This window comes from Macaca fascicularis, chromosome 5 (assembly GCF_037993035.2).
Source record: "Macaca fascicularis isolate 582-1 chromosome 5, T2T-MFA8v1.1".
NCBI classification, from domain to species: Eukaryota; Metazoa; Chordata; class Mammalia; order Primates; family Cercopithecidae; genus Macaca; species Macaca fascicularis.
In genome coordinates this window covers 41,656,712-42,233,427 of record NC_088379.1, presented here as the reverse complement: position 1 = coordinate 42,233,427, position 576,716 = coordinate 41,656,712, and the positions used below count along the sequence as shown (strand labels likewise).

The 576,716-nt window shown below is 39.3% G+C and overlaps 2 protein-coding genes, 2 long non-coding RNA genes and 1 pseudogene across 15 annotated transcripts; 3 read left to right on the top strand and 2 right to left on the bottom strand.

The window, feature by feature from the left end:
* Window positions 1-186,289: 186,289 nt before the first annotated feature.
* ATP8A1 (ATPase phospholipid transporting 8A1) lies at window positions 186,290-452,954 on the top strand. 12 transcript variants are annotated; one of them, XM_074039712.1, is made up of 38 exons: window positions 186,290-186,592; window positions 223,766-223,880; window positions 225,150-225,249; window positions 226,227-226,325; window positions 234,926-234,971; window positions 250,490-250,530; window positions 256,994-257,067; window positions 260,449-260,522; window positions 263,013-263,082; window positions 264,518-264,645; window positions 269,337-269,448; window positions 270,795-270,960; window positions 272,376-272,503; window positions 274,770-274,847; window positions 275,772-275,860; window positions 281,273-281,317; window positions 296,597-296,669; window positions 299,972-300,077; window positions 301,286-301,368; window positions 303,472-303,521; window positions 308,406-308,475; window positions 331,410-331,494; window positions 333,611-333,750; window positions 348,305-348,443; window positions 352,013-352,077; window positions 375,279-375,451; window positions 396,698-396,881; window positions 396,974-397,084; window positions 405,809-405,883; window positions 405,988-406,110; window positions 409,343-409,421; window positions 414,754-414,815; window positions 416,738-416,794; window positions 417,699-417,806; window positions 437,620-437,708; window positions 438,427-438,519; window positions 446,625-446,716; window positions 448,316-452,954. In XM_074039712.1, the coding sequence occupies exons 9-38, from the start codon at window positions 263,026-263,028 to the stop codon at window positions 448,411-448,413; spliced, it is 2,958 nt and encodes a 985-aa protein (XP_073895813.1). In that variant the 5' UTR covers window positions 186,290-186,592; window positions 223,766-223,880; window positions 225,150-225,249; window positions 226,227-226,325; window positions 234,926-234,971; window positions 250,490-250,530; window positions 256,994-257,067; window positions 260,449-260,522; window positions 263,013-263,025; the 3' UTR covers window positions 448,414-452,954. The 12 variants fall into 12 exon arrangements, 9 of the variants coding, with proteins under 9 accessions (XP_073895813.1, XP_005554843.3, XP_005554842.3 ...); XM_005554786.4 differs by lacking the exon at window positions 256,994-257,067; XM_005554785.4 differs by lacking the exon at window positions 260,449-260,522.
* LOC141410295 (uncharacterized) lies at window positions 319,402-322,078 on the top strand. The gene is made up of 2 exons (XR_012434808.1): window positions 319,402-320,543; window positions 320,692-322,078. It is a non-coding gene; the product is annotated as an uncharacterized lncRNA (long non-coding RNA).
* On the bottom strand, window positions 389,565-390,151 carry LOC102144795 (small ribosomal subunit protein eS7-like; annotated as a pseudogene).
* Window positions 452,955-458,859: 5,905 nt separating the features above from the next.
* SHISA3 (shisa family member 3) lies at window positions 458,860-464,035 on the bottom strand. Its single transcript, XM_005554784.5, has 2 exons — window positions 462,989-464,035; window positions 458,860-460,324 (listed from the first exon to the last, which is right to left on the bottom strand). Exons 1-2 carry the CDS (start codon window positions 463,263-463,265, stop codon window positions 459,885-459,887), a joined length of 717 nt encoding a protein of 238 aa, XP_005554841.2. The 5' UTR covers window positions 463,266-464,035; the 3' UTR covers window positions 458,860-459,884.
* Window positions 464,036-470,075: 6,040 nt separating this feature from the next.
* LOC135970786 (uncharacterized) lies at window positions 470,076-564,634 on the top strand. Its single transcript, XR_010586638.1, has 2 exons — window positions 470,076-470,169; window positions 564,343-564,634. It is a non-coding gene; the product is annotated as an uncharacterized lncRNA (long non-coding RNA).
* The last annotated feature ends 12,082 nt before the right edge of the window (window positions 564,635-576,716 follow it).

Below are 576,716 nucleotides of genomic sequence, written 5' to 3'. Positions count from 1 at the left end.
CTCAATGAAACAGGCAGAGAGGCATGAAAGAAGAAACATACTTAGTTGCCTTCATAAACTTAGTCGTCTTCATAAACTTAGTCCTCTCCTTCATTTGCATCTAATGCGTGGACTCTGAGCCAGACGAACAGACTGGGCCTGACACACTTAGGTTCAAATCCAAGCCCCACTTCTCATTGGCTTTGGAAACTTGGGAAGGTTACACAGTGGAATAAGGACTAAAATTGAGGTTCACGGTCATGTGCTGCTTTTTAAATTTGTGGATCTGGTAAAACCAGGAGGTTCTCAAATGTCTAACAGTAAGATGCCTTCCCTGCCCTGCTTCTCCTCTGTTATAAATCCCCCTAGCCAAACAACACTTCTTATCAAAGGAACAAGACACAGTTTCTGCTTATCCCTGAATAGCAAGTTTCAGTTCCCAGAAAGACCTGGGAATTATTCAAATAAGCCAAATCACATCCTCCGTGGGAAACCAGGGGGCACCCCACCCTCCTAATGCTACAAAGCCTGGCTCCCACAGCCCCTGGTTGCTCACTGTGTTCCTGAGAGCAAGCCTGTGTGGCCCCAAATGGCATGCAGTGCTCTCTTCCCCTGGACTGTGAACATATGTGACTAAGAAGCTGCTGTGGAGCTCATCTGTCCACTGTCAATGTCACATGCTCAATCATCTCATAATCCTAGGGCAGGAGTCACTCCCTCACCAACAGGGTGAATAGGCAGCAATCAAAACATATAAAAAACATATCCATGACTTGTCACCTAATCTATAAAACAGGAACTAAAATATAACCCCATCCAAAGTCAAACAAACTATCTTGTAATGTTTCTGTCCAACAGATATTGCATCCAGCTTCCTAAAGATGGAGGCCTCAGATGCAGCGCAACAGCCACTTCTTTACAGTGACTTACCTCTCCTTTCTTGAAACTCTTACAGCAATTATGTCTACCACTCTAACAATACATACATTATATTTCAGATTTTTCTAGCATTATTGCCACTCCCAAACTGTAAAAGAGCAAAGACTATATCTTACACTTCTCTTCTGTGCCCCAAATATTTTATGTGATCATAGTAGATGTTGAAGAAATAAAAATAATAGCTAACATTTGTTGAGTGTTTACTGACCTTCACATTAAAAGTGTTTAACTTACTTATTAATGCATAGTACACAACCCCTAACATGCTAGCTTAATGCAAAAATCATGTTATTGTATTTCATGATTGTGTGTGTTGGAAATTTCGGCAGGACTTGGGAGGGTAAAACTTCCACATGATGTCGATGAAGGTCTTAGTCTTAGTCTGTTTGGGCTGCTACAACAAAATATCATAAACGAGGTAGCTTATAAACAATAGAAATTTATTTCACAGTTCTGGAGGCTGGGAAGTTCAAGAGCAAGGCACCAGCAGATTCAGTTTCTGGTGAGAACCCACTTTCTTATCCATGGATGATGCCTTCTAGCTATGTCCTGACATGGTGGAAGAAGCAAGGCAGCTCTCTGGGGCCTCTTTTATAAGGGCACTAATCCACTAATCCCATTTATGTAGGCTCTTCCCTCATCACCTAATTATCTCCCAAGTACCTCACCTCCTAACTGCATCCCATTGGTGGTGAGGTTCTAACATATGAATTTGGGCAGAACTCAAACATTTTCACCATAGAAGTAACTGAGTGGTATTTGGCTGACAGATAGGCTGGTCTGGAGGGTCTGAGGTGGCCTCACTTGCATGTCTAGCACCTTGGTGAAGATGGTCAGAAGGCTAAGTTCATTTGAGACTGTCAACTGGAGTACCTGGTTCCCTTGGGGTCATAAGACTTATTACACTGAAGCACAGAGCTCCAAGAACAAGTCTCTCTAACTAAGAAGGCAGCCACATCACTCCCATTACCTAGCCTCAGAAGGGACACACATCCACATTTTTGATGGGAGGTATGTCATAGAATTTGTGGCCAGATGTTAAATCTGCTTCAGATATCATCCCCATTTTAAAAGTAAATAAAAATTCAAACTTGCAGAGGGATAGAATAACTTGCCCTTTGCCATGCAGCAGGTTAACTATGTTTTCTGGAGAAGGTGTCAGCCAACAACTCCAAGATAGGGAAACTTAAGGCATCTGCATTACTTGTTAAATTAAGATACTATATGTTGAAATATTTTAATGCTCTTCAAAGAACTGATAGTGTAAAGAAAGCTGACTCCTGTAGCCCATGTATTCCTTAGACAGATACTTCCACAAGCCTAAGCATATAGCTTACAGTAGAGATTTATCATTTTGCCAGAGCTAGCATATGGTTGTGACACATTTATAGGCATGATTGAAATGATTTAGAAAGATATATCTAAGTTGTGTCACATCATCAAAGATTATGAGGCAACCTAAAAGAAGACTGATTTAGAGGGAATATGGCTACTATGTCACTGGTGATTGCTTTGGGTTTGCATATATGTGCCTTGTAAAGAAAAAAGCTACTGTAGTCTGATTTTTCCTGAGACTGCTTAATTAACATATTGAATATTAATTTACCTAATATTTGCCCCTAATGCCAAAGTGTGTGTGTGTGTGTGTGTGTGTGTGTGTGTGTGTGTGTGTGTGTGTGTATGTTTCTGGTGGAAGATGAAAATAGGGGCTCTTAGAGATAACTCTGTACAAAAATGTCCCTTTCTGTGCAGAATGCAAAATTCTGGCAAGGGAAGTGACCTAGAAGAAAAGTAGCAACAAAACAGTGGCAAAAAAAAAAATGCAGAAGATGGTGGCACTGGGACTTATGTTCCTGGTGAAAAATCCACACTGCAGAATTGAGGGGCATGGTAATGAGCCAGCTGTGAGGCAGCAGTACGTCTTGCAGGCCAAGGCTTGATTCCTAGTCAGGCACTTGATAGCTAGTTGATATCTGAACAATTTACTAAGTTTATCTGAGTCCCAGGTTCCTTGTAAAGAGTTGCTGCAAAAATTATGGAGACTGTACAGCAAATACCTAGAAATGGGCCGGGCACTTTCTAATTAATAAATGCTGCTTCATGATTATTACTCCTGAAATTCTCAGTCTCCTCTGATCAACTGTAAGTTCTGTGAATGGAAGAAATACATATCCAAAAAATTCCTGCTATATGAAGAGCATGTAGCACAGAGCATGGCACATATTAAGAATCCCATAACTATTTTGATACATAAAGCATACATGACTAAATAAATAAATAATTAAGATGGAAGTAGAGGATATCAAAAAATAATAGGACTAGGAAAGACTAGCATCATCCCCAAGTGAATAAAAACATGGGCTTTGAAAGAGATCTGGCTTTGAATATCAGCTGTGCTTCTCAATAGCTTTGAGCTGCTGTGGGGATGACAATAGCTCCCTAATGGGTTGTGAAGTAAGGTGTATTAGTCTGTTCTCATGCTGATAATAAAGACATACGCAAGACTGGGTAATTTATAAAGAAAAGAGGTTTAATTGACTCACAGTTTCACATGGCTGGGGAGGCCTCACAATCATGGCAGAAGGCAAATGAGGAGCAAAGTCACATTTTACATGGCTGCAGCCAAGAGAGCTTGTGCAGGGGAACTCTCCTTTATAATACCATCAGATTTTGTGATATTTATTCACTATCATGAGAACAGCATAGGAAAGACCCACCCACATGGTTCAATTATCTCTCATTGGGTCCCTCCCTTGATACGTGGGGATTATGGGAGCTACTATTCAAAATGAGATTTGGGTGGGGACACAGTTAAACCACATCATTCTGCCCCCGGCCTCTTCCAAATCTCATATCCTCACATTTCAAAACCAAGCATGACTTCCCAACAGTCCCTTAGAGTCTCAACTGTTCCTTAGAGTCTTAACTCAAAAGTCCACAGTCTAAAGTCTCATCCTAGGCAAGGCAAGTCCCTCTGCCTACCAGCCTGTAAAATCAAAAGCAAGTTACTTACTTCCTAGATACAATGGGACAGTGGATAAATATATCCATTCCAAATTGGATAAATTAGACAAAATGAAGGGGCTACAGGCCCCATGCAAGTCCAAAATCTAGTGTGGAAGTCAAATATTAAAGCTCTGAAATGATCTCCTGTGATTCCATATCTCACATCCAGATCATACTGATGCAAGAAGTGGGTTTTCATGGTCCTGAGCAGCTCTGCCCCTGTGACTTTGCAGGGTACAGCCTCCCACCTGGCTGCTTTCACAGGCTCATGTTGAGTGTCTGTGGCTTTTCCAGGTGCATGGTGCAAGTTGTCGGTACATCTCCATTCTGGGGTCTGGAGGACAGTGGCCTTCCTCTCACTGCTCCACTAGGCAGTGCCCCATTGGGGACTCTGTGTGGGGGCTCCAATTCCACATTACCCTTCTGCACTGTCCTAGTAGAGGTTCTCCATGAGGGCCCTACCCTTGCAGAAAACTTCTGCCTGGATATCCAGACATTTCCATACATCCTCTGCAATTTAGGCAGAGTTTCTCAAACCCCAATTCTTGACTTCTGTGCCCCCACGGGCTCAATGTCACATGGAAGCTGCCAAGGCTTGGTGCTTGCTCCCTCTAAAGCCATGCTCCAAGCTGTACTTTGGCCCCTTTTAGCCACAGCTGGAGTGACTGAGATGCAGGACACCAAGTCCCTACACTGCACAGAGAAGGGAGGACTTGGCTTAGCCCATGAAACCATTTTTCCCTCCTATGCCTCTGGTCCTGTGATGGGAGGGGCTGCCAGAAAGGTCTCTGACATGCCCTGGAGACATTTTCCTTATTGTCTGGGTGATTAACATTTGGCTCCTCATTACTTATGCAAATTTCTGCAGCTGGCTTGAATTTCTCCTCAGAAAATTGGCTTTTCTTTTCTATTACATCATCAGGCTACAAATTTTTTGAACTTTTATGATCTGCTTCCCTTTTAAACATAAGTTCCAATTCCAAACCATATATTTGTGAATACATAAAACTGAATGCTTTTAATAGCACCCAAGTCACATCTTGAATGCTTGGCTGCTTTGAAATTTCTTCCATCAGATGCCTGAAATCATCTCTCTCAAGGTCAAAGTTCCACATGGGGCACCCCAAAGTGGCAAGAAGGCCCATGAGGGAAGGTAAGGCTTGAAAGGGGAGGTTTGATTAAATCAACACCAGTCTCTCTCTTTCTTCCTTAATAAAAAGAAAATAATGCAATGCTAGATTAAAGGAATAGTGTAGGAAATCGTTTGTCAATAAATTTCTGAAAATGAGATCATAAATGAATAGTCATCCCTCAGTATCAGCAGGTGATTGCTTCCAGGACCCCTCTTGAATGCCAAAATTCATGAGTGCTCAATTCTCTTATATAAAATGGCATAATATTGACATTTAACCTATGCATGGATATGTGTCCTATACACTTTATATTGTACTTAGATTACTTATCATTCCTAATGTAGGTTGAGCAACCCTAATCCCAAAATATTAAATCTAAAATGCTCCAAAATTCATTTTTTAGCACTGATGACACCAAAAGTGGAAAATTCTGTGCCTAATCTCATGTGACAGGTTTCAGTCAAAACATAGGCACACAACATGCAGTTTATTCAGCATCCTCAAGGGAAAAAAGACTCCACCTATTTCAACCGTGATATGTCTTTTCTATGCAAGTCCAGATTGCCCCATGCAAGTACAGCTACAAAAGGTAATAAAATGGCACGTGTACCTGACACACTAACAGCATGTTCCCCACAATTGCCCACATAGGGCCAAAACCTACGTGCATTACTCACCACAGTTTTTGCTTATTCTCTGCTCTGTTGTGTAAAGATATTGTTGAAAATGTCAAAAAGACCTGCAGATACCCCATGGGTAACAGTGATTAGAGAAATAGGAAGTATTTATGTTTAGCTATAGCACAGAGAGTCAAGTTGTTGGAGAAGCTGGACAGCAGTGTAAGTGTGAAACATCCCACAGAAGAATATGTTGTTGGAATGATCACCATATTTGACCTGAAGAAGCAGAAGGAGAAACTGTTGAAGTTCTATGCTAAAAGTGATGAACATAAGTTAATGAAAATACAGAAAACACTGCATACAGCTGAAAAATAATGATTCCAATCATGTATTGAAAGAGTAGATCCATGAGCATCCGTGAACACATGCCACTTATGGTATACTAATCATGAAACAAGCAAACATCTATTACAATCAATTAAAACTTTAAGGGAACTGTGAATATTCGACAGGCTGGTTACAGAAATGTAAGAAAAGACATGGCATTCATTTTTTAACAATTTTGTGGTGATAAAACTTTACTGATTATGAAGCAGTGGAGAAATTCATTGATGAGTTTGCCAAGGTCATCAGTATGAAAATCTGATGTCAGAACAAGTCTATAATGGTGATGAAACATCACCATTTTGGGATTATTGTGGCAGCCCCTACAGGATTTAAGAATAGCAAGGATAGAATAACTGCTGGGATGTACTAATGCAACAGCATACATAAGTGTAAACTTGCTATGATAGGCAAAGCTTGTGTTCTCACCATTTTTAAGGAGTGAATTTCTTACTGTTTCACTGTTCTGCTAACAAAAAGGCATGGATAATCAGGGACATCTTTTCTGATTGGTTCCACAAACATTTTGTAACAGCAGCTCCTGCTCACCGCAGGGAAGCTAGACTGAACGACAACTGCAAAATATTGCTATTCCCTGACAACTATTCTGGTCATCCCCCAGCTGAAATTCTCCTCAAAAATAATGTTTATGCGTGTACTTCATGTGCTTTCTCCCAAATCCCACTTTGTCAGTTCAGCCATGTGAATAGAGTATCCTTTGATTAGGAAGTATAAATATTAAAACACTTTCTTTAACAGCATGCTAGCAGCAGGAAATAGAGGCATGGGTGTGGCAAGGTTTTTAAAAAGAGTTTAGTATGAAAGATGCCATACATGCTGTTGCCAACGCTAGGATCACAGTGGCTAAAGATACTTGGGTATATGCCTGGCACAATCTCTGCCCTGGGTTGTGATGAACAAGGTAGTGAGTTTGAAGGATTCCATGTGTCAAGTGAGAAATAAAATGATGTTGGACATTCTTATATATGCAAAAATATGGAACTTAAGAGTAAGTTCAAAGCAGTAGTTATTGGAGACGTTTTTAATATCGATAATGAGGCTCCCGCTAATTCATTGACCAATGGTCAAAGAGCCCAAATGGTTCTGAATTAAGGTGATCATGATTACAGTGATCATGGAGATGACATTAAGACTGCGGAAAAAGTGCCTATAGACAACATGATAAAAATGTGTGAAAGGTTATTGAAGGACTACAGAACAAGAAGTCTTCAGTTTATAAAATCAAAGAGAGACTTCTAAAACAAACCAAAAAAAAGTCATTAATGGGAAGATAACTCAGGAGGAAAGATTTTAAAAAACCATGAAGCAGAATGTCTCCTCATCCCTGGAGGACCCACTTTTTGATCCCTCAGCTGCTTCTGATGTTTCTTCTCACCTGAAATAAAATAAAATACTGCATATAGCAACCTTTTAACTAAAACACAGCCTTGCAGATGGAAACTGAAAACCTGTCCTGTTTGTTGTTTCTGTTGTTTAACAACTGATATAGGTAATTTCATGATGCTACCTTGTTGCTGAGTTACCCTGAACACATTATTTTTTCACTGTATTAATGGTATGGTTTTTTTTTACTGTTAAGTACTTATACATGGATAAGTGTAAGAAAATGGTTGCATACTGGTAGTATATAAATTCAGAGTCAGGAATGATGAAAATGCCATAAGACCACAGATTTTTCTACATGGGTGGCTGAGATAGTGATATCTCTGTTTTCTGATTGTTCAATGTACACAAACTCTTTCGTGCACAAAATTATTTAAATTATTGTATATAAAACATAAACATACAAAACATAAATAAATTTTGTGTTTGGACATGGGTCCCATTCCCAAGATATCTCTATACATAATAAATATTCCAAAATCTGAAATTTGAAACACTTCTGGTCCCAAGCATTCCAGTTAATGGATATTCAACCTGTACAGTGTAAATGCTATGTAAATAATTGTTTTATTGTATTTTTATTTGTATTATTTTATTGGCATATTGTTATTTTAATTGGGTTTTTAAAAATATTTTTGATCCAGTTAGTTGAATCAGTGGATGCAAAACCCACAAATAAGGAGGGTCAACTGTAGTTACAAAAGAATACAAGTGGTCAAAAAACACAGAAAACAATGCTTATCCTTACTAACAAATACATAAGAACATAACCAGCATCTATCAAGTGCTTACAATTGTCACGATAATTAATTGGGAGGCTGTTTAGACTGAGGCGACTCCAGTACCCTGGGTCCCTATGTAAGCAAACTGAGGAAAAACACACTCAAACCATGTTTTTGTATTCTCTCACTTAACAAACAACAATCACAACAGGATTTCTGTGACCAAACATGTAGCTGGGGGAGGGGGGGTTCAATACACACCAATTAAGCAAGCTGTCTGCAGCAGACACCTGCTGGGTGTCCTCCAATTCAATTTTGACACAATCTACTTGGAGATAGTGTCAGATCCTGCAGGTAGAGGGCTAGTTCCACAAGAATACCCCCAACCCATCTCTTCCAATGCTAATTGCAGGTCCTAGGTGTTTTACCTGTGCTATCAGCTACAAATTGGAGTTACCATGACCTCCTCCCTAGGATTGACTAACTTGTAAGAGCAGCTCACAGAACTCAGGAAATATTTGCCAGTTTACTATAAAGCATATCGCTAATGATACAGATGAAGAGATACATAGCACAACTGAAGGGAAAGGGGCACAGAGCTCCCATGTACTCCCCAGGCACACTACCCTCCAGGACCCCCCATGTATTCAGCTATCCAGAAGCTCTAAGAACACATTTTTTAAATGTTTTTATGGCAGTTTCATTATGGAACCATGATTGATTACATCATTGGTAATTGGTGATTGCCTTTAGCCCCTCTTCCATCCCTGGAGGTTAGCGTGTAGGACTGGAAGTCCCAACCCTCTAATCCCACTTTGGTGTTTCAGTTGACCAGCCCCTATCTTGAAGCTATCTAGGGGCTGCCAACCATCAGTCAATCACACAAAATTTAACTCAGCATAAATGATCTTAGCTATCAGAAACTGCCAACTAACCTCTAACTAGGGATTTTCTACTGAAATAATCCTAATAAGGCTACTGCTCCACTTTAACCAATCAAATACTTTCTCTGCCTTGCTTCACATTCACTCTATAAACAGTTCCCCTTGTTCCCTTTGGCAGAGTCCCAATCTACTTCTGGTTTGGAGCTGCTCAGTTTATGAATCACTGTCTCTAATATTGTAATGCACCTCAGTTCATCTTTTAGCACTATATACAAGGCCTGTTCTAGGTGACTTTCATATGTGGATTCATTTAATTTCCACCATCATCCTATAATTAGATACCTCTGGACTCAAATAGAGGTAAACTAGAGACCATGCTGCAGTCTAAAACACTATGGTTCAGAAGAAATGCAAATAAAGCAACATAAAATGCTAAATGTAGCCTATCAGATTAACCAGAGATTTTTGCTTACAACTTGATGTTGATTAAAATGTAGTAAGAGAGATGGGTTCCAAGATGGCTGAATAGGAACAGCTCTAGTCTACAGCTCCCAGTGTGAGTGATGCAGAAGACATGTGATTTATGCATTTCCAACTGAGGTACCGGGTTCATCTCAATGGGGCTTGTTGGACAGTGGGTGCAGCCCACGGAGTGTGAGCCAAAGCAGGGCAGGGCATCACCTCACCTGGGAAGCAAAAGGGGTTGGGGAATTCCCTTTCCTAGGCAAGGGAAGTCATGACAGATGGTACCTGGAAAATGGGGACATTCCCACCCTAATACTGCACTTTTCCAATGGTGTTAGCAAACAGCACACCAGGAGATTATATCCCATGCCTGGCTCAGAGGGTCCCACACCCACGGAGTCTCGCTCACTGCTAGTGCAGCAGTCTGAGATCAAACTGCAAGGCAGCAGTGAGGCTAGGGGAGGGGCGTCCACCATTGCTGAGGCTTGAGTAGGTAAACAAAGTGGCCAGGAAGCTCGAACTGGGTGGAGCACAGCACAGCTCAAGGAGGCCTGCCTGCCTCTGTAGACTCCACCTCTGGAGACAGGGCATAGGTGAAAAAAGGCAGCAGAAACTTCTGCAGACTTAAATGTTTCTGGCTGACAGCTTTGAAGAGAGTAGTGGTTCTCCCAGCATGGAGTTTGAGATCTGAGAATGGACAGACTGCCTCCTCAAGTGGGTCCCTGACCCCCGAGTAGCCTAACTGGGAGACACCTCCCAGTAGGGGCTGACTGACACCTCATACAGCCGGGTGCCCCTCTGAGATGAAGCTTCCAGAAGAAGGATCAGGGAGCAACATTTTCTGTTCTGCAATATTTGCTATTCTGCAGTCCCTGCTGGTGATACCCAGGTAAACAGGATCTGGTGTGAACCTCCAGCAAACTCCAACAGACCTGCAGCTGAGGGTCCTGACTGTTAGAAGGAAAACTAACAAAGAGAAAGGATATCCACACCAAAACCCCATCTATACGTCACCATCATCAAAGACCAAAGGTAGATAAAACCACAAAGATGGGGAGAAACCAGGGCAGAAAAGGTGAAAATTCTAAAAATCAGAGCGCCTCTTCTCCTCGAGGAGCCTCAGCTCCTCGCCAGCAATGGAACAAAGCTGAACAGGGAATGACTTTGATGAGATGACAGAAGTAGACTTCAGATGATTGATAATAACAAACTTCTCCAAGCTAAAGGAGGATGTTTGAACCCATCACAAAGAGGCTAAAAACCTTGAAAAAAGATTAGACGAATGGCTAACCAGAATAAACAGTGTAGAGAAGACCTTAAAGACCCAATGGAGCTGAAAACCATGGCACGAGTACTACATGACGCATGCACAAGCTTCAGTAGCCAATTTGATCAGGTGGAAGAAAGGGTATCAGTGATTGAAAATCAAATGAGTGAAACAAAGCAAGAAGAGAAGTTTAGAGAAAAAAAGACTAAAAAGAAACAAACAAAGCCTCCAAGAAATATGGGACTATGTGAAAAAACCAAATCTTCATCTGATTGGTGTAGCTGAAAGTGACAGGGAGAATGGAACCAAGTTGGAAAATCCTCTTCAGGATATCATCCAGGAGAACTTCCCCAACCTAGCGAGGCAGGCCAACATTCAAATTCAGGAAATACAGAGAATGCCACAAGGATATTCCTCTAGAAGAGTAACTCCAAGACATATAATATAGTCAGATTCACCAAAGTAGAAATGAAGGAAAACATGTTAAGGGCAGCCAGCGAGAAAGGTCGGGTTAGCCACAAAAGGAAGCCCATGAGACTAACAGCAGATCTCTCGGCAGAAACTTGAAAAGCCAGAAGACGGTGGAGGCCAATATTCAACATTCTTAAAGGAAAGAATTTTCAACCCAGATTTTCATATCCAGTCAAATTAAGCTCCATAAGTGAAGGAGAAATAAAATTCTTCACAGACAAGCAAATGCTGAGAGATTTTGTCACCACCAGGCCTGCCTTACAAGAGACCCTGAAGGAAGCACTAAACATGGAAAGGAAAAACCAGTACCAGCCACTGCAAAAACATGCCAAACTGTAAAGACCATCGATGCTGAGAAGAAACTGCATCAACTAACAAGCAAAATATCCAGCTAACATCATAATGACAGGATAAAATTCACACATAACAATATTAACCTTAAATGTAAATGGGCTAAATGTCACAATTAAAAGACACAGACTGGCAAATTGGATAAAGAGTCAAAACCCATAGTTTGCTGTATTCAGGAGACCCATCTTATGTGCAGAGATATACATAGGCTCAAAATAAAGGGATGGAGGAAAATCTACCAAGCAAATGGAAAACAAAAAAAAAGCAGGGGTTGCAATCCTAGTATCTGATAAAACAGACATTAAACCAACAAAGATCAAAAGAGACACAGAAGGCCATTACATAATGGTAAAGGGATCAATTCAACAAGAAGAGCTAACTGTCCTAAATATATATGCACCCAATACAGGAACGCCCAGATTCATAAAGCAAGTCCTTAGAGACCTACAAAGAGACTTAGACTCCCACACAACAATAATGGGAGACTTTAACACCCCACTGTCAGCATTAGACAGATCAATGAGACAGAAAGTTAACAAGGATATCCAGGAATTGAACTCAGCTCTGCACCAAACGGAACTAATAGACCTCTACAGAACTCTCCACCCCAAATCCACAGAGTATACATTCTTCTCAGCACAACATCACACTTATTCCAAAATTGACCACATAGTTGGAAGTAAAGCACTCCTCAGCAAATGTGAAAGAACAGAAATCATAACAAATTGTCTCTCAGACCACAGGGCAATCAAATTAGAACTCAGGATTAAGAAACTCACTCAAAACCGCTCAACTACATGGAAACTGAACAACCTGCTCCTGAATGACTACTGGGTCCATAACAAAATGAAGGCAGAAATAAAGATGTTCTTTGAAACCAATGAGAAAAAAGACACAACATACCAAATCTCTGGGACACATTTAAAGCAGTGTGTAGAGGGAAATTTATAGCACTAAACGCCCACAAGAGAATGCAAAAAAGATCTAAAATTGACACCCTAACATCACAATTAAAAAAACTAGAGAAGCAAGAGCAAACACATTCAAAAGCTAACAGAGGCAAGAAATAACTAAGATCAGAGCAGAACTGAAGGAGATAGAGACACAAAAAAAACCCTTCAAAACTTAATGAATCCAGGAGCTGGTTTTTTGAAAAGATCAACAAAATTGATAGACTGCTAGCAAGATTAATAAAGAAGAAAAGAGAGAAGAATCAAATAGATGCAACAAAAAATAATAAAAGGGATATCACCACCAATCCCACATAAATACAGACTACCATCAAAGAATACTATAAACACCTCTATGCAAATAAACTAGAAAATCTAGAAGAAATTGAGAAATTCCTGGACACATACACCCTCCCAAAACTAAACCAGGAAGAAGCTGAATCCCTGAATAGACTAATAACAGGCTGTGAAATTGAGGAAATAATTTATAGCCTACCAACCCGTAAAAGGTCCAGGACCAGACAGATTCACAGCCAAATTCTACCAGAGGTACAAAGAGGAGCTTATAGCACTCCTTCAGAAATTATTCCAATCAATAGAAAAAGGGAATCCTCCCTAACTCATTTTATGAGGCCAACATCATCCTGATACCAAAGCCTGGTAGAGACACAACAAAAAAAGAAAGTTTTAGACCAATATCCTTGATGAACGTCGGTGCAAAAATACTCAATAAAATACTGGCAAACCGAATCCAGCAGCACATCAAAAAGCTTATCCACCATGATCAAGTGGGCTTCATCGCTGGGATGCAAGGTTGGTTCAACATACACAAATCAGAAACGGTAATCCATCATATAAACACAACCAAAGACAAAAACCACATGATTATCTCAATAGATGCAGAAAAGGCCTTTGACAAAATTCAACAGTGCTTCATGCTAAAAACTCTCAATAAACTAGGTATTGATGGGATGTACCTCAAAGTAATAAGAGCTATTTATAACAAACCCACAGCCAATATCATACTGAATGGACAAAAACTGGAAGAATTCCCTTTGATAACTGGCACAAGACAGGGATGCCCTCTCTTGCCACTCCTGTTCAACATAGGGTTGGAAGTTCTGGCCAGGGCAACAAGGCAGGAGAAAGAAATAAAGGGTATTCAATTAGGAAAAGAGGAAGTCAAATTGTTCCTGTTTACAGATGACATGACTGTATATTTAGCAAACCCCATCATCTCAGCCCAAAATCTCCTTAAGCTGATAAGCAACTTCAGCAAAGTCTCAGAATACAAAATCAATGTGCAAAAATCACAAGCATTCCTATACACCAATAATAGACAAACAGAGAGAAAATCATGAGTGAACTCCCATTCACAATTGCTTCAAAGAGAATAAAATACCTAGGAATCCAACTTACAAGGGATGTGAAGGACCTCTTCAAGGAGAAACTACAGCTCAACGAAATAAAAGAGGACATAAACAAATGGAAGAACATTCCATGCTCATGGATAGGAAGAATCAATATCGTGAAAATGGCCATACTGCCCAAGGTAATTTATAAATTCAATGCCATCCCCATCAAGCTACCAATATCTTTATTCACAGAATTGGAAAAAACTACTTTAAGGTTTATATGGAACCAAAAAACAGCCCACATTGCCAAGACAATCCTAAGCCAAAAGAACAAAGCTGGAGGCATCACGTTACCTGACTTCAAACTACACTACAAGGCTACAGTAACCAAAAACAGCATGGTATTGGCACCAAAACAGAGATATAGACCAATGGAACAGAACAGAGTCCTCAGAAATAACACTACACATCTTCAACCCATCTGATCTTTGACAAACCTGACAACAACAAGAAATGGGGAAAGGATTCCCTAATTAATAAATGATGCTGGAAAAACTGGCTAGCCATATGAAGAAAGCTGAAACTGGATCTCTTCCTTATACCTTATACAAAATTTAATCCAAGATGGATTAAAGATTCAAAGGTTAGACCTAAAACCATAAAAACCCTAGAAGAAAACCTAGGCAATACCATTCAGGACATAGGCATGAGCAAGGACTTCATGTCTAAAACACCAAAAGCAATGGCAACAAAAGCCAAAATTGACAAATGGGATCTAATTAAACTAAAGAGCTTCTGCACGGCAAAAGAAACCACCATCAGAGTGAACAGGCAACATACAGAATGGGAGAAAACTTTTACAATCTACCCGTCTGACAAAGGGCTAATATCCAGAATCTACAAGAACTTAAACAAATTTACAAGAAAAAATCAAACAACCCCACCAAAAAGTGGGTGAAGGATATGGACAGACACTTCACAAAATAAGACATATATGCAGCCAACAGACACATGAAAAAATGCTCATCATCACTCTCCATCAGAGAAATGCAAATCAAAACCACAATGAGATGCCATCTCACACCAGTTAGAATGGCAATCATTAAAAAGTCAGGTAACAACAGGTGCTGGAGAGGATGTGGAGAAATAGGAACACTTTTACACTGTTGGTGGGACTGTAAACTACTTCAACCATTGTGGAAGACAGTGTGGCGATTCCTCAAGGATCTAGAACTAGAAATACCATTTGACCCTGCCATCCCATTACTGGGTATATACCCAAAGGATTATAAATCATGCTGCTATTAAGACACATGCACAAGTATGTTTATTGTGGCATTATTCACAATAGCAAAGACCCAGAACAAACCCAAATGTCCATCAATGATAGACTGGGTTAAGAAAATGTGGCACATGTACACCATGGAATGCTATGCAGCCATAAAAAAGGATGAGTTCATGTCCTTTGTAGGGACATGGATGAAACTGGAAACCATCTTTCTGAGCAAACTATCTCAAGGACAGAAAACCAAACACTGCATGTTCTCACTCATAGGTGGGAATTGAACAATGAGAACACTTGGACACACAGTGTGGGACATCACACACCAGGGCCTGTCGTGGGGTGGGGGGGAGGGGTAACATTAGGAGATATACCTAATGTAAATGACCAGTTAATGGGTGCAGCGCACCAACATGGCACATGTATACATATGTAACAAACCTGCACGTTGTGCACATGTACCCTAGAACTTAAAATATAATTTTAAAAAGTAGTAATCTAAATATTCCCATAAAGTGATGTGAGAATGTACATTGGCACATTTTTTCTATAAACTAAGATCCTCAATAACTTCATTCCTTTAATCAATTCATTACACTCCTAGAAATCTATCCTTAAGAAAATTTTAGAAGATGAGATAAAAATTCTGTGATGGCTCTGAGGACCTTGGAGTCAGACTGCTTCAGGTTGGATCCAAGCTGTACCAAATGCCAAGTGTGTGGTCTTGGGCAAAGTAGCTAGTTTCTCTGTGCTTCAGTTTCCACAACTATAAAATAAACATCATAATAGTACCTATCGTGAAGGCCTGCTGGAAGGATTCATATGATTAATAAATGTAAAGTGGTTAAAAATGTGCCTGGCACATAGTCAGTGCTCTATAAATGCTATGTATTAGGAATCAAATATTACACAGTATTACTTACAACAGGAAAAAATGTGAAAACCTAAATGCCTAAAACTTATTAATAGTTAAATACATTGGTTCATTTTTTAATAGTATATTCTATACGATGGAATAGTACATAGCCTAAGGCAGGAAGAAAAAAGCAGTAGTATGATCAAAATTGACAATGCAGTAATAAGGAAAAGTAGGAATTGTGTTAGTGGACCTTCAAATTAACTTTTTTTAAAAACATATGTGCTTACGGATTTAATAAAGCAGAGAAACTCTGAAGTACAGATGGCAGTAAAGGGCAGTGTCATTCATTGAATATCCACTCTATAATTCGGATTTCAGGACACATCATAAAATTTTAATGCCTTCCGGTAATATAATTAATCACTTGAATTTGACAGTGTTTCAACTCTTAATCACAAGAAAGGTTGTCATTTTCTGGCTGAAATGCTTATTAAGTTACACATTTTTCTCTACAATCTTTTGCAGAGGTATATTAATTTCAATCCAGCCACCTGTGTTTTCAAAATATTACTATAGCGTTTTGTAAATATCTTTTAAAAATTTATATGAAGGGAGAGAATGCAAATTTTGGAAGGTATATAAATTTGCAAAATATAGCTAGGCTGTCAGGGAAAAAAAAAAAAACACTGGAAACATACACAGAAAATCCATTTTGCAATCAACCTGGGTCTTATCAAGGTTCTGTTTGCTATACAAACATTGATGAAGTAGAAATCTAAGAAGTGATTGAGGTTATTCACTAAGTAGTGATCCAATGTTCTGTGGTTGAATCTGTGGAATTAGGTAGAGTCAACAGAAAAGGAACTCAACAACCCAACACACATCCCTGTTTTATCTACAGATGACAAAAAAGGAAAATACTATTTTCACTTATTTAATGTACCAATCAATCTAACACAAAATAAATAGTTGGGCAACAGGATTCTGTTTGTCTTTAGAACTTCTTTAAGAGCCAAGAGGCAAAGGCATGAAAAATCTATTAATTCAGTCTTGCCCATAGAGATGAAAAGATGACACTGGAGATTCACAGAAAGCAGACTTGCAAGGGTTTAGTGAGCTGACAGAGTGGAAGTGAATGTCTCCTCACCTAAACACCTACAGCTACAAGGGAAGCTATAATGGAAGACAAAAAAGAAAGGACAATTGGCCAGTTGGCCAAATGGTTGGTGGCAAAGTGGTCCTACATTTCCTTGATAGATTCATCCAGCATTTGGTCACCAGATCTGTGGACTAAAATAAACCTGATTTTTTTTTTATACTTTAAGTTCTGGGATACATGTGCAGAACATGCAGGTTTGTTACATAGTATACATGTGCCATGGTGGTTTGCTGCACCCATCAACCCATCATCTACATTAGGTATTTTTCCTAATGCTATCCCTCCCCCAGTTCCCCAACCCCCAACAGGCCCCAGTGTGTGATGTTCTCCTCCCTGTGTCCATGTGTTCCCATTGTTCTTTGTTCCTGCTGGAAATGCTTGTGAAGTGTGTTTCAATAATCCTTGGTCAGAGTGTATGTTAAGTGACAATGTTCTTGCTTGGATGTACAGGAATCCAGGCTCACAGACTAACTGGGCACAACTAATATTCAAGTTGTGTACATTGCTAATGTTAAAACACATATGATACAAAGATAATAACTACTATTAATTTAGTGTTTAATATATAGTTTATCTTGTATGCGGTGCTTTAACTACATTGTTTCACCAAATCTTCACTGAATTTTGAACCCTTAGAAGATACTATTTTCTGCACATTCCCTTTGAGAAAAGTAAACTATGGAGAGTTTAAGTATTTGACCCAAACTACTAGGTCTGTCTTATTCCAGAGACCCTGATCCTAACTATTAAATGAATGCATTAAATTTTAACTAAATTGTGGTGTAAGCCTGGAAGCTACCTGGCACATTCAGATAGCATATTGGGATTTAATGCTATTCCCATCAAGCTATCATTGACTTTCTTCACAGAATTAGAAAAAAACTACTTTAAGTTTCACATAGAACCAAAAAAGTGCCTGTATAGCGAAGACGATCTTAAGCAAAAAGAACAAAGCTGGAGGCATTACGTTACCTGACTTCGAAGTATACTACAAAGCTGCAGTAACCAAAACAGCATGTTACTGGTACCAAAACAGATGTATAGACAAATGGAACAGAATAGAGTCCTCAGAAATAACACCACACATCTACAACCATCCAATGTTTGACAAACCTGACAAAAACAAGCAATGAGGAAAGGATTCTCTAACAAATGGTGTTGGGAAAACTGGCTAGCCATATGTAGAAAGCTGAAACTGGACCGCTTCCTTATGTCTTATACAAAAATTAACTCAAGATGGATTAAAGACTTAAACGTAAGACCTAAAACTATAAAAACCCTAGAAGAAAACCTAGACAATACCATTCAGGACATAGGTAAGGGCAAAGATTTCAAAACTAAAACACCAAAAGCAATGGCAACAAAAGCCAAAATTGACAAATGGGATCTAATTAAACTAAAAAGCTTCTGCACAGCAGAAGACACTATCATAAGAGTGAACAGGCAACCTACAGAACGAGAGAAAATATTTGCAACCTATCCATCTGACAAAGGGCTAATATCCGGAATCTACAAGGAGCTTAAATAAATTTGCAAGAAAAAAAAACAAAAAACCCCATCAAAAAGTGGGTGAAGGATATGAACAGACACTTCTCAAAACAAGACATTTATATGGCCAACAAACTTATGAAAAAAAGCTCATCATCACTGGTCACTAGAGAAATGCAAATCAAAACCACAATGAGATACCATCTCATGCCAGTTAGAATGCTAATCATTAAAAAGTCAGGAAACAACAGATGCTGGAGAGGATGTGGAGAAAGAGGAACACTTTTACACTGTCGGTTGGAGTGTAAATTAGTTCACCCATTGTGGAAGACAGTGTGGTGATTCCTCAAGGATGTAGAACCAGAAATAGCATTTGATCCAGCAATCCCGTCACTGGGTATATACCCAAAGGATTATAAATGATTCTACTATAAAGACACATGCACAAGTATGTTTATTGTGGCACTATTCACAACAGCAAAGACTTGGAACCAACCGAAATGCCCATCAATGATAGACTGGATAAAGCAAATGTGGCACATATACACCATGGAATACTACGCAGCCATAAGAAACCTGATTTTTTAGAAAACATATTTTTAAAAATAAGACTTTCTTTTATTTCTTAATATTACTAAAAAAGTTTTTTTTTCATGATGGCCGGATGCTAAAGAGAATAAAAATTAACTGTAATTCCCAACACAGAGAAAAAACTATTGTTCATCTTATATTTCCAGGCTTTTTCCTATGCACAAACCCATAGAAAATATGCTATCTGAATGTGCTAGGTAGCTTCCAGGCTTATGCCACAATTTAGTTAAAATTTAATGCATTCATTTAATAGTTAGGAGCAGGGTTTTTGGAATAAGACAGACTTAGTAGTTTGGGCCAAAATACTTAAACTCTCCATAGTTTACCTTTCTCAATGGTAACATTCAGAAAATACTATCCTTTTAGGGTTCAAGATTCAGTGAAGATTTGGTGAAACAATGTGGTTAAAACACTGCATACAAGATAAATTATATATTAAACACTAAATTAATAGTAGTTATTATCTTTATATGATATGTGTTTTAACATTAGCAGTGTATACAACTTGAATATTACTTGCGCCAAGTTAATCTGTAAGCCTGGATTCCAGTACATCCAAGCATGAACATTGTCACTTAACATACACTCTGACCAAGGATTACTGAAACACACTTCACAAGCATTTCCACAACCAGCAGTTGACAAAAGAAATTCGGCCCCAAATCTGCAGCCACTATTGGGAAATAATGTAAAACCAGCGCATTGTTTTAAATAAACACATATTTATTTGCAGAGGCCCTCTTTAATATGACCTACAAAATGTAGTGATAACCTCGTAGCTAGAGTCCCATGGTTTGAACTCCCACTACTAGTTATAGGTCCCTAGGCAAGGCACTTAGGTTCATTTGGTCTCAGTTTACTCATTGTAAAATAGTAAGTCAAGCTTCAAACAATGCCTGACACTATGTAATTTGTAACATCAGCATTATACAGAGCTCTGGGGGATTCATACCCAGAGACACATTGGGTTAAAGAGTATGTCTTAATGCCCCCATTAGACTGAAGTCTAGATCTGAAAATATAGCTCTCCGTATTTCCACTCGACCATCTACAGCCTTCCATGACAGGGTCTTTCTTGGTCACATACAGATTGCTGCAGCAATTTCAGACATCACAGGTGTATTAATATTTGGTGAAGGAGAACAGAATTTATTTCCATGAATATATTTTTATTAACAAAGAAACCTTTTCCAGAAGCTCTCAGCAGATTGCCCATCAGATCCCATTGGCCATGTGATGGTTAATACTGAGTGTCAACTTGATTGGCTTGAGGGATATGAAATCTTAATCCTGGCTGTCTCTGTGTGGGTGTCGCCAAAAGAGATTAACATTTGAGTCAGTGGGCAGTGGAAGGTAGATCCACCCTTAATCTGGTGGGCACATTCTAATTAGCCTCCAGCGAATATAAAGCAGGTAGAAAAATGTGGAAAAGAGAGACAAGCCTAGCCTCCCAGCCTACATCTTTCTCCCATTCTAGATGCTTCCTGCCCTCAAACATTGGACTCCAAGCTCTTCAGTTTTAAGACTCAGACTGGCTCTTCTTGATCCTCAGCTTGCAGATAGTCTATTGTGGGAACTTGTGATCATATAAGTTAATGCTTAATAAACTCCCCTTTCTGTATGTCTATCCATCCTATTAGTTCTGTTCCTCTAAGAGAACCCTGAGTAATACAGGGAGGATTGGGTCACTTAACAATGCCTAAACTAATCACTGGCAAAATGAACAAGATGACAAAGGTGAGCTAGACTCATCCTCAGCATATAGAACGGTGGAAATCTCAGACAAATTTAAAGAAGGAGAAAAGTTTGTCAAGAAAATGAAGCAAGGGATGGGGGAAAGAGGCTAGGAGAATGGCTGCTATTGTCAAGCCACAAAATCTACCACCAAATTATTATTTCTCAGTAATAGCTACCATATCTTAAGCATATACTGTCTCAGAATTATTTACATATAAAACCTGGGGCTTGTTTTATGTGGACTGTAATTCTCATAACAATCCACTCCAGCCTGACTTTTGTCCCCACCACTTCAGCGAAGTGCTCTTATTTTGAGTCACTGTACAAATCTGAAGTCCACTTCTCTAACCTCATATTTACCTCTCAGCAGCAATAAATACAATTAACTCCTCCTTAGACATATCAACATTTTTGTGTGTTTTTCCATTTGCTAGTTACTTCCTTTCCAACTCTTCAGCTGACTCTTTCTTTCAATATGCCATCTAAATTTTGGAGTGCTTCAGGGATTATCCTGTACCCTCTCCTGTTCTCTATTCATTCTTTCTCCCTGGGTCATCTCTTCCACTCCCCTGGCTTTAAACATCAGCAAAGCTAATGATTCCCTAATTTTTGTCTCCAGCCCAGAGGCCTGCCATGAGCTCCAGCTTGCATATTCTGCTTGACATCCCATTCATAGGCACCCATATGATAGCTCTACTTGGACCCAAAATCCTACTTAAACTTAACACGTCTAAAATGAAACTCTTGGTTTCTTTGCACCATCTGGTTTCTTCCCAAGTCTTCCCTCGTTTGATTTATTTGTCTTATCAAACCAAAACCCACAATCTGTACCAGATTTCTCTCATTCCTAAATCCCTCACATTCGCTGCATCAGCAAGTCTTGTCCTTTCTACCTCCAAAATATGCCCCAAATCCAACTATTTACCTTCATCTCCATTGTTATTTCACTAGTTCCAACCACTATCATCTTTTTTTTTTTTCTGAGACGGAGTCTGGCTCTGTCGCCCAGGCTGGAGTGCCAGTGGCGCGATCTCGGCTCACCGCAAGCTCCGCCTCCCGGGTTCCCGCCATTCTCCTGGCTCAGCCTCCCGAGTAGCTGGGACTACAGGCACCTGCAACTGCGCCCGGCTAATTTTTTTGTATTTTTAGTAGAGACGGAGTTTCACCGTGGTCTCGATCTCCTGACCTTGTGATCCGCCCGCCTCGGCCTCCCAAAGTGCTGGGATTACCAGTGTGAGCCACCGCGCCCGGCAATATCATCTCTTATCTAGAATACAGTAATAGCCTCTTAGCTGTTCTTCCTATTACCATGTTTAATATTATCCACAGCCCATTTTCTACACAGCAAAGTTAGCATTTTAAAATACAAATCAAACCATGTCATTACACTTCTTCAAAATCTCCAATGATTTCCATTGCACTTACAGAACATCCACATCCTTACTATGGCTGAAATGCATGGCATGGTCTAGCCCTGCCTTCCTCTAGGACCAGGTTTCTTTCTGTTCTGAAAACACTCTAAACTCCTTCCTATACCAGAGCCTTTGCATTTGCTACTCCCTCTGCTTACAATACTTTTGCTCTGATCCCTCACAAGGCTAGTGTCATTTTATCATTCAGGTCACCCTCAATGTCACATCTTCAGGGGAGCCTTCCCTAATCACCCTTCTCCTGGAATGCTGCCCTTTTCAGCCAAGGCATTCTTGCTACATTATCCTCTTGCATATTCTGTCTAATACTTGAGACTCTCTCAGAACTGATTTATTCAATTATTTATTGTCTGTCTTCCCCAACTAGAAGACAAGCCCCTGAGGGTAGGGATTTTTTTCTATCTCATTCAACATTGCATTTCAATGTTAAAATAGTGCCTAACACAGAGTAGTTAGCTACTCAATAAACATTTCGGGAGTAAATAACTGACAATCTAGAAGATAACTATTTTTGTCCCCAAAGTACAGACATTGACATTGAGAATCGAGATGTTAAAATCATTTTTTTCTCCAAGGTCACTCAGCTTGTTGCAGGCAAATCTACATTTTGACACTATGGATGGCAAACTCTAAAGTCAGTGTTTATTCCACTACACCCCTGAAAATTTAAATAACTTGTTTAGAACCAACATTAACTTTATTTTCTAACTACACTATATTTTCTAATGTGATCAAAGTTTAAATATTGCTAAATTGACAGCAATAGTTAATTATACAAGCTAATAAGTGTTAGGACCTGGAACACTGACGTTAATCAACCTGCTGACACAAGGATCTCAGGACTTGTGACTTCAATCAAATGTCATCACTAAGTAAATAGAGATTAAATGGAATAGTATATTAAGGATCAGAGGAGATATGTGAAAATTCACAAAAACACTGTAAAATCACTATGAAATTTAAGACACTTTTAACCAGAAGTCTCAGCTTGAACCCAAATTATAGGAATACTTTTTTCATAAATCATATTTTGATTTTATAAAGCATATTCTTTATTACCTAATGTCTATAAGGCTTCCTTTTATTTTTTCCAAATCTGAGCGGCTACTTACAAAAGTCTAGTCCATCACAGTACACATTTACTGAGCACATTCTCCTCAGCTGAAGGCTGTGACTGCCCAGGGACCAAAAAGCCTATTGTAATTTATGATCCTTTAAAGTCTTAAAAGGGAATGTCAGTTAAACCCAGTGCAAATCTGACATTCTGGAAGCTTGTTAACAGCTCATCCAGTGCTGCTTCCAAGATCAGAAACCTCTGAGAAAACTCAAATTCATCAGTAGCTCTGACATATCAGAAGGAAGCTAATAATGTTGGGATGTACTGCTGGTCAACAGTCCTCTGGTTTCTCTTAAATCATTCAAAATACAGCACTATCAGTCACTCAGCCAGCCTTGGAGAGCCACATGATAGAACTGGCTCTGCTTGCAGCTATTGATTCAAATATGGGTTTCATGGACAAGCAAAATGTATGTTTCAATAATGTGAAGCTCTGGTTCCTAATGAAAAGAAAGCCAGCATTTCATTTGCTGCAATGCTTCACTCATTGCCCCCGGATACCTCCAAACACTGAATTTCTTAAACATCCAGTTTTATACACATCCTCCATCTCCTTTCATATGTCATCAGGTTTTAACTCCCACATGAAAATGCTTTCTCCTGGGACATGAAGTCGTCACTCCTTTAATTGCTAGTATGCTGGTTTGTAGAGTTGTTGCTGCAGTACTAACAAACTGCCACAGGAGGGGACAAGCCTGCCCGGTTACTTGGGCCCTGTGACTGTTTCTGAGAGCAAAGCACTCTGATCCAATCATTTCCCTCAGCATTAAAAAAAAAAAAAAAAAAAAAAAAAAAAAAAAACTAGAAATGTAACTGCAAAGTCCAAGAGCTATGTGTGTATACACATATCAATGTATATTTGCATGCAGAAGCCTTTTAGCTAAGACTTAAGAAACCCCACAGGTATATCTACTCCATAGGCTTCAAATACTTCTCTCATTTTGCCTATTCTTTCTTTTCATCTAGAAATTGAAGTTGCTTCCAGAGAACTCAAAACAAAAGGACAGCCTCACCTCTGGAAGACCCTGGCTACCTTTTACACGTGAATGGAGTCAGAGATACTCGAAAGTCAGAAGATCGAGTTTGAAAAGATAGTGGTGACCCAAGTATTTCTGTGCTAAAGCATTCAAGCCATGTGATCATTTGTTCACATTCACTTTGAAACACATTCTTTTTTGTCTCTTATTCTTTCTTTTCTTCTTCCTCTTCTTTTTTTTTTTTTTTTTTTTTTTTTTTTTTTTTTTTTGGTAAACATTCAAAAGGAAGTGTCAAGCACATGTAGATAAATTGTACGGTAGAGCGAGCTCCCATTTCTCCACTCTCTCTCAAGTCCCTGCCTCCCTCTTTATTCACTTTGACATGAGAACCTTTATTCCTGTAAAAGAGAGCCAGTTGAGGTGAAAATGATCATTTGTTTGTGTGTCATCACCATGAAAACTAAAAAAAAAAAGGAACCAAATTATCTAAGAAGCACTGTAAGATAAAAAGTCAATACTATAACTTTACCTGTCCAGATAAAACTCTGAACAGCTTTTTTTTTTTGACTTCTCTTCAGAAGATGACCAAAGAGTATATCTTATCATAACAGATCTTGTATCTCAGAAAAGCACCCTTAAACCACAAACACAACCTTATGCATTTACATGCACACACGTATGGGTACACACACACCCGCATGGCACACACACGTGTGCGCGCACACACACACACGAGGTCCTTCAAGCAAATGATTAAAAAGAAAATTAAGGTCAAGATAGGACAAGTACTGGTTGATACTGTCTCAAATATCAGGTAATGCTTGCTTATTAGAAAAGAATCATTGCCAGGATTTGAGAATAAGGCTAGCATTATAAACAAAAAGCCCAGAGTAAGGTAAGCCAATGGCATTTTCTTCTATGCCAATTACTAACCAATCTCAGAGACTCTGCAAACAGCCTCTGGAAGGCTGTACTAAGTATTCTTAGCTGCTCTGGCAAGAATAAGTATTCATAGCTGCTCTGCTTCTCTTTCCTATTCTGCCCAGAACAGGAAACACATTTGCTCAGTGTCTAATCCGGCTCAAAAAGTAAGCACCCTGAGTAGTTCTTTCCACTCAAAGGTCAGGCTATCTTGTCTGAGCCCAGACCTGTTCCCTGTTAGTGTAGGGGATTTCCTTAGAGAAATGTAAATGAACACACAAACAAAGAAAAATGAGTAAAAATAAAAGATGAGGGAAAATCAGTCATCACTTCAGGGCAGGTTCAAGTATAAGGAAGCATATTTCATTATGAGAGGTAACCTTCATTCAAGTTAAGCTGAGTAAGGTAATAGGCAGGAGTTAATGGGTTTTAATAATTCTTTGGTAGGTTAATTGACAAGATTCCTTTTCTCTGCTTATTTTAAGAGCTTAGGCTCTGGAATACAGTTGGCTCAACCTGGGTTCAGGAATGAGTTCCATTACAGCCTAAGCTCTGCCACTTAAACAAGTTACTCTAATCCTGTTTTCTCATCTCTCCAGTATGTACGCTAACAGGATTTATTTCACAAGTTTTGGGGGAGAAGATTAAATAAGATAAACTATGTAAGAAGCTTGACATATCATAAACCCTCAATAAATGTTAGCTATCATGATCAATATTATCATTTTCTCTGTTATAATAAAAAAAGCATATTTCCCCTAGTAAATTACTAGCCAAAAGTGTCATACCTACCAGAGAACTTTGGTGAATCTGTTATTCTCTTTCCTCTATTTTCCACTTCTCTTTTTATTTACTGGATCATTTTCTAGCAACATTTAATCATGCTTTTTACTATCATGTTTTTACAAAGGACCCCACTGATGCCACCTCTTCTTCTAGTCAATTGCTTCCTTCTTCCTCACTTGGTTGGAAAAAACTCTTGAAATAATCGTCTACACACGTGGTTTTCCAACTTTCATTCTCATTCCAGCCCACCCCATTATGATTTCAGCCCCTTCTACTCCATTGAAAATCTGTACCCACCAGCTAAGTTTTACAGTTACCTCCCTTTCTGCCAATTCCAATGGACACTTTTCAATCCTCATAGAACTTTGAGTCATAGTCAATTCAGTTTACTACCCTCTTCTTGAAAAGCATGCTGGGGTGTTTTTCCCTTTTCATGACGTTTTCTGCAGGTTTTGGAAATAATAGTTTTTTCTATGTTCACTCCCCAACTCTCTTCTGTTCTCATTTACATTCTCTCAATCAGTGATCACATCCAAACCCCATGGCTCTTCATATTTCCAGCCAAGATCTCTTGGTACAATAAGTAACCATCTCCTTGATATCCCTCCTTGAAGTCTTCGCGGCATCTAGATTAACTGTGTTTAAAACAAACTCTTAATATTTCTACACATGCCCCAAATATTCTCCTCAAGTCGTTGCATTTCTATAATCACATATCCATCTACTCCCTTGATCAAATGAATGTCATTCATGACACCTTCCATTTCCTTATCTTTCCACATCTAATCCATTGTTTGTATCTGTGAATTATCCCCTTAATATGGTGGCTCTCAATTGAGGGCAATTTTACTATGCAAGAGACATTAGGCAATGTCTAGAGACATTCTCAATTTTCCCAAATTGATGGAGGGCATTGGCAGTTGGGCTGGGAAGTGCTACTGGATGAAGAAGGGGTCAGGAATGTTGTTATACATTCTACAATGAACAGAACAAATCCCACAACAAATAATTATCGGGCCCAAAATTTTAAAAGGGCTGATACGGTTTGGCTGTGTCCCCACACAAATCTTATCTTGAATTGCAGCTCCCATAATTTCCATGTGTTGTGGGTGGCACCCAGTGGAAGATAATTAAATCATGGCGGCAGTTTCCCCCATACTGTTCTCACGGTAGTGAATAAGTCTCATGTCATCTGATAGTTTTATAAGGGGAAACTCCTTTTGCTTGGTTCTCATTCTGTCTTTTGCCTGCTGTGATGTAAGATGTGACGTTTGCCTTCTGCCATGATTGTGAGGCCTCCCCAGCCATGTGGAACTGAGTCCATTAAACCTCTTTTTCTTTGTAAATTACCCAGTCTCTGTAATGGACTATGGAATACGTCTAGTGGAATATGTCTTTATTAGCAACATGAAAACAAACTAATACAAGGGCCAAGGTTGAAAGACTCTGCCCTAACATATATTGTGAATTTGTCAAGTTTTCTCAGTCTCCATTGTCAGTATTCTGGTTTAGCACATGACCCTCTCTGGCTTTATTCTGTCAGTGGTGTCCTAAGTGGGCTGTCACCTCCTTTACTCTTGCCTCCTACCCTCTCATCCTCTTCTCTGCACAACAGCCGGAGTAATCCTTGTAAAGTGTCAATTTGATCCCGTTGGAACCCTGCCACCAGTATAACACCCTTTGGTGGTTTCTCTACTGCACCTAGAAGAATAGCCCAGCTTGTAATAATTCCTAAGCCCTTGTCCTCCTCTCCAACCTTGCCTCTCACATCACTCTGTCACCACTCAGTCTTCCTGAAGCAACCTGTCCATTTTTCTCTTCCTCAGCACACCAGCTCCTTTGCTCCCTCAGGTTCTTGCCCTAGAATTCTCTTCCTCCCACTCTGTCTAATCCCTACTCAATTTTCATACCCTATAGAAACATCACTTCACATTCAGCCTCTCCTCTAAAGCTCCATGATTCTCCCCAGTAGCACTCTTTTCTTTCAATTTATGGCTCTCGGGCAATTTCTAATTATATTTTTGTATACCTATTCATTGTTTAGTACCTGTCTCCCCAAATATACTATAAGTGCTTTGAGGTCAAGGAACAAGGAAATGAGAGGAACTCTAGCAGTTCTGGGAATGTGGCACATGTGATCTGAGCAATTCAAAAAACAATGAAGGGATTAAAGCAATCTTCACTTATTTCTTTCATAGCTTCGTCTGTCTCATACTATTGTGAGTTCACTGGCTTCCCTATACTCCAGCATAGGAGAGGAGCACACTCCTGTGCCTGCTGAAAGTAGAGGTTCACAAGGGGTGTACCCAGCTTCATCCACATTTCCCATCTCTATTCTAAGTCACTTTGGCTTCACTCTCCTACCACAGTGATGGGCATCTTTAGAGTATTTCTATCACTTTCCCTTTGAAATAATTTGTCATGAAATATTAAATTTTAAACTTTTCAGAAAGCACATTGTATGTGAACCTTTGTGGAGATAGTGAAGAATTCTTATAACCTTGAAGAGTTAGAATTTTTATAATAGAAAATCAAAAAGAGAACAATCAATTTTCAGGGTATTCTTTTTAAGTTCACAGAATAAACTCTTGAAGTCTTCATCAGAAGCAATAGCTTTGAAAGTCAAAGTCATTGATTTGCAAAGAGTATTTTTTTTGAGAACAAAAAAATACGTATCTTGAGCTTTAAAAGGGAAGATTCTAGTGGAAGTAGTAACTAGTGGATGGTTTATGCTATAACAATGCATGGAAAAGAGCAGGAATTCAAATTATCCAAGCCCTAGGGAGACTGAAAGAGTTCTTCCAGACGGAGATAGGACAGCAAGGTGAAACAGTACCTGGTGTGAGCCTGGTAGAGGCCAGTGGCTTCTGAGACCTGACAAGCTCTGGTGAGACCACGCAGAGGGGAACAGAATCACTATTGTGATAGAACTGAACCCAATTGGCCTCTAGCACTAGAAAGCTGCTTGGGAAAAGAGACAAGTCCATAGATTTGCGTGTCCAAAATGGTGGTTACTAGACACATGTAGCTATTTAAATTTTAAAAATTAAATAAAATTAAGAGTTCACTTCCTCAGTCTCACTAACTACATTTCAAAGCCTCAATGGCCACATGTGGCTAGGGGTTACTGTACTGTACTATATAGAAACACTTCCATGGTTGTACAACGTCCCGTTGGACAGCACTGCTATGTATCTCTGGTCATGCTCAGGTGCACCCCAAACATTCTAGAACCTGGGGCAAGAGGAGGCACATACCACATGTCTAAATATTGAAAATGTATATATCAAGCTACAAACTGTTAAATATAGTCATGTTTTATCTGCCTGTGTCGACAAATATGTTCTTAATTACCTGGAAGTTCAAGAGCAAACAATTCTCAGACTGCTTTGAGTTTCACACTGACTAAAATGTGATGGTATCCAGAAAACAAGTCCCTCGCCCTCAAATCACAGCCCAGACCTTTCCCATCTTACTTGCATGTGACACTGTGAGGGGCCTTCCACACATACATGGACAGCCCAGCCTATATGTGCAAGTTCCATCACATCCCTGCAAACTAGGGCCTCAGAGTGCAGACACCTGCAGGGTAGCCCACCCAAAGGAGAAAGGACTCAGAAAAGTATCCAACATGGATCCGGGAAATAGGATCCGGGTCATTTGGACCCCAGGATCCTACTTATTCTGTGAACTTAAAAAGAATACCCTGAAAATTGATTGTTCTCTTTTTGATTTTCTGTTATAAAAATTCTAACTCTTCAGGGTTGTAAGAATTCTTCACTATGTACACTATGTACACAGAATATAATCTAGATAGAGGAGGAAAGGATAAAAGCTCCTGGTGGCCATGTCCCCTCAAGCTCGTAGGTTCTTTGTTTAGGGGTCATATCAGAAAGGGCCAGAACAGGGCTCTCTAAAGGATTGGGCTCAAGCTACTGCTCTTCTCTGGGTCTAATGGTGATGCTTGCCATATTGGATGAGGCTACTACTACAGATTTCAAATGGATACTCAATACTGCCTGATAATCCTATGATATTCTTCTAGTATATTTACTCTCTCACTTTCTAAAATGGTTATTCTATGCCTCTCCTTTTTTCCAACCTCCAGTACATTTTCCCTTTCCTCATTCTCAGCTTGCCTCATATTTCACTGAAAATGTAGAGACCACTGGAGGAAAATTCCGTTAATTTTCCAACAAACCTGCCTGCTACCTGCATCTGTACCCACTCTACCTTCTTTTGTTACAGTGAACAGCCTCTTCCCACCAAGGCCAAGGTCACCTCTACTAAATCCCATCCCTCTTTCCTTTTTCCTCAAAGACCCTGTTCTTGTAATTACTACTTTTTCTGCTGGGTCATTCTCAACCATGCACTTTGTATCCCCTTCCTTTAAAAGTAGAAAAAAAATTAAAAGCAAAACAGACAAACAATGAAAAAATTTCTCATCTAAACTTATGTTCTCTTTATAGCAAACCCCTCACTAGATTTCTCTACAGTTGCCAACACCCCTTTTGGACTTTTCATCCTGTCCTCCACCAACTTTCATCAAGGTCAACAATATCCTCCACCTTGCCAAGTCAAATGGTTACTTCTGGGTTTTCACTTATGGGAATATGCAGGAGTATCTCTTCCCTGTGTTAGGATCTGGATCATAACACTCTTCGGGTATTCTCTTACCTCACCTTCTCAGTTCTGTCTGTAAGATTCACCTCCTCTGCTCAATCTCTAGGTGCTGGGTCCCAGGTCATCTTATCTAACTTATCTACAGCCTCTCCTTATAAAAGTTAATGCATTCCAATGGATTCAAATTATATTTATATATAATTTAAATATATTATAGAGAGAGAGAGTCAACTCAGTGGAGCCCACCAGATTTATGTATCCAACTGCTTATTTGACACCACCACCTGAATGTTGAGTATGTGTCTCAGAACAAAACTTTGCTTTCTTCTCAAACCTATTCTTACTCCAGTCTTTCTCACCTCAATAAATGGTGCCACCATTCACCTATCTTCTCATTCCAAAACTGATAAACCATACCATTTTTATTTTTCTTTTTACTCATTTATCATATGCAATTTAACAGCATTCTTGTCAATTACTCCTCCAGAATATACTTCAAACGGTCCACTTTTTACCATCTCCACTACTTCCACCTTAGTACAAACCAATGTTATATTTCACCTGGGCCATTAAAAAACCTTCAAGCTGATTTTTCCACTTCTACACTTGCCTCTCTACAATTTATTCTGCACACAGTGGTCAGAATTCTTTTTTTAAAATTCGATTTAATCCTATCTTATTCTTATTAAAAGAATACTAGGGCCCTGGACTCTGCAAATCGTCAGAGGGAAGGCACAGAGCATGGATGGAGGGAAGACACAGAAGCTAGGCTGAAGGGGAAGAAAGCTGGGAACCCCACACAGGCTACTACACACTAGGACTCATTTTTGAACCACAACAGCTCCAGGAGAACAGGTGAGTTGAACCCGCAAGGAGTAACCCGCTCTCACCATGACCCTCTGGAACCCCAGCAGGAGGGGAGCCCTTGACCACCACAGACACTTGAGGTGGCAGGGAGAACTTCTTAGACAAGTGGTGGGGCAGCACACCAGCTGATGCGGAGCCCAGAGGGAGGGTTTGATGCTGGAGCATCCTGTAGTGGAGCACTGCCAGGGACAACCAATGCACCTAGGCTTGACTTCCTCCCATAAGAGACTTTAGCCCTAGAGGAACTGTCAGACCTGGTATCTGCAGGCAGGTCTGGCACATCAGACAGGGCTGGTCAGACCTGAGCACTCCTTCGTTGACTGGCCTCTCCTGGGGCCCCAGCCTGGCCACGCCTGCTTACAGGGCAGTCTTGGGTGCCCTGGGGAGCCCACACTACAGCTTTTGTGCCAGCTGACCATGCCTGACCAGTGGACAGCTCCAGCAAGGCAGCCCCTGCCCCTATGGCCACACACCAGCCCACATGTTCCTTCTCCATACTGCAGCTTCCCCCAACCCCATAGCAACTCCCAAATCACTTTGCTAGTCATTGTCTTTACAGGTGAGTTTTGCTTTACTTGACCCCCAGCACACGGAGTGCAGTATGCCCCCAGATACCCCGCAGACTGCCATTGCAGACAGTCTTGGTAAGCAGAGAGCCAGCAAGCTCCACCCCGCCAGTGACCTGCCCTTGCACTAACACTGCACAGAGAACAGCGGATCTTCCCACAGCCTGAGTGGTCACAACTGCTTGCAGGACACATAGAAGGCACTCAAACCTGTCCAGCACCCCACCCCAAGCCACCACCAAATAAATAGCCTACCAACCAAAAATAGGATTCCCTATTCAAAAAATGGGATAACTGGATAGCCATATGCAGAAGATCAAAACTGGGCCTCTTCCTTACACCATATACAAAAATTAACTCAAGATGGATTAAAAACTAAAATGTAAAACCCAAAACTATTTAAAAAAAAAACTTGGAAGACAACCTAGGCAACACCATCTAGGACACAGACACAGGCAAAGATTTCATGATGAAGACACCTAAAGCAATTGCAACAAAAGCAAAACTGACAAATTAAATTGAATTAAACTAAAGAGCTTCTGCACAGCAAAAGCAACTATCATCAGAGTGAACAGACAACCTACAGAATGGGAGAAAATTTTTGCAAACTATCCATCCAACAAAGGTCTAACGACCAGCATCTATAAGGAACTTAAACAAGTTCACAAGAAGAAAAGAACAAACAACTCCAATAATAAGTGGGCAGAGGACATGAGCAGACACTTTTCGAAGACAACATACATACAGTCAACAATCATATTTAAAAAAACAAAAAGCTCAACGTCACTGATCATTACAGAAATGCAAATCAAAACCACAATGAAATACCATCTCATACCAGTCAGAATGGCTATTATCAAAAAGTCAAAAAATAACAGATGCTGGCCAGCTTGCAGAGAAAAAAGGGATGCTTATACACAGTTGCTGGGAGTGTAAATTAGTTCAACCATTGTGGAAGACAATGTGGTGATTCCTCAAAGTTTTAAAGACAAACATACCATTCAACCCAGCAATCTCATTACTGGGTATATACTCAAAGGAATAGAAATCATTCATTTAAAAAGACATGGACACATATATTCATGGCAGCACTGTTCACAATAGCAAAGACATGGAATCAACCTAAACGCTCATCAATGATAGACTGGAAAAAGAAAATGTGGTACATATACACCATGGAATACCATGCAGTCATAAAAAAGAAAGAGATTATGTCCTTTCCAGGGACATGGATGGAGCTGGAGGCCATTATCCTTAGCAAATTAACACAGGAACAGAAAACCAAATATGGCATGTTCTCACTTATAAGTGAGAATTAAATGATGAGAACACATGGACACATAGAGGGGGACAACACAAACTGGGACCTATTGGGTGGGTAGAAGCTGGGAAAAGGGAGAGAATCGGGAAAAATAACTAATGAGTACTAGGCTTAAGACTTGAGTGATGAAATAATCTTTACAACAAACCCCTGTAACACAAGTCTACCTATGTAACAAACCAGCACATGTACCCCTGAACTTAAAATAAAAGTTAAAAAACAGAATGCTAAAAAGTATCCAGCAGAAAGAGTAATAATTAGAGGAGCAGGGTTTGAGAAATGAAAGTATTGGTTTGATGGTGAGAAATAGTCACATTTCACATATATATTAAAGGGATAGATGGTAGGACTGCAAATCAATTGGATGTGCTTCCCATTACCCTTAAAATAATATTCAAGTTCCTTGTCTGGGTCCACAAGCCCTGAATGAATTGGCTTCTACCTACTCTTCAATCTTATTTCATACTATTCTCCCTTTCAATCACCTTGTTTAGTCCATACTTATCTTATTTCTCTTCCTGAAAATACATGACTCTGGCACTTTGGACTTTCTCTTCCCTCCACCTGGCATACTGTGTCTCCAGATCTTTGTGTATTATTCTGGTATCAGGTTAGATGTCATCCTCACAACAAGGCATCCTTAAGCACCCAAGCTAATGTATCTTCCCAGTCACTCTTCATCACCTCACCCAATTTTACTATGTTTTAGAATTTGCTCTTCATACTTTGCTCACTTTTTGTCTCCTTGTAAACAATGACAGCAGAATTTTATCTTGTTCTCTGTGGTCTCTTAAGTCTAGAAAAATCCCTAGCATGTGGCAGATGTTCAATAAACATTTGTGGAGCTATTAAACCAGTACATTTAAGATAATATCTTCATGCCACCTTTGTTAAAAAGCCATATAAAGCTGCTCTTGTTGTCATCTGGTGAGGGTGTTTGCTGATGAAAACAGTCACTTAACAATGGAATCCATGTTATTCATGTAACATTCATCTGTAACTGAGATTTTGCTCAGCCTAATCTGAACTATGTTGGGTGGACACATTCCTTTTTGCAATGATCCAGGAAAATCATAATAGGAAAGGGACTCCAAAATAGGAAAACAGGAAAGGGACTCCCTGACACCCAAAGGAACGCTGATGATATGAAAGGAAAAACCCTGATATTTGTACTTGGGAGGGATTTAGGCCAAGGTGAAATGCAAATGCATTACACATCTTGCTTTACACTTTCATACACATACCAACTAAAGGTCTAGCACCCTCAGTGATATAATGTATTGGTTTCATCTGGTAAGTGCTAGTGGCCAGATGACCAATATTTTATACATACCCATCAGGTCTAAATGAAGTATAACAGAAGGAAAGAACTACAGAAGAATGTTTTAATTTACTTCAATGACTGATTACTTTACAGTCTACTTATATAGCTAGTATTATAATTAATGATAAGATACATTTGGATACATTTGAGTTGAGCTGAAGAATTTATTAAGTTTTCCTCCTATGATTGTCAATAAATTTAAAATATCGGCTTTTTTTGTTGAAATATGTTGAGAGTCATGAACAATTCAAAGTACTTTGTGTTCTCTGTCAAGTGAAAGGACAAGTATATACTGCTTCCTGTAGCACAATTTCTCAAATGCCAATGTAAAAAATATCCTTTTCTTTTAAAATTTCATTTGAAGCCAGTTAATAACAAAGCCCTCAGTCAAAGTCTAGCAGAGTAATCGGCTATGACTGTGTCCTTTGTCACAGCATTGGGAACATGCCAAATATGGAAAGTTCCTCTCTGAGTCTAAATGCTCCCAGAGTATGTCATCATTACTAAGCCAAATCCACACAGTACCAAGTAGAAAGCACACCATGCTTTCCTGGCTCCAGGACAGATGGCAAAATAGCATGCACTATGGGATTCCTTGACCCAGCCCTAGAGGAGTGCAGAAGCAAGAGGGGAGTATGGATTACAGGAACTGGCATGCACAAAAAACACATAGACTCGTGAAAACCCTGAGGGACCAAAAGCTTTCTTTAACTAGAGTAGGTATAAGAAGTAGATAACTAATTACAGCCTGGAATCAACAAAAGCCAAAACTATCAGTAGGAGGATATGAAAATCTTCTAGATTGGCTCTTGCCTCTCTCCCATATTAGCCTGAGACAATCATATCCTGCCCTTTCACTATCAAAATTGGCAATGTCAGTTTAAATCACCCTGCTAAGGTGAAAAGTAATGAAAATGTGTGGCCAGGAGCGGTGGCTCACGCCTGTAATCCTAGCACTTTGGGAGGCCAAGGTGGGCAGATCACGAGGTCAGGAGATCGAGACCATCCTGGCTAACACTGTGAAATCCCATCTCTACTAAAAATACAAAAAATTAGCTGGGCGTGGTGGCAGGTGCCTGTAGTCCCAGCTACTTGGGAGGCTGAGGCAGGAGAATGGCTTGAACCTGGGAGGCAGGGCTCACAGTGAGCCGAGGTCGCGCCACTGCACTCCAGCCTGAGTGACAGAGTGAGACACTGTCAAAAAAGAAGAGACAGAGGGAGAGGGGGAGAGAGAGAGAGAGAGAGAGAGAGAGAGAGAGAGAGAGAGAAGAAAAGAAAGGAAAAGAAAGAAAAGAAAAGAAAAGAAAAGAAAAGAAAAGAAAAGAAAAGAAAAGAAAAGAAAAGAAAAGAAAAGAAAATGTGTGAGCTACCGGGCCAAACCAGGAAACTGACTTCTCCAATCCCTTTTCCATTAAGCCCTTAAACTGGTAGTTTACAATCTAAAGATACTGCTTTATTGCAAAGCTGCTTCTCTTTATTAATTTAAAGGTAAACTCTGAGTTGCTTGGTGGAATTATAGCAAATGGGAGTGATATCAGCAGTAGTTTGTTGGTATCTGGAGAACATATCTTCCCCTTTCCTTAAACTTGCTAAGATGAGCATGGATTAGGTTCTGGGCTTTGTCCCTTCCTCATATGCGTTACTTGACCCAAGGAAATATGAGTCCATGAGTCAAGAAACAAAACCAAACAGGCAAGGAAAAACAGATACTTGAGAATTTACCATTGCTAATGAAAAACAACAAACTGAGCCAGATAAATTGTTTCTCTGAGGCAGAAATTTTGAAAAAAAATTGGCCAAGAATTCAAAAGAAGCCAAAGAAGATAGGGAGGATATCAGTAACATGGAACAGTAAGTAGAAACTATAATGAAGAACCAAGTAGAAATAATGGACTTTAAAATACAATAGCTAAAATAAATAGCATAGTAAGTAATTTGACTACCAGGATAAATAAGTTGAATAATGAAATAGTGAGCTATAAAGAATAATGTGTGAACTCTCTCATAAGGCAGCAAAAAAGGATAAAAGATTATACATATGTGTCTATGCTTATGTCTGTGTGTATTATATGTGTTTGTGTGTATGTTTACACTGGTAATATGTAGATAATAGAGTTTCTAGAAGTAGAGATAAAACATATAATTATAAATATTTGAAGAAATAAAAAAGCAAATTTGCCAGAATTAAAGAAAGAAAATATCTCAGATTGAAAAAGTTCATAAGCTGATAGATTACTGTTATGGACTGAATATTTGTTTCCCCCCACCAAAAAAAAAATCACATGTTGAAATCTAATTCCCAACGCAATGGCATTAGGAGGTGGTGATATCTTTGTTATAGCACCCTGAATGTGAAAAGACAATTACCAAACAGGAGAGATAACAAAAAACTCCCACCTAAGTACATTATAATTAAAATGAAGAATATCTAAGACATATTATGATACAATAATGAAATTTACAAAAAGAAAAAGGGGATCCCCTACAAAAGAAAAGATTCAAACTGGCATCTGAGTTCTCAACCACAATACTGAAAGCAAAAAAATCAGCATACCAAAACTCTGATAAAAGAAATCAAAGATCTAAATAAATGCAGAGACATTGCATGTTCACGAATAGGAAGTCCCAATATTGTCAAGATGCCAGCTATTCCCAATTTGATCTGTAGATTCAATGCAATCTTGATTTAAAAATACTAGCAAGTTATTTTATGGATATTGACAAGCTGATTCTAAGGTCTATATGGAAAAGTCAAAGACCCAGAATAGCCTACACAATCTTGAAGAACAAATTTGGAGAACAGACATTATACGAGACTTCAAGGCTTACTATTAAGCTATACTAATCAAAACAGTGTGGTATTAGCAAAAGAAAAGACAAGTAAATCAATGGAACAGAATAGCAAGCCCAGAAATAGACCCACATCAGTGTAGTCAACTGACTATACTGACATTTGTTTAAACATTTGAAGAAACATTGTTTTGCTTATCTGTCTACAATCAGTTGGATAAAAAATACGATGGAGAAAATATACAATGGAGAAAAGATATGATGCTGGAACAACTAGTGCTGTAACAACTGGACATCCACATGCAAAACAATTTATCTCGACACAGATTTTATGGCCTTCACAAAAATTAACTCAATATAGATGAGACTTAAATGTAAAATGCTAAAGTACATGATATGGATTGGATCTGTGTCCCCATCCAAATCTTATGTGGAAACTTAATCTCCAGTGCTTGAGGTGGGGCCTGGTGGGAGGTGACTGGATCTTGGGTGTGGTCCCTCATGAATGCTTTAGCATCATCCTCTCAGTGCTGCTTTTGTAATAGTGAGTGAGTGTGCACATCTGGTTGTTTACAAGTGTGTAGCACTTCCCCCGTTTCTCCTGCTCCAGCCACGTAAGATGTTCCTGCTTTCCCTTCACCTTCCACTATGATTGTAAGATTCCTGAGGCCTCCCTAGAATCTGATGTCTCCATGCTTCCTGTACAGCCTGCAGAACCGTAAGCCAATTAAACCTCTTTTATTATTAAATTACCCAGTCTCAGATATTTCTTTATAGCAGTGTGAGAACAGACTAATATATAAAATTGGCACTGGGAGTGGGGTACTGCTATAAAATCTATAGGAAATGACGAAGCACCTTTGGAACTGAGTAATGAGCATAGGTTGGAACAGTTTGGAGGACTCAAAAGCAGACAGGAAAATGAGGGGAAGTTTGGAACTTGGAACTTCCTAGTGAATTGTTGAATGGTTATGACCAAAATGCTGATAGTGATATGGACAGTGAAGTCGAGGCTGAGGGGGTCTCAGATGGAGATAAGGAACTTATTGGGAACTGGAGCAAAGGTCACTTTTGTTATGCATAACAAAGAAGTTGACTGCATTGTGCCCCTGCGCTGAAGATCTGTGGAACTTTGAACTTAAGAATGATGATTTAGGTAATCAGGTAGAATACATTTCTATGCAGCAAAGCATTCAAAATGTGGCCTGGCTGCTTCTAACAACCTATGCTCATAAGCATGAGCACAGAAATGACTTGAAACTAGAATTTATATTTAAATGGGAAGTAGAGCATAGAAGTTTGGAAATTTTGCAGCCTGGCCATGTGAAGTGTGGGCTCTCAACTAAAAGGAAGGCAAATGCTGATATCCAGGGACAATGGGGGAAAGGCCTCCAAGGCATTTCAGAGACCTTTGTGGCAGCCCCTCCCATCACAGGCCCAGAGGCCTAGGAGGGAAGAGCGGTTTCATGGACCAGACCCAGGGCCCTAATGCCCTGTGCAGCCTCAGGACACTGCTCCCTATATCCCAGCCATTTCAGCTCCAGCCATGGCTCAAAGGGGCCCAGGTACAACTTGGGCTGCTGCTTCAGAGGGTGTAAGCCATAAGCTTTGGCAGCTTCCATGTAGTGTGTTAAGCTTGCAGATGTGCAGAATGCAAGAGTTGAGGGTTGGCAGACTCCACCTAGATTTCAGTGGATGTATGGAAAAGCCTGGATATCCAAGCAGAAGCCTGCTGCAGGGGTGAAGTACTCATGAAAACCTCTACTAGGGCAGTGCAAATGGGAGATGTGCAGTTGGAGCCCCCACACAGAGTCCCCACTGGAGCACTGCCTATTGGAGCTTTGAGAATAGGGCCACCATCCTCCAGACCCCAGAAAGGTAGATCCACCAACAGCTTGCACCCTACACCTGGAAAAGCCACAGGCACTCAATATCAGCCCTTGAGAGCAGCCACTGGTGCTGAACCCTGCAAAACCACAGGGGCAGGACTTCCCAAGGCATTGGGGGCCCACCCCTTGCATGAGAGTACTTTGGATGGGCGACATGGAGCCAAAAGAGATTTTGGCGCTTTAAGATTTAATGGCTTCCCTGCTGAGTTTCAGACTTATATGGGGCATGGAGCCCCTTTCTTTTGGCCAATTTGTTTCCCTTTGAAATAGGAGTATCTACCCAATACCTGTACCCCCACTGAATCTTGAGAGTAACTAACTTATTTTTGATTTTACAGGCTTATAGGCAGAAGGGACTTGCCTCATCTCAGATGGGACTTTAGACTTCAGACTTTTGAATTAACGTTGGAATGAGTTAAGACTTTGCAGGACTGTTGGGAAGGCATAATTGGATTTTGCAGTGTAAGAACGGCATGCGATTTGGAAGGAACCAGTGATAGAATGATATAGTTAGGATGTGTGTCCCTGCCAAAATTTCATATTGAAATGTAATTCTCAATGCTGGAGGTGGGGCCTGGTGGGAAGTGACTGGATCATAAGGGTGGTCCTTTGTGAATGGTTTAGTACCATCCTGTTGGTGCTGCTGTTATGATAGTGAGTGCTCACAAGATCTGGTTTTTTAAAAGTGTATAGCACCTCCCCAGCTTGCTCTTTCTCCTGCTCCAGCCGTGTAAGATGTGCCTGCTTCCCCTTCTCCTTCCGCCAATATTGTAAGTTTCCTGAGGCCACCCAGGAAGCTGATGCTGCCATGCTTTCTGTACAGCCTGCAGAACTATGAGCCAATTAAACCTCTTTTCTTATTAAATTGCCCAATCTCAGGTATTTTTCTATCAGTGCAAGAACACACTAATACACTATATGACTCCTAAAAGATAAGATAGGAGAAAATCTGGATGACTTAGAGTTTGGTGATGACTTTTTATATATGATACCAAAGGCATGAGTCATGAAAAAAGGAATTGATAAGCTGAACCTCATATAAATTAACATTTTTGCTCTGCAAAAGGCACCACCAAGAGAATAAAATGACAAGTCACAGAGCATGAGGAAATATTTGAAAGACATATATGATAAAGGACTACAAAATATACAAAGAACTTTTGAAACTCAACAATAAGAAAGAAAACAACCTGAATTTTAAAATGGGCGAAAACCTTAACAGACTCACCAAACAAGATATACTGATGACAATGTCAAATAAGCATATGAAAAGATTCCCTAAATCATGCATTACCAGGGAAATGCAAATCAAACAAGACGTCACTACATGTCTATTTGAATGGCTAAGATTGGCCAAGTGTGGTGGTTCATGTCTGTAATTTCAGCACTTTGGGAGGCTGGGTGCCGGGAAGGATTACTTGAACCCAGGAGTTTGAGACCAGCCTGGGCAACATAGAAAGACCCTGGATCTATAAAAAATAATAATAAATTTTTTTAAATTTTTAAAAAGATAAAAGGAATAGCTAAGATCAAGAACATTGTCTCAGGATAAACTGCTTCAGGAAATACAAAAAAGGCGTTGATATCTTCTGGTACTTTTACTAAGTTTAAAGAGTATCCTCAAAAATTTTAGTCCACTCAGAACCTCAGAATGTGACCTTATTTGGAAACACTATAGAGTCTTTGTAGATGTAACTACTTAAGTTAAAATGAAACCACACTAAACTACAGTGGGCCCCTAATTTAATATGACCATTGTCTTTATGAGAGGATACATAAAGACCCACGCACACAGTAAAAATGGCCCTGTCTAGAGACAGAAATTAGAGTGATGCATCTGAAACCCAAAGAATGCCAAGGATTGCCAACAACCACCAAAAGCTATGAGAGATGCAAGGAAGAAGTTTTCACTTGCCTCTAGAAGGAATATGGCTCTGTTGACACCTTGATTTCAGGCTTCTAGCCCCTACATCTGTGAGAGAATAAATAACTATTTTCGATGCCACTCAGATTGTGGTAATTTGTTATTGTAGGCCTGAGAAATTAGTACTGTAATATGTACTGTTGTTCTTAAAAGGGGACAAAATCAAAATCTAGGACCAAATTTGTAAGCACTCAGCTTGTTTAAAAGTGTTTGCTTGGAACAAGTCCAAAAATGCCCAGCTCACTTTGAAGGCCAGAAAAAACAGATAACACACAAGTAAAGGAAATAGCAGCCCATTTAGCTAATTGCAAAAAAAAATCTTATACTAATAAAAGATAGGTTTTATTATGCATCAAGCACTTATCTATGCTCTGACCATATATAATTCAAAAACAACTCTTTGACTATTATCTCCATTTAACTGATAAGAAATTCAGGCATAGAAGGGTTATATGACTTACTCAAGGTCATAAAGCTAGCTAACTGAACCTAACAATTCACTTTTTAAAAACTGCTTCATGCTCATATGAGGTTAATAAGAGATATGCAAAAATTGTTATACATCATAAAATCCATGAATACCATTTTTCTCATTAGTAAAGGGGAAAAGATCATGTTATTATTTAAATGATGCAAAAAAAAAGACCTTCATAGAGTTCAGGACTTTTTTTTAAGTTCAAAAATCTTAGCAAACTGAGATTAGAAGTGAAATTTTTTGCATCAGTAAAGATCATATATCAAAACCTTTTAGCAAACACTACATTTAGTGCAGAAACATAAATGGCATACCCTTTAAAATATTAAAAAATACCCAGTATCACCATAACTGATTAATACAGTGCTAGAAATCTCAATAATTCTAAAAGGAAGGAAAAATCATTAAGAGGAAACAAAAAGGCCAGGCACGGTGGCTCACGCCTGTAATCACAGCACTTTGTGGGGCTGAGGCAGGCAGATCACCATGTCAGGAGATTGAAACCATCCTGGCTAACAAGGTGTAACCCCGTCTCTACTAAAATACAAAAAAATAACCTGGCATGGTGGTGGGCGCCTGTAGTCCCAGCTACTCTGGAGGCTGAGGCAGGAGAATGGCGTGAACCCAGGAGGCGGAGCTTGCAGTAAGCCGAGATTGCGCCACTGCGTTCTAGCCTGGGAGACAGAGCTAGACTCTGTTTCAAAAAAAAAAAAAAGGAAAAGAAAAATGATCGTTACATTCAAATAATGATCTCCTAATAAAACCATATAATATTCACCAAAAAAGCAATTAGGAATAAGAAAGTTTAGAAATTTAGTTGGCTGTAACAACTTAAGGTATCAATAGCACAAATTTACCCCATTAGTAACTAAAAAATATGATAATAGCAAACAAGAGAAAAAATATATAAAATATCTAGAAATTTTCTCAACCAAGAACACATAATAACTTTATAGAGAAAACATTAAAACTCTAATAAAGATATAGTAGAGGATTTACAACATTAAACAGACATCCCCATTTTCTTAGATAAGATGACATTACAAATATATTTATTTTTCCTAATTATTCTATAAATTCAATGTAATACCAATAACATTTCCAGCTGGATTTGTTAAAGAACTAACTAAATTTACTCAATTATTTAATAGAAGAAAACCAATCTTGAAAAAGATTAATAAGGAGGGGCAATATTAATACATATTTTAAAAGCATAATAATAATAAAATTAAGGTATTCTTATAGAAACAATCATATTGACCAATGGAACACGGTAGAAGAGCTCAGGGACAAACCATATCCAAAACTATCACCACAAATTCATTAAGAAACAGTGAATAGGTTAGTAAAATTTAGAGGGAAAAGCAAATCCTTACTTAATCTACCAACCAAAGTAGACTATTGAAAGAATACATGCCTGAAGATAAAGAATACAACTAGAATGTTGGTAAAATAAAATGCGAAGTAGTTACAGAGCTTAGTGAGAGAAAGATTGTTTAAACAAAACTTTAAAAGCACAAAAAAGGAAAAAAGCAAATGGCTTCCATCAAAATGAAGAATTTCTGGTCAATGAAAAATACAATGGATAAAGTTACTACATAGCCAACAGAAGGAAGCAGAGATTTGCAAGGTACAAAACCAACAAAGAATTGTTTAGAATACACAAAAACTTTTACAAATCTATAATGAAAAACAACAACTCAAAAAAAATGAGAAATATGAATATCCAATATATAGAAAAATAACAAACAGATGACAAGTCAAAATAGGTACCAAAAGAAGTTCTCACAAGATCCATTATGACATGTACAGAGTTCTTCATCGCAGCCCTAGCAATGATGCAAGAGTTCCCTGTAGGCCATGTGGCCACCAGAGAAGGCATCTATGCTTCAGCCATCTTGGCAAGACCTGACCCAAAGGTTCCGTTCACCCATGACAGAATGCCACCCATGAGAAGCTGAGAAAGATGGCTTGTTTTGACTATTGCTGAGAGTGGAAGGAGAAGGGTCAGAGCTTGCACCTCACACAGCAGTGAACAGTGCAGTGACGTCTCCCACAAAATCCTCCCACAAACTCATACATGTGTCCCAAGAGGAGTCAGTATTTGGTCACCAACCATAGAGAGGGCATTGATTATAAGTTACCATTAGTCAAAAAAGCAGCAAAAGAAGGGCATCACTACCAATCAATTAAAGAAAGCAATAATTATCTCTTTCCTACTCTTTCCTTCTACCCCAAAACAGTGGGGAAACAAACTTTAAAGAGCTTGCAGAAGGATGTATCTCAGAGATACACCTCACCTACTACCCTTCAAGCAATCAGACCCCAGGGTTATGTCTGTGCTACGGTGAGAGCAAAAGTTGAAGAGAGAGTCCTTATAGTGCTTTTTAGCTTGGCAGTGTTTTTTCTCTATGCACTGCAATGGAAGCGTGAAGGTGGCTCACCAGATGCTGGAGGTAGGAAATAATCTAATTTTTCTTTATTTTTATTCCACATAATTTCAAAAATTATTTACAACAAGCAAAACATAAACTATTAATGGTGGTTTTTCTGCTAAGCAGTATTTCAAATGACACTCTGACCCTGCAACCCGAAAATCAATATCTCTGTGTAGAAGCTACCGGCTTCTTTCATGGGGTTTGGGGAGGTAGCCTGTTCAGTATGTGTCAAATTACAGCAGCTCCATAAAAATAGAGATGAAGATATTTTTTGCCAGACCGCAGCACACAAGTTTGCCTCATATCATAAATGGGCCAAAGTTTTCAAAAAGGGCTAGGAAGAAGAGAAGAGTAACAAGTAAGACTATAAAGTCCTCAAATGTCTTCCACTTGCTAAGTTTTGGAGGACACAATTTTTGGCTTCTAGAATTTGAAATAGAAGCCAATGGTTTAAAAATTATACAGAAAAAAATGAGAGTTAAATAATAAGAGAAAACATTACAGAGTACAAGCAGTTAAATAATTAAACAATGTTCATTTTCATCATCTATACCTATGTACTCAAAGACAAAATGAGATGTGACCAAAAAAGGGGTAAGTCCTATTTCTTCAGAATCACCTTAATAGTTTACAAAAGCCATGAGTTACTGTGTTCAACTCTCCAAAAAATCCTTTGAACAACTAGGCTGCAACAAAATTGAGCATAATGTGTGTTTTAACCCTAACTTGTTCTTGGTTATATAGACCCAGCCACGAGCTATCAAATTGCTTTGTCTAAGACCAGACATCAAAATATCACTTTCTATTACCTTGATTGTGTGCCTGATGTTCAAGCTTTAGATGCCCTTGAGAGCTAGCTAAAACGTAATTATTGTACTGAAATCAATGCACTATCCCAATATCTTCAAATACTAAGTTTGCTGTGAAATTAGACACATACAAATGTAATAATTTTGGCCAGATGCCTTAAAAGAAGTGGATAGAACAGTAGAGAAAAGATGCCCCAGGTATGTATAGTTAATAATAACCACCAGCACAGTTCTCCAATGAATAATTAAAATTTGGCAATATAACAATAAATATCATGTCAGTTCACTCCTTTTGACTTTAAGATAATTCCCATATCATGAAGGAAATTTTTCTTGTTGAAGTCAAAGTTCTCAAAAGCAAGAGTGGGTATAAAATTCTATTCCACTTCTTAGTACTACTGATGTAGTTGGTTGCCATTTTATCTATTACGCTGGTTCACAGCTTTATATTAGGAAAGGAAAATAATATTTAATATATTAATTGAATTCAAGGCAAAAGATATCTTTGATGGTCTTGAAAATCTAAGTATAAATAAAAATGTCTATCAAATCATGTTTCTGAATTTTTATAAAACCATAATTATACACATATTTAATAACCCCATCAGGCAAGATGCTTTAGAAAACATTGAAGACTTAGATTATTATAATTAGCATAATAACTAGGTCATTCATCAGAAAAACTATGAATAATGCATTCTAATTAAGTAACTGATAGAAAACTAAATCAACCATCAGGGCCAGAGCCCAGTAAGTTATGTGTTACAGTAAATTACATAAAACTAACTTCTGAGTACAACATAGTAAACTACAATGTTATTAAATATTTGTCCCAATGCAAGAAAAATCACCAACAATTGTATTTTGGATTTTGCATTTTTTACATTCAGTCGATTTGCCCCAGGTATATGACTCACTTTGCTGCATTACTTGAAGAACAGAAAAAAAGATTACCCATTAAAAATATCAGAAGAAAATGTGTTTCTTTTTTAGACGATAACTGTAGCCATTGTATTACTTCGCTTCTGGCTATGCCAGGTGACTAACTTTTGCAATTAGACAAATGAATATGTATTAAGTAGGGAAGAAGTCGTTCACAGAAAAAAAACAAATCCTCCAGTCAATTAAAGCTAGCGTAAATGATTCTGAAAAGAACAAAAGATCCTGTTCCCACATCTGTTTGCCACTATGTAAAATGGATGCCAATCCTCCCAGGGAAAGCAAAGAGCCCACTTACAAAGCCTGTTGAGATCCTGGCTCTCAGAGCTATCTATTATTAAATATTCTGCTGTTGTTTCTGGTTTTGCCAGAAGGAAAACAGCTCAAGAGCTGTATTCATTTTCCAGGAGAGAGATAAAGAGCATTTTAAAGATTTTAATAAATGATGCATATCAGGTTATAGGAGAAGCCTAGTAAGCAAAGCCTTACCTAAGTTAGAAAAGTATTAGTTTCAAGTTGCAATAGCCTTCAAACCAAAATGTGTTTTCACCTATTAAATTACAATCTATAAGATTATAGATGGTCAAGTCGACTCCAGAATTTGGGAAGACCAAAGAGAGTCTTGCTTCAATGTGAGAATAACTGAAAATAAAGCATTAGGGAATATGAAGAATGTAAATTTAACATGAGAACGTGGGGAATATTTTCTTGGGGAGGGGAGGACACATTGAATAGATAGGCATTTTGCTCCAATACAGACTGCCTGATCCATTCCCCAGTTAATTCTATGGCTAAACCCCTAGCCTCAAAGATGCTACTACTGTAATACTAGATGAGCTTCAGAGTAGCAGCAGTCTCTGACCAGTAATCCAGTATTCACAGCAGCCAAGAAACACTGCAGTTGGAAATTTCCACACCACCATTCTCCAAGACGGCCAAGCCACAAGCGTGGGAACAATCTCTAACTCCTTCCTCTCAACTCCCCATTTTACAGGTTCCCAGTACTGTGGATTTGATCTGCAAACATTGTCTCATGCACCCACTGACCATGGCTGTGAGGACCACAGCCATGGTCCTCATCGACACTACTTTAGTTCATGCCCTAATTATTTCTACCTTGTATTGATATCACACTCTCCTATTGGCTTTTATGCCCTCCTATATAGCCCACACCAACATAAATGTGATCACAGCAATCTATTACTAAAAATACTTCAAAATTTCTAATTTTTTTGCTTACAATTTGGTGCCTACTAACTACTAACTTCCCCAGCACCCATCTCACCAACCCTTGCAGATCTCAAAACATGACAAGCTCAAGTCTCCAAGTCTTTGCACATGTATTCTGGGTTTGACCAAATTGAAGCATTAAGCCCTGTAGCTAGTACTTCAAGGCCAGATGACACTTAGATTATACATTAATAGTTAAACATAAGACCCAACACTATGACACCAAGTATAGTTCGGTTTAACTTTTCTCTTCATTTCCTGTTATTTACAATGCTAGCTATTAACAGCACTGAATTTTTTTCCCCTCTCCCTAAAGATAGAAAAGCTTCCTCTACCCATACCAGCCCAGAACTGCAAGATAGTGTTGGATGAGAACATTTAATACTAAGGACAGAGTATAGAGGGATGGCCTGAAATCAGTAGCTAGGCCCCTCTAGACATAATTAGACTAATGAAGGAAATGCGGAAACTCCCCCAATACTTCCAATAGTTTTTATTACTTTACTCAGGAACAAAATCAAGAGCCCATAGTGACTTCCATTTCTTACATTTTTGTACCTTCTTGGGGCATTAAGGACAAATTTTTTTCTATTCTATTAATAAATACATCCATAAAAAAAGGAAGCTAGCATAATTTTTCAAGAAAAAGGGGAATTTCAACCAAGAACTTCAGAGACTGAATAATTCTCTTTTCTCATTAACATAGTCTGAAGTAATCTAGAGCCTGTCTACTTCCCAGCAAGTGTTTAGCAATATTGACCTAGTTTGTTCAAAATGAGGCATCAGTATTAAAGACTTAGCATTAGTGTGTGTGTGTGTGCGCGCGCGCGTGCGTGCGCGCACACACACGCATCTGTGATAAAAGTATTGTGATTAATCAAAAAGAGTCTGTCAATTAGAGATCACTAAAGTATTTATAGATAATATTATATATGCCTTTATTGCTTTAAAATAATGTACTTGGGGGAGGGGTAATCATAAGTAAAACAAGATTGGCCAGTTTGATTATTTTTAATATGAGTGATAGTACATGAGGGCTCATTATAAATTTGTCTCTTCCCTTGTATATATTTTTAAATTCTATCATAAAAACACTCAAGACCAGGCTTCGATCTGTAAGATCCCCAATAAGCCACCCTTTACCAACAAACTGGATTTGTTTACCTCCTTCTTTGGTGTCTTAGCTCTTTCCACACTGGGGACTAGCTTTGCATACATGTCCTTTCGTGGAACCTCTCTAACATAACAACTCGAGCTTATTTTCACTAGGGCTTTTAGAACACTGAATTGTATATATTTGCTTACTTGTCTCTCTCCACTAGACTCTACAACAGAATCCAAGGTTTTTGATGTAGAAAACATGTCTTATTTATCTTAAGAAAGGATCTACACTTGATTTTATCTTTAGACTATGATTTTTTTGTCAGTTCTCTGAATTTAATATCTGTCCTGATAAACTTTCCTACTTTGGAAACAAGAAACTACTTTCTTTCTGCCATGTGGGGAAGATAGGAATGAAAAAGTTTTACTTCAAAACCAGCAAATCCTTAATTCTTTATATTTTATCTACATTATGTTTAATAAGGGAAATTTTTTTTTTTAAATCTATTCCTAAGAAGCAGGTTGACATTTTTAATATTCTTCCTGAAAATCTCCTTAGCTAGATCATTGGATTCATTAGCGATATGGTTTGTATTTGTGTCCCCACCCAATCTCATGTCAAATTGTAATCCACAGTGTTGGAGGAGGGGCCTGGTGGGAGGTGATTGGATGGGGGGGGTGAATTTCCCGCTTGCTATTCTCATGATAATGAGTGAGTTCTCACAAGATTTGGTTGTTTAAAAGTGTGTAGCACCTCCCCCCTTCTCTCTCTTCCTCCTACACCAGCCATGTAAGATGTGCCTGCTTCTCCTACTACCATGATTGTAAGTTTCCTGAGGCCTCCCCAGCCATGCTTCCTGTACGGCCTGAAGAACCATGAGCCAATTAAGCCTCTTTTATTTATAAATTACTCAGTCTCAGGCAGTTCTTTATAGCAGAGTGAGAACAAACTAATACAATTAGATACGTTTGCTATCACTGCAGGAAACAGTGCTCCTAAACTTTCTTCTGTTATATAACAAGAGTCACTTTTCAACGTCTGATACTATTTTCATTACCTGCTTTTAATCCTTCACCAGCAGCCTACTTGGGGCCCTTTTAGCATCTATCAACATGCTCCTCATGGTGTTTAAGATTTTATTAACAGTCTCATCAGCTCTACCCACCGTTGAATCCATATATTTTTGGGTTCCTTTAATGGCAGCATCCTATTTCCAAATACCGTGTTCCCAATAACATGTTCATGTTATCTACTGATTCACAACAGCTCATTCCAAAATTAGGGGCTTAAAACAACACTGGTTCAATATCAGTACTGGCTGAGGCACTGTGGGGAGGAAATGCAAAAGTGTACCCAGAATACGTGCCACCATTTTCTAGAGTGGAATGGGTGCAATGTAACTTTTCACCACATGGCTGGTTGATCACCTAGAGTGATGATATCATATTAGAGGATTGGCATTGGTTTCTGTTACTGACAGTTTGAACATTCAGCAACAGAATTTGTGTATCGGCCTTAGGGAGAGGGAGTCTATGCAGCTGGGACCATGCATAGGCTCTATCTCTGTCACCATGCCGCTCCTTTCATGAAACCACTGAGCAAGCACTGGAATAGTTAAGATCATAGGCTGGCTACAGTCTACTCACCAAGCTCTTCTGCTCATTTGGTGTAGAAGCTCTTCTATAGTCACTGTTCTCTGGTAAGTATTAACAGGCAATACAAAAACCCTCACACTTTGTACCCACTCAAGTAGGTCCATCCATATGCCTCTTACCCATACTTCTTCATCCCTGACCTTCTAATCTTCCTCCTTTCATCTCTCTAAGCAAAAAACTAAACTACTTGCTAAGCTATTTGCTGACACTCCCCACCCTCCTAGTCGTTTCTATTTGGAAGGAGACCATAATGGCACCTTATGTTTCTAGGTTTTGGCATCAACTCATACCCTATGTGTTAGGCCATTTTTGCATTGCTATAAAGAAATACCTGGGGTTGGATAATTTATAAAGAAAAGAAGTTTAATTTGGTTCACAGTTTTATGGACTGTACAGGCAAGGCACCAACATTTGCTCAGTGCCTGGTGAGACCTTAGGAAGCTTACAGTCATGGTGGAAGGCAAAGAGGACCCAGTGTATCACATGGCAGGAGCAGGAGCAAGAAAGTGAGGAGGTACCACACACCTTTAAATAACTATATCTCACAGGAACTCACAGCAAGAACTCACTAATCACTAAAGGGATGGTGCTAAGACATTCATGAGGGATCTGCCATAACAAGTGCACCTGCCCCCATGATGCAATCACCTCCCACCAGGCCCCACCTCTGACATTGGGAATCACATTTCAACTTGAGATTTGGAGGTGATAAGCATCCAAACCATATCACCCTATATTCAGTTGTTCTTGTATGTAACTCCAAATGGGGTCCTTAAAATATCTGGGTATTCCTCTCTTCCCAGTGTACATTTCCCCCAAGTAAATGATGATAAAATCCTTTAAGAAAGGACTGGGAGAATCACTACTAGACATACTTGTCATGGTGTTGAAAATCTTTTCATAGAGGGAAATCAGCCTCTCCATCCATTGATGAGCTCCAGATCTGAAAAGAACTCAGATCTAGGATTTAGGGAAGGGATTATGACTTGCTACTGGAGTATTCTGCCTATCCAAGCTGGATCTCTTTGATTACATGTTAAGCAATAACTTTGTTGGCTGCCTATGTATCTTTTTTTTTTCTTTCAGTAATTTTTATTTACCATTCTATTTATTTGTTTGTTTTCTTTTGCCCTAGCTTTAAGGTATAATTGGCAAGTACAAATTATATAGGGAGGCCAAATTGGCTGACTAGAAGCAGCTAGAGTGAGCTGCTGTCATGAGAGAAGAAAAGAGTAGTGAGTAAAAACTAGCTCTTCAACTGGAACATCCACGTGGACACCTTAAGATTCATCAATGAAGCAAGGAGACCCATGGAAAACAGAGAAGAGCAAAAGAGGACAACTGCCCACCCAGGAGTGGCATGGAGCCAAAGGAGGCCCTCTACCATGGGGAAATGGTGAGTGACTGAGAGTATCTGGGGACCCATACTTTTACTACAGACCTTTGCATCCCTGGGCTCAGGAGATCCCCCATGCATCCCTTAACTGGGACCTTCAGGCTGACACAAAGAGCTATGTGGAATCTGGGCAGAGCTGCCACTCAGACACATGCAGAATCTTAGAAGTCTTGGATGCCTGGGCACCCTAGCACCAGCAGCTGTAGCTCCAGCAATAGGGGAGGCCAGGCTCTCTTGCATGCCCCCCGCACCAGGAAACGTGTCAAATTCAAAGGGGCTGAGCAGGGATGTGCTGTAGGCCTTGCATCCACTGCACCTTGCAGGACATAGGCCACTCCAACCCCATCTAAGTTCTCCACCGGGAGCAGCTCAGCACTTCCCTGGGATGGAGCTCTCAGAGGGAGAGGCATACCACCATTTCTGCTGCTCTGCAGCCCTCACTCCTGTTGCCCTCAGACTCTGGAGGAAGTGAGGTGGTTGGGGACTGGTGCAGACTCCTGGCGCAAAGCAACAGCTTTATGGAAAAGTAGCCACACTGTTTTCCACATGGGTCCCAACCCTGCTACTCATCACTGGCCAATGCCTCTCGAACTGGGTCCCTAGAATAGCCAAACTGTCCCCACCTGAACACTTCAGTCTTTTCTCTGAGGAAGAAATCCCAGAGACAAACCACAGCCCCGCTGCCATTGCTGCTGCAGTGATATCACTCTTACTTCGTTCAGGCTGGGGAAGAAATAAAGGGCCTAGTTGCTATGCTGGTGCCTCCGGCATGCTTCAGTCACCATACAGAGAAGAGCTCAGTCTCTCTTCCCTGTGAGACCCACCCCCAGCTCTTCAGCAGGCAGGGCCCCAAGCTCTGGACCACAGAACAGCTGCCCTACCCCCAGCTGAGCATTCCTACTGCTAGTGGCTCTGTGTTTGCTGAGGAGGGGCTCCCAGAGGCCACTGACAGCCCCTCTGCCACTGCCATGGCAGCAATTCTGCCCCTGGTGTCCTCAGACTGAAAAAACAAAGAGCCTGAAGGCTGTACTCACGCTTCCAACCTGCCACAGTCACCATATGGAAAGGAGCCCAGTATCTCCTCCCTGTAAGCCCTCAACTCCCCACTCTTCACCAAGTGGAGCCTCCAGCTTCAACCAGCAGCACATCTGCCCCACCTCCTGGCTGAACATTCCCAGTAGCTGTGGCTGTGTTATTCGCTGAGGTGGAGCTCCCAGGGAAAACTGAAAGCCCTCTGCCACTGCTACTGCAGTAGTACTGTCCTTGCTGCTCTCAGACTGGGAGCAGGAAAGGAGCAAAGGTACCACTCCTAGATGGGCAATTGTCCTGTTTCGCTCTTCTCTGTTCTCCTGAGTGCTTTAATCACACCTCCAGCAAGCTGCAGTTGCCCTGAGGAAAGAGGCCAGTCTGTCTCCGGACAAAACTCCAGCCCAGCTTTGTTCCACAAAGTAGCCATTCCACCCCAGGCCAATTGCACTGATTGACAGAGGCTTTGCATTTCTCTGGAGTGGAGCCCCAAGAGACCAGTGAAAGGTCCTCTGCCATAGCCACTGCCAAAGTCCCTTCTGTTGCTGCCTCCAAGCTAGGGAAGGAACATAAATCCTGAGCTCGTCCCAGGACTGCAGTATGCAGCAGCTGAGGAGTGCCAAACCGAGATCTCCAGCCAGCCCTCAAGTGGAAAAGGAGCCCACACTTTCAGGACACCGAGTGACACAGTAGCTGCAATTGTGAGGAAACACAGAGGAGTTACAGCTGAGCAAGAGTCTACCTACATGCCATTACGCTTAAGTGCCATCAACTGGATCAAAGCCCAAACTTTAGCACCAAAAATACTTTGCTAATATACCCCTCTGTGAAACCAAGGACAAGTACTCAGTTACAAATGAAGACCCTGGACAAAGCCTCGACCCTCTGAAAATATCCAGAAAAGAAGTCAGCTGACTGTACTCAAATTTGCCTCAGTTAAAGGAACATCAGCCCACACAGATGAGAAAGAATCAATGCGAGAACTCTGGCAACTCAAAAAGCCGGAGTGTCTTCTTACCTCCAAATAACTGCACTAGTTCCCTAGCAAGGGTTCTTCGCCGGCTGAAATGACAGAAACAGAATTCAGAATATGAATAGGAACGAAGATGATTGAGATTCAGAGGAGAGTCAAAATCGAATGCAAGGAATCTAAGGATTACAATAAGGTGATACAGGAGCTTATAGGCCAAACAGCCATTGTAAGGAAGAACCAACTGATCTTAAAGAGCTCAAACACACACTACAAGAATTTCATAATTCAATCACAAGTATTAACAGCAGAATAGACCAAGCTGAGGAAAGAATCTCAAAGCTTGAAGACTGGTTCTCTGAACTAAGTCAGAAAAAATCAGGAAAAATGAATAAAAAAGAATGAACACAACCTCCAAGAAATGGAGGATTATGTAAAGAGACAAAATCTATGTTTCATTGGCATCCCTGTTGTGTATTAGGCTATTCTTGCATTGCTACAAAGAAATAATTGAGACCAGATAATTTATAAAGAAAAGAGGTTTAATTGGCTCATGGTTCTGCAGGCTGTACAGGAAGCACAGTGTTAACATTACTTAGCTTCTGGCGAGGCCTCAGGGAGCTTTTACTCATGCGGGAAGGCAAACTGGGAGTTTGCACATGGAAAAACTGAGAGCTTCACATAGCGAAAGCAGGAACAAGAGAAAGAGTGGGGACAGAGGAGGTGCCACACACTTTTAAATGACCAGATCTCACAAGAATTCACTATTATGAAGACAGCAACATGCCACAAAGGATATACTCTCATGATCCAAACATCTTTCACCAGCCCCCATCTCCAGTAGTGGTTATTACAATTCAATGTGAGATTTGAGCAGGAACAAATATCCGAACTATATCAAAGGAGAAGAAAGCAAGTAACTTGGAAAATATATTTCAGGATATTAACCATGAAAATTTCCCCAACCTCACCACAAAGGCCAACATTCAAATGCAGAAAATGCTGAGAAGCCCTGTGAGATACTACACAAGAAGACCATCTCCAAGACACATAGTAATCAGATTCTCCAAGGTAGAAATGGAACAAAATAAAATATTAAAGGTAGCTAGAGAAAAGGGGCAGGTCACCTACAATGGGGACCTGATCAGGCTAACTGCAGACCTTTAAGCAGAAATCCTCCAAGCCAGAAGAGATTAGGGGTCTATATTCAGCATTCTTAAACGGAGGAATTTCCAACCAAGAATTTCACATCCGGTGAAACTAAGCCTCATAAGCAAAGGAGACATAAGATTATTTCCAGACAAGGAAATGCTAAGAGAACTTGTTACCACCAGACATGCCTTAAAAGAGGTCCTGAAAAGAGTGCTACCTATGGAAAGCAAAGACCATTACCAGACACTACAAAACCACATGTAAGTAGATAGACCAGTGACATCATAAAGCAACCACTCAAACAAGTCTGAATAATAACCAGCTAACAAAACAATGACAGAATTAAATCCACACATATTAATATTAAATTTGAATGTAAGTGGGCTAAATGTCCCAATTAAAAAGCACAGAGTGGCAAGCTGGATAAAGAAGAGTGGTATGCTGCCTTCTGGAGACCCATCTGACATGTAGAGACACCCAAAGACTCAAAATAAAGGGGAGGAGAAAAATCTACCAAGCAAATGGAAAACAGGAAGCAAAAACGGGAGATGCAATCCTAATTTCAGAGAAAACAGTCTTTAAACTGGCAAAGATTAAAAAAGACAAAGATGGGCATTACATAATGATAAAGAGTTCAACTTAAAAAGAAGACCTAACTATCATATATATATATATATATATATGCACTCAACACAAGAGCACCCAAATTCATAAAGCAAGTTCTCATAGACCTAGAAAGAAACTTAGATTTCCATACAATAATACTGGGAGACTTCAAAACTCCACTGACAGTAATAGACAGATAATTGAGTCAGAAAACTAACAAAGATATTCAGGATGTGAACTCAACACTTGACCAAATGAAACTAATAGACATCTACTGAACTCCACCACAAAACAACAGAATATACATCCTTCTCATCTGCACATGGCACATACTTAAAAAGTGACCACACATCAGACATAAAAAAACCCTCAGCAAAATCAAAGAAAACTGAAATCATACCAAACATACTCTTGGACCACAGGGCAATAAAAATAGAAATCAATACTGGAAAATTGCTGAAAACTACACAATTACGTGAAAATTAACCTGCGCCTGATGACCTTTGGGTAAACAATGAAATTAAGGCAGAAATCAAGAAATTCTTTGAAACTAATGAGAACAAAGATGCAAGACACAGCTAAAGTAGGGCTAAGAACGTTTATATCACTAAATATCCACATCAAAATATCAGAAAGGTCTAAAATGGACAACCTAACATCACATCTACAGGAACTAGAGAAACAAGAGCAAACCAAGCTTCAAGCTAGCCAAAGACAAGAAATAAACAAAATCAGAGATGAAGTGAAGAAGATTGAGATATGAAAAACCATACAAAAGATCAACAAAACTAGGAGTTCATTTTTTGAAGTAAATAAGACAGACTGCAAGCTAGACTAACCAAGAAAACAATAGAGAAGATCCAAATAAACACAATCAGAAATGACAAAGGGGATATTACCTCCAACCCCACAGAAGTATTAAAAACCATCAGGGACTACTATGAATACCTCTATGCATATAAACGGGAAAACACAGAAATGAATACATTCTTAGAATCACCATCTTCAAAATGAATACACTCAGGCTACGCTCCCACCAGGGCATGAGGACCTCTAAACCCCCACATTCCTGTCAACGTTGCCGCTATCCAACTGGCTGGAGGAAACAATTACAAGAGAGATGTCTGATCTATTTCAGATCTTCTGATTACCAATTCTTTTGAATAGATATTTTGACACACGATTGTTACCTTTTTCAGTTTTTCTTCTCTAACTTGTGTTTTCATATCCTTGGTACATTTTCCAAATTTCAGTTAAAATGGCACTCCCAACTCAACTTTCTCTAAACTAGATTCCAAAACTGTCCATGCCCACTCTAATACCATGAGACAAAAGGGAAGTACAATGAAGAGGAAGTCAGAGTAGCAAGAGCTAGTGTCTTGTCTTAATGAAGCAAAATTATCTTGCTCTTGAAATTTTTACAAAAACACGTAACAATATGAATATCTTAGTAGAGTCCCCACCCAGTGTAAGTAAATAATGAAGGCTAAGTTTTGTTAACTCCACTGTTAACTCATCTCTGGTAGCAGGTATATATAGTTCTAACCTGAATTTGCTATTTTATTTCTCTGACCTATTGGTCAGTGTGGCACACTCGTGCCACACTGGTTTCTTACCATGTCTTTGTAGTTGCTTGGAATTTATCAAAAAGCATTTATTAATCTATTTTAAAATGTCAAAACATCACCGAGAATTTTGGAATCTTCAATAACATGTTATATCTCCAATTCATTTTCTTCTTATTATTATTATTTTATTATTATTCTTTAAGTTCTAGGGTGCATGTGCACAATGTGCAGGTTTATTACAAATGTATACTTGTACCATGTTGGTGTGCTGCACCCATCAACCCGTCAGCACCCATCAACTCATCATTTATATCAGGTATAACTCCCAATGCCATCTCTCCCCATTCCCCCCTCCCCATAATAGGCCCCGGTGTGTGATGTTCCCCTTCCCAAGTCCAAGTGATCTCATTGTTCAGTTCCCACCTATGCGTGAGAACATGCGGTGTTTGGTTTTCTGTTCTTGCGGTAGTTTGCTGAGACTGATGGTTTCCAGCAGCATCCATGTCCCTACAAAGGACACACACTCATCCTTTTTTATGGCTGCATAGTATTCCATGGTGTATATGTGCCACATTTTCTTAATCCAGTCTGTCACTGATGGACATTTGGGTTGATTCCAAGTCTTTGCTATTGTGAAAAGTGCTGCAATAAACATACATGTGCATGTGTCTTTATAGCAGCATGATTTATAATCCTTTGGGTATATACCCAATAATGGGATGGCTGGGTCATATGGTATTTCTAGTTTTAGGTCCTTGAGGATGCGATACTGTTTTCCACAATGGTTGAACTAGTTTACAATCCCACCAACAGTGTAAAAGTGTTCCTATTTCTCCACATCCTCTCCAGCATCTGTTGTTTCCTGACTTTTTAATGATTGCCATTCTAACTGGTGTCAGATGGTATCTCATTGTTGTTTTGATTTGCATTTCTCTGATGGTCAGTGATGATGAGCATTTTTTCATGTGTCTGTTGGCTGTATGAATGTCCTCTTTTGAGAAATGTCTGTTCATATCCTTTGCCCACTTTTTGATGGGGTTGTTTGATTTTTTCTTGTAAATTTGTTTGAGTTCTTTGTAGGTTCTGGATATTAGCCCTTTGTCTGATGAGTAGATTGCAAAAATTTTCTCCCATTCCGAAGGCTAGCTGTTCACTCTGATAGTAGTTTCTTTTGCTGTGCAGAAGCTCTTTAGTTTAATGAGATCCCATTTGTCAATTTTGGCTTTTCTTGCCGTTGCTTTTGGTGTTTTAGACATGAAGTCCTTGCCCATGCCTATGTCCTGAATGGTATTACCTAGGTTTTCTTCTAGAGTTTTTATGGTATTAGGTCTAACATTTAAGTCTCTAATTCATCTTGAATTAATTTTTGTATAAGGAGTAAGGAAAGGATCCAGTTTCAGCTTTCTACTTATGGCTAGTCTATTTTCCCAGCACCATTTATTAAATAGGGAATCCTTTCCCCATTTCTTGTTTTTGTCAGGTTTGTCAAAGATCAGATGGCTGTAGATGTGTGGTATTATTTCTGAGGGCTCTGTTCTCTTCCATTGGTCTATATCTCTGTTTTGGTACCAGTACCATGCTGTTTTGGTTACGGTAGCCTTGTAGTATAGTTTGAAGTCAGGTAGCATGATGCCCCCAGCTTTGTTCTTTTGACTTAGGATTGTCTAGGCAATGCAGGCTCTTTTTTGGTTCCATATGACTTTAAAGCAGTTTTTTCCAATTCTGTGAAGAAAGTCATTGGTAGCTTCATGGGGATGGCATTGAATCTGTAAATTAGCTTGGGCAGTATGGCCATTTTCACAATATTGTTCTTCCTATCCATGAGCATGGTATGTTGTTCCATTTGTTTGTGTCCTCTTTTATTTCACTGAGCAGTGGTTTGTAGTTCTCCTTGAAGAGGTCCTTTACATCCCTTGTAAGTTGGATTCCTAGGTATTTTATTCTTTTGAAGCAATTGTGAATGGAAGTTCATTCATGATTTGGCTCACTGTTTGTCTGTTACTGCTGTATAAGAATGCTTGTGATTTTTGCATGTTAATTTTGTATCCTGAGACTTTGCTGAAGTTCCTTATCAGCTTAAGGAGATTGTGGACTGAGAAAATGGGGTTTTCTAAATATACAATCATGTCATCTGGAAACAGGGACAATTTGACTTCTTCTTTTCCTAACTGAATACCCTTGATTTCTTTCTCTTGCCTGATCTCCCTGGCCAGAACTTCCAACACTATGTTGAATAGGAGTGGTGAGAGAGGGCATCCCTGTCTTGTGCCAGTTTTCAAAGGGAATGCTTCCAGTTTTTGCCCATTCAGTATGATATTGGCTGTGGGTTTGTCATGAATAGCTCTTATTACTTTGAGATACGTTCCATCAATACCGAATTTATTGAGAGTTTTTAGCATGAAGGGCTGTTGAATTTTGTCAAAAGCCTTTTCTGCATCTATTGAGATAATCATGTGGTTTTTGTCTTTGGTTCTGTTTATATGCTGGATTATGTTTATTGATTTGTGTATATTGAACCAGGCTTGCATCCCCGGGATGAAGCCCACTTGATCATGGTGGATAAGTTTTTTGATGTGCTGCTGGATTCAGTTTGCCAGTATTTTATTGAGGATTTTTGCATCAATGTTCATCAGGGATATTGGTCTAAAATTCTCTTTTTTTGTTGTGTCTCTGCCAGGCTTTGGTATCAGGATGATGTTGGCCTCATAAAATGAGTTAGGGAGGATTCCCTCTTTTTCTATCGATTGTAATAGTTTCAGAAGGAATGGTACCAGCTTCTCCTTGTACCTCCAGTAGAATTCGGCTGTCAATCTGTCTGGTCCTGGACTTTTTTTGGTTGGTAGGCTATTAATTATTGCCTCAATTTCAGAGCCTACTATTGGTATATTCAGGGATTCAACCTCTTCCTGGTTTAGTCTTGGGAGAGTGTAAGTGTCCAGGAAATTATCCATTTCTTCTAGATTTTCTACTTTATTTGCATAGAGGTGTTTATAGTATTCTCTGATGGTAGTTTGTATATCTGTGGGGTCAGTGGTGATATCCCCTTTATCATTTTTATTACATCTATTTGATTCTTCTCTCCTTTCTTCTTTATTAGTCTTGCTAGAGGTCTATCAATTATGTTGATCTTTTCAAAAAACCAACTCCTGGATTCATTGATTTTTTGGAGGGTTTTTTGCATCTCTATCTCCTTCAGTTCTGCTCTGATCTTAGTTACTTCTTGCCTTCTGCTAGCTTTTGAATATGTTTGCTCTTGTTTCTCTAGTTCTTTTAATTGTGATGTTAGAGTGTCAATTTTAGATCTTTCCAGCTTTCTCTTGTGGGCATTTAGTGCTATAAAGTTCCCTCTACACACTGTTTTAAATGTGTCCCAGAGATTCTGGTGTGTTGTATCTTTGTTCTCATTGGTTTCAAAGAACATATTTATTTCTGCTTTCATTTCATTATGTACCCAGTAGTCATTCAGGAGCAGGTTGTTCAGTTTCCATGGTGTTGAGTGGTTTTGATTGAGTTTCTTAGTCCTGAGTTCTAGTTTGATTGCACTGTGGTCTGAGAGACAGTTTGTTATAATTTCTGTTCTTTCACATTTGCTGAGGACTGCTTTACTTCCAACTATGTGGTCGACTTTGGAATAAGTGCAATGTGGTGCTGAGAAGAATGTATACTCTGTTGATTTGGGGTGGAGAATTCTGTAGATGTCTATTAGGCCCGCTTGGTGCAGAGTTGAGTTCAATTCCTTAATATCCTTGTTCACTTTCTGTCTCGTTGATCTGTCTAATGTTGACAGTGGAGTGTTGAAGTCTCCCATTATTATTGTATGGGAGTCTAAGTCTCTTTGTAAGTCTCTAAGGACTTGCTTTATGAATCTGGGTGCTCATGTATTGGGTGCATATATATTTAGGATAGTTAGCTCTTCCTGTTGAATTGATCCCTTTACCATTATGTAATGGCCTTCTTTGTCTCTTTTGATCTTTGATGGTTTAAAATCTGTTTTATCAGAGACTAGGATTGCAACCCCTGCTTTTTTTTTGTTCTCCATTTGCTAGGTAGATCTTCCTCCATCCCTTTATTTTGAGCCTATGTGTGTCTCTGCATGTGAGATGGGTCTCCTGAATACAGCAAACTGATGGGTCTTGACTCTTTATCCAATTTGCCAGTCTGTGTCTTTTTATTGGACCATTTAGTCCATTTACATTTAAGGTTAATATTGTTATATGTGAACTTGATCCTGTCATTGTGATATTAGCTGGTTATTTTGCTCGTTAGTTGATGCAGTTTCTTCCTAGCATCGATGGTCTTTACATTTTGGCATGTTTTTGCAATGGCTGATACCAGTTGTTCCTTTCCATGTTTAGTGCTTCCTTCAGGATCTCTTGTAGGGCAGGCCTGGTGGTGACAAAATCTCTAAGCATTTGCCTGTCTGTAAAGGATTTTATTTCTCCTTCACTTATGAAACTTAGTTTGGCTGGATATGAAATTCTGGGTTGAAAATTCTTTCCTTTAGTAATGTTGAATATTGGTCCCCACTCTCTTCTGGCTTGTAGAGTTTCTGCCGAGAGATCTGCTATTATTATGATGGGCTTCCCTTTATGGTGGGTAACCCAACCTTTCTCTCTGGCTGCCCTTAACGTTTTTTCCTTCATTTCAACTTTGGTGAATCTGACAATTATGTATCTTGGAGTTGCTCTTCTCAAGGAGTATCTTTGTGGCGTTCTCGGTATTTCCTGAATTTGAATGTTGGCCTGCCTTACTAGGTTGGGGAAGTTCTCCTGGATGATATCCTGAACTGTGTTTTCCAACTTGATTACATTTTCCCCCTCACTTCCAGGCACCCCAATCAGACATAGATTTGGTCTTCTCACATAATCCCATACTTCTTGAAGTCTTTGTTCATTTCTTTTTCCTCTTTTTTCTCTAGACTTCTCTTCTCGCTTCATTTCATTCATTTGATCCTCAATTGCTGATACTCTTTCTTCCAGTTGATTGAGTCGGTTACTGAAGCTTGTGCATTTGTCACGTATTTCTCGTGTCATGGTTTTTATCTCTGTCAGTTCGTTTATGGCCTTCTCTGCATTATTATAGTTATCCATTCTTCCATTCTTTTTTCAAGATTTTTAGTTTCTTTGAGCTGAGTACGTAATTCCTCCTTTAGCTCTGAGAAGTTTGATGGACTGAAGCCTTCTTCTCTCAACTCGTCAAAGTCATTCTCCGTCCAGCTTTGATCCGTTGCTGGTGATGAGCTGCATTCCTTTGGAGGGGAGATACGCTCTTATTTTTTTAATTTTCAGCTTTTCTGCCCTGCTTTTTCCCCATCTTTGTGGTTTTATCTGCCTTTGGTCTTTGATGTTGGTGACATACTGATGGGGTTTTGGTGTTGGTGTCCTTTCTGTTTGTTAGTTTTCCTTCTAACAGTCAGGACCCTTAGCTATAGGTCTGTTGGAGATTGCTTGGGGTCCACTCCAGACCCTGTTTGCCTGGGTATCAGCAGCAGAGGCTGCAGAAGATAGAATATTGCTGAACAGCAAGTGTTCCTGTCTGATCTTGCTCTGGAAGCTTCGTCTTAGGGGTGTATCCTGCCGTGCAAGGTGCAGGGTGTCGGTCTGCACCTCGTGGGGGATATCTCCCAGTTAGGCTACTCAGGGGTCAGGGACCCACTTGAGCAGGCAGTCTGTCTGTTCTCAGATCTCAACCTCCATTTCGCAAGATCCACTGCTCTCTTCAGAGTGGTCAGACAGGGTCATTTACATCTGCTGAGGTTTCTGCCTCTTTTTTTTTACCTGTGCCCTGTCCTCAGAGGTGGAGTCTACAGAGACAGGCAGGCCTCCTTGAGCTGCTGTGGGCTCCACCCAGTTAGAGCTTCCCGGTGGCTTTGTTTACCTACTTAAGCCTCAGCAATGGCGGGCGCCCCTCCCCCAGCCTTGCTGCTGCCTTGCAGTTAGATCTCAGACTGCTGTGCTGGCAATGAGGGAGGCTCCGCGGGCGTGGGACCCTCCCGGCCAGGTGTTGGATATAATCTCCTGGTGTGCCATTTGCTAAGACCTTTGGTAAAGCGCAGTATTAGGGTGGGAGTTACCCGATTTTCCAGGTGTTTTGTGTCTCAGTTTCCCTTGGCTAGGAAAAGGGATTCCCTTCCCCTTTGCACTTCCCCGGTGAGGGGATGCCTTGCCCTGCTTCAGCTCTCACCGGTCGGTCTGCACCAGCTGACCAGCACCGATTGTCCTGCACTCCCTAGTGAGATGAACCTGGTACCTCAGTTGAAAATGCAGAAATCACCTGTCTTCTGTGTCGCTCAAGCTGGGAGCTTGAGATTGGAGCTGTTCCTATTCGGCCATCTTGCTTCACCCTCCAATTCAAATTTTATACACCACCCCCTTGCTTTGCTCAACAGAGAATGAATTATCTGAACAATAGGGGACCAACTCTACAAGACACTACTTATCTCTGTGCTCCCAAGGGCATTAATCTCTATAGTTTTTAGTATTTTATGAAGGGTAGAATCTACCAAATAAGATATTGCAAAGAAAAACTCAGCTTATGCATTATTTGTTTAGTATATAATTCTTGAGTGCTCACTATGTTTTTATGTGTTTTGAATTCAACAGAAGGAAAAACACCATATATTATCCCCATGGAGTTTGATTTTTAGTGTAAATAATTTCCTTAGCCAAAAAAAAAGTGGAGGATATATGGGGGATACACAAGTATTTTATTTCTTCCTCTTATGATGTGAAATAATTAATAATAATATACCTTTCTTTGATATCTGTGCTGTAAATTTTCTAGACGTTGCAATGCATCAGTTGTAGTTTCTGCAAAAGCAAAGCTTAATGTTTATTCCTTTTCCATAGGTCAGCTCACCACTCTACACTATTACAGTCATGTATATCTACATCAAAATGATTCACGCAAACTGTTAAGTGCTACTTCTAATGCCTACCAAAAAAATGCAGTGTTGATGTGTATACTATCTTATTGAATAACAGGTTTTATTCCCAGTGCGTTTATGGCTCCCTCACTATGCTGTGAAGTGGTGTAACTTCATAAGCCGTTTCCCTATTGAGGAACATAAACCCATCCTAATGAAAAAGAGAAAATACTTTTACAATAAGGTTGAAACATTCATGCAATTTTCTTTTGAGCCAATGAAATTTTTTTCTAATGTACAATTTATGATGTCACATACCTATAAATAATTAAAGTATGGTGAGTTCGGTAAATATTTTCCAGAGATTTTCACACTGGGGCTCTAGCTTTTCTCTTTGACCTCATCATATGCCTCTATTACATTACAATTTGCATCTTGGCAAAGTTTCCAGAACAGACCATGCTGTTTCACACCATCAGCATTTATATTCTCACTATATCTTCTACTTAGACTCTTTGCAGCATTCACTTATTTACTTAACTCCCACTGCTCATTCAAAACAAAATCTAAGATTCACCTCCCTAGTGAGGCTTTCTTTACTCCCATCCAATCATACAATGCCCATCTCCTAAGACCCACAGAACTCTGAGTATCCCTCTATCAAAAGTCTTAAATTATTTTCTTGACATGCTCTGTTTAGTAACTTTCTAGCCCAGCAGCCCACACGTTCCTGGAAGACATGAACTGTCATATTCATTTTTGTATGCCCAGCTCCTACCACAGTGCTTGACACAAAGCATGCAATCAATAAATATTGAACAGAACTCAAGTCAACTAAAATAACTCCTCGGAACAGAAGTTTGAGTTCACACAGTCATAATCAACACCAGAATGAACCCTGTGGATAAACAAAATAGCCAGCACCCTACACAAGAAATTCAAGAAACAGAGAAAGAAACAGAGAAAGAATCACTGACACACTTCTATTGTTAAAGTATTGCTCAATTCATATACCATATACCAACTGAAACACATTTATTAACCTATTTTTGTGATATTATAATGCATGGCCTAGCAAAGTCGCTTTTAAATTTGGCTTTTGGGGCTCGGAGTGGGGATTATTCTGTGTTATTTTTTGTGTATTGCCATGGTTTGAATGTGTCCCCTCCAGATTTCAGGGGTTGAAACTTAACGGTCAATGTGATAGATTTAAGAAATGGGGTCTTTAAGAGGTGATTAGTTGATAAGAGCTCTTCCCTTTATGAATGATATTAAGGCCCTCACAAAAGAGGCTTCATGCTGCATCTGTTTCTCTTGCTCTTCTGTTCTCTGCAACATGAGGACCCAGTGTTCCTTCCTCTTGGAAGATGCAGATATCCCAACCTGCTGGCACCTTGATCTTGAACTTCTCTACCTCCAGAACTATGAAAAATAAATTTCTGTTCTTTATAAATTATCCAGTCTCAGGTATTTTGCATTTTGTGGTAGCAGCACAAATGAACTAAGACATGTATATATTTTATAATGTGATTCTTTTGCGTAAATAAAGCATGCACAGAAAATGTGATAGATGAAACGGATAAAAGTGAATGAATTTATTGAGACTGAAATGGGGCAGTGAGGGAAATTCAGCTGTGGCTTAGCAGCCTATTGCTCTTTGAAGCTCATGATAATCGTAAAGAACATGAACTTAACAAATAATGACTCTTCCTCCAGCACTCCTCACTAGATGATCACTTATTTCGATTTTCTTTTTGCTTTCCTTTTTTTGAGTTGTGCAAGTGGATTCTGAAATTGCCAACTTCATATGTCTTCAAAAGTTTCATTGCTTCTAGGATGTTACAAGGGAATGTTGAGGAGGTAAAGAAATGGCCATGAAGATGATTTCATAAATAATAATTATTGACCTCACATACTTTACTATCTTCATTACTATTTAACATGCATTGTTTCAAAAGTGCTGAAGAGCAATGTTGCTCAATTTTAAATGTGCACACAAAGCATCTAGAGAGCTTATTAAAATGCATATACTGTTGCGTCTGCCATTCTACAGTTCTGACAAGCTCCGTGGTGATGTCTCTGCTGTTGGTCCACAGATTCCACTTTGAAGTGCACTTAAAGGATTCAAAAAGTGGACAAGAGATTGCCTCTAGCTCTCATGGAGTCCATAGTCTCACAGGAGGCACCACCTCAAATGTTAAGAATTCACATATAAGGCAGCAAAGAGTGAGTACAGAGGAGAATGCAAAAGAACCAGGCAGCCTAGAGGTCTTAAAAGAAAATTAGTAACATGGACAGTTTTCAAAATCTCACTTCAGATTCTTTAAGGAATAAACATAAAAAATCAGGAGGATCAACAAGAAATCAGTCAATTCTCCCAGCCTTCTGGTCCCTTTCTTGCTAAAAACACAGTTAGATATTGCTGACTTTGTTTATTACAAGAACAATTCTGCTTTCTTGTACCAGAGAGATCAGTAAAGGAAGATGGATCGCAGAGGTGGGAAGCTGGAGAATGCTCACTGGAGAATACTGTCTTTTGGATCCTGAAAACAGCTTCCTAGACTGGGTAAATATTCACCAAGACAAAGATGCCATGTTGCAAGATAGTAAAACTCAGGACAGAAAGCATACTTGTTATTAAACAGTATGTCCCACCCTTATGCATGGATGTCCAGGTGTGAAACTAAAAATGAATCCAGACCTGCCCACACACAGAGAAGTGGATTGCTTTAAAAAATTCTATGGTACATGACAGACTGCTTTTCTGTACTCTCACATTTTGTTAATAGGTATCAGTATCAAAACTATACTTTTAAAGCACAGTTTTATCAGCTTGGATATCTTTGCACTAAAACCTCAAGGTCACAGAATTGCACTGCAACATTGACACCATCCTGTGAGTGTTCATCAGGACGTCCACTTCCAGTCAATGTCCACAAGAGCTGGATTGGCCTTCACCAAGCAGTGAGCAAAAGATCCTATTGCTGTAAGAGCTCTATCTGAATATTATCTAGTTCTGACTATTGCTCAATGCTGTGTCACAGCGTTGCTTTTTGTTTTTTCTCCAAAATGATATTTCAGTGACATGAGGCACTCCACAGAAGAAAGTACGTGGAATTTCAGAGAACACCAGGCTTTAGGTTTTGGGAAACTCCTTCTAAGTCCATGTTTCTCATCCATAAATCAAGGATAATAACTATTATAGTTATCTAACAGGATATTGTGAGAAATTAATAAACAAATGTCTGCAAAAGGACTGTAGAAACTACAAAATAATAATCATGATAGCCTATATGTATGGTATGATTACTATGAGCCTCAGATTGTCCATATATTATTTCATTTAATACAATAATCCAAGAAAGTAGAAATTGTTATTGTTGCCATTTTATAGATAAGAAGACTGAGGCTTAGAAAGGTTACATAACTTGCCAATCATCATGCTGCTAGTAAGTAGCCACGCATAATGTATATTTGTTGCTCTTTGGCCCCCAACATCCATTATCCCTTTCTTGCAGCACTCCAATTTCCTCTTGGGGAATCATATCTGACTCATTTAGAATATTTTAATAGGTGGCAAATTGACAACTTTCATTACAGGAATTGAAGGAGAGGATCCTTCTTTCCACTAGACTGGTACTAGTTGGGGAACAATATTTAGTCAAACATTCTTTTCTGGGACTTTAACCCTTGAGGAAATGGTACAAGGCTTTTTTTAAAAAATGGTGATATTCCATTTCTTCAGAAGCAGTACCCCCCTCTGACTTTTCCTATCTTGAGAAATTTTCTTTAGTTCTTATTTTCTTGACTCACCCAAAACTATTGGTTTCTGCCAATCTCAAGAAGCGGTTCTCCAATCTTCAAGTTTGTTATATCTTAAAACTTTGTCAGTAAGTTTCCTTTTTACTTAAGTTAGGCAATATTTGTTTCTCTGCAATCAAAAAAACCTAACTGATATACCAAGCCAGGATCTCAACACAGGGCAGCCCAAAATCCAAAGCCCATGCATTGGCCCATAAATTACACCATTCATTAAGAGATCATACATTTCAAGTATTAAAATATACAGTGCTTCTCTTCTGTAACCTACAGTTATGTTAATCCATGATCTTCTGCCTTCTAAAAAAATGTGAAAATTATGGTTCAGGCAATAATTTAGAAATTCTTGTAAGTGTCATTGATTTAAGATGAAATAATTCAGTCATTGGGGATATTGAATTACAGAGCTGATAGAAACCTATGAGGTCATTTTTATCTAACTTTGTATAAATAAAAGCATCATAATAATTTAATGAGAATATCATCTTGCAGACTTCAACATTCCTCTTTCATTTGGCATAAGAAGCAACAGCAACACTGCCTAGATACAATGCACTGTAAATAAGTCCCACCCAATACAAATTGTAAACAAAGGCTTCAGAGACAAAATTTGTCTTTCTGAGCTTTGTCTGTTTCAAATTTAAGAAATATCCACACTCTGCTGAGTCCAGTGGCTTGCGAATTAGTCTAAGTGATCATCATGGACATCAAACAATGAGAAGTTTTCTAAAACAAAAAGGGTTAAGCAGTTTAAAAGGAACGTATATTCACTGAGATGCTTGGGGAAGGACTTTCTTCCATCCCCTTGATACTTCTTTGTTCTAGATGAAAAAGAGAAGGAACAAACTGTTCTGGGTACTTAGATTCACAGCTTTCTGAAGAAGAGATTGCAAAAATGAGCACTTTTTACATGGGAGAAATGGAGGGAAGCTGTAGCAATGGGCTGGTGAATTTGTTTGCAGCAATTACCTTTCACCTCAAGCTATAGACAGTTTTTCATGAAAGAGACAAAATGGAATACAAATGCATCACATTGGAATGTATATGTGAGAGTAAATGATGTTTTCAAAATACCCTGCTATATGCAAAAAAGCACTCACAATTGTAAAAGAGCATTCTCTCCACTTCAACACTGAAAGATTCCTTCATTCCACAGGTATTTTTTTAGGACTTTGAGAGACTATGGTAAGCATTGTGCTAAAATCAAAAACTCTTTCTGAAGTTCCAAGATGAAGGACAATTTTATAAAATATTTTAGGGTCCTTTTAGTAATGCTAGCAACCCAGTCCTGTTGAATATGCTCAAGTGAAAACCATAGAATACTGAATTTCATCATATATAAGATGCTCTAAGAAGGTAGGCTTTATAAATTTAAGTTCTAGCAAAGTAAAAAAAAAAAATAATTTGGCCAAATAATTTTGTGTCTATTTTTATTAAATTGTGACTGTTTGGAATCATATAAGTATTATAAATTACTTGGTCTAATACAATGAATTCCATCCAAACAGAAGTTTTGAATAAATACATGATAAAAAAATCAGAAGAATAAAAATATTGCCATAGAATCTCCTCAGTAACTTCACATGCAATTAGTTGATGGATATGAAGCATTTTTAGGTAAATTTTTATTCAGTTCTTTGAAGGTATTCAGAAAGAAGTTTAGAAGTCTGAGTATACATGGGGGATAGGATCCTTCTAATATATATGTGTGAGTGTGTGTGTATGTGTATAAAATGAAATTTGATAAAATATTATTTTTCTCCAAAGAAATTAACTTGAATATAGTACCTTTTATATTACAAGAAAATAAAGTTCCATTTTCTTTTTAAAATCTGATATAGTTTGGTTCTGTGTCCCCACCCAAATCTCATCTCAAATTGTAATCCTCACATGTCAAGGGAGGGACTTGGTGGGAGGTTAATTGGATCATGGGGGCAGATTTCCCCCTTGCTGTTCTCATGATAGTGAGTGAGCTCTCATGAGATCTGGGTGTTTGATAAGTGTCTGGCCCTTCCACTCCCACGTCTTTCTCCTGCTGCCATGTAAGGCTGTGTCTTGCTTTCCCTTCACCTTCAACCATGATTGTAAGTTTCCTGAGGCCTCCTCAGCCATGTGGAACTGTGAGTCAATTAAACCTCTTTTGTTTATAAATTACCGAATCTCAAGCAGTATATTTATAGCAGTGTGAAAATGAATTAATACAGCATCATTATAAATTATGGCTTCTTTTGGCCTCTGCTGTTTTAACATTTGCAATTTTAATTTTATTTTTGATGCTCAAACGGTCACATTTTGGCAGTGGTAGCTCTTTTTAAGTTGGCTGTTGAATTCTGTCAACACCACATCACAGCATTTCAAAGCATACCTGTTTTTTGGCAACAAAAGTTTCTAGTATAATCTTGAAATATTTCCTCCCAAGGCATAGAATAAACTCTTCCTAAAAGCATTAATATTTTTAGTTGAGTTTTATAATTCCTCTATAATCTACCTATACTTGAAATTTTAATTCCTCAAAAAACTATAATTGAACCACTTTTATAATTTGACAAACCAAATAATTTTTTACTATTTTTATTAAATTGATTATAACCACCTGATTTTTTAAATCTGCTCATAAAAAATTAAGTATAAAAATAGCACTAGTATTTGGGACTTGTAATATTTTTATTCTGCAATGATTTCATGTCTATTTATCTCCATCACTTAAGTCCCATTTCAGCCAAATATTTCTATATTTTCAGAAAGTTTTATAATTATTGTGATTTTTATGTTTTTTTTAATTTCAGTAGGTTTGGGGGAAATAGGTAGTGTTCAGGTACATGGATAAGTTCTTTAGTGATGATATCTGAGATTTTGGTCCACGTGTCACCGGAACAGTGTAAACTCTACCCAAAGTGTAGTCTTTTATCCCTCACCCACCTCCCACACTTTCCCCATCCTGAGTTCCCAAAGTACATTGTATCATTCTTATGCCTTTGCATCCTCATAGCTTAGCTCCCACTTATAAGTGACAATATACAATGTTTGGTTTTCCATTCCTGAGTTACTTCACTTACAATACTGGCCTCCAGTTCCATCCAGGTTGCTATGCATGCCATTATTTCATTCCTTTTTATGGCTGAGTGGTATTCCATGGTGTGTGTATATATATGTATATATCACATTTTATTTATCCATTCATTGATTGATGGGCATTTGGGCTGGTTCCATATTTTTGCAGTTGCAAATTGTGTGCGCTATAAACATGTGCGTGCAAGTATCTTTTCGTATAATGACTTATTTTCCTCTGGGTAAATACCCAGTAGTGAAATTGCTGGATAAAATGTTAGATCTACTTTTAGTTCTTTAAGAAATCTCCACACCGTTTTCTATAGTTATTGTACTAGTTAACATTCCTACCAGCAAAGTAAAAGTGTTCCCTTTTCACCATATCCACACCAACATCTGTTATTTTTTGATTTTTTGATTATGAGAATTCTTGCAGGTGGTATCATATTGTGATTTTTTTTGATTTGCATTTCCCTGATAATTAGTGATGTTGAGCATCTTTTCATGTTTATTGGTCATTTGTATATCTTCTTTTAAGAATTATCTATTCATGTCCTTAGCCCACATTTTGATGTGATTTTTTATTTTCTCATTGCTGCTTTGTTTGAGTTCCTTGAAGATTCTGGATATTAGTCCTTTGTCAGATGCATACTTTGTGAAGATTTTTCTCCCTCCCTGTGGGTTATCTCTTTACTCTGCCGATTATTTCTTTTGCTGTGAATAGCTTTTTAGTTTAAGTCCAACCTATTTATCTTTGTTTTTGTTGCATTTGCTTTTGGGTTCTTGGTCAAGAATACTTTGCCTAAGCCAATGTCTAGAAGGGTTTTTCCAGTGTTCTCTTCTAGAATTTTTATGGTTTCAGGTCTTAGATTTAAGTCTTTGATCCATCTTGAGTTGATTTTTGTATAAGGTGAGAGATGAGGATCCAGTTTCATTCTTCTACATGTGGCTTGCCAATTATTCCAGCACCATTTGTTGAACAGGGTGTCCTTTACCCACTTTATGTTTTTGTTTGCTTGGTCAAAGTTCAGTTGACTATAAGTATTTGGCATTATTTCTGGGTTCTTTATTCTGTTCCATTGGTCTATATGCCTATATTTATTATTTATTTGTTTATTTATTGAGATGGAGTCTCACTCTGTCACCCAGGCTGGAGTGCAGTGGTACAATCTTGGCTCACTGCAAGCTCCACCTCCTGGGTTCATGGCATTCTCCTGCCTCAGCCTCCTGAGTAGCTGGGACTAAAGGCACCCACCACCACGCCTGGCTAACTTTTTTGTGTGTATTTTTAGTAGAGACAGGGTTTCACCGTGTTAGCCAAGATGGTCTCCATCTCCTGACCTCGTGATCCACCCACCTCAGCCTCCCAAAGTGCTGGGATTACAGGCGTGAGCCACCGCACCCAGCCTCTATATGCCTATTTTTATATCAGCACCATCCTGTTTTGGTGATTATGGCCTTATAGTATAGTTTGAAGTCAGATGGTGTGGCGTCTCCAGATTTGTTCTTTTAGCTTAGTCTTGCTTTGGTTATGTGGGCTCTTCTTTGGTTCCATATGAATTTTAGGATTTTTTTTCTAGTTCTGTGAAGAATGATGCTTGTATTTTGATGGGAATTGCATTGAATTTTAGAGTGCTTTTGGCAGTATGGTCATTTTCACAATATTGATTCCACCCATCCATGAGCATGGGATGTGTTTCCATTTGTTTCTGTCATCATTATTGCTTTCAGCAGTGTTTTGTAGTTTTCCTTGTAGAGGTCTTTCACCTCCTTGATTAGGTATATTCCTACATTTTTTGTTTGTTTGTATGTTTGCTTGTGTGTTTGTTGCAGCTATTGTAAATGGGGTTGAGTTCTTGATTTAATTCTCAGCTTAGTCACTGTTGGCTTAGAGCACTGCTACTGATTTGTGTACATTGATTTTGTATCCTGAAACTTTACTGAATTCGTTTATCAGTTCTAGGAGATTTGGGGATGACTCTTTAGGGTTTTCTAATTGTATGATCATATCATCAGCAAACAGCAACAGCTAGACTTCCTCTTTACTAATCTGGATGCCCTTTATTTCTTTCTCTTATCTGATTGCTCTGGCTAGGACTTCCAGTACTATATTGAATAGAAGTGGTGAGAGTGGGCCTCTTTGTCTTGTTCCAGTGCTCATGGAGAATACTTTCAACTTTTCCCTGTTCAGTATAACGTTGGCTGTGGGTTTTTCATAGATGGCTTTTATTACCCTAAGAAATGCCCCTTCTATGCCAATTTTGCTGAGGATTTAATCACAAAGGGATGCTGGGTTTTGTCAAATGCTTTTTCTGTGTCTGTTGAGATGATCATGTGATTTTTGTTTTTAATTCTGTTTATGTGGTGTGTCACATTTATTGACTTGCATAGGTTAAAGCATCCCTGCATCTCTGGTATGAAACTGACTTGATTATGGCGGATTATCTTTTTGAAATGCTGTTAAATTCAGTTATCTAGTATTTGTTGAATATTTTTGCATCTAAGTTCATCGGGTTTATTGGTCTGTAGTTATCTTTTTTTGTTATGTCTTTTCCTGTTTGGAGTATTAGGGTAATGCTGGCTTTATACTGACTTAAGGAGGTTTCCCTTTCTTTATCTTCTGAAATAGTGTCAATAGGATTGGTATCAATTCTTCTTTGAATGTCTCATAGAATTCAGCTGTGAATCAGTCTGATCTGGGACTTCTTTTTGTTTGAAGTATTTTTGTGACGATTTCAATCTCACTGCTTGTTATGGATTTGTTCAAAGTTTCTGTTTCTTCCTGGTTTAATCTAGGTGGATTGTATATTTCTAGGAATTTATCCATCTCTCCTTGGTTTTCTAGTTTGTGCACATACAGATGTCTATAGTGGCCTTGAATAATCTTTTGTATTTCTGTGGTATCAGTTGTAAAATGTCTCATTTCATTTCTAATTGAGCTTATTTGTATCTTGTCTCTTCTTTACTTAGTTAATCTCATTAATGGTCTATCCATTTTGTTCATCTTTTCAAATAACCAGTTTTTTTCATTTATCTTTTATTTTTTGTTTGTTTGTTTGTTTCAGTTTCATGTAGTTCTGCTCTGATCTTGGTTATTTCCTTTCTTCTGCTGGGTTTGGGTTTAGTTTGTTCTTGTTTCTCTAGTTCCTTGAAGTGTCACCTCAGATTATCTATTTGTGCTTTTTCAGACCTGTTGACATAGGCATTTAATGCTATGAACTTTCCTTTTAGCATTGCCTTTGCTGTATCCCATCGGTTTTGATAGGTTGTGTCACTATTACCATTCAGTTCAAAGAATTTTTTAATTTCCATCTTGATTTCATTGTTGACTCAATGATCATTCAGGAGCAGGTTATTTAATTTCCATGTATTTGCATGGTTTTGAGGGTTCCTTTTGGAGTTGATTTCTAATTTTATTCCACTGTGGTTTGAAAGAGTATATGATATAATTTTGATTTTGTTAAATTTATTAAGACTGGTTTTGTGGCCTACCATATGGTCTATCTTGGAGAATGTTCCATGTGCTGATGAATAGAATGTTATATTCTGCAGATGTTGGGTAAAATGTTCTGTAAATAACTGTTAAGTCGATTTGTTCTAGGGTATAATTTAAGTCCATTTTTTTCTGTTGACTTTCTGTCTTGATGACACATCCAGTGCTGTCAGTGGAGTATTGAAATTTCCCACTATTATTGTGTTGCTGTCTATCTAATGTCTTAAGTCTAGTAGTAATTGTGTTATAAATTTAGGAGCTCCAGTGTTAGGTGCATATATATTTGGAATTGTGATATTTTCCTGTTAGACTAGTCCTTTTATCATTATATAAGGTCCCTCTTTGTCTTTTTTAACTGTTGTTTCTTTAAATTCTGTTTTGTCTGATATAAGAATAGCTACTCCTTCTCACTGTTGGTGTCCATTTGCATGGAATACCTTTTTCCATTCCTTTGACTTAAGTTTATGTGAGTTCTTCTGTGTTAGGTGAGTTTCTTGAAGACAACAGATACTTGGTTGGTGAATTATTATACATTCTACCATTCTGTATCTTTTAAGGAGCATTTGGGCCATTTACATTTAATGTTAGTATTGAGATGTGAAGTACAGTTCTATTCATTTTGCTAGTTGTTGCCTGAATACCTTGCTTTTTCTTTCATTGTGTTATTGTTTTGTAGGTCCTGTGACATTTATGACTTAAGGAGGTTCTATTTTGGTGTATGTTGAGGATTTGTTTCAACATTTATAGCTCCTTTTACCAGTTCTTGTAGTACTGACTTGGTAATGGCAAATTCTCTCAGCATTTGTTTGTCTTTGAAAGACCATAGCTTTCCTTCATTTATGAAGCTTAGTTTCACTGGAAACAAAACTCTTGGCTGCTAATTGTCTTGTTTAAGGAGGCTAAATCTAGGACCCCAATCTCTTCTAGAATATAGGGTTACTGCTAAAAAAAAATCTGCTGTTAATCTGATAGGTTTTCCTTTGGAGGTTACCTGATACTTTTGCCTCACAGCTCTTAAGATTTTTTTCCTTCATCTTGGCTGTGGATAACATGATGACTATGTGCCTAGGTGATGATCATTTTGCAAAGAATTTCCCAAATGTTCTTTGAGCTTCTTATATTTGGATGTTTAGGTCTCTAGCAAAGCCAGGGAAGTTTTCCTCAATTATTCCTTCAGATATGCTTTCCAAACTTTTAGATTTCTCTTCCTCCTTAGGAACACCAATTATTCTTAGGTTTGGTCATTTAACATAATCCCAAATTTCTTGGAGGCTTTATTTCTTTAATTCTTTTTTCTCTGTCTTTGTCAGATTGGGTTAATTTAAAAGCCTTGTCTTTGAGCTCTGAAGTTCTTCCTTCTACTTGTTCGATTCTGTTGTTGAGACTTTCTGTTTCTCTCTATGAGGCCTTCATTTCCAAAAGTTGTGATTGTTTTTTATTTATTTATCTAGAGATTTTTCCATTCATATCATGTATCACTTTTTTCTTTAAGTTGGACTTCACTTTTCTCTGGTGCCTCCTTGAGTAGCTTCATAATTAACCTTCCAAATTCTTTTTCTGGCAATTTAGAGATTCTCTCTTGGTTTGGATCCATTGCTGGTTAGCTAGTATGATCTTTTGGGGGTGTTAAAGAACCTTGTTTTGTCATATTACCAGAATTGTTTTTCTATTTCCTTCTCATTTGAATAGACTATGTCAGAGGGAAGATCTGGGGCTCAAGGGCTGCTGTTCAGATTCTTTTGTTCCACAGGGTGCTCCCTTGATGTGATGCTCTCCCCACTCCCCTAGGGCTGCCTGAGAGCCACACAGCAGTGATTATTATTTCTCTTCTGGGGAGCTACCAGACTCCAGGCTGGTGTTGGGGAGTGTCTGCAAAGAGTCCTGTGATGTGATCCATCTTCAGGTCTCTCCATCATGGATACAAGCACTTGCTCCGGTGGAGGTAGCAGGCGAGTGAAGTGAACTCTGTGAGGGTCCTTGGTTGTAGTTTTGTTTAGTGTGCCAGTTTTGTGTTGGTTGGCCTGTAGCCAGGAGGTGGCGCTTTCAAAAGAGCACCAGCTGTGGTAGTGTAGGGAGGATACAAGCTTGCCCTAGGTTCACCTGGATAAATATTCCTGTTTCTCACGTGGTGGGTGGGGCCATGGAGCTCCCAGAGATTATGTCCTTTGTCTTCAGCTACCAGGGCAGGTAGAGAAAGACCATTAGGTGGGGACAGGGTTAGGTGTGCCTGAGCTCAGACTCTCCTTGGGCAGGGCTTGCTGCAGACATTGTGGGGGTTGGGGATGTGGTTCTCCATCTAATTGAGTTATGTTCTCAAGGGGATTATGGCTACCTCTGCTGTGTAGTACAGGTGGCCAGGGAAGTGGGGGAAAGCTCGCAGGGACAGGCCTTACCCAGCTTCTACTCAGAGGAAAGGTCAGTCTCACTCTCCATCAATAGCACCCAGTTTATTTCTAGGCAGTCAACCAGCAGGACTGAGAACTTGCCCCAGGGAAGCCATTTATGACTTTGTCTTTCAGAGGCCCTTGGGGAGGGCTGCCAGGAAGATTGGGGAAAGATCACAGGGAGAAGGAAACTTCTAGCTTAACTTTTTCACAATTTCCACTAAACGAGCAAAGTTTCCTGTACAGAATCCAGGCGAAGGGCGAACAGGGATTGCAGAAATGAGGAAGCCTGAAGCCTGAAAGCCCTACCCATTTTCTCAGCGGGGGAGGCTTGTAGCCTGGAGCAAGTTTTCAGTCCTGCTGGTTGGCTTCCCTTTATATGCTTCCCCGGGACCAAAAGTGCCCATGGGGGTCTTCCCACTGCTTCCTCAACCCTTATATTTAGCCCAGCTCTCTAAATTTGTCTCAAATCCAGGTAAGGTTAAATCCTTCTCCTGTGATCTGGACCTTCAGGTTCCCTATTGAGGATGTGTTTTCCGGGACAAACGTTCCCCCTTACACATGTAGGGCACTCACAGTTTTTCGGCTGTCTCAGAGCCTGTGGCGGCAAGTCAGTTCCTTTAAAGGGTCTGTAGATTCTTTTGACTTTCCTGGTATGTTTCTGTGGTAGTTCTTGGAGCACAAGTTCATGATGTGAATCTCCAGACGCTGCTCTGTTCATCCTAGTGGGAGCAGCAAGTGAGTCCTGCCTCCTATCCTCCATTTGTTCTTTGCCAGTGCCCTAGGCCTATATCTCTAAGAGTTGCTATTGTCTTCAGTAAGTTTTATGATTACTCTTCATTTAACCTTGAGATTAAAAGTTTAAAGCCAATTGGCAAATTCTAAGAAATATGCTGTATCCCTCTATACACAGAGACAAAAATGTAAATCGTTGATAGTTCATGTTTCTAATTCAAGTAAGAGTCATATCTATATATAATAAGACAAACTAAACTGGAAAACACTTTTCAGTTTTTGCCTGTAAAGAAACCAAGACTCTAGTATATGGATAATTCATCATGGAAGTTCAGTATCTAAACCCTCACAGAAAAAGCATCTTTAGGCCGGGCATGGTGGCTCATGCCTGTAATCCCAGCACTTGGGGAGGCTGAGGCAGGTGGATCACCTGAGGTCAGGAGTTTGAGACCAGCCTGGCCAACATGGTGAAACCTTATCTCTATTAAAGATACCAAAAAAAAAAAAAAAAAAAAAAAAAAGTAGCTAGGCATGGTGGCAGGCGCCTGTAATCCCAGCTACTCAGGAGGCTGAGGCAGGAGAATTGGTTGAACCAAGGAGACGGAGGTTGCAGTGAGCCGAGATCACGCCACTGCACACCAGCCCAGGCGATAGAGCAAGATACAGTCTCAAAAAAGAAAAAAAGAAAAAGCATTTTTAGATCCCTTTGATGATATTTACAAGGGCAAATGTTACCCTCTCGAGCAAAACTAATTAAAACTGACACTCTGAACTTTGTGGCTGATCAAATTGGAGGAAGCCCCCCGAGGATAAAATAGAAATATTCAATTAAAGTTTCCTGATTGTTACAGAAAATGATTGACTATCATGCTGCTGAATCTCAAATTAATTATGCAAGGTAATTCTCTGAAATTTAAAATTGCCTTTATTAAGTGATTTATTGCAACTATCTTGAACCCCTCCATCATTTTTAACACATGACTTTTCAAAAGTAATTGAGAAATGTGTTTCTTTTCCTGGCTGAAACCTATTTAAGAGGTTTGAGGACAATAACTTGAGATGCATGCAATAATTATAATCTATATTTGGCTTTGCCAAAACCGAGCTATATTTGGAATCCAAATTCTTCCCCAAAGCATTAAATTACTTAAAGTTTAAAGACCAAAAGTGACTTTGTCTAAACCTGAAATAATGAATAATTTGTCCCAAATATTGTCATTAGGTCCCACATTCATGACCACGTGAAAGCAAAGTGGTGAGATTGAACATACATTAAATGCTAGGCTTTCCTGAAGCTGTTTCCATACTAGTATTATCATTCAATGTATAATTAGATATTTTGCTAGAGTCACTTTTGTGATTTTTTTTTTCCTACAACAATGCAGAAATAGAAATTTGGTTGTGTTGCATGTGCTAATTCTGATTGTCTGGTAATGGGTAACTCTAATATTGTGTTGAGGAGTATTCTGAGGAAGAATCTGCTGTTCAGCTGTAAGGAGTGCAGCCCAATATTAGCTAATAGTGGACAACTGAATAAATATTTTTGGCCACCCTGACTCCAAAGTGCTGAAAAGGATTCCTTAGGACATTACTCTACCTTTAAAAAAGTGAAATAATTTCCTCTTCTGCTTTTGAAATGACTTGAAACATGTGAAACACTTTGGTTTCTATAAATACTTTTAAAACTAAACTTCTATAATATCTAACTACATGCAATTTAATTTTATTGGGAAAATATGTTATTGATGCCTACTATGAGCCCAGATGCTTAGAACTGGAAGTAAAACAGTGAATAAAACAGACACAATGGGCCGAGCACGGTGGCTCATGCCTGTTATCCCAGCATTTTGGGAAACCAAGGCAGGTGGATAACGTGAGGTCAGGAGTTGGAGACCGGCCTGGCCAATGTGGTGAAACCTTGTCTCTACTAAAAATACAAAAATTATCCAGGTGTGGTGATGGGCACCTGTAATCCCAGCTACTCAGGAGGCTGAGGCAGGAGAATCATTTGAACCTGGGAGGCAGAGGTTGCAGTGAGTTGAGATCGCACCACTGCACTCCAGTCTGGGCAACAAGAGCAAAACTCCATCTCAAAAACAAAACAAAAAAATAGACACAATCTTGCCCTCATAGAGTTCTAAATTAGCAGGAAGGTAATAATTTTGGTAATGATAATCTAAATGAACAGTTGTATCATGCCTTATAATGTACTTTTTAATGTTAAAGCTTCCTAAAATTCCTGGAAAATATTCATTTTGTCCATGATGTATTTTTAATACATCGTAAGATTTGGTTTGCTAATACTAAATTTTCACCTCTTTCTCATGGCCAAAAATACTATAGTGGCTGATTTTTAAAGTCTTTCTTCTTAAATCTTTACTCACAAACCATGTATTTCTTTTTGAAGGTTCTTTTGAACTCTTTCTGGGGTATCTAATTATCTTTTAAATTTTGAAACCCAGAGCTTAATATTAGGCTCTAGAACTACCTGACTAATGGTGTGGGAGATGAAGAAACAATCTTACGAACCCAAACACCTAATATGTTGTCTTTCTTTCATACTGTTTTAGAAGTGCTGAATTTGGAGACTGTGTAAAGGGGAGAGTAGAGGCAAATCTGTATTTCCTACTATATTAGTTATAAATAAGTTTAGCTGCAAGTACAAAATATATTATTATCAGTAGCTTAAATAAAGTTTCTTTTTCACAGAAGAAGAAGCTCAAGGGAAGGTGGTAACTGGCATTCAATTACTCACTGATGTCACTGGAACTTTTGTCTTATTGCCCCTGTGCCTTTGCCACATAGATCTTCTTTTCCTCATCATCACCTCATCATTCTGCAGTGCAAGGAAAGAAGAAAGAGACTGGAGCAAAGTGAAGAACGAGGCAGAAGGGTCAGCCGGCTGTGCTTGTCCTTCCTCATCACGAAAGCCATGGCTTTCTGGGAAGCCTCACTCAGCTGAGTCATACTTACATCTCAGTAGATGGTACCATGTTATGTAGGGAGAAGGCTCCATATATGGGCATTCAGTGGGCAAACTGCTATATGTGCCACACTCACATTTTTCAAGTCATAGCCTCACCTGCAGTTACTCTTTAAGGAAGAGGACAACAGCCATTTTTCTCTTGGGCACTGTGTTTCAGTGATCTTGTGGCAGACAGAAGAAAGATTTCCCACCATGTAAAATTTCACTGGATTTTTAATGGTTTTAGGTCTAACATTAAGTGTCTAATTCATCTTGAATTAATTTTTGTATAAGGTGTAAGGAAGGGATCCAGTTTCAGCTTTCTACTTATGGCTAGCCAGTTTTCCCAGCAGCATTTATTAAACAGGGAATCCTTTACCCATTTCTTGTTTTTGTCAGGTTTGTCAAAGATCAGATGGTTGTAGATGTGTGGTATTATTTCTGAGGGCTCTGTTCTGTTCCATTGGTCTATATCTCTGTTTTGGTACCAGTACCATGCTGTTTTGGTTATGGTAGCCTTGTAGTATATTTTGAAGTCAGGTAGCGTGATGCCTCCAGCTTTGTTCTTTTGGCTTAGGATTGTCTTGGCAATGTGGGCTCTTTTTTGGTTCCATATGAACTTTAAAGTAGTTTTTTCCAATTCTGTGAAGAAAGTCATTGGTAGCTTGATGGGGATGGCATTGAATCTATAAATTACCTTGGGCAGTATGGCCATTTTCACAATATTGTTCTTCCTATCCATGAGCATGGAATATTCACAATATTGTTCTTCCTATCCATGAGCATGGAATGTTCTTCCATTTATTTGTGTCCTCTTTTATTTCACTGAGCAGTGGTTTGTAGTTCACCTTGAAGAGGTCCTTCACATCCCTTGTAAGTTGGATGCCTAGGTATTCCATTCTCTTTGAAGCAGTTGTGAATGGGAGTTCACTCATGATTTGGCTCTCTGTTTGTTATTGGTGTATAAGAATGCTTGTGATTTTTGCACATTAATTTTGTATCCTGAGACTTTGCTAAAGTTGCTTATCAGCTTAAGGAGATTTTGGGCCGAGACGATGGGGTTTTCAAAATATACAATCAAGTCATCTGGAAACAGGGACAATTTGACTTCTTCTTTTCCTAACTGAATACCCTTGATTTCTTTCTCTTGCCTGATTTCCCTGGCCAGAACTTCCAATACTATGTTGAATAGAAGTGGTGAGAGAGGGCATCCCTGTCTTGTGCCAGTTTTCAAGGGGAATGCTTCCAGTTTTTGCCCATTCAGTATGACATTGGCTGTAGGTTTGTCATAAATAGCTCTTATTATTTTGAGATATGTTCCATCAATACCGAATTTATTGAGAGTGTTTAGTATGAACGGCTGTTGAATTTTGTCAAAGGGCTTTTCTGCATCTGTTGAGATAATCATGTGGTTTTTGTCTTTGGTTCTGTTTATATGTTGGATTATGTTTATTGATTTGCGTATGTTGAATCAGTCTTGCATCCCAGGGATGAAGCCCACTTGATCATGGTGGATAAGCGTTTTGATGTGCTGCTGGATTCGGTTTGCCAGTATTTTATTGAGGATTTTTCCATTGATGTTCATCAGGGATATTGGTCTAAAATTCTTTTTTTGTTGTTGTGTCTCTGCCAGGCTTTGGTATCAGGATGATGGTGGCCTCATAAAATGACTTACGGAGGATTCTCTCTTTTTCTATTGATTGGAATAAACCTAGGCAATACTGTTCAGGACATAGGCATGGGCAAGGACTTCATGTCTAAAACACCAAAAGCAATGGCAACAAAGGCCAAAATTGACAAATGGGATCTAATTAAACTAAAGGGCTTCTGCACAGCAAAAGAAACTACCATCAGAGTGAACAGCCAGCCTTCAGAATGGGAGAAAATTTTTGCAATCTGCTCATCTGACAAAGGGCTAATATCCAGAACCTACAAAGAACTCAAACAAATTTACAAGAAAAAAAAAAAAACCATCAAAAAGTGGGCAAAGGATATGAACAGACACTTCTCAAAAGAAGACATTTATGCAGCCAAAAGACACATGAAAAAATGCTCATCATCACTGGCCATCAGAGAAATGCAAATCAAAACCACAATGAGATACCATCTCACACCAGTTAGAATGGCAATCATTAAAAACTCAGGAAACAACAGGTGCTGGAGAGGATGTGGAGAAATAGGAACACTTTTACACTGTTGGTGGGACTGTAAACTACTTAACCATTGTGGAAGACAGTGTGGTGATTCCTCAAGGATCTAGAACTAGAAATGCCATTTGACCCTGCCATCCCATTACTGGGTATATACCCAAAGGATTATAAATCATGCTGCTATAAAGACACATGCATGCGTATGTTTATTGTGGCACTATTTACAATAGCAAAGAGTTGGAACCAACCCAAATGTCCATCAATGACAGACTGCATTAAGAAAATGTGGCACATAAACACCATGGAATACTATGTAGCCATAAAAAAGGATGAGTTTGTGTCCTTTGTAGGGATATGGATGCAGCTGGAAACCAACATTCTCAGCAAACTATTGCAAGAACAGAAAACCAAACACCGCATGTTCTCACTCAGGTGGGAATTGATCAATGAGAACACTTGGACACAGGAAGGGGAACATCACACAATGGGGCCTGTTGTGGGGCTGGGGGAAGGGGGAGGTATAGCACTAGGAGATATACCTAATGTAAATGACAAGTTAATGGGTGCAGCACACCAGCATGGCACATGTATACATATATAACAAACCTTCATGTTGTGCACATGTACCCTAGAACATAAAGTATAATAAAAAACAAAAATAAAACAAAAATTTCACTGGGGTGCTGGCAAATACACGTAGTAGACTTACTATTGTACTCATTCATTTGAAGTCCATGGTAACCAAATCAATAGCAGGTCTTTGAAATTCAAAAATGCAAATACAATACATGAAACGTTTTCAAATGCTGGCAGTTCTTATCAGTTTAGAATTTAAAATACTGAGCTGTTTATTCCAAGTGAATTTGATTCCTCATGAATTTAATTGTCATTTCAGTCCAGAACAGTAACGAAATAGAAGTATTTTCCTTATGTATACTCAGTGAATACAACTGAACATGAATACTATCACTTTCCTTTATGAAGGCTTGGGAAAACACAGAAAGTTTTTTTAGACAAATTATGTGTTTTCTTTTCAAATTCTTTGGACAATGAAGTATAGTTCACATTTAGGATTCCTAACGATTTAGTTTTATTATATATATATAATTATATATAATATATTATATATTATGTATATATAAGCTGTCATAGAAAAGGGTTTCTGGATATTCATAAACTTATAGCACAGCATGTATTTTAATAGCATTTATTGTGTTTTCTTAATTACATATATAAAATCATATATATATTACATAAGTATATATTTATAAGTACACATACAAGTATATATAATATACATTATATATGGTATATTAAATTAAGTATATATAAGTAATTATGCTTTCATAAGTATATATTAAATTAAGTATATACATATATATACACAACATATATATATGTTATATATGTATTCCCAGGATAAAAAATATTAGTCTAAAAGGATATCTACCAAATCTACCAAACTATGAACAGTAGTGTTTTCTGGATAATGGAGTTAAAAGTATTTTATGTGTGAACATGGGTGGGCATTCATGTGCACTGGGCACTTTAGTATAGTTGTATGCTGAGTTTTATCAAAAGTCTTATTACATCATATTAGAAATGTTTGCATGTCAGTCTCTTCCTTCAGCTGTGAGCTTTGCAAGACTTCAAGGATCTTGTCTTGTATTTCCATATTCTTTCTTTCTAGAGTAGTGCCTGGAAATCCAGAGGTGCTTATTGTCTACAGAATGAATTGATGAAAAGCTGGGTTCGATTTTGGACTTACTCATTCAGTTCACTGTCCATCCATCCTTCCAGACACTCCAACCAGGATCTGACAATCCATGTTATTGTGGTTGTATCAATACATTAGAGGTGTTGATTTATTTTTGAAAAAATAAAATAATAAATCACTTACACTTCAGATGCCCTGGAGAATCTGAGAATAACATGACTTCGCATTCCTAACACAGCCTTAAGTATCATGATTGTGAATTAGAAAAAGTGGATACGGAATGCTGACCTATCACTACTGAGGAATGCTTCAAAGTAGGGGTGTCAGATGCCATTGTTAACTGGGATCATCATCGGTTATTTTAATTTCCTTTTCAGGAGAAAAGTGGAATGTGATCAACATTTCTTACAATGATGTGAAAGCAAAAGAACTACCTACTTTAAAAACATAAAACATTCAAGTTGAATTTTGTTTACAAGTTAACAAATTAGCCTTTTGTTCTTTCCCGAATGTTAGCCAAAGAGATAAAATTCCTGAGTAAAAAACAAAGGATTTTATTTTGCACAGTGCAGCCAGCAGCAGGAGCATCCGCAGATTCGCAGTGATTCCTCTTGCCCCAAATCCCATGGGGGAGACAGTGAGGAGCTCAGATGGATGCTACACAAGCAGAGTATCTGCCCCCTGCTGAGGAACACTGAGACTGGAGAATCCAGCACTTTCACAGAAAGGAGGAAGCAGACTTGTTCTCTGACTGGAGTTAAGAGAAGATGCTACCTCATCTTTCAAGATTGCCAACTGCATACACAACTCTGAAAAATGGCCCCGGTAAAGTGCAGTCAGTTTTTACAATCTTGGCATAGCCAGAAAGAGGTGCAGGGCAGCAAGTGGCCTGCAAGTAATAGCTTTAATTTCTTCCAATTAAAAACTATTGTTATGTAAACTCAGCTTATCAACTACAATATGCAAATATATTTTTATTATTTTTGTTACCTCTGCTTCCCCTTTGGTTGATAATCTTGCATTCTGCAGAGAACATAGTGCAAGCCTATTTCAATGAAGCTCATTATTTGGGTCTCACTGGGCCTTTATACCCTCTTCTATGGCTGGAACAAAGAGTTGGTGAATTAAATAGCAAGAAATGTGATGGTAGCAAAGTTAGGCTTGGAAGATGAAGGAGCATGATATGGACTTTGGACTTATCCGAAGGAAATAGGAGGTATTTAAGGGTTAAAAGTAAGTGAGATTATTAAAATTGCACTTTAGATAAATGGCACGGAACAGGCAAAAGAGAAGTAGGGAGGGTAACTAGGGGCAAGTTGAATGTTTGCAGCCTAACCCAAAAGGTAGGAGTTAGGGTGCAGACAAAAATAGATCTGAGAAATAGTTAAAAGGTAGAATTGTCCCAATTAGAGTCTAACTGAATATGTAAGGTAAGGTAGAAGAATCAAAGAAAAGTGTCCAGGTTTCTGGCTTAAGTAACCTAGTGCTGGTGGCACTATTCAATAATTTAGGAAGCAGAGAAGAGGCAGCAAATGTAAGAATGTTTAGTTCTTTTGTGGCTATTTGGAGTCTGAGATATATTGGGACATCCAAGATGTCCGATAGCAGTTGGATGTGCAGATCTGGTGCTTTGTAGATAAAGTTAGGCCTGTACCACACAGCTAAATGGTAATTGAAGTTGTGAAAAAGAACAGAATCATGTGTGAAGTATATGGAGAATAAGAAGGAAAAAATGAAAAAGAAACAAAAAAAGAGAAGGAAAAAACACTACTACTTTACCCTTTGTTATTAAAAATTATCTGGTGAAGCTGGGCATGGTGTTGCACATCTGTAATCCTAGCTACTCTGGAGGCTGAGGTCACATAATCATTTGAAACCAGGAGTTTGGGACTACCCTAGGCAACATCGCAAGACCCTGTCTCAGCATATGTTGTGTGATGCTGAGGTTTGGGGTACAGATGATCTCATCATCCAGGTACTGAGTATAGTGCCCAATAGTTCGTTTTTCAACTCTAGCCTCCTCTCCCTCTCCCTTCTAGTAATCTGCAGTTTCTATTGTTGCCAACTTTTTGTCCATGAGTACCCAGTGTTTAGGTCCCACTTATAAGTGAGAACATACAGTATTTGGTTTTCTGTTCCTATGTTAGTTCACTTAGGATAATGGCCTCCAGCTTAATCCATGTGGCTGCAAAATACATGATCTCATTCTTTTTGATGGTTGCATAATATTCTATGATGTATATGAACCACATTTTCTTTATCCAGTCCACTGTTGATGGGCACATAGACTGGTTTCATGTCTTCGCTATTGTAAATTGTGCTACAGTAAACATGCAAGTGCATGTATCTTTTGGTAGAATGATTTCTTTCCTTTTTTTTATGTGACAGGGTCTTGCTCTGTCACCAGGCTGGAGTGCAGTGGCGTGATCTCAGCGCACTGCAACCTCAACCTCCTGGGTTCAAGAGATCCTCCCACCTCAGTCTCCTGAGTTACTGGGACTACAGGTGCATGTCATCATCCCCAGCTAAGTTTTGAATTTTTTGTAGAGATGGGGTTTCCTTACGTTGCCCAGGTGTCTCCAACTCCCGAGCTCAAGCAATCCACCTGCCTCAGCCTCCCAATGTGCTAAAATTACAAGCATGAATGACTGCGCTCGGTCTGATTTGTTTTCTTTTGCATATATACCCAGTAACTATTACCATTGCTGGGTCAAATGGTATTTCCAATTTAAGTTCTTTGAGAAATCTCCAAACTGCTTTCCTCAGTAGCTGAATTAATTTACATTCCCACCAACAGTGTATCAGCATGTCCTTTTCTCCACAGCCTCTCCAGGAACTGTTGTTTTTGACCTTTTAGTAACAGCCATTCTGACTAATGTGAGACAGTATCTCTTTGTGGTTTTGATTTGCATTTCTCTAATGATTAGTAATGTTGTTGCTTTCCCATGAAGAAGTCTGGTAGACATCACGTTAACCAAATGGGCAAAGTTAACATCACTAGTTAGAAAATCTATGGATGTTATGGACGTTATAGAAATTCTGATGTGATACACTACTTCTCTGGTGTTTTTTCCAAAAAAGCATACTTCAGTCTAATCCTAGAAAACTTCAGATGAGTGCAGATTGTGGGGCATTCCACAAAATGACTGACCAGTACGCTTCAAAGTGTCAAGATCTTGAAAGACAAGGAAGGACTGAGGAGCCATCACCGACTGGAGGACGCTAAGAATTTATGACAATTAATTCAGTGTGGAATCCTGGATTAGATTCTAGATGAAGAGGACACATTACTGAGAAAACTAGCGAACCGGAATAAGGTCTGTAGTTAATAGTATTGTATCAATGCCAACTTCCTGGTGTCAAGTATTGTACTATGGTGACGGAAGATGTTAATATTAGGAGAGACTGAGTGAGGGGTATACAAGAACTCTATTTCTGCAACTTTTACATAAAGTCTAAGTTATATCAAAATATAAAGTTAAAAGAAATTGGAATTCCAACTAATAAAATCCCTGGACTATTTTTCCTCCTCACTTTCTCACTTTACTCCAAGCAGGAGAAAATAAAAGATCAAACTGGAAAAAAAGAAAAGAAGGAAAAGAAGGCTCAGGCAAAAATCTTGAGGCACGACCACTCTTTTGTGTTTTTTTTTTTTTTTTGAGACGGAGTCCCGCTCTGTTACCCAGGCTGGCATGCTGGCAGGCAGTAGTGCGATCTCGGCTCACCGCAACTTTCGCCTCCTGGGCTCGAGCGATTCTCCTGCCTCAGCCTCCCAAATAGCTGGGATTACAGGCATGTGCCACCACGCCCAGTTAATTTTGTATTTTTAGTAGAGACAGGGTTTCTCCACGTTGATCAGGCTGGTCTCGAACTCCTGACCTCAGGTGAGCTGCCTGCCTTGGCCTCCCAAAGTGCTGGGATTACAGGCATGAACCACCATGCCCGGCCAGGTACAACCACTCTTGAAAGCAACCAAAAGGCTTAAATTTCAACTAGAAAGAAAAAAGAGACTGGGCACGGTGGCTCATGCCTGTAATCCCAGCACTTTGGGAGGCTAAGGCGGGTGGATCACCTGAGGTTAGGAGTTCGAGACCAGCCTGGCCAAAATGGTGAAATCCTGTCTGTACTAAAAATACAAAAAAAATTAACCGGGTGTTGTGGCATACTCCTGTAATCCCAGTTACTCAGGAGGCTGAGGCAGGAGAATTGCTTGAACCGGGAGGTGATGATGTCAGTGAGCCGAGATTGCGCTACTGTATGCCAGCCTGGGCGACAGAGCAGGACTCTGTCTCAAAAAAAAAAAAAAGAAAAGAAAACAAAAGAAAATGAAATCAATAATGCAAGATTCTATGAAAAATAAATAAATAGATATATATATAATGAAAAGAGACACCATAGTCAAACAGAATAATGAAATTGAACAGCTTTAGAACTTAATATGTTTATTAAATTGAATAAGGAGGTCGTTAACTGCCTTGACATGAGCAGTTTCATTAGAATCATGGAGGAAGAAATCATGTCAGTAGAAGGAGAAGTAAATATGAAATGAAGAAACGAACAATGCATGTGTACGACGGCAACTCTTGCAAGAAGCATAAAGTATAGGTGGAAATGCAGGAGGCTTTGGGTTTTTTGTTTGTTGGTTGGTTGGTTAGTTGCTTTTCTAATGATAGAGATTTGAGGATGCTCAAATGCATAAGCGAAGGAACCAATAGATAAGGAAAGATTGAAGCTGTGGGGATAAGACAGGAAAGATATTCAAAAGAGGTGCTAAAGCAGAATTTTCATAGAGGTAAAATCATGATTCTAATGCAAATATAAAGTGAACATGTATTGAAGGCATCATTTAATTCATTGATTAATGAGGTAACCAGGAAAATGTTAAGACCTACTCAAACTGATTTGAATAGCTGATTTATTATAAGAAATTTAATAAAGGAATGTGAGGATAAGATTGCTACATTATGAAATTTATTAATACCCTGAAAAACTGGAAGCTTTGGAGTTATCTTTTTATGAAAGAGAAAACTTGGACAGAAATTATTTGTAACATTATAGAGCAAAAATACATAAATTAGCATGTAACTTCACTAAGCATGTCTACCCCATAATAAATCGTGAGGTGAACAAAGTACATCCCCTTGGGTAATCCTTGGGTAGACCAATAAAGCAAACACCTATAAGACAATGAAAGATCACGCTGTTCATCCTTTGTCCTTATTTCCAAGTTTGTAATAATTTTTTTGACAGAGAATAGTTCTTAAGTAAGTAGGAGGGAAGTGTATCAGTCAGGGTCTTGTCAAGTAGCAGCAACTCAGAAAAAAAGCAGGGAAACAAAGTGAGTTAATGAATGATCCATTGACAAAATTACGGATAGAACAAGGAAAAGAAACCGAAGACAGTGATGCACTCCTGGTATCAGCAATAGGTTCCTCAGCTATGCCTGATAAGAAATGAAACATGACCAGGCACGGTGACTCATGCTTGTAATTCTAGCACTTTGGGAGGCCAAAGCAGGTGGACCACTTGAGGTCAGGAGTTCAAGACCAGCCTGACCAATATGGTGAAACCCCATCTCTACTAAAAATACAAAAATTGGCTGGGCATGATGGCATGTGCCTGTAATCCCAGCTACTTGGGTGATGGAGGCAGGAGAATCACTTGAACCCAAGAGGTGGAGGTTGCAGTGAGCCGAGATCACAGGCCACTGCACTCCAGCCTGGGCAACAGAGCAAGACTCTGTCAAAAAAAAAAAAAAAAGAAGAAAGAAAGAAATGGTTACCAAAGACTTTGAGACATGTATGTAATGTATGTAACTATAAGAGCCAACTTCCCAGTGTAAGTGCTGTGGCCTTTGATGCAGGAACACAGCGATGCCAACCCTGTGGCCTGGAAAAGAGGAATAAATATTGCGGCCTCACCATTCCCCTAATCTCTGATCAAATGTTGGCGACTTCCATTGACCACATCCAACCAAATGCCAGAGGCAAGGGAGCATTATACAGGTCATATAGATCAGTCTCCTGGGACAAGAGCAGGAGAAAATGGTGAAAAGCGGACACCAAGGGTCAGATAGAGAATATCCATCCCAAAAAGAGACTTAGAGGATAGGTACTAAGATAAGCTTTAGAGAGGAGAGATGATTTTCAGTTATCACAGGAAGAGAGAAGGGTGAATGGGTGTAGTTATACCCCATTCATTGTTTTTGCCAGGTTTGTTGAAGATCAGATGATTGTAGATGTGTGGTCTTACTTCTGAGACCTCTATTCTCTTCCATTGAACAGAATGGACATTTATGTGTTGGAAGAAATTAAGGTGCTCTCTAGTTAATGAATTACATTTTCTTTATTATCATTAAAGTTATTCTGAGAATGAGTATATCATTGGCAGACATGAGTTTAGTCAGGTTGGAGTTTGAAGAAGAAAAGAAAAGTTTGGAATGGTTACTGTAGAGAAGTGTTAGAAGGAACTGACCAGATAAATCAGAGTAAGATTTCTTAACGGGATGTGGGGATAGTTACACTTATTCTCAACAAATTTATGGCAGAACCCATTTTCAAGGTCATTTGATTTTTCTCCAGAATTATTCAGTAAAATGGGTACTCTTTTCCCAACTTACCCATGTTTCTTCCCAGCGAGAATGGCTGTATACTTAACAAAACTTATCTATTTAGGAAGTCACTTCTTAAAAATTGACCTCTCCCAAAAGCTCCTTAAGCTAATAAGCAACTTCAGCAAAGTCTCAGGATACAAAATCAATGTGCAAAAATCACAAGCATTCTTATACACCAACAATAGACAAGCAGAGAGCCAAATCATGAATGAACTTCCATTTACAATTGCTACAAAGAGAATAAAATACTTAGGAATACACCTAACAAGGGATATGAAGGACTCTTCAAGAAGAACTGCAAACCACTGTTCAAGGAAATAAGACAGGACACAAACAAATGGAAAAACATTTCATCCTTGTGGATAGAAAGAATCAATATCGTGAAAACAGCCACATTGTCCAAAGTAATTTATAGATTCAGTGCTATTCTCAAAAAATTACCATTGACATTCTTCACAGAATTAGAAAAACCTACTTTAAAATTCATATGAAACAAAAAGAGCCCATATAGCCAAGACAATCCTAAACAAAAATAATAAAGCTGGAGGCATCATGCTACCTGGCTTCAGAGTATACTACAAGGCTACAGTAACCAAAGCAGCATGATACTGGTACCAAAACAGACACATAGACCAATGGAACGGAATAGAGATCTCAGAAATAAGACCATACATCTACAATCATCTGATTTTCAACAAATCTGGCAAAAACAAGCAATAAGGAAAACATTCCCTCTTTAATAAATGATGCTGGGAAAACTGGCTAACCATATGCAGAAAACTGAAACTGGACACCTTCTATAAACCGTATACAAAAGTTAACTCAAGATGGATTAAAGGCTTAAATGCAAAACCCAAAACCATAAAAATCCTAGAAGAAAATCTAGGCAATACCATTCAGGACATAGGCATGGACAAAGATGTTATGATGACATCACCAAAAGCAATTAAAACAAAAACAAAAATTGACAAATGCAATCTAATTAAACTAAAGAGCTTCTTCACAACAAAGAAATTATTATCAGAGTGAACAGGCAACCTACAGAATGGGAGAAAATTTTTGCGATCTACCCATCTGACAAAGGTCTAATATCCAGAATTTACAAGGAACTTACCAAATTTACAAGAAAAAAAAAACCCCACCAAAAAGTGGGCAAAGGACATGAACAGACACTTCTCAAAGACAGACATTTATGCAGCCGACAAACATATGAAAAAAAGTTCAACATCACTGATCATTAGAGAAATGCAAATCAAAGCCACAATGAGATACCATCTCACACCAGTTAGAATGGTGATTACTAAGAAGTCAAGAAACAACAGATGCTGGCGAGGCCATGGAGAAATAGGAACACTTTTACATTGTTGGTGGGAATGTAAATTAGTTCAACCATTGTGGAAGACAGTGTGGCAATTCCTCAAGGATCTAGAACTACAAATACAATTTGACCCAGCAATCCCATTACCGGCTATACACCCAAAGGAATACAAATCATTATATTATAAAGATACATACATACTGTTTATTGCAGCACTTTTCACAATAGTAAATATATGGAATCAACCCAAATGCCCATCAGTGATAGACTGGATAAAGAAAAATGTGGTACATATACACCATGGAATACTATGCAGCCATAAAAAGGAATAAGATCTTGTCCTTTGCAGGGACATGGATGAAGCTGGAAGCCATGATTGATTGCTACTATACTAAAAGGATACTCTTGATAAGTTCTAATATTCACAGATGTGGTATCTCAGAGCATTCTGTTACAAATGAATGCATTTTAATATTGTTTCTCAGGAAAAGAAACAGATAATAGTTATGATTGGAATGAATCAGTTTTGCAGGATACCATGATCAAGCTACTTCAAGTCAATGTGCAACCAATACATTGCATCTTTGGTATATGTATTTGTATTATTCTTAATAAATTAACCAAATCAGCAAAACTTCTCAGTGTATCAACTGTTGTCATTAGTTCTGAGAAAAGGAAATATGATATACAGCAGTATTCCCCGACGATAAGTTCTTTGTAGTATTTGTAAAACAGCAACTGGATTATGATACATGAATTAACAACATTCATATCTCTTATTGCTTTGTAATTTCAGATGTTACCTCCTTTATAAGGATTTTTAGTTGACCTCCAAAATATTTGGTAGAATGATGGAAAAGGAAAGGTGACAATTATTTCCAAGGAGATGTTGGTGTGTGTGATGATTAATACTGAGTGTCAACTTGATTGGATTGAAGGATGCAAATTATTGATCCTGGGTGTATCTGTGAGGGTGTTGCCAATGGAGATTAACATTTGAGTCAGTGGTCTGAAAAAGGCAGACCCACCCTCAAGCTGGGTGGGTACAATCTAATCAGCTGCCAATGAGGTTATAATATAAGCAGGCAGAAAAATGTGAAAAGAAAGACTGGCCTAGCCTCCCAGCCTACATCTCTCTCCTGTGCTCGATGCTTCCTGCCCTTGAACATCAGACTCCAAGTTCTTCAGTTTTGTAACTCAGACTGGTTTTCCCTGCTCCTCAGCCTGCAGATGGCCTATTGTGAGACCTTGTGATCGTGTGAGTTAATATTAATAAACTCCCCTTTATATATTCCATTAGCTCTGTCTCTCTAGAGAACCGTAATACAATGTACAAAGTACATTCAAATAAACTGGACAGCAATGTAGGGTGATTTTTGTGTGTGTGTCAAACTACGATCATATAGCTCCATAAGGCACAGGATTTGAGCTTCTGGAACTAGCTGCTACCACCACTTTCAGATCTCTTTGGCAATTATTATGCACCACTGTAAGATCTTTAACAACAGCATCTTTAAACAGCAATTACTTCCTACTTGGATCCTTTAAATTTTCCATACCTAAATAAATATCGCTTTTCTTAATTCATCTCAACAAACTCTTACTGAAATACCAACAAGAATTTGTTGAGATAAACTGGGAAAATAATTTGTTGAAATATTGTTGTGAGCAAAAAATCTCTGAACTCGCTGAGGCTGTATCTGAGTCTCATTAAAGGTCATTCTCACTTTCTACCATGTATTTCACTGATTTGTACACATGTCCTTTCTCCTCTACCAGAATATGAATTCCTGATGTGTAAGTTCTTTCTTATTTACCATTGTGTATCTTGTGGGAAAAGCACAGAATTGGCACTCATAAGTATTTGATAACTATTGGATGAATGGATAAATACATAAACACAAAAGAAAATCAAAGGGTCTATTAATCAGCCAATATTTAAAGAGCTCTCATCTATTTACTAACTGAAAGCTAGAATTAAAATGTGCTATTGCTAATTGTGTTTTCAGAAATATCAGCTGAAAACATATCTATATTGTATCCTTGTATACCTATGGCATAAATCAATAAGACATCTGAAATGATTTCTTCAAACTTACAAACATAGAGCATAAACTCTAGTTTTGTTTTACGAATGAAGTTACAGCAAGATTTAATTGGCTTTAAAAAGCCTTTTAAATGAATTTACATGAATTCTCACAGCAGCATTATCCACAATATCTAAAAAAAGGAAAAAATCCAGATACCTACTGCTTGATAAATGGATACATAAAATATCATATATCCATATAATGAAATATTATTTGGCAATAAAAAGGAATAAAGTACTAATACATGCTACAACATGGATGAATCTTAAAACATTATATTAAGTGAAAGCAGCAGTCATAAAAGTCTACATAATACATGGCTCCATTTACAAAAAAAAATGTTCAAAATGGACAAATCTTTAGAAAGAGAAAGTAGCTTAGTGGCTGCCAGGGGTTGGAGGAGTAAAGAATTAGGGAATGAATGACTGCTAATGGGTGTGTGGTTTCTTTTCGGGGTAATGAAACACTCTAAATTAGATTGTGTTGATTTTTGTTCAGTTCTGTGAATATAACAGAAAGCACTGAATTGTAAACTTTAAGCTGGTGAATGTTATAGAACGTGAGCTATATTTCAATAAAGCTGTTTTTAAAAGTAAAGATTAAGTGGCTTGTTCACAATTCCATCAATTGTTGGTGAAGCCAAAACTGGAATCTATATTTTCCCAACTTTCATAATGCTTTTCTCTTACTTTGATATTGTTTTCTGTGTAACAAAGTTAGCTCTTTAAGCTTTTGTTTTCTGAAAATCTTCACTTCCGTTTTGTCATTTGTGCATTTATTTCTAGTCCTCTTTCTTTCCTCCCACTCGTTAATCTCCTTAACAGTGTTCATGCTCTCTTCGTCCAGCTATTAAATGGCCTCCATTTTAATAATTGCCACTCTGCTTTATTTTTTATTTGGCTGAATTGCAGGCTGACTTCTGATACTGATGATCTATTTTGTCCACCCAAGGGACATATCAGACTAAGTATGTGAAACTTGGTAGGGAAGACGTTGAGGAAGAGGATGACTTTAGCAGTTTGTGAGCAGCAGGTGGGAAACCACTGAACAAAAGAATGATTCTATTGCCAGAGTCTTATTACATTCATAGAAATGAGAGAACGGCAACGGTTGTTTAACCTGATACTCCCACCCAGGAGATTAGCTTACAGACAGTGTGTGAGAAATGCCATTTTCCAGATGACTTTCTCTCCTGTTACAAAGTCTGGCTATAGCTCTCTGCAAAGTGCTGGATCTTCTCCATGTTTGGGTGTTTGAGACACTTATCTTTCTTTCACCACTGGGCTGGATTTTTCCACTCATCTTTTTTTAATTTTAAGTGTTCTGCTGTAGAAGGATTAATTAGTCTCCATTGAACTTCATGTTTTTTAAAAATATATATAGCCACTGTGGTATTCACAGCTGGGAGAGATAGAAGTCATAAGGTAAACAGCAGTTCACATTATTTTAAAAAATTCATAGGGCAATATATTTTCTCTCTCTGTGGGACAGGAGTGAATAAACCTACTCAAATTATAGAAATAAAAGTGGATATCTCCTTGCCCACTATTGACACTCTCTAAGAATATGATTAAGTGATATTAGCAGATGACTTTTTCCTTTTCCCAAATGAAGATGTCAAATGTCTTGCACTTGTTCAATTTGTAAATTGGATAGATTTTTTCCACTGTTGAAGACATTCTCTGGAATTTTAAGCAGATTGTATTCACTTGCTATCCATGGTGTTTCATTTTCTATTAATCCCAAGTTATTTGGGTAAATTATGAAATTTTTGTGAGAAGAATATGTTAACATTGGTAAGTTTATGTCATTCAACCTAATATGTAGTAATAAATATATAGTAGGACTTGCTCAAATCCACTGGGTGGGGACGGAGAGTTGTCATGAGAAGGAAAGGTTACATTATGGAGAGTCAAGGGGGAAAAGGGAGAAGTGAGGTTGCACTGGGTACAGATATAGCAGAAGTAAACTTCAAGGTGGAGCCTTTATGTAACTCTGTTATATTTCACTTAGTTAAACTAGAAGAATTATATGTAGTAGACAATGTTAATTGCCTACATAACAGCTATTCTCTCCCTTCTTTCTGGCTAACACAAGCTCAATTATGTTTGGGTTGATAATATGCCCAATCCCAAGGACTGAATTATGATTAGTCTTGCCAACCATGATTTAATGTTCCCTTTTGCTTCTCTTCTACTTCGGATGATGTTGAGTCATAGTGATGCTCAGAACATCAACAACCATTTTGCCACCATGATGCAATAGAGGAGGACAAAAATTAAATATGCTGAGGCCCATGAAAGTGCAAAGAAATAGGGTCCTTGATGACATTACTAAGCTGATGAACTAACTTACTGCTTCCTCCAGACTCTTTGTAATGTAAGAGAATTGTCTCAAAAGCTTAGTTGGGTGTTTATTAACTGCAGATCTACACATTCTCACTAATATAGCGCCAATGTATTTTCATGCCATCAAGAACATATATGATGTCACCAATTACATAGAAGAAAATATAAGCCTTTGATCAGGCTTAGACAGTAAAAGCCTTTCAACAAATTTAACTACCCACTATGAGGAGGTAAGGGAGTTTCTTTCTCATAAACACCGTTTGGACAGGACAGCATGATGGAGTGTGAAAGGCACAGTTGTGGATAAGCAACAGATACTGCTTTGGGTCCCCTCTGAGTCTTTAGGTAGAATTCACAGCAAGGACCATCCTTTAGGAAAATACTGGATTATTATTAAGATTTTAGGACTCAGGCCGGGCGCGGTGGCTCAAGCCTGTAATCCCAGCACTTTGGGAGGCCGAGACGGGCGGATCACGAGGTCGGGAGATCGAGACCATCCTGGCTAACACGGTGAAACCCCGTCTCTACTAAAAAGTACAAAAAACTAGCCGGGTGCGGTGGCGGGCGCCTGTAGTCCCAGCTACTCGGGAGGCTGAGGCAGGAGAATGGCGTGAACCCGGGAGGCGGAGCTTGCAGTGAGCTGAGATCCGGCCACTGCACTCCAGCCTGGGCGACAGAGTGAGACTCCGTCTCAAAAAAAAAAAAAAAAAAAGATTTTAGGACTCTTATCAAGAAGAGAGGCTATTGGATCAACTGCTCTCACTTGATAATCTTTTTAAATAAATAAATGAGAGAGAGAGAGAGAGAGTGTGTGTGTGTGTGTGGTTATTTCTGCACATAGCATAAGACACATGCTTTAATACCTAAAAGAAAAGGGGCATATTCACAAACAAATCTTGGTCTAGGGTTGTGTAGCCATGGAAAATAGTAGGCATCCTATTCCGTCTGCTCAACCTCTATTCATACCCTCAGCCAAACACTTTCATTCAATAATGAAATTAAATAATATAAAGATGTGCCAATACACCAATACTGTTTTATATGCTTCAATACCCTACTATAAAATAAATACAATTACTATGGGTTTCTACCATTTTGGGTTAACATTTTGGTCTGCAGGACTCTTGGGAGCATAAATGTAGTCTAATAGAAGCTTTAACTATATAATATAAGGTTTATAGTCATTTATGCGGCTAAGAGTTATTGGACACCTAAGTGTATCAAGGATTCTATTAAGCACTGAAACACAGAGGTGCAAGGTGTGATTCCCAACAGCAGTTTCCACAGATGAGAAGGAAACCTAGTTATGTACCTCAAAAATTGCATCACCTTGTGTTTGGTTACTATGACAGAGGTTTGGGACAGAGAAGAGAGATGCAAGACTCAGACTGGGGTGTATGGGAAGGCTTGGGATGGAAGGATATGTGAACTGAATCTTGAATAACTAATTGGAATTTTCTAAATGAGGAGAGAAGGATATTTACCAGCAGGTGGAACTGAATGTGCAAAGATCCCAGGGCAATATAGATGCAAGTAGTTAATAACAGCAGGCATGAGGGATCCATGTGAAGGTGAAGTAGTAGATGGGAAGGGAGGGACATTTGGGCTGCACTAAAATGCTTAACCCCAAAGGTTATAGGAGATCTTGAAGGATTTCAGGCAGGAAAGTAAAAGACGTTTCTGACACTTAGGGTAAGACATATTGGAATGGCAAGAGTCTGGAGATAGAAAGAAAACAATCGCACCAAAAAAAAAAAAAAAAAACTATAATGATAGTGGCAATGGGCATGAATCAAGAAATATCAAGAGATAGAACCGAAGGATTTAGCAATCAATTGAATATAAGGGTACCACCACCCAAGAGGGCTTTGAGGATGACTCAGATTTTCTGACGACTGACTGGAATGAATGATTATGACGTCCTTTAGGATAGGGAATAAAAAGGAAGTTGGGTTTTATGTGTAGGGGAGGAGGAAATAAGAAATACACTTTTTACAGTGCTGAATTTGAGGTGCTCATGGTTTATTCAAGTAAAGTTGTCCAATGGATGAGAGGTTCCTAAGCTTTAAGGGTTCACATGCCAGCATAATTCATATAAATTTGAGAAATCAATTAAAGACTGCCAACTTTTATTTTGCTAAGTCAAGATACATCAAAACAAAACCCTGTCATCTACTAATAACAACATTTCATTTTTATAAAAGGGTATTTCGATATGAAAAATTAAAAAGTGAGTCAATATAAAAGGCAATTTATTAAATTAAATAAATTTGCCTTTATTTTAAAAATCAACCAAGGGTCCTTATCATTTTCAATTCCTCTTGCACCAGTATAATGCCAATCACTGACTTACAGCAAGCTACAAATTGGCATTTGGAAACCACTAAAATAGACTATTGCATATTGAGATTTGGAGCCCAATTGAAAAGACTTAGCTAAAGATATAGAGTCATAAGCACATAGTTTGAAGTCTAAAAAAATGAATACTCTTTAGTACTGTTTATTCAGCATCTTCTATGTGCCAAGCACTATAATAAGGGCTTTATATAATATCTCATTTTAACATCCCAGCAATTCTGGGAGGTGAAAGAAGGTGGCTTATTTTTATAGACAAGAAAATGAGACTAGAAATATTAAGTTTTCCAAGATCACTGGAGGTATTAAGTTTTCCAAGATTACAAAGCAGAAAGTGACCGAGCTAATATTCAAGGTTTCTCTAACTTGATATTCTATACTTTTAATTGTGACACTACATTGCCACCCTTGAAAGAATACATCACATGAGAAAAAGAATCAAAGACAGAGCCTTTGAAATACTGACACTTAAGAAGATGTTCCTGACAGCCCAGAAGATGAAAATGAACTGTGCCATGTAGGCAAAGGAGAGAAGAATTTCTAAAAGAAATATATTATCAAAACTGCAAAATGTCACAGAGAAGATGTGGATATGTAAGCAAATCTAGGCTGAAAAATTAATAAACTGCATCTACTTCTGAATAAAGTCCAGCAATAGTGCTCAGCAGTCCTGCTGACTCTTTCACATGTTCAGCAGTCACTCAGTTACTAGGCTTATGACTTTACTCTGGAACCCATGTTGCTAACTTCTTTTTCAACTCTAGAACAAATCTGCATCTCCTTTCAGTTATGCACAAATTGTAAGAGGCTTAAACATGGCTCACCTGAGAAGCTGGGTAAAATAACATTTGACTCTTGATCTTGATATTAAAATAAATCTTTCAGGATCAAATCAAATCATATTCCAATTTATACAATAACATCTATGTTGCAGGCCAAGTAGCTCTAACACTAGGAAAACGTGGGCTCAGCTCTTCTCTACATACAGTACAGAACAGATACATTATCTTTTAACTGTGGTTCTCCAGGGCTTTAAGATTGAAAGTGTATAATCCAGGTGACCAAAATAAAATTATGAAAAAGCATTCCTGTCACTATTAAGAAACGGTTATTAAAATTCATTATTCATTTTCCATAGGTCTAATTGTTTTCAAAATTCATCTTCCATCAAAGGAAGCTTCTATTATTTTGACAAACCATGGTGAATAGCACTTAAATTATCACTGAATTATATCACAAAGTTTTGGTACAGAAAATTATAGTGCCCTACATATTGAAATAATGATTTTGTTCATGTTACCCACCCTATTTTTTAAGGCCCTCCAAGGTTTGGCTCTAACCTGCTTTCTAACTTATCACTGACTACCCACCTACATGGCCTTCACAAATCTATATAACTGCTCAGGACACTTTTCTGACAAAACTCTTATTTATATACATTTCCTCCTTTACTGCAAGATAATAATTTCATCATTAGGCTCTGAAGGAAACAGGTTGGATTCAAGTTCCTCAGCATCATTATGAAACATAGCCCAAATATCAGTATCAATTTGTTCATAAATATGTCATTATATACCTTTAAATATAAAGGCCATTTTTTCAAACATAGCCATGATTTCATTTATTATCACATCTAAATATTAAAAATAATTCTCAAATTAGAAGTCAATGTTTCAATGTTGTCATCTTACACATTTTATTTAAAGTCTTTAATTTGAATCAGAATCCAAACAAGAATCATACATTGCATTTGATTATGTTTCCTAAGTTTCTCAATATTTTTTCATGCTTGCCTTTCTCCCTTTGAAATTTTTTGGTTCTCAAAAAATCAGATCATTTGTCCTGTAAGGTTCCCTACACTCTAAACTTTAATAACTACTTCCTCATGGTGTCTTTTAACATGTTATTCCATCCCCTGTATTTCCTGTAACCTGGTAGTTAAATCTAGGAGATTGATCTAATTCAAAATAAAATGTTGGCAAGAACACTTCAGAGGTGGTGGTATATACTTCGACTAGGAAATATATAACATCTGGTGGTTTCTCTTTTTATGTTGGTAACAACTATGAATGATCATTTCCTAAATCAACAACAACATTAAGGACTCAAAATTAACATTGTATCCTATTTCTTCTTTGTTCATTATCTGTAATACTTTCATGGAGTAAAACTTGCCCTCATTAACTATTTGACTTCCCTGAGGTATAGTTTATACAGAAAAAATAAGCAAAATGCTTGATTCTTTCAATAGGAAGGGAATTTTTAAAGATGATTCCTCAGGAAAGAGCTCCGCTAATGTGTTGCCACTAATGGGGAGATTTGCTGCGCCCATTCTTACCTGAAAACTAGTTAGAGGAGCCTCGGTGAGACTACTTGGTGAACTTAACATGTGAACACACAGTATAAAAAACCCAGTAGACTGGAATATGACTCCTACCTGACAAATACAATGAGCTACAGGCAGGGTGGTTAGCTGTTGATGAATGAGCCCAAGGATTGTGAGGTCTGCCTCCATCCCAGAGTTTATTAGGTCAAAGGGGATGTGAAGGATTCCAGTGAATCAGATATGGGTCATGCATGACACAGAGAGACTAGGAAGGTTCATATTATGTTCTATCCAACACAACCCATTGGATAGGCAAGGGGGCTTACATATAAGACCCATATGGGACCCATATAACTTTCACACACCAGTAACTGAGGAAGGAGTAAGTAAAGAGCTAGGGGAGAATATATAACTTACATCAAGAAAACTACAGTTGAGAAGTTTCTAAATATGGGGGGTGGTGTCTGAATACCTCATTAGAGAACATTTCATCTTTAAACACCTACTGGAACCAGAAAGTACAAAGCCATATTAAGTCATTTTAAAAACTTCCTTCATCTAATGCTTAAACACAAAGGGAGTTTATTGGAATAATTTAACAAGTATAATTGAAGAAAGAATTAGGCAATTAACCTGAAGGAATAACAAAAATGCAACCAAACCTTAGATGTGATAGGAAGCACAGGCTGAAATGCCATAGAACTGCTTACTTGCCTCTGCTTACTGTCAAATGTTTCATTCTCAGCCATTTTTCTTGGGCTTGCTTCTTTACTTCTTCTCTTCAGTCTATTGATTGCTTGATTTTAGATGCCAAGAGTTATAAAGGTTTACCCATCACACCTTCAGCCCTCTGGAGAGAGCGTGCCATCTGTCTCTTTGCCCCAAGCCCCCAAGTTCCAGGGATGGAACTCATTAACTTGTAGCATGGCACCTTCAGAGTTCAGAGCATTCTGTTGAATGAGGAGAGGGACACTGTGACAGACACAACTCATTAGAAGACACAACTAATTCCATAGATGCCTACTGCAGTATCCCAGCACAAGCATTGTGAGTACCAGTTCTGCCACTTAATACCTACAAGACTAAGGATAAATAACTCACACTCTCTGATACTGAACTTCCAGATAGGTAAAATATAGGCAACCTTGTTTCTATTTTTATCTAAGGTTTCTGTGATAAACCATGGAGTGAAGATTCTAATAACCTGTTGTAAACTAAAAGCAAGATAAATATGAGAAGGAGGATCATGGTAATGACCATATAATACCCTACAGTAACAAAATATAATATCTTTCTCTGTATACTTATGGGCCATGCAAATTGTCCCATATAGTTTACCATGAGAGTGTTTCTTGTCAGATATTCCTCTGTCTCATATGTAAAATATCTTTTCTGTTTTTCCAGTCATACAGTAAATGTTATAATGATAAGAGGTGTAGTCTAATTAGGGATTACAAACTGATGGACCACAGATGTGCTTTGTCTTTAATATCCCTAACCATTACTCTCTCCCCAGATCACAGAATCAAACCACTCCTTATTAATTCACCCACCTCCTCATACCTGCCTGGCTAATTTGAAAACTATTTAAATGCTGGAGGGTGTAATTTGGGCTATAGGCCAAAGTGTATACCAAAGTGTTCATGCGTGTCTGGGAAGTAGGATCTTTTTCCTACAAAAATAGCGGGATCTGTTTCCAAAACTTTTACATTTTTTTTAAAGCAAACATTAAAAGTTATAGGGATTTATTGTTTAGGAAATGAAAGAGTAAATTTGTCCAGGCAACGAAAGGTCTGTAGCTTGGCTTAAAGTCATCTTTGTATTGATTTCCCTGGTTCTGCTGTAGGCTATTTGCAGGACTGCAGCTAAAACCCACCCTCTCCTGTGACCATTTTCTGCCCAGTCATTTTGTATTTAAAAATGCTGCTTTTCATACTGGACTTCTGGGGATGGAAGATCAACTTCAATAAAATTATAGTAAATTAAATTAAGGAACTAAGCCATTAATGAATTCTAAACTTGTCCTAGATTCCTAGAACATATTATATTAGCATAGCCTCTCAAGATTTTAACATATTTCTGTGTATATTAGTTAATTCATTTAACAATTAAATGTTTAAATTTATCAAATGCTTTTGCTGCATCGATTGAAATAGTCATATTTTTTGCCTATTAATATAGTGAATGCTGTTGCTATATTTTCTCTGTGTTGAGGCTTTAGTACTTCCTGGAATAAACTTGATTTGAACAATGAATTATTACTTAATAGCCAAATTTTTGATTAGCTAATATTTCATTTAGAATATTGGAATGTACATTCACAGGTGAAATTGGCTTATAATTTTATTTTATTTATTTATTTTAATAATTTATTAAAATTATTTTAATTTTATTTATCTCATATTGGAATCAAGATTGCACTAATCTCATTAAATAAGCCAGTAGCTCCTCTACTTTTCTAAAAAATAAACTGTAAGATTAATTTTTCCCTAAAAATTTTCTGTGAAACAGACTAAGGGTTTTAAAGTTTTGGTGGCAGAAAGGTCTTTTGTAATCATTTTGTCAGCACTACTGTTTACTGACCTGTTCAAATTTCCTACTTTGAGCAGGTTATATTTTTCCAAATATGTTATGTCTTCTTATGTGCTATCAACTATATTCCTATATAGTTGCCCATAAATGTTTTTATTTAAAATATGTTATATCTGTGATTATTTTTCCTTTACATCGTGTGTTTATTTTTCTATCATTTTTCTTTTTTCTTGCTCAGGCTTGCTGCAGAGTTTTTTAAAGCAATTTTAACTTGTATTTAAGATTAATAGGATACAAACACAGGTTTGTTACATGGGCATACTGTGGGATGCTAAGCTTTGGGGTTTAATTGATCACATCACCCAGGTAGCAAGCAGAGTATCCAATAGTTAATTTTTCAACACTTGCGCCTTCCTCCTTCCCCCACCAGTAGTTCCTAGTGTCTATCATACTCATCTTTACGTCCATGAGTACTCAATGCTTAGCTCTCACTTACAAGTGAGAACATGTCGTATTTGGTTTTCTGTTCCTGCATTAATTCACTTAGAATAATGGCCTCCAACTCCATCTATGTTGCTGCAAAGAACATGATTTTATTCTTTTGTGTCGCTGTGTAGTATTCCACAGTACATATGTACCACATTTTTTTTATCCCATCCCCATTGATGGACATCTAGGTTGATTTTATGTCTTTGCTATTGTGAATAGTGCCGCAACGAATACCTGTATGCATGTCTTTATCATAGAATAATTTATATTCCTTTGGGTGTATACCCAATAATGGAATTGCTGAGTTGAATGGTAGTTCAGATTTAAGTTCTCCAAGAAATCACCAAACTGCTTTCCACAATGGCTAATTAATTTACATTTCCACCAGCAGGGTATAAGTGTTCCCTTTTCTCTGCAACCTTCCCAACATCTGTCATTTTTTGACTTTTTAATAATGGCCATTCTGACTAGTAATTATGGTAACTCATTGTGGTTTTGATTTGCATTTCTCTGATGATTAATGAGGTTGATCATTTTTTCATGCTTGTTGCCCACATATATCTTCTTTGAGAAGTGTCTGTTCATGTCCTTTGCCCACCTTTAATGGGGTTTTTCTGTTTTTGTTGCTTTAAGTTTCTTATAGATTCTGTATATTAGACCTTTGTTGTATACATAGTTTGCAAATATTTTCTCTCATTCTGTAGATTATCTATTTATTCTGTTGATAGTCTATTTTGCTTTGCAGAAGCTATTTAGTCTAATTAGGTCACTTATCAATTTTTTGTTTTGTTCCAATTGCTTTTGAGGACTTAGTCAGAAATTCTTTCCCGAAGCTGATGTCCAAAATGGTGTTACCTAGGTTTTCCTCTAGGATTCTTATAGTCTGAGATCTTACATTTGAATCTTTAATCCATTTTGAGAAAATTTTTGTATTTATGTAATAAAATGTAGGAGTCCAGCTTCATTCTTTTGCATGTGGCAAGACAGTTATTCCAGCACTATTTATTAAATAGGGAGTTCTTTCACCACTGCTTATTTTTGTCAACTTTGTCAAAGATCAGATGGCTGTATGTGAGTTGATTTCTGGGTTTGCCAATATGTTCCACTGGTCTGTATATCTGATTTTGTACCAGTATCAAGCTGTTTTGGTTACTGTAGCCTTACAGTATAGTTTGAAGTCAGAGGGTGTGATGTCTCCAGCTTTGTTCTTTTTGCTTAGGATTGCTTTGGTTCTTTGGACTCTTTTTGTTTTTTGAGTTTCATATTAATTTTAGAATAGTTTTTTTTTTGATTTTGTGAAATATTATGTTAGTAGTTTGACAGGAACCACACTGAATCTGTAAATTGCTTCAGGCAGTATGGCCATTTTACTGTTATGTATTCCTCTGATCCATGATATTGGAATGTTTTTCCATTTGTTTGTGTCACCTATTATTTCTTTCAGAAGTGTTTTACAGTTATCCTTGTAGAGATTTTTCACCTCCTTCATTAGATATATTACTAGGTGTTGTGGTGTGTGTGTGTGTGTGTGTGTGTCCATTAGAAATGGTATTGCATTCTTTATTTGGCTCTCAGCTTGAATGTTATTTGTGCATGGCAATGCTACTGATTTTGGACATTGATTTTGTATCCTGGATTGAAGTCATTTATCAATTCCAGGAGCCTCTGGTGGAGTCTTTAGGGTTTTCTAGATGTAGAATCATATTGTCTGTGAAGAGAGGTAGTTTGACTTCTTCTTTTTCTACTTAGATGCATTTTATTTCTTTCTCTTGCCTAATTGCTATGGCTAGGACTTCTAGTATGACGTTGAGTAAGAGTCGGCATCCTTGTTCCAATTCTCAAGAGGAATGCTTCCAGTTTTTGCCTGTTCAGTATAATATTGGCTGTGGGTTTGTCATAGATGACTCCTATTATTTTGAGGTATGTTCCTTCAATGCCTAGTTTGCTGAGTGTTTTATCATAAAGGGACATTGGATTTTATCCAAAGTTTTGTCTTGTCTACTGAGATAATCATGTGATTTTTATCTTTAATTCTGTTTAGGTGGCAAAGCAATTTATTGATTTGCATATGTTGAACCAAGCTTGCATTCCAGGAATGAAGCCTACTTGCTCATGGTGAATTAACTTTTTGATATGCTACTAGATTCAATTTGCTCATATTTTGTTGAGGATTTTTGCATCAATATTCATCAGGGAGATTGGCCTGTATTTTCCTTTTTTCACTGTATATTTGACAGAGTTTGGTATCAGGGTGATGCTGCCTTCATACAATAAATTAGGGAGGTGTCCCTTCTCAATTTTTGGTAAAGTTTCAGTAGAATTGGTACTAGCTCTTCTTTATATGTTGGTAGAATTTGGCTGTAAATCCATCTGGTCTGGGGCTTTTTGTGGTTGGTAGGTTTTCTATTACTGATTCAATTTCAGAACTCATTGTTGATCTGTTCAGCTCTTCAATTTCTTCCTGATTCAATCTTGGGAGGTTGTGTGTTTCCAGGAAATTATCCATGTCTTCTATACTTTCTAGTTTATGTGCATAGAAGTGTTCACAAGAGACTCTCAGAAATTTTGTATTCCTGTGGGATTGGTTGCAGTATCATCTTTGCATTTCTAATTGGGCTTATTTGGATCCTCTTTCTTTGTTAATCTAGCTAGCAGTCTATTGATCTTATCAATCCTTTCAAAGGACCAACTTTTGGTTTTGTTGATTTCTGGTATAAATTTTTGGGTCTCAATTTTGTTCAATTCTGTTCTGATTTTACTTATTTATTTTTTTCTGCTAGCTTTAGGGTTACTTTGTTCTTGGGTTTTGTTGTTGTTGTTGTTGTTGTTTGTTTGTTTGTTTGTTTGTTTGGTTCCTCGAGGTGTAATGTTAGATCATTAATCTGAGATCTTTCTAACTTTTTGAGGTAGGTGTTTAGTGCTATAAACCTACTCTTAACACTGCTTTTGCTGCATCCCAGAGATTTTGGTATGTTGTGTCTCCGTTTTCATTTATTTCAAGGACTTTTTTGATTCTGCCTTAATTTTACTGTTTACCCAAAAGTCATTCAGGAGCAAGCTGGTAATTTCCATGTAAATGTGTGGTTTTAAGAGATCTTCTTGGTATTGATATCTGTCTTTATTCCACTGTAGTCTGAGAGTATGGTTGGTAAGATATTGATTTTTTTTTAATTTATTGAAACTTACTTTATGGCCAAGCTTATTTTATGGTCACTGTTGGAGTATGTTCTGTGTATAGATAAGAAGAATGTATATTCTGTGGTTGGTAGGTGGAGTATCATGTAAATGTCTATTAGGGTCTATTAGGTCTAATTGGTCAAGGCTTGAATTTAAGTCTAAATTCCTTTGTTAGTTTTCTACCTCAGTGATCTATCTAATGCCATCAGTGGGGTGTTGAAGTCCCCCAGTACTATTGAGTGGCTAAGTCTTTTTAAAAGTCTAAAAGTACTTGTTTCATGAATCTGCATACTCCAATGTTGGGTGTGTATATATTTAGAATAGTTAAGTCTTTTGGTTGAACTGAATCCTTAATTATTATGTAATGCTTCTCTTTGTCCTTTTTTACTGTTGTTGATTTAATGTCTGTTTTATCTTATATAAGAATAGTGACCTATACTCTTTCTTGTTTTCCACTTGCATGATAGATCTTTCTCCAACCCTTTACTTTGGGCCTTTGGGTGTCATTACATGTGAGATAAGCCTCTTAAAGACAGCAGACAGATGGGTCCTGTTTCTTAATCCAACTTGCCACTCTGTGTCTTTTAAATGAGGCATTTAGGCTGTTTACATTCAAAGTTAGTATTAATACGTAAGGTTTTCATCCTTTTCTGAAACTGTTAGCTGGTTACTTTGTAGTTTCTAATGTGTGGTTGCTTTATAGAGTCTACTGTGTGCTATGTACTTAAATCATTTTTATGGTACCAGGTATTTTTCTTTTGATTCCATATTTAGAACACCCTTAAGAATCTTTTATAAGGCTAGTCTAGTGGTAACAAATTATCTTAGTGCTTGCTCATCTGGAAAAGATTTTATTTCTCCTTTACTTATGAAGCTTAGTTTGGCAGGATATGAAATGCTTGGTTGGAATTTCTTTTCTTTAAGAATGCAGAAAATAGGCCCCCAATCTCTCCTGGCTTGCAAAGTTTCTGTTGAGAAGTCTGTTGTTAGCCTGATGGGCTTCCCTTTGTGCATGATCTGACCTTCTTTTCTAGGTGTTTTTAAGATTTTTTTTTTAAAGCATTGACTTTAGACAATCTAGTGACAATATGCTTTGGTGATGTTAATTTTGCATGGTGTCTCACAAGCGTTCTCTGGATTTCTGGTATCTGGATGCCTACTTCCCTAAAAATATTAGGGAAATTGATTTGAATAATTCCCTTAAATGTTTTCCATTCCTTCTCTCTTGGGAATCCAAATAATTCATAGTTTGGTCACTTTACATAATCCCATATTTCTCAAAGGCTTTATTTCTTAAATTCTTTTTTCTTTATTTTTGTCTGACTGTGTTAGTTTGAAAGACCAGTTTTCAAGCTCCGAAATTCTTTCTTCTGCTCAATTTAGTCTATGATAAAGCTTTCCTTTGTATTTTGAAATTCCATAAGTAAGGTTTTCAATTCCATAAGCTCTGATTGATTTCTTTTTAAGATGTTTATCTCTTCCTTCATTTCCTGGATTTCTTCAGAAGCTTCTTTGTGTTGATTTTCAACCCTGTCTTAGATCTTTGCGTTTCCTTGCCATCTATGCTTTAAATTCTTTCTATGTCATTTCTGAGTTTCCATTTTTGTTAGGAACTATTTCTAGAGACTAATGTGACCCTTTGGTGGTATTACTACATTCAGAATTTTCGTAGTCCCAAAATTCTTGTTCTGGTTCCTTCTCATCCAAAGACACTGGCACTTCTGATTTTTGTAATTATTTTTATGCAGGTAGGATTTTGTTTTCTTTTTTCCCCTATAATATTAGTGCAAGTTTTTTTCTTTTCTTTCCCCCACTGCCTAGGAGGTGTGACTTCAGAGAAGGCTGGGTAGGGTTTTTGAGCTTTGCTTCTACAGGCCTTTGCAATTCTATCAGTAGGTTTTATATTAGGCTGAGTGGTTTGACCTGCAATCCAAAAGATAGATGGCACTTATGGGTAAAAGCCAGCTGCAGCCAATGCAACTGAGTATATACTTGATTCTTGTTTACTTGGAGAAGCTCTCTGTTGCCTCAGGCAGTGGTGTGATCTGTGGCATGCACAGTGGCCTGAATTCCCTGCTCAGCCCCATGACAGTGGGGAGCAACGTGGGCAGGAACAGATCAGGCAGGCCTACCTACAGGTCCCCTGATGTCAGGCAAAAACACCAGTGCCAAAGGAAAATCCAGTGCACTGGGATCTCTGCACAGGAAGGGTGGGGTTGCTCAGGCTGCTGGCCCAGGCAAGTGAGTGCTCTGTCCGGAGTTCTGCTTGCAGGTGGAGTAGAGGGGGCCCTGCTGCACAATGAGCTCAGAGGAGCAGGCTGGGGCATGCAACAATGACACATGTAGACCAGTTCCAGGTTGCCAAGCTGGCCTTGGCTACAAGTGTCATCACCCAAAAGAAACCATAGCTATAGCAACTGTCCTCCTGACCCACACCTGAGACAGGGAAAACAACAAATTGAGCACCTACTGCTGAGGTACTTTGCACAATTTTGGCTGTGGAAGCCCCTACCCTGCTTCAGAGCAAGTGCTCCAATCTCTGGTCCGAGACTAAAATGCCTGCACGGCCACACTGCCAGGTCACCAAAGAATGATTCACTCTGTATGTGCCCTGAATAAAAATGGTGTCCTGCTTTAATCCATGTCTGGGAAAATCTCTGCACCTTTTACCAGTGTCTTTCCCTCTCAATATCTTCCAGCCTCTCCCCAAGTTAGCTCCAGAGCTTGGGAGAAATGGTGCTCTCCTCTGGCCTGATTGGATCCCCAGTGGAAAGATGAGTCACAGGGGGAGTCTCTGTGCCTCTCTCATGTACTGGAGCTTCATTCATTTCTGTCAGCCAGATGTTGTCACAGGGCCTGTTTACCCATGTTCTCCTTGGAATCTGGGGTGTCCTTCATGATTCCAATGGACTTCCATTTTCCCTACTAAATTAAAGCTCACAGAGTTGACCTTTTTGCACTATCTTGCTATTTCCAAGTGGCTGAGGCATGCTAAATGCTTCTAATCCATCATCTTGGGGGAAAAAAACTAGATATTTTTAGTTTTGTTGATGTTTTTATGCTTTTTGTTCTTTATTGTATTAACTTTTTATTGTTATTAATTCTTCCTTTCTTGTTTCTTTCAATTGGTTTCTTTGGATTTTCTCTGTTGCATTTTGAACTTTTTGGATTGAATGTTTAGCTTATTCATTTTCATACTCTCTGTGTCCTGGTAATTTTACTTTACATTTCCATCACAGGACTATTTCAGCCGTGTCTTTCAAATGATGGCATGTGAGTCTTTACTGTTGTTTCAGTCTTCAAATTTCATAATTCTTTTTATGATCTCTTTAACCCAAGGACTAATTATTAACATAAAGCCTGGCATTTGGGTTTGCATATGCAAACTATATTTCTTTTCTTTTTTCCATAGATTCTTCATGGACACTGAAGGAAGGAATCGATAATCCATGCGAGTTTTTTTTATTTTGTCAGCTTTCTTTTCTACTATGCCTGACAAATAATTCTGGTCATCTCTCTGTGAATATAGGGTGGTGATTTAAGTGAGTATATAAAACAACATTGGAAAAAAAACAGGATTTTGTGTGGGTGTGCAAAGTACCTCACTCCAGAATAAACATGCCTCATGTAATTTATATATACTCAAATAGCTAGATGCCCTGATCTTATAACCAGTTTCACTTGAAATAAGTTTCTTTGTGACAAACAATTTGGTTTTTATGAAGCTAATGACCTTCAGTTTGTCACTGGACTCATGCTATTGGTTGTCTTACTTGATGTCTTTATGATGAGACATTTTGTGAACAAATTTCTTCCAAATATGCAAAGCCAGAGCCCAGCCCACTCATCTCCTACACTTGTGCATGTTATTTGAAAATGCCTTTTCCATACAACTCCTTTGTTTATATGCTTTGAATAATGTTATATCCAAATCACTTTTAGGATGTCAACCTACCCATATGAAGCAGTAAAAATGAAAATTTCTCCATAAAAGAAGAGTTCTGAGAGGAAAAACAATATGAATTGATGTCTATCAAGCTTTTCTTCATACAATTTAACTTTGTATAGTTAGTGACCCCTCTACAATTAAAAGGGAATTGTTAGGAATCACTTTGCTTTGCTTTAAATGAATGATTTATAATTTGATAATAATTGCTATGGCCCTATGAGATTAACAAACATAATTATAAACACCCTTATTCATAAGTCAAAATAATTAGACTCCCAAGAGTTAACAATAGAAAGACAACGAGCCAAACAATACATACACATAAACTAGAACTATTGGAATAAATGGGTCGAATTTAAAAGAAGCAAAAATCCTCAAAGAGAAAAGGGAGAAAAAAATATGTATATATAAATCATCTAGGATTTCCTTCATGTTCCCCCTCCTGTCACCACCAAACATAACTCATGCTGTATATATTTGCTGTATCCATGCTGGCTCAGCATTCTTACTGATGCATTTTATGGCAGGGATATAGGTTTTTTTTTTTTTTTTAACCTCTGCATATAACAACCAGATCCCAGAAATGCCAATTATACAAAAACAAAGCATATCATTCCTCAATAGAAAGTCCGTAGAAAGAAAGTGGCCAAGGATTCTGGGGTCAGCTTCCCTATTTTCTTTAGGCTTTCTCAAGATACATACTGTCTTTTCTATGTGTCGGATGATGAGCAATACTGAGCATACTCTGAGCATTTTATAAGCATGGAGCTGTTCCTTCTTTCCAAATAAAAGGCCATGTACTCTGTGCCTCATTAAAGAGGCAGCTTAGAAACAGCATAGACTAGGAGTCAGGAAACCTGGTTCTAAAAATTCCAGGTTTTCTGTGATCAAGCCATCATGCCAAGGCTCTAGATCGAATTACCAGTTTTCAGAGGGAGGGAGGAAAACAAGTACATGTTAAATGATGCCACAGAAAGCACTTAGAAAAATATTGAATTCAGAAAACTCTACAAGATGAATGGGTTGGCTTCTTCACCAAATAAATTGTAAAGAGAAAAAAAGAGATAAAGAGAATCTACTGATTAAGAGAGACTTAACAGACATATGAGAAGCAAATGTATGTGAGAAACTTCCTTGGAAATTGATTCAAACAAATCAAAATTTAAAAATCATTTTGAGGCTGAGTGCGATGGCTCACACCTGTAATCCCAGCACTTTGGATCATCTGAGGCCAGGAGTTCAAGACTAGTCTGGCCAACCTGGAGAAACCCCATCTCTACTAAAAATACAAAAATTTGCCAGGCGTGGTGGCAGATGCCTGTAATCCCAGCTACTCGGGAGGCTGAGGCAGGAGAATGGCTTGAACCTGGGAGGCAGAGGCTGCATGAACCGAGATTGGGCCACTGCACTCCAGCCTGGATAACTAAGCGAGACTCTGTCTCAAAAAAAAAAAAAAAAAAAATCATTTTGAAGACAATCAGGGGAATTCAAACACTGCCTGGGGGCATTTGTTGACCATTACAGAATTATCCTTAACTTTGTAGCTGTGATAATGGAATTGTGGTTATGTTGTTAAGCACTTCATTATCTTTTAGAGATACAAATTGAATTAGTAATGAATGCAATGATGTTATGCATGGATTCTCCTCAAAATTACTAGAAGGTGTGGATGGGAGGAGTTGCATGCAGGAAGAAGTGGGCAGGGACAGTCATGAAACAAAACAAGAGTGGCTATGACTTGATGGTTGTTATAGAGAGGTAAGGGGTCAATGGGGAGAGAGGAGGGAGGTTGATGGCACTATTATTTTCTACTTTCCTATGTATTTGAAAATTACTATATTAAAAAGGTTTTTTTTTTAAGTGGTAAGGGTCTGTTTAAACATGTTTCATTTGTAACCACACAACATCTTTAAATATATTTTATTTTGGTAATTTCTCAAACTGCAAGGTTCTTCCATCCAAAGCAGGAAACAAAAAACATGAGTGTGGGCCGGGCGCGGTGGCTCACACCTATAATCCCAGCACTTTGGGAGGCAAGGTAGGGGGATCACGGGGTCAAGAGATTGAGACCAGCCTGACCAACATGGAGAAACCCTGTCTCTACTAAAAATACAAAATTAGCCAGGCGTGATGGCATATGCCTGTAATCCCAGTTGGGAGGCTGAGGCAGAAGAATCGCTTGAACCAGGGAGTCGGAGGTTGCAGTGAGCCGAGATCATGCCACTGTACTATAGCCTGGCAACCAGAGTGAGACTCTGTCTCAAAAAAAAAAAAAAAAAAAGTGTGTGAGTGTTAGTGTCTGTGTGGTGCCTTCTCACACACGCTTGCAGCTATGTTTCTCATATGTGGTCCAAATCTGATTAATGCAGGGAGTAGTAGGTTACACAGTTGACAGAGCATAGTCCAGAGAGGAAACGGTAATAGTGATCTCATTAAACCAGTCTTTCAATACAGGTGGGCATTTTTCCTGGCTGCATAGCTTCAAGTCTGGCTCTCTGAGCCCCACAGGGATTTTCTATACTTGTTTAATATCTTTTAATAAATGTATTAAATTATTCAATGTCAATTCTGTTATTTGAAACTAAGAAGTGTGATTTACGTAGTGCCCTCAAGAGACACAACTCTTGTGAGAGATCAGAAAAACTGGTAGTATCAGAAAAATTCTTCCTTAGAAAATGATCTTTCAACTGATCTTTGAAAGGGTGCATAGAATCTTAAAAAAATACCTGGGTGAGAAGTGAGAAATGGAGAGGGTACCTTGCAGGGGATACAGCATAAATAAAAGCGAGAAGCAGAAGTTACAGACCATAGATCTAAAAGGAATTCAGCTTGACCATACGATAAGCAGAATGAAGATCAGCAAGGGAAACTACTATAGGAAAAGTATGATGGAGACAGTTCATGGTAGTTTAGACTAACACAAATCTTAAAATAATAGATCCATTGAGCTCTTACTATGTAACATGCTGATTATGTGACTCATCTCTTCCTATATTCATAATAATTCTATGAGTGGCTATTATCATTTTTGTTGCTATTGAAAACTGAGGCTCTGAAAGATTAAATAACTTTCCCAAACTTATACTACTGATAAATAAGAAAATCAAAATTTGAAGCTTGGTTAGTCTCCAGAGTTCAACATTTTCCCCTCTGCCTTATACTGCCTAAGGATTCTGAACCTCATTTTAGGGACAATAAGGGATCACAAGAGATTTTCAAACAAGTAAATTATCTTATCTGTGCTTCCAGAATTTTAAATAGACAGCAAGATACAAGACTGATTTCTTGAATAAATCTTACTCCTTCTCATATCTGAAGCCACGATATAGTTCTTATTGAACTAAATCTTATCAGTTTCTAGAATTATATGGAATATCCGTTATTGTACAATACTTGGGATAACAAGAGATTTAGAATAGCAATAGAATGTGGGGAATAAAATGACAGCTTTGGAATTTTTAGTGTATATATTTTCTTTAATATATTTTGGTAACAATTTATTTTCTTGTGATGCAGTTGTTAATCATCAAGAACTATAAACTTGATGAGACAAGGATAGATTTGAAGGTTGTTTCGTTAGTTAAATAAAGGGGTATCATTCAGTCTGTAACTGCAGTTTTTATATAATCATTCTCCTTTGGCTCCTCCCTAGTTACACATTTAATTGTTTAAGATATTTTTATATTGTTTTATGGGTTTTTAATTCTAATATCATTCAAATACATCCTTACCACCACAGGACAAGTCTTCACAGCCGAAGGCCTGAACTGTTGTACAACCTTTTTTGGGTCTTACTGTCCAGATATTTCCTCTTCCAGTCTATTCCGTGATGATCTTTCAAGCTATCTCTTTCTGTCCTGATGATTACAGAATAGTCCTTCTCCTAATATGGAGAGCTCTTCATAAAAAACCTGGCTCTCTCAACCAATTCAACCTACTCCTTTTCATTATCACCAAACGTATAAGGATTTTCAAAGCCTGCTTTTTCTCTGGGCCCTTTCTCTTCCTCTTCTTTACCTTCTTGTAGCCCAGTCCCCACTTCTCCACGGACTCTTTTCTGACCACCCTGATTCATGACAACTCCCTCTTCTGAGATCTACTTCCACAGTTTTTATGTAACAGTAAGTTAAAACATGGCTCCCTACCAAATGTTTATCTTTCCATAGGTTTCCTTTTAAGGCCCCAGATAAAATCCCGGAGGACAGAAACCTGTTGTGTCTTTTATTATGCCCTGCTCCTTCTCCAAGCATCTTACAAAATAGGTTGAACATAGTAGAAAATATACAACAAATATTTAATTAGTATACGATGCTTTAAGAAATAGTAAGAACACAAAAAAGGAATATTCTTTCAATCCTTGATTTAAATATACACAAATATCTCTGATTTTTAAAATGTTATAGAATATTTTATGTGTAGCATGGAAGTTCTCCCCTAGTAAACACACTCACTGAACTAAAATAAGAAAATTATAAGCACAGTACATAAAGTATAGAGTAAATGGATGATCTTTACAAAATCTTGAGCATTTCATGCTCCCTGTGGAGTGAATTGATAGTCACTACCACAAACATACTTAACACTATCACAAGTTCTAACAAGAGCTCAGGAGTCAAAAATGACAAAGCATGGAAATTTATCATTTTTTAATATCGAGGCAGGAGAACTGCACCACTGCACTCCAGCCTGGGCAACAGACCAAGACTTCATCTCAAAAAAAAACATGCGGCAATGAGAGAAATATCTGTTGATTTCCATTGCAGACAGAACATTTTCAGGGATACCAAAAGTCTTTTACTTTGTACATATTTCTATTTTGTATCAAAGTATAATTGGAAGAGTGGACTTCATCTTTTACATAGTTAATAAGATCTTAGGAACTCTGGTGAGATCCGTGCTGACTAACAATAACCCTTAAAAAAACAAAGTGTTCTCAGGCTACTTTTGAAAACTGGTTTGTGTCATACTATTTGTTCTTCAATCTCCCTGGACCCTTGACCATGCATGTCGCAAATACACTTCAGGTACAAATTATTTGCACTGTTAAACTTTAGAGTTCATGAAAACATCCAGGCTGATGAAAAAAAAATGAAATATCAGATTTCCAGTAAGAAAGATGAAGGTAAATTACCGACCAACATTTCTAAATTTAGAAAATTAAATAATATAGATTTACTTACCGGGGACTTCAAAGCATCTAGACTTCATAAACACATCCTAAAAAATAAATAATACCAGAACATTTTGGAACAAGTTGTACATAGAAGAAAACAATGTCTCTTTAAATACTCAACCTAAAGAATTTTTAGTAGCACCCAGGCCTCCTAGGCACTTACATCACATTCAGCTTCAATCTCTTAAAACCCATAGCAGTTTGAAAGTGGTTGTATAATCAGATAATGTCCCAGACAAAATAAAGATAAAATCTCAGCCGGGCGCCGTGGCTCACGCCTGTAATCCCAGCACTTTAGGAGACTGAGGCGGGCGGATCACGAGGTTAGGAAATCGAGACCATCCTGGCTAACACGGTGAAACCCCGACTCTACTAAAAACACAAAAAAATTAGCCGGGTGTGGCGGCGTGCACCTGTAGTCCCAGCTGCTGGGGAGGCTGAGGCAGGAGAATGGGGTGAACCTGGAAGGCGGAGCTTGCAGTGAGCCGAGATCGCGCCACTACACTCTAGCCTGGGCTACAGAGCAAGACTGTCTCAAAAAAAAAAAAAAAAAAAAAAAAAAATTCCCAGTCATTCCACCACACCAGATGAATCTATCCTGTCTTCATTACATGATAGGAAATGGAATAGTTTGTGATATGGTTTGGCTGTGTGTCCCCAACCAACTCTAATCTTGTATTATAATCCCCACATGTCAAGGGAGGGACCTGTAATCCTCACGTGTTGAGGAAGGGAAGTAATTGAATTATGGGGGCGGTTTCCCCTATGCTGTTCTCGTGATAGTGAGTGAGTTCTCAAAAGATCTGATGGTTTTATGAGGGGCTCTTCCCCCTTTTCACGCACTTCTCTCTCTCTGCCTTGTGAGGAAGGACTTGTGCTTCCTCTTCTGCCATGATTGTAAGTTTCCTGAGGCCTCCCTAGCCATGCAGAACTGTGAGTCAATTAAACCTCCTTTATTTATAAATTACCCAGTCTCGGGTATTTCTTTATAGTGGTATGAAAATGGACTAATGCAGTTGGTGAGGGCCACTATAACAGATTACCACAAACTCAGAGGTTTGAACAACAGAAATGTGTTGTCTCCCAGATCTGGAGGCCAGAAGCCAGACACCAAGGTGTAAGCAGAGTCGGTTCCCCCTATAGGCTATGAGGAAGAATCTGTTCTGTGCTTCTCTTTTGGCTTCTGGTAGTTTTATAGAAGTATATGACATTCCTTGGCTTGTAGAAGCATCAACCTGGTCTCTGCCTCTATCTTTACATGGCCTTCTCCCTCTGTTCATGCCTATGTTCACATTTTTCTTGCTATAAGGGCGCCAGTAATATTGGAATAGGGCCCATCTTACTTCAGTATAATGTCATCTTAAGTAATTAAGATGCAATAGCTCTATTTTCAAATAAGTTCACGTACTGTGGTATGGTAGATAGGGACATCAATATATGAATTTGGAGAGTAAACAACACAATGCATAACAGGAATTAAGATAATTTGTTCATGTGGTACACAAAATTAATCATCCAGAACATACATAGAACAAAAAAATCAAATTAGAGGGAGGAATTCTACATATCAAAGTTGTATAGATTTCTTACATTTCAATAATTTATTCATACATGCATTTTAGAAAACCTATTAAATAATATCAGCAATGTAAACGCACAATGGGGGATAAATGCTTGTTCAACATTTATTTGGCGGTGGTAGAAATTAACTGATGTCCATCAATGGATGAATGGATGAAAACTATGTGGTGTATATACACAATGGAATACTATTTAGCCTTTTTAAAAAAGAAGGAAATTCTGTCATTTGCAACAATATGGATTAATCTAGAGGACATTTCACTAAGTAAAATAAGCTAAGCACCTGAAATACAAATACCACATGATTTCATTTATATGTGGAATCTAGAAACATCAAATTCATGGAAGTAGAGAGTAGAACGGCAGTTACCAGGGGTGAAAGGTGGAGAGGAAAAGGGGAGATGTTTACAATCTCCCCTGAAAGTGCACAAAGTTTCCATTAGGAGGAATAAGTTCTGGTGATCTACTGCATAGCATGGTGATTATTGTTAATAATAATATTTTATATTTCAAAATCAGTTTTTAAAAAGTGGATTTTAAATGTTCTCACCACAAAAACTAAGTATGTGAGGTGATAAATATATTAATTAACCTAATTTTGCCATTCCACAATATATTCATGTATCAAAACATCACATTGTACCCAAAAAATATATACCATTATTATGTCAATTAAAAATAAAATACAATTTTTTAAAAGAAAGTAACTGATGTTCCACTGATAAAATTATATACTTTCTTCATTTCAAAATCACACATTAAATCTAAAATAACATTTGCTTTTATTTGGAAAATGTCTGTTCACAAGTTTTTTATCATTTGTGATTGAATTATGCTAATAATTAATACTCATTAAGAACCAAGTTGGTTATAAGACTATAGTAATAGATAATTGTCCAACATGTATATGAAAGTCCTTTTTCTTTTGGCCATGATGTTGGCAAAATAGTTCCAACTTTTTCCATAGTTCTTAATATTTCCTCAGTTTTCTTTTGCAATTTTCAAACTAAAAGTCTTAGAAGGTATACTTAAAGTTCAAAATTTACATAATAAAATAAATTGCTGATTCTCATTAAATACAACTGCATCATTACAGAAAGTCAGCTGTGACTGATGACTTCAGGGAACTATTGCTGGCTGGTTTCAGAGCAAGCAGCCCAGCCCAATGTACACATGTATGCTAAGCATATTACATGCAGATAAAAGGATATCTCAGAGGAACCTGTTACAATGTCTGTTTGTTGTCCCTGTATGGTCAGAGATAGAAAGCAGGAACAGTATGCATTTTTCTGGTTGTGTAAGGGATTATTCATGGAACTGTGAGTTAATCAACACCGTATTTCCTGTTCATTGCAGTGAGACTTCAGTAGCCGCTTATGAATTGGAGCCCCAGTAAGGTTTTTGATCTGATCCTTAATCTGCTTTGCAAATTAGCAGAGGGAATGGCCAGATAAATCAGGGAATCTCAAAGTTGGAAACTACCTTGTAGTTGGAGGAAATACCAGAATGCCGTTATTGTTTGTCTTTCCCCAGCTTTATACACCAGGAAAATGAACTGTATCAAATTGTGATGCATATAGACTGGGCGAGGTGGCTCAGCCCTGTAATACCAGCACTTTGGGAGGCTTAGGCAGGCAGATCACCTGAGATCAGGAGTTGGAGACCAGCCAGGCCAACATGGCAAAACTCCATCCACTAAAAATACAAAAAATAGCCTGGCATGGTGGTACATGCCTGTATTCACAGCTACTCCAGAGGCTGAGGCACAAGAATCACTTGAACCTTGAAGGTGGAGGTTGTAGGGAGCTAAGATCGTGCCACTGCACTCCAGACTAGGCAACAGAGCAAGACTTCTCAAAAAAAAAATAAGTAAACAAAATAAAATTGTGGTACACAGACTCTGGAATAGGTACCCAGGTCTGTGTCCCACCTCTGGCCTTTATTAGCTATGTGACTTTGAGCAAATCATTTGACTTTTCTGTGTCACACTTGCCTCTTTTGCAATATGGTAATAACAATAATACTGACTTCATTAAATTTTGTGCAAATTAAATATGTTAATACCTGTACAATATTTAGACCAATTCCTGGTACATACAAAGCATGAATATCTCCTACTATTAAAAGTGTACAACTGAACTATGTTTTATGATGTTAAGTGTTGATTTCAACCTTAAACAAGTATTTCTTGGTTGGCTGGGGTGAAAAATGAGGCAACTGAGCACGCATTCTACCCAATAAGGCTCCTACAATGAGAAACACTCATCTCTCCAGGGTAGCTCAACCCACAGCAAGGTGCTCTCTGGCCATACTGGCCCTATCAGACATGTTGTGTTTAGCAAAGCAGTTTGCTAAACAGAAGAGAATCACCAGTATCCTAGTGCAAACTCAGCTTAGCAAGCCAGCCTCCTATTTCACCTCTATTATTAGCATGCATAGACTTCTGCCAGATAGTTGAGACTGTGGGTCCCAACATCTACTAGGGACTTTCCCTTTATCCTTTCTGGATCAAGGAAAGATGGCAGCCATCGTATTGTTTTGTCATAGCTGTTTAACCTGAAAGCATGTGTATATTGGTTTCTTGGTGTTAGACGCAACCAAAAATTACAAAAATCTGAAACACATCTATAACCAAGTCTGAAATCTAAGAGCGCTCATCCATGCAATGATACACCTTAAAATGGTCATCTGGTTCAGCCACACAACAGAAGCTTATATCAGTAACCATAAAACAGGCAAATAATTTTTAGAAAATTTTAATAAAAGGCCACAAATTAGAAATTTCACAAGATGAACCAAAGTATGGTGTCCAGAGTTGGTTCCTTCTGATGGATTTGTAGTCTCGCTGACTTCAAGAATGGAGCTGCACGGTGAGTGTTACAGCTTTTAAAGATGACACGGACCCAAGGAGTGAGCAGTAGCAAGGTTTATTGTGAAGAGTGAAAGAACAAAGCTTCCACAGTGTGGAAGGGGACTGAGCAAGATTGGAACAGAGTAAGAAGAAACTGTGGGACTGTAAATAATGGAGCTCTTGACTTTCAAGGGGACAAGCAGCAGTTCAGCAGTAACCATGAAGAGCTAAGCCCAGAGGCACTCTTCAAATGTCCTGAGCTTCTTAAAATAGGGAGGATTTTTTTTAATAACTGAAAATAGTTGTTTTCACAAACTCTGTTTGATGAGGCCCAAACCAATCAAAACTGATTTAAAATAACAAATAAATAGGATGTTTTTTCACAACTGAGGGCAATGAAGCATATTCATAACCTTACTCTATTTGACTTCTCTTATTTTCTTGAAGTAGATTATCTTCCTGAATGAAAAATGTTTTCAATTTCTATGGTATACTCTGTGATGTAAAGATGGTAGAGGAATAGCCTCATAGCCAAATTAGATGACAAGATTACTGAGTATGATATTATGCTAAAGATTCTGTTACTGAAAGATAAATTAGAAGCAATGATCAATTCCATGGAGGGAAAGCGGCATGAATGAAATTTACGTGAATCTCCAAATTTCTTTCCCTTAGGTCATCCTGTATATCTTTATGGTTTGTTCCATGTTTGATTGCCCCAAGTCAATTTTACCATTCAGGAATTGTCAGGTTCTTTAGTATAAGAAGATTTTTGTGGTCAGTGGTGGGTAAGAGATACCTAATTACTTCAATTTTTTCATTGAGTGGCTTTGACTATGAAAGCAAGCCTTAACCTAAATACCCCAAATGTTTAAATAGTTATTATCAAACAGGCACAAAAACAGTCACACACCTGTTTGTGTGACGCCAAGGAAAGTGCCACTCTGTGCTCCCAGGTAGATTGATTCATGCCTTGCATGAAAGCTTCATTCTGATCCAAATATGATAATATTCGAAAAGCAGAACCAGCCAGCCTTGAAATGGAGTGAGGCAACTGAATCTTCCGTGAATCAGAGGAATTCAGGGTAGGCAAGGGGCCAGAATCTAGACCCCCACTATTGAGGTGTTACATCATAGAATTAGTGCAAGAGTAACGGGGCCCATGCAAATGTATAACTTGCCATGTATGTCGAGCATCACATTCATCAAGATAAAATTATTTCTATCATCCTTATGTCAATTGACAAATTATCCAGTATAAATTTTGATAATGATACTTAAAATGCTAAGTAACTCTACCTCAGATGGTTGTTGATTCTTCTTAGGGCATTTCAGATGTAATATAATCATTCCTAAGGTATAGATCAGAGTTTATTTGTACACGCACACAGATAACAGTATTTACACTGAGGTAATTGTAAATAAATTAAGACAACAAAATATTAGGGTGCTATTTTCTGTGTATTCTTTACCAATAATTGCTCATCTATATGAAATGATTTAGCTATTACTAGGATAATTAAATATCTATCTTAAAGATGAGAGAACTGATGTACTACTTAGAAATCTACTAAATAGTTTAGTAACCTTGAGAAAGCTGTTTAACCTTTCTAAGCCTCAGATTTTTCATCTGAATAATATAGTTACTATGATAAACACATATGATAATGGATGCAAAGTTCTTTTCCCAGTGCCAGGCATTTATAATGGATTCAATCAATTCTAGTTATAACATTCCAAATGAAATATTAATGAATTAAAGACATTTTAAGCCTCAATTTAATATCTGATATTACTGTGTCTAGGCAGTAATAGAATTTTACTATTAGGTAAAAGTTTGGAGGTCATCTAAGACCAATTACTCTAAGAAACTGAAGTTTAAAGACGTTTTTGACTTGCCAGAGATAGCATAGAAAATCTTATTACAGCTAAACCCTGACAAGAGTATAATATTGACCCAAAAAAACAAAACTAGCATACTTATTAATTAAATTCTTTTCATGGTAGAGTTAGCATAACTATACTTAATATACTCATCTCAAGAATGTTCCACCCCAGATATCTGTGTTCCTTAGCAGCCATCTGAAGATTCCTATTATGTCAGGTTGTTCAGTTCTCCCAGGCTCATTTCACTATCCTGCTTCCTTAAGGTGGTAAATGACATCATTCCAGAGGGCTGCCTGAAGACCCTATCTCTAGTGTAGTCTACCGCTTTCAGGCCTGGCCCAATCCCAGGTTTAGTTCCATCCTGATTCACCAGTTGGTAAGAAACCAGAGTGTTTCTAACCCTGGGAACAAGACGAGGTAAAATGAAATAGAGAAGGCAATGAAGAAGCCCAGAGTCAAAGGCTCACTTCCAACTCGTGGTCCAAGGCTCAATTTGTGAAGAATATGTGCAATAATGCCAGTCAACATTGTGAATTTTAGAGAATATGCTGTGTAATTTTTGGCCTTTCTACAATTTTTGGCATGAGCAATGCATTAACAGGATATTAAAGTATCAATAATTTTTCCCATTTCTATATCTCTAACATCCAAACACTTTTTCCATAAAGTCTTAGATTTGAAATGACTATCAGAGGTTCTAATTAAGTCTCCCAAATAACATCTTCCTTTATAACACTCCCCTCGGGGGACAGTCAAGTACATCGTCTGACAAATCCAGTTATTAGAAAGTTCTTTGTTGCATTCAACTGAAATATTTATTTCTGTAACTTTTAGGTAACAGTGAGAAAGTCAATCCTAAAACCATAGCCTCTCAAAGTTGGCAAGAATCTCGAAATCATTCTGCTCTCTGGAATATCCCCAAACAAATAAACCCCCCTTTCCATTTCAGAGCCCATATTAGTTCACTTTTGCTGCATGATAAATCATCCCCAAACAATAATTATTATTTTATTATAAATTATTTTATTATTTTATTTATTTTAATATTTTATTTATTATTTATTATTTATTATAAATAATATAAATATTATTGTAAACAATTTATTAGTTTCCATGAATGCATGGGTCAGTCAGGTGATTCCTCCAGTCTGGCCAGCTTGACTATGGCTGGATGGTTTAGAATGGTTAATTCACATGTCTGGCAATTGTCAGGCTGGTGTTTCTACGGGTGGCCTCAGCTGGGACAGTTTGGCTTTGCTCCACAAGGTCTCTCATCCTCCAGTAAGTCAGACTGGACTTCTACTTACAGTGGTCCCAAGGTTGCAAAAATAGCACTTTACAAGTCTCTGATGTACTATTTGCTAATATTCCTTTTGCCAAAGAAAACCACATGATGTACTGGGTCAGATAGTGTCTCCTACCCCAGTCCCCCAACTGCCAATTCATATCTTTCCTTGAACCTCGGAATGTGACCTTGTTTGGAAATTGATTCTTACAGATATAATTAGTTAAGTTGAAGTGAAGCCATTCTGGAGTAAGGTGGTTCTTTAATCCAGTATGACTGGGTGTCCTTATGAGGAGAAAATAGAAACAGAAACACACAGGGGGCATGCCACTTGATTAGTGGGACAGAGATTGGAAAGAGACGTCTATAAGCCAAGGAACCACAAGGACTGCAGGTCACAGCAGAACCTAAGATAAGGGCGTGGAACAGATTTTCCCCTAGTTACTTCAAAGAAAGCATGAGCTTGCCAATATCTTGATTTCAGACTTCTAGTTTCAAAAACCATGAGAAAATAAACTTCTGTTGTTTTAAGTCCACTACTGTGTGGTAGTTTATTATGGCAGCCCTAGGAAACTAATACACATGGCCAAATGGAAAGTCAATGGATGGATGGGAACAACTGAAATGTCACATTGCAAAGTAACCTGCACCCAGGGATGGCAAGAATTTGTGGATGCTTTCAACCTTTCAGAGAGCCCTTCAAGTATATTACATATCATAATATTTTTTCTTGATCGTCTTTTCCAGGATAACCCCTCCCAGTTCCCGTAACAAGGTTTCAAAACCCCTTGCATAGAGAGAGGCTGCTGTCGTGGTATTGCAAATATCTACATCTCTCTTGAGAGGTAGGCCCATGATTTTACCACACACTACAGATGTTTTCTCTTTAGTAGTACTATTGAGCTCTGTTTTAATTAGACTGTGTTTGGCTACAAGTAAATGAAATCTAACAGGGGCTTAAAGTGTAAGACTATTTATTGCTGTGCTTCACAAGAAGTCTGGAGATAACCAGCTCCAGGTTTGGCAACTCCACAATTGCCAATAATAACAATAATTATTATTTTATTATAAATTATTTTATTATTTTATTTATTTTAATATTTTGTCAGAAGTTGTGTTGAAATTTCTGAAATTCTTTTAGTGTGGTTGCAAGAGGTCTGCCTTACCTCTGAATGTTATGTCTTCACGTGGCCATGTCCAAACGGGGGCAAAGGGTGGGACAGAGCAGTGGGAGAAAAATTTCATAACTTTCCTTCCTGATGACATAACAAAGGCAACAGCTTCCCAGAGGTCTCTCAGAAAATGTCTTACAGTTTCTTTGGCCAGAACTGAGCTCAATCGAGGCTTTAAAAGCAAGTCTGCTTTGTCAGCTCTATTGTGGGTACCAGCAAGGGAGAAAATGTTTTGGAATGGCTGTTGGGTATAGCTCCTGGGCCACCAACCAAGAGTGTCAGATACATCTTTCCAGAAACACATGACATTTTGAGGCAAAATCCCTTTTATGTAAGGAACTTTTAGAGATGACAGAATTTTTAACCAACTCTTTAAATTAACAAGTAATGTGCTCCTTATAGTAACTAAGCATGTGGGCTCTGGAATTGGACTGTCTGGGTTCAAATCTCAGTTTATAATTTACCAGATGAGTGACTGTAGGCAAATTACTTCACTTCTCTGTGTCTCAGATTCTGCATCTTAAAAGTAAAGGTAATAATAGTACCCACTCAAAGTGTTGTGAAGATTAAATTCATAGAACTTATCACAATGTCTGGTGCATAATAAATATTCAACAAATATTATTTATTTTTATTGTTCCTGTGCCCACTCCCACTACAAGAAAAGGAAAGGAAAAAAGATGTTAATGTATATGTATTTACATAAGGAAAACTGGAAGAACACATAAGAAACTATGGTGGGGGAGGACAGAGACTTTCTCATATTTGAATTATATCGATATATATACAACTGGGTCAGGAAACATTTGAAGTTTCCGTTCTGTATCTAAGTCAACTTGGTTCAAGATTTTACAAAATTTAAGCAGAAATATTTGCCAAAATGTTAACAGTAGTTATATTTGAGTGATTGAATTCAGATTGTTTATTTACATCTTTTTACTTTTCTGAAACTCTCCTGCAGCAGGCAAGACAATGCCCCGGAAGATGCCTGTGCCCTAATCTCTGGAATCTGTGAATATGTTAGGCTACATGGCAAAGGGGAATTCAGGTCATGGACAGAATAAAGGTTGCCAATAGTTGCCCTTAAAATAGGGAGATTATCCTAGATTATCGAGAGGATCCAATATAATCACAACAGTTCTAAGATGTGTAAGAGGGAGGCACAGGAATCTGTGTCAGAGTGATGCCATGTGGTGAAGACTCAACTGGTCACTGCTGGTTGGGGAAGATGGAAAGACACAATAAGCCAATGAATGCAGGCAGCTTCCAGAGGCTGGAAAAGGCAAGAGGACGGATTCTCCCCTAGAGCCTCCAGGAGGGAACATAGCTCCACAGACTCCTAGATTTCAGTCCAGAGAGACCCATTTTGGACCTCTTATCTCCAGAATTGTGAGATCATAAATTAGTGTTGCTTTAAGACACGAAGTTTAAGGTAATTTGCCATGGCAGGAATAGAAAACTAACACAAACCACCCCCCACCCACACACACATATTAAGTAATCAGCATATATTCACAACTAGAAAAACATAAGACTTTTTAACATCTTATATATACATACAAACTTCAAGTGTGACCACGGGAATACATTACATTTACTTGAAGAAATACATATGTATATGAGATGATATATATTCAGCATTAGCTTGTAATTATTCAGAGACTTAGCCCCAAGGTATCCAGGCAATCTTCAAAAGGCAAAAAGAGGATAAGTGTGGGTTCCCAAACTCCTGGTGTTGATTTTTTTCATTCTACGCCTTCCCTAGTTTTTCAACAACTGCCCCACATGTAGCAAGCATCCCAGCCTTCAGCCCGAATGTAGACCTAGGCCTGTATATAATTAGCCATCTGCAAAAGTGACCACTTTTCAAGAAATAAGAAAATAAAACTGTAAAAAGGAAAGACATGTATCAGCACAACATTGTTGAAGAGCAGGAAATGTTCTGAGACACCAGTCAGAAATCTGTTTCTAATGTGATATACCTTGTTTTCCAGAGAACAGAAAATTGCCTGTTGTAAATGCATTGTCATGATGACAGTGGAAAAAAGAACAAAAATTGCACCAGATTCCTTTGTATTTCATTATATCCTTGAAACCTAGAGACCTAAGGAAGCTTTACATTTTAGTAGCTTCATTTTTTTATAGATGAAAAATAATAGCAGTTGGAAGATCTTCTTTTAAAAATAGAAGCTAAGTAGTCCTTATAAGAAAATTGTTAAACTTTTTCTCAAATTGCTTCCTTCCTGATTATTAAGATAATACATGCTCATTTCAGGAAATTTTTAAAATATAGAAAAGTATATAAAAAATATTTTTCATATTCAGAGAAAGATATTGCTAAAATCTGTTATATCTTTCCATTTTATATTTTTCATCATAAAATTAAAACATATAGCATATATAATATTTTATTTTGATACTTTCTGTTAGTATTAAAACAATAGCCTTTCATTCGAGGTATTAAATTATATAGCCATAATTTTTATATTGCATAATTTTCGTATTTGCATCCATTGTGAGGATGTACTAAAATGTATCCACACTTTTCTTAGTATTGAATAATAGGATTGCTTCAAACTGTTCATTATGTATGATGATAAATCATACATAATGTTGCGAGTATATAAAGATTTCTCTACATTCAGAATTATCTCTTGAAGCTTAGGCTTCACCACTATGCAATGTATCCATTCAACAAACCTGCAGTTGTAGTCCCTGAATCTGTCAAAATAAAAATAAATAATAAAAGAATTATTTCTCTGGGATCAATGCTTAGAAGCGGACTAGCCTAGTTGAAATTTATAAATATTTTCAAGAACTTAATACATATTACCATAATTCTTCATAAGGGGGCATATATCTATCTTCAAGCAATACTTGAGACCATCTATATCCCCAAGTCTCTCAAGCACTGGGTATTATTACTTTTAAATCTTTGTAAATTTGATAAACAGAAAATAATATTTCTTTATTTTATTATTTTTTAATTAGGTTGAACACTTGATTCACTATGTATATGTCTTCTTTTGTAAACTTTCTAGTCACATTCTTTGTCAATTTGTTTCTTAGGGTTAATTTATTAGAGTTTATAAAGGGAGGCAAGGAGATACTGAAAGCATGACAAGAGCAATCGTTATTACATGGGGTTAGTTTGAAATCAGGCACATCCAGGAAACATCTTCCCTGACAAGCAAGATGTGGCCCTTCCAAACATCACCCCAAACTCAATGCTTACATCTATTTTAAAAATGTCTAGTGAATGGCAAGAAATAAGTCACTTGTCAGCACTTTTCTAAAATAGTCTTACTTTCAGGAGCAAGTTCAGACGAAGTCCAGACATAGCTTCCCTAGGAAATCTCTAATAGAAGGAAATGAAGGTAGGCAGAGCAGAGCAAAGAACATGCTATAGGAACAAGAAGGTTCCCAGTCTATTAGATGTTCATGGAGATACTTCTGCAATCTACTCATCTGACAAAGAGCTAATATCCAGAATCTACAAAGAACTCAAATTTACAAGAAAAAAACAAATAACCCCATCAAAATTGGGCAAAGGATATGAATAGACACTTCTCAAAAGAAGACATTTATGGAGTCAACAGACACATGAAAAAATGCTCATCATCACTGGCCATCAGAGAAATGCAAATCAAAACCACAATGAGATACCATCTCACATCAGTGAGAATGGCGATCATTAAAAAGTCAGGAAACAACAGGTGCTGGAGAGGATGTGGAGAAATAGGAACACTTTTACACTGTTGGTGGGACTGTAAACTAGTTCAACCATTGTGGAAAACAGTATGGCGATTCCTCAAGGATCTAGAACTAGAAATACCATTTGACCCAGCCATCCCATTACTGGGTATATACCCAAAGGATTATAAATCATGCTGCTATAAAGACACATGCACACGTATGTTTATTGCGGCACTATTCACAATAGCAAAGACTTGGAACCAACCCAAATGTCCATCAATAATAGACTGGATTAAGAAAATGTGGCATATATACACCATAAAAAATGATGCATTCATGTCCTTTGTAGGGACATGGATGAAGCTGGAAACCATCATTCTCAGCAAACTATCGCAAGAACAAAAAACCAAACACTGCATGTTCTCACTCATAGGTGGGAATTGAACAATGAAAACACTTGGACACAGGAAGGGGAACATCACACACCGGGGCCTGTGGTGGGGTGGGGGGAGGAGGGAGAGATAGTATTAGGAGATATACCTAATGTAAATGATGAGTTAATGGGTGCAGCACACCAACATGGCACATGTATACATATGTAACAAACCTGCACTTTGTGCACATGTACCCTAGAACTTAAAGTATAATAAAAAAAGGAGAGCGCATCCCTTATTATATGGTTTGCCTGTGTGTCCCCACCCAGATCTCATCTCAAATTGTTATCCCCACATGTCAAGGGAGGGACCTGGTGGGAGGTGATTGGATCATGGGGGCAGTTTACTCCTTGCTATTCTCATGATAGTGAGTGAGTTCTCATGAGATCTGATGGTGTTATAAGTAGCAGTTTGCTCTGTGCTCTCTCTCTCTCCTGTAGCCATGTAAGACATGCCTTGCTTCCCCTTCACCTTCTGCCATGATTGTAAGTGTCCTGAGGCCTCTTCACCCATGTGGAACTGTGAGTCAATTACGCCTCTTTTGTTTGTAAATTACCTTGTCTCAGGTAGTATCTGTGAAAATGGACTAATATACCTTATTTGGCAAGATACTTTATATCTACATACTATATACCTGTATGATATCTACTCCCTGAAACATCTGTTTGCCCAGTTAAAATCATATAAGTGCAGCAAAATACTACTCCTTTCTTAGAACCCTATTTTAAAAAGTAAAAAGTTATGTATCAATCTTTAGAAGACTGCAAGACAGAGACCATGCATGCCATTTAGAATTACTTTGATTTCAACTAACACAGAACCAAACTAAAAATGGCAATAAGGGTAGCAAGTTAAACTCTTTCAGTTGTGTTGGCCCACTGAACTGGCCACCCTGGAAGAGTCAGTTCTGGTCACCCAGAAGAGTCTAACCCGCTACCCTTATGCAGTAAGTCACTTGTCAGCACTTTCATAAAACAGTCTTACTGTTTAGGTGACCTGTTCAGTGGGCCTACATGACTGGATTCCAGCTGGCATCTCTGTGATTTTTGAAGCTGTCATCTTAGGATTTTCAGATAGCCTCCATAACTCCAAATACCATATCCTCAAACAACAATGTCCACTAAGACATTTTATCCATTTTACCAAGGAAAAAAATATTTTCCAGAAGCCTACAAGATAATTCATTTCACAATGAATGGGTAAACATTTATTACAAACCCCACTCTAAACCAAAGCTAAGGAGACCAGGATTACTATAATTATCTTAGACCAATCAAGATTTGTCCCTGTGCTGGGACTTTTTGCTCCCCAATGTCTAGACAAAATCTAATTAGTGATAGTAAAAAAAAAGCAGAGAAATAGCTGGCATGTTGGCACCCAATTATGTCTACCACATTGTGTCTTTTCTATTTATATTCCCCCAGAACCTAGAGAAGTACACTTTACATAGTATGCACAAAGCAAATATTTGTAGGCTAAGTTAATACATAAAAATAAATGTTTGGAATAGCTTTGTAAAATATCACTGGTGCATTACTTTTACCAACATTACTCAAGAACTATGAAATATTATTCCATTTTGTAGAATACTAAAAGGAAAAGCTCAACAAAATAAATGTATAATTATTTCCATGAACAAAGAAATATCCTGAATTTGACAGCACCAGAATCTTTGAAATTAAAAAAAAAATCAGTAAACAAAAATAGATGGTACTGGTTTGACAGATTTGGGGAGATTAAGTTGGGTGAAACATAAGGGAAATATTAATAATTGTGCCACACTACCATTGCTGATCACTTTTAAACTGACATCAACATTGATGCTGTTTTCTATTTTATTTTAATATAATTAAGCTACATAGATAGCACTTAATTCATGAAGTAAAGAATATTAGATTTGCTACCTATAGGTTCCCCTCTCTATGCTCCCATAGTACTATGGTCGTAATTATGTTGGTTCCTTCATCACATTATTTGTTCTATAAATTGGACTTCCTGCCTCCTACTTAAGGGGACAGACAGATCATATTCAGCTCTGTATTTCCAGTAGCACACAGTAGATGCTCTGTAAAGTATTTGCTCAAGACGCAGCCACCAATGTTCACTTCATACCCTGTTATGATTCACAATATGTATGTCCCAGTCATTAAATAACTAGCCACTCTAAGTCCACCCTTCTGGATATCTTGCTTTGCCATGCAGGGGTTGGGACTCAGCAGCTTGCTCCTGCCAAAAGGGACAGGCTACAAGGCTGAAGGAGGAAAGAGAGGCTTGCTCTTTGCTGTCTGCGTCCTGTTTGGTAAGCATCACTCCAGCAATTTTTCTTCACCCCAAGGGCAACAGTTTTTTCCTGTAGTAGCAACTAAATCCAGTTGGCAGTTTTTCAGCATGTGAAGAACCAGCCTCATCAAGTCCCATCCATCCCTAGGGACCCCAGCACCAGCTGGGCCAGCACCCGCTCCACAGTCTGTCAGTCCATTCTGGCTACTATAACAAATCATCATAGACTGAGTGGCTCATAAACAACAGAAATCTATTTCTCAGTTCGAGGGGCTGGGAAGTCCAAGGTCAAGGAACTGGCAGATTCAATGTCTGGTGAGGGCCCACTTCCTGGCTCATAGAGAGCCATCTTTTCACTGTAACCTCACATGGTGGCAGAAAGGGCAAAGAAAACTCTCTGGGCTCTTTGTTATAATGGCACTAATCCCATTCATGAGGGCTTTACTCTCAGGACCTAAGTCCCCACCTCTGAAAACCTTTACGCTGGGGATTTGTTTTCAGCATATGAATATGGGGAGGACACAAATATTCAGTGCATAGCAAGGCCATTCCTCTGAGCTCAGAGACATCAGAACCAACTGAGCAGGACCCCTCCTCAGAGGTCTGAGTTTCAGCTCCTCAGGGTATGTCTTCTAGAACTCTAAATTATTTTAGTAATTCCAGCCTCTTCCTTATCTTCCCTGAGCCCTAACTTCTTCTTGCAATTACTGCCTCAAGGATTCCTTAGATTGTCTTTTGACCTTTTCAGTTATTTAGCTAATAACTTTATACTTAGTTAACTTTTATATTAAATTCTCTCTGTTCAAATCACTTGGTCCCTGACTGATACAAATTACAAGTTCCCTGTGGTGGGAAGTCAGGGACCCAGAACGGAGGGACCAACTGAAGCCATGGTGGAAAAACATAAATTGTGAAGATTTCATGGACATTTATTAGTTCCCCAAACTAATACTTTTATAATTCCTTACGCCTGTCTTTACTGCAATCTCTGAACATAAATTGTGAAAATTTCATGGGCACTTGTCACTTCCCCAATCAATACTCTTGTGATTTCCTATGCCTGTCTTTACTTTAATCTCTTAATCCCGTCATCTTCATAAGCTGAGGATGAATGTTGCTTCAGGACCCTGTGATGATTGCATTAACTGCACAAATTGTTTAAACAATATGAAATCTGGGCACCTTGAAAAAGGAATGGGATAACAGTGGTGTTCAGGGAATAAGGGAGATAACCATTAGGTCTGGCTGCCTGAGATCTGGGCGGAACAGAGCCATATTTCTCTTCTTTCAAAAGCAAATAGGAGAAATATCGCTGAATTCTTTTTCTCAGCAAGGAACATCCCTAAGAAAGGGACTGCATTCCCAAGGGGAGGTCTCTAAAATGGCTGCTTTGGGAACATCTGTCTTTTATGGTTGTAGATAAGGGATGAAATAAGCCCTGGTCTCCCATAGCACTCCCGGGCTTATTAGGATGAGGAAATTCCCACCTAATAAATTTTGGTCAGACCGGTTGTCTGCTCTCAAATGCTGTCTCCTGATAAGATGTTATCAATGACAGTGTGTGCCCAAAACTTCATTAGCAATCTTAATTTTGCCCCGGTCCTGTGATCTCACCCTGCCTCCATTTGCCTTGTGATATTTTATTACCTCATGAAGCACGTGATCTCTGTGACCAACACCCTATTCACACACTCCCTCCCCTTTTGAAAATCACTAATAAAATCTAACTAGTTTTGCGGCTGGGGGAGCATCATGGAACCTGCCGATATATGATGTCTCCCCTGAACACCCAGCTTTAAAATTTCTCTCTTTTGTACTCTTTCCCTTTATTTCTCAGACCGGCTGATACTTAAGGAAATAGAAAAGAATCCACAAAGAATTATCAGGGGTAGGTTCCCCCAATATCTCCCTCAATTTACTAATCCATGGCATGACTCATATACACCAGGTAACCTAATGAATTGGTGCAGCATGCTAGGCAAATACCATTTGATAGTTCAGTGAACTCTGGAGCTTGGTGGTGCTTGGGGAAGGAGTGGAGAAAGACCACTGATAGGAGATCTCCACCTTTTCACCATTACCATAAACTAGCCCACATTTGCATTCACAAAACAGAATCCTTACAGTTACAGGACTCTTTCCTGAGAAGGTGACTTCACAATCATCTATTATTACTTGAGCACCTTTCCCAACCTGGGTGCTTCATTAAGGCACCCCTTTCATTAAAATACAATACTCCCACAAGGAATTCCAATAATCACATCTCTCTCTTGCTACAGTTCCAATGATGTTTCACCATCCCTTAGAGCCTGGCACCTTGGGCAGCTGTTTGGCTTCTCTCTTCTCTTGATGCAGCTCTGCAGATAAGCACATGAGATATTGTTCTGCATTAAGTAGGAACTCAACGTTTTATATTTCTGAGATTGTTGTCTAAAAATTAACTTCTAAAAACAACAGGCATTAGCTGAGTGTGGTGGCATGAGCCTGTAATCCCAGCTACTTGGGAGACTGACACAGGAGGATTGCTTGTATCATGAGAAAAAGGGCTTTGTCTCAGACCCCAAGAGCCAGTTCTTGGCTCTCACGTGAGAAAGAATTCAGGGTGTGTTGCAGAGTAGAGAAAATTTAAGATAGTCTTTTACACACTGCTCAATTACAGAGTCAGGCATCCTCAGAAAGCAAGAGGAGGAAAATACCCATTTCAAATATGATGTCTTTTTATATAGAATTTAAGGACAGTATACTTTATCACAAAAGCTTGTGATGAACTTGTGACAGGCTATCAGTATTGATGCTTTTCTATGTTACTATCCTTAAACTAAGAATACTCCTTGTTTCTATAAGGAGTTCTGGATCTTTATTTATATAGTTAACATCATTAACTCATTCCCTCAACTATAAATATCTTGTGATCAAGAGTGTTCAACACCCTAGGAATGTAACCCAGCAGGTTTGGCTTCATCCAGCCTTTATTCAGGATGGAATCACTCTGGTTAGGATGTCTTTGACATTTAAACCCAGGACTTCAAGGTTACACTGAGCTATGATCACACCACTGCACTCCAGCCTAGGCAACAGAGCATAGACCATGTCTCGAGAATAAATAAATAAACAAACAAATAAATAAATAAGCAAATAAAAACAATGGCATACGGAATCGTAACAGCTAATCCCAAGGACTAGTCATTGTTCTAAGCAAAAAGCATGGGTTATTTCACACTAAATGAGGAAGGTATCACTATTATCTCAACTTTCTGTGCAAGAGGTTACATAAGTAGCTCATTTTACTTTAGACCAAGATCTCATTTTGAGGCAGGCAAACAGGGTCTGGAGACAGTGAACATGAGGCCCATTCATACTTCAGCTATGACAGGAAATATCCTCTCCATAGTAAATTATGTTGTCACTTTACTTTATCCTCCTCATTTACATAGGGCATATCCCAAGTAACCAATGGAATCCTCTAGAGGGTATTTAAACTCCCAAAAATTCTGTAATGGGGCTCTTGAGCCCCTACGTTGGGCCCACTGCCACACTGTGGAGTGTACTTTCATTCTCAATAAATCCCTGCTTTGGCTCTTCGTGCTTTGTTTGTGCATTTAGTCCAATTCTTTGTTCAAGATGCCAAGAACCTGGACACCTTCTACCGGTAACAATTTCAGGTCATCTGACTCTTTACCTCTCTACTAGAGACTCATTCTCGTATTAGACCTTGACAGCAAGCAGCTCTGGCCCACTGGTTCATAATTCTCTGGAGAACAAATCCAACCCAGTGCTTCCATTTCTTTCATTGTTTTGGTTCACAACATGGAAAAATGACCTATGAGCACTAAATAAGCCTAAAAATAAAATGCTTTTAAGAAAACTTTGTTAAGCAATGGTATAATAGTGGACTTTTAAACTAGACCCATACAATTTGGCTTTAACCAAAGAACTTCTTGGAGAGTTTGTGACAGTTTAAGACACAGTGCCAATTCTTAAGAAGAATGAGGCACAGGATTAGACAAATAAAACACATAACTCTACAAAGCAATATCACAACATTAAGTGCATTAAATTGAACGATGAAGACCTCCCTGAGGGCTACAGTGCTCTGGGAAGATTTCATGTAGGAACCAAAACTAGAAGGTGCCCATTATCTGATGTATAGGAGTTGAATAGGTAGTGTCTATATTGTTTGACTTGTATCAAGTTAAATTCCAAGTATAGAATTTTACTTGAGTCTATCTTTAAAAGGACAACAAAAAATAGAAAATTTAGACGATAATCTGATACTATCAGGAAATAGTCTGGAAACCTATAATCTTAGAACTATTGCAGAGTATTTGGACCAGAATTTTTAGAATGGACCAAATTGTATATCGATTTTCAACTTTCTTCAATTTGCTTCCATAAACCTATGTCTCTAAGCAATACTAAAATTGTACTATCTGAAAAGATATTTTGGTCTACACAGTGCAAAATGTTCAAAGCAGAGTAGTGTGAAATAGAAGATGTGTGTATGTACACACATATGCACACACGTGCACATGTACCCACACACCCACAGGTCCTGGCCCTGTTTGCCTGGAGATCTATTACTCACCCTCTCCCTTTCTGCTTTGTATAGCAGCGGTGCTGGCCCTGCAGGCTATTTTCCAGGATTTCCTATTAGTTGGCTGTCATCTAAAGTGAGCCAGTGGGAGGCACTGGAGAGAGATTGGAAGGCTGGAGGAAGGAGAAGCCAGGGTATTTCTCCTCCTGCCTCAGGAAGTGTTTAAGTGGCTGGAGCTTCTGCTGCACAGGCCCACCATGGTTCCAGCTCCTGCTGGGTGACTCCAGCCCTTGGGCTCTAGTAGTACCATCTTCTCCCTTTGTTTAAGGAGGGCATCCCCAATGGAACTTCTTTGTTTCAGGAGAGTATCAACAATTGAATTTCTTAGCTCTTTCATGATCTGAGGAGCCAAATAAAACGCCCTCTGTTAAAAACTCTAAAATTAGTTTCTGTGTTAATGGCTAAAAAATGGTACAGAGGGGAAGGCTTTTCCTTTCCTTCTATTCCTTGCCTTGTGGAAAGAGCTCCATTATGAAATAATCCTGGCTCTTCTCTGTCCTGTCTCCACTTACCCACTTACAGAGCAGTAAGTTAACTTGGTTGATAAGTATGGAGGAGTAGCCAGGCATGCAGAGCCCAGCCTCCTCCTTTCCCTTTCTTTTGGAAGTCAGTCCACTTTCAGTCAATGTGTGCTGTGCTCTGCTCTTGGCCATATGGAAAGAGTCTGGCCCTCCAGAGGATGCTCGTAGGTTTCCAGGGTCAGTATGTCTGCCTAATTTTAAATTTCTGGATTAAGAAGCCTATTTGCATACAGACACAAGCATGTTGTGCTTTATCAGCATTGTCAGTAATAAAGGAAATATTTTTATTCCCCCATCTGTATCACTCTTGTTTCTTATATCTTAATTCATTCAGAATTCAAACAGGGAAAAAGTTCTTCATTAGAACCCCTCAGAAAACCACCATATCTAATATTTAAATATATAATATCTTAATTAATCCTATTCCTAAATTATTAGATCAGTTAGAAACAATAGCTCACCTTAGAGATTACAATGATTAAATATAACTCATTTAATCTTCAAAACAATGCAATATGTATTATTAAAATTCCTGTTTTACAGGCAATAAAACTGAAGATGTTATATAATTTTCCCAAAGTCACACAGATAATAAGTGATAGAATCTGTAATCAAGCTCCAATAGTTGGGCTATAGGATCTGTACTCTGAAGCACCATGCTATGCCGCCTAAATTTAGGTTTTTAATAGATGATTTGCTACTTCATCTAATGTAATTTAATTTCCAGTCTTAGGTAACATTGTTTTCAAATACCTCTTATAATCCAGCATATAGTCTCGGTCACTTCAACTATGATTTGGAAATCTACATTATTTTCCTCTCAAACAGAATCCATTCCCACTGAAGACACTACTAAGCAATGTAGATTTTACTAAACATTTCATATAAGAAATGAAAACAGGGATTTGTATCAAGTACCTGAGGGGAAACTACAGTGTTTTATGTGATTGATGCATTTCTGAAAACACCAATCATTCTACTCAGGAAACTGGAAAGATCATTATCCCATAGAAATAAATGTAAAGGTATATTATAATATTCTAAACTTTCTATTACAAAAAAAGTTAGTAATATTTTTATGTCATACTATTCCAAATTTGAATAGTTCAACTTTGCATAAAACAAATAAAGTATATAAATATTCCCCGTGGATTTCATAATGAGGAAGGAATGTTCTTTTCCATCCTTCTATCATAGAACAAGCTAACTCTTGCCTCCAGCTTCCTAAAATCTTAGTACTCAACTGCCCACACACAAAAGTTTTGTCCTTTATTTCACTCAGCAATTTAGTCCTACTTCTTTCCCCATACCAGCTTATCTACACATGAGTTTAAACAAAGATCTCCCCATCCACAGGAGCCCACTCTTCTTAGAAAAGGGAAGGAAGTGGATAGAAGTATATAGATTAATACAATGTTGTATGGGAGCCAGTTTATCCCAACTTGAAGAAGCCAACTGCTAAATTTTCAGGAATTTTACAAGTGGTTCTTAAACATGGCCATTATTAAAAACTGAATTATGGCTGGGAGTAGTGGTTCATGCCTATAAGCCCAGCACTTTGGGAGGCAGATGCAGGAGGATCACCTGAGGTCAGGAGTTCGAGACCAGCCTGGCCAACATGGCGAAACCCTGTCTCTACTAAAAATACAAAAATTAGCCAGGCCTGGTGGTGTGCACCTGTAGTCCCAGCTAGTTGGGGGGCTGAGACAGAAGAATCACTTGAACCCAGGAGGCGGAGGTTGCAGTGAGCCAGGATGGCACCACTGCACTCCACTCAAAGATTATCAATACTCAAAACTGATTGCTTTCTAGTTATTTTACTATTTACTTTTATCTGTGCTCTGGGACTTAACGTCTTTTGTGTCTATGTAACACTTATATGGTGAAAATACCATATAAAGTATTCTGCAGAGCATCACTTCCCAACTCTGTGTTCAGTGCTGACATACTGGTAGCTTGAAATGAGCCACGATGGAAGAAACTAGGCTGCAGAAATTGACAAAGTTTATAACTAGAGCTTTTTTCCGTCTGGAAATCCTATGGTTAAACATTTATTAGCACGCCACTAGATACTTGGTTTGATACAGATGAATACATAAATTCATACACACATACATATAAATGTACAGACATAGAATTGTAGATAGATCAACACTGGCTTCCTACAGAAATACCTCTGTATGTCCTTTAATAAAAATTCTTGCAAATTTCAGTGAAACCACTGCATATTATATTTCCCACTGGAATATAGAGCATGTGGTTTCACAGAGGGTATGAAAAGTCAAACTCAAACAATCCACTGAATCTCCTTTCATGTAAACAGCCAACAATAGAGAAAAGAAACTAACAATACAGACCATGTACAGCGGGCACAAAAGGCTCTTTGACAAACTAGGAGGAAAATGCTGAGCCAGCACAAGTTCCCCGGAGCAGATTTATGTATTCTAAATTATAGGTGGTCAGCATAAATATTCTCCAATAGTAGGGCACACTTAGAAACCTCCTCTCTAAACAAGAAAAATGATATTTTAAGTTGCAAGGAATGGTTATCAATTTCTACACAAGAGAGCAAGACCAAGCAAATTTGAAAAACTTGCAACTAGAGAACTGGGGGCTGACTTTGTGAGGAAATTTTCTACACTCCAACCTAAGTAGGCAAAATACCTTTCTCAAAAATGTAATGACACTGTATATCTAAGAAGTTTATTATATTGCTTATGATAATATACAGTAGTAACTTGAGACCCCAAAGAGCAGAGATAGCCCTGCTTCATGTTTTATTTGAAGTGGTTCATACCTGCTACAGGCATGTTTGCAAATGGAAAATACGTTTTTATAAAAAACGTTTAAATGTTACATGTTTTATGACGGTAGTTATAAACATTAAAATAAACATGGGCTAGAAACAATTCAATTCAAATATTTACGATGTTCAAATCACCGTTCTCATCACCAGAGAGATATAAAGATTATTCCCCACATTGCAGACATTCACAGGGTCACTGGGGAGACAACTAAGTGTAACCTGGAAAACCTGCTTAACCAGCTTGGAGTACCAATATGGTCACACTTTTAACAATTGAATTACCCCATTTCTGAGTTATCTAAGCTCTTTCTGCAACAGGAATCTTGGGAAGAGAGGCTTTTATTCAGTTCATGGAGACTGTTTGTAGTTCACAAGACAAAATTAGAGAGTTTGATCAGGGCACTGTGAGCCTTTATTTATAATTTTCATTACTTTTGTTGCTACCACCTGGTGTCACTATCGAAAATGCGTCCTTGCTTTTGGTTGCTAAGTCATCCTTGCTGAGTCAGGTTCTTGAAGAGGCTGCAGTGATAATTCGTGCTTGGGCTCCCAAAGTCTCATGTCCTTTAGTCTGCACTCACAAACCCACCATGACAGGATGTCAGATTAGAGAAGTTTCTAGCCCACACTCAAGCTCTGTCACAAACAATTGACCTCCACAAATAGGGACTGTGGTAATGAGTCTGGGTCGTTAGTCAGGTCTTCACTTCTCAAAGCGAGCTCCCCTTCCGTCCTTCACAGCTTTTGTGACTGGGAACCACAGCAGGACCTTCTCGACCTATCAGAAAATTCTACCTTTAAATCTCTTAAAGAAAGGGATGGCATCTCCACATATCTCCTCAGGATATTCTTTAGCCTCTCTGCAAACATAGCTACCTCTTCACCAAGGATTGTTTCTGAATGTTGAGGGGTACTAGAGGGACAGGGGTTACATATGCCTCACACTGCAGGAGCAAATTCACCTTGCAGTTGTACAACTAAGAGAAAATATTTAGGTTATTCCCCAGAATTTTTTAAAAACAAAAATCTGCAAAAAAGGTAATATTCTGCTTCTACAAAGATTGATGGCCACTTTAGTCCTCTTAAAAAGTACTGTCTCACCAGATACACTGCAACTTAAATAATTTAGAAGGTAATCTGGGCTATGATAAATGTGTGCACAAATTCAATAGGAGCATAGAGCACCCGGCAATTAAGTTTGACTGAATGGATAAAGGGAGCTTTCAAGATCCAAAGATATTTGATCTGGGACTTAAAGTGTGGGTTATGTAAACAGAGAGGGAAAGGTGTTTATGGGCTAAACAGCTCAAGGGAAAGGATGTGTAAATATTCTAAAGTAAAGGTGAGCCATTTACCTGGGTGACAGAACACAGGCTTCATGGGCAGCCAGTAATGAAGAGTGGGATAAAGAAAGTTTACTGTAGACCTACCTTGTGGTCAGCTTTGAATATCATGTTAATGACTCTATTCCAAAGATGATGGGAAGCCACCCAAGGATTAAGAGCAGAAGAAGTAATGTATTTGAATCTGTAATTTAAGGAGATAACTGATACCTATGCAGAGGATGGACAGGTGAGAGGCTGGAGCTGTTCTCAGCATCCAGGGGAGAGAAGGTGCAACCCTGAGAGTAGAGGCAGTGGCAACAAACAGAGAAAACTGATTCTGGGCCGGTCACGGTAGCTCATGCCTGTAATCCCAGCACTTTGAGAGGCCGAGGCGGGCAGATCACATGAGGTCAGGAGTTTGAGGCCAGCCTGGCCAACATGGCAAAACCCTGTCTCTACTAAAAAATACAAAAAATAGCCGGGTGTGATGGCAGCCACATGTAACCCCAGCTACTCGGGAGGCTAAGGCAGGAGAATCACTTGAACCCAGGAGGCGGAGGTTGCAGTGAGCCGAGATCGTGCCACTGCACTCCAGCCTGGGTGACAACAGCGAAACTCTGTCTTTAAAAAAAAAAAAAAAAAAAAACACTGATTCTGGTAACATTGCAGGACAGATTAGCAAACACTGGGGAATAGCAGAAGAAATGCAGAAGGAAAGTGATGCTGAGGTTTGTAGCTAGGGAGACTGGATGAAAGCTACACCATTAACAGTACTGGGTAACATTACAGGAGGAGAGTTGTAATGAGGCTACAAAATAATGGGTTTCCTTTAGACATACTGAGTTTGAAGTGCTTACAGGACCTTCATGTGAAGAAGCATTTTCTAAATTCACTTTTAAAAAAAGAGAGAAATGCTTTTATCTCTAGGTAATAAGTGATAATAACCGTGCCCGGAGGCTATCCAAATACTTTTCAACAAAATTTCTCATCATAAGCAAATATTCTGCTACAAAAACATTTCTAGCACCAATGAAACAGGGTAACTTAAAAATATATATATTATTTTTGTTTGTGTAATTATATAATGAATAAGACATTACAAATCAATGCAAAAGAAAAAGATTATTTAATAAATAACAGAGATTTAGAGTGGGTATTTAGAAAATAATTATGGATTTAGAGCCTTTCCACATACCATATACCTAATTAAGTTAAAAAAAAATAAAGTAGAAGAAAATGAAGGCAGTTATTGATCCAATCTCTGGATCTCAGGATGGAAAACATTTTGTACACTTAAAAGCAATGAGAAAAAAATCCCAATGTTTATGATTAGTAAATTTGACAACATATAAGCATTTTATATATCTCTTTTAATAAACATTGACTGAATATAAAAAACTTTAAAAAGTAGCATTGAAATTTATTAGTCACAAATATGACAGAAAAAAATATTGTTTATATATAAATATCTAGTATTATTCTTTAAGAAAATCAATAAGAAACAAAACAAAATGGAAAAACCTAGCCTCTATAGTATCTAGAGCAAACTATTAAAAGGTTATTGCGGAGACGGCTAATTGTGTCCCAATATTCATCCTCTCCTACTTCTTTGGTAATGGAACCACTAATTTTTAGCTGGGCATATGGTTGTCCAAAATAAAATTTACATTTTAGTCTTCCTTATAGCGACACATGGCCATATGACTAAATTCTGGCCAGTCGGATCTAAGTAGAAGTGTTGAGTACCAGCTCCAGGAAGTGTTCCCCCTTAAAGGAAAGGTCAGACCCTTCCTCCTTCCTGCTGGGAGTGCAGATGTGAGATGTCCATCTGGAGCAGCTATCTTGGAGTTTGAGTTGGAAGCCATGTTAGGGTGGCAAAAAGACCTGGTAGGATGAACCTGAGTCCCTCCCGATTGTGGTGTCTCTTTACTAAACTGTCTACTTCTGCCTCCTGTTAATTGACAAATAAATGTCTGTCCTCTCTAAGCCACTCTTGCTTTGGGGCTGTCACTTGCCCTCAGGTGCTAAATGTTACAAATATTAAAATCTTACTGTTCTATGTTCCCAAAATTATCAGAAGGGAATATAGGCAGTATAATATCTACTACTATAAAAAAATAAGTACATAATGAAAGGAATTCACTCACAATGGGAAACAGTATTACGGGTCAGCAACATTCCCAATATCTCAAAAACCTCACTTTGTTGTTTATCTCCTCTTGTATATCACCCAATTGTAAATCCTGTGATTTATGATTTATGAAAGCTCCTCAGTTGTACACTCTCTGCTGACTCTGTAAGAAAGCAACAAAATCGCCACTTTGTTATTTTATAGTGGGCATTGGAGAATTAACAGCCTACAATGTTATAACAGCAAAGTCTTAAATATAGCTACCTTCAAAAATCCGTTGTAAACCTTCACAGTGGCATCACGAATCTGGCAAGTGGCCAAGATTTAAAAATATTGAATATTTCTTCATAACCAGAAAAAATATACGCCAGCTGGAGGTGTGAGAAAAGAAGGAGCTTGTCTCCCTCTCTTTGAGTTCCAGTGAGAAATTTGCTTGATTATAAACCAATTTGAAAAAGGTTACTCTTAGTTACCCCAACACACTTGCCTCGGGTATATGATCACACTGAAAACTACAAACAAGGGTAAAATGTAGGCAGTATCTCCAGGGTAGCAAGTTAAGAGTCAACACGATGCAAGCAATCATCTGGCCTATCTGGCATGGTAAGGAGGCCTTTGGAGGTAGAGGGGCAGTGGATTGGGGAGGGAGTGGAACAGGCACAGCTATTGAAAACTACAAAGCCGCCCGGGCACGGTGGTGCGTGCGTGTAATCCCAGCACTTTGGGAGGTTGAGGTGGGCGGATCACACGCAGTCGGGAGTTTGAGGCCAGCCTGACCAACATGGTGAAACACCATTTGTACTGAAAAAAAAGAAAAAAAAATTAGCCAGGTGTGGTGGCGTATGCCTGTAATCCCAGCTACTCAGGAGGCTGGGGCAGGAGAATTGCCTGAATCTGGCAGGCAGAGGTTGTGGTGAGCTGAGATTGTGCCACTGCACTCCAGCCTGGACAACAAGAACAAAACTCTGCCTCAAAAAGAAAAGAAAAGAAAGAGAAGAGAAAAGTACAAAGGTTTGCAGAGACTGTGGGAACTTGGTTAGCTATAAATGATCTATACCTAGAAATATTGTTACTCACATGTATACAAGGAAAAAGGTAGCTCAACAAGCATATCTCAAAAAAAATTGAATGACTATTTTCAAAGAATCATCATCATTTCCCAGTTTTCCCCTTCAGGGGTGTAAAGACAATTAACTTCAGTGCAGTATTTGTTAGAGGTTGCTATCATTGGCAATCATTCTGACCAGAACAGTAACTGTAATAAAAACCAATGTAAAATTGCTTAATTAATGCTTAAATTGCTTAATTAATTAATATATTGGGGACAATATATTCCCCAGATATACACACTTTAATGGAATAATAGGTGAAAAGTTGAAGAAATAAATTTCTGAGAGCTTTATTTAAAGTAACAGAAGATTTGTTAAGAAATTTTCCAAAAGTACTTCTAATATTTTAATATTGAAGTCTGATAAACAGACTAAACTGTTGCTTTGCCTTGCTTTCTTTCAAAGAGAGTAGTTTTCAAAAGCTCTCAGAAAAAAATTAGAACAGTGAGAATCAGCTATATTAGGAAAGATCAGATAGCCAGCAACAGAAAGAGAAAAAAGAAAATAGCAATAAAAACTTCTTTAAGGTTTGTTACTGTTGTTCCTTTTTCGGTTCCTTAACCTTTTTTGGTAAATATTTTCTTTCAAAAGCCATTGATTATTTTAAGCTGTCCTAATATGATTACAGAGAGTGAAAATAAAGAATAAAAAATTCTTAGGTAGTTAAAAAACCTACCATAAAGGATATTTTAAGTGCCTTTATTTTGAAATTCCAGTATCATAGGAAGTAAAACTCAAAGTAGAAATCCCCCAAACTAAGATTCCATTAATAATGTGTCACTCAGTTTGAATACTAGAAATATTTATTTAAACATAAGTACTGTTTTTTACTGGAAAAAGCTTTGTAAGACCAGTTTCCTCTTCTGGAGAGACCAGGGAAAATAAAAAGTGATCATCAATAATCACTTCCTGTCTTTTTTTGTCTTTTTTTTCTTTGATGGCGTCTCACTCTGTCACCCAGGCTGGAGTGCAGTGGTTCAATCTCGGCTCACTGCCACTTCAGCCTCCCAGGTTCAAGAGATTCTCCTGCTTCAGGCTCCCAAGTAGCTGGGATTACAGGTATGTGTCACCACGCCCAGCCAATTTTTGTATTTTTAGTACAGACAGGGTTTCACCATGTTGACCAGGCTGCTCTTGAACTCCCTGACCTCAGGTGATCCACTTGCCTCAGCCTCCCGAAGTGCTGGGATTACAGGTGTGAACCACTGCGCCCTGCCAGTACCTGTCATTTTAATGGAGGAGTATAGCCTTCACCTGCCACTCACCACCTCTGTTCCTGAGTCATGTGGGAATAACACTTAATGGAGAATATCTCCAAATTGCATCGATGTTGTAAATTTGGCTAGGGTTAACAGCCCATTTGTGTTCTTTGCATAAATTATAGAAAGGCCCTCTGGGCGGAAGCCTCTTGGTCCTTTTGAAGCATCTGCTCACAGTGCATGGCTTGGCAATCCGTTTGGCCCCATTTTCTTCTTGGCTAGGAGCCAGCGTGCAGGGTACATCTGTCCAGTAGTTCACGGTGACACTGTTTGCACCTGAAAGATCAAGATGGTTTGTTTGCCTCAAATTCTGAAAAATTCAAACTCTGAAAAATTTTCTCCACCTAAGTGAGCTGCATGGGACAATGTACCCCCCAGATATACACTCTTAAAGGAAGAATGATGAAAAATTTGAAGAAATAAATTCTTAGGAGCTTAATTTAAAGTAACAGATTTGTTCTGAAGTTTTGCAGATGCACTTCTAATGTCCAAACCACTAACTCGACCACAGATTTGGGCTTTTTCTGGGTTTTCCCAGCACTAAGAAGCCACAACTTTCAAGAAAACCAGAAGGGGCACAGCTGGAAAATTGTTACACTCAGGCTGTCTAATTTTTCTTAATTTCTACTTCATAAATAATCCTAAATTACTTTTCCCAGTTTTTCTTGGTTTCCTACACATGCTTTTTAAATACATATATTATTAATTCACAAGAGCAAGTCTAAATGATCATGAAGTGATTTTTTCTTATAATTTTTAAATGGCATTTTTATAAAAATAGTAATTTACTACTTTTAATCCCAATTCGTCCACTGTATCACAAAATTTACTTTCTCACAATTCATTGTGTTTATACTTTCCACATACTCTAAAAGTTGCTTCCAATTGTTGTGATTTGTTTTCTCACTTTTATTCAAGAAACAACACAGATCATTTGCATCTTAGTTATTTATTTTCCCTGTAGCAATATTAAATAATATTAACAATATTAAAACCTGATGGTGACTCATATTATCACATAAAATACATTCATGCACCGCAAAACAACATTTCAAAGACGGACCACGTGGGTTATAATCGAACTGAGAATTTCCTATCGCCTAGTGACATTGCAGCCATTGCTAACATTGTAGCACAACACATGATTCTTGTGTGATACTGGTGTAAACAAATCTACTGCACAGCTAGTTGTATAAAAGTCTAGCACATACAATTATTATTACATAGTAATTACTATTACATAATGTAATAAATTATGTACATGATAATGATAATACACAACTATGTTACTGGTTCCTATATCTTCATTGTTAGAGCACATTCCTTCTATTTATATTTGTATAAAGTTAACTGTAAACAGCCTTCAGGAGGTTTTCCGGAAGAAGGCATTGTTATTGAAGATGGCGGCTCCATGTGGTTATAACTGCTGGAGACTTTCCAGTGTGACAGGATATGGAGGTGGAAGACATTGATACTGAGGATCCTGACTCTGTGTAGGTTTAAACTAATGTGCGTGCTTGTGTCTTAGGTTTTAACAAAAACACTTTAAAAATTAGAAATTTTAAAAGTAGAAAAAAGCTTGTGGAATAAGGATAAAAAGAAAAAATATTTTTATACAGCTGTACAACGTTTTTGTGTTTTGAGCTAAGTGTCACTATAAAAGAGTGAGAAAGTTTTTTAAAATTAAAAAGTTTATATAGAAAAAGTTTACAGTAAGCCAAGGCTAATTTATTATTGAAGAAAAATATTTTTAATAAATTAAGTGTAGTCTAAGTGTACAGTGTTTATAAAGTCTATAGCAGTGTACAGTGAAGTCATAGGGCTTCACATTTACTCACCGCTCACTCTCTGACTTACCCAAAGCAGCTTCCAGTCATGCAAGCTCCATTCGCGGTGAGTGCCCTATAGAGGCATACCATGTTTTATTTTTATACTGTATTTTTTTACTGTATCTTTTCTATGTTAGATGTGTTTAGACACACAAATACTTACAATTATGTGACAATTGCCCACAATATTCAGTACAGTAACATGCTGCGCAGGTTTGTAACCTAGGAGCAATAGGCCATACTATCACTATAGCCTATCTGTAGAATACGAGATACCACCTAGGTTTGTGGAAGTATATTCTCTTATGTTGGCGCAATGATGAAATGGCCTACTGATGCATTTCTCAGGATGTACTCCCATCATTAAGTGACACATGACTGTATTAAGATTTTTTCTCATAAAAGTTAAATGTATGTGTGTATATATATATAAAGCATATTGATATAATATATGCCATACTCACTTGTGTATATATAATACTTCTGAAAGATGACTAAACTCACAGAGATGTAGAAATCCACCAGACATCAAGTCTGTGACCCAAATTCTAAGCAGATCTTTTAAAAGTAGGCTACTATTACAAGAATTTGAAAAAATTCAAACATAAAAGATTATCTCTGGCCATTTTTTCCTATATGCCACCCAAAAATACTTCAAAGAAGCTGGGCACGATGGCTTACACCTGTAATCCCAGCACTTTGAGAGGCCGAGGAAAGCAAATCATCTGAGGTGAGGAGTTCGAGACCAGCCTGGCCAATATGTTGAAACCCCATCTCTACTAAAAATACAAAAATTAGCTGGGCATGGTAGTGGGTGCCTGTAATCCCAGCTATTTGGGAGGCTGAGGCAGGAGAATTGTTTGAACCTGGGAGGCAGAGGTTGCAGTGAGCTGAGATCACGTCACTGCACTCCAGCCTGGGAGACAGAGCAAGAAAAAAAAAACCTCAAAGAAGTTGTAAGAAAGGATAGAGACTGGAACAATGAAGGGCTGAACCATCCATTAGACATACAAATGATCTAATCTTCTCTATTTTTTCTATCTAGGCATTAACTCCAGTGGCCATATAGTGAACATTATTCATCAAAATGTGTGATGTATCTCTGCTTCCAAAAACAGTAATAGATTTCATAACCTGATACATTAAATAAAAAGATAATGTTAAGAATAATTGAAGTAAATGGTGATAACACATATGTGCATACATACATACAAAAAATAAAGGAGGAAGGGGAAAAAGGAGAAAACAAGGAGGGGTCTTCTTTACAGAAAAATGCCAGATAATAAATATAGGAGTAATAGATTTAGAAAAATCACCACTGAGTGAAAAGTTTTTGAAGAACAATATAGTCCTATGATCTCAAGGCATCATCTCACAGACTACTTTTTATTTTACAAGCACAATGGGTACTTTTATTGCAAAGGTCTATTGTATATCACATAAGTGAATGACCAACTGTTTATCATCAGTAATGGCCCAGATATCAAGTGCCTCCTAATGAGATGCAACAGGAGTGCACAAATGGTAAGTGGGACATTCTATGAGACAACAAGCCCACACTCCAAAACATGTCAATGGCATGAAAGTGGACAAACAAACAGAGGTGATTAAAATTCCTCAACAGTAAAACACGTTGCATGACTTTCATTAGATCTTGAGTTTAAAATATACATATATATTTGGGACTTTCTCTTTAATAATTGGGGAAACTTGGCCAGGTGAGGTGGCTCATGCCTGTAATCCCAACACGTTGGGAGGCTGAGGTGAGTGGATCTTTTGAGGTCAGGAGTTCTAAACCAGCCTGGCCAACATGGTGAAACCCCATCTCTATGAAAAATACAAAAATGAGCCGAGTAGTGGCCACCTGTAATCCCAGCTACTCGGGAAGCTGAAGCAGGAGAATTGCTTGAGCAATACAGAGGTTGCAGTGAGCAGAGATCACGCCATGCAGTCCAGTCCATGTGACAGAGCAAGACTCTGTCTTAATAATAATAATAATAATAATAATAATAATAACAACAACAACAACAATAATTGGGGAAACTTGAATATGCACTGTATATTTGATTATATTATTGAATCAACGTTAAACTTGTTGGGTATACTAATAATATTGTGACTATGTAAGTGAAAGCTCTTGTTCTTAGAGACATATACTGAGTTATTTAGAAATGAACTGTTACAATATCTGCAGCTTACTTTCAAATAGTTCAGGAAAATGTGCATGGGGAATACACAAACGTACACCTATCTATACACAGAGAAATATAAAGTAAAAGTGACAAAATGGTATTTGGAAACTAGGTTAAAAATTTAATGGTGTTTATTAGACTATTCTTTCAATTTTTGTAGCTTTAAAATTTTTTTCAAAATAAATTATGGAAGAAAAAGAACTGAAGGCAAATAGAAGGGAAATGGTTGATCGGAAAGATTTTCCAGATCATTCCATGCTGAAGATGGTTCCTGAAGGAGTTATGAACATGCCACCCCAAGATATGCTGCTCTGGCATATTGAGTTATCGGGAGAACCCGCTCCCGATGTTTAACATGGGTTCTTTTCTATTTCCCAAGTGTCTCGGCTGGGTTGAGAAATAAAAGGAAAGAGCACAAGAGAGAGAAATTTAAAGCTGGGTATCCGGGGAGACATCACGTGTCAGCAGGATCCGTGATGTTCCCTGAGCGGTAAAACCAGCAAGTTTCTATTAGCGATTTTAAAAAGGGGAGGGAGTGCACGAATAGGGTGTGGGTCACAGAGATCACACACTTCACAAGGTAATAAAATATCACAAAGCAAATGGAGGCAGGGCGAGATCACAGGACCACCGGATGAGAAGAAATTAAAATTGCTAATGAAGTTTCCGGCACGCGTTGTCGTTGATAACATCTTATCAGGAAACAGGGTTTGAGAGCAGGTAACCTGTCTGACCACAATTTTTTAGGTGGGAATTTTTGTTCACCTGATAAGCCTGGGAGTACTACAGGAGACCAGGGCTTATTTCATCCCATCGGCTTCAACCATAAAAGACCGGACGCCTTAAAAGGGGCTGTCTATAGGCCTACCTTCAGGGCGCATTCTCTTTCTCAGGGATGTTCCTTTGGAGAACTAATAAATGTCCATGAAATCTTCACAATTTATGTTCTTCTGCCGCGGCTTCAGCCGGTCCCTCCGTTCGGGGTCCCTGACTTCCCGCAACATTGACTATTTTCAACTAAAGGTACTTTAAAAAAAAAAAAAAAAAAACCACAGCAGATGGAAGAAGATCACTCTGACCTTCATTCTACTTTTTAAAAGCAGGAAATAAAATTCCCATGTGAGAAATGTTCTCCCTATACCAGAAGGAAAGCATTCTTCTTATCAAGGATGGGAAGTTGAGACTCAGGAATATCTTTACAAACGAATTTGGTTAAATTAACCCTTACCTTCCTAGTCACTTCTCTACCCAGTTAACTACCCTAGCCCAAGCCCCTCTGCCATACCACATCCCACAATTTGCTATCCTTTGTCCAATTCAGTATGTAAGTGATAGACTCTAACTGCTTCTCTGAATCTTCACTTCTTTATGAGAGCTCCTGTACCACCTAAAACTTGTGTTAAATAAATTTGTATGCTTTTTTCCTGTTAATCTGTCTTGTGTCAATTTAATCTTCCAGCCCAACTGGGACCCTGAGAGGATGGAAGTGGAGTTATTGCCTCCCCATTCGCATATTATATCATTTCAGCGCTAGATGAAAAGCAAAATAAACATATATTATCAAATATATGACATGATATAATTATCTCTAGAGAAAATGTTCAAATGGATTAAATAATTAAATGCAGTTGATAGTTAAAATCATCTGGAAGTAGCATGGTATATAGATTCTGGAGCCTTATAATGATGAATTTTAATCTCAACTTTGCCAGTTACTAGCTGTGTGATCTTGAACATGATACTTTTCATTAATTTGACATTTCTTGGATTTCTCTTCTGTAAAACAAAGATGATCATACTTAGCTCATATAGCTGCTCTGACAATTAAATGGTGTAATGCTGCAGATCAGTGCTTCTCAAACTTTTGTTGCGTCACAGTCTCCTGGAAGACTCGTCCCCACCCCCAGAGTTTCTAATTCAGTAGGTTTGGTATGGGGCCTGAGAATGCATTTTCAAGTTGATCCAATTGATTCTCATGCTGTTGGTCTGGGGATCACACTTTTTAAATTATTGCTATAAATATTCAGATCAAAAATGTGCACACTCTGACAGTGGCAATACAGAGATAAAGCTGGCTCACTACCTTTCAGAGTGACATTTATTAGCTTGAGTATACCCTTTCACCATTATATTGTTACTTGAACATGTTTTTCTTTGGCTGGAAGATCCTCACCATTCTCATCTCTGCCCTGAGACTGAACACATATAAATCTCTCATTAGCCAGGAACTGAATACAACACGGAAGCTTCGTTGACTTGGCTCCACCACTATCTCTTTTTTGGAGTAGTTGTCAAATATTTCTACAATATATGTAAAATAAACTTGGACTGAGAAAGAGAAGTAATTCCACAGAACATAAAATCCCTGAACATAAAATCCCTGTTAATGGTGCATATAAATGCCTCTCCAGCGAGTAAGTGAAGTCTGTGTCTTATGACTCACTCAATAGCCCAGGTTGATGAATTTCCATCAGCAGTTTCAACCTTCTCTAGGTTCCAATCCCATGAGAGCACCTGGCAGTGTATTCGGAAGTGAATAAGCTCTGTGATCAATCTGTTACATCAATGCCTGTTGTAGGAGGTTCAGAGTGAATTACCCTCTGTGGTACCTCCATGAGCATCTAGCATAAATCATAGAGGTTTCTTCTCTGATTCCTAATTTTCATTTATGTTCGCAGCTGCACAAAAAGTACAGCCCTGAACCTCAGCCTGGGGACCCTTCTAGCCCTACTCCCAGGGCATGGCCTCGGGGATGGTCAGAGAAATCAAATTCCTTAGTCCTGGACAATGTGAACCAGAAAGCTCTTTACCTTAAACCCCATGTGCCCCAGCTTGGACCCCTCTTCTCATGCCACCATACAGAGCACTTTCCATCTTGCTCTGCACTCTGACTTGGATTTTGGGACATCAACCCTTCCTGGATGTTTATCAGAAGAATAGCATACCAGATTGTAAACAGCATGGGCTCTGGACACCCAAAGACAAGTTAGAATGGATTGGAGGTCCTTGACCAAATTACATAAGGTTAGTATTAACATTACTGAGGTCGAGCTTCAGTTTGCTAATCCATACAGTGTAAATAGCATAATTTGATTCATAACATTAAATAATATAATGCATATGAAAGCACTGAGCTCAATGTCTATACTAGGCATGACATATGTTATATTTTGTAAAATTCTTAGTAATGGGCAAAGATAATAATGACAACTGACAGAGAGAGGATGAGGAAAAGAAAACATGCCCATTGGTGAAGTTAAATCTTTAGCTATTTTCTGGCCAGCTTCTGGTCTGCTTTCATTCCTCTACCTCAAACTCTCACCATGCCTCATAGCCCAGTCAGACTTTACAAAGGAAATAAAAACCCCTTTCAATGGCTGTCCTAAATCCTAGGACCTATTAATGAGCATTCCATTCTTCCCATTGTAGAAAAGACTTTTATTAAAGTGTAATGGGGACAATTATTATGCCTTATGGGATTTTGTAGTTGTAGTGTTGTTCCTGATTTCTGCAGGGCCATGAGTCTGGAGGTTGGAAACATTGCCTCTAATAAGGCTAGACCACACAGTACTCTATCTTATAATCTCATGAGATGAGATCCTTAATGGGAGATAGTATGCAGCAGATGAAAGAGCAAAGGGTTAGATGTTAGGCCAGGTGGATTTCACCATGCTCTCTCACCAATAACTAGTAATAATTGTGTGGCCTTGGACATTATTTGGGGGAGGGGTCTTCACTTTCCTCATGTGTAAAATATATACCCTGTAGGCTCTCTTTTATCTTTCAGAAATTATAGTTTCTGTTTTAACTTTGGCCCTGGCTTAGCCTTCCAACCTGGAAGAAGAATCATGATTGACACTGATTTGTCAAGTTTACAGTTCAATTCATGAAAGTCCTGACATGCACCAAGAAGCTGGCATCAAGTCTCAGGTTATCATTATGATGAACTATCTTAAATAGAGAACAGAAGAAAATAATGCTGTATTGAGGTGAGTGAGTTTTATGGAAATGTCAAAAATATCAACGATATACATTTATTGTATTGACATTTCTGTAGCTCCATTTTTGCCTTAAAGAATAAAAACAAAAGCTTTTAAACTTTAAAAAAGCTACGATCAAGTAGCTTTTGCATGGCATGATTTGATTCTTAAAGAATGTATGTAGAGTTGTGAACACCAAGGTCATAACGGTGTTTACTACTCAACGATAGTTATAAATTTCTAAGTTTCCTTTATTTTCTTTGATTATCAATATCTTCTAGCTTTCTAACATGTGCACATATTGCTTTTGTAATAATAAAACCCTTTATTCTGAATCCAACTTCACTCACTCTCTGGCAGTCTTTTACAGTTTCTCTGTCTGGAAAATAATTCAGAATACTACTCCTCAAATATTTTTATGGATAAAAAAGAAGAAAAACAAATTATAGTTCCCTAGCATGTCTTCCAAGCCAAAGACATTTTTCTATTAAACTCTGTCTCCATCTTTTAAAACTCCCTTATTGATTTGCTCTTAGGTTACTATTCTTGTTTGTGACTGTTTCTCATCAAGAAGCAGTATGTGCTCAACCTGCCATAAAACAGGGTGGTAGGTTTCAGAGCTCAGATTCGCCTGCTTTTCCTGAAATCAGTTATGAAGGTTTTACACAGAGTTCTTCTTAACAGCCTGAGGGAGAGCAGAGTTGAGAGCATGAATTCAAATCCTATTCTAGATTGAATCATGACTCTGCTATTTGCAAAGCTGTACAACCTTGAGCCCTTTATGTGATCTCTCATATCTTCAGTTTTCCCATCTGTAAAGTGAGTGTAAAAATACCCACCTTAAAATGTTGTCAGGACTAAATGAGACCTTATTTGTAAAGAGGCAGAGCTCAATGCCTGGAAATTAATCATTGCTTATTGGAACACTTGATGGCTTGATAAATGTAGCTACAATTAATTCTTTAAAAAAATTAAGCCTATTCTCAAATAAATTCAGAAAACTAGTCAACTTACTACAAAATCTCATCTCATCCTCATTAGCTTTTCTTATTTCTGAGAAAAATAAATATACTTGAAAAATATTTTAGGAAATCTTTCTGCTTTGACTTTATTATATCAAAACTCTACCTACACAATTTCTCAATTTGAAAATCCTTTAAATGCTCAAATGAGCAAATTTCTATTTCTTTATAAAATGATTATTATTTTTCAAAGGCAGAATTAGTATCTAATCAATCTAATTATATGAACACAGAAATTTTATGAGCTGGAAGGAAATTAAGAAGTAGCCATATTAACAAGACATGGTGGTACACGCCTGTAATCCCCGTTTCTCGGGAGGCTGAGGCATGAGAATTGCTTGAACCAAGAGGTGGAGATTCCAGTGAACTGAAATTATGCTGCTGCACTCCAGCTGGTTGATGGAAGAAGACTCTCTCTCAAAGAATAAAAAAAAAAAAGAAGTAGCCGTGACTTTTCTATTCAGATAGCTGATTATTAATAAAAATCCATGTTTTCATATTCAAGAAAACTATTTTTGAAGTTTCTAACACTAAAACAAAAAGAAATATTATTCTATTTAATATTGAAAAGGAACAATACAGGGTCTGTTTATAAGCATAATCTTGGCAACTGAATGGGGAGTTCACTATTAAATGAGAGTGAAGGAATATTGACAGGATCATCCCCATTTTCCCTAATATTTTGTTTATTTACTTATTAATTTGTTGTTCTCAGAGAAAATGATTCTTGTGGTGAATCTTGTCAGTAATAGATTAACTCTGCTATATGAATGGGAAAAGCACTTTAGCCCATCTTTTAATGTGGTTTATAATAACAGCTACTTCATAGAGACATTGTGAGAATTAGATGAGAAAATATATAAATCATTGAGTAGAACCTGAATATAATGTTCTTATATAATATTATCATTATTTGTATTACTGCAGAAATAGGAGTGTTAAAGAAGTTAACTGCTCAAGTTTTTTTTCTTAAAGAAGACTATATTAGAATAGATTAAGTTCGCATGAGAATAGCCCCTTTAAAAGTTCATTCACTGATAAATTAATTCCTTTAGCTACTCCATGCCCAGCTTAGGAGAAAGCCTCTTCAATTCCCCTACTTCAATTTTGCCCACTTAGGGATTACATTCACTTGGTTGAATGCAGCCTTTCACTGAGTGAACACTTAGGAATTTTTTTCTTTTTCATGATGAAACCATTTAAACATATAAAAGAATACAGAAGATAATGTGAAAGACGCCTGTAGGTATAACATTGTTAAAATGCTAAGATTAAACCCATGTTAATATTTGGCTTTCTTTGCTTTAATTCACTCGCTTTGTCTTCTTAAAAATGAAATGTCACAGGTACATCATATCCTCAACCTACCATTGTCCTTCCCAGAGGCAACCACTATTCTAAAGCTGGTGTGCATTAATTTCATGGACAGTTTTGTACATTCATTATGTACATAGCATCCACAAATAAAACTATGTTTAACATTTAAATGAACGTATTATACTTTAAGTATCCTTTGCAACCTTTTAAAAAACTCAGCATTGCATTTTTTAATCACATTTATTCATGTAGATCTCGATCATTCATTATAAAACTTGCATAGTAATTGTCTGAATAAACCATGGTTTATATATTTATTCATTGTTAAGTGGATTGTTTCCCTTGTTACAAAGTTGCTCAAAGAATTTCTTTGTGCAAAAATACCTTGTTTGTTCTAGGGTAGAGAAATCCAAGAGTGAGATGGTAAGGAGTGTACATCTTTTAATTTGCAAGGTACTCCCAAATTGCTCTACAAAATGGTGAAACCAATTCACACTCCAATGAACATGTATATGGTTTCATCTTCTCCCATATCCTCACTAATGCTTGGTGTCATTATATACATTGAATTTTTCCAACTTGTTATTAATATATATTTCTCACATCTTCCTGAATTATCTGCCAATTCACTTATTTCCAGGAATCTCATGATATCATTTTCTGGAAAAACCTCTTTGTAAATATCAGGAGAAAGAGCATATGAACACATAATCTAAGAAATCAGTAATTCATGGAGGATGTTTTCTTCTTTTCCTTTTTTTTTTTTTTTTTTTTTTTCTTATTTGAGACAGAGTTTCACTCTGTCACCAGGCTGGAGTACAGTGGTGCGATCTCGGCTCACTGCAATCTTCGCTCCTGGGTTCAAGCGATTCTCCTGCCTCAGCCTCCTGAGTAGCTGGGACTACAGGTGCACGCCACCAAGCCCAGCTAATTTTTTTTTCTTTTTTTGTATTTTAGTACAGATGGGGTTTCACCATGTTGGCCAAGATGGCCTCGATCTCCTGACCTCGTGATCTGCCTACCTTGCCTCCCAAAGTGCTGGGATTACAGGCGTGAGCCACTGTGCCCCACCAGGATGTTTTCTTAAATAAAAAGACAAAATCAAAGAACAAAGGGGATGAATCCACATGTGGAAGCATATATATGAATTTAAAATCATGTCCTTATGAGATAATCCAAGGCAAACCAAATTAAAGAAATCTTAAAATTCAACTCCTGCTCTAAAGTTTTGGTCAACTGGATTGTACTCATTCCTTAATAAATCAGAAATGCTGGAATTCTCTCTGTATCTTTAAGATGTAGAAGAGAAATATATAAAGACTTCATGGAAATTAATAAATATTGCCTGTTGGGATCTCATTTTCATATTCCACTTAATCTAGCAAAATAAGACTGGTTCAATAATTTATACATGGTTTGAGGATAAATTAATGAGCTCTGGGTATGAAGTTGCTTTTATGTAAAGTGAAATGAACCCAACTCTTTCATATTACAAATGTGCTTGTTACTGAGTTTTAACAAAAATGAAAACTACAGTGCTCCTATGAATGTAAATGCCAATATTATTTCACATGAGGGAATATTAAACACAATAATAAGCTATTTCACATTCTTGCCTACCAATATTGTGCTCATCTTCAGATATAATAATAAGGAATAGCGTAACTCTGATAAACATAACTTTTAAGATTTAAAATTTATGTTTTTGTTCTTCTGTCATTTTTGTTATTCTATTCTTGGTTATATTCTCTACCATTGTAAATTGACAATATTCAGTTGTGTAAACTGTGTCTTTGTTTGGTCTAATCATTGGTGTGTATTCTAGGTAACCTTACAACAAAATACATGGAAACTTCTAGAATTCATGTCTATACAGACACATAGAAAAATAAAGCTGATGCTTGCTACTGACATATATCTCTTTTTTTCCACTTTAAAAAAGTTCGTTTTAATGAATATCATAATGGTCTTTCTATGCATAATTTTTGCATACATGGATGCATTTTTAAAAACAAAACAAAATGGTGTTGCCTCTACATGCTGTTGTTATAACTCACTTTTTTCACTCAGCAGCAAAGTGTACTGATACATATTCTAAGGCAGCCATGAAGCTGCTTTGATCTTGATCTTAATAAGACTATTAAAATAATTTCCCAGAGATCTATTACTTTCATATTGGATAGAAGTACATTGCAAGTCCTTTAATTTTCGTAGTTTGTTTCAAAGGGAAGGTTCAGGAAAGGCTGCTTTGATTTAAGGCCCTTTTTAGTTGACAACCCTTGATCACTTGGTGTTTAATAGTCAATGATTCAACTAAAGCTATATTTGTAAGTGCAATAATGTATGAAGAAATGATCTCTTAAAGCCCAAGCGTGCATAGCATTAATAAAGCAATGCAGTGGTATTAGTTATTCATTTTGAAAACAATATTGCAATTACATGTCTTCTAATGAAAAAAATTCACAGGCAAAATGGTTATAAGTTTGTCTAAAGTGAAATTGTATAACTAGTAAAAGAAAATAGAACCAACACCACAGATTATATTCCTAGGTGCATGCAGTTCACATAAGAATTAAACAGGATATAGCAGAAGACAAGAAATAATCAAAATCAGAGCTAAACTGAAGGATATCAGGACACACACACAAATCAAAAAATCAAAAAGATCAATGAATCCAGGAGTTGGTTTTTTAATAAGATAGGCTGCTAGCTAGATTAATAGAAGAAAGGAGAGAAGATCCAAATAAACACAATCAGAAACAATAAAGGGGATGTTACCACTGACACCACAGAAATAAAAATAACTATCAGATGCTACTACAAAAACCTCTATGAGCACAAACTAGAAAACCTAGAAGAGATGGATAAATTGCTGGACACATACACCCTCCCAAGACTGAACCAAGAAGAAACTGATTCCCTGAACAGATCAATAACCATCTCTGGAAGTTGAATTAGTAATAAATAGTCTACCAACCAAAAAATGTCCAGGACCATATAAATTTACAGCTGAAATCTACCAGATGTACAAAGAAGAGTTGGTACCATTTCTACTGAAACTATTCCAAAAAATTGAAAGGAAGCATTCCTTCCTAACTCATTCTATGAGCTCAGCATCATCCTGATACTAAAACTTGGCAGAGACAAAAGAAAAAAAGATTTCAGGCCAATATCCTTGATGAACATTGATGCAAAAATCTTCAACAGAATACTTGCAAACTGAATCCAGCAGCACATCAAAAAGCTAACCCACCATGATTGAGCAGGCTTTATCCCTTGGGGACAAGATTGGTTCAAAATATGCACATCAATAAATGTGATTAATCATATAAACAGAACTAAACAAAAATGACATGATCATCTCAATAGATGCAGAAAGGCTTTCAATAATATTCAACATCTCCTCATGTTCAATCCCCTCAATAAACTAGGTATTGAAGGAACATACCTCAAAATAATAAGAGCCATATATGACAGACCCACAGGCAAGAACATACTGAATGAGAAAAAGCTGGAAGTATTGCCCTTGAAAACTGACACAAGACAAGGATGCCCTCTCTCACCACTCCTATTCAACAGAGTAATTGGAAGTCCTGGCCAGAGCAATAAGCCAAAAGAAAGAAATAAAGGGCATCCAAATAGGAAGATCAGAAGTCAAACTATCCCTGTTTGCAGAGGACATGTTTCTATATCTAAGGGATAAGAACTAAAGGATAAGAAAGTGATTTTTGAAATGGATAAAACATACCTAAATCCCATGGGTACATTCTAGTGGGAAAGGACATCTCCTATAATAAATATGCCAATGCAGATCTTTAAGGAATTTCTATAAACTGCTGTCAGGAACCACTAAGAATTGGACAACTTAATCTCTTTTTAAAGCAAAAAGGGACTATTGTTAATTCTACCTTGAGTGATAGCTAGACTCAACATGCCTACCTTTTCAAGTTGATCTTTCAAAAATAAATATACATTGTTTATTACAGTCTGTCTCATAATTTTGCTCAGCTAGGCCTACCTTAGTTATTCATGAATAGAACCTAGTTCTATTCATTTGTAAATATTTAAAAAATACTCTTCTAATCATAAAACACCAGGGTCCTTCTTTGTGTTCTTCTGAGCCCAGCCCTTACAGCTCTGAGGTGACCAGGCTCTTCAGTCATCCTTACAAACCACTGAAGGGGGGAATAAATCTGAGGGCAGAGATAAAATTTCTGAGCAAAACTCTGCAAAACTTAATTAAGAGCCACCTCACATCTTCACCTTAAAAACAAACAATGGCTAGGATGTCACAGCATGTAACTTTCTTCTCATTTCTAGGTGGCCTCTCATTTTTCAGATATTTGTATTAAGGTATCTGGCCTAGAATGAAGTTATTCTCCAAAAGGTAAGATTATTCAAAAGGTAAAGTGAAAGTAAGTCTTCTGCAAGGACTGTTTTGTGACATATCTTTAATGATTATTTTTAAAAATAAAATACCTTTTCTAACTCTAACTTTATTTCTGTTCGGCTGGGGTTCATCATCCTGTACCATTCTATAAAGTTACATAACATTCATTGGTAAATAAATTGGTAAATTTAACTAACTTGCCCAAATAAAAATTAGTTTGGGTTTCCATATGTCAAATTACCAGAATATCCAATATGTCACTGAGGAACTTTCTCTACTAAGTGGTGTAAGAACCCATGAAAGTGACTCAGGTCAAAGAAGCCAGTGGTGTTTCAGCACTAGACACTGTCAGTTGCTATGCCAACAGCCATTATCCATTTCCCCACTTCTTCCTTCTGACAGAACCTTGATTTTATTAATTGCCCTCCAAGTAGCTGTTCGGTTGGTGCAAAAGTAATTGAGGTCTTTGCAATTAAAAAAAAAAAAAAAGGCAAAAACAAACCACCTTTGAAAAAATCATAACTGAGGAAATTATGTCAGTGAGAGAGATCAGACCTAACCGACCCCATCTTCCTTCAAACCTCTAAACCATCTTTGTTCATTCCTGGGTGTAGGCTGAACTAGCCATGGGGAGGAATTTCGCTTATAGTTTAAACTCTGAAACAAAATGGATAATAGCCATTTCCTGAAAAACTCCTTCTTGCCTGGGGACCAGTCTGCCTTTGTAGGATTAACAAATTAGCTACAAGATTAGGTATCATGGTTTAGGGGCCATGCAGCCTCTGACTGAAAGAGTCTGAACCTCCCCAAATTGCTCCTGAGAATAAAATCACTGTTGTAAAACCTAAGATCAGTGCTTGAGATATTTTGCAGACCCTGCAGCAGATGACACCACTCAGACTGATCATCTGGCTCAACCAGATATGTGATCCCATCCCAAAGTCAGCAAGAAGAACTTACTTCGACCCCCTATGATTTTATCTTCAACCTGACTAATCAGCACTCCCCACTTTCCGAGCCCATACCCACCAAATTATCCCTAAAAACTCTAATCCCCGAATGCTCGGATAGACTGATTTGAGTAATAATAAAACTCCAGTCTCCCGCACAGCTGGCTTTGAGTGAATTATTATTTCACCATTGTAATTCCCTTGTCTTGATAAATCGGCTCTGTCTAGGCAGCAGTTAAGGTGATCCCATTGGGCAGTTACAAAACTACAATTACTTTTGCACCAACCTAATATTTCCTTCTGGGAAGACAGAACCCATCTTCATCCCCAGCAATGACTCCTGATTGGCCAGAGCTAGCCATGGTTATTTATCTCCCTTGGCAAGCATTTAGTTTGGTGTGGGCACTGACCAAATTCTGTCTGATGAGACATAAGAAGTAGGCTGAGGGACTTCAACACCATTTTTCTTCTCTTAAAAAAGACCAGGACAGAAACATTTCTTTATTTTCCCTCTCTCTTGACATTAGTATGAAAGGATATGATGACTGAAGCTGCTACAAGCATCAAGCAACTATGAAGTAGAAAAATGGCAAGACCCTCAATTTCTGATGACTTTGTTGAACCACTGAATTAACCACTTCTGGAATAGTCCTACCTTCCAGGATTCTGATTGTATGAGGGAATCAACCAAGGAATGTATTCTGTTAGAAGTAATAGAAAATCCAACTTGCAGAGGTTTAAACAAAGAATTTTTTATATTTCTCTTGCAACACAAAGCCCAAAGACAGGTACAGAGTGGGCCTGGAAGATGACTGCCACTGGATAAGGTAGAAGGTGCCTATGTAAAACTATCTAGCAATATTGAAAGAAAATATAAGTTTAGAACAGGAAACTAAATGTGAGGGAATGAGAATTAACTAGACCCTAAAGTTTGGTCTACAGCGATGACTTGAGCTGTGTTTAAGGTTGTGTTTATTTCCATTTACTAGTGAACAGCCAAGAAAGCAATGCAAAAGATCAACCTGAGATCAAAGAAACAAGTGAGTCAATATAGCTCCCCATGACAGCCCAGTTTCTCACAGAAGTGTACTCAAAGTTATCTGTAATTTAGTAGAGTGGGGAATTGATCACATCAGAAGAGGCCAGAATCATGAGCTTCCTGACTCATATACTGTTAATCTAAGAAGCAGCAGCTCAGGAATCAAGGATCTACTCTGTTACCAGAAGAGAAAAGAAGTCCTACCTCTCCTCAAAATCTTTCTAGACCTAATTCTGTGAACACTTCATGGCTTATACAGGATTTTAGAACTATATTGACAAAAGACAAGACCAGATTTGAATAAATAGATAGAAAACAAGAAAGCAGATACACAATACTAGGCCCTTGGAACTATATTACTGAGTTGAGGAAACTAAAAAGCCAAGTCAGAGTGGTCTGCTAGATTTTCCTATGATCTATTGTAGAATAATCTTTGATGGTGATAAAAGAAAAACTTCAGCTGAATTAAATTTATAAGAGTTTAATTGAGCAATGAATGATTTGTGAATCGGGCAGCCCCCAGAACCACAGCAGATTCACAGAGACTCCAGGAGTACCTTGTGGTCAGAATAAATTTACAGACAAAAAAGGTATAGTGACATACAGGAATCAGAAGTGAGGTACAGAAACAGTGAGATTGGTTACGGCTTGACTTTTGCCTTTTTTGAACATAGTTTGAACATTCAGCCCCTATGAGTGGTTGAAGTACGGCCGCTGGGATTGGCCAACACTCAACCTTTGTTACAAATGCATACTATTAAGTTAGATTTTCAATTTTGTCTGACTATTAAGCTAGGTTACAGTTCATCCATAAGGACTCAAATATAGAAGTACAGAGTCCTTCTCAGGCCATATTTAGTTTGCTTTAACAATCCCCGTTTTAGTCATTTTCTCAATTTTTTGAGAGATTGACCAAAACCTTAGTTATTGATGTTACTATCACTTTTGTAAATGTATTTATATGATTTTGAAGCCCACTGAAAAACAGTAGAACAGTGGGTTTTGCAAGGAGGCACTAAGGACTGAATAGAGGGTACTTCCTTATGCTGGAACATCCTGTTTACAGGAAGAAACAAAACCTGATCTGTTCTACGATCTGTGTTTTCTTAAAGTCTTAGTTTGATTATGTCACATTTAGCATGAGTGACTCCATTTTAGTTTGGTTTGGTTTGGTTTGTTGGGGCCTAGTGCATGAGCTCAGTCCAAAATAATGGCCTCCGTAATTCTGTTTAAAAAAAATTCTGCTTTTTGGCCAGGTTTCACTTTATCAAGAGTGTAACCAATACTTAGGGCCCTTAGCACCATTCTCAGTTACCATCATTTTGGGTTTTTGGTCTCAGCATGTCATTCATAGGTTACAGCGTCCTCATGGTTGCACATTTCTTTCAGCTTTTGTCATTCCAGTTGAAGAGAGATCATTTGATGTTCTAGAGATGGCTGCATGCAAACATTTAAAACCTTTGAGAGAATACAGTGCACCAGGGAGAATATTATTATGATTATTGGGAGGATAATACCAAGAGTTTAGAGTATGGTCCCTTACCCAAGGTCCCCATAAACCAAACCGTGTAAAATTAAACACATTTAATAATGAGCTGAATGAAGAGTCTACTCACTTGACTAAGTGGTCTTTTCATTAATACCCTACAACTGAATTTTAATAATCTACATTTGATGTATTTCTCCATAGGCCACAAGTGTCAGCAGCTGCACAGGTACTTTTCTGTTTAGCTACTTCTATTAACTTAGCATAACTTCCACAAGAGAATTTGAAGTCTGTGTGTAACGATAGCCTTTAAAGTAGAATTTGCTGTAGAGCCTATTATGAGGGTGACAATTCTAATTATTGTCTTTTATTCTGAACTATGGAAAAAGGACCCAGAAAAATGTTGTCCTGCTAGAAGAGTGAAGGCCTCCTGGCAATGGTCTCTTTATCCATAACGAGGAGTTTTGAGTGATGATGAGGCAACATATGTACCACCAAAGTTTCTCACCTACATTTTGCCTTCATCTTTTATGTATTAAAGTATAAGGTTATTCATGTATAAGGCTGACTGCAAAATCCTTCACAAATAAAACTATACCCTATAAGTGCACACAATAGACCCCTTTTCATTCCTATTATTTATAGAAGCATAAACAAAGAAAAAATATTTAAAGATAAGAGTCTTGTGATAGTAGTAGAAGTCATGATCTATAATCTTGGGAAAAGCTGTTTGAATCAAGGATGCCGTCTTCTTCTGGGGAGAAACTTTCCTGGTCAGTTTTACCTTAAAGGTTCCAATGGCTGTACAGTTCCAGGAGTGTGGACCCTTCTCATTGTGAGATTATGAACCCAAGGCTCAAGGCTCTAAAGTTTTGCTGAAGTATGGATGGGAAGAACAGTCTTTCTCTAATGTTCTCAGAAGATCCAATCTTAGGGCTCTAGATTGTGAAGGGATTATCCTCAGTGAAACACAAAAAGCTCTCTTTACCTGGTGAAAATACACTGTAGTATAATAATCTACTGTTATAACACCAGTCCTCTTGCATGGGAAAGTTTTTATGCTACCACAAAACATGCATTGAAAATGACAATTGAATGAAATCCCTTTATAAATGTTTAAATGGCACATCAGGTAGCCAAATGTACATGAAGCTTTGATTGTCTTCCCAGGAAAATGGAACCAAAACATTGGTTTTAAACTAGTCCCACAATTTATAAGTCACCACATCAATATATTCAATTTGGATTATTTTATATTTTCCATGCTGAGTCATGAAATGCAGAAACCTTAATAACAAAAGCTTTAAGGACTCAGGAAGGACAAGATGGCCATCCTGGTTCTTCATGAGTCCTTGCTTAACACTGGACTTACATCCTCTTGAATACTAGTTGTTTCTAAGATTTAGGTGCATGGCACTGACAACTTATGTGTTATCAGAGGTAATTTGACTTAGACCATGGAGTTCATTCAAACTGTATATTTAAACAATTTTAGTATTGGCTGATTTAGCATGATAATCTAGAGCTTGATTTTGAATGGTTTGTTTAATATTAAAGGTTTGAAACATCGGATATTACAAAATAGAATCTTAGGTTACCATAAGTCATCCATTTAGCCAAAATGATAACTCAAAAAATTTTTAAAGGAAAAAACATTATTCTTATACAGAGTAGACTCAGCTTTCTAAAATAAGACCCAGTGGAGATAGCATGAAGCCAACTGACTCTGTCTCCTTCCTTTCCCTTCCTCTCTTTTTCTTTTGTAGTTTACTTAAAAGGTAAACAAAAATCTTTCATTATCTTTTAATATTACATAAAAATCCTTTTTAAAAGAGAAAACCAAATTTTATGTCTCCATTAGTATATTTTCAATGTTAAAGCAATGTTAAAGCTAGTAAAGTAACACTTTACAAATCTATTCAGTTTTAATTAGTTTGACCATAAGGTAAGATTTTTATAAACCTTTTATAACACTTTATAATTTTTTTTTCTCAGAGCAGAACAATGGTCTAAGAAAACTCTGCTGCACAGAGAGAGAGAAGCCCAAAATCTGAGTGGTAAGAAATTCTTATCTTTTTGCCGGGATGCCAGGCTTCTGGTTTCCCTTTCCCTGAGCATCCCTAGTGATTCAGCTTCTCGCAACATAGCTTTGGGGGCCAAGTTGCAGCACAAAGGAAAATTATCTTTTTTCATTCTGGCCAGAGTAAAATATGGTGACAAAACAGACATTAGCCGCTCTGCTTAGCATCCAATATAAAATTGGCAAGGCTCCAACTCGTCTCTGTTTGGGCCCCACCATTGTTAATCCAACCTCCGACCAGGAGTTTCTTTTTCTTTTTTTTTTTTTTTTTTTTGAGATGGAGTCTAGCTGTGTCGCCCGGGCTGGAGTGCAGTGGCCGGATCTCAGCTCACTGCAAGCTCCGCCTCCTGGGTTTACGCCATTCTCCTGCCTCAGCCTCCCAAGTAGCTGGGACTACAGGCGCCCGCCACCTCACCCAGCTAGTTTTTTGTATTTTTAGTAGAGACGGGGTTTCACCGTGTTAGCCAGGATGGTCTCGATCTGCTGACCTCGTGATCCGCCCGTCTCGGCCTCCCAAAGTGCTGGGATTACAGGCTTGAGCCACCGCGCCCGGCCTAGTGGTCTCTGGGCCAGATGGTCGCCCTGAGTAATAGAAAAGATAAGGGAAAGGTGGAGAGAGAAAAGCATTGCCTGTGGCAGGGTCAGGAAGGCAAAATGATCAGGGAGGCCAGAGAAAGACCCACCCATTGCAGCCACACTGAAAAGTTCAGGCGGCTGCTTCTCAGTAGAAAGGGGATCTTTTCCAGCAGTCTCATCAGCTCTCAAGTTTCCCTTTTAGGGGGGAAAAAGCTCCCCATGTCCAATGATCCTGTACATGCCTAATCCTGTCACCTACAGCCATCAGCAAAGAGTGCAAGGCAGATTATTCCAAAGACAATAGCAGTTGACCTCCTGTAGTGCCAAACTCTTTCTTAGCCAAAAGGGACTTTACCAAGAGCCTTCATTTTTAAATGTACTTCAATGCATTGTTCATTCAGAACGTTCCACCGTAAGTTATCTTTAGTAAGATTTTGTCGTTTCTGTAAGACTTCACTGCCTCCCAGGCCTAAAGTATAAGCCAGGAGGAACTCAGTTTTCCAGAAATTAAGGATCCCATTTTTACCTAAAATACTGGCTTTACTCTCAGGTTCTCTTGATTAACTTAGCCAATGATTTTTTTTCCTACGTAAGTGCACAAGAAAAATTAAACAAAGGGGTGGAACACAAAAATCCCTGTGAATTTTTAAAAGTCAAAGTTTATAACCCCTGCAATATTACAGCTTACTACCAATTCTTTTCTGACCCAGCCAGAAATAAGAGGCCTCTAACTAGATCCAAGCCAGTTAATTCTTGGATCAAATCTGTTCCCAGACCTAGTCCAGTTTCTGTCATGACTCCAAACCCAGTTTGGATCAGAAATTTGCTCAAAGAAACTCAGAGAGCTCAAAACACAAATCCGTGGAGCTCTGAAATCTGAGAGTAAGCTTACCCATGATCCCCAGTGGCTCTGAGAGGTCAATGGACACAAGTGGGTCCTGCAGGTACCTTGCGTGTTCACTCAGCGCTGCTGGGGCATGCTAGAAGCTCCACTTCAGATCCCGCTTCTGACACCATCTGATAAAAAAGAAACTTCAGCTGAATTAAATTTAAAGAATTTAATTAAGCAGTAAACGATTCGCGAATTGGGCAGCCCCCAGAATCACAGCAGATTCACAGAGACTCCAGGAGTGCCTCATACTCAGAACAAATTCATAAACAAAAAAAGGAAAAGTGGCTTACAGGAATAGGAAGTGAGGTACAGAAATGGTGAAATTGGTTACAGCTTGATGTTTGCCTTACTTGAACGCAGTTTGAACATTCAGCCTCTATGAGTAGTTGAAGTATGGCTGCTGGGATTGGCCAACACTCAGCCACTGTTACAGGTGCATACGATTAAGTTAGAGTTTCAATTTTGTCTGACTATTAAACTAGGTTACAGTTCATTCACAAAGATTCAAATATAGAATTACAGAATCCTTCTCAGGCCATATTTAGTTTACTTTAACAATGGGCATAAAGTCCTCAACATTGGGAAGGGGAAAAAATGGCATAAGATAGATATTTAAATTCATGAATCTTAGTCACTCAGTACTTTTTTACATTAAAATTAAAAGAAGCAATATTTAAGAAGAGAAGTCAAGGTCCTCGTGGCGTTTATGAGCCAAGTGCACCAGGGAACTAATTAGTGATTGAAAGGAGTCTCTTAAATAGCAACTGCTGTCATAAAATCCACAAATAACACAGGAGGTGGGTTATAGAGTTTTTAAATGGCTAGATGTGCATAGAATACTGTTTAAAAGCAAAAGAATACATTGATAGCTTCAAGCAGCAACTGATAGTAAAGAGAAAATAAAAAATAATTGGTATTAAATATTGTCTGGAGTCATTTAGTGAAAACATTGGTTCTCAAAGTGTGGTTCCTGTGGACCAGCAGCATTAGCATCATCTAGCAACTTAGAATGCAAATTCTCAGCCTCCACCCCAAAACTACTGAAGCCTCTGGGGTGGAAGTCAGAAATTTGTGTTCTAACAAGCCCTCCTGGTGATCCTGTGGGATACTCAAGTTTGAGAACCACTGTTGTGGAGATGAGGAGTCCTGACCACAAGGCAGTGTGGTAAGGGGTCCAAAAGTACCAGCGTTGAAGTAAGACAACCCTGAGTTTGTATCTCACATCTGGTTCTAGCTGTGTGAAGTCGGGCAAGTACTTAGACCTTCTAAGTCTATTTATTAGTGTGCCTATCCTAGAGGTTTTTTGCAGGGATTAACCAAGAACATTCATGAAACCATATTAGCTACTGTTTCATCATCAGCGTCATCTTAGGACTCTCTGAAGCCATGACTATATTCTTTCCCTGAGTATGAAGGCACTGCATAGTCAATGTTCAATATATTCTATAAAAGATAACAAGAAGATGGGTACCATTTCATGGTAAGATTTGCATATGAATGGATAAATTAATAATAATATCAACTTCTATATGCTTACTATATATCTGACATTGTTTTAAATGTTTACATATATTAACTCACCATAACCCTGTAAGATAAGGTCTATTATTATCTCTACTTCACAGATGAGGAAATTGAGGCACAAAGGGCTAAGTGCCTGAAGTTACAAAGGTAGAAAGTGATTAAATACAGACAATTTGCCTCAAAGTCTGTGTGCTTAACCACTGTGCTACATCATTTCTCAAAGTTAAAAACAAGTTTTGACATTTAAGGCATGGATTTCAATTGTCTAGAAAAATACACTCACATGGAATATCTCATTCTCCAAGAAATCAGAAAAAAATGAAACATTTTATTCTTATTTCTACTACGTGCCCTCTCAGCATCTCTTCCATATCCATTAAATGCATCCAACTGATTCCAAAGAAAAGGTGGTAGCGTGAAAAGCAGGATGACTATTCCCTCTAAAATGGAAGAAGTAATAGAGCCAGGGAAAGCCAGTGAGAAATCCACAGGATGGGAACATACATTGAGTTGCCCAACTTCTCATTTTCTCAGTGCAAGGGCATTCCAGGAAAACAGAACAAACTATTACCCTCTGGCAGCAGCAGTATCTCTGCTATGTCTGAGTCAGATACTCAGAGAGTTGAATGTACTATGGGGAAATAAGAATGGAGCTCAAGCTGGGCATCCTGCCTTGCTTTGAGTGGCACTCTGTGTGCCTGAGCAAACTGCCTGGATACCTATGACTGGATGAGAGGAAGCAGCTTCCTTGACTTTGCTTGATAGATTTTACTGGCATTTGTCAGGCTTTTAAAACTTCTCAGTGTTTGAAACAAGAGAGTTTAGACTCCAAGACTGCAAAAAAGGAGGCAGTTTTTAGATAGAAAGCTGCAAGACAGATCAATTTTACCCTTAACTCATTCAATCTCCAGTTTTTGAATGCCTGCCATGTTCTTTCGGCTTCTTCAAGGTGACCAATCCAAACAATTCACTCACTGTTTCAACACTCTCAATTGCCAGTATTTAAAAGACATACAGTGTTGTGATAAGAAAAAAAGAAAAAGAAAACTCCCTCCATACTTCCCAATGCCAGAAAACAATCTAAAATGAAATTGAGAGAATGTGAGATTAGCTTTTCCTCTTATTATTTAAGATGAAATATTCATTGGACCGGGTTTTTGGCAGAACGGAAATTTCAATGTGTGCTTACTCCTCTTGTTAGCTCTTACTGAAAATGCCATCTCATTTCTCATACACACTCCCTGAACATTTTAGCTAATATGTCTGGAAAAAGACATTCAAAAGGAAATATCTATGTTTTACTCTATAAATTTTTCCACTATCTACTCCGTAAAGAAAAACTAGAAGCAATAAGATTTCCTGTAGGTCAGAGTAAAATGCTTCCTTTCACTATTGCTATACATTTACACCAATCATAAGAGTTTTTCTCAATGAGAAAATTTTCTCCAGCTTTGATATCCAACTTTGTGCAAAGAATCACTAAAAGTTAAAGTACCTTAAGCTTCTCCTGGGTGTGTAACAATATGAAAGAACTAATATTAGTTTTTAAGTGTGATAATACTGGTTTTCTTATTTATCTGATCTCATGCAGGAACTAAGCTTCCCACATAACAGAAGAAGAGGTGTGTATAAGGTCTACAGAACAAATTGCCTCAATGTCTTTTGTAACAAAGGTATGAGGTAAACTATGCCTTTGTATAGTTTACAAACCTTTTGTGGGTGTAATGAATTTAAAGGGAATATCTTCTCATTTTCCACCTTATAGAATTTCTTTTGGTAACCCCCAAAACTCTCAGTGAATAATATTTCATGTAGTTTTTATGGTTGTGTTCTAGGTTGAAGAGATGAGGGAGCAATGGGAGCTGTGGCTTTCTCCCTCTGCCATCAACACTCTGCTAGTATGGGCAGTTGCCAGCGTGGACAGGGTTGCAGGCTTGGGCCAAGAAAGATGTAAGTGTAGGTACCTGCGGCAGAGCTGAGAATAACCAAGTAGAAAAGTAAGACACCTTTGGGGGAAAGAAAAATTAAAAAGTAAAAGAAATAACAACAAAATTTTCATTCCAAATATACAGAGTGAAATTACAATGTAAGATTGATTAACAGTGTGAAACTAATCTCCTTCCCAGATAACACTAATTACCAAAGGATAAATAGTAACCTTACAGTGGACAAACCTGGCAGTCCCATCTTAACCCAAGTGATCAAAGTTAACATCAACAGGAACGGGGTATTCACATCATAGTAATCAAAGTTATCATCAACAGGAACGGGGTATTCACATCATAGTGATCAAAGTTAACATCAACAGGAACAGGGTATTCACATCATGTGCCTCCTGGTAGGATACCCTGACAGCAACACGACATGACTTCCTGCCAAAGCCACAAGGTGACATCAGACAACCCCATACATGAGGGGTAGTCTACAAAACAAATGGCCTGTACTATTAAAAAAAGTCAATATCATTAAATTCAAAGGAAGACTGTTCCAAGTGAAAGAGATTAAAAGGACATGATAATTGAATGCAACACATGATCTAGAGAACATTATTGGGACAAAATATAAAATCTGAAGAAGGTCTGTAAATGAGATACTAGTATTGTTTTAATATTAAATTCCTGATTTTAATCAATGTGTTGTGGTTATGTAAGAGAATGTGCTTGCCTTAGGAAAACACACTTTGAAATATTTAGGAGTAACAGGATTCATGTCAGCAACTTTCTCCCAAACAGTTCCGAAAAAACAATACAGAGAAAGAAGAATAAAGCAAAAACTGTAGAGTAAAAATGTTCTTTGTTGGATCCTAGCAACTTTTCTGTAATCTGAAATTATGTCAAAATTTTTAAAATTGAAATGCAGAACTTTAGGATAAATATGATGTCACCACAGTTCAAGGAAAAAGGGAAAAAAATAGTTCACTCTCTTACAGAGAGTCTCCTTGAGGGCACGTGCCAGTCTCTAGACTTGCTTCCCTGTCCTACTGTTCATTCATCTTTTCCCCGCAAATGTTCTCACAGCTTCTCACTGCCAACCCCTTTCCAACTCCAGAAAACCCTTACCATCTTGAGACCAGTGCAATACGCTGAACTCAATAAGCTAGTGCTCAAACACTGGGTAATTCTGACCAGAATGAAATAAACAGAGGGAGGGGGCTAGAGTGGATGAGGGTGGCATATTAAGAACATGCCTGAGATGAGGTCCTTCCATTGGTGTGACATGCCTCCCCATCCTTCCTGCTCAGTTAGAAAATAATTATTGTATCAAACTGGCATATCTATTTTCTTGACACACACATGCAAAAGAACAAGAAATGATTTTTCAGAAACTACAGAATAGGTTCATACTGAAGAGGAGATTGTTCTATACAAATTGAATGATCTTCACACACTCCCTTTTCCAGTCAGGAGACAGCACTTTTTGTTATGAATGTTCATTCCAACTACTACTCTCATACTCATCCTCTAGTTTCCAAACACGGGGAGAGGCTTATTGGTGGGTAAGACAAATCTCTCTCTTCAAGAAACAGAGCTGTCAGTCGTTGCTTAGCAAATTCTGGCCACCAAAAGACCCAGGGAAGCTCTGAAATTACAGATTTTCTATACCTTAGTCTAGATAAATATTTTAGGTTGGGTGTTCCCACAGGAATGCAGCAGGAGAGGACATCATCCTTCATCCATAATAACTGCCGGGGATGCTGGGAATGGGCAGATATGGAGTGAGGGTTTGGGGCTGCCAAGTTCCAACTTTCCTCTGGTATCCTTGTTCAATATGGTCTCCTCTTCCTGGAATCCATCCCCAACCTTAGAGTCTACTGTCTATTCTCCCTTCCTAATACCTTTCCATTTTGCAGTTTGTTTCCACCCAGTTGCTGTCACCCTCATTCAGGCTGTAAGCTTAGCCCTTACCCTAAAAGGTACCAGTTAGAGGAAGCACTGGGAGGTAAACAAAATCCAACTCAATGTCATTAAAAGAACTATACCTGCCAGTCCTAATAAGAAAAAATGTGAAAATAGTTTAGAGTGGAGTGACACAGTTATAGACTAGTTGAAATCAACAAATGGACCAAATGTGGTAGAGAAAAGTATTAGGTAATGATGACTTGAATCTGGAGAACTCAGGCACATTGACAAAGATGTCACAAAATTTTCAAGGATATCTGTAATGCTAGAGCTCAGATGTCTCAGATGATATATCTGGTCAATGTTCAACCTCAGCCAGCTAAAAGTATAACCTCCGAAAGTGCTTATCATGCTAACCCTGAAATTGTTTGGATAGCATAATTGTTTCCAAGAGAATCAATAGCTGTAAACCTGTAGAATTACATATATAGGATTAAGTGAATCAAACTTATAGTACTAATATTTTTAGTAAGGTTTAGAAATAGTCACTGTATTTAGGAGAATTTGACCTGTTACTAAAATCATCTGTGTAATTCCAAATTAAAGTGATGGGACTAATTGACAAAGATTCTATGTCAAAATTAATCAGTATTAGAGACTTTAAAAAAGTCTAAGACAAATCTTCTATAATTTAAATTTATCCTATTATGATAGTTATTTAAGTACCAAGAAGGCTTTTTCAGATGACTAAAGAACTTAAATATGAAAAGGAAATGTATCAACTTCATCAGTGTAGTTTAAGATGTTTAAGGGGGTTTAAGTTTATAAATGGAATCAAACATTAATTAAACACTGCTTTAAAAGTAATTTTTAAAATTTGCGAGATGTCTAAGTAGAATAAAATATTTCTAGTTATTTTACTAGATGTCTAAGTAGAATAAAATAATTAAGTTAAATCTACTTAAATGTCTAAGTATACTAAAATAAGTTAAATTTCAAAGCTTAAAGAAGAGCTATGTTTGTTACATACAAATTTAATAAATTGAATATTAAATTTTTTAAATGAAGTTTGATTTGGATAATCCTTTTGGGACCCCAAAACGATACATAAGAACAGAAAACTTCCGTTGACAAGATGGCCACAGTCGCATCCTAACTGGGATCTCCTTCTGTGTTTTCCCTCACGGTGTAGTTTACACATAGCTAAGAGATGATGCTCCCAAAATACCGTTATGGAACTTGTCTCTTCAAAAATCAATAATACTTTTACTTTTCCATTTTTTTGTATAAACAAGGGAAAAACTAAAAGAAATCTTTGTGTTTTACTTCATCCATTGTTTTGTTAATATCTTATTCACCTCCAAGATTGCATTTATTTTTATCCAGAAAGTCACCTTAATAAGTTACTACCTCACAAAATTAATTTCAGCCTCTATTCTCTATTGGACTCAGTTTAATACTATTTCGGTTCACATTAACAAGTTCTTTGCTAAGTGTCAGCAGTTTAAAACCCTGTTTCACGTAACCTGTTTCTAGGATGATGCAAACTCTGTTTTTTTCTTACATTTAGAAACACAATTTGGACAAAATGTATTATTATGTCCACGGAAAGCTCCAGAATTTTCATAATGCACCCTTGAGAAAGGTTTCTGAGATTTATTGAAAAGTTTGGCAGAGAATGCTGGCTGCCTACCTGCTAATCCATCTCTCCTTCTCTTAAGTATCAGAATCCCAAATTTTTATCTAGTTACATTACTGGCTGGATAAATAACTAATTTCCCATCCTCCCTATCTGTCCGGAGCTGCACGCCCCGGCCATAGTGAATAATAATTGAGGATTAAACGCCTGAGCTATATTCATTTCCACCCCACACCTTCTCCCTATCTTTGCCTTTTTTCCCCTGTACTAATACCTCATTAAAGATGGCGCTCTTCCTGCTTCTTCTTCACTCACTTTTCCCGCGCCCGGGAAAATTGTTACTTAGTAGCGCAAGGGCAACATGACCTCCGACCGGAGAAACCGAAACCTATCTGGCCACGCCCTCGGCAATGAGATCATTTCCGCCTTAGCCCAACCCCTTCCCTTCCAAGTGTATATAAGGCAGTGCATTACCGCCATTAAACGAGACTTGATCATAGCACTGTCTTGTCTCCATTTCTCGTGTCTCTTGTTCCCCAAATTCCCACCCCCTCCTCCAGGGCCTGCTCTGACTATCTTGCGGGCCAGGATACCTATCTGCTACACATGGCCAGGTGATGAGCCAATAAGAGCTCAACATAACTTTTATCTGAGACTTCAGAAGTAGATGCTGAAAGAGTCTGACTGGGTGTGCTAGGACTAAGAGGTGACCTTGAGGGTGGAAGCTGTGTGTTAGCATTGCAGAGTACAAATAGAAGTCTCTGGTTTTCTGAAGGCAGTACAGAGATATCTTCAGACTTTTTTCTATATGAGAGACAAATAAACCTCTATCTTGTTTAAATTACTGCTACTTTGGGATTTTCCATTATGTGCAATTGCACCTTTGGGATTTTCCATTATGTGCAGTTGAATATTTGGGGATACAGTCAATATATACAGTTGTAGACTCCCTTTCCCAGAGTACAATATACAGTTATGATTTTATATTTATTTATTTACATAATGACCCAAAGAGACACATTGTTTTAAATATTACTAACGGGCATTTTTACAGCAAGTTTCTTGAAACCAGTAAATAGAATCCTCCATCACAGTTAAATATCTAACATTGATGCCTTTTGTCATACAAATGATAGATTACATAAACTTACATTATTAGACTTTACCAAGAAAGGCATGATTGAAGAAAATGCCTCTAGTAACTATAATCATTAATTTTATGTCACTCACAGAGTAGGAAAAAAATGTTGGATGTACTAAATTAAAATAATAACAGCAGGCCGGACACAGTGGCTCAGGCCTATAATCCTAGCACTTTGGAAGGCCGAGAAGGTTAAATCACTTGAGCTCAGGAGTTTGAAACAAGCCTGGGCAAATGTTGACACCCCGTCCCTACTAAAAATGCAAAAATTAGCCAGGTGTGGTAGCAGACGCCTGTAATCCCAGCTACTCAGGAGGCTGAGGCACGAGAATCGCTTGAACCAGGGAGTCAGAGACTGCAGTGAGCTGAGCTCGCACCACTTCACTCCAGCCCAGACAACAGAATAAGACTATAAATAAATAAATAAATACCACTAAAATTTGTATTATATGTTGCAATAAAATATCTCAGTACTTCTCACAATAATCCTATGAAATAGGCATTATAATTGTCCCCATTTGACAGATGAGGAATCTGAGGCACAGAAAAGTTGGTAACTTGTCCAAAATGAAGCATCTGGAAAGTGGTATAAACTGGACCAGAGGCTAGCAGTTTGACTGCAGAGCCCGCATGTTACCCCACTGAGTTAATCTGAGGTTCAGAAAGGTCTTCAAATGCCATTCCCATGATTAAACCACTCGAAAGTTCCAGAACTGAGATCCAAACCCACATCTTCTGATTTCAGTTCTTTTCATTAAGTCAGGTACTCTCCCCTCCTCAAAGTCAGAATTTCTGACTCAGTAGAAAATTAACCCAACATCTAAAAAGTTCAAGTATATCCATATCTATACTTATACCTGTAACTAGAGAGGGAAGATTATCTGTTTTTTCTACAGATAGACTATTGTCCTTTATTGTCCATAGTCCCAGAAGTATTACTATAAATGCCTCATATTATATGCAGACTTAACTTTTTAAAATCACCATTTCCTCTGTTAATTGAACAGACCTTTATCATCTCCAGCCTGATTTCTCTACCTCTAATCCATGCTTCATATTCTATGATCACCATAAAAACCTTTTCAAAGCACAAGGTTATCATGTGTCCCAGAGCCTCCCTACAATGACTACCTTTCGTTCTGTGCATTCATTCCTGGCACCTTTGCTGGTTTGCATGGGTCTTCATAATCTGGCTCCCATGTACCTATTCAAACTTTTTATTAATATTATTTCCCAACCTACAGGTCTCCCTTTGCCTTCTGCACTGTCAGTTTTAGATCAAGAACAAACCAGAGGGAACCAAAAGGGGCCAGGACTAGGTGCAGAATTAAACCAGTGGGCATGGGAAACTGATTGGCTACACAAAGCAACAGAATACAGCTGCTTCAATTAGAGAATATATGGCTGCTGAAGCTGGGGAGGCAGATTGGAATCAGAATACCATGGATTCAGGAAGAAGAGAGAAGAGGTTCCAATTTAATAGGATATGGTCAGTGTTCAGGTGTTCACACCAAATGTAAAACAGACAGGAGGATACAGGTAGGGGAAAAAAGCTGCCATTTGCAGTCTGGCATAGACAAGGAGATCTATACAAGAGGTGTAGACTCTTGCTTCCACACTTAGCACAAGTTCACCTGTGCTCAACCTTCAATGTCTCCAGCTTACACAAACCTCCATTTGCTTCCTCTATATCTTTTCCTTAAAGTGTCTGCCCCTGACCCCAGCTTCTGTTCTCTGGGACAAATACCTAAAAGTAATCCTGAATTAAGTATTGATTCTCTTTCTCCATTTAGTGGATTTCCTCACAGTCCAAAGTTGGCAAGAAGCTACGGTGATAAACGATCCCTCTTTACAGCAGATGTTGTTTCTGAGATTTTTGGGGTCAGAGGGAAAAAAAAGTTGTGATTTTCCAGTAAATCTACTAAACACTAAAGTGAATTATGAACTGCTGAACAGGAGCTATATCATCTAAGAGGCTCAAACACAATTGGCAAATATTTTATATTTGAAAGCTATAGCTTATTTCAATTCATCAATGATCTTACTTAAGCCTGGCATTCTTTCTAAATTAAAAGTCATGGAATTATGGAATTACAAAATTGTACTTGATAATCATCTTTGTTTCATTTACTATGCTTGATTTTTTTTCTTTTTCTTTTCCTTTTTTTTTTTTTTTTTTACACGGAGTCTCGCTCTGTCACCAGGCTGGAGTGCAATGGCGCAATCTTGGCTGACTGCAACCTCTGCCTCCCAGGTTCAAGCAATTCTCCTGCCTCAACCACCAAAGTAGCTGGGACTATAGGCACATGCCACCACACCCAGCTAATTTTCATATTTTTAGTAGAGATGGGGTTTCACCATGTTGGCCAGGATGGTCTTGATCTCCTGACCTCGTCATCTGCCTGCCTCAGCCTCCAAAAGTGCTGGGATTACAGCCATGAGCCACCACACCCAGCCTATGCTTGATTTTTAATAAAAATTCTGGACTTTCCCCCCTCAATATTTTTTACCTCATTATTGTGACTTTGTCTCCTTGAAATAACAACTAATGTAACATGGTGAGAAAAAAAAGCAAGATTTTCTTGGGAGGTTTTTTTCCTTTCCTTTTTCTTTTTCAATATTGACTTTCTGGTCAACAAACATCATACTATACTGTTTTCAGAATAAAAAACATAACATGCAGTAGAAACAAAATGTTTAGTGTAAATTTTTAGATACATTGCGAAAGCCCTATAAGCAACATTAAAGGGTTTCTGATATAGTTGGGGAGGCCCAGAAATATTTGGGGATACAATCAATATATACAGATATAGACTAGCTTGCCCAGAGTACAATTTACAGCTGTAATTTTATATTTATTTACATAATAATTTGATTAGTATTGGTCTTCCTGATGCAACATAAGTTTAATAAGGGTCTGGATCCTGTCTGTTTCAGCTGACCACTCAATTTCCAATATCCTGCTCATTATCTAAAACATGGTGGACACTCAATAAATTGTGCTGAATGCTGATGAAAAAGCTTATCTAGTGACAGATAAGAACCATTCCATGGGTCAAGAGGAAACTTTTGGAAGGAATGGGTATGTTTCTTATCGCGAATGTAGTGATGGCTTCACAGTTATATACATATATCAAAATTTAAATTCTGTAGGTTAGACACATGAAGTTTATGGTATATCAATTCCACCTCAATAAAGCTACTTTTTAAAATGTCTAAATGTATGGCAATATTATGTTGATTGTCTTATACACAAGTTCAGAGAATATTTTATAATAATATTTTGTATAGAAACCAGCATTATTGAAATGCTGTTTGGTAACCTTTGGAAAAGAAGCAGCACTTCTAATTAAGTATTAATTTTCCACATCTTGGCTCTGATATGCAGGAAACTTTTAAAATAAAAAAAATCATTTAATTAATCTCTTTTCATCTGTTTGAAATAACGCTATTGAATGTAAGATCCAACACTAGATATTATGATACAGCGGATTGTTTTCCTTTGAATGTGCATTTACTTTTTGAATAAAATACTCAATAAGTGTTTTTTTCCAAAAGATTGTGTGTGAATTGAACTTGATTTTAAATATTCTGGAGATACTTATTCTTTTAAAATGTGTTTCAAGAGTTCTCTCATACAATACAAAACTGCATTTTATTTTTATTTTATTTTTTTTGAGACGGAGTCTCACTTGTCGCCCATGCTGGAGTGCAGTGGCACAATCTCAGATCACTGCAAGCTCCGCCTCCTGGGTTCACATCATTCTCCTGCCTCAGCCTCCCGAGTAGCTGGAACTACAGGCGCCTGCCACCAGGCCGGGATAATTTTTTTTTTATTTTTAGTAGAGACGGGGTTTCACCGTGTTAACCAGGATGGTCTCGATCTCCTGACCTCGTGATCCGCCCGCCTCGGCCTCCCAAAGTGCTGGGATTACAGGCGTGAGCCACCGCGCCTGGCCTTACAAAACTGCATTTTAAAATTCTAGTTTCATTTAAACAGGAGCAGAATATTTTCAATTATATGGAAGAAAACATTGTTGTACTTTTTGGTTGGAAATACCCAGTATATGAAGAAGTTAATAACATTAAAGATACTATAACTTTGTATCAAGACCTTGCTAAGGTGCTTGAAAAGAGAGTAGTACTACTGGTATGAGAAATGAATCATAGTTGTGAGGGAAAAGTATTGATTTTATCATTATGAGTAAGAATAAGTGACTAAATTATTCAATGACAGCAAATTTAGGACTTTTGGTTGAAATTGGTTTATATTTAAAATTTGATCACTTAATTTTGACATTAATTTTTGTGGTACAAGGTTTTGCTCATATCAAATATTTCAAAGCAAATATGTTCTAAATTATTTCATGCAAATAATTCTCACAAAATAATATACCCCAATAAATATGAAGGACATAACTTATTATGTCTTTGGATGAAACACTACCTATCCTTCTACTCATTTCCAGTTTCCAATCTGAGGGATTCAGTTCATTTACATTCATTCATTCAACAACTGTGTATGAATCCTGGACTGTATGACAGACACTGTTGTTAAGGTTGAACAAATTGCAATTAGCAAGACAAACACAGCAAGAACTATTTATCATAAACAGATAAACAAAAAAGAAAACTCCACATAGTGATAAGTACTATGAGAAAAATAGAATAAGGCAATGTGGCAGGTCTAGCATTGGGGATAGTGGGGCGATATTAGCTGGAGTAGGCTAGAATCATCCGAGCCCTGTGAACAAATGAGGGGCTAGAGAAGATGAGTCTGAGAAGCAGGCAAGGGCAGGATCATAAAAATTTGGTTTTCTTCCTGAGTGCCATGAGAAGCTACCAAAGAGTCTTAAGAAATAACATGAACCAGTTTGTGTTTTAAAGCAATAATAATAATAGTGACTCCTGTGAGATGAATGGAAGACAGGCATAGAAGCAGGGAAACCAGTTAGAAAGCTACGGCAGGCAAGCGATGATGGTGACTTGTACATGGGTAGTAGAGGTAGAGATAAAGCTATGTGCATAGAATGAAGATACATTCTGGGAACATAGCCTAAACATCTCACTCGTGAATTGGACGGTTGTGCATATAAGGATGGTGACACAAAGAGAGCAATGAAAATGAAGAAGGCTGGGGCAAAGAAAGTCCCTTACAAGTCTAACAGTATGATACTTTAACCATACACTATGCATTGAATTAATATATAACACCCATTATTATAGATACTAAAGCCTAATTTTCACTTGGAATAACCAGGTAGCTTTGCTATTACATAGAATTTTACATCTCAACCTAAATTTTAAACTAAAAGATGTAATTATGTAAAACTTAAGATTAATTTACCCGTTTCTTTTGTGCTTCTGCAGAAGAATTGGAAGTATAGTGACCAGCACTGCTTAGTGTATGTACTGTATGGTTGTGTGGTAATCCACTTTCCATGCCTTAATCTCAATCACAAGCAGGGTTCTCAGCCATGTCTCCAACAATCCCCAGGACATGAGTTTCCAAAGCACTTCCAGTTGCATTGTGAGTTAATAAATTAGTGAGCAAGCTTCTCTCACCTACCTGTTTCTCCCAAAGGGGACCAATTCATAATTTTGGGGGTCCCAGACAATGACAAACTCAGGTAATATCAAGTAATTAATAAGTGCAAGTCCTCCCAAGATAGGCATATCCTCTGATATCTCTTTTTTATTTTCTGGACTTGGTCATTTTGTGGCTGATGCCTTTGGAGATTTAATTAAAAAAAAAATTAACAGCTTTATTAAGATATAATTCACATAACATACAATTCACCTGCATATAATCCCTTAGTATATTCAAAGAATTGTGCATGTATATCACATGGAAAATGGATATCACAATTTTTTTTATTACCCTAAAAAGAAACTCTGCATCAGCTGTCATCTCCCAATGCTCCCATTCCACCCCCCCATCCCTCAGCAACCATTAATCTTTTTGTTTATGTAGATTTGCCTATTCTGGACGTGTCATATAATTGAAATCATACAATATGTGAGCCTTTGTAACTGGTTCTTTCACTTAGCATAATGTTTTCAAAGTCATCCATGTTATAGCATGTGTTATTTTATTACTTTTTACTGTATAATATACCATTGTATGAACATACCACATTTTATTTATCTATCAGTTGATGGACATTTGCGTTATTTCCCCTTTCTGGCTACTATGAATAATGTAACATTTGTGTATATATTTCTGTGTGGACATCTACTTTTCTCTTAGGTGTATACCTAAGAGTGTAATTGCTAGACCATATGGTAACTCCATGTTTAACATTTAATGAATTGCCAGACTATTTTCTAAAGCAGCTTCACTATTTACATTCCACCAGCAGCATGTGAGTGCTACAACTTCTCTACACCCTCTCTAACACATAATTATCTGTCTTTTTGATCATAGCCATTCTACTGAGTATGAAGTGGCATCTCAGGTTTTTGATTTGCACTTCCCTATGGCTAATGACATTGAGCATCTTTTTATGAGTTTATAGGCCATTTGCATATCTGCTTTGAAGAAACAACTATCCAGATCCTTTGCTCATTGCTCATTACTCATTTTTAAATTGGGTTGTCTTTTTATTAGCGAATCATAATAGTTCTTTTTTTTTTTTTTTGATGGGTTCTTCCTGCTTTGTCTCCCAAGCTGGGGTGCAGTGGTGTAATCATGGCTTGGTTCGCTGCAGCCTCAACCACCCCAGCTCAGTGATTCTCCCACCTCAGCCTCCAAATAGCTGGGACCGTAGGCACGCACCATCACACCTGGCTAATTTCTTAATTATTTGTAGAGACAAGGTCTCAACATGGCCCAGGCTAGTTTAGAATTTTTGGGATTAAATGATCCTCCTTACCTGGCCTCCCAATTTGCTGGGATTACAGGCAAGAGCGACGGCACCCAGCCTCATAACCGTTTTCTATATAACCTAGATACAAGTCACTAATCAGCTATATGGTTTACAAAAGTTTTCTCCCATTCTGTGGGTTCTTTTACAATTTCTTAATGATGTATTTGGAAGCACAAAAGTTTGAGTTTTTTTTTTTTTTTTTTTTTTTTTTTCTTTTGAGACGGAGTCTTGCTCTGTCTCCCAGGCTGGAGTGCAGTGGCATGATTTTGGCTCACACAACCTCTGCTTCCTGGGTTCAAGCAATTCTCCTGCCTCAGCCTCCCAGGTAGCTGGGATTACAGGCACCCGCCACTATGCCCAGCTAATATTTGTATTTTTAGTAGAGACGGGGTTTCACCATGTTGGCCAGGTTGGTCTCGAACTCCTGACCTCAAGTGATCTGCCTGCCTGGACCTCCAAAGTGCTGGGATTACAGGCATGAGCCACCATGCCCAGCCAAAAGTTTTTATTTTGATGACGTGCAATTTATCTATGTTTTCTTTTGTTGTTTGTGCTTTTGATGCCATATGTAAGAAACTATTATCTAAGTTAATAAATATTTACTATTTTTCTCTGAAGAGTTTTATAGTTAATTTAACTTTTACTTTTTGGGTGTTTGATCCATTTTGAGTTAGTTTTTGTGTATGGTACAAGGTAGGGGTCCAACTTTTTTCTTTGGCATGTGGATATCCAGTTGCCCCAACATCCTTTGTTGAAAAGACTATTCTTTCTATTTAATTTTCTTGGCATGAAAACTTGATTTCCAATCTGTTTGATTCTAGTAGTGACATCCTCTTAGTTCTTTTATTGTACTGTACTTTTTTTCTTTGTAATTTCAACTATCATTTACCTGACTCTGGGTACCTGACAGTCACCTCTGATTTAATTGAAGTTTAAACCTAACTCCTTCGGCCATTGAAGTTCCATTGATGTCCACACCCTGCTACGACAGAACAGAGTAGATGTATTTACACATACTTTTATTTTCTCTAATTACTTAATAAAACAGCCATCCTAATTCAAAGAGAAAGCTAAGGACATGTTTTCCCATTTAGTCCTACATGGCACAGTTACTGGGAATGTAATGAACATCTGCCACACAATGTTCATTATATCAGAACATAATTTACTTAGTAAAGTTGAGGAAAATTTGTGGCAAAATTCAAGGGAAAATGTCAAAAAAAAAAAAAAAAAAAAAAAGCTTAAAAGTGGGCATATTGGAATTCCTAACACCATTCATTTAGAAGGCTCATTAGGAAACAAAAGTATCCTAAGACGACATTTCAGACTCTCCCAAATCTGGCACCTTTAGTCTCCATACATGGATTCCCAATGAAAAACCTTCATTGTAGTCAAGTCAGTCTCTTTGTTCCTACCAAATATATATGCTCCTCTATCACTCCAATGACCTTACACATTCATTAAACAATGACTACCAAGCATTCCCACTAGAAAGAGGTCTCCTTTTCATTTCTATAGAATTAACCCCTACTTTAAGATCTAGCTCAACAATGTTCATCACCCCAGCTCTTAGAAATTTAACTTCTCTCAAAGTCCATAGTTGCTGCTTGTCTATTTGGCATGACATATTAGCCATCTTGTTGCTACTGCTGGTTAGCTTTCATTAAGTGCCTCTATAACCTAGTTCTCTGGCTCAGCACCTCACACATGTTATGTATTCAAAGTATATTTTGTGGAGGATAAAACCTGGTTCTTAGAGAAGTTGTCCTTAAATAACCCTCTTCCTTCTAAGTCTATCAGCAGTATAGTCATATGACCTGAAAGTTTTTAAATGATCTTGCTGACATCTGAATTCTACTACAGATTCTGTGACAAAGTCATGTGGCTGGAACCAGAGTTCCCTGCCAGGGACTGGCACATTGCACTTCTCACACAATAGAAGGTGAGAAGATCTAAGAGCCTTAAAATCAAGCAGATGCAATTAGTGCAATCCTCAAGTTCTGAACCAATAAAAACGTGTGACTTCTAGCAATCAGGAATGAGTGGTTTTTAAGAAATAAGGTAGTTGGGATACACTTGCCATTATGGATAAAGTGATAGTATCTGGGAAAGGACACACGGTAATCTGTAGACTATATCATGCAATATTCTTCTCTGTATAAATGACTTGTTTCCTGTATGAATGTTTTCAACTTTGCTGATGAGTTAATGGGACACACATGTAAAAAATGGATTGCTCTATAGAAAACAGAAGTAACTTCTGGAACTGTCTTCAGTTATTATTTGTAAATAAGCAGAATTGAACCTCAACTCCATCTGAGGACTAATTAGGAATTACAAATAAATCAACTATTGTCATGATTTTTAATAAGAACTGGTTATGGCTTCATATAGAACTACACCTAACATGTTAATCAGAAAAGCACTGCGTTTCCTCCAGTTTCTGTTCGCTAACTTTTAAAGCTGATTATTATTTTTACTATTTTTGTTGCTATATTAGCCCTTTAATTTGTTTCAGACTCATGTTCATTAAGCCAGAGGAAGCCTGCTTTATACAAGGAGACCCTGGGCCTTGGAAGAAATAAAAATGGCCAGTGATGACAGTCCAGAAAAAGCTGTGTTCATTTTTTACGTTTAGAAGACCATACTTCTAAATCATGACTATCACTGAAACAGAGATACATTCATTTAGAGTCCTGCTTTACCCTGAGATGTTCCATGAACACTGAGAATACATTTCCTTTGTTCTAATTCCAGTCTCTGAATCACAGCCAACTAGAGTGGGCTCTTCATAAATATGCATTGAATGCCTGACTGAGTATTAATGTAGGGCAGGGCTCTGATTAGCAAGTGCTACCTGCAGGGAGCAGAAAAAATACCACAAATGGAGATAGGACGCTATTAGCAGATTTTATTTCATTTTTTCCTGAGGCTTGGAAATAATCACTTCTCTCTCAGGTCAAACTTCTCCAGCTCTCTCGCTTCAGGATGTGAAAAGATCTCAAATAAAAGGCCTCCATACGAGGATCTCTTTCGCTGGTTGCTGGAGGAAGAGCATGAAATGAGGGAAGAAGCAAATTGCTTCTAATTTATTGTTTCTGGTTTATTGCTTTCCTGCCAGTTCAGCAGTTCGCCAGAAACAGCACAAAACCTTACATCTTAACTTGAAGGTGAAGTACTTGTTTTGACAACTTGTTAGCATAGATCTCGGTATACAAAATAAAAGGTAATGAGGCTATGACAGTCTGAAGGACATCGGCAAATTAAAATTTAACATATTTGTGGATTTTATACAAAGATTCCTCTCCCTTTTGCAGACAAAACGACTGCATCCAACTTTATGCAGATTTAACTAAAAGAAAAAAAAAAGGCTTTTATGAACCACCTGGGCCAATACTTAGTTGGCTTAATTGCAATTTCAGTGCCTTGTCAGGCTGCAGAGCCTGAACTAGGGAGATGCACCGGGCCCACTTGCAGGCGGGCCCCAGATGCACCCAAGACCCACGGACCATGGGCACCCGGGGCCTCCCGACCTCGCAGCCTGTTGCTAGTGGGTGAGGCAGGACAAGTGCGACTCAGGCCACGAGTCGGGCTGGGCGTGCAGAGAGGTTAGAATTACACCCAGATGGTGAACAGTCGTTCCTTTACCCTGCTCTGGCTAGGACCTAAACCTTGTAGTCCCAGACCCTTTCGCTTTCGCCTGCCCGCTCAGACCCAACAGCACTTTCCGGACGACGGGCGGCTCCACTGCGATCAAAAGCCAGGGGTAGCGGGAGGGGATTCGTGAGAATGCAGCAGCCGGAGCATTCTTTCCTGTCTGAGCAAGACGCGAGAGAGTCCGAGTGGCCTGGAGGAGGGACCGGGACAACTAACTCCGCCGGGCGGAGCGAAAACGCTGGAGGACTGAGGAGGTTAAGAGCTGATCCCCCCCTTTGAGTCGTGATACGGTCCGAAGGGGGCGGGGCGGGGCGAAGGAGGCTCCCCCTGGCTCTCCCCGCCCCTCACCCGCCTTCCTCGCAGAGCGGCCGCGGGTGGGGGAGCGCGCGCCCCGCAGGCCCCACCCCCGGCGCCCGCGCCCGAGCTCCGCCCCTCGCCGAGCCGCCCCTCCGCGGCTGCAGCGAGAGCTAGACCAGCTCTGCGGACGCCGCCACCTTCGCCGCCACCGCCGCCTTTCTCCTCTTGTCGGCGTGCGGGGGCCGCGCCCGGCGGCGGCTCTGCCCTAGGTGGGTGGCGCGGCCCGGGCTGCAGCTGAGCGCTCTGCGCGGCGCAGCCGGGTCTCCCGCGCGTACCACGAGGTGACAGGTGCAGAGTCCGGGCTGAGGACCCACCTGCAGCCGCCGCCGCCGCCGCCGCGATGCCCACCATGCGGAGGACCGTGTCGGAGATCCGCTCCCGCGCCGAGGGTGAGGGGCCGCTGAGGCTCGGGGCTAACCCGGGGTCGGGCAGCGAGTGTGCGTGTGAGTGTGTGTGTTTATCCTGGAAGAGACCGCATCCCACCTCTTCCCCGTCGGCAGTCCGACTGTCGCGCCCAGCCCCTAGTGGACCCTTCCCCCCGCGCTGCCCTCAGTGCACTCGTAGACCCTTTCCAGGCTCCAGTACCTTCGAATGGGTGTTCTCGGCGGGAGCCCCTAGGCGTGCTTAGCACCGCAGTGTGACCATTAGGTCCCAGTCACTGAGCGCACTCGCCCTGCCCACCTCCCTCCCCACCAGCTGGATTTCCACTCAGCTTCTCCATCCTAGTGAGCAGATCCCCAGCCCGCCGCCTCTGCCTCCAGCGCCCACCGTTTTGCAACCCCCTCTCTGAGCTCCCAGCGAAGCGAGTTTGCTTTTCCCGGGCTGCAGAATCCTTTGATCCGTAGTCCCTTGCCTCTCGGAGCTCGGGGAGCCTGCGTCGGGGTCGGGTGCCGAGTGGGTCCCCTGCATTACAGCTTCTATAATTCTGCCTCCCGCAGCGGAGTCCCACCGGCTCGCGTCTGAGGTTTCGTTTTTGTTTCCCTTTTGCCCGAAACCCTCACTTCCACCAGCTGAGCTGACTTTTTAGCCAGGTGGAAGCTGTTTTCTTTGCTCCACCTGGGGCCAGCTCTTGAATGGCCACAGTTGTCAACACTGAGCAACAGATGCTCCGGGGTAGAAGCAAGTAAGCTTTCCCAGGGCCCAGACTCTTCATCGTATCCGAGGAGCCCTCAACATCCTGCCTGCCATGTGGCAGGCACTCTGTAAATATTATTTGATTTTGCTCGCGTCAAAGCCAAGACCGTAAATATCCCAAGGTTTGTTTGTCTTCTCCCATAAACCTGTACTTGAATCCTGCAGAGGGTGGAATAACATGTTTTTCAGAAATCTATCTTGCCATTATCACTGATTCCCGCTCTTCCTCCCCACCTCCATCTTTTAATGTAAGACGGTGGTAAAGTGGTTTTAGAAAAAAAAAAAAAGATATATAAGTTAGGAGAATTGGATTTCAGGGGTGGAGACAGGTCATTTTTTCTCCTTAGGGTCTCCCTGTAAAAATAGGGTCCCTGAAATTTTCTGATTGCAGTATTTCGGAAGTATTAAATGAAACTGCTGTGGGGAGAGGGCCACACAAGAGTCAAAACTGGCCTGTGTACTACATAGGAATTCGGTACACACTGTCTTTTGTAATACACCAAAAAATACTTATATAGGGCATTATAGTTTTACATACACAGTTGAATACATTATAATATTTTTTAAATGCACACTAAAAATTCATTTTACACACTTCTGGGTGAAATTAGTCATAGAGGTATGAAAATATAATGGTAATAGTTGGTGGTGTTCTTTTAAATAACAGCAATTGATGGGTCATATATTGTGGGAAATAGGGGGAAGAGAAAAAATCTGAGAGCACTGCAAAACCTGTGGCATGTGAGGGGATTACAGGGCTGCAGTACTGTTCTTGATTGATTTGTGTATTTTTCAAAGTACTTTTACAATGATTACCTTATGGAACCTTACAACACTCCTGGAGGTTGGTGAAGGTGGAGTGCCATCTGATAGTTGAGGAAACTGTGGCCCATTATGGTTTAGTAATTTGCCCAAGGTCAAGTAACTAGTTCAGTGACACATTTGGATTAAGAACTCTAGGAAAAGAAGGACTGCTGCTTGTTTAATCTTTGTATTCCGTGTGCGGCCAGCACAGTGTCAGGGCCATAGTGGTGCTTGGTGAATAACTCTTTCTCCTGATATTGGTTGATTCCAGTTATTATAGCTTCAGCATTGTGCTTGGGATGGTGGTGAAGACAAATGATGATTCTGTGGGGCTAGCGTTGTGGCTCATTCCCTGCTCTGCCCACACTTTTCTTTCCTAAGAAATATAGTCCTACCTTTCCTAAGGAATATTCTCCTTTGAGAGAAGCCCTGCTGCTTAGAGGGCCTTGTTCTGAACTGCAGCCTTTTTGGCCTCAGCTGATTGGACTATGGTTGGCTCCTGACCCAGGGGCAACCAATTCTTATGTGACTCAGACAGTTGTAACCTTGTGGTTTGGCTCAAAAAGAGTCTCTGTGTTAATCATATCTCTCTTGCAAACATTAAAGTTAGAGATTTGGAGTCAAAGCAGAAGGGAACAGAGGTGAATAGGCTGGTAGGGGAGAGAATGGATGGCCATAATAGGCCATGGGAATGCTGCTGATAGAAGAAAGCAGAAACTGGGTGAGTAGAGAGATGGCAAAGAGAACGCAATGGATGGGCAGACACAGATCCTGAGAGAGGGTGGCCAGACCTTGAAGCCTGCCCTCCCCGAATTTTATAGCCCTAGTTCCCAAGTAGCATTAAAATAAGCTCTTTTCCCCCACCCCCTTGAAATGACTTGAATGGGTTTCTGTTCCCTGCATCCAGATTGGCCAGATGTATGACTGTCATGCCTGTAAGTTGTTTACAACCAAACTGGGGAGAAAGGACTTAAGAGGGAATAAATAGTCTAAGAGGGGATGTTGTTAGTGGAACATTGTGCATGCCGTGGGGGACGCAGGACCTGTGGAAGACTAGGAATTTAGTACATCCTTATTCCTGAACATGAGGCCTGCCGAGTGAACATTTCACTGAAATGTGATTTGAGATGAGCCCTCACACACTGCTTCTCAAACTCGAAGGTTCATAGGAATCACCTGAGGATCTTGTTAAATGCAGAGTCTGATTCAGGAAGTCTGGAGTCGGGCCAGAGTTACTACACTTCTGAGAAGCTCACAGGTAATGCTGAAGGATGCTGGCCTGCAGATCACAGTCTGAGCAGCAGGATCCTAAAGGATACTGACATCTGTTTCTATAGTTAGGAGAGTGTTGAAGACAGTCATGACATGAACAAATGGGGAAAGTGAACACGGCTTATTTCAGAATTCTTAAGGAAATTGGCTGAGAGCATAGGGAAACTTGGAAGGAGTAGGCTATAAGTTTGGATAGGTAGACTACTGCCAGATTACAGAGCATTTTAAATGCCAAGGTGAGTCATTTGGACACAAGACCAAATATTTGAACAGGATCGTAGAGTTCATTGAATCTAATTTCTTATTTAAGTGTAACTCCAATATATAATATCTAACAGGGCCAGTTGGGGGCCACATCATTATAAGGGAGGGACATCCTGAAAATAGTAACTTAGTAAGTCTGGAAGTGTGTTGGCTGGTTTGGAGGAAAGAGTATTGTAGATAGACTGTTGCAAAACAGTCTTAAAATGACAAAAGTCAGAATTAGTATTGGAGTGGAACAGTGAGAGTGGGAAGGGAAGAATCAGATTTCTGACTGAATCATTAGCTAATTCAGCAGATGTCTACTGAATTTCAACTACTGTTACAGGCAGGCACTTGGGATATATCAGTTAACAGAAGAGGAAAAGTGTGGCCCTGGAGGTGCTTACTTTCTAGTGAGGCAGGAGACAAAACACATACAAAATACGCTAATTATAGAGTTTGTTGTGTGGTAAATGCTATAGGGAAAATGAAGAGAAAGCAAAATGTTTAAGGTGGGTGGATGGATTGCAATTTTAAGCAGGTTAGTTAGGCTAGTCCTCATTGAAAAGTTGGCATGAAGGAAATAAGAAAGTTGGCCTGATAGGGATCTGGGGGAAGGGTATTCCAGCCAGAGCAAATGCCCCAAGGCAGAAGAGAATCTGGAATTAGGAGCAGTGAGAGGAAGAATAGTAGGAAATGAGGTCACAAAGGTCATTATATTAGTCTGGTCTTAGGCTGCTAATAAAAACATACCCAAGACTGGGTAATTTATAAAGAAAAAGAGGTTTAATGGACTCAGAGTTTCACATGGCTGGGGAGGCCTCACAATCATGGCAGAAGGTGAAGGAGGAGCAAAGGCAAGAGAGCGTGTGCAGGGGAACTGCCTTTTATAAAACCATCAGATGTCATGAGACTGACTCACTATCATGAGAACAACACAGGAAAGACCTGCCCCCATAATTCAATTACCTCCCACCAGGTCTCTTCCACAACACTTGGGGATTATGGGAACTATAATTTAAGATGAGATTTGGGTGGGGACACAGACAAATTATATCAATCATATTATAGGACTTTGCTATTTAGTGAATATTTAGTAAACATAGGGCAGGAGAGAGAAGGACTTTTTTTTAAAAGGCAATTCTGAAGCAATAATTTAGAATTCTAATGTTAATAAGTTACCATGGATCTTATTGGGAATAGCATATTGATATTTCATTGGTAATAACATATTGGTAATATGTTCATAAATTACCAAGGATCTTATTGGGCTGGCTCATGAAGATTTAGTTGAGTAAATCTGTGGTGGGCCTGGGGATTCACATTCTTAATGAGCCTCCCAAGATACCCTGGTGCTGGTGAAACACATTTTGAAGAAATTTCCATTACAGTCTTGAACTTGATTGGTTGAGAAAATCTATTAAACAATAAGGAAATTGGGAAGAAGGATTAGTAAAATAAGAGATTATACTAATTCAGATTTTGAGGTAACTGGGACATACAAATGGACGTGTTTCAAAGGTAGTTGGAAATTTTGAGATGACATGTGGGAAGCCTCAAACTTGGGAATCTTGAGTTGAGAGACAATAGTTGAAACCCTGATGGAAAAATTCGCCAGAAGGCAAGAGTAGGTAAAGCAGAAGACTAAGAATTTTAGGTCTCTTTATTTAGCTGCCCCAGATAAATCAAATGGGTGTTTGAACTTAGCATTTGTAATCTGGAAACAGACTGAAATAATGGTAGCTTACACAAAATAGTTTTTCTCACTCCTGTAAAACTAGTATGGAGGTAGACAGTCAGGGTTGGCTGTGCTTGCTACACAAAGTCATAAGGGATGTTGACTCCTTGTGCCTTTCTGCTTCACCGTCCTGAGAGTTTGACTTCCATAAAGTCACACCATGGTTGCTGGGGTGCCAGCCATCATATATAATAGTTTTAGCCAGGAGAAAATGGAAGGTGAAAGACAAACAGGTTTTCCAGAAATGCCACACAAAAGCTAATGCTTATTTTGCATTGGTTTACATTTGCAGGGCAAGCTGGGAAATGGAAATTTCCAGGTGGACACATTACCCAGTGCTGTGTTACAAAAGGAAAAAGGTGTATGGTTATTGGGCAGTGTATTAGTCCATTTGCACACTGCCAATAAAGACATACCCAAGACTGGGCAATTTACAAAATAAAGAGGTTTAATGGATTTACAGTTTCACATGTCTGGGAGACCTCACGATCATGGCGGAAGGCAAGGAGGAGCAAGTCATATCTTACATGGATGGCAGCAGGCAAAGAGAGAGCTTGTGTAGGGAAATTCTCATTTTTAAAACCATCAGATCTCATGAGACTTATTCACTATCTGAACAGCAGGGGAAAGACCAACCCCCATGATTCAATTACCTCTCACCAGGTTCCTCCCATGACACATAAGAATTGTGGGAGTTACAATTCAACATGAGATTGGGTGGGGACACAGCCAAACCATATTCCACCAACTGGCCTGTGCCAAATCTCATGTCCTCACATTTCAAGACCAATCATCCTTCCCAACAGTCCCCCAAAGTCTTAACTCATTTCAGCATTAACTCAAAAGTTCACAGTCCAAAATCTAATCTGAGACAAGGCAAGTCCCTTCTGCCTATGAGCCTGTAAAATCAGACTCAGGTTAGTTAATTCCTAGATACAATGAGGGTACAGGCATTGGGTAAATACAGCCATTCCAAATGGGAGAAATTGGCGAAAAGGAAGGGGCTGCAGGCGCCATGCAAGTCCAAAATCCAGCAGGGCCATCAAATCTTAAGGGTCCAGAATGATCTCCTTTGACTCCATGTCTCACATCCAGGTCACGCCAGTGCAAGAGAGGGGTTCCCATGGTCTCAGGCAGCTCCGCCTCTGTGGCTTTGCAGGGTATAGTCCCCCTCCTGGCTGCTTTCACAGACTGGCATTGAGTGTGGCTTTTCCAGATGCACAGTGCAAGTTGGTGGTGGATCTACCATTCTGAGATCTAGAGGACGGTGGCCCTCTTCTCACAGCTCTACTATGCAGTGCCCCAGTAGGGACTCTGTGTGGGGGCTCTGACCCCACATTTCCTTTCCATACTGCCTTAGCAGAGGTTCTCCACGAGGGCCCTGCCCCTGCAGCAAACTGCTGTCCAGGCATCCAGGCGTTTCCATGCATCTTCTGAAATCTAGGCAGAGGTTCCTAAACCTCAGTTCTTGACTTCTGTGCACCTGCAGGCTCCACACCACGTGGAAACAGCCAAGGCTTGGGGCTCCCACTCTTTGAAGCAACAGCCTGAGCTATACCTTGGCCCCTTTTAGTCACAGCTAGAGTGGCTGGGACAAGGGGCACCAAGTCCCTAGACTGCACATAGCAGAGGGGCCCTGGGACCAGCCTCTGAAACCATATTTTCCTCTTAAACTTCTAGGCCTGTGATGGAAGGAGCTGCCACAAAGTCTCTGATAGGCCCTGGAGACATTTTCCCCATTGTCTTGGTGATTAACATTCAGCTCCTCTTACTTATGCACATTTCTACAGCGGGCTTGAATTTCTCCTCACAGAATGGAATTTTCTTTTATGTCGCATTGTTAGGCTGCAAATCTTCCAAAATTTTATGCTCTGCTTGCCTTTTAAAACTGAATGCCTTCAACAGCACCTAAGTCACCTCTTGAATGTTTTGCTGCTTAGAAATTTCTTCTACCAGATACCCTAAATTATCCCTCTCAAGTTCAAAGTTCCACAAATCTCTTGGGTGGGGAGAAAATGTTGCCAGTCTCTGCTAAAACGTAACAAGAGTCACCTTTGCTGCAGTTTGCAACAAATTCCTCATCTCCATCTGAGACCACCTCAGCTTGGATTTCATTGTCCGTATCATTATCAGCATTTTGGTCAAAGCCATTCAACAAGTCTCTAGGGAGTTCCACACTTAAAGGCATACCCGAGACTGGGCAGTTTACAAAAGAAAGAGGTTTAATGGACTTACATGGCTGGGGAGGTCTCACAATCATGGCAGAAGGCAAGGAGGAGTAAGTCAGATCTTACATGGATGGCAGCAGGCAGAGAGAGCTTGTGCAGGGGAACTTCCATTTATAAAACTATCAGATCTTGTGAGACTTATTCACTATCATGAGAACAACATGGGAAAGACCTGTCCCCATGATTCAGTTTCCTCCTACTGGGTTCCTCCATGACGTGAGATTTGTGGGATTTGCAGTTCAAGATGAGATTTGGGTGGGGACGCAGCCAAACTATATCAGGCAGGCAACAGAATCAGTCACAGTGAAGTTCTCAGATGACCAAAGACTCTTGCTTGGATAAAATAGAAACTGTTCTGGAGCTCCTACTTTACATATAATAAGGATTAAATTGTTCAAAACTAAAGAAATGCACACACAGAAAAACTTCACATACCTATCCAGTGGTTTGCATTTTCTTCTATTGAATACTATAATGCTAAAATATAACGACATTTATTTTATTATGTAAAATATGTGCTAAGCGATGTTTCCAGAAGTTGTTTTAGGAATTGTTTTTCTAAATGGCAACTCTAAAATGTTTTAACTATGTAGAATACTATGTTTTATTTACATAAAAGGTAACAAAAGGAATCAAAAGCAATTTTTATAAATTTTATAAATAAAATAATTTATAAATTTTATAAATAAAATAAAAATTTTAGGAGGCTATTCTAGGTAAAAGATGACTAAGGTTTTTGTTGCTTTAAAAACCAGTTATTATGCATCAATATTTGAAAGTCTCAAAATAGGTGTCATTTTACTTAGTGTAATTTTGGAGAGATAAGTGTATTAGATCTAATTATTTTAGGTTTTGTATCTTCAGTGCAGAATTCATGGTTTTTTTTTTCTGTCATTTCAAAAACAGAATTGAAGCATGTACCTATGTTACAGCTATGGGAACGTTTGTGTAGGTCAGAGGATGCTTTTGAAGTTAATGAAATGTTTGCTGTGTGGATCTCTATTCACATGGTTTCATTAGAGTGTCAGTGACCTGAAGGCCACCGCTTTCCCCTTCGTTCTTTACCTCTTAGTGAAAGGAGCCCAAACCTTCCAATGGTTGTATTCTCTGGGTAGTAAGCTCCCTAAGGGCAGGGGTTTTTGTCTGGTTTGTCCACTGATATGTTGCTCTCCATGAGGACGTTGCCTGGCACGTAGTAGGAGCACAAGCATTGGTTAAATGAATGGATCTATGCCCTAAAGATGAAAATGCCTTATAATCCAGTTTGTAAAATACTCTGAACTAAATCCAGATGCACTTGGTACCCTCCTACTGAAACCTTAGCACCACTAAAGGAGCGTTTTTGTGAGATTTGTTCACTGCTGTACCCTCTACACCTAGTTTTGTCTGCCACATAGCCACTACTCTATATTTGCTGAATGAATGGATGACTCTGAGCTTTGTTTTTAATGGAAGAGCTTAACTTTGAGTCTTGATAGCGGTACTACCTGATCACTGGGAAAAACTCATGCTTCAAAAAGTCTTGCAGGAGAGAATAAAATTCATCTCAAACTATGCCATCCAAATCACATTGTGATTATAAAATATTGTATACTTCCTATAAATTTATATATTTACAATGTTAGAATTTTAGTATACGTCCTTTCTGTTTTCCAGAAAATATATATTTGTTAGGAAGAATGAGGTAATCTGAATTATTTTTAGTAATTTTATGGTTATCTGTGCCAATATAGATTTGTGTAAATTTTGTCTGTTGCTAGTTTTATCCTTTATGCCTGGAATAGTGCTTGACACTTGGTAGCAGCTCAGTAAATCTTTGTTGAATGAACAGATCAATTTTATTAATTTTATGACAGCTTAGCATTTTTATGTTAGTACAGAATAACTTACTAAAGAACCCTATGGGTGGGCATTTAGGTCATTTCAGTTTTTTTAAACTCTTGAACAAGCATCTTTGTATCTTTTTGTACACCTTTCTGATGTTTTTTTCAAAGTCCCTAGACATGGAATTTCTGGGTAAAAAATATATATCTTTTTATGACTTTTGATACATATTTGAAAATTGCTAGAAAGATTATACTGGTTTACACTCCCACTGAAAGTGAATGAGAGTGCCTGTTTATCCCTTTTGCAGCATTGCATAGCATTTTTCTTCATCCTTATGAATATAGAATGTAAAAAGTAAGTCTTTAAGTTTACATTGCTTTATTAGGTTGAACATATTTTGGTAAATGTAGTGATTTGTTTCTGAATTGTTTATAAAGTTTTGTATTGAAGTTTAAGAACTTATATGTTAAAGATATTACCTTTTTCCTTATTCATAGTTTGTCTTAACTTTGTAGTGCTTTAGCAGTATGTAAGTTAATTTTTATGATGTATAATCTTTCTGTTTTTTTAAATTTCTGCTTTAATGTCATATTTTTCATTTCAAGATAATTTTTCAATTATGTTTTTCTTTTAGTACTTTTGGGTTTCATTTTAACAGTTATATTAGTAATTCCTGTGGTATTTACTTTGTGGTGAAATGTGAGTCCTGGATCTAATTTTTTCCTCAAATTATTTACCTGACATAATAACCATGTATTTAATAATCCTTTCCTCCCACACTGATTTGAGGTGCTTCCTTATGTATATATTTGAGTTGTTTTCTGGAGTCAGTCTCTCTTTCCCTTCCCTCCCACCTCTCTTTATTTTGGTCCCTTTTAGCTCCTGGTATCAAATTCCTTTATTGCAACATAATAAAAAATATTATCTTAGCTGTCCCATTTTCTTTGCTCTTTTCTCTAGGTTTTTCTGGTTTTTGTTTGTTTGTTTGTTTGTTTTTGTTTTTCCCCCCATAGGTGTATTTTTCTATTTGAATTTATGAGTACGTCATTGAATCAAGTTAAAAAATGTTGGGATACTTATTGGAATTGCATTGTTTATAAATATATATTAAGAGAATTGGCATGTTTCTTATATTGAGTCATGTATGCTTAGTTTCCCTCTTCAATTATTGCTACTTTGATATTGTTTTTCAGTTACTTTTTGTCTCTGTAGGTTTTAAAATTATATTATATACCTTAAAGCAAAGTATTTTAAAATGAGGTGTTAAATTAATAAGATTTGACCAGGTATATGTTGGTTTTACTACTTTTTGAGAAAGAATGGTTCATTTTTATCTGCTGATGTGTTGTGGACTCTGCTTCCAACTTACTACTTTTATGGTTTCATATAGTGGCTCTGACAGGAAAGCTGAGATAATACTCTTTTTTCTCCTTTTTGCTAGGAATAAGGTTTAACTAGATTTAACTAATAGTTAAATTTAACTAATAGTTTTATTAGTTAAATTTAACTAATAGTTCCATGGAATCTACTTACCCTATCAAATCGGCATTTATATCTCAGATCAGCACTAAAAGAAATAAAACATGATCCACAATCAAGCAGCTACATTTAAAATGTAAAAAGAAATGTTAAATGAATTTTAATACTATATATTTAATGTTAAATAATACAAGTAATAGTGTATTTAACATATAAATAAATATTTTTAAAAAAGTGTATTTAACATATAACATATAAAAAAAATTTTTTTGTTATATAAATAACAAAAAAATAGTGTATTTAACATATAACATATAAATAACATATAAATAATACATTAACTAATATGTATTATAAATATGAATTTTCTTGGGCTCAATATAGCCAAAATATTATTTCAATATTTTATTGTTATAAAAATTTACAAGTGATAATTTACATTTTTTGTGCTACGTTTTCTAAATCTGGTGGGCATTTTATAGTGCATCTCAATTTGGACTATTTCATGTGCTCTGTAGCTACATGTGACTAGTGGCCACTCTATTGATCAGCATAGTTGTAAATTATACCTCTAGCATATGCTTACTTGTTAGGATTTACTAGAATTTTTCAGAATATAAAATTTTGTAATGGAAACCCATAGCTCAAAGTAAGCTTATTAGAAATACATACATAGATCCCGAGATTTAAGTCTTCAGCTCCCTTCCTAACAACAGAAGGCAGTCACGTGTGTATAAAACCTCACACATTATATTGGTGCTTAGATAATACTGCCTTTGACTTGGCCCTTGTGGCAATTTAGAGATTTTATGTAAGTACATTGTGGCATCTTTTGTAGCCTGTTTTGTTTCCATTTTTTTAATCTCTTATAAAATATATATGATAAAACACCCTGCCATGTCTTCCTATTCATTTTTATTTAAATGTTAGCATGAGATGTGAAGTAGGTAAAGCTCTAAGTAGTATTCTTTTATGTACAGTATCACCATCACTTGTTCTAAAGGGACAACTATATCGAACTTGGCTTCATGGATTAATTAGACCTCTAATTGACTTGGCAAAGAGAGATGTCTGTTTTTAAATTGAGCCTCTGTTCATTGTTTTGTGTGAACTCTCTTTGAAGGAGATGACTGATCTTGATCCATCTGGGGCTGTGCTTAATAATATCAGATTAGTTGAGTGACAGCTCAGAATGTCACTAAGAAGGCCAAAGTCAGCCTGGGTTCTGGACCAGAATACCACTTTAGTGGGCCAGACCTGTTGAGAGTACAAGATTGACCTTTGTGAATGAAACAAGCAAACAGTGGTATGCATGCAGGGGTGAGTCAAAGAGATGGTTTGTTCTGATGCCAGCCTAGACCAGTTCAGCTTCTGTAATTGACCTAGGTCCCTGTGGATAATTCTGGTCCTGAAATAAAGCTAACATTGTATAAAACAAATCTTCCAGCTTCTACAGACCATCTTTTTCCCTTGTCCCTTCCTCAACCCCACATAGATTTAGTCCCAAAAATCTTTACCATCGACATTTAAAGAGCTCTGATTTAGCACTCTAAAGATGAGGCATGCACACCCTGTCACCACTTCCCTGACCCTGAGTGCCTGTTGAGCAGCTTATAGAGCTCCAGGATGGGGGCCCTGCCTTGCTCTTGGCAGGAGGAGATGCTGGTTCCCAACCCTAGCTTGGACTCCAGTGCTCAGCATTTGTGATCAGTTTTGATGCCAGACCAGGCCTGCCAAGGTTTCTGAGTATCATTTGTTTGCAGTTTACCCACAATTGCTTTTGACCAACTCACCTGAACCCACATTGTTGCCCCATGCAGGAGATCTTTGGTTCTGAGTGTAGTTGTTGCCCATTTCCATTTTTCCTGGATCTCTTGCTCTGCCACTGTATTGTCATCCCAGTGGCTGTGACTAGTTGGCCCTTTCCAGTTCCCTTCTAGTCTGTCTCACTCTACTTTTTTTTTTTTTTTTTTTTCCTAACCTAGGCCATGTTCTATCTCTGACCAAAGAAATGAAATGGGTTTAAGTTTTACCCAATCCTGGTGGCTGCTCTATATGTTAAGTTTAAGTTGGGTTCAGTCTACCGTCTATGCCAATATGGCTGTGATAAATATTCTCAGTGGACTTAAGTCAACTTCCCTAACTTGATTTTCATTGTTGTGGGTAAATGTTAGAGAAATGACATGAGGAAGAATACCTCTGCTATCTTTAATGAAATGTGTGTCCAATGTGGATAGGGCAGTGGGAGACTTGTGAAATGTTGGTTGTTTTTATAGCCACATCGTGTGATGCGCACCCCTGGCTTCATAATTAGGGAGCTTCTAAACAATACTGATTCCTAAACCCATCCCAGAATGGTGGAATCAGTTGGTCTGGTCTATAGGGATAGGAACCAAGCATTAATATTTTATCTCCTAGGTAATTCTAATGTGCAGTGGTATTGAAAACACTGGTGTAGAACCTTGAATTTACTTGCTGGCAGAGAGGATGGAAATAAATTGTATACAGCCATATAGGTTGTGAGCCAAGAAACCAAGAGCATTAGGTAGCTGGGTGATAAACAATTTACCAAAAATATTTACCAAAAAAAACCCCAATATTTTTGGTAAATTGTATGTCATCCAATTAGCTAATAGGACTGATTATACTCCTAATTTCCCCTCTCAGAAATGATCAAGGTCATACATTAATACTATTTATTAGGTTTTGAAGACTTTCCTTAAAATTCTGAATTGAACATTCAGTTCAGTACAACTAAGTGAAGAGTACAACACATTTAGTTTATTTTTAGCTGGTGTTATATCTACTCTGGGAGCTTGTTCAATATGAGCTTTTCTGCAGTGTCATTACTAGTTTTTTGCTAACCTGCTTGCTTTTAGAATGTTGTAGTAATTAGTTGCTTTATTCAGCCTATATTTGTAGCCCAAATATTTAGTCATTTGGAGCTGAAAAAATAGCATAATAACTTGGTAAAAGTCTTTGAAATTTCTGTGGCAACTTTTTTTTTTTTTAAGGAGTATGTTTTCGTTAGTCTAGATTTATTGATTTATCCCATTATGACATGAGATAATCTTTTATAGGTTAATGTACAAAATGTGAAAACTCCCAATTTACCTGCCTTCCCTAATTGCTGAGATGAGGCCAATTTTTGAGACTCTTTATTTGGCCAGTGTGTTTCTCGGTGGCCACTCTGATGGGCGCTGGGTTCTGGCTTTAGGATGCTGCCGGTGGCCCCTGCTGGGTGGGAGGATTATCACGTGAAGCTCTGGGGATTAGAAAAACACCATAGTACTGTAGATCAAGTGCATTGTGTCCAGTATTTGTGATTGCTGTTTATTTTATAGTTCTCTTCTATCCTTATTTGTCTCTGCATCTAGACTTTCCTTTTATTAGGTGATAATGTGATTTGTACTTTGCAGATGGAAATTCTTTTCAAAAGCCAGAATTTGATCTTGTAGAGGAGGGAAAGTTCTGAATTTGTTGGCTCAATTTAACCCCAGATGGCGACTGATTTCTATCTCTTTGTTTAAAGTTCAGTAAAAGAATCATTACATGAGTTGGCCTTTTGTTGACTTCCAAGTGAATACAATTAGCAAAAGAAAAAAAAAAAAAAACCTCTTAATTTCCCCAGGTACCAAATTGAATTCCCCCTTGAACTTATTAAGTGAATTTCCCTGTGGAATTTATCCTTGTGGTTGGTGAACCACTCTCCTATATATTTTCATTTTAACTAAGCCTAATACAAAGGCCTTCAGTCTGAACTTAGTAGATTTCTTTATGGAAGGTCAGACATTTTTCCATATGTTCAGCTAAAATTGGCCTTTTAAATAATTCATTGAAGCAAATAAATTGTTTTTGGTCTGCTCAGTACCAGATGACCTGACATGGTAGCCACCTAACAAGTAGGGCATATTTTTTTGTGTGGCATGACTACACTGGAAGCTATCTTTAACGTCCTAAGCTCATGCCCTATAAATAATTGACTGGCAAGAAAGTGAAACGAGGCACTGGGACTTCCTATAGGCCTGGTGTGGTATGTGTGTTCTGGCCCTTCAAAGCTGTGTGGCCTTGAGCATGTCACTTAACCTCTGTTAGACTCCTGTTTCTCTTTGATAAAGTGGTAATACCTACCAGTGAGTCATCTGCCTGTTGTATAGTGAGGAGACCATGCCTGGCTACACATTGGAATCTCCCAAGGAGTTTTCAACATACTGACCCCTGGTCCTACCCCAGGGATTCTGATTTCATCTTGGGGGTAAGGGTTGAAACAAGGAGAAATGATAGTGGCTTCAACTACTAAGCATCAGTGGACATGAGGGGGAGGGGTCAAGATTCAGAATATAGCTAGAAGATAGATCCAACAGATTTGTTGATGGATAGGATATGGAATTTTAAGAAAAAGGAGTCAAAAATGACTAAAGTTTTGGGCCCTGAGCCCAAAACAATGGTGCCATTTACCGAAATAGAAAACACTGGGATGAAGGAATGAAAACCAGCTTGCATCTTAGAAAGGAGTGAGAAAAGTCCCATGTGCCAAAAATACATATGTTTGTAGACATTTATTTTATTCTCTTAGAGTATTGCATTCATCCTAAAATCTGGATTTCAGAATTTCCGTCTTCTGTTTCCCCCATCTTCTTTTCTCTGAATATTCTTTAGAATTTCAGTAAATGTACCTGTTAGTGTAATACATGTTCCCCATCGCTATGAATTTTAGGTATCTGAGAACTGTATGGATTTATTCTGTTTGGGATCGATAATTACATTGCCAGGACTTTTTGCTGCCCAATCAGAGTTGATGAGAGCAGTCTTTCATGTCATCACTGTGTTGTTTTGGCTCTTGAGGTGCTCCAAACTGCAGGGACATTTTCCAGACTGGATATATTAAATGAAAACACTTACTATAAAGTAGGTGCTAAGCAAATGTTTCTTGAATCTGCATCTGGTGAGTGACTGGGATAAGATCAAGCTGTTCAGATTTTGGAAACTGAACTTTAAAAAATGCTGGAGTGGTTTTTGAAGTCTTGTGGAGTTTTCTTATATTCATCTGTATGCCCATCATACCTTGCATGGCAGTGGTCAGATGGTATTCCAGCAGGTCTAGAGAGCTAATTTCATGATTCTAATTAGTAGTAGTAGCATCTTGAGGTACAAACGTTGCATTAAGAGGTACTTTCTGCATGGGGTGATTTTTTTATGGCTTTAGAAGGTTCTTGAAGCATTTGTTTCATCCACCCTCGCATCGTTTTTGTTCTACCTGTGGATTGAGTAGGGCGTGCGGCAATCTCACACATGTGTAGGTGTCATTGCTTTAATGTCACTGAGCATTGTGCTGGGTCTTTTAAGTCTTTGCAGCCCACCAGCTGTCATTCACACATCCTTGCTTAATCTGTTTAGTGGAGGTTTCTGTCGTCTTCTTTAGCTACATCCTGACAAACTGAAGGATGCCGACCATTCCTTACTTTGTTTTGTGAAAATGACTGTTGGCTCATTGAGCCAGTCTCATCTGACCAGTCTTGGTGGGTTCTTCAGTACTGCCCACAGTGCTTGTGGTAGATGAGCCATCCCAGAGCCACACCCATTCTCAGAGTCTGAGTTAGGGCATGCTGGAGTTCTTGGATGCTCTTTTGTGGGTTTCCTCTTTTTCTAGCTTTGTTTAATGAGCTTGTTGGTATTTTGCAAACCTGGTTGTGGCACCATGTTATCAGCAGGCAGATGAGAGTGTCACACTTTCCTTACCCTGGGTAGTGTCTGGTTCTATAGGATAAAACACTTGTTCTTGTTTATGGACAGTGTATGTTGCTGTGTATGCTGTACTGATGTCCCTAACAAAGTTGTAATGGGCAGGAAGACTTTAGTTTCTTCACTGGATGATTTTGATGATTGAGATTTTGTTTAAAAAAAAAAAAAGGTGAGTTGTTTTTCCTCTCTTGCAAAGTCACAATGGAGGTAAGAAGCAGGTGCCAGTTAAACTCCACTGACTCATCCTGGGATTAATGTAGCAGCATAATGATGTTATTTGGGTGTTTCTGTGTCTTGTAATCAAACAAGGACTAGTCTGTTGGAACCAATCATATATCTACATGTTTGTGTGTTATCAAATGCGTAAATAGCTCTAAAAATGAAAGTTGTAATGATTCAGATAACTTTCATCATTGTTCATTCATTTTTTCCCCAGTACTTTTTAAGGCCTAGCTCATTCAGAGCTATAATTCAGTTTTATCTTCCTATGAACACACTGCTACTGAAGTCAATGGGGTTAACTATCCTACAAGCATTTATAGTAACTAATTTAATAATACTCTTTTCCATGTACAAAATGATGAAAACTTGCACCCTGCACTGTATCAGTGTTTCTCTTGATAAGCTTATAGCTGTCTTTAAAATAAATAAATAAATAAAAGGATAGAATCCTTGGATTCTAGAGTTGGAAGGGAACTTAGAAGTCATTTAATGCAACACAGTAGCTGATACAGCTTGAATACCTCACAGTGAAGGGAACACACCCCCTTTTATGACAGCCCATTCCATTCTGAGACACCTCAAATTCTTAGCAAGTTTTTTCTTGATAAGAAAGCAATAAAAGCAGTAAAAACATTTATACTATACACGCCTCGCTGGGTCAGGTGTCTCCCATATTGTATTTACACAGTTGATTATTTAGGCCTTTAGTATAGAACCTTCAACTTCTTCAGCCTGTCAAAATCTTCTTGAATTCTGATTTTTTTTTTCATGTCATCTGTACTTTGATTAATCATGTCATGTGTCCTTATCCTGTCATTGGAATCCAGGCAGTCTGGACCCAGAGCCCTTACTAAGTTAGGCATTTACTCTAAGGGATCCTCTTGTATCACAGTTGAGGTTCATTCTCACTCTGCCCAGCATTGCCTTTTCTTTTTTTTGGCTCTGTATGTCTGCTCCTTCACTTCCTAACTTTGGTGTGCAAGTGGCTTCAGAATGCCGTGATGCTCCCTCCAGCCCAACTGTCCATGATATTACTTGCTTGGTGCTGAGTTGGCTGACCACAAATCTGCATTCTTTAAAAGGGATCTGGCTGGCCTGGCTGGTCAGGTGTTCCATGTTGACCCTGACACCTAGGGCTCAGGTAGTAGGCCGGGAAATGGAAGGAGAGACAGAGTCCAAGGGTGACCCAAGGGAGGCTCTTTCAGAAGGGCTCATAGGCAGGGATGACCAAAGAATAGCTTTAGTACGTGAGACCCCTCCATGTATGTTTGTCAACTATGTAGTTGTGAATCCATATTGTTTCATAATCATGGAATCATGTGTCTTCATTTATAACAATAGGGCCTACCCAAAAGCCTTCTTGAAATCCAGATGTTAAGGGTTCTATTTTTGAAAAGAAAGAAAAGGGATTTGGTCCTCACCAGTCACCACCTCCCTTTTAAGCAGTCTATTAATCAGCTGCACTTAATGTTTGACTAGCATTGGTCTCAAACTCATTGACCAATAACATTATTCAGATTTATCCAGTGTAAAGGACCTTTTTTAGAGGGAACATTTCTTTTCGGTCTTTGAGAATATATCCTTTGTATGAGAAACACTGCTTTCAAAATAATTAAGCTCAGTTCCATGTTTAACTGAATTCTCAGAAATGTTCTTTTAACTTCTGAATTTTCAGATCTTTCCCAAAAATCCTTTAGAAGCAGTGGATCCCATTTTGTAAATATGTGAACTTTGAAAGCACATCTGTAGACTCCCATTTTAAAAAACAGTGGTTTATGATCTTCACGATCTATCTTCCTTTTAGAACACTGGGAGAGTGCAGGTGGCCCTCCTTATCCCTGAGTTTCATATCCATGGGTTCAGCCAATCATGGATCAAAGTATTCAGAAAAAAAACAAATTCCACAGTTTCAAAAAACAAAACTTGAATTTGCCACACACCAAGTACTATGTTGAATCCATGCAAATGATGTGTGGGCATTGTGTTAGGTATTATAAGTAATCGAGAGATGATTTTAAAAATACAAGAGAATGTGTGTAGGTTATTTGAAATACGACACCACTTTATGTAAGGTAATTGAGCATCTGCAGATTTTGTAAGGGGTCTTGGAACCAATCCCCCATGGATACTGAACGATAACTAAATTGTCTTCATCTTTTAGTTCCTCTCTCATTCACCATAGTTCATCTCTGATTAGTAATAGTTCACTTAACTATTTTGAAGGTTCTCACAGTTCTGTAGGTTAGAAAATAATTTTATATATATATATATATATCTACATATATATGTATTTGCTATAAGCTAGGAATTCATTTAGAGCAGTTAGGTGCTGATTTCTCTTTTTTTTCCTCTTAAAATAATCCCCTACCTTGTCTTTTGGTTTAGTTCTTCCAACTAATGTTCATTCTGACCTTTCCAGTCTTAAGATGATTATCCTTGATAGACAATTGAAGCAAAGTAGAAGTTGGAGCTGAGAAGTTCTGCCTTTTATTATCTGTTAACAACATTGCACCTAGGCAGCAGGCTTATCTCATCAATTATTTGTGTTCCAAATGAAAGGGGGAAAAATTGAGTGGTCTCTAACATTTTTTACATCTTTCCTCCAGTCTCAGATGTCTATGCATCTGTTAATATTCACTGTTGAAGATGTGAACCTATTTTCAACCTTTCCTGTGATCTTTTTTTAATCTTGTGCTTTTTCAAGTACTTCCTGTGAAGCAACAGTGGTCTCTAAATACAACTCCTTCACCCCTCCCTGACCACCTCCCCCACTTATCAGGGCCTTCCACAATTACTCAGCTTGTGGCTTTGGACAACTGTTGGGGCTTCTGCACTTTGTGGGTCTTGATAATAAATTGCAGTGTGTCCTCCTGAAATCCGGAATACATGTCTGACATGGCCTGGTATTCCCCTCTTTGACAGTCAAAAACTCTTTGATACAGTTGTTTTTTTAAGAGTATCATTACTACTTTACCACTTTTGCTTGGATTAGAATCCAGTCCGTAGTATCAGTCTGCCTTGTTTCCTGTGGATTTTTAGAGATGAACTTAATGCCACTGCAAGTCAGTTGTGCTTTAAGCTAATTGAGACTGCTAGGAGATGCTTGGTAGATGTCTGGTGGTTGCAGCCCCTCATTTCTGGTGCAGTCTGCTTCTGTGTCAATTTGTAAACATCTATGTTGGCAAATATACTATTTAATTCTTCTATCAGATGAAGTTATCTATGGGTTATTCCTAAGGAGATGTCATTAAATTCTGTTTTTCATTGTTCTGGTTCCTTTTCCAGTTAAGCATGAAATGGCATCAGTAAATGTTTTATTATTTCCAAGCAATTCAGCATGCCAAAGATGATGATTATTTTAGGTTAATATCCAAGGCTGGCTGCCAACAAGATTGAGTGCTTAGTATGTGTGAGGCCCAACTCTAGGCATCCTATAGATTTGCGTGTAATACTGCTTAAGGATATCCTTTCTTCTGAATGTCAGGAATACTCTTCAGAATCCACCACTTAGAATTTGTAATGCTACTTCAGGGGCTTGTCACAATTTAGCGTGAGTTCAAGAAATGTTAAGCCATTACTTTTTTCCTTTTTTAGACAATAACTGCTGTGGTGTGTTTTACACTTGTTTATTTTTAAATCAGTTCCCTCAAAGGCACTTAAACATGTCATTTACCGTGTCTACTAATGACAGGTCCTGATGAGAAAATATATTAGTGGTTGTTAGGATAGAGGCAAGACTATAAAGTTCTGGGAATTTTTGAATGCCTTATATTGGAATAGAAAATTTAGTAAACATTTAGTGCACAGAAGGGACTTCCCTGAAGGGTCATTCATGTTACTTCCTCATATTAGAGCTACATATCTAATAGATACTTACCCGTACCCTTGTGCCTGTCCCATCCCCTTTACCTAAGCATCTATAGCATCTATTATTATTGAGCTAAGCATATAGCTGAAAAGATTAGTGTCAGACATATAATGGTCTTTTACATAGAGAATATGTTCGAAACTTTTGTAGGTATCACTTCAAAGAAGAATGGCCAAGGAGAGTATTTTGACGCTTAAGTAGCATCCAACAAGGCTGTGAAGGGGTAGGGAAAGGTCTTGACTGGAAATACTGTTGAGGTGTAATAGATCAGCAAAGGATAGAGTTAAAGGGAGAGGTGAGGTCAAATTTAACTGTTGAATGAATACATGAATCTATCTATCAGTGTCAGAGCTTTAGATATGAGTTGAACTTTATCAATTTTGAAATGTTGTCTTGGCTTTGGTGCTCACTGACTCTCTGACCTTGAGTAAGTCTCCATATGACAAGTGACATTTCCTAATCTTCATTTTTAGAATTCTTTTAAAAAGTGAACCCTTTTGTATAATGAAAAACTATCAATTGTTGAAGGAGATAACCATGTTTTACATGATCAGGGGTATATAACATTTTGTTATAACTTAGATGGACTTGGAGGTAATGAGCTAGCATCACAATTGCATGAACAAGAGGGTGATGGAGAGGGAGGCAGGGATGTGGAAAACATTTTGGCTATTGTGCAAGTTCCTTAGAGTTGCAATCCACAGTTGTCCCAGAACATGCTGGACTCAGAGCTTGTGTAGGGCAGCTGTTAACATCAGAAGAGACCTGATCCAGCAAGTAAGGCCTGTTGGGGAAGTTTCCAGGTCCTGCTTATTCTTAAGCAGGAAAATTGCACTGTGGTTCCAGGTCATCATTCCATGCCGATCAGAAAAGCCGGCTAGTGGTTGAGTTAGAGGGAACAGGGCTTAGCTTCTTGAAGAAGGCTAGCCAGTCTGGGTAGGGCATCAGTGCCCACCTACATTAGATGAGTGTTGGGACAGTATTTGGCTTCCAGCAGAGGACCAAAATGATTCTGCCAAGATTCCATAGTTTAAAGGCTGAGCATATTCTTTAAGCAGGTGGAGTAGCTCCTGGAATCACATGAAAAGCTTAGAGAAAGGTCGAGGAGGAGGTAAGGCAGCTTGACTAATACCACAGATTCATTCCTGTTTGTGTTCAGCCTTTTCATCTCTCCAGATGGCAGATTGACTGATTGGCTTAGCATGGGCCATGTGCTCACTTTTAAGTCAATGAGGAGCATGGAGCCTTGATGGAGCAGTCCCCTAAGACTCTGGGGGAGGGGGAGTTCTCCAAAGGAAAGCAATGGGCTTTTTCCAGGAGAAACAGATGCCAAGCTGGAAAGAGCAGATTGTCCACTGCACAGAGCCTGCATTAACACTCGGTACAGGGATGGTGTATTAATGCAACTGAAAATTTCATTTTTCCTCTGGTTACTGCAGTCATGATCTAGAAATTTGAGAGGTATTGCTAAATAGTTTCCACTGTAGTTTCCATGCTTTTAAGGGTGTTTGATTTTTTCAGTGCCATATTTGAAAATGTAATTTGTAAGTCTTTACCTTTCAAGCACTCAGTTTATTGTTTCCAGAGTGGTGGTTCCTTCTTTTCATGAGCTTTCTCCCCTTGTCTCTGAACAGCTGCTGTCAGGCTCGCAATCGAACATTTGAAGTGACCGTTTTGCTCCAACAATGCAGAACATAGGATTTCAGACCTTCTTTGTCACTGCAGGAATTGCTTCTGCATTTATAATTAAATGAACTATCTAAGATACCACTAAAAACAAAATAAATACAAACATCTAAACTATTCAGCCAAGAATTATTTTGATCCAGCTTAAGAAGCTTACGCGTGTGCGTGTGTGTGTGTGTGTGTGTCTATGCATTAAGCCCATTGCTTTCCTTTGGAGAACTCCGCCTTCCCCTATAGTCTTAGGGGACTGCTCCATCAAGTTACCATGCCCCTCTTTGACTTAAAAGTCAGCACATGGCCCATGCTAAGCCAATCACAGTCAATTTGCCATCTGGAGAGATGAAAAGGCTAAACACAGACAGGACTGAATCTGTGGTATCTTGAATTGATTGTCCATTAGTAAAGATGCCTTAGATCTACCTCAGCCTTTCTGTAAGCTTTTCATGTGCTTCCAGGAGCTGCTCCACCTGCTTAAGAAGCTTACACACACACACACATACACACACATGTGTGTGTATGTGTATGTGTGCGTGTATTCTTAAGCTTCTGTATCAAAACAATATATACAAATACATATGTGTGTGTATATATATTCAGGATTTTCAATGATTAAGCCTTTGAAAAGGATAGTAGTTAATGCTCGTAATTCCATCTTAGTAGTACCTAACTTGAATCACACCTAAGTTCTGCAGTTGTACCTGTAAAGTCTCTGTCTAGTTTCCCTGTTAATATTCTTTTATTAGATTCTTTGACTGTTGCAAGCATGACTGCTTGTTTAATGACCTCAACCTAAGTCAAGAAACTTGAGCAGCTAATATGGTCCCTTTAATGCCTAATCTTGGAAACCACTGAGTGAAAGGTTATATAATTGGACTCTCCTAAATATGTTTAGGAAATAATATAATAGATATTCTGATTCCAATTACAGACTTACTTATAATTGCAATAAAGTTGAGTCTGCAAAAAACTTAATGGTTCTATAACCATATTACCAGGCAACAGAATGATTTTGTATCTTGTTCTTGTCTCCCTCCTACCTACCACCCCTGCATTTCTGTTGCATAACCCCATACAGATGACAATTTTGTAAAAAAAATAAAAAATAAAAAAAAATAAATTTATCAAATTGTGTGACAAAATTTATTTTGCTGTCTATATTGATTTACACTGGTCACAACTATAAATATTATCCAAAATAAGTAAATGTTAATACCTACATTAGAGTCCTTTAGACTTTTGTTTTTCCCGTATCAAGTATTTTGAAGGGGAGATTAATCTGTGGGGAGGACAGGGTAACAGGAACTGTTTGAATGACAAGTATTGTGCTACATTGCTAACATAATGTCATCCTCACATTAACCATATTTTATGGGTGAGGAAGCTGAGACTCAGAAGATAAAATAATTTGCCCTTGTAGAAGTGTTATAATCTGAATATGAACATACATCTGACTACATAGCCTATTTATTTTCTCCCACAGTCTGCCCTTCTGATTTCATAATAAAAATAATAGCTAGAATTTTTGCGTATGCATGAGGAGCCAGGCACTTTACACATGCCTTATCTCAGGTAATCCCCACAAACTCCTGTAAGAGGGTAGGCAGCTAAAGGTTAATTATCTTGTGTAAAGTAACCAGAGCTCATAATTGGTAGACCTAAGCGGTCCCTCTCATTCTTAGGCATGATTCTTTAATGCACTCCTTGATTATATTCTGTATTTTAAACTTTATTGATTACCATGTAATAATGAGAAAAAGGCTGCATGATATCTAAGGATTAGAGTTGTTTGACTGTAAAGAGAATTCTGTTCATTAAGTGGTTAATTATTTGTTGTATTTACAATCCTACATTAAAAGTAATGGGCAAAATTAATTTGAACCATATATTTAACCCAACACATCCAAAATATTGTAACTTTAGCATGTGATCAGAATAAAACATTATCAGATTTTTGAAAATCCTACATTTCTTTCCTGTCTTGGGCTTTTGTGTGGAGTAGCATCAGGTGGTAGTACTATGGGGCATCATTCAATCATGAAGAGGTTCTATGGCTCATGCCAGCTCTGCCTCCAGAGTATAATGTATGCGTCCACTTCCTTTCATCTCTGTCACCACAGTCTAACCCAGGACTCATCATCTTTTACCTGGATTATCACAGTGTCCTCGAAACAGTCTTTCTACTTAAACCCATCAGTGAATTCCCACTGCATAAAGAATATAAATTCAGGCTGTTTATTGTTTCTCCCAGTCTGGCTCTGCTTCTTTTTGTTTTATGCTCTGTTTACTCTTAGTGGCCTTCATGTTCCTGGAAATGCCAAGCTCATTCTCCCCTCCAGGGCTTTTTCTGCTGTTCCCCCTTTTGGTTTGACACTGTCCCTTATCTTCCTTTATGTGTCATCAAGGTCTCAATTCAGCATCTCCTTGAGATGTCTTCTCTGACCACTCAGTGTAAAATAGCAGCAGCTATAGTAGCATCACTAGCAGTGACAACAACAACAATGAAAATAGCTCACATTCATTACTAAACTCTTACTACGTGCCAGGCGTTGTTCTTTATATTTACTCGCTGAGTCCTTACAACCACCCTTTGAGGTAAGGTACTGTTATTATTTCTATTATACACATAATGAAACTTAAGCACAGAGAATTATGTCAATTGTTCTACAATCACTTGTTTGTTTTCTTCCTCTTACCATGATCTGTAATTATCCTACTCTTCTCTAGGAAATAAGTTCCTAAGAAAGAGGACCTTATCTTATTTCCTGCTGTTTCTATAGCATTTTTTAAATGCCCAAAACATAGTAGATTCTTAAATATGCTGAATGAATGAATAAACAAATGAATGAACAACAGGTCTTATTAGATCATGATATTTCAGATGAAAAATGGAATATTTCAGAAATGATACTTCTCTCATATGAGCAGGTCAGAAGCCTTTCACTTATACTATTGAGCATTTTCCTCTGTTACATTGTACTGTGTGCATATAAGCATGTGATGATGAATCTGGGCAGATGAAGAAAGGAAGACTCTGTGCTGTCATACCCGGCAACCCAGTAGTCACTGATCAGAAGGTACCACATAGTTGTTGGCAACTGATTATAGTCACTGCTTAGCTTTTCAAATATGGAAGTTGAGTTACCATCACAGAGCACCATTTCACTTCGTGACTGAGTTTTGGCTGCAGATTAAGGAAGGCAATTGTTGCTGTGAAACATCTCAATAAAGGCTCAAGAAGGGAAATTTTTTTACTTTGTTTTTCAGAATTTCCCTGCTCTTCTGAACAAAACTATTGATTTTTTTTTTCTGCCTGCTGCTCAGCAGATATTAATTTCAGATAATTTTAGAGCTGAGAGTGCATGTCAGATTATTAGCCTAGCCTGGCTTCCCCATTTTACAAAGGAAGAGAATAACCCCCAGGGATGAAGTGGTTTGTGCAGGGTCACGTGGGTAATTGGTAGAAGAACCTGAGCTCACCTCACAGCCCCTAAGTGGGTTAAGTGATGAAACACTGTTCAGGGAAGATGAGCACTTGCTCACTTCAGAGTCATAATTAGGATAGTGACCCACCAGCATCCTGTGTTTTCTTGACAAATAAAATTATTGCTGGAAGCTAAAATGATCACAGGAGGATGTTGCTTGTATATTTTTATTTGGTAATACAAAGTAATCTTATTAGCATATTCAGTAGTTAAAAGTTATATGTGACTATTCCCTATACTGAAATTCTTGGTCCTTCAGAAGTTTAGAAATAGCGTTTGGCCATTTTATAACCAAGAATGCAAAATTTGGCCTCTTAGAGTTTCCGGTTTAAAATATGCATAGCAAATACTGGATAATTTTTTTATTGCTTGAGATAAACCACAATTCAGAAAACAAAATTGCTTTTCTGCTGGCGGGGGAATAGGAATCAAGCAGAATATTATAAACACTATATATGGAATTTTCAATATAGCTGGGATTCTGAATGACTGAATCATAATTTGCATTTGGCATAAATAAGGAAAAGTCTTTTACTTGCTCATTTCAATAAAAATTATACCAGAATCATTTTTCTGGGAGACTGGTTTGATTATTTTTAAGAGGTTTCAGACCTTGGAGAACACAATGTTGAAAGAAGCTAAGATTTCCCAGAAGCCACTATACAAATGTGCTTTCATACATAGAAAAGGATCTTTGCTCAGTTCCATCCCTCAAAATGATAGGTGTATGAATTTGCCTGCCAATTTGCTCTGTGAAACTTGATTTAAGAAGAATAATAATGCTATTAGTGGATGTCAAATGTCTGACTGAGCACCAAGGACATTAGGGTGAATGCCTGAGTAGTCTCCGAAATGTGAGGAATGAGCATGTATCTGGTGTTACTATCATCATTTACTTTGTGTGTCTGTACTTGTGGGCCATTTTGAGATGTCTCCAACAACTTGGAAATTTGGGAATTGAGTATACCTTCTCATTTCTTTCTAAGACTAACATATGCAGAGCAAAGTCACCTGTAAGGGGGCTAGATTGGTTCCTAGGCCTGCAGGATTTGATAATCCCAATGGAAGATTAAATATCAATTTGTGGGGGCACGCCCAAGATGGCCGAATAGGAACAGCTCCAGCTTCCGGCACCCAGCGTGAGTGACACAGAAGACAGGTGATTTCTGCATTTTCAACTGAGGTACCAGGTTCATCTCACTGGGGCATGTCAGACAGTTGGCGCTGGTCCACGGGTGCAGCCCAAACAACGAGAGCTGAAGCAGGGTGAGGCATCGCCTCACCCGGGAAACACAAGGGGGAAGGGAATTCCTTTTCCTAGCCAAAGGAAATTGAGACATACAACACCTGGAAAATTGGGTAACTCCCACCCTAATACTGCCCTTTACCAAGGGTCTTAGCAAATGGCACACCAGGAGATATATCCCACACCTGGCCCAGAGGGTCCCATGCCCACAGAGCCTCTCTCATTGCTCGCACAGCAGTCTGAGATCTAACTGCAAGGCAGCAGCGAGGCTGGGGGAGGGGTGCCCGCCATTGCTGAGGCTTAAGTAGGTAAACAAAGCCGCCAGGAAGCTCGAATTGGGTGAAGCCCACCGCAGCTCAAGGAGGCCTGCCTGCCTCTGTAGACTCCACCTCTGGGAACAGTGCATAGCTAAAAAAAAAAAAAGCAGCAGAAACCTCAGCGTAGGTAAATGCCCCTGTCTGACAGCTTTGAAGAGAGCAGTGGATCTCCCAGCAGAGGTTGAGATCTGAGAAAGGACAGACTGCATTCTCAAGTGGGCCCCTGACCCCTGAGTAGCCTAACTGGGAGACATCCCCTACTAGGTGCAGACCGACACCTCACACCCACACAGTAGGGTACACTACTGAGACGAGGCTTCCAGAGCAAGAATCAGACAGCAACACTTGCTGTTCAGCAATATTCTATCTTCTGCAGCCTCCACTGCTGATACCCAGGCAAACAGGGTCTGGAGTAGACCTCAAACAAACTCCAACAGACCTACAGCTGAGGGTCCTGGCTGTTAGAAGGAAAACTAACAAACAGAAAGGACACACACACCAAAACTCCATTAGTACGTCACCATCATCAAAGACCAAAGGCAGATAAAACCACAAAGATGGGGAAAAAGCAGTACAGAAAAGCTGGAAATTCAAAAAATGAGTGCACTCCCCATGCAAAAGAACGCAGCTCATCGCCAGCAATGGAACAAAGCTGGATGGAGAATGACTTTGACGAGTTGAGAGGAGAAGGCTTCAGTCGATCAAACTTCTCAGCGCTAAAGGAGGAACTATGTAACCAGTGCAAAGAAACTACAAACCTTGAAAAAAGAATGGATGAATGGATAACTAGAATAATCAATGCAGAGAAGACCTTAAAAGACCTGATAGAGATGAAAACCATAACATGAGAACTACATGACAAACGCACAAGCTTCAGTAACTGACTCGATCAACTGGAAGAAAGAGTATCAGCGATTGTAGATCAAATGAATGAAATGAAGCAAGAAGGAAGTGTAGAGAAAAAAAGAGTAAAAAGAAATGATCAAAGCCTCCAAGAAATATGGGATTATGTGAAAAGACCAAATCTGTGTCTGATTGGTGTGCCTGAAAGTGAGGGGGAAAATGGAACCAAGTTGGAAAACAGTCTGCAGGATATCATTCAGGAGAACTTCCCCAACCTAGTGAGGCAGGCCAACATTCAAATTCAGGAAATACAGAGAACGCCACGAAGATACTCCTCGAGAAGAGCAACTCCAAGACACATAATTATCAGATTCACCAAAGTTGAAATGAAGGAAAAATGTTAAGGGCAGCAAGAGAGAAAGGTCGGGTTACACACAAAGGGAAGCCCATCAGACTAACAGCGAATCTCTCGGCAGAAACTCTACAAGCCAGAAGAGAGTGGGGGGCCAATATTCACATTCTTAAAGAAAAGAATTTTCAACCCAGAATTTCATATCCAGCCAAACTAAGTTTCATCAGTGAAGGAGAAATAAAGTCCTTTACAGACAAGCAAATGCTTAGAGATTTTGTCACCACCAGGCCTGCCCTACAAGAGATCCTGAAGGAAGCACTAAACATGGAAAGAACAACCAGTACCAGCCATTGCAAAAACATGCCAAAATGTAAAGTCCATCGTGCTAGAAAGAAACTGCATCAACTAGCGAGCAAAATAAGCAGCTAATATCATAATGACAGGATCAAGTTCACACATAACAATATTAACCTTAAATGTAAATGGACTAAATGCTCCAATTAAAAGACACAGCCTGGCAAAGTGGATAAAGAGTCAAGATCCATCAGTTTGCTGTATTCAGGAGACCCATCTCACATGCAGAGACACACATAGGCTCAAAATAAAGGGATGAAGGAAGATCTATCAAGCAAATGGAAACAAAAAAAAGCAGGGGTTGTAATCCTAGTCTCTGACAAAACAGATTTTAAACTATCAAAGATCAAAAGAGCCAAAGAAGGCCATTACATAATGGTAAAGGGATCAATTCATCAGGAAGAGTTAACTATCGTAACTATATATGCACCCAATACAGGAGCACCCAGATTCATAAAGCAAGTCCTTAGAGACTTACAAAGAGACTTAGACTCCCATACAATAATAATGGGAGACTTTAACACCCCCACTGTCAACATTAGACAGATCTACGAGACAGAAAATTAACAAGGATATCCAGGAATTGAACTCAACTCTACACCAAGCAGACCTAATAGACATCTACAGAACTCTCCACCCCAAATCAACAGAATATACATTCTTCTCAGCACCACATCGCACTTATTCCAAAATTGACCACATAGTTGGAAGTAAAGCAGTCCTCAGCAAATGTGAAAGAACAGAAATTATAACCAACAGTCTCTCAGACCACAGTGCAATCAAACTAGAACTCAGGACTAAGAAACTCAATCAAGAATGCTCAACTACATGGAAACTGAACAACCTGCTCCTGAATGACTACTGGGTAAATAACAAAATGAAGGCAGAATAAAGATGTTCTTTGAAACCAATGAGAACAAAGATACAACATACCAGAATCTCTGGGACACATTGAAAGCAGTGTGTAGAGGGAAATTTATAGCACTAAGTGCCCACAAGAGAAAGCTGGAAAGATCTAAAATTGACGCTCTAACATCACAATTAAAAGAACTAGAGAAGCAAGAGCAAACACATTCAAAAGCTAGCAGAAGGCAAGAAATAACTAAGATCAGAGCAGAACTGAAGGAGATAGAGACACAAAAAACCCTCCAAAAAATCAATGAATCCAGGAGCTAGTTTTTTGAAAGATCAACAAAATTGATAGACCGCTAGCAAGACTATTAATAAAGAAGAAAAGAGAGAAGAATCAAATAGATGCAATGAAAAATGATAAGGGGGATATCACCCCTGCCCCCTCAGAAATACAAACTACCATCAGAGAATACTATAAACACCTCTACGCAAATAAACTAGAGAACCTAGAAGAAATGGATAATTTCCTGGACACTTACACTCTCCCAAGACTAAACCAGGAAGAAATTGAATCCCTGAATAGACCAATAGCAGGCTCTGAAATTGAGACAATAATTAATAGCCTACCAACCAAAAAAAGTCCAGGACTAGATGGATTCACAGCCAGTTCTACCAGAGGTACAAGGAGGAGCTGGTACCATTCCTTCTGAATATTCCAATCAATAGAAAAAGAAGGAATCCTCCCTAACTCATTTTACGAGGCCAACATCATCCTGATACCAAAGCTTGACAGAGATACAACAAAAAAAAGAGAATTTTAGACCAATATCTCTGATGAACGTCGATGCAAAAATCCTCAATAAAATACTGGCAAACCGAATCCAGCAGCACATCAAAAGCTTATCCACCATGATCAAGTGGGCTTCAACCCTGGGATTCAAGGCTGGTTCAACATACACAAATCAATAAACATAATCCAGCATGTAAACAGAACCAAAGACAAAAGCCACATGATTATCTCAATAGATGCAGAAAAGGCCTTTGACAAAATTCAACAGCCATTCATGCTAAAAACTCTCAATAAATTCGGTATTGATGGAACATATCTCAAAATAATAAGAGCTATTTATGACAAACCCACAGCCAATATCATTCTGAATGGACAAAAACTGGAAGCATTCCCTTTGAAAACTGGCACAAGACAGGTATGCCCTCTCTCACCACTCCTATTCAACATAGTGTTGGAAGTTCTGGCTAGGGCAGTCAGGCAAGAGAAAGAAATAAAGTGTATTCACTTAGGAAAAGAAGTCAAATTGTCCCTGTTTGCAGATGACATGATTGTATATTTAGAAAACCCCATCGTCTCAGCCCCAAATCTCCTTAAGCTGATAAGCAACTTCAGCAAAGTCTCAGGATACAAAATCAACGTGCAAAAATCACAAGCATTCTTATACACCAGTAACAGAAAAACGGAGAGCCAAATCATGAATGAACTCCCATTCACAATTGCTTCAAAGAGAATAAAATACTTAGGAATCCAACTTACAAGGGATGTAAAGGACCTCTTCAAGGAGAACTACAGACCACTGCTCAGTGAAATAAAAGAGGATACAAACAAAGAAAGAACATACCATGCTCATGGATAGGAAGAATCAATATTGTGAAAATGGCCATGGTGCCCAAGGTTTATAGATTCAGTGCCATCCCCATCAAGCTACCAATGACTTTCTTCACAGAATTGGAAAAAACTGCTCTAAAGTTCATATGGAACCAAAAAAGACCCTGTATTGCCAAGACAATCCTAAGCCAAAAGAACAAAGCTGGAGGCATCATGCTACCTGACTTCAAACTATACTACAAGGCTACAGTAACAAAAACAGCATGGTACTGGTACCAAAACAGAGATATAGACCAATGGAACAGAACAGAGCCCTCAGAAATAATACCACACATCTACAGCCATCTGATCTTTGACAAACCTGACAAACACAAGAAATGGGGAAAGGATTCCCTATTTAATAAATGGTGCTGGGAAAATTGGTTAGCCATAAGTAGAAAGCTGAAACTGAATCCTTTCCTTACTCCTTATACAAAAATTAATTCAAGATGGATTAGAGACTTAAATGTTAGACCTAATACCATAAAAACCCTAGAAGAAAACCTAGGTAATACCATTCAGGACATAGGCATGGGCAAGTACTTCATGTCTAAAACACCAAAAGCAATGGCAACAAAAGCCAAAATTGACAAATGGGATCTAATTAAACTAAAGAGCTTCTGCACAGCAAAAGAAACTACCATCAGAGTGAACAGGCAACCTACAGAATGGGAGAAAATTTTTGCAATCTACTCATCTGACAAAGGGCTAATATCCAGAACCTATAAAGAACTCAATAAAATTTTCAAGAAAAAAACATGCCCATCAAAAAGTGGGCAAAGGATATGAACAGACACTTCTCTAGAGAAAACATTCATACAGCCAACAGACACATGAAAAAATGCTGATCATCACTGGCCATCAGAGAAATGCAAATCAAAACCACAATGAGATACCATCTCACACCAGTTAGAATGGCAATCATTAAAAAATCAGGAAACAACAGGTGCTGGAGAGGCTATGGAGAAATAGAAACGCTTTTACACTGTTGGTGGGACTGTAAACTAGTTCAACCATTGTGGAAAACAGTGTGGCGATTCTGCAAGGATCTAGAAGTAGAAATAGCATTTGTCCCAGCCATCCCATTACTGGGGATATACCCAAAGGATTATAAGTCATGCTGCTATAAAGACACATGCACACGTATGTTTATTGCAGCACTATTCCCAGTAGCAAAGACTTGGAGTCAACCCAAATGTCCATCAGTGACAGACTGGATTAAGAAAATGTGGCAGATATACTCCATGGAATACTATGCAGCCATAAAAAAGGATGAGTTCATGTCCTTTTTGGGACATGGATGCAGCTGGAAACTATCATTCTTAGCAAACTATCACAAGAACAGAAAACCAAATGCCACATGTTCTCACTCGTAGGTGGGAATTGAACAATGAGATCACTTGGACACAGGAAGGGGAACATCACACACTGGGTCCTATTGTGGGGAGGGGTGGGGAAGGGATAGCATTAGGAGATATACCTATTGTAAATGACAAGTTAATGGGTGCAGCACACCTACATGGCACATGTATACATATGTAACCTGCACATTGTGCACATGTACCCTGGAACTTAAAGTATAATAAAAATAAATAAATAAATATGAATTTGTATTCGAAGATGGAAATGGGGATAGAGATGGTCAAGGAAGGGGTAAGTCATGGGGTTAAACATTATCAGCACTCTTCTCAGTTCTGCGGAGGGGAATAGAAGCATTAGCCAACAGACTTGAAGTATCATGGCCCCATTGCCAAGATATTGCAACAAACTTTTAAGAAGTTGGTCCTACAGATGCATCTACCCCTTTAGCAGGATTGGTTGCATCAGGCTGTACTTCTCCAATGCTATGAGAGTCTTAGTTCATCTAACCACTGGTGGATGGGTTACTTTGGTCATTTAACTTTCTACATAGGCCAATCTGGGAGAGTTGAATTGATTATGGAACTTCAGTTACTCTAGTTCATATGGCAATTACTTCTCCTCATAAATTTACTAATTGTTGTTTGGACATCAGTCCTACAGGCTTGGACAACATATGTCTACTTGAAAGAGATCTGTTTCTAGTATATTGCTAATCTGGTTTTGCTCACTTGTTAATTCATCAGGCTTTGAGGGCTTACTATGAACAGAGGTATAATAGGTAACTTACCATGTAACAAGGGAAGCAGGTGAATTGTCAATTACACCACAAGGTAAAGAATTACCACCCCAAAACATTCTTCAACCTCTAACCCAGAAGCTGCCTCCCATTTTTATGAGGCTCAGCCTATGACTGTATCATTATCCACCCTGTTAACTCTTTAAGTATAATAGACTTTTACAATATCTATTACATTTATTGTAATACAAATTACATGTATTGTAATCTATTACAATATTAGGTGTTTTAAGTACATTGCATATATATTCATTCATTTACTACCAACTATTCCAGGAGACGAACACATAATATTTCTCTTTGAAAGATTAGGAAACTGAAGCCTAGTGAAAGTAAGTAACTACCTAAAGTCATGTTTTATTCTTGGCTTTGCCATTTACCAAATACTGTTCATTCGACTATACTTAATACGGGGTTTGAACCCATTACATTGTGGGCTTCAGAGTTCAGTCTGAACTAGAGAAGATGGGTGGGTCACTGAGTGGATCTCAGAAGCAGTCAGTCGAATGTCTTGCAGTCCGTTTCCATTAAATATGCGAGTATCGTATGTCCTCTTCGTGCAAGATTGTGCTAGGAAAAGCTAAGAGAGATATCAAAGAGCATGAGTAAGATGTGTTTCTTTCTCTCAGTATATTTCACCTTAGCATGACTTACAGACAAAGAAGGCTTCTGAAGGCCTGCCCTACAGAGAAGACTCAGTGAGAAGTGTTACTAGATCCAGAACGGCACTCCCCTTCCCCCTGCTTTCTGTGAGGGGATGACATAAAAGCATCATAGTTTTCAGTAGTCCTTAGGAGTTCAGACAGGTGGATTAAAAGCTACTAGTAAATTTTAATGACTTATGTGAACGAACCCTCTAAATTATTAAACAAATCTCAAGGGACATGGGTTCCTTAAAACGAAGAATAGAACTGTGTATAGGAAGGAATGCCATCTTAGTTTGACCCTCTTTGGGGCAGGGTGGTAAAGGATTCTCCTATTTTGATTGTCTTTGTCACCACTCTAATAGCTCAGCTCAGGCATTGCCCAGGTGTGCACATGTATCTCTTTATGTGGTTATTATAGCTGATGAAGGTGGTGATATGCAAAGGAAATAAAAAAATGAAATCATAAAATAGAATTATCTGGTGCGTATTGAATAACTGTCAATTTTGAATGTAGCAAATGTGTTTTCACCTCTAACCCAGAACTGTGAGATCAAAATTGCTACTTACCTTCCTCAAAGTGTTGGTTCATTAATCAAATAGAAGAGCCTGTTTCTCTTCTCCATGGAAAGAGTCTGGACTGACAGGTTACTTATGTTAAGTCCAGACCTAACTTGCCCATTTCTGTAATGTAAGATGATTTCATTGAAGAGTTTAATTATAATGGTTGCAAACTCTCACTTCCAAATTAGCAAAAATGCTAGTCTTTTTCCCAGGTACCTTCATCAGAATATTCCTGAGGATCTCTGAGGTCAAGTATGTTCACTGAGCTATTTCTGAGAACTTCTGATATTGCTGTGCCTGTTTACTGCTAGCTTGCTGTCACCTGCTAGGAGTAAACATAGAATCGGATACATCGCAGAAGGTGATACCCGCAACCTCTGGCCTTCAGACATTCTGGGAGTGGGCTTCAGGTGCCTGTTGGCTCTCCAATTCACTGCTGAGGAGACAGAGGAGAGGTGACTACCAGCTTACTGGCTGAGAGTCTCACTCCCTGCTTTCAGTGCAGATCTCCCTTCCTCAGTATCACACCTGCTCAGGGCACACCAGAGCCAAGCATTCTGCAGACATTCAGCTCCATGTACAGTATCTTGCCAAAGCTTTTCTGTAGTGCCTGGGTAAAGAAAGCCTATGTTATCTGTGACAGCCTGTGCTCAGAGCCATCCAGTCTCTTCGATGGTCCTACCCCTGGCAACAGGTTACAGTTTGGACTTTTCCCCTCATTTTGGTGAGTTTTCTCTTTAAAGATCCCTTATTATCTGATGTAGGTTGGGCCCCTACTAAATCCATTAGGATTGTTTTAATTACTCTGATTCCCACATAAGGGATAGGGTTAACTCCAATCCCTTTAGTTCAAGGAAAATCCTTTGCCCCACAGAAATTCTTGAATACAAATTAATATCTGAGGGAGAGATGCAGTATCCAACTGCTTTCAGTGGATAGCAGTATCCAGTGCTCTCCCAGCAGCATTTGAGACCCCAGTGTAAGTAGGTATGTCTAGAGGGAGTGACACCCAGCTCCTCAGCTAAGGACATCCCAGGGCCAGGCCCTCAAAAGTCCCATTGCATAAATACAACACTCAAAAGTCCATTATATCAGGTAAATACAACACAACCTGAGAACATCAGCTCAGAGTGGAGTGGAGAGCTGGTTTTTGAGGCTCTCTCTCTCATCCAGAGACTGGGAACAGCACGCTCTGGTCTTCATGCTACCAGGAAGGAAGACCTAATAAAGGACTCAATTTTTTTAAAGATTGATCTCCCTCTATTTGATAATCCATATGTGAAATTTCAGTTATACAAAACTAGAGGGAAACGTGTGTGTTTAGAACATGGTGTAGGGAAACACTGTGAGCAAAGCTGTCGATTGGGTCTGAAACCCTAAAATGGGTGTGACAGTACCTATCAGAGCATGTGACCTCCAGGGTGATAAGGATACAGTGTGCCTCTCACCCTGTGCCCCTCCTACTTGGAAAGCTTTCAGTGGCTGGCTGCCAAGCAGAGCGCAGGGTCCTCAGGGACCTGGCCTGTGTGCTTCCTCAGCGTGGTTTCTAGTCGGCCTTCTGTCTGTGCTCCAGCAGCACTGCCCTGTTTGCTCTCCCCTGCACACATGACACTGTTTCTCACACCCCAGTCCCTGTGCTCATGCTTCTCACCTTTGTAGAACACCTCAATGATTTTCTGGTTTCAAACCATAACAAACCCCACAGGCCAGCTTTTCGTGTAGTTTGTTACCAGCACTTGGCCAACAGTTGTTTTTTAATCAGTGGGTGGAGCAGCTTTTCTTGCCCTCAAAAAACAGTCAACCACTCCTTTTTCATTGGGTATATGTATTTGGCAGACATTGGGTACCTGCTGTTTGTTGGCACTGGTGTTGGAAAGATGAATAACACACCTTCTGTGGCCCTAGGGAGTTCCCATTCTGGTAGGGGGAACCTGACTCAGACAGCAACAAAACCTGCTGGTAAGTGTTTTGCTGAAGAGTGGGGAGGTTCAAAGGGCTGTGGAAACCCAAAGACGTTTCTCTAACTTGAACATCATAGAACACTTCAGAAGAAACCACATGTCAGCAGGTCTTATGGGAGGAGTTGGCATTGGCTAGGCAGCAGAGAGAAGAAAAATGGGTTTTGGAGATACAATACTGTTGTCACCCCTTTGATTTTCACTAGAAGGTACAAAAAGCTGTTTAAAATACTATCTGTTCATATACTGTTCTAGAACTTGTATGTATTTTTTGAAATGTCAGCGTTGCAACAAAGTACGCAGTTGAATCTAGCATTTTGTTTCAATAATTATGAGATGACTTGAAGTGCTCTTGAGAAATTTAAAATTCATTTGAATTCTAACTGGAGAAACAAATAGGTGATGATAGTGAGTTGGATCACTGTTGCAGTTCCTTATTTAAACCTATCTTTTCTTCTGTCTTCATCTGGGAAAAATCCCAGAAAAGTATTAAATGCGTATGCCTGAATTTTTGACTATATTTTAAATTACCTTTATTTTGTTAGTTTTAACTAAAACTGTAATTTAAACCAGTTTAAAAATAATTTTTACTTCTGGGCATCTTTTTATATAATGGAAGGAAATAAGTTGAACACTTATGGGGGAAATGTAAAGTTGATGTTATGTCTTATTTTTGATATGGCTCAGTTTTTACATGACTATTAAATGCTGCCCTTTAAATCTAGTAGAAATGTTAAATGTGAGGATGTTACTTTTTATTATAAAAGAAACAGCAGTAAGGGGAAGCATGTAGCTTTTAACAGATTTCATATTCTAGCCTAGTTATGAAATGTGTTTTTGGTCTGGACAATAAAACATTTCTTGTCCAATGAGAAGATGATCTCTTTTTAAGGTTATGAGAAGACAGATGATGTTTCAGAGAAGACCTCGCTGGCTGACCAGGAGGAAGTGAGGACTATTTTCATCAACCAGCCCCAGCTGACAAAATTCTGCAATAACCATGTCAGGTAGGAACTTCCAAAGAATGCCATGAGACCAGCCTGCAGAGCAGAGCTGGTTAGGTCAAAATGAAAATGCTTGCAAAGAACTTTCAGTGCAGTCGGTTAATATTTGAGAGCTCCCTGGTGGCAGTGTGAATAGGCTGTTTCTCCATCTTCTATCCCATAGAGAAATATTAATAAGAATCTGGAAATAGCGAGGAGCAGAAAGAATAAGCATCCATCCTCTGCCAGGTCTATGTAGATGGTCTGAATAATGGAAGCTGCTTATGTGTAAATGCCTGTGTCCTAAACCTGTTAATAGAGCGATGCATTACTGGTTTTGGATAACAAGTTTTAACATTTTAAGAGAGGTCTTTGCAATTCTGCACCAAGAATTCCTTCTGGTTATATAGTCTTTAAATATTGGTTTTTAATAGTTGTGAAGTTTAGTATGGTGGGGAGGAATGGAGGGCTGTGCGAATTACTTCACTGCACTGTTGTGTTTTCATTCCAACAATAGTGTAAAAAGTATCTGTAAGCACTGGCCACTTAAGCGGCTTCTGGGACCACATAAACACCTTCAGTGCCAGCAAAGTGTTTCTCCAGTGGCAGAGTTACTAGATTTGAGAAGTGCTCACTTAATATGTACAACTTCAAATTCTAGAGGAACACCTCTCAATTTGGGTAGTGTGGCATGTGTCTGCTTTAATCTCCTTTCTATTTGATAAACAATAGGAAGATCTAGATGTTTCTAAGAGCTAAGTGGTGATATCTTACTGATGTGGGCATATCTGGTGTGTTTAATGTGGATTTCTAGCCAAGTTCCTGGAGTGGCAGTGAAGAAAATTCAAGCAGAACCCCAGAAATCTCCCTGAAATTATACAGAAAAGGCATCTCTGTTTACAGTGTCAGGTCAAATTGCTGATATGGGGGGATTTTTTTTGCAAGATTTTATTTTCTACTCACATGTTGTACTCTCTCTTATGGAGGACTGGAGCCCTTTAACTCCAAAGTTGCTCTTCTTTGTAAGCTACTTCTAGTAATGTTAAGCAGGCTAACTGGCCAAAGAGGACAAAAGATTATGCAAAAAATAAAACCTGTGGTATTCACTGTTTACTATTTATTTAACCTTTTCACTCTCTTTCATTTAGGTTAATAACCCTTTGCAATATTCTCCCAGTTTGAAACAGCGGCAAATGTTCCTTATCTAACTTTTTATATGGTAGTAACAGAACTTTGTAGTATGGGTGCTAATTATGGAGAAGTTTTATACTGCTTTTCATTTTTGTTTTCTAGCACTGCAAAATACAACATAATCACATTCCTTCCAAGATTTCTCTACTCTCAGTTCAGAAGAGCTGCTAATTCATTTTTTCTCTTTATTGCACTGCTTCAGGTAAAGTCATATCATAAAACCTTGTCAAATGTTCAGGTACTAATAAATGTTAAGCCCGTGACCAATCCCCTGAGGTTTGTCTAAATGCCGAGAGGTAAGCTGGTTTTGGTGGGCATTTCTGGCTCCTGCTGCAAGCAGTGTTAGAATCCACTACCTTTTCCAGCCTTTTGCTTCATTTTTATCAGCTTATGTTGGATGTTCTATAAATTTGATGTGGCAAGGACTGTTCATTTTGGGTGGTAAAGGGGATGGTACGTTTTCTTAAAATGTTAATTTTTGTAGTAAAACTGTCAACTCTGAACCTTAGAATGCAAGAATTTAAATCTTGTGCTTCTCTTTGTATGTAAATTAGTTGTAGTCAGAAAAAGTTCCAGTTTATTAAAAGTAGCGTGTTTAATATATGCTTAAATTTGAGAAAATATTTTCATTGACCTTGAAAATAAAGAATTTTTAAAACACCACAAAACACAAGGAAAAAAATTTAAAACTCTCACTATTCCACCACCAGAGACAATTACTCTTAAATTGTGGGTATATATCCTTCTGGTCTTTCTTTTTTCCTTCCAACCGTTGTTTATTGATTTAGTTTACAAAAAGGAGATCATAGTATACCTATTGTTTTGTAACCTGCCGTATTCATATAACAATGTGTGGATATTTTCCCAGTTATTCATTGTGTTTCTAAAATGTCATTTTAATAGTTATATTTTAGTGAATAGATATACTGTAACTTATGTAGCCAATTTTCCAGTGGAGGTGGTAGTCCTATATACAACTGCTTACCATGAAACTAATTAGCATGCTTTTCCAGTACTTATCAGATATGAACAAATGACTTCACCCAGCATTAGTCCACCAAGATACTAAAATCAGTGAGGCATGTTTTTTTAGAAGGCACTAAGACTGTTTTCTTGAATCTATTGTAAATTTTCTAGTTCTCATTGGATTTCTCTTATTTTTTTTTTTTTTCCAAATAGCAAATACCTGATGTGTCACCAACAGGTCGTTACACAACACTGGTTCCTCTCTTATTTATTTTAGCTGTGGCAGCTATCAAAGAGATAATAGAAGATATTGTAAGTATTCCATTTTTTTCATAAATATATGTGACTTTGTTATTTATATATGTTTTAAATGTTAGTTTTTCCTTAAATCATTTAATTCTTGGCATGCGCTGTCCATTCAACTTCAAATGTCTAGAATATGTTCCTACCCCTGAAGTTAATTTTTGTTTTCTATAATATTGCTAAATGTTTGTTACAGTGTTCTATTGCATTTATAGTTTAGCAAATAAAAGAAATTAATTTACTATACTAATTGACTTGAGGAGAAAAGTACATTTGAACATTATTTTCAATTAAATGAAAAAATCTCCAAATTAAGTGATATTTTTTGATATTTTCTATTTTTTAATTTAAATAATTTTAATAAATTTCACTTTATTAAATGCCTTTGATTCCTTCTCACTTTATTTAGTAGTTCTAAGCTTCTTTTTCCTTTATCTCATTTTTTAAAAGAAAGTAACCAAATTTGCTATTTTTATTCTGTAGTAATAAGAGAAAGGGGAAGTCACTTTCTCCTTTATAAAACTAACTCTCCCAGATAAATTCAGGCCTTTTTTCTGTTTAATCTGTTTTAACTGTCTTACTTGAGGAGACCAATGTTTTGTTTTGGTTTGATTTTTTCCTATTCTTTTAAAATACTTCATATATATATATATATATATATATATATAGAGAGAGAGAGAGAGAGAGAGAGAGAGACTTTTAAGTTCAGGGGTACATGTGTAGGGTTGTTACATGGGTAAATGTGTGTCATGGGGTTTTATTGTACAGATTATTTCATCACCCAGGCATTCAGCTGAGTATCTATTAGTTACTTTTAGTTATTTTTCCTGATCCTCTCCCTCCTGCCACCTTCCACCCTCCAGTGGGCCTCAGTGTGTGGTGTTCCCCTCTGTGTCCATGTGTTCTCATCATTTACTCCCACTTACAAGTGAGAACACATGGTATTTGGTTTTCTGTTCCTGTGTTAGTTTGCTAAGGATAATGGCCTCCATCCAGCTCCATTTGTGTCCCTGCAAAGGACATGATCTCGTTCTTTTTTATGGCTGCATAGTATTCCATGGTGTATATGTACCACATTTTCCTATCCAGTCTATCATTGATGGGCATTTAGGTTGATTCATGTCTTTGCTTTTGTGAATAAGGCTGAAATGAACATACACATGCATGTGTCTTTATAATAGAATGATTTATATTCCTTTGGGTATGTACCCAGTAATGGGATTGCTGGGTCAAATGGTATTTCTGTCTTTAAGTCTTTGAGGAATCACCACACTATCTTCCACAATGACTGAACTAATTTTCATTCCCATCGATAGTATATAAATGTTCCTTTTTCTCCACAACCTTGCCAGCATCTGTTTTTTTTTGACTTTTTAATAAATGCCATTCTGACTGATATGAGATGGCATCTCATTGTGGTTTTGATTTGCATTCCTCTAATAATCAGTGATGTTGAGCTTTTTTTGTGTTTGTTGGTCGCATGTATGTCTTCTTTTTAGAAGTGTCCATTCATGTCCTTTGCCTGCTTTTTTTTTTTTTCTTTTTTCTTTTTTTTTTTTTTTTGAGACAGAGTTTCACTCTTGTTGCCCAGGCTGGAGTGCAATGGTGCAATCTCGGCTCACTGCAACCTCCACCTCCCAGGTTCAAGCGACTCTCCTGCCTCAGGCTCCCAAGTGGCTGGAATTACAGGCATGCACCACCACCACACCCGGCTAATTTTGTGTTTTTAGTACTGAGAGGGTTTCTTCATGTTGGTCAGGCTGGTCTCGAACTCCCGACCTCAGGCAATCCACCCGCCTCAGCCTCCTAAAGTGCTGGGATTATAGGTGTGAGCCACTGCACCTGGCCCTTTTCCTACTTTTTAATGGGTTGTTTTCTTCTTGTAAATTTAAGTTCCTTATAGATGCCAGATATTAGATCTTTGTCAGATGCATAGTTTGCGAGTGTTTTCCCCCATTCTGTAAGTTGTCTGTTTACGCTGTTGTTAGTTTTTTTTTTTTTTCTTTTTTTGCTGTGCAAAAGCTCTTTACTCAGATCTGATGTGCCAATTTTTGCTTTTGTTGCAATTGCTTCTGGCATCTTTGTCATGAAATCTTTGCCCATGCCTGTGTCCTGAATGTACATATGTACCTAGGTTTTCTTCTAGGGTTTTTATAGTTTGGGGTTTTATATTTAAGTCTTTTTTTGTTTGTTTATTTTTTGTTTTTTTTTTTTTGTTTTTGAGCTGAATTTTCACTCTGTTGCCCAGGCTGGATTTCAGTGGTGTGACCTTGGCTCGCTGCAGCCTCTGCCTCCTGGGTTCAAGCGATTCTCCCATCTCAGCCTCCTGAGTAGCTGGGCTTACAGGTTCCCACCACCATTCACAGCTTTGTGTGTGTGTGTGTGTGTGTGTTTTTAGTAGAGACAGGGTTTTGACATGCTGACCAAGCTGGTCTTGAAGTTCTGACCTCAGGTGATCCACCCACCTTGGCCTCCCAAAATGCTGAGATTGCAGGCATGAGCCACCATGCCCAGCCTTCATTTAAGTCTTTAATCCATCTTGAGATGAGTTTTGTATATGGTGTAAGGAAAGGGTCTAGTTTCAGTCTTCTACATATGGCCAACCAGTTATTCCAGCATCATTTATCAAATAGGGACTCCTTTCCCCATTGCTTGTTTTTGTCAGCTTTGTCGACAATCAGGTGGTTGTAGGTGTGCAGTCTTATTTCTGGGTTCTCTGTTCTGTTCCATTGATCCATGTGTGTTCTACTAGTACCATGCTGTTTTGGTTACTATAGCCCTATAGTATAGTTTGAAGTTGGGTAGCATGATTGATACCTCCAGCTTTGTTCTTTTTGCTTAGAATTGCCTTGGCTATTTGGGCTCTCTTTTTGGTTCCATATGAATTTTTAAATAGTTAAATTTTAAAGTATTCATTGACATTCTTTACATAATGTCAATGGTAGTTTAATGGGAATAGCATTGAATCTGTAAATTGCTTTGAGCTATATGGCTATTTTTACAATATTGATTCTTCTATCCAGGAGCATGGAATGTTTTTTGTTTTGTCATCTCTGACTTCATTGAGCAGTGGTTTGTAGTTTTCCTTGTAGAGATCTTTCACCTTCCTAGTTAGCTGTATTACTAGGTATTTTATTCTAAAATAGTTCTTTGCCAGTCTGAGATGACGATCTGTTAAGCCTTAGGAAAGTAAGATGGTAAAGCAAGGAAATGCTGAGAAATTGTTTAGAATGCTCCAATTTAAAGTTATACAAACATTAACATTTTTTCTATAGAGGATCAAATTGGGATCTTATTAAGACGGCATGTGCCATATTAGGAATGGGTCAATTGAAGATTTAGATCATCAGTTTCAAAAGCATCCAAGTATTTAAGAGTACAAACAGGTGTTGTACATGTGTGTGCATGTGTGTGAAACAGCGTAGTCCTCTTGATTGAAAATGACATACTTGATGGAGAGACTAGCTGAGAAGTGTAAGAGATTCCTACCTGTATTGCTCCATGCTGACTTGCCAACCTTTAAATTGTGGTAGGACTTGGCAGTCCACGGGGATTGGTCTTTACTATACTTTTGTCACTTTCTTTGCCTTATGGACTTCCCTTTTCTTTGTTTAGCCTAATTTTCGTTGAGTAACTTTAGTTTGCTAGGCATCCTGCTAGTGTTTTGCAAATGTTTTTCTCATTTAACTTTTTCAGTAACTTTGAAAGTTGGATATTAACCCAGTTTTAAAGGTAAGGAAGCTGAGGCTTAGAGAGGTCATGTAACTAGTCCAAGAAAGTGATAGAATCAGAATTCTGTCCTATCCAGTGCTCTTGGCTCTGCATGATTGTGAAGAGTCACCAACAGTAATATTAACAACATTTATTGTGCTTCTAGGTTGTACTTACTCTATGTCCTTTACATTTACTAAATCTTATAACAACCCTTGAAGATGTTATTGATCTTATCCCTATTTTACAGATAAGAGGAGGCAGGAGGGGTACCGTAACTTGTCCAATGTCACAACTGGGGCTGTCAGAATTCAAAGAAGGCATTTTGGCTCCGGACTCCTGCCTTATAATCACTACTTAAAACTGCCTTCCCTGTCTGTTTTGTTTTGTTTTGTTCCCTGGCAAAGCTATAATCTCTCTAGCTGTGGTTTCCAGTACTCCATCTTTGAAAGTACATGGCAAATAAAATTGTATTCGAGAAGTTTTTTTTTTTTTTTTTTTAAACAGAACTCTTTTTGGCATAATATAATAATTGGGTACTATTAGAAAGCTGCTAATCATGCAGTCCTAAAGAATGTAATAATAGTATTGTGATATAATAGTATTATATGGAGTAGTTTTCCAGTGAAATCACTGTTAAGAAATTGGCTAGAAATTGTAAGAGTAGCTTAACAAGAAGTTTATGTAAAACTGTAGAGTGATAGAAAGTTTGAAAGAATACTCTCTAAAATGGGGGACAAATCAAATAACAATTTAGATAGTTGGACAAAGAGCTGTCTTTATCAGTGAGAATAATGAATACATTTATTCATTCATCCCTTCAGCAAGAACATTTGAAGAACTCTTGAGCTGCCAGGTATTCATTAGGATACGTATGAGGATGTGTTAAACTTTGCTGTGCTGGTAATCATGTCTCGTATGTCAGTGGCTTAATACATTGTTTATTTTTCAGTTACTGAAAGACACATGATGGAGGGCATCAGGGAATAACCTGAATCAAGATTCTGCTTTGTGGAATATTGGTGGTTATTGTAGCAAGGGTGGGGAGAAGGGATGGGATCTCACTTCTTCTATGTTTTGGTCCAGAAAGGGAGCACACATCTCTTTATAGCTCAATATTAGAACTAGTGACATGGCAAAGAGAAGGTGTTATCTCAAGGTCCATGGAAGTGGAGAGCTGGATATTGGTGAAGACTGGTCATGGCTGCCACTAATACATCAGTGAATAAAGTAGAGATTGCAATCCAGTAAACTTTCCTATATTCTATTAGATAATGTTTTTAAATCTATATATAGAGATTTAAAATTTAAAAGATAGATTAGATAGATATATGGATAGATAGATAGATAGATAGATAGATAGATAGATAGATAGATAGATAGATAAAAATATAATTAGAATTGCCTGCAGGTAAGATACTGAAGATTTATACACCCCAGTGCATTTTAACTCTTGATGCTTTAGACAACATAGTATCATTTTCTATTTTTATGTGTTAATAGCAACACACATACTTTAAAATACTCTAAAATTGATGGAGAACTCTTTTCTAAAAAGCTGTATTATGCTAAATGCTAGTTCCTATGATAAAGATCAAATTTGTTAAATTGATATTTACCACTAAAAATGTTCCCTCTTTGCTATAAACTTGTTAATATAAATACTAGTAGACTCCATTCGTTATAAAACAGTTATTCAAAGTCTACAGTGTGTAGGAACCAAATACTGAGACTATGTTAGTGAGTAAAAGTAGCCATGATGGAGCTTGTATCCAATAGAAGAGATCGACATTAATCAAGTAATCACACTGGTGAGAATTGCTTAAACCCTGGAGGCAGAGATTGCAATGATCCAAGATCCCACCACTGCACTCCAGCCTGGGTGACAGAGCGAGACTCCATCTAAAAAAAAAAAAAAAAAAATTCATACTAGGTTATTAATGAGAATTAAATGATGCACATGAAGTCGTTAGAATAGTGCCTGGTATATAGTAAGTGATGAACAAATGTTAACTGTATTATCATCTACAGATCCTTTTGGCTAAACAGTGGAAAATGGATTACAAGGAAAACAGCATTTGTGCAGACAAGAATACTCCAGTTGTTAGTGTAAAAAATATATATAAGATATATTAGACTCAGCATGTATGGTAGACATGGTGAAAAGAAAGAAAATGAATTTACTACATTTTTAAGTATAAAACTGACAAGACTTAACCACTCTCTAACATGCTACATACCCTATTCTATCCACAACCACTGGAATGTAAGCTCCATGCAAGGAAGGGGTTTTGTCACTTGTACTGTAGTCTCGGCAGCAGTAACAGGGCCTGGCACATAGTCAGTGTTTAGTAAATATTTATTGAGTGAAAGAATGGCTTGGATAGGAATGAGAGGAAAACAAAGGTATAAGAATGAAGTTCCTGGTTTGGGTAAATGAATGACATGTGTTTCCATGTCTGAGACAAGTACCAGGTCTTGGAGATTAAGGTCACAGGTTGCCTTGTGGACAGTTTGAGATGCCTTTGAGATTGCCAGAGAGATGTTAAAGACGCAACCAGATATAATTGTGGAGCTCAGATGAGAGTTTTGACTGCTGTGTATTTATGTACTGGTTATAATTGAAACTGCAGGTATGAAAGAGTTGTAAGAAGAGAATGTGGAGTGAGAAGCGAGGAGGGCCAGGGAGTAAGCCTTGAGCAATACCATCGCTGAAGAGCAAGTAGGGAAAGGAGACAAGAAGGGGTCAAGGTGCAGATTGTAAACCTGGCAATGATGTGATAAGAAATATCTAGGGAGGGAAGAGTTTCCAGAAGGAGGGAGTGGTCAGCATTGTATACTGTGTATTCTGAAGTTCATAATACTGTTTATACAATACAGTTTATTGGTGTGCTATCAACCTAATACTGATGATATCAAATAATTCATTAGCCTTCAGTGATAGTAAATGAATTTGGATTATGACATAGTTGAGGTATTTAAACTCAGAGAATAGCTTAATTTTTTATGAACTCTTAGTTTTAGAAGGAATAATCTCATCAAGACACAAAAGTTAGATGCTTTCTTCTTGTAGTCTTGGGATTAAAATCTGCCTATTGAGGTAGATCCTTAGTATATTGAACACACTTGTTTCATGACAAGTAACCTAATTTATTCTGTGATAGGAAGATAGAGGAAAGAGATGCTCTTGTGCAAGCATTCTCTGTAGATGCAAAGTGATGTTTAAGATCACCTCGGGTTTCACTAAGATTAAATTTCCTCTTTGAAGTGGAATGTTTCATTAGTTAGCTTTTATTTGTCTCCTTTAGTTGGAAATCTAACCATTGTCTCATATTTTGGAAACATCTGTGCCTCTTTTACATATCTAAATTTACCTTGGACTGTTATTTTTGATCAAAATTTATTTTGAATCACTTTCTAATTTTCTTATAATCTCTACTAACAAGCAAAAAGAGTATTTTCAAAGTTCTATAACTAGAAAATCTCTACTGGTGCTACATATTTAACAGAACTTTAAACATTTAAGAATCTTTTTTGGCAAACTGTGCTTGCTTTTGGAAGCAATAATATGCCTATTAAAAGTCTACATTAATGCACTTTTATTAGTGAGTATTTTATACTGAAAAGGAGTTCTAATTGTGTTCCTGCATGTCTATGTGGGTAGAATCATTCTCAATAATTCTTTCGCAGAGGCATTTTGAATGTTTTGTTCGTATTTTGTGCAGTTCAGTAGCTGATTGTTTCCACGAACTGGGTGTACACTGCCAGCTCTTATCTGTTCCTCTTGGGTGTTGCCATATCCTGGAGGAGTGCTAATCCACACCTCTAGATTTTTCTCTTGCAGTGTTTTCATATGTGCACAGTGATTCTGAAAACTGTATTTTTTCTCAAATGGAAAACTTAGGAACTCATTTGTTTTACATTTGTTCCAACCCATATTATAGTCAGGTATGCACAACTAAATTCAACTTCAGGCTTTACATGACAGGATCTTTGAGCAAACAGAGTTCGTTACACTAAGCACTCTTCTGCAGTGTTAAGAGTTTGATGAGTTATACTCGATGCTGTAAGTTTAGATGAAAACCTCTAGGTGAACCGGAGAGAAAATAAGCTTCCCTGGCCACTCAGATTCTCACCTTTCCTCTGACCTTCTGTTTCTTTTTCTTACCCACTGCTGTAAAACCTTGGCTTATGCAACTCTTCAAACTTACCTAGACTTAGACTAACTCACTTGCTTATTGTGTAATTTTGTAGGTGCTCTTGGGAGGAAGGAAAATATGATGAGATTATGTAATTCAATGGCTTTCGGTTGCAAGTGGTGAGAGGAGGAAATGCAGGAGAGCAGTGAACAGGAGAGTCTATATGTCAATGGTAGACGTTGTTGGTTCAAGTCATTGACAAACATCAGCACATAATTGAATCATAGAGGATGTGCTCAGCTTAATTTGGTAATGAATTTCGTAAGAAGCTGAAAATATTTCAATACCATTATTAAACGGTAGTTCTTATAGATAATTCTCTCAGGCAATCTCCTTTTTAAAGTGAGTTATTAAAGCAAAATACTAAATCAACCTTTCATACTTTTCTAGTACATTAAAATTTTAATCCTACCTATGTGCTGAGGTAAGATCCTCGTGAGGACCACAAACTTGTGCTCTCAGAAGAGGGGCACTGTATGGAGATACTGGGAATTGTTCTTTCAGTTTTAAAATTCCTAGGTATGCTCTAATTCTTCCCATCACCATTCCCCCAGCAATGCATACTTTAACATTGACATTAATGAGAAAGGATAAAAACCTTGAGAAACATAAGCTAAATCTTTTTTGGTATGAGTGTTCTCTTGTTTTAGTAATCTCATTCACATTTTCATAGTTGTTCTTTTTGCTTTTAAACCTTAGAAACGACATAAAGCCGATAATGCAGTGAACAAGAAACAAACGCAAGGTAGGAATTTTACATGTTTTTTCCTCATATTTGTCAAACCCACTTGTGGTATATACAAACACTTCAATTACATATAATTCAATTGCAAATACTGTGCATCTCAAGTTTTTGTTTTGGGGTAGATTGATTTTTGCTTTGTGGCATTTGTTAGGATGACACTTAAACTCACTTTAGAGTGATTTATAGTGATAGTACTTTTGAAAGCCAACATTTTAAATATATTTAAGTGTGTCATAGCAATATTCTCTCAAATATAGTCCATAAAAGTCTGCAGTTGTTTTGACAGTGTTTAATATTATAAAGTGTCTTTATTTTGTTTGTAATCTACAGATGTTATTCTAGAAAAGATGTACAGAAAATAAGCTCATGTGATGTCACTTGAGTGAAAAGCATTTTGGAAACACTCTGAGTTATACACGCAGATGACAGACACTCCAGAAATAAAACAAATACAACCAGGCCTGCTTCCGTACAGTGCATGGCATTTTGGCACAGCTCTTTTTGGGTGGGGCTCATTTTGATACAGCCAAAACCAAAATGATCTTTAATACAAGCAAATGGGCCGTCATGTTCTAAGATTTTGTTTTTAAATGCCCAGGAGTGTGAGAAACAGACATCTTAGCTCATCTCTGAATGAGTTTGCCCCATCTGAGAATCTCATCTCTGAAGTTCTTTGATGCGGTGAGGATCAGTGATGTCTGCCAACATTATCTGATATTTAGGAAGACTATTTTTATACTGCTAATATTTCTATGGAGTCCTGTCAAAATTCCCTGCTTCTTTTTCACCACCTCCCACAATAGGCATTATATGCCGATTTTTAATACACTTAAGGACGATATATTTACTAATTAACCTAATAAATTTGCAAAATATTTACTGCAATTATTTTATTATGGAACATATAAGAAAGTATAAGATGGGAACTTCAGCTTACAACTTATGAAGAGCTTATAACATATTTGTTGAAATAGGTCCGTGTAAAAACATGTAAAAGTGCAAAGAGATGATCTGTGTGGAAGATGAAGGATTTGGACTACATGATCTCAGTTCTCTTCAGATTTTTGTGGCAAATCATGGTTTCTATGTCAAGTGCTATAAAAATTGGTAAGGAGAGAAAATTGTGGTGTATCATGAGCTAAATCTTGAATTTTAGGAGGACATTGGATGAACAGAGAGGAATGGAGAAGATATTTTTATGTGTGGGTTGAGTGGGAAAGGAGGAGGAGGGGTTTTTCTGGAAAATAAGAAGACTGTAGGACTGCTTTGCTAAATCATTATTAGACTGCCAGATGCAGAAAGGAGATTCACATCAGAGAGAAACAAAATCATGATTTAAAGGGTAGGCTGAGGTTGAATTGTATAGGATCTTGAATGCTAAGCCAAGGGGATTTCAACATTTCTTGTGGATACTGAGACACTGTTGAAGGTTTATGAGCCAAAATGAGACAGGCCGAGCATGTGGGTTAAAGATGTAAGGCAGAATGAACTGGAGTAAGGGACTGTTAGAAGCCTGGGACAGAGCTACTCCAGGAGTTTAGTTGTGAAGGGACAAACACAGGAATTGAAAGGGAAAAAATCCAGATGTTTCAAGCCTGGTATTTTTGGCAATATACAGTTTTTGCATTTGTTGCCATATTGCTCAGAAAATTTAGTAACAGCTTTTGAAACAGAAGTACATAAATGCTTTTCCAACACCATAATGTGTCTTGTATCAGAGGGCTTCTATGTTCAGTGACTGGCAGTTACTGATTTTCAAGCCTTGGCTCAAGAAGTCAGCATAGTACAGTGGAGGTGTGGTCATCATAGCTATGATGATTTTGGGCTACCACACGGGTGCTCCACCCTTCTGGGTACTTGCCAACCTCCAAAAAAAAATTCCTTTGTCTACCATTCAGATAAAATTGTATTTCTTGACTATCCATCTTGGTTCATGAGTCCCCTTCATAGATTAACAGGATTGGCCCTATGGCTAAATACAAGAATAGGCAAGTGAGAGGAAAAGCTTCTATAATAAATGTATATAAAACTCAATTCAAAAATAAAATATTAGGGCTTAGCTATAAAAGCCATTTTAGTCAACAGAATACACTCCATATCTGTAGGTTTCTCATCCTAAGATTCAACCAATTGAAGATCAAAAATAGAAAAAACCAAAAAACAAAAAATCCAACGAGGCCGGGTGCGCTGGGTCATGCCTGTAATCCCAGCACTTTGGGAGCAGAGGTGGGTAGATCACCAGAGGTCAGGAGTTCGAGACCAGCCTGACCAACATGGCAAAACCCCATCTTTACTAAAAGTACAAAAATTAGCTGGGCGTGGTGGCAGGCGCCTGTAATCCCAGCTACTTGGGAGGCTGAGGTAGGAGAATTGCTTGAACCTGGGAGGTGGAGGTTGCAGTGAGCCAAGACTGTGCCCCCACACTCCAGCCTAGGTGACAGAGAGAGATTCGATCTTAAAAAAAAAAAAAAAAAAAATGCAGCAATAAAAAAATACAAATTTAAAAATATAGTATAACAACTATTTACATAGCTATTTACATATTTACTATTTATGTTGTGTTAGGTTTTATAAGTAATCTAGAGATGATTTAAAGTATATGAAAAGATATGCATAGGTTATATGAAAAAATACTATACCAGTTTAATTAAGGGACTTGAGCATCCATGGATTTTTGTATCCATGGGAGATCCTGAAACTAATCCCTCATGGATATTGAAGGACTGTGCTTTCCTTCAGACTGTATTAAGTCCCGTATCCAAGAAATTATGGCTTTTATGTTGGTAGTTGAATTTGTTTCCTAAGAGAATGGTGTATTTTTGTTTTCTCCTTTGCTGCCTTTGAGTATTGGTCTTCTTGGTTTGGCAGTTGATAGGAGATAACAAAAATGTTCTAGTAGGATACTGTTTGCTGTCAGATAATTCAGATTGCTTAGCATGAAAGCCATCTGTTATTAGACCAGAATGAAATTCAATTTGCTTTTCTGAATTGAGGCAGAAGTGGGTGTATAGGAGTGGGGAGGGAGGAGTATTGGGAGGAGTATTTTTGACAGGTAATTAATTTTTGACGGACATCTGAAGCATCCAACTCAAATTTTCATTTTGTCAATGTTTATCAAGTCTACATAATGTGTAAGAGACATTTTTCCCTCAGTCAAATGTTAACCCTTTTATATTCACAGAGAAATGAATATTTTCTCTCCTTATGTGAGGCATCAGAGGGTAACCCTCTCATTCCTTAGCAACTTCGGAAATATAAACTTGTCATTTTATTTCCAACATTTTCAACCATTTAACTGAAAACTGGTGCTTATTGGATGCCCTGTTTTCTCTGATAAATTAACTCAATCAGGGATTGAATTATGGAGCTGAGACCTAACTCAGAACCTCACGGTCGTCAACACCACTTTTGGAAACAAGGCTTGCCCCAGAGATATATAAGCTGGTTTGGTTGATGATTCAGTGACCTGACGAGTGTAAAATTGTGTATTGTTTTCCAAGAACCTAGTTGCAGAGGGAGGACAGAGTAGATTGACGCTCAGAAGTCCAGGGATGTGAGTGAGTCTTGATGAGTTTTATGGTCCACTCTGCCCAGAGCATGGTGGCTGCTTCTCTTTGCTCCAGGATTTTTGTTGTGTGATGGTTTGTGCATACTAGATAGCAACACTACAGATTGAAGGTCCGACTCTTACTCAGCTTTGTGTTCCCAATAGCTCCCAGACCAGGGGCCTGTCTTAGCAGGTACTCTCTATGTGCATGGTAAATTAACGAGTAAATAAACCACTCTCCGGATAAATACTTGAGTCTACATAATAAAGGAAGAGGAAAGACTGGAAATCAAAAGAAGCCTTCCTGAAAATTCATTATCTGGAGTGCAAATAAGATGAAAAGCAGTATTTTCATCACACTGTGTCCCAGACTTTCACAGTCACTGATAAAATAATATGGCAGAAGTCCTTGCCACTTTTTTATCTTCTCTGTCAAAGTCATTAGATTATTTAACCCTTGCTTCACCTTCTGTGAACACAATACTTTGTCTGCTGATCCCTTCCACTACTCAAAGCACTGCCCTGTTGAGAATGCCCTCATTTTCCTTGTATCTAACCTTACTTTCATTTCCTCTGACCTCTTCCCTCGATATTTGAACTCAGATTTTGGCACAGCCTCCTCCACGTGTCTACACACACACATGAGAGACCATCTCTCATTGTTTTCTCTGAGGTGAGTTGTTCTGCCAAATATATCTCTGCAGAAATTTATAAATACAAATACAAATTTATCATTGTTATTCTAATATGTACATTGAAGCCAATCCCCGTATGAATTTATTGTGGTGACTGAGCTAGTTTTCATTTTAACTGGTAAAAAATATGCTGTCATTTCTTATGAAACGCCATGATGGCTAGTTTGCCAATCTTTCAAGTGGAATGACAGCTTCATCTAAAACCACAGCATGGAGGCCTAGGAAAGGATGGAGTTCAGGTGCAAACTAAGGTATTTGGGAAAATTTGTAAGTGCTTCCTAACGAGTAAATTTGCTTTTTTAAAACCCAGGTGTATTCCCTGGAGTATGGTCTGTATACATTCTGCATATGAGAATGTGTGGAAGATAGAGCTGCAATCCTTGGCAGCCCATTGATCAACTGGTTTGATGCTATAGTTGAATGAAGGCTACATTGTTTAATATTGTGCCTTATTTTATTATGATACTAAGCATTAGATTAGCGTAAGTAATAAAGCAGTTTTGTTCTAATTATTTAGAAAAGGTCACATGAAATTCTTTTAAACTAGGCACATAGCTAAAAATAATAAATCGACTCATATTCACCTATATCTTCCTTCCCCAGAGCTACATCAGTCAGCCTTTTCTGAATGGAGTTGAGTGAGTGATGGCTGAGAGCCACTAACAAGACTACTTCCCTGCAGGGCACGTAGTTGCTCATCTCCCACTGGAAACCATTTCACCTTTAAAGTCCTTTGTGAAAAAGGTGTTAAATTGATGTGGATTGAATGTGTTTCGGGTTGTTAAGCCTTAAATGACCTACTAACAAGGCAGAGTTCATCTGGTTCAATTCATTTCAGTCTGTTCAAAGGGATGTATTATGCTAAGGGACTTAAAATAGCTATACATTTCTTGCCTGCCAAAAAAGCGTTGCTCCCTTTTTGTCTCTCTGGAGGTACCCCCACATCTGATCCGTTCAGTAGACCTGAACATACCCCCTGCCACATGTATGTTGGCTTACCTATAAATGGTTTTTAGAAAGTAGTGTTTCAGTGATCCTAGGGACTTAGAATTAAGCATATTTATGGCCTAAGTAATTTCAGACACCTATAAGATTTTTAATATTTTCAGATTATCACAAAGATCTGAGTTTTATGCAAATACTAAGATCTAACCATTGAACTGGGTAGATGTCTTCAGCAGTAGCTGTGGCTGGAGAGGAGATATTTGTGGGGAAAGACAGCTCCAGATTGTATTTCTTTTTTTATTTTTAAAAGTTGCACACAAAGGAGCGAAACCCATTGAGGTAATGTGGGAAGATGGTTAAAGTGAGAGGACTGATTTTATGGTTGGCTTTATGACTTGACTCTGCACTTTATTCCTGTACGGGCGTACTCCACTCACATTGTCTTTTATTTTTAAATTTAAACCAGGTAGTCTGCTTTCATGGGAATTTTTCTCTCTCCCGTTTTTGCCAAACCCAAATAAGTTGTATTAACGTATTTTCTGGGGAAAATGGGTGTGATTCAAAGTTAGAACATTTGTTATTTTACTTCAGAAAGTCTTTACTGAACATCTTTCTCGTGTAGGACCCTGTGTAGAAAATGCAGAGAGAAACAAATCATGCTCGCCCTACAGGAAATTATAATCTTGTAGGGAAGATAAGATGCAGACTGATAGAATTCAAGGTTAAAAAAAAAAGAAAAAAAAAAAAAAAGCCAAATGAGAGATGTAGGGATTCCAAAATGCCGTTTGAGGGGTTCATGAAATTAAGAATGGAACTTTGGTAAGCAGGTATCAGGGTAGTAACTGTGAGTGATGCAGGGTGAAAGGACTAATATGAGCATTACTGTGAAATTGGGAAGACATGAGATGTACTCTGGAAATAGCAATAGTCTGTTTTGGCCAGGGCATAGAATCCATGTCATGAAACAATGAAGTGCAGGGACAGGGAGGCAAGTAAGGGTCATTTTTCGGAGTCTTTTGAAAACCAGGGTGAGGAATTTGGATGGAATTCTGAAAAGTATGGATAGGCTTCCACTTGTACTTTTGAAAGAATTTGATGGCTGTATGGAAAGGTGGCAGGGAGAGGCACAGAGAGATTGATTTTCTTATTAAGGAGGGGGACAGGCTGTGTCAATTAGAAGACAAAGGAGAGCACACAGTGGATAGATTCAACTGGACCTGGCAATGGAGAGAAACCCAGTCAAATACCAAGTGCTGGCAAATCAAAAGACCAGGACTGAGACACCCACTAAATCCAGCATTTAAAAGAAGTAGCCATTGTTCATTTTTCTTAACTAGAGAGTAGTTGTGGAGCTCTGAAAACTGAAGCCAGATCACAAGGAGTTGTGGAATGACTGATGGGTGAGGCAGTGGAGGGAGATTTTTCTTTCAAGGAATTTCTCAGTTAAGCAGAGGAAAAAGTGAGGGACTCATGACTGTGGGCAGGAATAAGGGAAAGCATTTTGAGAACAGGGTCTTGCTGGTCTTTGTGCTCCGATCACATTGTGCCACCTATATTGATTTTTAATAAGCCGTTCATTCTCAGATTTGTGCGTCAGAATCCCCTGGAGCTTTTGTTAAAACACAGATTGCTGGGACTCACACCTAGACTTTCTGTAGGCCTGGAGTGGGGCCCCAGAGTTTCATTTTTAAACTCTCAGTGACACTGCGGGTGAGGGGGTAATACTTTTAGGACAACTCATTTAGAGGTTGTATAAATGAGGTGATAGAAGTAGTATCAACCAATTGGACATCAATATATGTATTATTATATGTATTACATGGTTGAAAGAGGAATCCAGGAAGTTTCCTTTGTCTTTTGTGTCAGCGGACACTAATGGTTCAGCCAAGCACCCGGTGGTTTAATGTAACCTTTATAGGCAAGTTTATACAAGAGACTCTTCCTGTGCCGTGTGAGTTTGTGCCACACTGAGACTTTTGAGTTAAAGTTGTCTTTGGAAGTAAGAGTCTATATAGTGAATAAAATAATGTTTTAATGTTGGCATATTGGTTTTCCTTCTTTGCCCCAGTCAAAGCCATAGTCTCAGCTGTACTCCAGTCCTTGATGACCTAAAATTCCTCTTAAATGCTGACTCAGAGAAAGGAAGTGGAGCACACTACATTTTCTGTGGTTTTACTTTTCCTCTATGACAACAGTAGTGTCCGTTGTCTTTTTGGATGACTTGCCTCTTGTTACCCACTTAAGAAATGATAGGCCGGGAGTGGTGGCTCACACCTGTAATCCCAGCACTTTGGAAGGCCAAGGTGGGTGGATCATGAGGTCAGGAGATCAAGACCAGCCTGACCAACATGATGAAACCCCATCTCTACTAAAAATACAAAAATTAGCCAGGCGTGGTGGCACACACCTGTAATCCCAGCTACTCAGGAGGCTGAGGCAGGAGAATTGCTTGAACCTAGGAGGTGGAGGTTACAGTGAGCCGAGATTGTGCCACTGCACTCCAACCTGGGTGACAAAGCGAGACTCTGTCTCAAAAAAAAAAAAAATGATATTATTTCCCAGGTAGGGCCCCCAGTGACACTTTCGGCAGTGGCCCATTCTGATTGGGTGGTGGGTGGGTGGCGTGCTTCTCTCAGAGAAGCTGGTGTTAGAGTGTAAGTTAGCACCTGCACCTGTGCAATATTTGATTGAGTCCTGAGAAACTGGCCACTCCCTCTAGGGCCTTTGATTGAGGAATTCCAAATGTACTTTAACAGAATGTTTTCATTTCAAAAAAGAAACCTATTACAACAAAGCTGTTACCTCGTATCCTGCTAAATAAAAACAAGTTACCTTTGAGGTAATTGTTTAGTCTGAGCTCTCCGTGGCATGGCGGGACTGTCAGACTAATTAGGCTGTTTGAAAACTATAGCAGGTGTGTTTGGTTGGAACTGGAAAGATGTGGTGGAGGAGTTTTGCATTTAAAACAATGAGCTGTCAAGGCACCACCGGCCATTCTGACAATTCTGTCGTAACTTATTCCTACTCCCCTTCACCAGGCTTCTTTAATCATCTCTGCTAGGCTCACCTTCTTAACGCTTTCCATATATTGGAGGAATGTCATCTTCCTAAATGAAGGTTATTTGGAGGAACACAGTCACTTCCTTGTTGAAATCTAATCCGGTTATATTGTGACTGGTTTCTTGAACACATTCTAAATGTACAAAATTTTGGCCTTGGCTGTGTATTGTGAGGTTTACCTAATTCTCTACTGAAATGAATATATTTAAAAAAACAAAACAAAACAAAACAAAAACTCTGGAATCAGAACAGCAGCTCTGTTCCTTTTGGCCCAACAACCCTAAATGCTCATCACAGGCCCAACATTGTTTCTTACTTTCTCTAAACTTAGGTTAGTGCCAGGTCAGAGAAGGTCGGTGATTTAAAAATAGCTAGATTGCTAATTCAGTCACCAGCATAAAACATGTAGTGGTGTTTATTTTCATTGTTCCAAGGACTGGGTGTTTAAGAACCAGTTCTAAAAGATAACAATGAATTATAGGATTGACTTGTTTCCTTGGCCAGTGTTCAAGTCTTGATTTGTACGGAAACTTTTTTTTTATGTTGTGAGCTGACTTTTAACTTCAACAGAGTATACTCATCTATATTCCAAGATGAGGCTAGCCTCAAGTTTGTGTATTTCCTTTCTTCATTTCTGTGTTCTGGTTTTGTATTTCAAGAACAAAACAAATGGGGGGTGGGGTAGAAGTATGCTCTCACTTCTAAGGAGCCTACAGCACTGCAGATGCAGCAGGCCCATGCAGCAAATGTTGAGCAGCAAGGTTCTGTAATACTTTCAAAGAAGCATTACTCTATTTAGTTAGGATTCCAACGCAGCATAGGGATGTAAAGGTAATTTATACTTTGATTAATCCAGACCACTACAGCCTTCAGAATAAATATCAAATACTCATCAGATTGACAAAATTCACGGAATTGTTGAGTTTCTGCTTGTCTCAGTTTATAGTCAGTGGAAATTTATACATTGCTGGTAAAAGTGTGGAGTGCTGTAGATTCTTGGGTATCTGGTTGTATCTGATGAAACTGCAAACTCAAATGTCCCAGAGTTAGCAATGTTCTTTGGGGCATTCTATCTTACAGGATATAACCATGTGAATATATTTCATTGCTGTGGTAGTAGAAAAAAAATAGAAGTGAGAATTTGCACCGGGGGAGAATAGTTGAATGCTTTATGATGCAGCTGTTGTGGAAAATTGAGTTGTCTCACACAGGGCAAGGACAGCTCTGTGCCTACCTCTAGGACACCTGGAAGTGTGATGCTGAACACTGCCTAAGACAAGGACGAGACGGACTAGCTAGTGATTTATAATATGCTGTTTAAGGTTTGAAACTCCCTTGTAGCCACCCAAGACTAGCTTCTCTACTTAGTTTAAGCATATACAGAGATTGATGGCTTAACTAGTTTTACTGGCTACACAGTTTGCCTTGGCTAGTCAACTAGAGGGTGGAAAAGACCCCACTGGAAACTTGCCTGGACTTTCCTGAAATTCAGATTTCACATACATACCATGGAGCTTCGACATTGATGTTGAGGATGGAAGAGAAGGGCTCCTGGGGAGCTGTACCTGTCAGTCTCTCAGGCCTCTGCTGCTTTTGTGGGCTTTCATTTTCCTGCTGTACCATATCCTTTGCCTTGAGTAAAGTCTTTTGTGAATACATCCTGTGAAGTCTTGTGAGTTCGCTTAATTATCCAACCCGTTGTAATTGACACATCTATGCCATGGAGTATTTTCCAAAAATGAATTAAATATCTCTGCTTTTCATTAAAGTATTTATGGCATGTTGAGTGGAAAACCAAGTGGCAGAGAAATTTTTAAAAGGGAAAGAAAAAGCAGGAATGTCCATGTTTGTCTAGAGGAAGGTGTGCAAGGATTCATCAGTTAGTACTCCTTACTGTGAGAAAGTGGCCTTGAGAAGAGGAACGTCAGCTTTTACCTTGTATACATACCTGTCTTGCTGGAAGCATGTATTGATTTTGTCATTTGGTAGAAAACATTGAATATGTATTTAAAAGTTTCTTAGATGTGTACATTTGGGCAGTATGCCACATTTTTCTAAATATTTCTTCAATAATGAATTGAGAGGGAACATTTGGGTGGAGAGGAGAATGCACTGCTTGACTGGAGACAAAGATTTGCAAAAGGTCAGTTGGAGAAAGGAGGTAAATAAGTTTAAACCTGGAGAGAAAATTAATCGGAGCAAGGTTGAGGGAAAATGAGCACATACAGAAGATGGAGGCGTCAAGCAGATTTGGAGCAGGACGGCAGAAGTGCAGCAGTTTTGGAGGCGGTTTTCCACATAAGTGCCACTGGCTTCCACTATCCGTTATTGAGTGAAGACTCTGGCATAATCTGTTGGATATGAGAAGCCTGTTGTGACACTTCCCATGTGTTAAATGGAACCCAACAAAGTGGATCAAGGCTATTTTTACATGTGAACTAACAAACATCTGCAAAGTCGCAGCATATTGAGGAGGGCTAGATTAAATTACAGAGCTGGAAGGGGTGGCCCTGAGCTGATACCAGAGAACAGTTTGTGTTACTGCCTCTGAGGTTACATAACCATTTCTAACTGCTTGCACTGAAAATCAGTTCAGTCACTTATAAAACTGAGATGTCTATTTTAAGCAAATGTTAAAATAGTTCATTGGCATCTTTTTATATAGCTATTTTTTAATTCAGTTATAGTTCACATACCATATAATTCACCATGTTGAAGGATACAGTTCAGTGGTGTTTAGTGCATTCACAAGGTTATGCACCGATCACCGCAACCTTAATTCTAGAACATTTTCATCAATCCAAAAAGTAACCCTATACATGTAAGCAGTCTTTCTTTCTTCCTTGAGTCCCTTGCAATCACTAACCTACCTTTTGTCTCTGTGGATTTGTCTGTTCTTGGCATCTTATGTACATGGGATCATACAGTACGTGGCCCTTTGTGTCTGGGTTCTTTCACTTAGCATGTCTCCAAGATTCAGTCACGTCGTTGTATCTGTACTTAAATTCTTTTTATGGCAGAATAACATTCCGTTTAATGGCTATACCACATTTTGTTTATTGATTCATCTGTTGATAGACATTTGGGTTGCTTCTACTCTTTGGCTATTATGAATAATGTTTCGGTGAACATTCATATACAAGTTTTGTGTGAACGTACGTTTTCCATTCACTTGGGTATATACCTAGTAGTAGAATTTCTGGGTCTGTAGTAACTGTGCTTAACTTTTTGAGGAACTGCCGAAGTATTTTCTTATATAACTATTTATTAAATGTCCTGTGTGTGTTATTTTTAACATGAGCCCTACTAGGTAGTGGAGTTGTATCTTTAGTAAATTTATAACTGTTACAGTGGTCTCATATGATCCCATAACAGATAAGAATATTAGTGTATCCAGCATTCCACCCAGCTAGTACTTACTGAGCACCTTTATGTCGGTGTGTGCTGGGTGATAACACTGGAATAGTAAGAGTGAGTATAATAGAGAAGGTTTCTCTTGTCATGGATCTTACAATCTGGGGGAAGAGACAGCCCTTAAATAATCCTATTTAATTAAGTATACAGTAAAACTGTGATGCTGTGATAAGTGCTTTAAAGGAAAAGTGCATGGAGCTCATTTAGATTTGGGGGTGAGGAGGAAGGACTGGGTGTCAACACAATGCCCCCTGAAAAAGTGCTGTTAAAGCTGAGATCTACAAGGTGTGTGTACAAGTTAACTAGCTAAGGATGGAGGGAAAGAGAATTCTAGGCATGGAAACATGTGCAAGGGATTTGAGACAGCAGAGAGCATGGTGCACTCACTACAGAGGGCATAAGGAGGGCGTGTTCGGAGTGGCAAGAAGTAATGATGGGAAAGAGCAAGAGCTGCTTCATGAAAGGCCTTGTAGATGTTTGGATTTATTTTTTGAGCCTAGGGAAGCCAATTGAAGAGTTCTGAGCAAGGGTTGACCCAAGTTTGTGTGTATGGACTGATACATAATATGTAATTATTACATTTATGTAAAATCATCATAGATAATACTTATAGCTACACTGTAGAAACTGAATTTGAAAGAGATTAAGAATGAATGCAGGAAACTAGCCTGAGGCTAATAAAGACATCCAGTTGGGAGAGGGTGGTTCCTGGAACTAGGGGTGATTGGCAGATTTTGAGATGCTTGAGGCACAAAATCAAAAATCAACAGGATGTTTTTAGTAGTAAAAATTATTCCAGATTTTCAAAGGCATTTTTCTGGAAGAGTTTTAAAAAGGGTTAAACAGGGAGACATATGAGCATAATAAAACTGCCAAAAAATCATAATGCAGCATTGTTAACAAAGAGAAATTAAGTCGCTTCAAAAGCATTGCTACAGAAACAACAAAACAAAGGTTAAAAAAAAACTATACCCAGACTAATAGGTGAATGTTACAAAATTACAGGATGATAAGGTCATTCATTGTACAGAAATTTAATGCATTTCTAAATACTGCCAACAACTGGAAAATAGAATAAAAAGTAACCCTCACGATATTAAGAAAAAAAATAAAATATCAAGAATTAAATCTAGTGAAAGACCCATTCACAGAAAACTAGAAAACATATCTAAGAAAATTTAAGATGTAAATAAATAGAGAAAGATACTTGTCCATGAATTGGAAGACTTGAGACCCAAATCAAATTCTAGGAAGATAGTGTGTTCTCCGGAGCTTATTCATCCTGTCTAATCTGAAGTCTTACTCGTCATGTCAAATATCTTGGTTTTAGAAATATTGGACACTGATAGTTTTTTTAAAAACTAAGTATTACAACTGGGAGAATTACTAATATGAGATAGGATCAGAAGGAAGTAAATGGCAATAAAGAGCTCTAGACACTATTGACCAGTTTTTTCTAAATTTATGCAAACTTATAGCCCAGTCATTCTGTCAGTTGATCTTGGGTGTAGTTGATTGGAACAGGACTTTACCATCTCTTTTTGTTACCCTCTCTCTCATTATATTGTAGCCACTGGGTTACATGATTAAAGGGGAGTGTGCTCTCATTTATTTTTTTATTAATTTATTTTTTTTTTTGAGACGGAGTCTCACCCTGTCGCCCAGGCTGGAGTGAAGTGGCATGATCTTGGCTCCCTGCAACCTCCCCCTCCCAGGTGCAAGTCATTCTCCTGCCTCAGCCTCCTGAGTAGCTGGGACTACAGGTGTGCGCCACCATGCCTGGCTAATTTTTTTGGTATTTTTTAGTAGAGACAGGTTTCACCATGTTGGTCAGGCTGGTCTCGAACGCTTGACCTCAGGTAATCCACTCACCTCAGCCTCCCAAAGTGCTGGGATTACAGGCGTGTGCTACCGCGCCCGGCCCTCATTTATTCTTTATGCTTTGTTACTACTGATTTTTAGGAACATACTGTTGGACTCTGGCAGAGACAGCACCTCTTGCTTTTCTACCAGAGGCTCTTTTGACTCCGGGTCAGAAGCTCCAAACCCCTACTGCTCCATGATCAACATGGAGCAGGGGATTTACTCCTGGGATCAGTTTGGGTGAGCTCTGCAGGCATTAGAGTTTTGTTTCCGGATAGTGATCAATTTAAGGTGCCTGTGCTTTAGATCCTTGGTCCATACCTGTTTAAGTACTGTAAAAATTGGCACTTTAACTTACGCAGTTAAGATATTATACTGGAAATACTTTATTTTAGCTATTTAGCTTGAAATTATTATTTTTTTAAAATTAACAAAATTGATTCACCAAAATGCACTGTGAGGTATTCATTCGTTTTATAAGCATCTGAATATCCTATATACCAAAAGTGCTGCAGGTACAAGAAATAAAAAATGGTTAAGACACAATGCATATGTTCAGGGAATTTAGAGACACAAAAAGATAATATTTTAATTTAAATAATTTATCTTGTGACACTGATTTCAAAACATTTTTGTTTGTAATTAATATTAAATTTGCTATTTAACATTTTGGGTATTATTATTGTGATACTTTTAGAGGGATCAGCCTTCATCTATCCCAACATCAAAAGAAACTGAATCAAATGTTTTTGTACCTATGAATTATTCATTTTGCAAATATTTACTGAGTAGCTACTGTGTGCCAAGTACTGTGCTATTTCCAGGGAATGTAATATTAAAACAAATATTAAATGCTTTTCCCTCATGGAATTTATATCTGGATAATTTGTTGATGGACCTTGACATATTTCTCTCCCTAAGTACTAAGTGCTGTGCTTGCTACCTCACATACTCTCTTATCCTGTTTTATTTTTATTTTTATTTTTTGGTGTTTATTAGCATACTCAGTGTTATAGATAACATCACAGGAAAAAAAATGTATACTGGGTAACCCTACTGATGTGAAGCAGTAGCAAAACCCTAAGAAATACCTACCCCCCATCATTATTTAATTCTTTTACTTTTTTTTTTTTTCCCCAAAAAAAGCAAATATAGAAAATTTGGATTTTTAGGGCCAGGCGCAGTGGCTCACGCCTGTAATCCAAGCACTTTGGGAGGCTAAGGCAGGCAGATCACTTGAGGTCAGGAGTTCAAGACCAGCCTGGCCAACATGGTGAAATGCTGTCTCTACTAAAAATACAAAAATTAGCCATGTATGGTGGCGCATGCCTGTAGTCCCAGCTGCCTGGGAGGCTGAGGCAGGAGAATGGCTTGAACCTGGGAAGTAGAGGTTGCAGTGAGCCAAGACTGCGCCATTGCACTCCAGCCTGGGTGACAGGGTGAAACTCCATCTCAAAAAAAAAAAAAAAAAAAGGAAAAAAAAAAAAAGAAAAAAATTAGGTTGTTTTTTGCATTACTATAAACCTAAAGGTGCAAATTCTATGTTGGCTTTATGTGTTAAATTTTTACTAAACTATTAGAAATCTATTACTCTGTGCTTGTGATTCTTCTTTTTAAACATTGCTACTCTTGTAGCATCTGAAATGTTTTTAAGCTTGTCACTTCCTTTTTCACACCATTTTTGTGGCTTTCTCCTCCAGCTGAGCCCCAGCTGAGCCCCATAGTTCCTCTGTGTGCTAAAGAAAGCCCTTGGTAACACCAATGAGATTGCTCTCTGTTATAGAAATGTTATTGTGGGATCTAAAATATACGTTGGTTGTTTCTAATTCTTGTGTAATTTTACATATTCTTGCTATCAAAATTAGATTTTTAGCCTATAAAAATTGCTACTAGTTATTTTGACTGAAGATATTTGTTTAAAATGATTATTTCATCAGAAACGGCCTTTTCACAGTAAAAAATTTTCTTTAAAATGTCACCTTTTCTCTTTCCAGTTTTGAGAAATGGTGCTTGGGAAATTGTCCACTGGGAAAAGGTATGCATTGATTTTTCTTTTGTTCCAGGAGAAGAAATGCATAGCGGTGTACTCTAGTAGATATAATATTTTGTATAATATAAGTAAATGTCAAGAATTTTACTAATATAAAAGCTATTTAGTAATATAAACATACATGGAGTCTTCAGTCACACTCATTTAATATTTCTGCTATATTATAGAAAGACTTACTTTGAAAAATAATATCAGAACTTTTTGTTTTCTTCATAGTATATTTTGAGTACTGTTTTCATAGATTTTATTTAAGCATGACCTGTTTTGTGTTGTAATTTTTTGCTTTAATCATCTACTGTCCAAGTAAAAATAAGAATTTGAGTTCTGATATTTTACTTCTGCATATTTTACTTCAAATTCATATAGTGAGACTAATTATATTTGCTTACCACTGATTCCTTTAAAACAAAAATCTTACAAATTAAACATTGTTTTCTAATGAAATCAGTTATATAACATCAAAGGTTAATTTGTTTATAGGACCTCTAACATGGCAGTTAGTAGGTTAAGTCATAATTTAACAAATGTTATTCAGGTGTTTATTATTTTCAGCCTTCCCTTTCAAAAGGTAAGCAATTTTTGTTAGTTCTCCCTTAGTTCTGGAAGAAGATTTAAAATCTAGTCATCCGCAAATGAATAGCTTTGGTAACTTGGTAAAAGACTTTTTGGAGGCTGCGCTGCCCTTCTTAGGGCACTTTATTTCCTGAGATTACCAGGACACTAGAGGTGTATCTCACAGGACAATATCTTGCTAGGACAATCAAAGTGTAACCAATGGTTTATTTGCACTTCAGTACTTCCCAGCTGGTTGAAGTCCATGCTCTTGATTCTACCTTGTCATGGTCATCTTTTATTTCTGCAGGGGATACCTTGTACCCCCCAATCAAAAATTAATTAAATTTCTGTTGATTTTCCATCAGTGGCTAGAATAGAGACTGACATCTCCCCTTTCATATAGTTGAAAATTGACCGCTATTTTTTCTTTGGTTTTCCACATGAGAGCAACAAACAGGAAAATACCTTGGTGTGCTTGCTTTATTTCTGTGACAGGAATCTCTTTTTCAGAATAACAAAATAAACAAAAATGCTAAAAGCAATTTCAAAATAAGTTTATTTTCTACTCTTTTCTGGCACCTGTGAATTTAAACATTTTAGAAAGAAGATAGGTAGGATATAATCAAGTAGGATATAATCAAGTATAATAAGTTTAATTTTATTATAAATATTATTTTACCTAGGGTTGTTAGTGTAGTTAACGTAAATATGCATGCTAGTAAATAACCTAGGCTGCTTGCTCAGAAAATAGAAAGTCGGGAGATAATAATGTACTACTTCACTCTAAACCTTTAAAATGTCTTATTTTCCTAATAAGCAATCTTTATTTCAAGATTATGCTAACCTACCTGGATTATTGTAACTCTTACTCTTCCTATTTTTGACAGACAAATCACCAGCCAGGAGTACCCATAATAATAGCATTTTCAGTCATCTCACAGGTCAATGGCACCCTAACCTGGGCATCCCATTTTGAGATAAAGACAGAGTTTAAAGTGTTGCCAAAGTCATCCAGCCCAAAAGAGCTGAAGTTATTTAATAATTAGAATTATAGAACTAATTAGAATCACTAAAAGTTGGTTCAGTGATGAAATCATGAAAATATTCAAAAATTAACATCACTCTTTAAGTTGGCAGCATCAAGTTTGAAACTAAAGTGAGGAAGAGGTCTCATTCCCAGTGGCCTTATGGGATACCTGCAAGTAAATTTAACATATGTGTATGACCTTTGTAAAGAAAGCATCCAAACTTTGATATTCAAGATTCATACAAATTTACAAATATGTCATATTCCCAGAAAAATTAAAAGTGAAATATCACTTATTCCAAATTATGAAGTGATATAATCCCAGGGAAATTATTATATTTTCCTCAAGAATTGACTAAATTTTTCATCTGATTTGCCAAAATAAACAGTTAAGAAAGTAGAATATATGTTGGAAAAATGAACAGTGTGCTAAGATTAACTACAGGTGAAATGGAAAGCAAAAGTTATTAAAATACTATGGATTGTTTGCAAAAATAGACATTGATGAGTAGAATAACATGGAGCAGATTTAAATAGTGTAGAATAAAATATAGTGCCCTGAAATAAAGCCTGTTTAATATTTGAAAAAGGCAAAAATTATTTTTTAAAGAATTATGCTGTCACAGATTAGCAATTTTAAGAAATAGTATTTGAATATTTAGTTTATAACTAAGTCACAACCTATGCTAAAATAAATTTTAACTGACTAAAAGAGTTAAATGTTAAAACATTGTTTTTAGAAAACATACAAATAGAATAAAGGCTTTAATATTTGAAGAGGAACAATATCTCAAAATCTATAGAATTAGGTTATATAAATTTTAAAACTAATACACAACCAAAACTGCCACAAATAAGTAGGCAGGCTATGTGAAATATTTGCACCAAATAGGACAAATGATTAAGATCACTGTTATATAAAAAAGAAAACTTGACAGTAAACCAGAAATATGATAATCAGACTCAGTATAATATTCAACCTAATAAAAGTTGCAAATTTAAACCATCTTGAAGTTTCATTTGCTACCTATTCAATAAATAAAAACAAACTTGTATTTCAGATTTTTTATTTTTATGAAATATATTATTTACATCCTATTGTGAACGAGCAGTTTGGCTATTTATATTGAGAACTGTAAAAAGGGTATTCTGGAAATTTATCCCAAGAAAAGAATCATAAAGTTGGAGAATATCTCCACTTGTATAAAAATGTTTATTGTAGCATTATTTACTTACAATAGCAAAAAACTAGAATATATGGAAATGCAACAATAGGGAAGGTTTTATAAATTATGGCATACTCATATTTTGTGACAAGTAAAATCTGGAATGTCACATGGTATAGCAACACAGAAAAAATTATTCATTTGACAAGTATTTATTGAGTGCATATGCCAAGCAGTGAGCTTAAAGCACCAAGCAAGACAAATCAGGGTTCATGTATCATAAGATATAATCATAGGTGAAAAAAAATAGTACTATGTACCCTGAAATACTGGCTTTGTAAATTGTTCATTGTACAAGTGAACAGGCACAAAAGCAGCCTTACTTGTTGGGATAACAAGATTGTGAGGCGAGTCTTTTCTTTGGCTTATATGATATTTTGTGCGATTAAAAATAAAATCAATAAACCAGAACCAAGAGTGTCATCTGCATGCCAAGGTGATATGATAGACCTTAGTGTAAATGGGTTTTACTTCAGGGCTCTTTCTCTGCCTTTCTAAATGTGTGGCTGCTGTGGTTGCTCTTCAATGGCCCTCAAAGGAGCTACAAATTTGCCTAGCATACATCTAATCATTCACAGCTGGGCAGACGACAGCTCTGAGGTGTTAATGGTTTCTCTCTCCAGTTACTGCCCTGAAACCTGTTGCAAAAGGTTAGCTTGCAGATACATAGTGTTAAAAGAAAGTATTGTAATCACAAAGCCCTACATGAAACTACATTGTGACTCCTGCCTGAACTGTAAGCTGCTGGTTTCATTGCTCTCGCCACAGATTATTTCTTTACAATGAGGTGCAGCTAACACTGTTCACAGGTTTTTGAGATGTATGCAGGTGGATAATTTAGCAGAAGAATCTTGGAATCAACATATTCTTCTGACTTATTAGGGAAGCATGACGTGGTGGGCTGAATGCATGTGTAAAAGTTACTTTGTAAAGCCACTTTAATGCATGAAGCTTCCACCACAATATGTATGTATTTTTTCTTTTTTCTTTCTTTCTTTTTTTTTTTTTTTTTGAGACGGAGTCTCGCTCTGTTGCCCAGGCTGGAGTGCAGTGGCGTGATCTCGACTCACTGCAACCTCTGCCTCCTGGGTTCAAACGATTCTCCTGCCTCAGCCTCCTGAGTAGCTGGGATTACAGGCACCCGCCACCATGCCCAGCTAATTTTTGTATTTTTGGTAGAGACGGGGTTTCACCATGTTGGCCAGGCTGGTCTTGAACTCCTGACCTCAGGTGATCCACCTGCCTTGGCCTCCCGAACTACTGGGATTACAGGTGTGAGCCACCGCGCCCAGCCAATAGTTGGATTTTTAAATAAGGCTGTTGCAGTCTGATAATCTTACTATTTTACATAATCCTCAATGTTGCTAATATCAGTGACTTCAGAAGGCTGTAGGTAGTGGACTGAAAGCCCTAAACATTTCCTTAACTTTGGCATTTTGGGGACTAAAACTGCTTTATCATGACATTCCTCCGATTAGAATATATATGATCAAAGCATTTTTGTCATCTTGACTTTTTCTTCTCTTGGTTCGTCTTATGCACACACTAGACTGGAAGGGGAATGCTGTATTGGGAGCTCAGAACCCAAAAGGAAAGACAGGTGTTTGGATGTCTTTTGAGAAATTGATCTTAAACATAGGCATCCTAAGGAGTTAAGTTCCCTGCCTTCCTTACAGTAAAGAACTTCAGCATTCATTGATTTAGCATGCTTTAGTAAGAACTTCAGCATTTAGTAAGCCCATGGTTTTCCCAGGCCACTGGGGCACCATATAAATTGTTACTATTTTATTGAGTTTAATAACCACAAGCCCTTCTTTTGTCTTACAATGAGTAAAGATGTTGGAAAGCGGCACAATCAATTAGGGATTTAAATCTGACTGTTAGACTCTTAACATGATAGTGTAGAGGGTATGATTCTGATTTTCTGAAGCACATAGTTGAATTTAAGAAGAAACATTAACACACTGGAGGTGATTAAAGAACAATTAAATGGTAACCTGGATGCATTCTAAGTGTCATGATTACAGAGAATTTACATTTTATTATCTTTCTGTCAGTGAGTAATCACAGTATTATCACAGCACATTAAGGACCAGTTTACATTTATACTTGCAGTTTTTAATTTTTCCTCTTTGCCCTTTTTTGAGGTAGGGGGTGTTGGATTCCGAGATCCCTGGTAATTTGCCAGTTTCAGCTAGTCCGAATTTCAGATTTCAGCTGAATTATTTTTTGAATCAAGAGACCCAGAACTTCTGTACTTGGACACTAAACATACATGTCATAAATGAAAAGACAATACCCCTGCCCCAACCTTTCCTAACCCCTTCTTTTGGTAAATAATAGACCGCAGTGGGCTGCCTCTGCAGTAATTTCTTATTATGATTCCCACAAAGGACACTATTCTGTTCTTACCCTCAGTAGTGTTATTTTAGAGTTCAAGGAAAAGTAGGGAGGGGGAAGAACAAACAGGCTTTAATTTAAAAAGTCTTTTTTTTCCATCTATTACGTATTGAAATTCATGTTTAAGCTCATTTGACTACTAAGAGGTCAACTTTCTTTTTTTTTTTTTTTTTGAGACGGAGTCTCGCCATATTGCCCAGGCTGGAGTGCAGTGGCGCTATCTGGGCTCACTGCAAGCTCCGCCTCCTGGGTTCACACCATTCTCCTGCCTCAGCCTCCCCAGTAGCTGGGACTACAGGTGTCTGCCACCATGCCCGGCTCATTTTTTGTATTTTTAGTAGAGGCGGGGTTTCACTGTGTTAGTCAGGATGATCTTGATCTTCTGACCTTGTGATCCGCCCGCCTCGGCCTTCCAAAGTGCTGGAATTACAGGCCTGAGCCACCGCGCTCAGCCAAGAGGTCAACTTTCATGATGTAAGGGGAGCGGCTAACAGTGTAACTTGGTCAACTCAGTTAAGCCAAGTTGCTGCTTAGTTATTGTATTGTTTGCCAAAAGCTATGTGACACATATGTCACTTAAATTATTGCTAACAGTTTTTGAACATAGTATGTCTTTGTCTTTATGCTGGGCTCAGAAAAATGCTAAGAGGTAGTAAAATGAAGAGATTAACTTTTAATTTAAAATGCATTGATAGTTTCACAAAATTATGCAAAATCAGGATTTGCAGACAGTCAGTTGTGGATTTGAGTCTAAGCTCTTCAACTCCCTATCATCTTAAGCAAAAATCTCAGAATCTCAGACTCATTTTCTTTCTCTCCAGAGGATGAGTTATAAGCAATACTAGTTTCACAAGCATTATTGTGAGGAGCAGTTATATATAATAGCGTCTCCAGTTGCATTGGGATATCCTTCAATAGGATAAAGATTTATATTGGTAAATTCCTCCTTTATGTTTTTATGTCAAAGAGAGGATATGAGAAGTTGAGATGTCAATTAAGTGGATAGAATAGATTGATTTTATCAAGATAAGTTATATATCCCATATATAATGTCCATTTTTTAAAAGGATTCCTCCAACCCTGGTCTCACTCCTAGATAATTGTCTTCCATTTTATGAGGATAAGAGGTTCTTGTTTGCCAATAACCATTTTTACTGTATTCTGTGCTTTTTACAATGGGTTGTATATTTGTAACTATCTTTCAATGCAGATAATTAACCAATTCCCAGTTTTCTTTCAGGTAAATGTTGGAGATATAGTTGTAATAAAAGGCAAAGAGTATATACCTGCTGACACTGTACTTCTCTCATCAAGGTAGAGATGCCTACTGATGCTCAAACAGTGTAGAGGATGGTTTCTCTACCCTGCATTGACCTTGTGATTTCTCCAAGGAAATAAGGAATAAACGAAGAATTTAAAACCTCTCTAATAATTTTTATTTAAACATTTAAAAAATTGATTGGACTTAAAGGGCTCTTTCATGTTTGCCATATAGAATAAGTGATAGGTACTATACTTTATCATTCAAATATAATTAAGAGTCTACTCTCCCTCTGAATCTATCCGGATCCTTTTGTGGGGATCATAATTCTTTTAAGATTTCCTGTCATTTATTTTATATCATACATGGATTGAGTTCTATTGATATTTTTATCTTTCAATCCTTGTTCATCATAAATCCCTGCAAAGTTTCTTGATTATTGTGATGGAATGGTACTAAAAAATGGATGAATGATTCTTTTTGCCATCATGACTTTTGAAATGCCATACTCTTCCAACAGAAAAGTACCTTGCTCTTTCTTTTAAGTTCTTTCAGTTAGTTAATATAAATTTTCATTTTACTCATATTTTAGTCATGAATTAGTATTCAGTATGAATTAGTATTCATATGGCACTGTTACCCTTTAAAGAATGTGACTTTCAAATGGTTTTAGGTTTAAAAACTATAAACTAGTCCTATTTTAAATTAAGAAAAATTGTTTTTAATATTTTAGAGGTTGTTTATCATCATTTCCTTGGACAGTTTTATTTGTAAATCCACATATGAATATGGATGGTGTCCTTTTTTCAAAATCTATTTAATCAGGTCATCATTTAAAGTGATTCAATTCATGACAAGTTAGTGAAACTTAGCTGAACCAGTAAAAGTAATCTAGATATTTATAGAAGTAAGTCTATAACCAATTAAAGTAACTGCAGGTAGTTATATTTCTATATCTTTTTGTGCCATGTACCTATAGGTTTTTGTTTTCAGAAAAATTGATATAGATGTTTTCCAATCACCCTTTCTGTTCTTAGTTTCCTTTGCTTGTAACTTTATCAGGATAAATCTCTAAAACTGAGTGAAGCTAACCATCCATTCTTGGCGTCTTGAGAATTAGCTCGAGGGAGAGCTTATTGTCATTGTCTCAGGTTCTAGGTAGTATCTAGAGAGAGCTCTCCTTAGGGAGTGAAAAGCCAGGATTCTTATTCTGAGTTGGTGATTTTGAACCAACTGCTTAATCTCTCATGCCTTGGTTTCACATCTTTTATATTAAGATGGATTAAATGATCAAATTCTAATATTCCCCAATTCTTTTTGTTTACATTGATAAGCTTTAAGAGTACCCTACAGAATGGTGTCCATTCAGTTTTACTAAGTAAAAATGTGATGAATGTATTGGACAGTTGGCCGTCTGAATGTTTTACAGTCGTGTGCTGTATAACAGCATTTCGGTCAGTTACGAAACACATACACAACGGTGGTCCCATAAGATTATAATGGAGCAGAAAAACTCCTATTGCACAAATACTCACTATTGTGTCACTGTTTCTTTACATTATTCCGTACAGTAACATGCTGTACAGGTTTGTAGCCTAGGAGCAATCTGCTAGACCATATGGCCTATAGACTATACATCTAGGTTTGTATAGGTACCCTCTATGATGCTCGCACAGTGACAAAAATGCCTAACAATCCTTTCCTCAGAAGCTGCACCTGTCATTGTCACGTGACTGTATAAGCAAGTTCAAAATGATAGTAACACCTTCTAACAATTTGGGAAAGTATTGTTTTCCCGATTAAACACTTAGAGACATAATTATAGAATGAATCATATACACTGAACCATTAAATACAATTTTTATTTTTGATGCTCAAAAATGTGAAGATAGTCGACTATACTGCCCTGAATTTATACTTAATTTTAAGTTGGAAATTTTCAAAATCTTTGCTGTCTGACTCTATCCAATTTCAGAAACTCCCCAGAAAGCTACTTGTATTTCTTGGACTTTAGACCATTTTTACAGCACTTGTTTTATAAACATTAAAAACACTTACTGGTGGCTATGAATATCAGTTTATCAAAACAGTTTCTGTGTCTTAATATGGTCTCCACAGTGATTAACTTCCTCCAAGATTATATTTTTAAAAGATTATCTGATTCGTTGCTTTTTGTTATTGAGTAGAATTCAAAATAAAGGCTGTGCTGTTAGACATTTCAATCCAAGTAGCAGAATACCACCTTTCAGGATTTTTTTTTTCTCAAAGAGTTTTAGCATTACTTAGCTCCTTCGAATCTGCGTTAACCTCATGAAATAGGTAGTAGTGTTTAATCATTTACCAGAAAGAGAAATTTTGACTTTAGGAGTATTCCAACCCTGACTTAGTCATTACCTAATCTATCTTTACACTGTCCACTGTCAAAAGAAGTACATGATGATTTTCACCTGCAAGTGAGCAACCACTTAGCAGTAAGAGTAAACAACTGTTTGTAATATTTTAATTTTCAATTTCTTTAATTTTTAATTACTAAGAGTGCATCTTCTGTGAGGTAGTTTGAAATTAAAGCATGAACATGGTTGAAAGTTACTGTGTTTCATAGGCTTTCATTTTGAAATAAAACAGATTTTAGCATTTAATAAATAATGAATACATTTATGTGTTAAGAAAGTATGAAGTAGAGTAAAATAACTCAAGCTGTTAATTCAAGTCAATATTCTTGGCATGTCTATTTCATACCCTCTCTGAAAAAATTTCTCTGAATTCAAAGGCTTACCCTTCCAAAACAATGCATTAATTGCTAAGTAACTCAAAAGGCTGCAGTTATGCCTTCTGACTTCCTAAGGCCTGTGTCTTTGCAGCTTGGCATTAAAGTTAATAAGATAGTTATTCAATTAACTTTGAAAATATTTTGGAGTCAGAACGTTTTTAATAGTTGTTGTTTTTTTAAGTGGGGCGGGAACTAGTATACTTTTTTTTCAAAACCCTATCACAACCCTAAAAAATAATTTTCATCATTATTTCCTTCCTTTTTTGGTAATGACTAAGTCAGGGTTGGACTACTGTGGACATACAGTAGATGGCATGAGGTTGAGAAATTTGAGAAAGAAAAATCTAGAATATAATGTAGTTCTCTATAAAATATGCTTTAATTTTATAAGCTTATGAGTAAACTTTTAAAAATTAAGTTTTTACACTAAAAATTTAAATTGGGCTTAAAAGCAAATAAATAACCCTCAAATACTAAATGTTTTCTTATGCTTCAGACCTGATCAAAATAAGTTTTGAAAAAAATGGCATTAAATGTTTTTATTAACATGTATTATTTTCTATAATAATTTCGAACTTTCTGTCTCTTTTGTCCATTTGTTTGTTTTTTTCTCTGTTCATTTTTTTTTTTTGGCATTTTAATTATTTTATACTGGGACATGTAGGTGGCAGTAGGGGAGATAGTGAAAGTGACCAATGGGGAACATCTCCCAGCAGATCTCATCAGTCTGTCCTCAAGGTTAGAACCACTGAGTCGTATAGGATGCGTGTATGTGGGTCCTCACCGTAAACCAGAGAACAGTTGCACCCAAATATGGTTGAGTTCTGTGTCTCTTCCTTTAAAACACAAACTTTTTATACTGCTTGGTGATGGACATTTCACAGATGTTTTAAAGGGATTTTGGAATACTATGTTGAGTGATTCTTGTCCTTCAGCTGGGCAGATTGAACTCCTGTTGTTATCAATAGGAGTCTAAGAGGCATGACAATGAAGGTAGATTTTAATTTCCTATGTACCATTAATATATATTCATATTTAATAACATGCCTAAGTACTAAGGCTTAATTTATTCTCTCCAGAATATTATTTTGAACAATGTTAAGCTTTTCATGAAACAGTCATTGAAAATTGATTAGATTATAAATATGTCTTATTCTTGTATTTTGAATTTTTCTGTAAGTTCTGTAAAATCCTTCCAGCGATTGTGACTATAATTTGGGCTCATAGGGTTTATAGAGGACCCCCTGCACAAAGCTGGATGTTGCACATTTTGTACCGCATGCTTTGCGATCAACTTTTCTCCCACTTGTATCTAGTGACAAAGTGCACGTTCCTGTGATCAATTTCAGCTGTCTACTAGTGTCTGTATTGTGATATGCATCTTGTTTCATTTTTCACTTACTAATCAAAAAGCCTGCTTTGCCTCTCTTGACTAGTTTGTGTTTTAGATGTCATCATAATTTGCTGAAATATTTATGATCTAGCATGATTCCTTATCTGAGACTTCTTGCTGCCTTTTCACAGCACTATTAAGAATTGCTTCAGTAACTGCTGTCTTAAGTGATTGTTGAGAATGTTCTCAATTTCGATGCATATTTTATTAGCCCAACTTCAAATAGAACTTAGCTATTTGAACTTCCTAACTTCCTAGCCATTTAAAGACCTAGATAAGTTACTTTATGAAAAAAAAAAAAGTAGAATTAGAATGTTATTCTAATTGTCAGAATATGGAATCAACATTGTCATTTAGTATTTTCTTTGTCATCATGCTTCTATATTATCAGAAGATGTGTTTTATAAATTCATAAACTATGTTTCAGATGTATACATAAGTAAATTACAAATTTGGAGCAATTTCCAGAGCCAAATTGCTATTGTGACAGTGATTTAAAAACTTAAAATTTTGAATAAGTGATAGAGTGAAAATATAAATATTGAAGGACTTCATTTTCAGAAAAAGTAGCAGCTTTTATGAAAGAAAGCTCATAGAGTAAATTGAAGAACTTGCAGAGCTACTTTAAAATGAATCAGTAAAATATTTTTGATTAATGTCTGTGTGTTTAAGCAATTTTCACAAATCTTCAGGCCAAAGAATTAAGCTACATGCCCATTTCTGAAACTTGGAATAGTCTGTTTTGCACATGTACAGGTTGGAAGTTGATTAGAAAATTCCAGGTGTTTGTAATTTGTAAATTTTTTTCTTTCTAGCTTTGAGTACACATGCTTATAAGAGATTACATTTATAATACTTATGTGATATTAGTAAATTAGGCCTGTTATATAACCAGGCATTAATGAGATTAACTTTAGAATGCTTTTCTTTAGAATTGAGGATCAGACTGTACAGTTGGGCTACAAACTCACATGTCTGTAGTTGCTGGGCAGGTCAAATCAGCATGTGAAAAGGAAAGATAAGACAGTCTGGGCTGTGGTGGTGTGATAAAACTGGAGAACATGGACCCCTAATGCCAGCCACCACACAGCAGATTTTACTAAGACACACTGGTAGGGAACCCATGAAGTGTATCTTCTAGGTTCAGGTCAAGGAGCAATATGGCCTAGCTGACTGATTTTAGTTTTAGTTTTTACCGCTGTGAGAATCTCTTAAGCAACTTTAATAGGAGAGCAGGAGTGGAAAACAGAGGGAGAAAGCTATATATCCACTTTCATTGTAAAATTTGTTCATACTACTTTTTTTTAAATAACCTTAACATTTAAATATTATGGTTTATATGATCCTATTCATCATAGCTAAAGGGTAGTAAATGCAGGTTTGTAGAACTAGCAATCTGGAATTTTCTCATCAACCACTTTCTTAACCAATTTACATGTGTGCCATGAGCATGAAATCTCATGTGGTGTTTTTGAGCTAAAGATAAATCCAGACACAAAACTGCTTTACATTTCAGATACAGTCTGTGTTGTGTCTATGTGGATGAACAATTTAAATATGTGCAAATCTATTCATTTGCATTATCTTGAAGACCATTACTGATTGTTGTCAGGAAATTGCTTTTGGTCCTTCTGGCTGAAAAGCTAATCCATGAGTTGTCATGCATGGGTTCTGCCTCACAGCATCTTGCTGTTAGAATGAAAATCATCAAGAAGCTAGGTAACTATTACTTTGTCTAGAATGAAAGGCTTCAGTGAGTCTAAGCATTTAAATAAGTTGTTGTTATGCTTTTCTTCCCCCACTAAATCTTTGTGCTTCTCAACTCCAAACTACAGTGAGCCCCAAGCCATGTGCTACATTGAAACATCCAACTTAGATGGTGAAACAAACTTGAAAATTAGGCAGGTAAGATCTGATACAAGTATATAGAATCACTGCTCTTTTATTACATGTAATTAAGGCTTCTTTCTTTGTGTTATTGTCTTGAAGTAATCTGTCCTATTGCAAATATGTTCCCATGGAACCACAACGAAGATGTTTTATAAACTGGTATTGTTAAGTATTATGGAAGACTCCTATGTATTTGTCTGGGTAAATGTGGTCTGTCTCATAGATACTATTTGTAATATTTTTAATTATGTAATAGCTAACACTCAGATAATAGTAGTTCTAAGGCTTTGATATGTTTTAACTTTTTCCTATTCACCTGGTTCAAATTATAATATGACTTCGCCATGTTAAAAAGCTGTACAAGGCTGGGCACAGTGGCTCACATATGTAATCATAGTTTGGGAGGCCAAGGCAGGCGGATCACGAGGTCAGGAGTTTGAGACCAGCCTGACCAACATGGTGAAACCCTGTCTCTACAAAAAGTAGCCAGACACACCTGTAATCCCAGCTACTCAGGAGGCTGAGCCAGGAGAATTGCTTGAACCTGAGAGGCAGAGGTTGTAGTGAGCCGAGATGATGCCACTGCACTCCAGCCTGGGCAACAAAGTGAGACTCTGACTCAAAAAAAAAAAAAAAAAGAACAAAAAAATGTGTACAAGAAGCTCCCGTAACACAAGTTTACCTACATAAGCTCCATTGTACACCCCTGAACCTAAAATAAAAGTTTTGTAAAAAGTCATACTTTCTATTGCCGTTCAGAAACTCTCATCTTGGGGAATAGTTTACATTTCTATATTTACTTTTCATATCATCTCAAGCAAAAACAACTGTAAAGTTTTTAAAGTTTTAAGAGGGACTCTAAAAGTGTATGCCCTTGGTTTCTAGATGAAGGATGAAAATGACATTTGGGAGGGTCGGGATGTGTTGGAGCTAGATCATCACAGAGGGCCTGGACCCAGACTGCCACTGTGTGAGGGCCCTGCTCAGTGGCAGCTGCTTCTGGTTGGCCAGAGGGAAACCCTGTTTTGGAGTTTCCTTTCTCAGTGGAATAAAAAGAAACAATGCTATGTTCTTTGAACACAAATTCCATCTATTTTTCATCTTTTTTAGTTTCTGAAGACAGACTGTATAGTGCTAAATATTACTTTTATTTTCAGAAGCAAATGGTGCTTTGGGGACTGACTTCAAATTATCTTTGCAGACTAGCTTATAGTCTCTTAAACATATTTAAGAACTCTCATAAAGGTGCCCTATTCTTGTGCTTAAAACCTGTGCTCAAGCCAGGGAGGAAGGTAACTCTTAATTATGATTTGACAGAGTAAGGGAGAATTGCTTATAAAAATAATGAGATCCCTTAGATCTCAAGACTTGGATGAATTCAAAATTCCTCCTCTTTGCCCAGATACAACTTATTTAATATACTTTTTGCTTATTTAAAAATTCCAAACAGGGCTTACCAGCAACGTCAGATATCAAAGACATTGACAGTTTGATGAGGATTTCTGGCAGAATAGAGTGTGAAAGTCCAAATAGACATCTCTACGATTTTGTTGGAAACATAAGGCTTGATGGACATGGGTATGTAAAATCAGTCTTCATAAAAACACAGAATCCATTGTGTCATAGTGTATTTCTGTGTCATCCAAGTCTGGATACGTATTATTTTCTTGTGTGCTAAGTTTGAGTACTCAAAACCCTTTTTAAGCATTTATATTCTACCCTGAGTCCTTCTGTGAAGATGTTGAATCTTATCCATTCATGTAGTATGGCTGATGACTTCCCAGAGTTCCTGCCAATCTGGCAGGAGGATATTTTCAGAGATATTCCAAGCTTCTGGGACATTGTTTCGTGGGTAAACAATGGGAGTAAGAATTACCTGTGACTTATTCTTTGGCCAAAATACTCATGTTATAGGCTTAACTATTCAATCTGCATGGCCTGGGTCCTTTCCTGTGATCTTGAGATGCTTCAAGGAGCTCAGACTCTACCTTCAAAGGGTCTGTTGTACTGGATAATTTATTGTCTTCTCCATGAAATTTCAAATGCTCTTTCTAGCCTGTGTTATTGATTATAGTCATCTCATCTCTTTTTGTTACCTGCTTCCTGCCTCTCTTGTTTCTCCTTTTCTACTCCTTTCCTCATTCATTCAACCAGTACATATTAAGCACCTAGAAGCCAAGCCAGTTACAGGTGTTAAGGGGACAACAGTGAACAAAGCAAATAAATATTCCTGGCCTTAAGCCTTAGTCTGTTCAGGCTGTTGTAACAAAATATCTTAGACTGGGTAATTTATGAATGACAGTAATTTATTGCTCACAGTTCTGGAAACTGGGAAGTCCAAAATCAAGGTACTAGAAGATTCAGTGTCTGCCGGGGGCCTGTTTCTCATAGGTGTCACCCAGTATGTGTCTTCACATGGCGGAGGCCCTCAGACCTCTTTTATAAGGGCATGAATTCCATTCCCAAAGGCCCCACCTTCTGATACTACCACTTTGGGAATTCGGTTTCAACATGTGAATTTTGAGGAGACACAAACGTTCATTCAGACCATAGCACCTTGTGAGCTTACTTTGTTGCAGTAAGGTAATGGAAAACATACAAGCAATAAGATGAGAAATAAGAAAATTATATACTATGTTAGAAAGTGATAAATACTTTGGGAAAAAATTAGCACAGCATAAGGAAGATTGGGTGTCTTTGGAAGGGAACAACTTTTTGTCAGGGTGGTCACAGTTAGCCTCATTGAAAAGGTAACATTTGAGCAGTGATGAGTGGGAGGTGAGGAAGTTTGCCTTTTGACTATCTGGAGGGAGATGATTCCAGATGGAAGGAGTAGTCAGTGTAAATTATTAGTTCTATCATTACATGACCTTCAAGTGGAAAAGTGCCTGGAATAATTGTGGAATGTTAGGGCAGTGTGGTTGCAGTGCTGTGATCCACGAAGAGAGTAATAGAAGAAGGGCCTAAAGAAAATAGAGGGCCAGACCCTATGGGCTTTGTAGGCCATTGTGACAATGTTACTCTGAGTGAAATGGGAATTCATTGGAGGATTTTGAGGAAGAAAGATCAGCAGTTCAGTTTTGGAATTTATAAGTTTGTCTGGTCCAAACAGAGATGTCCAGGAGGCTGTTGAATATATATCTGAAGTTTGGGACAGAAGTCTGGGTTCATGAGATATATTTGGAAGTAGGTGGCATAGATATTTAAAGCTATGAGGATGGAAGAAATCACTGAGAATGAAAAGGTATAGACAGAAAACCAAAGAGACCCAAGAACTATCCTAAGACTCTCCAACGTTATGTTGGGAAAAGCAAGGGCACTAGTGAAAGAGATGGAGACCAAGTTTATAGGATGGTAACCGAGGGAGTGAAGAAACCGTACCAAGGCAGAGGGACCAAAACTGAGTCTGACATTGCTGATGGTCAAGTACAATGAGACTGACCACTAACATAATTACATTTAGAAAGTGGAGATCATTGAAACTGATTAGAACAGGTGCCTGATGATAGTAAGTTTGAGAAAATGGAAGAAGAGGAGTTGAAAATAGCAAGTATGGACTTTTTTTCAGTGAGTTTTGTGGCAAAGAGAGCAAAGAAATGAGGCAGAAACTGGCAGAAAAGGTGAAGTCTTTCCTGCTTCCCTTCTCCCCTCTTTTCTCCTCCATTCCCTTCTTTCCCTGCTTCCTCTACTTTATGGTATACCTTATCTCCCAGGCATTTGTAGTGGCTAAATGTTGGCTAAATATACTAGTTCAACTCACCAGCCTGAGAGAATGTTTTTGGTATTTTCATTATCTTGTAATTGCATGATTAGAGTGTTTGAATTCTAAAGGACATTTGAAGTATACCCTGAACTCTCATCTTCATTCAGATCCTCCAAAAGCTTTCCTGTAATCCTTGAAGTAATTACATGTTGTTCTAAAATTTGCACAGAGTGATCGTTCCGTGAACATATGGTGAAAGACTAATGATAGACTTGGCCATTTATGCCAGTATTGTTTCTATAGTCTGACATTCTTAACTGGCCAGCTTCCATGTCTTAACAGTTTTCTGTCAAATTGATGCTGAGCAAATCTATGCCGTGAAGGAGAAACTTCGTATGATGGTGCCAAGATTCAGGGTACAAAGAGAATTTATATAATATGCTGTATTTCATATGAAAGGTAGAAATAGATTTTTCAAGACCTTTGTATCTGTAGCACATTTGGGGTTTACAGTGATTACCCAAAGCTCTTGGAGACCCTTTGGAATGAGTATACTTTGTTTCCTTTAAGGATGAGGGTCGTAGTCTAATGCCAGAAGCCTTGGAACACCAGCTGTGATGAAAACTAACTAATTCTTCTTGAGTCCTTGTAACTGAAAAGTGATATGTTTTGCTTTTGAAGAGTGTGTATCTAATTCCAGTAAATCCACACCACCAATGCTGAGGTGACAGTTGGCATATTATACCCCATTGGCTGGATAAGGAACAATTGTCTCATTTGTGTCCCAGAGCATAGTCCAGCTTCCCAAGAAGTTATTGGAAACCTACTTTAGGCCCAAGGCCCCTTTCAACTCTGAAATGCACCCCTAATCTTGAGATACACACTGGAGGGGTTTCCTTCCAGATATGTCCTAAAGGCATGCTATTGTACATAACGAATGAGAGTTGCAGTTGCTTTGTTCTTTCTCTAAATTGGAATATAGTATTTCCTAAGGATTCATTCAAGTGCTGTTGTTACCTGCCCATCTGGATTGATTTAACTGTGTCAGTAGAATTTGTGTAGCTCCTGAATGTCCAAGGCCCAAGCTGCTACTAGCCTTCCAAGCCTACTGGGCCAGAGCAGCTCACCAGAAATGAAGACCTCAGCCTCGCTTTGCCTCCACTTACAAGGAAGTTCTGTGTTGTCTGTAGACTTTTCTTGTGGAATTGTTTCCTTCTTTATCCAGAATTTTTAAATATATTTTCTTTATATTTGACCTTTTTTCTCTTATTAAAATAAAGACTTGGTAATAGTAATCCATGACCCATTAAAATTTATGTATTACGTTTTCCTCAAGAACTCCAGTATTTCTGTGGTGACTTTGTTCCTTCTTATGTCCCTGTGTGAGTTGTATCACCCAATAACCTACCATAGTGGGTAGCCTTGTGAAAAATCCACAAAAATACCACTTTGGACCTTATTCATGAAAAATGTGGTTTAAATGATAGAGAATGAACAGCTCCAAAATGCTTACTGTTCTTTGAAATTTATTCACAATTCTTGGGGAACCAATCTTCAAATACTATAAAAATGAATGTTCTAGAGGGTTTAAGTACGGGGACTTGTCTGTAGGGAGTCAGGGCTGGCAATGCAAATAAGTGGTGAGAGCTGTGTATTTTTCTTAGGAATTTTTTTTGGCCCTTTATTATGCACAAAGCTATTTTTAATTTAGGTGGGATGCGGGGGGCGGGGAGGGAGAGAGAGAGAGAGAGAGAGAGAGAGAGAGAGAGTGTGTGTGTGTGTGTGTGTGTGTGTGTGTGTGTGTGGTGGGGCTGAGGTGGGAAGACAAATTCCTTAGCCCCATCACTTCCTAACACTTTTAGAAACCTAAATGGACTTATTAATTTAGGAAAAGTTATAAATACATGTGTAAATTAGCCTCTGAATTCCAAAACATTACCTACTGTTTTGGTTAATGTATTAGTTTGCTCAGGCTGCATAACAAAACACTATAGACTTGGTGGCTTTAATGATGGAAATTTATTTTTCTCACTTTTCCGAAGTCTAAACATCTGAGATCAGAGTACCTGCATGATTGGGTTCTGGTGAGGGTCATCTTCCTGGCTGGCAAAAGGCCCCTTCTTGCTGTGTCCTCACAAGGACAAAAGCAAATTCCTCGAGTGTCTTTTTATGAGGGCATAATCTCTTCATGAGGACCTCCTCATGAGGACCCAACCCTCATGACCTCTTCTATATCATATTACCTTCTGAAGGGTCATTTCCAGATACCATTATATTGGGGGTAAGAACTTCAACATGTGAATAGCGGAGGGACACAGCGCAGTCCATAGCAGATAGTGAAGTTACAGAAAATGACTGGCTTGGTGTTAAGGAAAAACAACTTAAATACTTAAATACTTGTTGTTGCTGTTTAAGAAAATTATTTGTATTGGAGGGAAATTACTTTCTAAAAAATAAATATGAGAAGGGTTATTTTAATAATGGGAACATTTGTAACTATATGGTGACTAGAGTTCTTAAGCATTTTAGAAAATACTGTTTCTAATGTCAACATAATCTGTCCTAGCACTGTTCCACTGGGAGCAGATCAGATTCTTCTTCGAGGAGCTCAGTTGAGAAATACACAGTGGGTTCATGGAATAGTTGTCTACACTGGACATGACACCAAGCTGATGCAGGTGGGATTTATCTCTATGAAACCTTTTGAACCTAAGACTTTTGTGAGTGTGTGATTTATAGATCTCAGTGCGGTGGTCCCAAACATAGGAGACCATCTGTCACAGATTCCTGAGCCAACCCTGTACATTCAGAATCTGGTCCTCCTGTGAGTGGGACCTTGAAATTACCTCCCTATAAGAATGGCTCACTGCACACAGGAATACTGGAAGGTTCGCCAGAGATTATACGTGAACTCTCAAGAATGTTGTGTATGGGTCTATGGCAGCATTTACTAACTATTATACTGATTATTACAGGTTGTCTGTGTCAGGATAAGTGATCTGCAATAAAACATGTGTCTTGTAATTTTAATGTAATAGTCATATTTTTAAATTTCTATCTTTTTATAAAATTTTTTAGAAATTTGAATCAAATGACCATTTTTCATAGCATTTATACGCAAGGCTGTTTTTGCCATCAGCTGTAATTCTTGCATTGATCTTCACACCTGCCTACAGTTGCTCCGTCTCTATGTTACACCATCAATATTCAATAGTTAGATGGGTGTGGAAAACAGTTTTAAGAAACTAAATGAAAATCTGCTCTCAGAGCTAATGCCTTTGCACCTTGTACAGGCATAAAGGTATTATCAATAGGCAAGCGAGATTGCTGTTAGTGATTCCGCCCCTAGCCATTTTATAAATTCTGTAAATCTTCGTTTTATATTGATTATGACATTTAATTTTCTGTCCGGTGGATTTTTTGGTTAGCACAGGTCTACATAACCGTTTGAATCATCAAATACAACTGAGGAAACTTGCCTCTGTTATTCTTTATAGCCAGGACTACTTAAATTGCTGCTGCATTCAGTAAAACAATTGCTAAATGCCACCAGAAATTTGAAAGCTGGAGATACTTTAAATGTTGCCTTCATATGTTGAAATTTCCAGGTGCTTGTTTGGGTGTGGGGGCATGGGCTGCCTTGTCTGCCTCTCTTCCTGAACGGAAACACTAACTAAATGTTTCTAGACTACCCTCTTTGCTTACATAGTCAAGTAATGCATTATTCATCTTACCTGCCACAATGCAAAAGCTATTTTTGCAAAAGGAATGTAATTTCCTTCTCCTCTTCTTTCTTATAGTTTACTTCCTAGAAAAAGGCCTGGGTGGTGTAGTGGCCTTGACAAAAAGACGTGGTTAAGCATTGGCACCTTATTACATTTGTCATGGGTTTTGCATAATTTTCAAGAATCCACCCACAACTAGATACCGAGTTGTGACTTTGTCGTCCTCGACAGAATACTAAGTATACATTGCTAAATCGTTGGTATACATTTTTTATTACTCATCTTGTTTCTTTTTACAGAATTCAACAAGTCCACCACTTAAGCTCTCAAATGTGGAACGGATTACAAATGTACAAATTTTGATTTTATTTTGTATCTTAATTGCCATGTCTCTTGTCTGTTCTGTGGGCTCAGCCATTTGGAATCGAAGGCATTCTGGAAAAGACTGGTATCTCAATCTAAACTGTAAGCAATCAAGTGCTTACTGCACTTTTTTAGATTAAAACGTATTTGTTTCACAATTGATCTTGATTTACTTTATGGAATTTCCTATTGTTTCTAAAAAGAAGACCTTGTTGCCAAGATAGCTGGATGTTTGATCTTTGTTTTTCAATGAGATTTCTAACAAGTGTAAGTAAAATTTGGGAATCCTAAAATTTCAGAATCCTTAAAAACATAATGACAACTCTATAATGGTATGAAATGTTCACGGAGTATAGTCATTTATGATATACATCAATGAAAACTATTCCTTAAAAATATTTTTAACATAGATGGTTAACTGCGTGGTAAAGAAAGTAGATTGACCATGTGTGGATATAATAAAACATAATATATTTAAATATATGTTGTATATATTTATAAATATATAAAATATTTAAATATATTTAAATATAATATAAATATTTAAATTTTTAAGATTTAAATAAAAGCGCCAAAAAGTGGTTTATATGGTTTAAAAATGTTTAAACCAAATGTACTTTCATTTGAACTCAGTAATGTGGTAAGTCCTATATTAAATGTTATCATAGAGACAGTGCTAGTAAATAGTTTGCCTTTAGAACATTTATCCTTTTATTATTGTGGTATCAATGTACAACTCCTGGATATTTCTGTGAAATGAGTTTACATTTTTATTTCATGAGTACTTAGCCAATAAAGACTTAACTTCCAAAAGTGTGAAAGCAAAATCTAGTAAAGTCATATAGCAAAAACTGGTTAAAAATACCAGTTTTTTTTTTATTACATTGCTTTATCTTTGCTGCAGTTACAAGTCATTTTTATAGTTGCTGATTTATTATTTCAATATCAGACCTGCTACTACCATCAGTCTGTTTCTTTGTATACTTTACAATTGTATCTGGTATAGCTGTTTTATTTTCATTATTGAGGAAGAAGAGTATAATGTACCTAGGAGAATAATTTACCTAGGACTGAATAGTACTCATATAGTTTGGATTGTTTTTGCTGCTGCTCTCTTGATTTTTTGCTCTTAAAGCATGCCTTAAGTTGGAAATACTTTTAAGAATTTATATAAAAGTTACTCTACCCAATGGAGATTTTATATTTATAAACCCTCAGTCCTCTCTCTAATATCTCTAAACTTTGTGTTTGGAAGAGGATTTGCAATATTTGACAGTCCTTTCACTGTCTTAGTACTTTTATACCGCTCTTACCTGGATTAACAATATATTGAACACAAATAATGCAATTCTGTCTTGAAGGATGTACTTGAGAATTAGGATAGATTATCAGCAAAGTGTTCCTCCCAAATTATCAAATAAGCTACGTAATATGGAAAACTTGTATTATGCTAATTTGGGGTCAGTGCAAATAAAATATAAAACTGTAAATGACATTCTTCCTGCCTCTCCCAACAGATGGTGGCGCTAATAATTTTGGACTGAATTTCTTGACCTTCATCATCCTTTTCAACAATCTGATTCCTATCAGCTTGTTGGTTACACTAGAAGTTGTGAAATTTACCCAAGCATACTTCATAAATTGGGTAAATATGAATTATGATTGTCATCACCCTACAAAATAATTTTGTCCTTAGGATGTTTTGATATCTCAGGAGAAAAAAGGTTTTAATTATATCTACCGTTTCTTGACTACAGCATCAGATTTTTGAACCTAATTTGTTGCAAAGTTCCTCATCTCAGAATCACGCAAGTTTACAGACCAGACATTGTGGGGAAAATAGATCTCTAGTTCAGGAAACCTATTTTAGAATACATAGTGGTCATGGGAGATGGAGAACGATGAGTTTGGAGTTAAATATGTGAATTGTGATTCTAGTATTATAATTTACTAGGTGTATCAACTTTCTCAAGTCACTTCTTTTGAAACTTATTTTCTTGAACACAGACATAGGGGTAATATGCCTTACCTACATCTCACAGTGGTTTTATGGACTAAGGAATCTCTTGACATAGCAAAGAGCTTCATAAATAATCAAGCACTATACAAATAATACTGTAATTGTTACTGATATCAACCAGATTATTATGTTATACCATGTTATTTTCCACACTGTAAACAATTTTAGCTTCACTCAAATTTTTATTGATAATTTTCTTCTTGGATATTGTTAAATATTGGAAAAATATTGGACATCTATTTTCTAAATATTTTTAAATGTGGTCTTACAGTTTTATCAAAGTTAAAATTAATGCATTTATATAAATTAAATCTGTGGGCCTAAACTGCCAGAAAATTTAATTTTTCTTTTATTTTGAGAAACTTTGTGTTATTTTTGATGTTCCTTTTTCAATCATTGCAAAGCCTTTCAATATAAACAATATTAGAATTTTTAAAAATATAACTGATAACTATTTTAACTGCTTAGTATCTTCTTGTAGTGAATGTTCTACCTAAACTGTCAATCTCTTAAATCATTGGCAAGAAGTCAGTGTAATTTAGAAATCTAAAATGAGCTGCAGGTGTAGCTCTCTTCATGCAGGAGATAGATGGCTGAAAAATTATATAATGGGATATGTACAAATATAAGTAAGACTTACTGAAGTTTCTTATAGCAATAATAGGGTAACTCATTGTGAGGATCACATAAGTAAGCTAGGTAATCACTTTATTGTTTCCATTTTCAAAAATAATATTTTTCAAACAATTATTTAATTTTAGTGTTGGATTAACCCAGCAGGCTTATGCTTTCAACCACCTTTCTAATATACAGAGATTTTATAACATCTGACAGAATGCTGACTTTCCAGCCTTCTTTTACAAGGCAACTTTCTTGTGTGAAAATGAGATTATAACTGTCTTCCTTTGATTCTGGTTCTTCCCAGTGGGTCTATTATGAAAGTGCTTAATCTTGTTTCTGAATGATAGTCTTGCAAAATATCTGAACTCAGCTATCATGCCAGTTTATCCTATCTTTTCCTTTCTAATTAAACATTCCCCGTCATCTTCTGTTGTCCTTCAGTTCATATGACTTCCAGATTAATCTCTATTCTGATCACTTTCTCTTCTGAACGAAGGCCCAGTTGGTTAATATCTCTCTTAAAACATGGCACATAAAACTCAATAGCCTATTTCGGAAGTGATGTTCATCCGTTCAGAATACAGAGATGGGAGAGACAGGCTTTGAATTTTGGCCTTTTCATTTGATGTGAAAATTTGTGAACTACAGCCCTGACTTGTTAATAAAATAGCCTACTATAGAAGATATTTATTTTGTAGAATAATATAGTCAAGTCTCATGATTACTGGGCAAAAGGCAAGTACAAATAAGTACAAAAACTATACATTTTTATGTTTTGAGAAGTGCATTTTGTTTTTCCTTCTTGACCCAGAAAGCACAACCAGACAGAATCTCTTGGGTACCTTTTCCAGGGGTTTGAAGACCTAATTATTTGAGCAGTGTTTAGTTGCTGAGTTCTAGCTCACATTACTAAATACTTGCCTTGTGTCAGACACAGTAGGAAGCACTTTGTGTGGTGTCTTTTAATCCTTACGATAGTTCATTTATATAGAAAATGGTGGAATGATAGTAAACCTAGATTGCATGATTCATAGACAGGCTCTAAGTACCATACTGTTCTGCCCTTACTGTGGAATATGATAGTCTATATTGAATACTTTTCAGAAAAATTGAATTAAATGGTATAGGGATGACAAGAAATTAGTGCTTACATATAGTTCATCAAACAGTGACTTATTGAAGTATGAATATACCAATTGTTTTCTTTTAAAATTTCACCCAATTCCTTATTACCAGTTGTATTCAAGGATTTACTTAATTTTTTTTAAAGGATCTTGACATGCACTATGAACCCACAGACACTGCTGCCATGGCTCGAACATCTAATCTGAATGAGGAACTTGGCCAGGTAAACTCAATTTATTGTTGATTATGTGTTGAATTAAAAAGTCAGATTTGGTGTGGTATCTGCCATATATGATAACTTCAGATGAATGGACAGCTTTTAATTTTCCACTATTCGAATAATACATTTGTTAGAGCCTGATGAACAATTCTCATTTTGAGTAAATCAGTTTTTAAAAACACTGTCTAAAGCAGATTTTGCTCTCAAGGTAAAGCACTCCAAGAGCTTAGAGATGTCCCTCGGTATATAGTCTAGCTAGTATGCAACAGATTGGCTCTTTTCAAGTTATAAACGTTTTAGAATTTTTCATGCCTTTCAAGCAGGAAGGGAGGAAAAGTTCATCAAGGAAGCTATGTGAGTCTAGTCAATAGGAATGTTAGATTTATAATTCCTACTTTATTCACATATGTGTATATTTGTAATCCATTTACATATTCTAGCTAAAAAAGGTTTTCTTTTTTTGTATCATTGCCATATTCCAACTTACACTTTACAAATCGCATATAGTCCAGAATTATTATTATTGCTTACCAATTCAGATGTTGCATGAAGTTAGTTGTGCAAGCTATTATAAATTCTACAGTTGACTGTTGCATTGAGAAATGCTGATAGATGTTTCAGTGCTCTATAAATGTTAAGTGGTGGTAGTGGCACTTTCTAGTGGAAATTCAGACCATACTGAGGCATATGTTTATATAATTTAGTTGTCTAGTATGGTGATACTGTTTAGTATTCATATGTGAAAAGATTCATTTGTAAAATACTTTTTAAAAAGCTGAATATATTCCTTGATGAATGTGCAGAAAGTAATCCCTTAGTAATATTCATTGTGCCCCTGCAATGTTAATAAAAAGCATGAGAATTTTTTTTCTCTATAAAAGACTGGCATATTTTGAAATATTAATGAGAAATTTTAAACTTTTTTAGGTTAAATACATATTTTCTGACAAAACTGGTACTCTAACATGCAATGTAATGCAGTTTAAGAAGTGCACCATAGCGGGAGTTGCTTATGGGTGAGTTTTTCCCTTTAATTAGGATATGAAATACATGTTTAATTAGTGCTAACAGTTTGGTACCTTTGGGAGTTCTTATTAGGGGAGGGTGTGGGTTTTTCTTTTTTTTAGTCTAAAAAGCAGCTGTTGTAATTTTAGGACACATGTATATTTCGCATTTGTAGTTTGGCATTGTTTTCATTTGGGATGACATGAGGCGGGTGCTCTGCCCAATGGTATCTTCAGTGTTTAGTGTTGCTGAAAGTCTCTCTCTTGCCCTGGTAATAAGGAACAAACGTATTTCCCTTTACACTACTATAAATCAGAGTATAGCTTGGATCTGGTAAGGACAGATAATCAGGCCTTGGGCAGTTTTCAAGTGAAAATAGTGACAGTTACCCTTTTTGATATTTTTTTTTCTTCTATCATCTCTCCTTTTTGCAGTCATAGAGGAATCTAGAATTCTGATGATGGAAAGGAGGTAGAGACGTGAAACTCTTGAATCTGGAGGATAATTAATATAATCAGAAACTTTTATCAGGCTGTTAATGTTCTTTAGAATATGCTTGTTGAGCACCCGTTTAATGTATTTCTTATTTCCAGATATGCTTACAAGCTGTTCCATAGCCTTCTCTTTAAAATATTTTATAGCGTAATGTGAGAAAATTAATTTCTACATTTCCTAGAAAAGACATCAAAAGGTGAACACTCTCCTGGTGGGTTGACATTGGCCTGTTGTCAAACTTGCCAATTATCCTCATCTACCTACAAGTGAGACTAGTAAATATCAATCTCCTACTCATACAAGCATGGACACTTCTTGGTTTTCTGGCTTGCACCCACTCTTCCCCACTCACTCTGAGCAGTCAGCCAGTGACAAAGAGTGTTACATTTTGAAAATGCCTTAGTTAAAATTATAAATAAGTAACTATTTCATGTAAAATCCCAAAAGTGTGTGGTTGTTCCTAGACATCCTTGTTCTTTGGGTTATGAGAGCTTGACTAAAAATGACTAAACCATATGTATAAATGAGGTTAAAAAGACAGTTGATTGAGTGGCTTTTTCACACTGTAAAGACAGGCTGTTGATTTAAGAAGCATGCTTACTGTTTACTGGGCTGGGTGCTGTTTTTCATCTTTATCTGAAGATGTCCTCATTTCCTTAGATTAAAGAGGCTCACCTGGCTCTTCCACCCTCCCCCCAACAAATTGCTGCTGGAGCAGGAGAGTTGCAGCCACACTTTTTGACATCTTGTGCTTATATGTTCAACCCACAGTCATCCCAGTAGAGAACATGAAAGTCTATTGCAATTCCAGAGTTTGTCACATTGTCAGATTTATGGTGATTTTTTTTACACAAATTATGTATTCATTTATAACTAGTATTTCCACAGTGACCTGTTGAATAATTGGCATTGTTTTTTTACTTTGTATGATTTTTAATTCAGTAAGCAGGTTCATCGAATTAGTAATCATTGATTGTGAAATTATCAGAACAGAAAGCTAAAATCAGATCTAGCCTCTCTTTTCTTCTGCATTTTATCAGGTTTTCTCTTATTCTTGGAAGAGGTACTTAAACGCTCCTAGGCAGTAGTTCTAAAGAGCAGTGCTCTTCTGTGTCTGTTTCAATGATGTCATCATTAACAACTGTTATAGTGTAGGATGGATCTGAGCTTAGTATTGTCATTCAGATTAAATTGCCAGTGAAGTGAATTACCTCTTGAGGAAATATTTCTTAATACTGAGATGCAGTCATAAGCCATGAGTTCTGGCTTTGTCTAGAATTGACCATGTAATCCTGGAAAATTTATTTTCAGACATTTCCTACTCTTTAAGATGTGGATAGTGAGACCAAACCATTTATAAGCTCCTTTTCCAGATATGAAATCTAACATAATATTTAGAAATAAAAAACAAAAGTTTCTGTTTGCAAATTTTAACTGCATAAGCCGAAATCTGTTTCCTCTTTGGTTATGGTATCATATTTTCAAGAATACCAGAAGCCATGTAGAGTAAAGCTAGTTAAACTGCTGCCAGTGATCATGTTTGTGTATGTGCTTTTAGGCATCCTTAACCTTGAGTTTTTATCAGTGTCCCTTCCCAAACACATCCTGGTGGGTTATTGGATTGTTAGCATCGTAGAGAGTTGTTGATGTCTGAAGATTTTGGAGAAACCATGACTTCTGACTTGACCACATGTTTACAGCAGGGAACATAACACTGTTACTTAATTACAGCCAGTCTCCATGGTTAGATATGAAGGGGTGAGAGAAATTACTGTCAAGCACTTTTCCGTGTGGATTTCCTCTGGGCACTCTTGGCTTATGGGAATCTAGACGGGGGAAATCACCTGGTTTTGCTATCCCATTTTCCCCAGAGCAGCATTTAACAATTGCTTGATGTGGGAACTATTATGTATGAGAACTTCTAATCCCAGTGGAAGAAACCAAGTTGTTAATCCCCCCAGGAAGGTGGCAAAACCAGAGAGTAACACAAAATTTCATATCCTGACAAAAGCATTTGGAGTTACAAGTGCAGAGCTGATTTTGCCTCAATGTTGCCAAAACATCAGGTGCAGCTCAGTTTCACCCCAGATAGAGTTCAAGTGAGTTCTGTTGTGTCTTATCAATTAGAAAAATAAGGCTTGAAGTTTCCTGATAGTATAATTCCTAGCTAGTTCTGTGTATTCTATACATTTGTAAGAAAATTATAATTAACACTTAAAACAGTACATCAGAATTTAATTTTAATAAATTTTCTTTCATTTCCCTGAACCTTTGCCCCCAATTGGATTCATGATGGGCAAAATAAAAAAGATTTGTACGTCGTTGCCGATGATGATTATCTTGTAGAAATCAACTTTTAGTTAGGAATGCACTGTGTGCTTAAAATTATTAGATTATTTCATTAGATCTTTCTATGGGACAATTACAGCAAAATGTAAGTAATTGTGACATCATTTGTAAATTTAATTTATGACAAACTAGATATTTTACTGTAAATATTAGTTATTAAAATATCATTTCAACTAATTGCTTCCTGTAGGGAATAAGTCAGTTTTATAATAACTACTTGAATACCCGGAATAGGTAAGCAGTTTCTCTGTTCAGTGGCTACAAATCTCAATAGAGTAAAGATTCTGGGATGCAGCCCTAAGTGCCATCTTTGTAAAAAAAATTTAGACCTTACTTTTAGAATAAGTTGGATGAGGCTTAACAACGTACAGTCTATAAAAAGAAACTCTGTTAAGCAAGCTAAATAATGCTTTGTGTGTGGACAAAGCATTTAATTCATATTAACATCATTTGCATTTTCCCTTTAAATGAAAAATAAGTTTTAGCAATCTTTATATATGAATATACTATGTGAATAACTTTACTTGACAGTATTTGGTTTAGCTATATATTTGCCGAAAGGATTGGCTGCTACTTTAACCCCGAGAAGAGATTCACCACGGAAATTTCACAATTATAATACCCCCAAGATCTTGTTACAACCATGTTTATCTTACTGCTCACCATGACTTGTGATGAATGCCAGTCAACCCCATTCATTTATTTACTGCATATGTGAAGTGTTGATGCATGTGACACTTTGACAGATAATGGAGGCAAAATAGGTAAAAGTTCACATGATTTCCTCCTGCCTAAAGTGTATAGTCTATTTGGTAGTTAGTGGATGCTAATTAAGTAATCATATAGACAAATATAAAGTCCTAACACAGTATAGAGGTCTATGTGAGGCTATGATGGGTGGTTTGATCTAAACAGGGAAGGCAGGGAAGTATGCCTAAGAAAGTGATTCTGGAGTTGAGATCTAAGAATGAATTTGATTGAGGAACTTACCAGGTAGATATTACAGCACAGGCACATGCAAAGGCAAAAAGCCAGATACCACGTAGACACCAGAGCTTCTGGAGCGGCAGTCAGAGGGAAACTTGCATATAGGATCAGTGGCAGGTGTGCGGGGCACCTACTGCTGACTGGGCTCTAGGTAGTGCTCAGAATTCTTCCAGGGCTGAGCCAGAGTTGGGGAGAGGGTCTCTGACACTTGAGCTCTGGAACTTTTAAGCTGCATGACTTGGGAAATTTTATCCCGTGTCCTAGTATGAGATCGGGGCTAGTGCAGCTTGGCAGGACCATGCTCAGTGTTGCTTGGGTAGTACCAGGCCCTTCCCTGGCACAGTCCATGGGCTAGGGTCCAAGCCTTGAGGTTGATCAGAAGTGATTGCTTTAAACATGGAGTTGCAGCCAGTTTCCACAGAGCTTTGCAGCATGCCAACTCCTTTTCTTGGAGTCCAGCCTGCAAAGGGCTTGATTAGCCCTTCTTCGTTAACAGGCACAAAAGCCCTTTGGTAGGAGAGAGAATAGTGAGTTAAAAGGGACCACCTCCATTGTGATTGGAGTGATATAGTGGATACTGCACTGGAAGCAAATTAATGTTTTGGTAGTGGAAGAGGTGTCTTGGAATGATGAAGTCCCTGCCTTGGCTGGGTTGTTGAAAGGTTGAACTTTTAGGGAGTGAAAGGATCCCATGAGTTCTTAACAAAGTTTATTGTATATTTGTCAAAAATAACAGTGACTTTTCATTTGTACTGAACTCTGCATTTTAAAACTCTATGTCTAGTAAATTTACAGGAAAAGTATCGAATGATTATATCATGAAAGAAACGGAAAATAAGAAAATCTGATCTGTCATGTATTATGGGCCCCTTCCAGTTGAATACATGACTGGCTGAAATGAAATACATCTATCAGACTTTCCTAGTGTTCAGATGAGCGAATTGATGAAATTAAAGAAGATACTGATGAATATGTTTTCTGTTTGAGATAAAGAGTGTTTTAATGAGTGAATTATAGTTTAAGTGAAAATTTTTGAATATCATTTAATCTCTTAAACTAAGGTTCCATTTAATTATAGAAATGCAGGTAACTTTTACTTTAATGTGCCTTTTGAAGTAACCATCATCTCATGGTAGCCAAAGTTACTTCCAAAATGTATTTAACAAATTTTATTAGTGTGATAGTTTGTTTCAAGATATTAGCATGTTTGTTACCTTACAACATTTTATTCTGATTATATAACACATGATTAATTTTTCATTGGCTTTAGCATGTATTTAAACTGCTAAGTTCAAATAATTCCTACTGAATTGTGAATTTTGTAGATAAAATAAGCAAATGTTGTAGTGAAGAGGCAAATTGGCTGTACAGTTACAGGATAACTTTGTAAACCTGCTTAGCTACCATGAATCATTATGTTCTATTTACTGTACTAACTGCCATTCTTTCAGATTCAACTAAAAGTTCATTTTGTTAACTTTTCAATGATCCATCTTTTTATACTTCCCACTTCCCTTCTTCGTGGTTTTATGTTTCCAGCCTTTCTGTGATTATTTTTCCTCTCTTTCTGCCTCTCTTCTTGCTTTCTGAAGCCATGTCCCTGAACCTGAGGATTATGGCTGCTCTCCTGATGAATGGTAAGCTCTATGGAACTTTCCGCCTCATTGATCCCTTTAAAAGGTTTGCATTTTATTGTTTTGTAAGACACATTTCACTATCTTTTATTTATATATATATATATATGTATGTGTGTGTGTGTGTGTATATATATATATAGTATATTGCTGAGCTGGTAGGATAACAATGCTGTAAAGTAGATATTTCTTGAAATCTATTGAATATTCCTGATTTTTGATGGAGAAACTTTAGTTATTTTAGAAACATGTAGTTTATAGATTAGGTTTGCCAGAGTTTTACATTATTTATCTATAATAAAGTCTAATGATCAATTCGAGAGTGTGGGCTTTGGACTACCTCAGGTTTCAGCTACAGCTCCTGAAGCCCTCTGAGGTTTTTCTAGCTCAGTACTGCCACCTTCTGCCACTACTTATGTACTTTACAGAGCTACTAAAAGACGCTACTGAAACACGCCCAAGCAGTAGAAATTTCCTTCTATGTTTCTTACGATTATTCTAATAAGTCTGTATGCAGGCTATAAAGTGAACATTTTAAAAATCTGCACCGAATGTTAGAAAACTATGCTACCAAGCACTTTAATATATTTAATTTTGGCATCATTAAAAACAGCGTGTTATAGGTTTAACTTCACTACTTTATGAGTTTTTTGTTGGTTTTAACCTTAAAATTCCTCCCCTTTGTGAATGTATATTTTCATCTTGGAGAGTCCAAATTTATTTTGATATTTCTATAATTCATGATGAGTTGGTGGGCAAATGAAATTTCAGGAAATAGTTTTTTTTAATGTTGGTAACTTTAGAAACATTGAGAATTTATAGGTCATTACATTTTTATTTTTCATATTACTCATGTATTTGATGATGAAGCCATATTTTCAATATACTTTGAAGTCGAATAACATCATTTAAATATTTTTCAACAGGGAATTTATTTCACTGAAGTGAAGATTTTGTAAAAATTTTCAGTAAATCTCACAACACCTAGGGTTAATGACAGGCAGCTGTTTGGTTCTTGTGACAACTGATGAGACACCACACGCCCATTGCTTGGAGTGTCATACATTTTGACACCTACATACAAGTAATTTTTAACATTTTTTTAACTTTTTTTTATTATACTTTAAGTTCTAGGGTGTATGTGCACAACGTGCAGGTTTGTTACATATGTATACATGTGCCATGTTGGTGTGCTGCACCCATCAACTCGTCAGCACCCATCAACTCGTCATTTACATCAGGTATAACTCCCAATGCCATCCCTCCCCCCTCCCCCCACCCCACAATGGGCCCCGGTGTGTGATGTTTTGCTTCCCGTGTCCAAGTGATCTCATTGTTCAGTTCCCACCTATGAGTGAGAACATGCGGTGTTTGGTTTTCTGTTCTTGCAATAGTTTGCTAAGAATAATGATTTCCAGCTGCATCCATGTCCCTACAAAGGTCATGAACTCATCCTTTTTTATGGCTGTATAGTATTCCATGGTGTATATGTGCCACATTTTCTTAATCCAGTCTGTCACTGATGGACATTTTGGTTGATTCCAAGTCTTTGCTATTGTGAATAGTGCTGCAGTAAACATACATGTTCATGTGTCTTAATAGCAGCATGATTTATAATCCTTTGGGTATATACCCAGTAATGGGATGGCTGGGTCATATGGTATTTCTAGTTCTAGATCCTTGAGGAATTGCCATACTGTTTTCCACAATGGTTGAACTAGTTTACAGTCCTACCAACAGTGTAAAAGTGTTCCTATTTCTCCACATCCTCTCCAGCACCTGTTGTTTCCTGACTTTTTAATGATCGCCATTCTAACTGGTGTGAGATGGTATCTCATTGTGGTTTTGGTTTGCATTTCTCTGATGGCCAGTGATGATGAGCATTTTTTCATGTGTCTGTTGGCTGTATGAATGTCTTCTTTTGAGAAATGTCTGTTCATATCCTTTGCCCACTTTTTGATGGGGTTGTTTTTTTCTTGTAAATTTCTTTGAGTTCTTTGTAGGTTCTGGATATTAGCCCTTTGTCAGAGTAGATTGCAAAAAATGTTCTCCCATTCTGTAGGTTGCCTGTTCATTCTGATGGTAGTTTCTTTTGCTGTGCAGAAGCTCTTTAGTTTAATTAGATCCCATTTGTCAATTTTGGCTTTTGTTGCCATTGCTTTTGGTGTTTTAGACATGAAGTCCTTGCCCATGCCTATGTCCTGAATGGTATTACCTAGGTTTTCTTCTAGGATTTTTATAGTTTTAGGTCTAACATTTAAGTCTCTAATCCATCTTGAATTAATTTTTATATAAGGAGTAAGGAAAGGATCCAGTTTCAGCTTTCTACTTATGGGTAATCAATTTTCCCAGCACCATTTATTAAATAGGGAATCCTTTCACCATTTCTTGTTTTTGTCAGGTTTGTCAAAGATCAGATGGCTGTAGTTGTGTGGTATTATTTCTGAGGACTCTGTTCTGTACCATTGGTCTGTATCTCTGTTTTGGTATCAGTACCATGCTGTTTTTGTTACTGTAGCCTTGTAATATAGTTTGAAGTCAGGTAGCGTGATGCCTCCAACTTTGTTCTTTTGACATAGGATTGTCTTGGCAATGCGGGCTCTTTTTTGGTTCCATATGAACTTTAAAGCAGTTTTTTCCAATTCTGTGAAGAAAGTCATTGGTAGCTTGGTGGGAATGGCATTGAATCTATAAATTACCTTGGGCAGTATGGCCATTTTCACAATATTGTTCTTCCTATCCATGAGCATGGTATGTTCTTCCATTTGTTTGTGTCCTCTTTTATTTCACTGAGCAGTGGTTTGTAGTTCTCCTTGAAGAGGTCCTTTACATCCCTTGTAAGTTGGATTCCTAGGTATTTTATTCTCTTTGAAGCGATTGTGAATGGGAGTTCATTCATAATTTTTAACATTTTTAAATGTACCAAAGCATCTTACTATTAGTGGATAATTCAAGTTTAATATTGTATATATTCCCTCTTATTTAATCCTTTGAGAAGTAGTTAAAATTTTGACTATATCTGCTTTTCTGTAACATTAACATAATTCTGTTAATTTTAAATATTGTTCATTAGTGTAGAAGTGATATACATATCCTCTAAAATAACTCAGTTACTCCTAACAAGAAATTGCCTTCTCCATATTTTTCTTAATATTGGAAGGAAATGTTAAAAATTGGTATTTGTTCACTCAGGTCATTCAAAATATTCTACTTTCGATAAAGGTTGTTTCATAACTTTTATTGGTGCTGGAAAGAGAGGATGTCATTTTATCTAGTTTAGTAAGTTCTTTTTGTAAAACACCCTTTTGGAAAAGCCTGTAAAATCAAAAGCAAGTTACTTACTTCCTAGATATAATGGAGGTATAGGCATTGGGTAAATACAGCCATTCCAAATGGGAGACATTGGCCAAAACAAAGGGGCTACAGGCCCCACGCAAGTCTGAAATCCAGCATGGCTGTCAAATCTTAAAGGTCCAAATTCTAAACTAGGTAACTCCAAATAAGAAGTGTCAGCTTTGTCATAAGTTGCTTATACATTTCCACTTATAATTACATATAAACTTAGATAGTAATGATTTTAAAACATAACAATAGGAAAGGCTTTCACTACCATTACAGTAAAGTGAGTTGTTTGTTTATTTGTTGAGATGGAGTTTCATTCTGTCACCCAGGCTGGAGTGTAGTGGCGCAATCTCGACTCACTGCAACCTCCACCTCCCGGATTAAAGTGATTCTCCTGCCTCAGCCTCCTGAGTAGCTGGGACTACAGGCACGCACCACCACACCTGGCTAATTTTTTGTATTTTTAGCAGAGATGGGGTTTTACTATGTCGCCAGGCTAGTCTTAAACTCCTGACCCCAGGTGATTCACCCACCTCAGCCTCCCAAAGTGCTGGGATTACAGGTGTCAGCCACCATGCCCAGCCTCAAGCTTTATTTTAAATATATACTTGGATTCTCCATCTATAAAATAATTAATTACCTGTAGGCCTGCAAAAATGAAAGAACTAATGTTTCTTTTCAAATGTTTCATTTTCAAAAATGAAAGAACTAATGTTCCTGAGCTACCGCTGTGTCCAGGGTTATGTGGAGTGATCAAAGATGTGAGCTTTGGATACTAAGCAACCAAGTTTAGATTTTCATTCTTCTGATGCTGTTGAGCAAGTTACTTAACTCTCTGCCTGCATGTCCTCATCTGGAAGAACGTAGATTATAATAGTTGCATCATCAGGAGGTTTTGAAGATTAGATGAGCTCTGTTTGTATAGTGCTTTGGATAGTGTCTGCACATAGTAAGCCCACACTGAGTGTTAGTTCTGGTGCTCTCACTTAATCCTCATAACATATTTGACATGGCCATTTTAAAGATGGTGAAATTCAGGCTAAGAAGCTAATAAGCAGTTTGCCCAAAATTATAAAACGAGTAGATGTGAGAGTTGAAACTTACATCAGCCTGGTTATGAAACAGTACTGGTTACATTACATCCTGTGGACTTTAAAGAACTTTAAAGACTATCTGCTTTTTAGATCACAAGATAGCCTTGCAATTTCAGTCATTTTATCTTGATACTTCTCTTTTTCATTTAATATTTTTCAACCTAGAATTTCTTCCAGTAAATTTCTTGTGGTATTAGGCAAGAGCAGATGAAGCAGGTAAAATTTAGCACATTTGAGTAGAGTTAGCTGAAGGCATACAACTTTGCACAACTTTGAGCATTTGCTCAACCTCATCCACTTGGTTTCACGCTGCCAGTGAGACCAAGATCAAAAGTGTGATCCCAGCTGAATCCTGTGCTCCAGGCGTCTGACTGCATCTTCACCCTGATCTTCAGGAGTAAAGAGTGTAGATGACTCTATAAATCCACAATCTGAGAGGACATTCCAGTATGGCTGTTGGGCAGCTTCAGTTTCATGTAAAGTTCATTAAATTCCATGTATAAAACCCATGAGCTTATATGTATTTTACTGCCCTACTTGAACCAGTATTCACAAAAATGCCAAGAAAATATAATTACCTCTTAGATATATGTAGATTACATATTTACATTTAGTTGAGTTTGAAGGCAACCTGTAATATATTAAGTCTTTCCACATATTCTGTTAACATTAAAGATAATCACATGATGGTTGTAGCTCTACTCACTTAGGTATATTAATATAAATAGTTTATAGAGATAAAACTGTTTCTCAACCAGTAGCTACCAATTGCGAATTAACCTGGTTTTCTCATCATTGCCAAGAACCATCAGCTGGCGTATAACCTTTTTATGCCAGATTAATTCCTTTTTATTTAAGGAATTAATTAATCAGATTAACCAGATTAATTCCTTTTTATTAAAAATCTACTCTAGATTGATAGTGTCAGTATTTTGGATTGGAAGGGAAAAATCTATTTATTCTTAACATCAATGTAGCCCTAAGATATGCTCATTTTCTAAAACTGTGTATTTCTATAATTACTTTTTCTCATTTTCTGTCTTCTGTTGTGGAAAATTTTAAGCGTGAACAAAAGCAGACAGATGTACTGATCCACCTGCTTCAATAATATGCACTTAAGACCAGTTCATTTATGCCTTTCCCCCACTATCATTTTGAAGCAAATCCAAAATAACATATGATTTGTTTTTTCTCAACTGTTTAATATAGTTTCTCATTATTCTTGTTGATAATTGTTTAAATGCTAATGAGGGTATTCCCCAGAGGATCACCTTAAAGTGTTCTGTGCTTAGTCATTTCATTGTGGATTTTAGTATTATCACAATATCAGTGGATAGTACTACACTGTATTTTCTATCCTCTGGTCTTATTTATTTTCTCATTTCATTCTGGTCTATAATTATGTATGAAGTGAGTGGTATTCGTTTATTCTGCTGCAAAAGCTAGGCTCACTGAAACATTCTTCCAGGTCTGTATAACAAAGAGATCTAACACATCCAAATTCATGTTAGTCTTCAAAGCAGTCACCTTGGCAGGTAATTTGTTTATTCCAGTAATGCAGCCGATTCACAGAATGTTTTTGAAATTTCTGTTTTGTAATTGCCTTTAGAAATATGTTGAGTCACATAGTGTATTAGTGCATTTTCAAGCTACTGATAAAGATATACCCAAGACTGGACAATTAACAAAAGAAAGAGGTTTAATTGAACTTACAGTTCCATGTGGCTGGGGAAGCCTCACAATCATGGCAGAAGGCAAGGAGGAGTAAGTCACGTCTTACATGGATAGCAGCATGCAAAGAGAGAGCTTGTGCAGGAAAACTCCCCCTTATAATAACCATAAGATCTCGTGAGACTTAACTCACTGTCATGAGAACAGCACAGGAAAGACCTGTCCGCATGATTGAATTACCTCCCACCAGGTCCCTCCCATAACACATGGGAATTCAAGATGAGATTTGGGTGGGGACAGAGCCAAACCATATCATTCCGCCCCTGGCCTCTCCCGAATGTTATGTCCTCACATTTCAAAACCAATCATGCCTTCCTAACAGTCCCACAAAGTCTTAACTCATTTCAGCATTAACCCAGAAGTCCACAGTACAAAGTCTCATCCAAGACAAGGCAAGTCCCTTCTGCCTATGAGCCTGTAAAATCAAAAGCAAGTTACTTACTTCCTAGATATAATGGAGGTATAGGCATTGGGTAAATACAGCCATTCCAAATGGGAGACATTGGCCAAAACAAAGGGGCTACAGGCTCCACGCAAGTCTGAAATCCAGCATGGCTGTCAAATCTTAAAGGTCCAAAATCATCTCCTTTGACTCCATGCCTCACATCCAGGTCACACTGATGCAAGAGGTGGGTTCCCATTGTCTTGGGCAGCTCCACTCCTATAGCTCTGCAGGGTACAGCCTCCCTCCTGGCTGCTTTCACAGGCTGGCATTGAGTGTTTGCAGCTTTTCCAGGTGTGTGGTGCAAGCTGTCAGTGGATCTAACATTCTGGGGTCTGGAGGACAGTGGCCCTCTTCTCACAGCTCCACTAGGTGGTGCCCCAGTAGGGAGTCTGTGTGGGGGCTCTGACCCCACATTTTCCTTCTGCACTGCCCTAGCAGAGATTCTCCATGAAGGCCCTACCCCATAGCAAACTTTTGCCTGGGCATCCAGGCGTTTTCATACATCTTCTGAAGTCTAGGCAGAGGTTCCCAAACCTCAATTCTTTTTTTTTTTTTTTCTCCTCCCAGGCAGAGTTCTGCTCTGTTGTCCAGGCTGGAGTACAGTAGTGCAATCTTGGCTTACTGCAACCTTTTCCTTCTTGGGTCAAGTGATTCTCCTGCCTTGGCCTCCCAAGTAGCTGGGATTGCAGGCATGTGCCACCATGCCCACCTAATTTTAAGTATTTTTAGTAGAGACAGGGTTTCCCCAGTTGGCCAGGCTGGTCTCGAACTCCTGACCTCTGGTGATCGACCTGCCTCAGCTTCCCAAAGTGCTAGGATTACAGGTGTGAGCCACCACGCCGGCCCAAACTTCAGTTCTTGACTTCTGTATACCCACAGGCTCAACACTGCGTGGAAGCTGCCAAGACTTGGGGCTTTCATCCTCTGAAGCAATAGCCCAAGCTGTACCTTGGTCCCTTTTAGTTATGGCTGGAGTGGCTGTGACACAGGGCACCAAGTCCTAGGCTGCACACAGCATAGGGATCCTGGCCCTGGCCCATGAAACCATTTTCTCCTAGGCCCCTGGGCCTGTGGTGGGAGGGGCTGCCGTGAAGACTTCTGACATGCCCTGGAGACATTTTTCCTATTATCTTAGCGATTAGTATTCGGCTCCTCCTTGCTTATGCAAATTTCTGCAGTCAGCTTCAAATTCTCCTCAGAAAATAAGTTTTTCTTTTATATCACATTGTCAGACTGCAAATGTTCTGAACTTTTATTCTCTGCTTCCCTTATAAAACTAAATGCCTCTAACAGCACCCAAGTCATCTCTTAAACGCTTTGCTACTTAGAAATTTCTTCCACTAGATACCCTAAAGCATCTCTCTCAAGTTCAAAGTTCCACAAATCTCTAGGGCGGGGGCAAAATGCTGCCAGTCTCTTTGTTAAACATAACAAGAATCACCTTTGCTACAGTTCCCAACGTGTTCCTCATCTCCATCTGAGACGACCTCAGCCTGGACCTTATTGTTCATATCGCTATCGGGCTTTGGTCAAAGCCCTTCAACAAGTCTCTAGAAGTTCCAAACTTTCCCACATTTTCCTGTCTTCTTCTGAGCCCTCCAAACTGTTTCAACCTCTGCCTACTATGCAGTTCCAAAGTTGCTTCCACATTTTCAGGTATCTTTTCAGCAACGCCCCACTCTACTAGTACCCATTTAATGTATTATTTAATGTATTAGTCTGTTTTCACACTGCTGATAAAGACGTACATGATACTGAGCAATTTACAGAAGAAAGAGGTTTATTGGACTTACAATTCCACATGGCTGGGGAAGCCTCACAATCATGGCAGAAAGTGAGGAGGAGCAAGTCATGTTTTATGTGGATGCCAGCAGGCAAAGAGAGCTTGTGCAGGAAATCTCCCCTTGTAATAACCATCAGATCTCGTGAGACTTATTCACTATCATGATAACAGCGCAGGAAAGACCTGCCCCCATGATTCAATTACCTCTCACCAGGTCCCTCCCACAACATGTGGGAATTCAAGATGAGATTTGGGTGGGAACACAACCAAACCATATTGCATAGGAAACCAAGCCTCATTACTTTGGTCAAAACCAGTATCTAACAAAAATATTATTATTGAATTCAATCACTCGCTCATATTTTTGGACTTTACTTTGAATAAAAAATTTATTTATAAAAATTAAATCTCCCTACAATGAATTTTGATTTGCAGCCAACTGTGCCATTGAAAAGCAGGAGGTACAGAACTTCCCCCCAAAACAATGCTTTATTGGCCAGGTCCCAAGGCCAGAGGTCCCAGGAGCAGCAGCAGCAGCAGCAGCAGTGGGTCCTCCAGGAGAACCTCCAAGGTGACACAGGGTGCCCACTGCAGACAGGTTATACTGCATGGTGCCTCCTCCCTGACAACCACCTCCATTTCACACCAGCCACAGCAAGGAGCTTTGACACCAGCATGGATCTCTGCCTGCCGCTGATGGCCATGGCTGTCGAATACGTGGTGTTCCATCAGTTCTTTATACCAAGTCCTTTATGAAGCATTCCACAGAGCATGTGTCAATGGCGTGTGTTCACCTGGCCTTCAATATAGAAGAGGCTCCAAGACAAATAGGAGATATCATCAGCATGTTTCATCACCTCTGACCTCTGAGAAAGAAAAAAGAAATCTGAGCCTCTACTATTATATCAAAATTATGTTAACTTAAAGAATCAGATTATAAAAGCAGAAAGATGAGGGCCCCAAGAGCCAGACTTTTGTCATGATACCCACCATTAGGTCATCATTATAATACCTTCAGGTGTTAGAGTGTTAGTGCAACTAACACCTGGCCAATACCTCATGGAATTGCACAGGAGGGCCCAGGAAAGCCTCATGAATGTCTTACCAAACAGGGAGAGAGATGGAGGTGGCGCAGGAGCTAGGAGCAGTTTTTAGGTCCCTATTTATATCCACTCCTTCTAAGAGGAGGAAGAGCCACAGAGCTCAGCTCCCTGCAGGTCCAAGTTGAAGAGCCAGCGACTTCCTGTTGAGATGAGCTGGTGGTGCTCCCTGCAAAGGCTCCCTGTGTCCAAGGACTGCAAGCCCCCTGCAAGAGTCTCGCAAGTCTTAGAGACAGACCTCATCCGATTCATGAAGCTACTCATTGGAGTAGGCAGGTAATTCTGAAAATACAAGAAGAAAAGTTGTAACTACAGAGGTCAGTGTCAAGGTGGTTGAGGTTGTGAGTGGGCCATCACTGTGAGTGGGACTACTTGGGGAACAGCAAACATCAAAGGGTAAGCCAGGGGCCCCAGAGTCACTGGCTGACTTCAGGCCTTTTCCCAGAGGGATGTCTGGAGGGCTGCCTACCCTTTGAGCCATTGGCATGTACACCTCAGTGTGAGTGGCCCCGCATTGCAGCTCTTTCTGGAAATGATTATTGACCCTGGACCTTGTGATGAATTTTGAAATGGAATTGAGGAGACCGTAAGTACTCCTCAGGCTGGCCCAGGGCCCAGTGCACACCTGTCCCAATGTGGACAGGTGTCCTGTCCTGAGCAGCAGCCCTGCACGCGCTGGATAAAAAGCAAGCCCCATTGGTGTGGCTTGGTGCTAACAAGCTGTCTCTTCACTCCCAAATCAATACTCAGTTACATTAGACCAATAAAATGGCTATATTCGCTTGAATTTACATATATATTTTGCAATGCCTCACAGTATGAGAAAATCTTAATAGCCCCATTATCTATCCATATTGTAAATAAACATGTTTAAAATAAGTTAAAGCTACATATGAAAATTCAGAACTTCAATTTTCTACTTAAAACTTGTTAAATATGAAAACTATTAGGTTGGTGCAAAAGTAATTGTGGTTTTTGCAGGTTTTGTTTTTTGTTTTCTTTTTTTTTTAAATGGCAAAAATCTCAAATTACTTTTGCACCAATCTAATATTTAGATCTGTGTTGAAAATCTTATACTTTTCTCTGTGCACCCCTAATTGCAGGCTCCCAGCTCCTAAATAAAGAAGTTCCCTATATGTGCTAAACAATTCTGTCTACTTAGGACATTTGGAATGTTAAAGAATGTGTAGTTTGTCATTCTGCTTGCTTAAGTGTTCAAATGTATAGACAGCCGTGAGTTCCCATTCTAGTGGTATGTCTGAGCTGCCCTCCCTGTTCCTTACTCATTAAAGTGATGAATTTTATAAAAGCAAAACAAAAACCCAAACAACAAAACAGTGTTATTTTAAAGTTATAGTGCTTTTTTCGTGTGTGCATGAGTGTAATATGTGTATGTGTATAATGTACATTTATGGTAAGGTGTTTATATATTTCACATGACTAATGGGTTCTGTACTTGTTTTAAATTTGATTTTTTTTAAGTTCACAATGCATTAACATGTTACAAATTCAAAGGGTGTAAAAGAAAAGGTTTTGATCCCCTCCCTGTCATGGAGCCCTCCATTTCCCCTACCAAAGACAGCCTGTGCAACCAATTTCAAGTGTATCCTTACAGATCTCTCCTATAAATATTCATGCATTTATTTTTTCTCTTATTCTTACAGAAAGTGAAGCATACTGTACACGCTGCTTTGTACCAGCTTTTCATTTGACAGTGTATCTTTGAGATTTTTTCATATTCCATAAAAAGCTTCCCTTTGTTTGTAAATGCACCACAGTATTTTTAAGCAGCACTACTGATGAACCTTTGGATTTCCTAACTCTTTGCTATTAAAAATGTACTGTAGGGGTTGGGCCCAGTAGCTCATACCTGTAATCACAGCACTTGGGAGGCCGAGATGGGTAAATCACCTGAGGTCAGGAGTTCGAGACGAGCCTGGCCAACATGGTAAAACCTTGTCTCTACTAAAAACACAAAAATTAGCCAAGCGTGGTGACACATGCCTGTAATCCCAGCTACTTGGGAAGCCGAGGCAGGAGAATCGTTTGCACCCAGGAGGTAGAGGTTGCAGTGAGCTGAGATTATGTCACTGTACGCCAAGTGAGCCATGATTGTGCCATTGCACTCCAGCCTGGGTGACAGAGTGAGACCCTGTCTCAAAAATAAAATCAAAACAAAAGTACTACAAAGTAGACATTTGTACATACAGTATTTTGTACCAGTTAAACAATATAAATTCCTAGAAGTGGAATTACTGGATCAAAGTATTTTAAATTTTAAATTTTGCCCAATTGCTTTTCTTTTAGAATTTGTACCAGTTTATGTTCTCACCAATGATATTTGCTTTACTATTTTTCCCACAATTGCAACAGCAGAAAGTTGTCAAGTTTTATTTTTGCCACAATGATACATTTAAATTTCACTTCTCTCATTATGAGGTAAAGTTGAATATATCTATAAAGCCATTTACATTTCCTTCCTTGTGAACTGTGTGTTTATATCCTTTGCTCATTGTTGTACTACCTTGCTGATCTTTTTGTAAATTGATCTCTGGGAATTCTTTTTATTCCCTGGAAATTAACCTTTATAAGTTGGAAATATTTTTTCCTAGTTTGTCATTTAGATTTTGACTTTTCTTGCAGAAGTTGGTTTTGTTTTAAGAGATGGTCTCCCTTTGTCACCCAGGCAGGAGTGCAGTGGTACCATCATAGCTCACTGCAGCTTCAAACTCCAGAGCTCAAGGGATCCTCCCCATTCTGCCTCCCAAGTAGCTGGGATTGCAGGTGCACACCGCCAGACTTGGCTAATTTTTTAATTTTTTGCAGAGGCGGATCTTGCTCTGTTGCCCAGACTGGTTTCAAACTCCTGGCCTCAAGCAGTCTTCCTGCCTCAGCCTCCAAAAGTGCTGGGATTACAGGTGTGAGCTACTGCACCCGGCCTGTTGCCATAGTTTTTGCTGTGCAGAAATATTTAGATTTATGTAGCCAGATTTGTGTATTATGTTTTCTGAATTAAGCTTTTTCCGTTCATAAGGTTTTTAAAAAATATATTTCACATATCTTTAGTACATTTATGAAATCATTGATCCATCTGGAGTTTATTTTGGTTTACAAGGTGAAAAGTATGGATTCAGCTCTTTTCTTCCTTTTCTCTGGTGGCTCTCCTGTTGACATGAATTTTGAATTAAAAAAAAAGTCTTTAGTACATACTGTCATATGCAAGAACAGCTAATACTGATTAAGCCATATATTCTTTGAATCTTTTTTTATTGCTATAGAGATTCTTCATTTTTGTACGATCAGAAAATGAGTAGTTACAATGTATGATAACTTTTAAGTCAGCCCAAAGAAGCTGCAAATTATATAACATTGTGGATTCCCTTCTGGGTTCTCCTTACCTTAACTGTGATACTCCCTGCCTTATTGCTTCTTGCAAAATACCATGATGTCATTGTCTCCTTGGAAGCAAAGTGCCACTTGAAAATTGCTAGGCAAAAATGTAACCAAATGTTGATGTTGGCTTGCATTTTTATTTGTGAAAGTTTACAAATCGTATAGTTTGTCAACTAACAGTCCTATTATTTTTACTTTTAATGTGATGGTTCTTATTTTTAACTGATATAAGCTTGGAAATTTTTTCTGTTCATTTTTACTAAAAGTAAATATTTTGTACAATTTTGGAGAGGAGTGATGGAAGCTCCATGCCTGAGTCATCCAACCCAGGCTGTCTGATTAGAGGATGAGTTGTTTATGCTTTTTGTTTCTGGTTTTTTGTTTTTGTTTTTGAAACATAGTCTTGCTCTATTACCCAGGCTGGAATGGAGTGCAGTGGTGCAATTTCGGCTCACCGCAACCTCCACCTCCCAGGTTCAAGCAATTCTTGTGCCTCAGCCTCCCGAGTAGCTGGGACCACACCCAACTAATTTTTATATTTTTAGTAGAGATGAGGTTTCATCATGTTAGCCAGGCTGGTCTCGAACTCCTGACCTCAGGTGATCTGTCCACCTCAGCCTCCCAAAGTGCTGGGATTACAGGCCTGAGCTACTGCGCCCAGCCTGTTTTGGGTTTTTTTAGTTATCTTGGGAAGGAAGTCACTTTCTAGATGAAGAGTTCTTTTTTAGCATTATTCTTGACAGAACCTTCATTAGTGAATGGAAAATGGGGTATGTCCATGTAAATATTTCAATTGCATATCTAGAGCTACTCATTTATAAATATGTTTGAAAATTAAGTCAATTATAGTAACTGATTTATAAAATGAAAGAATTGGTGAGATTAATAAGATATATCTTCAGATTTAAACGGCTTTTAGTCTGGAATTCTTTGGAAAGAAAATAGACTTCTTGCAAGATGTTACTGTGTGTATTCCTTGACATTTCAGTTTAACAAGTAGAAAAGTGCAGCTGCACACCATTTATGAATATATTTTAATAGGAAAATTTCATAAAGCCTCAAGTAATGAACTCTTTTTAATAAATGGTAAATTTGGAGGAGAGATATATGCTATCTTTTTGTCTACACATTGATAAGTCATTTAAAAGTTCTCGGTTTTTTTCTTCTATCTTTAAAACTAGAGAAATAATAATAATGATAGTGATGATGAGGTGTTCACTTTGGCCCCCAAGGATATTTTGATCATTCTAAACTGCTACCTGCTAATAAAGATGTATTTTTCTTACGATTTGGAGACTTAATAGACCAAATCACTACATGTAAATATGTGTTCCATTATAAACATTCTAACTTCCTCCTTCAGTTTCCTGGAGAAATGTGTTCGATTGAAGATACTATATATGTTCTATTCTTTCAAATTCTATTTTCTTCAATGAGTTTTCCTTCCTATCAAGCTACTGTCTTTACAATATGACAGTCTTGATATCTGACATGTTGACATTTACTGTTTGTAACTTGTAAATGTTGTGATGAAAAGCTTTCTGGATTATAATTGTTTAGTATTGGACACATTTTTTTCCCTTACTGAAATCTGAAATTTTCTTCTGTGCACTAAAGCTCAGATGTATATATTTTTACTAAACTTTGCAAACTGTACCCTTTTCTTTTGACATTCCCACTTGTGTTCCTTGTTTTTCCTTTGAATCTCAGTATTTTTGTATTAAATTGTATGGCCATGAGATTAATGATAGTTTGCATAGATAATTGACTCCATTTATATCATATGAAGTACATAATACATTTGCTCATATGAAGATAGCCACAACACAAAAATTCCATACTTTCATTATTTGTTCTTACATTTACGGAACAAATGTAATATGTTTATAAATATTTGCTCAGATATGAATGATAAATGTTGATATACTCTGTAAATGGTTTATTAATGTTCTTATTTCATATGATTTTCATCACTACATATAAAAGATCATGACTAAAATAGAAGACTATTTTGTATAATAGCTTTCGTTAATTCTTAGAATCCTAAAAGCTGAAAATATTATGGAAATGGAAGAAATTCAATTCCAGGTGTTTTAATAGTTTTATTTTTTATATTTTTTAAAATTTCATGTGGCTGCAATATAATTTAACTCCAGAAAAAATGAACTATAAAATACTGTTTTTCATTATATTACAAACATCTTTCACATTTTAGAATGCTTGAATATATTTTATGATGCAGTCATGAAATCTGTGATGTTATTTAGAAATGCAGGCCAAATTAATTTATTAAGGGTTTGGAGACATAACACTTTACTTATAAAGTACATTAACAAATAGATCAGTGGGTTTGTATAAATGAACTGGGTTTACTCTATTTTTTACCCCCTTCAGGCAGAACTCACAGTTTGGAGATGAAAAAACATTTAGTGATTCATCATTGCTGGAAAATCTCCAAAATAATCATGTAAGTTACATAAAACCATTATCTTTTTGTTAGTGAATAAAAACTAATGAATGTTTCTCTGAATTATCTTTTATGTTTATATATTTCTCTTTTTTTTACTTTCATTATTATTTATTTATTTATTTATTTATTTATTTATTTATTTTGAAACAGAGTCTCACTCTGTTGCCAAGGCTGGAGTGCAGTGGCATGATCTTGGCTCACTGCAACCTCTGCCTCCCGGAATCAAGCCATTTTCCTGTATCAGCCTCCCAAGTAGCTGGGATTACAGGCGCCCGCCACCATACGTGGCTAATTTTCGTATTTTAGTAGAGACAGGGTTTTGCCATGTTGGCCAGGCTGTTCTTAAACTCCTGACCTCAGGTGTTCCACCCACCTCAGCCTCCCAAAATGCTGGGATTATAGGCATGAGCCACCGTGCCTGGCCTCATGATCATTTTTAATAATTATCAAAATCTATGCCAATTCCTTTTTACTTGGCCAACATTAATTCATGGTTGTTATTAATTTGGTTTTAATATTATAATTCACCAATATTCTGTCTTTTCAAATTGTTTCATTTTAAATGATTATAGAACGCTCTGTGATACAATTCAATATTAACAATTTTAGAATATCTATGGAAGTAAGTTATCTGCTTAGTACCATAGGCTGGTGCTAAATCTACAGTAGAAACTCCAGCTTCTGCCACCCAATGTGAAAATCCTGCTTATGAAGTTACTGACTGTATTAGAGTTCTCTAGGGGGGCAGAACTAATAGGAGATATATATATATAACTAATAGGATATATATATATATATATATATGAGTTTATTAAGTCATATTAATGCACACAATCACAAGGTCCCACAATAGGCCATCTGCACACTGAGGAGCAAGGAAGCCAGTCCAAGTCCCAAAGCTGAAGAACTTGGAGTTTGATGTTTGAGGGCAGGAAGCATCCAGCATGGGAGAGATGTAGTCTGGGAGGCTAAGCCAGTTGAGCCTTTTCACAGTTTTCTGCCTGCTTTATATTCTGGCCATGCTGGCAGCTGATTAGATGATCTGCCTTTCCCCATCCCACTTACTCAAATGTTAATCTCTTTTGGCAACACGCTCACAGACACACCCCCAGGATCAATACTTTGCATCCTTCAATCCAATCAAGTTGACACTCAGTATTAACCATCACACTGACACTCAGGTTTCATAAGATCAACTTAGAGAGTCTTCTGGAGTTAAACCCCAGAGCTTTTTCTCATAACCACTTCAGGCCCAGTATGTCGAAACTCGAACTCATAATTGTTACCCCAAAACATGCATCTTCTCTAGTACGGGTGGGCTTGACACTTTGCCCGAGTGGGGCCCTATCAGTATGTTGATATGGGTATTTTTGTATCTCTGTTTTCTACACGAGCCTTTGACAAAATATTAACTTCAGGATCTACAAAACCTGGAGCTAGACCACCTATTGCCTCTTGAAATCTCAGCTTTCAGTAAATTGTACCGTCACCTATCTTGTGACTCTTCCTAGGAATCAGAGGATTGTCTTTGATGCCTTCTTTTCTCTCCATGTCCAGATCTCTGAGTCACCAAGCCCTTGTCAGTACTGATTGCTAGAATGTATCTTGGGTGTCAGCTGCAGTTAATCCTCATTTTCACCCCCCAGTCCAGACCGCCAGTACCCACTCTGTGGATGGCTGTGGTAGCCTCCTGGCCAGTCTCCTGGGTTCCATTTTTACTCCTCTCCAGTTATTGTTGCACGTGACAGCTGAAAAATGCAAATGGAAATCAAGTCCCCTCACTATCCTGTTTAAGCCTATTCTCTGCCTTCTCTCTTCACTCATAAAGTAACATGTTCTGGCCCCTGCCTAAGCTGTCACCCTCATTTTGAACTCCTTTTCTTTCTCCTCATCCCACTGACTGCCTTTTATTTTCTAAAACACATCATTTTTTCCTTCTTTATGACCTTTCCTGCTTGATGGAAAGCACTTTGCTCAATTCTTCCTGAGGCTAAAACTTCATCAGCTCAAATATTACATTATCTTGAGAATAACCGCAGACTCGCTCAAGTCACATTACATGATATTTGCATATTCCCTTATTTACAGTGCTTGTCACACTGTAAGTAAACAATATGTGTATATTTGTGTTTGGTCTTCCCCACAACACCAAGCTTCACATGGCAGGGACCATGTCTCTTTAGTCCACTGTTGTAGCCTGAACACAGTTTTTTCAAATAATGTTCTGATATATCTTCCTAGTCACTTCACATTATTATTATTTTTTTGTCCAAGAGCATAGAGAAATGTTTTTCCTTTATTAAATTGAATGACATTTCTCTTTATTGAGAGCCAGACAGGAATATATTTAATTTAAAATATCTGGCTTCTCTCCTATAAACCCTAAGCTCTGTGCAGAAAGGATACACCCTTCTGTCTTCTCAGGCTGTAGGAGTCCACTGGACATAGGAGTTGCTCATAATTTCTTATTCATTAAAATATGAATAAAGTTACCATTTTTGGAGAGGAAAGACAAAGCCTTATAGAAAAATCCTCAATCATTATCACCCCAACGCGAAGTATCACGCCAATGCAGTAAGATGGCATGCCTAAAATTTAAATCTGATCGGGAATTACAGCTAGGTAAATGAACATTCTCAAATTTTTCTCCTGTCCTCCAAGGACAAGATTCAGCTTCATCTGCCTTTCTCACTATACTGTTTCTATTTGACAACACCAAGTTGTCTTGTATAAATGTTTAGAAAATGAATGAAAGAGTAGAAAAATAATTTGAATTAAAAAACACATTTTCTTTGTAATTGATGTTGGCTTCTTTGTTGGCTATAATCCCACACCCCCTATGTGTAACAGCTATGTTTTTATGGGTTTTTGTTTGTTTGTTTCGTTGGGTTTGTTTTGTTTTGTTTTGTTTTGTTTTGAGACAGAGTCTCACTCTGTTTCCCAGGCTAGAGTACAATGGTGCAATCTCAGCTCACTGCAACCTCCGCCTCCCGGGTTCAAGCGATTCTCCTGACTCAGCTTCCCAAGTAGCTGGCATTACAGGTGCCTGCCACCATGCCTGGCTAATTTTTGTATTTTTAGTAGAGTAGGGGTTTCACCAGGCTGGTCTCAAACTCCTGACCTCAGGTGATCCACCCACCTCGGCCTCCCAAAGTGCCGGGATTACAGCACTGGGATTACAGGTGTGAGCTACCACATCCGGCCAACAGCTATGTTCTTAATAGACATGAAGTAATATTACTATCAGTGTCAAAATGTTCACATGAGAAGGGCTTAAATTATATGTTTATTTTTCACAGCCGACTGCACCTATAATATGTGAATTTCTTACAATGATGGCAGTCTGTCACACAGCAGTGCCAGAGCGAGAAGGTGATAAGATTATTTATCAAGCAGCATCTCCAGGTACAAATGAAGAAATTGTAAAGTATTTTTTTGTGGAAAATTGTTCTGAATGTAAAAGTCAGTTTAATTTTAAAAAGCCAAATTGAGTGTTTTTTTAGATAAAAATTTTTATTTACCAACTAGAAAAACCTTGGCTTTCAAGGTTAAATATATATGTGATATTTTAAAATGTGTAACTTTGTGTACGTAATTTTTGGTATATGACATAAGTTACATGAGAATTTGAATAACATAATTCTCATAAGTGAAAAATGTACTTTTTTACCTATGCATAATAATTTTTCCCTTTATAAATACCTAAGAACTCTTAGTCAAGCTGGTTTTGCATGGGTACAAATAGGAAAAGGAAAATGTGTTTGCCTAAATATAGTAAGCATATATAACTTTAGAACACCAATTTTGATTTCCTCTTGTTAATGATAATAACGAAGTTTGTGTATTTATTTGGGTGAGGAAAGTTTTACACATTTGAAGAGATTCCATAAAATATTATTAGTACAGTTATCAATATTAAGTACTTAGGCTTAATTTTGGATCTATTTTCAATGTAAAATTGGGCAGATAGTTTGATGAGAACTTTGTTAGAAGTGTTTTAAACTGTATTCTAAGCCAGCATCTGTGACTTATAGAATATACTAAATTCCTTAAAAGCGTAAGAATTGTTATATCATATTATTAGGATAGAAACTGTGTGATGTTTTCTTATGCCATACCCTACTCTAGCAATAAAAAGGTTTTATTTAACATGATGAATTTCATAGACATTAAAATCATTATTAGTTCATTTAAAGCTGTTTAAATTGAATCCTCAGTGAGCAATATTAGTTTCTCTAGACTCAACAATTTAGGAGGAAAAGGATAAAAGTTTAGAAGGCAGTTTTCTCTGATTCCTTGTGAGAAAGTTTTCTAGCAAATGTGCTGGATGAAGGGGTACATTTAAATTAAGCTTCTTAGGAATTTATGACTAACAGTGAGACTGGACATTTTGGAAATGTAACTCTGAGTTCTATATGTGTCTCCAACACTTAAGATTATTCTCTTCATTTCTTTGGAATTGTCATATAATTTTAAAATAATTGGATTAATAACAGGAGCCAGAATAAAAAGAACTTTAAACAGAAAATTATATTACCTTAATGTACTTCTCTTGTACTGAGAATATTTTTTTTTCAATCGTGTATTTGCTTTTACCTCTTTTTCTAAAACAGATGAGGGAGCATTGGTCAGAGCAGCCAAGCAATTGAATTTTGTTTTCACTGGAAGAACACCCGACTCGGTGATTATAGATTCAGTAAGTTAGTTGTTTTTAAGATTCTTTTTAATGCAAGTAATACATTTGCATAGCGTCAAAGATAAAGTAATACCAAAAAGCCTATAATAAAATAGAGGTTCCCCACTCCAGAAGCAACCACTGGGTGTTCTTTTAGCTATTTCTTCAGGCATTTATACAAAAAAAAAGAGGTGATTATTAATACATATTTTGACTCTTCAATTTTAATGTATCTTCTGATTCTGTTACATGAGGGTGTATCTCTTGAATCATCATCCTTTTTGTTTATCCTTCCTCATACTCCAAAATTATTATGATTTTATTCCAATTAGTTAAATACTCAGGCCCAATTTTTAAAGTGGGCAAAAGACTTGAGCAGACATTTCACAAAAGAAGCTATATGGATGACCAATGAGCATGTGAGAAAACATTGTTAGTCATCAGGGAGATACAATTAAGACCACAATGAGATAGCACTACATACCTACCCAAGTGATTTTCCCACCTCAGCATCCCAAAGCACTGGAATTACAGTCATGAACCACTGCACCTGACCACTTTTTCTCTTACTTTCTAAAGACTAAAATTTAAAAATGGATGGCACCAAATGTGTAATGACTATGTAGATCAAATGGAGCAATCATATACTGCTAGCAGATGCGTAAAGTGGTACAGTCCCTTTGGAAAATCTTAGAGTTGTCTAATTGAGGTAAACTTACACCTGAGCCAGCAATTGTGTTCACAGTTATACAGCGGAAATGGAAGTTTCTGTTTCTAAAAAGACTTGTAACAAAATGCTCATAGCAGCTTTATTCAGAGTAGCCAAAAACTAGAAACCAAACCAAATGCCCATCAATAGAAGAATGCATAAACAAATTGTGATATAGTCTCAATGGAACATTGAAACAATAAAAAAGAATGAGTTATTGATTCATCAACAGCATGGATGAAAAATGAATCAAAACAATCAAAAACATTATGCCGAGCAAAAAAAAAAAAAGCCAGACACAAAGGAGTGCATCCTTTTTAATTTCATTTTTATGCAGCTCAAGATGCAGGAAAAAGTGATTTATGGTGATAGAATGCAGAACAGTGGTTGCCTCAGGGCAGGGAGGAGATTGATTGAAAAAGGGCACAATGGAATTTATAGGGTGGTGGGAATGTTTTGTATCTTGATTGGGATGCTAATTACCAAACTATACAATTTTCCTTTGACTCTATCTTAAAGGTCTATGCATTTTATTATATATAAATTATGTCTCATTTAAAAATTATTTACTTTCTGTGTAGTATTGCCTTCTCTTTTACCTGTACAATATTCATAGCTGAACATTGTTGTATTTGATAATTTTTTTTTTTTAATTTTGTGTTTTCCAACACCAATTTTTTTTTTTAGAGATGGCATCTTGCTCTGTCACCCAGGCTGGAGTACAGTGGTATAATCATAACTAACCGTAGCCTTGAACCCCTGGACTCAAGTAACCCTCCTGCCTCAGCCTCTAAAATAGCTGGGATTATAGTAGGCATGCGCCACCACACCTGATTTTAAAAAAAACTTATTTTTTAATAGAGATGGGGTCTTGCTGAATTGCCACAGCTGGTCTTAACTCCTGAGCTCAGTTAATTCTCCCACCTCAGCCTCCCAAAGCACTGGAATTACAGGCACGGCCACTGGACCTGGGCACTTTTTCCATCATTTTCTAAAGATAAATCTCTTACCTGTTTGTTCCATTGCTTCCCTGTTTTTTTCTTATTATCTATATTAATTGTTCCCATACTTTCTAGTATACTTTTCTCAATACAATCACACCATATAATCTGTTCATTGGCAGTTCTTTCCTTTCCACAGCCCTTTTGAAGCCCTCCATTCTCTTGTCTGGGCAGGTTATATTCTAAGAACTCTTCAGTGACACTTTGAATTCCTTTTGGTTTTCTCCTGTTTTGGATTTTCTGTTTCCTGTAACTCAGTTAACGTAAAAGTTAGTAAGCTCCCTTCCATATTTCAGTAGGGAAAATTTGTTCATGTTGACATTTTTTGCAGTAAAACTTTATGACTAGGATTTATTTCCAAGAAGCTTAAGACATTTCCAACTGTATTTAATTATATATTCCTTTTCTTCTTAGCTGGGGCAGGAAGAAAGATATGAATTGCTCAATGTCTTGGAGTTTACCAGGTAAAACATCTGCTCAGTTATTTGTATGGATAAGATAACTTTATATCCATTTTTATTTTTCCCTTTCGAATAACTAGAAGGTATGCTTTGTTTTTATTTGACTAAATTTGTTTAGACAAAATATTAAATCAAAATCTTTAGTACATTTTTGATTCTCATTATCTGTAGATAAATCACAAACCACTTTCTTCAGAGTATTACAATGTGTGACCACTGGTAGCAGTTTTAAAGTGTTTTTGAAAGTTGATCTCATGGAGGTAGAGAGTAGAATGATAGATACCAGGTGATGGGAAGGATGTGTGGGTGGGAGGGGAAGGGATAAAGAGAGGTTGGTTAATGGGTATGAACATACAGTTATGTTGAAGAATTAAATTCTGATGCTCGATAATAAAATAGGGTAACTATAGTTAACAACAATGTGTTGTGTATTTCAAAATAGCTAGAAGAGAGGACTTAAAATGTTCCCAGATGTACAAGTAATAAATACTCAAGATCATGCATATTCCAAACACCCTGATGTGATCATTATAAATTCTATGCATCTAACAGAATATCACATATACCCCATAAATATGTACAAATACTATGTATCAATTTTCAAATTTAGAAAAAGAAATCTTTTTGAAGTATAACTGCCTGATTCACAAGCCCAGGGTATATGGCCAGGCGTCTTGTGGCTGCTGATCTGGAAACACAGTTATGTTTAGAGGCATCAGATTTATGTGGGATAGAGATGAGTCAGGGTCAGGAAGCCAGCCTTCTAATTATATGCTCATTATATCTAATTGTCTTCAGGATTTGGGAAACCATATTCGTGTCTCTGTTAAGTATAAGACCAGTTACCATATATTAGGAAAGAATAGAAAGCAAAGTGATTGTCCTACTTATTTTATTTCTTAAGGCCGAATAATAGATCCCTTCAGTTATAATCAGTGATAAATCTATGAGTGTTCAGCCTTTTACTCCCACATGACGATGTAACCTGCTTACCTGCATTCTTGAGGCAGAGAGGCCCTTGCTGCAGGGTCTTTAAAGACTACATCACCATTCACAGGACACTTCACAGAATTAAGGCCATGAGGAAACAATGCTGTTGTTCAAGGAAATAAGTGTCCATCATTTTTCTTGAACTTTCTTCTGCATAAGGCAAACTTGTACATTGCTTAGGAAAGGCATTTCTCTTTCTATGCAAACTTTGGTTGCTTCTTGATTGGGAGTGACCACATGCCAGTGGTTAATAACAAAAATAATGGGGTCTGTCTGACTTATTATTTAAAGTTTTTGTTTAACTTATATGCTCTGAAAAGTCCAAAGAAGACGAATACATTGAATAAACCAAATGGAGTATTTTCAAAGTGCACCCCTCATCTCTTTCTTTTCATGTCAAAGTGATTGTTTTTCCCAAGCTTATTTGTGTTATATCTGTAGACTGTCATTAAGTAGTCTATTAATTGCCATTAAGATACGTTTTTTAAACCACACTTAGCACTATGCTAGGTGATGAGTGCCATGAAGAAAAAAATAAAGCAGGGTTGGGAGTTTCCATTCTTTCAGGATTCACTGATGAAGATGGGTTTAAGAATTAACATGAGAAAAGTGAATATGATGCTGTTAAAATAGTCCCTATGAAAGACATTTGTGGTTTAGACTAGGATGATGGTAGTGAAAATAAAAGGAAGTTAATAGAATTCATGTACCTTGTAGAGGAATATCTGAGGGACTTTGTGAGGGATTGGTGGTGGAAGGCGAAAAGAGGAAGGTGTTAGGTTCTCTGGCATGAAGAACTGGGTAGATAGAGGTACCATTTACACAGATGGCAGAAGTGGGAATAGCAATAGATGTGGAGGTTGAAATGTTTACAGTTTTAGGTTTTAGATGCCTGTGAGACGTACAAACGGAGGTGTCAGGTAAGCAGTTGAATATAAGGGCCTGAAACAAGTCTATAGCTGAAAGAGCAATTTGGCAGTCAGTGGTTGGTAAGTGGTATTTGAAGTCATAAAACTGAATGGGATCTCCTGAAGAGAAGATATAAAATGAGGGGAAAATGGAAGGCTGATGATTAAGCCATGAGGGTAAGGGTTGATTAGTAAAAGAGGAATCAGCAAAAGAGACAACCTTGTTAAAGATGTAGAGGACAGCGAGAGGGTCATAGCACAGAGCCAGGAGAACAGAGTTCAAGGAGAGAGTGGTCATCTGTGTCAGAGACTGCTGCAAGATTAGGTAAGAAGTTTGAGAAGTATTTGTTGAATGTAGCTATTCATTGGAATGGTAAGGAGAGAAGAACAAGGAGAAGACTGGGAATGAAGTGGATAGATGAGTGAAGACACTGTATGTAGTGATCGTTTAGAGAAGGTGAAATGTGAAAGAGTTGAAAAGGGATGTGGCTTAATGGAGGGGTGGTTGCATTGGGTGAGTTTTGTAGGCGAGAAAATGGAGTATGCTTAAATGCTTATGAACAGGATCCTTACAAAAGGAGAAGAGGCAGATTCAGGGGACAACAGCATAACCTTTGGACCGAGGTTACCGAGAAAGTGAGAGGAGGTTCACAGACATGTGGAAGGAAGGCCTCTGATAGGAGGAAAATGTTTCTTCCATCATTTCAGGAAAAAAGATGGAGGGGATGGTGCACACATAGATATGCACATTTTAATGGCAGAAAGAAAAGGGATTTATTTCCACCCCCAAAACAGAGACAGAGTGTCACTCTGTTGCCCAGGCTATAGTGCAGTGGCGTAATCTCAACTCACTGCAACCTCCGCCTCCCAGGTTCAAGCTATTCTCGTGCCTCAGCCTCTTAGCTGGGATCACAGGTGCACATCACCACGCCTGGCTAATTTTTGTATTTCTAGTAGAGATAGGGTTTCACCATGTTGGCCAGGCTGGTCTCGAACTCCTGACCTCAAATGATCCCCCTGCGTCAGCCTCCCAAAGAGCTGGGATTATAGGCGTGAACCACCATACCCAGCCAAAAAGAGATTTCTTTTTTTTTTTTTTTTTTTTTTTTTTGAGACGGAGTCTCTCTCTGTCGCCCAGGCTGGAGTGCAGTGGCCGGATCTCAGCTCACTGCAAGCTCCGCCTCCCAGGTTTACGCCATTCTCCTGCCTCAGCCTCCCGAGTAGCTGGGACTACCAAAAAGGGATTTCTTATCTGAGGTTTTCATCAAGGTGAATTTTTTCAAGGTTTTGGTGTGAGGAGGGAGCATGAGAGACTTGGAGAATGGAGAAGGCGTGCTGTAGCCCTGCACAGGGCGAGAGAGGAAGCTTGTTGGAATGTGATGGGTTACTGGGCAGTAAGGAGCACCCAGTTGGTGTTGTATATCATGTATTTGCTAATCCGTATGGCCGGATAACTTTCCTTCAGCAACATCTACTTACTTTGATGTACCACAAAAGAGAGTTCTCATTCACCCAGTATTTGGAGGTTTCACCAGGAAAAGAGAAGAGCAAGAAGTTGATAAGTTTGGGACCACATTATCAAAGCTGGAGTAAAAGAGGCATGAATCAGGAAGGGCTAATGTAGAATGTGTAGGTGTCATTACAAAGGAGGCCCAATTAAATGTATTCCTGATGTACAGGGATAGAGATTGGGGTAGTAATACGAGGAGCATTATGGATGAAGAAAGAGGAAACTTAAATATTTCTTTTTTCTTTTTTTTTTTTTTTTTTTTTTTTTTTTTGAGACAGAGTCTCACTGTGTCACCCAGGCTGGAGTGCAGTGGCACTATCTTGGCTCACTGCAGCCTCCACCTCCCAGGTTCAAGCGATTCTCCTGCCTCAGCCTCCTAAGTAGCTGGGATTACAGGCACGCGACACCAGGCCTGGCTAATTTTTGTATTTTTCATAGAGACAGGGTGTCACCATGTTGGTCAGGCTGAGCTTTAACTCCTGACCTCGTGATCCGCCTGCCTCAGCCTCCCAAAGTGCTGGAATTACAGGCGTGAGCCACCGTGCCCAGCTGGGAACTTAAATATTTCTAAATACCTCTGAAAGAAACTCCTGACTGTACACTATGATACCATAACTGACTGCGGCTGTATATTGAACTCATCTCAGTTTTTTAGCAGGTAAAACAAATAGATACATTTGAGTAGTCCTTTTCTGCCCTCCGTTCTGAGGAGGATGCTTATACGCTCATGGTCCAAATGAGTCCTGTCCTTTGTAATGCTGTCCCAGTTTCTTCCATTCACTGTTATTCGCTCTCTTTTTACTAATGGGTTGAAAGACGTACATTTGACAGACAGTTCTTTTTAAACGATGTCACCAACACAGTATTAAAATGTTTGTGCTCATTAGCTTAATTTTGCTGCATAAATCAGGTTTTTAGCATGACGCCAGTGGTTTGCTAGTCATCATTGAAGAACAATAGTTGTGAATGCTTAAGTTGTTTTTTAAAGTACTAGTATTTGCCCTCATGTGTGATGGGGTGTCACTGATTATCATTTCTATTTTTAATAAAAATTGATTTGTATCGATATTTCTATTTTTAATAAAAACTGTAACATAATTTATCCTTTAAGAAACTAACTTAAATATTTTTCACATCTGAAAACCTTGAACGAGGACTTTACTCTGGTGGGTGTGAGCTCTTGCAGGTTTCTTAGGAACTGTTTTGTCAACTATTCCACTAGAACAGTAGATGGTACCCTGGTGCCTTAAAAAGCATAATGTCTTAAAAAGCATAAAAAATGCCTTAAAAAGCGTAAAGCACCTTTTACAGGTGCCCAACTGTTCACCCAGGGGATAGTTTGTGTATGTGGAAGGTTAGGCCTCATGATTTTGTCAGATTTATTTTTTTACTGTGAATATTAAATATGTGAGGCATGACGAACATATAGATGCATATCCTTGGTACAATGACACATTATGCAAAACCTCTTTGTTTCAGTGCTAGAAAAAGAATGTCAGTGATTGTTCGCACTCCATCTGGGAAGTTACGACTCTACTGCAAAGGAGCTGTAAGTTTTTATTTTTATTTTTTACAGTTTTGATTTATGATGGTTTATAATGTACATGTTAGGCATTCTATGGAAATGTAACACAGATGTTTAACATAAAGTTGCTGACATACACTTTTGTTGGTGTTTTATAGTGATAGTGTTCAGCCTCTTCTGGTGAAATGTGGAATTCCTTCTGGGTAAATTTGGTGCTTTGAAAAAATTTGGCCTAGGTTATTTTTATAATTCAATTTTTGATACATAATATTTGAGGTTTATACTATATAAACTGTTAGAAGACAGTTAAATACAGAAAATATTTAAAAATTGTATTAGAATGTGATTCTAGTTTGAATCTAATTTTTTAAAGAACATAGAAATGGGAGAAAATTAGATCACAGTTACTACGATAATTATGTGATTAGTTTGTCTTGCATTGTTTTAATTATAACTATTTCTGACTTGACTTTGGTATACTGGCAGCTTATGTTGACAGAAATAGTAATATGTTATTCTAACTGAATTTTTCAAGTTAAATATATTTATACTCATGGGAAAATGAGAAATCTGACCAGGGCCCTTTTTTTTATTGAGATGAGTCAGTGTTTTCCTTCTGAACTGTTCTTTCCAGTTACCTAGTTTATAAACTTCCCAACTTGAAACATTCCTATTTTAAATAGAATCAACAACCTTGCTTTATCGCATAGAAACTTGGAAACTGAAATTAAGCTCAAGCCTATTATTTAAATTCATTTTGAGAATGTTAAATGCCTTGATTTAAAGACAATGAAATGCAGTTTTTGAATGCCTCGATTTTAAAACATTTTGGTAGAATTATTTCATGATGTCCCATGAATTTAGTTTTAGAATTCCTTTGATTTTGTGTTCTCATCGATTAAAACACCTAACATTTATTCATTGTATGCATTCTACCATCACAGTTTGAATTGGATTTTGGAGATAGGAAGATAAGACCTAACATTTGTCAGGAGCTTAGACTAGTCAGAGAAATATTAAATAAAAAGATTAGGATATAATTTTAAAGTGTACTATAAAGGTCTTCCACATTCCAAGAGTAATAGTCGTGATAAGGGAATAAAGAGAGCCTTTAACACATATACACCATGGAATACGATGCAGCCGTAAAAAAGGATGAGTTCGTGTCCTTTGCAGGGACATGGATGAAGCTAGAAGCCATCATTCTCAGCAAAATATCACAAGGACAGAAAATCAAACACCACATGTTCTCACTCATAAGTGGGAGTTGAACAATGAGGACAGATGGATGCAGGAAGAGGAACATCACACACTGGGACCTGTTGTGGGGTAGGAGGCTGGGGGAGGGATAGCATTAGGAGAAATATCTAATGTAAATGATAAGTTGATGGGAGCAGCAAACCAAAATGGCACATGTATACCTATGTAACAGACCTGTATGTTGTGCACATGTACCCTAGAACTTAAAGTATAATAATAAAATAAATATTTTTTTAAAAAAGGAGACCTTTAAGACCTTCCACTTGAAATGGTTGATAAATGTCCAGTTTACAAAACCCAAATCACATCCTTTCTTGTATAGTTCAGAATCATCTTCTACCTAGAAACTTGTTTGAGGAGTTAAAGCTTTGAATAAAAAATAAAAATATTGGACTTCCATTTTTAATAATCATAGAATTAGCTTGCATATATTTTTGCTGTTCTGAAAAAAGTTTTAATGTATTTTATATAGACTTTATTTTTATAGCAGTTTTAAGTTCCCAGCAAAATTCAGCCGAAGATAGAGTTCACGTATGTGCCCTGCCATCACACACATACCTGGCCTCCCCATTATCTACATCCCCTACCAGAGTAGTACATTTGTAACAATCCATGATCTACATTGACATATCATTATCACCTAAACCCTAGACTGTACATGAGGGTTCACTCTTGGTATTGTAAATTCTATAGGTTTGGATAAATGTGTAGTGACATGTATCCACCATTATGGTATCATATACAGTATTTTCATTGCCCTACAAATCCCCTGTGCCCCACCTAGACATTTATCTCTTCCTTCAAGGCCCTGGCAACCACTGTTGCTGTTACTGTCCCCACTGTTCCTTTTACTGCCTTTTCCAGAATGTCATATAGTTAGAATGATATGGTATATAGCCTTTCTGGAATGGCCTCTTTCACTTAGTAATATTCATTTAAGGTTCCTCCGTGTCTTTTCACAGCTTGAGAGCTCCTTTCTTTTCAGCAGTGAAGAATCCATTGTCTGGATGTGCCACCGTTCATCCATTCACCTACTGAAGGACATCTTGGTCTCTTTCCACTTTTGGCAATTATATGAATAAAGCTACTACTGTAAACATGCATGTGCATGTTTTTGTGTAAACATGGGTTTTCATCTCATTTGGGTAAATACCAAGGAGAATAATTGCAAGATCTTACAGTAAGAGTATGTTTCATTTTGTAAGAAACGGACAAACTGTCTTCCAAGTGGCTATACCATTTTGCATTCCCATTAGCAGTTAATGAGCGCTTTTGTTGCTCCACATCTTCACCCAGATTTGATGTTGTCAGTGTTCTGGATTTGGGCTATTCTAATAGATGTGTATTTGATTGTTGGCTTAATTTCCAATTCCCTGATACATGATGTTGAACATTTTTTCGTACGCTTATTTAACATCTGTATGTCTGCTGTGATGAGGTGTCTTCAGATCTTTTGCCCAGTGTTAAATTGGTTCTTCATTTTCTTGTAGTTACTTTTTTATTTCTTAATTTTCTTTATTCATTTATTTATTAATTTTTAGAGACAGGGTCTCACTCTGTCTACCCAGGCTGGAGGGCAGGGATGTGATCATAGCGCATTATAACCTATAACCTCAGATCCCTGGGCTCAAGTGATCCTTGTGTCTCAGTCTTGTTTTTATTACTTGTACAAATTTATGGGGTACATGAGAAATTGTTACATGTGTATAATGCAGAGTGATCAAGCCAGGATACTTAGAGTGTCCGTCAGCTTAGTACAATACATTTTTTGTGGAGTATAGTCACCCTACTCTGCTATCAAACATTGAATTGATTCCTTCTATCACACGGTATGTTTGTACTCTATAACCCAGTCCTCTTTATCCTCCCTCCTTCCTTCCTCCTCCCTCTGTCTCACCCTTCCCTCTTGGTGTTTGTACTCTCTACCTCTATGTGATCATATTTTTTTAGCTCTCACATGTAAGTGAGAATGTGCAATGTTTGTCATTTTGTGCCTGGCATATTTCACTTGATAGTGACCTCCAGTTTCATCTGTGATGCTGCAAATGACATGATGTCATTATTCTTCATGGCTGAATAGTATACTGTTGTGTGTATGTACACTTTTTTTTTTATCTATTGGTCTGTTGATGGACACAAGTTAATTCCATATCTTTGCTCTCGTGAATAGTGCTGCAATAAACATGTGAGTGCAGATATCCCTTTGATCATTGATTTTTTTTCCTTTGGGTGCATACCCAATAGTGGGATTGCTGGATTGAATGGTAATTCTAGTTTTTTTTGAGAACTCCCTATGCTGTTTTCCATAGTGGCTGTACTAGTTTACATTCCCACCAACAGTATGTATAGAGGTCCCTTCTCTCCACATCCTCGCCTACATCAGTTATTTGTTGTCTTTTTGACAATAGCCATTCTGACTGGGGTAAGATACATCTCATTCTGGTTTTGATTTGCCTCTGATTACTACCGATGTTGAGCATTTTTTCATATAGTTGTTGACTATTTGTATGTCTTCTTTTGAGAACTGCTTACTCATGTCCTTTGCCCACTTTTTAAGGGAATTATTTGTTTCTTGTTGTTTCAGTTTCTTGTATATTCTGGCTATTAGTCCTTTTTAGGGTGAATAGTTTGCAGATATACTTTCTTCTGTTCAACAAATTCTCTTCACTCTGTTGTTTCTTTTGCTGTGCTTTTTAGGTTAATATAGTCCCATTTGTGAATTTTTGTTTTTGTTGCCTGTGTTTTCAAGATCTTGGTCATACATTTTTTGCCTAAACCAATGCCCAGGATAGTTTTCCCTAGGTTTTCTTCTAGTATTTTTATAAGTTTGAGTCTTATGTTGGCCATAAGTATTTGACTTTATTACTGGGCTCTTCATTCTCTTCCATTGGTCTATATGCCTATTTTTATACCACTACCATGCCGTTTTGGTGACTATGGCCTTATATAATATTATAGTTTGAGGTCAGGTTATGTGATGCTTCCAGATTTGTTGTTTTTGCTTAGTCTTGCTTTGGCTTTGCAGGCGTTTTTGGGTTCCATACAAAATTTAGGATTATTTTTTCTAATTGTGAAGAATGATGGTGATATTTTTATGGGAAATGCATTGAATTAGTAGATTGCTTTTAGCAGTAGGTCCTTTTTACAACATTGATTGTACCCATCCATGAGCATGGGATGTGTTTCCATCTGTTTGTGTCATCTATGATTTCTTTCAGCAGTGTTTTGTAGTTTTCCTTGTAGAGGTCTTTCACCTCCTTGGTCAGGTATATTCCTAAGTTTTAATTTTTTTGCAGCTCTTATAAAAGGTGTTGGGTTCTTGATTGATTCTCAGCTTGGTCACTGTTGGTGTATAGCAGAGCTACTGATTTGTGTGCATTAATTTTGTATCCTGAAATTTTGCTGAATTCATTTACCAGTTCTAGGAGCTTTTTGGAGGAGGTTTTAGGGTTTTTAGGTATATGATCATGTCATCCGCAAACGACGACAGTTTGACTTCCTCTTTACCAATTTGGATTCCCTTTATTTCTTTCTCTTATCTGATTGCTCGGGCTAGAACTTCCGTATTATGTTGAATAAAAGTGGTGAAAGTGAGCATCTTTGTCTTCTTCCAGTTCTCGGGGGAATGCTTTCAACTTTTTGCCGTTCAGCATAATGTTGAGTGTGGGTTTGTCATAGATGGCTTTTATTACCTTAAAGTATGTCTCTTCTATGTCGATATTGTTGAGGGTTTTAATCATAAAGGATGCTGGGTTTTGTCAAATGCGTTTTCTGCATCTATTGAGATGATCATGTGGTTTTTTTTTTTTTAGTTCTGTTTATGTGGTGTATCACATTTATTGACTTGCAGATGTTAAACCATCTCTGCATCCCTAGTATGAAACCCACTTGATCCTGGTGGATTATCTTTTTGATATGCTGTTGGATTCAGTTAGCAAGTTTTGTTGAGGATTTTTGTATGTATGTTCATCAGGGATATTGGTCTGTAGTTTCTTTTTGTTATATCCTTTCCTGGTTTTGGTATTAGGGTGATACTGGCTTCATAGAATGACTTTGAAAGTATTCCCTCTTTCTCTATCTTTGGAATAGTGTCAGTAGAATTGGTACCAATTCTTCTTTGAATGTCTGATAGAATTCAGCTGGGAATTCGTCTGGTCCTGGATCTTTTTTGTTGGTAACTTCTTAATTACCATTTCAATCTTGCTGCTGATCTGTTCAGAGATTCTATATCTTCCTGGTTTAATCTAGGAGAGTTGTATATTTCCAGGAATTTACCCATCTCCTCTGGGTTTTTTAGTTTATGCACGTATAAGTGTTCACAGTAGCCTTGAATGATCTTTTGTACTTTGGTCATGTTGGTTATATTATAATATCTCCTGTTTTGTTTCTAATTGAGTTTATTTGGAGCTTCTCTCTTATTTTCTTGGTTTATCTCGCTAATAGTCTATCAATTTTATTTCTTTTCAAAGAACCAACTTTTTGTTTAATTTATACTTTGTATTTTTTTGTTGTTGTTTCTATTTCATTTAGTTCTGCTCTGATCTTGGTAATTTATTCTGCTGGGTTTGGGGTTGGTTTGTTCTTGTTCCCCTGGTTCCTTGACATGTGACCTTAGATTGTCTATTTGTACTCTTTCAGACTTTTTGGTGTAGACATTTAGTACTATGAACCTTCCCCTTAGCACTGCTTGTGCTGTATCCCAGAGGTTTTGATAGTTTGTGTCACTGTTACTCAGTTCAAATAATTTTTTAATTTCCATCTTGGTTTCATTGTTGACCCAATGATCATTCAGGAGCAGGTTATTTAATTCTCATGTATTTGCATGGTTTTGAGGTTTCCTTTTGGAGTTGATTTCCAATTTGATTTCACTGTGGTCTAAGATAGTACTTGCTATAATTTCGAATTTCTTAAATTTGTTGAGACTTGTTTTGCGGCCTATCATATGGTTGTCTTGGAGAATGTTCCATGTGCTGATGAATAGAATGTATATTCAGCATTTGTTGGGTACAATGTTCTGTAAATATCTGTTAAGTCCATTTGTTCTAGGGTATAATTTACATCCTTTGTTTCTTTGTTGACTTTCTGTCTTGACCTGTCTGGTGCTGTCATTGGGGTATTTGAAGTCCCCCACTATTATTGTGCTGCTGTCTATCTCCTTTCATAAGTCTAGTACTAATTGTTTTATAAATGTGGGAGCTCCAGTGTTAAGTGCATATATATTTAGGATTGTAATATTTCCTGTTGAACTAGTCCTTTTATTATATAATGTCCCTCTTTGTCTTTTACTGCTGTTGCTTTATGTTTGTTTTGTCTAGTGTAAGAATAGCTACTCCTGCTTGCTTTTGGTGTCCATTTGCATAGAATATCTTTTTCCACCCCTTTACCTTAAGTTTTATGAGCCCTAATATGTCAGTTAAGTCTCTCAAAGACAGCAGATACTTGGTTGGTGAATTCTTATCCATTCTGCCATTCTGTGTCTCTTAAGTGGAGCATTTAGGCCATTTACATTCAATGTTAGTATTGATATGTGAGGTTCTATTCTATTCATCATACTATTTGTTGCCCAAATACTTTTTTTTTTCCATCATGTTATTATTTTACAGGTCCTCTGAGATTTATGCTTTAAGGAAGTTCTATTTTGGTGTATTTCAAGGATTTGTTTCAAGATGTAGAGCTGCTTTTAGCAGTTCTTGTAGTGCTGGCTTGGTAGTGGCAAATTATCTGAGCATTTGTTTTCTGGAAAAGACGGTATCTTTCCTTCATTTATGAAGCTTAGTTTCACTGGATACAAAATTCTTGGCTGATAATTGTTTTGTTTGAGGCTAAAGGTAGGACCTCAGTCCCTTCTAACTTGTAGGGTTTCTGCTGAGAAATCTGCTGTTAATCTGATAGGTTTTCATTTATAGGTTACCTGATGTTTTTGCCTCATAGCTCTTAAGACTTTTTTCTTCATCTTGACTTTAGATAGTCTGATGACTGTGTGCTGAGGTGATGATCTTTTTGTGATGTATTTCTCAGGTGTTTTTTGAGCTTCTTGTATTTGGATGTCTAGATCTCTAGCAAGTCCAGGGAAGTTTTCCTCGATTATTCCTTCAAATATGTTTTCCAAACTTTTAGATTTCTCTTCCTTAGGAACACCAATTATTCTTAGGTTTGGTCGTTTAACACAATCCCAAACTTCTTGGAGGCTTTGTTCATTTTTTTTTTATTCTTTTTTCTTTATCTTTGTCAGACTGGGGTAATTTAAAGGCCTTGTCTTTGAGCTCTGAAGTTCTTTCTTCTACTTGTTCAAATCTGTTGTTGAGACTTTCCATTTCTCTAAGTGTGGCCTTCATTTCCAGAAGTTGTTATTGTTTTTTATTTATGCCATCTGTTTCACTGGAGATTTTTCCATTCATATCCTGTATCATTTTTTGGATTTATTTAAGTTAGACTTCACCTTTCTCTGGTGCCTCATTGATTAGCTTAATAATTGACCTTCTGAATTCTGTTTTGGCAATTCAGGGATTTCTTCTTGAATTGGATCCATTGTGGTGACTTAGCATGATCCTTTGGGGTATTAAAAAACCTTGTTTTGTCATGTTACCAGAAATGTTTTTCTGTTTCCTTCTCATTTGGGTAGACTATGGCAGAGGGAAGAGCTGGGGCTCAAGGGCAAATGTTTAGATTCTTTCAGCCCATGGAATACTCCCTTGGCTTGGTGTTCTTCCCCTTCCTCTAGGGATGGGGCTTACTGAGAGCCAAACTGCAGTGATTGTTATTTCTCTTCTTGATCTAGCCACCCAGCAGAGATATCAGGCTCTGGGCTGGTCCTGGGAAGTGTCTGCACAGAGTCCTGTGATATGATCCATCTTCAGGTCTCTCAGCTGTTTTGGTGGAGGTAGCAGGGGAGTGAAGTGGACTCGGAGAGGGTCCTTGGTTGTATTTTTGTTAAGTGAGCTGGTTTTGTTTTGTCTGGCCTCTAGCCAGGAGGTGGCACTTTCAAGAGCTCATCAGCTGCAGTAGTATAGGGAGGATGCAAGCTTGCCCTAGGGTCAGGCAGTAGGTGAAGCCATAGAGCTCCCAAGAGATGTCCTTTGTCTTCAGCTACTAGGGTGGGTAGACAAAAACTAACAGGTAGGGGCAGAGTCAGGCATATCTGAGCTGAGACTCTCCTTGGGTGGGACTTGCTGAGGCTGCTGTGGGGGATGGGGGTGTGGTTCCTAGGCCAATGGAGTAATGTTCCCAGGGGGATTATGGCTGCCTCTGCTGCATCACACACATCACCAGGGAAGTGGGGGAAAGCTGGCAGCCATAGGCCTTGACCCAGCACCCATGCAGCCTGCAGCCCAAAAGGCTGGTCTCACTCCCACCATGCACCCCCAACAGCACCAAGTTTATTTCTGAGCAGCCAGTGAGCAAGGCTGAGAACTTGCCCCCAGCTACAAGCTTCCTAGCTGAGAAAGCAAGCTGTGACTCACAGTTCCTCAGCTGTCCCATGAAACCCGCAGTGGCAGTCTACCTCCTTCAAAAAGTGTGGTTTCTCTCGGCTTTCCTGGTATGTTCATGTGGTAGTTCTTGGAGCAAAAGTTCATGTCACGCACGTCCGTGTGAAGAGAGTCCACCAAACAGGCTTTGTATGAGCAACAGACTGTTTATTTCACCTGGGTGCAGGCAGGCTGAGTCCAAAAAAGGAGTCAGCAAGGGTGGTGGGATTATCATTAGTTGTTATAGGTTTGGGATAGGCATACAAAGTACATTCTTAAGGGTGGGGGAGAATATTACAAAGTACCTTCTTAAGGGTGGGGGAGAATATATCGTATCAGTTAGGGTGGGGCAGGAACAAATCACAATGGTGGAATGTCATCAGTTAAGGCTATTTTCACTTCTTTTGTGGATCTTCAGTTGCCTTTGGCCATCTGGATGTATACATGCAGGTCACAGGGGGTATGATGGCTTAGCTTGGGCTGAGAGGCCTGACATTCCTGTCTTCTTATATTAATAAGAAAAACAAAACAAAATAGTGGTGAAGTGTTGGGGCGGCAAAAATTTTTAGGGGTGGTATGGAGAGATAATGGGTGATGTTTCTCAGGGCTGCTTCGAGTGGGATTAGGAGCAGCATGGGAACCTACAATGGGAGAGATTAAACTGAAGAAAGATTTTGAGGTAAGGGGTGATATTGTGGGGTTGTTAGAAGGAGCATTTGTCGTTTGGAATTATTGGTGATGACCTGGATGCAGTTTTGTAGGAATTGAGAAACTAAACAGAAGACACAAGGTCCAAATAAAAGAAGGAGAAAAATAGGTATTAAAGGAGTACGAATTGGGAGTACCCAGGACATCCAATTAGTGTCCAAGGGGGTTCAACGTAATTATTTGCTTGGTTGACGAGTTTTTGGGCTCTATCTTTGAGTTTTTTATGTTGTCATATACCAGGCCAGATTGATTTAGGTAAAAACAACACTCTTCATTTAAAAATATACAGATTCCTCCTTTTCAGCAGTGAGTAAATTGAGGTCTCAGCGATTTTGGAGGAAAGAGAAATGCAAAGCCAGCAATTGTTTGTTAAAGAAGGATTAGAAATGGCTGGAGAGAGTGAGTGAGATTGATAGTGTGGTGGAGATAGCTGGGGAGAGGTATAGGGAGGCTTAAGAACAGGAACGAAAATAAGAGTGAATATAAAAGTAAAGAATAGGACTTCATCAGGGTGAAAGTATTGGAGTGTACCCTAGCAAAGATCATCTGTCCACTCCAAGAGGGAGTCAAGAGTGGCAGACTGGGGATAGAGTTTCACAATGGAAAGGAAATGAGAGGTTTTAAGAGGCAGGCTAACAGCTTGTAACCTACATGGAAGAGGTTATGAAATGATGACAGAATAGAATGGGCCTGTGAGGCTGGAAGATTTTTTTTTTTTTTTTTTTTTTTTTTTGGTCTAAGAACCATATGCCTTGAGTGGAGAGGGATTGATAGGTGGAAACTTCAGTGGGAGAGTAAATAGGAGTGACCAATGAGAAGGAGAAAAACTGGCCACGAGGGACAGAAGTTGGGACGCTAGCTGCTTCTTTAGCTACCTTGTCAGCATAAGCGCCCTCAGCGATGGGATCTGATGCCTTTTGATGGCCCTTGCAGTGAATGACTCCAGCTTCCTTTGGAAGTAAAGCAGCTTCAAGAAGAGTTTTTATTAAAGAGTCATTAATGATGGAGGACCCTTACATAGTGAGGAAATTTCTTTCTGCCCATGTAACAGCATGGTGGTGCAGGATATGGAAGGCATATTTAGACACAGTATAAATATTGATGTGTATTCCCTTTACAAGAGTGAGGGCCAGAGTTAAGGCAATGAGTTTGGCTTGCTGAGAGATAGTAGAGGGGGGCAGACCAGTAGCCTCAGTGATAGATGTGGAAGATACTGTAGCATAGCCTGCCTTTGCTGTTGAGTAGAAATTAGGCCTGGTGGAGCTGCCATCAATAAACCAAGTGTGATCAGGGTGAGGAACATGAAAGAAGGAAATATGGGGAAATGGCATGAATGCCAGGTGGATCAGAGAGATAACAGTCATGGGGGTCAGGCGTGGTATCCGGAATAATGTGGGAGGCCAGATTGAAGTCTGGGCCAGGAACAATGATAACTGTGGGAGACTCAACAAAGAGTGAGTACAACTAAAGGAACAGGGGAGCAGAAGGTATACGTGTCAGGTGTGAGGAAGAAAATAGATTTTGGAAGTTATGAGAACTGTAGAGAGTGAGTTGAGCATAGTTTGTGATTTTGAGGGCCTCTAAAAGTATTAGGGCAGTGGTGGCCGCCGCATGGAGACATGATGGCCAGCCTAAAACAGTAAGGTCAAGTTGTTTGGACAGAAAGGCTACAGAGCACAGTCCTGGTCCTTGTGTAAGAATTCCAGCTGCACAGCCCTGCACTTCAGCTGTGTGTAATGAAAAGTGTTGGGATGAGTCAGGGAGAGCTAGTGCGGGAGCAGTCTCTAAAGCTGTCTTCAAGGAACGGAAAGTGGAGTAGGGAGAGGATTTACGATCTGTGGGGTCCTAGGTTTCCTTTTGTGAGTTTATATAATGCTTTTGTTAGGATGGCAAAACCAGGTATCCAACCATGCCTAGGAAGGAAAGGAATTGTTGTTTTGTAGAAGGGGTTGGAGTTTGAGAGTTCAGTCAGACATGATTGGCAGGGAGAGCACATGTGTTTTTATGAAAAATTATGCTGAGGTAGGTAATGGATGGAGAAGAAATTTGAGCTTTGGAAGGGGATACCCAATATCCCTTGGAAAATAAATGTTGAAGGAGCAGGAGGGTGTCTTGTTGAGAAGATTCAAAGGAGGAGCTACAAAGTAGAAGGTCATCAATATATTGAATACGGTGAGAAGCGGAGGGGAGGAAATAAAGTAAATCTTGAGAAAGACCTTGGCTGAAGTAATGAGGGCTGTCTCTGAAGCCTTGCAGCAGTACAGTTCAGGTAAGCTGCTGGAACTGATGGGTGTCAGGGTCAGTCCCCAGGTAAAAGCAAACAGAGGCTGGGATGAGGGGTGTAGAGGAACAGCGAAAAAAGCATCTTTAAGATCAAGAATGGAATAGTGTGTGGTGGAGGAAGGTATTGAGGACAATAGAGTGTATGGGTTGGACACCACAGGGTGGATAGGCAAAACAATTTGGTTGATAAGGCACAGATCCTGAACTAACCTGTAAGACTTGTCCGGTTTTTGAACAGGTAAAATGGGAGAATTGTAAGGAGAGTTTATAGGTTTTAGAAGCCTATGCTGTAGCAGGCAAGTGATAACAGGCTTTAATCCCCTTAAAGCTGTTGTGGAATGGGATACTGGCATTGAGCAGAATAAGGGTGATTAGGTTTTTTTTTTTTTTTTTTTTTTTTTTTTTTTTTTTTTTTTTTTGAGACGGAGTCTCGCTCTGTCGCCCAGGCTGGAGTGCAGTGGCGCGATCTCGGCTCACTGCAAGCTCCGCCTCCCGGGTTCACGCCATTCTCCTGGGTGATTAGGTTTTAATGGGATAGTAATGGATGTGTGATCGGTTGCCAGGGAGGAAGTGAAGGTGTCCCATACTTGTGGGTTAAGGTGGGGGGATACGAGAGGAAGACGCGAGGGAGGCTTTGGGTTGGGAAGAAGGGTGGCAATGAGATGTGGCTATAGTCCAGGAATAATCAGGAAAGCAGATAATTTGGTTAAAATGTCTCAGCCTAATAAGGGAACTGGGCAGGTGGGGATAACTAAAAAAAGAGTGCATAAAAGAAAGTTGTCCTAGTTGGCACCAGAGTGGGGGAGTTTTAAGGGGTTTTGAAGCTTGGTTGTCAATACCCACAACAGTTATGGGGGCAAGAGAAACAGGCCCTTGAAGGTAATGTGGAGTGGGTAGCCCCCGTATCAATTAAACAGGAGATGGACTTACCCTCCACTGTAAGAGTTACCCAAAGCTTGGCGTCCATGATGGTCCAGGAGGCTTCCAAAGCGATCAGGCAGCATCAGTCTTCAACTGCTAAGCCAAGGAGATCTGAGAAGGAGTCAGCCAAGGAACGTTGGGTTTGGACTCCAGGGGCTTTAGGAGTGGCGGCAATGTGAGTCAGACAGTCCAGCCTCCAGTGGGGGCCCGCACAGACAGGGCACGGCTTAGGAGGAATCCCAGGCTGTGGGCATTCTGAGACCCAGTGGCCAGGCTTTTGGCATTTGCAGCAAGGTGCACGAGGATGTTTTGAAGGAGCCCCAGCTTGGATGTTCTGAAGTTTTTGTATGCTGGAGACATAGTTGTGGGTTGTCTTACAGCAGAGGCAAGTAGCTGTAACTCAGAAGTGCGTTGCTGTCTGGCTACCTCCTCTCTATTGTACACCTTGAAGGCGAGGTTGATTAATTCCTGTTGTGGAGTTTGAGGACTGGATTCCAATTTTTGAAGCTTTTTTCTAATGTCAGGTGCTGACTGTGTGATAAAATGCATATTAAGGTGGCCTTCTGGCCCCTCTGGGTCCAGGGCGGTAAAGCATCTAAGGGTTGTTGCCAAATGTGCCATGAACTGGGCTGGGTTTTTATATTTAATTAAAAAGAGCCTAAATGCTAACTGATTTGGGAGAGGTCACATAAAGAAAAAAGGAGCATTAACCTTGACTATGCCTTTAGCTCCTGTCACCTCTTTAAGAGGAAATTGTTGGGCAGGTTGGGGAGGGCTAGTCGCAGAATGAAACTGTAAGCCAGACCGGGTGTGAGGAGGGGAGGTGATAGAAAGATTATAAGGTGGGGGAGCAGAGGCTGAGGAAGAATTGGGACCTGGCTCAGCCTGGCAAGGAGCAGCCTAGGGAGAAAGGGAGAGGTCAGATGAGTCCGTAGAAAAGAAGGATTCAAAGAACTCAGAGCTTGGGGTGGAGACTGAAGGAACAGACAGGAGAGAAAGAAGAAAGATTTGGGGTGAGTCACATTGGGAGCAGAGACTCGGGAAGGACCAATGTGTAGCAGAATACCTGGACGTCAGGTACCTCAGACCAGTTGCCCATTTTTTGACAAAAATTATGTAGATCTTGTAGGATAGACAAATCAAAAGTGCCATTCTCTGGCCTCTTGGAACTACTGTCAAGTTTGTACTGGGGCCAAGCAGTATTGCAGAAGAAAATTAGGCAGTTAAGTTTTAGGTCAGGTGTGAATTGATAAGGTTTTAAGTTCTTGAGAACACAGCCTAAGGAACAAGAAGGGGGAATGGAGGGTGGAAGGTTGCCCATAGGGAAGGAGGTAAACTTAAAGAGAAAGGTAGAGACACAGAGAAGGCAGGTGGGGAGCAGCCAAAGCAGACATCCCTGCAATTGACTTGCCACCAAGGGAATGTGGGTGAATGACCAAGGCAGGCATCCCTGCAGTGATCAGACACCAGTGTAATGTGGGTGAATAATCAGGCAGGTGTCCCCACAGTGATTAAACACCAAGGGAAGGCTGTCTTCCCGAGTCCGTGACCAGCCCCGGAGTTTTGGGTCCACGGATAAAGTGTGTCTCCTTTGTCTCTGCTAGAGAAGAAAAAGAACTGGAATTGGAAGGACAGGGAGATTGAAGGGTAGCGAGAGAGACTGGAGAAGAGTGAAAAGACCACTTACCTGATTTGAAATTGGTGAGATGTTCCTTGGGCTGGTTGGTCTGAGGACCTGAGGTCATAGGAGGATCTCCTCATGGAGTGAGGGCAAGGACAGGGGACCGGTCTCCCAAAGGAGTTCTCCTGTCCCGAGTCTTCGGCACCAAATGTCACGCGCATCCGTGTGAAGAGAGTCCACCAAACAGGCTTAGTGTGAGCAACAAGGCTATTTATTTCACCTGGGTGCAGGCGGGCTGAATCCGAAAAAGGAGTCAGCAGAGGGTGGTGGGATTATCATTAGTTCTTATAGTTTTGGGATGGGCATAAAAAGTACATTCTTAAGGGCAGGGGCGAATATTATGAAGTACCTTCTTAAGGGCAGGGCAGAATATATCGTTTCAGTTAGGGTGGGGCAGGAACAAATCACAATGGTAGAATGTCATCAGTTAAGGCTATTTTCACTTCTTTTGTGAATCTTTAGTTGCTTCAGGCCATCTGGATATATATGTGCAGGTCACAGGGGATATGATGGCTTAGCTTGGGCTCAGAGGCCTGACAGTTCACAATATGAGTCTCCACACTGCTTCATCCATCTGAGTGGGAGTTGCAAGTTAGTCCTGCCTCCTATCTGCCATTTTCAGCATTGGTATTTTGATAGGGATTGCATTGAATCTATAGATTGCTTTGGGCAATATGGTCATTTTAGTGATATTATTCCAGTCCAGTAGGGCATGGGATGTTTTCCATTTTTTTGTGTGTCACCTTCAATTTCTTTTCTTTTCTTTTTTTTTTTTTTGAGATGGAGTTTGTCGCCCAGTCTGGAGTGCAGTGGCACAATCTCGGCTCACGACAACCTCCACCTTCTGAGTTCAAGTGATTCTTCTGCCTCAGCCTCCTGAGTAGCGGGGATTACAGTCACCCGCCATCATGCCCAGCTAATTTTTTGTATTTTTTGTAGAGACAGGGTCTCACCATGTTGGCCAGGCTGGTCTTGAACTTCCGACCTCAGGTAATTAGCCCACCTTGGCCTCCCAATGTGCTGGGATTACAGGCATGAGCCATCACACCCAGCCTTCAATTTCTTATACCAGTGTTTTGTTTTTCTTGTAGAGATCTTTCACCTCCTTGGTTAAATTTATTCCTATGTATTTGTGTGTGTGTGTGTGTGTGTGTGTGTGTGTGTGTGTGTGTGTGTGTATTTTTTTGAGACAAGGTCTCACTCTGCTGCCCAGACTGGAGTGCAGTGATATGATCACTGCAGCCTTGACTTCCTGTGTTCACATGATCCTCCCACCTCATACTCCCGAGTAACTGGGACTACAAGCATGCACGACCACACCTGACTGACTTTTTTGTATTTTTTGTAGAGGTGGGGTTTCGCCTTGTTGCTCAGGCAGGTCTTGAATGCCCACCTCAGCCTTCCAGAGTGCTAGGATTACAGGCCTGAGCCACCGCACCTGGCCCTGGTTTTTTATGACTGTTGTCAGTGGGATTGGCTTTTTTCTTTCTTATCTAGATATTATTGGTATAGAGAAGTGCTACTGATTTTTGTACATTGATTTTGTATCCTGCAACTTTACTGAATTTGTTTATTGAAATCTGTTTTTTGGTAGAGTCTTCAGGTTTTTGCAGATATAAGATCATGTCATCAGCAAAGAGGAACAATTTGACTTCCTCTTTTCCAATTTGTATTCCTTTTATTTCTTTCTCTTGCTGATTGCTCTGGCCTCGACTTCCAGTACTGTTTTGAATAGCTGTGATGAAAGAGGGCTTCCTTATCTTGTTCCAGTTCGTGGAGGAAAGCTTTCAGCTTTTCCCCATTCGATATGATGTTAGCTGGGGAATTGGTGAGGAAATACTCATGACAGTTAGTCCTTGTTTCTGCAGCTGGTCATGTAGTCATAACTGGTATTGATGACATTGATGACTGCCTTCTTCTGCTACCCACTCTGTATTCCCTTTGCCTTCAGCAAGCACCTCAGCAAGTTGTGGGTTTTTTCCTGGTGGAGTGACATAAACCTTCATTCCTGAAGGATCTGGACCATTTGTAGTCCTGCCTGCATTGGGCTGTTGCAGTTTCCCATTGATCCCATTAATCACAGGGTGCAGTAATACTAAGAGACACCCTAATGGATCTCCTGTATTCCATGCATACTCTTCGCTACCCCTATTATGGAGCAGTAGACTGATTTCATTTTGGTAGTCTGGGTCAGTCACCCCAGCCAACACTGTAACTCCCTCCTCAGCCTGTTGACTTAAAGATAGGAGGAGCCCAAAGTGTCCAGGTGGTAATCTTAACTTCCAGTTTAATTGAATCACTGTTGTGTCTCCTGATGACAGTGTTCCTCCCTCTGGAACTAAGACCTCTAGGCCAGCAGAACATAATGTCACAGGAACAGGAAGCAAATATGTTGCTAGTGGATCACTAGGGGTGATGGTAGTGGTGCCACTTCCACTTCCACACCTTGATTCCTGGATCCCTGACTCCTGACTATGGGAGAAACAGTACCATATATTGGACGCTGATTCAGAGCATACACGGCCTTCTGGAGAACTTTGCTCCCGCCCTGCAAAATGTTGTCACCTAGTTGGCATTGTAATTGTGACTCAAAAGGCCATTCCACCGTTCTGTCAATCCAGCTACTTCAGGATGATAGAAACATGGTAAGACCAGTGAGTTCCATGAGCATGAGCCCACTGCCACACTTCTTTAGCTGTGAAGTGAGTGCCTTGGTCAGAGGCAGTACTGTGTGGAAGACTGTGAGTCCACAGATGGTAGTCTTGGCAGAAGCACTGTGTGCAGGATAGGCAAACCCATGTCAAGAGTAAATGTCTATTCCAGTGAGGACAAACCTCTGCCCTTTCCATGATGCAACAATCTGCCACCAGGTGGCTGGCTGATCACCCCAAAGAATGGTGCCATATCAAGGGCTCAGTGTTGGTCTCTGCGGCTGGCAAATTGGGCTCAGCAGTGGCCGTAGCCAGGTCAGCCTTGGTGAGTAGAAGTCCATGTTGCTGAGCCCATGCATAACCTCCACCCCTGCCACCATGGCCACTTTGTTCATGGGCCCATTGGGTGATGACAGGGGTGGCTGGGGAAAGAGGCTGAGTGGTGTCCACAGAACAATTCATCCTATCCACTTGATTCTTAAAATCTTCCTCTGCTGAGGTCACCCACTGGTGAGCACTCACATGGGATACAAATATCTTCACAGCTTTTGACCACTCAGAGAGGTCCATCTGCGTACTTCTTCCCCAGATTTCTTTGTAACCAATTTTCCAGTCATGCTTCTTCCACGTCCCTGACCATCCAGCCAAATCATTGGCTACAGCCCATGAATCAGTATATAATCGCACATCTGGTCATTTTTCCTTCCATGCAAAGTGCACAACCAGGTGCACTGCTTGAAGTGCTGCCCACTGGGAAGATTTCCCTTCACCGCTGTCATTCAGGGATGTTCTAGAAAGGGACTGTCATGCTGCAGCTGTCCAATTTTGAGTAGTGCCTGCATATTGTACAGAACCGTCTGTGAACCAGGCCCTAGTCTTCTCTTCCTCTGTCAACTGATCATAGGGGAAACTCCCCATGAGGCCATTGGTGCAGGCTGGGGGAGAGAAGACAGAGTGGGAGGAGTGGAGACCATGGGCACTTGAGCCACTTCCTCACGTAACTTACTTGTGCCTTCAGGACCTGATCAAGCCCCATCACATATATACCACTTCAATTTGATGATGCAATGCTGCTGTGCACGGCCCACTTCATGGCTAGATGGGTCAGAAAGCACCCAGTTCATGATAGGCAGTTCAGATCGCACCGTGACTTGATGACCCATGGCCAAATGTTCAGTTTCCACCAAAGCCCAGTAACAAGCCAAGAGCTGTCCTTCAAAAGGAGAGTAGTTACCTGCAGATTATGGCAGGGCCTTGCTCCAAAATCCGAGATGCCTCCGCCGTGATTCACCTATGGGGGCCTGCTAAAGGCTCCAAACAGCATCCCCATCTGCCACTGACACCTCAAACACCATTGGATCTGCTGGGTCATATGGGCCAAGTGGCAGAGCAGCTCATACAGGACCTGTCTCCTGTTCTGGACCCCACTCAAAACTCAAAACTGGCAGCCTTCTGGGTCACTTGATAAATGGGCCAGAGTAACACACCCAAATAAGGAATGTGATGCCTCTAAAATCCAAATAAGCCGAGTAGGCATTGTGCCTTTCACTGTAGGAGGGGCCAAATGCAACAACTTATCCTTCACCTTAGAAGGAATATCTCAACAATCCCCACACCACTGGACCCCTAGAAATTTTACTGAGGTAGAGGGTCCCTTAATTTTAGTTAGGTTTATTTCCCATCCTCTGGCGTGCAAATGTCTCACCAGTAAGTCCACTGTGTTTGCTACACCCTGCTCACTGGATGCAATCAGTATGTCATCAGTGTGATGGACCAGTGTGATATCTTCTGGAAATGAAAAGCAATCAGGGCTTTCTGAATAAGATCATGACACAAAACCAGAGGGTTGATATACTCCTGAGTTAGAACAGCAAAGGTAATTGAAGGCAAATTATGGTCAGGAGTGAAGAAAAAGGAATTTGCCAAGTCAGTGGCTGCATACCAGGTACAAGGAGATGTGTTAATTTGCTCGAGCAATGAAACCACATCTGGTACAGCAGCTGCAATTGGAGTCACCCCTTGGTTAAGCTAATGGTAATCCACAGATCATTCCCCAAAGATCCATCTGTCTTCTGCACAGGCCAAATGGGAGAGTTGAATGGGGGTGGTGGAAATCACCACCCTTTCGTCTTTCAAGTCCTTGATGGTGGCACTAATCTCTGCAGTCCCTCCAGGGATGTGATACCATTTTTGATTTACTATTTTTCTAGGTAGAGGCAGCTCTAATGGCTTCCGTTTGGCCTTTCCCACCATAATAGCACTCACTCTACCAGTCAGGGAGCCAGTGTGGGGATTCTGCTAGCTGCCAAGTATGTCTATGCCAATTATGAGTTCTGGCACCAGGGAAATGACCACAGGATGAGCCTGGAGACCCACTGGACTCACTCTAAGTCGGAGCTGAGCTAAAACTCCATTAATTACCTGACCTCCATAAGCCCCTACTTTTAACTGGAGGACCACGGTGACATTTTGGGCCCCCTGGAATCATCATCAGCTCAGAGCCAGTGTTCAGTAGTCCCCAAAATGTCTGATCATTTCCCTTTCCCCAGTGCACAGTTACCCTGGTAAAAGGCCAGAGGTCTCTTTGGGGAAGGATGGGAGAACGATTAACAGCATAAATTGTCGGTAATGCAGTGGGGTCTTTTTTCAAGGGGACCCAGCCTCCCCTTCATTCAGGGGGTTCTGGGTCTGTAAACTGGCTCAAGTTTGGAAATTGATTGAGGGGCTGTGATTCTCGGTTTTTGTAATTCAAATTAGTCTTTTATCCGTTTGACCTAGAAGTTTTCTGCTTATATAAGTTTGAAAACTCAGGCAATTCTTTTTTAGTGTAGCACATCTACTATGAGTCATACTCTCATCCTCACCTCCAGGGGCCCACTGGGACTTTAGTCTAGTTATAGTCTAGAAGCAAACAGGGGTGTTGGGGGTGGCTCCTGAAGAGAATCAACATCATCTTGCCTGGCAACTGCCTCAGGGGAGGACATCATTGTTACCGCAGGCAGCACAGGGTTTATCTTCTCAGACAGAGGTGGAAAGGCTGATGGCTGAGAGGGTTCAGAGAGGGGATGTTGCCACTCCTGGGAATGGGGAAGCTGTTACTTCTGGCAAAAAAAGGTTCATCAGAGTTTACAAATTCAGTGTCCCCAGCTTCATCAGGGTCCTCTCACATGTCCCTGCAGGATCCCATTCTTTTCCAATCAATGCCCTCACTTTAATAGTAGACACCTGTAGAGGCTGTTCATGCATCTTTCCTTGCAGGTCAGCCACTCGCATGATAACAGCTTGTGTCTATTTTTCCACAACTTCAGCTCTTTCCCTGCAGGAGATAAGACTCTCACTCAGGGCAATCTTAGCAGATTTGAGACTCAGTATCTGCTTCTGAAGCCAGGAGATAGAATCCCTGAGTTCATCATTTTCTTTCATTACTTTGTCCACTGAACTTAGGAGCAACCAACCAGCTTCATTATGTTCCTTGGTTCTCCACACATGGCCAAAGGTATTATGTTTAGAGTCACTAAACTCATTGCCTCTCATGAACGAAGAATCAGGAATGTCAAATGCATTTATTTTACATAATTCTCCGAACAGTTTACGCCAAGGACTATCAGTGTTCTGCATACTACTAGAAGTAGAGTCCTTAGCATTTTGGTGTCTAATCATATTAAGCAGCCAGAAACTCCAAAACGAATGAAAGAACTCCATCTTAATATTCTGTTCCTCTAGAACCACTCTTGGTACCAAAATCTGTATTAAGGTTCTCTAGAGGGACAGAACTAATAGAATAAATACATATATATAAAGGGGAATTTATTAAGCATTAACTCACACAATCACAAGGTCCCACAATAGGCCGTGGGACCTGCAGGCTGAGGAGCAAGGAGAGCCAGTCCAAGTTCCAAAACTGAAGAACTTGGAGTCCGATGTTCCAGGGCAGGAAGCACAGGAAGAGATGTAGGCTGGGAGGCTAGGCCGGTCTTGCCATTTCATGTTTTTCTGCCTGCTTTATATTCGCTGGCAGGTGACTAGATTGTGCCCACCCAGATTAAGGGTGGGTCTGCCTTCCGGAGCCCACTGACTCAGATGTTAATCTCCTTTGGTAACACCCTCACAGACACACCACATCCTTCAATCCAATCAAGTTGACACTCAGTATTAACCATCACAGCGTTTATTCGTTTTTCACGTATAGGCATGGCCAGCCGATTGCGATTGTTGTTTTAAAAACATACTATACATTTCATGCAGAAGGCCACATCTTTCTTCTGCTTTTTCTCAACACTATAAAGAAGGAAGAAAATTAATTTTTCCCATTCTAAACGTCAACTTCTTCCACTAGAACGGTTGGATACACTACATAATTTAATCCTTTTAACTATATTACTTATCACTTGTTTTCATGATTTTAGTGTTTTCAAATATTTTCTTAGTTTTCGAGTGGACTGTATTAATATCATTGAAAATATTATTTTAAAATTTAATTCTTCATGGCCGGGCGCGGTGGCTCAAGCCTGTAATCCCAGCACTTTGGGAGGCCGAGACGGGCGGATCACGAGGTCAGGAGATCGAGACCATCCTGGCTAACACAATGAAACCCCGTCTCCACTAAAAATACAAAAAAAAAAAAAATAGCCGGGCGTGGTGGCGGCGCCTGTAGTCCCAGCTACTCGGGAGGCTGAGGCAGGAGAATGGCGGGAACCTGGGAGGCGGAGCTTGCAGTGAGCCGAGATCGCGCCACTGCACTCCAGCCTGGGCGACAGAGCGAGACTCCGCCTCAAAAAAAAAAAAAAAAAAAAAAAAATTTAATTCTTCTTAAAAGAAGAATTTACAAATTATTCTTCTCATTCTCAGAAAGGAGCCATGAGGGGAAGCTATCATTTCCTTTTGCTTTGCCCCCCTTCCTATTCCATCACTGAAAAAATGAAAAGAAATTCATAATTGCAGCTTGGAATACTCCATCTGTTCTGAGGTCACTAAGTTCTGTTTCTCTCAAGGGTTCTAAATCATACTCCATTAGTCTGCTTCCAAATATCAGCCCTGAGACTGGAGACCCCAAAATGGGTAATACCACTGAGAGAGTAATTGCAGATAAATGATTTATTTTTTCCTGGTCGAATAAAACCATGAAGGTTGAATAGGAAAATTCTTAAAGCACTAAACCAAAGCTGGATAATAACTAAAGGAATAATAGGCAATTTATAAAAGAGCAAAAACTAGAGAAGCATAAGTGGTACGTGAAGTTAAAGCTGAAAAGAACTTTAAACATAATCCGGTAACCAAATTTTACAGATTAAGTAAACTGAATCTTAAAGCTAAAGTGACACAATCAGAAATATATGGCTATTTAAGGCATTTCGAGATTTGTCCAAGGTTCTCCCCACAATACCCACTGGCCCTTTCAGTGGATTTAGTCCTGTATTTCTTAAAGTTTGTTCTTCCGTGAGCACTGGTCCCATAAACATGCTCTAAACCCTAAAAAGTTCTGTGGTTCAACGAGTTTGGGGCACATATCATGTAGCCCCTTCAAGATCCACTGTGCACACTGGCATTTTAAAGCCCCCAAGGATTGTTGCAGCAAGACAAGCTCTGTTGCTTTGCTCAGTCCAGTGTTTCCCAAACTTACTTGAGTGCTGGACCGTTCTTCCTTGCAGCAGCTATGAACACCTATGAAGGTGTCCTGGAAAACCATCTGGGTTTGGGTAGATCTTGCAGCATGTGGAAGGTAAGTGAAGTAGAATATGAGATACGAACATGGGAATAACTACAATTTTATTCAGAAAGAGGAAGGATGAAGATGCAAGACTAGAGACTTATTACTTAATGTCACTAGGGAAATAGTATTATTAGACAAAAATACCTTGTTCTTTAAAATGAATGCTAAAAGAGATTGGTGGTTGTTACATTGATTTCCTACTACTGTTGTTACCAACATCAACTTTATTAAACTCAGAATGCTTAATTCAGTCATTTTATCCTCTGTCTGTTTTCCAGGACACTGTAATTTATGATCGACTGGCAGAGACATCAAAATACAAAGAAATTACCCTGAAACATTTAGAGCAGTTTGCTACAGAAGGTAAGTGTAATTCAGCAATAAAGCATGATTAAAATAAAAGGAAATCATATATTTCAACTCAAGACTTTCTATTAAAAACTTATGTAGCTATTAAAATTGTTATTCAGTGTATTGCAACTCAATAGAGAGAGCCCCTACCACAAGCCAGGCTCTGTGTGAAGCCTGAGAATGCAAAATAAGATAATCAAGCTTCGCCCTGTCTCTCTGTCCTCCTGAAATATATTATGTGCAAGGCAAAGCAGTACCTAGTCTAGAGAGAGGATCTAGGTTAGATGAAAGGCAGCAAGGGTTGTTAAACATGAGAGTCAGTTACAACAAGAATTTGTAGAGTCTTATCTCATACTTGACAATGGTAGTTATAGCTGAATCTAAATCTCCAGTCTCAGTTTTCACTCCTATCTGTTTCAGCTGGAACTGTTGCCAGTGGCACCAAACTGACCTGATCAAATACTTTTTTCCTGTTAACTCAGGCAGACAAAAGATAGGAATGTTTTTTAAAACACTAGGCAAAAACAAAAGCCAAAACAAACAAAAAATAAGATGGCTTTTGAAAAACCTCTGTACAGTTCTTCAAAATGTAAAAGCATGGAAACATACATATTCATAGAATTCAGATTCCTTAAGGCCCAGCCTCAGACCTTGGCAGATACAACCTACCCAGCATACAACACAGATTCTTTTTGTTTTGGAGGAGAACTGAGGGCATCTTTCTCCTCTCTGGGTGTGATGTTAAAGATACTCCACTCTTAGATTTTAATGGTTTGGCCCACACCTCCACCCTATTCTTTCTGGCCCTGGACCGGATTACACTTCTCCCCATGACTACCCTCCAGTAAGTTTTCCAGCCAAGTTTTCAAGAGAGAAAAACATGTCCTAAGATGGCCCCAAAGATTTGAGTTCCACTCTCAGTGATGTGGCAATAGACCACCCTTTCTTGGAAGGTAGAGTTCTCTGGGAACTTTGTATGTTCCTTGCTTCTTACTTCTGACATGTTCCCTTCGACACGTTTTGTCTTGAGATCACTAAGCCTAGCATCTGGTCCTAGTCATTCTAAGAATTAAATGACCTGGAGTGAGGGCGGTGTCTTCTTGCGAACCTAAGTAACTGCTTCCTTGCATAGCTGACAAGTGCTTTGGCTTCTCCTTTCTTCCAATCCATCTACTTTTTTCTGGCTGAGAGAGATGTGAGTTATGAAATTGGCAGGCACCAGGCACAGGGGCGGGTCACTGTAAATATCAGCTTTGATTGTTTTCCTGGAGTATATCTGCTGGCAGCTCTTTTTTGCCACTATCCCTCAACTACACTTAGACTTTTAAACGACAGATTTGTGATGACAAAGAATAGTAATAAATGCAGTCATATATCCTAGTAAGAGGAAGGTGGCTTTCCCAGTAGACCCCACCGGGGTCTCTCTTCCTTCGTAAACATCTGTGAGGCCACTATAAAAAGGCAGCCACTATGCTTGGTACTGAGTTACTCTGAAGCACTCTGGGTCCCTGCTTTCCAAGTGCTTTAATAGAGGAGACACAAGAAAAAGTCTAAAACATTGTCACTCACGCCATAGGAGTGTTTCTGCCTTTGGCATCTGGGTGAGAGGAGAGTGCATCAAAGAGATGATTTTCAGATCTGAGTCTTAAACTACTTGCAAGGCAGACAATGGGCAGTCATTGGGAAAAGCAGAATGGAGAAAAAGTTACCAGCATGTGCAAAGACCGCTGTGTGTGGGAAGTGAATTGCAGGGAATGAGAGTGAAGGCACCTGATGAAACATGTATAAGCCGTACGTTGGGGCTTAAATTTTGTCCTGGGGAAAAATTGGAAGATTCGAAGCAAAAGAATTGCTTGATAAGATTAGGATTTTAGAAATGCCACACTAGGCATGGAAGATGGATTAAAAGGGTTGGGAATTGGAAGCAGGGTACCAATTTTAAAGACCAGGGGAACATTAATCTACTATTTATACTAAGTTTTTGTCATAATTTAATTGGACTTCAGCATATTGTTGGTATGGAATCACTTTTTTCAAAATGAGACTTTGTGAAGTAAAAACAGAAACCTCAGACTTCTGAATAAAATTTTCTTTGGTGTGTTGGGGTGATGTATGCTACCTTTTTCAGGGTTAAGAACTTTATGTTTTGCTGTGGCTGAGATTTCAGAGAGCGACTTTCAGGAGTGGCGAGCAGTCTATCAGCGAGCATCTACATCCGTGCAGAACAGGCTGCTCAAACTCGAAGAGAGCTACGAGTTGATTGAAAAGGTACGTGGATGATTCTGTTGATCGTACAGGGGGTTTGGTTTCCAGAGAGTTTTGATCTTTATTCAAGGAACCAATGGAATAAAAGTTAAAATATCTTTTGACCTACCATTCACTACTGAATACCCTCTCATCATCTAAGCATTAACAAATCTTAATATGCGTTAAAATGTTGCTGAGAAGTCTTTGGGGTTAGATATTACTTTGTGTAGATCTTCACCCTTTACACAATTTTGGATCAAGGTTTGGCCAGTCTAGCAATCTCCTTGCCAACATGTTTCAGTTTCTGGATCTCTGAGGATATGGAACATGCCCCCACATACACTCACACATTACATACATGACATGTGTACTTTGAGTTAATAATATAATATGCAATGCAATGTAAAATAGTACTGTAATCACACAGCTTGCATAGCTGATAATAATATATAAGAGAGTAATCCAGTGCTTACACTTGCCCAGTCATTGTGACAAACATACACCTGTATTATTTCTGTGACAGCTGTAAAAGTTCTCATTTTACAGATAAGGAAACCAAGGCTATTAAGCCAGAAAGTGACGGATACATTTTGATTGATACTGTATAAATAGCAAGAATCTTGCTTCCTTAATTAGGAAAACATTTTTGTGTAGCACTTGCTGTGTGCCAGGTGCTGTTCATAGCACTTTCATCTATTAATCTAGTCAGTCCTCACAACATCCCTTTCAGATGCTAATTATTCCTATCTTATAGATGAAGAATCCAAGGTAACAGAGAGGTTAAGTAATTTGGCTGAGAGTACACAGCTCCTAACAGGGGGAGGCAGAATCCTCACTCTTCCTCCAGTATTCATCCTCTGAATCACTCAAGTGTCTTCATTCTAACCTCGAGCTTGCCACTAGATAACTCTTCAATAGCACTCATGTTTGTGTTGCATAGAATCAAACTAGCCTGTCCACTGCAGTTTACTTGATCTTTTCTCCAGGTAAGTAAAGACTGATACTTTGTTCTTCTTTCCTCTCTATCAAACTGTGTACTTCCTCGTGCCTCTGTCTTGAGAAGTGGCTAGTGTTACCAGTACCTCCCTGGACTATTTTCCCCTCTGCTTCTCACATCCCCTCCCTTTATGTAGTATGGGGATACCATGTTCTAGCTGCAGATGGTTTTCTTTATTCCACAAGGTCGCCATATGCAACTCGAGATATTGGTCTCCTGTCTCCTCAACAGATTATCACTTTTTATGGAAGGTGGTTGTTTCTCATATAGCCTTTATATTTTGTAAGGGGAAGATCCCTAAATATAAATATAAGCTCACATATATCATACCTGTGTATATAGAGATAGATATGTAGATATATCTAGATATCTCCTCCTTATATTTGAACTTAACTTTTTATTCTGCTTATTTATAAGAAGACATGCGATAACATGTATGGTGTCTTCCAGGATGATACTCCCACCCTAAATTTTATAGGTATACACACACGAGGGGGCTTGTTATCAACTGACTTATTTCAATGTCTCTCTCGCCTATCTTCCACACTCCTTCCCTCCCCACTCCCTCCCTCCACATTCTCTCTCTCCACTTCCTAACATATTTATATATGATTATGTCTTTGGGGTATTTATGTAGTGAAATAAAATAATCTGAAGCCATAATCATAATCTCTCTTAATCTGCCCAGCTAAAGTCACATATCTTAAAGCATTAGTGCTATTGATTTTTAATCTTTGCTTCCCTTACTCTTTTAAGAATTAAAAAAAAAAATCCAGTTTGGAAATGATTTTTTTCCTGTCTCTGAATGTAAGGCAGCCTTGCCTCCCATCCTCATGAGACAGAATTAATATGTAATAAGTCAGAATAAAAAATATATATTTGAAAATGGATTCTAAACATATTACATTGTTTCCACTTGAAGCACAACTTCAGTTCTAGAGTTGAATGTTTAATGTACCTAATATCCTTACTCTCTGGATGTCCTAGAGTTTTTTATAGATTAAATTTTCTAGGTTTAACAGTTATGGTTCTTGTTCTTTTAATAACTGATTAAAAAGCCTTGCAACCTCCAGCTTTTAACTGAAATAGATGTTCAATGTTTTCCCAGCAGATGGCGATCATGAGCTACATTAAAATTTAAGTTAACAGGCAATCCATTAAAAGGGTGGGGGTGTGTATATACACATATACACATACATCTATATATGTGTCTATATGCATCTATATAAACTATGTATAGTTTACAGATGACAGAAACCTCCATTTATGACTGCTTTTTACCCAAAATACATGAAAACGGGAACTTATAACTAATTTGTCTTTACTTCATAGTAAGCCATGCCTCTATTGTTGAAAATCTAAGATCCAGAAAGATTAAGAGATTGGGTCATTTACTCAGCCAGCCTGCTCCAAATGAAGACTAATTCTGTGTCCATCTCTACTTCTGAAACCGGAGCTTCATTTGGTGATCCATTTAAATAACTTTCATCAAGCAGTTCATGTTTACCTGCTCATGCACAGGCAAATGAGACCACGGCCCTCTGGGTACCACAGTCTGAGCAAATCCCCCAAATGAAGAAATCTTGAGGAACCCAGAAAGGTGACCCACAAATTTGATCCGAAGGAAGCTTTTGGAGAGGTGGTAACTTTTGAAATGGGCCTCCAAGGATTATTTTACCAGTTAGAGGAGAGCGGACATCTTTTTAGGGAAAAAGAATAGACAAAATAGACCAGATGTGATGGCTCACACCTGTAATCCCAGTATTCTGGGAGGCCAAGGTGGGAGGATCATTGAGCCCAGGAGTTTGAGACCAGCCTGGGCAAACATAGGGGGAGACGCTCTCTCTACAAATAATTTTTAAAAATTAGCTGGATGTGGTAGCATGCACCTGTGGTCCCAGCTGCTCAGGAGGCTGAGGCAGGGAGAATTGCCTGAGCCCGAGAGGCTAAGGCTGCAAGGAGCTGTGAAAGTACCACTGCACTCCAGCCTTGGTGACAGAGTGAGACCCTGTCTCAAAGTTAAAAAAAAGTAATAATAAAATAAAAAAAAAAAAAGATAAAATAACACAGGGATCTTTGTGACCAAGCTGTTTTTCTGAAGTGTTTCCATTAACTGCAATCATAGGAGGACTGTAGGATTTTTAATATAGAGAGCCAGAGTTATATCACTTCTTTCTTGGTCTCAGATTCTATTCTTTGTTAAAATCAGCTGGGATGAGTGTTCAGAAGTTGTGATTTACTGCCATTAAAACCACTCTAGTGAGGCAAGTTTCAGCATGTCAGACCACAGATTCTTGCAGCATGTTATCCTGGCTTTAAATTGAGCAAATACAGTCCTAGGGTTCATCCATCGTCTTCTTCCTTATCTACTTTAACTGAGACGTGCCGTTTATGTAACCTATTTTTTATGTGATTGGAATCCATTTTTATGTAGACCATAATATTGGTCTTAGCATGTCATTATTGGACTTACCATGTCAGACAGTGAATTTTTAAACTGTGAGGGTCATTTTCACTTTTTTTTTTTAGAACAGAATTTTCCAAACAAACTGCCTGAATCATAATATATATAATTGACAAAAGCAGGGCTGCTTTGGCTGGAATGGAAGAGTAGAGAGGAGATCCAAACCGGCTTTCCCCTCGGCCTCCACCCTGCCCTCATGGGTGCTCCAGGCAGGGCTTGTTGTGACTCAGGATCCACTAAGCACAGTTTGAAAACCATATATTACGTTTGTATGTGGACTTTTTAGAAAACGAATTCCTCAAAAGATCAGAACATCATTGTGCCCATATGCAAGCTGTTTCTGAACATATTTGAATTGATATGTCATTGCCACATTAATGGTAGTATTACATTCACAACATTCAAAATATAAAAGATTTGTAAAGTTTTTCCCAAAATAATATTTTAGTACAAAATAAGAGGAAATGTTACAATAGGATTAAGGTTGTACTTTTAAACCCTGCTGTCTCCCTCTTGTCCCTCCGACGTTTGTTCAAACCGGTAATTCAGTTTTTAAGATTAAGTTAAATCCTTATTCCTTTGGGTACTGTAACTCCTATCATAAGCTGAAAAAAATATCCAAATAGACCAAAAATATACAAGAAGGCATTTGTCCTTTGGTTGTGATGCTTAGTTACTCAGGTATGTTACTACCCAGCACACTGAGTACTAGAATGTGCTGCCTTCACTCTCAGGGCACACTACGGGAAGGAGGATATGGAAAGTTTGAAAAAGACCACCGGGTATTGTTATCCCTATTGACAGTCATCATGAGATGAGAGGATTTGGGACTTTTAAATCTGTCTATAAAATATAATTATCAGCTCTGTTCCAACACTGTACTGTTTGAGCTCCAATACTTGCATTCATATGGTAAGCTGTTCAGGATATTTCTGAAAATTGTAATGCTGAGAGTTGTTTCACCAGTTGCCGTCACAGCTTTTTCTTTTTCGTTTGTTTTTTCTTTTGCTGTTACTAAATAAATCAAGAGGTGACATTGATTACTAGGAAGGCCTAACTTGTTCAGGAATAAGAAAGCTCACATGGTTAAAATGCAAATGGGACTATCATATTGGATACTTCAGTTGTCTGGACCCACTTTGCTAAGGAGAATTGCAGGTTCACAATGGGTATCATGGACAGTAACACCTCTTAGTCTCTTCTCGTCACCACTTGAGAGAATTTACAGTAGTCTCATTCTTTCAGACAACAAACTTGACCTGTTTTATCTCACCTGCATTCTTTTGAAAGGTAGTCAACATATTTGGACTCATAATTTTAGATTGGAAAACCACTTATAGTGTCAGCCTATATTTTTTAAATCAGATTTTTTTTTTTTTTTTTTTAGTGGAGTCTCGCTCTGTCTCCAGGCTAGTATGCAGCATCGGCTCACTGCAACCTCTGCCTCCTGAATTCAAGCGATTCTCCTGCCTCAGCCTCCTGAGTAGCTGGGACTACAGGCTCCCGCCACTACGCCTAGCCAAATTTTTGTATTTTTAGTAGAGACGGGGTTTCACCATGTTGGCCAGGATGGTCTCGATCTCCTGACCTCGTGATCCACCCACCTTGGCCTCCCAAAGTGCTGAGATTACAGGGCTAAGCCACCATGCCTGGTCTAAATCAGATTTTTTTAATTAAATTAAAATTTTGTATTTTCTCAAGAAGAATTGTAAATAACAGAATAATTATGAAGTTTTATGTTTCATTGGCAGGGGTTTCTCTGATGTTTCTCACGTTTGATCTGTCACTTTAATATATCAGGAGCCAGGGTGATACCACTTCTTTTTGGTCTGAGCTTCTATTCTTTGTTAAAATTTATTTACTTTTATTCTAACTTATTTCTAAGACACATAAATTATGTTTTGTCTCATATTCATACTATGCTACTAGATTCCTTTGAAAATTAGTAGTACAGAAGTCTGGTCTTTCTTCCTTATTTTATAATTAAACCATTGTTTGAAATATGAAGGCGTGCCTATGTGGAATACATAATTTTTTGAAAATGTTTAATATTTATTTGCTTCAATAGAAAAATGCAATTATGTCTTTAGTACTGCATAGATTACCTACTAATAATTTCTGTGTTTCTGAAAGCAAATCATTTATCTTGAGCATTACAGAAAATAGTGTAAACTATATAATACCTGCCTAGATTCATCACTGATTAAAGCAGATTTCCCTGGTGATAAGATTTTGCTTTTTCTCTTATTATGATGCATGGATTGGGAAACTTTTTAAATGGAAACTTATCCGGTGCTTTCATCTGTTCAAGTTTTTCTGAAATAGGTTATGGGTTAGAAGATCATTTCTGAGCTTAAGAGTAAACTCAGAACACTGTAATTCTGCTGTCAAGCCTTTTTTGATCAGGTGGCAGTGTTGTGTTTTATGTGCATTTTGTAGTTTGTGATTGATGTATGTCATCCACTAGATTGAAGTTTCACGAAAGCAGGGACTGTGTTTATCATATTTATCACTGTGTCTCCAGTGCTTGACTGACTAGCCTATGTTAACTACTCAATAAATATTTGATGACTAAATGAATTATTCATTTAAATAATTAATTCAGAAGTTGGAGCTTAATAAGTACTTGCTTAATGAAAGCCTGCCCCCTATTAACAAATCTAGTTCATGCTTTCCACGCAAATGTGCTATCACTAAGGATTAATTTAGGGGTATGTTAGAAAAGAAGCCAAGACTTTTACAGAAGGCATTCTTTAGAAATTTAGACTCGTTCATTTATAAAACCTGTCTTCAAGGTTACTTGATATATAAATGTGAGAAAATCATAGGTTGGAAAGATTCAACAGCAAATATCTGAGCACCGCTGCGTGGCAGGCTCTGTTCTAGGCTCTGGGGCTCAGCAGGGAGAGGGTAGAAGAATTTCTGTCTTTTGTTTCAGTGTTGGGAGATAGGTAGTGAACTTGTAAACTAAAACATCGTTCCAGACAGGCTTTAGTGCCCTGGGCACTGAGATAAGGCACTAAGATAGGAACACTGAGGTAGCGAATCGTTTTTACATTATTTCCTTTACCACTCCTCAAAATATGGTTGGCATTTAGGGGATGGTTAAAGAGTCCCTTGATGTGGCATAATATGGATCAACCATTACACTCAGTGTGACTAAACAACAATTTAGCGCCCTTTGCAACATATGGCAACAAATGGTTTAGAGGATTCCTAGAGAAATATAAAACTTAATGGAAACCAGGACTTTTCTTGAGCATTCATGACTGCGAAGTTCACAGTAACTTCTGTACTCGAATGGAATGCTTTTTCAGATAAAACTACCACATCTGTTCTTAGTAGCTGCACATATCACTTTCATTTGTGCTAAAAGCGAAATGAAAATTTACATGATGTACAGGTGATTTCATGGTTTAAAATTCCAGTAGTTTCCTGTTCTATTTGCTTAAGAACATTTGTAGTTACATCTTCTACTCTTTACCCTGATTATTTAGTGGGAGGGCCTCTAAAATGAGACACAACATGATCCATTGGGGTGAGCAAGAAAATGTTAGAACTTCTCTTTGTTTTGTCTCATCTTTTTTAGTTTTTGCATTTTATCATGTGCATAATTTATTAATTTTAATAATGTTTTACAAAAATATAACTGTCATAAGTACATATTCAACATTTTTTTCTAATGTGCTCAAAAATGTTTGTGATAACTGATGTAATTTCATCTGCAGAACATCCTTATTAAACTATGTTGTTAGGCTTATCTTGCTGTTGTGAAGTTGATTCTTAGTTAAGTTACTTGCTGACGGACCCATATCCAGTGGTTGGCAGAGTAGGGATGCAAATCCCAGTTCTGTCTTAATTCCAGATCCCATGTTAATAATCTGTAAGTTATGTTACCAACTTGCTTTCTAAGAAAGTAAGAATGTGTACAAAATATTGGAGACTTGAAAAATAAAATGAAATCAATTGTGCAGTTGCATAATCACTAGATCAGCACTCAGGATGGGAAATGGGAGTCATTGGCCTGTTTGGGACTCAACGACTTAGTGAGGCAGCCTCTATGTACTCTATTCCATTTTCCTTGAAAATAAGATGGAAATATGTTTTTCATGATTTTCCCTTAACTGGCCGTTAGAATCTTCTCATTTAAAGTACTTAAGATTTCCTTAGATCTCTAATCACGTGCTCCTCCTTTCTCGTATGATAGGTTCCTTCTTATGAATGCTTCGTGGTAGATTTTCCACCCTGGGTATTGCTGTCTTCTCACTCAGATAAGATGGATGTGTTGTTTTTGCAAGCTACACCCAGTCACCTCTCACATCCTGATTCCTTTCAGCTGGGTGTGTGAATTCTGGCCTTATAACTAAGCCCTTGGCTTTGTGAGTTCAAATGTGATTTCTATGGTTTGAAAAGTACCAAGTTAAAATCTATTTCTTGGCCTTAGAAAAATTAACCAGTTGAATGATTTCTCCAGAAGCAGGCAAATGAGCCATTCCAATGGTTTAATGACTTAATGCTGTCAGTCTTAGTACTGTAGACCAGATTAAAGGGAAAGGAAAGAAGGTGTTAGGTCTCTAAAACAAGGATGATACCCAGTGGAATGCAGAACATAGAGGAGCCCAGCAGCCTCTGAGAACCAGTGTTGTAGAATGGCTCTGAGAATCCCACAGCACATCCTAATTCCAGAGTTAACGTATTTTAAACCTCAAGAGAATGGTGACTGCAGTGGCCTCTTAATTTATCATGCAGGCTTCTTTTGTCCTAATCCAACCCCAGACAGCTATTAGTGACCTTTCTGAAATGTAAATCTGATCCTGTCTCTCCTCTTCTAAAATTCACCAGGTGTCCCTTGCCTTTGGGGTTGTCAGCATAACACACAGACCTTTCCATTTCCATTCCCTGCTGGCTTTTCCAGCCTCATCTTCCTCACTGCCACACCTCACTTCGTCTATCATTTCCATACTGACTAAATGGCAACTCTCAAACATTACATGTCTTTTCACACATCCGTCTTTGTACATGTGATTTCTTCTCATTTGGAATTTCCTCCCTTATCCTTCCCCACCTCTCCCCATTTCTTGGCTAAACCTTAATTCATTGTTTAGGATTTAAAGTCAAGTGTCAACTCATGGATAGATTTTTTTTGAGCCATCCAGACTAAGATGATACCTCATTCCTGTGTTTATCTTTGTACTCACATAAAAGTACATATATAGCGTATAACATACAATATGTATAACATTTTTTAAGATAGGGTGTAACATATAATGTGATTCTTCCAGGGGAGCACTGGTTCTCTCTGATGATAATCCTGTATTATAGTTTATTGTAGTTTGAAACTGCAAGGAAAAGAAAGAGAATTGGTACCTGAGGCTCTAAGGCCAGGCTAAGGGAAAATGGTAGGAGTTGGACATGGGGATGTCTGTAGTGATCAGAGAAGCTGGAGCCAGGTGCAAAGATGGAACGCTCACAAGCATTCTACATCAGGAGTTGCAAACTCCAGCCCAAGGGCTAAATCCACCCACTGCCTATTTGTAAATAAAGCTTTATTGGAACACAGCTATATCCATTTGTTTACATGTTGTCTTTAACTGTTTTCATGCTACCACAGCAGAATTAAGTAGTTCCAACAGAGAATATATGGGCCTCAAACTCTTAAAATATTCACCATCTGTCCTTTTGCAGAGAAAGCTTGTCAGCCCTGCTCTAGATCAGCAGTTCTCATAGTTAGGTTCTCAGACCAGCAGCTTTGCAACCACTGCACGTTTCCAGGCTTCACCATAGGCCTATTCAATTGAGGAATTCTGGATGTGGGGCCCAGCAATCTGTGTTAATAAGCTCTTCGGGTGATTCTGAAAATTAAAGTTTGAAAAGCACCATCTAGATTTCTGGCCCGGTGGCTGATTACTTGGGACTTGATGACAACCAGGCAGTCAGGGTTTAGGAGAAACACCAGTAAGGCAAGGAGGTACAATTAGAAAACGAGGCAGCCAGGAAGCCAAGGAGAGTTTCTAACGAAGCTTTCCGAAATAAAAATTTCATGCAGGAAGGAACTCACTATTGTATCCCCGGCACACGTACCTGCCCAGAAGTACCTGCTTAGGGTGTATTTGTGAATGAATGCAGGCACGCATGTGTGCTTGCAAAGGAGCTAATCCCGAAATATGACCCTGAGGCCTGCAGGTAGGAATAGGGAAATAGGTACACCTGACAGGGGTGCCTCAGGACTGAGGCTGAAACCCACTCATAGAAATGAAGTATTATTGAAGACCGAGAACAGACACAAAAGTTTAAAAACCTGATGATTTGAACAAAATTCTAATTTTCATCTAATCTCAGTTTTACATCCCATTTGCTTCCTTGGGTATGTATTAGTTCTTGGTGTTTTGTCCTTACGGTGGTAGCTCAGCTGCGCCTCTAGTTGACCTTAGACAATTTACTCCATCTCCACAAAGCTATTAACTGAATTAATAAGTGTAAAGCACTTAGCCGTGCCTGGTACAATTTTTCTATTCGTGAAATGCTGGTTTCCTCTTCAACATCTTCCTAGTCATAATCTTATTTCATATGGAAATAAATCTTACTAGTATTTATCCACATTTACTCCAATGGTACAATTTTGTTTAATAATATTACTTTGTCTTTAAGGAAATTTCTGCCAAATAGCCGATGTTGTCATCTGAAGCCTGGGTTGATAAGAGTTTGATTATTATACTTTTCTCATTTAGGAGCACATCACAAACTTTTAAAAAATATGACATCATCTAAGCCCTGACATAATGTTTGCTAATATGGGAATAGGTCACTTTGAGGTTCCATTATTTCGCAAAATATACAGGTATTGGGGAAAAACTATAATTTCTAAAACTATCATAATACATTTTACCAGTCTCTACATGAAGCTTTCTGTCCTCACTTAGAGTAGAAATGTTACATTTATGTGCCTTTTTAAAAATTCTGCATACATTAGGAACATCTGAAAGAGAAAATAAGATTACTGGAGGCTTTACTAGGTGAATAAACATTATTTTATGATTTTTTCAGTGATAACTAAATCTATATTATATCAAAGAGTCATCAACCTCGAGCCTTTGTAACATTTAGCATGGTGACGTTTAGAAAGTAAAATTAGTGTTTGGGGTTTTTTTTAATTCCATAAATGCCATGGGAATTTTATCGCATTTCAACACTTGCTGAATATGTAATTCCCCTAGTGCCCATTAGTGGCCATCTGTGTAAGGTAATACATATTTGGGATGAAATTGATTACGGCCTAAACACTCTTGTGTTATGATCAGGAAAAGCACGCAAAGTTCAAATCTTTTTTTCTAATGATCATTATATAGCTAACAGTATTAATTTCCAAAAGCAGAACAGCCTATCACTCAAGATTCTAATCTCATCATAAATGATACCAGGGCAAAAGGAAAGGAGTCTGCAGAGCCTTCTGCTGAAATTAACCAGTGCTGTTCTCAAGGAGCTCTTAGGATAAAGGGAAAATCAACACGCTTTTGGAGTACAGTGTTTCCTTCATAGGCATCAAAGTAGAACCATTACAATTTTGCTGAATATTCAGAAATGTTTTATTATTCTTCTTAAGGATTTGTGTTAAAACCACCAAAACACTCCATATTAACCTATTTGTGTGACTTTTCTCAGCATACCTTGCTGGCCCTACATCTTTGATCCTTTATGTTATTTGTGCCTGCTTTGAAAATGTTTCTCTTTTACCTGTGCAAAACTAGATGCTTTCTTTCTTTCAAATATGATTTCAATGTGATCTCTCCAGTGAAGTCATTTTATTTTTATAGGTATGTGAGTGGTAATGTATATTATATTGGTGTACTTTCTGAGCTCATTTTCCCCCTTAGAGACAGAAAATATACAAAATATTTGTTTATATATTTCTAATGAATGTGTTCATATCTTGGCTCCCACATTATCTAGTTACCCCAGTGTTTTGGGAAACATATTGCAAAAAAATATTTTTGCAGGAAATTTTGAGGGCTTGTATTACTAAACTGTCCCCATGATCACTAAAAAAAAAACCTTATCATGTCTTGGGTAAAATACTTAAAATTTGAACACAGCTATATCCTGATCTTCACTGGGATGTGAGCCAGAATGATTTAACTGCAAATGCCCTAAAAGTAGCTGAAGATTTGAAAGAATCATTGTGTAAACATTTAAATTCAACAATTATGATGCTGGCATCATTGATGCTGAATTTTTCTTCCTTTCCTTTCTTGAACTTCTTGATGATAATTATTCATCAGGTTATGGTAGATTTCGAGTCTGCTTCCCATTAAAGGAAATAAAATAATGCTATCTTCTTGAAGGAAATTTGCCTTCCTGTATCATATATTATATACTAAGAAGTCATGCATCAAGTGTGTCTAATAACTATCCATATTATTTGGAATATATTGAAAAGAAAATGATCTAGATTGCAGCAGGATTTTTATAATTTCTGGATTTTGCTCTTGTCATTAGCTCACTTAGCAAACATACTAAATGCTGACATTCAATGCTGTGGAGTCATTAAGATGAGCAAGACATGGTCCCTACTTTTGAGCAAACCTACCTTACTCATGCATTTACACTTCTCTTAATAGAAGATATATAAAGATGAGCAAAGTTCTGTAGGAGAACAGCAGAGGGGAAATTTTGTTTTAAGAAATAAAGGAAAGCTTAAAAGAAACAATAACTTTTGAGTTTGGTTTTGTAGGAGGAACCAAATTTCACTAGGCAAGGCAATGGGGGATGTGTGTGTATCTATCTACTTAGACATACATACTTAGGTATACACAGACAAACACTACATATACGCATGCCCATCCTGTATGGCCACTATAGCAGGGACTGTTGCCTGGGCAATTTAGCACTCATTCCCATCCCCCTTCTTCCTCAACAGCTCTACTATGGAGCCTGGAAAAGCTAAATACAAATAGTTAGCGTTAGCCTTGTAAAACTATCTGGCCAACTAGTATTTGGAAATATGCTGAGGGCTTTTCAAAAACACTTTGCTTTTCATATAAGAGACAGATACAGTTGGTATTTTTGTCTTCTATATGGCCTTTATAATTATACCTTGGGACATTGGGAGAGGTCAGGAGAATTAGTTGAGGTATGGTCGAGCTACAAATTAAATGTCCACAACTGCCCACTTCAGTACTACTTAAGTGAGGAAAGTTAATTTATTTAAGCCATTGTTAGATTTTTCTATTACTTGCAGCCAAAAGCATTCTAAACTAATGCAGGTGTAAATTACATGCATGCATACACACACACTTTCTCTCTCACTTGCATATTTGTATATATAGTTAACTTTATTTTTCATGCCTAACCAAAGCTTGAGACTAATTTTAGACTTCAATTTTGGTGAAAATAAGGAAAAGTAGAAAATGGCTTTCTTTGTTATCACCAATTCTGGCAGTATCCTCAATACTTACTTTCCCTTGCATTCATTCTGCCCTCACCTATATTTTAAATGGAAAAAAATGAAGGCAAGAGAGGAGAAAATGAGAAGAAAGATAATTGCTGACGAGGATCACGCTGGAGATTGAAACAGGGCAAGACTGAGAATCAGTTGGTTGCGGCCTGCCAAGCACTGCTAGGAAGGGTACCCAGCTAGCAACAGTGCCTAGGCATGTGATGGAAATAAAATTTTATATCTTAATCCATCACTGCATTCTTATGTATTTAGGACCAAGAACATTACCTATGTCCATTTGGCAAACCAGGTTTCCCTAACAGCCAAGACCTTGTTCTCTCCCCCTTACCACCTCCGTTTAGGAAGATGAGAGTAGAAACCATTCTTTCTCATGAGAGATTAAAACAGCTTTTGGCTGGGTGTGGTGGCTCACGCCTTTAATCCCAATACTTTGGGAGGCCAAGGTGGGCAGACCACTTGAGGCCAGCAGTTTGAGACCAGCCTGGCTAACATGATGAAACCCCGTCTCATATAAAAGCCCAGTGTGGTGGCACACACCTGTAATCCAAACTCCTCTGGAGGCTGAGGCAGGAGAATCACTTGAACCCAGGAGGTGGAGGTTGTGGTGAGCCAAGATGGCACCACTGTACTTTAGCCTGAGCAACAGAGCAAGACTCCATCTCAAAATAAATAATAAAAATAACAGCTTTCCCCAGAGCCCATTGGTTGTGTTTGTTCTTACAGCAAGACAATATCTAATGAGCAAGAGATATTTGAGTGCGATCTTCTGCTACACAAATGTGGAACTATGTGGAAAACATCCAACTTGTTCTTCCTTGTAGAGACTAATATCACTTTGTTGTTCTTTTCCTCATGGTTTCTAATTGTTGTGTATACATTTCCTGACACTGCATCAAATTGCAATTTAATATTATTAGCAGGTAACCTTACTCTTTTTCAAACAGGTCAACAAGATTGTGTCTTCACTGTGGTGGTCTCCCATAGCTGTGCGTGTGTGTGTGTGTGTGTGTGTGTGTGTGTGTGTGTGTGTTAGAATGCCTGTCCTTTGTAACTGACTTTTGTGTGTGTGTGTTTTTTTTTTGAGACAGAGTCTCGCTCTGTCACCCGGGCTGGAGTGCAGTGGCGCAATCTCGGCTCACCTGCAATCTCTGCCTCCCAGGTTCAAGAGGTTCTCCTGCCTCAGCCTCCCGGGTAGCTGGGACTACAGGCACACGCCACCATGTCCAGCTACTTTCTTGTATTTTTAGTAGAGATGGGGTTTCACCATATTAGCCAGGTTGGTCTCAAGCTCCTGACCTCAAGTGATCCACTCGCCTTGGCCTCCCGAAGTGCTGGGATTACAGGCGTGAGCCACCGTGCCCAGGCTGGTTTTAACTGACTTTGGATTTTACTCCGCTTCTATGCAAGTTTATTTTAGAATCTGTTCCTTACCTTAGGGGTTACGTTAAACAGCTTCAGGGAGCCTCAGTCTAATGCCTAAAGACTGGATAAAAGTCAAGGATATTTCAGAGAGAAAACTCAATGGGATAGTTGGAAGTTGCACCAAAGTCTGTGAATTATCATTTAGTCTCTGATTTTAAAACATATACACACTTCAATTTTTTGTTTTTGAAGAATGTGAGCGGATTTTTTTTTAATTTCTACCACTAATTTTTTTCAGAATCTTCAACTACTTGGAGCAACAGCCATTGAGGATAAATTACAAGATCAAGTGCCTGAAACCATAGAAACGCTAATGAAAGCAGACATCAAAATCTGGATCCTTACAGGGGACAAGCAAGAAACTGCCATTAACATTGGTAATTCACCTAGTTCAAGTTTTACATGTTGGTGCTTTTTAATAAGTTGATATATTTTAGAAGATGGATTTGAGACATTTCAAGATTCAAAAGATTTGATATGTCAAGATTGGAATATTCCAGTCTTTTTTCACCTTTGCGTCTCTGCCTCCCACACGTTCCATCCATAATTGGCACATGTGGATAACATTTTGACAGTTGTCTGGAAATTGGGCTTATGGAATATTTATGTATTGACACTTGATTTTGTGACCAAAAGTTATTTTAAGATAATAGGAAAGAAGAAGATTGCCAGTTTGTATTCATACTATGTTAATCCCCATTTTTTGGAAAGACTTTATAGTAGCTCAGGGTGCCATAAGAGAATACCACACACCAAGTGGTTTAGGCAACAGAAATTTATTTTCACACAGTTCTGGAAGCTTCAGATCTGGAAGTTCAAGATCAAGGTGCCTGCAGGGTTGTTTTCTGGTAAGGCCTCTCTGCCTGACTGTCGTCACGTGGCTCCTCTTCTGTATACTACTCCTTATGTCTCTTCCTCCTGAGACACCAGTCCTATTGCATTAGAGCACTGTCTTAGTCCATTCTGTCTGCCATAACAAAATACCATGAGCTGGGTGGCTTATGAACAACAAATTTATATCTCATCGTTCTGAAGGCTGAGGAAGCCCAAGGTTAAGGCACCAGCATATTTGGTGTCCGATGACTGCTGGCCTTCTGGTTCATAGATAGCACCTTCTTAACTGTGTTCTCACATGGCAGAAGGGGCAAAGCGGCCCTCTGAGGCCTCTTTTATAAGGGCACTAATCCTATTCATGAGCTCTCTGCTTTCATGACCTAATCATCTCCCAGAGACCCCACTTCCTACTGTCACCATACTAGTGATTGGGTTTCAACATATGAATTTGGGGGAGCACAAACATTCAGACCATAGCAGGCCTCACCCTTATGGTCTCATTGAACCCTATTTACCTCCTTAAAGACTATGTCCAAATGTAGTGTCACTGGTGGTTAGGAGTTCAGCATAGGAATTGGGATGAGTGGTGGTGGGGAGAACAATTGAGTCCCTAACGGAGGTCTTACGCAGGGGAAGTTATTTGGCATTGGAAGCCTGTAGTCCCAGCAATATGCCAAAAATAAATAAATAAATAAAAGTTTTTTCCCCAAATTTAGTAAAAGTAGGTAGCTTCCGCACTATAAATCCTGACATAGATTTAGCCTCTTGATATTAATCATATATATTACAAACAAAATTCCACCCAAGTTGAAGGAAGTATTTTAGGGGAGTTCACAGCATGAAACCACATTTTTAGAAAGTCATTTTAAAATATTCTGTATTTTTTAAAATTTAGCTAGTATTTATTTTAGAAGTATTAGCAGTCAGCCTAACGTATCCTGTAAATATAAAACTCTACTTCAAATTTATAGCAAATTGATGTTATTAATAGAAAATTCATTTTGTTTTTAAAAAAACTAGAACTTGACAAACCACACAAGTTGTTAATTTTGATTGTAAAAATTATCGCTGTTATTAGAAAATGGAAAGAAGATGTATGAGAAGGAAAATAATGGCGAAATGCAGAATGTATTAAAATTGGGAGACCTAAAAACACAAATATGGTAGGACAGACTACAGATAGAAAATATATGACAATAAAGGGTGGTAAATGTGGAAAATAGGCAGTCAAGGGTACCAGTAGTTCAGGATATGTTCACTATTATGGATGTTCCTATGAAAAAAGAATATGGTAGTGGTTTCTGGTTATATTTAACATTCAGAATCTTGAGCCATGATTGGTTCCTAGAAAAAGGTAGGGAAGATTCACCCATTCAGCATAATCGTGGTATCTACAGTGCCAGGTACCAGTTAAGTGCAAGGAGCAGAGCAGGAAACAAAATAACCCAAAAAAATCTCTGCCCTTGTGGAGTTCAGATACTAGTCAGTGAAACACACAATAAAGTAAATTAGAAAAATACATAGTATAATAGATGTCAATGATTACTATAAAGAAAACTGAAATGGGAGGGAAACACAGGGCATTGCACAGAGGGATTTGGTTTTAAATAGTGAAGTCAGGAAGAACTTATTGAGATGGTGACAGCTGAGGAACGACCTAAAAGAGGAGAGGGAGCTTGTTGCATGATGATTAGAGAAAAGCTGTCTTCTGTTACAGAGAGAAACAGCACAAAAGCAAAAGGAAGAATAGTAGTAGAAGAGAGATTCAGCATAGCAGTGTCCAAGGTAAATGGGGCCTCCCAGACCACTGTCAGGACTCTGCATTTACTCCAAGTAAACAGGGAAATCACTTGATGGTTCTCAGCAGAGGAAAGACATGCTCTGACTGTCCCGTAAAAACAGTCACTCTGACAGCTAGGCTGAAAATGGACTCAGAGGGAAGCAAGTGTAGAAGCTGGTAGACCAGGAAATAAGCTATTGCATTAATCCAGGGGAAATATGATGGAGGCTTGGACCAAGGTGGTAACAAGGGAAAGGGTAAGAAGTGTTTGGGTTCTTGATGTGTTTTAATGGTAAGAAGTGGTTGGGTTCTTAATATGTTTTAAAGGTAGAGACAACAAGATTGATAGATGTAGAGTATGAGAGAAAGAAATAGATCAGGTAGCTTCAAGGTTTTTGGCCTTAGCATTTGAAGGATGGAGTTACCAGTAACCCAAATGATGAAAACTGAAGGGAAAGTAGGTTTTCTTGATGGAGGCTGGAGGAGTGTGGTCAGGAGCCTGGTGTTTGAGTAGGCTGCCTTTGAGATGATGGAAATGTCTACTTTCTACGTAAGTGTCTGCAGTTAAGTAAGCACTTACATATGAGAGTCTGGAGTTCAGGAAGGAGGGCTGAGTGGAACTTAGGAGTTTCAGAATGGTCGACATTTGGATGGTGTATGAAATCATGAGATGGAATGAGATCACAAAGGCAATGTGAGTATAGATGGAATTATTTTAAATAGCATGGTATTTTTAAAATGTGACATCAGCAGAGTTGCCTCTTCTTCAGACACAGCTGTAGCAAACAGGTACAGAGTAGGCCAAGTTGGACTTAACAAAGGGGGGATTTTTGCCCTGCAGTAAGTACAACAAAGCAAGAGAAGGCAGGAAAGTAGAGGATGTACTGATTCTCCCAGGAAAGGAGACGGTGATGGGATCAGCGGATCCAAGAGGCAGCCACCTGCACCTTCCCTAGGTGTCTAGAGAAGGGTTCTGTTATTCTGTTTTCTAGAAACAGTCATTGGCCTATCTTTTGCTCTTCATGTTGGTCATCGTGAAGGGTATTACAAATCCATTTGTCGGTTTTCAGGACATCAAGAATCCTTACCACCATCTCTTTCCAGATGTCTTTGTAGCCTTAACAGGCCAGATGTATTTGTTGCATATCCCTCCTATGACAAGCAAGAGCGTTTCATTTTTAACTTCCTACAAACCTGGAAAACAACTGGTTGCCCTCAGTCCTTGTAAAATCATCTTTAGGTATTTTCATAGTACATATCATTGTTTTAACATCTTTACCTATTCTCTGGAGAAATTAGTTATCAATTAATATACTCTATGTTTGGATACAGGACACTCCTGCAAACTGTTGAAGAAGAACATGGGAATGATTGTTATAAATGAAGGCTCTCTTGATGTAAGTAAAATCATGTATTTTTAAAACTCCTTTAAAAATGGATTCGTGTTATTTTATTTTATATTCAGGTAGCTGTGGAAATATTTTATCTTCCTGAGGTTCAAAGGTACCTTATCACTGTAGTTCTGTTTTAATGTAATGTACTCTGTTTTGAATCACATTGATGTAAATTGATTCAAGCTTTACATCTGTGACAGCTAAAAGAAATTGCAAAATGATTTGCATAATATTGTGAGACAGAAAAGTTGTTTTACAAAAGCATTATGTCAAGAGGTTGCTGAGTGACTGCAACTTGCTCATATCCAAGTATTCTGTATATTAAACATTTTATATCTGCTTTAACTTCCAGTGTTAATATATATTTTACCTCTTTTTAAAAAAATGTGAAAGCTATTGAACAACACAAAACAACCATTCCTAGTAAGACAGACTTTCTTTAATGTCCTAACTTCTGGAATGAAATATAAATTCCTAGGATGTCTTTTTTCATGGCTGTGATCACTTGATGTTATATTGGAGAAATGAGGAAAGATTTGTTAGGAATACAGTGTAAAATAGTTAGCAAAATAATATGTAGGTCAAGTGACCTGTTAATAGTTTAAAGTAAAGGAGACTATTTGTAATTTTAGGTGGAAGACAGAACAGTAGAGGTGATTATACAGTTTCTTAAAATAGTCATTATGACGCAAAGAACAGAGAAAACCTTGGTAATTAGGGATGTTGGTAAAGCTGAGAGGCCACATGCATGGAAGGGATGGTGAAGTAGTGACTGAAGAAGGGATGGTGTTGATGCCTTTGTCAGTAACGTGGGTTACAGGTGGTGCACAGTTTTTCTTATACCTGAAGGAAATTAGAGACAGGACCTGTGATGTGGAAGCAAAAGCAGAGCAAGCCACGCTTCATTTGATATGGTATCCTTTCTGTCTGGCTTTGGGCATTTACCTTCCGTAGCATATGGTAGCCTTGCTTCTTTTGTCTTATTCTTGCCATCATCTTTCTCCAATTCTTGGATAAGCATGTTCTTTAAGTGTTTTAAGTATCAAGCAGTGTGAATAGTAATCTTAAGAAAAATTAGAGAAGTGAAATACCAAAAATATTCGTTGTATTGTACCAGTGTATTGTTAAGACAGTGGCATTTATTTTCATTTTGAGGTTTCTAAGATGGTAACTCAAAATTAATAAACACGTCAAAGATCCTTGGACGACCTGTTTCTACCAGAGCAAACATTGATAGGAGTCTCAAGTTGAATACTAAATTTCAATAAAAGCAGGAACTATGTCTGTCTTTTCTGGTTTATCATTCTTTTTCAGTGCCCTGCAAATGGCCTAGCGCATAGTAAGTACACTATAAATATTTGACAAGTGAGTCACTGAGTAATTTTTAATTAAGTGCTTCTTTTAAAAAAAAAGTATCAGTTTTAAATTTGGTTGTCATTGATCATATCTGATATTTTTTAAGTAAAGTGGCTAAAAATCTCCTTAGCAGTTCAAATAGCAGTTTAAAGATCACAGGCAAACACTGTGGCTGAATGGATTAACACTAATTTGTCCAGCTCCAGACTGCCAGGCATTCTAACACTGCTGTCTGGGGAAGGCTTTTCTCCCAGGGAGTTAAGTGGTGACTTTACAAATCTGACTGTTTAGGGTCAGACCTGCTGCGGTGCACTCATTTGTTTCTCAGCAGGAAAGGAAACATCACTTTGCATAGCTCCTTCCGATCTTGTGTCATAAAACCCATGGCTGAGATTTCAGGCAAATCATTAGATGTGCTAGAGTGCCTGTAGGTAAATCATTATTTTTTCATCAATATGGAAAAGAAAAGCATCCAATCTGTGTTCAAATTGTACTGATCAGTAATGAATAGAATTATTTTATTAGCACAAAGAATAATTAGCAATTAAGTAATGAACTTAGGAATATAATGTCTTAGGAAATGTGAATGTGTGTTTTGTCAAGTGACAATTTTAATGAGTGTACTCAAATCATTCTGTGAAATAGCACAGGGTGAAGAGCACAGTCCCAATGTGACTGTGTCCCAATCTGACTGTGGGACCTTCAGCAAATTAAAATCAGCTTCTCTGAGCCACTTCTGCTGCCTAGAAAGTAAGGAGAATGTAACATTTGGCATAGGATTAGCATACTTAGCATAGTACATGGCACATGTAAAAAAATGAGATGTTATAAAATTTTGTAGAAAGAATATAACTTCAATAGCTTGTAAGTTGTTTTGCATAGTGATCATTTTTGTTATAAAAAAAATACTATTTCCCTATCTTTTACTTTTTTCCCTAAGGTGGCGAGTTACAATTGTAGGTTCTCTTTCACATAAGTGATGCATATTGAGCATTTTTCTGTTCAGATTTTCTACTAAAATATTATTCCTAAAGCTGATAAAATTCAGAAGCTGAATCTCTTTTTCTTGTGTTGAACTTTTATAATGTATCATATTCGGAGCTCTTAAAATTTCAGATAGAAAACCCTTTCTCCTAGTGATAATAATGATGGAAATCTTTGTCTTCCATAATCTAGATCACCACCAAAGAAATTCCACTAGGCTTTCTAATTTTTTCTTTTTGAGTTTCACTATGAGCATCCTTCTTAAAAAAATAGCTCTTCAGCATTTTTAAAAACATTTAAATAAATACATAAGACCAAACTACAGTTGAAAATACAATCATAATGGAAGTCTCGCTCTACAGACCTGTTAGGGAAACCTGACAGGTCTTTCTGCCTTGGTTCATTCTTGACTCTTTTCATAGCAAGAGCAGCGGCCCCAGCTAGAATGTTGTCCAAGAGCAAAGCCAGGTGTTGTCACCCAGTTACCCACCAGGTTCTTGTAAAATTGCCAGGATCAGCAAAAGAGTTGGGCAGAAAGCTTGATTTTTTTTTTTTTTTTAAGAAAAAAATTTCATGGATAAATGTAATGAAGAATCATCTAAAGTTGATCAAAACTTATTAGGTATTTGTGATAAATATTTTTTTGAATTTGAATAACTTTCTATAGTACTACTTTGAACTACTTTATTAGTATTTGATTGTGTTCTCATATTGAGGTTTTTTGTTTTTTTTTTTTGAGACCGAGTCTTGCTCTGTCACCCAGGCTGGAGTGCAGTAGCATGGTCTTGGCTCACTGCAACCTCCGCCTTCTGGGTTCAAGGGATTCTCCTGACTCAGCCTCCTGAGTAGCTGGGATCACAGGCATTCGCCACCACACCCAGCTAATTTTTGTATTTTTAGTAGAGATGGGGTTCAAGATCGCCAGGCTGATCTTGAACTCCTGACCTCAACTGATCCGCCCACCGTGGCCTCCCAAAGTGTTGGGATTACAGGCATGAGCCACCGTGCCTGGCCGAGACATTTCTTTAAGCATCTGCAAAGGCAGAATTTCAAAATACTGACTTGAAAGGGGAATATTTTACTTCTCTAACTCCATAGCAATGCCCACGAAATGTCCCACAGACTTCTAATTAATGATAAAGCCTTATACCTAGTGATACTTTTGCATCTCTTTTATATCTTTTAGTTTGTTGTAAAGTAAATTTTTAAAGTCTGTATGTTAAATCCGGAAACATCTAGAATGTGAGCTAAGCACTAGAGAATCTCATACTGTGGTCCATCTTTGGCTCCCAATTTCTAATTAAACTCTTTCAAAACACACTGAAACAGTTCTGGAAGGATTGGGTTTCTGCGATATTATTTATATCCTCCATGGCACATCAACTCCAAATCTCTGGAAATACTTTCAGGCAACTTAATATATTATGTTTTTGTATAGGTTTGGTCTAAGTTTCCTCTTATGGGAGAAAATTTTTGAAGACATGTTTCATTGAGATAGCTCAGGATTTCACCACAATTTCATCTAAATCCAGAGTGGGTGGGAGGGACCATCACTTTTTAAGCCATTGACTGTGTGATTTAAACAGGTTTCTTAGGAGTGTCAAAATTGACTGTGTTGAGTCTCTCGTGATATACCCTTAACCTTGATCTCTCCTCCTTCTGGCATCTCTTTTATATGAGGAGTTGTGGGATCTGTCCCCAGAGGTGGAGCTACATCTCAAATCCATTTTTTCTACTGTTTATCCCCCTTTCTGTACTGCCAGGCTTTCCTAGAAAACAGAAAAGGTGTAGAAAGGGAAAATATACACTATACATTTATTCAATCAACAGGCATGATGTTTGGAGACATAAATTTCCTACCCTCAAAAGCTTCCGGTCAGTGTTCCCAAGCTTAACTTCTGAGAAGCCCTGCCACCTCTCCTTCTGATCATCCTGGCAGTTTTTCTAGATTGTCTCTGCTGTTGTTGATGTTCACCTTCAGCCTGATCAGGAGCCACCACCTAATGAATGGGAAGTCGTGTTTGCATCCTGCAGGAAAATGCAGCTTTCTGTGTATTTTGTAACAGGTATTGGCTTCAGGACTTTACAGGGACAATCACATTTATACCTGAAACTATTAATTTATATGTTATAGGCAGATACTATTATGCCCATTTTACGGATAAAGAATCTAGAAAGGATAACTGGACCGAGCACAGGTAGCTCGGTGGCATTCGGGGATATATCTAAGGCATTTGATTCCAAAGTGCAGGAAGCAAATAGGTTTTTCTAGCCTTCATCTACTACATTTGTAAAACAAGAGTAATGAAAATGTCCATCTCATTTAGGGGTGGGATTGTGAGGATTAAACACAACAATACCCGTTAAGTACTTAGAAACAATTCTGGACATCATCATCATTTTTTTTTTAGTATTGTTATTTCTAGAGGAGAGTTTTTCACTGCTAGCTGCTGTAACAGATAACTTTGAACAGCCATTCTGCTCTTAAATTACTTAAAGTTCTCTGCTTAATTTGAGAATATGACCCCAAACCAGCTGTAGGTTTGATTATGGATACCAGTGTTTCACTTCACTTACATATTTTACAGAAAATGAATTGTTAGCCACATTGGATATTAAGTTAACAAGCGTTAGAATATATATTTTTCAACACTGTGGTAAAAGAAAACCCTTCACGGAATTGCTAATTTTTTTCTAGCTGAATTTGACATTCTAACACCATGTAAGTTTTGACTATAACTTATAGGACATTCAGGACATAAAGGCTGAAGTTGTCATCTGTACACTTTTAAGCTCAACTTACATGTATTATGCAGACAGACCTCACTGTTTTGGGAACGGGCCACTGTTGAATGGCTTCTGAAAGAAATCCAGAATAAGCAAGTTATTGACTCAACTCCAGAAAAGAAGGGAAAAAAGAGAATTTGGGCTACTTCAGGTTTTGTTTTGATATGTCCCATGAGTCTCATACAATATATTTTGTATTGCTTTGAAAATAGTTTAGGCAAGTTTTAAACCACACTGAGTTTTCCTCCACTGCCAGCATTGGTGCTTCAGTACTGTGAATTTTCTTTCACCATTAGCAAAGCTGTTTCAGCTTTTTGGCTTGAAATTTTAAGATCAAAGTTTAACTTTGAAGGTGTTAATGTATCCCTATCAGAAGCAAAGATACTTTTTTATAATGTCCTAATGCAAAAAGATTGTTCAAATATTGTCTGGTGCACTGCTTACTCCAAGTAGCTCTCAGTAAAGAAAGCTAACTTTGTTACATTTGAAATAAATGGGTTAGTAAAAAGTGTAAACATTACCAAAAAATGAAAATAACATATGAACAAATGATCTGTTCTCCTTTTCCTGGATTTAGACAATGTCTGCTGCAAGCCAAAGTATGTAGTTGAAAAACTTCCATCAAACTCATTGTTTGGGCTCATAGAATTAAATGTGTCCTTTTTTTAAAAACAGAATTCAGCGAGGCTGGCTTGTGCTGAGAACCTTAAGTGAGGTTGTTCACAAATTTATAGTGTGTCTGTTTTGAGAAGTTCTTCCTCCCCTCAACCCTGAATATTCTTTACCTCATTTTTGGCTAAATGTCTGAACTCTTCCAAGAGCACCCGGAGACTTAGAATCACAGATAAATGCTTTCTAAGTAGTCTGCCCCCTTGCCATTCTCCCCCACAAGTTTGTTGACATTTCTGAGGGGAGCACGCCATGCCTTGTGCCCTCTTTGCATCTCTGCCACCCATACCTTCTGATGAGTCAGCACACCCATAAAATGACAGTTTTTAGGAAACCCACTGTGTGCCAGTATGCCTGGTGTATCTGCATATGTAATCTGTGCTCCTGTAGGGCTGGTGGTGTTTGTCTCAATTCCAGATAGAGACTTTGAGTTCCCATGGCTAGCGAGTGCTAGAATCTTAAATGTAAACCTTGATTGCTTGAAGTTCCAAACTGTGTTTTGTTTGATTTTGGTTTTAAATAACCATACCTTCTCCAGTGGCAGCAGTGACTCATTTGCAGAAATAAATATTCCAGCAGCTATCTCCCAAACATATTAACTGGTTTCATTTTCATTCTCCACCCAACCCTTATTCCCCTTTCCCATTTTCCCACCTCCTTTACCACTCACCACCAGGACCACAGAACCCCTGAAACAGGGAGGCTCTTCTGGAATATGACAGTGCCCAAATCTTGTGATTATGGAATTCTGAAAAGACCTCATATTTAATTTCACTAATACAATTGTACATAAGATATTATTGACTCTTTGTGTGTATATATGTACGTATATGTGTGTGTGGGCATATGTGCATATATATGTATGTGTATATATGTGCATATATATGTGTGTGGGTATATAAATATGTGTGCATATATGTGTGTGTATATATGTCTATATAAAATAATGGAAATTGTGTGCCTTTGGGATTTGCACTATGAAAATATGGCAGATAATGATTCTTCCATTTTCTTACATTAATTAATTTAAATCATTTAGAAAATGGGCCCAACATTAGCTGTCTCTGTGGTTCTGGGTAACAATTTCTCACAGGCCCTAGTTGTTACCTTCTCCAAACCACTGATTTGTAATTTGCTTATTTTGAGAAAGCCGGTTGTATATTCTGAGCAGCCTCTTCCTGGCTGAATTGAAGGCAGTGAGAGAGACTGGATGTCTGCCGACCCAGTTCCTCCTAGCATGCTTCCTTCTGCATTCACTGCTGCCACTGGAGAATATTTAATACCGAAGTCAAAATAAGTGTTTAGGAGGCTTTCAGTGGTGGTTTAAAATAATAACCATGGGGGCTTTGGTAAAAGCCTTTATCCGCAAAACTCTTTAAATTATATAATTATATCCCTTATCCCACTCTTCCTTCCTTTCCCTGGATTTGTCTGTCTTTGCTACATGTCCCCACCCCCGTGCTGAAACACAGACTGGACAAAGATTCAGCACTTTGCTGCGCCTCTCTGCATTGTACCCTAAGTGAGACTAGATGCCTCGCAAGCAGTTATTTGCCTGATGGAACCTATCATAATCTCAAATCTCAAATCTCTGTTGAGGAGCCAAGAGCAATTTACCCAGCACTACAACTTCCACTTCTTACCTGCCTCCATTTTGTGACCCTTGACCTTTTTCAGATGGCATGGCCCTTCTGGGAAATTGGACCACTTCCTCAATTACAGTATTTCATATCTACCCCTGTCCTGGGAAACCTATATTTGTGTATCAGCAAAGCATGGAATTTTTTTCTCTTTTCCTCTCCCCATTATCTTTAGCAATATATATTGATTAAATGCGTTCGTTTGGCCGCCTTCCACTAAGTTGTTTGGAGGACCTCTTTGACCATGTGTTTTTAATGACTTCACCTGTCTGCCTTACCCATTTTGGAAAAATTACTTTATATTGGTTTGATTCTATACACATATGTTTTTCAACATTATGTTCTAGTACAGGCTAGGAGTTTGGAAACACCAAAGCTTTTTGATCAAAAACTACATCAAAAAAAAACCCTAATAAATAGAATTTTTTAAAATAAATTTTAATTTTATAATGTGTCAGGAGTTGTGGGGGAACTACGTCAAAGAGAGCTAGTGATCCTGACTGGGATGAATACTAAATGGGCCAGTTGTACATAAATGTAGTTTCTCCCTACTCTCTGGCATATGTTCTTTTACTACCGCCTGCAGTAGCTGGAGGAGTATTGATATATGTGTTGTGTACGAGTATATGGAATGCCCAGTGTTCCACTGAATCAATAACACATTGTAGAAAAGCAAGTAATACCCAATGGTTTATCCATGTGTTATTATGGGAGCCATAACTCACTCTTTAAGAACGTGCTAACATTGTCCATACTTGATATGGTCATAATGTATTATTAAGAATGTTCCTAGAATGTTCCGTTAATTCATAATTTTAAAGTGTGAACATTTGGAGAGTGTAAGAGTAGAGACAGAATGAAACATTATTTGACCATAAATTTGTAAATACCTCATGTCTTAAATGATGATGAGGTAGGGCCACAAACCGCCAAAACAGCTAATAAAATATGTGTTAGTTTAAGATTATTATGTATATCCTCTTATTTGACATTTTAAATTAATCTATAGTAGATTTTAAAAGGTAGATCCTTAGCGAACTAAAGTAAGGTGCTGGTGGTGGTTTTGTTTTTTACTCCCAGTAAACTTTTATTTCTCTGCTTTAAAAACAAAACCTAAGAATTAACTTGATGGTGTTATGTCTGAAGAACATGTCAGCAAAACAAGCCCTGGGTGTCATCTTTATAATTAATTATTTTAAACCAAATACATGTATCAATGTGGTCACCTATGCAGAACTATACAGATAATAAAAGAGAAATGCCCATCAGTTTATAGCTTTCCAGTTATTTTCAGTTAAGAATTATATCAGGTTGGAGACAGAAATTAAGAGATAAAGAAAATCAGTGGTTAGTCATATAAATATTTATCCTCCTATCATGTACCAAGAACTATATGTCACATGAGACTAGATAATGCCATCTTTCCTAGATTTGAGAAGACAGGTTTCCAGAAGTAACTGATAGTACTGAATGTTGGCAGTGAAAAGGTAAATTGAAATAAAATTGCCATTGGGAGATTTCATAAGAAAACTTAAAATTATCCCAGCAATATGAGATGGAGTCTCACTCTGTGGCCCAGGCTGGAGTGCAATGGTGTGATCTCAGCTCACTGCAACCATCACCTCCCAGTTTTAAGCGATTCTCCTGCCTCAGCCTCCCAAGTAGCTGGGATTACAGGTGCCTGTCACACCCAGTTAATTTTTGTGTTTTTAGTAGAGACAGAGTTTCATCATGTTGGCCAGGCTGGTATCGAACTCCTGACCTCAGATGATCTACCCGCCTTGGCCTCCCAAAGTGCTGGAATTACAGACATGAGTCACCAAGCCTGGCCTCTGTTTTTTTTTTTTTTTTGGGGGGGGTGGGTGGTGGCATGATCTCGGCTCACTGCAACCTCTGCTTCCTGGGTTCAAGAAATTCTCCTGCCTCACCCTCCTGAGTAGCTGGGATTACAGACATGTGCTGTCACACCCAGCTAATTTTTTTGTTTTAATAGAGACGGGGTTTCACCATGTTGACCAGGCTGGTCTCAAACTCCTGACCTCAGGTGATCTGCCCTCCTTAGCCTCCCAAAGTGTTGGGATTACAGGTGGGAGCCACCACGCCTGACCCGTTTCGTGTTAGTACCTCTGTTAAACCTGATACCAGAGGAACAGCAGAACTAGCCTTTCCTGGATGTCACTTCATGCCAGGCACTGGACAGGGCACTTTATTCACAAATAAAGGAGTTAGCACATCTTATCACTATAATCACTCTACAAAATAGATAGTAACCCAATCTTATAAATGAGAAAAATGTGATTCAGAGAAGTTAAGTCACCTGCCTGAGGAAAGACAGCCAGTATGCGGCAGAGCAAGGATTCGGAGGAAGCCTTTCAGATACCACACAGTTGCCTTCTGTCAAGGCAATCTGTCAAACCAAAAAAATTACATAAAATCATGACGAGGTACATTGAAATACATAGATATGTCTGGCGAAGAGTTTATGATAGGCCATGAAATGAATTTACCCATAATACTTTTTGATATGTGTGGTATAATCCTTTCTAGAACTCTGAGCCCACGTAGCTACCCAAGATCCAAAAGAGTTTTGGAGTTCTTGCTGTCTTAAGTAAGTGGTTGAAATATTTCTTATTTGTTGTTTAACTTTCATCATTCATTAGGGAATTGTTTCAAAGTAACATTTAATTTTCCCTTTTCCAAGAAGGTGAAAAATGTTTGATTAGCTTATCTTTACCATACTCGACATCCACCGGAAGTTGAGGAAAACCTGGAGTTCTGAGCCATAGGGTATGTTTTGACTTCTGGAACGTAGTTCTTTACAGCGTGACGTCATTTTATTTCAAATATTACCAGTGTCCAGCACCATTGTATGCACTCTCCGGGCCAGCCTGGACTTTCTCACATCTCACTTTTTTATGGCTGCATGTTTGTACAATATCGGCAGACCACTGCTTTCTCTACACTTTGGTAATTTGCATGTGTCTGCTGACCAGCTATGAAGAGTTGTGTCACAGTGGCTCTACCTCCAGACAGTTACCTTGTTTCAGTAGAGTCACCATCTTTGTTCAGCAAGATTGCTGCAGGTGTTATAACATTCTGTTGCATTTTTTCCTCTCTAAGGAGGGGAAGTGAAAACAGAAACTTGTGTTGCTGATATTATAAAGGGAAGCACAGGCTTCCTGACCTTATGTTCATCCTGACAAAGGTGAAAGGTGTATATCTTCCAAAAGTGATTTGTTGTTAGTTCCGATCATATGCTCATTTGCTTAACTGGTGGTGAGCTCATGAAGAAAAATAACAAATCTAAGAATAACAAAATTGTCTTAGTTCATTCAGGCTAACAAAAGCACCGTAGACTGTGGGGCTTAAACACCAAGTGTGTTTCCCACATTCCTGGAGATCAGGGAATTCAAGATCAAGGTGGCAGCAGATTTGGTGTCTCTTGAGAGCCTTCTTCCTGGTTTGTAGACAGTGTCTTCTTGTGTCTCTTTGCATGATGGAAGAAGAAGGGAGCTCTCCAGAAGTGCTTTAAGGACCCTAATCCCATTCATGAGGTCTCCACCCTCGTGGCCTAGTCACCTCCCAAAGACCCTACCTCCTAATGCCATCAAAACAGGAGTTAGGATTTCAGCATACGAATTTTGGTGGGATATAGACCCTCATTCCATAATAGAAATACATTATTAAATGATATGTCTGAAACTCAAAGTATAATGCAAAATTTTGACTTTTTTTTTTCCTTTCTGGGAATAGAATCCTCCTTGTAACATAAGTTTATCATTTGACCTGCACACATTTAACAGATTCCTAGAATGAGTATAGATGCTGGATACTTGTTTGTGTTTGGACCTAAATGCCAAAGTATACTTTAAATAAGTATAGACAGGTTTTTTTCCTTTAACTTTTTTGTTTGGGGTTAGCCTTGTTGGTAGACCCTCTGGGACATATATGAGAGATCACTTGTTAGTTACTGAAGCCACAAATAAGTAATTGCAGCTTCAGAGCAAGATCTGGAAGCCACTCCCATTAGCTGCTTCATGTTGGACTATTTACCCATAGTCTTCACCTCGTCTCTGCTCTCTGAACCCCTGGCTAACCAGTCATCGAGTCAAATGCTAGAGGCTTTGCTTTTCCTTTCCTTAGGGATGTTTCCACATTCTCTACTAGGGTGTTCCTTGGATTTGTTCCTAAGTAATACTGTCTTTCCTGTAAACCTCTGAAAGGAATCCAGGGGGAAAAGGCTAGAAAACTGAAAAGGACCATTTTTATGCAGGTGCTTTCTGCAGCCTTACTTTTGGGGCCATCAAAAACACAGTTCTTAGGTGGCCTCATATGTTCTTTGCATATCTGGCCTGTGGGTTCTTTAGCCTGTTCCAAGCAGAGTTTTGCCAAAATGAAAATGACAACTTACATGCTATGATACTTTCCAAACAAATCAGGGCTTTTATTTCACCATAAAACTGTGTCAGATTTCATTGTCTAGTGCACCCTCTGTGATTTTTATCAAGGGTTTCCTCAATATAGGTCATGAAAAAGTAATGAAAAAGATTGCCATAAAGCTGCTAGTCTCTGATTTCTTAAAGATTGCTGTTACATTATTTTATTGGAGTGTATTATATGAACATATTACCTGTTTGGCCAGGTTATACCTTAATGATTCAATGTGAGGAATTCTACTTGGCCTCATTATCTGACAAGCATATTTCTTTATTTTTATTTTTATTTCCCAGGCATGTTTCATATATATATATATATACATATACACACACACACACACTTTATGTTCTAGGGTACATGTGCACAACGTGCAGGTTTGTTACATATGTATACATGTGCCATGTTGGTGTGCTGCACCCATTAACTCATTTACATTAGGTATATCTCCTAATGCTATCCCTCCCCGCTTCCCCCCACCCCACAACAGGCCCCAGTGTGTGATGCTCCCCTTCCTGTGTCCAAATGATCTCATTGTTCAGTTCCCACCTATGAGTGAGAACATGTGGTGTTTGCTTTGCTGTTCTTGCGATAGTTTGCTGAGAATGATGGTTTCCAGCTACATCCATGTCCCTACAAAGGACATTAACTCATCCTTTTTTATGGCTGCATAGTATTCCATGGTGTATATGTGCCACATTTTCTTCATCCAGTCTGTCATTGATGGACATCTGGGTTGGTTCCAAGTCTTTGCTGTTGTGAATAGTGCCACAGTAAACATATGTGTGCATGCGTCTTTATGGCATGCACATCTTTATAGCATGATTTATAATCCTTTGGGTATATACCCAGTAAAGAGATGGCTGGGTCAAATGGTGTTTCTAGTTCTAGATCCTTGAGGAATCGCCACAGTGTCCTCCACAATGGTTGAACTAGTTTACAGTCACATCAGCAGTGTAAGTGTTCCTATTTCTCCACATCCTCTCCAGCACCTGTTGTTTTCTGACTTTTTAATGCTTGCCATTCTAACTGGTGTGAGATGCTATATCATTGTGGTTTTGATTTGCATTTCTCTGATGGCTAGTGATGATGAGCATTTTTTCATGTGTCTGTTGGCTGCATAAATGTCTTCTTTTGAGAAGTGTCTGTTCATATCCTTTGCCCACTTTTTGATGGGGTTGTTTGTTTTTCTATTGTAAATTTGTTTGAGTTCTTTGTAGAATCTGGATATTAGCCCTTTGTCAGATGAGTAGATTGCAAAAATTTTCTCCCATTCTGTAGGTTGCCTGTTCACTCTGATGGTAGTTTCTTTTGCTGTGCAGAAGCTCTTTAGTTTAACGAGATCCCATTTGTCAATTTTGGCTTTTGTTGCCATTGCTTTTGGTGTTTTAGACATGAAGTCCTTGCCCATGCCTATGTCCTGAATGGTATTACCCAGGTTTTCTTGTAGAGTTTTTATGGATTTAGGTCTAATATTTAAGTCTCTAATCCATCTTGAATTAATTTTTATATAAGGAGTAAGGAAGGGATCCAGTTTCAGCTTTCTACTTACGGCTAGCCAGTTTTCCCAGCACCATTTATTAAATAGGGAATCCTTTCCCCATTTCTTGTGTTTGTCAGGTTTGTCAAAGATCGGATGGTTGTAGATGTGTGGTATTATTTCTGAGGATTCTGTTCTGTTCCATTGGTCTATATCTCTGTTTTGGTCCCAGTACCATGCTGTTTTTGTTACTGTAGCCTTGTAGTATAGTTTAAAGTCAGGTAGCATGATGCCTCCAACTTTGTTCTTTTGGCTTAGGATTGTCTTGGCAATGTGGACTCTTTTTTGGTTCCATATGAACTTTAAAGTAGTTTTTTCGAATTCTGTGAAGAAAGTCATTGGTAGCTTGATGGGGATGGCATTGAATCTATAAATTACCTTGGGCAGTATGGCCATTTTCACAATATAGATTGTTCCTATCCGTGATGTTCTTCCATTTGTTTGTGTCCTCTTTCATTTTACTGAGCAGTGGTTTGTAGTTCTTCTTGAAGAGGACCTTCACATCCCTTCTAAATTGGATTCCTAGGTATTTTATTCTCTTTGAAGCTATTGTGAATGGGAGTTCATTCATGATTTGGCTCCTCTGTCTGTTATTGATGTATAAGAATGCTTGTGATTTTTGCACATTGATTTTGTATCCTGAGACTTTGCTGAAGTTGCTTAATCAGCTTAAGGAGATTTTGGGCTGAGATGATGGGGTTTTCTAAATATACAATCATGTCATCTGCAAAAAGGGACAATTTGACTTCTTTTCCTAACTGAATACCCTTTATTTCTTTCTCTTGCCTGATTGCCCTTGTCAGAACTTCCAACACTATATTGAATAGAAGTGCTGAGAGAGGGCATCCCTGTCTTGTGCCACTTTTCAAGGGGAATGCTTCCAGTTTTTGCCCATTCAGTATGATATTGGCTGTGGATTTGTCATAAATAGCTCATTATTTTGAGATACATTCCATCAATACCGAGTTTATTGAGAGTTTTTAGCATGAACGGCTGTTGAATTTTGTCAAAGGCCTTTCCTGCATCTGTTGAGATAATCATGTGGTTTTTGTCTTTGGTTCTGTTTATATGCTGGATTATGTTTATTGATTAGCATATGTTGAACCAGCCTTGCATCCCAGGGATGAAGCCCACTTGATCGTGGTGGATAAGCTTTTTGATGTGCTGCTGGATTCAGTTTGCCAGTATTTTATTGAGGATTTTTGCATTGATGTTCATCAGGGATATTGGTCTAAAATTATCTTTTTTTGTTGTCTTTCTACCGACTTTGGTATCAGGATGATGTTGGCCTCATAAAATGAGTTAGGGAAGATTCCCTCTTTTTCTGTTGATTGGAGTGGTTTCACAAGGAATGGTACCAGCTCCTCTTTGTACCTCTGGTAGAATTTGTCTGTGAATCTGTCTGGTCCTGGACATTTTTTCGGTTGGTAGGCTATTAATTATTGCCTCAGTTTCAGAGCCTGCTATTGGTCTATTCAGGGATTCAGCTTCTTCCTGGTTTAGACTTGGGAGAGTGTATGTGTCCAGGATTTTATCCATTTCTTCTAGGTTTTCTAGTTTATTTGCATAGAGGTGTTTATAGTATTCTCTGATGGTAGTTTGTGTTTCTGTGGGGTTGGTGGTGATACCCCTTTATCGTTTTTTATTGCATCTATCTGATGCTTCTCTCTTTTCTTCTTCGTCTTGCTAACGGCCTATCAGTTTTGTTGATCTTTTCAAAAAACTAGCTTCTGGATTCATTGATTTTTTGAAGGGTTTTTTTGTGTCTCAATCTCCTTCAGTTCTGCTCTGATCTTAGTTATTTCTTGCCTTCTGCTAGCTTTTGAATGTGTTTGCTCTTGCTTCTCTATTTCTTTTAATTGTGATGTTAGGGTGTCAATTTTAGATCTTTCCTGCTTTCTCTTGTGAGCATTTAGCGCTATAAATTTCCCTCTACACACTGCTTTAAATGTGTCCCTAGGGATTCTGGTGTGTAGTGTCTTTGTTCTCATTGGTTTCAAAGAGCATCTTTATTTCTGCCTTCATTTCATTATGTACCCAGTAGTCATTCAAGAGCAGGTTGTTCAGTTTCCATGTAGTTGAGCAATTTTGATTGAGTTTCTTAGTCCTGAGTTCTAGTTTGATTGCACTGTGGTCTGAGAGACAGTTTGTTATAATTTCTGTTCTTTTACTTTAGCTGAGGAGTGCTTTACGTCCAACTATGTGGTCAGTTTTTGAGTAAGTGTGATGTGGTGCTGAGAAGAATGTATATTCTGTTGATTTGGAGAGTTCTGTAGATGTCTATTAGATCTGCTTGGTGCAGAGTTGAGTTCAATTCCTGGATATCCTTGTTAATTTTCTGTCTCATAGATCTGTCTAATGTTGACAGTGGGGGTGTTAAAGTCTCCCATTATTATTGTGTGGGAGTCTAAGTGTCTTTGTAAGTCTCTAAGGACTTGCTTTGTGAATCTGGGTGCTCCGGTATTGGGTGCATATATATTTAGGATAGTTAGCTCTTCCTGTTGAATTGATCCCTTTACCATTATGTAATGGCCTTCTTTGTCTCTTTTCATCTTTGTTGGTTTGAAGTCTGTTTTATCAGAGACTAGGATTGCAACCCCTGCCTTTTTTTGTTTTCCATTTGCTTGGTAGATCTTCCTCCATCCCTTTATTTTGAGCCTATGTGTGTCTCTGCACATGAGATGGGTCTCCTGAATACAGCAAACTGATGGGTCTTGACTCTTTATCCAATTTGCCAGTCTGTGTCTTCTAATTGGAGCATTTAATCCATTTACATTTAAGGTTAATATTGTTATGTGTGAACTTGATCCTGTCATTATGATGTTAGCTGGTTATTTTGCTCGTTAGTTGATGCAGTTTCTTCCTAACATCGATGGTCTTTACATTTTGGCATGTTTTTGCAATGGCTGGTACTGGTTGTTCCTTTCCATGTTTAGTGCTTCCTTCAGGAGCTCTTGTAGGGCAGGCCTGGTGGTGACAAAATCTCTAAGCATTTGCTTGTCTGTAAAGGATTTTATTTCTCCTTCACTTATGAAACTCAGTTTGGCTGGATATGAAATTCTGGGTTGAAAATTCTTTTCTTTACAAATGTTGAATATTAGCCCCCCGCTCTCTTCTGGCTTGGAGAGTTTCTGCCGAGAGAGCCGCTGTTAGTCTGATTGGCTTCCTTTTGTGGGTAGCCCGACCTTTCTCTCTGGCTGCCCTTACCATTTTTTCCTTCATTTCAACTTTGGTGAATCTGATAATTATGTGTCTTGGAGTTGCTCTTCTTGAGGAGAATCTTTGTGTATTCTCTGTATTTCCTGAATTTGAATGTTGGCCTGCCTTGCTAGGTTGGGGAAGTTCTTCTGGATAATATCCTGCAGAGTGTTTTCCAACTTGGTTCCATTCTCGTCACTTTCAGGTACACAATCAGACGTAGATTTGGTCTTTTCACATAATCCCATATTTCTTGGAGGCTTTGTTCGTATCTTTTTACTCTTTTTTCTCTAAACTTCTCTTCTTGCTTCATTTCATTCGTTTGATCTTCAGTCACTGATGCTCTTTCTTCCTGTTGATCAAGTCGGTTACTGAAGCTTGTGCATGTGTCACGTAGTTCTCGTGTTGTGGTTTTCGTCTCTATCGGGTTGTTTATGGACTTCTCTGCATTGGTTATTCTAGTTATCCATTCATCAAATCTTTTTTCAAGGTTTTTAGTTTCTTTGCGCTGGCTTTGTAGTTCCTCCTTTAGCTCTGAGAAGTTTGATCTACTGAAACCTTCTTCTCTCAACTCATCAAAGTCATTCTCCGTTCAGCTTTGTCCCATTGCTGGCGAGGAGCTGCGTTCCTTTGGAGGGGGAGAGGCGCTCTGATTTTTTGAATTTTCAACTTTTCTGCACTGCTTTTTCTCCATCTTTGTGGTTTTATCTACCTTTGGTCTTTGATGGTGCTGACATACAGATGGGGTTTTGGTGTGGATGTCCTTTCTGTTTGTTAGTTTTCCTTCTAACAGTCAGGACCCTCCGCTGCAGGTCTGTTGGAGTTTGCTTGAGGTCCACTCCAGACCGTGCTTGCTTGGGTATCAGCAGCGGAGGCTCAGTTGGAAATGCAGAAATCACCTGTTTTCTGTATTGCTCATTCGGGGAGCTGGAGGCTGGAGCTGTTCCTATTCGACCATCTTTCCCAAACATGTTCCTTATAAACCAAATAAATATTATCTCTCCTTGGCCCACTGTTTTACAACCAAGGTTGATGACTAAGTAGCTGATCTAAATATACACTGTATTACATTCATTAGACAATTTAAAATATTTGAGGCTGAAATAGATGCTAGATCATAACTACCTCTTTTTCATTTTCTTTATGAGATAAGCACATTAGTGTTTTCTTTATTATGAATCAGCATATTTAAGATTATACAGGAGTTTCACTGGCAGCAGAAAACAATCCTTAAAATGGTCACACAAGAAAACCACTCTAACTTCCTATAAGATATTCTCTAATCATTAATAATTTGATTATTCTGTTATTACCTTTTCATCAAAGACCTCTGTTCCAAAGGGATTATAGAGATATAAATAGATAAGCTACTCGACATCATGCTACCTTGTGTAAGTATACTGTAAATGAAGTATTTCAGGGATCCAAAAGATGGAGGTATTGATGTCATCTAGAGGACTCAGGGAAAGTAGGATCAAGGGAATGTGTCTTGGTTTATTTGTTCATTATTTTTAGAATAAGAAAATTGTGACCTTTTAGGTAGGCTTAAAGAAAAAAGAAATAGTGCCAATGGGGAGAATGAAGATGCAAAGAGAAGTGAAAGAAACAAAGGGGAGAAGGCAGGTGTTCCCCCAGCTCAAGAATAGAGGGGATTAGGTAAAGGGAAGTTTTGAGGTTAAAGAAGGAAAGTTGAGGGAATTCTTTCTGCTATAAATGTATAAATGTTCTCAGTAAAACAGGCCGATGTTTGCTGAAGTGACAGGGGCCAAATTTGGATTCTTGAGGAGAGAAGAAAAGGTCTGGAGTAGCCTCTGGGAAACATGGAATCCACTAGGCATGGATAAAAGTCTAGACCAGCAGTGATGAGCAGCCACATAAGAAGAGGGAACTGGAGTAGATCCTGCCCTCGCAGTGAGGTGGCTTTTTCCTTTCTGTGTTAACAAGACAGAACTGAGAAGTTGTGTTGGGTGTGGCCTAAATGGTGAATTTGCAAGGCAAGAAAGCATGGTAGGAGGTTCAGGCTAAGGACTTCCAGTGAGCACTGGGCTCTATGTGGTGCTGTGGGTATGGGAAGAGCAGAGCAGAATGGTTGCCCAGAATGACCACACAGGGTGCAGGTCAAGGAAGGGGCACGAGAATCTCACTTTCCACTGTGACTCCCTCCCTTGCCTGGCTGAGTGTCTGAACCCCAGCCTTTCCTCTTGCCTGTCCATCTCCCCACATTGCCTTTACCTTGCAATGTCTCCGATGCTCCTGGACTTTCAGCCCACAAGTGAAAATATGCAGAACAAGGAAATAGAGATCTTTTATTTTATTGAGGCTGTGGTCTTTGATGCTTTTTCTGATTTAGCTTCTCATTACTATATTTTCACTTTCACAAGTCACTAAGTTTCAATATTTAAAAATTTCCCCCTTCAGTAGCCAAAAAAAACAAAACAACAGCTAATATAGTAATAAATTTATCCTTAGCTACAGGAGATAAGCTTCAATGCAATGCAGCCATAAAGTATGGCTCCTGGACTTAGGGGAGAAGCAATAAACTTTCATAAATAAAAGAATTTGAAAATACTCCCAGCAGTAAATAAGGATAAAATATAACTTGTAACTGGCAGCACACAGCTAACAACAGAGCTTACAAAAGAAAACTATAAACTAAAATGAGAAAATGTTTGCAGCTTTTGTTGTTGTTGTTACCTTGCACCCTAGGTGGGCTGACGAGTGAGCTCACAGTGAGAAGTTTTTGACTCACCTTCTGAAATGTTATTTCTATCACATCTCTTGACACCTTCTGATTTGCCAGAGATCTGTGATAGTCGCCAACAAAACCTAGGGATACTGATGTCACGAATTTAGATAATTTTCAACAAATTTTAAGGTGTTAGAGAATGCCTTAGAAAGGAGGGAGAGTGGGGACCTCGGGACTGCATACCCCACGTTGGTTCATGAGGGTGTTTCACAGTTCTGGGGTTTATTTGACTTTCAGTCTTATTTTGTAGCTGAGCTTTCAAGAAATTTGAAGTCCTCCTGAGGTCCATCTCAGGTTTCATTTCAGGTTTTCAGCTCAGAAATCACTTGGGCAATAGCTTAAAAGAAAATACAGAGGCATTTTAGTGAGCAATGCCTTTGTTTGAAAGTCTGTTAAAGTAATGGATTATTTGTTCCCTAGAAAATTAGGGAGCAAAGAGAAGACCTCTCTCTGTGTGTGTCTGTCTCTCACTTTCTTTCTCTCATCAGAAATGATAATAAAGGGGGAAATGGAGCATTGCCAGCAGGATGAAATCAGAATTTATCAGTGCTCCCATTCAATAAATATGTATTTCCTGAGCATCTGTAATTGAAGATACTGCCTTTGTTGCTGGGAAACAGGTTAAACGCGGTCTTTCCTGTCAAGAAACTCGGAGGGTTTTGCTGCAGTAGAATGAGTTACACTTGGTAGCACGGACAGAACCCGGGAGGGTTTTCAGGGTAAGCTTGGTTTTTGAAGGCAGCGGATGATCCTCTGGAAAGGAGGACATTCCAGGGAGAGGGAAACAAAAGGAACCAAGATTGTGAAGGGCACTGGGAAGGAAAGTGAGGCTCAGAATGTAGAAAGCCTTACATGCCATTTTTAGGAGTTTGGACTTTATTGTGTCAGCTGTAGAAAGCCCTAGAAAATTTTTAAAGCAAGAAGAGACAAGATTTGTGTTTTAAATGTGTTTTATAAAGAGAAATCTCTGTTGGCGGTAAAGACAAGATGAGAGACAGATGATGAGGGCTCGAGGGAAGCAACAGAGGGACTGGTGTGGGCATTCCATTTCTAACTTGCTGTGCCTGGTACTGTCTGAAGTTTGGTTTGTTGTTTTGTTTTGTTTTGTTTTTGCTGGATTGTATAGAGAAAGACAGGCTACCACCGAAATTTAATTCTCACTTTGATGTTACTACTTAATAGCCACATATTTTTAAGCAAGGAACTGAAATACTCTCATCTGCAGAATGGAGATAACAGTAGTACCTCCTGCTCAGGGTGGTAGCAAGTGTTAACTTAAATGTTGCATCTCTATGTGTAGCCCTCAGAACTATGCCTAGTGTGTAGTATGTGCTAAATATTTTTTATCAGTTCACTGACTTATTTGTTCATTTACTCTATATGAATTTGCTGTTAAGATAATCCAGGGGAAATCGATTATAGATTGTCATTAGTAAATTTTGCTTGTGGAATTATTACCAGCATTTTTCACTTCTTTAAGTCCTCTTGGGCCAAAAATTTCTAGCAGGAAACAGGAGGGTGAGGCTTGTAAATTAAAATAGCTACTCTCCCCCCACCCCTGATGTAAAGTGTGAACAGAAAATTTTGCAAAGAATGCTGTTATATAGTGGTCCTTTGTGTCACTGTGTGTCATGGGGAACAGGGCAACTGTTAAGTGAAGCTTCAGCATTAGGAAAGTTGGGCAGTCTTTCTTTATAGTACAACTTGGTTCTATTATTTTGGTAAAAGGATTCTGATATTCCAGAACATAGTGTGAACCATATTTGCATACAAATGTAAAAACACCTTCAAAAATCCCCAACATAAAAATTTAATGACCTATCCCTTTGCTTCTCTGTGAAATAACTATAAAATGACTATATATATAAAACAACATGCTTAAATTGGAACAATAATTGTAAATCCCATGAATATAATAAAAATTGTTATGTAAGTGTACTGTATTTTTATTGTAGGTATATTTTATTATATAAATATATATTTGTACTTATTTTATAAATAACTGTAGGCTTAGTACTCAGAACAGAAATCTGATAGGAGGGGAATTATTCATTATATTTCCTTGGGCCAGGCCAGTGTTGTGTTTCTTCACCATGGTAGGGTTCTTGTGAAATAGAAAATTGGCTCCATTAGGTTATAGGAAGAATCTATAGGATGTGGGGAGAAAAACTAAATATATTGAAACTTTATCCCTTTGAAGAGCTGGGAAAGCAGTTCTTGACAAAGGGAGAGAAATACATCCCTTCTGTATAGTTGAGGTGAACAAAGCTGTCCTTGACACTAAAGGCTTTTATTGTCCCTGAAAGTGAACTCTTCATTGATAGAAGGGGTTCTTTTCTTTGATCCATCAAGATTACCAAGTCACAGGTCACCATCCCCAACTAAAATACAACATCATGAAATCATGATTAAAGTTACAAAAGCCAGTTCATAAAAGTGGCAAGAGTTTACAGATTCTGTATTTCCTCCTCTTAGTTACTAGGAGTTAAATTCAATAGCATTGAGGATTTTTGAAAGAATGCCCATAAATTATTTAAATCACAGTTTGCTTAATGAAGTGATACATTCTGAGAAACATGACATTAGGCAATTTTGTCATTGTGTGAACATCATAGAAGGTACTTGCACAAACCTCGATGGCATTGCCCATTTCAGACGAGATAGCCTATTGCTCCTAGGCTACAAACCTGTACAGCCTGTTATTGTACTGAATACTGTAGGCAACTGTAACACAATGGTATTTGTATATCTAAACATAGAAAAGGCACAGTAAAAATATGGTCTCACAGTCTCGTGGGACCACCATGGGATATGCAGTCTGTTGACCAAAACATAGTTGCGTGATGCATATATTCCCCAACTTTTTCCCTTGATTCATGGAGAAGCAACTTTGACTAGCTCATAAATTAACACAATTTTTTAACGAAATAATTTACTGAAAATATGTTTGCAGTATTGTGATTGCCTGGTCGTGTAAAAAGTACAGGTTCCTCTTCAAAGACTTTCCTCCCCGTCTAATTAGGAAGAAATAGTAACTTCGGTTAAAAGCAAAATTTATTCAAAGACCTGGGCTAACATTCTTAAATATCTGCTAGCCGTAATAAAGAAATCATGTACTTTATGTTCCTAGCTCGCACAGTTTAGCCTAAATATTTGCCCTGGCATGCTTATACTGGTCCAAGCAAGCATTAGGTCATAGCCTGTTCCTCTTCCTTATTTAAAAGTGTTTTTACCTTTCTCAGCATTCCACAAGTTACTTTCTCCTTCCTTTGTTCTCCTTTACCTTTGCCTCTTTTAAAAGGTTCTAAGTTGCTAGCCAAGCGGGACAAATACTGAATATGAGGTCCCATTCCAGCCAATGGAAGCCGGACACAGCAGTAGGGTGAACACGTCAGGTTATACACGACCCTGTCTCCTTTGTTCAGTGTACTCTCGTGGCAAAACTGCTGGCGAGTGTTTTCTGCAAAAAGTAAAAATGACCTTACTAAATAAATTTATGTTCAAGTGCTATTTCTTTACGGCACCGGGGAACAAGCATTTCAAACAGTTGTGGTTAGAATAATGAGCAAAGACTACAGAATCACCTGAGGAACGGGTGACTTATAGTCTAGTCCCAACCGTGCGAGGAACAGATGTGTGACTTCAATCAAGTAACTCACTTTTTCTGATAACAATTGTCCAGGATTCTGAGGGGCTAGTGAGAATCAAATGACTGGAAGTATATGAAAGCAACTTGAAACATAAAAAGCACTGAAGATAACTAAATGTAGTTGCCAGATATCCTTAAGGCATCATAGTAGAACAAATGGGAGTAAATGTTGATGGCATTTTTGCTTGTTTAATATTCCAGGGAACAAGGGAAACTCTCAGCCGTCACTGTACTACCCTCGGTGATGCTCTCCGGAAAGAGAATGATTTTGCTCTTATAATTGATGGGAAAACCCTCAAATATGCCTTAACCTTTGGAGTACGACAGTATTTCCTGGACTTAGCATTGTCATGCAAAGCTGTCATTTGCTGTCGGTAAGTTCTCCTTAACAGTGTCCGATTTTAGTAAGGAGTGACTTCATCCTAAGTTCTTGATTTATAAACGTCAATGAAAGTAATCCAGAGTTTGTAAAAGTTAGGTTACTTACTAACGTCTTCACTCAAGACCGGAGGTTCACAAACTGGGATGGAATTTGTTAGTTTTAAAAAGTGAGTCCTAACAATCATTAACAAGTATTGTTCCTCATTTGAATCTACAGGTTTCTTGCCATTATCTTTGTTTAAAATTCATTATCTACCTGCATTTCCACCTGGGTCGTTTCTTTAACGGTCGTGTTTTCTATATTTAAATCTTTAATCCAGCTGCTAAGACTTATTTTTGGGGAATAGCATGATGAAAGGTACAAACTGAATCATTTTCCAAATAACTGGGCTTTTTTCTGAGAGGTATTTATTGGCTATACATTCCTTTGCCTTCTAATTTATAAAATTGCCTGTATCCTAAATTAAAATCTCTTTTGAGTTATCAAGGCCTAATTCATAGAACTGCATTTTTGTAAACGACATAGCTCCAGTCCTTCCTGAGTTTTTTGTCAAGGAATCTTCCCCATATTTATGTATAAATGGTTTAAACTCTGCCTTCCTAGGACCTAAAGTAGGTTCGTGAATATGATAAATATGCCCAGGCTCCTCTTTTCTGATCACCATGAAAACTGAGGATTTCTCCTTTGTCATTCACTATTGAATCTTAGGAGTTGATCGGTCTAGATCCAAGGTAGCAGTTTCTCAAATTGCCTTCTCTTCCTGGGAGATAAAATGTTAGCAGGGATTCTGAAAGATTTATCAGAATCTGTGCTTTTGGTATTATCTTTAAAACGATTGTATGTGCTTTTATCATTTTCTTTAAAAAGACATTTACTAATAAAGTTATGCTTTTTGTACCTTTTTTGTCTGGGTTTATTCACTTAAATATTTTGTTTATGATATTATGAATTAGCCATACCTTATAGACGTTTCCTAAGTTTCAGCTGAGATATACTTTCTGAAATATAATTTAAACTATTCTCAATATCCTTTATAAGCATCATTTTAGCCTATAAAATTATACTATATTCAGAGAATTAAGAGTTGCTTATCTTTCCCAGGAGTCTAATTGTTTTAGTCATATAATTTCTTTTTCTTTTCTGTGGTATGTATTAACAAATAATATTGCTATAAAGTTCTTGGACAATATATTGTACAGATGTTTAATATTAGTCATCAGGCTCTTTGTTTCATCATAGATTGAAAATTGTTTCGACTCATTTTTACTTTGATATTCTCATGCTATTTAAAACTTACTTTTACAGTGATTTTGCTTGATTCCTTGCAAATATCTTGACTAAGTGTGACTAATGTTCAACTTTGACACTTTTCATCAGAATAATATGCCAGATTTGGTCACTTAACCACTTTCACTAATGGGATCATAAGGATCAACAAAAGATTGCTCAAAAGCGCAAAAGTGTTATGATTGCTGGCTCCTACTTGGAAACATGAAACAGAATATAAAAGTGTTTAGATAAGATGGCCAGTTCCCTAGAGTCATCTGTTATGTGCCTACTTTCTGTGTGCTGGGCACAGTGCAACACATAAAAGATGAGTAACACTTGATACCTGCTCTCCTTCATGTATCTTTCTTTTTAAGTCAAATCACAATTTGGTTTGAAAGATGTGGGAGGCCAATTTTCATATTGCAGTAATTGCAGCGGAGCCTCATTCTTAAACCATTGCTTAACACAGTACCTCCCACCATTCTTCAAGAAGTCGAACCACAAAATTAAACAATAGCAGAGGGAAAGAAAAACTAGAAAGCACAGTCAAGGGAGAAAAAATATGTTCTGTGCTTGTGGAATTCCCTCCCAAAATCCTTGTTCTGGATGCTCACAAGTCACATGGACCTCTGGGCTTCTCCAGGCCCCAGACCCCTGGGAGGGAATCACACCCTGCCATGCACGTGCGACTCAGCTCTGAAACCGAGCTTATAAATGTGTGGCCCCTTCCTCCCTCGGTTCTGTTTTATGCATATTTCAAGACCATGAGGTCCCTATGCAGACACTGAGTTTTATTTCTAAGTTTTAAGGGTTTGTTTTTTTTTTTCTTAAGTCACATATCTTTCCTCAGCTTTTTTCTTGTAATTACCTTCATACTCTGTCTTTTCCCATAAGAACTGTGGTTCAGCTTCCGGCATGTTTGAGAATTGATCTAAGCTCATAATTACATCAGTGCCACTGCCAGATTTATGTCTGTGCACCTATTTGGCCTGGTGCCTCTTGGCATTTAAACTATTGGCACAGATCATCTTCTTGTCATTTTGCTTACTGACCTCAAAGTATAATTTCCATGATAATGCTTCTATCCCTGGATAGGAATAGGTGGGTCATTCTGCGTATCATTCTTTCCAATTAAACCCAAGTGTCACTCCTCGTTTCTGGAATGATTACAATCTCCTGGCCTCAGGAAATTCTCTATTTTACTCCATTAGAAGATAGACGCTCCAGATAAATACTGATTGTTATTTCAAAATACAGTTCAGTACTGTTTCCCAAATTCATTTATGCTCATGCTGGCTTTATGGGCTTTTCTCTCAAATTTAAACTATTTTCCAATCTACTGCTTGTCATTCCACACACATGCAGATAATTCAGAATCTGATCTTCCTGTGCAGTCTTCTCTTTAGCCCTAGGTAGAGTGGAAGTAAAGGGGAAAGCCTTCCTATAACAGGTAATGAGAGTCTCTGTATTAGTTCCATCATCAGGATTGCATCAGCCACTTTCTTCCCTGATACTATCAGCACAGGCAGCAGAATGAGGCAGTTTTTAGTGTTTGCTTCATTGACACAGTTATAAAGATGAGTGTTGTCCCTCCAGAGTCTTCAGCTGAATTGAAAGAAACAGTTGTTCCCAGGCAGCAGACATTATGTCTCTCTCTTACCACTGTTTTCTGAAGGAAATTTTCAGAGACAGAACTAATCCCCCCACCTCAAATTTATTCAGGGCTCTGGAGTCCTGGTGGTTTTGGTTTCCAAAGTATAGGTTGAATGTTATGCCTCAAATATTTTTCTTAAGTATATAAAACCCAAGAAGTAGAATAAAATCTGTTCTTATCAGTCTAACAAGCACTGTATTTTCTTTTCTTTCTTTTTTTTTTTTTTGTTTTTGTTTTTGTTTTTGTTTTTGTTTTTGGAGACGGAGTCTCACTCTGTCACCCAGGGTGGAGAGTGCAGTGGCACAATCTCAGCTCACTGCAACCCCCGCCTCCCAGGTTCAAGTGATTCTCATGCCTCAGCCTCCCAAGTAGCTGGGATTACAGGTGTGTACCACCATGCCCAGCTAATTTTTTATATTTTTAGTAGAGCCAGGCTTTGGCCACATTGCTCAGGCTGATCTCGAACTCCTGAGTTCAGGCAGTCTACACACTCGGCCTCCCAAAGTGCTGGGATTACAGACATGAGCCACTGCGCCTGACCAAGTACTGTTCTTTCATAGATACGGTGCAGCTTTTGTTTTTAACATTGTGAGTATTTACCTGCATAACTTGAATAGTTTAATAGGAATCAGGCATCTAATTTCTAGTTTCTGATACATTTTCCCCACTTTTAAACTGCTCCTTTGTGGTTCTTCTTCCCCTCTACTCCCTCACTCAAGCTCACTGATTCTCATGATTTGGTGTGATCACAGATAATTTGGAGAATAAATGAAAGTTATAGACCATTCCCTCCAGAAGAAGTACACATGCACACAAACATGTAAAATTGCATGAAGCCCTTCAGGGGTTTTACAGACTCACTGAAACTCCTTGGAGAGGTAGACATAGGGAGAACAGCTTGTTCTAAGACTCATGGAGATTTATGGATACAACTGAAATCAAGGGCTATCCTGGGGAGTAACTGTACTAAATAAGTAATTCTTAGTCTCAGGGACCAGTGCTTTATGCACTCTGGTCTTATGGCCTGTATAATTGGCATTAAAGCATTTTATCTAGAGATTCACAGAATGCTTGTTCTAGCTCTACTGCTTTGGCAGTTTGGATATCTGATGGAATCTCGCTGGCCTTGGTTTTGTGACCTGTAAAATGAAGAGATTGGAATATCAGTGATTCCAGTCTTCCAGGGAACCCGGATGTAGAAAGCAAGTAAAAGTGGACCAGCTTCGTCATAGTAGGGTGGGAAATACACACAAGCCCCCTTCCTGGGTTATCTTGTCCCGGCTGGAAAGCTGCTGGCCAAAGGACCTCTCATAGCCCTTTTAGGTTTTGGATGAACCTTCCTTCTGTTGGCCACTCTGCTTGGAATAGTCTTTCTACTGCTGGGATCAGCTTAATTTGGGGAAGCATCTGTTCTACCTCTTTTGATATTCCCTCCAGAAGAGAGTGGGAATGTTGCAGTGAAGTATTACTGTGTGTTAAATAGCATGTGGTTTCTGAGGTCCTCATCAGTTCATATAACCCAGCCTTTCAAAGAATCTTACATTTTTTCTGTAGTTGTCAGTTTAGTTTAAACATATTTTGAAACTTATGTTCTGTGACAGTTGGTTGAAAATTGGCTTAGAGCCTCCAGCTTTTAGACTGTCTAGTAATCATCGTTCTTCTACATAATTTATGTACTCATGTCTTCTGAAAAGCAAAAGTTAAATTGAAGTAAGCATTTTTTCCTACTTGCAACATCTCTAATCAAAGTTTAACCCCCTTTTAGGCCATTTTCCCCAAAGTGTATAAAAAAACACTTGACTTCCGTGAGTGTTGTCATTTGGGAGTGGCATTCCAGGCAAAACCTTTCACCTTACTCCTATCAAGGGGTCCTGCAAGAAGTCTAAAGGGACACTGAATATTTGCTGTCATAGCATGAGTGCATTAAATAAAGGCAGATCTACTTCTTAAATCTTTGGAGATTGTCTTTAGCTTTAAGAATTTCTCTAAATATATGTTCTACTTAAAAAGTAGTCATAAAGTACAAATGAAGCTAATAAATGCTCAACAGACATTCCTTTAAAGAAAAAAATTTCTGAACACCATTGGATGCCAAGCAGATGTTTGGCTTTGAAAAGACTTACAAACTGTTAATGAATGTCAACCCTATATTTGCTTCCAAGAAAATATGAATAAATGTTGGAAATGTTGAGAGAATATTTCTTTCATACGTGTACAGCTAAAAGAGGACACACTGAATAAGTTTTATAACTTCATAAAATGCCAATAGTTTGCTTTAACATAATAATCGTCTGCTCAGCCCTGCCCATCTCCTTTGCTATTTCACCTTGACTGAGTAGTGTTAAAGGCACTGCAGTGGCTATATTACAGCCTGTTAGCCAATTATGATGACCACCACCAGAGAAGTTGATATTTGACAATAAAATGTCTAAAAATATATAAGAAATCTAAATGCTACAGAAGCCTACCGTAATTCAACATTTTAAAGTTTTAGGTGTGACTCCTTTTAGGTAAACCACTATCACCATTGCCCCCATCACCAGTACACACACTCACACACACACACAATCAGAACTGCAGATTACATAATTCTGATGAGATAGGTAACCTGTAATGGAAAGTACATAAAATATAAATGCACAGCTTGGGATTTTTGCAAAGTGCACACACTGCTGTGACAAGCACCCAAACAGGACCAGCCCCCAAGAAGCCCTTCATGCCCCCTTTAGTTGAGGCGCCTCCCAAAGATAACTGCTACCTTGATTTCCATCACCATCCCTCTTGTTCATTTTACTATTTTTCTGTTTTGTTTCATACTAACTTTGAATAAGCAAATATACCTTCCACAACCACATCCAAATTCTTGATGATTATTTTCTGTTTCGTAAATTTTAAATGCAGTGCTCTGTAGCTTTCTACTGAAGGCCTCCCTAAAGCTTTACAAAACCAGTACATCAGCACTCTCCTCTGTTCTTCAGTCAAATACAAATCTACCTAATAGATTGTGTACAGTTCTCCGACAGTTCTGATTTGCTAAGGACATGATGTGTGGAACCTATGGCATTTCTCTGACCTGTCAGCCTACAGACCTCACTGTGTGGGAAAGGGAAGCAGAGTTAGCTTGGTGTAACTGGTTCTCCCTGAACCCGTGATGCTTTCCAGTGATTACCTCCTTTTCAGTAAACCTATGTGAGCCATTTCGACTTAGGACAAGTTAAAGAAGGGCCTGGTGTTTTGAGCAGGGTGGGGCATATGTTTTCTGTAAAGGGACAGAGAGTAAGTATCTTTAGGCTTTGCAGGCCATACAGCTTTCTCTCTTACAGCTACTCAACTCTGCACTTGTAGCATGAAAGCAGCTCTAGATGATACGTGAATGAATGGGTGTGGCCGTGTTCCAATAAAACCGCTGTTGCCTAAATTTAGCCCTGGGGCCATAATAAAGTGTCTGTAGCTCATGAATGAACATGGAGGGAGGTAGTTAAAACAGAATTTTCCTGCAATACTGATGGAATTCTCGCTAAGGTCTCCTAGTCTCTCCAAGGAGAGTAATTTCTAGACTGTTCCTTTCTTTTCTCAAAAACTGAAACATTTCCTCATCTCTCCTCACTGGCAGGTGTCCCTTTCTCCACAATTCCTTGAAAAAAACGGACATTCTTTTTATGGTGCCAGCTGCACAATCTGGTGGCTCCATTAAACTTATCCGTGCCATTGTAACCAAGAAAATCCCTGAAAATAAGGACATGAATTTGTTTTACAATGAGATGTCAATACATATTTACATGTAGCAGCAAGAGAGAAGGGAAGAACCCAGGGCCATAAATATCTGAGCCTGCTCTGTCACTGCAGTGCCTTCCCTCTGTTCTAGGGAAAGCACCAGCAAGGTGCTAGAGGACATGCCAGCAAAAGAATGAGGAGATGTGCAAGCTAGCCATCTCCCTAGAATCTTGAAGTAAAGCAAATTGCTCTTTGATTTTTATGTGTTTTTTGTGTATTCCCCTTATCCCCAGTCCTATTCTATTTACTTCACCTTAGAAAAAATATTCTCAAGTGTTTCATATGTTCGCATCCATTTGCTGTACTTTAGTTATATATATGTGATTCTGTGAAAAATATCTATTACATGTGTATTGAATTGAAGAAAAGGTTTGCGTTTATAATGATACTCCAGTAAAAAAAAAATTTTGAGTTGGAGTCTCTGTCACCCAGGCTGCACTGCAGTGGTGCAATCTTGGCTCACTGCAACCTCTACCTACTCCACCCCCCAGCCCCAGACTTACGTGATCCTCCTATCTCAGCCTCCCAAGTAGCTGGGACCACAGATGCGTGCCACCACACCCAGCTAAGTTTTTGTATTTTCAGTAGAGACGGGCTTTTATTGTGTTGCCCAGGCTGGTCTCGAACTCCTGAGCTCAAGGGATCCACCTGCCTCAGCCTCCCACAGGGCTGGGATTATAGGTATGAGCCGCCCACCCAGAAATTTTTTTACCTTTATTTTTCTACATGTTTTTGAGACATATCCATGTCACCACAAGTAAAACAAATTTATTTTTTGTTTGTTTTTGTTTTTGAGAAGATAGAATCTTGCTCTGTTGCCCAGGCTGGAGTGCAGCCTGATCTTAGCTCACTGCAGCTTCGACCTCCAAGGCTCAAGCTGTCCTCCCACATCAGCCTCCTGAGTAGCTGGGATAACAGGCCTGTGCCACTACTCCCAGCTAATTTTTAAACTTTTTTTTTTTTTAGAGACAGAGTCTGCCTTTGTTGCCCAGGCTGGTCTCAAACTCCTGGGCTCAAGCGATCCTCCCACCTAGACCTCCCAAAGTGCTGTGATTACAGGTGTGAGCCACTGCGCCTAGCCAAGTTTGTTTATTCTTATCACTGCTTGTTATTACACTAATGCATATACATCATTTTGTTTCTCTCTTCTCATAGGGATATCACAGAGTTTTCCTCTGAATCTTTGCTACCATGAAAAGTACTACAATGTATAGCCTCTCTATGCCCCCGAGGCAAGAGGTTTTTTTAGGAGATACATATATATATGGTGGGGTGGGGGGGTATGGGAATGCTTGGCTGTGGGGTATATGTATATTTCTTTCCCATCAGAATTGCCACATTGTTCCAAAACAGCTATACTAGTGTGCCAACCCAGATCCATGGAATAGAATTGCTGATTCCCTGCCTTAATAACAATACATAGTATTACTGAATTTATAACTTGGCCAATTTGATGGTTGTGAAATGACACCTTGTTGTTTTGATTTTCATTTCTCTGATTACTAGAGAGGTTGAGCTTCTCACAGGAGTATTTACCTTTCTCAGTTTCTGCTTTTGAAATTTATTCATTCACTTACTCATTCAGCAAGTGTTTTCTGAGTGCTCACTGTGTGCCAGTAACCTTACTAAGTACTAGAAATAGAGCGGTGAACAATGGGAAAAAAATAATCCCAGCCTTCACATCATAGCTGTTGTTCAATAACATAAGTATACACACAAATATTCAAAAGACAATAATTGCTGTGTGTGTGTTTGTGTATATATGAATGGTAATAATTGATATATCTCAAATAGACATATATAAAATTAGTGGTAATGTTGCTATGAAGAAAAGTGGTACATTGAAGAGGGGAAAGGGATACTGAAATTTCTGTTGGGTTTCTTCTCTTTCTTCCTGCTTGTGTTTGAGAACTCTGTGTATTCTGGACATTGATTTTTTTTTGTTGATTATTGATGTGGCAAATGTCTTCTAGGTTGGCTCCCTTCTTAATTTTGCCTGTGATACCCTTCCTTAAACAGAAACCATTGGCTTTGACATAGTCAAACTCCACTAATTTTTTCCTTTTATGGTTTGCACTTTTTGGATATAAAGGACTTCCCACTCCTGCAATTTCTTCTGTTAACTTTGTTTGTTTTTTAATCTCACTCTGTGGCCCAGGCTGGAGTGCAATGGCACAATCTCAGCTGACTGCAACCTCTGCCTCCTGGATTCAAGCGATTCTCCTACCTCGGCCTCCCAAGTAGCTGGGATTACAGGCATCCACCACCACGCACGGCAATTTTTGTATTTTTAGTACAGATGGGGTTTCACCATATTGGCCAGGCTGGTCTCAAACTCCTGATCTCAAGAGATCCGCCCGCCTCAGCCTCAGCCTCCCAAAATGCTGGGAATACAGGCATGACCCACTGCACCCTGCCTCTTCTGTTAACTTTACAGCTTTAGTTTTTTCATGTAGGTCTTTTACACATATGGAGTTTATTTTCGTATATGCTATGAAGGAGGGGGGATCCTTTGTTACTCATTTCTGCATCATGAGCAAATTCTTTCAATAGCATTTACTAAACAATCCACTCTTTTTCCCCCTGCTAGTGTTGCCCTGTGCTGTAGTGCTCAGGAACTGAAGCTAGACTTTCCAGAGCCTAGACTCTACCTCTTAGTAGCTGAACACCAGATTACTTCTCCGATTTTAGTTTTTTTAATCTGTTTTTTGAGATGGTGTCTTGCTCTGTCGCCCAGGCAGGAATGCAATGATGTGATCTCAGCTCACTGCAACCTCTGCCTCCAGGGTTCAAGTGATTCTCCTGCCTCAGCCTCCCGAGTAGCTGAGATTACAGGCACCCCCGCCACGCCCAGCTAATGTTTCTATTTTTAGTAGAGACCTATATTTTACCAGGTTGGCCAGGCTGGTCTCAAACTCCTGACCTCAGGTGATCCACCCAACTTGGCCTCCCAGAGTGCTGGGATTATAGGCATGAGCCACCCCGCCCGGCCCTGGTTTTTTAATCTTTAAAATAGAGATAGAAATTGTTCTTCTCATAGAGTTATGAAGAATAAGTGAGCTAATACATGGCACCTATTATTAAAATGTTTGTTGCTCTATAAATGATATCTAATTTTCTCTTGTATAGCCTAATTGAATATTTCACGTGAAGTGTATATTTTGTCTGACAGTATATATTATATACTGTCATATATAAAGATTCCTCTCTGACCGTTATGGCCTCTTCTGTGTCCTGAATTTTTTGTTTGTTTGTTTGTTTTGTTTTTGGTCTGATATTTAATTTGCTAACCTGGCTTTTCTTTGTTTCATTATGTGTCTCGTCTTTTGCTTTTTCTCCAAATCGTTATGTTCAATCCTTCTGTATAATGTAGTGATTAACAATGCTGTGTCTGTCCAGCCTGAGCAACAAAGTAAGACCTTGAGTCTCCATAAAAATTAAAAATTAGCCAGGTGTGGTGGCATACACCTGTGGTCCTGAGACAGGAGGATCACTTGAGCCCCAGAGGTCGAGGCTACAATGAGCCAAGTTGGCACCACTGCAGTCCAGCCTGGCAACAGAGTGAGACCTTGTTCCAAAAAATAAAAGAATGCTGTGTCTGAATCCACACTGCTTGGGATTGAATCCTAGCTTCACCACTTGCCATTTTACCTTAAACCTTAATAAATATTGTTTCTCCATGCCTTGGTTTCCTCGTTTGTAAAATGGTGACAGTAGTAATTTATGGGATTGTTCTGAGAATTCAATGTGTTAGGTGCAAATAAACATTATATTAACTGTTATTGTAATTGTTGCTATATTGGACCTCATTTCTTCCCATTTGGACCTCATTTCTTCCCATTTATTTTGGTTTCTGTCTATTATGATTTTGTTTCTTTTTTTTTTTTTTTTCCTCCCCCTAACTTTCACTCTCTAGATCAGATTTTCCTATGCCGGTTTGAAACTTTTATACTTTATTCTATTTCTTGTGTTTTGGTAACTCTATTTGTGCTAATTTTTCCCCTTAAATGTCCATATGTTCTAGTATATCTTCCTTTCCTGCCCCCACCTCTCCAGTAAAGAGATAGGAACTGTAGACAGTGATTTTGTGTGTGTATCCAGGGTTAGTCTGATCTTATATTTTTGTAAGTAAGCTCCTTTTTCTCTCCAAAAGCTTTTAGAAATTTTTCTTATTCTTTAACCATAATGTGTCTAGGTATAGGTGTCATTTCTTATCTATGTTTTTGGCCCTGTGTGAGCCCTTTCAATCTTAGGATATATGTCTTTCTTCTGGAAAATCATTAGTCATTACTTTTTATATTTTCCTTCATATTCTTTTTTTGGACTCCCATTTGTATACATATAGTCCCTCTGTTCCTCTTTTCCCCTTTTTCCACAATCTTTCCTTTAATTGGCTGATGTCTTGGAGAAATTTTGGATTTGAACTTTCAGGCTGCATCATATCATACTCAGTTCACCATTGGATTCTTTATTTTAGCAGTTACATTTTTCATATTACTGTTTTCAGTTAGTTCATCATAACTGCTTTTCCTAATTTCATGTTTCTCTCTAAGGTTGGTTATTATACTTTTTTAAAATTCTTATATCTGTTTTTACTAGGTCCTGTAAGTTGTATTTCTTTTTCGCTCATGATTCTCTCCTGTCTTAAAAGCTTCCCTGAAGGACGTTTTTCCCTATTGTTTCTAACAGGCATTAATATCCCTTTGGAAGAACACCAAAAGCTAAGTCCTAATTAGGTAAATTTGGAAGCAGGGTCCAATCTCATTTTATTAAATTCCTGTTTCCCCCTAGTTCCTTTACCTGAGCGCTCCTCTTGTTAGAGGCAGCCGCCCTCTGATGGCATTCCCTGTGTGAGGTGGCATTCGGGGGTCTGTCAGCACAGCTATATTATTGGCTCCTGTCCCTGCCTGGCTCTGTGCCTTTAAGTTGACCAGGAAGATCTGGCTTTCCTGTTCCAGGGCCTGGGTAGGAATTCTTTCTGCCGTTTTAGCTTTAGGGCACTGAGGATGTACTCCTGGAATTGGAGTGTTTTGTTTTTTAAGCATGTTATTTTGGGTTTGTTTTCATAAGCTCCAAACCTAAGCCAAACTCTACAGTTGCAATGAGAGAGGCTCCATCCAGCCCAGTCTCACCCCCTCATGCTGGTCAGCTCAAACAGGGTGCTATGGGCGGGGAACAGTGCCGCCAGAAAGCTTGCCCGTCTGTGTGTTCTTCCGTTATCCCTTGCATACCACTCTTTTCCTCCATGCTGCTCAGCTTCTCCCAAGTATTCACCACTTCCTATCGCCGCAAAGGTTTCTCTTGGATTTTTAGTTGATAATTATGACCCTGAAATTTACTGGCCTCCTTTTTTAACTCCTGACATCTTCAGAGTTGTATTTTAGTTTCTGTCAATGCTCTGTGCTACCAATTGTTCCATCTTCCACTAGGTAATTTTAAGGTGAGAGAAGGTTCCTTGGAGAAACTTACCTACACAGCACAGGAAGGTCATGAGGCAGAGAAGAGCAAGCTGATTTTCTTCCAACCTAAACCTTCCAATTTGGGCCGTGCATGATGGCTCACACCTGTAATCCTAGCACTTTGGGAGGCTGAGGTGGAAGGATTGCTTGAGGCCAGGAGTTCGAGACCAGCCTGGGCAACATAACGAGACTCCATCTCTACAAAAGAAAAAAAAATTATCCAGGCATGGTGGTGTACATTTTTAGTCCCAGCTACTCAGGAGGCTGAGGTAGGAGGATCACTGGAGCCCAAGAGGTTGAGGCTACAGTGAGCCAAGATTGTGCCACTGCATTCCAGCCTGGGCAAGAGAGCAAGACCTCATCTCAAAAAATTAATTTATCAGTTTAAATTAAAAAAAAATTTGTCCCTTCCTTACCTCCCCAGAGTCACAGGAAAAGAGATCACAGGGCGTGTGTGCTCCAGTCACATACTAGAAATGGGAAGAGAACGGAGGCCACTCTGAGAGCAAGGTCACAACAGGGGGGAGCTGAAAGGGGAAGCACTCTAGGCCTTCTTGAATAGAAGTGCTTCCCAGTTGAGAGCACACCAGTCCCATTGGCGAGACTCCCTAAACAGGTGGCATGGCCTTGTTCCATACAGGAAAAATTTCTATCTCTTCAGAGCAGGTGTACAGAGAGGGACTACTATCATATAGGCTGACAATATTTAACTCCCAGGATAGTAGCTCAATAAAAGTCCTTAATAACTCTTGGGGGCAGAAGAAAGGTCCTGAGATCTGCTTTCTTTTCCTTCTGTTCTTCCACAGAGATTTAATCGCATACTAAAGGATCATGAAATACTTGAATGAATGACACCTGAAGGCACATTCCCAACTCTGCAGTCTTTTCCAAGTCCAGTTCCAACTTTTCAGTCAGCCTACTTAAATGAGTCCACTAGGGTATCCCACTACTATGTAAACTCTGAGTATCTAGAACTTCCCTGATACTTTTCCGCTGTCAATATTCTTCTTGTCTTTTCCATTTATGTTTAGACCCTCATTCTCCCAGTCACCCAAATTTGAAACCTCAGAGTCATTTTTGAAGCCACTTTTATTTGGAGCCCTCTGAGTTTTTATTTTGATTTTCATTGTCCTTTCCCTAGATCATATTCAGATATATATAAAACATACTTTGGGCAATCCAAATTAATGTTTTTAGGAACAGCCTCAACCTTGCTCTTTTTTATATCAAAAACTTTTAACATCTCCTGTTGCTTAGAGCTGGCTGTGACATTACAAGTTTGTTACTGTGGCGTGTAGAGGCACGCTGTCAGCTGGCCCTACTTCATTCTGAATATACCCACTTTCCCATGAAGAGGTGAATGTTTCCTTCTCTACGTAATAATTTTTTTCCTGTCTTCCCTACACATGGAAGAGAGCCTGGAGAATCCAATGTCCTTTACATAGTTCCCTTTATACTCTAGGTACGAACCTTATCAAACGGATTCTGCTTCTTAACAGTGAATAGTCAAAAATGAATGAGAATGGCAATGTTACTTTCTCTTTTTTTTTTTTTTTTTTGAGACAGAGTCTTGTACTGTCACCTCAGCTGGAGTGCAGTGGTGCGATGTCAGCTCACTGCAACCTCCATCTCCCTGGTTCACGCAGTTCTCCTGGCTTAGCCTCCCGAGTAGCTGGGATTATAGGTGCACATCACCACACCCAGCTAATTTTTTTTTGGAATTTTAGTAGAGACTGGTATTTGGCCAGACTGGTCTTGAACTCCAGACCTCATGATCCACCCACCTCAGCTTCCCAAAGTGCTGGGATTACAGGCATGAGCCACTGCGCCCAGCCAAATGTGTCTGTCTTGTAACATTTCCATTTATTTAGTTCCACTACCTTCTTTTTTTTTTTTTTTTTTTTTTTTTTTTTTTTTTTTTACTGTGAATATACTTTAGCCATTTTTGTTTACAATTGAAACTGTGGGAATTCAAAATTAACATCCTTGTCCGTGAGCTTCTTATAGACACCAGAAAATGTTTCAGTCTTGCATTCCGTGTTGTTCTCTTACGCTTTGTCCAAATGAACCTTTATGAACCTTTTTTAAATTTACTTAAACTGCCATCCAGTTTCACACAGATTCTCTTGCCCACAATTTCACTTGGGAAGATCAAGTCCTCCAAAATTGTGTCATATACAGCTCCTGGGATGCTTTTGCTTATTTTTTGTGTGGCTTTTTCAAGTTGGCTTAGGCAGAATTCTCTGAGCAATAAAGACAGCATGCTTCCCACTGAGCTTTTTCTCCAATTCACGTACTAGCCAGAGTTGGATTTTCTGGAAAGATTTCAGTTGAGGAACAGGAACAAAGATTATGATCGCTTTCAGGCCACCACCAACTTAGGCTCCTTGGCTGCTGTAATACTCAGCTTCCTGAGCTGAGCCTTGAGGTCCAAGTTTATCTCCAGCTCCAGAAGAGCCTGGAAGATGCCAGACTCTTCTAACTTGTTTGGTTTCTTACTGTTGGGCTTCACAGTCATGGTGTTTGAACTGAACATGGCCTTCTCCTTGCTAAGCACCAGCTTAGGAAGAGCCTGCTACCGGTTTTAAATCTGCTATGTGCTGAGTACAGTGCTAGGTTCAACATAACTAGAAGATATTTTCTGAAGAGAAAATGAACAGCAGTATTGTAGATAAACTAAGCTTTCTGGTGTGAATACCATAATAAATATCTATACTAGGCGGAGTTTCCTTTTTAGTGCCTTTCATAGGTCTATTTGCTAATTAGTGCACACGTGCACATATATGTATAATCAAATACACACCATCAATAGAAACGGTCCCTATTTAAACTACTTATCTAAATCATTGAAACAGACAGCAGTATGTTTACCTATAACCACATAAATTCCACAAAAGAGAAGTTTTATATCTAAAATGCATTGCAGAAAGGAAATATTTTTTAAATTTGCTTTCCTTTTTTGTCCTATGGAAAGGCTATCTGTATTTTAATTCTGTAGACTCCATCCCTATATTGTAAGGTCTCCTGAATGCCCACAACTGCACAGTATATCAACAGATGTAGGTTTTGGAGGCTAGGAGAGCTCTCACTCATCAGTCATTTGAATAGCGCGATTTCTTACCAAAAGTGGTTGAATGTTTCATTATGTACCGTATTGCTAAGTATCATTTTTTAACACTTGCCATGTAAGCTGCTGTTTTCATTCCAGTAACAAGTTGATGGTGAGTTTCTAGAGTAATTAAAAATATTTTGTAGTTTTGTGTATCAGGTTTTTTTCTTTTGCTCTATCTTAATTTCTTCTCAATGTAAAATTTTATAAATGAACCTGCCAAATTTTAGTTCAGAAGGATTCAAGTAAGATCTTCTAGTTTACGTTGTTCTCTCCTTTTGTAATTTCTTTAAGTAGTCAACAAAATATGAGTCAGTGGGAAATACACTGATATTCACAGGAGAAATCTTAGGAAGTTTGTTGCAAAGAAAAGCACAGCAGATCCCCTCACTAATGATTCTGACCTCTAAACAGGCACCTGGAACAGACCTCAAATTTAAAGTTTGAGGAAGTTAAAGAAATTTAGTAAATACTGGGCTTGGTCACTATATAAAACATTTCAGGAGAACTAGAAAATACTATATTCCTTCATATTCTTCCTAAAAAGTTTTCTAGATTTACCTTCTAAAGGCAACTTTATAGTAATTTTTAAGTTTCCAGCATGTCTTTGAGATCATATTGTATTAGTATAATTTTGTGTATATGTAAGAATTTTTTAGGTTATTAATCCCAAAACACAATCCAGTAGGATAAATTATTGTATTCCTTTTGGCTACCTATAAAAAATTCCCTAAATTATCCTTTATTATACATCTATCTATATTTATATATATATGTGTGTACATATAATCTTCATATTTCATTTAGAAAGGTGATTCATTTAGCTAATCCCATCAAAAGAGTGCAAAACAAGCTTCATATAAGATGGACCACCTATATATTTCTTAGCTTAAATGGTAAAAATTTCCAGTGCTCTGGTCTAGTGTTCACAGGGCAGTGAGAGTTACTGCATAGCAAATAAGAAAAATAATGAGTAACATGTGCAGAAACTACAGCCAAAATAATATCTGAAAAGCATATTACACTTAGTGCACGTCTAGGTTGTATCACGAAGGACCACCCTCTGTTTGTGGAGCCACAGGGAAGAGAAAGGGACATTTACAGTACACATTTGATACGTAGTCTTTTTCCATGGAGTCTCTTCTACCAAAGAAGAAAAGGCAACAGTGGAACAGAAGAGAACTGTGAATAATTTAAATCCTGGATGCAGACCCACAAATGGTTAAAAAAAAACAATCTCAGGGAAGAAAACAGTGCCTTTATGATGTTTCAGAATTATACATTGAGTCACTATTGGCATCTGTTTAGGTTTTAGATATTCTCAGCCGTGGATATGTGATTTTTTGATAGACATAGGAAGAATTAACTTGTTGTGTGGTAAGGTAGTTCTAGACTCATATGGAAATTGTATGGATCTAGAAGCAAGTGTACCGACATCAAGAAAGCAAATAAACTCTGAGTAGAGTAATCTTTTAAGAGGTGCAGACACAGCAGTAGAAAAAAATATATTCTGGATAATTTTGAATGTGAAGTTAAAATTTATTATGTGCTATTTCTGTTACCTGAAGTGAATTCTCCTCTCCTTTCCAGTGCCAAGTCAAATTCTAACTTATCAAGGGAGGCCTTTTAAAGCTCATGTTGATTTCTGAAATTATCAAAGAGGGGCAATCATATCAGAAAGCTTTATGTTACACTCATTTTTAATGTCTTATAATTTTCTTTTGCTGTATTGTAACCGCCTTGTAGCAAGGAACAATTTTTTAAATGGATGCTGTAAAAATAGTGGATCTTTTTTTGCTGACTTCAGCTTGACAAACCTGAATCCCTTTCAGCCACATTCCTTCCCTACAGCCTTCTGCCAGGTACTCACAGCACGCTATGCTCACACCCAGAAGCTCTTAGGTGTGTACATGCTCTTTGGCTTCCATGAATTGACTTGGTGCTTTGTAAGTGGGGCTTGTTCCCTAGTACGCTTATTCCTGTTGTACTTCTTGAAATAATCATCTAATTAAATATCTCATAACTCATCCAAATAATGGAATAAAAGTTATTGCTGGTAAATCTAGGTATAATGCTCTGGAAAGACTTTTTGAGTTGCTAAAAAATATTGCTGTCGAATTTTGGAGTAAACTCACTATAAACTGGGGTGAAAGGAAATGGTACATTCTGGTCTCATTTTAGTGAAGCAAACCATCGACTATGCCTGAGTCTGATTTCTGCTACAAAAACATGCAGAGTTTCAAACAGCAGACCCCTGTGCAAAGTAAGGTTCTTTGCCCTCTATCACAATTTGTACATTTATACTTTGAGTTAAATATTTTAAGAATGTGTATTTTATTTTTTATGAATCTCCACTTAAATCCAATATCTTTGTTTAGCAACCAACTGATATTTCAGAGTCATCAGAAAAGAAGGCTTTCATTATGTCTTTTGTTTTAATTTTTTATTTCCATAGGTTTTGGGGGAACAGGTAGTATTTGGTTACATGAATAAGTTCTTCAGTGGTGATTTGGAGATTTTGTGCACCCATCACCTGAGCAGTATACACTGTACCCAATTTGTTGTCCCCCTCCCACTCTTTCCCCTGAGTCCCCAAAGTCCATTGTATCATTCTTATGCCTTTTCATCCTCACAGCTTAACTCCCACATATGAGTGAGAACATACAATGTTTATCCATTCCTGAGTTACTTCACTTACAATAATAGTCTTCAATTCCATCCAGGTTGCTGTGAATGCCATTCATTCATTCTGTTTGTGGTTGAGTAGTATTCCATCTCATTCATATATGTGTGTATCTGTATATATATACACACACATATATATTTACATATGTTTACATATAGGAATATATTTCATATATGAACATATATTTACATGTATATTTGCATATATTTACATATATATGTACATATATACACACATATATATACATGTATATACACACATACCACAGTTTCTTTATCCACTTGTTGATTGATGGGCATTTGGGCTGGTTCCATATTTTTGCAATTGCAAATTGTGCTGCTATAAACATGCATGTCCCAGTATCTTTTTTGTATAATGACTTCTTTTCCTCTGGGTAGATACCCCATAGTGGGATTGCTGGATCAAATGATAGTTCTACTTTTAGTTCTTTAAGGAATCTCCACACTGTTTTCCATAGTGGTTGTACTAGTTTACATTCCCACCAGCAGTGTAGAAGTGTTCCCTGATCACCACATCCACACCAACATCTATTCTTTTTAGATTTTTTTATTATGGCCATTCTTGCAGGAGTAAGGTGGTATTACATTGTGGTTTTGATTTGCATTTCTAAAGAGCTTCTGCACAGCAAAAGGACCACTCAGCAGAGAAAACAGACAACTCACAGAGTGGAAGAAAATCTTCACAATCTATATATCCAACAAAGAATAAATATCCAGAGTCTACAAGGAACTCAAACAAATTAGCAAGAGAAAAAACAATCCCATCAAAAAATGGGCTAAGGACATGAATAGACAATTCTCAAGATATGCAGATGGCCATCAAACATATGAAAAAATGCTTGACATCACTAATGGTCAGGGAAATCCATTATGTCTTCAACCTTATTCCAAGACGGTCATCCATTTTTTTTTTTTGAGATGGAGTCCCGCTCTGTTGCCCAGACTGGAGTGCGGTAGCACCATCTCAGCTCACTGCAACTTCTGCCTCCCGGGTTCAAGCGAGTCTCCTGCCTCAGCCTCCCGAGTAGCTGGGACTACAGGCGTGCGCCCCTATGCCCAGCTAATTTTTTGTATTTTTATTTGAGACTGGATTTTACCACGTAGCCCAGGCTGGTCTCGATCTCCTGACCTCGTGATCCAACCACCTCAACCTCCCAAAGTGCTGGGATTACAGGCGTGAGCCAACAAGCCCAGCCAGCCATTCACTTTTAAAGCTTGGTCATGGAAGCAGATGCTCTGGCTAGTAGCAGCTGCAGTGTACTTTTGAAATGTCTCTCACTATATCGTTAATCTTTTTTTCTTAAATGGGCATTGTTGTTAATGGCAATCCTACTCTTTGTTTTTAACACCTGGTTTAACCATACAGAATAGAATGAAAATCCTCAGCCAATTTTAATTTGGGTGTTGAAAATTACAGTATCAAGCAGTGAAAGCAGTGTTTGATTGTGATCACCATGAAGAAAACTAAATTTAGTCCAACTCTTTTCTGATGCTTTTTTAAAATCACTAATATCAGCTCACCTTGCAGAGATTTCTCCTTAATCACAGGTTTAGTTTATGGAAAAAGTACCACTGTTTCCTAGTTCCATTGAACCCTTGGTGTGACTTCATAATGTATTCATACTGTTAGACTATTAAAGGGAATTTGATAAAGCTTTCAAATACTTCTCTCTATTCATGCCCATTTCCCATTCTAGATCACTTATTGGTAAGCATTCCTTTTTGACATTTACTAAATGTCAACTATAGTCCATGTTTAAACATTGACCTAGAGCCAGTGGACTTACCAGTTTATATTAACCTGGTAAGAAAAATTAAATAAAATGTGAAAATGAAATGAAAATTGCTTTGAAGAAAAATGAAGCTAACAGTGAAATAGCCTGCTAATGGCTCGATAGGCATTCATTTCCTTGCTGAGTTCACAGTTGTGTCATTTTGTACTATTGCTAGATTGTAAAAGGAAATCCAAAGAAAAAATTAAAAATAGTTTTTTCATATAGCAACCATTTATTGAATATCTATTTTGGATCAGGTACTAAAAATACAAAGAAGAGACCAATTGACTCTACAAGCAATTCACAGTCTAATGCAATGATTCTCAGACTTGAAATAAAAACCAGAGCTACTCTGGCTGAAGCAGTTCATAAGGGCAGTGGGACTCCTGAAGGCACATATCTGTGCAGAGTATCTGCCACTAAAAATTTTTCCTATGGAATGATCAGGAAAATGGACAAAGATGTATCGATTCTCTCAAAGTTATGATCTTCATTTTTAAATAGAATAGTAAATGATGTTTCAGATATTTTAGCAGATATTTATTATTAGACATCTATGCCACATAACCTTGATAAATAATGTAGCTCTGAAATGTTTTTCTTGTATCAACATCATGTACGTTAGTTAGCTCTTACTGTCTAATTATTAGCTTAACAGTTTGTTAGACCAATTTATTGTGTAGTTTTCCTGTTTTCCTCTAGAGTTTCCAGTACAGCGTAGACAGTGTATTATGCCGATGCATTCCGTCTTTGAACCCTTCTGCCCTTGTCCTGATGTTTATTTCTTAATTTAAATGGCTTTAAAAAGTCTGTGAAAAGTAACTCCAAATCTAATACCAAATATGATTTTAATACAGATACTGGTGTCTTCTGTTCCCGGTCCGCATGTGTATAAGAGGTTGCTTGATTTCTACTTGACCGTTAGTGGCTTTGGAAGAAAAAGAAGCCCATGAACCATAATCAGATATTTGGCATCTACCATGGTGTCTGAGAATTAATTTAAGTAGAGTTTTAAGCATATAGTCCATTATGTAAGATCAGATTGCAGAAGCTCAAAACTTTTACTTTCCAGCTACTGTGTAGGATTTAGTTAGTGTTTGACAGCATTTATGACATTATTTTTAATTTGTAAGTGAAGAATTAGAAATTCTGATGTTTGTTAGGAAGTAAAGGCATTTCTGAACTCAAATGTTATTTCTTTAACATATTAATGCAAGCATTCTGGCAGGCTAATGCTTAACAAAGCATTCTCTCTTCTAGCTGTCACCTAGGGGTTTGCCTCTGAGACTTGTTTTTATTTGTTTATTTTAATTTTTCTTAATACGGTAACCAGGTTAACAGATGAGTAAACATTTGCAATCCTAAAACTTTATCATAAGGTTTCTTCAGAGAACTATTCATTTAGGTCTTTTGCATCTTTTATCTTTCAACACAGTGGCATTTCAAAATTCCTTTTTTCAGAAAACAGTAATTGATAATGTTTCAATTTAAGGGTTTCTCCTCTTCAAAAATCTGAAGTTGTTGAGATGGTTAAGAAACAAGTCAAAGTCGTAACGCTTGCAATCGGTGATGGAGCAAATGACGTCAGCATGATACAGACAGCACACGTTGGTGTTGGTATCAGTGGCAATGAAGGCCTGCAGGCAGCTAATTCCTCTGATTACTCCATAGCTCAGGTAAAGCGTCATTTCTGCAAAACACATCATTCCTCTCAGTCAACTGATGCTTTGAAAAGGAAAATACTAATTTTTTCCCACTCTCATTTTAGTTCAAATATTTGAAGAATTTACTGATGATTCATGGTGCCTGGAACTATAACAGAGTCTCCAAGTGCATCTTATACTGCTTCTACAAGAATATAGTGCTCTATATTATCGAGGTAATAGCAGGTTAAAATCTAAATCCTTGTCATTTGCATACATATTTAAAGAAATTTCCTTTTTGAAGACATTTTCTCATTGTTTTAATTAATCTTTTATTTGCCAACTTTTTATAAATTCTAAATGTATTAAAACAAAAAGGTGGACTGTAATCCCAGCACTCTGGGAAGCCAAGATAGGTGGATCACTTGATAGGAGTTCAAGACCAGCCTAGTCAACATGGTAAAACCTCGTCTCTACTAAAAATACAAAAGTTAGCCAGGCATTGTAGCAGGCACCTGTAATTCCAGCTACTCGGGAGGCTAAGGCAGGAGAATCACTTGAACCCAGGAGGTGGAGGTTGTGGTGAGCTGAGATTGTGCCACTCTACTCCAGCCTGGACCACAGAGTGAGACTCCACCTCAAAAAAAAAAAAAAAAAAGTTTGTCAGCCGTGGAGAATTATGTTTAAATTCTAGCTAAAAATGTTATGTTGCATTGATAAGAAGTGTTGAATTAGAGTTGCTAATGAGATAATAATGTATTTAATTTTAAAAATACATTATTACTAATGTATAAATTAGTCTGTAAACTTGACTGCATTTTTAATAAAGCTCAAAAACATACAGAAGAAAGCAATACACCATGGAGGGATAATACACATGTAGAAAACCTATTTTTTAAAAAAGGTGAGGAAATGAGAAACATTGAACTAAGCTAGCACTTCTAATTCTGAGAGGAGACAAAGTAGTGCAATCAGGAAAAATATGCAGGTAGCTTTGCTAGTATTGTTGCCTCATTGTTCCTATTATGTTTCAAAACTTAGATCTTTGTTATATACAAGGATCCCTCTCTATCCAGATCTGTTTTTATTTCTGTGTTTGGTGAGTAGCAAGAGTTCAGATGATGAGAAATTTGTCTAAAAATTATCAGAATCTTTAGTTTCTGTGTCCGGATAGCAAGGGATTTGTAGAATCCGTTTTATGTGTCAAACATAACATAATTTTTAAAATGAAAACCCGAGTCAGGAATACCACTTTTAAAAGGATGCATTTTGTTCTGTGAACAATTTGTAGCACCTACAGAGCCCAGGCACCAGGCTTAGTCCAACAACTACAAAGTAAATCAAGCATGGTTCCTGTCCTCCAGGAGCTTGCTGTATTACTTTTTTTCTCACACTGCTGATAAAGACATACCCAACACTGAGCAATTTACAAAAGAAAGAGGTTTAATGGACTTACAGTTCCACATAGCTGGGGAAGCCTCACAATCATGACGGAAGGCAAGGAGGACCAAGTCACATCTTACATGGATGGCAGTAGGCAAAGAGACAGAGCTTGTACAAGAGAACTCCTCTTTATAAAACCATCAGATCTCATGAGACTTATTCACTGTCACTAGAACATCACAGGAAAGACTTGCCTCCATGATTCAATTACCTCCCACTGGGTCCCTCCCACAACACATGGGAATTCCAGATGAGCTTTGAGTCAAACCATACCATTCTGCCCCGGCCCCCCCCAAATCTCATGTCCTCACATTTCCAAACCAATCATTCCTTCCCAACAATACCCTAAAGTCTCAACTCATTTCAGCACTAGTGTAGAAGTCCACAGTCCGAAGTCTCATCCAAAACAATGCAAGTCCCTTCTGCCTATGAGCCTGTAAAATCAAAAGCAAGTTGGTTAGTTCCTAGATACAATGGGTGTACAGGCAATGGGTAAATACAGCCACTCCAAGTGAGAGAAATTGGCCAAAATAAAGGGGCCAAAGGCCCCAGGCAAGTCCGAAATCCAGCAGGGCAGTAAAACCTTAAAGCTCCAAAATGATTTCCTTTGACCCTATGTCTCACATCCAGGTCAAGCCAATGCAAGAGGTGGGTTTCCATGGTCTTGGGCCGCTCCACCCTGTGGCTTTACAGGATACAGCCTCCCTCCCAGCTGCCTTCACAGGCCGGTGTCAGGTGTACAATGCAGTCAGTGGATCTACCATTCTGGGGTCTGGAGGACAGTGGCCCTCTTCTCAGCTCCACTAGGTAGTGCCCCAGTGGGAACTCTGTGTGGGGGCTCTGACCCCACGTTTTCCTTCTCCACTGCCCTAACAGTAGTTCTCCATGAGAGCCCGGTCCCTGCAGCAAACTTATGTCTGGGCATCCAGGCATTTCCATACATCTTCAGAAATCTAGGCAGAGGTTCCCAAACCCCAGTTCTTGAATTCTGTGCACTCATAGGCTGAATACCACCTGGAAGCCGCCAAGGCTTGGGGCTTGCACCCTGTGAAGCCACTGCCTGAGCTCTATGTTGGCCCCTTTCAGCCATGTCTGGAGTGAGTGGAATGCAGAGCACCAAGTCTCTTTGCTGCACACAGCACAAGTACCCTGGGCCTGGCCCAGAAAACTACTTCTTCCTCCTAGGCCTCTGGGCCTGTGATGGAAGGGGCTGCCATGAAAACTTTGCCATGAAAACCCTGGAGACATTTTCCCCATTGTCTTGAGGAGTAACATTTGGCTCCTCGTTACTTATGCAAATTTCTGCAGCCAGCTTCCATTTCTCCTCAGAAAATGAGATTTTTCCTTTCCATTGCATTGTCAGGCTGCAAATTTTTTTTAACTTTTATGCTCTGCTTCCCTTACAAAACTGAATGCCTTTAACAGCACCCAAGTCACCTCTTGAATGCTTTGCTGCTTAGAAACTTCTTCCACCAGATACTCTAAATCATCTCTCTCAAGTTCAAAGTTCCACAGATCTCTAGGGAAGGGGCAAAATGCTGCCAGTCTCTTTGCTAAAACATAACAAGAGTTGCCTTTTCTCCAGTTCCCAACAAGTTTCTCATCTCCATCTGAAACCACCTCAGCCTGGATTTCATTGTCCATAGCATTATCAGCATTTTGGTCAAAGCCATTCAACAAGTCTCTAGGGAGTTCCAAACTTTGGCACATTTTCTTGTCTTTTTCTGAGCCTTCCAAACTGTTCCAACCTCTCCCTGTTACCCATTTCCAAACTCACCTCCACGTTTTTGGGTATCTTTTCAGCAGCACCCCACTCTACTGGTACCAATTTATTGTATTAGTCTGTTCTCACACTGCTGATGAAGACATACCCAAGACTGGGCAATTTACAAAAGAAAGAGGTTTAATGGACTTACAGGTCCACATAGCTGGGGAAGCCTCACAATCATGACGGAAGGCAAGGAGGAGCAAGTCACATCTTACGTGGGTGGCAGCAGGCAAAGCAAGAGAACTTGTGCAGGGGAACTCCCCTTTTTAAAACCATCAGATCTTGTGATACTTATTCACTATCACAAGAACAGCATTGGAAAGACTTGCCCCCATGATTCAATTACCTCCCACTGGTCCCTCCCACAACACATGGGAATTCAAGATGAGATTTGGCTGGGGACACAGCCAAACTGTATTACTTGCCAACAGAAATACAATGCAAACCACATTAGCAAAAAGAAAAATAAAAATTAATGTCAGAATATTTTATCTAGCTCAATGTATTCAAAAGATTATCATTGTCACCTGTAATCACTGTAAAAAAAAATATTAATGAGATATTTTACATCCTTCATCCTAAGTTTCCAAAATCTGGAGTATATTTTACATTTATACCACATCTCGATTTAGACTAATCACATCTAAGTGTTCAAGAGCACGTGTGGCTAGTGGCTACCATGCTGGGCAGCACAGCAATGGTAGATAAGTGAACTGAATGGTTAATCAAGGCATAATAAATATGTTATTTGCCTTTTTGTAAAAAGTGGCCTTTTTATTGTCAGAAGCTATATGTATAATAATTATAGGTGTTATCAGTTTCATGTTCCTGTTGGAGCTCTGCAGATCATGACAATGGCCTTCCCATTGTTAAGAAACCTCCATCTCCCACTCCTGTCAAGGACCCACCACACCCTCATAAATCTGCCGAGGGTTCCCTTACAAATAGATGTTTATTCCTGCCACTTTACCATTTTATCTGTTAACTGTTTCTACACATCTGTCAAAAAAGATACAGCCAGGCCAGGTGCGGTGGCTCACGCCTGTAATCCCAACACTTTGGGAGGCCGGGGCGGGTGGATCACAAGGTCAAGAGTTCAAGACCAGCCTGGCCAACATGGTGAAACCCCGTCCCTACTAAAAACACAAAAAATCAGCCAGATGTGATGGCAGTCGCCTATAATCCCAGGTACTCAGGAGGCTGAGGCAGGAGACTCGTTTGAAACTGGGAGGCAGAGGTTGCAGTGAGCCAAGACCACACCACCGCACTCCAGCCTGGGCAACAGAGCAAGACTCTGTCTCAAAAAAAAAAAGATCCAGCCATCTCCTATATGGAAATCATATTCTATCCTTTACTCTGAGAAGTAACAGTATAAACAAAGTCAGTATGTTGACACTTTCATTGGGGGCTGGTGTGTATTTGCTTCACCTGTTCTTTGTGCCTCTGTCAGAATGCTTATCTCCTTGTTAAATGTTGACTGAGCATAGTTCTTATGAGTCAGGCTAGTAAAATTGAAACTTAGTTTTGAAGTGTACAGGCAGTTTTGTATAATGGTCACTAAAAAGGTTACAACCTGTTAGATAAAATAACCTAATACGTGGAAATATAAACAAGGTACTTAAATGAACTTACTCATTCATTACTGCTAGATTTGGTCTGGAATAGTCTGTATTTTGAAGCAAAATGTACTTCTAAAATAGCTTATGAGATCCAAAAAAATATTCTTTGTTGTTTATATAAATGTGTAGTTCTTTTCTAAAGTTAATTATTTTTCTATTCTCAATCCCTTCTATATATCTAGCTTTTCTATTTATATGTTCTTCTCATTCCAGAACACTGACATTCAAACAAATATCAATTTATACAGTTTATTTACATAGATTTATCAAGATACCAGGAATTTAAAGCCACTGCCAGCAATAAATCTGCTTATAAAAAGATAATTTTATAAAATAAGAATGCTCAACTTGTCACTTTTTAAATCTAAATTGACAACAATGAAGTAGACAAAATTTATGTACTAATGAGAAAATAAAAACATTAAACTCAAATGAAAACAATCTTCATGCCATGTTTCACGCCCAGCATTGTGTGGTTTGTGGTTGATTAACCCTAAACTTCACTTGCCTTTGATTTTAAAACCTCTTCACGAGATATTTGACACTGATCAAATTCTTTACACATTGAAAAGGAAGTGAGTTCTAAACTTTACTTGAAATCTCATTTTTATTTTTCTCAACAGTTTGTGGAAATGTGTTTTGAATATAATTCAACTGTCTTGGAAATGACCTTTTAAATCAATTCCCAGATACCCAACTTTTGCCAGCTAAAACAAGTTCTGCAGATGTTAATGGCTCATGTCAATACTGTGAATGAATAGACAGAAAACACATCATTGAATGTCTCTAGTGAGGACAACTGCCAGTCTCGAATCTCTCCTTTCAGTTTTTTGTGCTGATCAGGCGTGGGAGCAGAGGACTCATTGACTATTTGTAAGCTGCTGTTTAATATGCAGAAATGCTCCATCAGGAAAATGAATGTAAAGCTTTAGCTGCCACGCCTCTACTGGGAGGTGGAATTTAGAAAATAATGCCAGGAGAAGCAGGTCTAAAATTTCTTTGCTAATAAAGGAATAGTCTTGAACACTATGCGTTTTATGGATTAAAAACTACAAACACTGCTTTTCTCGTTGCTATATTGCTTAGGAATGTCACTATCTAGATATTCCATGGCTGTAAATTACAGCCAGACGAATACAGATTTGTCAGATCGTTGTATAAAGCTCTTCCTTACAGGAGCTGCCCAGGGGCAGCTCTAGGTGTTCGTTTAAATTATTGGCTCTTTTTAAAGAGAGATTTTTTTATTTCTCTGATATGTCTGACTCCTTCCTCGTAAAATAAGACCTTTTCTTTCAAATGATTGGCCATATCCAAGTTTTCTGGGAAGATCTCAAAACCAAGTTGTGTTTCTAATTTCCAGAAGCTTTGATAAAAGTCAATAAGGTGATACTGTCCCAGCAAGTGGTGCTGGGAGTTGAATTCCCTGTGAATTTAAATAAACTAAACACCTCCCCAGAGGGATTGGTGTTTTCTTTCTGAATCCATGGCTCTGGTTGAATCAGAGAAGGTACTTTTATGTATTTAGGATAATGTAGGTGTTGTTTTATTTTGCATGGGATATGTTCCTAATATTAACTACAATCTCAGCCTAACTTGAAATCTGCCTGCCGGTAGACTACTTCACTGTTAAAGACCTTCTCTTTCTCCTTTAAGATATGTAAACTTGAATGTCAAAATATTGGTGTGAAAATGTAAGGTACCCTCTTTAAAGTTTCTGTTCTTACCTAGTCATTTGTTCTTCTTTAAAAGTAAATTAAAATATTAACTCTTAAAAATTCAGGAAGTACATTTCTAAAAACATGTTCACCTACCTTTCAGTAGGAAAAATAAAATGATAAAAATGTGTTGATAGCTTTCCACTTAAAAACTGCCATAAAGCATAAAGCAGTTCATGCATTTTAAAATACACTTTGGAAACAAACATGTTTCCTTGCAAATTATTTCAAATTTGAAACTTGTAAATATTGATTTGAAGGAGGATCTTAAATTTCAAGCTCATAGTAGCCTCTGAATCAGCACCAAATATTAGGTACAAAGAAGCTAGGGGACCATTCATATTTACTAATGTTTGCCCACACACAAACTAACATAAACTTCTCATTGTACAGTATTGATGATTGCAAATGCATTTAGAGCTACAACCTTTGAGCCAAATCATGTCCATTAGACGAATTTGGTATGCAGAGCGCTTCAGCTTTCTTCAGACCAACAAAGGTTAGACTGTGTCTTCATAGATTAGAGAGGCCATAATTGAAAGTTTGTTTTGAAATTCCTTATATTTCCATCATACCTTAAGAAATCTGAAAGAGCTTTTTAGAATGAATTACTACAGTAGATCACAGTTGCCTTCGTAGAAAATAGCCCCATCACTCTGAGTATCCCAAATAGGTATTTACATAATCCACATCTCAGGCCAAATGTGAAAACACAATAGAGAGCATTAATGTCTGTTTTGTCAATTTGTGTATACTCACCAGGAAAGAAGAAACTTCACTTCATGTGAAGATACTCAGTTCTTTTAAAGTTTGCAGGCATCAAATGATCTGGCTGTTTGTTTAGGGCAAATTATCAAAAATTTGCCATAAATACATGTAGCAAAGCAAGTAAGAATTTCAGATTTGACTCTAATTTCTCTGCTTTTGTTTTATTGTTGTAGTTAATATGTGTTACAGCTCTAACACAATTTGGACGTATTTTTAATGTGCTGTTGCTACTTTGTTTTCTTTTCCATCTCATAAAGCAGACATTAGTTTTTATACATGCTCAATCATTCCTTTCCACTATAAAAAGGAAGATCAGTATGGGTACAGAACCTGTTCATAGGGAGGCCAGCCTGGGTACATATTGATAAATGGTGAATTTGTAGCAATTCATGCTTCCATAATGAGGTTAAATGAGACGTGAAGTGTAGCAAATTCCCTGCAACTCTGATTCAAAATTTCACTTGAGCCGCATGTCAAGACTGCTCTCCTCTAACAGTTTTGTGGTTGTCGTTGTTGTTAGGTTTTGTTTTTGTATTTGTGCTTATGTAATCTCATTGCTGGGCCAGGCTTTGTACTCTCCCAGATGCATTTGATTTTTAGTTATACGTCAGGTCTGCTTTTTAAAAACTATAATGTAGGTACTATTGTTTACTAATAGTCACTTTAATTTTTCTTATGTTTTAAACATGCTGGAGAAACTTTTGTCCATATTGTCCCTTAATTTTGTTTCCAAAGTTAAGATTTCTCTTTTAAAGAGAATTGTAAAATATGTAAGAACATCATGCTCTAGTCAAGATAGGGTTTTATCAGTGAATAAAATTTAAGTAAAATATTTTAATATATAACCTCAAATTTAACATTCCAGCAGCAGTGATTATCAAGAACTATTAAGAAAACCCATGTACTTTGACCTATTCCACCTTGAGAATTCACCCTAAGGAAAAAGAGATATGTATGGTTTCAGTTTAGAGTTATTTATAATAGCAAACAACTGGAAGCCAGCTAAAGGTCCAAAATAGTTACATCCGCATTGTAGAGGTTATACATCCATTAACATCATTTTAAAGGATATGTGACAACTTAAGAAAATGCATATTACATAATATTAAGGGGGAGGAGCAGAGTATGACACTCTCTGTATGCAGGTTTCCAGTAAGGTAAATTTGTGAATTTAAGTGAACTATACAACCAGTGCAGATGAAAATAGTGATTGTATTATTGCAGGAAACTATTTCCTAAATAAACAAGTGTTACTTTTATAATTTTAAAAAACAATCTTTAAATAACTGCATCCTGATATTTTTAAGGGAATTGAAGCTATAAAAATTTAATGAGATATACATATATTCTCTAAAAGTACCATTAAGAAAAACAAGATTGTTTCTCATTTTTAAATCGTGATTTCCTGTTCGTATATTTCTTTTTTGATTCAGCAAGCAGGACCAATTCTGACATAAATAACAAATACCCTATGAAAGCATCTCTTTGAATCAGAAAAGTAAACCAAAGAAATGTCATTTTCAAAAGAATCATGAGTATAATATGTTAATGCTCCTATTATGCAGCAGTTGAGTATACAACAGATTCTAAGCAATGCATTTATGTTTTTGTATTCTAATTTTGGGGGTTTTGGGTTTTTTTTCCTAGATCTGGTTTGCCTTTGTTAATGGCTTTTCTGGACAGATCCTCTTTGAAAGATGGTGTATAGGTCTTTATAACGTGGTAAGTTTAGGACATTTGATAATTCCTGTTTCATTGAATACTTGGAGATAAAGGTTCACCCTGCATTTGGCTGCTTGACATAATGACCAGTTTCTGTGCTTTAGATGTTTACAGCAATGCCTCCTTTAACTCTTGGAATATTTGAGAGATCGTGCAGAAAAGAGAATATGTTGAAGTACCCTGAATTATACAAAACATCTCAGAATGCCCTGGACTTCAACACCAAGGTAGGACGTGGTGCCCTGGCTGGGACATGTTTGGTGGGTCTGTTTTTACTGCCCTCATTACATGGGGCATGTGGTTTTCCAAGGCCAAGGATATACTAGCGTGAGACAACTCCAGGGTACTGACTATGGCAAGTCATATTTCTTAAGGTTCTGATACAGGCAGAGAAGGTTTTTTGTTGGTTAGTTGAGTTTGGGGTTTTTTGTGCGTTTTACAATTAAAATGTAATCAAATTAACTTGGGTTTGCAAGGCAGCAGTAAAGCTGGCCTGATGTATAAAAATCATTGTCCTTTTGGTTCTCCGGCCTTCTGTTTTTCAGTGCTGTGGTGACATGCTCACTCCTCACAGGGGCTAGTCATCTAGGACTGGTAAGGACTGGCTTTATGTGTGTAAAGGAGTGAGAAGTATTTTATTGTTCCTTAACTAATTTTCCATTTTGTGAAATATCTTTGTCCTCATTAGAATTTTAGATCAATTGTGTCAGGCATTAAAATTACAGTCTCTGGGAAATAGTACTCAGTATTTCCAAGCCATAAAATTAAAAATACAAGATAAAATATCCAACAGTTTATCTAAAATCACATTCTGGGTGTGATCCAATAGCATTTATCCTAGACACACACACACACAAAAAATCATTTTCTGTATGGTTTACTTTCCTGCAATTATATATTCTAAAGTGTTTCCATTGGTAACAATTTCTTGTTTAATGTGAATGAGGAGGAAAAAATTTAATATTACAACAATCAAAGTAGGTGTCATTTTGTAACTAACATTTGTATATTTTATTGGTGTTATGAAAGCAACAAATAAAATACACCTTCACAGAATTGTTTCTGTTTAATATCGTGCATGTTTATTAGCATGTTACTGATAATTAGATATAATCTTAACTCAATGTCTTGAATTTAGTACAGTTAATGTAGGATATTTTAAATATTTAGGAATTCATAAAGCTTTTCAATGGCATTTTCTATATGCCAGGAGAATAAGTGAAACAGGTGTTTTGGTGCCTTTAACCTCACAGCATAAATGATAGTGCTAGGTTTATGGACAAGACGTTATTCTTCTTCTGAGATGTGATCTTCATGAACACACTGTGCCTATGTATCCAGCTGTACACACGCATACAACTTGGTGGCACTGTTTTAAGTAAATGAATTTGGCTAGCTCAGAACAGACAGACTGAAGGTTTATTTAACTTATGCCATTGGTTCCAAAAAGTATTTTTAGTGGGCTCTCTTAAAACTAATACTATTTATAATATGCAGTATCTCTGCTTTCATTTTTAAATGTTTAACTTTTGGATTTTTAAATTTATTTGTGATGCCCAGTTTGTATTAAATTTCATCACATTGCTGTAATGTTTTTCATTACCTGTGGTGGGCATTTGCAAATGATGGCAAGCCACAATCAGACTGTGGCCTCTGGTTCCCCTGAAAAAGTGATCTGAGAGCTGGGGAAGTTCCAGGCCTACTAGTTTATTAACAATAATTCTCACCAACCAACCTCAGCCACAGGCCTAGTCTACCAAAGCGTGGGCTCCATAGTACTGTCTCTGAAGTTAGCCTCCAACCACAAACTTGGCCGTGCCATTCTTGCTTAAAAACATAAATTGATCCTCATAGAACTACCCAAAATCATTCCTGCAAAGGCACATTCTTCTGTACATGGCAAGTTGGACACATTTTGGTGGCCAGGAAAAGCGTTTAGTGGGTAGTATATTGTTTTAATGTGCGGGCATCATTCCTTGTATCTTTTATTGTTGAAAAAAGTTTTTCATTATCTATTGAGCCCAAGCATTCAGACAAGTCATCAGATCAACCCAAAACGGTTATACAATTTCTATACCCATTTGAGTATAGTTTATATACATGAGTTGCCAACTCTGTTTTATAGAGTTTATGGATTTTTCTAGTGATTTCAGTGAAAAGTCTTTGATTCAATCTAATATAAGTGTTTGAAAATTCAGGGACAAATGGCTACAAAATGCATAGTTGTATACACAGCAGTTGCTGGGGGTTCCAAGTGCGGGAGCATTGTTGCCCTGAATGATGATGCTTACGTTTGTTATGGTAAAAAGGGTCGGAGGTTCTGAGGTCGTGACAGGGGTTAAAGGATTAGCATGTGACAATAAGTATCAGTCAGGAAAATGGAAAAGTAGAACTAATTTTTCTTGCACCCACCTGTGCTTTCTGTCAAATAAAAACTTGCAGTAATGACATAGTGAGGAGAAGAGACAAAGGTTAATGAGTAACACAAGTTCAAATGTGTAATGTATTGGAGCGTAAATTGGATCATACAATCCAGTGTGGCTGGGAGAACTAACAAAAGAGATTGAGCTCACAGTGGAAAATTTTGGGAGGCAGGCAACTTAATTTCTGTTGTTTGAACAGCTTAAAACTATTAATACATGCCAATTTTATTTAGCATAAGTTTTGTTTGCAAGAAGCACTTTTAAATGACAAAACTACAACTGTTCAGAGGGGCCATAAGAATTCTAAACAGTTTTTCTATAACTTAATCTTTCACATCCATGTTACAAAGAAAGTACCAGTGATGCTTGCTCTCTTGTTCTTAAAATACAATAGATATAAAAAGTGGTAACTATTATATGATGTTATAATTATACAAAACTTGGTATTAACAGGTGTTAAATTGTGAAAGCCTTTAGTAAAGTCATAGTCACAGTGCTTTATTTGTATGATTATATAATTTAAATGTTATACTGGCTATAACAAGTATATATCTTGATACCCTGCAGAGTATAGAATAGAGTATCTTTATATCTCTTGATAAGAGAAAGCATTACATCTTTAGCATTGGAAAGTTTATAGTTGGACACGGGGAAAAGAAAAAGAAAGGGATTTCCCCAAATTATAATCTTTTAAAAGTCTGTTCTTCTGGAATTATGAAAATAGTTGCACTTAAGGAATTTCAGAATCTGCATTTTTTTATTTTAAATTTTATTTGCTTTTTCAGGCAGAAATTTAAATTTGTTTTTTGAGAAGCAGAAAAAAATTCAAGTGAAGCTGAATTTTGAGAAACATAAAAATAAATAAATGACCCATGAAAGTCTAAGAGGCAGAAAGTGTCTGTCAGTTCTATTAATTCACAGTGGTGGCCCGACAGAAACACATTTTGTGAATCTAGCTCATAGATAAAAAGAAAGGTCAGAGTTCACAGAGCTAGTTTATCGCAAATGGTTCTCATGGATTTTTGTTTTCCCTCAGGTTTTCTGGGTTCATTGTTTAAATGGCCTCTTCCACTCAGTTATTCTGTTTTGGTTTCCACTAAAAGCCCTTCAGTATGGTAAGTAGAAGGGATATGAATGCAAAGAGATGACTTTTTACTTTTTTAGAAAAATAACTCATTGTCAATGTATGTTAAAAAGTATAGCAGTTTCATTGTATGATATTTCTCTTAACCTAAAATGCATGCATCCAAAAATTGTACACACTTTGAAGATTTTTATTATTCCTTTGGGAGCAAAGTGATTTAATATATGCAAAGCCTTTCTTCTTTACTTCTCATGTTTTCCAAAGTTGCAGAGAGTTAAATTTTAGGACTTTTTTTCCCCTCTGTTGATGTATAGTTTGAAGACAATAAGTGCTAATATTTTATGTAGCCTATTTATTATACCTATGAGGCTTGTATCAAGCCCTTTATACTGAAACTAATCAGACATGCTGGTATTTTCAAGTATACTTGAGCCAGTGTTTTGGATGAGGTTTTTAATGTGTTTTTATGTTCATCTTGGAGTATTAGCTTTTCCTCTGCTCATTTTGAGGGGAGTGATTTTATTCTTTCAGTTTGGAGAGAGAGGATCATGGTGCATTTCCTATACACATAAAAGTGATTAAATAGCTACTTTAGAAAAGAGATCCCTGTGATTCTTAAGCTGGTGCTGCTCTGTCTTGGAGCCGACTTTGCGTTGAGATCCTGGGGAAGACACCAACCATTCAGTGTGCCTGCTTCAATACTACGGGAATCAAAAACACAACACACAGTACACCCAAGGAATTGTCAGTCCTTTATAAGTACAGGCCATACCTACTTTCTATCAGTTAACGGTTGCCAAGAGAAGAGAGTGCTGCCTGCTGCTGCCCACTGTTGATCTCTCCATAGGTAGCCAGAGTGATCCCTGCAAAATATGAATCGGGCCAGGTGCCTCCCTCCTCAGAAGTCCATAAAGATTTAGCATACTTAGAACAAAATCCTTCACCTCCAAATTGTTCCCCATTCTTAACAGATACTCAAATTGACTCTCTCCCCGCCCATGCGTCAGGTCTATGCTCAAGAAGCCTTCCCAGATCATCCTGTCCAAAACAGCAACCACCGCCTGCCCCCACTGCTCCTAGGCTCTATTCCCTTGTCAGTCTGTATGTCTTCATGGTACTTGTCAATCAAGTTTTGATATGTTTGTTTCTTTTATATGGTCTTTCTCCTCTTTTAGAATTGAAATTTCAGAAGGGCAAGTAATTAGTAGTTTCATTGCATTCACAGTGCTTAGAACAGTGCGTAGCTTGTAGTAGGCACTCAGCAAATTGTGAATGAATTACCAAGAGCATGTGGCATAAGCAAGGTGAGTATTGCAAAGAAGCCAGTGGTTTCATATTCTAGCTAAGATTTTAATATCCTTTATTGATTGCTCAGTAAATTACAACAGTAAATACTTTTCAATGTCTAGGCCATGGAATGAGCATGGTAAGAATATTTAATTAAAGTGTAGAATATTGACCCAGGAGGCCAGGAAAATTACAGTGAGTTAGTTTGCTTGCTTGTTTGTTTGGCTTATATAATTCACATACCATAAAAGTTATCTCCTTTAAAGTGTACAATTCAGTGGTTTTTTAGTATATTCACAGAATTATGCAGATGTCACCACTATCTAATGCCAGACATTCATATCATCCAGTAGAGAAACCCCATATCCATTGGCAATCACTCCCTGTTTCTCCACACCTTCCCTACCAGACCCTGGCAACTACTTATATATATGTTTATTTTGTCTCTGTGGATTTACCTATTCTAGACATTTTATATAAATGGAATCATTATGGGACCATGGTTCCTCCATGTTGCAACTGGAATCAGTACTTCCTTTTTATGGCTGAATAATATTCCATGGTATAGATATACCACATTTTTTAATCTATTCATCATTTGATGGACCTTCAGATTGTTTCCGCCTTTTGGAGCAACAGGATATGGAGGTCAGACATCCTGACCTCAGACAAGCTCTCCAAGTAAAATTTATTTTCAAAACGCAAAATCAATATAGGTTTGAAAGACAAGGCATGCCCATCTATGAAACTGCTATTGCAACCTTCTAAATTAGAAAAAAAGAAATTGAATATCAAAAATCACTTAAACCAGATAGCATCCGAAACACCTTAGCAATGACAGGATTTGAAAGGAATTCCCAAGTGACTTCATCTTCGAGAGAAGCAGTTCCTAGATCCATCATTACGTTTCTCTGGAAAGCCACACAGCTATCCAGCTTCAGTCAAGGCAGTTCACAGGAGTGCTGCTTATAGAGACCAAAACTAGCCAAGCCCAGGGAACACTTGCTTTCTCTTTTTAAGGGGTGAATCAACGTTTAGCATAAACTACTTTATGGTTTTTATGTTGAGGGGTTTGTAGTTGTTGTTTTGTCTTGTTTTCATTTTTAAATAAGGAGTGTTTTTAGGGAGGGAGGATACTTTTGTTTTTTGGTTTCTGAAAGGATGGGGATACTGAAGAACTTCACACATGCTATGTAATATATAGCTACATATTCATTTATTCCTTTGCCTCAGCAGTTCCGAAAGAGTAGTCTGTAGACCCTGGGAATATCCAAGACCTTTTGTCATCCACAAACAGTGGTACCACTGTGCTGTTCTTCACGGTCATGTATAGGTTTCATTTAAGAATGCGCATGAAGACACCATAAAACTAATGCTTTTTTTAAAACTTGAACCATCTTAATAATATTCTGTATTTGACAAAATAGGAAGTATTAGCATACATATAAAGCACTTCTGCATACCAAAGTGCAGTGATTGTCTCAAGGAATGGTGCCTTCTGGATTGAACCAGAGGCTGCAGAATCATGCATGGGTAAAAGATCCATTCAAAGTGCAAAGTAGGCTGGGCACAGTGGCTCACGCCTGTAATCCCAGCACTCTGGAAGCCCAAGGCGGGTGGATCACATGAGATCAGGAGTTCAAGACCAGCCTGGCCAACATGGCGAAACTCCATCTCTACTAAGAATATAAAAATTAGCCAAGTGTGGTAGTGCACGCCTGTAGTCCCAGCTACTGAGGAGGCTGAGGCAGGAAAATCGCTTGAACCCAGGAGGTAGAGGTTGCGGTGAGCCGAGATCGTGCCACTGCACTCCAGCCTGGGCGACAGAGCAAGACTGTCTCAAAAAAAAAAAAGTAAAGTACAAAGTAGACTGATGGATTTTAATGCAATAAAATACAGAAAGTTCATTGATATAGTTTCAGATTGATATAGTTTCAAATTCCACACTGGTAACCATCCTTTAAGAAACTGCCTCTCCCACTTTGAGAAACTACTTGTTGGCCAGGCACAGTAGCTCACGCCTCTAATCCCAGCACTTTGGGAGTCCGAGGCGGGTGGATCACTTGAGGTCAGGAGTTCGAGACCAGCCTGGCCAATATGGTGAAACCCTGTCTCTACTAAAAATACAAAAATTAGCTGGGCATGGTGATGTGCGCCTATAACCCCAGCTGCTTGGGAGGCTGAGGCAGGAGAATTGCTTGAACCTGTGAGGCAGAGGTTACAGTGAGTTGAGGTCACATCACTGTACTCCAGCCTGGATGATAGGGTGAGACTCCATCTCAAAAAAAAGAAAAGAAAAGAAAGAGGGAGGGAGGGAGGCTACTTGTTGAGTTTTGATGTAGTATCAAAGACTATCTATCCACAATTGTTGGAAAAGATTACTAAAATACTCTTCCCCTTTATAACTCCATATCACTGTGCAGCTGGATTTCCCTTTTATATTTCACCCAAAACAACATGAGAATCCAGCTGCTTTCTGTAGAGCCAGAAATAAGAGATTGTGAAAACCCAAACAATACCAGTTTTCTCAATTATTTGTTTGCTTTGGAAAATAGTTACTTTTCAGAAAACCTGTCATTTATATTACCATGTATTAGGTTTTATTTTTATGATCAATGAATACATAATTTTAAATTTTCTGTTTCAATTTCTAATTTGGTAAATATTGATAGACATAAACCACATAAAAACTTTTTGAGACCCTCAATAATTTTTTAGTGTAAAGGGATCCATAGACCAGGAAGTATGAGAATGAGTGATTTACCCAAATTATTCAAATGCTAAACATGCCTTGCGCCTGATACTGCTTGGTGCTTTACATACAGAACTTCATTGTCACTTCAAAACGCCTTCAGGGTAAGTAGCTTCACTCTTTTTAGCTAAACTGAGTTCCATAGGGATTGATTGTAAATAACCCAAAATGACACAACTGTTAATAGTAATAGAACTATGCTTCAGTGTCTCCAAAGCTCGCTAGTACCACTCTCTGTGTTTCATCCCATACTTTATTCTAATATATTTTGCCCTTATATATTTGACTCTGAATAAACGTTGACTATGTGCATACATCATTGTATTACACATATCATGGATTTTAAATTTTTCAGTGGTATCAATGATTTAATTATTCAGCTCTTTCTTATTTTCACTTGATTTTATCAGTGCTAGAAATTTTTGTGCATCAGCCACCACTTCCTTCATCTAAAGCCACATTTGAAGGCAGCCAGGTACAGAGGCTCACTCTTGTAATCCCAGCACTTTGGGAGGCCAAAGCCAGGAAACCACTTGAGGCCAGGAGTTCAAGACCAGCCTGGTCAACATGGTGAAATGCCATCTCTACTAAAAATACAAAAATTAGCTGGGCATGGGGGTGCACACCTATAATCCCAGCTATTCCAGAGGCTGAGGCACAATAATTACTTGAACCTGGGAGCAGAGGTTGCAGGGGGCTGAGATCACACCACTGCACTCCAACCTGGGTGACAGAGTAAGACTGTCTAAAAAAAATAAATAAATAGAAATAAAGCCACGTTTGTTAGTCATTACTAGAATAACAAAATACTTTAAAATATGCCCCTATACTCAGCCAGACTCTCAAAGAGCCACATGCCTGAAACCACACTGGTGTTCCTTGGCCCTCTGTGAGTTGCTTTTCTGAATCCCTTGTGGCCCAATGCCAGCAACTGTATTGAGAGATAGCAAGAAGATTCCCTATGACTCTCATCCATATTGGTAGCAGAGTTCTTTATTAAAATCCAGAATGCCCTTTCCTGCTTTGTTTGAACAATTTGATTTTTTTTTTTAATCTTGTGGACTCTGAAAATTCGTTAACAAGTCAGGTTTCCATCTTTAATGTTGGCTTTTGTGGCCTATCTTTACAGCAGCTTTGTTAACACTCTTTCTTAGAGTGTTTGGGTTTTTTGTTTGTTTGTTTTTTATTAACCTCATTTCTGGCTCCATTGTGTGTCCCTTGATTTCCCTTCCTTCGTTCAAACTTTCTGAATACATTTATCTTTGAAAAGATTCTGAAAGAATCTCATTTTCCTTTCTAATAGGCCTCTCTCCTTTTCATACAGGTACTGCATTTGGAAATGGGAAAACCTCAGATTATCTGCTGCTGGGAAACTTTGTGTACACTGTGAGTGCAGGATGTTGGTCTCGTTTGCATATAAAATCAAATCCTTTCATCTGTGCTGATTTCATTTTTAAATTTAAAAGTAATACGTGTGTTTCTGGATTTAAGGGTTGTTTATAGTTCCCTTTAAAAATTAAATAAGACCCAGGGCTTGTAACAGGATCTTATTTCATTTTTATCAAATAATAAAATAAAATAACTGAATGATAGGAAATCAATACCGTTAAGTAGCAGAAGGATTGAGGTTTTGACAAATCTGGGGGCTCTCCTTTCTCTTGGCATCAACCCACCGAAGTAGTAAAAGACAAGCAAAAATACATTTGCAGGGGCTGGTGGCTCCTTCTCATACAACAAGAATGCGAAAGCAGAGCAGTGGATAGAAATAAATCAGAGTGTATGTCATGGATATCTCCTGGGGACACTTTACAGTATCCAGGTCTCAGGAGAGTAGTTTTCTTAAATTTATTTCAAACTATATCCCTTTTTTTTTTTTTTTTTTTTTTGAGAGGGCGTTTTGCTCTTGTTGTCCAGGCTGGAGTGCTGTGGCACGACCTCGGCTCACTGCAGCCTCTGCCTCCCAGGTTCACATGATTCTCCTGCCTCAGCCTCCTGAGTAGCTGGGATTACAGGCGCGTGCCATCACGCCCAGCTAATTTTTGTATTTTTAGTAGAGACAAGGTTTCACCATGTTGGCCAGGCTGGTGGTGATCCACCCACCACAGCCTCCCAAAGTGCTGGGATTACAGGCATGAGCCACCACAGCTGGCCTATATCTCTTCTTTTAAAATTTTTGGATAAATTAGTTTTTGCATTTAGTAAGTTTTATTTTAACAAATAACCTAAATTGCCATTAGCTATCCTGCTGAGAAAGCTCAACTGTTCTTACTGTAACCTGACTTTACAACCCTCCTGGGAAGTGTCTTATCACATGCTGTGTGCAAACCCTTAATATGCCCTCAAGTAGAACTGGGCACTTGAAGCAGTTATTGATCAAGTGCTAGCAAACATCACTTCCATCACCACAGCTGTCAAAGGTGCCTAGAGTTTCCTCGACTACTAGGAATATTTAAGATTGTATTATTATAAATAAATAATATTCCATGCTAATCACTGTTCTGAGTATTTTAGAGTTTTACTCTCAAAAAAAGAAAAAAAAATCTCTGTAAGATTGGTAAGCTTTATCAGTCCCAGTTTACAGGTACAGGAGTTGAGACACAGAGAGGTGAAGTAACTTGCTTTGTTCATTAACCACAATAGCCAAGTGATAACGTCTTGGGCACAGATAGTCAGACTCCACGGCAAGTACACTTCATAATTATGTTATACTGTGGAAAACACAGAGCAATTAATCCAACCCCAGTTTCCTTTTTCAGAATGGCTAGCATAAGCCCCAGCGATGGGTGCGTATATCATTGAGAAATGTCGCATATCCTACTCAGCAAGGTTTTAAGTAAAGTTCCAGAGTAAGCATTTAGATTTCTAAATGTATGGTTATTTTATTCATTAAAATTTGTCTTTAAAATTCAGAAAGTTAGACTTTTAGTATGAAAGGGGATTGAAAATAAAGGTAAAGTAAGCTTGAAAACTCAAATTAACCCAGGCATGTGCTATTGCTGTTCATGAATTGTACAAAAAGCAGGAAACACATACAGAGGAGCTCGTGGATGGAGGGTCAGGCTGCGCAGGTGAGGGAGAGGCAAGGAAGCCAGAAGTGCAGTGCTGCCCTGGGCACCTCTGACCTATCATAGTCCCATCGGCTGCCCAGCTAATTCACCTGTCTCTTTGCTGGTTGGATGTACAAAGCAAGCAGCAGTCTCCTAGTCCCATAGTTAGATTCAGAGATATCTGTTCTTTATAAATCTTTCAGTCATTTGATGAACTTTCTTGTTTATGAGATAAAATAATATTTTCCTCTTCTGTTTTAGTTTGTGGTGATAACTGTGTGTTTGAAAGCTGGATTGGAGACATCATATTGGACATGGGTAAGAAAATATCTAACCACAACCAAGAAATGTCACATTTACTTGTGCATTATCTCCAGTCTTGGTGGTGGTCTTCGCTCTAACTTGATATGTCCCAGGTTGATATGTCCTAGTCCACAGGTTTTCAATTGTGGGGTGTCAGGGGTCGGGAAAGGAGAACTGGAGGTTTTAGTTGGGAAATACTGAGTTAAACTTAAACAAGTGCGTTACCACAAGACTTCTCAGAGCCTTTAAAGTATTGTCATATATTATGAGTATCCCAGGAAGTTGTGATACTTTAAACTTATAGACTACAAATCTTTTCTTAGAGGTGTCACTGGACTGGTATTCTGCAGAAAACCCATTGGAAAGTGATTCTGAAGACTGAAAATATTAATGACAGATTTGTCCTCAGACATTGATAAATACCCAGTCTTGTTCCATTTTAGATAACGTTAGTTTTGCAGTATACCCCCATCCAGTAGAGGCCCTGGAAACAAAAGAAATTAAAGTTTCATGTCCCTGGGAAAGAATGCCACAAGGCATTTGGATTTAGCAGTCATCAGCATACATAATAATATTCTCACAAGGATCTGACATCTTTTGGTGAGAGCACGCAGACCAAGAGTAAGGCAGGCTTCCAAGTGTTCAGGGATGAAAAAGGTAAGAGTAAGAGGAGAAAACTACCAAAAAAGCTAGAGGAGGAGCAGTTCTAAATTCCAGTACCACAAACATTGCAACTGTTGTAGAAGAGATTAGCACTTAAAGATCCAATTTAAAAACACACACAATTAGGTAGAAACTCCTATAGATAATATTTTTATGGATATAATAAAGTTAATAAGGAAATTTGAGAGAGTTTCATTAGTATTTGTGTACTCAGTCTACATAAAACTTTTTTGACTCCGATTTCCTTGCTCTACAGTTCAGCCACATAGCGATATGGGGGAGCATCGCACTCTGGGTGGTGTTTTTTGGAATCTACTCATCTCTGTGGCCTGCCATTCCAATGGCCCCTGATATGTCAGGAGAGGTAATGTGCGCTGATAACTCACGATCCAACAAAACCTTAAAAACTGGTATTTTTTTAGCGAACCTTAATCATTTAGCATAATTTTCCATCTTGTTGATTTCTATTAAAATAGTATTTGACCATTTAAAAGCTGTTTTTAAACTCCACAGTTTTGAGTGATTAATCTTGAGAGAATATTTTAAACTTGAGCATTTTACTTAAATCTGACTTATCCTTTCATAAACATAGCCAGGACAATAAAATATGGTTGTCGGGAGCTTGAATCTTATTAAGGATATCCATATAGAAGATGCCATTTTAAAATTACACCATAAAGCCACAAATACATTTTGATTAAAGATTTGGGGAAATGGTGAGTTTCTGTCTTGGGACAGTCTATCATTTCTTCTGTTATCTCTTATTCTAGAGAAAAGTCTGCTGTCACTAGATTAAATGCACTTTTTGAGTTGTCCTAATGACATCAGTTTGGTTTTCATTTTGAAAGAATTAGGGCATCTGACATTTCAGCCTTATCATAGTCCATTTTCAATTCTGTCTTTCAGTTTCTTGTTACACGGGTAGGAATTGAGTTATTAGGTGTTCATGGGGGAGTGTCAAAAGATCTCCTTTCCTTCTGAAGAGATTCCAGCAGTAGGAGGGTTTATGATTTCAATTGCAGGAAATTTGACATAAAATGTATAAAAGAAAATGTGGAAAACATTTTGGGATTTCCTGTGACCTCACAGTAACTTGCAAATCAAGGTAATGTGAGCTCCATGACAGTACATTGTTTTACCGCAGTCACAGGAACCCTTTCCAGTGGTTTTCATGTATTTGTTGCCTCTAAGTACTGCCTGAGTACCTTCACTTTTGACAGTCTGGTTTATAGATCATTTTCATGAAATTTTATCTGACAGCATCCTGCTTTTTATAAATTAGCAGAATGCAGACACATTTTTAAAATTTTGTGGTTGAATTTATTAGAGAGAGGCATTATATACTCTTACAGCAAAACCAGACGTATCAAGGAGTATGTACTTCCTTTGACAAAAAGTGAAGGCTTCTTTTGAAACATATATTGTGAAAACTAGAAATTTTATAGCATGTATTCTAAGCAGAACAGGGAGAAAGCTGTGAGCGGGTCTCCTCTTTACCTTGGTTTCCAAGTCCTTTTCCTGAAATAAAGCAGTATAACTGAAGGAAAAAAAGTATGTGCCTGTGTGTGTATCTGATGATGACATTTGGAAAATTTAATTCTATTCTTTGTTTTTATTTGATGTGCTCTGTCTTATTGGACCTGCTTTTCCCTTAGGTCGATTTTAACTTGATATCTTTTTCATTAGACTTAAGTCTTTGCCTTTCTTTATCTCATTTCTTAATGTTTATTTTATTTTCAAAATGAATAACACAAAAGATTTGAGACCCAGATGGTTTAAGCAAGTATGGCCAATAGGTTTGATGACAAGAACTGAGGTTTTGACCACCTACTTCTAGGACAAGTGTGAAGTTTAACTGGCTTTTTGCCAACCAAATATAATTCTACCCTTGCCTGTAGAATTCCCAGAATTACCCAAACCCAAAACTTAATATCGTCTCTTGAGACTCATGGTGATGCTGTGTTTAATTCAAAGTGAAATGAATGTCAGTACTCCATCACATTTCTGTTCACTTCATATACAGAGGGAAGTGCTAACAGAGGTTCTTTTCTTGTTGTTTTATTACTACTGCTACTCTGAATATAGTGTTTAAATAGCTGGTGCTCCACTGAAAATATGAAAATGGATTAATTCAGCTGTAGGGTAGGCTTGACTAGCATGTCCAAAATGTAAGTCTGTTTTCTTTATTCAAGCAAAAAAAGAATACTTTAAATTTATGTAGCACTTTAGCGCTCCCAAAGCATTTTGGTGTGGGTATGGATGTGGGTGTGGTGGGATGTGGGGGGATGTGTGTGTGTATAAATGACCCTCACAGTAATGCCAATATAAGGATATAGTGAGAATGCCACTCAGATTATCCAGGTAAATCATCTCCATTTACTGTTTCTTGAGCATTAGGCTAATAAGTCCCAAAAAATGTCATAGCTGTATTCAATTTTTAAAGTTTTTATTATAGATGTAGAGTCACTAGTTATGTTAGATGACAACTCAGTTAATTTCAACGAGAATGACTACTTTTAGGTCTATATTTTTCTAATCTTAAAATTCTTATCTCAATCAAGAATATAGCCAAATATATACATGTATATATACATATATATAAATGTGAAAAATTCATGTATGTACCAATATTTATATCTGTAGGTATATACATAATTGGCCAACTGTCTTAAAGCTTATTCAACTGTTAACTTTCATAGCAATATATTATTGTAATATATTGTACATTACATATATTATCTATTGCATATAGTAATATATTATTGTAAGTAATGCCAGCATAAGTTAAATGTTAGCATCTGCTGCCTTGACATGTTTTATGATACCCACGTAATGAAACACGGCCCAGAGCAGCCCCCAGAACTTGAGGCCATTCTGCAGGATTCCTGATGCAAGGTGTAGGTAATTTCTGTCACCACCACTAACAGGGTCATAAGTATCTAATCCAAAGACCATATCCCCAGGATCCCAGTCCTTTCCTGTGTTGATTTGGCAGCAATTCATTCCACACTAAATAATTAACTAATTATGTATGTAAGTGTGTTTTGGTTGCCCAAAAGCTTAATAAAGGTCTCCAGGATGGTACCTTGTAGAGGTGGAGCAGACAGAGAAACAGCCCTGTGGTGGTTCAGGAGGTATTTTGGAGAGTGAGATACTGTGTGGTTCTAAAGGAGCATTGACTGAATAGAGGAGCTCTATAAAAAGGCAACCAAGATCTGGGAAGAATAACACCAATAATACCTCATGAATATTGAACGCTTACTTTATCCCAGGTAGTTCTGTAAGGACTATATATATATATATATATGTATTTTTTTTTCAATCAACCAATCCAACAGCTATTGAGATTCTTCTGTGTGTTTGACGCTATTCTAGGAACTGTGGATTCAGTCCTGAATGAAACAGACAGAAACCCATGCCCTCCCATAGCTCACTTTTCTAGTGCAAGGGGGCAGACCGTAAATACAACAAGTAATGAAATATGTACATATTTAAGTGTCTAGAGAAAAGTGCAGCAGGCAAGGGGAACCAAGAGCCTTATTTTCAGTTGTGTTTCCCATAGAGCCTTGTGGCACTTACTCATGGTCAGATTTAAAAAAAAAAAAAAAAAAAAAACCCTGGAGGAGCTTGAGAGGGAAGTGTCATGACCTGATTTATATTTTTGCAGTAGGACTCTGACTGTTGTATTGCAAGCCACTTAGGAGGCTATTCCAATAAAGCAGGAGAGAGATCATGGTGTGTGGGGCAGGAGGGCAACAGCGGTAAGAAGTGGTTGGATTCTGAATACAGTTTGAGGGGAGAGCCAATAGGATTGATGGACAGGTTGGATGTGAGGAGACAGAGGAGAATTCAGGGCAGACTCCGTTGTGTTTGCCATGAACATAAGGAGAGAGTGCTTGTCGGTAACTCACATGATCCTCACACCAAATGGGTTGCCATAATCACCACTTTACAGATATGGAAATTGAGGCACAGAGAAGTTAGGAACCTTAACTGACATCACTATCTGACTCATAGTGGCAGAGATGAGGTTTCAACTTCGATGTCTGATCCCCAGGTCTGCTACCTTAAACGTTGCCCTGTGCTCCTTCTCTGATAATAGTTGCTAAGAGGAATGCGTGGTATTTGATCTGGAAATTAGAAGTCTGAAGGGACCCTCAGTCCTCGCAGGTATTTCAGGGATTTGTAAAGGAAAGGAAATCTCTGTATTCTGTTTTCCTGGCAGCACTACCTCCTGCATGTTTCTTCTCTCTGCCTTTTCCTCTCTATAGACGTTGCAGCAGTCTTGTTCTTCCTTAGTCCTTCTTCCACATCGGTGCCACAGTAACCGTTTCAGAATGCTTCAACTCCTTCTCGAGCAACCACTGTGTCTTCATTTCTTTCCTCATTCACTCAGACCTAATGGTGTGGGGCCCCTAGTGCCCCATAAATGAGTGTTAAGTGATTGGCAAATAACATTTTTTGCTTGCTTCCGTGTTTTAGACAAACAAATGAGAAACCGTGAAATAGAGGTTATAGAGAAGCAGCTTTCAGCTCACATAAGTACATCTCTCCAACATCTTGTGATTTCCAACACATGAAGATTTTCAGCAACAGAACAGGATGCTGGTCTCATTTAATTAATCCTTCCCAGGCCAGGCAGATGAGCTCTCAGCCACTGTGATACTTAAGCAGCACTACATTCTATGCCTCTGAGCTTGTCTTCCAACTCCTAAGAGATTCTCTTGTATGCCTCTCTTTACTGCGTCCACTTCAAAGAACTATTTTAAAAGGGCACAGATATTTTGCTCTAGTTAACAGGATCTCAGGGTGCAAATTATACAAATTCAGCAACTTACAGGTAGAGGTCTCATGCTTCTGTATTCAGCTTCATGCAGATTCACACATAAATCAGGACTTTATAGTCATTTCCAACTTACATTCTTGGGTCATCTTTGCAGCAAAGGCAGAGCCATTTCTCTCTACGTGTTGAAAGAAAATCCTTGCTCCCTAAGTTGGGGAGAGAAGGGAACCAACATTTATTGTGTACCTACTAAGTTCTCCAGGCACTATATTTAATGCCAGATACTCCTTGTTTTCGCTAAACTCATGTTCCAAATCTGTGTAGTAAGCAAAGAAATAGCCGGTGACCCAGAGAATTTAATCCAGGCCATTCTTTTCAATCCCATTGGTTTCTGCTAACATTCTGAGGAATTCAGTACTTTCTTTTTGGGGCTTATTGCTGTTCCTTACTCTCAGGTGATAACTCTTTTTGTCTTGTAGCCATCCTCCTTGCATTCAATCCATCTGCCATTTCCCCACTTTTCCCAGGGTCCTGAACAATTTCTATAAGCAAGCCAGATATGAAAGTGCTCCTGTCTTTTTAAAAAAGTACCCAGAGTTATAATTTCCCCTTCTCAACACCCACCTGACTCCCTCAACCCTATTTAGAGAAATTCCATCTCACTTCATGTCCTAGCCTTTTGCCTGTTCTTAACAGCAATATTAGCATAAATAATATCCATTTTGTTAAAAAAATTTTTTTAACTATTAAATAGAAAACTCAGTCATCCTACATCATCAGAAAATGAATGGTTGCCACTCAGCTATAATAGGGCCCCATTGATGAAGGGCCAGTCACTGTCAGAGGCACTTTTCATGTGGTCACTCATTTAATGTTCACAGCCACACTGTGAGGTAAATTCTTTTAGACATTTCACAGATGCCAAGTGGCTAAATCACTCTCTGAAGGTCAAACAGCTCCAGAGTGTCTGAACTACAGTGTGAACCCAGCCTGATTCTGTCCCCTGATGCACCATGCCCACTCCTGTCTGTTCCTTTTCCATTTCTTCTCTCATCTTTTCTTTCCCCTTCCCTGTGGCTTTTCTTCCAGACTTATCAACTATAATTTAATGCCCTTCTAGCATCAGTGCCACCCATCGAAGTACTTAGTTCCATCTTGTTGATGAACTGACCAGTCGTCAAGTGCATATAATATTTCCATCTTCAGCTGTCCTTAGCTGCCTTTGTCTCTGCCCAGGGGTTCTTTTCAGAGCATCAAATAGCTTTTCCCCTTTTGCTTCCGCTCATTCTGCATGCCTGAAGTGACCGGAAAGCTATTCCTCAAATATCTCAGAGTTTAGTGCAGACTTCAGTTACTGTAGACCCAGCCAAGAGCTGGTTGTTCTCAGTTGGTGGGCAGGGTGTTCCCATTTGGAAAACATTCCTTCCTAGAGTTTTGCACTTTGTTTCCACTACAGTAATTCTACATCTCTACCCATGATAATGATTCAAATGATAATGATTAACAAGTGTCCCACAACCATAAATTATTGAAATATTTAACTGTTCAAAAGGAATTATGATATTGGGGGTTAGGGGCCGTGGGGGTAAGGTAGACATTGGAAAATGCAACAATAAGAAATCATTTAGGAAAGGAAAAAGAAACTAGTGTGACGAACTTGGCTGTGACTTTAAATATGTCGCTGTCTTCCTCTCCTCTCACAAATATGGTTGTGATTTAAGAGGAGAACTTTTTTTCAGACCTGACTTGTATTTTTTCACACCAGTACAACAATTTATGGGGCAAGGTAGGCCCTGGGGAAAAGTGCTATGTTATATAAACATATGCTGGCCTGCTTTTCCGACTGGTCTCAATGATGTTACTGGGTATTTTTTGAATTTCTAGGAGAAAATAGTTTAGCCAATGATTAATAAACCAGATTAAAAAATAAAAAACAAGCTACAGCAAGGATCATTTCATATCAGGATTAATAACAGAAGCTTAGTATCAGCAAAACTTTTAAATTTATTGTGGCGTTGCAGACAGGCACTGTAAAGTCCTCCCAAGCACCATCTGTTTCTGCTCTCCCTGGCCTAAGGGATCTATAAAACTACTGAAGGAAATTGAAGTTAAGGAACGAGCATGTGTTTTACAGAATTTCAGATCTCTTGATTGAGGTTTGTAAAGGCTTTCTGAAAAACAATAAAAATCTTTGTTGAACCCTTTGGTGTCACCCCTGTAGGAAAGGTATTAATAAACTACATTAGTGATATGATTTTCCTAAATTGTGCTGTTGCCTGTTTTATCCAACATAATAAATTACTTTTCCTATGAGGAATTTCCTGGTTAAAATAGTCTTTATTCATCTATCAGCTTTTAATTACCTCCATAGCATGCGGTAATTTATTGGTCTTAAGACCAAGCCTTGTAGATGAGGTGGGGCAGTGTTATGATATGATGGAGTTTCATCCGAGATTACCGTGTTTAACCAAGTAGTCTGGAGGGAACAACTGTACAAAATTCTGTCAGATGTTCTTCAATGAGCCAATGACTGTGAGTCCATCCAGTAAAACCTGCCATTGGTCACGGTCCTCATGCCCCCAACAGTAAACGAAAGAGGCAGACCTTCACAGTTCTACAGGCAGCTGGCCAGGAGCCACTTCCAAGCCCATTTTGTAAAGAGAAGTATATATGGAAATGCTGAGAGGAAAAGGGAGACAGGGGTATGACGAATGTAATCATGAATCAGGATATCTGGACATCTGCATACACTTTACAGTGAGAGCTCTCCTTAGAGCCAGTACGAGAACAGGCATTGTGTTTTGTAACCACAGTACCTTTGCCTGCAATATACAGCAAGTGTAGATTGAGCGTCTCCTGTGTGCCAGGGCCTGTGTTAGGCACTGGAGGATGCAAAGATGAATGGAATTGGCCTTGTCCTTAAGGATCCCTTTGTTTAATGGTGGGGCATTGATGTCATAAGCGAGAGAGAGGCCGTGGTGTACCCGTATGCTACAGTGATGAGCAAGGTGTGAAAGCTGAACGAAGCCTGCTCCTGGTATGGTACAGCTTTAACTATTCAGCCCTAGAGGCCATTCATTGTCACATTCATTCATTCTACAAATATGTGTTGAGGACTTAATTGGTGCCAGGCAATGTTCCTCGATACCAGGTTAATTGGGCAGGATCCCCATTGCCTAATTGAGGGGGCCAGGGAATGGGAAGGAGAAACAGGCACTAAACCAGTTAACAAATGACTAAATGAAGAATAAGTACAGATAATTTGACAAAGTGATAAGTGATGGGAGGAACACAGAGCAGATATGATAAGGGACAGGATTATAATGGGTGTTCCAGGAAGGTCTTTCTGAAGTTGGGACAGTTAAGCTGAAACTCACATGATGCAGGAATACCTGTCATATGAAGAAGAGCATTTCACACTTAAGGAACAGCAGGTGCCCATTCTCCAAGGCAGCAACGGGATTTTCCATTCAAAGACAAGGCCCATGACTGCAGCAGAGAGAGCTGGAGAGAGCACTATGAGGTGGGGTCAGCGCGATGGGCAGAAGGCAGACTGCCTCTCTGCCCTCCAGGCCCAGCATTCTGGTCTGGCAACCACCACAGCTTTTGTTTGAATGACAGGCCAGAAATACTCATGAAAGAAAGTGTTTCAATAAAGCTCATAACTGGACATAGTTCTTTTTTTTTTTTTTTCTTTGTTCTCGCACTTGTCCCCCAGGCTGGAGTGCAGTGGGCATGATCTTGGCTCACTGAAACCTCTGCTTCCTGGGTTCCAGTGATTCTCCTGCCTCAGCCTCCCGAGTAGCTGGGATTACAGGCACCTGCCACCACACCCGGCTAATTTTTGTATTTTTAGTAGAGATGGGTTTTTGCCATATTGGCCAGGCTGGTCTCAAACTCCTGACCTCAGGTGATCCACCCGCCTCAGCCTCCCAAAGTGCCAGGATTACAGGTGTGAGCCACCGCGCCTGGCCAACTGGACATAATTCTTGCATTCCATCCTATGGTAAGGTAAAGGGATCATCAATGAGTGGCATTAAGCTGCTTTGTTCAAAGTTATCACTTAAGCTTCCTAGCATGCATCATCCAAAGCAAGTTACTTATGGCATATTTTTCAATGTTTAAAAAAGTAACTGTGGATTAAACAAGATAGAAACGTATTTCTCTTCCATGTAATAGAAGTCATGGGGGAGACAGACAGTCCAGGACTGGTATGGAATCTGCACAGTCATCAGAGACTAGGTTCCCTTTAACTTACTGCACTGCCAACCTTAGTGTACTTCCTCATAGTCTAGAATGGCTGCCTGAGCTCTGGCCATTTTACCAACCTTCCAGCTAGCAAGAGAGGGAAGAAGGATTTGCCCTTTCTATTTGAGGCTCCTTCTTAGACATTACCAATACATTTCTACTTAGATCTCATTGTCCAAAAGCTAATCATATAGCCAAAGCAGCTGTAACAAGAGAGTCAGAGGGATGTAACCTTTGAGCTGGAGGAAAAGGTGACCAGCCAAGGACAAAAGTAATTGCATCTAAAGATGATATAGAATGAAGGGCAACTAAAAGTCTCAGCCATGGAAGTCAGTTTTTCTATGTAAGCCATGTAACAGCTGTTTTTCTTTAGCTAGGTGCTTTTTGAAGTTTTGAGGTTTTTAAAAATCGTTTTCTACAGTCTTGAAATGCAGGTTATTTTGTTTTACAGACTGACTGACTTGTAATCAAACAACTGATGCTTTATGAGAGGGCTTTTCAAACATTTTTTTAAAAAGCTAAAATGCAGACCCGTCACAAAATTATAAAAACCTGTAAGAATCATGTAACAAGTAAACATATTAAACATTGAGATAACATACCGTCTCATACAACTTACTTAATAACATCATAGCATTTTTAAATTTTGTTTCTCATAATGAAAAAAAATTTTTTACTAATACTGTCCTCATTTTTCTGTTACTTTTAAGTTTTTAAATAGGACAATAATGAAGATTAAAATAAAACAAATTATGTTTTTAATTATCTTCACTATTCTGGGAACTATATTCCTAGAAAATAGTCTCAGAACTGCATATTTTCTAGTGCTCTTGATGCCTTTTCAGAAAGACTGTTTTCTTTTGCATGTTTAGTTCTCAGTGTGAATTGATATATAGTCAAACCTTTTTTTTTTTTTTTTTGCAAAAATTAACTTCTAATTGTTCCAGGTCCCAACTAGCTCTTCCTCCTTCTTTCCCTCTAAACACCCTTTTTCATCTTTTTTTTTTTTTATGATTACTCTCTTGCCAGAGAACAGAGATGCAAAGGTTGTTTCTTGTATCCTATGGCTAGATTGAATACTGGTTCTGAGCCCCATGAGATGATCACCCCTTTTTCAGCTCCTCATCACCCCAGAGAAATGTCCAAGGGAAAGAAGCACATAAATGCTGTGAGCTGGTATCTAATTTGCATATTTTCTAAGATCTGGGTTTGTTTGTTTGTTTGTTTGGGATAACCCAAGCCAAGAATTTTCTTTGTCTCTGAGTAATCCAAAGCTGCTGAGAATAATTGTAAACATATTGGGGTTTATCTGAAACACCCTTTAGTTATTTTCTGGGTGTTCTGCCCTGTCTAGTTTCATGGAGAAAGTAATCATCCCATGTAAGAGCCCAATTCAGTTCAATTAAACTGAGATTTATGGAGTGCCTATCTGTCAGGGCCTATACTGGGTTCAGTGGATCAAAAGTTTCAAAAAGAGGCCATTCTGAGGAGTTAGTTTGTCATGGAGTAGTCCCACAGACAATTAGGATGTAACATGCTAGCTGTTATGATCACAATGCACAGGGACTAACAGAGAAGAGAGCGCTGGACCCCCAAGCTGTTGTTTGGAAAAGTGTCTTGGTACTACTGTTCCCCAGGCTGTCCAGGAAGGTGGGTGTGAAAAGAGTTTTCCAGGTAGAGAACAGCCCAAGCAAGGAGCAAGTTTGGTGTTACCAAGGCAGAAAATGGTTGGAGCTAGAACCAGAAAGTTGAGCAAAGCCAGGTCACAAAAAGTTACCTGAATGTCATTAACATCATTACTGTAAGTCATGGCAGACAGCTTGTCATTACAGAATATACTGTATTCCAGAGAGTACCAGAAGCCATAGAATAAAGATTTGAGTCAGAGTCAGAGGAAGTGATAAATGCTATTGATAAATTAGGAAGTCATGAGGATAATTATATTTTGACGTGAATATATATCATATAATTGAAATTTGCAAGAGTTGTTTTCAACTAAAATGAAAGATAGTAAAGTTAGTTCTTAATGATAAGGCCCAGAACAGAGAATTTGGCATTTGCACTCCTTTGTCTTTAGGCTTTCTCAGAGGGAAGTGTTGAGCCAGACTACCCAAGATGTGCAGCTACTGAAGGATTCAGTGGCACTTCACCCCATGCCAAGGTTCATATGAGCCTAGAATTTGTCTCTGGTTAAAGTACAGGGTAGCAAACTCACCACTTACTACTGACCCGGGGATACTTGTGTACCACCCAGTTCAACCCCACACCCAACTACCATAATGAATTCAGACTGGAAGGCTCGGGCCTCTGAGAAAGACTCCAACAACTTTATGACCTCTGCAGTGTCCCACCGTGGTATTTCACCAGCCTGGAACACAAAGACACTTTCAGAAGTGTTTGCAAGTTCAAATTCTAACGACACTTTTCAGTGTCTGAAAGCAGAGTTGATTTTGATGAGTCTATGTGAAGTTCCCATACATCAGTGGTAGCATTGCCAGCAGAGGACTCTAGCATTCTACTGATATATTTCTACCTTGCGATAAAAATATAGATATTGATATTGTGGATTTTAGCTTTCAAGATACTCTAGAGTGTCTTTGCTGTAAAAATATAGATGTTAAAGTTGTGGATTTCTCCAGCTTTTGGGGTATTCTAGAGTAAGTCTGGGGTCTCAGGTTTCATGAATAAGATCTTCCAGTCCACTGAGATTGGGTGGCTGAGAAAAGGAACTGGAGGAGAAAAGAGTCTATTATGGGTGACTGAGATTGGATGAGATGGGGCTGAAATGGGAATACAGCAACACAGAATGCACCTTTTCCGAAAAGATACCTAGCTAATAGAGCAGAGACAAAGCATTGTGGTAGAGCAAGGAGGAAAGAGCCACAATGTGGGAGGAAAGATCAAGAAAACTTGTATGAAAAGAAACAATACTTGCAAACTCGAAGCTAAGCATTGAAGATTTTTATTGATGATGACTTCACGAAGAAGATGCTTCCTAAGAAGACCAAAAGGGTTAACTGAGATCTAGGAGGAGACAAGAGAAATTAAATGACCTCAGACCATGGCAGATAGGTTTTAAAAAGAGAAACGTGGGAGGTGTATATGTTTTGGGGATCATGGTACAAATCATCTCTGAAGAGTTATACTACCAGAATGTTTCAGAGGAGTCGGAGCCAGAAAGAACCATGGACTTCTTGGATTTGACAAACTCCTCAGAAATACATAATGGATATGCCACTTTTGGAGTTTTCTCTAACTCGTTAACTCCCTTGGAAATGGCCTAAATCTTTAAAGATAAAATAGCCTTCTTACACAAAGAAAAATGAAAGGTTCCATTCACAGCAACAACAAGAAGAAACCTTAGCCAGTTATGTGAATGGTTAGTAGAAAGAAAACTAGAAATTTGACAAAAATGAGAGAAATATTTTAAAAGTTGAATAAATAAACATACCATGCTCTGAATAGAAGGATCATTAAATTGTCAGTTCTTCCCAATTTGTGAGCCATTTGGGGGAACAAAAAAAAAAATACACCTTCTCCTCTTGATTGTAATCTAGCCTAGAAAAATAATTCTAAATGCAGAGAAAGAGATTAGAGTCTGAAAATAGAGGCATTATTATACTATTTTGAGTGCTTCTCATATCAGTGAAAATTAAAGTTTTTTCCTCTTTAAATTTTATAATAAAAATTTTTCAATAACTTAGTAATGTATTAAATCAATAACATATTGCAACCAATGTATGTCAAAGCACTATTCTAGTTTCTGGGAATACATCCATGAAAAAAATCTCTGCCTTTGGGAGGTTATAATCTAGAGAAGAAAAACATACAAACATAAGTCTATTATACAGCAGGCTGAGCTGTGTTAAATACTCTGGAGGACTTGAGTGCAGGGGAGAGGATGGGGTGGGGTGCTGTTTTCAATGGGGTGGTCACACAAGGCCTCACTGTACCTGAAGTGTTGTGACCAGGACCTGTGGCTATCTGGAAGAAAATTCCAGATGAAAATAGACAAATGCTGAGAGCCTGAGGACTGCAGAGTGGTGGAAGCTGAATGAGGGAGGGAGTGACTAGTAAAAGCACTATTATTCCTAACAAACTAATGTAGGAACAGAAAATTAAATACCACATGTTCTCACTTATAAGCGGGAGCTAAATGATGACAACACACAGACACATAGAGGGGAGCAACACACACTGGGACTGGGGCCCACCGGAGGGTGGAGGGTGGGAGAAGGGAGAGGATCAGGGAAAATAACTAAGCTCAATACCTGGGTGAGGAAATAATCTGTACATCAAACCCCCATGACACAAGTTTACCTATGTAACCTGCACATGCACTCCTAAACTTAGAAGTTGGGGGAAAAAAGGCCCTAGCGAGCTGGCCTTAAGAGACAGGGCTGGGGCAGAACACCCAGGGCCATGAGGCAATTGTAAAGACTCTTGATTTTTCTCCAAGCCTCTGGAGGGTTGAGCCAGGGAGGCACGATCTGACTTCTAAAAGGACTACTCTGGGAGCTCTGTTGAGAATAGTACGTACGGGGAACAGGGAGGCGGCCAGGGGACCCCTAGCAGGCTGTTGTAGCACTCCAGACGGAAGATGATGGGGGCCTAGGCAAGCATGGAAGGGTGTGAAGTGGGTAGATTCTGGATTTGGGGTGGGGAGAGGATTTGCTCTAAGAACTTTTTTTTTCCTTCAAAGGTTTTTGTTATGGCAGAACATAATATAATATTTATCATTTTAAGTGTAAATTCAGTGGCATTAAGTGTATTCACATTGTTATGCAACCATCACCACTGTCCATCTCTAGAACTTTTTCATCTTTCTCTACTGAAACCTCATACTTGTTAAACAATCCCCGTTCTCCTTTTCCCCTAACCCCTAGCAGCCACCATTGGGCTTGCTGTTTCTGAATTTCACTATTCCGGGCACTGCATCTAAGTAGAATCACACATTGGTCCTTTTATGTCTGATTTTTTTTATTTGGCAAAATGTCTTCAGGGTTCACCCATGTTGTAAAGTGGGCCAGAATTTCATGTCTTTGAAAGCTGAATAATATTCCATTGTATGGATATGCCACATTTTCCTCATCCACTCATCTGTTAATGTTGTTTCCGCCCTTTGACTATAGCAAATAGTGCTGCTATGAACATTGGTGTATGGATTTTTTTAAGTCAAGCCAATAAGATTTGCCAGTAAATTGAATGCTCAGTTTCAAAGAAAAGGGGAAACAAAGATGACTCGAGTATTGTGGCCAGAGCAGCCAGAAGGATACATTTTGTATTTGTCTAGAGGAGGAAGACTGGGATTTTCTATTCTGCTTCTTTTTCTTTAACTTAGCAAAGTGTTCATACCGTGTAGTTAATTAAAATCTTTGTTAATGCTGGTACTTCCTTCTCTTCCTGCCTATTCTGCAGCTCTTCCTTACCTCCCCACAACCGCAAAAAAAAAAAAAAAAAAAAAATACAAAAAACACTTTTTTTTCCAGGTATCATACCTTTCTTGGATTCATTGAAATACTTCTGATGATTCAGACTAGGGGGTGGGGATAGTTTAACATATTTAGCTTTTAATGCACATCCCTCAACCTTTAACAGAAAAGGCAACCTACATTGGGAAAGGATAGTCATGGAGCTGAATCAACTCCTCTCCCCAAAATACGTAATTATCTGGCAATAGAATAACTTCATGCCAGAACGCAAGCAAACCATAACCACCACATCTCAAGAACAGGGTCCCTAGGCTCTGTTGTTTTTCACAGTTTCCACAACACTAGGTTGCGAGAACATATTTATCTAGCAATTATTTATTGAACATCTGCTTGGTGGTTAAGCACTTGGATCGTGAGAATTAAGAGAACATATAGTCTAACAAGAAGATGAATGAGCAACTAGAAAATGGGTGACAGATGCCAACATAACGGAAGCCCAAGTAGTGTCCTCTAACTGAGTCTAAGAAAGGAAAATTGAAGGACGAGTAGGCATCACAAGTGCAAAGGCCCGAGGACATGAGTGAGCATGGGTGCCTTCCAGGAACTGAAACACGTTACGTGTAGCAAGAAATGGGGCTGGCTTGAGAGGTGATATTGGGAAAGTAATCAGAAGTCAGATAGGAAAGGTCTTGAAATTGTATTAAAGATTTTGTATTCTATTCTGAGGACATTCTGAAGCCACAGATAGGGTTTAATCCAGCAACTGCTAATATTGAATTTGCCTTTTGGAAATATCTCTGGCTGCAGCGTGAACAGCTAGAAGCAGAGTATTTCTGAAGTCAGTACAGCTAGGAGGACAGGCAAATTTTTTGCACTGGGATAAGCATGGCAAAGTTGACCAGAGATGGATGAATCTGAAGATGCTAAAGCACAACAGAACCCAGTGAAATATTGGACGTAGGGTAAAAAAGCCAATTCAGGAATAGGGCCCAGGTTTCTGTCTTGGGCAGCCAGGGATGACACCATTCCCTGAATAGCTTGTACCAAGGAAGAGCGGCCTTTGGAGGGAAGACAGTGTGTGTTCAGTGTGGGATGTGTGAGGTTTGAGGTGCCTGTGTGACCCACAAGTTAGGAGCTCAATAGTCTAGCCTGTGCTTCAAGTTCAGGTGAGAAATCTAAGCCACAGGTGATTAGTGGCTGATTTCCATATGGATGATGATACAAACTGCAAACCCTTCCAGGGAGGGTGTTTGTATGCTAACAGAAGGCTCCTGGGAGAATACCAGGGTAGTTTACCTTTCCCTCCAGGACTCTTCTAAACTATCAGTCTTCTGATAATTACAATCTGTGAACAGCATCTTCACAGCTTGGATGACATTCTGACCGAGGGATGCACATTTGCCTAATGAGCCACATAGTGCCCTGTTAGCTTTAACTAGTATTTTGTTATTTAAAACAACCCACAACGAATATTTGCATTCCCCAAAATTAGTTGTGTGCATGTTTGTAAGAGGATGTGGGGGAAGGTGTTCCATGATCTATCAATACCTTTAGGAAACCTTGGTTTTAAAAACTATTCAGTAGGGTGCTTTACCCTGACTTCTTGAAGCCTTACACTGCTCTGCGCTGTGACTTTCCAAGAGGATGCTGCTGTGGTTTCTTTTCGCCTTTATTAAACCTCTGGCAATGGGCCCTTTCGGGGGATGCTTTCAGGACTAGCAACCACAGGACAGTTTCATGAGATACTGATAAGCAAAAGCTGGACTTCATTTTAACACATAGTTCAGAAATTGAATTACTGAATTAAAAGGAATAAATGTTTGTGGTGTTGGTACACATTGCCAAATACCTTTTCCAAAGGCTAGTTCATTGCTGGTGGGAATATAAATTGCTACAAATACCTATTCCACCATACACCACTCACTCCACCAAACTGATGGTGAATTTTTAAAATCTGATCTAATTTGTCAGTGTTTCTCTAGGACTGCAGAGTGGCTCAACACTTTTCCATGTCATTGATTGCTTGCTGCTGCTTTTATGAATACCTTTCCAGGTCTGTTGCCTATCTCTTGAGATTGCAGCTATTCTTATGAAGATAAAGGGGCTATTTTTCTGATCAGATATTAACCTAGAATTTCATGTATTTGTAGTAGTCATTCTCTCAGTTTTTTATTGTTTACTTTTTTAGCTATGTTTGAACATGTGGAAGTTCTGTGTTTTCATAAATCAGTTCTTTAAAGCATCCTTTCATAGTTTTTTTCACTGTTCTTAAGCTCTGAAAGCCTTTTATATAAAGCTTTGTCCAGACACTTAATAAATAGTCACTTCTTGGTTTTTTTGTTGTGGTTGTTTCCAACATTAACGCAACCACTCTGGAAGTTATTCGTTTCTCTTACTGCAGTCCCCTCCAAAAAAAAATGTTTTGAAGCACTATTTTCTGGATAATTTTCCCTTCCAAAATTAATATATTATGCTGGCGTAGTCAATAATTTTTATGACAAAATTATTTTTCTCCATTTCCTAAATTGGCAAATTGAGATGAATGGCACTTTATTAGGGATCTCTTACTTTGGCCTGTGTTTCATCATTGCATTTTAAAATAGCACATAAAACAAGCATATGTTGTGATACTATCGAGATGAAAATCATAAAACTTATAAATTGATTTACAGTTAATTTGATATTGTCATAAACATTTTCTTCCATGAAGCTCATGGGACAGATCACTGGAAAAAAAACAAGAGACTAGAGCATTTAAAGAAACCAGACAATTGAAATGAAGAAAGTTTGTTAATAATCAATGTTATGCAGCCAGTTTACAAATATTATTGAGTTTAATTCCTACAATCCACTGTACAGCTGAGGAAACTGAGACTGAGAAGTTTCTTCTCAAGTGTCTAATTAGCCAGGAAGGGCTGTGCCAGGACCACTTCCAAGCCTGTCACCTAACCTGCTCCAACTGGGGTCCATGGAGACAGTCTTAGAGTTCGGCAGAGGGCCTTCTGTTTCAGGTGTCTATACATTTCCATGAGTAAGAGTCGCAGCATGCCACTCTGATATTAATAGTGTAAACACATAGAGGTAGACTGAAGAACCATACTGTTAGTTTGTAGGCAGGTGGCACACTTGAATTCTGTCTCCTATGAGACTGAACTTGGGCACATTGAAGGTGAAGAAGGGTTTCTGTCTTATATGGGAACATAGGTGCTAACAGATCATGCCATTGTGGGTCAGAAGATAAACCCCTCTTATCCGTCATGCCCCTTGGCTTGGCCAAATGCACATAAACTGGTATTTTCTCAAACGTTTGTTCTCTGAAAGTTCACATAGAAATTTCAGAACAAGTTCTCTTCTGCAAGTTGCGTTTTCAGGCAGCGTTGGTTTATTTTTGAAGCCCCAGTGGTTCGATTTTGAGCCGGCATCACTCTGCAGAGACAAGCAGTTGCTTGTTCGCCACACAGGGCCTGTGCCCTCCTGTTACCAGCTTTGCAGCTTCCTCAGCTGATCCCTTCTCAAGGCCCCCGGGAGCCACTTTTGTGGCAGATTCCATTTGGTTTCACAGCGCCTCGAGAAGGGGCAGCGGGGGCCACTTGGCTTGGTGCACCAGTCTCCCACATTAGGAGCAATTTGCAAACCGCTCTCGGGGGCTCGGAGCTCGGAGCTCGGCCGGAACAGGCTGCTGCTGTTACCACCATTGTCTCAGGATCCCTTCGCCTTTTCCCAGCTGACCTGCCTGCGAGTGGGGAAATGTGAAAAGTTAGAGACAGAACTGGTTTCTTCAGAGTGAGGGGGAGCTTTCTTATACAGAAAGGAAGGAAATACCTCTGTGGGATTTTATTTTTCCCCCCTCTTCATCCAAAAAATACAAAGAGACTCTCTGTCTTTAATGCGAATGTCGGCTTTAAATCTTTTAGGTTTGGATTAACTCTGCAAAAGAAAAAAAAAAATCTGACAGGCTTTCAGATATGACGCAGAAAAACTTTTTTCCCCTCAATTCATGGTGTTCATTTGTAAAGCCAAAGGCTGGTGGACTGAATGGTGGGGCGCCAGTCACTCCTCCGTTCATCGTTAGCATCACAATGGTCAGAATTAGCAGCCTTGAATCTCCACCACTTTTGCGTTTTCCATCGGTGGACATTTAATACAAGGTGGCAAAGGCAAGAGTAAATCCTCCTTCTCTTGCCCCCCGCCCCCCACCAAATTAAAATATATTAAAATTAAGCCAAGTAAATGTGGTATTTTCAGTTACATGCCTTGGAATTCTTACCTTGCCTTTCCCCCCAGAAGGAGAAAGAAATTGGTTTTTTACAGTTGTTACCTTACTAGAAAGCTTCTTTCAATCTAAAGAAAATCCACTGACTTGATAGACATTTCCTATTACACAGTTATTGTTGGTTTTCACCATTGAGGATGTCAGCAAACATGTCAAAGATCATGTTTTGCTTATTAAATAAAGTGACTTTTATGTGAATATTTTTCATCTTGTTGGTGTCTCGAATATTGGTGCTATTTCATTGAACCCATGTGGCAAAACTTATTTTCTGGAATTTTTTGTAATAGCATGTTTTTATTTTAGAAGTATTCAGAGCTATTCACTTCTACATAGTGAAAAATCTTAGCCTCCCTGAACCTGCGGTCTGTATCCATAAGCTCATGTCAATGCAGAAAAAATTTAAACAGCGGTTCCTAGTCCTTAATCGAGAGTCAAAATGAATAGGTAATCTGAAATATAATTTAAAATTAGAAATCTTTATGTTTGATAAGGTCTAATTGATTAGGACTATTTATGTGTAATTGTGAGATTGCCTAGAATAATTAAACTCTAGGTTATTTTTAATTCCTGAATCATACCTGTTTTTTTTTTTTAATTTTGTGTGATTTTTAGTAGAATCTAAATGTGCATGCGTTAGCTAGCTACTTTTTAGTGGAATTAGAACAATACCTTTATGGATTTAAATAGGTACTGAAAATTTCCTCTTGATAAAAAGATTAAAAGAAGTGAAACCAAAATATTTCTTTTGCTTTTATTGTATAATACTATTCCTTTTAAGTTCTGTGTAATCTAATTATATTACAGATTTTTTTTATAATTGTGAGTAAATAATAGAATTTATTACTTTTTAAATTACAGAATCATTTTTTTTTGCAACCCAAAAGGCTCCAATACAGCAATTTGGTATTTATTACAAAGAAATTAGTAAAGTTATTTTAATACACTTTTATTTGGCTTTTACACACAAGATATTTGGTTTGACTTTAGCAATAACAGGTATGCACCAATACTTGTTATATAAATCATTGAACAAAAATTAAGATTATTACTACCTAATGTTAGCCAAAAATAGTCAAATTGTTGTTTTTGTAGGTATCTTAATTTGATTATACTGTAGTCATGATTTATCTGGATGATTTTTTAATATCCTATAATTTTACAAAAGTAATTTTCATTTGCCAGAAATAGTAAATTTAGTTTCTAATTATGATTTATTTTACACCATATATTATTATAAGAGAATTTAATCCAGAGTATATTTTAAATGTGTTCAAAGATTTATTTTGATATTCTAAGTTAATTTCATAAGTTCGAATTCAGAGTTGTTTACTGTCTTACAGAATGATATTCTTAAAATTGTTTTACTTAAAATTACATAAAAACTAAACAGGAATCATGTATTTTGGTTTTAAAGTAATGTTTTTTCTGACGATTTGCACAGGCAGCCATGTTGTTCAGTTCTGGAGTCTTTTGGATGGGCTTGTTATTCATCCCTGTGGCATCTCTGCTCCTTGATGTGGTGTACAAGGTGTAAGTATATACTCGGTTACATATGGAGAAATATAGATGCATATTCATCCTCAGATTTCTCTCTTCGTAACGTCAACTCAAGCATGTAGAGCTTGCAGGATAGGGACTGGTAATATTGCTTAATTTTAAATAAGGAAGGGGTGATTCAGGAACTAGAAAACTAGTTTAAAAGATGAAATGAGTAGTAAAGCGGGTAGTTTCAGTTAACAGAGAAAAGTAAATGGCACTGGAGAAATTTACATCGGGAAGTACGTTTTTTAGAAACAGCCCCAAAACTCATATAAAAGTAGAAGAAAAATTGTACTACTTCCAAACACACTTTTTATTATAAAAAGAAATGTTTTGCTTGCCTGATTCCAAACATACATAAAATATAAAATGAAAGAAAAGAAAACCTTACTAATTTTTTTCAAAGGTTATAAATTTTTAAATCTTATCTCTTCTCACAAAAAAGGTAGCATTTAATTTAATTACATGATATTTATTTAAATAACTATGGGAGTTTCAGTATTGTAAACCTAAACCATCATTTATTTTAAAACTATAATTTCATATTAATTTTCAAAAGTATGATAATTTTTAAGATTCTGTTGAAAAACTGCTTGTACTCTTGTTACTGTTGTACTTTATCAACAGCATGATAATAAACCAGACATCTAGTTTTGTGAAGTCTTCACAGGAGTATTTCCATGCAAATCCCTTTTTTTTCTTTTTGCAGTATCAAGAGGACTGCTTTTAAAACATTAGTCGATGAAGTTCAGGAGCTGGAGGCAAAATCTCAAGACCCAGGAGCAGTTGTACTTGGAAAAAGGTAAAATACACAGTGAATATATTCTTTTCCAAATGAACTTTAAATTTATCTTGTACAAGTGGTTGCAAATAAGTGATAAGACTTGTACTTATCAACATCAAGCTGGCAGTGTCATTGACAGGTTTGGGAATCAGAGACATGTCGGTTTAAATCAAATCTGTCGCTTTCTAAACTGTGTGCCCTTGGCCACGTTGCTTAATCCTACTGAGCCTCAATATCCTCATCAATAAAATGAGGACAATAATACCTACCTCATGGTTAATTGTAAGAGTTGAATAAAGTATTATGAAGAGCATTAAATAAATGGTAGTTACAAACATTATTGTATTATCAAACTGCAAGAGAAGAAAAAGACTTTTAACTTGAAATAGTATCCATAATAAAATAGTATGTAATCGGCCAGGTGCGGTGGCTCACACATGTAATCCCAGCACTTTGGGAGGCCGAGGCAGGCAGATCACAAGGTCAGGAGTTCGAGATCAACCTGACCAACACTGTGAAACCCCGTCTCTACTAAAAATACAAAAATTAGCCAGGCATGGTGATGGGCGCTTGTAATCCCAGCTACTAAGGAGGCTGAGGCAAGAGAATTGCTTGAACACAGGAAGTGGAGGTTGTAGTGAGCCAAGATCAAGCCACTGCACTCTAGCCTGGGCAACAGAGCGAGACTCCATCTCAAAAAAAAAAAAAAAAAAAAAAAAAAAAAAAGTATGTAATCAAAATCACAGTTTGATATAAGGCAAATTACCTTATATAATTGCATTTGTGGTTCAGTAGTTACTAGGAACTGACCTAGATGTGTATCATACATGAATTATGTATCCCAAGTTCTCTTCTTTACCACCAACCCCTCCAAAAAAATCAAAGTTAGAAAGCTAATCAAATCCACTAAATTCACAAAGCATCATAAGAAAGAAATTAAAATTACTTGCAGTCTATAATAAAAGACAATTATGAAGATAGTAGCAGGAATTTATTTTTTCTTCATTTTTATCATACTAAAGTAAGCTGAAGTTTTGGCTAAACTATAGGAAATATTTTACCCTGGTATATGTCACCTTAATCACGATTCACTGTTGATATTCATTTTGACACAATGGAGTAGATGTCAGAACTCAGTGAGACCTTGGCTTCCAGCTCTCTTGCTCTCATACTGAAGGAACACATCACACACCAGTGTGTGCCACTTTTTTTGAAAATAATAACACTGAGCTTTGAGCTTTGCTGAGCGCTCACTACGTGCCAGGTGCTTCCCTTGCATTTTACGTGTACTATCTCACTGAATCCCAGTAACAACCCTATACAGATCCATCATCTCCATTTTTTTCCAGGTGAGGAAACTGGGGCTTCGAGAGGTGAAGTTCCCAAAATTATTAGTAACATATCTGGGCCTGGAGTCCATGCCAGCTGATCCCAGAGCTCCTGTTCTGAACCATTCACAATTCTGCCTCCTTTTGCTACTTGTTCAAAAATATAATAGAGCTGCAAAAACAGCCTGCTACTAACTTAACAAAGTACTTAACCTCTGACTCAGCGTCCCAGTGTACAGGATGGGAATGATAATACCTACTTTCAGAGTTGTGTCCTCCTCCCTCCACCTTTTTCTTCATCTAAAAATTGGCATCACAGGATTCCTCATAGGAAATTACCTATTCCATTACCTAGCAGTTGGTCAGTAAATTCAGCTAGTAAATTAATTATGTCAGTTCTCTTTCTCTAGCAATAAAAAGAATACAGTAAGAGTTCTAGCTCATGATATTGTGAATAAAACAATTTATTCCTAATTATTAGGGAAAGGCCACTGTTAATACTGTTACTATCCTTAGTAGTACATTTCCAGATTCGTAAGTGTGTTAATAAAATCACATTAAGCCCTTCCACGTGATACTTAGTTTGCCTTTTTGTTGTCTACCAGTGACCTCTATTCATAAATCAGGCCAATATAACGACCCCCAGGTCCTAAACATTCAGTAAGTCTGTAATATATGTAGCTCCTTCCATTAAATAAAATGAGCCAGAGAGCCCAAAAAGGAAAGAAGTGAATTCCAGCATAAATGACCACCAGCTTCTCCATAGGACATGCATCAGATAAATTCCCTGCTGCTGCCTAGCTCATTTGCCTAAAATAACTCTATAGCTTTTTCTAAGAACTCAGGAATGTGTTAGCTATCGGCCGAATACCACAGACAAAAACCCTGGACCAGCATGTACTCCAGGTTGCCATTTCTGCCCACTGGTGATCAGAAGGTTAATGATGAGTGTAACCATGGTGGCTTCCTGCTAGATGGCAGATGCCCAGAGGAGGGAGGCAAGGGAAAAATCTATGAAAGGAGAAAAATAGCAACTGGATGGAAACATCTTCATGCTTAAAGTAATGGCACGCTAAGATTAAAGAATCGTTGGATTGATTTTACCCCCTGGATTATTTTAGGAATCTGAGAGAATGAGATTGATTTCAGATTTCAAAAAAAGTTCGCAATTTTTTTTTTTTTTTTTTTTTTTTTGAGACAGTCTCTCACTGTCACCCAGGCAGGGGTGCAATGGCACGATCTCGACTCACTGCAACCTCCGCCTCCCAGGTTCACACAATTCTCCTGCTTCAGCCTCCCGAGTAGCTGGGATTACAGGCACACACCATCACACCCAGCTAACTTTTTGTATTTTTAGAAGAGATGGGGTTTCACTATGTTGGCCAAACTGATCTCGAACTCCTGACCTCGTGATCCACCCGCCTCGGCCTCCCAAAGTGCTGGGATTACAGGCATGGGCCACTGCACACCGCCAAAAGTTAGCAAATTTTATATCTACATTATCAAAAGGGAAGAAACTGTGATTCTTATGAATTCTAATGATACCAGACTTTATTTGGTTCCAAAACGCCATGTTATTTTATATCTCCCAGTCTTTGTATTTGCTCTTCCCCTGTTTGGGAGCCAGTACCCCTCTTACAGACTAGGCACTCCAATTTTCAGCTTTCCAAACCCAATGTAGATGTGATTTTTTCAACTGTGTACATACACAATATATAATTCCTAGTCTACTGTCTCTGTACTTTTATACTCTGTTTATACTCTGTATAAACTTCTGTTGGTACACTGATCGCATTGCACTATAAAAATTTACTCTATGTATGTTTTTTCCCATACTAGATTGAGCTTCTAGAGAGGCCCATGTCTTAGCCATAGCTGCAACCCAACACCTGGTACAGCACCAGGAACTTAGTAACACTCAGTAAATACTTGTTGAGTGGATGAACAGAATAGTTAAGAGAATAAACTAAAGAATGGATGAAAGAAAGAGTGGACAAAAGGATTGCTGAGTAGGAGAAAGGATTGTTGAATTGGTGGTTGACCTGTGGGCTGTGAAACAGAAATCTGATTCATAAAAACATAGAATTGTATAATTTGTACTTCCTAGACTAGGTAATATCCAAAGCAACCATCATTTACTTTTTTGTCATACAATGATGCAGTTCTTAAGAAAGATCTTGTGAGTTGATCATCCCCAATTTTTTTAATCTTCACTAAGTATGACATTTCATGTATAAAATGCAAATGTCAGAAAAACAACAAATTGTAAGCACTTAAGGAACATTAATATTTACAATAATTTCTCATCTTCATTTTCAAAAATAAAACATCTTGGTTAAAACAGCCATTTTTAGTAGAAATAGTATGCCACCTACCATATTACCCTGCAAATTAGATTCATTTTATTACATTTTAGGGGAAAAATATGTTTAATCAATCTAAGTATGTTCTAAATATGCATGCTTTTGAGCCATGGGTTATGGTAGAAATAAATGTAAGTCTACAATGGTGAGAGAATAACGTAAACCTTACTCCTGAAGGTTTAAAATAACCCAAACCTTGCTGCCTCATGACCTCTACCAAAGTCCATGTAAGGAGCTGAGTTCTTAAGAACTAAAGAAAAACTGTCCACTGGAGAAAAATAAAATGGAAATTGTACTTTAAAAAAATAAAATAACCCAAATCCTAGTCCTGAACATTTAAACCTTATCCAAAAGTTTACAGTAAGAAATTATGGACACTGTGGGCTCATTGGAGGCAGGACAGTTATTTTTGGATATCATTGGAGTATGTGTGAAGCAATGTATTTTATAGACAGGCAAATATAATAATGAGACTCATAATTCTTTTATATTTCTTACTGTAGACATTAGCCAGCATATCATCGTTGGCCATTACTAAATAGAATTTTAGCCTAGGATCTTCAGGTCAGTCCTCACTGATTTGCCTGGCACTACCATTTGGCCATTGTTTACAGCTTTTGCATGCAGGGACAGTAGGGAATATGAGATGTCAGAGAACTCAGTGGTGTAGATGGTGACAGTGCTCTCTCTAACCTTTCTGATGTATTGTTCATCTTAATGAAAAGCAGTTTTAACATTGCTCCAGAACTAGTAGAAAGGAAATTTTATTTCTCAGTGTTCACACTAGATTTTATATCAGTATGACTTAAATACTTTGGTGGGGATTGAGGACACAGGGATCTGTCAAATGTTTCCATCAGCCTTCTCTCATCACCGTGGTAATGGTTCTGTCCAACATTCGGAAAGGAAAGTGACAGAACATTGAAATGTTTTCAGCTCCAGGGCAGAGGTTAGGCCTGTTATATTCATTGTTTGTTTCCCCACCACACAGCTACCCTAGTGTAGGACAGCTATCACATGCTATACATTAAACATTCCATGAATGAATACTTACTTTTTGGAGATTTATTTTAATGAGTCAACCTAAATAGCTTACCAACCCAATATATAGACAAATGCAAATTTATTCCTCTTCAAGTTTCCCACTGAAAATTCCTTAAGACAACACATTCCAGAACTGTAAATTGTTTTTTTTACCAACACCGACATTTTTTAGTATTTGTAAGTGAAATATATATATATATATATATATATATATATATATATATATATATTTTTTTTTTTTTTTTTTTTTTTTGAGACAGAGTCTCGCTCTGTTGCCCAGGCTGGAGTGCAGTGGCACGATCTCGGCTCACTGCAAGTTCCGCCTCCTGGGTTCATGCCATTCTCCTGCCTCAGCCTCCCGAGTAGCTGGGACTACAGGCGCCCACCACCATGCCCCGCTAATTTTTTGTTTTTTTGTTTTTTTGTTTTTTTGTTTTTTTTAGTAGAGACGGGGTTTCATGGTGTTAGCCAAGATGGTCTCGATCTCCTGTGAAATATTATTTTAAACATGTTATCTTTACATTCACCGCCACCAAATATTTAAATTGCAACATTTTAGTGGGTTTGGAAATAAGGTAACAATATTTGGTAGTACTTGTATGATTGCATTAAACAAACTCAAAATTTACATAGTTGGGTATGTAAATGAAAGACTATACAAGACTGTGTAAAACTGCTAGTCAAGAGTTGTGAAGAAAATGTGGTTTTAGTGAGAAGGTATCTTTAGTGGTTGGTTTTTTGTTTTTTTTTTTTTTTTGTCTTTTCACACTGTGTTAAGCTGTTCCACTAAAACTGAACTTTTAATATATCTATCAGCATAAGCATATTTTATAATGTGCCTTAGTGGTAATATCAGTACCTATAAACATTGATGGCCCAGAATTGCATAAACGTTGAAATGAGTACTTCCCCAAAGGTGTAAGATAAGACTAGAGAAATACAACTCATCACTACTTATTTATTTAGCAACCTCCTGTGAATGGCATTTATATCCTGAAGGAGGTACTCTGCTCTACAGGACTAAAGCAAGAAGTTCAAAGTAGCTAAGGAAAAACAAAACAACAAAAATCTAGTCATTTTCTTAGTAAAGAGGTAGAATGAGAACATTATAAATTAAAACTCATGTGCAGCAACAGACATCTTACCTTGCACTTACGTTGACTAGAAACCAAGGCATCAAAAATACTCCTTACCAAGTACCTTTTGTTTGGTGATGATCTCTGTTCCAGTTGATGTTTTATAATAAATTCTCAGGATCTTGGGGGTAAAGGTGGGAGGACCCAGCATTTGTTGAGTGCTTCCTAAGTGTCAGTCATTGTGCTGACAGCTCCCTGCATCCTCACAGTCTGCCTGAGAGTTAAGTACTGCCCTCCTGTTACATAGGAGATGACTGAGAAAGGCTTGCCTGTGGTGACACAGCTAATAAGCAGCCGACCCAAAATTAAACCAAAGCGCTACTCCAGAGCCCATGCTCTTTCCTGAGTAATGTGCTTCTTTCTTAAGAAAGAGACTTTCTTACTGCTTTGTTTTAATGCTGTGCGTTAACTTGATATAAAAGAAGATCTAAGTGAAAGCCTTTATATGAACTTATACAAAACGGAATTATGTTACCTTATGTATTTCAGTTGCTATAATATGAAAGATTAAATTCTCATGTCTGCCTTCTTACCATTTTAATATTGTAATATTAAAGTATTATGCATTTAGGAAGGCCAGCCTGAAACCTGGAAAATGTCTTTTGGGAAGAAGACGCTGCATAATGATACGTAGCCATCCTCTAGTCTCCCCTAGTCACTTTGGTTTGAAACACCAAAGACTTTCCAGCACCCCATCCACAAGGCTCTGCTAAGGAAATCAGACCACCTGCTGCTAAAGCTGCAACTTCCTCAAAGCAGTTACATATTTTAGTGTCCCTTAGGGTCCATAGGTCTGTAATGCTAGATCATTTAAAGAGTAGAGTAAGAAAGCAACTCTGTAAAAATGGCCCTTTCTCTTTTCTCATATCTGTTTATTTCACTGACAGAGACAAGTTTTACAACTATTTGCAGAACTGCTGGAGTTTTAGATTAATTAGTTTTCTTGCCTTCATGTAGCTAATTTCCAATGACAATAAAATATGTCTGATAATACCAACTAACCTCCCTAGACTTTAAAATATATGTGTGGAAGATTACTACAAATGTCAACATTTCTAAATATTTTTTCTTCGGTTTTTGCCTAAATGTTTGCATAACTCATTTACACAATGAGTTCATTTTGCAGAGGATCCTTTTTTTGTATATGATATTGTTTCATTTCAGGGTCTCAGAAAAATTGGCAAAATACAGAGCTAACATAACACAGCAATTTAACTAAAGCTTTTATAGTGGGAAAAACACAACATGGAAATTTTTCAGCTGAATCAGTTCCACTTATTAAAATTGCATAAACATTTGCTGCAACACATATGGATTGCTTATTTCTCATGCCTATTATGTTCTTTAATATCAAAACAAAATTTTATAAATCAAACAATGAAGAAATGGCATGATTTGGACGATTGATGATGTCTTTAAGTACATTTCAGAATTATTACTCAACTTCATATATTCAACAAATGTATTTGAGTTTCTACTGTGAGAGACACTTTTATGTGAAGTTGGGGGAGAAGATGCCTTATTTTTTACAATGTGCTTTTAGAAGTTACATAATTAATTATCTGGATTTGTATCTGAGGAGACAACTATTCTAAACACTCATTGACAAAATACTTTCCTTGTTATTTCACCTATCATAATCACTTTTTCTGAAAATAGTTTATTTTAAAATAAAATTAAGGAACACATGTCATACCATATTAGTGGTAGTAAATTTTTTCTAGTTAAAAAGTCTATGAAATGTCTTCTTTGTATAATGTTAGTTAATATTTACTTTAGTTAATATCTTTTAAAAATATTTTGCACTAAAAACGTGCCAAATATGAAAAAAATAGTAATAATTAATTTTTTTCATTCTAAAAATGCCATGCTTAGAATATATGTAGTAAGTTTTTAGAAGTGAATAACACTACTGATGTTTTGTATTTTTTGTTTTAATTGTGTTGTACTGGCTCTGTGTTGTCATTTGACTTAAATATAACTGAGTGGGGGGTGGTGAGGAGATCTTACTTTTTACTGCGAGAAGGATTATTGGGGACAAAACTCCTTAGGGAGAAAATGGCCTCAAAAGTCTGTCTAAATACTTGAAATCTCATTTGCTATCTGAGAAAATAGTGTAAAAAGAATCACTAGGCTACGGATTTCTCAAGCCATCTTTTGTTTAAGTCTAACTCTCTTTGGTGGTCCTGTGGGCACACTGGGGTCTCTGCCGAGTTGATAATTCATTTCACACGTTTGCACCTGCTCTGCAGCCTGACCGAGAGGGCGCAACTGCTCAAGAACGTCTTTAAGAAGAACCACGTGAACTTGTACCGCTCTGAATCCTTGCAACAAAACCTGCTCCGTGAGTATTTGAGTTTCTTATTTTTAAAGAAATTCTCTGCCATTACTGTATGATAGCATTTATACAATATCCTAACTTTAGGGATATTTATTTAAAACTAACGTCTAAAACAAGTTTTGCATATTTGCAACCTGTAAATAACAGAAAATCCATTGGTCAGAACCATTTCACTTTTAACAGAAGAGATAGTTAATTTTAAAATCTTGTTGTTTCAGTTTAAGAAAAACAGTATTTCTACATTCCTTGCTTCCTCAAATCTTTTTCTTTAAAGCCAGTAAATCTTAATTCTTAAAAGCTGCCCCTGTCTTGTTATCTTTTCTACTTGAATAACTTTGCAAGAGCCTTTCAGCTTTCATGCAACACAAGGAAACATATATTTTCCCCTCAGAAATATTTATGAATATTTAGAGTTGTAAGAAATTATTAGATATTGCGCCCTCTTAACATTTCAAGATCTAAAAACGAATATAAAATGTAAAACCCGGTAGTAAACGTATTTGTGTGAGTAATATATCTTTTGTTTCATGTTGTTTCCACATATAATTTATTTTCACTTACATATACTCATGTCTAATGCTTTTGCTCTTTATACTTCAAGAGGTCTTTTCTAAAGATGTGATCCCCTTGGGGGCCATTCCTTATCCCCATGCCGTGTTGGAGCGTGAGTGAGTTTATTTGTGATGCTGAGGGCCAAGGGGAATGTCCTCTGAAGGAATGTCCACTTGCCACCATTAGCAGCTATTTGTGTTTATCTCCTTCTCCTCGCCTTTTTAAATTGACAAATAATAATTGTCTATATTTATGGAGTACAAGGTGATGTTTTGATGTACAATTGGCCCTTTCTATCTGTGGGTTCCACATCTGTGGATTCAACCCACTGTGAGTCAAATATATTCAAGGGGGAAAAAATTCACCAAGTTCCTAAAAGCAAAACTTGACCTTGCCGTGGACCAAATACCACATTAAATCTACTAGAATGAACTGATGTGGGGGCATTGTATTAGGTATTACAAGTAATCTAGAAACGATTTTAAGTCTACAAGAGGATGTGTGTAGGTTATATGCAAATACTGTGCCATTTTATATAAAGGATTTAAGCATCTGTGGATTTTGATATTCAAGGGGATCCCTGAAGCCATTCCCACAGATACCAAGGGACTGTACATGGTGGGATAGTTGAATCAATTACGTTATTCACCACCTCACTTACATATCACTTTTCCTTTCCTCTCATCCACCTGACCTATATGGAAATATGTGAGCCCACTTAACTCCCTCACCCCCTCCAGAATTGGGGAAGCAACAATTAGAAGAGTTGGAGTTGACTTATGGGACAGAAGATTTAGGGGATTTGAGGGCGCCTACTCAGTCTTCTGGGGAGAATTCCTAGAATCTAAACTGGCAAGCTATGATCATCCCACTCTTTATTTTGAAGTTAAGTCTGTGTCTTTTCTAGGCATTAAAAATCAGTGTCTCCATGCTTTTGAAGATGGGAAGACTGCATTCGTTCCCCAAGCTAGAAAATGAATACCCAAAAGTCAGAATAACAGTGGTTTCCAGTGCCTTTGTGAAAATTTCTGTTTTATCATTAACCTACAGATGGGTATGCGTTCTCTCAAGATGAAAATGGAATCGTTTCACAGTCTGAAGTGATTAGAGCATATGATACCACGAAACAGAGGCCCGATGAATGGTGATGGGGAGAGCCTGAAAGGCAGGCTCTGTTCTCTCTCTAAGGAGACCTACCAGGTTGTCACCGCAGTCTGCTAACCAATTCCAGTCTGGTCCATGGAGAGGAAAGGTGGATCTGAGCTCATCTCGCTGATGGACATTCAGATTCATGTATATTATAGACATAAGCACTGTGCAACTGTACTGTAACACCATCTCTTTTGGATTTTTTAAAGTATTTGCTAAGTCTTTGTAAGCGGAAATTGAAAATGACCTGGTATCTTGCCAGAGTGCTTTTCTTAAACGGAGAATAAGTCAGTATTCTTATGCCGTGACTCTGGGGCTGTAACAGACTATCAGTTTATTGGCTGTACCACAAGGTAACCAACCATTAAAAAACTCTAAATGGTATTTAGCTAAAGGGACTCTTGATATCCAGACTTAGATTTCAGGATATGCTGAAACAAACCAGCATTCTTAAGGAACTGACTCACCTTCCTGAGCAAAATTTCTAAACAAGGCATTAACAAGCATTTGTGTCAAAAATTGTCTTGATAAATGTTTGCCAAAGAGGTTCAGTAAGTGTTTTCCTAGTTCAGTGGTCGTATGTCCAGAAATGTAAGAGAAAGTTTACTTCCAGTTCTGCTGTAAGATCTGCATGTCTGACTTTTCAAATGTAAGAGTGATTTACAAATATGAGTATTTCAAGGCATTTGCTACTAAAATCTGTGATGTTGCACCTTTGGCCTTACACATGCTTCTTTGTTGTTTGTCGTGTTTATTTGTTAGAGGACACACGTGCTAATGTGACTGTTGTTATGACACTGATTTTTCAAATTGTATGTATGTTTCAGTTGTTTCTGATGAAGTTTCATCATCATTTAGATTTTTCTAAAAATCTGGCTAATGCAGTAGATTGAGTGGTGTCATTTTGTCTTAAAGTTTTTCCTCTTAAGAAACATATGCTACATATTTACGTGGGATTTCCAAAGCTTCTGTTGCAATATTTGGAATAACATGCCAGATAAATGCATGGGCTTTTGTCCTGTGTTCCAGTTCCCACTAGCAATGCCTGCTGTCTTATGTAGCACACCCGGTGTCATGATGACTGCCCTGATACTGAAGACTGAAAATTATTTCACAGTTCACTCATCAAATAGTTCCCAAAATTCATCACTTGATGCTTATTGGGACAAATAAGTAGTACATTTTCCCCATTTAAAAAATGCCAATTTTACTCAAGCCCATAACTTTACAGTCAAAGGACACTTTCATCATGAGTAGGTTTTGTTAGTATGTTTTAAAATGTATGTTCAATTCAGTTGTTTTCAGCATTTACAGGACATCTGACAATGGCTATTTTGCAACCAACAGTAAATGAAGGGGCTGTTTAAAAACCACAACCAGTTTTCTACACTATTTTTTAAATAATACTTTTCATTTGAAAAAAAAAGAATTCGTTTTCAGATACACTTCAGAGATCGAAGCAAACTATTTGCCTTTTACTGAAAAGCCTGCTTGCCTTTACATGGACTTACCAGCAAAATAGAACTTTCTCTTTTAAAAAAGTCAACTAGAATTGAGAAGAGGTGATTTTTTTTCAGATCGCTTCTTGAGTTTAATATTTTCACATTCTTTTCACCCTTTTTCTCAATCTAGATTTAAAATTAGGATATGTATCATTTCCTTGTCTGTATTTGTAGCTACTTAGTTACCAGTATGCCTCTCCATTTTCTACAAATAAAAGTTTATAACACATATACATAATTCTAACCTTAAGGGAACACACGTTTACATACTTTACTTCCCAAGTCCTTCCTGTTTGGGGTACAGTTTAAGAGAGTCAGGAATCAACATATCTAGCAAGACCACAGGTGTAAGAGTCTAAGATCGTCTTCAAAATTCTGAAGTCCCAGTCTTTACCTGTGCAATGAATGAATATTCAGAGCAGCTTTACCTGGGCTGGGCTTCCCAGTGGTGATAGCTGAGGTCAAACCACAAGAAATGAGAAAGCAAGAATGAAGTGCACCCCTCCAGAGAAACACTTTATAACAGTTACAGAGAAGAACTGCTTCTATTTGCCCTCCCTTCATCAGTGGCACCCTTTTGCAGAATTTTAATATGAAAACATTATGAATATAATAGAACTGGATTTTCTGCGTTAAAACTGTAAGTTTTAATCTCGAAACATGGATTGTTTCTGTGGAGCTCTGAAACGAGAATACTACTTATGGTTGATACTGTGTAACGTGATCTGAAATGTGACTGATTTGAGCCTCTTTGTCCCATGGTCCTATTTTTGAATTATTGACATTGTCAGTCTCTTTGCTTCCTGGGTGAGACTTGGGATTTGAGGGACAGGGAGTGACCTTCTTGGTAAAACTTAAAATATAACATTTCAATTGCATTGACTTTGCAGTGTTAAATAGGAGAAAATAGTCTGATTTTTTTAAACCTTCCATAATTGGAAAAAAGTCACATGGTTTTACCAGGATTGAAATAAACAGTCGAAGTGACTTTGAACATGTGTTTTTTTTTAAATAAAGGGCATGTACTCTCCATTGAAAAGTTCCTTATAGGGACTCTGGCAAATGCTAACACAGTTGCTTTACAATGTTTACAATTCAGAAAATACAACTTAGAAAATCCTCGTTCATTTAGCATTGAAAAGCTGGAAGTTGCTTCTTTAATATTGAATAGTACACAGTGGTATTGAGCATGGACTTTCTAAATGTTTTATATATACATATAAAAATATATTGGTGTCTCACACCCAGAAAGATGTTATATTGTAGAAATTATTAGCAGGAACAGTGTCTCTCAGGAACGTTGTAAATTGTAAATGATACATGTACTTCCCGTCCTCCCACCTCCACTCTATGCTCTAATGTGAGAGTGCTTCAGCAGTGTTGCTCAGTTAATGGAAAACGTTTTCTAATCAAGTCAGGTGAATGTGTATTCTGCTAAATAATGTTAGCCATTTACATGAATTGTATGGTCATTAAATGGAATCAATGATTCCTCTTTAATTTCTAGAGGGGAAATGAATTATGGAAATCAATCAGCATTCTGATCATTAAATTTTATACTTTAATTTTGCCATTCAGCATTCTAAATATCCAAAGTGAAAGTCACATGATAATTTGTTTTGCATTGCGTGCCCTGTACAACACTTACAACTTGTCATTTAAAACGTTTTTTCAGGAGATGAATGCTAGTCAGAAAGTAATAGATTGTATTATTCATAGTTTTAAAATTATGACAGTGTCATAATTATTACAAAGCTAAATAATCATGTTTATTTTTGTGCAGTTGCCCTTTGATAGTTCCTGGTTTTAAAACCCATTAAGTGTATAATCTTATAAATAGTCATCTACAGAATTTATGGAGAAAATGCCCAGTCCATTCACATCACATGGACCAGGAATTCTTTTTGTAAATGACTTAAGGTAACACCATGCAGTTCAGTGCCTAATAAATGCTTTTTAATGATGAACATTTCTATAATGACTCGTAAGATACCATAGTCTGATTTTTCTCACATTAAAATAACTGAAGTCACTTGTGTAACGTAGTTATACTTTACTGCATTTTAATTAACCTTCAACAGCTATTAAAGTGGAATGTAAGTTTAGTTTTGAAGGAAGGGAAATAAATGTTTTCCATATTTTGTCTTGATTTACTTTCTGTATGAGAACAGCTGTGTTTTTGATAGGTTTATGGTTTGCATGAATTCATATTTAAAGTTATCCAGGCCAATGCATGGCTATTGCTGTAAATCTTGATGTTTATTTCTGCCTTGTAAAGTTCTATCATGGCCTACCTGGAATTTAATATTCAGTAGACAAATTAATTGGTCCTCTGCACAACTTTTTAAATAAGTAGATTATTTTACAAAGAAATTTGAACAAATTTAATTGAATCTTTTGTTTAGCTTGCCTCTAAGAACTTTTCTTAATAAAGCTCCCAAAACTTCTCAGCAAATAAATCTCCCTTAAGTAGGAAAACTAGATTTCATATTTGCTTACTTTGAATTAACAGCAACTTTCCACAAGTAAATCTGTTCTTGCAAAGATGTGAGCAGAAGAGTTAAAAATAATATTTTTATGTTTCATGGTTCTAAATGGAAGCCATAAATGCAGTAAATACTATCTGTTGTTTAACTACTTCAATCGTCATTTTTTACATCTTCAAGTATATTAGGTTAAAAAAAAAAATAGGGCAGCCTTGGAAGGCAGCTACTACAGAAAACTGCAGTTTTGCGTTAAAGATAAAGTAGTATTTTCAGCTCCCTGAAAAACCATTCCTGCTGAAACTGCTGTAGAAATTGTGAGGCCGCATGAGTGGAGAGTATTGAATCTGTGGTTATAGTAGTTTTCTCAGGTTTGTTTATCTTGATGTTTGATGCACTGTGTTTTGTAGTTATTAAAGTCGAGTAATATTATTTCTATGCAGTGTTATGTGTCATTGGCCTTTTGTGAATGTGCATGTTTTAAACTGCAAATTTTTCAACATTTTGTCCTCTAATTGTTATTAAAAATGAAATAAACTTTACCATTACTTAAAATTGTTGAAGTTTTGATTGCTAGTTCTAGAAATTGTATTGCTTTCTAAAACCTTCAACTCCAACAGTAACTAGTCTGAGAAGTTGTATCCCAGTGATTTACAAAATAGCCCTTCATTTTAATCCAGCAAAATCAGACATGAAATGGAGTGCATTAACTCTAGTTTGGTAAGATGAGTAGTTTTTATAATTAAATAAACAGAATTTTTAAATAAAATTATTTTGTCACTTTTTAATAAAAGTATTTTGTCACTTCAGTATGAAAAGCCTCCCGGGGTTGTCCCTGTTACATATTTAAATCAGCTTGCAAGTAAACAGTTCATGGTTTCAACCATGAATTATGTTGGATGGATTTGTTTTCTAAACCAACTATTAAGTTAATGAGAAAGTGGTCAAGTTAGGCAATAACATTTGAAGGCAGTAACCAGAAAATAACAAAATTGAGCACATGAGACAGAAGTATAGACAGCGTCAGAAATGAGAACAATCACTTCAGCAAAAATTAGTGTCCTTTGGTAAAAGAGAAACAACTGAAAATACAATTAGGTAAATTACTAGAATAGGATTAGTTCTCAAAGAGGCACTGGAGAGGCAATTTGAGGAGCATCTGATTTTATTAGACTGAGGCCGTGCATGCTTAGCTGCCTGGAGCCCCATGTCCTCTCCCACAATCTTCCCAGGGACGACAGTTGGGTGGGAACCTCCATTCAAAACCACAGCAAAACAGTTCATGGATATGTTACCTCTGAATTCTATCAAATAATTTTCACATTCAACTCCATTCTCCTTAAAATCAGCACGTGCTTCCACTGACCTGTAGTTTAAGATGCCTTCTAATACTACCATAATCTAAAAGCAAACGAATTACATTTCCATAAATTCAATGTGTCATCTCCATTTAAATTTTGTTTTTGGATGCGTAGGGCATCTCTAACCTAACTTTCATTTCAGTAACAGAACTACCTCACTTTAATGAAGAAAGGTCTTCCTAACCTAATTTCATGAATAGGCTAATAAAATTTGTTGGAAAATATGAAACACCTCTTGCCATTTTATTACTTTCAAGTACATGAAACTAGCAGTGTAAATAAGGATTTCCTGTCAGAATAATTTCATTAACTATTGTTTAATTGCAATTTTAAAATAGTCATGTACATATAAAAATATGTTAACAGTTTGTTCCCTTAATAGTTTAACATGGCTATAAATTATTAGTTTTCCTGAACACATAACTAAATAAATGTTTTGGATTATGCAAAGGTAAAATCCCAACCCAGTGAAATTTGTCAAATTCCTGGTTGTGACTGTATCTACTTTCAGGAAGTTTTTTGGTTATCTCATTTTAGAGAGAAAATTTCCCATGGATTCAAGTCAATCTGGTAAATTCTCCACCATGAGAAGTAGCTAATAACAAAAATAAAACAGTTGGGGAAAATAAGGAATTATCCATTTGGACAAGTGTACAATCTGTTCACTTTGGAACATAACCATTTTAAAGCAAATTTACTATGTCAAATGTGCTTTTTTTGTTAGAAAAGCACACTTATTTTAGAATAGATTTGTCTCCAAGGAACAGTTATTTTTTTGTTTCTGAGACGTAGTCTCACTGTGACACACAGGCTGGAGTGCAATGGCACAATCTTGGTTCACTGCAACCTCCGCTTCCTAGGTTGAAGCGATTCCCCTGCCTCAGCCTCCCAAGTAGCTGGGATTACAGGCAGCTGCCACCACACCTGGGTACAAATGTGCTCTCTAAAGCAGATGATGAATGAAATGTACGGACCATGAGTAGCCAACAGGATGAGAGGATGCCCAACTCCAGACAATAGCAGGAAGTTGGTCAAGTACCAAAGGGGCCCATGAATCAAGGACTTACTCGATCAAACAGTAGGACCATTTTCTCTGTTCCCTACCCCTAATCAACAGTGACGTCTGCCCTCCCACAGTACTTAGCCTTTCGTTTTTATTCTAAAGTATTTCATCTGCTTTCTGTTATTTATCCTTACTACACAGCTTTCTGCCCACTAGAATGCAAGTGACAAGAGACAGTGTCTGTAACTTTACTTCTCAAGGCAACCATAAGCAAAAAGGTAGTACTAATGTCTCTATTTTACAAATGAGAACACTGAGACACAGTGAACTTAAGTGGCCCAAAGTCACTCCACTTTTAAGTGACACAGCCAGAAAACCCAAGCATTACAGCTTCAAAATCCACGCTCAATCACCCTCTGGAATCCCATTTCTCATGTGTAAAGGGAGAAATGTTTATCATCTAGTGTTTTTATTCATGCTTCATTTTATGCCACATTCTCATAATGCAGCATAAGCTCTCCTTGACTATTACAATCCCCTCAAATCAATAGGATGTGTATAATATGATACAATTAATCACTTTTTCCCCAATAGATTTTCTGAAAAGTACATTGGATATTTTTGTTTTCCTGACAAAATTAGACCTCCTAGGGCTAATGTCACACAGAACATAGAATTTCAAAGTAGACCTCCTGGTTCAAATCTGTCCCCTATGGTATCGTTCGTCCTTGTGCACAATGTTTAAGCTTCTCACCTTGATTTCTTCATCTGCATGATAGGCACAATGCTAATCCCCTCTTCAGGGCTGTGAAGATTCAGTGATACAATTCATAAAGCACTTGGGACACATGGTGCTTAATAAATGTTATCCATTATTGGCATAACAACCTTTCAAAATGCAGAACTTCTATTTTTCACAATAATCATGGAATGAGGATGTTGGATTCAAATTCTTTCTGAAAGTAACAAAAGCAGACAAGTTTCCCCTGTATTTGGTGGTTTAGCAGATTGTGAGGAACAGCTCCTTGGAAATTCCAAGTGATTTTATTTGACCTTGGCAGCCTAATCTTTCTAAAACAAAGATATGATCCCATTCCCCTCCCCTGTGAAATCCTTCCAGACTCCCTTTTGCATTTGACATCTGTTCAAATGCTGTGGTGTTCAAGATCTCTAATCTGCCCCTGCTTCTCTCTCCAGCCTCACTTCTTCTGGATTCTTGTTTTGTTTGTTTGTTTCTGGTTTTAAGACGGAGTCTTGCTCTGTTGCCAGGCTGGAGTGCAGTAGTGCAATCTTAGCTCAGTGCAACCTCTGCCTCCTGGATTCAAGCAATTCTCCTGCCTCAGCCTCCTGAGTAGCTGGGACTACAGGTGGCCCACCACCACGCCTGGCTAATTTTTGGTATTTTAGTAGAGACAGGGTTTCACCATGTTGGCCAGGATGGTCTCGATCTCCTGACCTCGTGATCCACCTACCTCGGCCTCCCAAAGTGCTGGGATTACAGGTGTGAGCACCCAGTCTTCTTCTGGGTTCTTAAATGTTCCTTGTTCTTTTAGGCTCATGGGTGGGTGCTTCTGTGTCTGTCTATGAATTCTTTACTCTGCCTGATATATTTTTCCCTTATTTCCAGCCCCCCTCTCTTTCTTCCTCTGCCCTGTCTTCTTCATTCAAATCCTATGTGTCTCTCAAGGCTCAGGTCCAATGTCAACATCTCCAGGATGAACAGTGTCCTTTGTAAGTGCTACCAGGGTATCCTGCACTCCCCTGTAATCGCGGTTACCACGGAGAGCAGAAAAAGATATGGTGCTTCTTTTATAAAGCATCTATGACATTTTATCACAAGTATTTGTCTTTGTCATCATGCCGGAGCCTGTAATAGGTAGTGGCTCCTTGAGTTGGAAGTGCATTTTAATGATCTTTTATTCATCTCACCCAGCACCTAACCCATAAGTGGTGTTCAGCAAAGAACTGTTGAATGGAACAATATCTAGAAATCTGCCACAGGATAGGCTTTTTACCTAACATTGTGAATAATCATATCACCTATATAGCTTCCAGGGAGAAAGTCAAAGGCATGTACTGTATATCACCAATTACTTGGGGATATGATTTGATCTAGTATCACCGAATGCCATATTGCAATGAGGTACACAATATCTCTCTAATTTTAAACAATTTATGGCCAGTTAAATTGACTGGGGCATCCTGCTGAGGAAGGGAAATTTGCAGATGTGAACTCTCTATGAATTCCTTAGCGTTAACTTGTCTAATGGACATAAACTGTTCTCCAAAGGGATGACAAATAAAAGTACAGCTACTAGAGAAATCTGACAACTAGATGGTATTCAGTGGGGACAGTTCCACCCTCTAGGGCACATGGTGGAATTGCATGGGGGAATCTTTAGCATCAGAGTGTTGGGGCGGAGGTGGATGTGCTACTGGCATTCACTGAGGGGGACTCAGTTGTAACAAAGATCCTACAATGCACGGAGCAGCCTGCACAACGAAGACTTGATGTCCATCGACATGACTTTGGAACGTCCACCATTCCTACTGGTGAAAAAAAATGTAATCCCATTTTACCTATATTTTTTGCACTGCCCTAGTATACATTGAATTCTTCAGATACACAGGCACTGTGCAAATCAAAGGATGATCAAACTTTGCTGGGAAAAATCACATTAATGGCATCAGTGCAATTGTGTTTATCTGAGTTGCCAGAATGACCAACTGCATCCGTCTGGATTTGAAGCTGTCACATCATGGTAATTTTGAGTAAGGGGTTAGCATCTGTGTCTTTTTTAAGTCTGCCCAAGCCTTTACATTTAGAAATAAGTTACTTCCCTTTCTTTCTTCTATTTACCATTGGGGCATTGTATTGATTTTAAAAAACTATGTGTGTAGTGAGTTATCTATAAATTTCATTTTAGGACTGATAAAGGGATGTTACAAAATATTTGTTCTAAGGAGAGCTCATTTTGGGGTCCAACGGGGCCGAGAATCACTGCGTTTGAAGCTTAGGCTTATTATCTTAAAATCTCCGATGAATTTTGTACACAGAACCATGAAAATCTCAAAGCAGGTGTTCCCTTGCTGTTTGGATCTGTGTGTTTATGCATATCAACTCCAGTACAGACTAGCTGCAGGGCCTTGGGCAAGTTACTTCATTCCTTTGTGCCTCAGCTTTCAAATCTTTAAAATAGGAATTGTAATACTTTTCTGTTGGGCTTGTTGAGAGCATAAAATAAGTTAATACGTGTTAATACTTAATGCTTGGCTCATAAGAAGAGCTTTAATAAGGTTACCTTAAAACCATTAAAAGGACCAATATACCACAAACATAAATAAAACTAGTCTAATAGCGTAGGATTGCACCCAAGAACATGTGTATAAATGTTCATCCTTTTACATGCAGCTGTTTCTTTCCTTGATTATTTTGAACAATTTGGGAAACTTGGAAGTCAGACAGCTTTTAGATACAGGATAAAGCAGGAGACTAGAAGTCAGAGCCCCTCTGCCTTTAGACTGAGCAGACGCATAATGTCTTTGAACTTGTTTCCTTAACTAGAAGACGAAGAGACAAGGCCAAACAATTGTCTTAGGACAGAATTCTGCCTCTAACTAGTTGTGTTTGAAAATTGAGAGTGACATACGATAGTATGAATTCCTATAAATCTGGGCTTTCAAATCACACCTGCAGGGGCCAGGTAGGTAACATAGCAGAAATAGATGGGCCAGGTGGGGAGACCAGGCAGGAGGCTGGCAAATGGCAGGTGTCCTGTCTGAAGAGGATTGACCTGACCCCAAGGCAGTGCAGAACCTCTAGTGCCACGTCCTGTATGTCACGAGAAGCCAGAAATCCAGATTCTTATGAGGAACGTCCCAATGATGAATTCTCCACAGGCCAAATAACCCATCGGAGGGCTGGAGACTGAGACCTCCATAAAAATTCACTTCCTTTGCTGCTTTCACGAGCCCTGATACGGAATTTTTTTTTATTTAAAATATGAAGTATGTGTTAAAGACATTTCATTTCATTGAATAGCAAAAACATTGCTAAAGAGATAAAACGAATCACTTTAAAATTTCAATAGAGTTCATGAAAACATAAAGTATTTTATTTATTCTAATCCAACAAGATATATGCCCAAATATATAGTCATCAGACATAAAATTCAGTGGCACTGGAGATATATATAATATTAGATGATTATACCAATAGCTAGACTTTGAACTCCACAATTATTAACATAAAAATTACAGTATGACTACTAAATAATTAGTACAATGTGGTAAATACATTAAATTACAAATATTTACATTTGTACATATCTCATTTTACAAATAAATGTTTTAAGCCCCAACTGTCCAACTTTCACAGAAACACTAAATGTTGCTGAACAAAATGTCTGCAATAAATACTCCCTCCAGTGGGTGAGGGAAATGATTTTACACAGACTCTGTGTTACAATGAATGTCTGAGTATATATTTAAAACTTTAAACTCCTCATGTAGTTATTGAAAACTTGTATTCTGGAAAAAACCTCTTATTTTAAACAAAATCTAGTTATTTATTTAAAAAATAAATGTTCTCATTATGCTAATATTATTCGTGGTTAGGTTACTCCCGAAATCATAAACAGATTGTTCACTGTCCCCTTAAGTTTACCTAATAGTTAATTTTTTAAGTGAACCTTCGATAATTATAATTAGGTATTTTTCTTTGCTTATTTATGAGTATATTTCTATCATAACTCAATAAACAACTTGTATGAAAAAGAAACATGTGGCCTTTTTCTAAGCAGCACAGCTGAATGTCCAGTAAAACATTTTCAGCCAATTTGCAACTTTAAAGTCAAACTGCTGCATGTTTTGAATAAAAGTAGCATAAATTGAAATGTAATGATCACATGTTTGCAAAACCAGAAAACAGTTCTCTGGTTTAGCCATTCTGTGATTGGAGCCAGGAACTCTCAAATTAGAAGGTGCTGTGTTTTCCGAGCATGCTCCTCCATGACACTGATCAATTACAAGGGAAATTTTCTCAGAATTGCATGTGGCAATGGCAGCAGGGCTCCACCTGTCTGCCATTTGACTGACTTGTGGATTCATGGCCTGGGCGTGTCAACTGGAACTGAAGTCTGGACAGCTCTTCCCAGGCAGGGGGGGCTCCTGCTGGAGGGGGTAAGCGAAATACTGGGGTGACACCAGGAAACCAGATGGCTGAGCCAGGTGGATTGGGTGGCTTGTGGTGTATGGCGGGGGCGGCGAGGGCACCAGGCAGCTCGGCTCAGCCCTGGCAAAGGAGAACCTGCGGATGGAGCCGCCTGTGGAGCTGGAGCTCGTGGCTGTGCTGGACTGCCGGGAGGGTGCCCTGGGGCTGGTGGAGGTCAGGATCATGGGTAAGGTCTCTGTCTGATAGCTGCGGAGTGAGAAGCGGATTGGCTGCTGCGAGGGCTCCTTGGGTCTCAAACAGGTGCAACAATAAATAGCCACTACAGAGCCCAGGATGATGAACGCAATGAAGATGGAGCCGACGATGAGAAAGGGGACGTAGACAGGCTCTAAAAGGCAAAAACAGACATAAACAGATGCTCGGATGAGGATCTCCTAGACTCTGAGCTCTGCTTGGGCAGCTGAGGGTTGAGAGGTGGCAGACTCAGTATTATCACGGTTGTCAGCTCAGTTTTTCAGAGCTTGTTAATGGTAACCTGCAAAATGCAATGCAAACTGTGATGATGTAATATTCTCGCTACTCCTAGCAGGGAGGAAGCAACAGATACCGTAGCCTCTGTTAGCAATTAACCATCATATTGCACATCTGGAAGTTAGAAAAAAAAAAAATGGAATCTGTTCTCCTGTTCAGGCACTGGAGGGAAAGGGTGAATTTTAGGGGTTACAATAATTCTGGGTTTAAATGCAGGTTTTAGTAGTTGGATCACAGTGAGGCAATAAGAGATCTGACCCCTCTCTTAGGCTGGCAATCCATCTCCCATCCAAGAATCTCCAGTGTAAGCAAAGAGAGCCAGGCCTATTAAAGGAGATTCCCCTCTACACACAGACCCAGGATTTTGTGAGACTCCAGAAAGAACAGTATAAAGAAATTCACAGAGGGCCCAATCTACTGTGTCTCCTACCATACCACAAATTGCCAGCTCTGGCTGCTTCTTTCCAGGAAAGATTTGGAATACCCACTCCAGCTGCCATGCCTCTCAATTCCCATCCAAGTCTGGGAAGTCAGACTGAACTTTAGATAGATCACGAGGCAATTCTTGGTGTCCACGGCCCCGACTTTCTATAAAATCATCCCTCAAACAGAGCAAACTCCAATTTCCTTCTCCCTCTACAAGGCAGACATAAAATTTCCAAGCCCAGAGGCATCCCCTAGGGCAATTCTCCAGGTATCTCCCCTGATAGAGCCGTGCGAGGACACAGCCTCCAGCTTACAGGTAGAAGAAAGAAAACCTGCATTGATTAAGTCCCTACTGTGTGCCCGGCTCTTTCTTATTCATTATCTGGTTAAAGTCTCATGGAGACCCTGGGAGATGGACATGATAAGCTCCATTTTCCAGATGTGGAAATAGATCAGAGAAGTTTGTGCATTCCCACAGACAGAGCCAGTGAGGACAGGTAACTGTCAACTATTTGTGGGCTCCTAGGCATAAGCTCTTCTGTGTCCCTCCCATTCTCCCCTGTTTACTAGCACCAGTGTGCAAGAAAAGGCAAAGTGAGTAACTACCATTTACTTAGCCCTGCGCTTCAGTATTCATACACTCTCAGGTCACCAACAACTTAACTCCCTTGAGAGCAGTATGCCCACTTTAGAACTGAGAAGAGGTATCCAGAGCAGTTAACTAACTTGCCTAAGTTACAGGGCCGGCAGGTGATAGAGCCAAGGTCCATCAGGGTTTGCCTGATCCCAGACTCAGTGAGTGTGGAGACTGCCTGTCCCTTCTGCTGTCCTCTGGCAACCGAGCCGAACAGGGAGCGCAGAGGGAGCCCCTGCTGCAGACTGGGCAATTGCCCTTACTCCCAGAGGGCAGCTGGGTCCCCCAGGGTGAGTGAGTGAAGCCGTGGGGAAGAGTCTGTATTTTTCTCACAGGCCAGAACGGCCTAGATTTCTCTACTTTCCATTGAGCATCTTTTCTCCAGAAACTACTTCCCAAATCCTCTAGCTTGGAAATGTTGACCCCCAACATTCACCCTCTAGTGCAGCACTAATAGAGGGCAGACTCCCCTGTCCTCTGGGTTATCAGTTTGCGGGGAGGGGTCGTTGGGGAACCTTTAATGATCTCTCCAGCGTCTCCTCCCTTTGCCGGCGACCTTCTCTTGTCGGCTCCAGACCTGGGCTCTCTGGAGTCCTGGGGTGTCACCCGCTCTCAGCTCCGCCCGCTTCTCCGGTTTCCCCCGCCATAAAACCCTCACCTCAAGCTCTAAAGCGTTTCCCTGATGTTCCGATTCAGGTGGAAAACTTTTTTTCAAGGTGTAAATTTTCTTTGCTGCGGTCGTGATTTATTCCGCTCTGAAGTGAGCGGAAATTTGACCCGTGTTTTCCGACGTGAGAATAGGGGGCGGGGAAGCACCTTCGACCCTTGTTTCTAAATCTCCACCTCGAAGACCTGGGCATTTCTGAAAGGCGTGACAATAGGGGGTGGGCCGGAGAGGGTAATTCGATGCAGAGAATTGAAAGGAAGTCTGTGGAACGGGGCCGCGGCTTAGAAACGCTGTCATAGGACAAAAAAAAAAGTGACTGTAGTTTCTTAGCCCTGAAGGCCTGCAACTGAGCGCGCGACAAGAGTCGCGATTCCCTGCATTCGGCACTTCCCGAAGCTCCCGAAGTGACAAGGGCGCGCAATGGGACACCCTCGCCCCCCCTCCCCCCCCCACCAAAACCCAAGTCTACCCTGGCTTAACCCGCACGACCCTTCTCCCGGGAGCTCCAGCTGTCTTTCCCCGGGCCACCAGGCACAAGCCCCGCGCTCCTCACTGTTCCTGGCAAACTTTCCCTTGGGCCGACCCACAGAGACTGCAAGTGGCGGGAAGCGGGACTGCAAATAAATAGAGGACCACGATCTGAAACACGACCACCCACTCATCCCTTGATTCCCCCCACCCGGCCGCGTCCCCTTGGCGCACAGACCTTCCTGGGTCTGTGCGTCCTCCCGCGCACACGTGCAGCCGCCGCCGTTAGGCGGGCAGGGATCTGTCCCCAAGGGCCCCGCACTTACGCGCGGTGATGCCTGGGTGCTCCAGCTCGCCGCGGTCGTTGGTGCAGCCGCCTTGCTCCAGCCGGGCGTCGGCCGCCGCGCAACAGTAGCGGAGCGCGCAGGAGCCGCAGCAGATGGTAGCGTCTAGCGTGTCGAAGTCCTCTGGGCACTGGAAGCCCTCGTGGTAGTTGCCCTGCACGTCCACCCAGCCGTGGCAGTACTCTCCGGACTGCTGGGCGCCCGCCGGGCCCCAGCGCAGCCAGCCAAGGAGAAGGCAAAGCGCCAGCAGTGCCCCCATCGCCACTGGGCTCCCTGGGCGGCCCGGAGCAGGACGCAGCTGGAAAGCGAAGGGCTGAGCCCCGGCTCAGGGCGCACAGGGATTCCGCCTCCCCAGGGACACGTCGCAAGCGGCTGGCCCCAGCGGCCGAAGCCAGTCCTGCGTGGGATAGCAGGGACCGGGGAGGCGACAGGGGCTGCACTACGAGTTCCGCAGGCCGGGAGTCAGCATGGTGCGCGGGGCGAGTTGGCGAGGGCCCGCGGGAGGCGCCGGCAGAGGCAGTTGCTGGGGCTGTCGCTGCCGCCCTTTACCCGGCTCATAGCGCTCCCCGCGCGAGAGGCGCGCCAACCCCCCGGCCACCTCCCTCCCCATTCCTCAAGGGAGCCATCGCGCCCAGGGCTGCCAACTCCAGCGCCGCACAGAGTCCCAACTTGTGGCGATCGTCGGGTCCCGAGAGGAGCCGGAAGAAAAGAATTTGTTCCCCACGTGCGAGTACCCCGGACAGGCGGCCGCTCAGCCCCCGCCCCTATCTGTCACAGGAGCAGGAGTCAGCTCCGCCGCGGCCAAGTACAAATGGCAGCGGGATTGCTGACAGCTCTGCCCGCAAGGCGTCCTTTAAAAAGGAAGAGGGAGGAGGAGGCAACCAGGGTTAAGAAAGAGTCCGCCTTCCCGGGTCGCGCCGCTGGAGCTAATCACAGCGGGTGCGGCGCGGGCCGAGGGTCCTCTGCGCCTTCTGGTTCGCGCTCCATCCTCCGCCTCTCCCCCGCCACCCCCGCCCATGCCGCTCCCCCAGGACTTGACTCTCAACCTGAAGATATCAGACCCTCCCCTCCCCCGCCGCACACCCCAACTCTCTCACAGCCCGGAAATGTCTGCAGAGTGACGTTGAGGGCAGCCGAATTCCCGCGTTTATCCACGCACGTGGGCGCGCGAGTGGAGACGCTGGATTTACTTTTCAAAGGAGTTAATGCACGAATGCGGTGCAGTCATTGAAGTTTGTCAAATCATCTGTGCCCTGTCTCACAGACTCAGACTCGTCCCTGGGATACCACTTCTATAGGTTCAGGACCGAGAACATCGTTTTTAGGTGTCGCCAACATGCGCACTGAGCTTTCCACCTACGTTTCCACTTTTTCTGGGAGGAACAACACGTTTTCACAAGTACACACACACTCGCACTTTTTCCGCCGTGTGAAGGATTGCCGGTCACCTCTGCCAGCCAAGGCCAGCTCGCAAAACCTCAAAGAGCACGACTTCTCCGTTCATGCCCGCAAAGGAAATAAAGGAGCAAAATTAATGATAATTGAGCAGAACTGAACTTCTGTTCAGGGAAAGAAACACATTTATTTAAATGATGTGTCCCCTGTGGGCTATTTTCAGGGGCACTGCTCCGTTAGCGGCGTAAGTGCCTTATGGAACTGGTGTTATGTGAAACCTGGGTCAAACGCAAGCGTTTATTTTGACTGCATCCTGAACTTCCAATTATCTATTGGTATGTGTGAATATGTTCGGCGTATCTCGGCTTATTTGTCAAACACGCTGCATACCCGTGTCCCTGAGTTAGATGTCGGCAAGTTGAGTGAAACAAAAGGAACAAAGTGTTCTCAGCTCCAGCGACACAAGGTGCGCGGTCAAACGCATTAATCTCGTTCGCAGCTTCCTGATGAACCGAGCCGATTCTAGAGAAACTTTAAAAAAAAACTCCTATTAAAACGACTTCTTTTTTTTTTTTTTTTTTATCTAAGTTAAAGTATACTCCAATTAAATAATTACTTCTGATTTCTAATTTTAGGTATTGGGATTAGCATTTAGTTATGAGGCTGTTGAAAATACATGTCCAACATTTCACACGTTAAGTGGGACTGTGTAAATATTTAACTTTATTGCTCTCTTGGAATTACATATTTCTTAGGACAATACAAAGCTATTAAGTAAAAACAAATTAAGTTGGAGCTTTCAATAACAAACAATGAAACAGTTTTTTTCTTGGTTTCGTTAAATAGTTTAAGCATATGGGAAATTGTTTTGCAGAAATTTCTTAGATATTGGGTGTTTTATTTACAAAAAAAAAAGTTCTTGTCAGGCTTAACCTTTTTTTTAAATCTAGTTTTTTTTTAGGAGTGTTGTTTCAATTGTGTATATATCCTGAGCAATTACGGGAAAATGTCACTTAGAAACACAGCAAAAGTGAGACATAATGATTATAATAAGATGATAAAAATTATGACATGTTTACTGCTAATAACTTTCCCAGAACCACACCTTTTAATATTAGTTTTTGTTAAAATTTAGAGGAATTTCATTACGTCATAACTGCATAAAGTTCTGCAGCAGCAGCAACCTTTGCTAGTCCCCCAAGGGTCAAGTTTCTCTCATTATCCAGCTGTTCTTTGATAGCATTAATATTTTAAGGAGTGATTTGTTGGCACTTACCTCCTATTAATTACATTCTCCGTGCCACAGTGGGATTCTTTTCCTTAAGACACCAGCTATAATTAATTCCCTCATTCAAAGCTCCTGTCTACTTGACTTATTTAGAGGGCATCTTACCCAAATTTAGTTGGATGATATTTACTAATGGAAAGTAACCAAACCTCCAAATTACTTGATCCTTCATAGATCTGACTTGTGTGAACAGTAAACAACTGTGCACCATGCTTCAGATCTAGGTCCTGGTCCTAAGCGCCTTTAAAACCATTACAACAATCAGCTCCAGGAGTTTGCCTGGGCGAGGGGTTGTGGGGAGGCAGTGATATGTTTGGTTTCTTGTCATAGAAGATCTCTGCAGACTTTCCATTGTCAAATTTTAACTTCAAAACTTATGCCCTAGGAATCCTCTTCACCAACAGAAAGAGCATATTTGCCTCTTTTTAGATGTATTACCATCCAAAGTTTCTGTTATTCTGTTACTAGTTTAATAGTAAAGGAAGATGAAAAAGTTCTCATAGACACCCCTGAAAGACTCTAGTGGGAAGACATAGGGATAAAAAAATGAAGTCCACAATATCTGGGGTATTATGAAGAGGTTTTGGAAATTCTTTATTGTTTCTTATCTCAGTAACACAAATTCCATATTTTGGTCAAGAACATAATCATAAGAGATCATTTCCCCAGCCTACATTCTCTTGTGGCCCTGCCTCAAGGAAACTCTGTAGGAAGTGAGTTAAATGACATGATGTCTGGAATATGCTTTAATAAACACCAGCAAGAAAGAAAGAAAGAGAGAAGAGAAAGGGAGAAAGAAAGAGAGAAGAGAAAGGGAGAAAGAAAGGAAAAGAAAAGAGGGAGGGCAGGAGGAAAAAGAAAAGATAGGTGAGCAATAGAGATGAGAAGATGGGCTAGGCAGAACTGAAACACAACTGGCAACATGTTGATAACTGTAGCTGGCTGAAGGGAACTTGTAAAATCGAAATGCAACTCTTTTTTTTCTTCTTCTTTTCTTTCTTTCTTTTTTTTTTTTTTTTTTTTTTTTTTTTTTTTTTTCTGAGACAGAATCTCGCTCTGTCACCCAGGCTGGAGTGCACTGCAACCTCCACTTCCCGGATTCAAGCAATTCTCCTGCCTCAGCCTCCCAAGTAACTGGGACAACAGGCGCCCACCACCATACCCAGCTAATTTTTGTATTTTTAGTAGCGACGGGGTTTCACCGTGTTGACCAGGCTGGTCTTGATCTCCTGACCCCAGGTGATCCGCCCCCCTCGGCCTCCCAAAATGCTGGGATTACATGCGTGAGCCACTGCGCCTGGTCAGTGCACTTAATATTCTTAGGAAATATTTGCTGACCATATTTTTAAACTTTGTTCTGGCGAGACATGGTGGGTTATGCCTATAATCCCAGCACTTTGGGAGGGCGAGGAGGGAGGATCGCTTCAGCTCAGGAGTTCAAGACCAGCCTGGGCAACATGGTGAGACCCTATCTCTACAAATAAAAATATAATTAGCTGGGCAGGGTGGCACATGTCTGTAGGCCCAGCTACTCAGGCAGCTGAGGTGGGAGGCTCACTTGAGCCCAAGAAGTGGCAGCTGCAGTGAGCAGCGGTGGCACCACTGTACTCCAGCTTGGATCAACAGTGAGGCCGTGTCTCAAAAAAAAAAAAAATTGTTCTGTTGACTTATCTTTTTTATATTCTTTGGAGCAGAGTGAATGATTTGAGAAAACCAAAAGCAGGGGAATGAAGGGCCACATGGATCAGAAAGGTATGGGAACTAAAATATACTGAGGAAAAACGAGGGAGGCTAAAGGAATGAGGAAAACAAAAGCAAAAACAAAAAAGGACAATTCACTGGATTATGGAAGTCTCCTCCAGCTCATTTGCATTGGCCTCAGAAACAAAATGAAAACCAAGAGTTCCTCAACCCTCCCTCAAGTTCGCTTGTGGACTGACTTGTTATCACTTTCCTTTAATTCTGAAAAAAACACTTTAATTTTCCTTTAATTACCTTGTCCATGACTTCATGGAATTCTCTTCCTTGGATCGCTTGTTGTAAATCTCTTACTCCAGGCTCCTCTCAATCTGAGTTACTAGAAAGGTGTTTTCTCTGAAATTTGTTGTGGTGCATGTTTACCCTAGAGAATAGCAACGTGCCCAGAAGGACACGTTCAGACCTGGGCAACCCAGCCCCAGGCCAGGCCCCTCTTCCTGCCTTGTGTTTCAGGCAGCCTCAGTCTCTTCATTTACCGAGAGGGGATTAAGCTAGGGCCCTTTCAGCAGTGTTTCTCCAAAGGCCATGAAATACCTGGGAATCTTGTTAAAATGCAGACCTGGCCGGGCACAGTGGCTCACGTCTGTAATCCCAGCGCTTTGGGAGGCCGAGGCGGGCGGATCGCTTGAGGTCAGGAGTTCGAGACTAGCCTGGCTAACATGGTGAAACCTCGTCTCTACTAAAAATACACAAATTAACTGGGCGTAGTGGCATGCGCCTGTAACCCCAGCTAGTTGGGAGGCTGAGGCAGGAGAATCGCTCAAACCCGAGGGGCAGAGGTTGCAGTGAGCCGAGATCGTGCCACTGCACTCCAGCCTGGGTGACAGAGCTAGAGTCTATCTCAAAAAAAAAAAAAAGCAGACCTGACTCACAAAGTCTTCAGTGGGCCTGTGATTCTGCATTTCTATTGGGTTTCCAGGCGCATTGAGGACAATACCCTGAGGCCCTCTGGCCTTCCTCTGCCCTGTCTGCAGCCGAAAGAGTGAATAGACCCAGAGGGTGGTGCCCACCCAAAGCCCATTCCCTCCCTTTTTTGTACCACTCTCTGGGTCCTGGATCCCAGCACTCCCTACTCAAAGAGGCCAAAAGTTGTTTCTAGGCCACACAGAAGCCTCTTCCTGATTTTAAGAGGTTCTAGCGGGAGGTGTTTCAACATTTGTACACATAGGCTGGGATGCCCAGACACATATATGGGAGGCCCCTTGCAGTGCAAGAGGAAGTCAGGTATGGGAAGAAAGAGGAAGTCAGAGGAACAGACTCAGGCTGGTGGCTTTCATGTCTTTTCCTGCCCTGGCTTGAAAATGTGAGAATGGGCCTGTTGTCCAGTATGTCATAGAGACTCTGTAAATGGTGGTAGAGGTTATAAGAGATTGATTGAATAAACAACAAAAGGAATGTTTTTCCTTAGCAATTCCATAGTATTAAACCACACACATTACAATTTTGTGTTAGGGCATCTGTCTTCCCCATTAGTCTGACCTCCTTTTTCTTTATTGGATCCTAGGACCTAGCACATAGCGGGTGCTTAGTAAATGTTGAATAAATAACTGGCTGAAACAATGCGTGGCTATTCGAGAACTTGTTGCAACTGAGTGACATCCGTTTCACGACTATACAGAAGTGCAGCAGAGGAGAGCAGGATGAATTCCCAGGCAGGGGGTATTACAGAGTCATCTCCTGGTGATTTAATCGTAACTGTAGTGCATCAAGAACGGTCCAGTGTGTCAGCACTGCCAGAATAGGGCAGTCACCAGCCCATCCCCCATGGAGACAGTGGTGACACTTGTCCTAGAGAATAGAGGTATGATGCAAAGAAAATCGACCAGCACAGGAAAGTGTGCCTCTTACTAATCACATGACCTTGAGCAAGGTCATTTCAGGGTACTACACTTCAGCTTTTGTGTCTCTAAAATGAGGGGTGTGGGAAGGAGTAATCCTTACCTTGAAAGATTATTGTAAGGATTCAAAATAAAACATGTAGCAGGGACGCAAAATAAAACATGGAGTGTGGCACAGAGTTGGCGCTTCATAACCAGTAGGTATTAGTATTATTACCCACCACCAGCTGATTTGAATCTGTAATCAAATAATCATGGAAGGTTTCCTGCTAACCAGAGTAGGCCTGTTCCCGGATTAAATTGAATAGATTATTTACAGTTCCCCTTCATTCATTCCCTTCTTCATTAAATATGCCCATTCATAACCACTGGCAAGTGAATGTTGATTATTCATTTTTACAGTTGTTCTCCTGAGACATGCCCAAAGCTAGGAGAAGAGGAGGATAAGAGTGGGTGTCAGATGACCACAGTGTAAGGAGAGGACTTACTGGACAGACCTTATTTCAGCTGGATTTCTACAAGGTGTAGCCCCAAGCACAGGTGGGCATTTAATAAGTATCCGATTAGTCTGTGATTCCATATTATGTCAGTAGAGATGTAATTTATTAACATGGGCTCCTGGCATCCTTCCAGTGCATGTATAATAGAATGACATTTTTCATGCAGAAGTATAAATTAAATTAATTGGCATCCATATTTAATTGAAACTTCCTTGACAGTAGATGGATTCTCCCCTAGCACCACCCCTTTCTCAGCAAGGGGCATTTCCTTCTGAGTGCTTGCAGACTGAAGAGAGGCCAGCCCCCATTCCTGGGGCTCCCCGAGGAGCTGGCTTTCAGCAGGGTTTAGAGCAGCACGAAAAGTGAACTGACCCTGGAAAAATGGTAAGTTGCTGCTCAGCGGCCATGTGTGCTTTTTGGTGGGGGAAATATTTTATGGAGAAGAAAGAAAACAGAGGGTTCTTGTCTTGTTTCTGTCTTCTTACTTCCCTTTTCACCTTTACCAGCCATAACAGAATGTTTTGAGAATTTTTAAGTCACCTTTAAAGTTTGTAAATCATGTGGAAATGATTTACAATTTTGCAGCTTTTTTTTTTTTTTGAAAGCTGTTATGTAATTGCTTGCCAAAGGTATCTTTTATTTTAATTTTTCTCCTTCTCAAGTAGTCTGGGTCTGCTTAGCTCTGCTGGTAACGTAAAGGGCCAGTAAGACAAAAGTCTTGATTTCGTTCCTGTGGGTCACTAGGTTTCCTCTGTATCGGGAGTACAGAATGCGCACTTGACTCTGGCTTGCAAACACCTGCTGTGAGTTATTCAAGGACATCAGCCAGAAAAGTTGGATGTAATAGATACAATCAGATATGCAGTATGGCAAATGAAGTCAACGTGATGCCCTCCCACAGCAAATAGGTCAATAGTGCTATCTTCGCAAATGATGATTCAAAACGCCTACCACCTGGCATGCCCTTCATCCTATCATCAGAATTGTACTTCGAGGATTATTTCTGCTTCGTATGTCCACCTTCTGATTTTGTTCAACCACTCATTCTGTAATCACCCTCATTTTGTACTTCTTTAAGGTACATTTTGTCATCAAAGACAGAAAGAAAACTTGTTCTTAACATCTTTCTTGGTTTCTCTACTTGAATTGGAATTGAAGTAGCAACCATAGTTGTAGCTATCTGCAATGCTATTCCAGTTCAGCATGTCAAAGACTGAGATTCAGTAACTCTTTTTTTTTTTTTTTAGACAGAGCTTTGCTCTGTCACCCCGGCTGGAGTGCAATGGTGTGATCTCAGCTCACCGCAACCTCTGCCTCCCAGGTTCAAGCGATTCTCCTGCCTCAGCCTCCCAAGTAGCTGGGATTACAGGCATGCACCACCATGCCCAGCTAATTTTTGTATTTTTTAGTAGAGACAGGTTTTCTTCATGTTGGTCAGGCTGGTCTCGAACTCCCGACCTCGGGTGATCTACCTACCTCAGCCTCCCAAAGTGCTGGGATTACAGGAGTGAGCCACTGCACCCTGCCAAGATTGAGTAACTCTAGTTTATATGCTACACCCCTCCCCTCATCCTAAAAAGGGTCTCCGTCACCCAGGCTGGAGTGCAATGGTGCCATCTTGGCTCACTGCAACCTCAACCTCCCAGGCTCAAGCAATCCTCCCACCTCAGCCTACCAAGTAGCTGCGACTACAGGCATGCAACCCCAAGCCCAGCTAATTTTTTACATTTTTGGTGGCTACAGGGTTTTACCACATTTCCCAGGCTGGTCTCAAACTCCTGAGTTCAAATGATCTGCCTGCCTTGGCCTTCCAAAGTCCTGAGATTACAGGTGTGAGCCACCGTGCTTGGCCTACTGTCTGGTTCTAAATTTAGGTTACTTTATTGATAAGAGAATTATTTATATCCCCCATACAGGACCTATCTTTCCAATCTATCTTGCCTGATTTTTCTCCTGGTCTGAGCATAATTTCTCTGCCTTATTCTTGTAAAGTACCCCACTTTCTCCCATTCTGTGTTGGCTTAGAGGGACTGTCAATCAGTGCTTCACTCCTGGCCAAGGGTTGGGCCTGAGATCTTGCTGAAGCAATCAGAATTCCTTATCTCTCTGGGCCCATCTGTCTACAAGATGTGTTATGTGGACAGTGGGGTTGAGTGGGGCTTCTCCTCCTTCTACATTGTGAACTGTGTGCTTGGGGGAGTCAAAGACATGCTCCCTGCCTTGTAGACTAGGCCTAAGTGAGAATAAGGCCAACTCAGAGGCAAGAGAAGCAAAAGAGAGAAACCTAAAATGTTGGACCCGGTTGCACTTGCAGGTAGCACTGTGCTGCTCATCCCTATGACATGAGACAATACACTGACTTTCAGCTTAATTCAGTCTGGATTGGGGTTTTGGGGGCGTTTTTTGCTTGTTTGTTGGTTTTTTGAGACAGGGTCACCCAAGCTAGAGTGCAATTTTGCCATCACGGCTCACTGCAGCTTCTACCTCCCAGGCTCAAGTGATCCTCCCATCTCAGCCTCCGAAGCAGTTGAAACCACAGGCACATGCCACCACATCTAGCTAATTTTTAAATTTTTTGCAGAGACATGATCTCACTATGTTGCCCAGGCTGCTCTCAAACTCCTGGGGTCAAGCAATCCTCCCACCTTGGCTTCGCAAAGTGCTGGAATTACAGGTGTGAGCCATTGCGACTGGCCTTGAATTGGGTTTTGGTCACATATAACTGAAGGCATCTTGACTGCTAAGATAAATATCATGGAGAGAGCTTTAATAAATGGCTGCTGCCTGTAGTTCTTGGGACAGTGACGCTATGAAAACAGAAGGATGTGAAAGCACAGCATCCCGAACTGTATCACGAAGGGACAGATGTTCCATCCACTTCATTTGGCCTTTGGGGCAGTGTGTTTCAGGCTGTAGGTCACAACACATCAGATGGGTCATGAAATCAATTTATTGGGACATAAAAGGCATTTTTTCAAACCTAGAAGACTAGAAAATAGAAAGCACATCACAAACAAATTAAAGGTAGATTTCATTTCATGATGTTTTATTTCAGGCATATGTGTATGAACATTTGTTCTTGGTAGTGATATAAAATATGTTTTTTACTGAGGGACATGATCAAAACATTTGAAAGTCACTGCTTAGAACAAAACTGCTTGACAAATTTGAACAGAGTAGAAGCGTCAAAAAATCTAGCATATTACTATTGATAGGTTCTTTAGGAAAAAAAAATTTTTCTACTACTGATATTTTGTCCCTTCTTGCTAGGCATTCAAGTATACGAGAGATGGGTGGGACACATGCTTGGAATTAAAGTAGTTAATTAAAAGTCTATCAGGCTGGGCACAGTGGCTCACGCCTGTAATCCCAGCACTTTGGGAGGCCAAGGAGGATATATCACAATATCAAGCGACTGAGACCATCCTGGCCAACATGGTGAAACCCTGTCTCTACTAAAAATACAAAAATCAGCTGGGCGAGGTGGTGCACACCTGTAGTCCCAGCTACTCGGGAGACAGAAGTAGGAGAATCGCTTGAACTCTGGAGGCAGAGTGCAGTGAGCTGAGATTGCACCACTGCACTCCAGCCTGGTAATAGAGCGAGACTCCGTCTCAAAAAAAAAAAAAAAAAAAAAGGTTTATCAGACTCTTCCAGTTTAAGAGTGCTTCTCTGGATTATTTATCCAGTTAGTCTGAAGCTCATCTCTTTATGAGGACTGTTTTGCTCCCTGGTCTTCACTCCTGAGTGTAAGAGGTAGGGGAGAGAAGTAGCTTACCTCACCCTGAGAAGGCAAGGGAGTCTGACCGCCCTCGCTGTTCTCTGGATCTCACTGTTGCCCGTGCAGGAGCGCTAGTCTGACCCGGTTTCTGGGAGGAATCCACTGAAGAAGTCTGTGGCTGGCAAGCACTTGGTTTATTTCTAGGTCCGGAAAGGGCCCATGACCCTCCCTTCCCAGCCTGCCCCTACTCTGGCTTTCATGGGTGCTGTGGATATCGCTATCCTCCCTGCACCCCTGTCTAGCTTGTAATGAGCAGTTGACCCCTGGTCATTGACCACAGGGTAAATCACCCTCACCATGTGATATGGTTTGGCTGTGTCCCCACCCAAATCCCATCTTGAATTGTAACTCCCACAATTTGCATGTGTTGTAGTGGGGACCGGGGGGGAGGTAATTGAATCATGGGGGTGGGTCTTTCCCATGCTATTCTCATGATAGTGAATAAGTCTCGAGAGATCTGATGGTTTTATAAAGGGGAGTTCCCCTGCACAAGCTCTTTACTCTTGTCTGCTGCCAAGTGAGACATGCCTTTCACCTTCTGCCATGGTTGTGAGGCCTCTCCAGCCACATGGAACTGTGAGTCCATTAAACCTATTTTTCTTCCCATTCTCAGGCATGTCTTTATCAGCAGCATGAAAATGTACTTAATACACCAGGGCAAAGCCACCACCCAGCACATCAGCTATCTTCCATGCTTCCCCATACAGCTTCAGGAACCCTTCAAATCCCTCCACAATCCACATAAACCTAGACAGGTTCCAAAGTGCTAGCTCAATCTCTTTATCCGCTTGGCCACCTCTCACTGCCATTTTAACTGGTTTCCCCACTTCGCAGCAAGCAGGACCACACATCATGGCTGACTCCCTCAAGAGCCCAAATAGAGAAAGAGGCAAACTCTACCCTGTTTGTGACCTTACTATGAAGTTTCTGCTACCCTCCCGTCTCACATGGACTTGGAAAGAAGTAACCAGAATACACTTGTCTCGCCAATTGCTTCTTAACTTTGTACCCCTTCTTTTACCACACAATCCACTGGGGCCAGCAGGGACAGACTTTCCCTTTTCTTCCCATGGATCAGGAACTTCCCTGACATCATTTACTGAGTTCTTACGGAGCTCTTATGACTTTTTTTTTTTTTTTTTTTTTTGGACATGGAGTCTCCATAGCTCAGGCTGGAGAGCAGTGGCACGATCTCAGCTCACTGCAACGTCTGCTTCCCTGGTTCAAGTGATTCTTCTGCCCCAGCCTCCCGAGTAGCTGGGACTACAGATGCATGCCACCACACCTGGCTAATTTTGTATTTTTAATAGAGACAGGTTTTCACCATGTTGGCCAAGCTGGTCTCAAACTCCTGACCTCAAGTGATCTGCCCACCTCAACCTCCCAAAGTGCTGGGATTACAGGCATGCTACCTATGACTTTTAATAAACCAAAGTCAAACAGGCATAGCTCTTAATACATAAAGGAGAGCTTAAGGAATTGAGAAAATCTTCAACAGTCTCAAGACCATTGTCTCCCTATGAACTTAAAAAAGAAATTCCAAATTGGTAGCCAAAACGTGAGCATTGACCTTTTCTTCCTCTTTCTTTCCTGTTTTAACAAATTCTAAACATCTGGAGGCAAGTGGATGCCCTTGATTGAATAGGGGGAAGGTTATGAAAATTGTATTGTTAACATTTTTGACATAATTTAATAAACATTATCCTTTCACAAGAATAATTTATGTTAATAATTATCATCACATGTGATGGTCAGATTGAAATACACTTAGGTATTGTAAATACTTAGTGCCTGTATACATAAACACACACATGCACAAATATACTTAGTATTTCTACCATGAGATGTGAAGACAGTTGTTCACCATTATTTATAAGAGTGGATGAGCCTGTATAAGCATAGAAATAGCCCTACTTCTCAGTCCAAAAAAGGAATTTCTAAGCAGAAAACAAAGAAAATTTATTCTTCTAGACCAGTAGTCAGCAAACGTTTTCTGTAAAAAGCCGAAGAGCAAATATTTTAGGCCTTGCCAGCCATACGGTCTCTGTCACAATCACTCAGCTCTGAGGTTATGGTATGAAAGCAGCCATGGATGATACATAAGTGAATGGACATGGCTGTGTTCCAATAAAACTTTATTTATGGATACTGAAACTTGAATTTCATGTAATTTTCACTTGTCACAATTTTTTTTTTTTTTTTTTTTTTGAGATATAGTCTTGCTTTGTCACCCAGGCTAGAGTGCAGTGGTGCAAGCTCAGCTCACTGCAAGCTCGGCTCACTGCAACCTCCACCTCCCGGGCTCAAGCAGTTCTCCTGCCTTAGCCTCCTAGGTAGCTGGGACTACAGGTGCCCGCCACCATGCCCAGCTGACTTTTTATATTTTTAGTAGATACAGAGTTTCACCACATTGGCCAGGCTGGTCTTGAACTCTTGACCTGAAGTGATCCACTCGCCTCAGCCTCTCAAATTGCTGGGATTACAGGCGTGAGCCACCACACCCAGCCACAAAATGTTATTCTTATTTTAAGCTTTTTTCAACCACTTAAAAAGGTAAAAATCATTCACAACTTGTGGGCAATGTGAAACAGGTAGCAGGCTGGGTTTGGCCCAGAAGCCACAGTTTTCAGACTCCTGTCCTAGATCCCTTTTAAAACTTTAGGTATTTTCATTTATCTGTCCTTCTTGCTCATTTATGATGCAAGTTAATGTAGCAATGGCAGCAACCAAGGCCAGTTCTAACATACTAACTCCGCCACCACACCCAGCTTGCTAGCACTTAAGAGGAGAAATGGCATCATACATCTGAGTTAAACAATGAATATGTGACCTGGGCATTTTGAGTGAGATCCTTCCAGATTTGCAAAATGCATTCAACTGACCGGAAGAAATTGGTGAAGACAAGGACCATGGTTCTTTATGTGCCCTCCCCAGTCCCCTGAGTTCTTTTTCTGGTTGGACACTGTATGAACACAGAGACCAGATTACAGACTCTGAATAGGAGTCTGAATAAGAGGAGAAGTTGGTGTGCGGTGGACCTGCTCTAGCCACCATCTTTGCGGGCCTGGGTAGTATTGCTGCCAAAACAATACCCTGCAACAAGTCACTGGAATTAATGTCTTGTGCTTTTGGCAAATCCATAAGAAGAAAAGTGAACCCATGAGTGACATGGAGGGAATAATTCAATTACCAAGATCAAGGTCTGATTCCTTAGCATCCAGGCCAAAAAAGGATACATCATGAGTCATCCAGAAAAATTTGCATTATAATCCATATATGATCAGTCTAAGAATTAAAAAAAAAATAGGTTGGGTGCAGTGGCTTATGCCTGTAATCCCAGCATTTTGGGAGGTTGAGGCAAGAGAATTGCTTGAGCCCAGGAGTTCAAGACCAGCCTAGGCCATATAACGGGACCCTGTCTCTACAAAAATAAAAATTAAAAAAAAAAAAAACCAGTTGGATGTGGTGATGTGTGCCTGTAGTCCCAGCTACTTGGGAGGCTGAGGGAGTAAGGTTGAAGCTGCAGTGAGCTATGATTCTGTCACTGCACTCCAGCCTAGATGATAGAGCCAGACCCTGTCTCAAAAAAGAAAAAGAAAGAAGGAAAGGGAAGGAGAGGGGAGGGGAGGGGAGGGGAGGGGAAGAAGGAGGGAAGAGGGAAGGGAAGAGGTAAGGGAGCGGAAGGGAAAGGAAGGGAAGAGGGAAGGGAAGGGAAGAGGGAAGGGAAGGGAAGGGAAGAGAGAAGGGAAGGGAAGGGGTAAGGAAAGAGAAAGAAAGAAGGGAAAGGAAGGGAAGGGAACGGAAGGGAAGGGGGAAGGAAAGAGAAAGAAAGAAGGGAAAAGAAAGGAAGGGAGGGGAGGAGAGGGAAGGGAAGGGAAAGGAAAGGAAGGGAAGGGAAGGGAAGGGAAGGGAAGGGAAGGGAAGGGAAGGGAAGGGAAGGGAAGGGAAGGGAAAAGAGAGAGAAAAGAAAAGAGGCCAGGTGCAGTGGTTCACACCTGCAATCCCAGCACTTTGGGAGGCCGACGCAGGCAGATCACAAGGTCAGGAGTTCGAGACCAATCTGGCCAACGTGGTGAAACTCCTGTCTCTACTGAGGATGCAAAAATTAGCCGGGCGTGGTGGTGCGCGCCTGTAATCCCAGCTACTCGGGCGCCTAAGGCAGGAGAATCGCTTGAACCTGGGAGGTGGAGGTTGCAGTGAACTGAGATCGTGCCATTGCACTCCAGCCTGGCGACAAGGTGAGACTCCATCTCAAAAAAAGAAAAGAAAAAAAAAATGTATGATACAGTTAGAAAATATTCCAATCCAAATAAAGTATATAAAATAGTTTTGCTATTTTATATCAGCTATCTGGAGCCTTCAGTCATCCACAACTCATTTCCACCAGGTCTTGGGTAGCCCTGGTTTACTGTAAAATTGCCTTCCGTAGGATTTGTCACAGTCGCTCAGGATGTTGAACTTGCAAGAGTCATTTATGGCAGTCTATATGAGGTTAGTTACAACTAATTTTTATATAACACTGATTTTATTACCCAAAGAAAATTCTAACTAAATAAACCAATGTGTGTAACATAATTTCTCACCAGAATTACACTGGGCATCAGCCTCCTAGCCATCATTCATTTTCACATTACATAATTTAACTGAATGAAAATATTTTAACATTTTGATGGTATGGCTAGACCTCAGAGGTTTCATTATAAGAAATAAAAATAACTTATTCATACAAGAAACACTGTTTTTAGAAGAACTTCATATAAAACGGTGATAATTAGTGAACATTGGTGTTTTTGATTCATTAACGGTAACCTTGTGATCGCTTTTTAAATTTGCATCCAGCCAAGCTGTTTCTACGGTTTAAAAAAAAATTATTTCCCTCCAAATAGAGGTCACAAAATTGCAGTTAATTTTGTATTACACTCTTTGGCGTGGAAGTTTTCTAAATCTTTTTTGTTTCTTTTAATTATTTGAGACAGTCTCCCTCTGTCGCCCAGGCTGGAGTGCAGTGGCACAATCTCTGCTTGCTGCAAACTCTGCCTCCCAGGTTCAAGTGATTATCCTGCCTCAGCCCCCTGAGTAGCTGGGGTTACAGGCGCCCGCCACCTCATCCAGTTAATTTTTTTCTTTGTTTTTAATAGGAGTTTTCACCATTTGGCTAGGCTGGTCTTCAACTGCGGACCTCAAGTGATCCTCCCTCCTCAGCCTCCCAAAGTGCTGGGATTACAGGTGTGAGCCACCCCTCCAGCCCTCTAAATCATTTTTAAGTTCCTGCTTTGTGTTAGATACTGTGGTAGGTGTTTGCTATGTGTTACCTTGTTTAATTGTTACCATCAACCCTATGAGAAGACTTAGAATATAAGTAACTAGCCCAAGGTCATAAAGCCAAATCTACTGATTCTGTGCTCTTGTTCTCATGACTCCAGAGTCAAAATCCATCCCCTGAGTTGTCTGTTCACTCTGAGACCACTGCACAATGACAACAGTGGGAAATATCTAAGAAATTGGTTGTTTTATTTATGTGATACAAAAATTCAAATTGATAGATTTTGTTTTTATTTAATTGATCAAACATCCTTATTAAATCTAATTGAGTTTTAGTTTTAATATATTGATTACCTTCTACTTTGGGGAGCCCAGGAGCCCACAGTTTTTAACTTACTTGACAGATTTGCAGTAAGCAAAAGAATTAGGCATCTCAAATAGCCCCTTCACACTGAACGTTACACACACCTTACCCTGGCTGACAGTCTAAAATGTGTGAGTGTTGGAGAAAGTGTTATTCCACAGTTTCATTTTTTTTAATTAAAAAGCTCAGACTTCCAGGATCACAATTTAATTAAGTTTTCATCCTTGGATAGTTCTTCCTGCAATTAGAATTTTTTTCAGTAATAGATTGGTTATAGAGTATATTAAAATTGGCTTTGGGGATTTCTTCTTTCATTCCCTCTTGTGTAATACTCAGCTTTCACAAATGTTGTGAGTTGAAAAAGAATTGGCCTTCAAAGCAGAGTCATTACTTAGGAGGAAGAATAAACAGATTTTTAAACAAAGGGATCTGATAACTTACAGATAATGAGAAGTCATTTTGCCCTGAAAGAGGGCAGAGAACATTCTGGAAAGGCCATGAGGTTGATAATGCTGGGTCAATGGGGTGTAAGAGACACATGATGTTACCAAAATGGCAGGGTTTCTGTCTAGGCCCTGTCACTCGCCACACAAAGCCTATCCCTGAGACAATGAGTATTGCCAGGGAAGAAGGCTTTAATTGGGTGCTGCAACTGAGGAGATGGGAGATCAGTCTCAAATCCATCTCTTTCTCCAGCTAAATTCAGGAGCTTATATAGCAGGGAAGAAATGTAATCATGTGTGGGAAAACAGGAATTAGGGAGGAGTAAGGAAGACGAGTTGGTCAACAAGAAGCAGGTGGTTGGATAGGCAATCATGAAGGGTGAGGGGTCTGGCATCTCGTTGTCCAGATGCAGTGATCTGGTGAGTTTCAGTTCCTTGTGATGATCTGGGAGACCTGACGACTGGTTTCCTGAGAAAGGAATTCAGATAAAGCAAATGTAACTTTCTTAGGTTTTAATACTAGGTGAGTCAATTTCTATGTTTATTGAAAGAAACCATAAACATCAGTTTTACTGGATGATTGAAATCAGTTTTATGGGACAATTCGGCCAGTTTTAATGGAAGGCTAGAGAAAGATGATAACCTGGGGACCATGCTAAGAAATTTTATCTTTATTTAGAATGTGATGGGAAGCCATGGAATGATGTTTATCAGGGAAATAGCATGATGAGGTTTATTTTTTAAAAGGTCAGTCTAGTCCCTAAGTCTAGTGACATTGTAGAGAATACATTAGAAGGCACAGAGTCAAAAAAGCAGAGTCTAGGTGGAAGATTCTGAGTGATCCATGAGAAACTGCTTAGGCCAGACCTGGAAAAGGTGAGGTAGAAATGTTTGCAAGTATTTCTAGAATAAGATCCAGATTGAGTGGCACTTCCTGAAAAAGAAAGTGCAAGTCCATGTCCTATATAGTGTGTCAAATACTCCGCTATGTCCTCCACTACAAACAAGCAGATCAGACATGAAAACAAAATGCTTCATGCATTACTGGGATCTCAGGATGAAGGACTATTCTCAAAAGCAAGAAAAGAAAACTTTGACAATAACCACATGCAAACTTCACCCTGATTACTGTCTTGGTGAATTCAAGTCTTGGGCTAGCTGCAGGGTTTTGAAGCTGAACGTGAAACTCTCACAACAGGCCAGGGAAACTGGAAGGATTCGAATTCGTCACAGGGACTTCAGATACCCTAGTAACTAGAAGAAGCAAATGCATGTCTTGTCAGAAATAATGTCTTCAAACAAATAAGAACTCACAATCAAAGACAAACAAACACATTGCGGGGGAAATACCATAAATGAGAGACATCAGACATGTAAAATATAGATTTAAAATTCCAAAGACTTCAGAAGTTGGAATTATCTGATACAGGGTGGTATTAAAACATTGTGTATGATAACTTTAAAAAAAGAAAGATGGAATAAAAAAATGAGCATGTGGCTGGGCGCGGTGGCTCATGCCTGTAATCCCAGCACTTTGGGAGGCCGAGACGGGCATATCACCTGAGGTTAGGAGTTCGAGACCAGCCTGACCAACATGTAGAAACCCCGTCTGTACTAAAAATACAAAATTAGCCGGGCATGGTGGTGCATGCCTGTAATCCCAGCTCATAGGGAGGCTGAGGCATGAGAATTGCTTGAACCCGGGAGGCGGAGGTTGCAGTGAACCAAGATTGTGCCACTGCATTCCAGACTGGGCAGCAAGAGTGAAACTCCATCTCAAAGAAAAAAAATAAATAAATGAGCATGCATGAAGAGAAAAGTGTATTAAAATTAAGTGAAATTAAATAACCAAATAACTTTTTTAAAGTGGAAATTATAATTGTCAAAATATAAAACATAATACATGTATTCAATAGTAGAGTAGACACAGGTGAGGAGATAATAATAAACCAGAAGATGGATTTTTCTTTTTTTCTTTTTTTGAGACAATCTCGCTCTGTAGCCTAGGTTGGAGTGCAGTGGTGTGAACATGGGCTCATTGCAGCTTCAACCTACTAGGCTCAAGTGATCCTCCCTCCTCAGCCTCCCGAGTAGCTGGGACTACAAGCATGCACCACCACACCTGACTAATGTTTGTATTTTTTGTACAGATGGGGTTTCGCCATGTTGCCCAGGCTGGTCTCAAACTGCTGGGCTCAAGCAATCTGCCCACTTCAGCCTCCCAAAGTGCTAAGATTACAGATGTGAGCCACCGTGCCTGGCCAGAAAGATGGATTTTAAAACATTTTTTAGAATATAGTACAGAGAAATAAAGAGATGATAATATGAACAAAAGTTTAAGAGACATTAAAGATAGAATGAGAGATGTTACATATACCTATTTTGAGTTCCAGAAAGAAAAACTAGAAATAATGAGAGGCAATAAAGATATAAAGGGTGAGAATTTTCCAGAAAGATAATGGAAGATATAAGTTCACATGTACAAAAAACTAAAACACATGCTAAGCAAAATAAATAAACAAAAATCGGCCGTGCACGGTGGCTCACGCCTGTAATCCCAGCACTTTGGGAGGACAAGGCGGGTGGATCACTCGAGGTCAGGAGTTCAAGACCAGCCTGACCAACATGGTGAAACCCCATCTCTACTAGAAATACAAAAATTAGCTGGGCGTGGTGTTGGGCGCCTGTAATCCAAGCTACTCAGGAGGCTGAGGCAGGAGAATATAGCTTAAACCCAGGAGGCGGAAGTTGCAGTGAGCCGAGATTACGCCACTGCACTCCAGTCTGGGTAACAGAGCGAGACTCCATCTCAAAAGAAAAAAAAAAAAAAAAAAAAATCAATATTGACACATATAGTAATGGTGCTGCAGAACAAAAAACAAAAAGAGGGCTTAAAAGCAAGCAGAGAGAAAATACAGAAAACCTACAAAGAAAGGACAATTAGACTTATAGTCAACTTCTCAACAGCAATAATAGAAGCCAAAAGACAGCAAAGTAAAATCTCAAAGATGTCTAGAGAAAATGACTGTCAAACTAAAGTTATATAGCCAGCAAAACTATACTCCAAGAATAAGGAAGAATCAAGACATCCTAAGAAAAAGAAAATTGGGTGCTTGAAGTCAAAATGTCCTAAACTAATCTCATTGTTCAGGAGATGGGCTAAGACATGAATTTTGCCATTACTTCTTTATGCTTGTTAAATATGAGTAATAATATTTCAAATACACTATCTAAAACATAGAAATTGTGTCTATGCTTTCAATCCAGTAGGTGGGAAATAAATGAAATAGAAAACTGTAATAAAACAAAATTCAATCAATTTTTAAAAGAAAAGCAGAAAAAATAATGATAAAAACAAGTTCAAGGCCAGGCACAGTGGCTCAGGCCTGTAATCCCAGCATTTTGGGGAGGCTGAAGCAGGCAGATTGCTGGAGGCCAGGAGTTAAAGACCAGCCTCAGCAACATGGCAAAACCCCATCTCTACAAAAAATACAAAAATTAGCCAGGTACGATGTCACACACCTGTGGTGCCAGCTACTCTGGGAGGCTGAGGTAAGAGAATCAGTTGATCCCTGAAGATGGAGGTTGCAGTTAGCTAAGATCACACCACTGCACTATATATGTCAGTAATCACAATAAATGTAAATTGATTAAACAAAATGAAGATTTTCTGACCAGAAGAAAAACAGAAAGAAAATATATATAGGCTCCTTTATAAGAGACACACTTAAAACACAAGGACTCAGAAATATTGAATGTAAAAGGAAAAAAAAAGATGAGACAAATTTTAAAAATTTTAAAAAGCTGGTTAGCTGATATAGTTATATTGATAGCAGAAAAGTAAACTCAGAGACAAAAGGCATTATTCGGGATTGAAAGGATCACCACATTATAAGAAATTCACCCCAGATAAAGAATAATTTTAAACTTGTATGTACTCAATAATGAAACCTTCACATACAGAGAGAAAAATCAATAGAATCACAGAGAAATATTCCAAAATAGTAAGCATACTGAGATATTTCAATGCATCTATCTCAATTATTCATAAATTAAGAACACAATAAATCTTTGTGAAGATTTGTGAAGTAAAAATTTGAAAAATACAGGATTGATCAGCTTGATTTATTAGACAGTTATAGAACCCTGCCTCTAACAGCTAAAGAATACAGTCTTCAAGAGACCCATTGTACAACACGGTGACTATAGTTAATAACAATGTATTGTATATGTGAAAATTGCTAAGAAAATAGATTTTAAGTATCTTCACCACAAAAAAAGTACGTGAGGTAATGCATATGCTAATTAGCTTGCCATTCTACAATGTCTACATATCTCAAAATACATTGTATACCATAAATATATACAATTTGTATTTGTCAATTAAAAAGTAAATTAATAATAACTTTTAGAAAGAATACACAATCTTCCCTAACACAAATGAAATATTTCAAATCTTGATCACATATTAATTCATAAAGCAAGTCCCCAAATATTATCTATTTCAAATATTGGGTATGATATAGATTACAGTCTCTACAAAAATGATTTCATAAAATTCCATGAATGTTACTGAGATAACTGGTTACCAATAGAGAAAAAAATTATTGGATTATTCCTTTACATCACACATATTAAAGACATTGGCAAATAAAGCGTTAAGCAGCAGGGCTGCAATCCATTATCTCCAGTTGGGGAATGCAGAGCAGGGACCAGGGACCATGTCTACTCTCATAAACATGCTACTGACCAACATTTTGGCAAACAAAATGGAATTTGTGAATAGAACTCCCCTTATCTATGGGGTGCTTTTAGCAGGATGTAGCTGGCTATCTAGAACTAATCATGTTAAACAAAATTTGAGATTTATAGATTTGTGGTACATCATTGGTACATTTTATTTTACAAATAGCCTCCTTCTATATGAGAGAGGTGAATCTCACACATTGCTTAGAGACCTCATATATTAATTAGCACAGAGAGCATCTGGTGGGGCAGTTGAGGATCTGAAGAGTGACACTGATGGTTCCAGACCTCCCATGCTTCATCTCAAAAACCTGTATCCTGTATTAGTAAAGCTTAATACTGGGTAAGACTCTGACTCGTGTGAGTCTGATTTGATAATCTGATTCTTTGTGTTGTTTCAGACGCTATTAAAAAAGTTAAAAAAAAAAAGACAAGTCACAATCTGACTCTTTATTCACAGTACAACTAACCAATGAAGGATTTATCTAACAAATATATAAAGAAGGCCTAAAAGTGGGAAAATAGGCAAACTACATGAATAAGCACCTACCCAAGAGGAATCACAGTTGGCTGAAAACATGTGAAAAGATACTTACTCCCATAAGTAATAGAAATGTTCAAATTTTAAAATGTAATGACTTACTCTATTGCTTGTTGGTAAAAATATGGAGAAACTGTAACATTTATATACTGTGTTAGGAGTGCCAATAACTGAAAAAGTAATTTGCCACTATTTTATCCTTTAGTATACCTTATAACCCAGAAATTCCACTCCTAGATATAAACTAGAGAAATCCATGCACATGCCTTCTCCAGGAGACAAGAATATTCCTAATGTACTACTTATATCAACTACAGAATGGGTGAATAATTTTAGGTACATTAACAGCATGTTTTAAACAGTAATACAAATATATGAACTACATGTAATGTGAGTGAATCTTAGAGTAAAAATATTAAGTAAGCAAATAGATTATATATTGTGTTTTATCATTTTTATGATGTTCTAAAACAAACAAAACATAATAATAAAATGCTAAGATACATCCCTATTTGGCAATGTGATCTTAAGGAAACTGTAACACTATTCAGGATAGTGGCAATTACTACGTGTAGTAAGAGAATAATGACTCTCCAAAGATGTCCATGTCCAAATCCCCAGAACTTGTGACTATGTTACCTTATATGGCAAATGGACATAGAAGATGTGATTAAGTTAAGGATCTTGAGATGAGAGGATTATCCTGGACTACATGGATGAACTCATTGTAATCTAAGAAGGAGGCAGGGTGGTTAGAGTCAGAGAGCATAGATGGTCATGGAAGTGTTACTGAAATGCCGGGGGTTCGGTCTGGGTCCTGCTGCTGACCACACAAAAAGTCAATAACTGAGACAATGAATATTGCTGGGAAAAACGCTTTAATCGGGTACTGCAGCCAAGGAGATGGGAGATCAGTGTGAAATTCATCTCCTGATACATCCAAATCCAAATCCATCCCAAAGAGAAGGGAGATAAGAGTCTGAAATCTATCTCCCTGACTAAAATTAGAGGTTTATATAGGCAGGGAAGAAATGTAAGCATGTGTGGGAAAACAGGAATTAGGGAGAGGTAAGGAAGAGAAGTTTTCTACAGGAAACAGGTGGTTGGTCAGGCAACCATCACAGGTGGGGGCTCTGGCATTTCATTGTCCAGATGCAGTGATTTGGTCAATTTCAGCTCCCTGATGTTATCTGGGAGGTCTGATGCTTGGTTTCCTGAGAAAGCAACTAGGGTAAGAAAAATGTAACTTTCTCAAGTTTTAAGACTGGGAGGGTCAATTTCTATGTTTATTCAAAAGAAACCATAAACATCAGTTCTATGGGAAAATTGAACTTGTTTCAGAAGCAGAGGTCAGAGATAGAGAAAGAGGGATTTGAAGATGTGCTGCTGGCTTTGAAGATGGTGGAAGGGGCAATGAGCCAAGGAATGCTTCAGCCTGGAAAGCTAGAAAAGGCAAGGAAATGACTTCTTCCCAACATGTAAACTCCAGAGCCACCAGAAGGAATGCAAATGACTTCTCCCCTACATATAAACTCCAGAGTCACCAGAAGGAATGCAGCCCTGCTGACCCACTTTACACTTCTGCTTTCCAGTACTGTAAGATAATAATTTTCTGCTGTTTTAAGCCATTAAATTTGTGGGAATTTGTTACAGAGGCAATAGGAAACTAATATGCTATGAGAAGGAGTCAAAAGGTTGAAGGAGTGAATCTCTACACAGATGCAACCATATTGGTTAATGTGCTCATTCCTAAGTTGAGGGGAGTCTTCATGAGTATCTGTTTTATAATTATGCATCTTAACTTACCTAAGTTATGTTCTTTTTTAAAGTACAAAAATGATACTGGAAACCTGTCAAATATAGTGTGTACACAAGAAAAGTCAATTCAAAAAAGCAGTAGGTGTGGGAAGTGAATGATGAGGTGCTTTTCGCTCACATATACTGCATTTGAGATACTAATAAAACATTTAGGAATAGACGTTCAGGTGCCAGAGGGAGGAGGTGGTAGCTCAGGAAAGAAGTCTAGAATCTTCATCCTCCAGGTAGTAACTGAGTCAATGGGTGAATTAGAATAGACTGGTGACTAATCCCTGGGGTGGGCCCACAATAAAAGAAAGATGGGAAAAACCCACAAAGGCAATTAAGGAGTGTACTCAGGTAGAAGAGATCATGGAGAGAATATCTAAGGCATCATTTAAGCATTTAGTCATTTGTGGGCATACATTTGAAAGTTCAGAGTGGTGTTACTCTCAAGAAATTCACTGATAACCCTTTTGGCAAGGTATATGCTATATCAGACATACTGAGAGGTGAAGCAGGCTGGGCTTCTAGGTCAGGTGGGGACTTGGAGAACTTTTCTGTCTAGCTAAAGGATTATAAACACACCAATAAGTGCTCTGTGTCTAGCTAAAGATTTGTAAACGCACCAATCAGCACTCTGTAAAAATGGACCAATCAGCACTCTGTAAAATGGACCAATCAGTGCTCTGTAAAATGGACCAATCAACAGGACGTGGGTGGGGCAAAATAAGGGGATAAAAGCTGTCCACCAGGGCCTGCAGCAGTAATGCAGGTGGGTCCCCTTCAAGGCTCTGGAAGCTTTGTTCTTTCACTCTTCAAAATAAATATTGCTGCTGCTCAATCTTCGGTCCGCACTACCTTTATGAGCTTGTAATACTCACAGCCAGGGTCTGCAGCTTCATTCCTGAAGTCAGCCAATGAATCCACCAGGAGGAACAAACAACTCCAGACGCGCCAACTTTAAGAGCTGTGACACTCACTGCTAAGGTCTGCGGCTTCACTCCTTAAGTCAGCGAGACCACAACCCACTAGAAAGAAGAAACTTCAGACAGATCTGAACATCTGAAGGAATGAATTCCAGACACACCATCTTTAAGAACTAAAAACACTCACGGCGAAGGTCAGTGGCTTCATTCTTGAAGTCAGCGAGACCAAGAACCCACTAGAAGGAACAAATTCTGGACACAATACCAGTACCTAAGTAGACCTTACTAACCCTCCAGGGTGGCCCAGATTAGCCCCACTTGACTCTTCCTGCAATCCCAGTCACCAGGCTCACAAAGGAAGAGAGCAAAGAGGGGTCGGGAACTCTGGGTATCTCCTGTCTTGCTCCATTGTGGCAGAGCCCAGCCAATTCAAAAGCACCTACTTTCTTAGCTTTGGCGAGTTGCATTTATCTGCAGGTTGTATATGCATCTGAGATAGAGACTTCGTGATGAGGATGGATGGATGGATGGATGCATGGGTAGATAAGGCCGGGAGCTGTGGCTCACGCCTGTAATCCCAACACTTTGGGAGGCTGAGGTGGGTGGATCACAAGGTCCGGAGTTTGAAACCAGTCTGGCAAGCATGGTGAAACCCCATCTCTACTAAAAATACAAAAAATTAGCCGGGCATGGTGGTGTGTGCCAGTAGTCCCAACTACTCGGCAGGCTGAGGCGGGATAATTGTTTGAACCCGACAGGTGGATGTTGCAGTGAGCTGTGATCACGCCATTGCACTCCAGACTGGGCAATAGAGTGAGACTGCATCTCAAAAAAAAAAAAAAAAAAAAAAAAAAATGATGATTGATTGATCGATTGATTGATAAAGTGGCAGCAGGCACTCTTCTCAAATGGTTAAGTAAATGATTAATACTGTAAAGTTGCTCATGACGCTGCTGTTGCCCTGTTTATCCTGTGTGTGACTCTCCATGCTACAGGAGCTGCCAAGCTGTGGCCTTTTCACCACACTGTTGTCTTAAAACACATCCATCCACTTCTCAAACCTGCAGGTTAAATAATGGGCATAGAAAATTATGAAAGTCATAATTACCTCTACAGAAAAAGTAATGAGGGTCACAGTGGGAGCTCTGTTTACAAGTGACCCTCCAGGGAAAGTTTTCCACACAGTATGTGAAAACCATATGGGTTTGTCTAGCACACCGAGTGTTTGGATTGGTCCTCGTCACCTCCAGTCTACACTGGAACTGCAGAATGCAACATTGGCTCTCTAAAGCATCATGCCCGTGCTCTGATGTATGCAAAACACCCTTGTTTTTACTGCCGTTGAAGGAGTTTAATCTCTCAGGGAGAATGGATTGTGCAACTAGACTTCTTAGTATTCACAAATATTTTAATAATAATAACCTGTGGGTATTTTTTTTCTCTGATCTACAAATCAATTTCACTTTCTTTTCAAGCTTTGACCTAAAGAAAGGGCCTAATTTAGATAATTTAGCTATTTATAAGAAAAATAAACACATATGAACATGCTTTAATAATTTAGCTATAAAATTTAAAGTAGTAAAATATATTCTTGAGGATTCCATTTCTCAAGTTGGATGGGTCCTCAAGTGATCCGCCCAACTTGGCCTCCCAAAGTGCTGGGGTTATAGGCGTGAGCCATCGCGTCTGGCCTAATTTTAATAATATATTTATTAACCAAGTATATCAAAAGGACTATCTTTTCAACATGTTAATATTAGAAACTATTAATGAGATATTTTACTGTTTGTTTGTTTTTTGAGACAGAGTCTCACCCTGTTGCCCTAACCAGCACTTGGAATTGGAATTGAACGTCATATTAACGTTGTTTCTATATAAGCTCTTATGGGAAACAGCATGGTGCCATCTGTTGGTGAATTCTTGGGTACTGCTAGGCTATTCGGTATTTCAGATGCGGAGATTATCTTCATTCATTCATTCAATTACATTAAGCACTTTTTATGTGCCATGAGCTACACTAAGTACTGGTAAGAATAATAAGATATGATGATCAACCAAAATGTAATACAAAGAGTCTGGCATTTATGTTCTATTCCAAAGTTCAGGAATTTCACACACTTGCCCCTGCAACACAGATAATGTCACAGTTCTATGTTTTAGGGAACTGCATACAATCCATTGTGTTAGTATTGTTAGTAACCCTAAAAACAGATTTTTGTAATCCTAGACATCTTTGTTCACAATGATTTTGTGGGCCAAACCAAATACGGGTACTCCTTTAAAATTCTTAGCATTTCTTATTTCTGATAAAATAAAATTAGAAGATGCCTGTGAGCTAATAGATATTTGCGAGATGATTTATTTAGGTCAAAATCTTAATAGAGAATAAAAAGTTAGTAGGTAGCTACTTTAAAATATATATTTCCCTTAGACAAACAATATTTCCCTTGAACCCCTATTCCTTGGCAACTCCATTATTCTGCTGCTCTGCAGGGCCAAATTTCTGTAACCGATGCTCTAATCCCTACCTACATTCCCTCTTTATAAAAGTCAACTCTGATGAGTTTTTCACGCCATTCCTATTCCCACCCTGCCCTCCCACATACATACACACTGAAACCAACAAGGACACCAACAACTTCCACGTTGATAAATCCAACGGTCAGTTTCCAGTCCACATTGTACATCACCTCACAGCAGTCTCTAAAATGCTTGCTCCCTTTTTTTTCACTTCGTTTCCAGAACACATCATCCTCCTGGGTGTTCTTCCTCTGAGGCTACTTCCTTTTTAGTCCTTTTTACACCAAGGTCCCTCTCTTCACAACTGCTACATCATGGAATGCTCCATGCGTTGAATCCTCAAAAAAAAATTTTTTTTTTTACTATATTTAAAAGTTTCTTTTTTTACCTTTGTCTAAAGTTAAGCCCTATCCGATAGAAATGTAATGTGAGCCACATATGTAATTTTTAGCTTTCTACTAGCCGCATTTAAAAAATAAAAAGAAAAAGAAACAGGTGAGATTAATTTAATTTTATTATTACTATTTGAGACAAGATTTTACTCCCATCGCTCAGGCTGTAGTGCAATGGCATGATCTTGACTGACTGCAACCTCTGTTTCCCAGGCTCAAGCAATCCTCCTGCCTCAGCTTCCCTAGTAGCTGGGACTATAGGCACGTGCCACCGTGCGCAGGTAATTTTTGTATTTTCTGTAGAGACAGGGTTTCACCATATTGCCCAGGCTGGTTTCAAACTCCTGACCTCAAGTGATCCACCCAACTTGGCCTCCCAAAGTGCTGGGATTATAGGTGTGAGCCATCGCGTCTGACCTAATTTTAATAATATATTTATTAACCAAGTATATCAAAAGTACTTTCTCAACATGTTAATCAATATTAAAAACTATTGAGATATTTTACTGTTTGTTTTTTGAGACAGAGTGTCGCCGTGTCGCCCAGGCTGGAGTGCAGTGGCACTCTCTCGGCTCACCATAACCTATGCCTGCTGGCTTCAAGCAATTCTCCTGCCTCAGCCTTCCAAGTAGCTGGGATTACAGGCACACACCACCACGCCCGGTTAATTTTTTGTATCTTTACTAGAGACAGGGTTCACCATAATGGCCATGCTGGTCTCGAACTCTTGATGTAGTGATCCTCTTGCCTTGGCCTCCCAAAGTGCTGGGATTACAGGTGTAAGTCACTGTGCCCAGCTGATATGTTACATTTTTTATGCTAAGTCTTTGTAAGCCAGGATCTATTTTACACTTCCAGTACATCTCAGATGGTACATTTTCATAAGAAATGTAGCTACTGGTAGCTATTGTGTTGGACAGTGCAGCTCCAAATGATTGTTTATTTCCATGGATTTAAATAACATGTATATGTTGGTAAACCCCAATTAGACCTTCAGCATGGAACTCTCCGTTGACTCATTTATTCAATGAGACAGCTTACTTAGATATCTAACAAGGCAAATTTGATATTTTCTTTTGTTGTGGCATTTTACTGCCGCCTGTGCCTACCCCTGAAGGGGAAAAAGCAGAAGTTTTCTTTGCTTTCTCTCTCCCCCACCCCACAACCAATCCGTCAACTCCACTTTCCAAATTACATTCCAAATCTGACCATTTTTCACCCCTTACATTGCTGCCTGGTCAAGCCTCCATCATCTTTCTGCAGCAGCTCCTAACCAGCCTCCCAGTCTGTCTTGCTCCCGTCTTAGGGTCTGTCTTCAGCATGGCTCCATAATGGGTGTTGACAATGAAAATTCAACCATATCTCTTCCTGATTCAAAATCCTTGTCACTAAGAGCCCAGTGCAGTGGCTTCCGTCTGTAATCCCAGTTACTCAGGAGGCTGAGGTGGGAGGATCGCTTGAACCCATGAGTTAGAGACCAGCTGGGCAACATAAGGAGACATCTCACACCCCCGACGATCCCCCAAGACTCCTCACCCTCTTCTCAAGGGAAAAAAAAAAAAATCCATCACCATCTTCCTGTCCTGCCTTAAATAACACAATCAGGCCCCCGCATAACCGGGCCCCCGCCTCGTGTCCAGCATCACCTCTGATCACCTTATACCTTATCTGTTCCTTATTAGTTGCACTACCTTTTTTTTTTTTTTTTTTTTTGAGATGGAGTCTCACTCTGTCCCAGACTGGAGTGCAGTGGCATGATCTTGGCTTACTGCAACCTCTACCTCCTGGGTTCAAGCAATTCTTCTGCCTCAGCCTCCCGCATAACCGGGATTACAGGCACACGCCACAACGCCCAGCTAATTTTTGTATGTTTAGTAGAGATGGGGTTTCGCCATGTTGGCCAGGATGGTCTCTATCTCTTGACCTCAAGATCCTCCTGCCTCGGCCTCCCAAAGTGCAGAATTATAGACACGAGCCACCACGCCCAGCCCACACTGGCTTTCTTGATCACACCAAACTCGCACTATCCCCACAGCTTCCCTCCTCTGTCCCCACCCCAGTCCACTCAGTCCTCTTGCCACTACTTTTTCTTCCTTGTGTGTCCAGAATTGGTGGGTTCTTGGTCTCACTGACTTCAAGAATAAAGCTGCGGACCCTGGCGGTGAGTATAACAGTTCTTATAAATGGTTTGTCTGGAATGTGTTCCTTCAGACTTTCAGATGTGTCTGGAGCTTCTTCCTTCTGGTGGTCCTTCTGGTGGGTTTATGGTCTCGCTGTCAGGAGTGAAGCTACAGACTTTCGTGGTAAGTGTTACAGCTCTTAAAGGCAGCGTGTCTGCAGTTGTTTGTTCCTCCTGGTGGGTTTGTGGTCTGGTTGGTTTCAAGAGTGAAGCTGCAGACCTTCCTTATGAGAGTTACAGCTCATAAAGGCAACATGGACCCAAACAGCAAGCAGCAGCAAGATTTATCGCAAAGAGTGAAAGAACAAACCTTCCACAAGGTGGAAATGGAGCCCAGGAGGTTGCCACTGGCTGGTGCTGGCAGCCTGCTTTTATTCCCTTATCTGGCCCCTCCCACATCCTGCTGATTGGTCCATTTTACAGAGAGCTGATTGGTCCATTTTGACATAGTGCTGATTGGTGCGTTTACAATCCTTGAGCTAGACACAGAGTCACAGAGTGCAGGTTAGCTAGATACGGAGTTAGCTAGATACAGAGTACCAATTGGTGTATTTACAACCTTGAGCCAGACATAGAGTACTGATTGGTGTATTTACAAACCCTGAGCTAGACACAGAGTGCTGATTGGTGCATTTACAATCCTTGAGCTAGACACAGAGGCACACAGTGCTAGTCCTCCAAGTCTTCACTAGGTTAGCTAGATACAAAGTACCAATTGGTGTATTCACAAACCCTGGGCTAGACACAGAGTGCTGATTGGTGTATTTACAAACCCTGAGCTAGACACAGAGTACTGATTGGTGCATTTACAATCCTTGAGGTAGACACAGAATGCTAGACAGAAAAGTTCTCCAAGTCCCCACTAGGTTAGCTAGATACAGAGTGCTGATTGGTGCACATACAATCCTCTGGCTAGATATAAAAGTTCTCCAAGTCCCCATCCAGTTCAGGAGCCCAACTGGCTTTACCCAATGGATCCTGCACAGGGGTTGCAGGCGGAGCTGCCTGCCAGGAGCTGCCTGCTAGGAGCTGCCTACCAGTTCCTAGCCGGGCCTGCACTCCTCAGCCCTTGAGCTGTCCATGGGACGGGGAGCCAGGGAGCAGGGGGCAGTGCCCCTTTGGGAGGCTCAGGCCATGCGGGAGCCCACCGCAGGGGGAGGAGCTCAGACATGGCGGGCTGCAGGTCCCCAGTCCTGCCCCGCGGGGAGGCAGCTAAGGGCCGGTGAGAATTTGAGTGTGGCCCCAGCGGGCCGGCACTGCTGGGGAACCTGGGGCAACCTCTGCAGCTGCTGGCTCAGGTGCTAAGCCCCTCACTGCCCTGGGCGGTGCCGGCGGGCCACTCAGTGTGCGGCCCGCCGAGCCCGCACCCGTGCCTGCCTGAACTAGCACTGGCCCGGGAGCCCCGCTCCCAGCCCCGGTTCTTGCCGGCACCTCTCCCTCCACACCTCCCAGCAAGCAGAGGGAGGCGGCTCCAGCCTCAGCCAGCCCAGAGAGGGGCTCCCACGGTGTCGTGGCGGGCTGAAGGGCTCCTCAAGCGCTGCCAGAGTGGACGCCGAGGCTGAGGAGGCGCCGCGAGGGAGGGCTGCTAGCACATTGTCACCCCTTGTCACCTCTCACTAGCAGCCATCACTGCCTGAGAGTCTAGCCCATGTCTGTTTGATTTTGTCTGGCTTCCCCTTCAAGAAGTAAACTCCATGAGGGCAGAACTTGACAAGTTTCTTTAGTTCATCTGTTTACAACATGGACTCTCTAATTATTGAACAAATAATTATTCATGAATAATATTTAAATAATATATATAATAATGACATGAATAACATTTTAAATGAGTATTTTGAATACTTTTGTCAGCATTTAAATAATGCTTGGTCTGATCATTCCTTTGGTTTGGAGAATGTCACTCTTCATATCAGTTAACAGTTGATGAGAGAGGGAAGTAGGAAACACCCATTCCTTTCCCCCCATGCCAGAGGCAGCCAAGGGACACTGCCTGCCTCCAGCTTCTAGTCAGAGCTGCACAAAGTGCCAGGCAGCTGCACAATGCCTGGGGTGCCAATCTTTAAAGGGTGCTGACATATCAGCAAAAAAAAAGTCAGAAATCAGGTGCTAAATAACTCAGGTCTGCAAACAGGACTTCAGCTCTAACTAGCAATATGTAATGTATCCTCTTCCCTCAGAAATAGATAGTGCTCTAGAGGACATTCTTTGCTGATCTTGTCTAACCCAGCTAAATCAATACTGGAGAAGCACCTAAAGAATAGGTGCTTTCCTTGGAAGGGGCACCAAATGATTACCTGTCACCCATGCAACACAGGTTGACCCTGCTTCTAGACCCCTCAGAGATGGAGACTCCCACTACCACCATACCCACTTCTCCTTTTTGCCCTTTTAAGAGTCAACATGACTTTGGGAGGCCGAGGTGGGCAGATCACAAGGTCAGGAGATCAAGACCATCCTGGCTAACATGGTAAACCCTGTCTCCACTAAAAAAAAAAATACAAAAAATTAGCTGGGTGTGGTAGCACTCGCCTGTAGTCCCAGCTACTTGGGAGGCTGAGGCAAAGAATCACTTGAATCCAGGAGGTGGAGGTTGCAGTGAGCTGAGATCACACCACTGTACTCCAGCCTGGGCAACAAAGCGAGACTCCAACTCAAAAAAAAAAGAGTCAACATGGTAAAAGGGTTAAGAATACAGACTTCAGGACAGGCGTGGTGGCTCACACCTGTAATTCCAGCACTTTGGGAGGCCGAGGTGGGTGGATCACAAGGTCAGGAGATCGAGACCATCCTGGCTAACATGGTGAAACCCCGTCTCTACTAAAAATACAAAAAATTAGCTGGGCGTGGTGGCAGGCACCTGTAGTCACAGCTACTTGGGTGGCTAAGGCAGGAGAATGGTGTGAACCCCGGAGGTGGAGCTTGCAGTGCGGTGAGATCAGGCCACTGCACTCCAGCCTGGGTGACAGAACAAGACTCCATCTCAAAAAAAAGAATACAGACTTCAGCAGTGATGCTACCCTAACTGAAATCCCAGCTTTGCCACTTATTAACTGTGTGGACTTGGGCAAGTTACTTGGTCTCTCTGTGCCTCAGTTTCATTCTAATAGTACTGACCCAATATGCTTTCTGTGAGGATTAAATGAATCAATATATGTCAAACACTTTCATGGCACATTAAAATGCTACATTGGTGTTGCTTATATTATGGTTGATATCTTCACTTTTAGCAGGGAACAAGATGGGGAAGGGCATCCATTTAGATAGGAGTGTTTAAAGATAACTTTCATCTGATCACTATACATTATATGTATCACATCATCACTACATACCCCATAAATATGTACACTTACTATGTGTTGACTTAAAATTTTAATTTAAAAACTTAATTAAAAGAAAGATAACTTTCTCCAACTTTCAACATTTAACTTTTATTCAAGTTATTTTTTTTTCCAGCACCTACTCTCAATGATTTTACGATCTTACACATTTATTTTAAAAAAGGAAATAAGGCCAGGCACAGTGGCTCATGCCTGTAATCCCAGCACTTTGGGAGGCTGAGGCAGGTGGATCACCTGTGGTCAGGAGTTTGAGACCAGCCTGGCTAACAAGGTGAAACCCCGTCTCCACTAAAAGTACAAAAAAAATTAGCCAGGCATGGTGGTGTGCACCTGTAATCCCAGCTACTCGGGAGGCTAAGGAGTGAGAATCATTTGAACCTGGGAGGTGGAGGTTGCAGTGAACCAAGATTGCACTACTGCCCTCCAGCCTGGGCAACAGAGCAAGACTCTGTCTAAAAATCTAATGATAATAATAATAATAAGGAGAATAAAAGCATAATATAATCTTGTGCCAAAATCGTGGTGCCAAAACCAGAAGATGAAAAAGATACACTGTATTTACAGGGTCAGAGTGGTGTGACTCACAGTGTTTTTATCAGTGACCCATGTGAAATACTAAATTTCATTAAAAAATCAACTCATAGAAGGATATTTCATAATATGAAGGAATATTAATAGTGTATTATTTAGAATAACAAGGAAATTTTGAAAGAGAATGTATGGTGAGATCCAATTTGAATTTTTAAATGTATAGAGATGCATGAAAGGCCAGGCACAGTGGTTCATGCCTATAATCCCAGCACTTTGGGAGGCCAAGGTGGGTGGATTGCTTGAACCCAGAAGTTCGAGAACAGGCTGGGCAACATGGCGAAAACCTGTCTCTACAAAAAATACAAAATTAGCTGGCCGTGGTTCTGCACACCTCTAGTCCCAGTCACTTGGGAGGCCAAGGCAAGCAGATTGCTCAAGTCTGGAAAGTCAAAGCTGTAGTGAGCCAAGATCCTGCCATTGCACTCCAGCCTGGGTGACAGAGCGAGATCCTGTCTCAAAAAAAAAAAAAAAAAAAAAGAGAGGGAGAAAAGAAAAAAAAAGGAGAAGAGGGGAGGGAGGGGAGAAGAGAGAAGAGGGGAGTGGAGGGGAGGGGAGGGAGGGTGGGAGGAAGGAAGGAAGGAGAAAAGAGGAAAAGAAAGAGAGAAAGAAAAGAAGAAAGAAAAAGAAAGAAAGAGGAAGAAAGGAAGAAAGAGAGACTGAAGGGATAATATCAAAATGCTGGCAGCAATTATCTTGGGTGATTTTCTTTATTTTTGGTACTTAAAACTGTTTTTCTATTTGTTTAACTGGCATGACATGCATTACTTCTAAATTGGGGACACTCTCATCAATAAATATAGTATTCTTTTTTAAAGGCATCTGGGAGATGTTCTATTTCAGTGACTCTCTCTGTGAAATGTGGGTGAGGGGTGTCATCTTGACCAAGCATTTAGGGCCAGATATGCTAATGATACTGAAGTCCTTCAGAGCAAAGAATTATCCCACCCAAAATGTTACGACAGCCTTATTGACAAAGTTGCATCTGACTCACCTGTTTTACATCAAGGAAACTGAGGTCCAAAAAAGTGACAGCCCAGGGTAAAAAAAGCAAGTGAGTTCTAAGTCAAAACTGGAGTCTAGCTCCCTGATTCCTAGTTCAGCACTGTCTCCATTTTCCTACTTCATGGAAAAGCTGAGACTTGAGGTAGGTTAGGAGAATGGTAATATTGTAGGTTGAAAAATGGCCAACCAAAGACATCAGGTCCTAATCCCTATAACCTGTACACTTTACCTTATAGAGGAAAAGGGCCTTTGCAGATGAGATCAAGGATTGTGTTACTCAGTTTGGGCTGCTGTAACAAAATACCATAAACTGGGTGGCTTAAACAACAGACATCTATTTCTCACAGGTTTAGGGGTTGGGAGGTCCAAGATCAAGGTGCTAGTAGACTTGGTGTCTGGTAAGGGCCCTCTTCCTGGTTTGCCTTCTTGATGTATTCTCAAGTGGTGGAGAGAGATCTCCCATCTCTTTCTCTTTTTTTTTTTTTTTTTTTTTGAGACAGTCTTGCTCTGTACCCCAGGCTGGAGTGCAGTGGTGGGATCTCGGCTTACTCTTTCTCTTTTTATAACAGTACTAATCCCGTAATGAGGCACCCATCTTCATGACCTCATTTAACTCTAATTATTCCTAAAGGGCCCACCTCCAAATACCATTACACTGGGGATTGGGTTTCAACATATGAATTTGGGGGAGACACAAATCTTCAGTCCATAGCAAGGATCCTAACATGGAGAGATTATCCTGGATTATCTGGGTGGGCCCTAATTCTAATCACAAGTGTTCTGTAAGAGACAGGGAGAGATAGATGACACAGACAGAAGAGGAGGAGGCAAGGTGACCATGGAGGCAGAGATTGGAGTGGTGCAGCTACAAGCCAAGAATGACTGACATACACCAGCAGTTGGAAAAAGCAAAGGAACAGATTCTCCACTAAGCCTCCAGAGAGAACACAGCCCTTCTGACCTCTTGATTCAGCCCAGTGAAAAGAATTTCAGATTTCTGTCCTCCAGAACTGTGAGAGAGTATGTTTTTGTTGTTTTAAGCCACCAGGTTTGTTACAGCCACTTGTTACAACAGTCACAGGATACTAATACAAGTAGGATTGAACAAGGCCACATGAAGCACATTCTGAGATGGGTATGGGGTCTGAAGAGTCATCATGAGCAAAGGAAGGATGGTGCGAATGACTGTGCCCTCAGGGAACATAAAAACTTGCGTTTACTACTGAGACTGGTGTCCACGGAGCACAATGGGAAAATACGCCCTTCTTAAATTGTCTCTTTTAATTTTTCAGCATTTCTGAAAGTTAACAAATTCAGGGCATTTAATTAAAAATTGTCAGAAAGCTTGGTACAATATGTTGATTTCTATTGCTTTTCTGTATTTGTTTTCTGTGAAATATAAACAAACTGCATACACTAATATATAAGAAATAACAAGTTTAAATCTCATGTATACATTTCTTCCCCACTGAAAGGCAATTTACATAAATCATAAGCGTAAACAACATCTGTGTATATCTCTAGTAATATATTAAGTGATGACGATGTTCTCTTTAACCAAAAATGTGCTTATGCATTCAAAATTACCATTTACATAGCATTTGGGGATAAAATACACGTTTTTGAATGGAAATTATCCTAATGTGTTTAAAAATATGTAAACATGCCCTAGATCTATCAGAGTGGTATTTGTGAAATATCACACATGTTCAAAGCTTACCCATGTAATTATGTTTTACAGCTTTTAAAATGGTATCTCTGAACACACACACCACATACACACACACACTCCACATACATACATACTCCACATACACACACACTCCACATACACACATATATGCATGCACACACACACACACTCCACATGCACACACTCCACATACACACATATATGCATGCACACACACACACTCCACATGCACACACTCCACAAACACACATATATGCATGCACACACACACACACTCCACATGCACACATATACGCATGCACGCACGCGCACACACACACACACACACAAAGTCCACATGTATATGTACAGAGTCCAGAGTTCAGGTTTGAATGTAGTATTTGTATTATTCCTTCTTTAGATGATGAAGACACTGAGGAATGTAATCAACTGTTCCAGGAATACAACGTGCATCTTTCAGTAATGGTAAAGTGGTACAGGTTTCTTGTACACTGTCTGAACCCCAGGGACTAAGTATCTTACTCATCCAGGTTTCTGAGGCCTATATGCAGGGATATAGAAGGAGTAGGCTTGGAGACACCAGTCGCACCATTCACAAAACCGTCTTCGTGGAATGAACACCTTCAGTTATAGATGGCATCAAACCACAAGGGTAAGAGGCTGCTTGCCTGGAGTATTCCTCTTACTTAAAAAGAATTTTCTCCATTCTCTTCCACCTCCTCTACACCTACCCTGTCTGAGTAAATTATCAATACTCTTTCTTCTCCAAAGACCATCTTCTTGGAAGAGGCAGGGTGGTGTAAGCATCCTGGTTAAGTGCACAGGATCTGAAGCTGCATGGACCTGCGTTCAGGACCTGGCCGCCTCACTTATTAGCAGCGTGACCTTGGGCAGGTTATTTACCATGTTGAACCTCAGTTTCCTCATTTATGAAATGGAGAAAACTACTATAGAGTCAAACTTGCCCTCTGTTGTTATAAGTCTTTAACGAAGAGTTAGCACAAAATATGTGTACAGCGTGAGGGAAGGGTCCAAGTGCAGCCGTGGGCCTCCCCTCTGTTTCCAAGAAGAACCTTGTGCTCAATACAGGATGTGCTGGCAAGTGCACAAATCGCATTACAGGCAAAGAGCTCAGAGCACAGCCAGTGCGTCCCTGTTCCTGCTGCGTCCGGCACATGCAAACCTCTCCTGGAACTGCTTAGCTATGCATGCTTCAGTGGCCCTCCGGCATGCACCCAGCTTTCTGTATTTCAAATCACAGGGGACAAGAGTTGTGGTCCTTCTACTGCAGCATGAAGTTGAAGTTGGCTGCAGAACGGATCTGCTAGCCACGGGGGACCAAAGCATTGCAAGGGGCTGGATCTTGGGCATAGACTCTTTCCTCTTGCTGTAAGTAAATGCTATACTAATTGAGCCTGGTTTGCGTGTTGTCAGTTCTCAGCAACCTGAATCATGCACTGGTCTCTTCCCTGGTTGGTACTGATCTGCCTTTCGACCTTGGCCACACCCACTTTCTCTGTTAGAGCACAGACTGACCATCCAGTGAAACACAGCATAACTACTGATAAGTGAGAAAGATTTGTGAGCTACATCACATCTAAATGGCAACAATGGTAAGACTCATCACTGTTTTAGGTACCAATAATAAAAACACCCCAATTATACTATGACAAACTATTGATTTTAAAATACATTCTGACTTCAGATACTAAAATGTGAAAATAGTGTGCAGCCTAGAACCCATGAAATACAGTATTATTATAAGGAAAATAAAGACATGCATGAAAAGGCACTTAGTGCTCTCTCCAATTAAATAGAAAAAAATTTTTCTTATGGACGTGGACATGCATTTAAATATGAGTATGCATGAACTTGTAAATTGCATCCAATTATTAAATCCCCTCAAAACTATCCCTATGTCGTCACTTCCTGCGATCACTCACTGTCATTTTTCCTATTTCCATTTGGTGACTGACTTTTGGTGCTATCAGCATTTAATTTCCCTTTGGACACTTTTATCCAAATCATCTCCATTATTGCTCCCTTGCTCTACCTGTACTGTACCTTCTTCCTCCTACTTCAGTGGGATTCCAAGGTCAAAATCTCATTTTTAAAAAAGTCTTTGCAGTAAAGGTAAGTTATCAGATGATCAGTTTGTCCTCTAATGCTAGGATTTGTTCTATGTGATTAATTCCCGGACTTGAGCCTTGAGTTCAGGCCCCCAAACACAGTGGGCAGGGCCCCCATCTTCTCTTCACTTTCCCCAGAAGCATCCCTGCCAGTTTCTCTTGGGGCTGCTTCTTCTCAAAGGCACCCCCTCACTAATAGGGGCTTTTCTGGGCAGTGGCTTTGCCTATGATTAATGATAATGAACCCAATTTGGACCTTTGGCTTTCTGGCTCTTAGCAGAGTAGCCAAGATATTTCTCTAAACTGAGATAGTTGGCTTCAGTTCTAATTAATGATCAGTTGTTATCAGCTTAGTTTAGACTGTTTGCTCTCTGACTTTTTGGCTGGGTAGCCTAAACACTTCCCAGATCCAAAGGGCTGGCTGAAATTTATGTTCCTTTTTTGGCACTGTCTTGATAATTCTGAAGCTTTCCCGGATCTGGAAAAAGATTTTAATTGTTTACAGTCTTGATTAATGGGTTTGCTGTTGCTTTGATAGTCCATCATTTATAATGATAAGAAACCAAAAACAAATGGGCATTTTATATTGCTCTTCTGGGATATTTTGGTCAATCGTTTTTAAGGAGTTACTGTTGTGTTTCCTTCCCTATTACCATTAATTTACTAATAATTTCACTTTAATTGAACTTTAAACTATCACTATTTCTAACTCCCTTTCTCCCTGCAATATTTCTTTTGCTGTAGAATTTCTCACTGTTGTTTCAGCGAAGTCCTTTCTCAGTCTTCTGCTTGTATATCTGAAGTTAGCAGCTCACTAAGACAGTTTGGTTTCGGTTTGCTTGCAAACACAGGGCGTTCTTATCACTTCTTTAACATCTATCACTAAGCTCAGTGAACCTTGTCTTCTTACTATCAAATAAATTAATCCCTTAGACTCCTTAATCATTCTCTGGTTAATTATCTCATTTGGCCAAGTAAACAATCCTAGTTTTAAAATGGAACCCCAAGTTCACTTTTACTAACAAGTTTTATTTCTGTACTATCAGCTTGTTATCTAAGTTCTAGTTCGTGTCAGAAGTTCTTCTTGATATCCAGCTATTATTTATGAGGCTGCTTCTGTTATGCATTAATGCACTGCTAACCTAGTCTAGATGGCCTCAGCTTTCCAAATACTTCACTTAGAAGGAAATATGTGTTTTCTCTGCTAGAATTCTCTGCATCTGTTTTATTTGCTACCACAGAGAAAAGAATGAAAGAAAAAACAATGCAGAGCATTAGAGTGAAGTGACAGTGTCAATTTTTTTCTATTTCTAAAATGATTTTTGCCCCTTCAGTTCCATAGGACATTTTCTTGACAATGACACTAAAAGCCAAAGTTTGCTCTCAGTTATGTTTGATGCCTTCAATCAGCCGACACCTCCCTTTACATTGATTCATTTCTGTATCCTCATTCAAATATCTGTATATATTTTTTGTTAGATGTTAACAGACATTTCACACATGGAAGAAAGCATCTCTCTCTAAGTTCACCAATGACTTCCTTTTGGGAGAAATTCTAGGTGTTTTCCTCTAACTCATTCTTTTTGACCTCTCTTCAGCAATTGATACTATTGATCCTTCACCGCTTCTGGAAGCCCTTTCCTCCCTTGGCTTCCACGATCCTATTAGCTCTCCTCCTCCTTCTTCAATCATTCTTTCTCTACCTCCTCTACAGATCCCCTCTTCATTCTCCCATCCTCTAGCCCTAGGCCACCCCAAAGGCCTGTCTTATCCTTTTATTCCTCTGTCCCTACACTTTTCCCTCCAGAATGCATGGCCTCCTACAGGTTTACCCATCACCTCTATACTGATTGATTCCATTATCTCTAAGTTCTGTTCTCCCACCTGAGTTCTGATGCACATTTTTGTTTAGAGAATTTCCTCCTGAATACCCTGTTATCATCTCATATTTCACTTATTCTGCAAATATTTACTGCATGTCTATGAGGTGCCAGGTACTCTGCTCAGTCCTGAAGTGATGATCAAAATATACCATTTCTCTCAAAGAGCTGAAAGCTCAGTAGAACTTAAGAATTCTATCAAATTATTTGTAAAGCAAAGCAAACAAAGCAGAACAAAAACATGCTGCACTTCTTTGTCCCCCAAAGGTGCTCTGTTCCTCTCTTTTCTAACTTTTTCCCTCTTTCTAATTAGTCTTTCATTCTTCCAGTCATCCAAGTTGTAATGCTTCATCTCAATCTTTGTGTATTAGTTAGATTTCTTCTGTGATAATCTTTCTAATGAACATCTCCAAATTTCAGCAGCTTACAACAAGCATTGATTTCATATTTATGGGTCTGTCAATGAGTTGCAGCTCAGCTGGCCTCATCTGGAATGGGGTAGACGAGGCTGGGCTTCCTGTTGAGTTTGGGTCTTCACCTTAGATCTTCATTTTTGGACCCAGGGTGAAGGCATATGGATACTGGGAGCATGCTTTTCTCATGGCAGAGGGTGGAAGCTTCAGAAATGTGGGTAGACATTTGGCATGGTTTTCAAAGCCTCCTTTTTAAAGTCAGTTACAAGGCCAAGCCCAGGATCAATGGTACTTTGCCCCTTTACCTCCATGAAGTGAAAAACAAAGAAAAGAGTGAATATTCGGTGAACAATCAATCATTTAATCTAACCCATCTTTCTTTCTTTCATCATCAGTAACCACTAACCAGCCAATAAGTCCTGTCAGTTCTTGCATCTTTGCGTCTCCTATATTTATCACTTCCTTAGCCATCTATTATTCCTGCAGTTGTACAACAGGGCCTAATGCCTCACCACATCTCTCTCCTTTTTTTCTTTTTTCTTTTTTTTTTTTTTTTTTTTGAGATAGGGTTTCACTTTTGTTGCCCAGGCTGGAGTGCAATGGCATGATCTTGGCTCACTGCAACCTCGGCCTCCCAGGTTCAAGCGATTCTCCTGCCTCAGCCTCCCGAATAGCTAGGATTGCAGGCATGTGCCACCATGCCTGGCTAATTTTTTGTATTTTTAGGAGAGATGGGGTTTCACCATGTTAGTCAGGCTGGTCTTAAACTCCTGGCCTCAGGTGATCTGCCCGCTTCAGCCTCCCAAAGTGCTGAGATTACAGGTGTGAGCCACTGTGCCCTGCCACATCTCTTTCCTTCTAAAACAGAAATTGCCAACCGTTCTCCAAAATGACTGTACCATTTTGTGGTACGTTTGTGGTGTACATTCCCACCACAAAAGTATCTTCACCAGCAGTCCATCTGTCCGTCCTTCCTTCCTTCCTTCCTTCCTCTCTCCCTCCCTCTCTCTCTCTTTCATTTCTTTCTTCTTTCTTTCCCTTCCTTCCTTCCTTTCTTCATCTCTCCTCTCCCTCCCGTCCTCTCCCTTCTCCTCCCCACCCTCCCCTTCCCTTTCCTTCCCTGCCCACCTCCCTTCCTCCCTGTCTCCTCTCCCTCCCTCTCTCCTTTCTTTCTCTTTCTTTTCTTTCTTTCTTTTCTTTCTTTCTTTCTCTTTCTTTCTTTCTTTTTCTTTCTTTCCTCCTTCCTTCCTTCCTTTTCCTTCCTTCCTTCCTTTCTCTCTCTCTCTCTCCCTCCCTCTCTTTCTTTCTTCTTTCTGTCTTCTTTGCCTGCCTGTCTTCCCATTCTAATAGATATGCAGTAGTATCTCACTTTGGTTTTAATGTTTTGTTTTGTTTTGTTTTTTGAGACGGAGTCTTGCTCTGTCGCCTAGGCTGGAGTGCAGTAGCATGCTCACAGCTCACTGCAATCTCAAACTCCCAAGCTCAAGCGATCCTCCCATCTAAGCCTCCCTAGTAGCTGGGACTATAGGTGTGTGCCACCATGCCTGGCTAATTTTTGTATTTTTTGTAGAAAAAATATAAAACATCAGTTTCCCTATGTTGCCCTGGCTGGTCTCCAACTCCTGGGCTCTGGTGATTTGCCGACCTCAGCCTCCCAAAGTGCTGGAATTATAGGTATGGGCCACCGTGGCCAGCCTCAATTTGCTTTTAATCTACATAACTCTAGTGAGTAAAAGTGTTGTCTTTTCATAGATGCTTATTTACTATCCATGTTTATCTCCTTTGGAGAAGTGTCTATTCAGTCTTTAACTCATTTTTTAAATTCAGTTGCTTGTTTCTTTATTATAGAGTTTTGAGAAATTTGTATATGTGATAGATACAAATTTTTGCCAGGTATATGTTTGCAAATACTTTCTCAATGCCTGTGGCTTTTCTTTATATTCTTTTAGTGTCTTCTGTAGAGCAGAAATGTTTTATTTTGACAAAGTCCAATATATCAATTTTTTTGTTTTATGGATCTTATTTTTGGTGTCATAGCTAAGAAATAATTTGCATAACACAAGGCCACAAAGTCCTGTTCTTATTTGTTTTTCCTAGAAGTTGTAGAGTTTTAAGTTTTACTTTCAGGTCTATGATCCATTTTGAGTTAATTTTTGTATAAAGTGAGACATATGAGTCAAGTTTTTTTTGTTTTTTTTTTTTGCATGTCCATCCAATTATTTCTTCCTCTAATAAAACCTGCATACATCTGCCAAAATTAGCTTCCCAAGCATCATTTTATCGTGACTTCTTCTGCTTAGAACTTACCGTGGCAACCTGCTGCCTCCCACTAGCAGCTGACCTTCCTCAGCCTCCGTTCTCTGGGACTTCCCTACTCAACCCACTTTATTCTCCATGACCTCCCATACTAATTATGTCGTTTTCCTCACTGTTCAGTGGCTTTGGAAACTATTGTTTCTGGCTTACCCAAGGAAGGTCAATCAGAATGCCTCCCTGGAATTATAAGATGGATATTGGAAGAGTGCAATTTTCTCCCACTGGTGCTGCTAAGCTCCAAGAGCCAAATGAAAGAGAAGAGAAGGCCAACATGCACAGGAAAGCAATGGAGAGCCTTGACAATAGACCCCAGCCTCCTGACTCCAGGGTTTGGCATTTGACCCGATGTCACCCAATGGCTATAAGGCTGGAAAGGGAAGATATAGTCCATTAGCAGACAGAATCTTCCTATCAGATGCTCAGCCTGAACACAAAATTCAGATGATGGAAGAGGTCTTGACTCATTTCTTTGTTCTTAACCTAGTCCTTCTGGTTTCCTTCACTCTCCTCCTCCCTCCATAGTCCCTTAGGTCATTTGGCTCTCCTCCTCCATCCCTGGCTTTTTCTAGTTCCCTCCTTCAGCCCTCCTCCTCACTCTTTTCACACTGGCTTCCATTCAGGTTTCCCCTGATGAGGCTGGGGCAGGGAGCTGCATAACCTGTGCTTATGAGGAAAGAATGAAAGGAAACGTACTCTGCTCTGCACGTACTCTGTGTGCAGACTTCAGAGTGAACCATCTACAGAAAAACAAACCTCACGAAACAGCTAAGAATTTCCTCCAACATCACATTATTTTAATAAATCAAATTAAATCTGAGTCCCAGGCTACATGCTGTAAGATGTGAGAAATCTAATTAAAATATTTAATTAGAACAGTAGAGAGGAAGACAATACAGTCTAAATTTGTAGCATTTCAGAGTTTGGCTTGATTAAAAGGGCATTTGGAAATTAAGTCACGGGGATCTTTAGGTGACTGGACTGTAATGGCCAGCTTGAATCCAGCTTGTCGTTGGTGAAAAAAAAACATATAAAGACAGTCACACGGCTCCTTCCTGAGTCCAGCCATCTAATGTCAGCAACCACAGTGGAGATTATAGCTTATAACTTTCCTCTTCTACATGCATCTGATTGGTGAGTAACTGAAGGAAACCCTGCTCCCCTTTCCTCCTGGACCATTGATAAAATCTTCTTCCACCTGAACCTCTCATCTGCCCCTGCCAATCAGAACTCATCCCATTAAAACCTCTAATGAGGACTCGTGCTGTTTATTTACAGATTGGATGAATCACAAGATTGACATCTCGCCCGGGCCACAGTAAGGAAATGCCCTTTGCTTGATTTTTTTTCTTCTACTCTTGTAATTAATTTGAAAACTCTTGTATAAATGTATGTCAATATGAACAATTGGACTGTTCCATATGTGATCTTTTCAGGACTCTGGCTGAGGGGACATTATGTGACGAAACCCCTCCCTGCCTTCATTCCGTGGAAAACAATTTCATTACCAGGATTTTAGTGGAAGTTGACATGAAATGTAATTCTTCATTTTGAGAGAGGAAAAGAAATCTAAGTAGATTAAGAGCTGACTCATAATTGTGATTTACTTTGGCTTTTTAATTTGAACATTTTAATTGCTTACTTTACAAATTGAGCTTTAAGAAAGTAAAATAATAAAATAAGATTTATAACTTTGCGTCTACCTTCAAAGGGCTGTGCTTGTGATTTCTCTAAGACAAAGAAGCCATATGCCCCTCTGCTTTCAATTATTCTTGCCCGCCTTCTCTCCTCATCTCTAATTTTCTTTTTCATCCTTTGTCTCCCCATGTGCGCACTTGAAGATCTTTCAGTGACTTATTATAATAAGTGTATCTAAAACAAGACTCACAGGGAGAAGTACAAGGAGCTAGACAAAGAGAAGCCATTCCAACTGTAGATCCTCAGGCAATTTAAAGGCTTGCACAGCAGCCCTTCTGCCCTGAGTTGGCCCAGTCCTTAACCCTCAGATGCTGCCCCATCACCTCCTCACCATTGTCTCCCACACTGTCTTTCCTTCCCTTCCTGAGACTTGCTACCCTTTCCCAACATCTGAGCACTCTGTTCTTTCTACCAGGACACCTCACTGCTGGCTCTCGGCATGGCTGCCTCCTTCTTAACCTTTAAGCTTCAGCTCAAATTTTGCCTCCTCTTAGAGGCCTTCTAAAGAAGGTGCGTACTCGCAGCCCTGGTTTTTCTCTGTCGGTATCCTGTTTGTTTCCTTCACGGCTCATGTCACAATGTATAATTGTCTCCTTTACTTTCTGGGTCTTGATTTCTCTTTCTGTTTGCCTTTGGTTTTTCTTTGGTCTGTCTTCCACTCTGATTGGGAGCGTAGTGGGTAGGGACCAGGCCTTACCAGTTGAATCCATAGCTCCAGGGATAATACCTGGTGCATGATAGGTACTTAAAAAACATCCATTTAGTGAGTGAATGCATGAATGAATGAATGGACTATCCTCTCCAGAATGACCCAGTCCATGAAGCTGCTCTGAATGACTTTTCCCTGCTTTGATTCCAAACCTACTCATCAAGAGTTCCAGAGAGGACTATTTCTAAGGTCAGATCCAGAAGATGTCACCCCAAGGAAAACACAGGACAGAGTGAAATGATGCCTGGATTTTTTTTTTTAGTGAAAGGAATTTACTCAAATTAAATCAGTTGTCTAATATAGATAGCTTAAAGGAAACCACTTTGGTTAAACAAAAAATAAATGATCCATAACCCACGCACAGGAAACCCTGGAGGCATCATGCCAACCTTAGCAAGATGGGGCACTGCCCTTAGCCTAGAATAAAAAAGAAAGAAAACAGTTAAATATTCTTGAGGCCAAGTCTCTGAACAGCTGCAAAAGACAATGGTTTTCCTCTTATTGAGCATTTGTAATTTTTGTTACTATTTTAATTGGTATGCAATAATTTTACATATTTATGAGGTACAGAGTGATATTTAATACATATATGCAATGTGTAATGATCACACCAGGGTAATGGTCACACCATCACTGCAAACATTTATCACTTCTTTGTGCTGTGAGCATTCATTGAAGTCTTCGCTATTGTTTTTAAATCTTGAGTTTCTGAAAGGTAGCTACTTTAAAACATTCATCTTTACTTCTCTATCACAATCCCTGGCATAGGAGTATATGCACAAGAAAATACAGATATTATAAAAATATATGGCCCCTTAGTTGTATTTGTAGGTATGCTCCATTACTAGAAGCAAATTCTTATTATTAGCTGATATACACAAAGTCCAGAGGATGGTGAGAAATAATCCTTGTTTTCTTTATGGGGTTAACTTAGCCCAAAAAGAGTTCATCTTGGATGGATATCTGAGAATGACCCTGGGTCTCTGGTCTCACCAGAGATCTCCCCAATGATCTTTCTGTCTGTTGTTCCCCCAGCCTTTCCTCCTGGGTTTATGCCTCAATCTGGAGAGTGACACCCCATCTTTACCATGTGTTGCTAGAACAGGCTTTCATATCTTAAGTTTTTTTCAGAGCATTGTATTTATAAACGAGTTAGAATTGGATTCAACTTCATATAACATAAAGCCCCACGGTGGCTTAAAGAGAGACATTTATTTCTCTTCTAAAGAAATGAGAGGAAGGAGGTCCCAGGCTGATGGGGAAGCACCACGTTATCAGGGCAGAGGGTCCTTCAATCTCTCTGCTCTCTCACCTTCAGCCTTAGACCTTATGATCCAAGATGGCTGCTGGACCTCCAGTTCCAAGCAGGAAGTACAGGAAGGGGGCAAAGACAACAACAGTATGATGAACATGAAGCCAGCCCCCTTCACTGAGATTTCCCAGAAACCCCACCCCCTGATTTCTACTTGCCCTCACTGGCCAATTCTATCCGCAAGGATGATAAGAAATATTTTATTTTAGCTGAGCACATTGCTTCCCAGTGTTCTATTACCATGAAAATAGAGAAAAATGGATGTTGTGTTACCCAGAGGCTTGGGGCATGCGTCAGAATCTTCTGGTGGCCTTATTAAGATACGGTAGTCCCCCCTTATTCACAGGAGATCCATTCCAAGACCCCAATGGATGCCTAAAACCACAGATAGTACTGAACGATATATATTCTATGTTTTATCCTAGACATATAGACTTATGGTAAAGTTTAATTTATAAATTAGGCACAACAAGGGATGAACAAAAATAAGTAATAATAAAATAGAACAATTACAACAATATTCACAATGGCACACAATTTAAAACTTATGAATTGTTTCTGTCTGGAATTTTTCTTTTATTTTTTTATTTTTTTATTTTTTTGGAGACGGAGTCTCGCTCTGTCGCCCAGGCTGGAGTGCAGTGGCCGGATCTCAGCTCACTGCAAGCTCTGCCTCCCGGGTCTACGCCATTCTCCTGCCTCAGCCTCCCGAGTAGCTGGGACTACAGGCGCCCGCCACCTTGCCCGGCTAGTTTTTTGTATTTTTTAGTAGAGACGGGGTTTCACTGTGTTAGCCAGGATGGTCTCGATCTCCTGACCTCGTGATCCGCCCGTCTCGGCCTCCCAAAGTGCTGGGATTACAGGCTTGAGCCACCGCGCCCGGCCTGGAATTTTTCATTTAATATTTTCAGACTGTGGTTGAGCACGCATAACCAAAACCACAGAAAGCAAAACCTTGGCTAAAGGGGGAACGACTGTACAGACTGCTGTGTCCCCAGAGTTTCTGACCGAGTAGGTCTGGGGAGGATCCTGAGAATTTGTATGTCTAGCAAGCCTCCAGGTGATGCCAAAGCTGCTGGAAGGGGGACCCTACGTCGAGAATCTGGAGATCCACTAGTATTTCCTTCAGAAAAACTTCTTTTGTTTGTTTTTGGTTTTGTTTTTTGAGACAGAGTCTCACTCTGTTGCTCAGGCACAACACTGTGTACAGTGGCACAATCTTGGCTCACTTCGACTTTGGCCTCCCGGGTTCAAGGGATCCTCCCACCTCAGCCTCCCAAGTATCTGGGATTACAGGCATGCACCGCCATGCCCGGCTAATTTTGGTATTTTCAGTAGGGACGGGGTTTCACCATGTTGGCCAGGCTGATCTTGAACTCTTGGCTTCAAGTGATCTGCCCACCTCAGCCTCCCAAAGTGCTGGGATTACAGGCGTGAGCCTCCGTGCCCAGCCTGAAAAGCTTTTTTTCCCCCTGCTAATGTTGACCATCTACTTATTTTAACTTCAATGTATTATTTTACTAACCAATCTCCAGACTTTTTATTCCACCAAAGAGACCCTTCCTATCAAATATATAGAGAGAAGGAAAGGCAGGGTAAGGGAGAGAGGAAATCAAGTTTTGTCATAACTGTCATTGCTGGAAATCATGAAATCAGAAAGTTGAGAAATAGACTAAAAGGGGTTGGGCTTTAGCAGTGTTCATTACTGATGCTCAAGTGAATGAAACAAGAGCTATCACTAGAAGCTAAAAGCCAGCCCAGTGGGAGATCCCAGAGGATTAGGGGACTTCCTAAAGACCACATAACTGGCCTTCCTCTGCCGTTGGTGGTGCAGGATAATTGGGTGGACTAAGCCTTAAGCAGGAAGACAATGTTATAGAGCAGCTGAAGACAGGGGGAGGGAGAGGACCAGTGTCTGTGGGCTGGCCAGCAGTGCCAGCCAGCCTGGGGTCAGGATTGAATAGCCTGGGAAAATATGCTGACGGTTCAGCCAGGTGGTACTCACTCCCTATCCTCCATTTCTCCCTTGCTCTCTCCCAGTTTTTTTTGTTTTTCAGAAATTTGTTGAGCAAAGGGAGGAAAAGAAATGAATTTTTGTCTGTGCCTCAGCATAAAGAAATAAAAATCTACAAATCTATGGAGACTGAGTGTGGTAGGGAGCGTAAAAGAAAAACTTAAAGAAACCCAAGGGAGAAGTGAAAACTTGGGCCAGGAAAGTCAGAGGCCACTTACACAGAAGTACGTGCTCCTTCTGGGGTTGTTTACCACACAGGCTCTTTTTTTTCTTGTCATTTGGGGAATTTTTGTGTTTTATTTTATGGTGTAATTCCCACACAATGCATTCTCCTGGTGGAGTTTGATTTGCAAATGATGCTCTATAGTTTCAATCTGGTTGTGTGCGAGAGTGTGTACGTGTGTGCGTGCGTGCGTGCACATACGCGCACATTTCTTCAGAATTGTTCATTGTCAAAAGGACGGGGACGTGGGTTCCAGTGTCTTCTTTCCTTCTTTAAGGTTTGGGTCCCCAGAAAGCATGGACTAGCACTTGTAAATTATATATATTTTCAGAAGTGGAGAAGCTTTACTGGGAAAACAGAAACTCAAAATTCATTTTATTTATTCATTTAAAAAATTTTTAGGCTGGGCGCAGTGGCTCATGCCTATAATCCCAGCACTTTGGGAGGCCGAGGCGGGTGGATCACCTGAGGTGAGGAGTTTGAGACCAGCCTGACCCACCATGGAGAAACCCCGTCTCTACTGAAAATACAAAAAATTAGCCAGGCATGGTGGCGTATGTCTGTAATCCCAGCTACTTGGGAGGCTGAGGTAGGAAAATTGCTTGAACCCGGGAGGCAGAAGTTGTGGTGAGCTGAGATCATGCCATTGCACTCCTGTCTGGGCAATAAGAGTGAAACGCCATCTCAAGTAATAATAATAATAATAATAAACTCTTAAATAGAGATGGGCTCTTGCTATGTTGTCCAAACTGGTCTTGAACTCCTGGCTTCAAGCTACCCTCCCGCTTTGGCCTCCCAAAGTGCTGGGATTATAAGCATGAACCACTGTGCCTGGCCTTAACATTCATCTTAAGCTTCATTTAATTGACTTAAAATATAATTTAGACCTTGAACTTCTTCCACCCTTCAAAAAGGCACTTCAAAAACAGGAATCCTGCAGAACTCACCATAATCTATAGAAACATATCATGTTAGCCATACAACATCCTCTGCTAGGTCAACTCTCGCACTTGAGGACAAGGAAGCTGAGGTTTTGAGTGGAGAAGTGGCTTGACTGATGGTCACTAGCAGTGACTTTCCAATGTATGTATTCTGTTATTCCCACATTTTTTTTTTTTTTTTTTTTGAGACAGGGTCTTACTCTGTTGCCCAGGTTGGAATGCAGTGGCACAATCTTGGCTAACAGCAACCTTGACCTCCCAGGTTCAAACGATCCTCCCACCTCAGTCTCCTGAGTAGCTGGGACTATAGGTGCTCACCACCACACCCAGCTATTTTTTTTTTTTTTTTTTTTTTTGAGACAGAGTCTCGCTCTGTCACCCAGGCACCATCTCAGCTCACTATAAGCTCCGCCTCCCAGGTTCATGCTATTCTCCTGCCTCAGCCTCCCGAGTAGCTGGGACTACAGGCACCCGCCACCATGCCTGGCTAATTTTTTTTTTTTTTTTTTGTCTTTTTAGTGGAGACGGGGTTTCACTTGTTAGCCAGGATGGTCTTAATCTCCTGACCATCGTGATCCACCCACCTTGGCCTCCCAAAGTGCTGGGATTACAGGCATGAGCCACTGCACCCGAACTAATTTTTGTATTTTTTTTGGTAGAGAATGGGTTTCACCATGTTGCCCAGGCTGGTCTCCAACTCCTCAAGCGAGCCACTTGCCTCCACCTCCCAAAGTGCTGGGATGACAGGTGTGAGCCACTGCACCCGGCCTACTCCCACATTGGTAGGCATTCCTTTTCTACTAGTACTTCACTTTTAGCATTTTATGTCTTCATAAAGCTCTGAAACTTCTTAAGTATCTTGGTAGCTTGAGTTTTCATTTCTTTTTCCTTTTTTGTTTTTTTGAGACCGAGTCTCACTCTGTTGCCCAGGCTGGAGTGCAGTGTCACAATCTCAGCTCACTGCAACCTCCGCCTCCCTGGTTCACGCCATTCTCCCGCCTCAGCCTCCTGAGTAGCTGGGACTACAGGCGCCCACCACCATGCCCAGTTAATTTTTTTGTATTTTTAGTAGAGATGGGGTTTCACCGTATTAGCCAGGATGGTCTCCATCTCCTGACCTCGTGATCCGCCTGCCTCGGCCTCCCAAAGTGTTGGGATTATAGGCGTGAGCCACCGCACCCGGCCAGTTTTCATTTTTAATTAACTGAAACAATTCTTACTTTGTGTCAGGCATTGAGCCAGAGGTTAGGTTAGGAGGATAATAAATACAAACAACACTTTTCCTGTCCACAAGGATTCTCAGTCCAGCATAAGGATAAGATGTACCCAACAGCTGACACACAGGGTAGAGGGAGCTCGTGCCATAGAAATGCAGAGATGAAAGGGTGGGGGTTCCGAAGAGAATCACTTCCAGTGGGAGGCAGTACTCACAGAGGATGTGGCTTTTGACCTCCGCGGGGAATAACTGCAGATGTGACCATGAAGCAGGGTAACGCAGGGAGGAGGCCACCCACGTGGAAGAGACAGAATAAAGGGAGGCTGTGAAAGATTCACGAAGGACAGCAGAGTGTTTGGTCTCAATGGAGAAAACGACATGTGAAGGGGATTAGAATGACAGAAACACCCTGCCAATGGCACTTAAAGGCAACTTTCTTAAAATACAGGAACACATATTAGTTTGCTAGAGCTGCCATAACAAACTACCACAGACTAGGTGGCTTAAATAGCAGAAACTTATTTCCTCACTCTTCTGGGGCTAAGACTGAGATACCAGCGGTGCTGGCTTCTCCTGAGGCCTCTGTCCTTGGCTTCCAGATGTCCTCAGTGTCCTCACACGGCCTTTCCTCTGTACACACATCCTGGGTGTATCCTGCTCTTCTTATGAGGACATCAGTCATATTGAACTAAAGCTCCACCCATTTGACCTCGTTTAACCTTAATCACCTCTTTAAAGGCCTCTTTAAAAGCCCAATCTCCAAATACAGTCACATCCTTGAGGTATTAGGGGTTAGGGTTTCAATCTACCAATTTGTCACATTTTGAGATATTAAGTAGAACTTCAACATGTGAATTTTTTTGGAGGGGGGCACAATTTAGTTCATAACAGATCTTTATCTATGTGATTATAAACTGCATAGTCTTACTTTAAAACAGACAACACTTTTATAAAAGCCACCAGGTGACCGGGCGCGGTGGCTCATGCCTGTAATCCCAGCACTTTGGGAGGCTGAGGCGGGTGGATCACCTGCGGTCAGGAGTTCAAGACCAGCCTGGTCAACATGGCAAAATCCCATCTCTACTGAAAATACACAAATTAGCCAGGCGTGGTGGGATGCGCCTGTAATCCCAGCTACTCAGGAGGAGGCTGAGGCAAGAGAATCATTTGAATCCAAGAGGTGGAGGTTGCAATGAGCCCAGATCGCACCACTGTACTCCAGCAGCCTGGGCAACAAGAGTGAAACTCCGTCTCCACAAAAAAAAAAAAAAAAAAGCCATCAGGCATAATATGAGCAAATTACATATTTACTTGTTCCACACATATTCCACACATATTTTTCTATGGATCTTTTATTCAAGTATAAAAGTTAAAGGTGGAGATTCAAACACTGCATAAGACCTTACAAAAACAATCTGCATTTCCACTCCTAGGAATTTCTCCCAGGAGAAATAAAAAAAATATGTCTACACAGACACATGTACACAAATGTTTATAGCATTACTCAAAATATCTAAACTGTGGAATCAACTGAACTACCTATTTATCAGCTGATATGCAAATAAGTGAAATGTGGTATGTCCATACAGTAGAATATTGCTGGGCCATAAAAAGGAAGGAAGTCTGTGTGTCACAGGATTCTTCAGGTGTTGCTTTTCCAGCCGGAAACCTCTACGGCCTGTGGTGCCTTTGCCTGAGTTTTGCTCGGGCTTGCTGAGCTCATTCGGCCCACCCAGCCTAGCAGGCTGTACTTGGCTGGTGCTACCAACCCAGATCCCACACCTGCCAAGGGGGAGCCAGGCCCAGAGTGGTGAAGGGTGCCTGAGGGAGCAAGCACAGGGTCCAGCCACTGCAGGCAGCCAGGCACTCTGGCTCCTGCAGTGGCGCGTGCAGCTGCAGGTGAGGACACAGGCGCCAGCATCATGCAAGCCTGCAACTGGATCTGATGCACCACAAGTGGCTTCCACTGTGGGCACCCATGTCTGGACAAGGGAAATTCAGTGGCACCTGGAAGTCTGGAGACACTAAAAACCACAGAGCCCCAAAGAAGGTATCACAGCCATGGTTCAAGGAGCCTCTAGGTCTGGGTCCCCAAAGGGCCACATCTCTTCCCTCCTTGTAGCCCACAACATGGCAAGTTGGGGAGCGTGTTTCAGCCCTATTTGTGGTTATAGCTCTTTCAGTCTCGCCAGTCAGCAGATCCTGAGTTCTTCTCCTGCCTTCGGGAAGAATGAGGTACATGGATAACTGGAGGGTGAGCAAGCTGAAGGAGCTTCATTGAGCCGCAGACCAGCTCTCAGGAGACCCAGAGTGGGTAGCTCCTTTCTGCAGACAGGTGGTCCTGAGAAGTGTCCAGTTCTCAGTGGACAGGAGACCCAGAGTGGGGAGCTCCTATCCACAGGCAGGTCATCCCAAAGGGTTGAGGAGAACTGAATTAGGTTGCTCCTTCCCGCAGCTGGTAGTCCCGAAGCCTCTGTGAGTGTGGCTGAGTCTGGGCGTGTGTTTGGGATTCACAAGGGAGGAAGTGTGTGCTGATTGGTCCATGGGCAGCCATGGGTGGGCCTGGAAAAAGCACCACAAGTTCTCACTCTGGGCCTCAGATTCCGCCCAGAAATGAAAGCCTGGCCCCCATGCTTCAGGCCGTTCCTGAGTTGAAGGTGGGGCTTCGCCAGGACCTGCCCCTTTCTGCCCAGGAGCCTGTCTGACTCCTGCCACCATCAATCATGTCACTCACGGCACCCAAGCTGCTCCAGCTGAGGAGCCGGCAGGCCCTCCCTTGGCTTCCCTTCTGGGCAGGCCCTCCCTTGGTTTCCTTTCTGTGATAGTCAGGGCCAAAGTCAGAAGGGGGCCAAGGTGGCAGAGCGCTGGCATGTCAGCCCCACCCCGAGGGCACGCACACCTGGCCAGGTCACAACAGCACCCCGACTCGGCCTCAACTTTTCTCCGAATTCGGGGCGGGCGCCAAGAACAGAGAGCCCAGGCAGCAGGAAGAGGCATTTCGGAGCTCACTGGGAAGGCTGCACCCAGGAGGGCGGGGCTAGCGCCACGCCAACTCCAAACCGGCCAGGGCTCCCGCCTGTTCCCGGCTCCTGCAGACTCCATGGAGTTACAGCCCTGGCCGTGCCTCCCCTGCTGCTGCCGGCGTCTCCACAGTGGCCGCTCCAGACAGCTGCCGCTGCCATCACTTGGAATGCTAGGTTTAAAAGCCAGATGAAGCCAGATGGAAAGGACTACGTACTCTATGACTCCATTTATATTAAAGGCCCAAAAAAGGCAAATTCATAGAGACAGAAAGCAGCTTAGTGGTTGCCTGGGGCTGGAGAAGGGGATGGAGACTAATGTAAATGGATACAAAGGAACTTTTTGGGGTGAAGGAAATGCTCTAAACCTACATAGTGATGATGACGGCACAACTGTATACAGTTACTGAAAGCGTTGATTTACATGATTACAATGGGTGAATTTTATGGTATGTAAATTACACTTCAATAAAGCTGGGAAACGTTAATGAAAAAATACATAGGAGGAATTGAAAATTACAAGAAAATAAAATGAACTTCAGAAATTTCCCGTAATCAGACGGGAAAGCTCATTCCTTCCATCTGTAGCCTGCTGAAGGAAAAAGTCTACACTCCCCGCCATCCCAAGTGAGCCCTTGGTTCTGCACTGTGTGGGGCAGAGGACGGGGAAGGATTTTGTGCCTCAGGGGTCTTGTATTCTGTTTCCCATCCACTGACTAATTCCTGGTGAAGTCAGGTAAGAGGTAAAATATTGTAACAGTAACACTGGGAGGGTCCTCAAGGACCCACCCCCTTGTGCAAATCTCTCATTTAACTGAAGCTGGGGTGGAGGCTCAGAAAGCTTTATGTAACTGACTTGCTCAAGATGTGCTCAAGACATCTGGTGAATGGCCAGATGGAATCTATCCCAAGTCCCCTGGTTTCTAGTCCAGAGTTCTCCATTGGTCTGTCTCTCCACCTCTCTTAACCTCTGTCAGCCCCAGTTACCTTATCTGTAAAATGGACAGACATATCTGCCCCTGCCTGTGTCACAGGGCCATGTGAAGATCAAATGAGAAAAGTAATGTGGAAATGCTATCAATAGCAGAACGTTCTCTACTAATGCAAAGTGCTGTTGTGGTAGTAATTACCGGTTAATTGTTGAGTCAATCTAGCCCAGAACCCAGACCAAAGTTCTACAAGAATGCACTTCCAGGAAATGCATTCGTCTGTCCTGATGTGAATGTGAACCTCTGGTTAAAGCTGCTCCCCCGTAACATGGAGGGTATTGGGGGCGAGGGGTGGAAAGCAGTCTGGGCACCATGCCCTTAATTTTCCAGAACATTCCCTTATTCCAGAATATCATTATCTTCCTGTTGCCCATCCATGACACTTTAATGAATTTGAAGACAATTAAATTAAGTCTCTGTGCATTCAACTGTGATTCCTCAAGTAACAAAGATGAAAATGAGGATCCGGTTTAGATATCTATAACCTAAAACTTGTTTATTTTACCCCCCACCTTTGAAAACTTATCCATCCCTGTTGGGATACCATAAAGAACTCTCTGTGTCTAGTAACACCTGGAAATCCCCACAACTGTAAACTAAGTGTATTTTGGAGTGTATTAATCTCTGCTAAAGGATCCCTTCCACCCAGCCTCCTTCTCTGAACCCCCTGCCGCCCACACAGGCGCAGGTCTCACTGGGAACCCTCAGTGAAATGAGAGCCCAGCAAACCAGTCATTGCTGCCGGCCCAGGGAAAACACCAGGTGCAGAGTCCAGCGCAAAATGTGAACTGGGAAAACACTTATAAATCAAGCAGGTCCCCAGGAGTAAAAGTACAAGTTAGCAAAAAATAACAACAAAGTGGCCATGAAATGTTAAATCAGACCAACCCAATAACAAGCTAAATTACAGTGACCCTTATAGAAAGACCAGAAGTGAAGAGTGAAATGATAAACTGAGAAAAAACTAGAAAAGCATTCTCACCTCCCACATCCTGCTACTTTTTATATTTTAGGAGTATTGGCCCTGTGTGATATATGTTACAAATGTTTCTTCCCAGTTGTCAGTTATCTTATGACTTTGCCATGATTTTTTTTAATTTCCCATACAAATATATCTTATTTTTAGGTGGTTCAAATGATTGGTCTTTTGTTGCATCTGGATTTTGAGTTGTATTTAGATAGCATCTCCCCACATCTCTGCTATAAAATCATCCATATTTTCTCCCAACACTGGTAGATTTCATTATTTTCTTCTTCTTCTTCTTCTTCTTCTTCTTCTTCTTCTTCTTCTTCTTCTTCTTCTTCTTCTTCTTCTTCTTCTTCTTCTTCTTCTTCTCCTTCTTCTTCTCCTTCTTCTTCTCCTTCTTCTTCTCCTTCTTCTTCTTCTTCTTCTTCTTTGAGACAGGGTCTTGCTCTGTCACTCAGGCTGGAGTGCAGTGGCATGCTCATCCCAGCCGTGATCTCTCAGGCCAAGCAGTTCTCCCACCTCAGCCTCCTGAGTAGCTGGGTCTACAGGCATGCATCACACCTGGCTAATTTTGTTTGTCTTTTTTTTAAAAAAAAATAGAGATGAGGTCTCACCATGTTGCCCAGGCTGGTCTTAAACTTCTGAGCTGAAGCAATCGTCCCTCCTTGGCCTCCCAAAGTGCCGGGATTACAGGCATGAGCCATCGCACCCGGCCAGGTTTCATTTTTGATCCATATAGAGTTTATTCTTGTATATGGTTGTCTAGTGGTCGCCACACCATTTATTTAAAAGTCAATTTTTGCCTCAGCGATTGTAGATACCACCTTTATCATGTACTAAATTTCCACACACGTGTGGGTCTATTCCTCAGCTTTCTGTTCTATTTTATTGGTCTGAAAGTCTATGCATGTGCCAGAATGACACCTTGAATTACAGAAGTTTTATATAGTACATTATAATAGATGTTAGGTAGGTCTTTTTTTTTTCCTGTATTTCCCCAAATATTCTTGCATGCTTTTTAGATTTTGTTTTTCTGTATGAACTTTAATATCAGCTTGTCTGGCTCCAGAAAAAGGCTTATTTTTTCTGGGATCACATTAACTTGGGAAGAACTGATATCTTTTTGATATTTATGAATCTAAGTCATTCTACCAAGAACAGGGATATGTTCCTGAATATCTTTCCATATGTTCAAGTCTATTTTTGTGTCTTTCAGAGTGTTTGAAAGTTTGCTTTTTTCCCCTATATAAAACGTACACATTTATTGTTAATTTTACTCTTAAGTATTGTGTCTTTTTGTTGCTGCATTCTATTACTTTTTGAAGCAAGCTGATCTCGGCATTTGATTTCTGGTTCTATTTAAAGAGTAACATATTCTTTTCCACCTTCATTTTGATATCTTTTTGCCCAATCCACTAGTCTCTTCGTCAGGCTTTGAGCATATCTATACTGACCACGTTGGAAGAACAAGAGACAATATTAAGTCCAGGGTTTAAGACAGATGACATAAGACAGTGGTCAATAAGGTCTTTGGACCTTAGCAAGAAAAAAATTTGCATATGTCTGGGGGCAAAGATAAGAAGTTGTAGGACTCACATATTTTAAAGTTCGCTTTTCTCAGTCAAGTAAACCATATCAATCATTATGACATCTTGGACAATCTTCCAAATCTTCTTTCCTCTTCTTGGTCTGATATAATACAGTATACTTATGAGTAATAGTATTGAGTTGATAAATCTCTACGATAAATTCTCCTTCTCTAATATTTTCCTAATACTTTCATAATCCAAACTCCACGTGGCCACAAGAATCTCCGATAGATAGTTGTCTCCAAAGCTATCTGTGAAGCCAAGTTAGAGGCGGGCCCCATGAATGGGATCCGCAGCAGGATCCGCATCTCAGATTGTACATTTCTGTCTGATTTCAGACTCGGGGGTATTTACCTAGTTTTCTCAGGTGGTTGGTACATGGTCCTGCCAAGACCACTGGTTGGATTTACTGAAAACCAGCCAGCTCTCCTTTCCTGATGCCTCTCTTCCAATAGTACTTTAATCCCTCAGACCCGAAGAGGAACGAGTGAGAAATCTAGTCAGATCATAGGAAATGCAATGCTGAATAGCAATTGGAGACTTTAAGCCTTTGGCAGGAATGAGAAGAAAGACCCCTACTAGGTCCTTTGCCTATAATACCTCTTTCTCCACCAGTTTCACTGTTGAACTTCTAAACACCCCTCAAGGTCAAGCTTCACTGTCACCTTCAGTACATAATTTTTCATGAGAGCCCTCTACCTCTTATAAAAGGAATCGCTCTCTCATCTGTTTTCCTACTAAATTTTAAACATGTTTCTATTATCATTTTAATCATATTTTATTACTGTTCCATCATTATTTGTTTATATCTCTGTCTACCAACTATGCTTCAGATTCCTGGAGGGCAGAACTATGTTTCATTCATCTCAGCACCCTCAAGATCTAGCAATTTAATTGAGTTAAATTGACCAGAGGAAGAGAGTTGAACTTTTTTTTCTATTCACTGTTTGAGATCTATTAGTCATAGCCTCAGCGGGAAGTAGTGATATAAATATTACCCGGCTCACATTTATCCCAAGATACCCTAGCTAGAGCTCTCTTGTGAAAGTATGGAATGTCCTCCATACACTACCCCCCTTTCAGCCTATTAATGAACTCTTTTTCTTTCTTTCTTTCTTTCTTTTTTTTTTGAGATGGAGTCTCGCTCTGTTGCCCAGGCTGGAGTGCAGTGGCGCGATCTTGGCTCACTGCAACCTCTGCCTCCTGGGTTCAAGCGATTCTCCTGCCTCAGCCTGGGATTACAGGCACCCGCCACCATGCCCAGCTAAATTTTGTATTTTTAGTAGAGACAGGGTTTCACCATGTTAGCCAGGATGGTCTTGATCTCCTGACCTCATGATCTGCCCACTTCGGCCTCCCAAAGTGCTGGGATTACAAGCGTGAGCCACAGCACCCAGTCAATGAACTCTTAATTAATACAGTGGGAATTGTTTTAAGGATTAAATAAGATGATGCAACTAAGGCACTTATTAGTGAAATATTAGTAATTTTATTACTACACAGACTGATGAGAAAATTTGGATGACAAATAGTAGAGCTACCAAGTCAAGAGCATTCCCTTAAAGGATTGTTATGTGATCCAACAATAGCTGTCCAGCTTTTTTCTACCACTACATATAGATGAGTGATAGCACTTGTGCTACATGCTCCCAGGGTCACTTCTATGGACTGGTATATGGATTCATGCAGATTATGGGCAAATTCTGGTGCATTTGCTGGAACTCCCTGTCTCCTTTCCCTCTATCTCAAGAAAGCACACTGGAATGCCTGTAAGAATGGCATAATTATAAAAACAGCACATCTACTCTTGTTTCATTTTTAATAAAAAACTTTTTTTCATTTTTACGAATGAAAACTCAATTCTTCATTATTACTAATAAACCACTCTAGCTGACCTGTTTGGGCACACTTGTGTTTTGTAAAACTCAGTTGCTAAGATCCACTGTTGTAGACCATGGGTTCTAAAGCTGACCACTGTCACACTATGAAATGCTTGCAAACTTTCTACTCACCCTAATGATTATGAACATGGTCTCTGTCAAATGTGCCATCAGGATATTCTCATAGGTAGACATGACACAGAATGAAGCTGAACTATACCTTAAGTATTTTAAAGCTCAGGGTCCCAGCAGGAAAGAGACGGCAAATTCAAAAGGAGAAATTATAGAGAGATTGAGAAAAGGACAATTTCCATGGGTTGGTGAGGTTTAAGGGAAATCAACAAGGGATGGTAAAGCACCCAAGGGCTACCACCACCTGGAAGCTGCTGCTCGCTACCTCCCCTAAGCGTGAAGGGGAGAGTCAGTCGCTGGAGCCCAGAGAGAATTGCAGCTGTAGGAAGAGGCTGCCTACAGGATAAAGCCGCTGACAAGCCCCAGCCCAGCCTGTAGTGAGCCGGGGGAATAATACTTCAAGGTCCTTCTGCTTCTCCTGCCCATGCCTCCCACTGGCCAGACCGAACTGGAATTCAGAGGCAGAGGCCTAGATGCAGTTCAGAATGGCCACTCTTCTTGGACAGAGGGCAGAGTGAGAGATGCGAAGTGTATCTGGAGAGACAGGCAGAAAACATCCAGCACTGATGTCAGCCAGCTCTTTTCTTCTTGATTCCATGTTATCTATCCTGTCTTTTAGATGTACTGGACAAGGTTTGAGTCATTTCCTATTTGGTCGAAAAGAGAAAGCTCCTTTTTTCTTTTTTTTTTAATCAGCTAAAGCTAGAAACAGCTAGACTCACAGAGGTCCAACTAAACTCTAGAACTACACAGCTTCGTCTCAAACCTAAATAAAAAGAGATCTCAGTCATGCCTTCCCCAGGCCATTTTAATTCACTTTCTTGGGAAAATTCTGAATGTCTCACTCTGTTTATCTTCATTTTCAGATTATCATTTGGACAGAAGGTAAAGATAAAACTTAACAGAATTTAAACTGACGGGGAGTGAACAAAACTTGAAAAAGAACAGAAATATTAGAAGGGGATTTTTTTCCCCACCCTCTTCCTTTTCAATTCTTGTCGTGCATATTCAAGAGGATTTTGATGGTTGACAGAACTGAAAGTCCCGTGCGTTCACTTTGGTGATGCCTGTCCTGCTCCAGCTGGAATTTCTCCCGGAGAAAGGAGCAGGGGTCAGAATGACCTCCCCCTCCTTGCTGGGCAGGTAGGGGCTCCATTTGCATTCAAAGCTAGCTCAGTTGAAAGTTTGCTTGAGAACACCAAATATTTACTTTTTTAAAAATTACATTTTTATTAGGCTGGGTGCAGTGGCTTATGCATGTAATTCCAGCACCTTGAGAGATGCAGGTGGGAGGATCACTTGAGGGCAGGGGTTTGAGACCATCCTGGGCAACATAGCAAGACCCCATCTCTGCAAAACAAAAATTAGCAGTGCATGGTGATACGTGCTTATGATCCAAGCTACCGAGGAGGCTGAGGCAGGAGGATCACTTGAGCCCAGGAGTTCAAGGCTGCAGTGAGCTATGATCATGCCACTGCACTCCAGCCTGGGCAACAGAGAAAGACTCTATCTCTAAAAAATAAATAAATAAATAAATAAATAAATAAATAAATAAAATTACATTTTTATTCATTGTTGAAATAATGTATACATGTTAATTATATGTAATTTCTGTAATTTGGAAAACACAAAAATATATAAAGAAAATAGAAGCAGTGAATATTCTCATCACACAGTGGTAACAATCATTAATGTTATATCCTCTTCACTCTTTCTATATGTAGATTTCCTAGGTAGGCTTTCCACACTATGTGCAGTTTTGCATCTTCCTTTAACTAATGTTATAGAAGAAGATTCTCCATGTTATTAAATACAGTTCAAAATAATAAAAACTAAAGACTGCATAACATGTTACATATAAATGACTATATCCCAAGTTAATTATTCCCCTATTATTGAGCATTTAGGTTTTTCCCATCTTCTTTATGATAAATAAGATTGCAGTGAACAATGAACATCTTCATTCACTCATGACTTTTAGAATCTGTGATGAATTTCTTAGAACAAATTTCCAGAAGCAGAGTTACAAAGTTAATGTTTTACTTTAGATCTGGCCAAAGTCACTATCCAAAAAGATTATACCAATTTACATTCCCACCCACAGGGTAGAAGATTGCCCACTGTTACAGAACCGAGCTGACACTGAGTGTTGGAATTTACTTTTATCCCCATTGATGGTATTTTGTTGTTGTTTTCACTGACATTTCTTTGTTCAGCAAAGCTGAATATCTTTTTCACACGTGTAGGCCCTTGAACTCCCTTCCTTGTGAGTTGTCTGTTTCTGCAGTTTGGCAGCTAAGTTTTCTTCCAAACTTTTGTTCCTCTCCTGAGGATCACAAAACTTTGTACAACTTTATTCCAATTCATTGAGTGTTTTCAGATGGTTGGTTGCTTTTAACAGAGTGAGTTGATTCCAAAAATGTCATTTCAGTTTGGTTTTTGACAGAGAGGGCCTATATGTTCAGTTGAATGCTGCCCAGACTGTTTTCCAAAACCATAACTAAAGTTATCTTAATTGTCTCTCTGAATATATTAAAATACACAGTAGCCTACAGTTTTCAGTCCATAAATCCACAGCTCTTGGAAACAACTTTCTTTTGTGGGCCTCTCTAGGCCTAATTAGGACTATATGATCCTTTTTAGGTACTGGGAAGAGTGAGAAAAAACAGTTTGGTCAAGCACAGGCCTTTTGACATGCATTTTCAACTTGATGTGAAGCCCAGAAATGTTACTACGAGGGTGTCCTTGAGTGCCTGCGTGCTCTCCCACTGTTTCTATGGTAGGTGATGATGAGATTATTTCTATGCTTGGGCACACCTTGCTGTGGCTACTAGAAGTTACTGATCCCAAAGGAGAGACCAGGGAAGCCAAAGGGATTTAAGGACACAGAATCATTTTCCATTGCAAGTTGACCAATAATCTCACATAGCATTTGTTCAGTGCTTTCCATTTTACAAGCACTTCCTCATACATAATCTCATTTGATACAACAACCACATGGGTTGTTTAACACCATCACCTCTGGTTTGCAGGGATGATTAAATGACTGGCTCAAGGTTACACAACTAATAACTGGCGGTGCTCAAACTCTTGGTTTCCGTCAGTAAACGTGACTTCAACTCTATTCTCCTGTCACCCTGGTACTTTGTTTCCTGAGCACCCTTTAGAAATGTAATAGGATCATGGAACTAGAATTTAAAAAAAAAGAACAACAGCAACAACAAAAGTAGAAGGTACAACTACGCTGCTCACCACCTTACTCAGTGGTCTGGAGTAAAGAAATAAGGGAGATGTTGTGTAATCTGTTCAATGAACAGTTACATTCTTGGTCTTTGCATATGCCTCACATTGTGGACTTATATCTGTGTGATTATATTCCCTGTGTCCTGTTGAAGACAGTGCTTTTTTCCCTGTCAATCCAGCTTGGGCTTTTACAGTGTTACAGTCATTGTTGACTCTACAAGATGCTGTAAGCTCTGCATAGGCCATTGTGTGCAGGTAGACAGCTAGATGAGAAGACCTGGGTAGCCACATTGCAGTGAAATGTGCTGCTTCTCCTGGAAGAGTCTGCTAGCCCTTCTCATCAGCATGACATTTGCCAAATTTCAGGAATTTCAAATGTAAGAGTGCATTTTTCCTACACTTGGGGCCAATGGTGGCTCCAGTGGTGGATTTGGAAGTTATCTCTCACAACTTGACCATGTTCACCGGGCACTTGGATGCTGAATGCTGAGTGAAGATAGGCAGCATTTTTTTTACTGACATATAGGCATGTGCCTGTACAGATTTTCTAAAATGATTGAACTTCCTGGGAGAAAAGGAATTTAGACCCCCCGAGTTCCTGTTCTCATTACCAGGAAACAACAAAACAAGGGACTAGCCCCAGTGCTGACTGAAACCAGCTTATTGGAAGCTACTATGTGGTTTCTGCTCAGAAAGTTTCCACCCGAATGTCAGAGTCCCCACCAAAATCTGACGGATCAGAAGCCTCTGAATGAGCTGATCCCAAAACTCAACACAGCATTTCCTCTGGTGTAATTGACTGTGGGCCTGTGATTATTGAGTCGGGGGAGGGGTAGCACTTTGGGACCCAGGCAGCTTTCCTCTGATCGCCACTGGGAATCAGAACCCAGACTGTTGTAGTACCTGGCTCCCATTCTCATGCTCTTTCCATGTCACCCGTCACCCACTGTCTCTCATTAACTTGTAAGGTTTTTATCTGTCCTCAGTAAAATATGTGCAAAATGGAGTCTTTAGAATTTGGCTGTTTCAAATTCCATGATTCTAAAAAAAGAAAAATATCTTTACTCGAGAAAGGAATTTCTCCCCCATCAAACAACAATTTCTATTAGTTAATACCTCCCCATCTTAATCTACAGCATGGAAGTTAGGCCTCATTCCAGCATGTGGGGATATAAACATAAAACTCATACCACCTTAATGGGACATTCATCAGCCTAGGAGGAAGGTAGAGAGAGAAAGCCTTCTCTTGCCCATAAGAGTTCAATATGTCAGTAAAATGCCTTCAAAGAATTATGTAATTCAAATGCAATTCCGTCAAAGCTAGCCATTTTCAGACACATGATGAGGGTCAAGTATTACCTGGGGACATCATGGATATTTTATTTGGAAGTGCAAGAATTCTTCAGTTAACTTTGTATTTATTTCCCATTCTTCTTAGGAGTTCAGGATAAAATAACCTTTATGAGCAAATTTAAAAGTTTTCCAATTTAAAAATGCCTCTCCACTCAAAGGCAACCAACACATTTATGGTAATGTAAAAATGACACAAAATCGACAGTCTATCTTTGAGCCGTCATTCCTTCACTGACATTGGGTGGTTTCAAACTCTTACAATCTAAGGAAAACATAGGGGAACTATGAAGTTTAGACTTATTTTATTTTATTTTTTATTTTATTTTTCTGAGATGGAGTCTGGCTCTACTGCCCAGGCTGGAGTGCAGTGATATGATCTCAGCTCACTGCAACCTTTGCCTCCCAGGTTCAAGTGATCCTCCTGCCTCAGCCTCCAGAGTAGCTGGGACTACAGGTGTCTGCCACCATGCCCAGCTAATTTTTTGTATTTTTAGTAGAGACAGGGTTTCACTGTGCTGGTCTGGCTGGTCTTGAACTCCTGACCTCAGGCGAGCTGCCTGCCTCGGCCTCCCAAAGTGCTGGGATTACAGGCATGAGCCACTGCGCCTGGCCGAAGTTTAGATTTATGTTCACGCTCTTTTGTTTTGTTTTTTTTTTGAGACTGGGTCTCACTCTGTCACCCAGGCTGGAATGCAGTGTCGCAATCATGGCTCACTACAGCCTCAGCCTCCCAGGACTAAGCCTTCGTCCACCTCAGCCTCCTAAGTAGCTGGGACTACAGGTGTGCACCATCATACCAGACTAATTTTTTAAATTTTCTGTAGAAACACAGTCTCACCATGTTGCCCAGGCTGGTCTCGAATTCTTGGGTTCAAGTGATCCTCCTGCCTGGGCTTCCCAAAGTGCTGGGATTACAGATGTGAACCGCTGCACTCAGCCCACACCACATTTTTAATATCAACAGGTGAGACTGGTTTTGTTCTATGTTCATACATCCATCTTTATTGACTAATAGAGATCACACTAGACTTTGCAATTAGGTGACTTTTAAAATCCCATCCCCCTTTTTAAGCTGTTTAATTTAAGATTCTGATATTTGCATCCAATTGAGATCTGATTAATAGAGTGTCTCAGAAAATGTGTTGACCAGGAAATTAGAAAATCACTCTTTTGATTATCTATTAAGTAACTTTTATAATGAATCAGTGCCAAATTTATAATTATAATTTTCTCAAGTAATTCTAGTTATAAGGTTTCAAAAGCTTTTTTTATTTTACAAAAAAAACTCTTATTTTGTACATTCACTTAACATGATTATACTCCTTATTCTGAACAAAACGTTTATGGAGGAAAAAGGGAGTAGGGAGGGCCATCTTCATCAATCCAAAATGTGTGGTTATTTGATTTCTGGGGAATTGTTTCTCTCATCATCCCTATTTTTAATTTGTAAAGTTAGTGACTTTACTAAACCATAAATCTCTCATTCTGATTTACTGATTTCCCCTCAATATCATTTCCATCCTGCTAATCTGTAATCAAATAGCCACATTAATACCTCCCTTCATCCAGCAGGGAGAAAGGATGCATTTTAAATCTTCTAATATTATTTAACAAAGAAAATATAGCACACCTCTGCACATTTTTAAAAATTCTGAACCATAGTTATAAGTAACACAACATTTCAACTTAATGCCACAGGCAACCCATAAATATAACTAACTAACTAATGAATATGTCTCAAAGATTCATTAGCAAGTCAGTTATGTGAAACTTAGAGCACATTTTCCTAAACACATGGTCTTATTATTGGTGGATAGATTCCTAGACCAACCCTCTACAACTCCTTTACCCATAAGAAGCTATACTTTAGTATGACTTACAATTCCCAATTGTGATGGTTAATATTGAGTGTCAACTTGATTGGATTGAAGGATGCAAAGTATTGTTCCTGGGTGTGTCTGTGAGGGTGTTGCCAAAGGAGGTTAACATTTGAGTCAGTGGACTGGGAGAGGAAGACCCACCCTCAATCTGGGTGGGCACCATCTAAAAGCAGGCAGAGGAACGTGGAAGGACTAGACTGGCTAAGTCTTCTGGCCTCCATCTTTCTGCCTTGCTGGATACTCCCTGTCCTTGAACATCAGACTCCAGGTTCTTCAGCTTTTGGACTCTTGGACCTACACCAGTGGTTGGCAGGGGCTCTTGGACCTTCGGCCACAGACTGAAGGCTGCACTGCTGGCTTCCCCACTTTTGAGGTTTTGGGACTCTGACTGGTTTCCTCGCTCCTCAGCTTGCAGATGACCTATTGTGGGATTTTACCTTGTGATCATGTGAATCAATACTTCTTAATAAACTCCCTTTCCTATATACATCTATCCTATTAGTCCAGTCTCTCTAGAGAACCCTGACTAATATACCAGTCCTTCAGAAGCCCCTAAGCCAGGACCCTGAGCCCCCAGCATAGTTAAAACATGAGTTAAAACTCAAGGTGATCCCAAAGTACTCTCTCCTATAAAATGGGTATACTGTTGGTTATCTTTTAAGAAATATATGAAATAATGAAAGTAATGCTATTAATACGGAGCTTGGCACAAAATAAATCATAACAGTGACTATGGTGTAGCAATGACACTTTTGAGATCTAGGCCCCTCTGCACTTAAGATAAAGAAAGGCCTTAAGAAGTAAAAAATAGAATTAAAAATAAAAATTTAAAAAAAAGAAAGGCCTAAGAAGTACTTTCTCGTCCCAAGTATGTGTTCACCTCCTATTTACTGAGAAAACGCAAGCTGAGTGCAGTGGTTTCCTGACGCTGCCATAACAAAGTACTGGGTGGCTTAAACAACAGGAGTTCATCTCACAGTTCTGGAGGCTGGAATTCTGATGTCAAGGTATTAACACTGTTGGTTCCTTCTGAGGGTGGTGAAGGAGAATCTTATGATAGCCTCAGGCATTCCTTGGCTTGTAAATGGCGTTCTCACTGCATTTTCACCTCATCCTCCCTCTGTACATGTCTGTCTCTCTGACTAAATTTTCCAATTTTGTACGAAATACATCATATTGGATTAGGACCCGACCTAATGACCTCACCTTGACTTGATCATCTGCAAAAACCCTGTTTTCAAATAAGGTCACATTCACTGGTACTAGGAGTCAGCATTTCAATATATTTTCAGGGGACACAATTCAACACGCAACATAAGTGAAAATTTTCACTGAGCATCTCCCAGTGAAATGCCGGGACAGGCTTCAGGAAGGGGAAGGAGAGAACATCTCAGCATCTCTAGGTCCATGGAAGGAGAAATGGGGGCTCCAGCATAGCCCGTGCTGTCTCAGAGAGCAGCAGCTCTGAGAATGCTCCAGGATAGTGGTGATAAACTCAGGAACCATCCTTCTCAAAAGTAAGGCAAATCATCCACCATTTTACCCAAGCAGATATCCAAATGCCAGCCTCACCTTTTCTTTTTCAGAGGTTTTCTTGTTTCAGATCATTAGCTTGCCTCCCTTCCTGAGCAACAGAAACAATCTTAAGAAACTAATATTTCTTTCTGGCTATTAGGATCCTGAACGAATCACTGTATTATTCAATGCCTAACAATGGGTTTCCAACACCTGGGGTTTCATCAATTTTTCAAAACTCCTCAAAGTAAAATGAATTTTATGACCAGTTAAATGTTTAAAACAAGCACATATGTCTCATAGCACTTTTGGAGGATGAGGTCATCAAGAAATCTAACAAATGACATCAGGGTGTCCCAGTTCTCCCAAGTTGGGAATCACAGCACTCAATAGCACGCCTGACCTCTGGAAGGAAAACCAACTCCCCCTGGTGACTCATTTACAAGCAGGAAGTAATTTTTCCATTGGGAGACTGTGCATCAACAAAGTGAGTTCTTGGTGTTCTCCCAGGGTTGTAATGAACCAGGCAGGGGGTGATCCGGGCTCAGTCTTCCCATGGGCAGAACACCCCCCAGGTTCCCGCAGGGGGTCTACAGGGGGACTGTTCTTCTGAAATAAAGCCACTCAATTATTCAAGATAATGCTTCAACTCTCAAAACATCACAACTAGCTAGTCTCATGCAATATTTTAAGAGACAAAAGTTCAGGTTTGGGTTTTTTTTTTTTGAGACAGAGTCTCGCTCTGTTGCCCAGGCTGGAGTGCAGTGGTACGATCTCAGCTCACTGCAATCTCTGCCTCCTGGGTTCAAGCGATTCTCTTGCCTCAACCTCCCAAGTGGCTGGGGTTACAGGCATGCACCAGCATGCCTGGCTAATTTTTGTATTTGCAGTAGAGATGGGGTTTCGCCATGTTGGCCAGGCTGGTCTCAAACTCCTGGCCTCAAGTGATCCACCCACCTCAGCCTCCCAAAGTGTGGGGATTACAGGTGTAAGCCACTGTACTGGGCCAAAAGTTCTGGTTTCTAACATTCCAGTAGATAAAAAAAACCCTGAGCAATTGTCCAACAGTAGTAAGATGAAGGAAGGGTCCTTTGCCTCGGTCACTTCTCCCCTCTGACCCCTCTGGCTACTTATTCTGCAGGTTCAGCAGAAATTCTTTTTCATTTTTTTCTTTTTTGGTAGAGAACTATTCACTGACCATCCTCATCTTCATTAATCTTTATTACAGCATCTTAGCTATTTCCTTCATAGTTCTACTATCTACCCATTACTATTTTATATGTTTGGTCCATCTTCTTCATACAAATAGAAGCTTCAAAAGACCAAGAGCCTTGCCCATCCTCTTCTTTAGCCCCGATTCTGATACTGTGCCTGGCAAAGAGTAGACGCCCAATAAAATATGTGTCAAATGAGGGTGGTGTTCTAAATGACAAGCAGGTGAACCTTTATCCTCAGAGTCCTGTTGACTGGTGTTCAAGGTGTGGTACATACTGTAGGTTGGATTGAGCAATAAAAGATTGACCTGCAAAATATTACTTTCTTGAATATTCACTCTGGCCTAAATAAACAGAAGGAGCCCTGAGGAATTATCCTGCAAGGCTGATTTAGTAGAATCATTGGCACTTGTGTAAAATTTTGGAGAATAATGTCCTAAGCACAGATGCTATTTTTAAGAACTTAACACCGGGAAAAACCTTCTGGGGCTAACTCTGTGGGAATGAGGCCCTTTTTATGTCATGGGTGATGTATGAACTGATGGCTCATGAAAGGTGAAGCTCAGACTAAGTTATCAGACTTTTTCCTTCTGAGTTATAGCACAGCAAGCAGACTTGACCGATTACAGTCACTGACGAGAGTGAGCAGTCTGTGGACTTGTTTATATTACCAAAGAGAAGTGACAATACGGCCCAATTTAGTGCCTCCAGCCCAGCATAACTAAACAAATTCCCTTTCCAGTCCAAGTCAAAGCTCATCTAAGGACAGCTGGATTTATGGGAAACAAATGCCCAAGACAGTTGATCAGTCTATGGTGCTTGTTTTGGGACAAATTACTTTAAAAGCCACAAATTAGGATCCTCTAGAAACTAAGTAAGAAGAAATTACATGGCACAACTAGGTTTCTGGCATCTGGTGCTCGTGTGTGTTGGGCAAGGCTGTTCGCAGTACGTCAAGGAAGTTCATGGGGTCACCCAGCGCCACCTAACCAGTCACCAGCTCACAGAGGCTTGGAGACCCCATAACTCAGAGTCCAGGAGGGCTTCTGCTCAGCTGCGGACTTTTAATGACAACATCCATCAACAAGTTAAGGGTTTCAAGGACAAAGGTCTTCTAGAAAAGGCAAGCTTACCTGCTCTGTGGACAGGTCCAGAGATGGGGGTTCAGTGACACAGAGGGGCTAAAGACACAGGACTTCCTCCCCTGAGAGTAAAGATAAATACTCAGGGAAAGAAACTCCACAAAAGATTTACATCTTTTTTACTGCTACAACTTCTGTGTTAGGGAAAGTGGGAAAAGTTCCAAGGAAATCTGCCTCCCATCCTTTTGCGGAAATTAATTGTGCTTAGGCCCCAAATGGAGTAGCATTTCTGCATCCATCTTCTCTCAGAACAATGTTTCTTAACCTTTGTGGGGGAGAGAGGATCACGGAGCCTTGTGACTGTGGGGACCCTCTAACTGAGGAAATTTTAACACCATTTCAGGGGTGTCATACACCCCATTTAAAACTCATTCAGGGACCCACTAGAGACCCTTGAAGTAGCCCACCATTGAGTCAAAACTGGTGGATGTTGTCAAGAAGTGATTTTACAAAGAGAAAGATGGGAGAGAAGGGAAGAGCGACTTTCCCGGAAGAAAACTCTGTCCTCAAAACCTAGCCCTGCCAAGTCACATTACAAAGGTTAAGTATATGTCAATGACACAGAGGAATGACTTTAACAAAGGGGAAACTGGAAACGTTCCCCCACTGTTTGGCTACTAGAGCGCTTCTCCAGTGGGGTCCAGTCACTGTCATTCCCTTCCCTCCTTCTGTAACTATACGTGACTTAACAAGGTTTATAGCTAAAAATAATAGCAATAAAGGGTCCAGTGAATACTGGGATAGATGTTTCTCTGTTGCAGACCTTGGGAGATGAGTATCATGACTGCTAGCTGACGCATAAAGCTATAGCCTGTAAGGTTAGAGAAAGCTAGCTTTATTTTAACACCCTCTACATTCATCAGCTCATCAAATTTTGACAGTCCTGAGAGACATGTGTCAAAATTCCAATTTTATTAGTGAAAAAGCTGAATTGAGAAAGCTTAGATGATTCTCCAAGGCCACCCATAAGTGACAGAGGTAAGAGCTGAACCCAGAGCTGACTGACTCCTAAGTCCTTGAACTTTCAGCAGCACCACCCAGCCAGGGAGCTCATCTTCAGCTCTCAGGGGAATGTGCCCATCCCACAGCACTCCTCCTGATTCCCAACCTCCATATGGTGCATTCTCTGGGAATGTCCCTTCTCTTAGTCAATGGTTTGACCCATCCAGATGGGCTATATATTATCTTGTTCAGCCTCTATAGACACCCTATGAGGGCTGGGCGTGATGGCTCATGCCTATAATTCCAGCACTTTGGGAGGCCGAGGTGGGTGGATCACCTGAGGTCAAGAGTTCAAGACCAGCCTGGCCAGCATGGTGAAACCCCGTCTTTACTAAAAATACAAAACATTAACTGGGCTTGGTGGTGGGTGCCTGTAATCCCAGCTACATGGAAGGCTGAGGCAGGAGAATCACTTGAACCTAGGAGGCGGAGGTTGCAGTGAACCGAGATCACGCCATTGCACTCCAGTCTTGGCAACAAGAGCAAAACTAAACTCCATCTCAATAAAAAAAATAAAAAATTAAAAAAATAAATAAACACCCTACGAGAAGGTATTATTCACTCCATTCTGCAGACAAGGAAACCAAGCTTGGAGAGATAAATGACTTACCCAAGGTCACACAGCTAAGTCTCTGGCTCCAAAACTTGTGTTTCTTCCATCATATGAGTTGCCTTTTGCAAGAAATTGAGGAATTCCTTCAAGCAGTCCATCTCTTTTTTTTTTTTTTTTTTTTTTTTTTTTGAGACGGGGTCTCGCTCTGTCACCCAGGCTGGAGTGCAGTGGCCGGATCTCAGCTCACTGCAAGCTCCGCCTCCCGGGTTCACGCCATTCTCCTGCCTCAGCCTCCCGAGTAGCTGGGACTACAGGCGCCTGCCACCTCGCCCGGCTAGTTTTTTGTATTTTTTAGTAGAGACGGGGTTTCACCGGGTTAGCCAGGATGGTCTCGATCTCCTGACCTTGTGATCCACCCGTCTCGGCCTCCCAAAGTGCTGGGATTACAGGCTTGAGCCACCGCGCCCGGCCGCAGTCCATCTCTTTAATGGGCATTAAGCATGTATTTGCCATCTGGGGGTTCGTGTTTTGGGTTCGTGCAAATCCCCACACCAGGCATCCCTGCAATCCCTGCGGATCAATCCACCAGCTGCAAGGTGCTTAGGTATTTGCTCCCCCAAAGTGTGACCAAATTAGACTGTGCCTGGCACCTTTTTACTCAGCAGGAGGACTTAGAGTGTGCTGAGCCTCCAAAAAGCAAGCCTTGGGTGCTCAAGCTGTGGTTGCTTTTGTAATGCTCTGTGCATCTGTCCGATGACACCAAAAGTTGCAGCTCTGAAAACTGGAGCCACAGAAGGACCTCCGTTGGACTTCCTATGTCTTCACTCCATAGTCTATCCGGCGGTAAACATGGAGGGGCAGCAGAGCGCAATGATTAGAACAGACTTAGAACGAGATTAGAACACTAGATTGCCTGGTAATACCTCTTCCAGGTTGCATTACCTGGGCCAAGTTACTCAACCTCTCTGTGCCTCAGCTTCCTTATCTATACAATGGGATAGATAGCACAGGAGGTTGATACAATGGGAGTTAAAATGTATAAAACACTTAGAAAAGGGTCTGTCTCATAACTAGTGCTGGTTGGTTAAATAAAAAAGTATAAAGCTGGCGACAAGCTGCTCTGGCAGTGTGGATATTTTTTGCTCTCCGAGTGTGTCAATCTGTGGTCAAGAACTCTCTTCAGTCCTACAGAGTCCTAAAAGGCAGAAACTTAATCTAGAACTTGGCACCCACTGAGGTGGAGGCTGTATCCGGAGGTTCTCAGGCCTCCTGAAATGTAGCCCAGGTGAAGCCTACCTTTTCTATGGGTCAAGCAGTTGACACACATCTCAGCCCTGGTGGTGCATTCTAAGAGGTGGTTTCATTCCAAACACCCCCTCATTCTAAGCCCCACAATGGCCATCCTATTTCAAGGGAAAACTGAGACTGAAACCCAGACAGCCTTTGAGCCTGAGGTTCCCAGGGCTGCCTGAGAGCTGTGGTCTGTAAGGGCTTCTGGGAAGGCTGTGGGCACAGCCTTTCACCAAAGCCTCCTCCTCCTCTGTGCATCTGTTTGCTGTCCTGCTGACAGGCCTTATCCCAGGCAGGGTCGACAACCGCTAGGAGTCCTCGGATGAGCATTTCCACACTTGCAGGGAAAGGTCACTGCCTTAGATTAACAACTTCTCATTACCCTCCCACTTCACCTGCCTCAAAAACTGCTCTGCTGTGGAGTTTAGAGTCTGTGGGTCCTGAGCTGGTTCCAACAGCACTGAAACCCAAGCGGGAAAAAGGAGCCAGCCGTTCTTGAGAATAGGTATAGGGCTTGAGGCAAAGCCTTGTTTTAAGATGAGTTTGACACCAGTCACCAGTGCCCAGACTGAGTCTTCTCAGGCATGGCTCCAGATTTGTTTTGTTTTTGTTTTTGTTTTTGAGACGGAGTCTTGTTCTGTCACCCAGGCTGGAGTGCAGTGGCATGATCATGGCTCACTGCAATCTCCACCTCCCAGGTTCAAGCGATTCACCTGCCTCAGTCTCCCAAGTAGCAGGGATTACAGGTGCAAGCCACCACACCCGGCTGATTTTTGTATTTTTGGTAGAGACAGAGCACCATGTTGGCCAGGCTGGTCTCGAACTCCCGACTTCAGGTGATCCGCCTGCCTCAGCCTCCCAAAGTGCTGGGGTTACAGGTATAGGCCACTGAACCAGGCCCCAGATTTCTGTATGACCTCTAAGCAGCCTATGCACAGAAGAAAAAACAGGGCAAGTTACTACTCCCATAATGCCCAGGTCTCCCAGCACTCTTCTCCAGGCTCTTTCTTTTCTTTTCTTCTTTCTTTTCTTTTTTCTTTCTTTCTTCCTTTTCTTTTGTTTCTTTCCCTTTCTTCCTTCCTTCATCCTTCCTTCCCTCCTTCCTTTGTCCTTCCATCCATCCTTCCCTTGTTTGTCTTTCCTTCCTTCCTTTGCTCTTCCTTCCTCCCCCCCTCCTTTCTTCCATCTCCCTTTCTCCCTTCCTTCAACCTTCCTTCCTCCCTCCCTTCCTTGTCCTTCCCTCCTTCCTTCTTTCTTTCCATCCTTCCTTTGTCCTTTCCTTCCTTCATTTCCTCCTTGCTTTGTCCTTCCTTTATCCTTCCTTCCTTTGTCCTAACTTTCCTTCCTTCCTTCCTTCCTCCTTCCTTCCATCTTCCTTCCTCCCTTCCTTCAACCTTCCTTCCTTCCATCTGTCCTTCCTCCATCCCTTCCTTCCTCTCTTCCTTGTCCGTCCTTCCTTCCTTCTGTCCTTCCTTCTTTCCTTCTATCCTTTGTCCTTTCCTTCCTTCCTTTATTTCTTCCTTGCTTTGTCTTTCCTTTATCCTTCCTTTCTTTGTTCTAACTTTCCTTCCTTCCTTCCTTCTTTCCTTCCTTCCTTCCTTCCGTCCTTCCTTCCCTTCCTCCCTCCCTCCCTCTTCCCTTCCCCTTTCCTTGTATTTCTCTCTCTTTTTAGTCCCAAGCACCGCAACATATTTGCAAAAGTAAAATTCTGGAAAAGTAAAGCAAAAAAGTGAGTTCTGAAGGGGAGAAATATTGCCACTGTCATGCGCAGCAGCAGCCAGACCATGGCACAGACAGAAGGAGGGTGTGAACGAGGTCAGCCAAATCAGACCGTCCCATGCACTTCACTGAGGTTGTCACACAGCCTGCCAACAAGATTGCACAGGGAGGTTTTACTACAGTGCTACCTTCTCTCCACTCAATTCTTGGCTCTGATTACAAAACACAGCAGTGGTGGGCTGGGCGCCCATGGGACAGCCACTTAGAACTCCCTCACTCATCCCTTTAAAGAAAGAGTTTGAGAAAAATAAAGTAGCATGAAAACCCCCATAGGTATTTCATCAGCTCTTCCTTCTCAGCAATTTCCCTTTGGTTCCATTTTTTTTTTCCTTTATTACTCTTTTTTAGTTTATGGTGTCTTCCAAATGCTAAGCACTGCTTTGCTCCTATGAAGTTCAAACACAAAGGCAAGCTTTTATTTTCCTAAGAAGACATACTGATGAAAAGCTTGAAGGTTTGAATTAAATGTCCAGACAAGATTCCAAACCATTCCTATATCTTTTTTTTTTCTTAGTATACTTGAATACTGTTTATTGCTCTAACTTACTATTTTTTTTTTTTTTTAATGATACTTTAAGCTCTAGGGTACATGTGCACAACGTGCAGGTTTGTTACACAGGTATACATGTGCCATGTTGGTTTGCTGCACCCATTAACTCTTCATTTACATTAGGTATTTCTCCTAATGCTATCCCTCCCCTCTCCCACAACCCCATGACAGGCCCCAGTGTGTGACGTTCCCCTCCCTGTGTCCAAGTGTTCTCATTGTTCAATTCCCACCTATGAGTGAGAACATGTGGTGTTTGATTTTCTGTCTTTGTGATAGTTTGCTCAGAATGATGGTTTCCAGCTTCATCCACATCCCTGCAAAGGACATGAACGCATCCTTTTTTATGGCTGCATAGTATTCCATGGTGTATATGTGCCACATTTTCTTAATCCAGTCTATCATTGATGTACATTTGGGTTGGTTCCAAGTCTTTGCTATTGTGAATAGTGCTGCAATAAACATACATGTGCATGTGTCTTTATAGTAGCATGATTTATAATCTTTGGGGTATATATCCAGTAATGGGATCACTGGGTCAAATGGTATTTCTAGTTCTAGATACTTGAGGAATCACTACACTGTCTTCCACAATGGTTGAACTAGTTTACAGTCCCACCAACAGTGTAAAAGCGTCCCTATTTCTCCACATCCACTCCAGATCTGTTGTTTCCTGACTTTTTAATGATCGTCATTCTAACTGGTGTGAGATGGTATCTCATTGTGGTTTTGATTTGCATTTCTCTAATGACCAGTAATGATGAGCATTTTTTCACGTGTCTGTTGGCTGCATAAATGTCTTCTTTTGAGAGATGTCTGTTCATATCCTTTGCCCACTTTTTGATGGGGTTGTTTTTATCTGTAAATTTGTTTAAGTTCTTTGTAGATTCACCTTTACCATGGCAATGAGAACATGCCCTGGCTTGCTCACTGCTCTAAGGAGTGGAGCCACCCGAGTGAATCCACAGGCCTGCAGTGGCACCGCAGCCACCACATCCTGGAGCAGAGCCACCAACCTTTCAGCAGAACCCCAGTCAACCCATGGACCTGTGAGCAGTGATAAGTAATTATTGTTTTAAACCACAAGTTTTGGAGTGGTTTATTATGCAACAATATCAAACGTTTACAGAAATTGGTACTACAGCAAAATCCTAAAATATGTGGTATTGATTTTGGGCCTAGGAGGCAGATAGAGGCTGAAGAAAGGAAACTGTTATAGGAAGCTGGAAAATTGTGACCTATGTTATGTAATGACAAAATATCTGGTAAAACTGTCACCTGAGCTAACCTGAAAGATAGAAAATATGCCTAATGAACCTATGAACTTGGGCAAGAAGATTGCCAGGCAGAAGGTTACAATTGGAAGACTTCATCACATATGACATAGTATAGCTTACAGGAGAAACAGTCAGCTTGCAAGCAGAATTTAGAGGGAATACAGAGAGTTCAAACTAGCTGGGCTGGAAAATAGAACTGTTTTTTATCCCCAGCCCTTCCAGCCAGTAAAATACTCCCAAATAAAATACAGCCAGGAGACAAAGATCAAGTCAAGGGTGTGGCCATTAAGATACAGCTTGGAAACAACAAACCCAGGGCACTGCCAGTTAAGCAAGTCCCCAGGTTAAAGACCAGACTCCAGGAGGAATAAGATAGCACCCAGTCATTTCTCAAACTTTTTGCGTGCTTCAGAATCACCCGGAGGCTTGCTAACACAGATACCCAAGCACCACCTCCAGAGATTCCGATTCAACAGTTACAGGAAAAGGCCCAAGAGCTTGTACTTTGAACATGCTCCCAGGTGATGCTGATGTTACGTCTTTGAGTAGCCCTGGTCTAGGAAAGTCTTCCAGCTGCACAACCAGGTTCCTAGGAAACTTAAAAGCATAGTCCCACAACAACCTGTTATACCCCAATTAATAGCAACTATGGAGTGACAGACAGAGAGGCATATCCCAAATGAATTTTGACACATGGGTGGACTAGAATAAAATACATTAAAAACTCATGAAGGCATCAGGAAAAATAGCTAATGCCTACCCGGCTTAATACCTAGGTGACTATGGCTCACGTTTACCTATGTAACAAATCTGCACATCCTGCACATGTATCCCAGAACTTAAAATAAAATAAAGACAAAAAAACTCATAAAGGATTTTCCCCAAACTGTATTCCTTCTGTTTTCTTGTTTGTGCTGAGAAACTGTGTCCTTATATGTAAGTTAATGAAAATGGAAGGAATTTGGTCTCATCTACATCACTCAATTCTTTGAAACTCTTCTTAGGAAAATGCTAAAATCACAGAATAAGCATTTATCATCTTTCATTTTAAAAGTTCCATCAATTTAAAACTCAATTAAATCCTATTACAATTTTTTAAAATACAAACAATTAGAAACCATCAGACTTGCATAAATGTTGAACTCAGACATTATAATCTTTCATTTTCTCAATGTAAAAGTCTTCTAAAAAGACTTTCTCAAAAGTTATGCATTAACCACTAAATATACAAATTATGTTTTCACTGAAAAACACCCTGTTTAATCTGCCATCCTCACAAAGATTTGGGGAAATTAAAATATCAATTTCAATACACTACTACCAAGCTAATGTTTGTTATACATTAGTTTTTATATATTTTCATCCAAATCTTGACTTACTTATCCCTAAAACTATCTATAAGGAAAAATGTACGGGATACATTCCTATTCAATCTTTTTGACCACATCTTCAAAATTGTTTTTCTAGATAGTCATTAGGAAAAATTTGTTCCTTTATCTCACCTTTCTACGGCAAAAAAAAAAAAAAAAAAAAAATAGGCCGGGCGCGGTGGCTCAAGCCTGTAATCCCAGCACTTTGGGAGGCCGAGACGGGCGGATCACGAGGTCAGGAGATCGAAACCATCCTGGCTAACATGGTGAAACCCCGTCTCTATTAAGAAATACAAAAAACTAGCCGGGCGAGGTGGCGGGCGCCTGTAGTCCCAGCTACTCGGGAGGCGGAGGCCGGAGAATGGCGTGAACCCGGGAGGCGGAGCTTGCAGTGAGCTGAGACTGCGCCACTGCACTCCAGCCTGGGCGACAGAGTGAGACTCCGTCTCAAAAAAAAAAAAAAAAAAAAAAAAAGCGTTTTCTTGCCACTTTCAAAATTCCTTGTTTTTATTTGTAAAACTCAGAAAGTTTTTTCGAAAGTATTATTGGCAAAAATACTTCTGGCCTTGAGTGTAAAGGACTGTGGCTCTTTGAAATGTAAAAAGACCTCTGAGCCCCCAGCTTTCTCCAGGCTGAAAACATTCTGAGAAACTTACTCAGATGAAAAAAAAGGCATTTTCCTAAAGTTCCTTTCAGAAGTAGTGGTCAAGGCAGATGATACAAATGGGAGAACAACCATCCTTCCATTTCCATTTATACTGGGGTAAAGCATTGTCCCCAATTCTGTATCCCTACTGTGTCATGGCCTCATCGTGAGTATCCCTTGGCTTTGGGTTTGGCCATGCTACTTGCTGTGACCAGTGGCATGTGAGCAGAAATCAGAGAATTTCAAATGGAAGTTTTTATTTTGGTTATTTCCTTCCTGTTCCGCCTGTGAGTGTTGGGTATTTAGGGTGCAAACGACTTGCCATTTTAGTCTACAGGACTCCATGACATCCTGCAGATCAAATCAAGCCCTTTGGGACCCTGGGATGGGGGTAAGGACATTTGCATGTTGGAGGAAAGTGAACAGTTATGATCGAAGTGGTGCACTGTGGCGGATTGATTTGTTGGTCTTAATTCTTCTCTCGTCCCCATCATGCATCCACATCCTTGCTATGGCCTCATATTGCCCCTTGAATTTGGAGTTGGCCCTGTGACTTACTGTAGCTAATTGCCGGTATGTCTCGGTGGGTCCAGACTTTAAGAAATGTCATGTTTCCACTCACCCTGTTGTGCCTCGGCCTTTGTCATGAGAACATATGATGGCAGATATGCTTAAAGAAGGTTGGAGGCCTATGGAACAGAGCCAACTAGTGGACCCAGCAGACCCAGGAGACCCACAAGCCCAAAGCTGGGCCAACCAGTGCAACCCTGCCTAATCAGCTGAACTCCACATGACCCACAGATACCTGATTGCTATTTTCAGCTACCAAGTTCTGAAGTCATCGATTACACAGCAAAGGCTATCTGACACAATGGGGGAGAGAGCTTTCCTGCAGAAAGCATCAACTAAGCCATTAAAACTGGAGCAGAAGTGGCACCTAAGCAAATGAAAAGATGTTCAATGGCATATGTCATTAGGGAACTGAAAAATTAAAACAACAAGGAGACACCACTGCACACTGTTATAAATAAAGTTTTGGTGCTGCAAAAGAAATAGCACTCAAAGGCCGGGTGCGGTGGCTCACGCCTGTAATCCCAGTATTTTGGGAGGCCGAGGCAAGCAGATCACGAGGTCAGGAGATTGAGACCATCCTGGCTAACAAGGTGAAACCCCATCTCTACTGAAAATACAAAAACATTAGCCAGGCGTGGTGGTGGTGGGCACCTGCAGTCCCAGCTACTTGGGAGGCCGAGGCAGGAGAATGGTGTGAACCCGGGAGGCAGAGCTTGCAGTGAGTCGAGATCATGCCACTGCACTCCAGCCTGGGTGACAAAGCGAGACTCCATCTCAAAAAAAAGAAAAAAGAAAAAAAATAGCACTCAAATATAAAATTTTCTTTTTAATTCTCAGCAAGGCAATGTACTTCTATAGAAGGGTGCACCCTTACAGATGGAACAATGGTGAGTGCACACTTGGACAAGGGAGGGGAAGGGGTTCTTATCCCTGATGCACATGGCCCCTGCTGCTGTGTCATTCCCCTATTGGCTAGGGTTAGACTGCACAGGCTAAACTAATTCCAGTTGGCTAATTTAAAGAGAGTGATGGGGTGAGTGGTTTGGCAGGAAAACTGGTTATGGCAGAGCAGGAAATTGGAATGAATCAGGGTGGAGAATGAGCAGGTAATCGGAATGAGTCAGGGTGGAGTAGGTAATCGAAAAAGGTTGCTTTACAAAGAAGTTTAAAAGTAGAAGGCAAAGAATTGAACATACTGACATACTGATTCTTTGAAGAGAAATTTAGAACTCATATCTAACAATTTCTCTTCTTGCATTTCTTTACAGCTCTTTCTCTTCAAACTTCTTTAACATGTCTTGGCTTAGTTGTTCTGCTTGATTTTCCAAAAGAAGAAGCTTCTCTGGATAAGGTGGAGGATAGTTAAGGGAGGTTTGAGTGAGTGCCATTTTTATGAGCCTCTGCACCAATGCATGGATGTATGGTGTGACACAGCACCCGACAAGAATAAGTACGCCCATTATGGCTGCGAGGGAAGTAAGAATTGAGGCTATTATCCTTTTTCATCTACCAATCCACTTTTCTAGCCATCCTGTAAAGGGGTCATTTTCCCCTGAGTTGTTAGCTAACTTATTGGACAGAGCAGTCAGACCTTGCAATTCCTTTGTTATACTTCCATTGGGGCAGTGTAGTTTGGGATAAAAGTACAACATTGAGTTTTAATCATGATGCAAACTCCTCTTCTTTCTGCTAATATCATTTCTAAGTCTATCTTATTTTCCCAAGCCATCTGGCTAGTAGCCCCTAATTGCTCAGCTATTCCTTTAACAGTATCTCTAGTGTAGTTAATAAATCGCTGTTGTTGTAGTAGATGTCATTTATCCAATATACATTTTTATTAATTGTCACCCACCAAAATAACGATTGAAATCCTGCAGCTATTTGATTTCAGGTTTTAAATTGATCTGGTATTCCCCATGGTAGTCCAATTGCATTTAAATAGACATGAGAGTCTAAAGACCCATGAGGGGCTTCTTTCGCTTTACGATGTCTTATTTTTCCTTCCTCTGGTTGATGAAATGCCAAGGTGAAAGGGATAGCCAATTGGACTAAAGCACAAGTGCCGCTCCAGTTATTCGCCAGAGTGTCCAGTAAAGGTCCACCACAATACCACCACACATCTGCTCCGGGATGAACAAGGGCTGACTGATTGATAAGCTCTTGAAAATTCTTAAGCTCACTGCATCCCCTCAGGTCTCCAAGGAATGCTAAGTTTTCTCCCTGTTGTGAGAGATACAAAGTGAACTTAGTGTTGGGAGACGGAAGCTGGATGGCCCTCAGGGGCTGACCTGCAGGGTGCCGGATTTTGAGATATAGCAGAGAGAGAGCATGGCACAACTTGTTACTCCAGGCTGTAGAATCCTGGAAAAGAGCTACTATGCGGCCCACTGCCGGTCTACTGAAGGACCACCCTAGTGGAAAGGGGATAATCTGGGCCTCTGGCCTGCCATGCTCACAAGCATAGCAATTGCTTTTAACAAGTAGACAGAATATTTGATCCATTCCAGCTAGGCATTTGCATCTTGGTATCCTGTCTTAATTGCCAAAGTTTGTTTTAAGTCTTTAACTTCTACAATAGCTATTTTGGTCTTGTTGTTAGATGGAGGAGGAGCAATTGTTCCATTGTGAGAGGTTTTGGAAGAAGGCTTAGAAGAAGGTGCAGGTGGCAGGGGATCAAAGAAATGCATTTCAAAGAATCCAATAGGGTATGTCCCTGAAACCTCAGCCCCCTCATACCATAAAACCGGCTTAAAGAAAGGAACCAGCTTAGAAAAGGGGAAGAACGTTGAGGGTTTGAGATAATAACCTGTATAGGATTGCACTGGTTTAGTTGACAGTTGGCGGAGGGGTGGAGGGGAGCTGTCCCTCTAGTAAAATGAATGTATGGTTTTAGGAAATTACAAAAATCGGTTGAGGCAGTTCATCCTTGCTCTTTAGTGGTCCACAGAACGTTGGACCAATTACAGCATAAAAGCTCTACATCAGGGGTCAAGACTCCTGGTTGACACTGGGGTCTTTATCAAAATCTCCCCAGATTAAATGGTCCCAATTCATGAATGCCCAGTCTGAGGAGAGTCAGGAGAGACAGAGGTCCTTTTCTGAAGTAGAGAGCTGTCTTTGACTTGGCAAGTCCCCACAGGGTATGACAAGGCAAGCATCAAATGCAATAGTTTGCAGTGAAATTGACTTGGTTATATTAATAGTTAGATGGTCAGCAACAGAGTGAGGAAAGAAGAAGGAGTAATAGAATAGATGAAAGAGAGTTAAATTTTTCTTAGCTTTAGTTTGGTAGGCTTTTCCCCTGGAACTATGGCCCACGACTCTGGAGGGGGCGGCACTTTCTTGACTCGGGTGTGATGAGTCCATCCCCTTTCCCCTGTAGGAACAGCAGTCTTGGTGGTTAGCAGCACAAGACAGGTCCTTCCCAGGCTGGCTCGAGTTTTCCTTCTTTCCCACCCTTTGATGAGAACGTGATCCTCAGGCTGGTGCTGGTTTACTGGAAATTCTAGGGGTGGTACAAGTGCTAAAAGACTTTTAGTTTTGAGGGAAAGGAAAGTGGAAGATAAACCAACTATATAATTTCTAAGAAATTAATCTTTTGTTTTAAATGTGGGGACATCAGCAATGGACTTTATAGTCCTTGGTGCCTTCTTACTGAGAAATTTCCTTGAGCACTGATTTTTATTAGTTTTTAGGCCAAAGAAAGCCAAACACCATTTTATATTTGACAATGCATCCTGTATGATTTTTATACCAGATAAGCTAAATTTCACCTTTATATTAGTGTGTTATTAATGGTAAACTTAATTTTAATAAAACCTTGTAGACATATTTATCCAATTTTTAATGTCTGACCATAAGGTAAGATTTGTACAGACTCTTTTTAATCTTTTATAATTTTTGTTAAAGAACAGGTTAGAGAAAAACCTGTTGTGCTTTTATTTTAATGTCCAGTTCACAGAAAAACTGGATGATACCCCTTTAACCTTAGCCTATATGTTTACACACAGGATTTCCTTTACAATTAATGTTTCAAAACCTGCTTGAACCTTTAAAACAAAATATTTTTTAACCTTTTAATGTAGGAAATAATGCACATTCTTATGCCTCCTCATAACCCTTTTACCAAAGATATATTTTACTTTCCTTACACACTTTGCACACAAACTGTGTCTTCAATAGTTTTACGTTCAGGAGGCCTAATTACTTTTAAATTATACAACATTTCTTGCATAAATTCCCTTTTAAAACTTTTTTTTCTCACAACTTTCACAGACACTTCTTTGACATGTCTCAACTTTCTGACTTGTTGCAAACATCCTTTAAACAACCAGTTAATTTATTTTAGGACAAGAATTTACCATACAACATTCCTTTTTACATAAATTCTCCCCCCATCCAGCCTTTTTTTCCTCAAAGATGACAACCACTCTTTTCCAAAGTGAACTTCCTTCATGTCTGTGGACTAGACTGTCTAAGGCCACAAGATCAGAAGTTAGGATAATACATGTTACACTGTTAACTTTCAGCAAACTTTACTTTTGTTGAAAACCTTGTAAGTTTGGGATTTCAATTATTCTTTGCTATTAATAAGACCTCGTTCAGTCTTATTAATAAGACTTATTAAGTCTAACTTAGAATTGGTATAGATGGCTCCTTCCTGATTCTGTAAGTACTTTAAGGCTTGGTTGAGTGCAAACAGCTCGCACATTTGAGCAGACCAATTATTAGGCAATTTTCCTAACTCTGCTTCTACAAGTTTCCTTATCACTTACTGAATACCCATTGCGTCTTTTCCCTCAATCACCCAGGAGGAACCATCTATCCTCCTGTCCTGAAGGGAGTTCCTCCTAGGTCTGGTCGGACCTTTGGGTGGTAATTAAGATTTAGATCCTGATTTAGATTAAAATGTAGGAAACCTGATGGGTTAATTTTTTTTTTTTTTTTTTTTTTTTTTGATTTAGAATAGTTCTGACCTGATGAGGTGTGCTCACAATGAGGGTTCCTCTAAAAGTTACAGTTCTACTTTCTTCTATTAGCAAAGCAGTTGCTGCTACAGATTGAATGCATTTGAGCCATCTGTGGGTTACTAGGTTAAGGAATTTTTATTTGGAAGGCTACAGGTTGTCAGTGGCCTCAGTGCTTTTGGGCTACGCCTTTGTTTACACTGACAACAAGGCGGTATTGGAGTGTTATAGGGTCACGGAGAAGACCTTCAATTATTAATTATAGGTTTTAAATTTACCCTGGCTTTTAAAGGAATACAATACACTCTTTTCTCTTTAATACTTCTATCTCTCTTTCTCTCTCTCTTTGACTCTGTCTCTTTCTCTCTCTTTGACTCCCTCTTTGTCTCTTTCTCTCTCTCTGTCTCCCTCTCTCTCTCTCTCTTTGACTCTGTCTCTTTCTCTTTCTCTCTGACTTCCTCTTCCAGTTTCTCTTTCCTCTTTGCTGGTCTTTCTCTGCCTCTGCCAGCTGCTTATGCTGTTATTTCCACCCCCACCCACTCCCACCCCAACCCTCACCTCCCTGACTCTGTCTCTTTCTCTCTCACTTCCTCTCCCAGTTTCTCTTTCCTCTTTGCTGGTCTTTCCCTGCCTCTGTCAGCTGCTTATACTGTTGTTCTCCCCTCTCCTTCCCCTTTCCCTAGGGGAGGGACCAGCGGGAATGGAGCTACTCTTTCTTCCCCCTAGAAGAAAGGAAAGGGGAGTTCTGAATATTTTTCTTACTACCGGAGGTTTGTGTGAGGTTCAACCCCCTGAAATTTGTGGAAGGCTCAACCCCTCAAACCAGGGATGTCTCACCTTACTGCTCTGGAAGGTTGACCTGTTTCCTCCCTTTCCCCCTCTGAGGGTCCCTTGTACAGTTGCCACTCTTGTTGTCCTCTCTGGCTGCTCCCCCAAGAGAGAATTAGGCCCCTCTTAGTGTTGGCGTGCTGGTATAAATCCCACGACAGGGTCTGCCCTAAGCCATATAAAGTAGCTATGGAACCAGGGAGAGGACCCACTCACTCTGTCCAGCAGTAGGACTTGTCACCATCCACACGAACAACACACAAGTAGGGTTGTTTGTGATCATTCACCTCCACACACATTTAGCCCTCCAGAATTTGACCACCAAGGAAATACTTTACCAGCTCCCACAGCTTCTCCTTCCTTGGTCTGTGCCCAGAGTCGTCGTGGCAGCATGTGAGGATCCTTTAAGCTAGGTTGCTGGCAAGTTTCTTTCCGCATTGCTGGGAGTTCGGGTTATTCCTCCCACTGCCAGTCCTGATTTCAGGGGGCGCAGCACCCTCCTCATGAGAGAGAACCAGAGACCGCCCCCAGAGGGGAACCTAATCCCCAGCGAGCCCTCAAATTGTTATAAAGTTTTGGTGCCACAAAAGAAATAGCACTCGACTATAAAATTTTCTTTTTCATTCTCAGCAAGGCAATGTACTTCTATAGAAGGGTGCGCCCTTACAGAAGGAGCAATAGTGAACACACACTTGGACAAGGGAGGGGAAGGGGTTCTTATCCCTGACTCAAGTAGTGGTGCCTGCTGCTGTGTCGTTCCCCTATTGGCTAGGGTTAGACTGCCCAGGCTAAACTAATTCTGATTGGCTAATTTAAAGAGCGTGACGGGGTGAATGGTTTGTCGGGGAAAATGGTTATGGTAGAGCAGGAAATCAGAATGAGTCAGGGTGTAAAATGAGCGGGTAATCGGAATGAGTGAGGGTGGAGAGGGTAATCGGAATGAGTCAGGGTGAAGCAGGTAATCGAAAAAGGTTGCTTTACAAGGAAGTTAAGTTTAAAAGTAGAAGGCAAAGAATTGAACATACTAACATGCTGATTCTTTGAAGAGAAATTTAGAACTCATTTCTAACAACACCCATTAGAATGGCCAAAAATCCAAGACACAGTACCAAATGCTGGTGAGGATGTGGAGCTACGGAATCTCTCACACATTGCTGGTGAGAATGCAAAATGATACAGCACTTTGGAAGTCAGATAATTTCTTACAAAGCTGAACATGGTCTTACCATCCATTCTAGCAATCATATGCCTTGGTATTTCTCCAAATGGGTTGAAAACTTACAATCCCCCAAAACACCCTCACACTAATGTTTATTGCAGCTGTATCCACAATTGCTCAAACTTGGAAGCAACCAAGATGTCCTTCGATAGGAGAATGGATAAACAAACTGCAGTGCATGCGTACCATGGAATATTACTGGCAATAAAAAAAGTTTTCAAGCCATGGAAAGATATGCATGCACTTTGCTAAGAGAAAGAAGCCAGTTGGAAAAAAGATACATACTGTATGACTGCAACTATATGACACTCTGGAAAAGGCAAAACTATGAAGACAGTTAAAAAGAAAAATCAGTGGTTGCCGCAGGTTTAAGGGGAGGGAGGGATAGAGAAACAGGTTAAACACAGGGGATTTTTAGGGCAGTGAAACTATTCTTTAAGATGCTGTAATGGTGAATACTTGACATTATACATTTGTTAAAACCACAGTACAACATAAAGGGTGAGCCCTAATGTAAACTATGGACTTTGGTTAATAAGAACATATATTGATTCATCAATAGTAACAAATGTACCACCACACTAATATAAGATGTTAATAACAAGTGCAACTGTGGAGGGGGTACAAAGGAAGTTCATGATAATTCTATACTTTCTGCTTGATTTTTCTATAAACCTAAAGTTGCAAGAAAAAATAAAGTCTATTTAAAAACAAAAACAAAACAAAAACGAGAAGAAACCTGTGCAGTCTTAAAATAAAAACCAAACCTAACAAAAGGTGGGGGAGCAGAATTTAACCAGCTGGGGAAAAGGCACGGAGAGTAAGGCACAATGGAATAAAAAAAATATTGCAGGCAGAGGGTGTGGCTAAGCAGGGGCTAAGGCGAGTGATGAGAGAGCTGTTCATGTTCCCAGCATTGCATGGAGTGCAAAGGAATAGTAGGGTGGATAGAGATGCGGCTCACAGGACATTGGACACCATGCTGGGGAGTTCTAATTTTATCCTGGGAGTAACGGGAAGTCACTCAAGGGTTGTAAGAAGGGAGTGACCTGGAGATTTCTGCTTTAGAAAGAGCATTCTTGTCGCATTATGGAGAATCTTTTTTTTTTTTTAACTTTTTTTTTTATTATTATACTTTAAGTTCTAGGGTACATGTGCACAACGTGCAGGTTTGTTACATATGTATACATGTGCCATGTTGGTGTGCTGCACCCATTAACTCATCATTTACGTTAGATATATCTTCTAATGCTATTCCTCCCTCCTCCCCCCTCCCCACAATAGGACCTGGTGTGTGATGTTCCCCTTCCTGTGTCCAAGTGATCTCATTGTTCAATTCCCACCTATGAGTGAGAACATGCGGTATTTGGTTCTCTGTTCTTGCGATAGTTTGCTGAGAATGATGGTGTCCAGCTGCATCCACGTCCCTACAAAGGACACGAACTCATCCTTTTTTATGGCTGCATAGTATTCCATGGTGTATATGTGCCACATCTTCTTAATCCAGTCTGTCACTGATGGACATTTGGGTTGATTCCAAGTCTTTGCTATTGTGAAGAGTGCCGCAGTAAACATAAGTCATAAGTGTGCATGTGTCTTTATAGCAGCATGATTTATAATCCTTTGGGTATATACCCATTAATGGGATGGCTGCGTCAAATGGTATTTCTAGTTCTAGATCCTTGAGGAATCGCCATACTGTTTTCCACAATGGTTGAACTAGTTTACAATCCCACCAACAGTGTAAAAGTGTTCCTATTTCTCCACATCCTCTCCAGCACCTGTCGTTTCCTGACTTTTTAATGATTGCCATTCTAACTGGTGTGAGATGGTATCTCATTGTGGTTTTAATTTGCATTTCTCTGATGGCCAGTGATGACGAGCATTTCAGACTCCCATACAATAATAATGGGAGACTTCAACACCCCATTGTCAACATTAGACAGATTAACGAGACAGAAAGTTAACAAGGATATCCAGGAATTGAACTCAACTCTGCACCAAGTGGACCTGATAGACATCTGCATTATGGGGAATCTTTAGGAAAGTAAACAAGCCTGGAGGCAGGGAAGACTTTAAGAGGCTACTGCAATAGTTCAAGTGCAGGGGGGTGATTGCTTTGCTAGTTACTCTTCATTTAAGCCTCCAGACCCACTCTGCTGTCTCTGCCCTACTCTGTGCAGAGAAACGGTTTTGATCGAGTTTGAGCAATTATGGATAAAACTGCTAGAAACATTCCTGTGAGGATTTTTGTGTGGATGTAAGTTTTCAGCCCATTGGAGAAATACCAAGGAGTATGATTGCTGGAATGTATGATAAGATCACATTCAGCTTTGTAAGAAACAGTCTGTCTTCCAAAGTGCTGTACCTTTTGTACCAGCAATGAATGAGAGATCCTATTGCTCCACACCCTCACCAGCATTTGGTGCTTAGTGCAGGAGGGAGGAGCCTGAGGACTGCATCTCCTGGGCTCCCTTGCCCTTTGGTGTCATTTGGGTTTGACCAGTAGGAGGTACCAACAAGACTAGAAGACAGGAGGAGGAAGGGTTGGTGTTTTATCCCTTCACCCCAACTTCAGTGCTACACAGGCCACAGCCTCTTCCGCATGCTGTCTTTGACCACAGCAACCACTGGGTGGCCACAGCCCATAGCCTCTTCCATTGGCTCTCACTGAGTCTTGGGAACACAGTAACCTCCCACTGCCTCCAGTGCTAGGAGTAGTAAGGGCATCACTCTTCTTGTCATCCAGGTGCCCCACCGCTCCTTGCTTTTCCATTCACCTCGGCTACATTTCTCAAATTGTCTCCTCATTAAAATCTCTTCACTTCACCCATCTGGGATGCATTTAGTTTTCTACCAGGCCTAACAGATACAGTTGTTATAGGAGTTATTAAGAAATTATTTTAGGCAGATAGAGAGGAAAAGGGGTCCGTGGGAAGTTTTTGTTTCTTTTAAAGCAGCTCCAGAAACATTTCTTGTCTAGCAGGAAAGCCCCAGCTCTTAGAGCTGGGCTGGCAAGCTTTGATATGCAAATGCAGACCATTAGAAACTAGGTCCACCCAAACATGGAGATTCCCACCCTTGTCCTCTTGCCCTTGCCCCAACATGTGCCTGTCAACATGGCCACCCCCACATATCCCCATGTGTGTAGAACATCATGGCGCCCTGCATTTGCATATTATAAGGCTAGGGTGGGACGGCCAGTTTTTCCATGGGCTACGTGAACGACATGCCTGGTCAAATCAATCCCCTGAGCCCTGTGCAAGTCAGATACCATCTCCTCCAGCCTACTCATAAGCAGCCACTTTTCAGCAAGCACATTGGGTTTCCTCTCTTGGCTTGGAACCCCCCCTCCTCTGAATGGGGGAGCTTCCTCCTTCTTTTAAGGGAGGAGGCCACTCCTCATATTGTCTTATGCCCAATTTCTGCCTTCAAAGAAAGAAGAAGTAAAAACTAAAAGGCAGAAATGAAATCCACGGGCAAATTTAGCCCGGCGTCACACCCTGGGCCTGGTAGTTAAAGATTGACCCCTGACTAATCAGTTATGTTATCTATAGATTACAAACACTGTATGGAAAAGCACTGTGAAAATCCCTATCCTGTCCTGTTCCATTCTAATTACCGGTGCATGAAGCCCCCAGTCACGTACCCCCTGCTTGCTCAATCAATCATGACCCTCTCACTTGAACCCCCTTAGAGTTGTAAGCCCTTAAGAGGGACAGGAATTGCTCACTGGGGGAGCTCAGTTGTTAGAGACGTGAGTCTTGCCGAATCTCCTGGCCAAATAAAGCCCTTCCTTCTTTAACTCGGTGTCTGAGGGGTTTTGTCTGCAGCTTGTCCTGCTACACTTTCTAACCTATTACACTCAAAGCTCCTTAAAACCACTCTACGTGTGTCCATGTTGTTTTATCTAAATTGGCACGAGACTAAGGACCCTGGTGTTCCTCTAGTCATCGAAGCTGTATCACAGTTGCTTTAACATAAGTGGTGGTAGGAAGAGACACCGGAGACACCTGGAGAGATACTGCTCTTAGGCAATGAACTTGACAAGAACAACGGGGCTTGGACAGAGCAGGGATGAGAGAGAGAAGTACAGGCAGGAAGAAGTTGTGAGTGATTAATGGATTTTTAGCCTAGTCCCCTGGGTCAGTGGTGATGCCATTTACTACCATTATCTTGGAGCTGCTGGTAGATGCTGGAGATGCTGGTAGGTTTAGGACAAACCACAGTTATGGTGACTATAACTTGAATATTAGTAAAAATCGTTTTTTGCTGGCATGTTACTTGTAAAAACATACAGTTCAGTGATTCACTTCAGAGTCAATAACTCTCTAGGCCCATTTAAAAGGCTTTCAAAAACATGTCCTCGATTAAACAACAGATACCACTTATAGACCATGTCTGTTTTCAAGGGTTTCAGAGCAGTAATTAATCAGGCAACTGAAAAAGCAGAGACCTTATCTTTTTATCCAATTAGGAGAAATCTCTGTGAGTTTTGGTCACCAAAACTGTTTGATTTTGTTGAAGTGCAATGTCATGAGTGACTGCTTTTATATCTTAGAAAATATCAATATTTACTTTAAACTTACAGTTAAACTAAAGGAAGACAAAATGGATTAATTAACCATCACAGAATACATGGAGGCTGCGGCTGGGTTGCTACCACACAGCACCATGAATGGGAAAAGAGGCACACGACACTTTATACTCTCCCCAACTGGGAGACGTTTCTGGCTTCCTCTTCGTGTTTTTGATTTTTTGTGTCCCGTCCATTGACCACATGGGATGGGCTTGTTTCCACCTCCATACTTTTGCCCGTAGACGCTAGACCATCTTCTGTCCTTCCTATCCCATGTGAGTTCTTCTCTACCTTAAAAATATGCCAATTAGACAAGGTGCAGTGGCCCACGCCTATAATCCCAGGACTTTCGGAGGCCGAGGCAAGGCAAGCAGATTGCTTGAGGTCAGGAGTTAGAAACCAGCCTGGTCAATATGGTGAAACTCCATCTGCACTAAAACTATGAAAATTAGCCAGGCGTGGTGGTGCACACCTCTAATCCCAGCTATTCAGGAAGCCTGAGTAGACCGAGGCATGAGAATCACTTGAACCCAGCAAGCACAGGTTGCCATGAACCAAGATTGCGCCACTGCACTCCAGCTCGGGTGACAGAGCAAGACTCCAACTCAAAAAAAAAATTAAAAAGCCAAGTAGGCCAGGCATGGTGGCTCACGCGTGTAATCACAGAACTTTGAGAGACCAAGGCAGACAGATCACTTCAGTCCAGTTCAAGACCGGCCTGGGCAACACGGCGAAAACCGGTCTCTACAAAAAATACCAAAAAAATTAGCCAGGTGTGGTGGCGCATGCCTGTAGTGCCAACTGCTTGGGAGGCTGAGGTGGGAGTTTGAGGCTGCAGTGAGCTGTGATCGTACCACTGCACTCTAGTGGGGAGCTGGCCTCTTCTCCCAAAGGAGCCAATCAAGTTAAATGCTCTTCTTTTTAACACCCAAGGACGGGCACATACAGTGGAGTTCTGGTCTGGGTGGGTAGAGGGAGGGCTTTCTGATGAGAGGAAAAATGCTAGATCTGATTCTGAGGGTGTGCTGGTGGCAGTGGGAGTGATGGGAGGGAAGATATGGCCCCAGGCTTAGGGACATCCAGGCCAGGACTGGACTGCACTGAGAACCAGGGACACAACTTTGGATCTATGCAACTTATTCCCAAATAGTTCAGAAAAATTTATATATATGAATATACGTATATATGTGTGTACACATACCTACATATATGTATACGTAAAAAGAGGAGAGAGAAATCTGAGCCCAGGAGGTCAAGGCTGCAGTGAGCTATGATTGTACCACTGCACTGTAGCCTGGGTGACAGAGTGAGACCCCATCTCAAAAAAAAATATATATATGTCAAGTACCAGTTCCAGGAAAACCCTGCCAGATTGAGTTTTCTTCCTTTACTCAGCACCAAAAGAGCCATTCTCATACTTAATGTGAACTACCAGGATCTTCAAGTATTTCAATCATTATCATCTAACAAAGTCAGCTGTAAGCTACTTGTTGCCCCATTTTCCAACTGATTTCCACAAGACAGCACAGATTCACTGAGGTTCAGGCCTGGAAGAGATGGCAGAGGCCATGGAGTCTAAGTGGCTTTACCAATGAAAAGACTGCCAGACGCGGTGGCTCACGCCTGTAATCCCAGCACTTTGGGAAGTCGAGGCAGGCAGATCACTTGAGGTCAGGAGTTTTGAGACCAGCCTGGCCAACATGGCGAAACCCCATCTCTACTAAAAATACAAAGATTAGCCAGGCATGGTGGCACGTGCCTGTAATCCCAGCTACTTGGGAGGCTGAGGCAGGAGAAACGCTTCAACCCAGGAGGCAGAGGTGAGCCAAGATCATGCCACTGAACTGCAGCCTGGGTGACAGAGTGTGACTCTGTCTCAAAAAAAAAAAAAAAAAAAGACCAAGGCGCTTAGTGTTTGGTGGAGCCAGAAGAAGGACTCACCCTTCTGACTCTCGGTTCAAAGCTCTTTCCATCTGTATGAGAAGTTGCCTGAGTCTGTACTTTTGGTTTCTAGTCCACCTCTTCCTTAGTAGAACAGATCCATCCTAGAGAAATTCCAGGGAGCAAAATGGAGTAAAAACAAAAAACACCATGCCTACTTGAAATAAAGGTGCACTACAGTTTCTACTAGATAGAATAAAAATATTAAAAGAGGCAACTAATCTAAAAAAAAAAAAAACCCCATACAAACAAAATCCACTTCCTTTTGTATCATAAAAAACAAAACATTCTTACTGAGAAGTATAGAGAAGAAAATTAAATTAACCCATAATCGCATCTCCCACAGACTTATTAGCATTTTACTCTATTTCCTTGAAGGATTTTTTTTAATCCATGCATGACCAAAAAATGTAACTTTATATATATAAAGAAAAAAAGTAACATCTCAATTTTGGAAATCGATAACATATTTAAAAAATTACTGCACTGTACTCAAAAAGTTATGAAATAGACGGATGGAAAAGAAAAAGATAACATCTCACAGTTTCAGGGATGAGATGTAGGTACATCGGTTTTCTGCAAAGGAAGGATGGATTAAGAGAAGAGGCTTGCTAATATGTAGGGACTCATATGGGATTCTGGAAAGGTGTCCTTTCAGTATGGGGTGGTCGCTCCGGTGTTCCAGGAGCACATGGCTGTGTCTGGTCATTGAACGTTCCCAGGGCTTGTGGGCCATTTGGACAGCAGCCAGCGACAGCAGCCAGCAGATGGGCAGCTAATAGCCTTCCTTCTCCAGTGGCCCAGTGCCAGGGGACCATTACCCACACCTGAGTCTCCCAGCAGCTGGAGAAAAGGCAGGTCATCCCATTGCTCTGCGGACTCAGTTTGGGTCAGAGACAAGGACAGGCTCAACAGTAGGTCAAAGTGAGGCACTGACTTGGCTAAGAGGGTCTCTGTGTTCTCATCTGTAAAAACATGACTCAAGAAAGGAACTGCTAAGCCAATCATCCAGAACACTAAAAATAGAATTTTCTACTGAGTCCTAAGCCAGAGCCAGGTCCTGGGCAAGTATGCTTTATATCCAAAACACAGTGTCCCCAGGCTGAAGGAAGTGATGGATCCCAGTAACACAGATTTCATTGAGTTGGGGAGCATGGGCTGACGCAGCAGTTGAGCTCCTCCCCGCTCCTGGTGACCCCAGGGGTAGGAGTAGGGGACTCACCCATGTCAGGAATAGTTCCAGTTCGCCTGATGAGGAGGCAATATGGGGTCATGACTAAGAGTAGCGACTCTGGCATCTGACCGTCTGGATTCAAATCCCAGCTCTACTTCCTGTAACACTGGGAGAAGTTCTTTAATTTCTCTTTGCCTCTATTTCCCATCTGTAGAATGGGGATAATTAAAAGTACTCGTGGTTATTGTCACAGGGTTGTTGTCACCATTAAAAATGATAATGTGTGTAAAGTGTTTGGCAAGGTACCTGGAGCTAAATGCTCTATAATTTCTAGCTATTACAGTAATTAGAGGTCACCCTCACCCACATACCATCCATGTTCTCCTTCTCTCAGCATGTGCACATGCGCGCGCGTGCGCGCGCGCGCGCACACACACACACACACACACACACACACACACACACACACACAATAATGTCCCCGAACCCCATGAGAAGGCTGATCCGCCAGGCACAGCCATCTCCCACAGAGCACTCTGGGATCCAGGGCACAAACTGCAGCACTGGGGGAAGAGAGGCCCTCCCGGGTCTCAACTGCTGTTCTGATGCCTACAGTTTCACAAAACCCTCCACGCACATAGGAACTTCAGGGTTTGCGCTCAGTCTCTCTCTTTCATTTCTACTGAATCTCAACCGAGTCCTTCTTTCATGTGACACCTCTGAGCAGCTCTCATGGCTCCTCTGTGTGAATTGGAAAAGATGCTCATATCACCCAAGCAAATGCAACCCAGTGGCCAGATGTCAGCCCACTTGCCCCTTTGGCCAGGCCCTCTTGTACTCTGAACACCTGGACTTTGTGGCCTGAATGGCAGAATGGAGCCTATGACATGGCCTCCCCTTCATTCCTCTTCTCTTCCTCTCTCCCTCTTCAGCACCCTACCCAGAATGACTTCTCCCTGAACCCCCTCCTGAAACAATATCAACAAAAAGCCTTAATGTGTATCAGCTCATGCAAATAGATATTTGGGTGGGAGTAGGGAATATCATTCGTCTACACATGAGAATTATCTAGAATGTCAGTTAGGGACCAGCCAGAATACCCTACTAATACATGGTTATCTTATTTAATCCACCAGGCACCCTCATGAGCAACTTTTATTATCTCCATTTTAAAGATGGGAAAACTAAAGGCCAGAGAGGTTAAGTGACCTACCCAATGTCACACAGTGTAAGTAATGAGGAACATCAAACCCAGGTCTGTTTTACTGCAAAATCTACCCTCATAACCACTAGTCAGGTTCATCATAGCTGATGTGATCCAACTTCCCAATGGTTAAAACAAGAGCTACTCAAAGCAATCAAATATTAAGATGTAATCAGATATTATCAAAGCAGTTATACAAAGAATACTGTGAAGTAAATAAAAAAGGAATCAATATATTTATCAAAAGTGATCAAAGTGTAATTATGATGGGTAATCAAATCAATCAAGTACTAATATGCATTAGCATTTTCAACATCTAATTATAGAGCACATAATCAAAATATAATGGTGACAAGGGTAATAACAGTCACTCTTTAAAATTGCTCATCTAAAAATTCAACATTCTTATCCAACCAGAGCCAAATCCAAACTCTAATAAATCTGATGGGCATCACTCAGAATCCTTCTCTGGTCCCACGAGGACCCCTCTAATTAGAGTGCTCATATCGTTTATCCTTTGCATTTTGAAACTGAAAGAGGACTGTATTAATAATTACATCAGATCAGTCGGTACAGGCAGATACAGACATATGAACACCTTACCTGTAATAAGCTCTGTTCCCAAAATTTAAAAAAATTGAATCCAAATTTTAAAAAAATAATTATTAAGTCCATATTTTGTGTGGAACCAATGCTAGATATTAGAAATATAATTAGCAGCAAATTATCATTTCAGGTTTCATATTTTCTGTTAGGAAACACAGACAAGTAGATCTTAGAAAGTTAAGCTGCAATGCAATAAACTTCACAGTGGGGACAAAACAGAATGCTGTGGAAGCACATAGAGAGAGAATTGTTGCAGTTATCTATTGCTGCACAAAATACCATCCAAAAACGTAGTGGCTCAAAGCAATAGCAATTTTCTTATATCTCATCAATGTTGTGGGTCACAAATTCAGGCAGGGTTCAGCTGGGTGATTTTTGTGTTAACCATGGCGTCAATGGGAGTCACTCAGTGTCATCCATTTTGTGGGTGAGCTGGTCTGGAGAGTACAAGATAACCCAGTTACATGTCTTGCTCCCTGGCAGAGATGGCTGGAATGCTGGATCTAATTGGAATTGTCCCCTAGAACACCTACGTATGGTCTCTCTACCATGGTGGCCTTGGGTACTTGGATTTCTTACACAGCAGCTCAGGACTCCAAAAGTGAGTGTTCCAGCAAATAAGGTGGAAGTTGCATGACCTTTGATGACCTGGCTTTAGAAGTCACACCATTTCGCTTCCACCATACTTTATTGGTTGAAGCAGTCATGAGTACATGTCAAGCAGATGTGACATAGTTTCTACCTCTTTGGAGTGAGTGTCAAATAACTTGCAGCTTTATTTATTGACTCAAGAACCAAAGCCAGGTTTTGAGGATAGAGGCAGGATTCTAGAGCTGAAGGATGACTAGGAATTAGCTCACAGAGAGAGGGGAAAAGGATAGGTGGAGTTTTGCAAGGGTCCCCAAGATGAAAGAGGCCATGGATTGTTTAGGAAAGTGAAAGTGGTGAAGCAGGGTGTGTAAGGAGAATGGAGAAAGAATTTGCACTGAACAAATGCGTGAGATGATGATACCGAATTCAAAATCTGGCGATGTTTGAGTTCAGGATCTGGCACAAAAAAGATGTTCAATAAATAAGAATGAATGAACAAATGAATGAAAGAATAAGCAGAGTGAAAAGAGAAGATGGTCTAACATAATGCTTTCAGACTTCTTTTTTTTTTTTTTTTTTTGAGATGGAGTCTCACTCTGCACTCATCGCCCAGGCTATAGTGCAGTGGTGCGATCTCGGCTCACTGCAATCTCTGCCTCCTGGGTTCAAGCTATTCTCCTGCCTCAGCCTCCCAAGTAGCTGGGATTACAGGTACCCAACACCATGCCCAGCTAATTTTTTTGTATTTTTAGTAGAGACGGGGTTTTGCCATGTTGTCCAGGCTGGTTTCGAACTCCTTACCTCAAGTGATCCACCCTCCTCGGCCTCCCAAAGTGCTGGCATTACAGGCGTAAGCCACTGTGCCTGGCCTGGACTTTCTTTAACAGAAACCTTAGGAAGTAATACCTGTTGTATTTTTTATGTGTATAGTTGTGATAGATTACATCACAGCCTAATACACAAAAGCACATACACACACTTATATGTGTTAAAGTTTCAAGAAATAATATTAACCTGTATTATGGGTAATACACTCTGACATCCAATCTTTTCTCTTCAATTCTATTTCATTATTTTCCAAATGCAGGTCATAATTCACGGAATTGGTTCAAGGCTCACCAAGGCTTTGAGACTCACAGTTTGAAAGACACTGGTCTAAAAGAAAGAGCAAAGCTTAGAGACATGAGGGTCATGTTAAGTCCTGATTCCATTCCTTGTGATTTGAGCAAGACACACTTACCTACTTAGTTCCATAATATGTATTTCACAAAGTTGTTTTGAGGTAAACAAAAGATGCAAAAATGTCACTGAAATCTACAGAGCATAAAGCATAAAAGTGTCCTTTATTTTCTTTCTTTCTTTTTTTAACATCCCGCAGAACTGACTTTCTGTGAGCATCATGATTTTCAAGCAGGGGATGGGGCTAGCGTGTCTCCAGGAACTGGACGTCGGGAGAGCGGACAGCCAGTTATTCTCTTCGCCTGTCAGGCCAATTCCCCACCCTTCTCTTCCTCTCCCCTTCTCTTTGGATTGCATCACCCAATCTGCTTGATCTTTGGCTTCCATTTCTATTTGACCACTGGGTGGCACCAGCGGGAAATCAAAGGACAGGAAGAAAAAGACACTGGAGTGCTGAATCCTCTGTTTCCTCCTCACCTGGCCACATCTTGGCAGTGGCTGCACTCTAATATGACCACAGCTCCTGCCTTCCCAATTCTGTAACATCAACCCCCACCCCAGCTTCATCAGGCCTGGGGAAGCACTAGCCCCACTGTGGCTAAACCTGGAGCGCTTCATACTCCCACTCCTCTCAGTAAATAACCTCGTCACTAAACCCTTTTCCATGAGACCCTCTGAGAGTGCCAGATGTCCCCTATGTGATCTGACTGACCCAAGAGGTCACATGAAAATGGGCCTAGGACCCTTTGTATTTGTGGACATGGGAACCAAGAGAGAGAATCAACAGGCTGGGATGACATCATCATTGGGCATTCTAGACCTTCAAAAGCGTGTTTATCCTTCAGGTCATCCTACACTGACTATGATGTCAAAGCCAAAGGTTAAGTCCTGCTTCTCTCAAAACTCCCAAATCTCTCCCACCTCTGAACTATTACCTAAAATTCCTTTAACCAAAGACCAAGTGTTTAACTGGGTAAACAGGTAAACAGACATTAAAAACTTTTAAATATGAACTTCTTCCAGAGGAAACACATTGAAGTGAACATGTTCTGGTTTCAGTTGGGGTGAAACCTCTCGTCTCGGTGCTTTTGCTCCCTGAATGATCATGACCTTGAGAAGGATGTGTGTGTGTGTGTGTGTGTGTGTGTGTGTGTGTGTGTGTCAGGGGGGTGGGTGCTGTCGGACAAGGGATAAGAAGAGACACTGTGATGTTGTGATATAATAAGAAATACATATATTGGTCTTTCTTTCCTGGCACACAGCTCCTAAAACCCTTGGAATCTGGGAAGAAATAAGGGTTTATTTGTGTGCTAAGGAGGTGACGGATGGCTGGGAGCTCCTGGATTGCTTTGGGATGGGGGCTAGTTGGATGGGAACCAACCACGTGATTAGAGGGCTTTCAGCCCCATCCCCAGACCTCGGAGGAGGAGAGAGTGGCTAAAGGTTGAGATGATCATCAAGGGCCAGTGATTTAACCAGTCATGTCTAAGTGATGAAGCCTCTATAAAAACCCAAAAGGACAGGATTCTGAGAGTTTACAGGTTGCTGAAACATGTGGAGGTGGTGGAGGGTGGTGCATCCAGAGAGCGCGTGGGAGAGCTGTGCCCCTACCTCTATGACTTGTCCCACGCATCTCTTCCATCTGGCTGGTCCTGAGATGTATCTGTTGGGACTCACAAAACAGTGCCCCGAAGTATGGTGTTCTGGCCTGCTGAGTGCTTTGAACTACAGGAGAATCTCTCTGACCTCCCGGTCCCTTGCCTCTCACCTCTCATTCCCTCCCAAGGCCCTCTTGAAGCACCAAGAGATGTTTTCTCTGCAATTTCCCGTATCTGACTAAGGGAAGTTCCTTCATTATGGATGTAGTTGCTGTGAACCTCCTCCCTGATATCTTCATTAACCAGAGAAGATTAATTCACACAGCAGGAGATGAGACTAGACGACTCAACTCCCAGGACACAAGGCCTGGACAGACTTTTCACCTATTCTTCTGAGGGCGGCTACCTGCGAGATTTTATCTGCACAATAAGACAATCTTTATTCACAACGCAGTCTCTCCCCTCACCCTCCGATAGCTTTTCACCACCACCCTCCAGGAACCTCCAAGTTTCGATTTCTCTGTAGTTCAAACTGCTATTTAAGCTTCAAGTATCTCGCCCTTTTTTGAATCTCATACTTTGAGATTCTCCCATGCATATGCATTATAAATTTGCGTGCCTTTTCTCCTGTTCATTTATCTACTGTCAGTTGATTTTCATAGATTCAACTTATCAAACCTTCAGAGAACAGAGGAGAAGTTTAAAACTCCCATACAAGTCCTTTTATAATAAATGGGTAATACTAAGTAAATCACTTTCCTGAGTTCTGTGAGTAGTGGTAGCAAATGATCAAACTTCAGGAGGGGGTCATGGGGACCTCTGATTTATAGCCAGTAGGTCAGAAACACAGGTAACAGGCCAGGCACGGTGGCTCATGCCTGGAATCCCAGCACTTTGGGAGGCCAAGGTGGGTGATTCACGAGATCAGGAGTTCAAGACCAACCTGGCCAAGAGACCAGCCTGGCCAATATGGTGAAACCCCGTCTCTACTAAAAATACAAAAATTAGCTGGGCATGGTGGCGTGTGCCTGTAATCCCAGCTACTCGGGAGGCTGAGGAAGGAGAATTGCTTGAACCAGGGAGGTGGATGTTGCAGTGAGCCGAGATTGTGCCATTGCACTCCAGCCTGGGTGACAGAGCAAGACTGTCTCAAAAAGGAAAGAGAGAGAGAGAGAAAGGAAGAAAGAAAGAAAGTGAGAGAGAGAGAGAGAGAGAGAGAGAAAGAAAGAAGGAAGGAAGGAAGGAAAGAAAGAAAGAAGGAAAGAAAGAAAGAAAGAAAGAAAGAAAGAAAGAAAGAAAGAAAGAAAGAAAGAAAGAAAGAAAGAAAGAAAGAAAGAAAGAAAGAAAGAAAGGAAGAAAGAGAAAAAAGAAAGAAAGGAGGGAGGGAGGGAGAGAGGGAGGAAGAAAAGAAAGGAAGAAAGGAAGAAAGAAAGGACGGAAGGAAGAAGGAAAGAAAGAAAGAGAGAGAAAGAAAGAAAGAAAGAAAGAAAGAAAGAAAGAAAGAAAGAAAGAAAGAAAGAAAGAAAGAAAGAAAGAAAGAAAGAAAGAAAGAAAGAAAGAGGGGAGGGAGGGAAGGAAGGAGGGAAGGAAGGAAGAAAGGAAAGAAGGAAGGAAGGAAGGAAGCAAGCAAGCACAGGTAACAACTTGGACTTGTGTCTGAAGTGAGGGCAGTCTTGTGGGACTGAGCCCCTAACCTGTGGGATCTGACACGATTTCCAGGTGGACATCATCCTTTCTCTTGGTTCCTTTTTTTTTTTTTTTCTTTTGAGCCAGGGTCTTGCTCTGTCACCCAGGCTGGAGTGCACTGGCACCATCATAGCTCACTGCAGCCTCAACTCCCCAGGTTCAAGCGATTCTGCCACTTTAGCCTCCCAAGTAGCTGGGGCCACAGGTGCATATCATCACACCTGGCTAATTTTTAAAAAAATTTTTTGTAGAAACAGGATCTTGCTATGTTGCCCAGGCTGGTCTTGAACTCCTGGGCTTAAGCAATTCTCCCACCTCAGCCTCCCAAAGTGCTGGGATTACGGGCTTGAGCCACCATGCCCAGTCAATAGCATCAAATTGAGTTACATTGTATGACAATTAAGTCAGTGTCTTCCACAAAGTGGAGAATTGCATGGTGTGGAGGGAAGGCCCATACATTTTGGTGACCAGAATTGCGACAGTATAGGAGAGGAAAAGTTTTTTTTTCCCAGCAAGCATTGATGACACAAAGATATCAAAGCGAAACTAGACTCTGGGAAGACAACCAGACGATGATACAACTCTGCCTCCTACCCAGGTAATCTTCTCATCTGTGAGGATATGGAACTCCAACCTCTTCCTGGACACCTGATGATCCCCTTGTGATGGGCTTGGAGTCTTGAAACAGAACTATGAGCTCATCTCATATCCCAATCCAGCAGCATGGAAACCTCAGACTGTAAGGCCCAAGACTGGCACTTCTTCTTTCCCAATCCTTTTCTTTCTCTCTCTCCTTTCTTTTCTCCCTTAATTCCTTCTTCCTTCCTCCCAGGATTTACACTATTACCTTTTAGGCAAAACATCCTGAATATGTAGAATAAACTAATTAAGTCAATTTCCCAACTGTTATTTGTTAAGCCTATGCAAGATCTCAAATTTTAGTTATTTGTATACCTACTATGCAATTTTTTCTATTCTGTGGGCCACCAATATTCTTTTCTCTAAGTCAACTAATTCTTTAACTTAAACCCTGTTTGAGTTTCATCCTGGCTGGTTGTGATGTCTCACACCTATGACCCCAGCGCTTTGGGAGGCCAAGGCGGGTGGATCACTTGAGCTCAGGAGTTCGAGACCAAGCTAGCCAACATGGTGAAACCTTGTCTTTACTAAAAACACAAAAATTAGCCAAGCATGATGGCATGCACCTGTAATCCCAGCTACTCAGGAGACTGAGGTGGGAGGATCACTTGAACCTGGGAGGCAGAGGTTGCAGTGAGTCGAGATCACCCCACTGTTCTCCAGCCTGGGCAACACAGCAAGTCTCTGTCTTTTAAAAAAAAAAAAAAAAAAAAAAAAAAAAACCCTTTATCCTAAATACAACACATCAGTAAAATAACAGATTTGGTTAGCTTGTATTTTTTCTTATTACACATTAAAATAAATATATTAAATATATTTCTAAAAAGTATAATACTGTCAATATATAAAAAGAAAAATATTTGTTGTGTGCTACTTAAAATCACCTCACTTATCACAGATGGTGCATATGCCACACTTTAGAATTTTTTAGGAGTACAAGCACAATCCTTGCTGTCACAAAGCTTTACATCTGGTAACAGATAAAGGGAGAGGAAGATTTCACAGCAGCTAGATACATGGTGAAAAGGCAGACTATAGTTAAATCCCAAAGCGTGAGGCCAAGGCAGGAAAGAAAATGAGAGATCAGAAAAATAGAGACGCCAGCAGGGGAAAGAAGGGCTGACAGGCCAGGAAGGATGAATCCATGCTAAATGTATTGATGTAGAGGTTACATTTAAATCTCCAAAGCCTCCCCAAAGCTACAGGACAAATGGCCAATTTCTCAGCACATCTGCCCCCTCATGACTGACCTCTGACCATCCTTGTGGGCTAATCTCCCAGCATATTCCTAGACAGTCTCTTTTGTAAACTGCTTATTCTTCCCAAAATTCACCATCTTCTCCCTCCACAGTACATCCACTCACATTCCTCCCCTTACCTAGAAAACTCTCCAACACTTCTGGTTTTTTTGGCCAATTTCTTTATTATTATTATTATTATTATTATTATTAATTATTATTATTTTAGTAGAGATGGGGTGTCATTATGTTGCCCAGGCTGACCTAAAACTCCTGTCCTCAAGAGATCCTCCCACCTTGGCATCCCAGTGTGCTGGGATTATGGGAATGAGCCACTGCACCCAGCCCTTATGGCCAATTTCTTTCTTTCTTTCTTTTTTTTTTTTTTTTTTGAGATGGAGTTTTGCTCTTGTTGCCCAGGCTGGAGTACAATGGTTTGATCTTGGCTCACTGCAACCTCCGCCTCCTGGGTTCAAGCAATTCTCCTGCCTCGGCCTCCCAATAAGCTGAGATTACAGGCATGCACTACCACACCTAGCTAATTTTTGTATTTTTAGCAGAGGCAGGGTTTCTCCATGTTGGTCAGGCTGGCCTTGAACTCCCGACCTCAGGTGATCCACTTGCCTTAGCCTCCCAAAGTGCTGAGATTACAGGTGTGAGCCACCATGCCCAGCCTGGCCAATTTCTTTTCTTTTCTTTTTCTTTCTTTTTTTTTTTTTTTTTTTTTTTTTAGACAGGTTCTCTGTCACCCAGGCTGGAGTGCAGTGGCATGATCTTAGCTCACTGGAGTGTTGACTCCCAGGCTCAAGCAATCCTCCTGTCTTAGCCATCCGAGTAACTGGGACTACAGGCATGCATCACCATGTCTGGCTAATTTTAAAATTTTTTTTGAGAGATAAAGTCTCACTGTGTTGCCCAGGCTGGTCTCTAATTCCTGGGCCCAATCAATCCTCCCACGTCGGCCTTGCAAAGTGCTAGGATTATAGGCATGAGCCACCGTGCCTGGTCCTTTTGGCCAATTTCTTTTAAACTCAGTTCAACTATCCCATTTTCTCTGATGACTGCTTGTCAGATTTCACGGCACTCTTTTGCAAATGAAGAAATGTTGCTTCCTCTGGCTGGTCCAATGGACAGAGAGCCTCAGTACTTGGTAAGCAAATGGCACCTTGTGTAAATAGAAATGCAATGTTTCCCCTGGATGTTTGCAGCTCTATGCTAGGGCCCATGAGCTAGGTTTCTGCCCTTCTGGCCTGGCGCCTGTGTGCAGTGCACACCCTGTGCAACATAACTGGCAGACCTGCCTTGTCTACACAAACTCACGCAGAGTTAGCTTCATTCCCTCCTCATGTTTATTGATTTATTCATATTCCACCAATAAACAGTCAACAGATTGAAAGGTCTTCATCTATCTATCTCAGAATCTTTGGCAACTAATAGAGGATCTATAAACTGTTGCAGAATGAATATTTGCTAGACAAATGATCAATCAGTGAATATATGTTGAAATGGTTCAGAAAACCATAGGCACTGGGAAACTTTGCAGAAAGAGAATGAATTCAAACTAGAATGAATTTTAACTCAGCACCTAACCACATTGCCCAATACACAAATTGTACCAACTTCTTATATGATGTGGGCAGAAAATACCTCCAAGTGGCCACAGGGTGCAATGAACAATGACACACCTTCATCTGGACAGAAACATGATCTGACTCCCTTATCCCAAAGACTAACCACTACTTAGGGAAGAAACCATGCCTGTCTTGTTCCACGCTGTGCCACTAGAGCCCACGTAATAGTACTTGTTCAACAAATATTGGATTGAATAAGTAAGTTAAAGTATAAACTCTTTGCCTACCTCGTTTTGTATATACATATGCATATGTGTGCATATATATATATGTATGCATGTATATATACATATTTTTATATATACATATATATATATATATATTTTTTTAAAGGAGTCTCGCTTTGTCGCCCAGGCTGGAGTGCAGTGGCACGATCTCAGCTCACTGCAAGCTCTGCACTCCAGGTTCACGCCATTCTCCTGCCTCAGCCTCTGGAGTAGCTGGAACTACAGGCACCCGCCACCACGCCCGGCTAATGTTTTGTATTTTTAGTAGAGACGGGGTTTCGCAGTGTTAGCCAGGATGGTCTCGATCTTCTGACATGATCTGCCCGCCTTGGCCTCCCAAAGTGTTGGGATTACAGGCGTGAGTCATTGCGCCCAGCCATATATTTTTAAATGATGGGTGGAAGGGTGTAGGCTTAGTAGACCCAACACTCCGATAAAAGCACAGTGAACGCAATGGTTCAGATGTGCAAAAAAAGGGGAGGGGTATTTTGTCACCCTAACTGTTCACATCACATTCTTAAGTCCCATTCCTGTTGACTGTGGAAAAGAAACTTAAACTTGAAAATTAAAGATAATTCAATTTCTTCCAATTTAAAACAGACCCTTTGGGTCTAACTCAGTCTCCTCTGAATAAATGTTCACTTGGTTCAGGCCAGGTGCAGTGGCTTATGCCTGTAATCCCAGCACTTTCAGAGGACGAGGCAGGTGGATCGCCCGAGGTCAGGAGTTCGAGACCAGCCTGGCCAAAATAGTGAAACTCCGTCTCTACTAAAAATACAAAAAATTAGCTGGGCATGGTGGCAGGCACCTGTAATCTCAGCTACTTGGGAGGCTGAGGCAGAATTGCTTGAACCCGGGAGGTGGCGGTTGCAGTGAGCCCAGATCGTGCCATTGCACTCCAGCCTGGACAACAAAAGCAAAACCGTCTCAAAAAAAAAAAAAAGGTCACTTGGTTCAACTATCAAATTTATTCTCAGGGCTATTTCTCTTCTCCAAAAGGTCCCCCTTGAGTACAAGGGAAAAGCTCATACATCTTCATAATGGCCATGGTCTCTTCAGGTCCCTGATATGGTGTGGTTGGTCTACTCTTGTCCCTGCAGGTCCTGCATAGGTCCTCACTGAGGTATAGCTGGTTCCACCTGGTTATCTTGAGTATGGTGTGGCCCCAACTGCTGCAGACCCATTCTGACCCCAGACTCTTCTTCATGCCTCTACCCCAGCATCTAAGAACTTACGAATACCCTGCACACAATCCCTGGTTTCTCAGGCCTATTACCTGAGTACCTCACTTAGACATTTTCAAATTACCCCTGAGGATTCCATGAAGTTCCAGCTCCGGGCTAGATGCAGGGCTCCTCAGGCTGACAATTTCCCAAGTTATCCCTCAGAAACAAGGGCTAAGCCCTGCCACAGTAGGACGCCACACACCCATCTGTACTTTATTTACTGCCCCTTGCTCATCTCCTGCTCCACTGGGGAGTGCAGATTCTCTCCCATGGAATCTGTAGCTTTTCTAGTTTTCTCACTTTTCTCATATTCCTTGCCTGTCCCCTGCCCCCACAAGGCTGGAAGGAACTTTTCTTATAGCATATCCTGAGTCTCTATCTTTGGTTTCTCATAAAATACTCTGTTCAGATCACCAATTCAAATGCATTCCCCTTCTGCTCTCGATATGTAAAAGAGGCTTTTGTAATTTGTAAATCCTTATTTTCTCTTCACAAAGCCTGGATTTCAAGACTATTGTTTCATTATGGAATTCAAAAACCTGTTTTAAAGTCAACGCTAAAGACTGATTCTTTCTTTTTGGAATCCTGCTAAGATGCTTCTGGCTGAATATGAGAAGGCCCTATTCAAAGACTTTCATACAGTTCAACAAGTAGAATCTCTGTTACATCAGCAAATTTGACTGTCCAAACCATAAAACCTTCACAGTCTGCTCCCTCCTGGAACTCTTGCTGGGAGGAGAAAAGTTCAAGTGACCCAAACCCCTGTACAGATAGGATTGAAACAAATAGCTCTTCAGCCAGCCTGGACTCCAGCCTCCACTGCTGGCTGGTCAGTGATTAATCAGGGGTTCTCATGAGTATGATCCAAAGATGTGGAGATTAGAGCCAGCTATTGGTAGATACTGGTCCCACAATGTCAAGTAGAGTGACGGCCAAAGTCAGCATCATGGCAAGATAAAGCTATGAGCAGCTACCCTGGAACCAAAACAAAGTGGAAGAAGAGTGGAACAGATATACAAAGAAAAGCAAAGCCCAAAGGCCACATGGTCTTAGGGAGCAAGACATGGTCTGAATAGCTGTTTAGTAACTTTCCAGGTTCCTTGAGGCCTGGATGTACTTCTTGACTGACTTTAGTTTTCAAGAGATTCCCTTTCATACTTTCAATAAAGCTAGTTAGATGAACCCATGTCCCTTCTTAATGATCCTTGACTGAAACATTGGAAAAAGACATGGGCCAGGTGAGTGAGTGAGTAAAGTTTGAATTCAGAATACAAACACCAAAATCCAGGCAAATTGCTCTCCAGAAGTTCAATAAAGTTCATCATACTTTCTCAAGGAGGAAGTGTTATAGGTAAGGGGTCCAGATCCAGACTCCAAAGAGAGGGTTCCTGAATCTCACACAAGAAAGAATTCAGGGTGAGTCCATAGAGTAAAGTGAAAGCAAATTTATTAGGAAAGTAGAGGAATAAAAGAATGGTTACTCATAGACAGAGCAGCCCTGAGGGCTACTGGTTGCCCATTTTTATGGTTATTTCTTGATATAGTAAACAAGGGGTGGATTACTTATGTCTCCTCTTTTTAGACCATATAGAGTAACTTCCTGACGTTGCCATGGGATTTGTAAACTGTCATGGTGCTGGTGGGAGTGTAGCAGTAAGGACAACTGGAGGTCACTCTTGTGGCCATCTTAATTTTGCTGGATTTGGCCAGCTCCTTTACTGCAGCCTGTTTTAACAGCAAGGTCTTAATGGCCTGTATCTTGTACTGAGCTCCTATCTCATCCTGTGACTTAGAATGCCTTAAACGTCTGACAATGCAGCCCAGTAGGTCTCAGCTCCATTTTACCCAACTCCTATTCAAGATGGAGTTGCTTTGGTTCAAACGCCTCTAACAGAAGTACCCAGCTCTCCTGACTACAGAGGCGTGTCAGAAGCCGGCTCCCCAACATCACTAACACAACCTGTTAAACAAAGCTGAGTTTACGCTAAGGGAGAATGTCACCCTGCAAAGGTTTAGCAATGTCTCCAAGGGGGGTAACATAGGTAAAAATTTGGGTAACTATCATGATACTGAGAGACAGAATTAGCTGGATTTCCTAGGCTGACTAAGAATCCCGAACTCTACCTGGGAAGGTGACCGCATTCACCTTTAAACATGGGGCTTGCAACTTAGCTCACACCCTACCAATCAGGTAGTAAAGGGAGCTCACTAAAATGCCAATTATGCAAAAACAGGGTTAAAGAAATAGCCAATTATCTATCACCTGAGAGCACAGGGGGAGGGGCAATGATCAGAATATAAACTCAGGCATTCGAGCTGGAAATGGCAATGCCCTTTGGGTCCCCTCCCATTATATGGGAGCTCTGTTTTCACTCTATTAAATCTATTAAATCTTACAACTGCACACTCTTCTGGTCTGTGTTTGTTATGGCTCGAGCTGAGCCATCCACCACTGCTGTTTGCTTCAGTAGCAGACCCACCACTGACTTCCACCCCTGTGAATCCGGCAGGGTGTCCCCTGCGCTCCTGATCCAGCAAGGCACCCATTGCCACTCCCAGTGACAATGGGAACAAGCCCTTGTTCATGGCTAAGTGCCCGGGTTCATCCTAATTGAGCTGAACACTAGTCGCTGGGTTCCATGGCTCTCTTTCGTGACCCATGGCTTCTAATAAAGCTATAACACTCACTGCATGGCCCAAGGTTCCATTTCTTGGAATCTGTGAGGCCAAGAACCCCTGGTCAGAGAACAAGAAGCTTGCCACCATCTTGGAAGTGGCCTGCCACCATCTTGGGAGCTCTAAGAACAAGGACCCCCCGGTAACATTTTGGCAACCATGAAGGGACCTCCAAAGTGGTGAGTAATATTAGACCACTTTTGCTTGCTATCCTGTCCTAACCTTCCTTAGAATTGGAGGAAAATACCGGGCACCTGTCAGTGGGTTAAAAATGATCAACGTGGCCGCCAGACTTAAGACTGAGGTGTGAGGCTGTCTGGGAAAGGGCTCTCTAACAACCACCAGCCCTTCTGGGTTGGGAGCGTTGGTCTGCCTGGAACCAGCTTCCATTTTCAATTTTCCTGGGGAAGCCAAAAGCTGACTAGAGGCAGAAAGCTGTCGTCCCGAACTCCCGGCGTTAGCCGGTTGAGACCAGGGTGCAACCAGAAGTCTCTACTCAACAGTCACACTTGCATGCGCCCCTACCTTTCCTTATGACCCGTACCTCCTGGGTCCTGACCATGACTTCCTTGAAATTGTAGCCCCTAAATTCTCCTTACCTCTGAATCCACTTCCTCCAATCCCTGCCTCCTAGGTACTAATGGTTCAGACTTTCATTTCCTCTAACAAGTTGTATCTCCAAAGGGATCTAAGGAAGCTCTATCCTGCGTCCTTAGGCCTCTAGGCTATGAACCCAGAGAGTCTTGTCCCTGGTGTCTCTCCCAATTTAGGCATACAGCTCTCGACATAGGCAGTTATGTGGGACCTGTTCCCCATCACCCTTGCCAGGGCCCCAAGTTTGTAAAGGGCTAAGAGAAAAGAGAGAGAAAGAGAGACAGACAGAGGGGAGAGAAAGAGAGAGAGACAACGAGGGAGTCAAAGAGAAGGAGAAAGAGAAATAAGTAGTAAAGAAAAAAACCGTGTGCCCTATCCTTTAAAAGCCTGGGTAAATTTAAAACCTATAGTTGATAACTGAAGGTCTTCTCCATAACCCTATAACACTCCAATACTACCTTGTTGTCAGTGTAAACAAGGGTGTAGCCTGAAAACACTGAGACCACTGACAACCAGTAGTCTTCCTATCAAAAATCCTTAACCCAGGAACCCACAGTTGCCCAAATGCATTCAATCTGTAGCTGCAACTGCTTTGTTAACAGAAGAAAGTATGAAAGTAACTTTTAGAGGAAACCTCATTGTGAGCACACCTCACCAGTTCAGAATTATTCTAAGTCAAAAAAGCAAAAAGTTAGCTTACTAACTCAAATCTTAAAGCATGGGGCTATTCTGTTAGAAAAACGGTGATTTAACATTAACCTCTGAAAATTCCCTTAACCCAGCAGATTTCCTAACAGGGGATTTAAATCTTCATTACAATACAAAGGTCTGACCAGACCTAGGAGGAACTCCCTTCAGGACAGGATGATAGATGGTTCCTCCCAGGTGATTGAGGAAAAAAAAAAAACACAATGAGTATTCAGTAATTGATAGGAGACTCTTGTGGAAGCAGAGTTAGGAAAATTGCCTAATAATTGGTCTGCTCAAACATGCCAGCTGTTTGCACTCAGCCAAGCCTTAAAGTAGTTACAGAATCAAAAAGACTCTATCTCAATCCTGACTCAAAAGGTTACCTACACCCTCTCTGAAACGAATTTGCATAAGAACTGTTGTTTATGGGAGTGCATCTTGATGGGGCAGCTGGGTTGTTATGAAATACTCAGGAACCCAGCCCAGCTCTAGAACTCACCTCTGAGTGCAAAGGCAATGTTGAGCACGCTGGTAAAGGACCACTAGAATCCAGAGGCCTGGACCCCTTTCTTTGGGGTCAAGAAAAGAGGGAAAACAGATGCAGGACTGCTACATTGGTGAGCATAACTAATCTGATAAGCAGAAGTGCATGGATGGTTACGCACCCTGGAAAGCAATAAGCATTAGGACCATAGAGGATGCTCTAGGACTAATGCTCATTGGAAAATGACTAGGGGTGCTGGCATCCCTACGTTTTTTTTTTTTCTTTTTTTCTTTTTTTTTCAGATGGGAAACATTCCCCCCAGGCAAAAACACCCCTAAGATGTATTCTGGAGAATTCGGCCCAGAATGTATGTACCTTTTTTCCCTGTCAGACTTGAAGCAAACCTAGGTAAATTATCAGATAACCCTGATGGCTATACTGATGTTTTACAAGGGTTAGGACAATCCTCTGATCTAACATGGACAGATGTAATGTTACTGCTAGATCAGACACTAACCCCAAACAGCAGAAGTGCAGCCATAACTGCAGCCCGAGAGTTTGGCGATCTCTGGTATCTCAGTCAGGTCATGATAGGATGACAACAGAGGAAAGAGAACAATTCCCCACAGGCCAGCAGGTAGTTCCCAGTGTAAACCCTTACTGGGACACAGAATCAGAACATGGAGATTGGTGCCGCAGACATTTACGGTCTTGCGTGCTAGAAGGACTAAGGAAAACTAGGAAGAAGCCTATGAATTATTCAGTGATGTCCACTATAACACAGGGAAAGGAAAAAAATCCTATAGTCTTTCTGGAGAGACTAACAGAGGCATTGAGATAGCATACCTCTCTGTCACTTGACTCTATTGAAGGACAACTTCAATCTTAAAGGATAAGTTTATCAGTCAGTCAGCTGCAGACATTAGAAAAAAACTTCAAAAGTCCGCCTTTGGCCAAGAGCAGAACTTAGAAACCCTATTGACTTGGCAACCTCAGTTTTTTATAATAGAGATCTGGAGGAGCAGGCGGAATGGGACAAACGAGATAAAAAAAAAAAAAAAGGCCACTACTTTAGTCATGGCCCTCAGGCAGGCAGACTTTGGAGGCTCTGGAAAAGGGAAAAGCTGGGCAAATCGAATGCTTAATAAGGCTTGCTTCCAGTGTGCTCTACAAGGACACTTTAAAAAAGATTGTCCAAATAGAAATAAGCTGCCCCCTTATCCATGCCCTTTATGTCAAGGGAATCACTGGAAGGCCTACTGCCCCAGGGGATGAAGGCCTCTGAGTCAGAAGCCACTAACCAGATGATCCGGCCCCAGGACTGAGGGTGCCTGGGGCAAGTGCCAGCCCATGCCATCATCCTCACAGAGCCCTGGGTCACAGAGCTTGACCGTTGAGGGTCAGGAGGTGAACTGTCTCCTGGACACTGGCGTTACCTTCTCAGTCCTACTCTCCTGTCCTGGACAACTGCTCTCCAGATCTGTCACTATCCAAGGGGTCCTAGGACAGCCAGTCACTAGATACGTCTCCCAGTCACTAAGTTGTGACTGGGGAACTTTACTCTTTTCACATGCTTTTCTAATTATGCCTGAAAGCCCCACTCCCTTGTTAGGGAGAAACATTCTAGCAAAAGCAGGGGCCATTATACACTTGAACATAGGAGAAGGAGCACACGTTTGTTGTCCCCTGCTTGAGGAAGGAATTAATCCTGAAGTCTGGGCAACAGGACAATATGGACGAGCAAAGAATGCCTGTCCTGTTCAAGTTAAAATAAAGGATTCCGCCTCCTTTCCCTACCAAAGGCAGTACCCACTTAGACCTGAGGCCCAACAAGGACTCAAAAAGATTGTTAAGGACCTAAAAGCCCAAGGTCTAGTAAAACCATGCAATAGCCCCTGCAATACTTCAATTTTAGAAGTACAGAAACCCAATGGACAGTGGAGGTTAGTGCTAGATCTCAGGATTAGCAACGAAGCCGTTGTCCCACTATACCAGTTGTACCTAACCCTTATACTCTGCTTTCCCAAATACCAGAGGAAGCAGAGTGGTTTATAGTCCTGGACCTTAAGGATGCCTTTTTCTGCATCCCTGTACGTCCTGACTCTCAATTCTTGTTTGCCTTTGGAGATCCTTCAAACCCAATGTCTCAACTCACCTGGACTGTTTTACCCAAAGGGTTCAGGGATAGCCCCCATCTATTTGTCCAGGCATTAGCCCAACACTTGAGCCAGTTCTCATACCTAGACACTCTTGTCTTTCAGTATGTGGATGATTTACTTTTAGCCAACTGTTCAGAAAGCTTGTGCCATCAAGCCACCCAAATGCTCTTAAATTTCCTCACTACCTGTGGCTCCAAGGTTTCCAAATGAAAGGCTCAACTCTGCTCACAGCAGGTTAAATACTTAGGGCAAAAATTATCCAAAGGCACCAGGGCCCTCAGTGAGGAGCATATCCAGCCTATGCTGGCTTATCCTCATCCCCAAACCCTGAAGCAACTAAGAGATTCCTTGGCATAACAGGCTTCTGCCGAATATGGATTCCCAGGTATGGTGAAATACACAGGCCATTATATACACTAATTAAGGAAACTCAGAAAGCCAATACCCATTTAGTAAGATGGACACCTGAAGCGGAAGCAGCTTTCCAGGCCCTAAAGAAGGGGCTAACCCAAGACCCAGTGTAAAGCTTGCCAATGGGGCAAGACTTTTCTTTATATGTCACAGAAAAAACAGAAATAGCTCTAGGAGTCCTTACCCAGGTCCAAGGGACCAGCTTGCAACCCGTGGCATACCTGAGTAAAGAAATCGATGTAGTGGCAAAGGGTTGGCCTCATTGTTTACGGGTAGTGGCGGCAGTAGCAGCCTTAGTATCTGAAGCAGTTAAAATAATACAGGGAAGAGATCTTACTGTGTGGACATCTCATGATATAAATGGCATACTCACTGCTAAAGGAGACTTGTGGCTGTCAGAAAACCGTTTGCTTAAATATCAGTCTCTATTACTCAAAGGGCCAGTGCTGTGGCTGGGCACTTGTGCAACTCTTAACCCAGCCACATTTCTTCCAGACAATGAAGAAAAGGTAGAACATAACTGTCAACAGGTGATTGCTCAAACCTACGCTGCTCAAGGGGACCTTCTGAAGGCTCCCTTGACTGATCCCGACCTCAACTTGTATACTGATGGAAGCTTCTTTGTAGAAAAAGAACTTTGAAAGGCAGGGTATGCAGTGGTCAGTGATTATGGAATACTTGAAAGTAAGCCCCTCACTTCAGGAACTAGCACTCAGCTGGCAGAACTAATAGTCCTCACTCAGGCACTGAAATTGAGAAGGAAAAAAGGGTAAATATACATACAGACTCTAAGTATGCTTACCCAGTCCTCCATGCCCATGCAGCAATATGGAGAGAAAGGGAATTCCTAACTTCCGAGGGAACACTTATCAAACACCAGGAAGCCATTAGCAGACTATCATTGGCTGTACAGAAACCTAAAGAGGTGGCGGTCTTACACTACTGGGGTCATCAGAAAGGAAGGGAAAGGGAAATAAAAGGGAAGCGCCAAGCAGAT

What these genes read in the sequence shown, in the direction of transcription:
- ATP8A1 (XM_005554786.4), top strand. Translation starts at nt 186,544, where the DNA reads ATGCCCACCATGCGGAGGACCGTGTCGGAGATCCGCTCCCGCGCCGAG. An exon ending in AAAATCTCCAAAATAATCAT is followed by an intron (nt 296,670 to 299,971) that starts GTAAGTTACATA and finishes TATTTTTCACAG; the next exon opens with CCGACTGCACCTATAATATG. An exon ending in TTATCAAGCAGCATCTCCAG is followed by an intron (nt 300,078 to 301,285) that starts GTACAAATGAAG and finishes TTTCTAAAACAG; the next exon opens with ATGAGGGAGCATTGGTCAGA.
- SHISA3 (XM_005554784.5), bottom strand. Translation starts at nt 463,265, where the DNA reads ATGGGGGCACTGCTGGCGCTTTGCCTTCTCCTTGGCTGGCTGCGCTGG. An exon ending in GCACCCAGGCATCACCGCGC is followed by an intron (nt 460,325 to 462,988) that starts GTAAGTGCGGGG and finishes TTTGCCTTTTAG; the next exon opens with AGCCTGTCTACGTCCCCTTT.